The sequence below is a fragment of the Homo sapiens genome, chromosome 16 (assembly GCF_000001405.40).
Source record: "Homo sapiens chromosome 16, GRCh38.p14 Primary Assembly".
Taxonomy (NCBI): domain Eukaryota; kingdom Metazoa; phylum Chordata; class Mammalia; order Primates; family Hominidae; genus Homo; species Homo sapiens.
Window position 1 is genome coordinate 50,119,935 of NC_000016.10, and position 558,265 is coordinate 50,678,199.

A 558,265-nucleotide genomic window follows, 5' to 3' on the forward strand; every position below is an offset into this window, starting at 1 on the left:
GATCCTTCCTGATCATTCTTCTTTCCTCCTTCTCATCACTTGGGAATCTGAGGATGTGGCACCAGGATTCTCTGCTCCAGGAACACCAATTTCCCCACTTGAGTTACCCATCCTTTGTGTCTCTTCTCCAGGAGCTCGCACTCCAACCAATTAAGAAAAGATTTGGCTACAATGACACATTGGCTGGAAGACACACCCACAAACCCATGGACCACCGGACTGTGAGTAACAGTCCTTACTTATGCCTCCTTGCACCCCAGTGTTAAATATTGGTAGAATGAATAAATGAATGAATGAATGAAAGGCAAAGACAGCTATTTAGTCAAGTACCCAGATATTTCTTGAAAAGGATGTTATTGTGGCCAAGAGGCTGTGTGCCACCTTATTTATTTATGTATGTCACCCAGACTGGAATGCAGTGGTGCAATAATAGCTCACTGCAGCCTCTAACTCCTGGCCTCAAGTGATCCTTCCAGCTTGACCTCCCAAAGCTCTGGGATTACCAGGTGTGAGCTTTGCCTGGCCTAAGCATAACTTTTGATCTTCATAGGATCCAAAGTCATGAACTTGTAGCCACGTTGACAACTTGTCCGGCTTGAACAGATTGAATAATCAAGCAGACGTAGCCATAGTGTCACCTGTGAGAAACTGCAATATTTTATAGCTGCTTTGTTTGTTTTTTTGAGATGGAGTTTCACTATGTTGCCCAGGGTGGTCTTGAACTTCCTGGACTCAAGCAATCCTCTCGCCTCAGCCTCCTGAGTGGCTGGAACTATAGGGACTCACCACTGTGCTAGGCAAAATTGTAATGTCTTACAGACACATACACACACACAAAAAAAACTAATTATGATTTAAAAAGCTAGACAGAGATAATATCTTATAACTCAAGGTTTTTCAGCCATCAACACATAGATGTTGATTAATCATTCAACATTAATTATGGTTGTGTTTTTCAGGTCCTGTTTTAGAACTTTGAACAGGTCAATAATCTTGTATTGCTGTGGTCACAGTCCCTTGCTAATTACTGAAGGTAAATAAGATGTGATCACAAGAAACAGTCCACTCACTGTGTCTCACATATTCTCTATAGCCCTAAGAGAAATGACTTCCATTATATTTTAAGTTGGTTATATTGGCTAGTTTCTTTCTTTTTTCTTTTTTTTTTTGGAGATGGAGTCTTGCTCTGTCGCCCAGGCTGGAGTGCAGTAGCACGATCTTGGCTCACTGCAACCTCCTCCTCCCAGGTTCAAGCAATTCTCCAGCCTCAGCCTCCTGAGTAGCTGAGATTATAGGTGCCCACCACCACACCTGGCTAACTTTTGTATTTTTAGTAGAGACAGGGTTTCACCATGTTGTCCAGGCTGGTCTCGTTCTCCTGACCTCAAGTGATCCATCTGCCTTGGCCTCCCAAAGTGCTGGGGTTACAGGTGTGAGTCATCGCACCCAGCTATATTGGCTAGTTTCAAAACAGATCAGGGGCTATCCATTTGAAACCGTCCCACTAACATGATATGACAAGGTTTGTAAGTGATAAGCTTGGCAGCTTCGATTTCTGGCACAAGGTGTGTGGCCTCCCAGAGCTCTAGCCTGTCCTCTCTGACTCAGTTTTTCTTGCTCTGTAATGGGTTCTGTCCATTTGTCAGCCTGCAGATTTTCAGCTGGATTTTTTTTTCATGTCAGCCAAATAAATACAGAAATTGCTCCCCCCACCCTGATTATAATCATTTTGGCCACATTTTTCAAAGCTTACTCTTAGACCATCCCAAAACTCCAGGGTAACTCCATATTATTATTCAAATTTTTTCTCAAATTAAATGTCTGTTAGGCTGGTTACACAATCACAATAAGGGAAAAGCTTGGCCCTTTCATTTTGCATTTTACCTCAGAGAAGGTCCTTGTGGCTTGACTTTGCACATTACTGGAAACAGAATTTGCCTTTCTGCTCCTTTGTGAGGTAGTCAAAGCACGATGTGCATGTGGTTCCAAACACATTTAATTCTGTAGCTATTCTTTTGTTGAAGGCGCTCACCACAAAACATCCTGGAGGGGGATTACGGGGCAGGTGCAACAGACAAGGGTGTTTCCCGGATGGGGAAGGCAGAGCGCCAAGTAAAGGAGTAAGTGCTGAAGAAGGGATTTTACTTGAAATTGGAAGTCATAGGAGCTATTTGGTTTTGGGGGTGCATGTTTAAGTGATACATTTATAGATTAAAAACGAAATTCAGGCCATGTGCTGTGGCTCACACCTGTAATCCAGTACCTGCAGAGCCCCTCCTGCCTTGGCCTCCCCCAGAAAAACAAAGAATTTCAGAGTCAATAGCACGTTATGTTTTGACTACATCACAAAGAAGCAGAAAAGGGCCAGGCACCGTGTCTCACGCCTGTAGTCCCAGCACTTTAGGAGGCTGAGGCAGGCCGATCTTTTGCGTTCAGGAGCTCAAGACCAGCCTGGCCAACGTGGTGAAACCTCGTCTCTACTGAAAATACAAAAAAATTAATCGGGCATGGTGGCATGCACCTGTAGTCCCAGATACTTAGGATGCTGAGACAGGAGGATAGTTCGAACCCAAGAGACAGAGGTTGCAGTGGGTTGAGGTTGTGCCACTGTACTCCAGCCTGGGTGACAGAGTGAGTCTCCATCTCAAAAAAAACCCCCAAAACAAACAAATGACAACAACAAAAGCAGCAGAAAGGTAAATTCTTATTTTCCTCTTTTAAAAAAATTTCCTTTGTTTTAGGAATTCTTTTTCCAGACATGTGTCAAGCCAAGCCATGAGGGCCTTTTCCAAGGTAAAATGCAAAACAAGCGGGCCAAGCTTTTCCCTTATTTTTCCCTCCTTGCCTAGGAGTTTGAGACCAGCCTGGGCAACAGAGCAAGACCTCGTCCCTACAAAAAAATGAAAAAAAAGAAAACAAAAACAAAAACAAGTGGCTGGGTGCAGTGGCTCATGCCTGTAATCCCAGCACTTTGGGAAGCCGAGGTGGGCAGATCACGAGGTCAGGAGATCGAGACCATCCTGGCTAACACGGTGAAACCCCATCTCTACTAAAAATACAAAAACAATTAGCCAGGCATGGTGGCAGGCGCCTGTAGTCCCAGCTACTTGGGAGGCTGAGGCAGGAGAATGGCGTGAACCCAGGAGGTGGAGCTTGCAGTGAGCCGAGATGGTGCCACTGCACTCCAGCCTGGGCGAAAGAGCGAGACTCCGTCTCAAAAAAACAACAAAAAAAAGTAGCTGGATGTGGTGGTGCTTGCCTGTAGTCCCAGCTACTCAAGAGGCTGAGGTGGGAGGATTGCCTGGGTCCAGGAATTGGAGGCTGCTGTGAGCCATGATCACACCATTGCAGATCCAGCCTGGGTGACAGAGCGAGACCCTGTCTCAAATAAATAAATAAATAAATAACAGTTCAGAAGAGTATAAAGTGAAAGTCTCAATTTTTCATGGATTTCTTATGCTCTAGTTTTCCTCCCCTGGTCTTCTGTTACTTCCATGTATACCCTTCTAGAGATAGACGATGTGTATGCACATAGACAGGGCACTCTTATGACTGGTAACATATTATAACATTGGCCCACTTTGTTTGCTATTTTGCTTTTCTGTAACAATATACTCATTCAACAAATATTTATTAAGTACCTAATGTATGCTTGAATCCTGTCCTATGTACTCAGGATAGAGCAATGAACAAACCAATCAATATTAGTTTTCTATTGCTGTGTAACAAATTGTTGCAAATGCAGCAGTTTAAAGAAACACATTTAGTCTCTCTCAGTTTTTGTGGGTCTAGAGTCCATGCACTGTTTCCTTGAGTTATCTGTTTCAGGTTCTTGCCAGGCTGCAATCAAGCTATCAACAGTGCTGTGTTCTCATCTGGAGACTCAACTGGAGAAGAATTTGCTTCTAAGCCCACTCCAGTGGTTAGTGGACTTCATTTTCTTGTAGGAATAGGATGGAGAGCTTTGGATTTTTACCAGCTGTTGGCCAGAGGTCCTCAGTTCCTGGAGGCTGCCCCTGTGCAGTTGACAAGCAGCAGCTTGCTTCAGGCCAGGCCAGCAGAAGAAAGCATATCTGCTAGCAAGACGGAAGTCTTATTGGCTGGGCGCAGTGGCTCATGCCTGTAATCCCAGCACTTTGGGGGGCTGAGGCGGGTGAATCACCCGAGGTCAGGAGTTCAAGACCAGCCTAGCCAACCTGCCGAAACCCCATCTCTACTAAAAATGGAAAAATTAGCCAGGCGTGGTGGTGGGTGCCTATAATCCCAGCTACTCAAGAGGCTGAGGCAGGAGAATCGCTTAAGCCCTGGAGGCAGAGGTTGCAGTAAGTTCACACTACAGCCTGGGTGACACAGCAAGACACACACACAAAAAAGCAATTATTTTTGTGTAGCTCTGTGTAACCTCGAATTTTTGGGCTCAAGCAATCCTCCTGCCTCAGCCTCCTGAGTAGCTGGGACTAAAGGCATGCACCACCATGCCCAGCTAATTTTTTTTTTTTTTTTAGACAGAGTTTTGCTCTTGTTGCCCAGGCTGAAGTGCAGTGGTGCGATCTCAGCTCACTGCAACCTCCGTCTTCTGGTTTCAAGTGATTCTCCTGCCTCAGCCTCCTGAGTAGCTGGGATTACAGGTATCCACCACCATGCCTGGCTAATTTTTGTATTGTTAGTAGAGACGGGGTTTCACCATGTTGGCCAGGCTGGTCTCGAACTCCTGACCTCATGATCTGCCCACCTCGGCCTCCCAAAGTGCTGGGATTACAGGCGTGAGCCACCGCACCTGGCCTGCCCAGCTAATCTTTAATAAACTTTTTATAGAAACAGGGTCTCACTGTGTTGCCCAGGCTGGTCTTGTACTCCTGGCCTCAAGTGATCCTCCCACCTCAGTATCCCAAAGGGTTGGGATTGCAGGAAGGAGCCGCTGTGCCTGGTCAAGACTGAGTCTTATAAAGCAACATAATCATGGGAATCATATCCTATCACTTTGTCACATGCTATTGGTTAGATGCAAATCACAGGTCCCACCCACACTGAAGGAGAGGGAATTACATAAAGACTTGAGCAGCAGGAAGTGGGGATCATGGGAGAGGAGACTATCTTAAAGTCAGTCTGCCTTGCAAACCAAGCTCCTGTTCCCATGGAGCTTACGTTCTAGTAGGGGAAACAGACAACCAATGAATAGGCAAATAAGTGCATGCTGGGTGCTAAAAATAAGTGCTAAAGCCAAACAGTAAATTTGGGTAAATGGAGCAGATGTAAAGGAGTGTTACTGTAGAAGACAGCAGTCAGGGAAGGCCTCTGGGGCAGCAACATTTGAGCAGAGACCTGAAGGAAATGAGGAAGGCACAGAGATTACTGGGAAAAGAGGCACCAGCCTCCAATGAGCATGTGCACAGGCCCTGCCAAGTGAGCATGCTGGAGGGTTCTGTAACAATGCAGAGACCCATGTGGCTGCAGCACAGTGATCCAGTAGCAGGATGCAAGGCTAGAGAGGAGATGGGGTTGGACCAGATAGGGCCTTGCAGCCGTGTTAAGGATCTGAGTGTGATACAAAGACATTAGGAAACATGGGGCAGAGGAGAAACACTGGCTTTCCATTGCAAAGGATCACTTTGATCCTGGGATAAGAACAGATGGATGAGAGGCATGGCTGGAAGGAGAGAAACCAGTCTTAATCATTTCAGCGAGAAACACTAGTAGTTTGGACCCAAGTGGTGCATTTCCTGGAAAGTAGGCAGCTGTCATCTAAAGGAAGAGCCTGCAGCATCAATGGTAGGTTGGATGTGTGGTGAGAGTGAAGAAAACGTTAAGGGTGATGCCAAGGATTTTGGCCTGAGTCACTTGAAGGATGGGGTCATCATTTATTGAAATGCAGAAGACAGTGAGAGAAATGGGTTCGAACAGAAAAAAAATCTGGAGTTTGATTTGTTTCTTTTTGTATTTTTTCTGGGAGACAAATTGTTACTTACACTTGTTAGCGGATTCTGACTTCCATGCCTACCATCCTGCTTAGAGTTTGATTTTATTATGTGCTGTAAGCAAAGTGACGTTGTCATTCTTTTTTTTTTTTTTTTTTTTTTTTGGAGACAGGGTCTTGCTCTGCTCTGTCATCCACACTGCAGTGCAGTGGTGTGAACACAGCTCACTGAAGCCTCGATTTCCTGGGCTCAAGAGATTCCCCAGCCTTGGCCTCGCAAAATGTTGGGATTACAGGCGGAGGAGGTTCCAAGCGTTGATGTGGATGATTCCAGACCAACAGTTGGAAAGATATGCAGTAGCCTAGACAAGAACTAGGCAAGTAGGGTTGGGGTAGAGGCTTCCAGCATGTCCTGGAGATATAATACGGAAGGTCTGGGGTTTTTTGAATGTAGGAGGATCAGGAAGGTCATACTTGTCTCCTAGGCACAAAGCAGAAGGTGACTGTCAAAACAAAACAGGAACAATAGTAAAACTGGGTTCTAGAAAAGAGCCTTGGAAACTTCTTTTGTGACCAAGTAACTCTTTTTCGAGAAGGCCTGGACTGTGTTTCAAGCTATGTAGGCGCTGCTAAGAGAACATTCTGGAGTACAGTGTTGACATTTAGTAAGGGCCTTTGTCTTTTTATTTCTTTTCTTTTTTTCATGCTATTCTGACAGAAGAGCCTTTGTCCGCCGGATGCGGTGGTTCACACCTGTAATCTCAGCACTTTGGGAGGCCGCGGTGGGCAGATCACGAGGTCAGGAGATCAAGACCATGCTGGCTAACATGGTAAAACCCCATCTCTACTAAAAATACAAAAATTGGCTGGGCGTGGTGGCGTGTGCCTGTAATCCCAGCTACTTGGGAGGCTGAGGCAAGAGAATCACTTGAACTAGGGAGCCGGAGGTTGCAGTGAGCTAAGATTGTGCCACTGCAATCCAGCCTGGCAACAGAGCGAGACTCTGTCTCAAAAAAAAAAAAAAAAAAAAAAGAGCCTTAGTCTTTCAAAACAGAAATTTGCATGGTTGGATTGTTTAATGACAGAAGAGGTAGCAAATGTCAGTGAGCACCTTCTCCTTTATCCATAGACTACATTGCAGGGGTGAGTTAAAAAGAAAGGGTAACATGGGGCCAGGCACGGTGGCTCACACTTGTAATCCCAGCACTTTGGGAGGCTGAGGTCAGAGTTCAAGACCAGCCTGGCCAACATGGTGAAACTCCATCTCTACTAAAAATACAAAAAATTAGCTGGGCGTGGTTGAGGGCACCTGTAATCCCAGCTATATGGGAGGCTGAGGCAGAAGAATGATGTGAACCCAGGAGGCAGAGGTTGCAGTGAGCCGAGATCATTCCACTGCACTCCAGCCTGAGTGACGGAGCGAGACTCCATCTCAAAAAAAAAAAAAAAAAAAAAAAAAAAAAACGTAAAATGCACAGCACTGCTAGGGTGTTGCATCTTGTTTGAGTTTCTGGGCTTTCTCTCCACTAGAGTGGCCGCCCAGAGACCAACACTTGCTTTGCGTACCTCTGGCCAAGGGCGCTACTTCCTCTAGTAACAAGAAAGATGATGGGAGGATGGGAGGAGCTGCCTCCATGGCCTTGTGAAAACCTGAATCTGAAAAATGTCTGAATTTGTTAAAGACCAGTCCAAAAATTTGAGAAAATGAACTCATTCTGGGAGTGGGTTTTTTCCACTCTCATTAGGCTGAGCTACCAATTCTTTTTGGGGGCCTTAGTGCCTGCCATGGTCAAGTTCTATAGAAACACCACTCAACACAGAGTTACCCAGAAAAGGCAAAGCTATCAAGATAGAAAGTAGATTAGTGGCTGCCTAGGGCTCAAGTGGGTAAAGGAGTGACTGCAAATGAACCTTAAAGATCTTTCTGGGGACGGAGGTATTTTAAAGTTGGAATGTGGTGATGATTGCACAGCTCTGTACATTCACTAAAAATTATTGAATTGTACACTTAAGATGGGTGAATGTCACAGTATGTAAATTAAAATAAATCTCTTTTAAAAAATATTTAATCAGCCAGGCGCAGTGACTCATGCCTGTAACCCCAGCACTTGGGGAGGCCAAGGCGGGCTGATCACTTGAGCTCAGGAGTTTGAGACCAGCCTGACTAACATAGTGAAACCCTGTCTGCACCAAAAATACAAAAATTAGCAGGGCGTGGTGGTGTGCCCCTATAGTCCCAGCTACTAGGGAGGCTGAGGTGGGAGGATCACTTGAGCCTGGGAGGCAGAGGTTGCAGTGAGCCAAAATCACACCATTGCACTCCAGCCTAGATGAGGAGAGTGAAACCCTGTCTCAAAAAAAAAAATTAATTGACAAATAATCACTACATATCTGTGTGGGATGCAATGTGATGTTTTGATATATGTACACATTATGGAATAATTAAATCAAGCATATCCATCACCTCACATAATTTTTTTTTGTGGTGTGAACATTTAAGATCAGCTCTCTTGGTCAGATGCAGTGGCTTACGCCTGTAATCCCAACACTTTGAGAGGCCAAGGCAAGAGGATCACTTGAGCCAGGAGTTTGAGACCAGCCTGGGCAACATAGTGAGACCCTATCTCTACAAAAAATACAAAAATTAGCCAGGCGTGGTGCCATGCACCTGTTGTCCCAGCTACTTGGGAGGCTGAGGTAGGAGGATCACTTGAGCCCAGAATATTGAGGCTGCAATGACCTGAGACCATCCCAGTGCACACCAGCCTGGGTGAAAGAGCAAGACACTCTCAATAAAATAAAATTTAAAAATAAAATAAAATCAGTTCTCTTATAGGTCTTGAAAACTTATTCTTCTGTATAGTTGAAACTTCATACCCTTTGACCAACATCTCCCCATTGCCACCCCCCACCAATAGAGCTCTTAAAACACTCACTGTATTAGTCAGGGTTCTCCAGAAAAATAGACCAATATGATTGATCAATCTATCTGTCTATCCACCTCTATCTCTATCACTGTATTATCATCTATGATGTATTTTAAGGAATTAACTCATGCGATTATGGAGGCTGAGAAATCCCACACTCTGCTTCTGCAAACTGGAGACCCTGGAAGGCTGGCGGTGTAACTCTGAGAACTGGGAATCTGATGGTGCAAGTCCCAGGAGAGGGCAGAAGACTGATGTCTCCACTCAACCAATCAGGCAGACAGAGCAAACTCTCCCTCCTCTGCTTCTGTTGTTCTATTCAGGCCCTCAATGGATTGGATGACAGGACTGGATGAGGACCCCCACACTGGGGAGGGCCATCTGCTTTACTCAGCCACTGATTCAAATGCCGGTCTCATTCAGAATCACTCTCACAGACACAACCAGAAATAATGTTTTACGTAGGCACTCCATGCCCCAATCAAGTCAACACATAAAAATAACCATCACGAGTCTACCCCTTGTCAACTTGACACTCATCCTCATCTCCTGAAACCATACTTAATCTCCAAATAATGACAATAACAAGATAATAATTCTGCCTAATATGATACATCTATCCTGTGTGCCACCGAAAATGCACAAACTCTTTCCCAGAAAAGGATAGGAATGAGTGATGTTTAGTCTTCTCTTTGATATTCTTCTGAAACTTAAAGACTGTGATGTTGCGGAGACAAAAGTGAGTCCATCTTGAATGCTGATCTGCCATACTGACTTCTTACTAACCCCAGTCTCATGAATGCCTCTGATTCCTACTTTATTTACTGTCCTTGGTGTAAGAACATGTACACACTATAAATCCTGCCTTTAGGTCAAGGCAACCTTGATATTACCACACAAATCACAGGCTATGACGCACACAGCATTCTTGCCTGTTCTGGAGGGCTGCTGTGTTAGGCCGTCCCTGCATTACTATAAAAAATACCTGAGGCTAGGTAATTCGTAAAGAAAAGAGGTTTGGGCTGGGCGCGGTGGCTCACGCCTGTAATCCCAGCACTTTGGGAGGCCAAGGCGGGTGGATCCCCTGAGGTGAGGAGTTTGAGACCAGCCTGGCCAACATGGTGAAACCCCGTCTCTACTAAAAATACAAAAAAAAAAAAAAAAAATTAACCAGATGTGGTGGCAGGTGCTTGTAATCCCAGCTACTTGGGAGGCCGAGGCAGGAGAATCTCTTGAACCTGGGAGGCGGAGCTTGCAGTGAGCTGAGATTGCAATTCTCCCACCTGCAGGCTGCAGGCTGTACAAGCATGGCTCTAGAATCTGCTTCTGGCGAGGGCCTCAGGAAGCTTACAATTACCGTGGGAGCTGAAGGGGGAGCAGGCATGTTACATAAATAAAGTGGGAGCAGGAGAGACGGGGAAGGGGTGGGTGCCATACACTTTCAAACAACAAGATCTCACATGCAGTCAGGTGAGAGCTCACTTATCACCAAGGGGATGGTGCTGAACCATTCATGAGGGGATCTGCCCCCATGATCCAATCACCTCCCACCAGGCCCCACCTCCAACACTGGGAATCATTGCAACATGAGATTTAAAGGGGACAAAAATCCAAACTATATCAGTTGCCTTGAATTGTCTCTATAGAGCATAGAGCCCCTTTCCCTTTGGTAGGTGAGCCTTGTGTCTGGGGAGGAATCGTGCTGAGATCTACCTGTCTTGCTGATGCTCAAGACTAAACTACTGTGTATAAGTTCCCTCATAAATCACCCTTCATTGACAAACTGGTTCATCTGCCTCATTCCTTGGTTTCTCTGTTCCTTTGGCATTTGAGGGCTGCTTTGCATATATGACACTTTCATAGAGCAGATGTAAAATTTTTGTTGTTATTGTTGGTTTTTTGTTTGTTTTCTATAGAGACAAGGTCTGGCTCTGTTGCCCAGGCTGGAGTGCAGTGGTGCAATGACAGCTCACAGCAGCCTCATCCTCCCAGGCTCAAGCGATTCTTCCACCTCAGCCTTCTGAGTAGTCGGGACAGCAAGTGCATGCCACTACACCTGGATACTGTTTTTTGTTTTTTTTCTGTTTTGTTTTTAGTAGAGATGAGGTTTTGCCATATTGCTCGGGCTGGTTTCGAACTCCTGGGCTCCAGCAATTTGCCTGCCTTGGCCTCCCAAAGTTCTAGGATTACAGGTGTGAGCCACCATGCTCAGCTGTTGTTGTTTTCTGAGATAAGGTCTCACTCTGCTGCCCATGCTGGAGTGCAGTGGCATGATCATAGCTCACTGCAACCTCTACCTCCTGGGCTCAAGAGATCCTCCCTCTACAGCCTCCCAAGTAGCTAGGACTACAGGCAAGTGTTACCACGCCTGGCTATTTTTTTTTTTAATTTTTGTAGAGACAGGGTCTCCCTATGTTGCCCAGGCTGGTCTTGATCTTCTGGGCTCAAGTGGTCCTCCCACCTCAGCCTCTCAAAGTGCTGGGATTACAGACATGAACAACCACACGCAGCCAGATATAAAATTAACAATACTTAAATCCTATGATACAAAGTCAATACATCTTATGTTACATGATAAAATGAGAGGAAAGAAAACAAAGATATTTGCTACACAAACGTGTTCATAATAAAATAAGGAGGAGGCCGGGAGTGGTGGCTCACACCTGTAATCCCAGCACTTTGGGAGGCTGAGGTGGGCAGATCACGAGGTCAGGAGATTGAGACCATCCTGGGTACGGGTGAAAACCCGTCTCTACTAAAAATATTAAAAAAAATATTAGCCGGGCGTGGTGATGGGCACCTGTAGTCCCAGCTACTCAGGAGGCTGAGGCAGGAGAATGGCATTAACCCAGGAAGTGGAGCTTGCAGTGAGCCGAGATCACGCCACTGCACTCCAGCCTGGGTGACAGAGGGAGACTCCATCTCAAAAAATAAATAAATAAATAAATAAATAAATAAATAATAAAAAAAATAAATAAATAAAATAAGGAGGAAATATAACAATTACAGTCCTCATTTCTGTAACCAGTCATGTGGTCATGGCTGTGTATTTATTTATAACTATCTTCCTCCACTACCCCATTCTGTATTCCTTTTGCCTTCAGCAAACACCTCAGGTGGTCATGGTTCTTTATTTGGTGTTGTGATCCAAACCTTCATTCCTGAAGGACCTGGGCCATATATAGTCCTGTCTGGATTGGATTGTTGTATATTTTTCCGTTCCACTTAATCAGAGGGCGTGGTCATACTGAGAGATGCTCTGCAGGATCTCATGAATTGCAGACATACTCTTTCTTACCTCCATTGTGGAGTAGTAGTCCAAGTTTCCCTTGGTAGTCAGAATCAATTTATCTAGCCACTAGAGGATTCCCTTCTTTTTTTGTTGATTCAGGGTATTAAGGAGCCCAAAGTGGCTGGGCAGTAGCCTTAACTTCCAGCTCAATGCAATTATTGTTGTGTCTCCAGATGGAAGCATTCCTTCTTCTGGAACTAAGAGCTCTAGACCAGCAGAGCATAAAGTTGTGAGAACAGGAACCAAAAATTTTGCTACTGGGTCACTAGAAGTAATAGTGGTTCAGCTGGGCACAGTGGCTCATGCCTGTAATCCCAGTGCTTTGGGAGGCTAAGGCAGGAGGATTGCTTGAGGCCAGGAGTTTGAGACCAGCCCAAACAGCATAGGGAGACACTGTTTCTAATATATATATATATATATACATTTTTTTTCTTTGTTTGTTAAACAAGCTGGGCATGGTGGCAAGCACTTGTAGTCCTAGCTACTTGAGAGGCTGAGGTGGGAGGATTGCTTGAGCCCATGAGTTTGAGGCTATAGGGAGCTATGGCCATGCCACTGCTCTCCAGCCTGAGCAACAGAGCAAGACTCTGTCTAAAAAAAAAAAAAAAAAAAAAATTGGTGAAGGGTGCCACTCCCATTTCCACCCTTGATTCCTGACTGTGATTTCCTGCTGTAAGAGAAACAGCACCATGGCCAGGCGCGGTGGCTCACACCTGTAATCCCAGGACTTTGGTAGTCCGAGCCGGGTGGATCACCTGAGGTCAGGAGTTCAAGATCAGCCTGACCAACATGGCAAAACCTCATCTCTACTAAAAAATACAAAAATTAGCCGGTGTGGTGGCAGGTGCCTGTAATTCCAGCTACTCAGGAGACTGAGTCATGAGAATCGCTTGAACCCGGGAGGCAGATGTTGCAGTGAGCCGAGATCACACCATTGCACTCCAGCCTGGGCGACAAGAGGGAAACTCTGTCTCCAAAAAAAAAAAAAAAAAAAGAAAGAAAGAAAAAAGAAAAACAAAACAAACAGCACTGTTTTTGGACGCTGATTCAGAGCATATACAGCCTTCTGGTGAACCTTGCCCTAGCCCTCCTAGCTGGTACTGTAACTAAGTCTTCAAAAGACCCTTTCACTGTTTCATCAAACCAGCTACTTCAGAATGGTGGGAAAAGACCAGTGAATTCCATGAGCTTGAACCCATTGCTGCATTCCTTTTGCTGTGTGTTCGTTGATGAGAAGCAATGTTGTGTGGAATACCAATACCATTACAATGGATAAGACATTCTATAAGCCCACAAACGGTAGTTTTGGTAGAAGCATTGTGTGCAGGGAAGGCAAATTAATATGCTGAGTAAGAGTTTATTACAAGCCCACACAGTGGTGTGCACCTGTAGTTCTAGCTACTTGGGAGGCTGAGGCAAAGTGGGAAGATTTCTTGAGAACAGGAGTTCAAAGCTGTAGTGTGCTATAATCATGCCTGCAAATAGCCACTGCACTCCAGCCTGGGCAACACAGCAAGATCCCATCTCTAAAAATAAAAAATAATAATTAAAAAAAATTTTTAAAGAATCTATTACAGTAAGAACAAAACACTGTCCCTTCCATGATAGAAGCAGTCCAGTGTAATCAACCTGCCACTGGGGAGCTGGCTGATTTACCCCCCGGGGAATATCAGGGACTCAGTCTTGGTCTCTGCTGCTGATGGATTGGGCACTCACCAGTGGCCATAGCCAGGTCAGCTTTGATAAGTGGTAGTCCATATTCCCAAGCCCATGATTAACCTCCATCCCTGACCATGGCCACTCTGCTCATGAGCCCACTGGCTGATGAGGGGGTGGCTGGAGAAAGAGGCTGATGGCTATCCACAGAATAGGTCATCCTATCCACTTGATTTTTAAAGTCCTGCTCTACTGAGGTCACCCTTTAGTGAGCATTCACATGGGAGACAAATATCTTATGATTTTTGCTCATTCTGCGAGGTCTATTCACATACCTCTTCTCCAAATTTCCTTGTTACCAGTTTTCCAATCATATTCCTTCCAAGTTCCTGAACATCCAGCCAAACCATGGTCCACAGCCCATGGGATTGGTATATAATTGCGTGTCTGACCATTTCTTCTTCCAAGCAAAGCATGCTGCCTGAAGTTTTGCCACTGGGAAGATTTCCCTTCACTGCTGTCCTTAAGGGATGTCTCAGAGAGAAGCTGTAGTGCTGTCCACTTTCAGATGGCACACACGTATTGTGCAGAACCACCTGGAAACCAGGCCTGTCCTATCTTCCTCTGTCAGCTGATTATAGGGACCTCCCTAAGAGGCCATAGGTACAGAACGGGAGACAGAAGGCAGTGTAGCGGGGCGGGGGACCGTTGGTATTTGTGCCAGTCCTTCATTAACTTACTTGTGCCTTCAGGGCCTGCTTGAACTCAATCATGTATATACCACTTCCATTTGATGGTGGAGTGCTCCTGTGCACATCCAAATTTATGGCATTGGAGATCAGATAGCCCCCAGTTTGTGATGGGTAGCTCAAGTCGCATTGTAACTTGGTGGCCATGGTTGAGCATTCAGTCTTTTTTTTTCCCGAGATGGAGTCTTGCTCTGTCACCTAGGCTGGAGTGTAATGGCGCAATCCTGGCTCACTGCAACCTCTGCCTCCAGGGTTCAAGTGATTCTCCTGCCTCAGTCTCCCAAGTAGCTGGGATTACAGGCACATGCCACCATGCCCGGCTAATTTTTGTATTTTTAGTACAGGTGGGCTTTCACCATGTTGGCCAGGCTGACCTCGTGATTCACCCACCTCAGCCTCCCAAAGTGCTGAGATTACAGGTGTGAGCCACCACGTCTGGTCAAGCATTCAGTCTTTACCAAGGCTCAGGAGCAGGCCAAGAGCTGTCTCAAAAGGAAAGTAAGCTGAAGGATGGCAGGGCTCTGCTGCAAAATTCTAAGGATCTGAGCTATAATCCACCTACAGGAACCTGCTAAAGACTCCAAACAGCACCCCTGTCTGCCACTGACCCTTCAGGCACCATTGGCTCTGCTGGATCATATGGCCCAAGGGGCGGAGCAGCTTGCACAGCAGCCTGGACCCATTGCAGAGCCTTGTCCGTTTCTGAGTCCCACTCAACACTTGCAGCTTTTTGGGTCACCCAGTAAATAGATTCGAATATCACACCTAAATGAAGAATATGTTGCCTCCAAAATCCAAAGATACCCACGGGGCATTGTGCCTGTATTCTGCCTGTAGGAGGGGCAGATGCAACAACTTCTCCCTCACCTTAGAAGGGACATCTCAACATGCCCCACACCACTGGATCTCTAGAAGTTTCACGGAGGTAGAAGGCCCTTGAATTTTTGTTGGATTTATTTTTCACCCTCTGACATGCAAGCGTCTTGCCAGTGAGTGTAGAATAGTTGATACTCCTTGCTTCCTGGGTCCAATCAGCACGGTGGCTTCAGTGTAATGGACCAGTGTGATGTCTTGTGGAAGGGAAAGGCAATTCTTTGGGAATTTAATTTTGTTTTATTTTTAATAATTTTTGTCATACATAGTAGGTGTATATATTTATGGGGTACATGAAATGTTTTGATACAGGCATGTAATGCATAATGATTACATGGGGAATGGGGTTCCATCCCCTTGAGCATTTATCCTTTGTGTAACAATCCAATTATAGTTTCAGTTATTTTAAAATGTACAATTATTGTTGACTATAGTTACCCTGTTGTGCTATCAAATAGCAGGTCTTATTCATTCTTTCTAACTACTGTTTTTGTACCCATTAATCATCCCTACCTCCCACCTCCCCCACTACCCTACCCTTCCAAGCTTCTGATAATCACCCTTCTACTCTCTATGTCCATGAGTTCAGTTGTTTTGATTTTTAGATCTCACAAATGAGTGAGAACATGCAATGTTTGTCTTTCTGTGTAAATTTTGACATAGGGCTAGAGAGTTCACATATACCCCCCAGGCAGGACCTGAAGGTATATTGCTGGCCTGCCTGCTGAAAGAAAACTGCTCTTATGGGCCTCATGGACAGGAATTTGAGGGAAAGGCGTTTGCCAGTTCAATAGCTGCAAACCAGGAACCAGGGGATGTGTTAATTTGCTTAAGCAATGAAACCACATCTGATACAGCAGCTGCAATTGGAGTCACCACCTGGTTAAGCTTGTGATAATCCACCATCATCCTCCAAGATCCATCTGTCTTCTGCACAGGCCAAATGGGCAAACTGAATGGGAATGTGGTGGGAATCATCACCCCTGCATCCTTCATGTCCTTGATGGTGGCACTAATCTCTGCAGTCCCTCTAGGAATGTGTTATGCTTTGGGTTTACTATTTTCCTAGTTCAGGCCAGCTTTAGTAGCTTCCACTTGGCCTTTCCTCCCATAATAGCCCTCACTCTGCAGGTCAGGGAAACAATATGGGGATTCTGCCAGCTTCTTTGTATGCCTATTTCAATTACACATTCTGGAACTGGAGAAATAACTGCAGAATGGGTTGGGACCCACTGGGTCCACTGTGAGGCAGACTTGAGCTAAAACTCCATTAATTACCTGACCTCCATAAGCCCCTACTCCCACTGGTAGGCCACAGTGGCATTTTGGGTACCCCAGAATTGGTAACAGCTCAGAGCTGGTGTCTAGTAGTCCCCAAAAGTTCTGATTATTTCCTTCTTCCCAATGCACAACTACTGTGGTTACAGGTCCCTGGCTATAGGTCCCTTTGGGGAAGACTGGGAAAAAGATTAATAGCATACATTTTTATTAGCCAGGCACAGGGGTTTGAGCCTGTAGTCCCAGCTAGTCGGCAGGCTAAGGTGGGAGAATCATTTGAGCCCAGGAGTTTGAGACTGCAGTGAGCCATTTAATCCCAGCAGTTTGGGAGGCTGAGGTGGGCAGATCATGAGGTCAAGAGTTTGAGACCAGCCTGGCCAACATGGTGAAACTCCGTCTCCACCAAGAATACAAAAATTAGCCAGGCGTGGTGGTGGGCACCTGTAATCCCAGCTACTGCACTCCAGCCTGGGCAACAGAGTGAGACTCTGTCTCAAAAGCAAAAACAAAAACAAAACAAAACACACACACACAAAGATAGATTTTTAGGAGTACTGGGGTTATTCTTCAACAGGTCCAGGTATCCCCTTCATTCAAGTGGTCCTGGGTCAGTAAAGTGGCTGATGTCCAGCAATTCACTGAGGGGTTATGAATCAATTTTTATGATACATGTTAAACTTTTGTTCATCTGACCTAGAAATTTTCTGCATATACAGATCAAGTAAGAAAATATTTCACTTCTAGGAACACCCTGATAAACTTGCCAATGCCAAAGGTCTTCATGAGTCAGACTATTCTGATTGCTGCCTTGATTCTGCTGTTCATCATGGCAACCACACCCCCCTTGCCTCTGTTGGTTGAGTCCCAAAACTTGGAACCTGCCACTCTGGGCAGGGGTGGGATCCAATGACTCCCATTGCATTTAGGCTTCCCGATTCTGTGAGTGCAGTTTCCATCGAAAGGCCAGGCCTACAGAGTAGGGTGATCACAGAGCTCTCCAAGGATGTGCTCCCCTCATGATGTTATGTTTCACGGTACTAGTGAAAGGTGTGTCTTTTGAACCTTCCCAGTGTGGGTGAATAGGCCTTAAATGACAAATTCACTCTAGCATGCCAATCTCCCTAAGCTTCTGAATTCCTTTCCCTACATAAAACCAAGGCAGGTACGGCATTTCCAATTTGCTCACCATGGACCAGGTTTTGGTCCATGTTTTCCATGTTTGAGCCAACCAACTGAAGTGTTAGAGCTTTTTCTTTTCTTTCCTTTTTTTTTCCCCCAAGACAGAGTCTTGCTCTGTCACCCAGACTGGAGTGCAGTGGCTCGATCTCAGCTCACTGCAACCTCTGCCTCCTGAGTTCAAGCAGTTCTCCTGCCTCAGCCTCCCGAGTAGCTGGGATTACAGGTGCCCGCCACCACATCTGGCTAATTTTTGTATTCTTGGTAGAGACAGGGTTTCACCATGTTGGCCAGACTGGTCTCGAACTCTTGACCTCATGATCTGCCCTCCTCAGCCTCCCAAACTGCTGGGATTACAGGCGTGAGCCACCTTGCCTGGCCTTTTTGTTTGTTTGTTTGTTTTTTGACAGGGTCTCACTCTATCAGCCAGGCCAGAGTATGGCTCACTGCAGCCTCGACCTCCCAGGCTCAAATGGTCCTCCTACCTCAGCCTCCTGAGTAGCTTGGACTACAGGAACACACCATCATGCCTGGCTGGCTTTTTTTTTGAGATGGAGTCTCACTCTGTCACCCAGGCTGGAGTGCAATGGCACGATCTTGGCTCACTGCAACCTCTACCTCCCGGGTTCAAGTGATTCTCCCACTTCAGTCTCCTGAGTAGCTGGGACTACAGGTGCATATCAGCATGCCCAGCTAATTTTCATATTTTTAGTACAGATGGGGTTTCACTATATTGGCCAGAGTGGTCTCAAACTCGTGACCTCAAGTGATCTGCCCACCTCAGCCTCCCAAAGTGCTGGGGTTACAGGCATGAGCAACTGTGCCCAGCAAGTAATTTATAAATTACACTTTACCATAGGTATGTGTATATAGAAAAAAGCATAGTATATGTAGGGTTCGGTACTAACCACAGTTTCAGTCTTCCACTGGGGGTCTTGGAACATATTCCCTTAGGCTAAGAGGGGACTACTCTACTTGAGTTTTCTAATTTATATGGACAGAAATGGGAGAGCATGTGTGAGAATGGATACTAAGGGTATGCGATGATGGTGGAAAGAACATAAGGTTGGGTCAGGCTAAATTAATTGATTTGGGCCCACTAAGCAGAGATTCTGCCTTTAATTCTTCAGTTTAGGGAGTTAGAAAGGCTCTACGACAGGTGTGGTGGCTCAAGCCTGTAATCCCAGGATGCTGGGAGGCTGAGAAGACAGGATCCCTTGAGCCCAGGACTTTGAGACCAGCCTGGGCAACATAGCAAGACCTTGACTGCACTAAAAAAAAAAAAAAATTAGGCCAGGCATGGTGGCTTGAGCCTGTAATCCCAGCACTTTGGGAGGCCAAGGCAGGCAGATCACCTGAGGTCGGGAGTTTGAGACCAGCTGGTGCAACATGGCAAAACTCTGTCTCTCCTAAAAAAAAAAAAAAAAAAAAAAAAAAATTAGCCAGGCGTGGTGGTGTGTGCCTGTAGTCCCAGCTACTCAGGAGGCTGAGACAGGAGAATCACTTGAACCCAGGAGGTGGAGGTTGCAGTGAGCTAAGATTGTGCCACTGCACTCCAGCCGGGTGACAGAGTGACACTCTGTCTCAAAAACAAACAAACAAACAAACAAAAATTAGGCACCGGAAGAGATTAACAATAACTAATAATAAAATAGAACAATTATAACAACATGCTGTAATGAAAGTTGTCAGTCACTGTAGTCTAACTTGCAATTTGAGGTGTGACAGCAAAACTAGCATGAATTTCATTACTTTTTCCTTCTTCACAGTTTCACAGATAAAAGATTTGTTCTTACTATAGATCTTAGCAACCTCAACATATGAGTTTTTTTCTTTCCTTATTAAGTTGAGCACTTTCACCTCCTTACTTAGAAGAAGTACTTGACAGCTTTTCTTTGGCATATCTGAATTGCCAGCATCACTACTCTTACTTTGGGGCTACTATTGAGTGAAATAAAAGCCACTTGCACACAAACACTGTGATACCATGACAGTCAATCTGATAACTGAGACAGCTACTAAGTGAAAATGAGTGAATAGCATACACAGTGCAGGTATGCTGGACAGAGGGATGATTCGCACCCTGGGTGGGATGGTGTAAGTTTTTTTTTTAATTTATTGTGTTATTTTATTTATATTCTTTATTTCTTTTAAACAACCCTAAGTCCATTTAGCAATGACACGATATTTTATCACACTACTCAGAACAACACGCAATTGAAATTATGAGTTGGTTGGGCATAGTGATTCATGCCTATAATTCCAGCGTTTTGGAAGGCCAAGGTGGGAGGCACCATTGAGGCTAAGAGTTCAAGACCAACGTGGACAACACAGTGAGACCACCATCTCTACAAAAACAAAACAAAACAAAACAAAACGATACAAAACAAAAAAATTGGCCAAGCTTGGTGGTGCACACCCGTAGTCCCAGCTAACTTGGGAGGCAAGATGGGAAGATGGATTGAGCCCAGGAGTTCAAGGCTGCAGTGAGCTATGATCACACCACTGTACTCAAGCCTGAGTGGAGAGCAAGACCCTATCTGTCTCAATAACAAAAGAAAACAAAACAAAACAAAAACAGAAAAAAAAGTATGAGTTGCTTACTTCTGGAATTTTCCACTTAATACTTTTGAATCATGGTTGACTGTGGGTAACTGAAACTGTGGAAAGCAAAGCCATGGATTGGGGGGACTGCTGTAGTTCTTTTGGAGCATCGCATCCCTCCTCTTGGGTCACACTTTGTACTTCGCCTTAGGGACCTACTGGTACTTGGGTCTAGTTACAGGTCTAGAAGCAAAGGGGGTTGTTGAGGTGGTCCCGTAACAGAATCAGCATAGTCTTGCCTGTCAACTGCCTCAGTGGAGGCCTTTACAGTTTCCTCAGGCAATGCAGAGTTAATTCCCTGAGATGGGGCTGGGAGAGTGATGGGGAGACCCATACCACTGGGGTAGGGAGGCCTCTTCCACTGGCAATGGAGATACATCAGACTTTCGGGGCTCAATGTCTCTTATCAAGGTCTTCCCGCACATCCCTATTTCAATTTCCAGGATCCTATTGTTTCCCAATCAATATGCTCACTTTAACAGTAGATGCCCTGTGAGGCTGGATACAATTCAGTCAGTCACAGAATGAGGTTCTGCATTTGATTTTCAGCAGTCTCAGCTCTGTGGCTATAGGAGACAGAAGTCTTCTTCAGGCTCACATACGAGCTCTAAAGAAATCTGCTTTACCAACGCTGTCACAGATACACCCAGAAATAATGTTTAATCTGGGCACCCTGTATCCCAATAAAGTTGACACATAAAATTAACTATCACACACCAAGACCCCAAAGTGGCTTGTAAACTGAGCAAGTTTGTTTCTAGAACAGTAGAAATAAAAGACATTTTGGCTGGGCAAGGTGGCTTATGCCTCTAATCCCAGTGCTTTGGGAGGCTGAGGCAGGAGGGTCGCGTGAGTCCAGGAATTCAAGACCAGCCCATGGTAAAACTCTGTCTCTAAAAACAAAAAACAAAAAACAAAAAAAAAAAAAAAAGAAAAGAAAAAATTAGCTGGGTATGGTGGTGCATGCCTTTAGTCCTAGCTACTCAGGAGGCTGAAGTGGGAGGATCATCTGAGCCCAGGAGGTTGGTGGAGGCTGCAGTGAGCCATGATTGGGCCACTGCACTCCACCCTGGGTGACAGAGTAAGACCCTGTCTCAAAAATAAATAAATAAATAAATTTGGATTACCCTGAACAAGATACAAGCTTCAACATTGCTAATTATTTTTAAGTCTCACTGAAAAATATTTCCCTACTTGGAATCCTCCTGGTATTTATGAAGGAGAAAAATAACATGAAACAATAACATATATTTTGTGCAAAAAGGGGAAGGTTTGTAAATGGGGCCTAAGATTATTCATAACTGGAGCAAATGCTTCATAATGTAAATGATGAAGATACTAATATTAAGAAACTATTATTTATGGTTTTTACTAACTCCAGAATAAAGTACTTTAATCACATACTGTCAAAAATTTAGTTGTAATGACAGCTTGTTTTTTTGAGACAGGGTCTTGTTCTGTTGCCCAGGCTGGAGTGCAGTGGCAGGATTATAGCTCAACCCAGGAGTAACCTTGAACTTCTGGGTTGAAGGAATCCTCCTGCCTCAGCTTCCACAGTAGCTGAGACTACTGGTGCATACCCCACCACACCCAGCTAATTTTGTCTTATTGTTATTTATTATTATTATTATTATTTTGAGAGGGAGTTTCCCTCTTGTTGCCCAGGCTGGAATGCAATGGCTCGATCTCAGCTCACTGCAACCTCTGCCTCCAAGGTTCAAGTGATTCTCCTGCTTCAGCCTCCTAAGTAGCTGGGATTACAGGAATGTGCCACCATGCCTGGCTAATTCTGTATTTTTAGTAGAGACAGGGTTTCACCATGTTGGTCAGGCTTGTCTCGAACTGCTAACCTCTGGTCATCCGCCCGCCTCGGCCTCCCTAAGTGCTGAGATTATAGGCGTGAGCCACCACGCCCAGCCTATTTTATTTTTTGTAGAGATGGGGGGTCTCATCATGTTGCCCAGGCTGGTCTTGAACTCCTGGCTGAAGCAATCATATCCTCCTCAGCCTCCCAAAGTGTTGGGATTACAGGCATGAGCCACCACATCCTGCCTTAATGACAATTATTAATAATACCAGGTAGTAGTTGTGGAATTTCCCTCCTGTTTTGTTCAAGTTAATAAATCAAGGCCGGGCATAGTGGCCCACACCTGTAATCCTGGCACTTTGGGAGGTCAAGATGGGAGGATTATCTGAGGCCAGCAGTTCAAGACCAGCCTGGGAAAACCTGCAGATTTACCAGGGAAGTAGGAGGCTGGACTAACATAGTAATGCCAGCCCAGGTGGGAGGATTGCTTGAGGCCAGAAGTTCAAGACCAGCCTGGGCAACGTAGGAAGACCCCCATCTCTACAAAAAAATGAAAAAATTGGCCTGGCATGGTGGCACATGCCTGTAGTCCCAGCTACTTACAAGGCTGAGGCAGGAGGATCACTTGAGCCCAGGAGTTCCAGGATGCAGTGGGCTAAGGTCACACTACTGCACTCTAGCCTGTGACAAAGTGACACTTCAGTTCTAAAAAGAATAAATAACTAAATGAAAACACATTTAAATTTGCATGATTCTTGGGTAGTTTTCTTTCTTATTTCTCTACTAAATTTTTACTCTGTAGAACTTTGGCATTTCAGTAAATCTTACAAGTTAAGACTATCAATTCAACATCTTTCTTGCCTAGGAAGAAAAATATTGAGAATGAACGGGGTGCTAAATTGTGGAGGAACATGTCTGGGGTTGTGATAGCTGCGTTTTTTGGCTTATCAATGTTGACGATTTTCAAGACTCCAATAAATGTCTGCTCTTTTGTTCTAAATAGCAAAATGAAAACGCTGAGTAAAATTGATTATTGAAATTGGTGTTGTCTATTTTTTAAAATGCAGTAGTAGATTATTTGGGATAAAACATTGAAGATTTGTTGGGGAAAGTGAATGCAGTTGTTCCTTGAACTGTGTGAGTTCACTTATATGTGGATATTTTCAATAAATATATGGGAAAAATTTTCAGAGATTTGGGACAATTTGAGAAAACTTGGAGAATAGCCTAGAAATGGCAAAAAAAAAAAAAAAAATTAAAAAAGTTGGCCAGGTGCAGTGGCTCATGCCTGTAATCCCAGCACTTTGGGAGGCCAAGGCGGGTGGATCCCCTAAGGTCAGGGGTTCGAGACCAGCTTGGCCAACATGGTGAAACCCCACCTCTACTAAAAATACAAAAATTAGCTGGATCTGGTGGCACACCCCTGTAATCCCAGCTACTTGGGAGGCTGAGGCACGAGAATCACTTGAACCCAGGAGGCGGAGGCTGCAATGAGCCGAGGTCACGCCCCTGCACTCCAGCCTGGGTGACAGAGTGAGACTCTGTCTCAAAAAAAAAAAAAAAAATTAAGAAAAGTCAGGTAGGAATGCACAAGATATGTGTAGACACTAGTGTATTTTATCATTTACTACCATAAAATATGCACAAACCTGTTATAAAAAGTTAAAATTTGGCCAGTGCGGTGGCTCACACCTGTAATCCCAGCACTTTGGGAGACTAAGGCGGGTGGATCACGAGGTCAGGAGCTCGAGACTAGCCTGGCCAACATGGTGAAACCCCGTCTCTACTAAAAGTACAAAAATTAGCCGGGTGTGGTGGCAGGCACCTGTAGTCCCAGCTACCCAGGAGGCCGAGGCAGGAGAATTGCTTGAACCCGGGAGGCAGGGATTGCAGTGAGCCGAGATCGTGCCACTGCATTCCAGCCTGGGCGACAAGGCGAGATTCCATCTCAAAAAAAAAAAAAAAGTTAAAATTTGCCCAAACTGATGCACAAATATACTTACAGATTATACATGGCATCACTCACAGTTGAAAAAAATGTAAACAAACAAAGATGCGATAGTAAATCATAACTGAAAAAAATTACCTGTAGTACATAGTGCAGTACTATAATAATTTTGTAGTTACTTCTAGTTGTTATTGAGAACATCTGCTTAAAACACCAGGTACCATTAATCATCTGTGTGAGCAGTTGTCTCTTTGGCAAACTGTACAGAGCAGTGAAAAGTGATCTCTCTCAGTTCTCGAGTAGAAACCTTGTATCACTTATGGGACCCATTCTAATGATGCTGGAAGTGCTCCCAAGGAGCAGAGGAAAGTCTTGACATTAGAAGAAAAAGTTGAATTGCTTGCTATGTACCCTACCCAGATTGAGGTCTGCAGCTGTGGGTGCCTGCCATTTCGGATAGATGATTCGTCCTGTAAACAGATGACATGAAGTTAAGGTATCAACAAATATAGTACAGTACTGTAAATGCATTTTATCTTCCTTATAATTAATTTATTTTGAGATAGGGTCTTGCTCTGCTGCCCAGGCTGGAGTACGGGTGGCACGATCTTGACTCACTGCAACCTCTGCCTCCTGGGCTCAAGAAATCCTCCCGCCTCAGTCTCCTGAGTTGCGACTACAGGTGTGTGCCACCACAGCCAGCTAATTAAAAAAATTTTTTTGTACAGATGAGATTTCACTATATGCTCAAGCTGGTCTCTAATTCCTGGGCTCAAGTGATCCTCCCACCTCAGCCTCCCAAAGTGCTGAGATTACAGGCATGAACCACTGGGGCTGGCCTCTTATAATTTATTTAGTAACATTTTATTTTATTTCCTTTTTTTTACATTTTATTTTCTTTAGCTTACTTTAAGAATACACTATAGGCTGGGGGCAGAGGCTCATGCCTGTAATCTCAGCATTTTGGGAGGCCGAGGCAGGCGGAACACCTGAGGTCAGGAGTTCGAGACCAGCCTGACCAACATGAAGAAATCCCGTCTCTAATAAAAATAGAAAAATTAGCCAAGCGTGATGATGCATGGCTATAATCCCAGCTACTCAGGAAGCTGAGGCAGGAGAATCGTTTGAACCTGGGAGGCTGAGGTTGCGGTGAGCCGAAATCATGCCATTGCACTCCAGCCTGGGCAACAAGAGCGAAACTCCATCTAAAAATATATATATATATATAAAATAATTTTTTAAATAATAATATAAAATAGTATAAAATTATTTACATTTTATATCACTATATAATATATAAACATAGTCTCACTATGTTGCCCAGGCTGGTCTCAAACTCCTGGACTCAAGAAATCCTCCCACCTCAGCCTCCAAACTGTTGGAATTACAGGTGTGAGCTATGGTGCACAGCCTGGTTTTTTTTTTTTTAGAGACAGGATCTCTCTCTGTTGCCCAGGCTGAAATGCAGAGGTGTGATCATAGCTCACTGAAGCCTTGAACTCCTGGCCTCAAGCAATCCACCGGCCTTGGCCTTCCACAGTGCTGGGATTACAGGCATGAGCCACCACACTTGTCTAGTAGTTAAAATTTTGAGGAATCAAAAGTTATATGCTGGCCAGGTGTGATGGCTCACATCTGTGATCCCAACATTTTGGGAGGCTGAAGTGGGGAGGACTGCTTGAACCCAGATGTTCAAGACCAACCAGGGCAATATACTGAGACCCCTTCTCTAAAAAAAATAGAAAAAGTTAGGTGGGTTTGACAGCACGCGTCTGTAGTCCCAGCTACTCAGGAGGCAGAGGCAGGAAGATTACTTGAGCTCGGGAGGTTGAGACTGCAGTGAGCCGCCATCATGCCACTGCATTCCAGCATGGGCAGCAGAGTGAGACTGTGCCTCAAAAAGAAAAGCTACACGCCGATTTTCAATAGTGCGACTGAGGTCATTACCCCAACCCTGAATTGTTCAAGGGTCAACTGTACATTTTAGTGTATGCGAAATACCCAACTGTTTTACTTTGGGCTGCATAATTTTTTTCTTTAAAAATTTTTTTTTCTTAAAATTGATGGGGTGCCCAGGCTGATCTCGAACTCCTAGGCTCAAGGGATCCTCCCACCTTTGCCTCCCCTGTAGCTGAGATGATAGGTTTGTGCCACCATGTCCAGGGAGCTGATTGATTGATTGATTGATTGATTTTGAGATGGGGTCTCACTCTGTCACCCAGGCTGGAGTGCAGTGTTGTGATCTCAGCTCATTGCAACCTCTGCCTCCCAGGCTCAAGCGATCCTCCCACCTCACCTCCTGAGTAGCTGGGACTGCAGGCACAGGCCACCATGCCTGGCTAATTTTTTGTATTTTTAGGAGAAACAACATGTTGCCCAGGAAAGTTTCAAACTCCTGGGCTCAAGCAATCTGCCCACCTTGGCCTCCCAAAGTGCTGGGATTACAGGAGCGAGCCACCGCACTCGGCCCCAGCTGAATGATTTTTAAGGTACCTTCCAGAAGACATGCTTTATAATTCTATACCATGGCACACATCCGACACTCAATCACAGTGCCTCATCTTGTTGCACCCAGAGCAGGTTCCTGACCCAGGGCCTTGGTGTTTGCCATCCCCTCTGTCTAATGGACCATTCCTTAGATGGTCACAGCCCACTCCTTTGCTTACCGCTCGGCTCAAATATCGCTTCCTCAGAGCAGCCTTCCCTGATTAGCCTATCTAAAAATAGCATACTGTCACTGTCCTTTAGCCTGCCTTCTTTTTCTTCATCGCATTTACCACTGTCTGACTTTATAGGCTTCCCTTGCTCACTGGCAAACTAGGTCCACCAGGGCAGGGACCTCATCAGAATTGTTCGTTGCTGTATCCCCAGAATCTGGCATCTAATAGTTGCTCAAGACCATATTTATTGAATTAATTGAATGAATTGCAATTTGAGTTTAAATATTTACTTCTTTTTGCCTCCTCAACCAGACAGGAAATTCATGGAAGGCAGCCAAAGGCCCTGGTTGCTTATTTATCTCCTCTAAAGCAATTAGCTCAATTCTGCATGGGTGACAGACATTCAACCAAGATTTGCTGAAGGCCTTGAAACAAGGATAAGTTACACAGCTAACCAACATGCATTCTTTCCAGGTGAATGAACACAGTAATGCCTTGTCTTTAGGCCCACACATCACAGTCTACAAAGTTTTTATTTTTATTTTTGAGACAAGAGTCTCCCTTTGTTGCCCAGGCTGGAGTGGAGTGGCATGATCTTGGCTCACTGCAACTTCCCCCTCCTGGGTTCAGGTGATTCTCCTGCCTCAGCCTCCCAAGTAGCTGGGATTACAGACACACGCCACTACGCCTGGCTAGTTTTTTGTACTTTTGGTAGAGATGGGGTTTCACCATGTTCACCAGGCTGGTCTTGAACTCCTGACCTCAAGTGATCTGCTCACCTCGGCCTCCCAAAGTGCTGGGATTACAGGCATGAACCACTGCGCCTGGTCATAAAGGTTTTTTGTTTGTTTGTCTCTTTGTTTGTTTTCAGACAGAGTTTCCCTCTTGTTGCCCAGGCTGGAGTGCAATGGCACGATCTCGGCTCACTGCAACCTCCGCCTACCAAGTTCAAGCAATTCTCCTGCCTCAGCCCCCTGAGTAGCTGGGATTACAGGCATGCACCACCATGCCCAGCTAATTTTGTATTTTTAGTAGAGACGGGGTTTCTCCATGTTGGTCAGGCTGGTCTCCAACTCCCAACCTCAGATGATCCACCCATCTCGGCCTCCCAAAATGCTGGGATTACAGGCATGAGCCACCGTGCCCGGCACCACAAAGTGATTTTTATATTTTTTTCTATAGAGGTGGGGTCTTGTCATGTTGCCCAAGCTGGTCTCAAACTCCTGAGCTGAAGCAATCTGCCCACTTTGGCCTCCAGAAGTGCTGGGATTATAGGCTTGAGCCACTGCACCCGGCCTACAATGTATTTTTATGTATGTTAACTAATTTTTAGCATTTTGCCAATACTTTAGTAGTTCTTAACCTTTGCCTGAGGAAATCAGCACTCAAATATAACAAATGTTAATTTCTTGCACATGCTATTACTAATTTTGAGTACCTTGAAAAAACTTAGATATCAATGGCATTTAATGTGTTCTAGAATGTCTGAATAAATATTTTATTTTATTTATTTTTTTGAGACAGGGTTTCATTCTGTCACCCAGGCTACAGTACAGTGGTGCAATGTCGGCTCACTGCAACCTCTGCCTCCTAGGTTCAAGTGATTCTCCTGCCTCAGCCTCCCAAGTAGCTGGGATTACAGGTGTGCGCCTATGAGGCCCAGCTAATTTTTGTGTTTTTAGTAGAGATGGGGTTTCACCATGTTGTCCAGGCTGCTTTCAAACTCCTGACCTCAAGTGATCCATCTGCCTCTGCCTTCCAAAGTGCTGGGATTACAGGTGTGAGCCACCGTGCCTGGTCCTAAAGAAATATTTTAAGAGACTGGAATATATACCTGTATTTCAACATGTACATATGCATGGAGAGATTTTTGGATGAATGTTTAACAATTTTCACAGTGGGCATTTCTGTTGGTGGGACCTTGATAACATCTGTTTTTTTTTTTTTTTGATGGAGTCTCGCTGTGTCACCCAGGCTGGAGTATAGTGGTGCAATCTCAGCTGACTGCAACCTCTGCCTCCCGGGTTCAAGTGATCCTTCCACCTCAGCCTCCAGAGTAGCTGGGACTACTTGTGTGCGCCACCACCCCGGCTACATTTTTTGTATTTTTAGTAGAGATGGGGTTTCACCATGTTGGTCAGGCTGGTCTCAAACTCCTGACCTCAAGTGATCCTCCTACCTCAGCCTCCCAAAGTGCTGGGATTACAGGTGTGAGCCACCGCGCCCAGCCAATAATGTTTAGTGTTTTGGGCTTTCCATTGTTCTTATTTGAATTAAAAAGAAAAATGTTTTCCTGACCTTATGTCTTGAGATTGAATTTAAAAATTTTATTATTATTACTATTATTATTATTATTTTTACAGGCAGGGTCTTGCTATATTGCCCAGACTGGTCTCAAACTCCAAGCCTCAAGCCACCTTCCGGCCTAAACCTCCCAAAGCACTGGGATTATAGGTGTAATCCACCATGCCTCTCCTGAATTTTTTTTTTTCAAGCAGGGTTTAAGAAAATATATTTAAATTTTTTAGTTTTATTTCCTTTTCTTCTCTTTTGAGACAAAAATCTCGCTGTGTTGCCCAGGCTGGTCTTGAACTTCTGGGCTCAAGTGATCTTCCTGCCTCAGCCTCCCAAAGTACTGGGATTACAGGCATGAGCCACTGCGCCTGGTCATTTTTATTTTTATTTTTAAGACAGGATCTCACTCAGGCTGGAGTGCAGTGTCACAAACATGGCTCACTGTAGCCTCGACCTCCTGTGCTCAAGCCATACTCCCACCTCAGCCTCCCGAGTAGTTGGGACCACAGGCACTCGCCACCAAGCACAGCTAATTTTATTTATTTATTTATTTATTTATTGAGACGGAGTCTAGCTCTGTCGCCCAGGCTGGAGTGCAGTGGCACGATCTCGGCTCACTGTAACCTCTGCCTCCCAAGTTCAAGTGATTCTCCCACCTCAGCCTCCTGAGTAACTGGCCTTAGAGATGTGGGCCACCATGCCCGGCTAATTTCTTTTTTTAAGTAGAGATGGAGTTTCACCATGTTGGCCAGGCTGGTCTCAAACTACTGACCTCAAGCGATCTGCCTGCCTCAGCCTCCCGAATTGCTGGGATTACAGGCGTGAGCCACCACACTTGGCCTGAAAGCATGGATCTTAAGTACCCAGCATCCTGAGAAGACAGAGTTTACAAAAGTATGTAAATCAAATGTATCTCTGATACTTTGCTGAAGAAAGCCTTTTACTTAACATACTTAGGATATTACTATGGTGTAACTGATGAATTAGCATCTGATAATAGTTTGGATATCTGTCTCCTCCAAATTTCATGTTGAATATTTTTTTCTTTTTTATTACCTTGATCCTACGTTAAAGGAAAAGGCCCAGCTCATTTTTAAATTTTTTGTAGAGACAGAGGTCTCACCATGTTGCCTAGGCTGTTCTCAAACTCCTGGCTTCAAGTAATCCTCTCACCTCAGTCTTCCAAAGTGCTGGGATTACAGGCATGAGCCACTGCATCCTGCTGAGAGAGAGAGAGAGATAGATATATATATATATAATTTTTTTTTTTTGAGACAGAGTCTCACTGTGTCACCTAGGCTGGAGTGCAATGACGCGATCTCGGCGCACCAAAACCTCTGCCTCCAAGGTTCAAATGATTCTCCTGCCTCAGCCTTCCAAGTAGCTGGGATTACAGGCATGTGCCACCACACCCGGCTAATTTTTTGTATTTTTAGTAGAGACGGGGTTTCACCACATTGGCCAGGCTGGTCTCGGGAACTCCTGAGCTCATGATCTGCCCGCGTCAGCCTCCCAAAATGTTGGGATTACAGGTGTGAGTCACCACGCCCGGCCAGAGATTCAATTTTTAAAACAAATATGAGGTCAGCAAACAAAATCTATTTCTATACAATGTTTTATTTTTGTCAGTGTAAATAACACAAAAAATACGGCTACTTATTTTCCTGGCTATGTAATAATTAGTACATAGCAAATTTCATTCAGGGAAAACTTTTTTTTTTTTTTTTTTTTGAGATGGAGTCTCGCTCTGTCACCCAGGCTGGAGTGCAATGGCGAGATCTCGGCTCACCACAACCTCCACCTCCTGGGTTCATGTGATTCTCCTGCCTCAACCTCCTAAGTAGCTGGGATTACAGGCATGCGCCACCACACCCGGCTAATTTTGTATTTTTAGTAGAGATGGGGTTTTTCCGTGTTGGTCAGGCTGGTCTCGAACTCCCGACCTCAGGTGATCTGCCTGCCTTGACTTCCCAAAACGCTGGGATTACAAGTGTGAGCAACCGCCCCCGGACAGAGAAAACTTTTAATACTGATTTCTAGTAAAGCAACAGCAACAATCAAATTGAATGAATCAAAATTCCGAAGGGTTTTTTTTGTTTGTTTTTGGTGGACAGGAAGTAGGATTTACTGGGGAGTATTAAGAGGGGGCAGCACAGTGGAAGCCCTCACGAGGGCAGGGCACGCCACTTGTCCAGAGGGCCATGATGGGGATGTACTTGACCCCACAGTCATCTGCGATGAGCCGCTTTTCAGCCACCATGTCTTCAAATTCATCCGCAGTGAACTTGGTGAAGCCCCACTTCTTTGAAATGTGGATCTTCTGGCAGCCAGGGAACTTGAACTTGGCCCTGAGCAGGGATTCAATCACATGCTCCTTATTCTGCAGCTTGTTGCAGATGGACATGATAACTTGGCCAATGTGAACCCTGGCCACAGTGCCCTGGAGCTTTTCAAAGGCACCTCGAATATCTGCCTGGAGCCTACATTGGCGTAGTGCAAGGTCAAAGACATGAACATACATCTGAAAGGCCTGTCTCCATGGTCCCTTAGAGCAGCCCATACAAGAAACAGGCTGCATAAACTACCAAGGAAGCTGTTGTTTGCAGCTGAAGGGTCTTTGTGTGTTTTCCGTATTTCTGGTCGTGCTATTTATTCTCTTACCAAAAAAAAAAAAAAAAGTAAGGTCAGGCGTGGTGGCTCACCCCCTTGTAATCCCAGCAGTTTTGGAGTCTGAGGTAGGAGGATCGCTTAAGTCCAGGAGTTCCAGACCAGCCTGGGCAGCGCAGAGCAACTTCGTCTCTATGCCATGTTGACGCGTGCCTATAGTCCTAGCTACTCGGAGGCTGGGGCAAGAGGATCGCTTGAACCCAAGAGGCCGAGCCTGCAGTGAGCTGTGAATGAGTCACTGAACTCCAGATGACAGAGCAAGAGTTAGTCTCGAAAGAAAGAAAAAGGTAGAGCGACACTTAGTTCTTTGATAGTTTTCCACTATTTGTCATAAAAACTTTCCAGGATATTGAGCTCCCAAAATGGAAGGCCAATATCAGGCATCAGGGACTTGTTCTGGACGTTGGACCAACCTTAAAGGGCCCACATAGAAGCTGTTCACTTACTTTCTTTTAGTCTCTTGATTTAAAATACTTAACATTCCCCTTTCCTTGGCTTTTTAACCACTGAGATTTGAAAGACATGCAAATAACGACCTAGTGGACAATCTTTGCTGATGCTAAATCTTCATTTTAGGATTAAAAGGTTTTGGGTTTTCTTAAAATTTAATGCTGAACTCAGAAGAGCTTTCTAAGGCTGTTGGTGCACCTTAGGGCAGGAGAGCGTCTTTGCTACGCCGCGCAGGAGTGTGTCTGCTTCTCTGTGCATCTACACGTGTTTGCGTGTCCCTGTAAAGTGGGTTGAGTGTGCGGCTGCGGCTTTCCGCCCTTGGCTCACACTCTCAGTCTTAGTGGTCTCCCCCAGGGCTATGCATGGGGTACAGGTTTCTGTGGCCTCAGGCCGGGGTGAGGGGTCCCCCACCCCGGCCAGGGCGCAGCAGGGCGGGGCACACGTAGCCGTGCAGGGTCTCGCGCAGCCCGCGTCAGGACCCCGGGGCACACGCTCGGGCAGGGGGCGTGTCCCCACGCCACCAGAAAAAGTGTTATAGGCTGTTTTTTTTTTTTTTTTTTTTTTTAAAAAGAAAGTGTTTTAGAAAGCAGGCAGAAGCCAAGACGTCAGGAAGGGTTGCGAGGGCCCGGGATCCGGCGGCCACAGGGATGGGAGGGGCGAGGAGCGAGGGGCGGAGTGGCACCTCCCACAACGCGCTCCCTGCGGGGCGGGCGGCAACCTCCATGCGGCCTCGTCCACGCTCAGCACCGGGGAAGCCGAGGCGGAGAAGCCGCGCGCGCCTCAGAAGCTCCCGGACGCCCAGGTACGTGGGAGCACTCCACAGATGGCGCAAGTACGGTTGGGCCAGGCGGTTGCGGCCCCGTCGCGCCGCGGCCTCTGTGACGCACGGCGAGGCCTCCCGGGCTGCTGCGCGGCGCAGCGGGGGCGGGGCGAGCGCGTGAGGGCGGGGCGGTGGGGGGGGGGGGCGGAGCGAGAGGGGCGGAGCCGGCAGAGGCCCCGCCCCGGGGCCGGAGGAGCGAGGACGCTACGGAGCAGGCGCGTCTCGCTGCCGCCGCTGCCGCCGCCGCCGCTCGCTCTTCTGTGGAGCCGCCGCCGCCGCCGCCGCCATTTGCACGGGGACCCCAGTGACAGGGGCTCGGCGGAGGGGCGGAGGGGCGGAGGGAGGGGGGGAGGGCCCGCGGAGCCCCCGAGGGCGGGAGCGACGCCGCCGGCGCCGGCCGGGCTCCCTGCGCGACCGCGCCGCCCGCGGCGGGCCCCGAGCAGCAGCAGCAGCAGCAGCGGCAGCAGCGGCAGCAGCAGCAGCAGCCGAGGCCGGGCGTGCGCCTGAGGCGGCGGCGGCGGCGGCCCTGCGGGCGGCCGGGAGGGGCGGGGGCAGCGGCCGCCGCCGTTTGATGGATCCGAGGATCGCCTGGTTTCAGCCAGAGCAGCTCGGACCGTCCAACAGTCTGTGGATGCAGATCTGGGAGACGACCCAGGGGCTGAGGAACCTCTACTTCAACCACCACTGTCACAGCAGCGGCGGCGCGAGCGGCGGCGGCGGCAGCAGCAGCAGCAGCAGCACGGCCACCGGCGGGAGCGGCAGCAGCACCGGCAGCCCCGGCGGCGCGGCCTCGGCCCCGGCCCCGGCCCCGGCCGGCATGTATCGCTCCGGGGAGCGCCTGCTGGGCAGCCACGCGCTGCCCGCGGAGCAGCGGGACTTCCTGCCCCTAGAGACGACCAACAACAACAACAACCACCACCAGCCCGGGGCCTGGGCCCGCCGGGCGGGCTCCTCGGCGTCCTCGCCTCCCTCGGCGTCCTCGTCCCCGCACCCTTCGGCCGCCGTCCCCGCCGCCGATCCAGCCGATTCGGCCTCGGGCAGCAGCAACAAGAGGAAGCGCGACAACAAGGCCAGCACGTATGGACTCAACTACAGCCTGCTGCAGCCCAGCGGAGGGCGGGCCGCGGGGGGCGGCCGAGCAGACGGCGGCGGGGTCGTGTACAGCGGGACCCCGTGGAAACGGAGGAACTACAACCAGGGAGTCGTGGGGTGAGTGCTGGCTCTGCGGCCCGATGGCCTGGCCGGTGCGAATGCGCAGCCGGGCACACGCCCACAGAGGGGGGTTGTGAGGGTCTAGGAGCGGCCACCCCCACGGCCTGCCTTCGCTGCTGTTGCACGGGGGTGCTGCTGGCCATCCCCAACCCCCCAGTCGTTCACACCTTTCCCCAAGCCTCCTTAGCCGTCCACACCCTCCGTCTCCTGTCCTCCCTTAGTCGTCCACACCTTCCTCCCCTCCCTCTTAACCGTCCACACCTTCCCCAGGCCCCCCCCTTTATCCATTCACTCTCCTCCCATCCCCCTTAGTTAAACACATCTACCCTTGACCACCACCCCGCCTCCAGCCCTCCACACCTTTTTCCCCATCATCACAACTCAAGATGAGACCGCTTAGCACGGGCCTATCATTCATTCCCTGAGAACATTGGTGTGTGAGTGTTTTTTGATGGTGCAGGACCCGGAGGTGCTTTCCTTGCCAAGAATAGAAACATCCAGAATGCTCCTCCCCATCCCCCAATCCCAGACAGCAATTATGTCAGCCCTGTAAGGCATTGCCTGCTCTTGACCCTTTGGCCCATCTTTTTATTTTTAAAAAATTCCCATGTCACAGATGCCCTGTCTATGCAGAGGGTGGCGTGGGATGGGTGACCACTAAGTTTAGGCTGGTGAAGGTGGTGAGCCCTTCTGAGGCCCTGATAGAACTTTCCAGGAGTTCATGGTCCGCGGCTCCAGCTTCTCACTGTAAAGTTGTCATCCTGGCAGAGGCAGCCAATGCTTTTCATTCTAGGGGGTAGAGATTTATGCTAATGAGTGAATATTGCACCACTAGTGACTTTCTGTTTAAAGTTCAGCTCTTAGAAAATGGAATCTTACCTGACCCCTAGTGAATTATGTACATAAGCAGGGAATGTTTCCAACTAGATCTCCCTTCAGAAGAGTCCCTGTGCTGGAATAGGTCACTGAATCTTATTTGTTTTGTAAAACAAAGCTTTTGGGTCTCGTGGGTGTGTGTGTGTGTGTGTGTGTGTGTGTGTGTGTGTGTGTAGCTTGAGTATGGAGAACCGGCTTTCAAATTGCTTTTCATTTTTCAGGTTGTGTTTTACATTGAGGGCTTTAGCATGCAAATGAAATTACCAATTAGTAATCCCATGTGAACCTTTTCCTGGATTTATTCATTCAGATCTGCCCTGCTTTGGCTGAGAGAGAGAGTTCTGTGTACCTTTTTGAAGGTCTGGATAAAATGAGTTGGTGGGTTCCATCTGCTTCCAGTGGGCTGGTGTCTGCTCTATGCTACTATTACAACTCCTACCTTTTGTGGAAAATGCAGTCAAGCGTTCTAGGACTGGTGCTGTGGTACATGTCAAACCTGCCCTCACATTCCAGAAAGGGAACCCTTTTAGGGTTGAGTCCTCTGTTGCTAAGCTTCAAGGGTGCTCTCCATGGTCATCACGTTTTATTAAAGGCTTGTGGTTCCATCCTGTTAGCATTTCCAAGTCTACGCGTAAACCTGTGGTTTAGTGACAAGCAAATTGATGTTGAGGGTTTCTGGTAGTTTCATTTCACAGGAGTAAGCTCCAGTTAGGTAATCACTGTCAACGAAAACCTTGAAGTTCCTTAATTGCATTTTACTGAAGCCTCTTTGCATGTGTCTAGCAAAAGATATAAGTCCAAGATGCTTATTTTTTTTTTGATAAATTAGAAATTGTCCTCTCCTCTACTTGCTATTTAATGCAGAAGATACTCTAAAAGGTTCATATTTATACTTAGAAGCAAGATGTTCTTGTTCCTGATTCAAATATATTGCCCTCAAAGGGATTAGGAGAGGAATTTTCATTTCCCGGAGGGATTACTGTTTAAAAACTGGTTGTAAACCTCTTTAAAAACTGCTTATCACTTCACCAGATTTTCCATTCTTTTGCCTCCTCCCTTAGAGGATGTCAGCAGTTAATTTTTTTTTTAAATTAAAAAAAGTTCAATTCTGAGACCTCCTAGTTTCAAAAAATACATTAAACAATTCCCAAGAGTGTTAAGAGTGTCTGGGTGCTTAGAAATTCTTGCTTTGATTCATGTATTCTGATTTTTTTTTTTTTTTTGAGACGGAGTTTCGCTCTTGTTGCCCAGGCTGGAGTGCAGTGGCTCGATCTCAGCTCACCGCAACCTCTGCCTCCCAGGTTCAAGCGATTCTGCTGCCTCAGCCTCCCGAGTAGCTGGGATTACAGGCGCTTGCCACCACGCCTGGCTAATTTTTTATTTTTAGTAGAGACGGGGTTTCTTCATGTTGGTCAGGCTGGTCTCGAACTCCTGACCTCAGGTGATCTGCCCGTCTTGGCCTCCCAAAGGACTGGGATTACAGGCATGAGCCACCGTGCCCGGCCTCATTATCCTGATTTCTTTTTTTTCTTTTGAGACTGGGTCTCACTCTGCTGCCTAGGCTGGAGTGGAGTGACGTGATCATAGCTCACTGTATCCTCTAACTCTTGGGCTCAAGTGATCCTCCTGCCTTAGCTTCCTGGAGTAGCTGGGACTACAGGCACATGTCACCACACCTGCCTAATTTTTTTATTTTTACTTTTTGTAGAGATGGGGCCTCCATTTGTTGCCTAGGCTGGTCTTCAACCGGCCTCAAGCAGTCCTCCCACCTTGGCCTCACAGAGTGCTGGGATTATAGGCATGAGCCACCATTCTCGCCAGTATCCTTATTTCTTAACTTTAGAAAGTTTTTCTATTTTTAATATAGGTATTTAAAAAAATCTGAATTCAGAGTGCACCTCGATGTTATGCTGTTCTGAGATTAAATATACTAAAACTGTTACCATTGTTTTCTGAATTCTTAAGATGTGACTGATAGTTAGCTAATAGGTTAACACATTGTGGTGGTTCTTGGCCTCTGAACTGATAGTCCAGATGGGGAGAGGAGACCAGAAAGCATGTGAAAATGGACTAGAACCATGGGACAGCTATATAGTCTCTCGCAGCTGTCTTTTGTGTTCTCTGCTTCCACCAAATTGGTTGATTTATTTAGAATGCTGACCTCTTGCATTGCCTAAGTCCTTGATGTTTTTGGTTTCTCCTCTGAACTCTCAAAGGTACTCACTTCATGCTCTTGGTATAGCCCACTTATGTTTAACTTTCCTTTTATTATGTGTTCCCTCTTACACATGACATGGACATTTCTTTAATATGTAGAGTAAGATATTGGATTTCATCCTAAAGTCTTCAAAATAAAACTCTTGAGCTCATCATCTCAGACTTCTTCATGTACCCACAGACCAGGGATTTTGTTTGCTTTTTAAAACATTTTTTTATTTTGTGTTTTATTATTTTTAAATTTTAATTTAATTTTATGGAGACAGGGTCTCGCTCTGTTGCCCAGGCTGGAGTGCAGTGGTGTGATCTCGGCTCACTGCAGCCTTTGCCTGGGCTCAAGCCATCCACATGCCTTGGCCTCCCAGTGTGCTGGGATTACAGGTGTGAGCCACTGTGCCTGGCCTAAATTTATTTTTTTAATTTTTTTTGAGACAGGGTCTTGCTCTGTCGCTCAGGCTGGAGTGCAGTGTCATAATCATGGGTCACAGCAGCCTTGGCCTCCCAGGCTGAAGTGAACTTCCCACCTCAGCCTCCTGAGTAGTTGGGACTACAGGCGAGTGCCACCATGCCTGGCTCATTTTGGTTTTTTTTGTAAAGATGGGGTCTTGTCATGTTGCCCATGAAGGTCTCCAACTCCTGGTCCAAGTGATCCTCCCGCCTCCGCCTAGCAAAATGTTGGGATTACAGGTGTGAGCCACCATGCCTGGCCTTATTTATTTATTTAATTATGAATGAATGAATGAATTAATGAGAGGGAGTCTTGCTCTCTTGCCCAGGCTGGAGTGTGGTGGCACAATCTTGGCCCACTGCAACCTCCGTCTCCCAGGTTCGAGCAATTCTCCTGCCTCAGCCTCCCGAGTAACTGGGATTACAGGCGCCCGCCACCATGCCCAGGTAATTTTTGTATTTTTAGTAGAGATGGGGTCTCACCATGTTGGCCAGACTGGTTTCGAACTTCTGACCTCAAGTGATCTGCCCACCTTGGCTTCCCAAAGTGTCAGGATTACAGGCATGAGCCACCATGCCTGGCCTGGCCTTTTATGTTTTAAGTTGCTTCCACTGATTCTCTTGGGCTTTGCTCCCCTCCAGAACTGGCCATGGTTTAGGATGCTGTCCACCTGCTGCTGCTTGTCCATGAAAACGAGCCATAAACCCTTTTCTTTTGAAAGACTTAATTGTTTATCACTATGGAGAAAGAGGGGATGGCAAGAAGTAGCAAATACAGGGAATTTGCAGAACTTGGTCTTGAGCCCTGGGTCCAGAAACTTCTTCTGGAAGGTGCTTGGTGTTTGTCCAAGCTCATGATAGGTTTCTGTTGGCTGTACTGCCAGATCTGTAGATGCTTTTTTAAGGCTTGGATGACTTGTTCAAAACAATGTTTTGGAGTACAAATTTGGCTGTGGGGACATCAAGACCTTGTTGGGAAACTTGGGTTTAAGGTACAATTTCTTAAACTAGGATGGTGGGAATGGGGATGTGAAGGGAGAATGAATGTGAGAGGTATTACAGGGTAAGGATGGAGATGATTCAGATTCCTTAAGTGGATTTAATAATCACACTGTAGCTTTGAACTTGAGTGACTGGGGAAATATTTGTGGTGTTTTTGGAAATAAGGGCCAGAAGGACTATTGGTTTGGGTAAGAAGATAGTAGGGGGATGTATAGGTGGACCTGCTAGTGGGGAGCTGAGATTTGGAGGGCTGAGATGTAGTGCTCTTCACTGCCGTAGGGCAGTATCCTCTTGTATGTGCCATCCTCTAGTGCCCATTGTTCATCATGTCATAGTAAGCCCAAGATGTTCATGCCTTTTTTCAGCACTGCATTAGGGCTTATATCTGCTTCTCTTTCTCTCTCTCTCTCGCTCTCGCTCCCTCCCTCTCTCTCTCTTTCTGTTTTTTTTTTTTTTTTAGACGGAGTTTCACTTGTGTTGCCCAGGTTGGAGTGCAGTGGCGCGATCTTGGCTCATTGCAACCTCTGACTCCCGGGTTCAAGCAATTCTCCTGCCTCAGCCTCCCAAGTAGCTGGGATTACAGGCATGTGCCACCATGCCTAATTTTGTATCTTTAGTAGAGATGGGGTTTCTCCATGTTGGTCAGGCTGGTGTCAAACTCCCAACATCAGGTGATCTACCTGCCTCGGCCGCCCAAAGTGCTGGGATTACAGGCATGAGCCACCGCGCCCGGCCTCTCTCTGCTTATTTCTACACAGTGTTACCAATGAGATTGGTGTTACTGCTGGGCTCCAAAGCAATCAGACAGATTAAAGTAGATTGAATATGAAAGAATTTAGAGGCCTTTTTCCAAGTGATTTGTGCTCTATTTAATTTCTGTGCATTTGCAGATATAGCCCACAGTAATTCTTAGTGAACTAGAACCTTCAGGTTATTGAATTTTACTGATTTGGGTACTGACATGCGCTTTTAAGAAGACATTAGGTTTTCTATAGTGTAGATTGTACACTAACAATATAATTCATATTTAAGAATGTCTCAAAATTTAGTATACTGTGTTCAACTAACTTAACTTTCTTTGTTTTTTTTGTTTTGTTTTGTTTTTGTTTTTTGAGACGGAGTCTTGCTATGCCACCCAGGCTGGAGTGCAGTGGCGTGATCTTGGCTTACTGCAACTTCAACACTCCTGGGTTCAAGTGATTTTCCTGCCTCAGCCTCCTGAGTAGCTGGGATTACAGGCACCCGCCACCACACCGGCTAATTTTTGTATTTTTAGTAGAGACGGGGTTTCGCCGTGTTGGCCAGGCTGGTCTTGGACTCCTGACTCAAATGATCTGCCTGCCTTGGCCTCCCACAGTGCTAGGATTACAGACATGAGCCACTGCGCCCGGCCGCTAACTTAACTTTCATTCCACAACTTCCATCTTTTATCCAAAATCTGTGATCATTGAATACTGTCACCATTAATCATTGGCATTTCAGTGTTTGGACTTTTTTTTTCCCCCTTCGTCTTTGTGGACTCTTTTTTAACACTCATAAAGTTTTAACTATTGAAAAGCAAAGGAAACGGTGAGTGACTTTTTGGAGTCTGTCTACCCAGTGGTCACACAAAAGGCTTACTACATTACAGGAAAGATAGGATGGGAAAGGGATACTAGAAAATTCTAAGTCAGGAACGGGGGTGTGTATTAGAAAAATTCTGATCCTGGCATGCCAGATGGCCTTACATCTCAATTTCTTCCGTGAAATTCCTGCCAACAAATCATAGTGTTAGAAGTACAGAAGGGTCCATGGGAACAGAATTTAAGGGCTCCGTTGGTGATACGGAACTGATCAGATGGTTCTCACTTGTTCTCAGATAACCTGTATACTGAATATCACAGGAAGGGTATAGACGTCATGGCAGTGGTTAGATATTCTTGCACCTGCTGAAGCTGAGAAAATTAAAGTAATTTTTTTTCCTGTGGAAAGTAGAAAATCAAGCTTTTGTATGATTTCACACAGCTTTCTATTCTCTCTTTTGTTGACTCTGTTAAGAGTAACATTTAGTGGTGGAAACTATTTCAGGATCACACCCACAACACTAGAGACTGTATTAATCACTTACACACACATAGGTATAGAGTAATCTTGAAGGGGCTGTAGGCCAAAGATAATGCTTTTTTGAAGAATTAGAGACTAGTTACCAGCACCTGGTATTTGCTGTTTCCTACAGAGCTGACTGGACAGCCTAGAGTCTGCTGAGGAATTCAGAGGATGGCCAGTAGAATGTTCTTTCCACCCCAGAATATTTGGTAGGGACTCAGCTGCTGTGGAATGCCAAAAAGGCTTTGAGTTTGTTTCACTATTCTTAAGATTACACGTAATTGTTTTTTTGTAAGAGATTATATATATTCAAGTTGAGGATGGCTTTGAGTTAGACTTTCCTTAATTTGGAATCACACAGCAGATGATACATTTATTTCCATCTGATAAGTTACTTGATGATGTAAAAAGACATTTGAGTTAAAGATTTTTGGGAAAAAAGCTGAATGTTGAGCCATTTATGTTGTGTACTGGTTCCCTATTCACTTGGACAATTTTAAGTCTTAAAACAATCTTAACCATGTGCACAAGAGATTTCACATAGTATTTGGTAATTAAATTAAGGAATTCTAGCTCAAGTCATGCTTTTTGCTGAAATAGTTGTATATATTTAGTGCGGAAACCTGTGTTTTCAAATTAATGTAATAAAAGTTTCAATAAAATGGAAGCCTTTATTACCGTGTTTCAAATGCTATGCTAAACCTTTTCCATTTGTTATTATATTAACCTCCTCATACATAGCCCTACTAATTTTTTTACTTTCTATTTTGAAATAATTACAGATTTATAGGAAGTTGTGAAAAATAGTACAGAGCCCATGTTCCCTTCACCAAGTTTCACCTAATGGTAGTAGCTCACATAACGATAATTTAATGTCAAGAACCAGGAAATTGTCATCGTTGCAATCCATAAGCCTTTTTTAGATTTCACCAGTTTCACATGTATTTGTGTGTGTGTGTATATATATAATTGTATGCAATTTTATCATGTGTAGATCTGGATAGCCACTGTAACAGTCTATAGTTCTATATACAGAGCTACTCCATCACCTCAGGGCTCCCTATGCTACCACTTTATAGCCGCACGCACCCTTCCAGCAACCACTAATCTGTTTGCATCTCTGTAATTTTGCCATTTTGAGAATGTTATATAAATGGAATCATACAGAATGTAACTTTGGCTTTTTTTCTTTTACCATACTTCCTTTGAGAGCCATCCAAATTGCTGCATGTATCAGTAGTTCATTTCTTTTTACTATTGAGTAGTAGTCCATAGTATGGCTGAACCACACAATTTGTTTAACCATTTACTTATTGAAGGACATACCAGAAGGGTGGTTTCCAGTTTTTTGGCTATTGCAAATAAAGCTGCTATAAACATTCATGTATATAAATATTTTTATGTGAATATAAAGTTTTCATTTTGGGGGAATAAATGCCCAAATGTTTGGATTGTATGGTAAGTGCATGTTTGGTTTTTAGAGAAACTGCTGAACTATTTATTTTCTAGAATGACTATATCCTCTTATATTCCTATCAACAATATATGAGATATCCAGTTTCTCTGCATCCTTGCTAGCATTTAGTGTTACCACTTTTTTATTTGAGCGGTTCTAATATGTGTAGTGATAGCCTGTTTTGCCTTATATTAATCAATAAAAATAGCCTCATCTAATCTTAACTTTTTTTATTTTAAAACATCTTGGCAGTATTGAACTTTCTCAATGAAAAATCTCTAAAATTGTGACTTGAAAGGCTTTAATTTTCCAGTTTTTCTTTGGTTTTACTCTTAGCAGTAACATTTTAACTTTTTTTTGTCTTTGAAGTAATTTTCAGTGTTTCCTTTACATGTTGCTTTTTCTTAGAAACTAGTTACTAGCATGAAGTAGATCTTTAGCCTCGTTTTCTAAAAACATAAAAAAGTAAAACTGTGGGGTTTATTTCAAAATTGAGAGTCCTGTCTTTTCATATGAGGATATTTTATAGTCTGTTGGCTTGGCTATATTTTAGGGAGTAAACCTGTGGTTAGTGGTTTGTTGTTGGTGGTGGTAAAGTTTTCTTACAGTATTTTTATACCTGAATAATACCTTTAGACTCTATAGAATAGATACTTGATCTTCAAATCTATCCTAGAATAAATTGTTTTATCTAAACAGCTTTGTGACCTGAGAATTGGGACTTAGTCCCTTAGTTTTCCCTTACTGGCCCTTTGTAGTCACTGTTTTGATTTTGTGAAAGTAACTTAACTCTTAGCACTGTCAGGTATTGTACATTCCTGCCAAAGCAAGAATAAGAATACATAGGATTGTGTTTTAATTCTATAATTAGGTGACTTTTGGCTAATTTCCAGGAACTTGGACTTAATAAAGTACTAGTGATAAGTTTGGAAATTTTAGTGTCCTTGTTCTTTGAAGTTATTCACCCTTTACTTTCTTGTTTGTTTGGGGTGTTTATACTACTGTCCCTAAATATAGCTGAAATAAAGGAAGAAAAATAACCCCTGTAATATCACTACCAGGATATAATTTCTTTTTTTTTTTTTTTTTTGAGATGGAGTCTCGCTCTGTCGCCCACCATCTCGGCTCACTGCAAGCTCTGCCTCCTGGGTTCACGCCATTCTCCTGCCTCATCCTCCCGAGTAGCTGGGACTACAGGCGCCCGCCACCACACCCGGCTTATTTTTTGTATTTTTAGTAGAGACGGGGTTTCACTGTGTTAGCCAGGATGGTCTTGATCTCCTGATCTTGTGATCCACCTGCCTCGGCCTCCCAAAGTACTGGGATTACAGGCATGAGCCACCGCGCCCGGCCTGATATAATTTCTGTTAACAGTTTGATGTAAATATTTTTTGACTTTTTAGTGTTTTTATATATATATATATTTTATGTTTTTCTTTTATCAATACGCACTCTTACTGTGGGAATAATTTTAATGTTTTTAAAGAGTTGGGTTTTATTTGTTTATTTTATTTTATAGAAATGGGGTCTCGCCGGGTGCGATGGCTCACGCCTGTAATCCCAGTACTTTGGGAGGCCAAGGCAGGAGCATCACCTGAGGTCGGGAGTTCGAGACCAGCCTGACCAACATGGATAAACCGCCTCTCTACTAAAAATACAAAATTAGCCGGGCGTGGTGGCACGTGCCTGTAATTCCAGCTACTTGGGAGGCTGAGGCAGGAGAATCACTTGAACCCGGCCGGTGGAGGTTGCAGTGAGCAAAGATTGTGCCATTGCACTCCATCCTGGGCAGCAAGAGTGAAACTTCATCTCAAAAAAAATAAAAAATAAAAAAGAAAGAAAGAAAGAAATGGGATCTCACCATTTTGGCTGGTTTTGAACTTGTGGTCTCAAGCAGTCTTCCTACCTCAGCATCCCAAAGTATTGGGATTACAGGTGTGAGCCCATCCTGTTTGTTGTTGTTCTTTTGTTGTTGTTGTTTTTAGATGAAGTCTCCCTCTGTCACCCAGGCTGGAGTGCAGTGGCGCTATCTTGGCTCACTGCAAGCCCCGCCACCCAAGTTCAAGCAATTTTCTGCCTCAGCCTCCCGAGTAGCTGGGATTACAGGCGCCCACCACCATACCTGGCTAATTTTTGTATTTTTAGTGGAGACGAGGTTTCACCATATTGGCCAGGCTAGTCTTGAGCTCCTGACCTCGTGATCCACCTGCCTCGGCCTCCCAAAGTGCTGGGATTACAGGTGTGAGCCACTGCGCCTGGCCTGTTGTTGTTTAAATAAAAGAAATTTATTCTCTTACAGTCGAGGCCAGAACTTAGAACTGGTTTTCAATCTAAATTTTTTTTCTTCTTTGGGAGAAGGGCATCAGAATATTGTGGATATACTTTTTTGACTTAAAAAAAAAGGTTTTACTGGGCTGGGCATGGTGGCTCACCTGGGATTAACTGCCTGTAACCTTGGCACTTTGGGAGGCTGAGGCAGGTGGATCGCTTGAGTCCAGGAGTTCAAGAGCAGCTTGGGTGACATGGTGAAACTCCGTCTCTACCAAAAAAAAAAAATTAGCCAGGCATGGTGATGGCGTGCCCTTGAAGTCCCAGCTACTTGGGAGGCTTAGCTGGGAGGATCGCTTGAGACCAAGAGGCAGAGGTTGCAGTGAGCTAAGTTCATGCCACTGCACTCCAGCCTGGGTGACAGAGCGAGACCTCGTCTGAAAAATTTTTTTTTTTTTTTACTAATATGACAAACATCTTTTCATTTCAAATATATTTCTATACCATTTTTAATATCTCATTGCCTTTAGAATGACCTTGTATTCATAGTACATATGTATGTGATATTCCATTTATTTATTTTTTTTCTTTTGTCTTTTTTTGGTTATATTCCATTGATTTAATGTACCTTAATTTATCTTACCAATTTCTTGTTGACCATTTTGTTTCCAGTCTTTTGTTTTTTTACCAGACATGGATTAAGCTGAGCCTTTGCCCCAGACGACATTATTTCTTTTTTATCAGCAAAATATGCGTGTAATGAAATTAGAATTAAAAGGCAAAAAAGGTTATCCTTTATTTTTCTACTTATTTTTATTGAGATAGTAATTCACATACCATAAATTTAACCCTTTTAAAGTGTACAGTTCAGTGGTTTTCATATATTAGAAGGTTGTACAACCATCGCAACTAATTCCAGAACATTTTCATCACCCCAGAAAGAAACTCTGAACCCATTATCACTCCCCACTCCCTCACACACCCTAACCCTGGCAGTCACATATAGACTCTCTGTCTCTGTGGATTTGTTTACTCTGGACCTTTCATATAAGTGGAATCATAACAGTTTGTGGCCTTTTGTGCTTGGCTTCTCAAACTTATCTGTTTCCAAAGGTTATCTGTGTCGTAGCATGTGTCAGTACTTCATTCCTTTTTATGGCTGAATATTTTATTGCATGTATATGCCACATTTTGTTTATCCATTCACCTGTAGAAGGACATTTAGGTTGTTTCCATTTTTTGGCTGTTATGAATATTACTGCTGTAGACGTTCATGTACAAGTTTTTATGTGAACGTGTTTTCATTTTTCTTGGGTATATACTTAAGTGAGGAATTCCTGGGTCTTAAGTTAACTCTCTGTTTAACATTTTGAGGAACTGCCAAATTATTTTTTAAAGTGGCTGTGACATTTTATATTCTACCAGCAGTGAATGAAATTTCCAATTTCTCCACATACTTGACAGCACTTTTTTTTTTTTTTTTTTTTGAGGTGAAGTCTTGCTTTATTGCCCAGGCTGGAGTGCAGTAGCATGATCTTGGCTCACTGCAACCTCCACCTCCCAGGTTCAAGCAATTCTTGTATCTCTCAGCCTCCCGAGTAGCTGGGATTACAGGCGCATGTCACCATGCCTGGCTAATTTTTGTATTTTTTATAGAGACAGGGTTTTGCCATGTTGGTCAGGCTGGTCTTGAACTCCTGATTTCAAGTGATCCACCTGCCTTAGCCTCCCAGAGTTCTGGGATTACAGGCGTGAGCCACTGCACCCAGTCTGCACTTTCTTTATTATCTGTCTTCTTTATTATAGCCAATCTAGTGGGTATGAAGTAAGTGTGTCATTTGTGATTTTGATTGTTAGTGGTGACTAAAAATGTTGAATATCTTTACATGAGCTTGTTGGCCATGTGCACATCTTTGTTGGAGAAATATCTATTCAAATCTTTTGACTATTTTAAAATTGGGTTATTTATCTTTTTATTGTTGAGCTATAGGAGTTCTTTATTTTATTTTACTGAGACAGGGTCTTGCTCTGTCACCTAGGCTGGAGTGTAGTGATGCCATCTTGACTCACTGCAACCTCTGCCCCCACCCCAGGCTCAAGTGATCCTCCCACCTCAGTCAGCATCCCACAGCTGGGACCACAGGCGCATGCCACCATGCCTGGCTAATTTTTTTTTTTTTTTTTTTTTTGTATTTTAGTATAGACAGAGTCTCACCTTATTGCCCAGGCTGGTCTCAAACTCCTGAGCTGAAGCAATCCGCCCATCTCAGCTTCCCAAAGTGCTGGAATTAGAGGCATGAGCCACTGTGCCTGGCCTATTTTATTTTAAAGATGAGGCCTCACTTTGTCACCCAGGTTGGAGTGCAGTGGCGTGATCATAGTTCACTGCCATTTTGCCCTCCTGGGCTCAAACAGTACTCACGACTCATCTTCCTGAGTAGCTAGGACTGCAGGCATGTCGCTAGCATGCCCAGCTAAAACAGTTCTTTATATTCTAGATCGGGGTGTCCAATCTTTTGACTTCCCTGGGCCACATTAGAAGAAGAAGAATTGTCTTGGGCCACACATAAAATACACTAACAGTAATGACAGCTGATGAGCTAAAAAAAGAATTACCAAAACATCTCATAATGTTTTAAGAAAGTTTACAAGTTTATGTTGGGCCACATTCAAAGCCATCGTGGGCCTCTGGCCGTGGGTTGGATGAGCTTGTTCTAAATGCTAGACCCTTATCAGATGGATGGTTTGTAGATATTTATCGCATGCTGTGGGTTTTTTTTTTTTACTTTCTTTTAGGTTTTTTTTTTTCTTAAATAATTAAACTGATTAAAAGCTTTAATCTTTTCATTTTCTTGATAATGTCTTTTAAAGCACAAAGTTTTGTTTCAATGATGTCTAATTTGTCTATTTTTTTTTCTTTGGTTGCTTGTCATACGTAAGAAACTGTTGCTAAATCCAGAATGCTGAAGATTTACTTGTGAACTTTGTTTCCTTCTATGAGTTTTATAGTTTTAGCTCTTGTATTTAGGTCTTTGATACATTTTGAGGTTTTTTTGTTGTTGTTGAGACAGTCTTGCTCTGTCGCCCAGGCTGGAGTGCAGTGGTGTGATCTTGGCTTACTGCACCCTCTGCCTCCTCGGTTCAAGCAATTCTCATGCTTCAGCACCCGAGTAGCTCGGATTACAGGCGTGCACCACCAAGCCTGGCTAATTTTTGTATTTTTAGTAAAGAGGGGGCTTCACCATGTTTGTCAGGTTGGTCTTGAACTCCTGGGCTCAAGCAATCCTCTCATCTCGGCCTCCCCAAGTGCTGGGATTACAGGCATGAGCCACCACGCCCAGCCTGTTTTGAGTTCATTTTTAAAATATGGTGTGAGGTAGAGGTCCCATTTCATTCCTTTGCCTGTGGGTATCCAGTTGTCCCAGAACCATTTGTTGAAATGACTCTTGTTTCCTCATTGAGCAATGTCGTGAGACCCTATCTCCATAAAAAATAATTAAAAAAAAAAAAGAATGCAGAAGGAAACAGTTTTGCCAATTTTGTAGTATTTACTGACAATTTGCATATGTCTTTACATTCTTTAGCTATTTATTTTTCTTTTGAATTACTGCCTTTGTTCATTTTTCTTTTGGAGTTGTTTGTCTTTTTCTTATTAATTTGTAAGAGATTTTGCAAATATATACAATTTCTTTTCTCTTTTTTTTGAGATGGAGTTTTGCTCTTCTTGCCCAGGCTGGAGTGCAGTGGCATGATCTTGGCTTACTGCAGCCTCTGCCTCCTGGTTTCAAGAGATTCTTCTGCCTCAGCTTCCTGAGTAGCTGGGATTACAGGTGCCCACCACCACACCCAGCTAATTTTTTTTTTTTTTTTTTGTATTTTTAGTAGAGACTCGGTTTCATCATGTTGGCCAGACTGGTCTCAAACTCCTCACCTCAGTTGATCCACCCACCTTGGCCTCCCAAAGTGCTGGGATTACAGTTGTGAGCCACCGTGCCTGGACCTCCCACATTATTTTGAAACAAATTCCATATCACATAATTTCTTTTTTTTGAGACAGAGTCTCGCTCTGTCACCCAGGCTGGAATGCTGTGGCGTGACCTGTGCTTACTGTACCTTCTGCCTCCTAGGTTCAAGCGATTCTCCTGCCTCAGTCTCCTGAGTAGCTGGGATTACAGGCACGCACCACCACACCTGGCTAGTTTTTGTATTTTTAGTAGAGATGGGGTTTCAACATGTTGGCCAGGCTGGTCTTGAACTCCTGGCCTCAGGTGGTCCGTCCACTTCGGCCTCCCAAAGTGCTGGGATTACAGGCTTGAGCCACTGCACCCAGCCAATATCATATAATTTCATATAAATAGTTCTTTGTGTATCTTTAGATAAGGACTTAAAAGAAGGCATAATCGTAACACCATTATTAATACCTAAAAGAAGTGAGCAATAAATAATTCATTTGCCGTATCAAATATCCAATGTTCATATTTCCTCCATTGTCCCATAATAATTTTTAAAAGTTTGCTCAAATCAAAATCCAAACAAGATTATTTCAAAGCATTGTTTGAGGTACATTTTAAATCTTAATTTATAGATTTCTCTGCTGTCTCTTTTCCCCCATATTTATTTGTTGAAGAAACCAAGCGTTGTTTCCTGTGGACTTTCCTACTCTCTGGATTTTGCTGGTTATATTCCTCTGGTATCAGTTTACTATGATCCCTTTTTCCCCTGTATTTTCTGTAAATTTGTAACTAGATCTAGAGATTTGTTTAGATTTTGTGGGTTTTTTTTTTTTTTTTTTTTTTTTTTGCAAAAATGCATCATAAATGGTGGTGTGTACATCTCTCAGAAGACACATATCTTAATGTCTTTTTGTGGTATTAGTTATTAATGATTACTGCCTATATTTATTAATTCATTATTTGGATTGTAAGTTTATGATAGTCTCTTGATGCTTTTTCTGTTGTTAGCTGGAATGCTTCTAAAAGGAGAAGGCTTTCCTCTTCAAGCTACTTGGTTGTCTTGAGGGTTTGCTTCTTATAGGGAAAGCAGGCTAAGGGTGAAAAAGGAAATAGTTTCTAACTGGGTCTGTTAATGAGCTGTCACCCCAGGCAAAGAGAAGCAAGGCAGGTCACAGGAAAGTGAAGTGGGCTTGGGATGATTGGTGCCCCATGCGTGCATGCATGAAGGGAAGTTAATCCTCCCTGTAGTGAACTCTACTGGGCTTTTGGTCAGTAGCCAAGACTGTCAAGGAAGACCTTTGTCAGAAGCCATACCTGGCCTTTGCTTTTAGCTGTTGGTAGCTGAAGGAAACCAGAACAGACCTATGACCTGTGAACTTCTGCTCAGTAGACAAAGTTCTCTCAGCCTAAATTCAGTAAGCAGGAGTAAGATGCTTGCTTTCCCTTGAAGTGAAACGTGAATTATATGTTTCTTCAACTTGTGCTAATATTCTTTTTTTTTTTGAGATGGAGTCTCACACTGTCTCCCAGGCTGGAGTGCAGTGGTGCAATCTCCGCTCACTGCAACCTCAGCCTCCCGAGTAGCTGGGATTACAGGCGCCTGCCACCACGCCTGGCTAATTTTTTGTATTTTTAGCAGAGATGGGGTTTCACTATGTTGGCCAGGCTGGACTTGAACTCCTGACCTCACGATCTGCCTGCCTCGGTCTCCCAAAGTGCTGGGATTACAGGCGTGAGCCACCACACCTGGGCAACTTGTGCTAATATTCTTAACCTTCATGTGAATCATTCCTGCCCTCAGGCTAGCATAACCCATACAGCCTTCCTTATAGGAAGATTTCCTACTGGGAGTGAATTTGTCCAGTGATTCCCCCAAGATATCCCCCAATCAAATATTTTAAAAGTCATCATTTACATGTAAAAACTATGTAACAAGCATGGTAGCAGCAGCGTTAAAGAAATGGCAGTATGGCCCCTGTAAGGGAAGGCTCCAGAAGATGAGCCGCACTCAGCCTCTAGGTCACAGCTACCTTAGGAGTTTGCAGTTGTTCCTGGGGAAGTCAGTAGACAAAGCTATCTCTCAGGCCTGGGCAAGATAGGGATTTTTTTTTTTTCTTTGAGATGGAGTCTCACCCTGTCATCCAGGCTGGAGTGCAGCAGCATGATCTCGGTTCACCACAACCTCCACCTCCTGGGTTCAAGTGATTTTACTGCCTCAGCCTCCTGAGTAGCTGGGACTACAGGTGCGGGCCATCATGCCTGGCTCATTTTTGTATTTTTAGTAGAGATGGGGTTTCACCATGTTGGCTAGGCTAGTCTCAAACTCCTGACCTCAGGTGATCCACCTGCCTCCCAGAGTGCTGGGATTATAGGCATGAGCCACTGTGCCCAGTGTTTTTTTTTTTTTAATTGTAGTGACAGGATCTCACTTTGTTTCCTGGGCTATTCCCAAACTCCAGGCCTCAAGCCGTCCTCCTACCTTAGCCTCCCAGAGTGCTGGGGTTACAGGTTTGACCCACTGTGCCTAGTCTCAGAATTCATGTTTTTAAAAGTCACTCTGTGCCAGGCTCATGCCTGTAATCCTAATACTTTGGGAGGCTGAGGCAGGAGGGTTGCTTGAGCCCAGGAGTTTGAGACCAGCCTGGAAACCATAGCAAAATCCTAACTCTACAAAAAATACAAAAAATAGCCAGGTGTGGTGGCATGCACCTGTAGTCCCGGTTACTTGGGAGGCTGAAGTGCAAGGATCGCTTGAGCCTAGGAAGTTGAGGCTGCAGTGAGCTGTGATCATGCCACTGCACAACAGCCTGGGCAACAGAGTGAGAAGTAACTCTGGCTGTGGTGGGGAAAGTGGATTAGTGGAGAATGGAAGCTGGGAAACATGGTGGTTCTTGCTAAGTCAGTATCAAGGGATCACAGATGAGGGGGCTATTTCGTCCTAATAAGGGCCTTGGTCTCCCAGATAGTCATGGATTTTTCTATTTAGAAGCTCCTTCTCAGTTTTTCTTGCCCAAGGCATATACGGTTGATATTTGTACAACACAGGCTGGATCTGTATGGGTCCACTTATATGTGGATTTTTTTTCAACCAAACTTGGATTAAAAATATAGTTGTAGGCCAGGCACAGTGACTTATGCCTGTAAGCCTAGCACTTTGGGAGCCCAAGGCAGGCGGATCAGCTGAGGTCAGGAGTTTGAGACCAGCCTGGCCAATGTGGTGAAACCATGTGCCTACTAAAAATACAAAAAATAGCTGGGTGTGGTGGTGTGCACTTGTAATCCCAGCTACTCAGGAGGCTGAAGCCAGAGAATTGCTTGAACCCGGGAGGTGGAGGTTGCAGTGAGCTAACGCAGCAGAGGTTGCAGTGAGCTAACGCAGCAGAGGTTGCAGTGAGCCAACGGGGTGGAGGTTGCAGTGAGCCAAGATTGCACCACCACACTCTAGCCTGTGTGACAGAGCAAGACTCTGTCTCAAAAATAAATAAATAAAAATACAGTGTAGGCCAGGTATAGTGGCTCATGCCTATAATCCCAGAACTTTGAGAGGCCAAGGCAGGCAGATCAGTTGAAGCCAGGAGTTTGAGACCAACCTGGCTAACATGGTAGAACCCCACCTCTACTAAACAGAAGTACAGAAATTAACCAGGCATAGGTGGTGCATGCCTGTAATCCCAGCTGCTTGCTAAACTGAGGCAGGAGAATTGGGAGGCAGAGGTTGCAGTGAGCTACGATTGTGCCACTGGACTCCAGACTGGGTGACAGAGCGAGACTCTGTCTCCAAGAGAAAAAAAAAAATTGTACTTACAGGACATGAAACCCACCTGTACGGTGTGCTGACTGGGAGACTGGAGTATGCATAGTTCTTGGTAAACAAGGGGATTCCTGAAACCAATCCCCTGAGTATATGGAGGGTTGACTATATATTTTAATAGAATTTATTACTTTTTTTTTTTTTTTTAGCAGTTTTAGGTTTATGGAAAAATTGAGCAGGAGTACATAGTTTCTCTATCTCCCTCACATTTCCCCATTACTAGCATCTTGAAATAGTGTGGTACATTTGTTACAACTGAAGAGCCAAATATTGATACATTACTGTTAACTAAGGTCCGTAATTTACTTTAGAGTTCACTCTTGGTGTTGCAGTTTCTATGAGTGTTGGCAAATATATCATGACATGTATCTAGCATTATAGTATCATATTGAGTAGTTTCACTGCCCTAAAAATCCCCTTTGTTCCACCTTTTCATCCCTCCATCTACCTGAACCCCTGATAACCACTGATCCTTTTACAGTCTCTATAGTTTTACCTTTTACAGAATGTCATATAGTTGGAATCATACAGATTGGCTTCTTTCCATGTTCCTTCCTGGCTTGATAGCTCTTTTCTTTTTTTTGAGATGGAGTCTCGCTCTCGCCCAGGCTGGAGTGCAGTGGCGCAATCTTGGCTCACTGCAAACTCTCCGCCTCCTGGGTTCAAGCAATTCTCCTGTCTCAGCCTCCCAAGTAGCTTGGACTACAGGCGCATACCTCCCCTGCCTGGCTAATGTTTGTATTTTTGGTAAAGGTGGGGTTTTACCATATTGGTCAGGCTGGTCTCAAACACCTGTCCTCAGGTGATCCACCCACCTCGGCCTCCCAAAGTGCTGGGATTACAGGCGTGAGCCACCCTGCCCTGCCAGCTCTTTTTTTTGTACTGCTGAATAATACTCCATTGTATAGGTGTATGAGTTTATCTATTCACCTTCTGAAGGACATTTTGGTTGCTCCTAAGTTTTGGCAATTATGCATGAAGTTACTATAAACATCTGTGTGTAGGTTTTTGTGTGGTCATGTTTTTAGCTCATTTGGATAAATACCAAGGAGCACGATTGTTGGATCGTATGGTAAGAGTATGTTTAGTTTTGTAAGAAACTGCCAAACTGTCTTTCAGGGTGACTGTACCATTTTGCATTCCCACCAGCAATGAATCAAGTTCCTGTCGCTCCACATCCTCGTTAGCATTTGGTGTTGTCAGTGTTTTGGCTTTTCACCATTCTAATAGATATGTAGTGATATCTTGTCTTACTTTGCAGTTCTCTAATGACGTATGATGTTGAGCATCTTTTCATCTGCTTATTTGTTGTTGTTGTTGTTGTGTTGTTCATTGAAATGGAATCTCGCTCTATTGCCCAGGCTGGAGTGCAATGGTACAATCTTGGCTCACTGCAACCTCTGCCTCCTGGGTTCAAGTGATTCTCCTGCCTCAGCTCCCCAGGTAGCTGGGATTACAGGCGCCCGCCACCATGCCCGGCTAGTTTTTGTATTTTTAGTAGAGACAGGATTTCACCATGTTGGCCAGGCTGGTCTTGAACTCCTGACCTTAGGTGATCTGCCCGCCTCGGCCTCCCAAAGTGCTGGGATTACAGGCGTGAGCCACTGCGCCTGGCTTTCATCTGCTTATTTGATATGTGTATATGTTATTTGGCAAAGTATCTGTTCTGATCTTTTGCCCATTTTTTAATCAGATTGTTCTTTTATTGCTTCTGGGGTTCTTTTTGTTTGCTTTTTTTGAGACAGAGTCTTGCTCTGTCGCCCAGTCTGGAATGCAGTGGCATGATCTCAGCTCACTGCGACCTCTGCTTCCTGGGTTCAAGTGATTCTTGTGCCTTAGCCTCCCAAATAGCTGGGATTACAAGCATGTGCCACTGCACCTGGCTAATTTTTGTATTTATAGTAGGGACAGGGTTTTGCCATGTTGGCCAGGCTGGTCTTGGACTCCTGGTCTTCAGTGATCCACCCACCTTTGCCTCCCAAAGTAATGAGATTACAGGCGTGAGCCACCATGCCCGGCTTATTGTTAAGTTTTAAGAGTTCTTTGTATATGTGTATTTTTTGATTCTTTTAAAATTAATACTTAATAAAATAATTGTACATATTTATGGGATGCATGTGATATTTTGATACATGCATACAATGTGGATCAAATCAAGGTAATTAGAGTATTACCTCAAACATTTGTCATTTCTTTATGTTGGGAACATTTCAAAATGTCTAGCTATTTTGAAATATACAATAAATTATTATCTATAAGTCACCTCATTGTGCTGTCAAACATTAGAACTTATTCTTTCTACCTGGCTTTATTTTTTTTACCCCTTAACCAACCATTCTTCATCAGCTCCCCGTCTCCCCTACTCTTTTTTTTTTTTTTTTTTTTTGATACGGAGTCGCTCTGTTACCCAGGCTAGAGTACAGTGGCACAATCTCGACTCACTGCAGCTTCCGCCTCCCAGGTTTAAGCAATTCTCTGCCTCAGCCTCCCGAGTAGCTGGGATTACAGGCGAATGCTACCACACCCGACTAATTTTTATATTTTTAGTAGAGATGGGGTTTCACCATCTTAGCCAGACTGGTCTTGAACTCTTGACCTCCTGATCCACCCGCCTCAGCCTCCCAAAGTGCCGGGATTACAGGGGTGAGCCACCATGCCTGGCCCCTCTTACTCTTTTCTTAGCCTCTGGTATCTATCATTCTACTCTCTACTTCTATGAGATCAACTTTTTTTTAGCTCCCACATATGAGTAAGAACATGTAATATTTCTCTTTCTGGGTCTGGCTTCTTTGTATATTTTGGATAATAAGTCTTTTATTAGATACGTGTTTTGCAAATATTTTTTCCGAGTCCGTGACTTATCTTTTCATTCTCTTAAATAGTGTCTTTTGCAGAGCACACATTATACATTTTAGTGCAGTCCAGTTTACCAATTCTTTCTTTGATGGATTTTGCTTTTGGTATTGTGTCTAGAAAGTCTTCGCCAAACCACAGTCATCTAGAGTTCCCCTTATATTATCTTACAGGAGTTTTATAGTTTTTGTTTTACATTTAGGTCTGTGATCTATTTTAAGTTAATTTTTATGTGAAAGATATAAGATCTATGTCTGGATTCTCTCTTTTTTTGAGATGGAGTCTCGCTTTGTCGCCAGGCTGAAGTGCAGTGGCGCGATCTCGGCTCACTGCAACCTCTGACTCCCTGGTTCAAGGGATTCTCCTGCCTCAGCCTCCCGAGTAGCACATGACACCACGCCCAGCTAATTTTTGTATTTTGAGTAGAGACGGGGTTGCACCATGTTGGCCAGGATGGTCTTGATCTCTTGACCTCGTGATCCGCCCGCCTCAGCCTCCCAAAGTGCTGAGATTACAGGCATGAGCCACCACGTCCGGCCAGTTTTTTTGTTTTATTTATTTATTTATTTGAAACAGGGTCTTGTTCTGTTGCCCAGGCTGCAGTATAGTGACACCATCAAGGCTTCGTTGCAGCCTTGACCTCCTAGGGTCAAGTTATCTTCTTGCTTCAGCCTCCTGAGTAGCTGGGACTACAGGTGAGCACCACTCTGACCAGGTACTTTTTAAATTTATTTTAGAGACAGGGTTTTACCATGTTGCCCAGGCTGGTCTTGAACTCCTGGGCTGAAATGCCCCTCCTACCTTGGCCTCCCAAAGTGTTGGGATTACAGACATGAGGCACTCAGCCCAGCCAATATAATTCTTTTTTTTTTTTTTGAGACAGTCTTACTCTGTTGCCCAGGCTGGAGTGCAGTGGCATGATCACAGCTCACTGCAACCTCTGCCTCCTGGACTCAAGCTGTCCTCCCACCTCAGCCTCCCAAGCAGCTGGGATTATGGGTGCCCATGACCACACCCAGCTAAGTTTTTAAATTTTTTTAGAGATTGAATCTTTCTTTTTCTCAGCCTGGTCTCAAACTCCTGAGCTCATATGATCTGCCCGCCTCCGTCTCCCAAAGTGCTGCGATTACAGGCATGAACCACTACGCCCAGCCTACAATTTATTTGTAATCCAAGTTTTATTGAAAAAAAAATCCACATATAAGTGGACATATGTAGATCCAACCTGTGTTGTTCCAGTGTCAACCATATATACCAATAATTCTTTTTTTTTTTTTTTTTTTTTTTTTTTTTTGAGATGGAGTCTTGCTCTGTCGCCCAGGCTGGAGTGCAGCGGTGCAATCTCATCTCACTGCAACCTCTGCCTCCCGGGTTCAAGTAATTCTCCTGCCTCAGCCTCCTGAGCAGCTGGGACTACAGGCATGCACCACCACGCCCAGATAATTTTTGTATTTTTAGTAGAGATGGGGTTTCACCATATTGGCCAGGCTGGTCTCAAACTCCTGACCTCAAGTGATCCACCCGCCTTGGCCTCCCAAAGTGTTGGGATTACAGGAGTGAGCCACTGTGCCTGGCCTATAATTCTTTACGTATATTGTTAGATTCAGTTTGCTAGTATTTTATTTAGCATTTGTGTATCTGTGTTCATGAGAGGTATTGTTCTGTAGTTTTCTTTGGTTTCTTTTCTGTCTGGTTTAGGGTAATGCTGGCCTCATAGAATAGGTTAGGAAATATTTCCTCTGCTTCTGTTTCTGAAAGAGAATTGAGGTAATATCTATTTTTTTTTTTTTGAGATGGAATCTTGCTCTGTCGCCTAGGCTGGAGTGTAGTGGCGCAATCTTGGTTCACTGCAACCTCTGCCTCCCAGGTTCAAGTGATTCTCCTGCCTCAGTCTCCTGAGTAGCTAGAATTACAGGCATGCACCACCATGCCTGGCTAATTTTTGTATTTTTAGTAGAGATGGGGTTTCACTATGTGGGCCAGGCTGGTCTTGAACTTCTGATCTCAGGTGATCCACCTGTCTTGTCCTCCCAATGTGCTGGGATTACAGGCGTGAGTCACTGTGCCTGGCCCGAGATAATATCTAATTTAACAGTTTGGTAGAATTCACCAGTGAACCCATCTGGGCCTGGTGCCTTTTGCTTTAGAAGGTTATTGATTATTGATTCAATTTCCTTAATAGATAAAGGTGCATTGAGATTGTCTTTTCTTCTTGGGTAAGTTTTAATACATTGTGTCTTTCAAGAAATTGTTCCATTTCATCTAGGTTATCAAATTTGTGGGATTAGAGTCCTTCATAATATTTCTTTGTTTTGCTTTTGGTGTCCATAGGTTCAGAAGTGATGGCCCTTTTTCATTTTTTCTATTAGTAATTTGTGTCTTTGCCCTTTTTTTTCTTTGTTAATCTGGCTAGAAGCTTATCAATTTTGTTGATCTTTTCAAAGAACCAGTTTTTGGTTTCACTGATTTTTCTCTATTAATTTTGTTTTCAATTTAATTGATTTCTGCTCTAATTGGTTTTCTTCTGCTCACTTTGGATTTAATTTTTTTTAGTTTTTCTAGAAAACTAAGTTTTTAAGTGAAAACTGAGATTATTGATTTTTAGATCTTTTTTCTAATGTTTACAGTTAACACTGTACAATTTCCTGTAAGCACTGCTTTCTCTATATCTTACAAATTTTGATGTCATATTTTCATTTTCATTTAGTTAGAAATATCTCTTGAGACTTCTTTGACCCATCTGTTATTTAGAAGTGTATTGTTTAATCTCCAAGTATGTATTTTGGGATTTTTCTGGCTATCTTTCTGCTGTTGATTTCTAGTTTAATTACATGTGGTCTGAGAGCATACCTTGTATGCTTTCTATTCTTTTCAATTTGTTAAGGTGCTCTTTGTGGCTCAAGGTGGTCTACTTTTTTTTTTTTTTTTTTTTTAAAGAAAAGCTGGCCAGGTGCAGTGGCTTATGCCTGTACTCCAGCACTTTGGGAGGCGTAAGTGGGAGGATCACTTGAGGTCAGGAGTTTGAGACCAGCCTGGGCAACATATAGAGACTTCACTTGCACAACAAATTTTTAAAATATTAGTTGGGTATGGTGGCATATACCTGTATATGGCTGAAGTGGGAGGATTGCTTGAGCCCTGGAGGTTGAGGCTACATGAGCCATGATCGCACCACTGTACTCCAGCCTGGGCAACAGAGTGAAATTTTGTTCTCTCTTGAAAAGAAAAAAAAAGTTGATGACATAAAGTTCATTCATCTTTTTTGTATGTGACTTCAAAATAACTACTGATGGTTAAAAAAAAAATCAGAATGATGCAACCCAAGTGTCCATCAATGGATGAATAGATAATATGTGGTGTATGAATACAATGGGCTACTATTATTCAGCCTTTAAAAATAAGAAAATGCTGACACTGCTGTAACATGGATGAACGTTCAGATCATTATGCTAAATGAGAAAAGCCAGACACAAAAGGACAAATATTGCATGATTGCACTTATATGAGGTATCTGGAATATAAGAGTCATAGAAACAGTAATTCAGTAATTAGAATAATGCTTGCCAGGGCCTGTGGGGAGGAGGGAATGAGGAATTCATGTTTAATGGGTACAGAGTTTCATTTGGAAAAGATTAAAAAGTTATGGAGGTGGATGGTGGTGAGGATTGCACAACAGTGTGAATGTACTTAATACCACTGAACTGTACACCTAAAAATGATTAAAATGGTACATTTTATGTTACATATGTTTTACAACAATTTTTACAGATGGAAAAAAATTATAAAAAACATCAGGATGGTGTTGACAGTGAAAAGGTTAAAGAGTTACTTTAAAAATTTACTTTATTCCAGCCGGGTGCGGTGGCTCACACCTGTAATCCCAGCACTTTGGGAGACCGAGGCGGGTGGATCACCTGAGGTCAGGAGTTTGAGACCAGCCTGACCAACATGGAGAAACCCCGTCTCTACTAAAAATACAAAATTAGCCAGGTGTGGTGGCGCATGCCTGTAATCCCAGCTACTTGGGAGGCTGAGGCAGGAGAATCGCTTGAACCCGGGTGGTGGAGGTTGCAGTGAGCCGAGATCTTGCCATTGCACTCCAGCCTGGGCAACAAAGCGCAACTCCGTCTCAAAAGAAAATTTTTTTTTTTTACTTTATCCCAAATGTTTATATTTACTTTGGGGCTTATGTGACCAGTTTAATTTTCATTTGTAATTGACTTGATAGAACACACTAATGTTCAGTTAAGATTTCTTATGGTGTGGTGAGGAGTAGGATTTTTATGTAAATAAGCCCAAAATTGTATATATGAGGTTAATCTGATATTTGCAGAAGATATTCATGCATTACTGTAAGGACCACTCTGCTTATTCATTTGACCGATTTGTTACAACATGGTTAGAAATCATCAAGGTGTTTGAGATCAAAGGATCTTCAGAGGTGATTTACTCCAATCCTTTTTTAAAAAATTAATAACTTGAGCCTCAGAGAAGTTAAGTGACATTACCAAGTTCTGCTGTTAGTATAGTGACTTTATCTTTACCTGAATCCAGGGTTTCTTAGCCCTAGTCTGTAATGTGTCCTAGTGTGCCTCTAGAATCTGGTCCTGTCAGCCCAAGTCTGTTAAATCAAATAAAACCAGGGCTTGGTGCTTCACCTTGTCTTCTGCCATACCGTTGGGTTTCCTGTGGACCATGCAGATAATGATGATGGGCTCAGTGGGCTTGATAGTGATAACTCCTAAAGCAGCTCCTTCTAAGTGCGGTTCTCAATCTGAGGAAGTTAAAAAAAAAATTAGTGACTAGAACCCACTTCTCAGGTACTCTGATAAAATACATTTGTAGGGGAGTGATAGTTTTCACTTTCTTTTTTTCTTTTTCTTTTTTTTTTGAGATGGCGTCTCGCTCTTTTGCCCAGGCTGGAGTGCAATGGTGCGATCTCAGCTTACTGCAACCTCTGCCTCCCAGTTTCAAGTGATTCTTCTGCCTTAGCTTCCTGAGTAGCTGAGATTACAGGTGTGTGCCACCATGCCTGGCTAATTTTTGTATTTTTATTAGAGACGGGATTTCACCATGGTTGGTCAGGTTGGTCTCGAACTCCTAACCTTGTGATCTGCCTGCCTCAGCCTCCCAGAGTGCTGGGATTACAGGCATGAGCCACTGTGCCCAGCCTTCACATATTTTTTGAAATAATAGGCCAGTTGCGGTGGTTCATGCCTGTAATCTCACACTTTGGGAGGCCGAGGTGGGCAGATCACTTGAGGCCAGGAGTTCAAGGCCACCCTGGCCAACATGGCGAAACCCTGTTTCTACTAAAAATACAAAAAAATTAGCCGGGTATGATGGCATGTGCCTGTGGTCCCAGCTACTCTGGAAGTTGAGGCATGAGAATCGCTTTAACTTAGGAGGTGGAGGTTGCAGTGAGGCAAGATCGTGCCCCTGCACTCCAGCCTGGGTGACAGAGCGAGACTCCATCTCAAAAAAAAAAAAAAAAATCGTATGCAGTAAAGGTTGAAAACTGCTGCCCAAAGGCGCTATTAAACTATAGGTTCCCAAACCTGGCCAATTGTCAAAATCCCTCAAGAAGGGGCAGTGGGGTCTAAGGGACCCCATTGCTGTAGAGGAGATTAGTAGTCCAAGAGTGAGATGAACTGTTGGAAGTCCTCAAACTTCCAAACTATTAAAATAGAATAGTTTTGCTTCCTTAAAATAGAATAGTTTTCTTCCTCACTGATTTTTCTGTATTGATTAGAACCATAACAAGTGAATTAAACAACTACAAAATAGTTATGTGGGCCACAGACATTATTGTAATGAAGTGAAGTTTGGCTCAGGCCTTGTAACACAATTGCTTTTTGGATTAAAAGTAAAAATATTAAATTGTGAAATTATGTGTAAGTTTTAAAAAATTGGTCTTGTACAAAAGTGTTGGGTTTTTCTTTGTTTTTAACTGGATTTGTTTTTAAGCAAGACAGAATATTTATATTGTTGGAGAGTCACAAAGGAGGTGTGTTTGTGGATTTAAATGTGGAGACAGTGTGCCTTGAAATGCCCTTTATCAGTCTGATTCAAGCCACCTGCAATCATGGATTTGAACTTTTTTTTTTTTTTCCCCTGAGATAGGGTTGCCTAGGCTGGGGTGCAGTGGTGTGATCTTGGCTCACTGCAACCTCTGGCTCAGCCTCTTGGAGTACCTGGGACTATAGGCACACAACATCATATCCAGCTATTGTATTTTTTTTTTTTTTTTTTTTTATAGAGACAGAGTTTCACCATGTTGTCCAGGCTGGTCTTGAACTCCTGAGCTCAAGCAACTCACCTGCCTCGGCCTTCCAGAGTGCTGAGATTATAGGTGTGAGCCACCATGCCCAGCCTTCACTTTATTTAAAAACCATAGTTTTTAAAAGCCACATTCCTACTGATGAACACAGAGGTTGTTTCCAGTGTTTTCATTTGCAGGGCTGTAGTGATTGTTTTTGCACATGCCTCTTTATGTACATGTGCTGTGTCTTCTGGGACAGAGAGTGGACATTTTAAGTGTTTTATTGGTCCTGCTAAATTGTCTTTCAGCCAAACTGCTGCAGAGGTGATGGAGATGAGGTGGGTACTCAGGAGAATTATGCTCAGTGCTTGTGTGCTAGTCACTGACCTGGAAACATTTTATTAAAAATGCTAGATTAGGTTAGTGATGTAAATACCAGGTGATAGTAACCAGAATAATTGTGTCAAAACATCAAGAATCATCAAGAGATGCCAGGCATGGTGGCTCATGCCTGTAATCTCAGCCCTTTAGTAGGAGGCCGAGGTGGGCAGATTGCTTGAGCTCAGGAGTTCAAGACCAGCCTAGGCAACATGGTGAAACCCTGTCTCTACCAAAAATACAAAAATTTGCTGGATGCAGTGGTACGTGCATGTGGTCCCAGCTACTCAGTAGGCTGAGGCGGGAGGATCGCTTGAGCCTGGGAGGCAGAGGTTGCAGTGAGCCAAGACTACACTACAGCCCGGGCAACAGAGTGAAACCCTGCCATAAAAAAAGGAGAAAAAGAATCATCAAGAGAAAACTTAATTTGATGTGCTCTGCGTTTTCTTTGGTGCTTCATGTCAGTGTTAGAAACTATAGGTTGTATATTTATTAATTTTTCTCCTACATTTGTTCAACTTGACTAAAATATTAACTCCAAATGCCTAGAATTTCAAAATACCTCTTCGTTATAAAGTATCAACTATTTCTTAGTCCCCTTAAGCTGATAGTATTGTGTCATTGTAAAAGATCCCTTGTGAAAAATAATTTTTGTCAACATGAAAGGTCTTAATGTGTCTCCTAGTTTACATTTTACATGGTCTTTTCCATGTATTTATATAGTTGACATATATAGCTTTTTTTGTAAATACACTTTCCTATGTGAACATGCCAAGGTTTACTTAAGCATTCTCTTATTCTTGGACATCTAAATTGCTTCTTATTTTCTATTGTAAATAAAGTGCTAGAAGCTTCTTTCCTGAAAAGTTATTTACTTTTCACCTAGTATTTCCATCTGTGTTCCTCAAAATAAGATTGCTGAGATTCATGTATGTTGCCAGAAAGATTGTGAGGTTTAACAGTGAATGAGGAAAACTTTTAACACTCAAGGTCTACCAAGTACAGCAAGTTTTATTTTACCTTTTTTTTTTTTTTTTTTTTTTTTTTTTTTTGAGTTAGGCCAAGTTGCCTAGGCTGGGCTCAAGCAATCCTTCTGCCTCAGCCTCCGGAGTAGCTGGGATTATAGGTGTGCAGCACCACACCCGGCTTTCTTGTATTTTTTTTTTATTTTTATTTATTTATTTATTTTTGAGATGGAGTTTCACTCTTGTCACCCAGGCTGGAGTGCAATGGCCCAATCTCGACTCACCGCAACCTCTGCCTCCCAGGTTCAAGCGATTCTTCTGCCTCAGCCTCCCAAGTAGCTGGGATTACAGGCATGTGCCACCACACCCGGCTAATTTTTCTATTTTTAGTAGAGACGGGGTTCCTCCATGTTGGTCAGGCTGGTCTCAAACTCCCGACCTCAGGTGATCCACCCACCTGAGCCTCCCAAAGTGCTGGGATTACAGGTGTGAGCCACCGTGCCTGGCTGCTTTCTTGTATTTTATCTTGCTGTAGCGGTTGTGGGATTTTTGCCTGGTGTGTTCATTGGAGTGTGTGTGTGTGTTTTGAGATGTATGACTGTGTTGGTTGTGTTGTCATACTTTGAAGGTTCATTAATGTGCTGGTCTTTCTATTTTTCTTGTTATACTTAGTCACTTAAAAACCCTTTTTTTTTTTTTTTTGGAATTCTTATTTTTACAGTACTTTGAATTCCTGTTTTATTAATCACCTTCTTATCTGAAAGTGAAGTAATAGTGTACTTGGCACCATTGAATTAGAAAATTGTGTGTCCTTGGCCAGAAGATCACATACACAGGAACTCGATAAGTTGAGAGATTTAGCCGTTTCAGAAATGGGCATTTGTGTCTTCCAGTGGAGAAGCATCTGCAAAAGAATTGGGCAGATTTGGCCAGGCGCGGTAGCTCATGCCTGTAATCCCAGCACTTTGGGAGGCCGAGGTGGGCAGATCACCTGAGGTCAGGAGTTTGAGACCAGCCTGGCCAACATGGTGAAACCCCGTCTCTACTAAAAATACAAAATTAGCCAGGCGTGGTGGCTAACCCATTTAAAGTGGGTGAATTATATCTTTTATGTTTTAATGTATTCCTAGAGTTGTGCAACCATCACCAGAATAAGTTGTAGAACATTTTCATCAACCCAAAAAGAAACTTTGTATTCATTAGTCGTTCCTCCTCATTTCTCCCCTAACCTCCCAGCACTAGGCAACCATCAGAATACTTTTTGTCTCCACGGATTTGACTGTTTTGGACATTTCATATTAATGGAATGCACAATACAGTAGTATAATACATTAATTTTGGAAGGCCAAAATTAATGGCTTTTGATGTCTGCCTTTTTTCACTTAGAATAATGTCTTCCAGGTCCATCTGTGTTATAGCATGTATCATTACTTTATCCTTTATGTGGCTGGGTAATATTCCATTGTATGGTTATACCATGTTTTGTTTATCTATTCATCAGTTGATGGACATTTAGGTTGTTTTCCATTGACTATTAAGAGTAATGCTGCCGGCCGGGCGCGGTGGCTCACGCCTGTAATCCCAGCACTTTGGGAGGCTGAGGCGGGTGGATACGAGGGTCAGGAGATCGAGACCATCCTGGCTAACACGGTGAAACCCCGTCTCTACTAAAAAACAAAAAATTAGCCGGGCGTGGTGGCGGGCGCCTATAGTCCCAGCTACGCAGGAGGCTGAGGCAGGAGAATGGCGTAAACCCGGGAGGCGGAGCTGGCAGTGAGCCGAGATGGCGCCACTGCACTCCAGCCTGGGCGACAGAGCGAGACTCCATCTCAAAAAGAAAAAAAAAAGAGAATAATGCTGCCATCATGCTTGAGGGTTTTTTTTTATTTTGTTTTGTTTTGTTTGTGGGGGGAGCGGAGGGCACAGTCTCACTCTGTTACGCAGGCTGGAGTGTAGTAGGCTTACTGCAGCCTCCTCCGCCCCCTGGTTCTAGTGATTCTTGTGCCTCAGGCTCCTGAGTATCATGCTGCAATTTTTGTGTGAGCATACATTTTTCATTTCTCTTGGGTCAATATCTAGGAGTATCCCCACTTTTGGTTCTGAGTGTTAATTGAGCCTGTTGTGTTCTCACATTCCCTGTACTTAGATGGAAATAGTGCTTTGCCTAAAAAGAAAATAAAAGACCTGATTGTGCAGGCGAGTGAGAAAGAGAGAGAGGCGCTAGGGTTATTTCCACCCTGATACTCTTTGGGTAGTCTTGGTATGACTAGCAAAGAAGCAAGCTCCAAGTTGTAGTTTGCTTCCAAGTTTCTGGCTTCTGTGGGAATTTCTGCATCTAAGTAATGACAATTTTCAGTTACTTGCAGTAAGTAAATTATCAACCAATCTTACTGTGTATTACTAGCCTAGTAGGAATTTACTTGTATATCGAGAGGAATGCTGCAGCTTTCACCTTACTTCTAATGGGGATTAATGCTTACTTAACTTGCAGTTTTGGAGGCAAGTACAAAGTACAGGACCAATTATGGTCATGAAGTGAGAGAGAAGTCTGGCTAGTGAATGGTGATTGGCAACTCCAGTTGACTGTTCATGGCATCTTAGATCTGTGAGGAGGGAGGAGGGAAGGAAAGTTCAAGCTGGTCTTTATGGTAAGTTCTGGAACATTTCCCTGTGTCAATGGGTCATCTGTTCATTCACTGTGTAAAATGGTTGAGGGAAGTTTTAATTTACATGCTTCCTTATTGTGTAAACCTTTGATTTTTAGTGATTTCAGAGTTTGTTTTTATAATTACTTAACACGTGAAGAGGATGCAGAGTAACGTATCGAAGCTCTGGTTACCTTCCACTGGGATTTGACACATTTGATTTCCTTTATTCCCTCCTTCCTTCCCTTCCTCCCTCTCTCTTTTCTTAAGGAATGCAACTACTCAGATTCACCTGCACACCCTTGGCATACCTCTCACTCCCCCTTACCCCCACTTCCTCAGAGGTGACCTGTCCTCAGAGGCAAATGTGTGCCCTTTCCATCCGTACTTTTATGCTCTCATCTATGTTTACATCTATTAGTACACTATTGTCTGTATTTTTAAACATTACATAAATGGTGTAATTTTTACTTTTAATTCTGTAGTGGTGTTTCTCAAATTAAGTTCTGCACAAAACATTTTTATAGATATCCAGTGTTAGCTTAACGTTTTTCTTATTGTGGTAAAATATACATAAGATAAAATTTACCATTTTAGCCATTTTTAAGTTTACAAGTCAGTGGCATTAAGTACATTCACAGTGTTGTATAACCATCACCATTGTCCATTGCCAGAACTTTTCATCATCCTAAACAGAAACTCTGTACTCATTAAACAATAGTTTATCACTCCTTCCCTGCAACTAGATGCTGGCAATCACCATTCTACTTTCTATCTCTATCAATTTGCCTCTTCCATCTAAGTGGAATCCTACATATTTGTCGCTTTGTTTCTGGCTTTTTTTTCTTCTTGTGATGCTTTGTTTTAATTATGTTCCTGGCTTTCATCATCTAGCAGGCTGATTCCAAGGTTTGTCCATGTGGTAGCTTGTATCACTTTAATGTTTTTAGAGATAGTTAATATTACATTGTTTATATATACCACATTTTGTTTTTTCATTCAACCTTGATGGACATTTGAATTGTTTCCCCCTTTACCTGTTGTGAATAATGCTGCCGTGAACATTGATAACCAAATATTTGTTTGAATCTCTGATTTCAGTTCTTTTGGTTCCATACCTAGGAGTGGAATTGCTGGATCATATGATAATTCTATGTTTAACTCTTTGAGGGATGGCCAGACTTTTCCACCATAGCTAAATCATTTTACCTTCCCACAAGCAAAGTTCAAGGGCTCCAGTCTCTCCCCATAAGGTCCTTTGCACTTTTTTTTTTGAGACGGAATCTCACTCTGTTGCCCAGGCTGGAGAACAGTGGCACCATCTTGCCTGACCTCAAGTGGCACCTGCCTTGGCCTCCCAAAGTGCTAGGATTGTAGGCGTGGGCCACTGCACTCTGCCAATTTTTTAATTTTTATTTTCATTTATTTTTCTTTTTTTAATTTTTAATTTTTTTATTTTTTGAAGGGATAAGGTCTCACTTTGTTGCCCAGGCTGGTCTTGAACTCCTGGCTTCAAGCAATCCTCCTACCTCGGCTTCTCAGAGTGCTGAGATTATAGGTGTAAGCCCCTGCACATGGCCTTTACTCTCTTGATAGTGTCCTTTGATGCACAAAAGCTTTCAATTTTGATGAAGTTTATTTTTTATCTTGTTACCTGTACATTTGGTGTCATATATCTAAGAGACCATTGCCAAATGCAGTGTCATGAAGCTTTCCCTCAGTGTTTTCTTTCTGCAGTTTTATGATTTTAGCTCCTAAGTTTAGGTCTTTGATCCATTTTGAGTTAATTTTTGTATACAGTTTGAGAGTCACACTTGAGGCTCTGGGCGCAGTGGCTCACGCCTGTAATCCCACTACTTGGGGAGGCCGAGGCGGATGGATCACCTGAGGTCAGGAGTTTGAGACCAGCCTGGCCAACATGCCGAAACCCTGTCTCTACTAAAAATACAAAAATTAGCCAGGCATGGTGATGCATACCTGTGGTCCCAGCTACTTGGGAGGCTGAGGCAGGAGAATTGCTTGAACACAGGAGGCGGAGGTTGCAGTGAGCCGAGATTGTGCCACTGCACTCCAGCCTGGGCGACAGAGCGAGACTCCATCGTGCGGGGTGGGGGGTAAAAGTCAAACTTGAGTCTTTTGCCTGTGGATATCCAGTTTTCCCATCACTATTTGTTGAAAAGACTATCCTTTCTCAACTGTGAATGGTCTTGGTACCCTAGCTGAAGTTATTTTTATTATTATGTTACTTAGGAATGCACATAAGGCCTGGCACGGTGGCTCATGCTTGTAATTGCAGCACTTTGAGAGGTCAAGGTGGGAGGATTCCTTGAGCCGAGGAGTTTGAGACCAGCCTGGGCAATATAGCAGCAAGACCCCATCTCTATATTTTAAAAAAAGAAGAAAAAAAAACCTCTGATGCATAAAATATTTAAACTTGTATGCATTCTTTTCTTTCTTTATTTTTTAAAAATTGAGACAGCAGCTTACTCTGTTGTCCAGGCTGGTCTTGAACTCCTGGGCTCAAGCAGTTCCTCTCACCTTGGCCTGCAGTGCTGAGATGACAGGTGTGAACCACTACACCTGGCCTGCTTACAGATTATAAAAAGAAAATAAGTTTACAAGTTAAAGACAGATAAAATGACAAAATCAGTAAAATTAAAATTACTTTTATGGAGCCGATGATGTTTATTCCAGTTGCTCCTCTCATTGTGAATATGGTATTGTTGCTGTGGCAGATTTGGAGGCCGTGGCAGATTTGGAGGCTTTGGCAATGGCTTCTGTTACCTTGCCATGAGGTAACTCAGTTCCCTCATCACTTTTCTCTGAGAACTATAAAACCTTGGAGGGGTGCCTTCTGCCCTTCGCTTGGCATGTATATTATGCAGGGATCAGGTCTTACTCCGTTCTTGATTGTTAGTACAAATTAGTTAAAATTGTATTGTTTGGCCTTAGCCTGATGGTAAACACAACAGCACACGTGGGCTGTGAAATCTCTGGGCAGCTCTGTGTTTCTAGGGAAGCATCTCGATGATCCAGAACAGGCTTATACTAATGTTTTAGTGTAATTTTGAAATGAAAACACAGCATTTAAAAATTCTTATAGAGAATGTATAGACCTTGAGAAGTGTTAGCAGACCCAGTTTACGACATGTCTCAATATTATGAAACATTGCTTTATTCCCTATCCTGCTTGTACATTTAATTTTTTCATCCAGTTTTAAACAACTTGGGTACTGTGGCCTGTGCCTGTATTCCCAGCTACTAGGGAGGCTGAGGCAGGAGGATTGCTTGAGCACAGGACTTTGAGGGCTGTAGTGAGCTGTGATTGTGCCTGTGAATAGCCATTGTGCTCCAGCCTGGGCAACATAGCAAGACCCTGATACCTTGGGTTTTTAAAAAACAAAACAAGATACATGCTGACATTTCTGGTTTGGCAGGCAGAGCTTGTTCTGCTCCCCACCCTCCCTTTTCCCATAGTAACCATTTATAGGACATCTCACTGTTGTCTACTCTGTGTTGCCTCTGCTTCCCTGCGTGGTAGATCTAGGAATCTTAGGATTTCTTAGTTTTAGCTGGTGATCCGTATCTTTTTCTTAATTCCATTGTAACTTCAGCTTTTCTTATTGCTTGTAGGAAGGCTGTTTCCATTGAATACAAACAAAATAAAAGCTTTTATTCTTAATCTTAGAGATAGGATGTTTGTATTTAAAAATAATTGTGCTGTCAAAATTCTGTCAAGTTGGCTTTTACCACATTAGTTTTTTTTAATGTGGTTTATATGACCCTGGAGTACCTTGTCTTCTCACTGTTAAATTCTCAACTGAGTTGTCCCTATTTAAAGTGTGAGACTGTGCCAGTTTGATTTTAAAATATTGCAAGTGCGTTATGGCAAGATAAAACTGCAAAGAAAGAACCTTCATGTCCCTTTGATTATAAATGCTTTTGGCACTTGTTTCTACTTTTTCCTAATGTTTTTTGAGGAAAGAACCTCCAACTCTCCAGACAGGTCTGGGGGCAAATGACTAAAACATGAACTGAGGCCCTGGGCTGTCTCTGTGAGGATATCCCCTCTATTCTCTCTGAAATGTCCCAGCATGTGGTGCATTTCTTGTTAGTGTGGACTCCTCTGTATATAACACATCTTATTTATCTTCTGTGCATAACATGAAGTAGTGCCCTAATGCAATTCCAGGATGTAATTCAGCATTTCTATAAAAATACAGTGTTTTTCTACATTTGCATCAAAAAATAACCAGATAATTATATTTATTAAGAAAATAGCATTTTTGGCTGGGTGTGGTAGCTCACGTAATCCCAGCACTTTGGGAGGCCGAGGCAGGCAGATCACTTGAGGTCAGGAGTGAGGCAGGCAGATCACTTGAGATCAGGAGTTCGAGACCAGCCTGGCCAACATGGTGAAACCCCATCTCTACTAAAAATGCAAAATTAGCCTGGCGTAGTGGTGCATGCCTGTAATCCTAGCTACTCAGGAGACTGAGGCAGGAGAATCACTTGAACTTGGGAAGGGGAGATTGCAGTGAGCTGAGATTGTGCCACTGCACTCCAGCCTAGGCAACAGAGTGAGACTCTGTTTCAAAAAAAAAAAAAAAAAACAAAGAAAAGAAAAGAAAGAAAGAAATGTATTTTTGGTATTTGTTTTCACAAACTAGAGCATTTATGTGAAATAACATTGCTAGTATTGATATTATACCATAGTATAATACTTAGTTCTTCAGCGATGTATCTCTGCTGATCAGCTACATGATATCTACTTGAGCTGTTGGATTTTTTTTAAGAACAGTGCATTTTTGAATGCTTTTGAAAAATTGTAGTAAAATACATAAAACAACATTTACCTTGTAAGCATTTTAATTGGTACAATTCAGTGACATTAAGTACAGTCCCAGTTTAGTGCAACCACTGTTACTGTCTAGTTTCAGAACGTTTTTGCCCCAGATGGATACTCTGTACCTGTTGAACATTCAGTCCTCATGGCCCAATAATCTTTATGTCTGTATAGATTTGCCTATTCTGCATATTTTATATAAATGGAATCATGTCTTTTGTGTCTGGCTTCTTTTACCTAGCATAGTATTTTCAAGGTTCATCCATGTTGCAGCATGTTTCAATACTTTGTTCCTTTTTATGTCCATTGTATGGATATGCCACATTTCGTTAATGACAATTCTTTTGGGTAGCTACATTTTAAAACATTATAGTAGAATACATATAGCATACAATTTACTATCTTAACCATTTAAGCCTGCAGTTCAGTGGCATTAAATACATTCACGTTACTGTGCAATTATCACCACCATCTGTTTGCAGAAACTTTTCATCTCCTCCATTTGAAACTCTGTATACATTAAACATGAACTCTCCCTTCTCCCCTTCCTCCAGCCCTGGCAGCCACCGTTCTACATTTTTATCTTTCTGACAGAGATTTTACTACTCTAGGTACCTCACATAAGTGAAATCAACCAGTATTTATCCTTTTGTGACCAGCTTATTTCATTAGCTTAATGTCCTCAAGGTTCATCCATGTTGTAGCATATGTCAACATGACTTTCCTTTTAAGGTTGAATAATATTCCATTGTATGTATATGTCACAATTTGTTTCTCCATTTATCCATCACTGGACATTTGGGTTGCTTTTACCTATCGGCTGTCTTGAATCATGTTGCTATAGCTGTACAAGTATCTATTTGAGTTTCTGCTATCAATTCTTTAAGTATATGCCCAGAAGTGGAATTGCTGGATCATATGGTAATTCCGTGTCTGGTTTTTTTTTTGAGGAAGTGCCATGCTGTTTTCCACACAGCTGTACCATTGTACATTCCCCCCAGCAATGTACGAGGGCTCTGATTTCTTCACATCCTTGCTAACACTTAGTATTTTTTTTGATAGAATAGCCATCCTAATGGCTACTTTTAAAGTATGTTTAACATTATTTATTTATTTTTAATTTTTTTTGTAGAGATGGCATCTTACTGTGTTGCCCAGGCTGGTCATGAACTCCTGGGCTCAAGCAGTCCTCCTGCTTCAGCCTCCCAAAGTGTTCGGATTATAGGCGTGAGCCACCATGCCCAGCCCAAATTTAAATATATAACTAAACACATAGCAGCTAACACCAAGCCTTTAAAAATATCATTAATAGGCCAGGCGCAGTGGCTCATGCCTGTAATCCCAGCACTTTGGGAGGCCGAGGCGGGCAGATCACCTGAGGTCGCGAGTTCGAGACCAGCCTGACCAACATGGAGAAACCCTGTCTCTACTAAAAATACAAAATTAGCCGGGCATGGTGGCACATGCCTGTAATCCCAGCTACTGGGGAGGCTGAGGCAGGAGAATCACTTGAACCTGGGAGGCGGAGGTTGCGGTGAGTCGAGATCGCACCATTGCCCTCCAGCCTGGGCAACAAGAGCAAAACTCCATCTCAAAAAAACAAACAAACAAACAAAATATATATATCATTAATAGGCCGGGCATGGTGTCTCACGCTTGTAATCCCAGTGCTTTGAGAGGCCGAGGTGGGCAGATCACTGGGGTCAGGAGTTCGATACCAGCCTGGGCAACATGGTGAAACCCTGTCTCTGCTAAAAATACAAAAATTAGCCACGCATGGTGGTAAGCACCTGTAATCCCAGCTACTCAGGAGGCTGAGGCTGGAGAATGCTTGGACCTGGGAGGTGGAGGCTACAGTGAGCTGAGATCACACTCCAGCCTGGGTGACAGAGCAAGACTCTGTCTCAAAAAAAAAAAAAAAAATCATTAATAAATGTGATCTTTTTTCTTCCTATACAACAAGTTGTCAAGCAAGTATGACCTTCTTAATTGACCCTTTGACATGAACTGGGATGAGATCGTGGAGGATGTTGAGGAGACAGTTGTTACCATAGTGCACTTCTAAAAACTTTAATTCTATAGATTTCTTTAAAATTTTTTTTAAAATTATTATGAGTACACAATAGGTGCATCTATAGATTTCATTACCCTCAAATAAATGTACAAGGCAATGCAGAGAAATGCACAGTGTAACTTGGTAGACTTGACCTATCAAGTTACTGTTGAATATATTATGGAGCCTGTGTATTACCAGGGGCAGCAGACTTTTCCTGTAAAGATAGTTGTTTTCAGCTTTGTTGAATCTGTGGTCTCTGTCTTAACTACAACTGAGAAAGCCATTGACAATATATAGATGAATGTACATGACTATTCTAATAAAACTGTGTACACTGTAATTTGAATTGCACATAATTTTCATGTGTCTCCTGTATAATTCTTCTTTTGACTTCTTTTCAACCATTAAAAAATGTAAAAACAGGCCAGGCGTGGTGGCTCATGCTTGTAATCCCAGCACTTTGGGAGGCTGGGTGGATTGCTGGAGCCCAGGAGCTTGAGATCAGCCTGAGCAATGTGATGAAACCCTGTCTCTACAAAAAATTAGCTGGGCATGGTGTTATGTGCCTGTGGTCCCAGCTACTTGGGAGGCTGAGGTAGGAGGATTGCCTGAACCCGAGGAAGTCAAGGCTACAGTGGTTTGTGCCACTGCACTCTAGCCTAGGTGACAGAGTGAGACCCTGTCTCAGTGAATGAATGAATACATTATTAGCTTGTGGACTATACAAAAATCAGAGGCTGGAGGTGAGCTGGGTATGGCCATTGGGTGTGGTTTGCTGACTTCTGGTAGAGAGGAATTAGGAGATGTTAAAGGTGGTGGAACTGTCAGATACTTGCATTCTTTTAGAAATACTTTGGAGTTAGCTTTTTGGTTCAGGCAAAGGACCAAAGGGTTAGGAGAGTCAGGCCGGTAAAGAGGAGTGGTGGGCCCATAGCAGCAGTTCCTGGAGTTTTTTTTTTTTTTTTTTTTTTGTGAGACGGAGTTTTGCTCTGTCGCCCAGGCTGGAGTGCAGTGGCACGATCTCGGCTCACTGCAACCTCTGCCTCCTGGGCTCAAGCAATTCTCCTGCCTCAGCCTCCCGAGTAGCTGGGACTACAGGTGCCCACCGCCACGCCCGGCCAATTTTTTTCTATTTTTAGTAGAGATGGGATTTCACCGTGTTTGCTAGGATGGTCTCGATCTCCTGACCTCGTGATCCACCTGCCTCGGCCTCCCAAAGTGTTGGGATTACAGGTGTGAGTCACCGCGCCTGGCCAGGTCCTGGAGTCTTTAAGAGGAGGTTTGTCTGATGGTTGGTTGGACAAAAGCCTGGGCATGTTGTCACCTTCCATAAGTGTTTGTGGGAATGTAGGTAATGAGGAGGAGTAAAGGATTCCTGAAGGATGAGGAGGAGGGCTGGTGGCTGCCATAGGAAGTGATCACTGTTTTGGCAGACCTGTCTTAGAGTAATGACCGTCATACTCTCTCATTGCCCTTGTGAACTCATGAAATCCCATGGCTGCTAAAGCTGAAGGTCAAGTGGGGACTTCCCGGCCACTGGGCTTAGCACCCCACAGAGCTGTGGAGTGGGCATTAATGTCCCTTTTTTATAGATGCGGAGACTGAGAATGAGGACTGTTGGTAACTTTTGAAAGGGCACTCAGCTAGAAAAGTCTGAGCCAGGATTTCAAGTCCCATGGCTTTACCTCTGTGGTCCTAATATTTGGTGTGTTCAAGTGAGATCTGTTTTTTTCCTATTTCATTTTGATTATTGATTTTCATAAATTTTTTTCTCTTTTGAGATAGTATCTTCTCTCTCTTTTCTTTTTTCTGTTCTTTCTTTCTCTTTTCTTTCTTTTTTTTTTTTTCTCTGAGACGGAGTCTTGCTCTGTCGCCCAGGCTGGAGTGCAATGGTGCAATCTCAGTTCACTGCAACCTCTGCCTCTCGGGTTCAAGCGATTCTCCCATCTCAGCCTCCTGAGTTGCTGAGATTACAGGCACCTGCCATCTTGCCTGGCTAGTTTTTGTATTTTTGTAGAGACGGGGTTTCATCACGTTGGCCAGGCTGGTCTTGAACTTCTGACCTCAGGCGATCCACCCGCCTCTGCCTCCCAAAGCGCTGTGATTATATGCATGAGCCACCATGCCTGGCCATTATTTCTTTCTTTCTTTCTTTTTCTTTTTTTCAGGTTCATTGAATTTGCTTTGAGACAGGGTCTTGCTCTGTTGCCCAGGCTGAAGCGCAGTGGTGCAGTCATGGCTCACTGGAGCATCAATTTCCTGGGCTCAAGCGATACTTGCACTTCAGCACCCCTCCACCCCCACCCGCTCCTTTCCCCCACAGTAGCTGGAACTACAGGCGCTAGCCACCGTGCTTGGCTAATTTTTTTTTTTTTTTTTTTTTTGAGACGGAGTCTCGCTCTGTCACCCAGGCTGGAGTGCAGTGGCGCGATCTCGGCTCACTGCAAGCTCTGCCTCCCAGGTTCACATCATTCTCCTGCCTCAGCCTCCCAAGTAGCTGGGACTACAGGCGCCCGCCACCATGCCCGGCTAATTTTTTGTATTTTTTAGTAGAGACGGGGTTTCACCGTGTTAGCCAGGATGGTCTCGATCTCCTGACCTTGTGATCCGCCTGCCTCGGCCTCCCAAAGTGCTGGGATTACAGGCATGAGCCACTGCACCCGGCCTGGCTAATTTTTAAATTTTTTTTTGTAGACTGCCCAGGCTTGTTTAATTGATTTTCTATGTGATCTTAGGGAAATCGATTATTTCCCATAAACATTTTTTTAATTAGAAGTTAAATTCTGCCTAGTTTGATTCACAGGATTATTGTGGATGACTGAAACAGAGAATAGGTAAGAGCTTCTTTGAAAAATATGAGGTACCATACAGAAGTTAGATGCTTTGTCCTGGTGATACCCCCTCCAAAGCACAGCTAAGGAAATGTGGAAGGCACTCTTATCTCATCATATAGCTTTGAAAGCCTAGCATTGAAAGTACGAACTTGATTCTTTTGGAGAAATCCTTTGGCTCTCAGTGAGTTTACTTTCTATTAATGACTGTGTTAAGCGGAATGAAAACTGAAAGAGGAAAGGGGAGGAAGTCAGAATTAAGCAGGAAGAGTGAGCCCATAGCAGAGTCCAGATTTAGACCCCAAGCTACTTGGAATGATACTGGACAATTATGGGTGTGTTTAATGATGGTCCTGAGTCATGAAAACAAAAGGAGGCTTTAAATTATGTCTGGCTTAGTGTACAGCATATTTTTGTCATTATTCAAGTTTTAGCATGTAAAGAGGAAAGTGTGCAGTACTTATGCATATCATTTTCATTAATGAAACTAAATGAGGCCTCTTTAAAATTATCAGTGTTCACAGTATCTTCCAAAAGACATGTAAATGTATAAAGGTATAAAAAATATACATATAAATTTTACAATTTTGTGAGCTATATAGTAGATCTCTTATTTTGTCCATAGGTCTTAAAGATCTTATACTGTATTCAGGAATAAAGATAACTTCAGTGGGAGGCCTTTACAGGGCTAATGAGTAAGCATTATTTTGATAAAGTTCTGTGTTGTCTACAATAGATATAGTAGAAATACTCTTGGAATGGTAATCATCCCAGGCCCTGCTTTGGAGCGGAAGAAATAGTCAATGTAGAACTTTACAGTATATTGTACACAGATGTGCCTGCTAATAACTTCTGTAGACAGCAAAGTTTAAGAGAAATTAGGTGGTAAATGCAACATATGTATCTAAATAAATTTGGTCTGAGGGATTTGATAAGATGAAACAGTACATAGTCCAGAAAATTTTTATACTCAAAGAATTATAGAAAATATCTGAAATGTTTTCAGTTTTGTGCATATCCAGAAAATGTCATCCTGTGATCTGCTGGTTGGCAGCCCAATGGCAGTATTAGATGTATTGTTTTTATTTTGTTTTGTTTGCTATTTATTTGGTTAAGAGAGTTACCTAATTAGGAGTGTGAAAAAAAAGATTTATTATAGTAGTGGGCTTTTGTTTGACTTAAAACATTTTTGTTGTTACCACAGTATGAGTGCCTTGTTTGTGAAATTTGTTTACCGGGAAGCCATATACTTAGAGTAGCTTTTAGTTTATCATTATCATCATCATCATCATCATCATCATCATCATCATCATCTCCTTCATCATGAAAGGAAGAAGCTACCAATGTTGCTTTATTCTGCAAAAAATACAATAGATGCTTGTTGAAAGTATGGAGTGAAATCTTAAATATGTCTGTTAAAAAGAGTACAACTGGCCAGGGGTAGTGCCTCATGCCTGTAATCCCAGCACTTTGGGAGGCCAAGGCGGGCAGATCGCTTGAGCCAGGAGTTTGAGACCAGCCTGGGCAACATGGTGAAATCCTGTCTCTACAAAAAAAAAAAAAATAGACAAAAATTAGCTGGGTGTGATGGCATGCAGCTGTAGTCCCAGCTACAGTGGGGCTGAGGCAGGGGGATTGCTTGAGCCCAGGAAGTAAAGGCTGCAGTGAGCTATGGTTGTGCCACTGCATTCCAGTGTGGGTAACAGAACGAAACCCTGTCTCAAAAAAAAAAAAATAGTACAACTTTAAGCAGGATGTGGGCACATGCCTGTAGTCTCAGCTACTTGGGAGGCTAAGTCAGGAGAGTCACTTGAGCCCAGGAGCTTGATGCTGCAGTGAGATGTGATTGTGCCACTGCCTTCCAGCCTGGGGATGATAGCAAGACCCCATCTCTAAAAAAAAAACAAAAAACAAAAAAAAAACAGAGTACAACAACCTTTGGTAAACTTGGAATATAAAGGTGTTTCCTTAACCTGTTAAAGAGCTGATAAAGAGTGGTACTTTCAAACCAGTACACATTATGTGAAACACTAGAGACACTTCCCATTTGTTAAAAGAAAAACCTTAGCCAAATTAAATTTAAGTTTTTTTTGGAGACAGAGTCTTGCTTTGTCACCCAGGCTGGAGTGCAGTGGTGCAAGCACAGCTCACTGCAACCTCCGCCTTCTGGGTTCAAGTGATTTTCCTGCCTCAGCCTCCTGCGTAGCTGGGACTACAGGTGTGCACCACCACGCCTGGGTGATTTTTGTATTTTTTGTAGACATGGGGTTTTGCCATGTTGCCCAGTCTGGTCTTGAACTCCTGGGCTCAAGCAATCTGCCTGCCTGGGCCTCTGAAAGTGCTGGGATTACAGGCGTGAGCCACCATGCCATTTAATGGTTTAATTGAGCAAAGAATGATTTGCAAATTGGGCAGCCTCCCGAGCCAGAGTAGGTTCAGAGACTCCAGCACAGCCATGTCGTGGAAAAAGATTTATGAATGGAAAGAGGAAAGTGATGTACCGAAAACGGAAGTGAGGTACAGAAACAGCCGGATTGGTTACAGCTCTGAATTTGCCTTATTTGAACACAAGTTGAGGTTTGTACAGTTGGCCACCTTTGATTGGCCAAAACTCGGTGATTGGCACAAGAGCAGGTTATAGTCTGTTTACATCTCCATTTTGGTTATAGTTCATTATGGACAGAAAAACCTGTAGGTCAAACTTAAAATATGTAAGGAGACAGTTTTAGGCTAAACTTGATTTAACACATTAAATCCGTAACAAGACAGGATGCCTGCCCTCACCATGTTATTTGATCTTATTTTAGTAATTCTAGCCAATGTAGTAGGGCAAGAAAACTGCCTGCTTGGCTACAAAATAAACACACAAAAGTCAGTATCTGTAATATGTGACAGAAAATATAATTAAAAAAAAAAAAAAAAGCCGGGCACAGTGGCCCATGACTGTAATCCTAGCACTTTGGGAGGCCAACGTGGGTGGATCTCTTGAGCTCAGGAGTTCAAGACCATCCTAGGCAACATGGCAAAACCCCGTCTCTACAAAAAATACAAAAAAATTAGCCACGTGTGGTGGTGAGCTCCTATAGTCCCAGCTACTTTGGAGGCTGAGGTTGGAGGATCATTTGAACCTGAGAAGCACAGGTTATAGTGAGCTGAGATCACGCCACTGCACTCCAGCCTGGGTGACAAAGTGAGACTCTGTCTAAAAAAAAAAAAAAAAGAAGAAAAGGAAAGGAAAGTAAAAGAAAAAATAATTTCACTTACTAGAGCATCAAATCCCTAAGATAATTTAGAGCAAAGCCAGAAAAGTGAAGAAAATATAAAAATCTTTACAGTGGGTTGCATTTTAAAAAAAAACTTGAAGATATCAGATCAACTCACTAATGTATTAATTAATATAATTTAAATTAAAATCCCACTGATTTTTTTGTGGGGAGGGTGGGAGAGTCATTTGTTAAAATGATTCTAAAGAGCATCTGGAAGAATAAGCAGGCAAGAATAGCCAAGAACATTTTGAAAACTAAAGATGAGTTTGGAAGACGATTGGTTTTGTACTGTCAACTACTTATAGATTTTACATGAATTTTAAAGGGTAATCTGAGCCCTCGAATAGACAGAAATAGCCATAGATCTGAAAGAACACTTAAGACCTGATCCAGCTATCCATGAGAGTATATATAATCAAAGTCTTTGTGTGTGAATCAGGAGTCTTTCAGGTGCAAGGTAAATAAACTCATAATTGCTTACGCAAAGGTGGTATTTGCTTTAGTGACTCCAGAGAAAGCTCAAGTGCCTATCTCTCCCCTGACTTTGATTCTTTTTGGGGTTGGCTCCATTCTCTCCTGTTGCTAATGGCTTCCTTTGTGCAGCCAGAGGAAAGGAGGTGTGGTTTTTTGATACTTCCAGGCTTCTATTTTTATAGCTTGAGATCAAAGAGGGAAGTGACCTTCCTTAGAGTCAGTGTGTAAAGTCCTAAGGAAGATACCACGTGGGGTGCTGGGGCCATGTGCCCATCCCTGGCCCATGACCATGGGGATGCTACACTAACTGGGGGCCACGCATGGCTGTTCCTGCCCTGAACTGCCAGCTGGCTTTGCAGTGCAGCCTCACCAGAATCACATGGAATAGTAGGGATATGAATTGTTTCCCAAAGAAAGTGTGTGGGGTGGTAGAATTACTAGTGGGGGAGTAAGGGGACAGGCCATTGGGCATACTGGAGCAGCATTTACTCAGTCATTGAGAAAAGGATGGAACATTCAATAAAGGGTGCTGGACACATTTGTGCTCTAAAAATTTTGTGTTTCACCTATTAATTTATCCCTCCCCTTAGCCCCTGGCAAACACTGATCTGTTTACTGTCTCCATAGTTTTGCCTTTCCCAGAATGTCACACCCTTGGAATCATACAGCATGTAACCTTTTCAGATTGGCTTCTTTTACGTAGTAATATGCATTTAGGATTCCTTCATGCCTTTTCCTGGATTGATAGCTCATTTCTTTTTAGTCCTGAATAATATTCCATTCTATGGATATACCACAATTGATCCATTCACCTACTGAAGGTCATTTTGATTGCTTCCAAGTTTTGATAATTTAAAAAATTTTTTAAGACAGGGTGTCATTGTGTTTTCCATACTGGTCTCCTGAACACCTGGGCTGATGTGAACCCCTCTCCTCAGCCTCCTGGGTAACTGGGATTACAGCTATACACCACTGTGCCCAGTGTGACAATTATGAATAAGGCTGCTGTAAACTTCTGTGTAGGTTTTTTTGTGTGTGGACATTGGTTTTCAGTTCATTATGGTAAATACCAAGGAGTGCAGTTGCTGGATTGTATGGTAAAAGTATGTTTAGTTTGCTAAGGAACTGCCAGCTGGGTGTGGTGGCTCATGCCTGTAATCCTAGCATAATGGGAGGCTGAGACAGGAGGATCCCTTGAAGCCAGGAGTTCGAGACTAGCCTGGGCAACATAGTGAGACCTCATCTCTACAAAAAATTTAAAAATTAGCTGGGCGTGGTCTTATGTGCCTATAGTCCTAACTGCTTGGGAGACTGAGGTGGGAGGATCACTTGAGCCCAGGAGCTGGAGGTGGCAGTAAACTGTGATCATACCACTGCACTGCTGCCTGGGTGACAAAGCAAGACCCTGACTTAAAAAAAAAAAGAGAAAAGAAAAAAAGATGAGTCAGAGGGTAAGGAAGCAAAAATAAGTAAATAAATAAATAGAAGAGAAAAGAAAAAAGAAAAAACTGTCTTTCAAAGTGGCTGCGCCATTTTGCATTCCTACCAGCAATGAATGAGAGTCTGTTGTTGCACATCCTCACCAGCATTTGGTGTTGTCAGTGTTCTGGATTTTGAATATTCTATTAGGTATATAATGCTGTCTCACTTGTTTTAATCAATGATATATGACATTGAGCATCTTTTTAATATGTTTACTTCTCATCTATGTATCTTCTTTAGTGAGGCCTTTGTTTAGGTCTTCTGCCCATTTTAAAAAATGGGTTCATTTTCTTATTGTTGAATATCATGAGTTCTTTGTCTATTTTGAATACCTGCCTTTTGCTTTATTTTTGTGTTTTTTATTTTTTTTTTTTATTGAGACAAGTTCTCACTCTGTTGCCCAGGCTAGAGTGCAGTGGCATGAACATGGCTCACTGCAGCCTCAACTTCTCCCAGCCTCAAGCAATCCTCTTGCCTCAGCCTTCCGAGTAGCTGGGACTATAGGCACACACCACCATGCCCTGCTAATTTAAAAGAGTTTTTTTTTGTAGAGGTGGGATCTCGCCATGTTACCCAGGTGGTCTTGAACTCCTGGCCTCAGGCAATCTTCCAGCCCTCAGCCTCCCAAAGTGCTGATTATAGGCCTGAGCCACTTAGCCTAGCTCAGAATTTATTTTTTATTTGTTAATTTTGAAAAAATATAGGACCTCATAAAAGTCAGTCTACATTTGTACACATTATGTTTTTGGTGAATATGTAAATGGATTCTTTGTGAATCAATTTGGTTTTGTTTTTTTGCTTTTAAAAATACCAGCCCTGGGCTGGATGCGGTGGCTCACGCCTGTAATCCTAGCACTTTGGGAGGCTGAGGCAGGTGGATCTCCTGAGGTCAGGAGTTTGAGACCAGCCTGGCCAACATGGTGAAACGCTGTCTCTACTAAAAATACAAAAATTAGCTGGGCGTGGTGGCGCATGTCAGTAATCCCAGCTACTTAGGAGGCTGAGGCATGAGAATCGATTGAACCTGGGAGGCAGAGGTTGCAGTGAGCCGAGATCGCGCCACTGCACTCCAACCTTGGCGATAGAGCAAGACTCTGTCTCAAGAAAAAAAAAAATGCCAGCAGTGGCTGGCTGAGGTGGCTCACACCTATAATCCCAGCACTTTGGGAAGCCAAGGCAGGTAGATCTCTTGTGGTCAGGAGTTCAAGACCAGCCTGGCGAACATGGCGAAACCCCATCTCTACCAAAAATACAAAAATTAGCTGGATGTGGTAGTGCGCACCTGTAATTTCAGCTGCTGGGGAGGCTGAGACATGAGAATCACTTGGACCCTGGAGGCAGAGGTTGGAGTGAGCCACTGTATTCCAGCCTGGGTGAAAGAGGGATACTCTATTTAAAAAAAAAAAAAAAAAAAGCGGGCTGGATACAGTGGTGCACACCTGTAACCCTAGCACTTTGGGAGGCTGAGGTGCTCAGATTGCTTGAGCTCAGGAGTTTGAGACCAGCCTAGACAACATAGTGAGACATCGTCCCTAAAGAAAAAAAAAAAATACCAGCACTTAGCCAAAAGATTTCAACAGTGCAGAAAAAGAAAGTTGTGATATCTTTTCTCCAAATTAGTCTTGTTTTCAGTTTCATTATCCAAGTAACCACTACTAATAGTTAAAACATTTGAAATACGTGTGGGAGCTTGTCCTATTTAATATAAATTATTTATTGAGCAAATAATCACCACTAGTATGTTTTGGATACTGGAATTTTCATATGTAGGAGTCCTTGAATGTAAGGTGCCCCTTTGGTAGTTCTGTGCTTCTTTTACCTGTACTGTAACATAGGGAAAGATGTTACAAATGGTTGTATTTTTAACAGAGCAGTATCTATTCTTAAACACCAGCCCTTCCACTAAAGGTAAACAACAAATGAATACATAAATGAAGTTTTGGTATTGGGATTATGTGGGTTAAACACATCCATATTTCATTATTAATATTTAAGAATATAACAAACTTTTTATTGGCATTTGGACCTTGTAGCTAAGGAAAGATTAAACTTTGTTTATTTGTGCTTTGTTTTTTTTCTTCACTCAGATATTTGAGGATTTCCCATTTGAGGAATACATTTATTAATCAAGCTTTAGTTTCAAGATCCTTGATCTTAGGGAATACCATCAACCGTTCTTCTTTAAGCTTCCTAACTTTGCCCAAATTTGGTTAGAACTACTCAAGAGTAGTTTGGGTAATTCAGAAATTTTATTGGAAGGGGAAAGAATTTTTGACCCAAATTAGATAAAGCAACTCTTGGGTAATGATTTCTTTTCTTGTTCTCTCTTTATAATCAATTGAAAGTAGTAGTAAGGCTGGGTGGCAAAAGAAAGAGGCCTGGGGAGAATCGCGTGGTTTTCATTATCTCTTTTCATAGCAGCAAAGTGGGAAGGGACCAAGAGGAAATCAACTGAAAAACCATCCTTCTGAAACATTGGCCTAAAAAACTGTAGTCCAGAAATTGAGTGCAACTGGCAGTGGCATTTAAAAGGAATGCTCTAATTTCTAGGAAAGCAGGCACGAGTACCTCTTAAAAGAAGAAAAAAATGAAAACTGTAATTTAGGACACATAGACGAGTATCCATTCCCTGTACTTTTACTCTCATGTCCTAACCAAGGAAGGGTTGCCATAGCAAATATGGCATTCCTTAGCCATGATTCACTGTTGTAAATGCCTGCAGCATTCATAAAAGTAAGATATATGGGCTCTTCTTTTTCCTTTTAAATCTTTATTTCTGTATTTAAATCTGTATGTCATCATCTGTATTTTCTCTCTTGTTTTTTTTAAATCTTGGGAGATGGTACAAATTATTTAGGGGAGGGAATGAGTTTCTTGTCCACAAATAGAGGAGAGAGAGGGCTTTTTGTCTTTCTGCTTTGGAACTGGAGAGCTTCCTATTTAGGCATGGCCTTTTTCAAGTGACCTTGTATTGTTATCAGTACTGTAGAAGGTAGGCACGTTGTGTAAACTTTAAAATTGAAAGCCATTAGGCATTCCACTTGTAAACCTTGGCTTTTTAAAGAAAATTACATGTTCATTGTGAATATTTTCTTATCGACCTATCTCTGTGCACATGCAGACTTCCTTTGCCTACATTCTGAAAGGTGTAATTGCCTTCTTTAAGGACAGCGGACATCTATAGTTCTTGGGTCAAATTGTCCTCCTTCTGGTTTTGTCAGTTCTCAGCCACACTGTGTGAGCATCCATTTTCTTGGATTCTGGTTCGGAGCTCATTTTAAGGAACATCATGTCCCTTTTGAGACTCTGTGGACATTGGGGTGGGTAGATGTCCCCCTGTGAACAGAAGGTCCCTCCCTAAGGAGGTGCTTCTCTGTGTTGAGTCCTGCATCTGGGCACACAGAGCCCGAAGCAGGAAGAGTTGAGTCTGAATAGGGAGGCCTGTAAGCCTGACTGCTCTGCCACGGGTAGGCCTGGTCTGCCATGCTCCAGGAGCCCCCAGGAGGCTCTGAAGTCATTCTGCCTCTGGGAATTTTACAGAGGAGCTAATATTTGAGCTGAGTGAGAAGGTGATTCTTGAAAAAGCAAGGCGTGCCCTGGTCCAGTTCTGTGGGGCTGTCGTAGAAGAGGGCTCGGAAGCTCTTGGGAGTGAGGCTAGAAAGGTAGGCAGTGTTACCATAAGGAGGTTGGAAGTGACACAGATAGGCTAAGGAAGGGGACTTCAGTAATCATGCAGCAATGGCCTGGAAAAGGGAGAGGCTCATAGTAGGGAGACCAGTTTGGAGGCTGCCATAGTGTTCTACTGAGAGAGAAAAAGACTTGAACTCAGAGCACGGTCAGGGAAGGTGGAGGGGCAGGGTCTGATTTGGAAGTGTTTTGTTTTTTGGTTTTGGGAACAAGGATTTGGAAACCTCTTGGCTCCGTAGATGAAGAAAGGTGAACCAAGGAAGACTGAAGTTTCCACTCAAGGAAACAGTAACTCAGGGAAGAAAACACAGGAGTAGGAATAGGTTTAAGAGAATGACAAGCAGTTGTGTTTTGGACTTGTTTAGTTCGAGGTGACATCTTTGTAGGGATGTCTAGCTGGTAGCTGCAAGTATAGGAGGAGGCTGGATGTGTGCATGAGTTTCTTGGTAAAGATCCATCTGCAGTCTCCTGAAGATGTCACCCAGATTGCCCTGCCATCACCCCAGGGCCTTGAGTCACTCGCTTCTCTTGGTGTCTAGGCAGGCTTGAAGAAAATCAAACAGTACAAAATCATGCAAATTCAGACCTCTATTCCACCCCAGAGGAAAGTCCTGCTAGCAGTTTTTGTGTATTCTTCCAGAAATTTGCCTTGCAACGCGTTTGAGTATATAAATAATCCCAGAAAGGATGGGCCAGACACTAGCAGAAACTCACCACACACACTGCACTGGGCATGCAGAAACTTTGCAAAATGTACTGGTGTGTGCTGTCACTGCATTCCTGGGTTTGGAGGTCTTCTGTGTCCCCAGCTGTCAGTATTGCCCACAGGCTGACCACTGAGCTCCTTCCACAGCCGGCCCATATCACCCTCTTTCGAAGTGTGTCTGCAAGGCTAGATTATTAGAGTAATTTAAGTGTTTCTGCTTTGTGTTTTCTTTAATGAATTTTTTTATGATGAAGTTCTTGTTTTAAAAATATACAGTGGTAATTAACATGTATGCATTTTTCTTAAAATGACCCCCCCAGTCCCTCTTCGGATGTGATCACTGTTAACAGTATCGTATATAGACCCTGTTCTGTGTGGGGCGGGCAGAGGGCTGGTTAGTGGGTGGAACATGCATACTCACAACCATATTTTTCACATGGGAAAATATAAAGGTGACAACAAATCTCCTGGACTATAATCTCATCAAGCAGACAATAATCTCTGTTTCAAAAGTGGACAAATACATGCTGATTTTTTAAAAAAAATTATAATAGTACAGAAAGATACAAAAATAAGTTAAAGTCTTCCTAACTCTCCTGCCTGTGCCCTCCACTGGGCAAAAGTCCCTGTCCCTAAGGTAATATCTGTTAACAGTTCTCCTTCCAGAAAACTTGCAATGCAAATAGGAACATTTTGTGTGTCTGCCTCTGTGTGTATGTGTTTACATGTCTTTTTTTTTTTTTTTTTTTTTTTTTTTTTTTTTTTTTTTTTTTTTTTTTTGAGACAGAGTCTTGCTCTGTTATCCAGGCTGGAGTGCAGTGGCATGATCTCAGCTTGCTGTGATCTCTGCCTCCTGGGTTCAAGTGATTCTCATGCCTCAGCCTCCCGAGTAGCTGGAATTACAGGCGCCTGCCACCACACCCAGCTAATTTTTGTATTTTTAGTAGAGATGGGGTTTCGCCATGTTGGCCAGGCTGGTCTGAAACTCCTGACATCAAGTGATCTACCCGCCTCAGCCTCCCAAAGTGCTGGGATTACAGGTGTGAGCCACTGCTTCTGCCCCTGCACATGTCTAACGCACACAAAAGAGATTCTGCTGAACACATTTTTTATGCTTTTTCTTTCCAATTTAACATATTTGACATCTTTATCAGCTTATATAGCTTTATTTTTTTAAGAGGTTATTGGCTATAAAGGGAAAGTGCTTTATGGGTGCTTCTGTTGTTATTTAATTGGATCCTGTTGATGGACATTGATATCATTTCTAAATTTTTTAGTATCCTAATTAATCCTGTGGTGAGCATCCTTATACAGATATCCTTGTTCCCTCATGAAAATATTTCTGGAGGATGGAAAGAAGGGAAATTTTAAAAATTATTTGTGTAAACATTATCGTTTGTTAGTAGAATGACCTCAGGAGAGATTGTAGTAATTTATACTTCCCCACATGCATATGAATGCCTTTTCAATATATTGTTTCAAAATTGGATATCATGAACCTTAAGAGATAAATATATATGTATGTATTTTTTTTTTTTTTTTTTTTTTGGTGGGGGCATGTCCTGTTATTGACAGTTTGTTTTGGTGGAGGGATGTCCTGTTATTGACAGTTATCGAATAGAACTTTGTCAGTTCCTTCATGTAAGGGATGAATTTGGTAATAAAACAGGTCTGACTTCAGTTATGGAACTGGGAAAGCTGGACCTTGATGTGGAGGTGGGCTCAGACATGCTGTGTCTGGGCAGGTATCTCTTGGGAAGCAGTGTCATCCCTGAACAGAAACATGGATGAGCCGCAGGGGACGGTGCTGAGCAGAGGGGCTGGCCGTGGGTCATCTGCCTCCCTTGGCCTAGAAGGCACAAGGGAGCTTTCCACCTTGCCTTTGGTTTTGAGAATGCAGAAGCTACTAAGCAACTCACAGTGTGCCCAGGGTGGTCCAGCTGAAGGATGCGAAATGGTTCTTCCTTTTCCAGCCAAAGATCTTGAACCTCCCACCCCATGACAAGCATTATAAAATTCACATAATTTTGATAGGCTGGATTCCTTTTCTGTAGCAGATCTTTCCTCAGAACAGAAGTTTGTTTTTTTTTTTTAACCTAAATTACCTGTGAGTTTTATTTTTTAAATATGGAATCTGTTTTTTGGACACCTCCTTGTCATATTAAATGTTCTGTTATTAATTTTGAGATTTTAATGTAAATTTTACCCCAGCAAATTAATTTTGTTTCTCTTGCTCTCTCTTTTTTTTTTTTTGGCATCCTTTCCCGTTGTATAGTGGTGCTCATTTTATCATACTGCTTTTATATGACTTTTCTTTTGTGAACAGGGATCTTGTTCACTTTTCCTTTTTTAAAAATTTTTTTATTTTTTTGAGACGGAGTCTTGCTCTGTTGCCCAGGCTGGAGAACAGAGGCACAATCTCAGCCCACTGCAAGTTTTGTCTTCCGGGCTCAAGCGATTCTCCCACCTTAGCCTCTTGAGTAGCTGGGATTACAGGCGTGCACCATCACGCCTGGCTAATTTTTTTGTATTTTTGTAGAGATGGGGTTTCACTATGTCATCCAGGCTGGTCTCGAACTCCTGGACTCAAGCGATCCACCCGCCTCAGCCTCACAAAATGCTAGGGTTACAGGCGTGAGCCACTGTGCCCGAGCCACTTTTCCTTTTAACATAAAAACATTGATATCCTAGAGAGGGCACTGTATTTTGGGTACATACAGGTTCAGATCACGGAAGAGTTGTATTCTATACTTTTTTTCATCATTCTTAGTTCAGTATGATGTATTTTATAATTTCATATGAGAAACTGTAACAATGGGCATGTGTCATCCAGCAATACCTACTCATAAATCATATTAAATTTTGATCCAAACATGGGAGAAACTGAAGTTTTCTCTGTGTACTTGGATGCTTTCAGAGGCATAAAATTATATTACCATGTGAAAGCAAGCCTACAAAATTCCTCAGGTGGTCCACTCTGCCACTCAAATGAGAGCCAGACTTACAGTGCACACTCTACAAACGGACTTCCAGCTCGTCAGGGTATTTTAAGTGCCTGAATATGCAAGGCACTGTGCCAGTAAAATTACTCAGTCCTGAGGATAGAGCCTGTTAGAATTATTTTAAAATCTGTACTTGAAGTTTATTTCCTCAGTATTCCAAGATATTTTATCTGGTTGTTCTCTGAGTATTTCACACGTAGCTAGTTACATATAGGTGAGATGGTGATGCTTGTGCCTGGTGTGGATGAGAAACTGAGCCTGGCAGACCCGAGATTGGATTTCCTCTTCTGACTTTGCAAGTGTGGCTTTGCTTTAATAATAGCCCTCCTCTTTTTCTGTATTCCTCTTTTCTCCTTCCAGTGTGGCAAATATGCATCAATCAAAATACAATAACCTGTGGAACCATTTTTTCTAAAATAGGAAGGTGGTGCCATGGGCTATTGATTGTTGAGGGTAGTCTTCAGAGCCTGTCTTATAAATCTATAATAATTCCCCCCAAATTAATGTGCTAGTTAGAACCCTAGAATTGCAGCACTGAAAGTGAATTTTAGAATCTTTTCCAACTTTTTACCAAGCTCAGAAAGCCCTTTTATTGGACCTTTGTTTGCCTCATGGTCATCTGGTTTCTTTATGCTGGTAGTAACAGGAACCTTACTAACCTACAAGGTGACCCAGTCCATCCTGGGCAGCTGTGATCATTGGAAAGCTCTGAATCATTCATCTGGAAGCTGCCTGTGGCAGAATAGTACAGAACATATGCATTGCACACACTACAAAACTGCTTTAAATAAGTGTTCCTTTTCATTGTTAGATGGAAGTGACCCAGGGCAAGGATCATGTTTTATGAGCCAGTTTTCTCCTAGTGCCTTGAACATAGGCACTTGGTAGTGTTTAGAGAATGAATTGTCTTTTTTTTTTTTGAGACAAAGTCTCACTCCATTGCCCAGGCTGGATTGCAGTGGCACGGTGTCAGCTCACTGCAGCCTCCACCTCCCAAGTTGAAGTGATTTTTGTGCCTCATCCTCCCGAGGAGCTGGAATTACAGGCATGCGCCACCACACCCAGCTAATTTTTATATTTTTAGTAGAGATGGGGTTTTGCGTGTTGGCCAGATGGTCTCCAACTCCTGGCCTCAGGCGATCTGCCTGCCTCAGCCTCCCAAAGTGCTGGGATTACAGGCGTGAGCCACTGCGCCTGGCCAGAGAATGAATTCTTAATAAGTTTCTTATGACTTCAGATTGACTGGCAGTTGTGCTAAATATTTTTTGCCTTTATTTGAATTAGAAAATTCGTAAGGGGGCCTTGAGAGTAGATGCAGTCACATTTAGGAGATTTTTCCCCCCCATTGGTTAAAATGCAGTTTTTCTATGGATCTGCTTTAGAACTACAAATAAACTCCGATCACTCACAGCAGACTACGCAATGAGATAAGAAGCAGTCCATTTGTTCTGTCGTTTATTCATGGCCCTCATCTTTGCCAGCCAACCTGTGCAGAAGAGCACAGCAAAGCATAAGCTTCCTAACAGCTATTCCCATTCAGCTGCTGTCTTCAAGAAGCAGAAGGGTTTAGATAACCTTAGAGAACATAATCAAACCTGGGAAACTCAAATCAAAACAAAACTTCGAAACGGAAGTTGAAGGTCCTGAGGTACCCAGAGGCATAGCAAGGAAAACGTCCCCACTGGGATATCTTCTGGATTCACCTACAGACCTCTCTGGAGTTTTAAGATCCACGTTTTATGACATATTGCATAGCAAACAGGCCGAACGCTGTTGTAAATCATCCTCTACGAAAGGCCCAGGTTTTGAAACTGAAGGCCTGAAAAGGCTCCTGCTTACCAGCTGTGTGCTGTACCTGACACACTGAAGCCTGAGAGTGCCAGTCACCTGTCAGAGGGAACACAGCTGCCCTCAGGCAGAACCTGAGTCTAGAACTCAAGGTTTTTGACTCTTAGGCTAAAAATAAAAAATCAGAAGGAGGAACTATGGATTGCTTAATCAGTCACATTTTCACTTTCTAAGGTTTCTTGTAGCAAAAGTTATAGTCTTTGGGGATTGGGATGTAGACACTTTTTTTTCCTTCCCTAAAACAATTTTTGGCCTGCCAGTTTTTCGAGCTTCCTGCTCTGGACCCTGAAGTTGCCATGCAGTTGCAGACATGCTCCTCCTTCAAGGCTCTGTTAAGCTGTGGCTGCCCTTCCTTACCACTGCTGTGCCCCAGGCCAAACCCCCTGCCCCTCCTTCCCCTAAGGCACTTTGCACCTGTTGCTCCGAGCCTTCTGGTCTATCCCAGTTGGTAGAGTCCCTGTGCTTACCTCTGTGGCTCAGTCCTCGTGGGTGGTCAGTGCTCTAGGGAAGGTGAGCTGACCACTTCACTTTCCCTTCCCAGCCATAGCTCTTCACAGCCTCACCAACTTAGAAAGGAATGCTGCTTTTCTCTCTGTCCCCCGTCCTGACTATGTTCAAGTCATTGCTCAGCCCAGTGAGTTTGTCCTTTCTTCCAGACCAGTAGTTTTCCCCCAGTCCCTCAGGCTTCAGCCCTTGAAGGCATCCTTAGCCCCCCACCACCATGATAGTCAGGCGCTGCGCCTATCCGCAGGGTGTGGGTATGTGTGTGTCTTTTGTTTCTGGAGCCCATTCCTTTCCTTCCACCAGCCTCTAGGCCTTCATCCAATCCTTTTGCAACTCAGTGATTCATGACTTTTCCCTGCATCCAGTCTAGTCTCTTTGCTGGTCCATTGTTTCCATAGTTGCCAGTTTAATCTTCTTAAAATGCTGCATTTTTGAAGTCAGTCTCTTTTGGTCCCTCTCAGAAACATTTAAATAGCTATCTGTTGCCACAGGGGGAAAGCTTGAACCTCTTAGCCAGTCATTCAGAGCCTGCCCTCTGCTGGGGCCTGCTTTCCTCTACAGATGCTTCTCCCACTCTGCCTGCCACAGCCCTTGTAGCTGGCTGATTGCCCTGTACCTCGCAGGCTCTGGAAGTCTTCAGCTCCTTCATGGAGCCTTTGCCAGCCATTCTTTTCAAGACTTTGCTGTTGTTCACTGCCTGATTTGTTCATTTGACACTTAATTCACTGAGCAAACATTATGAAAGATGTACTGTTTGCTACTGTGAGGAATGGATCCCCAAGAGATAAGAGGGTCAGTCCCTACTGCCAGGAAACTTGCCTGTGTCACCTGGGTTCAGTATCTTGTGTCTATTAGATCAGAAGTGGAAAGGCAGAGGCCAGCCCGTATGCTTGTTTTATTTTATTTAAATCACCAGCACCCCAGCAAGTGTTTTGCACAGGAAATTTCTCATTATTTAATTATTTTGGGTTTTTTGATTAAATTCTGTACATTCCCATTTTAGCTTATCTTGAGTTATAACATTAAAATTAAGGTAGTCATCAGCTGAATTATAAGACTTAATTAGATAAGATTATTTAAGATAGTGATTTCTCATTAGATTGGCCCTGTTCATATTAACTTTTCTGTTTTTTTCTTCAGTCTGCATGAAGAAATCAGTGATTTTTATGAATACATGTCTCCAAGACCTGAGGAGGAGAAGATGCGGATGGAGGTGGTGAACAGGATCGAGAGTGTAATTAAGGAGCTCTGGCCCAGCGCTGACGTGAGTCCCTTCCTGGGTAGCTTATGCTTCGGACAGTCCTTGTCCACGGGCTAGAAGCCTATCTGCTGGTATCTCATGCTAGTCCTCACATGCAAGTAGAAGTGCTCTGTAGAGTTGTGGTCTAATTAAATTTTAAAGGCAAACAATTTTCTGCAGTCTTTAGAATTGAGGCTTCCTAACTATTTTCATTGGATTGGATGACTAACAACTATTTTTTTTTTGTAGTGCTAATAGCAACTACTAAAGGCAAGCTATCCTTAGAAATTATTAGTGTAAAGAGAAGAAAGACAAATCAAACCTCATTGTTGTAGTGGTCTGTTATTGGATATGATATATCAAAACCTCATTACTACTTAGTTCCAGCCTGCCAGGGTAAACATTATATAATTGTTTACAGCTAAATGAAAATGTCAAGTAAGAACTTTTGTCACTTGAAGTTCATTTCCTTTGGCTAATGCACGCATAAGTCTTTTCTTATTTCTTTCCTGAAATTGCCATTTTTCATCTCTCTCAGACCAGCTAATTGCCTTTTAGACAGCTCCCAGTCAGTGAACAAAATGATTACTCAGGATTTCTTCTTGGCTTATTTGTCGTTTTTGTTACTGGTACTAAGTCTTTTGTTTTTTGTTTTTGAGATGGGGTCTCACTCTGTTGCTGAGGCTGGAGTGCAATAGTGCGATCACGACTTACTGCAGCCTCGATTTCCTGGGCTCAGGTGATCCACCTCAGCATCCCGAGTAGCTGGGACTGCAGGTGCACGCCACCACACTTAGCTAATTTTTGTATTTTTTTGTAGAGACTGAGTCTCACTATGTTGCCCAGGTTGGTCTTGAACTCCTGGGTTCAAGCAATGTGCCCGCCTTGGCCTCCCAAAGTGCTAGGATTACAGGTGTGAGCCACCACACTTGGCCTGTTACTGGTACTAAGTTAATACGTCACTTTTTAGGGCACTTTGAGGGCCTGTTCTACAATTTTGTGTATGCAAAGAAGTACACAAAATAATACTAATAAAATCCATTACTTTGTGTTTGTAGCTTTTCTTCAGGCACTGTCCTGGGTGGTGGTGGGAAGCTAGGGAAGGTTTTTTTCCAATTGGCAAAACAAAGAAGTTTCATTGTATGTAAAACTTGCAAGTATATGACAGTATGTATATGACACTGTAGGTAAAGGGAAAAGGCAAGGGTACTAATGTTTTATGAGCAATGACCATACATCGCATTCTTTCTCCTATGTGATCCAAATCAGTGGTTCTCAGCTAGTGGCTATTTTGTTCTCCAGGGGGCATTTGGCAATGTCCGAGACATATTTGATTGTCCTGACTGGGTACGCACTGCTAGTACCTAGTGGGTAGAGGCCATGGATGCCATCAGCCATTCTATGATGAACAGTATAGGCCCTTACAACAAAGAATTATCCACCCCCAAATGCCAATGTTGAGAAGCCGTGATCTAACTTAACCCTTATCTTTCTTAGGTGGAGGTTGATTATCTATCTATCTCTTTCTCTCCAGCCAGCCAGGCAGCCATCATCTGTCTACCTACAGATGAGGAACATGAGCTTGTGGTTAGGTTCCCAGGTCCATCTCGCCTCAGAGGTTGAACTGGTTTCACTGTTTATCATTTTTTTCCCCCGAGATGGAGTCTCGCTCTGTCGCCCAGGCTGGAGTGCAGTGACATGATCTCAGCTCACTGCAGCCTTTGCCTCCCAGGTTCAAGAAATTTTCCTGTCTCAGCCTCCCAAGTAGCTGGGGTTCAGGCGCCCGTCACCACACCTGGCTGATTTTTGTAATTTTAGTAGAGGTGGGATTTCATCATGTTGGCCAGGCTGGTCTTGAACTCCTGACATCAGGTGACCCACCTGCCTTGGCCTCCCAAAGTGCTGGGATTACAGGCGTGAGCCACTGTGCCCGGCCTATCCTTTTTTTATTACAATTACCTGCATACATATTTCTGCCTGAGTTCCACCGTTCTCCATGGGTTGAGATGGAATGCATCCCAGTTTTATGCCACAGCATGATGTTACCTGATGTTCTTTGTGGAATTGACCTAAAGGCCCTCACTTGCCCTACAGTTAAAGTAGTCTGATCCCAATTTAGTAATCTATTCGAAGACTCCTGCTTAGAGAACAAAAATGAAGGATTTGTGATTGTGTCTCTGGATAATGAGGGAACATTAGTGATCTGAACTGCTTCTGAAAGTTTCCTGTGGTTGGCTTTCTGTATCCACAGGTACCACACCTCCATATTAAACCAACAATGGATTGAAAATATTCAGAAAAAACTATAAAAATAACAATGTACCAATAAAAACAATACAAATTATTTTAAAAATACAGTATAACAACTATTTAGGTAGCATTTACATCATACTTGGTATTATAGGTATTATAAGTAATCTAAAGATGATGTAAAGTACATGGGAGGACTAGCATAGGTTGCATGCAAATACTCTACCATTTTATAGCAGGGACTCAAGCATCTTCAGATTTTGGCATGGTGGGACTGGAACCAATCTCCTGCCGATACCAAGGGACAACTGTATTTTGGTCTATGTGTTTCATATTGAACCAGATAAGTTTAAATTATATTCAGAATGTCTGCTTGTGAAACAGAATCCCCGCTTCATGAAGCTTGGGGTTAGAAAAAAATGCTCTTGTCATACCAAAAAGTACCAGTAGAGGGTAGCAAAAACTGACATTTCTCCATATCTTGGTGACTCAATATGATAACAACTTCTGATAACTCAATATAATAACAACTTCTTTTTCTGTTTCAGGTCCAGATATTTGGAAGTTTTAAAACTGGACTTTATTTACCTACTAGGTTAGTACACTCATGAATCTTTCAAAGGACTTTTCTTAGAGTGTATTCATTTTGGCTGTCAAATTTGTAAGGAGTAGAAACAAAACAAATTTATAAAACAAAATGGGGCTGGGCATGGTGGCTCATGCCTGTAATCCTAGCACTTCGGGAGGCCAAGGAGGGTGGATCATTTGAGGTCAGGAGTTCAAGACCAGCCTGGCCAACATGGTAAAACCCCATCTCTACTAGAAATACAAGAATTAGCCAGGCGTAGCAGTGCGCACCTGTAATCCCAGCTACTCAGGAGGCTGAGGCAGGAGAATTGCTTGAACCCGGGAGGTGAAGGTTGCAGTGAGCCGAGATCGCGCCACTGCACTCCAGCCTGGGCGACAGAGCAAGACTCTGTCTCAAAAAATAAGTAAGTAAATAAATAAAGGATTTACCAGCATTTAATTTGATTTACCTTGAAGTAGAATATCACTTCACATCATCTTACCAAGACATAGATGGTACAGAGAGATGGAAAAGGGATCATGTTGCAATGGAATCAATTAGTTACTAATTTTAGAAATTGACTGCCTGGCAGAGTATTGCTCAGTCCCATAACTTAACCCACTGACACAGATGTTAATGTAGTATCATGATAAAATGTCTGATTATATATCCTCTTGAATGTGAGTTCCCGCTGTCTTGCTCACTCACTCTTACACTCACCCTCGCTTTCAAATTAAGAACTCATTCTACTAGTTATGGCTCCAGCATCCTGATCCAGAAATTCAGGGTACAGATCTCTTCTCTGAGAAAGATCTTGGCCTTTCAGGACTGTTGTTCAGTTTCAGTCTTCTCAAATGAGACCTCTTGTGACGCACAGCCTTGGAGGCTCTCTTTTGGGAAATGATAATGTTTCTCCAAAGGGTGAATACTTGCTCTCTAAGAATTGAAATTGTTTGAACATTCCATCATGGTTATTATTATTATTACCTTAAATTTTAATCTCTCCAGAATAAAGTCAGCATCATGTTTTTCCATTTGAGCTTGATTTGGTATACTTTACCCCAACTTAAAGTGTGCTGAAGTGGATGGACCCTGGCAATTTCCGTTCTTCTCATAGATGCCCTTGGCCTGCAAAAGTCATAAAATACTCAACTTCGAGTTAATATTTCTTATTTAGGTTGTCAGCATCAGTAAAACATGAAAAATCACCTTTCTTAAAAAATTTAATTAAATTTTATGAATAGGTAGTACATTCACATAGTTCACATTTGGAAAAGGCACAAAAATCAATACAGGGAAAAGTCTCAGTCCCACCTCTGCCCCCTGGTTCTCCTTGGAACAGCCGCTTTTACCAGTTTCTCACATATCCTTTCAGAGATATCTGTGCATATAAAAGGACATGTGTGTATATTAACACAAATGGTAGCATGCTGGATACCTGTTCTGCATCCAGCTTAAAGCACTTCATAATATTTCTGAGTTGCAATTAATCTCATCCGGATAGGAAAATCATTATGTCTAGTACCACAAGCGTTTATTAAAGAAAATACATGAAGTGCTTTTTGTTTTTTTTTCTTTGAGGTTTTACTTCTTTCAAAATCACCCTATTTCCTGAGGCCTGAATTCTGTGAAATGACTGAGAGGAGGAGTTTGTTAAAATCAACAACTACTATTTCCCTTCTCCACAAAACCATTATCACCAACACATTTAGTCTTCGTTGGCCAGGGTGGGAAATAGGTTTTAATTGTACTAATGAAGTCTATAAGCATGAGTGTCAGTTAAAACAAGTTTCCAACTTCTTCCGACCCTCTTGTATATGTATTCTGTGTTCAGTGACATCGACCTAGTGGTGTTTGGGAAGTGGGAGAACCTACCCCTCTGGACTCTGGAAGAAGCTCTTCGGAAACACAAAGTCGCAGATGAGGATTCGGTGAAAGTTTTAGACAAAGCAACTGTAAGTTCTGCAGCATTTCATATTAAAATCCTTAGTTATTTACCTATGAAACTTGAATTAAAATTAAAGTTTGGTGAGCACAGTTGCATTGCAAGTGAGTGATTCTTTCATTTTGTTAATGTCACCGTGCTTGCACATAAAAAGTTTTCTGGTTGTCCACACTGGAGTGTGACCATACAATCTCGGCTCACTACAACCTGTGCCTCCTCGGCTCAAGTGATCCTTCTACCTCAGCCTCTTGGGGAGCTGTACTACAAACACAACCTGCCATGCCTGGCTAATTTTGTTGTATTTTTTGTAGAGACGGGGTTTCACCGTGTTACCCAGACTGATCTCCAACTCCTGGGCTCAAGTGATCCACCCACCTCTGCCTCCCAAAATGCTGGGATTACAGGCGTGAGCCACTGCACCTGGTCTGCATTTCTTTTCACAGCAGCAAAATATGCAATTTTATTATACACAGTACTCACTGTAGAGATTTTTGTTTGTTTTATTCATTTTTTTTAGAGAGATACAGTCTCACTATGTTGCCCAGGCTGGTCTCTAACTCCTGGACTCAAGTGATCCTCCCACCTCAGCCTTATGTGTATCTGGGACTAAGGCGCACCCTACCACGCCCTGCTTATTTAAAAAATTTTTTTTTGTAGAGATAGGGTCTCCCTGTGTTGCCCAAGTTAGGCCATTTTTTGAAAAGAACTGCTGATAGCTCATGTAAATAATCCTGTCAGCTTTTTAGAATAATTTTTATATTTTATCTTGTCAGGTTGTTTTTTGGGCTATTTGCAAAACTGACCAGTAATGCAAGTGGGTTGTAGTGTACACCTTAAGAATCCAGCAATTTTCTTATTAGAAACAGTTTGATGATACAAAACATTTAATACCTGGCATTCCTAGTTCTTCATCTTATACTCAGAAAGTGTTCTCCAAATTATTGAGGAAGGTTTTTGTTCATTTTAAAATTATCATTATAACTATATGTCAACTAATAAATGAGATGATGGGCATATTAATTTATTTAACTGTAGTAATCACTTCAGTATGTATATCAAGATAAGTATATCAAAACATGTACACCTTAAATATAAACAATAAAAATAAATAATAAAAAATTGGACACCAAACAAAATTCTCGGTTGATAGAAATTATACTGTAATATACTGTATGGGACCCAGTGCTAAATATGCAGCATATAGTATTTGTAGCAGACCAGGTTTACTGGGGTGTGCCATATTTAGAATACTCAGTGTTCTTATGCTCTCATGAGATGATGGAGACCTCATGTCTAGTAGGCTTCCATCCCCTGATTTTATCATTTAATCTGGTTAAAGCATTTACATTTTACCTTTCTTCTCTTTATAGGTACCTATTATTAAATTAACAGATTCTTTTACTGAAGTGAAAGTTGATATCAGCTTTAATGTACAGAATGGCGTGAGAGCAGCTGACCTCATCAAAGATTTTACCAAGGTCAGAGAATTTAGCGTTTATACAACAAAACTATTAGAAACGTAATTTTAAGATTCTGTTGTGGTGGTGTTCTAATATTTTTATATGCATGTTGCTGTCTCTCTCTCTCTCTTTTAAATAGAGCTAGGGTCTCACTCTGTCACCTAGGCTGGAGTGCAGTGGCTGGATCATGGCCCGCTGCAGCCTCAAACTCCTGGGTTCAAGTGGTCATCTCACCTCAGCCTCCCAAGTAGCTGGGACTACAGACGTGAGCCACTACACCTGGCTATTTTTTGTATTTTTTTTTTTTTTTTAGTGTTGGGGTCTCGCTGTGTTGGCCAGGCTGGTCTCTTAACTCCTGGCCTTAGCCTCCCAAAGCACTGGGATTACAGGCATGAGCCACCATGCTCAGCCTGCACCTTACTTTTGTATGCAACGGTTTTGCTTTCTTTGAATCTGCTTGTAATGATCAGTGATTAACTTATAATGTGACCTCAAGTAAGAATTAAAAGTTGAGAAAGCTTTTGAAGAAATTGTCTGCTCTAGATCCTTCCTTGTAGAGACAGAAGAGATGGAATTCTACTACACAGTTGATTCCATCTGTTTTTAACCTTCAGGAGTTCAGATTAAGAACCTTTCCTTTAACCCATTTCCCATATGCCCCAAGAATACTGTGCGGGCAGTGAGCTGCACTTTTTTTTTTTCTTTTTTCGAGGCAGAGTCTCTCTCTGTCACCCGGGCTGGAGTGCAGTGGCACGATCTTGGTTCACTGCCACCTCCGCCTCCCGGGTTCAAGCAATTCTTCTGCCTCAGTCTCATGAGTACCTGGGACTCGTGCCTGGGACGAGTACCAGGCACCTGCCACCATGCCTGGCTAATTTTTGTATTTTTATTAGAGATGGGGTTTCACCATATTGGCCAGGCTGGTCTCGAACTCCTGACCTTGTGATCCGCCTACCTCGGCCTCCCAAAGTGCCCGGATTACAGGCGTGAGCCACCGTGCCCAGCTGTACTTTTTTTTTTCCTAAACAGGAAATAGGTTAAGAGTTTTAAGAGCCTTTTCTAGATTTCAATCCCTAAATTACCTTTAAGGTGTTTCCTACAGGCTTCCTTACTTCTGTTTTGAAATTATTTAAGTTTATTTCTATTCTGTTTTCTTCCAAGATAGAGAATAATTTGTCACCATCATCTGTGGAACATTTTACATACTTAGGTAGTTGTCAGCTTTCTCACCTCTAACCTAAGCCATTAACTCCTTTGGCTTCTGTTAGAATATTCACAATTTTTTTTTTCTGTAGCAGCTCTAAAGTTTCTATTTCTTCTTTTTTGTTTTTTAAGAAAAAAATGTTAACTACTTGATGTTACAAGCATTATCATCTTGCATAAATGTATGGAAGACAGAAAAGCAGAAAAATAAAAGAAAGATTATCCATAATCGCACTATATTGGGGGTGTGTGTGTGTGTGTCTGTCTAATATTTTCTTTTTCTGGAAAAAACTTTTAAAAATTGAAATTCATATGCATGATAACATTCATCAGTATAAAGAGACAGTGTAAAGTGAGTCACCCTTACACCATAGATACTTAGATCATTTTTACAGAATTTCTCATTGCCAATTATTGTTTTTTGCGTTGCTTTTTTATGTTCTTTAAAATTATAAGCAAAAGGAGTAGCACATTATACACACATTGTCTTATAACTTCATAAAAACTTAATGTTTTGGAGGTTTCTTCCATATTAGCACATACAGGCTTGCTTTATTCTTTTTGTTGGTTACACAGGCAGTAGTCTTTTATAAGGCTGTGACTGCTTGATTTAGCAGTTCTTCAGTATTGTTCCAGTTTTCTTTTGCTATTAGAAAAAGGGATTGATGAATATACTTCCATACATGCATCTTGCTTTACACATGCAAAATGTTTGTAGAAAGATTCCCAAAAGCAAAATTTTGAGGTCGAAGGGTATATCCAGATAAAATTCTGTTGGATATTTCCCTAATTATTTATTCTTTCATATTCTCATTTTCTCTCTCTCCCTCCCCCTTTTCTTCTCCCTCCCCCTCTTCCTCTATCCCTCCCTTTCCCTTTTCTCTCTTTTTCTTTCCCTCCCTTTTCTTTTCTCTTTTCTCTTCTTCCTTTTTCTTCCTTCCCCTTTCCCTTTTCCTTCCTTCTGCTTCCTTTTTTTCCTTTCTTTCATTTTTTGACACCGAGTCTCACTCTGTTACCCAGGCTAGAGCGCAGTGATCATGGCTCACTGCAGCCTCGGCTTCTTGGGCTCAAGTGATCCTCCCACCTTGGCCTGAGTATCTGGGATCACAGGCTTGCCCACCACACCTGGCTAACTTTTTTTTTAATTTTTTTTTTTTTGAGATGGAGTCTCACTCTGTTGCCCAGGCTGGAGTGCAGTGGCGCGATCTTGGCTCACTGCAACCTCCGTCTCCCAGGTTCAAGCGATTCTCCTGCCTTAGCCTCCTGAGTAGCTGGGATTAGAGGCGCACACCACCACGCTCAGCTAATTTTTGTATTTGTAGTAGAGATGTGGTTGCACCATGTTGGCCAGGGTGGTCTCAAACCCTGACCTCAGGTGATCCGCCCTCCTCAGCCTCCCGCAGTGCTGGGATTACAGGCGTGAGCCACTGAGCCCGGCCACTTTTTTATTTTATTTTTTAAGTAGAGATGAGGTCTTGCTATGTGGCCACTTTTTTTTTTCTTTTTTTTTAAGTAGAGATAAGGTCTTGCTATGTTGCCCAAGCTGTTCTTAAACTCCTGGGCTCAAGCAGTCCTCCTTCCTTGACCTCCCAAAGTGTTGGGATTACAGGCATGAACCACCACACCTGACCCCTAATTGTTCTTTGAAAGGGAACTGTATCTAGACTGACTTAACCACCATGTTTTGTTTTGTTTTTTGAGACAGAGTCTTGCTCTGTCACTCAGGCTGGAGTGCAATGGTGCGATCATGGCTCATTGTACCCTCCGCCTCCTGAGTTCAAACGATTCTTGTGCCTCAGCCTCCAGAATAGCTGGGACTACATATGTGTGCCACCACGCTGGGCTAATTTTTGTATTTTTAGTAGAGATGGGGTTTCTCCATGTTGGCCAGGCTGGTCTTGAACTCCTGACCTCAAGAGATCCACCCGCCTCAGCCTCCCAGAGTGCTGGGATTACAGATATGAGCCACCGTGCCCAGCCCACAATGTTTAAAAATACTTATTTCTCCATATTTTTGTTCTTTCCTATGCTTGCTTAGTTTGATACAATTTGCAAAAGTATAAGCTTTTTTTTCTTTTTTATAGAAGCCATGCGTGTTCATTGTAGGACATCTAGAAAACAGAGATAAGAGTAAAGAAAAAAAAATGGAAATCACCGGCCAGGTGCTATGTTTCACACCTGTAATCCCAACACTTTGGGAGGCCCAGACAGGCAGATCATTTGAGCTTAGGAGTTCAAGACCAGCCCGGGCAATGTGGTGAAACCCTGTCTCTACAAAAATACAAAAATTAGCTGGGCATGGTGGGCTGAGGTCGGAGGATCACTTGAGCCCAGGAGCTGGAGATTGCAATGAGCCAAGATTGTGCTACTGTACTCCAGCCTGGGTGACAGAATGAGGGGGAAAAAAATGGAAATCACTAGTAATTTTACCACCCTAAGTAATAATAGCTGTTAAGACTTCTTTGAAGATGTTGTGCCTGCTTTGTTTCCCTCCGTGGCCCCAGCCTATGGCATGGTTTACAGAGGAGTGAATGAATATGTGCACAGCAAAAGGTGGACTCATTCTGTACATACTTGCCCACTCAGGTGTTCTCTCGGGTAGCCCTGCCTCATTCCCTGTGAAGCGTGGAAGGGAGGGGTGGTCTGTGTGTAGTCATCAGCCCATGTGCAAGTCAGCAGGCAGGACTCTTGTTTGCCCCAGGGCTGTGGCAGAATAATCTAAAGGTCGCTAGTCTACAGTGGTACATCACCAAGAAAAGTGATTCTTAAAAATCTCACTGATTTAGTGCTTTAAGATGTTGGTTACTTTGTCCTTGTACTCTTTCTATTCTCTGTTTACAAATGAATATTAGAGGGTCATGGTCACAAATGAGCATCATCAGTTACATGCTGTTAGTGTTTCTATCCTATAGCAAGTACTTTTTTTTTTTTTTGAGATGGAGTCTTGCTCTGTCACCCAGGCTGGGGTGCAATGGCACGATCTCGCCTCACTACATCCTCTGCCTCCCGGGTTCAAGTGATTCTCCTGCCTCAGCCTCCCAAGTAGCTGGGATTACAGGCTCCCACCACCACTCCTGGCTATTTTTTGTATTTTTAGTAGAGATAGGCGTTTCACCATGTTGGCCAGGCTGGTCTCGAACTCCTGACCTCAGGTGATCTGCCCGCCTTGGTCTCCCAAAGTGCTAGGATTACAGGCATGAGCCACCATGCCCAGCCCTGTAGCAAGTACTTAGATACTATTATTCATTTGTACATGTCTTACAATTTAAGTATAAGGGGAGAACCATTCATTACCTATAGTTTACTTTTTTTTAATAGCTTACTCTTAAAATAGAAAATTAAGTATGTTGTATATCTCTACCAAATTTTATAATGTAAGGACCAATTTATGCCCCTCTTAATGCTTAGATCTGTTGCTGATACAGGAATTCATTGAAAATACAATTTTCTTTTTCAGAAATATCCTGTATTGCCATACTTGGTTTTAGTATTGAAACAATTCCTATTGCAGAGGGACCTTAATGAAGTATTTACAGGTGGAATTGGTTCTTATAGTCTCTTTTTAATGGCAGTCAGTTTCCTTCAGGTAAGTCATATGGGTATAGCATGCTAGTGCACACTAAAAGCAAAAGTGATCAATCAGCTGGGAAACATTTTGGAAAAAATCGAAATCAACCTGTAATTGCATTGCTTTCCTTGATTACTTAACGGCTTTTCCCTTTAAACTGGGTACATTTTATCATTTAGCAAATATGTATTTTTAAATTCCTATGAAAGAATATTTTTGGTTTTAAATCCCATACATTCTAGTATTTTTGAGACTTTTCACTGCAAATTTTAACATGCAAAATGTACGGCCTGGTTTCCATAAGCATAAATAGTATAAATGCCAACAATAAGAATGTCTTCTAAGCAGCTAAATCTTGTAAGTTTAGTTGGAATTGAGACCAGCTATTTGGGTAAGCGAATTAGAGTCTTAGTATTGTAAGTGGGTATGTTTATGTGGCACAGGGTTGCCAACTGCCTGAGTCTATTCGTGAGTCAGAACGACTTTGCTGATGTGTTGGGCCAAGCCAGCCCTGGTTGGCAGCCTGGTGCAGCCGTAAAATTCAGCCTTACAAACAGTCTCCCGCCATTCCCGCACCATGGGACTTTAGTGTTGTGTGTAACAACAGTATAACCTGCTGTTAGCCCATTATCAACTGACTGCTATGCTAAACCAAAATTATAATAATATTGCTTGTAGAAGTTAGAATATAATTTATTCCCCCTCTCCTTGATAATTTAGCAAAAATCCAATATAATTTCTTCTTTTCTGCTTTTAGTTACATCCCAGGGAAGATGCTTGCATCCCCAATACAAACTATGGTGTTCTCTTAATAGAATTTTTTGAATTATATGGACGACACTTCAATTATTTAAAGACTGGCATCCGGATAAAGGATGGTGGTTCATATGTGGCCAAAGATGAAGTACAGAAAAATATGCTAGATGGCTACAGGCCATCAATGCTTTATATCGAAGATCCTTTACAACCAGGTATTGAAATTAGGTAAATTTGTGGGCATTCAAAGAGAGGGCACTGTCAGTCACCTTATTATACTTTAAATTCTCTTTAGATGAAAAATGAAGGAACAACTTCTAATTGTTATTCTTTTTTCATCGAAATATTTCATGAGCAAACATACTAAAATAAACAGACACAGACAATAGAAAAACACCTTGGAGACTTCCAGATAAGTAGGGAGTAGAATCTGTTTAACCCTAAAAGCATAGTAGAAAAGGCATTCACTTATTTGGATGGGTTCATGTTTGGTGGCTGTTTCTCCTTCTTGGGTCCTTATTGCCTTGATTACAACCAATTGTCAGCAATTAATGAGGCTTTAATGAGATGATTCTGAAGTCCTGAGAGGCAGCAAGCATAGTAATATATCTTTGAATTCATGAGCAGAAGGGTGCAAGGAGACAATGTATTTTCTTTTTGAATTTCTCCTTTCCTGTTTGATTTTGCATGTCTCTTTGTGCTTTTTCCAGCTTCATGTGGGCTTGAAAGTAAGCAGAAAGTAAATTCCTTCCATGCTTTTCTGAAGTTCTGTTTGCTTGCTTGTGTCCTGATTTTTGTGAGCAATATTTTTTCTTGATATAATTGTAAAATAGATTCTGCGTTATTGGACTTCAGTGGAAGTGCTTTTAGTCATTTGCTTTAATGTGTAAACTTTGAAAATGAGTAAGGAAAGGGGGTGAAGAGATAGAGTAGTTGCCTAGGAACCATTTTCTGGCTTATTGAGCTGCCTTATAAACATTAATAGTTCTATGTGTTTATTCATTGAGGAAACATTACATTGATTGGGAGCCTGCTCTGTTCAAAAGTATTGGGCCAAAGGACACGAAGACTTTTCAGCAAGACGATCCTTGCTTTTTAGGGGCTCATAATTTAGAGTGAGAAATAGATATATAGCTAATATAAACCCAAAAAATATAGAAGTATTTCTGATGTAACTTGGGGTTTCACTCTTAGGAGTGAACAGGGCACTATTTCTTTTGTTTGCATAACTGTTTATGTATGGAATGGGATAATTCTTGATGGGCCAGAATACATTCCGGCAACTGATACACCATAATGAAGTACCAACTGCATGATTCACATATTCAGAGACTGGGGAGCTTTGGGGACAGCTCACAGCTCAGCTTCCAGGCACAACTCTGGTGGGATAACTATGGCCCTTGCTCTCCTGGAAGAGAGTCATCAACATTTAGTGCATATTAAGCACAGTCAGGCTTACTATGTTACGTATATTTCTTTTAAAGGTAACGATGTTGGAAGGAGTTCATATGGGGCCATGCAAGTGAAGCAGGCCTTTGATTATGCCTACGTTGTTTTGAGTCATGCTGTATCACCAATAGCAAAGTACTATCCCAACAATGAAACAGAAAGGTAAAAGTTCATCTATAACCAGCCCATTGTGTCAAAATTAGTTGTGGCTTCTTATCTTCAAATTAATGTTATTCCCTCCCTCTCCCTTTCTTTTTAAACACATGCAGCATACTAGGTAGAATAATTAGAGTAACAGATGAAGTTGCCACATATAGAGATTGGATATCAAAGCAGTGGGGCTTGAAGAATAGACCTGAGCCTTCATGCAATGGTAAGATATTTTCCTTGGTCGATTGACTGAGTATTAGAGGCTTTTCTGTGTTGTGTGCGTTTAATGGGAAGAAACGTTTTCCAATCTTTTGCCACTCTTTCAGGAAATGGTGTTACCTTGATAGTAGATACTCAGCAGTTAGATAAATGTAATAATAATCTATCTGAAGAAAATGAAGCCCTTGGAAAATGTAGAAGTAAAACCTCGGAATCTCTTAGTAAACACTCTTCAAACTCTTCATCAGGTCCAGTGTCGTCCTCTTCTGCCACACAGTCCAGCTCTAGTGATGTAGTAAGTATGAAAGCCTCGGCTCTTCTGAACTCAGATGCATGCACGTTCTCTTGCTGGGGTTAACACTGTCTCGAAGGCTAAGGCTACTTCCTTTGCTTACATGTTACTGGGATATTTTAATAACTTTCATGCTTGTACATTTTCTCAACATTTTGTTATGAAAAAGTTCAAGCATATAGTAAAAGTGAACAAATTTTAGTGAGCATTCATGTACTCACCAGTAGATTCTGCTATTAACCTTTTACTTGCTTATGTCATACCTGTCTATCCATCACTCTATCCATTAATTCATCTTATTCTTTGATCCATTTCAAAGTAGATTACAGACATCAGTTCCCCTAGAGTACTGTAGCTTGTGCATCCTTGTAGCCAGACTCCAGTATTTGTTTATTGTTTTTTCCTTTTTTTTTTTTTTGAGACGGGATCTCCCTCTGTCACCCAGGCTGGAGTGCAGTGGTATGATCTCGGCTCACTGCAACCTCCGCCTCCCATGTTCAAACGATTCTCCTGCCTCAACCTCCTGAGTAGCTGGGATTACAGGTGCGTACCACCATACCCAGCTAATTTTTTGTATTTTTAGTAGAGACGGGGTTTCACCATGTTGGTCAGGCTGGTCCTGAACTCCTGATCTTGTGATCCACCCGCCTCAACCTCCTAAATTGCTGGGATTACAGGCATGAGCCACCACACCTGGCCTTTAACGTTTTTCTTTTCTTTTCTTTTCTTTTTTTTGAGACGGAGTCTTGCTCTGTCACCCAGGCTGGAATGTAATGGCATGATCTTCACTCACCTCAACCTTCGCCTCCTGGGTTCAAGCGATTCTCCTGCCTCAGCCTCCTGAGTATCTAGGATTACAGGCATGTGCCACCACACCCAGCTAATTTTTTGTATTTTTAGTAGAGATGGGGTTTCACCATGTTGGCCAGGCTGGTCTCGAATTCCTGACCTCAAGAGATCCACCCGCCTCAGCCTCCCAAAGTGCTGGGATTACAGGCGTGAGCCCAGCTGTTATGACTTTTTAACACCATAGTTAGTTTTGCCTGTTTCAGAATTTCATACAAATGGAACCACATAGAATATAGTCTTGTGTAAGGCTTCTTTCACTCAATTTTTTTTCAGCTTTCTGGTTGAATTTTTTGTTGTTGTTGTTTTGTTTTGTTTTTTGAGACGGAGTCTCGCTCTGTCGCCCAGGCTGGAGTGCAGTGGCGCGATCTTGGCTCACTGCAAGCTCCGCCTCCCGGGTTCATGCCATTCTGCCTCAGCCTCCCAAGTAGCTGGGACTACAGGTGCCCGCCACCACACCCGGCTAATTTTTTGTATTTTTAGTAGAGCCAGGGTTTCACCGTGGTCTTGATCGCCTGACCTCATGATCCGACTGCCTCGGCCTCCCAAAGTGCTGGGATTACAGGCGTGAGCCACCACGCCTGGCCAAATTTTTTTTTAGTTGAGATATAGTTAACATAAAATTCAGCATTAAAAATGTACAATTCAGTGGTTTTTAGAACATATTCACAATGTTGTGCAGCCATCTCCAGTAATTCTAGAACATTTCCATCACCCCAAGAAGAAACCCTGCATTTAGCAGTAGTTTCTTCTAATTCTTCCTTCCCTCCCTTAACCTCTGGTAACCTCTAATCTACTTTCTCTTTCTATCCTGATAGAATTTTTTTTGTTCCCCCATCCTGATAGAATTTATGTGTCAATTATAATGTAAGTTACCTTTTAAAATCAAAGTGAATTTGTAGTGTACTGATTTGAGATCTAAAGCAGGCTTACCTGTTTGAGTTTAACTTTATTAAGTGTAGGACATGAAAAGTAATCTAAATATTGTATGTTGTTGATGATGACCATGTGTCAATATGGAATCATAAATCCTCCTGTGCAGAATCTCCCTGTGTGCTTTTTTGGTTCCTAGAGCAGTATGCTTTGGAGGACAGAAGCCAAGCTAGATGTCACAGACACAGGGAGATGGAGTGTTGGGGACTGAGAGAATGTGACTCTGACATGCTGGGTAGAGTGCCAGGGCCAGGGTGGAGACCTGCAGAGAGACGTAGCATTGTCATGGCCCATGCAGCCCAGAAATAGGTGGAGCTCAGCCCACTGTCGCGGGAAGTCCACCCCCACCCACACCAGTATGTTTGGTTAGAATGATCACTGATTTGTCATCACAGACTCTCAGAGATTGAACCCCTTAAACCCATCATCTTGTGTCTGGCTGAAGCCAGGGACTAGGACCTAGGTTCCTCACTCTTTACCATACTCTTTCATTTTCTATAAATAAAAAAACAAATAAACTTAGACCTCTGTGAGCTCCTTCAAGGTCAGATGTGGGCAGTGGATTTAACAATGAACAGAAGCTCTCTGATAAAATCAGTCATTTTAAATGTTTGGAGGAAAATTTAAACAAACAGTTAATTTTTTGTGTGCTTCTTTTAACTCCCAAATGTTTAAATTTAGTCCAGAGAGTACTTTAACCAAAATTGTTTTTCTTTCTGAATATTGAGTATCTAAATTACTAATATGTCACATTATAACTCACGTGACTTGTGTTAGGATTCCGATGCAACACCATGCAAAACCCCGAAACAGCTGCTTTGCCGTCCGTCCACTGGGAACCGAGTAGGGTCGCAAGATGTATCCTTGGAGTCCTCTCAGGCAGTTGGGAAAATGCAAAGCACCCAAACCACTAACACATCCAACAGCACCAACAAATCTCAGGTGTGTGGAACGTGGGTTTTTAATTGTTAGTATTTGATACAAAATATTTAGAATTTCCCACATGTAAATAATATGCAGCATGGGTTTGAAGAAAACGCTAGATTGAAGAACAAACTTATTTTATTCTAAGAGGTTCCAACACATGACAGTGCTTCTAGGAACAGGATGTCCTAAGGATCCTTGTGAGACACCATTGTAACATAAATCTCTTCAGGAATCTATTGACTGGTCCTTATAAGATGTTCCAGCCAAACTACCATATAAAAAGTGTCTCAGTTGTACATGAAATAAGCTGGCATGAAGGTTTTGTGAGGCCTCATGGCAGTGTGCATATCTGGGAATAATGTATCCTTTTCTAATATTTTAATGTTCAATACCTTGTTGCTGGTGTTGAAATGATCAGCTGGCTGTCAGGCGTGGTCAGTTGATTAACATTAGCTTGGACTTAAAAGGCCACAGAGATACTCTAGTTTAAGTTTTTTTGTTGCCTAGAATTGTCATTAACTGAGTAATGACTCAGAGTGAGGGGAGGAAGCCATTGATATGGGGCTCTGGCCTAAGGCTGGGTCACTCCTCACTATAGCTGGGAACCTGGGAATAGGCCTCTTGGCTGTAACCTTGTGTCTGATTTGACTCACTGAGTTCACTTTACCTACGCGGCCTTAGCCATGTATGCCAGACACAGACTTATCACAAAATACCAGTTCAAGTGACAGGGTTGACAGAAGGGACTGAGGTCACGAGAAAGCCACAGGCCATGAGTAGCAGGAAGGGAGTAGCCACCTGTGCTGACCCAAACCTACCAGTGTGCCTGTCATGCCCAAGAGCCTCTTCCCGCTCTGTCACTTATGATGTGGTGTTTGGGTTGGTAAGTTTCTTAAGAAAACCTTTGCATCCCACACACTGTTAAGAAGGCGGGCGAGTGGTCTATGCTTTTCATTATTTCCATTAAAATAAAGTAAGGGTTTTAGAGCTAAAAAGAACCCCTGTAACAGCTTTTTCTGCCCACTAGATAAGTCAGTGATCAGTAAGGTAACAATCTAGCCAGCATATTCCTAGTTTTGAAAGCTTCCCCAAATCCAGGTGTTTGAGAACACTCTGCTTTTCTGCAATACTGATGTCTTTGTGGTCGTTTTCTGTTTCTGCAGCATGGATCAGCAAGGCTCTTTCGTTCTTCCAGCAAAGGCTTCCAAGGTACAACTCAAACAAGCCATGGTTCCTTGATGACAAACAAACAACATCAAGGCAAATCCAATAATCAGTATTACCATGGCAAAAAGAGGAAACACAAGAGGGACGCGCCCCTCTCAGACCTCTGTAGATAGTCAGCGCTGCGCGGTGGACTGTCTTCTCTGTGCAATGATCTCATGCTCAGGACAGTTGCGCAGGGACTCCTGGGAGATATTCAGGAGCCTCACACTGTTCAGACGTTGACTTAGCAACTGCGTTTTTTCCCAGCTCGCCACAGAATGGATCATGAAGACTGACAACTGCAAAAAAAACAAAACAAAACAAAAAAAAAAGCAAGCAAAAAAGAGGGAAAAAAAAGGCTGCTTATTTGATAAGTCATATGCTACAACAGGGTCATTTTAAGATTTAAAGCTTGAATGTAAAATAAATATATTTCTCATTGGCTTTATGCAGAGTTATAGGGAATAGTATTCAGTGTTGGTAGGGTGATAGAAACAAAAAACAGTATCAGAGGATGAGGTGGGGAAGGAAAACAAAGGTATCTGATAGGAAGTCCAGATTCCAAAGGGGAAAGTGATCTGTGCATGTTTTTTTTTTAAATATTTTTGCATATATTTACCATTTTATTGTGTGTATATATAGAAGACCATATAGGAGATTGATATTTGTAATAGTGGATTTGTTAATAATACTTTTTACATAACATTACTGTTTAAATTGTAAACAGATTTTTTCTCAGGATTAGTTTGAAAAATAATCTAAATTGTCATCTTAACATCCATATATAGGGAAGTGATTAGTTCTATTACTCAATTTGTTTTTCTCAGCATTGAAATGACTTAATAGAACCCTTGTGTCCTGCTGCAAAAATTTTTCCTCTCTAAAGAAAAGGTTTATGGTGGCAAATGATGTTTATTTTATTTTGTAAAAAAAAAAAAATGTACTATGTACTTTTGTGTAAACACTGAAAAATCTCTGGTCATCTCCGAGAATTAACTTGCAACTGTTTTCTATAGTGCTGTCGTCTTGGGCAATGGGCAATTACATGACTTTGTGTTTGCTTCCTTTGCAGTCTTTTTTTTTTCCCCCCATTTCTTCCTAATAGGAAAAAAAAAAAAAAAAAGGTCACCCATGTCTGGTCTCATTCCTGTTGCAGTGAAACTTCGAGTTCCACAGACTTTGCATGCTGGCTTCTCTAACCCTGTGTGCTGCGTGTGCCTGTTTCTCATCTCTTATTCTTTTTAAAATTCATGCTTAACTACTGTGGGAGAATAACTGTAAACAGCTTTAATTAAATCATACTTATAAAAAACTATTTTCTTATATTCCACTCTATGCTTTTGGTATTGTTGATCTTTACAAATTAAATGGTCTTTGATAATGGATCTATTTTGTATTGCCTTATTAAGACCAAATACTTCTTGTCATCCCATTCTTTATCCTCTTCTTTCATGGAATTGTTATCGTTAATTAAAACTTTTTTAAACATTGGCTTGTTTCAATCATACTGTAAATTTTGGTTGTAGTCAGCTTTGAGTGCAATGAGATGTATAATTCTGTTATCATTACCTGTTGAGTTTGAAACTCAGTTGGGAATATTTAATATAATAGAATGTAAGTGACATTTCTGAAAATGCTTTCTTTCAGGGTGAAAGCTCTTATGTTTAGCATCAATGTGTATGGCTCTGTTAAATGCAGCCATTTCTGAGACGAGATTCTTTTATATATATATACATATAAAGTACTATTGGCTTTTAGGAGTTTCTTTTATATACATTTATGAAATACTGAAGACCAATCAGACCATTAATGGACACTTAGTGTAACTTTTTATAAAGAAAATAATGCTAAAGTAAGACCAAAACTGATGTCATCACTGAAATTAACAATTTTCAATATGTTCATATTTTAATTCACAATGGAAAAATGTGTTCCAAAACTGGAAACTCATAGTACTCGTGTAAACTGTGGAAGATTTCAAATGTGATGTTATTTTGACAATGTTTTAAATTTTAGAGTCACATTTTATTCTGATCAGAATTTTTATTGAGATGTTGAGCTTTTGTTTTTGAAACTAGTTTGTCATAACATTGTGCATAATCACAGTATTTATTTTCTAGGACAATTGTGAATGTGTAGACTTATGTTTACTGCTAAGGGAACAATTATTTATAAAATAATATTAAATCCAGTATTAGCTGCCTATTTCAGACACTTAATACTTGCAGAGATCTATGTTACATTTACCACACTGAAGTTTTTTTTGTTGTTTTTTGTTTGTTTTTAAAGAATCACCCTCATTGTTGAAAGTAAATGTACTCTTAGGGTGCGAATATTAGTGTTCCAATAAGCATGTGATTATATTAAGGTGGTGGTAGCGGGAAGATAATTCTGATTCCATTGGGAATCTTAGGTTTTCGTAAATTTATTGGGAAAATAGTTTTTCCTGTACTGCTGAAGTTTCTTTTTGGTAAACAGTATCTTTCTAAAAGAAAAAAGCATGAAGGAGAAATTGAGGTGTGTATACATTTCCTCAAATGACCAGCATTGTATTCGTGAATACTGTGTATCTTGCAGTGAACAGTGTGGAAGCTGTTCATTTTTCAATCTGAAGTAAAATACTTTCAAGAACTTTTAGTTTGCCTGCTCATTTGTTTTATACATTTCATCTATTTGACTCCTATCTTATTTCTTTTTTGAGTTTTAATACTTCCTATATTTTGTGAATATATCAGAAATGTGTCATTTATATATTAGAGTCCATTCATATCCATGAATCATAACCTTCCTTTGCTAATACTTGTTGAATGGGATTTTACAAATTCTCCCTCACTCTGGTGACATTTCTCAGGCAGTCATGTATGTGTACCTGGCCATTAGAAATATTAATATTTAAAGACTGTTTTTTAGAGGAGCTGATGGGTTGGTGAGGTGTCAGCACAAAATCTTACTGGTTATGTTTTGATGATAAAAGTATATCCATTTTTTCCCTCCAGCTTTAAGGTGACTGTGAAGGTGCCTGGTTTTGAATGTCTTTGTTTGGTTTGGAGATGTCGCACTCAGTTTTCAAATCTAGCTTGGATCTGTAGGACCTATGTTTTTTACAAGTAATTGCCCTCCAGTCTTCAACAGTTGATTCTGTTTTATTTTTATCCTGTTTTGAGTGTACTTTACCTTTACTTGCATTTTGAGCCTCATTAATATTTAGGTTATTTGATTTGGCTCCAGATATTCCTAGATCTGCACAGGGCAAAACATGGGCTATAGGGTGAGCATTTTTAATTGTCTTTTTCTGCTGGAACCTTATATCTCTCCATGTGTTTTCTGCTCCTTCCCTCCCCCATGAAATGGTAAGTGTGACTTGTGTTTGCCTGAACCTGTGGACTAGTGTTTGGGGTTTCTGGAAACACTAGAGGGTCAGAAAAGAGTAATGACCACCGTGACGTGCAGGATTCTCTTGCTGTGACATGTTCATTGCAAAGCCCTCTCCAGTGACTAGGAGGTGTAGTTATTAAGGTTGATCTGTTAGAAATCACCATTATTAGGTATTAGTGGTAGATGTTGCTGATACTTTTATTGGTCATGACTACATCTCAGTTTTACTTTAATATTGATCTATAGTTTGATCAGTTCCTTGAATTCTAATATGTTGATTTCTCAGTGTTTCTGTCACTAACCAAGAATGTTTCTAGGCAGTTGGTTGCTTCACAGTCAAAACTAAATGGTAAACTATCAAAAATACATTCCCAATTTTGCTGTGATAAATATTGAAATGTTAAAATTAATGAACAGAAGAATTTATTCTTACCCATCTATTCTTGTTCTCCTAGTTCATTAAACTTTCAGTTATTGGAAAGGCACATTCTCAAAGTATTTTATGAGCAAAATATTCTATAAATGCGTCTAACAAACCTAATTGAATATAAAAGTTATATTTAGTAGTTACTGTTGATAGTAATTTTCATCAGGGTCATAGTTCATCTAGTAAAATATTTAGAGAATGATGTTAACATTCCAGCATTAAAGTGGGAACAAAGATTTATATATGAAATTCCTTAAAAGAGTTCATCTTGCCTTGGTTTCTGACCCTCAAGACTCTAGCTACCTGCCATCTTGTCAAAACATTTGTGGGTAGAATAAGTGTTAAAGATCAAATTTTAATATGCTTCTCGATATTTAACATAGCTAAGAAGCCAGATTTTACTGTAGAAGTTATTTACATGATTTGAAAACTTGACCTAACTGGAAGCCTTTTTCTCAGTCATCTTGTTCTAAGCCATCTTGACTTCACACCCTTAGCGACTTTTCTTTTTTTTTTGGTCAAAGATAATGAGCTAAATATATATAGACGTTGAATGTTGACAAAATTATTAACCAGAAAAATTGCTTATAAAGGCTGCTGATCTATTTGATACCTAGAATTAAATATTTGAGGACAGTTTTTAGTTAATAAACTGCTAATGTTTATTTTACTGTCTCTCAGGTTTTTGGTTTTTTTAAAAAAAATGTGTTTGGCCTTTACATTTTCTACTTAAGTGTGTACTTTATTGAGTTTAACCTTGTCTGTAGCCTAGTAGCCTGAAAGAAAAGGAGACAGAACCAGAGAGATGGATGTAGTGCATTCCCTTTGGTTATTACACATTTGTGGTAGCTCCTGGATTTACTGAGAGATATTTTAGCTATGTCAATAAGAACAGCTAATGATGTGGAAATCAGGTGTTCTCTTGTGTATTTCAGTGAACATTTTTATTAGTAGTTGCATATCATCTCTAGTTCCACATTTTAACTTAACGTCTTTGTGGCTTCACCACTGAGCTACCTTTCACTACACCAGCTTCTGTGTGGCCTGGTAACATGGAAGGTCTCTCCTAAGGACAGTCTGGACGTATTTTGGGGGAATGTTATTTATCTTAAAGATGCCTAGAAACAAAACGCATATAGTACCAGTGAGAAACTATGAAGTAAACAAGTTGCTCAGGCCGGGCATGGTGGCTCACGCCTGTAATCCCAGCACTTTGGGAGGCCGAAGCGGGAGGATGGCTTGAGGCTGGGAGTTTGAGACCTTCATCTCTTAAAAAAACAAACAAAAACCTGAATGGTGAGGTGTGGTGGAATTGGGTAGGGGAGGGAAAGGAGGACTTGGAAAAGCATTCTCCAAAGCCAGCAACTTGGTGAAGTTCAGTACTTGCCTCTTAGAGGTTAGGCCATGCCTTTCAAAGAGAGTGAAATGATGGGTTATCAGCCACATTCTTGGAGTTAATATTTTTCTTCATCTTTCAGTTTGGGTTCTGTGCTATTCATAGTTCTTCCCTAAGACCATTTCATTATTACCTTTTATATTTAGTTGCAATTTATTATAATATGTTGTTTTGTCCCTGAACTTAATCTCCTAATTTTAAGATCCTCTCTGATTTTTGCATATTGAAACTTACAGAAGTCACTTTAAAAAAGTCTTTTGAAAGTCCTACAATCCTAAAATAAATCACAAGCTTGTTTGTTAGACGTGTCAAGAGTCTCCAGTCTTTACTACTAAAAAGCAGCACTGCCTTAACACACATTGTTATGGGTGAAAAGTGAGGGACGACCAGTGTAGTTTCTGGATATAAAGTGTGAAGGACTGTTGAGTTAAACATTTTTAGTGGAATATACATAGATAACGTGTATTTAGAAACTTTGGTGAAGCCAGTATTTGTTTTTAGTAACCTTTTTATGTATTTCCTTCTTTGATTAGCATTGTCTTCAGTGTTAAGAAATGTGGACTCCTGTGAGGTGCTGGAGGTTTGAATCATCTTGAAAACTTTCCAATCTTGTCTAGTTACCACTGCAGAGACACTAAGGAATTTACCAGAAAAAGATATTTGATACAAGTGATTTAAGAAATCTCAACATTTCCTGAGGCCGTATCACTGGGCAACCAGTGATGAAAACTATGAATGAATTGCACACCTGGAAGATTTTTTAAGCTAATGACAGTTTCTTCAAAGATGTCAATTATTTGCCTTGGAAATTTTATAAATTGCATTTCTATGCACATCGGCCTCTAGTGCTTACCACTCGGTTTATTATTCATAATCTGCAATTCAATAAAGGCTTTGTGTTTTCATTTATCTTCAAAACCACTGGTATGAGCCCTTATGTAAAACCTGAATGACTACTTTTTCTAAAAAAAATTTAAAGACAGCTCTGTTTAGGCAGGTTTTCTTGTGCACATATGGCATTTCTGTGGCTGGTTCTCTAAGCTGGATCTCTAAGCTAGTTCTCATCCTTTTTAATGCTAGTACTGGGAGATGCTTGAGGATGCTGTTTTCATCCTACTCTGTCCTAGACAATATTTGGCCCCCACAACAGCCATGGAAGATTATAGAAATTGATCTCATAGAATTTGGTTATTCACAAATACCAGCCCAGTTTCACCCTCTACTTTAATGCAGGGGATTATGCCTGCTATACTAAGAAAATGAAATGCATTACCATAGGTTGGGCAGAGCAACAAGTAACAGATCATTACAACAGAATAATGAAAATAGTTCTCCAGAGAACCGAGAGAGGCAGGGTTAGTAACCAAAGTGCAGCCTAAGGCGTGTCTCAGAATTCTCCCTCAGCAGGGGAGGATTTGGTTTAGACTGGTCTGTCTGCCTGGGACCCAGCTGAGCGGTGGCCAAAAAAAAATCCTGGATAGTTTCCTGTAAGATAGTCCCAAACTGGCTTAGAGTGAAGGTGCTCAGCAGCATGTAGACAACTGGCGGGTGAAACCAGACTGCCCACTCCAGCGCGATGTCTTTTTTTTCCCCCCCTTTTTTTTCTTGAGACAGGGTCTCACTCTGTCATCTAGGCTGGAGTGCAGTGGTGCCATTCCAGCTTACCGTAGCCTCAACCTCCTGGGCTCAAGTGATCTGCCCACCTTGGCCTCCCAAAGTGCTGGGACTACAGGTGTGAGCCACCACACCTGGCCGATTGCTGCTGCTTAAACCTCTGCTGCAAGTGCTCACTTAAAAAAGGCAAAAAAAAGCAAAATCCTTCGAAATATTATCCCAAAAGTTTCTCAAATATGATAGTAGAGAATGAACTGAATATCCATGACAATTTTGTCCATCTACCTAGACATAGTGAATTATTTCACAAGTAACATATGAATGTATGTTTTATTGTGAAGAAATGTAAACACTTAAGTAAAAGGATCTAGCTGCACTTCAATCCCTAATCCCACTCATCAACCCAAACCCATCCATCTTAATATTATGGGACGTATCCTAGATTTTTTTTCTATGCATTTGTACACATGAACAAGTATAATTTTAGGGGGTCTTTTATCCTTTAACACAAATGGGATCGTATTGTAGTTTTCTGCAACTCCCTTACCATATAAAGATGTGTTTCCAGGTCAGTACACATGGAGATATATTTCATTTCCTTTTTATTATGCTGACTTTAGCTTGCAAGTTGCTTTGGTAAATTAATGTGTCAGACACATCAAAGCTAACAAATTAATAGAAATATCCAGTATTTTTCAGCTTCCCTTTTGTTTTTAGAGAGAGGGTCTTGCTCTGTTGCCCAGGCTTACTGCATCAGCTTACCTTGAATAGGGATTTTCTAAAGTACTGCTATTTGATGACAATTTTCTTCTGAACCCATTTTACTAAGGAAAAAAACTTTCCCACAGTTTTACATGTAAAAAAAATTTTTTTTTTGGCCAGGCATGGTGGCTCATGCCTGTAATCCTGCACTTCGGGAGGCCAAGGTGGGAGGATCGCTTGAGGCCAGGAGTTCAAGACCAGCCTAGGCAACATGGTGAAAACCCATCTCTATTAAAAAATACTAAAATTAGCTGGATGTGGTGGCATGTGCACATAGTCCCGCTACTCTGGAGGCTGAGGCAGGACATTCGCTTGAACCCAGGAGTCAGAGGTTGCACAGAGCTGAGATCACATCACTGCACTCCAGCCTGGGCAACAGAGACTCTTTGAGACAGAGATTCTGTCTGAAAAAAAAAAAAAAAAAAGAAAAGTGAAGAGATGGGGCGGGGGCGCGGTCTCACCATGTTGCCCAGGAACTCCTGGCCTCAAGTGATCTGCTCATCTTGGCCTCCCAAATTGCTGGGATTACAGGCATGCATCACCACACCTGGCCGGTTTTACATTCTTTTAAGTTGAATTTTCATGACTTGCTTTGAAAACTGTTTCATTTGATATTTTTGCTAGGTTTAAATGTTATAAATATAACATGGTCATCTGAAACAGTGCTTTGCTATTTTTTCTATACTTTATTTCCACTTTTTAGAATATGTCACCCTTGGCAAAACTGATGAAACAGTTACATTGGTCATTCACCACGTACCCCTTAAAAATCTTTTAATTTCAAGACCCTCCAATAACTGCAGCAGCAACAATTAAAACTCCCACTGAAAATAAGTTACCTGTCTTAGCCAGGTGTGGTGGCATTCGCGTGTAGTCCCAGCTACTCAGAAGACAGGCTGGAGGACTGCTTAAGCCTAGAAGTTGGAGGCTGCAGTGAGCTACGATGGTGCCACTGCACTCCAGCCTGGGTGACAGAGTGAAACCCTGTCTCTAAAAGAAAACAAATAAGTTATCAAAAAAAAGTAGGATGGAATTAATTTTATGATGAGTAGAGGGACGGAACTCAGGTGAGAAAAAGAATCCAGTTTTGGGGGACAGAGAAGGCAGAGTACTGCCTCAGATTTTGTTGGGAAAATCTGTGGGAAAATATGTTGGAAAAGAGAGGAGGATAAAATGTAGCTGTGGGACTGATCTCCCTAAGCCAGAGCAGTGCAATGATAGGTTTTTAAGGAGATATTTTCCTTAAAATCACTTTCTTAGGCTCTCATTATGTGACTGTAGAATTTCTGCTTTAATTGGCCGGGTGTGATGGCTCACGCCTGTAATCCCAGCACTTTGAGAGGCTGAGGCGGGTGGATCACTTGAGATCAAGAGTTCGAGACTAGCCTGGCCAACATGGTGAAACCCTGTCTCTACTAAAAATACAAAAATTAGCTGGGTGTGGTGGCACGTGCCTGTAATCCCAGCTACTCAGGAGGCTGAGGCAGGAGAATCGCTTGAACCTGGGAGGCTGAGGTGGCAGCGAACCGAGATCACACCACTGCACTCCAGCCTGAGTGACAAAGACTCTGTCCCCCCCCCAAAAAAAAAAAAAAAGAATTTCTGCTGTAATTTCTATTCTTTGGAAAAGTCTTTTCTCGGGGCTGGGGTTCTCCCTGTGTTGCCCAGGCTGGCCTCGAACTGCTGGGCTTAAGTGATCCTCCTGCCTCGGCCTCCTAAGTAGCTGGGATGACAGGCATGTGCCACCACACTCAGCTCAGTAAGTGCATTATGAGATGTACTATGTTTACCAGTTTGGCTTAGGAATGCAATCTTTGACTTTGAAGTTGGAAGAATTTCACCTTTTAACCTTTCAAGTAAAATGCTTTATATTTCTTGCTTGTCTAAAGAAACCATGTTAAACCCAAACTAATAATCTAATAATTCATTTGAGAAGTAGTATAAATTTGTGTGTGTGTGTTGCAGAAGACCTTTTTTCTTGTATTGTAAATTGACAATATATAATTATGTATGTGTGTGCAAGTGCATGTGTGTGTTAAAGCAAGTAACTACTATTTGAAAATGTGAGAGTAAAATTTTGTTGAAGAGGAACCATCCAACGCACAGCTGAGACTAGAGGTAAAAATGCCTTAATGTTTAATGTCAACATTAAAAGGAAAGGAGAGAGTTATTAAAAGTAGCAAGTGGCTTATTTAAATGGTGTATCAATTTTCAAAAGAGTTATTGCTCAATTTAGATTGTAAACCACTTTGGTACTTAAATCACTCAACAGGTGGCCTCGGGAATGTGGCTTTCCACAGCACCCTTCAAAATAGTCACAAGGTGGGTTACGCCACACATCTTTGTTTTTAAGAGTCCAATTTAAGAAAATTGTGCTTTCACGTGCCAGACATCAGTGCCTAAGATGTCTCTGCAGGGAGATGTGAGGTTAGCAGGTGGCACAGGGAAGCCTGTTGAGACAGGTGCTTAAGCAACACGGCAGGGCACAGGGAGGGCTGCAGAGGTGCTGGGGAGGTGGGCTGGGCCCTGCCAAGACAGGTGAAAGCAGGTGGATAGGACTAGGGCACCAGTTTTGTCACAGTTTAAACACAAATAGTGTTTTATTTTATTTTTTTTAAATAGATAAGTCTGGCTGTCTTGCCCAGGCTGCAGTTCAGTGGCTATTCATAGGTGCTATCATAGCACACTATAGTCTGGAGATCCTGGGCCCAAGCCATCCTCCCACCTCAGTCTCCCAAGCAGCTGGGACTACAAGCACTTTGTCCCCCATCCCTCCTTCTACTTTCCCCCTTTTCTAAGGCAGCTATTTCCAACTTTTTGTGTTTTTCTGAGGTGCTGTGTTTACCTCCATGTCTCTAAATAATAGACCTCTATTGCCACGTCTTGATTCTTGATTTTTAGTTCTTGAAATTGTGTTGACTTCCTGCCACCCCTGAACTGCTTCTGTGCCCTAGCCTCCCAATAGAGTTAAAATGAATTTCGTTTAGCTCAATAGTCAGTGTTCACATTATAGTGACTGTGTAAGGGCTGTTCTTATCAACTGAGCTGTGTAATATTTCTTTATTTATCATTTTAAATTTTTTTTGAGGCAGGGTCTTGCTCTGTTGCCCAGGCTAGACTGCAGTGGTGCAATCAAGGCTCACTGCAACCTCAACCTCCTGGGCCCTAGTGATCCTCCCTGCCTCACTGTCTGATTTTTTTTGTTTTTTGTTTTTTGGTTTTTTTTTTTTGAGACAGAATCTTGCTCTGTCGCCCAGGTGGGAGTGCAGCAGGGTGATCTCAGCTCACTGCAACCTCCGCCTCCTGGATTCAAGCAATTCTCCCTCCTCAGCCTCCTGAGTAGCTGGGATTACAGGCATGTACCACCATGCCCAGCTAATTTTTGTATTTTTAGTAGAGATGGGGTTTCACTATATTGGCCAGGCTGGCCTCAAACTCCTGGCCTCAAGTGATCCACCCGCCTTGGCCTCCCAAAGTGCTGGGATTACAGGTGTGAGCCACTGTGCCCAGCCTGAACTGTGTAATATTTCTTTTTCCGTGCAAGTTCTTTTTGTTTTTCCTGAGTTTTTCTTTTCCATGTTGTTTACTAATTCCCCCTAAACTATGCCAATGTTCTAAGCCCCTCCAAATGCTTAGCACATAAGGTATTTTATCACTGTCATCTTCTCAGAGGCACTTGTCCTGGAGTTTCTGGCCAGCTGTGCCCAGCACACAAACTTCATCCTAAATGACGCTTTTCTTCCATGCATCCCATGGGGCAGCTCCTCTCCTATGTGTCTTATGTTTCCCTCTTTCTTGATAAACTGTTTCCTTTCATTGGTGCTCATCCCCCAGTAGCTTTCTGGAAGCGTGCAGGCAGTAGACATCCGAAAATATTTTTGTTCTTCATTTACACTCAATTGTTAGCTTGGCTGGATATAGAATCCTGAGTTGAAAACATCTTTCCTCCAGAATTTGAAAACATTGCTTCATCACTCCCAGCGTTGTTGTGAGAAGTCTAAAGCTAGTTGTAACCTTTCTTTTTGAAACTTTTGGGATCTCCTCTTTGTGTTCTGAAATGTCACTATTATGAAAGTTAGGCGAGTCTGTTTTCATCTACTGCACTGGGAACTTGATGTGATGGGGCATCTGATGTGGTACTGCATGTCCTTCAGTCCTGGGAAACTTCTGGAATTATTTTTTCCCCTCCTTTCTGTTTTCTCAGGAACTCCATAACTATTCAGGTATTGCATCTCCTGAACTGATCCTCTCATTTTAGCTTTTCTTCTCTATTTTCCATCTCTGACTTTTTGTTCCACTTCCAAACTTTCTGTTGTTTTTAAATTTCTGTTATCATGTTTTTACTTTCCAAGTCCTTTTCTTGGCCCCAGATGTTCCTTGTTAAAAAAAATAGTATCCAATTTTGTTTCCTAGTTACAATATAGGTTTGGAATCTCTGAGGATATGAATGGTATCATTTTGTTAGGTTGTTGTCTACCTGCATAGTCCCTGTTAGCTTTTTTCTCATTTGTTGTTTTGGACTCTCTGTGGGGTTGAGGCTGTCCATGGATTTCTGGTGATTCCTGGTTACCTGCACATATTTAAGAGCTGGGGGGAAGCTCTGTCAATCAATATGGCTAAGTCAGTGGTGTGCTTCTGTAAGAATTAGCAGGCTGTGGGGTTCCCCAAAGAATTCCTCCAGCCTGGGGGTAAGGCTCTGGGCCACCAACATCCTGGGAGCTGAGGGTGGAAGAGGGCTAGTGTGAGGTGGGGGGAGGCGTGTGTCCCAGCCTTCCATGTGAATTTGCCTTTAAAGTTTTCCTGTTTTCAGTTGGGTAGCCCTGCCCACAGCTGGGCTTGGTGTTCCCCAATTCAGAGACTGTCTATTTTACCTTCTTCCAGAGAAAAGGCTTACCGGTTCCTGCTGGGGTAGGGGAAGGACTGGCACTCTTAGCTGCTTCTTAAATTTTCTTTTTTTTTTTTTCTTTTGAGATGGAGTTTCACTCTGTTGCCCAGGCTGGAGTGCAGTGGCATAATTTCAGCTCACTGCAACCTCTACCTCCTGGGTTGAAGCAATTCTCCTGCCTCAGCCTCCTGAGTAGCTGGGATTACGGGCATGCACCACCACACCCGGCTAATTTTTGTATTTTTTTTTTTTTTTTTTTAGCCGAGATGGGGTTTCACCATGTTGGCCAGGCTGGTCTTGAACTCCTGGCCTCAAGTGATCTGCCCGCCTCAGTCTCCCAAAGTATTGGGATTACAGGCATGAGCCACCTGGCCTTCTTCCCTTTTCTAATTAGAAATTATGGTTGAGCGCGGGGCCTCACACCTGTAATCCCAGCACTTTGGGAGGCCAAGGTGGGTGGATCACCTGAGGTCAGGAGTTGGAGACCAGACTGGCCAACATGGTGAAAACCCATTTCTACTAAAACTACAAATATCAGCCAGGGGTGGTGGCGGACATCTGTAATCCCAGTTACTCCGGAGGCTGAGGCAGGAGAATCGCTTGAACCCAGGGAGGTGGAGGTTGCAGTGAGCCAAGATCGTACCACAGCATTCCAGCCTGGGCAACAGAGAGACTCTGTCTCAAAAAAAAAAAAAAAAAAAAACCTCATGAGCAGTATTGCCTGTGCTTAGGCACTCACTGAGCTTCTGTCCTGTGGCGAGCACCACTGGAGGAAGTGTGGGAAAGCAGGGAGCTCTTCCTTCCTCGGGGACAGGCAGCAAGGACCATCTGGCTGAGGAGGCTAACGCCACGCTCTGCGTAGTGATGCATCAGGAGGCTGTAAAAGGACTGAAAGGACAGGCACCGCTCAGGAAACTTTTATATTCTCCTACTTGGCTGTTGTTCTCATTGCCTGGTGAAGGGCAGGATTAAGGTGGCCGAAATACATGACTGTTAGCTTCTGTTGTGGTTGATTTTAAATTTTTAAATCTTCTCGTTGCACAAGTGAAATAAAGCCCCAAACTCTTGCCCACCACAGAAAGTGACTCGGGCAACACATGCAGAGTGCCCTGGAGCAGTGGGCACTGGGCACTCATAAGTTAGGAGGGACCCCAGGTCACTGCGTTCTGGAGCTTATCAACACAGTGGATAATTAAAATCATAAACACGGCTGGGTGTGGTGGCTCATGGCTGTAATCCCAGCACTTTGGGAGGCCAAGGTGGATGGATCATTTGAGGTCAGGAGTTCGAGACCAGCATGGCCAACATGGTGAAATCCTGTCTCTACTAAAAATAACGAAAATTAGCTGGGCGTGGTGGTGGGCGCCTGTAGTCCCAGCTACTTGGGAGGCTGAGGCAGGAAAATCGCTTGAACCCGGGAGGTGGAGGTTGCGGTGAGCTGAGATTGCGCCACTGCACTCCAGCCTGGGAGACAGAGCAACACTCTGTCTCAATGAATAAATAAATCATTAAAATCACAAACACATTAGATGTGGACATCTGGAGACTTCCTCATCTGGACAGAGACATGCAACTTTCAACAGCAGCTCTTCCGTGTGCATTCAATTTCCCATGCATACTTCTCCACTCCAAAATTACTAACGTATTTTCTCTTATAGGTTTCATTTTCAAACACAAATATCTTTCCTCTATTAGTTTTTGTTTGTTTTTTTAAAAAGACAGGGATCTTGTTATGTTGCCCAGGCTGGTCTCAAACTCCTGGGCTCAAACGATTCTCCTGCCTTGGCCTCCCAATAGGTAGGACTACAAGCTCATGCCACTGCTGGTGTAAAATTTTTTTTAAATAAAAATTAAACGAATTTTTATTAAAAAAAATTTTTAGGCCAGGTGCAGGTGACTCATGCCTCTAATCCCACCCAGCACTTTGGAGGCTGAGGCAAGAGGATCACTTGTGCCCAGGAGTTTGAGACCAGCCTGGATAACATAGTGAGACCCTGTCTCTACAAACAAACAAAATAACCAGATGTGGTTCTGTGTGCCCATGTCTCGCTATGTTGCCCAGGCTAGGGTGCAGTGGTGCGATCACCACTCACTGCAGCCTCCACCTCCTGGGCTCAAGCGATCCTCCTGCCTCAGCCTCCCAAGTAGCTGGGACCACAGCCACGTGCCACCAGTTTATCCAGCTGTGGCTTTAAAAAAAAAAAAGGCGCCATTCCTTTTCCTTTCTGATTTGAAGTGCCATCCTTGTCACAAATTAAACTCACCTGGATTTTAAAAATACTGCATATTCCCAGACCCACCCAAGGACCAGAATCTCTGGGAATGGGACTCCAGCCTTATTTGGAATCCAGTGCCTTAGAGCCTTGCTACCCAGTCTGCCAAGGACCAGCAGCATCAGCGTAACCTGGGAGTGAGACAGAAGTTAAGTCTCAGTACGGACCCAGTTCTGCTGAATTCGAAACTGAGTGGAGCCCAGCCATGTGTGCCTTCACCAGACCTCTGGGTGAGTCCGTTGCTGGTTACCATTTGAGAATCCCCTATTGAGGACTGAGTATCCAACGGGGTGATCCCGCTGACAGGTCCACAGTGGCGATGAGGACCATGGGGATGATGGATATGTCCCGAAGGTTCTGATGGGAGCAGTTATGCAGGCACGGTGTATAACTCACTTTCTCCAGCTCTGTTTTCCTGTCTGCTGTCAGGAGACTTGCTCATAGATTTGCGTGAAGATGACACACAGATGACGGGCTGGGAAGTCATAGCACTGTTCCACACACCGGAAAGGGCTGAGGGCTCCTGGCTTGGAGAGCACTGAGTGTGGGTCCCAGCAGGACCCTCCCTCCATAGCTGGCTCCGCTCCCCTCTCTCTTTCCAGGGCTGACCTTGGCAGAGGTCACCGTGACCCTGAGGCACTGGCTGTTCTGAAGGCCTTGGGGAAACAGGTGGGTTTCTTCGTTTTCAAGGTTCTGCTAAAGGGGTGGGGCTGCCGGGGGTGGGCGGTGCTTTCGGAAGCTGGCTCTGCTGATGATCCTATTACCTTTCTTCACTGCTGCCGGGATTCCCATTACCGGCGCAGGGAGGCCCCAGCTGCTCAGATCTTCCCGGGTGAGCCCTCAGGATGCTGCAGTGACCCGGCCAGGGCCCTCCACGGGGAGGCCGATGAGTAGTGGAGTCGCACCGGCCCAGAGAGCCAAATGCCACCATGCTTGATGCCCGGGGGCTGCACGAGCCCAGAGGAGCTGCCTGACCAGCGCGGGAAGCCGAGAGGGCTTGCTGCTGCTGGGATGTAAGTCTCAGGTGGGACCTCTCTGTGGCCATCTGGAGTGGAAATCAGAGGCTCCACCTTCCAGCCTCGGCCATCTGATTTCTCAGCATGGTTTCAACGTGGGTGGCCTGAGGCTGGGTTCCAGGCCCACCGCGGGGGGCAACGCCCTCCCACACCAAGATCTCTCCCCTCTAGGGTGAGCCGGGGTAGCAGGCTCCAGGATTCCACCATAGGTTCCCAGTAGATCAGCGTTTCTGCTACCTGTTTGTCATAGATTTCCTCCGTGCTTGTTAAACTACAGACTCTCTGGCCCTTTCTATGAAGACCTGCTAGGGCCTTGGGGGTCGGACCTGAGAAATCGGCATAACAGGTGCTTCTGTAACCCCTCTCAGTGAAGTGGGAACCCCCAATTCCTGGGTACCAGGGAGCTTTAGACCAGTGGGAAAGGGCGGGATTCATGGGGGTCTGCGAGTGAGAAATGCCCTCGTAGACTTGATTACTCCTGCGGACGACCTCCTCTGCCCCTCCCAGGGTGACTCACAGGAGGCTTTCTTGCTCACCCTGTCTGAGTTTCTTGGAAACAGAGCAGATTTTTTTTCTGCCAACACTGGGGCCCCACCCTGGGTTGCAGGGATCACAACGAGGTTACAACACCTACTTTCTGAGGACACCTACAGGGGTGGTCGCTGTCATCTCCCGCCCCTGAGCCCTGCCATAGGAGGTTAAGGCCTGAGTGAGACGTAAGGCGGGACCAAAGCTCCCCCGGCTTGGGAGGAGGGCACTGGCCCGCCGTCTGTGGATCCTTCCAGAAACACGGGCGCTCCTGCAGGGGGAGGGGAGGCCTGGGGCAGAAACACTGGAAGAGTTTGCTAGAAAGTGTTTCCCTCTGGGGGTGGGGCCGGCCTGGCGCTCCCCAGCACGTGCGCGCGGTACCTGGAGAAGGTCCTGCTGGGACGCCTTTCCTTCCTGCGGCGCCCCGAGCTTGCCCGGCCGCTCCCTCCCGCGGCAGCGCCTTTCCCACGGTTCTAGGGGAGCTGGGGTGGGGTGGGGTGGGGTGGGGCGGGGCGGGGACAGCTGCGCTTGCAGGGTGGACGCGGCCTCCTGGGCGCCCCCCAGCCCCCAGCCCCCCGCCCCGGCTCCCGCCCCCGCGCCCCAGGCCTGGGACACGCGGCCAGCGGGGGGCGCCTGCGGCCGCTCCTCCTTCCCCGCCCGCGGTGAGTGCCGGGCCAGCCCGCTGCCACTGGGGCGGCCACTCGGGCGGCGGTGGAGCGGGAGCGCGCAGCAGGTGAGCGCGGGGCGCGGGGGAGCGCGGCGGGCGGGCCGGGGATGCGCCCGGGGTCGGGGGTGCCCGTGGCCGCTGCCCCTCTCCGCGCGGTCCCCACACAGGCGGGCGGGTGGCCCCTCTCCCGGCCCGCCCTTCCCCGGCCTCGCGGGTGCCCGGCGGTGGCGGCTCCTGCCCGGGTGGGTCGGAAATGCTCCGAGACCCCTCCCTCGGGCCACGACCTCCTCCCTTAGGCACGGCCAGGAGACGCTTCCCAGACGCTGCCCCAGCTGGCGCCCGCTTTCCGATAACAAGACTGAGACTCGAGGGAGGCCGCCCGGCCCCAGACCCCTGTGGTGGAGCCCGACTGGCTTAGGGCACAGAAGGGGGCTGGCTCGGGGCGGCGGGGCCTGTTGGAAGCAAACACTGCACAGGGTAGCAGCCTCTGTGGGCGCAGGACCGGGCTGTGGGTCTGCAGCGCTCCCGCCGGAGCCAGCAGCGAGCAGGACCCCTCGGTGGCCAAAGGGGACCAGGGTCCAGGGGAGAGTGAGCCAGGCCCGGCCCCTGCCTCGGACCCCAACCGGGAAACCCAGATGCCTTGCACATGAGGAAGTGACAATGGGAGCCGACCCCGGGTAGGGGAGAGAGGCTGGAGCCTCTCCATGGATTGGAGTTGTTCCCTTTACTGGTTTATGTCTCAGGTCCCCTCCCTCAAAGGCCAGGAACTCCTTTCTGAGTCCCAGAGCTGAAGCTGGAAATGACCACGTGGGCGCCGTGGACAGAAGTAGAGCCCTTAAAATGAGGAACAGGATACCCTGTGTGGTCGGCTGAAGCCCCCTCGGGCCTGGTCCAGAGTGATGCTCCAGAGATTGAATGAATGAATGAATGAATGAATGAATGCATGACCAACAGGACTGTAGTGAACTCCGGGTGAGGCTACAGCTGTGGGGACTTAGGCAGGGGCTTTGGGCCCTGAGAGGAGGGGGTTCTCAGGTTCAGTGAATGCCTTCAAACGTGGGCAGGTGCCCTTGTAGAAGGGAGTTTGTGGGCTGTGGAGCTGGGGACAGGCTGTGGGGAGGGGTCAGACTCCAGGTCTATGGGGGGACCCCACAGGAGTGGCTGACTGGGCCTGGGGAGCAGAGGTGAGAACCCTGCATGGTGAGTTGGGTCCATATGCGGAGGCAGGATTTTTTTTTTCTTGAAACAGGGCCTTGCTCTGTCCTCCAGGCTGAAGTGCAGTGGCACAATCATGGCTTACGGCAACCTCCACCTCCCAGGCTCAGGTGATCCTCCCACCTCAGCCTCCCGAGTAGCAGCTGGGATTACAGGTGTGCGCCACCACGCCTGGCTAATTTAGTAATTTTTTTTTTTTTTTTTTTTGGTGGACGCATGGTCTCACTATGTTGTCCAGGCTAGTCTTGAACTCCCGGGCTCAAGTGATCCTCCTGCGTCAGCCTCCCAAAGTGCTGAGATTACAGGTGTGAGCCACTGTGCCCAGCCTTTCTTTCTTTCTTTCTTTTTGACTCCTGATTTTATGATTCAGTTTCTTTTCCATCTGAAGCAGTCTTCTGTGGCTGGGAGCCTGGCTTCGCAGGACCAGGTGTTCTAAAGCTGCCTCTCCTCTGCTCGTTCGGGATCCCCAGGTGCTGGGTCCTCTTCCCTCAGCAGCCACACAGGCCCTAAGTGCCCTTGGGCTTAAAAGAGTGGGTACTTTTGGGCTTTTTACAGAGGAGAGCAGGGAGAGCTGAGGCTGCTGAGCCCTCCCAGGGAGCCCTCCAATTTCCCAGGCCCTTACAAAGCCCCTGCGTATCCCTTGTATCTTTAATCATAAGTTAGGCAGGACCCAAACGACCAGTCCCATTTGCAGATGAGAAAGCGGAGGTCCTCACAGGTCTGGTAGCAAGGAGCCGGGCTGTTCTCATGTGTTCTTGGTGGAGCTGGTTTGGGTCCACATCAGCGAGCCTGAGCTCCATCCCTAAATGCAGAATCAAGTGGGCCTGGTGAGTGCCCGACCACGGGCAGCACACATTCCCTGCCCTTGCCCCGCCCACCTCTCCCTCTTCCTGTTCGTACCCCATACCCAGAAGAGCCCTGGGGCTTTGCTCCTGACCCCCACCTCTTGGAGCCCCCTTCTTGATGGGCACAAAGGAATGTTGCTGATGGAGAGGGGCCTATGTCCCCTCCTCCCCATCCCTGCTGAATCCAGCAAGGGGTGGCCTGTGTCTGGGCAGGAGGCAGAGAGCTGAGTTAGGCATGGGCCCTGCCATGGCCAGTAGGGGAGACCAAGTGGATGCACTTTGACGCCAAACACTCACACTGCAGGCAGGCTAGGCTGTGCTTTTGCGCATTGAAGGGTAGGCAGGGGCCGTTACTTTTTACAGATACCCTGTATAAAAATTTAGGGTATCTTTGGGGGAGTTCGTGGACAGATCATTTTCTTATTTAGTCGTGCTTTCTGTGTTTTCAAAATTGTCGGCAATGAGGAAGAAAAGCAAAACTTTATTCCCTTTGTGTTTGCTCTGGTAAATTTTCAAGAGCAGTTCTGCTGCATCTGAATCTTAGAATTGGGTTTGCAAGATGAGGTCTGGAGGCTGATGCCAGTTTCTGAATTTGACAGGATATCACGTGGTGAGGTTCCAGGATTTTGAGGTATTTCAGTACACAATAGCCTCACAGCCTAACAGAACGGCCTGGGACTCAGGTGGACGATACCCTTTTGGTCGGTGGCAGAGCTTCATGTCACCTCTTCCGCTGTGTGTCTGCTGGGATCTGTGGCTCATGGCGGTTGGGAAGCTATCTGGGTCCTGCCTCCTCTTCCCAGATACTGCAGACTGTGTGTGGCCCCCTTGAGTGCTTTCTGCTCTCTGCGTAAGAGCCTGCACCACTCCCACCTCCCAGGCCTTGCCCTTTGCTGTGCCTTCTTCCTGTAAGCCTTCCAGCATGGTCCTATTGTGTGTCTTAGCAAGTACTCAGGCTCTGGCCTGGCGCAGCGGCTCACACCTGTAATTCTAGCTCTTTAGGAGGCTGAGGCAGGCAGATTGCTTGAAGTCAGGAGTTTGAGACCAGCCTGGCCAACATGATGAAACCCCGTCTCTACTAAAAATACAAAAATTAGCCAGGCATGGTGGTGTGTGCCTGTAGTCCCAGCTACTTGGGAGGCTGAGGCATGAGAATTGCTTGAACTCAGGAGGCAGAAGTTGCAGTGAGCCGAGTTAGCGCCACTGCACTCCAGCTTGCTCTGGGCGACAGAGCAAGACTCCGTCTAAAACAACAACAACAACAACAACAACAACAAAACCAAAGTACTCAGGCCCCTCTTAGACAGTTGACCTCATGGGTTCCCCCTGAGCCCTGGTCTGTGGGTTAGGGATGTGGCCTGCAGGTGATTATGACTTCAGGCTCTGCCTTTTGGACCTGGACATTTGGGCCTCGACTATACTGTAAGGGGAGAACATGGCAGGCACTCCTGGCCCCAGCCCTCTAAGGCCCTCGTTATCGCCCAGTTTGCCAGGAGGTGGGGAGGCTCCTCTGCAGGTAAGCACATTCTTTCTCTGGAAATGGCTATGTGGGGCCCTGCTGGGGGAGGTGGTGGGCATCTGGCCAGGGCCATTGCCAGGTGTGGGGAGCGGGCAGCCTGCGGCCCAGCCCATGTGTGCACAGGAGGGTGCTCCTTCAATTAATGACCACCTGCTGAGTGAGGTGCCTTGAGCAGCTGTTTGCAGAGGGAGCCCCTGTTCAGTTAACAACAAAGGTCTTTCTTTGGAAGCTCTTGGGCCTGGAGGACAAGAGCAGCACAAGCTCTAAAGAGAGTCCCCTGGGCTTGAGTCCCAGCTCAATGTTTGGTAGCTGTGTGACTTTGGGCAAGTGCTTCAACCCCTCTGAGCCTTCAGTTTCTCACTTATACAATGCGGACAGTAAGAGTGCTTATCTCAAAGGCCAAGGATTTAACCTCCAGGTTAAAGGACACTGAAGAGAGGTGACAACAAAATGAATTGGCCGGGTGGGGTGGCTCACGCCTGTAATTCCAGCACACTGGGAGGCCGAGGCGGGCGGATCACTTGAGCTCAGGAGTTCGTGACCAGCCTGGCCAACATGTTGAAACACCATCTTTCCTAAAAATACAAAAAATTAGCTGGGCATGGTGGCTTGTGCCTGTAGTCCCAGCTACTTGGGAGGCTGAGGCAGGAGAATCGCTTGAACCCGGGAGGCGGAGGTTGCAGTGAGCCGAGATCACGACACTGCACTCCAGCCTGGGGGACAAAGCAAGACTCTATCTCAAAAAAAAAAAAAAAAAAAAAAACCTAAAATGCAGTATGTGGCCAGGTGCAGTAGCTCACATATTTAATCCTAGCACTTTGGGAGGTTGAGGTGGGTGGATCAGGAGTGTGAGACCAGCTTGGACAATGTGGTGAAACTCTGTCTCTATTTTTAAAAATAAACAATTTTAAAACAAATTTTAAAAATGCAGTATGTGAGCATATGGTGGGAAAAAAGGTATAAAGCACATCAGTGGGATGGTTGATAAAATTGGGTATGGGCTGTAGATTAAAGTATTGTATCAACATTAAATGATCTGATAACTGTTTATATGAGCCCTTGATCTTTGGAAATTTGCAAGGCTAAAGAGGCACAGGGTAAATGTATAGATATAGAATGAGGCAAAATTGTACAAATAGGCAAATCTGGATTAAAAAGTATAGAATTCTTTGTACTTATCACTTCTGAAAGTTTTTTGAAAGTATTTCAAAATACAGCTTTAAAAAATGCCTGTCTTGCCAGGTGAGGTGGCTTACACCTGTAATCCCAGCACTTTGGGAGGCCAAGGTAGGAGGAACGCTTTAGGCCAGGAGTCTGAGACTAGCTTGAGCAACATAGCAAGATTCTGTTTCTTCCCAAAAAAAGAAAAAAAAAATTGCCAGGTGTGGTGGCACACGCCTGTGGTCCCAGCTACTCCAGAGGCTGAGGCAGGAGGATCACTTGAGCCCAGGAATTTGAGGCTGCAATGAGCTATGATCACTCTACTGCCCACTAGTTTGGGTGATAGAGCGAGACCCTGATTTAAAAAAAAAAAGAAAGAAAAAGAAAAAAAAGCCTGTCTTATGAGATTGTGGTGTGATGAAATGACATTACTTCCCGGTACTTAAAACAGCCTCTGGCACTCATCGAGCATTAGCTGTTATTGTTGCTGCCGCTTTTTGTTATCTTTAGTATGGGCAACGTGTGTCCCATCTCCTGTTGCCATGATCCTGAGGGGCAGGCCTTGTTTCTCCACTTTACAGATGACACAGTTGAAGCCCAGAGAGGTGAAGTGGCTTGCTCAGGACACCGCAGAGGCCAGGGCCGTGGGAGGAGGACTGCAGAAGTGCTTAAAGTTTATTTTGAATTAATCATCAACATTTGAAAACCACAAGATTTTTACATAAAGCCTAGATTTCTAGTTTCTTTTGCCAACTTAGAAGGCCTGTACCCCTGGCCACGTTGCTGCATGGCAGCTACCGGTGGAAGCTCGGCAGGGTGGCGCCTCACCCAGAGCTCGGGCCTCCAGTGTGCCCCAGTCCCCACCTAGCCAGCCAGCCTTGCCTGTCATTGTCCCCGCCTGGCCTCCGGGGGCTCCCAGTTCACTGTCCTAGGAAGTGATCGCAGGGTGCTGGGCCACAAAGCTTGGGTTCTCCCCTTCCCCGGCCTGCTCCCCCACGCAGAGGGCATAGCATTGCACTGCCTTGACTCAGCCAGTATTTGAGCACCTGGTGTGTGTGGGCAATGGCTGGGGGCTTCAGGCGAGGAGGAAGAGGAGCTGAAGCTTTGGGGCTCCAGCCTGCTCTCCTGTCACAGTCCCAGGCCTCTGTCCATCCCTCCTGCAGCCTCAAATGTGTGCCTGGCCCTGAAGAAGGGGTGCGGGGTGGCTCGCTGACCACGCCTTGAGGACGGTGCAGGAGGAGCCCCCGGGCTGCTGTTTTTTTTCCTTTTTGGGTGTATGTAGGCAGGCAGTCCTTTCTCTGTGCCGAGCCTCTGGTTCTTCCTATGTGAGATGGGGCTAGACCACCTTCCTGGAGGGTGGGTGGAAGCAGGAGGAATGGGACTTGTCAGTGTTGAGCAGGGCTGAGCTCTGCACACATGATTGACATGATGGTTTCATTCCAGTGCTTGGCTTCTAATGCCACTGGTCCCCCGCCAGCCTGGCTTCGGGGCCAGCAGGAATGGGTTGAGCAAAGGCTGGCAATAGGCATGACCCAGGGTGTGGGGTGGAGGCAGCCACTGGGTAGGCATTGTTTGTGTGCCTGGGCAGGCATTGTTTGTGTGCCTGGGTAGGCATTGTTTGTGTGCCTGGGTAGGCATTGTTTGTGTGCCTTCGTAGCTGTGCCTTAAGGTCATCATCTCACAGAGGAGGGGACAGGCTCAGTGACGATGGCAGGAGCTCACCTTGGTGAGTTTGGTGTTCAACAGATGGGGAAACTGAGGCTCAGAGAGGTGAAGTGACCCTCAGAGGTCCCATGACCAAGCAATAGCAATGCTGGGACTAGAAGCCAGAGTTTCTGCCTCCTGGGCTAAGGCTCTGGGCTCCATTCCCAGGAGGAGGAAAAAGCTCGTTTCTTATTTTTAAATGGTTTTCATTTTTTAAAGTACAGAAACAATTCACATTTAGGTAATGAAAAATCAGAAAATATAAGTAATAAGGTGGGGAAAAAACTTCTTAATAGAATTGGAACTCGAAGTAACCCATTAACATATTGGTGTATATTCTTCCAGACTTCTTTTCTTTTTTCAACATATTACAAGAAAAAAAGTTGAGCATTACAACTTTCTTTATTGTCCTCTAAGGGGAGTTCTGTCTGCCCCAGGCTTTGGGTGTGGAGTTGGGGGTCAGGGAGGTTAAAGTGTTACAGACATCAGCAGCCCAGCCTTTGACACAGGAGGTGCCCTGCACGATTTTCTCTGTCCCCTGTTGCAGACATTTCGGTTGTTTCCAGCATTTTCGCAGTTAGAGAGCTGCACTAAACAGCCCGTAGCTAAGTCCTTGCATGTAGTGGGACTGTTTCTTTAGGGTAAATTAAAACGAGTCCATTTCTTTTTCTTTTCTTTCTTTTTTCTGAGATGGAGTCTTGCTCTGTCGTCCAGGCTGGAGTGCTGTGGCGCAATCTCGTCTCACTGCAGCCTCCGCCTCCTGGGTTCAGATGATTCTCCTGTCTCAGCTTCCTGAGTAGCTGGGATTTACAGATGTGTGCCACCATGCCCGACTAATTTTTGTGTTTTTAGTAGAGACATGGTTTCACCATGTTGCCCAGGCTGGTCTCAAACTCCTGGCCTCAAATGATCCACCCCTGCCGTGGCCTCCCAAAATGCTGGAATTATAGGTGTGAGCCACCGCACCCAGCCAAAAATGGGTCCGTTTCTTACCTTTGTGGTGCCCTCAGGCTGGACCCAGGTTTGTGGTGGGACCACGTCTGGGAGTGTGGAGGTCTTGGGCACTGAGCGCTTTCCACTGCCCACTCTTTTGTGGTCAGAGGATGAGACAGGGAGGGGCTCCGGGGGGAGGGCTTTGCCAGGAGTGTGTTCTAATGACGCCGCCCAGGCTGGCACTGGAAGCCTTTAAGCTCCTGTGGTGAGGTGGGTTGAGGTGGGGGTGGAGGCGGTGGTGTCTGCTGCTACATGCTGGTGGGGACTGGAGGCCAGAGCCTGGAGCCTCCTTTGCTTCCAGCAGGAGGGGACCTCAGGAAGAACTTGTGTGTGTCTCTGTCTTTGTCCTTGTCTGTCTCTAACTGCCTTTCTCTGTGTGTCTGTCTATCTGTCTGTCTCTGTCTCTCTCTGTCTGTCTCTCTCCAGTCAGGAGCAGGGTTGAGGCTGGGTCTGTGTTTCTGACCCTGAGACCTCGGGGGAGTTACCTTCCCTCTCAAGACCACATGATCCTCATCTGTAGGAAGGGGCTAAAAACGACCCCTTCGCTGTGTGAGACATGGAGGAGATGGCAGATCCCAGAGTGCTTTCAGTGACAAGGTTTTGACGTTTCATTATGAACAAGCCAACAGACACAGCAGCAGACAGGGCAGCCCACCAGCACGCCACTCCACGCACCCCTGCCTCCGCTTCCGCAGGCTCCAGCCCATGGCCTCTGGGAGCTGCCTCTCCTCCCACACACAGCCCCCTCCAGGCACCCTGTCACTTCATCTGTGAGAATGGTAGTCTATGTTACTAAAAGATAAGATGCTTAAAAAACACACAATCACCAAATAACTGTTAGAACTAATAAACTAACACAGTGAAGCTGTAAAGTCAACACACAAAAATCAGTCATGTTTCTGTATGTTAGCTAACTATCTGAAAAAGAAATCAAGAAGATAATCCCATTCACAATAGCCACGCGAAAAAATACTTAGGAATAAATTCAACGGAGAAGGTGAAAGAGCTGTATGCTGAAATCTATAAAACAATGAACCAAGAAATGGAACAAGATACAAATAGATGGGATTTTATCCATGTTCATGGATTGGAAGAATTAATATCGTGCAAATGTCCATACTACCCAAAGCTATTCAATGCAGCCTTTGTCAACATTCCAGTGACTTCTCACAGAAAAAGAAAAAACAGGGAACACACCTTTGGTTTATACCAAAAGCTGTGTCTCCCTGCCCCCCCACCCCCACCCCCTGCCAAAACAAAAGAAAAAACAATTCTAAAATTCAGGTGAAACCACAAAAGACCCCAAATAGCTAAAGTGATCTTGAGCAAGAAGATCAAAGCTGAAGGCATCACACTACCTAATTTCAAAATATATTACAAGCTACAGTAATTAAAATAGCATTGTACTGGCATAAAAATAGACACATTGGGCTAGGCATGGTGGCTCATGCCTGTAATTCTAGCATTTTGGGAGGCTGAGGTGGGAGGATTGCTTGAGGCCAGAAGTTTGAAGCTAGCCTGGGCAACATAGCAAGACCTTGTCTCTACAAAAAAAAAAAAAAAAAATTAAAAATTTGCCGAGTGTGGTGGCAGGAGCCTGTCGTCCCAGCTACTTGGGAGGCTGAGGTGGGAGGATTGCGTGAGCCTAGGAGCTTGAGGTTGCAGTGAGCTATGATTGTGCCACTGTACACCAGCCTAGGTGACAGAGTGAGCCAATTAAAATATATATATATATTTATAATTTCTTTTTTATAGAGATAGGGCCATCTAAAGTGCTGGGATTACAGGCATGAGCTACCATGCCTGGCCCATAAGACTCTGTTTCTGGAAAAAAAAAAAAAAAAAAAGACGTATCAACCAATGGAACAGGATAGAGAGCTCAGAAATGAACCCATGAATATATTTACAGCCCAATGATTTGTTTGTTTGTTTGTTGTTCAGATAGTGTCTCACTCTGTCACCTAGCCTGGAGTGCAGTGGTGGGATCTTGGCTCACTGCAAACTCTGCCTCCCATGCTCAAGCCATGCCCCTACTTCAGCCTCCTGAGTCACTGGGACAACAGGTGCATGCCACCTTTGGCTAATTTTTGTATTTTTTGTAGAGATGGGGTTTCAACATGCTGCCCAGGCTGGTCTCGAACTCCTGAGCTCAAGGGCTCTGCCTGCCTCGGCCTCCCAAAATGCTGGGATCACAGGCATGGGCCACTGTGCCTGCCCAGTCCATTGATTTTTTTGACAAAGATGCCAAGGACCCACTATGGGAAAAGGATAGCCTCTTCAATAAATGGTGTTGAGAAGACTGGGTTTTCACAGGCAGGAGGATGAAATTAGATCCTTACATATAAAAACCAACTCAAAATGGACTGAAGACTTAAACATAAGACCTGAAACTATAGAACTACTAGAAGAAAATATAGGGAAAAAGCTATGTGATACTGGTCTGGGCAATTATTATTATTATTTTTGACTCCAAAATCTCATGCAACAAAAGCAAAAATAGACAAATAGGATGATGTCAAACTTAAAAGCCTCTGCATGGCAAAGAAAACAGGTAACAGAAGAGACAACCGATAGACTGGGAGAAAATATTTGCAAGCCAAACATCTGAAAAGAAGTTAATATCCAAAATAGATAAGGAACTCAATAACAGCAACAACAACAACAAACCCAATTAAAAAATGGGCAAAGAACCTGAATAGGCATTTTTCAAAAGAACCCATGCAAATGACCAACAGGTATACAAAAAAATGTTCAACATTACTAATCATTAGGGAAATGCATATTAAAACCACAGTGAGGTATCATCTCACACCTGTTAGAATGGCTATTATTAAAAAGACAAGAGAAGCCAGGCGTGGTGGCTCACGCCTGTAATTCCAGCACTTTGGGAGGCTAAGGCAGGAGGATTGCTTGAGCCTGGGAGTTTGAGACCAGCCTGGGCAACATAGGGAGAACCCATCTCTACAAAAAATAAAAAAACAAGGCAGGTGTGGCAGCGTGCACCTGTAGTTCTACCTAGTCAGGAGGCTGAGGTGGGAGGATCACTTGAGCCCAGAATTCAGAGGCTGCAGTGAGCTATGATCACATCACTGCACTCCAGCTTGGGCAAGACCCTGTCTCCAAAAAAAAAGAGACAGGTGTTGGAGATAATGTGGAGAAAAGGAAACCCTTGAGCACTGTTGGTGGGAATGCAAATTAGCACAGCCATTATGGAAAATAGTAGGAACCTCCCTTCCTTCCGCTTGTGGGTACATATCCAAAGGATTTGAAAGCAGCATGTCAAAGAGATATCTGCACTCCCATAATCATTGCAGCATTATTCATAATAGCCAAGATCTAGAAACAAGTGTCCATTAATGGATGAAGAAAATGTGACATATATACACAATGAGATACTATTTAGCCTTAAGAAAGAAGGAACAACATGGGTGAACCTAATGGACATTACACTAAGTAAAATAAGCTAGGCACAGAAGGACAAATACTGCACGATCTCACTTATGTGTGGAATCCAAGAAATCTAGGCTGTGTGCGGTGGCTCATGCCTGTCATCTCAGCTCTTTGGGAGGCTAAGGTGGGAGAATTGCTTGAGGCTAGGAGTTCAAAACGCATGGGCAACATAGCACCCCACCTGTACAAAACAAAACAAATGCAAAAGACCACCACCAACAAAAAAATCCAATTGAACTCAGAAGCAGCAAGTGGAAGGGTGGTTACCAGAGGCTGTGTGTAGGTAAGGGGGGCAGGGGTGGGATGGGGAGAGATAGAGAGAGGTCAGTCAAAGGATACAAAGTTTCAGTGGAGGAATAAGTTTTTTGAGACCTATTGCACAGCATGGTGACTATAGTTAATGTACATTTCAAAATTACTAAGAGGGTAATTTCAAATGTTTTCACCACAAACAGTGCTAAATACTTGAGGTGATATGTTAATTAGCTTCATTTCATCATTCTCCATTGTATATATGTAACGTCACCTTGTATCCCATAAATATATACAATTATAACTGATCAATTTACAATAAAATTAAAAAAACAAACATTTTACCACACATATTGCTAAACATTAGCAGTAATTCTTTAAGATCGTAACTATCCATTCGGTGTTCAAACTTCCAATTGTTTTGTAAATGTCATATATATATATATTTATATTTTATATATTAGATTTATCTTTTTTTTTCTTTTTTTGAGACAGGGTGTCTGTTGCCCAGGCTAGAGTGCAGTGATGCGATTTCGGTCCACTGCAACCTCTACCTCCCAGGCTCAGGTGATCCTCCCACCTCAGCCTCCCTAATAGCTGGGACCACAGGCATGCACCACCACACCAGGCTAATTTTTTTGTATTTTTTGTAGAGACAGGATTTCACCACGTTGCCCAGGCTGGTCTCGAACTTCTGGACTCAAGTGATACGCTTGCCTCGGCCTCCCAAGGTGCTGGGATTAGGGACGTGAGCCACCGTGCCTGGCCTATATGTTAATATTAGCTTTTTAAAATCAGGATCCAGAGCCAGGCATGGTGGCATGCACTTGTAATGTAACCTCCAAGCTACTCGAGAGGCTGAGGCAGGAGGATTACTTGAGGTTGGGAGCTGGAGGCTGCAGTGAGCTATGACTGCGCCACTGCACTCCAGCCTGGGTGACAGAGAGAGCCCCTGTCTCTTTAAAAAATAATAATAATCAGGATCCGAATGAGGTCTGCATGATGAGACTGTGATATGTTTCTTCAGTTTTTCATCTGTAGGACTGGTACTCATTCTCTCTGTCTTCCATGTGGTGTTTTTGTTGAAGCTGGGTCCCTTTACCTGTAGGAGAGCTTCCTATAATGTGTAGCATGCTCCTTGTCCCCTGAATCCTATAAATTCATAGTTGTATCCAGAGGCTTGATCTAATTCAGTTTTGATTTTTTTCACACAACAGCACATTGGAGATGCTATTGGAAATTTCTGGGAGGCACGTGGTCTGGTGAATTTCCTTTTGTAATACTGGCAGTCATTGATATTCAATGACTTTAAGGTAGTATTTTTTTTTTTTTTTTGAAACATGGTCCCTCTCTGTCTCCCAGGCTAGAGTGCAGTGGCTCAATTATAGCTCACTGCAGCCTTGACCTCCAGGCTCAAGCAATCCTCCTATCTCAGCCTCCCAAGTAGCTGGGACCACAGGTGCCCACCACCAGCTCAGGCTAATTTTTTTTGTAGAGATGAGGTTTCACTCTGTTGCGCCGGCTGGTCTTGAACTCCTGGGCTCAAGCGATCCTCCTGATCTCCCTGTCTTGGTCTCCCAAAGTGCTGGAATTACAAGCATGAGCCACCACGCCCAACCCTTAAGGTAGTATTTTTAGTTACAGTAAAAACCTTCCGTATTCACCCTGTTACAAGTGGTGCCTAGTTTGGTGTTGGGTGGAAAACTACCCATCTCAGGGCATTGTTTTTCCTTTTTCTTGCTTTTTCTTGATTGTAGCTGGTTTTCCTCCTCTGTTAATTATTTGGGTAGTATATTTTCATTAGAGAAAAATTGAAAAGCAGATCTAAACAAAAAGATAAATATTAAAATAAAACTGTGCCAAATTCTATCACCTAGTGATAACTCCTAAGATTTGGGACATTTTCTTCCCGATTTTCTTGTATGCAAAAAAATACAGGCATCCCTGTGACATCGTTAAAAAAGAAAGGGGTCACACTTCACATGCAGTTCTAGGAGCTGCTATTTTCAATTTGTGGTATGTCTGAAGCCCCCTTTGAGGATCTGGTGGGAGGGACATGGCCTTCCTCCCTGCCTGTCCATGGGTCACACTGGGCCGGGTGCAGGGAAGGACAGGCGGCCTCTGGTGCGGCCCAGCTGCCAAGTTTTTCAAAGGAAATAAGGGCTTTTGGTTGGCAGGGCGGTTGCTTTCACATCTGTTCTTTTAGGATTCTCTGCTGTTACTCAACACACCATGACCCCAGCTGCCCCTTTCCTTCTCCAAAGCCCCGTCTCCCAGGCGTGGCAGAGATCGGGGCCCTGGGGATCATGGGAGTCAGGCCCCTGCCCTTGAGTGGGCTTTGTCGCTTACATGAAGTCGGGCTGTTCATCTTTCCTTGTTGTGGCATTGGAACTCAGCCAAGCAGCAGCGATTTAGGAGGGGCAGTAGCCGCAGGGTGCCGGGTTTAATGGGAAAGATGCTGTTTACTTAGAATATGTGTTCATTTGGAGTGGCTTTGGGGCTTACCCCAGGCCACCCCTTAGGACCACCACTGATTAGGGGTCAGAAGGCGCTAGTGGACCCGGGCATTTTCTTATGTTCCTAGCCTGCACAGGAACAGATCCCTGCACATCCCTGAGCCCACAGCTGAGAAGAGATGTGGGCAGAGGCCTGGAGGAGGTGGGTGGATGCACTGGAATGTTCCCCGCCTCCCAGCGTGAAAGATGCATCTGGGAGGAGGGGGAGTGTCTCCATCGAGCTGTGCTGCCTCTGCGAGTCCCTCTCCCTGGGGAGCTCACCTCAGTCCCAAGTGTGGAAGAGCTGGGGGGCGTGAAACCACACGGAGTCAGCCCTGCTCTGTCCTCCCACGTAGGGTGAGCAGGAGGGGACGCTCACACGGCTGGCTGCACTGTGTTATTGTTGGGAGTATCTGGGTACAGGTCAATCTGGCAGAAATGTCGTGAGGTCCTGTGGTGCTGGGGAGAGGTGGTCCTTGCCCTCAGCCAGATGGGTCTGATGGAGGAGAAGACAGGACCTTCAGTCACTCCTGAGCAGGGAGGGTGCTGCATGAATAAGTTCAGGTTCTTTGAGCTGCAAGTACCAGAAACCCACTGTAACCAAAGGGAAAGGGAGAAAGAGAGGACTTGAGACTTTGTGGGGATTCAGGCATGGCTGGATCCAGGGGCTCAAATGGTATCATGAAGACTCTGCTTCTCTCTCCATTTCTCTGTCTTGGCTTCCTTTTCAGGCCAGTTCTTCCACAGAGAGGTTGTATTTGTAATCTATTGCTGTGTAACAAATTATTCCAATTACCTCATAATTTCTGTAGGTCAGGAGTTCAGGCTGAGCTGGGTGCTTCTGGCTGGGGTTCTCTGATGAGGTTGCAATCAAGCTGCCTGTCAAGCTGCAGTCATCTGAAGGCTTGACTGGGGCTGGAGGGTCTGCCTCCAAGGCAGCTTTGTCACATGCAGGGTGGGTTGGTGCTGGCTGCTGGCGGGAGGCCTCCGTTCCTCGAACACAGATCCCTCCTTGGGGCTGCTTGAGTGTCCTCGAGCCATGGTGTCTGGCTTCCCCTAGAGGGAGAGATCCAAAGGAAAGCTGAGTGGAAGCTTCTGAGATCTTTCATGATCTCAGAAGCCGCATATTGTGGTTTCCACGATATTTTATTGGTCACACAGGTGGTGTGGGAGGGGACCATTCACAGACATGAGTGCCAGGGGACAAGGGTCACTGGAGGCTGACTGCCACTGTGGCAAAGATGGCCCCAGTGGCTCGTAGCTCACACCTACTGCCAAGTGAATGAGAACACTTTCCCACAGTCCCAACAAAAGTCCTGGAAGTGAATTTCACAGGACCACCTGAGTCTCACACCCATTCCTCCATATACGCTAGTTGTGAGTCCACCCCTGCAGGGCTGGTTCCCCATAGGAACAGGGAGCTGTTACCAAAAGTGGACATGACATCCTCTGTGGAGAGGTCTATGGCATTGTGGCCTAGAGGAGGTGATGGTGGGGCACTGGGGAAGGCTTCCTGGTAGAGGCGGCACCAGTACCTGGCGGGATGGGTAGCATTTTGAGCATTCCAGGGACACTAAGGCCTGAGCAAAGAAATGGAAGAGTCAGGCAGCTGGGTAGCAGGTGGAGGCAGATAAGGATGGAAAAGTGAGTTGGGCCAGGTGGGGGTCCCCGAGAGGCAGGAGGAGGAGGCAGGACTTGCCTCTGGAGGCACAGGCAAGCCATGGAAGTTGTTTGAAGGAGGGGCAGGCACGTCGCAGAGCCTAGGGATTTAGGGTTTAGAGCGGGGAGAACGCCTGGCTGGCCTCCTCCCTGCTGGCTTGCACCCAGCACCCACCATGTGCCTTGTCGGCATTTCTCACAGCCCCCCACGGGCTCCCAGCAGAGTGGGCCACATCTCCTGACTTTACAGAGGGACTCCCTGAGCCACCAGGGTCCCCTAGCTCCGCCAAAGTCTCTCCCTGGAGCCCCTGACTCCAGAGCTCTCAGACAGGAATAATAGCAGGACCTTCCTGAAGGCTCCTCTTCATCCTGCCAGGACGATAGGCGAGGTTGGCGACAAGTGGCCAGCCCAATTGCTCAGACCCTCCCAGGGCTCCTCCCGGTGCCGTGAACCCCCGACCTTAGGGGAAGGAAGAGGTGACTGTGGCATGGACGGTGGTTTTTGTTCTCATATCCCCTGGCCCCTACAGAGACGTGCCCAGAGTTCCAAGCCCACTGGGTGCTGGGGCTTTCCTTCCCCCAGTAAGGGCTCGACATCTAGGTTTGTGTGGCAGGGCCAAGCTGTTTGCTCAGCACTCAGTGTTATTTGTCCCTTGGCTGACTGACAGCTTGACTGTCTGCTTCGTTTTGGCTGCAGTTTGAGTCTCTCCTACTGACTGTTTCATGGCCTCATCTTGAGCCCCCATTGTTGCCCAGGGTAGGAAGTCCTTCTCCCCTAAACTCTGGGCCACATATGCCTGGACCCTGCTGGGTACTTCTCCTCAGATCTCTTTTTTTTTTTTTTTGAGACAGGGTCTCACTTTGTCACCCAGGCTGGAGTGCAGTGGTGTGATCTCAGCTTACTGCAACCTTTGCTTCCTAGGCTCAAGCGATCCTCCCACCTCAGCCTCCCGAGTAGCTGGGATTCAGGTGCCCGCCACAATGCCTGGCTAATTTTTGTATTCCTCCCACCTCAGCCTCCTGCGTAGCTGGGATTCAGGCGCCTGCCCTCAAGCCCGGCTAATTTTTGTATTTTTATTAGAGACGGGGTTTCACCATGTTGGCCAGGCTGGTCTCGAACTCCTGGCCTCAAGTGATCCACCCTCCTCAGCCTCCCAAAGTACTGGGATTACAGGTGTGAGCCACCATGCCCTGCCGGCTTCTCCCCAGAGCTTTATGCCATGCCTTTGATGGGCACCTCTTACCTCCTCCCAGCCTAGGAACTTGCATGAAAGGGAACTATGTCCAAGTCAGTTTTGTGTCCCTAGCACCAGGGAAGAGGATGGGGGTTGCTGAGAGGGACAGGAAAGGATTGGGGTTGTGCTGTGTGCCCTGGCGCCTCTACCAAGCAGAAACCAGCCTTCCCTGTCTGCTACTGTGAAAGCCCAAGGTTGCCCTTCTTTGGGGGAGTTGAAAGAAAGCGGGTGTTTGTTCAGCACACTTGGGAGCACTGTGTGCCAGGGCTGGGAGATCTTGGGTGAGGGTACTCACCATGCTCATTACCTTGTAATGGGGTTAGGGGTAGCCTGTCCCTATGGAAGCTTGTCCTTGTTCCCAGGGAGGGTCAGGAGCATGGGTTGTGAAGTCAGGTAGATCTGAGCTTGAATCCTGGCTCTGCCTTTTCATAGCTGTGTGTGCTTGGGCCAGCAATGTGGTGTCTCTGAGCCTTGGTGCCTTATTCTACAGAGGGATGATAGCAGGGCCTTCCTCAGTGGGGCTGCCAGGGAGTGCCATGAGGCTGTGTGTGTAAAGTCCTGGGTGATGCCTGTGTGGATCCCAGGGAGCATTGACCTGTGTGTGCTCAGATCCTGCCTGCCGGGACCTCCTAGACAGCGTGAGGGGTGGGGTGTCAAGTGGTGGCTGGTGGCTGCGGCTGCGGGGAGCAGCTGGTTTGAGGCAGTGCTGAGGCTGCAGCAGGGAAGAGACTCACCGCCACATCTTCCAAGGAGAAAGCTGGGCGGGCAGCCTGGGAGGGCAGGAGGTATTGCTCAGTGGGACAGGAACCTTGATTATCAAACGGCAGGGTTTACTGTGCCCCTCTCATTATCAAACTGCAGGGTTTGTTATCATACAGCCTCTGCTGTATGGCCAGTTTATCTTCACACACTCCCTGCTCTATGGCCGGTGCTGGAAAGCCCAGGGCCCCATAAGCTCCCAGCAGGCAGTGGGGAACCCCCCTCCTGTGTCCAGGCATCTACATGTGTCCTCTCCAAGCTGCCCCTTTTCTCAAGCCGAGATCATCTTGCAGAAATGTTGGTCAGGGTGGGTCGCTCCCCACCTGCCATTCCCCTGGACTTGCCCTGCCTCCTATGCCCCTTCCCCTTGGCCCCCGATATCTCCCCCAGCGGCTCCATCTCCACGCCGCGCTTTCCTCAGGGTTTGAGCATGTGTCTCATCAGCCTCTCGCCCACTGGGCCAGGTCAGATCTGTTCTTTTTCCTGAATCTACTGAGCATCCAGCACCATGCCCTCCTGCATACGCAAACGGGTATCCCTCAATACCCATTTAAAAATGGACGGGTAATTTACATACAGGCAAGTGCACAAACCTTCAATGTACAGGGTAATGAGTGTACTTAGGCACTCGCCTGTATAACCAGCACCCACAGGGAGATTTAGAACCTCCTCAGCCCCCAGAAGTTTCCTGTGTGCCCCTTTCCAATCAGCGGCCTCCCTAGAGGCAACCGCTGTCTTGCTGTCTGTCACTGTAGATTAGTTTCATCATTTCTGAAGTTTCATATAAATGGAAACGTGCTGAATGTGTCTTTTGTGGGTGGGTCTTTCACTGTCCTTGCCATCTTGGATATTCATTCATGTTGTGTGTTAGCAGTGATCTGTTCCTTTTTACTGCTGAGTAATTTTCTGTTGTGTGAATATATGAAAATTTGTTTATCCATTTACTCATTGCAGGATGTTTGGGTTTGCAGTTTGACTGTTAGGATGAAAGCTTCTCTGAACACTTGGATAGAAGTCATTTGTGGACACATGTACTCATTTCTTTTGGGTAAATACCTGAGATTGAATTGCTGAGTCATTGGGGAAGCATATGGTTTGCTTTTGTCCACACTGCCAGGCAGTTTTCATCATGGTGGCTCCATTTTACATTCCCACTAGCAGTACATGAGAGTGAAGAGCTGCTTCTCCTCCTTGTCAACACTTGGTATTTTCATTTTAATTTTAGCCATTCTAGTGGTACAGTGGAATCTCTATATGGTTTTAATTTGCTGGTGGCTAATGATGTTGAGTATCTTTTTCATGTGCTTATTGGTCATTTTGGCATCCTCTTTGTTGAAGTACCTGTGTAAGTCTCTTGTTCATCTTTTAATTGGGCCATTTGTCTTTTTCTTATTGGTTTGTGGGAGGTCTTTTTTTTTTTTTTTTTTTCTGAGACAGAGTCTCACTCTGTTGCCCAGGCTGGAGTGCAGTGGTGTGATCTCGGCTCACTGCAACCTCTGCCTCCCAGGTTCAAGTGATTCTCCTGCCTCAGCCTCCCAAGTAGCTGGGATTACAGGCTCATGCCACCACGCCTGGCTAATTTTTGTGCTTTTAGTAGAAACGGGATTTTGCCATGTTAGCCAGGCTGGTTTCAAACTCCTGACATCAGGTGATCCGCCCACCTTAGCCTCCCAAAGTGCTGGGATTACAGGCATGAGCCACCATGCCAAGCCTGGGAGATCTTTATATATGCTAGGGAGGAGTCTTTTGTCAGTCATATAGGATGTGACTTTCTCCTAGTCAGTGGCTTGTCTTTCCCCTCTTTTGATGATGATGATGTCTGTTCCTTCTCTGCTCTGGGACATTTGCTAGGGAGACATTTGCTGATAGGAGGGCGACCCTGATGGGGAGGATCCCCTGAGGTCTCCCACTCCCTCCTGTGGCCTCTGGAGCAGCCTGGAACCCTGTGTGAGTCCTATGCCTGTCTCCACCAGATGGCAGACCTTAGATCACCTGCTAGTTCCCTGCATGGGGCCTGGCACAGAGACAGCACCTAACATGTTCAGTTCCTCCTGATCAGTATGTGTGGGATGTCTACTCTGTGACCAGCTGGGGCTGGACGCTGGGGACACAGCTGTTGATATTACAGCTGCCCTCCCATCTCTGCCCTCCTCAAGGATATAACCTAGGAAAGACAGACCAGCAACCAGTGGTCACAGCACAGAGGTGCTGTGATGGAGGAAGGTGCAGGGGTTAGAAGACCAGAAGAGGGGTGTCTGACCCTGGATGTGGGAGGTGGAGGAGGTACACCATTGCTTTGAGGAGCTCGTAATCCCAGGATGCCAGTCACATGCTCAGAAGGGCTCCCTGAGGACCAGGTGCTGCTGTGGCCAGCGGGCTGGAGGCCTCCCCCTCTGTTTTGGGAGTCTCCACTCTCTCCTCTTAGCCTCTCCTGATCTGCTCCCTCGCCACTGAGCGCCCCATGATCCCAGTGGGGAAACTGAGGCCTGGCATAGCAGAAGGGGTGCTGGGGTTTGATTCCCAGCCTCATGGTGCCCAGGGATGTTGGGGGCTCTCCAGGGACTCTGATTTTGGAATAGGAGCCCCAAGGATGGGCCTGCCCCTGCCCTGCTCCCAGCATGGGAGCGTAGGTGAGATGGAGAGGCAGTGGGCTGGGCTGGAAGATCTTTGACCTCTCCTGGGCCCCTCTCAGAGGTGGACGGGGCCACCTTACTACATAGATAGGGAAATTGAGTCCCAGGAAGGCGCGGGGGGCCTGTCTGTGAGCGTCAGAGCCCACAGGAGGCTCAGGCCAGGCCGCTAATTGCTAATTGCTCACTAAGGATGCATTTGCTCCCCACTTTGAACAGTTGTCTTGGGGCTTCTAATGGAGGTTTTTGGTGCTTGTTTTATTATTATTTTTTCAAAATTGTTCCAGCTTCAAGCTTCAAATTTCCATGAAGTCATTGGAGCCCGACAGCTCCCAGGCCTGGCAGCTCCCAGGCTGCGGAGAGCAGCACTGTGGCTGGGGGAGGGGGCCCTGCACACCCCGAGAGGCTGGGCTGTGGGCTGTGCCTTAGCCTTGCTGCCGCCGCCGCCGCTGCTGCCGCTGCCGGAGCAGGAAGTGGTGGGTCCCAGATGTGACTCACTCTCATTAGGTAGCGTGGAAGGAGCCTTCGGATGGGTGAGCCTGGGCGCGTCTGAGGAAGGGCAGGCGGGGGCCGGGCCACCTCCCTGCAGACCCTGGCCGGCTGCTGGGGCCGGGGAGGAGAGCCAGGTAAAAGTGGGGTGTGGGGATGGAGTGTCACCAGTCCTAGTGGCTTGAGCCCCAGGGGACGGGGCTGGACAGTGGGTGGGAAGCAGCTCACCCGGCAGCCTGGCCTGGGAGTGCACTGGGCAGGGTCTGGGCTGGGGGAGTAGGAGGCTCCGTGAGCCTACTGGGCAGATGGCTGGGAGAGGCGGCCCTTCAACAGGGGACCAGAGGCGACTTGTCACTGGCTTTTCCCAGCCTGACAAGAAAGTGCGGTTGTGACCACAATGTTGTACATGTGGCCCGTTCCATCTGGAATTCTAGGAACCACAGACTCTCAAATGTCCACACTCCTTCTCGAGGGTGTAATTTTACATTTACAAGCACACATGACTTTTCTCAATGAAAGGAAACATTGGCAAGGGAAGGCCAATTCAACTAATTTTATGAAATTATAAAACAAAAAACAAACAAAACCTCTGAAAGGAGTGCATGCCTGAGGGTCAGGAAACCAAGATGCCTCCAAAAAGCAGACTGGTTTCCCTTTCCCTGCAATGCCTCTCCTCTATCCCCCAGGGACCGCATGGGCCATCTGGAGTGGGTCTTTCTGGAGCGGGTCTTTCTGGAGCTTTCTATGCATTCATCTAAACATGTATGTACAGAGGGTGAGGCAGTTGCCTCTTCTCTGTGTCATCACATCAGGGTCAAGGGCAGGGACATCTGTGGCTGGGGGCTTCCTCCCTGGACAGCCATTGCTGGAGAGGAGAAGGGAGGGCCGGGAGGGGGAAGCCAAGGGCCTGGAGGTAGGGGCCAGGCCGAGCCACCTACGACAGGGGCCCTGGGTCCAAGGCCTGGACGGGCAGCCAGTGTGGGCTGGATGTGTCTGGAAGGGCTATGTGACCGTGGGCCTTCACTAGCATCACCATCTTGCAGATGGAGGCTGTGAGGGGTGGACTCAACACCAGTGTTTCTCGGAGTGAGGACCGGGCTGCCCAGGGAATCACAGGGGGTTCTAGCCTGTGTGTGGAAGGACATGTTTAAAATCTAAGTATTTGTCTTGGGGAAAAAAAAATCTGTAAATAGGACATTGCCATTGTGACATCATGACTGTATTATTGTCTTAGACGAGGCCAAAGGAGACATAAAAGTGACAAGCCAGCCAATTTGAGAGGAAGTGCCAAGTGCCAGCCCTGCAGGAAGTGCAGGAGGCTGAGGGGGCTGCAGCTCAGGAAGGCGTTTGCTGCACAGCCTTCGCTTCCCACCCAGTTGTCTGTCTTCCCACCTCCAGAGGCCCTGGGTTCCCAAGGTTTACCTGCAGCTCCTGGTGCAGAGTGTGGGGGAGGGGAGGCTCTCAGATTGTTCCAGATTCTGTGGCCCTCAGAAGGGCAGGTGTGAGCTTTGTGGAGGTAGCGTCTCCGGTGGTATTTTCTTTCTTTCTTATTTTTATTTATTATTATTTTTTGAGATGGAGTCTCTGTCTGTTGCCCAGGCTGGAGTGCAGTAGTGACCCTCTTGGGTCACTGTAACCTTTGCCTCCTGGGCTTAAGCCGTCCTCCTCCCTCAGCCTCCTGAGTAGCTGGGACTACAGTTACCACACCACTACACCTGGCTAATTTTTGTATTTTTAGTAAAGTAAAGACGGGGTTTCACCATGGTGGCCAGGCTGGTCTCAAACTCCTGACCTCAAATGATCCATCCACCTCGACCTCCCAAAGTGCTGGGATTATAGGTGTGAGCCACCACCCCCAGCCTCTTTTCTTTTTTTAAGACAGGATCTCACTCTGTCACCCATGCTGGAGTGCAGTGGAGTGGTCATAGCTCACTGCAACCTTGAACTCATGAGCTCAGGCAATCTTACCGCCTCAGCCTTCTAAAGTGCTGGGATTACAAGCATGAGCCCGACGCCCAGCCTTCTAGTGCTGTTTTCATGAAAGAAGCAGCTGTTTACTAGCAGCTGTTTTCCGGGTGATGAGGGTGAAGGTGGTATTGCAGAACATCTTTGCCAGGAGTAGGTCTGGGAGGTTTGCTTGAGGGCATGGAGGTTGGTGTAGGGAGAGCTCAGGAAGTAGAAATTGGGCTGGAGTGTGGCCTCTGGACAGGCCACAGGAGAGTCTCAAAAGGAGAAAAGATCCCAGCACTTTGGGAGGCCAAGGTGGGCGGATCACTTGAGCCCAGGGGTTCGAGACCAGCCTGGGCAACATGGCGAAACCCCGTCTCTACAAAAAATACAAAAATTAGCTGGGTGTGGTGGCGTGTGCCTGTAGTCCCAGCTACTTGGGAGGCTAAGGCAGGAGGATCCTTTGAGCCCAGGAGTTGGAGGCTGTAGTGAGCCATGACTGTGCCACTGCACTCCATCCAGCCTGGGTGACGGAATGAGACCCTGTCTCAAAATAAATAAATTTTTCAAAAGAGACAAAAGTCCGACTCGATGGTTGCACTGGGGACATGCACCCCACTCTACAATTTATAGCTACTGATTTGACCCATTCCCCACCTCCTCCACCGCTCCATATGGTAGGTGCCGTTCACCTCCAGTTTACAGAGGAGACAGGGCCCAGAGGGGCTGTCTATCCTGAATAACCCAGCAGATCGGTCCTCAGGCATCCAGTTGTGCCCACCACAGTGTGGTCTGCTGCCACATTTGAGCCTGGAGTCAGGGCCAGCACACTGTGTCTTTGGCGAGATCAGATGGGGCAAAGCTGAGAACAGGGGCTCTGGTTGGTGCTGAGGGATTCGTGGGGGTGGTCCTTACTGGGAAGATGAGGAATTGGGCTCCTGTGAGGGCCTCCCCTACCCTGCCCTGTGCCTGGACTTCGCTGGGCCCACTGCGGGAGAGAAGAGGTAGGACGAGGCCTTCTGCGTGGCTGGGCCAGGGTGGGCTGTCTCACGTGCTTTCCTGGATGTGTGGTTGGGTCATGCCTTAGCCAGGAGGTAGGTGGTTTGTCCACTCCCTGTCATTGCAAGGGTCACAGAGGTGGCTGGGTGGCCTGACCCTCAGCACCGCTCCTTGCCTCCCTCCTGCTGTCCTGGAGGAAGAGGATGTGGACTTGTTCATACTGAGGTGACACAGCATCCTCTCTCCTACCTCTCCCACTGCCCAGGGAGAGAGCAGCGCTTAACTCCGCTGGAGAAAGTTCCAGGCCTTTGAGGGAGCATGCAGAGTGGGTCACAGTGGATGCCTGTATCAGAGCAGCCCATTCTAGCCTTTCATGGGGTGGGAGGGAGGCATTTACTACTTTTAAAAGACACGTGTGGCCAGGCACCGTGGTTCACACCTGCAGTCCCAGCGCTTTGGGAGGCTGAAGTGGGCGGATCACTTGAGCTCAAGAGTTTGAGACCAGCCTAGGCAACATGGCACAACCCCAACTCTAGGAAAAAATTACAAATATTAGCCAGCATGGTGGTGCATGCCTGTAGTCCCAGCTACGCAGGAGGATTGCTTGAGCCCAGGAGGTGGAGGCTGCAGTGAGCTGAGATCATGCCACTGTACTCCACTCTGGGTAATAGAGCAAGACCCTGTCTCAGATAGATAGATAGATAGATAGATAGATAGATAGATAGATAGATAGATAGATAAACAGATAGATAGACACATGTAGCCAAGAGCTGGAAGTTAGTTGGAACTGGAGAATGAGACCACATCTGAACACCAGCCAGAGAAGCAGGGGTCTTCCAGAGGTTATCCGGTCCAGCATCCCGCCTCCAGGCAGAACTGGACTGTGCTCTGGTCCGGCGGCACGGGTTCCAGCTCTGTTCTGCCTCCTCCCAACAGCGTGTGAGATGAGCAAGGGATGGAGCCTGTTTCTTGCACCTGTGAAATGGGGTTGGTAAAGGTACCCCCTGCATCAGGTGGTTGTAAAGATTAAATGAGCTGATGCACACTCTGCTCCTGGCACAGCGGAGGCGCTACCTAAGTGGAAGTGTGCGTCACTGTCGGTGTCGTGAGGCTCTCGTCTGCCTTGTCCTGCCTTGGGTGGGAGATTGGACCTCCCTGGGGGAGCCTGGGTGGTGCAGGCAGGCAGGGCTGAGCTGAGCAGCCTCCCTGTCACCTACATCCCTCGGACTAATCATTTTCTTTCTGTTCCTCAGTTTCCTTATCTGTAAAATGGGGCTGATGGCAGTGCTCAGGTAGGTTAATGGGAGGGCTAGCTGGGTGAAAACCCTTCCCAGGCACCTGACACTGGTGTGCCCAGGCTGAGAGGTTGCCACACAGTGGCTGGAGCCCCTCCAGCTGTGTGTGCCGGGGATCCCGCCAGCCCCCTCATCTGTGCAGTGGCCCCCTCCCCACCAAGGACAGTAGCATGGTGTCACCCGGCTTGCCATAGGCATCTGGCCTGACCTGCTGCTGCACACGGATTTCTCAACTGGCCACATCATGGCTAGGGCATTGCCCAACCCTGAGTGCAGACCTGCTTGGCCGAAGCACCCTCCGTTCCCTGCTCTCCCCTGGAAGCCTGGAAGCCTTTCTAGAAGGGACCAGTGTTGGGGTGGAGAAGGGTTGGGTGGTGAGTCTGGGACCAGAGCTCCGTTCCTCTTTGGTGGCCTTTTTCCTTGGAATACCTAGGACCGTGCTTTCCTGCCGCCACCAGCTCTCTCATTTTTTATTTTGACAGGGTCTGGCTCTGTTGCCCAGGCTGGGGTACAGTGGCCTGGTCATAGCTCACAGCAGCCTCGACCTCCTGGGCTCAAGAGAGCCTCCCACCTTCACCTCCCAAAGTGCTGGGGTTACAGGCATGAGCCACCACACCCAGCCTGTCCTCTTTGATGGGCCAATTTCACAGGCATTTTCTGAGCACAGCACAGCCCAGTGCTGCCGAGATGAACCTGAGCAGACTCTGTGTTAGGATGGGGTGGGGACGGCTGACCTTGGGCCTGGGAGAAGGTCCTCCCTGTTCTAGAGCACAGCCATCTGGTCAGTTTCTCCTGGCTTGTGAGGCCCTCCCAGACCGGGCCTGACTTCCCTCCCCACTCCCGCCACTTGTCACCGTTATCCACTCTGGGCCAGCCCCCCTGACATTTTCACTCCCAGCTTGGCTATCTCCTGCCCCTTTCCTGCCCTTGGCCCCCACAGTTCCCACTGCCTGGGGTGTTCTCCCCAACTGCTGCTTGGCTGTGTCCTCCAGGTGAGGGCCTCCTTCAGGGGTCCTCCAGCATGGGGAGAAGAGGGGACCCAGCCGGCTCTGCTCTTGAGCTGTTCACTCAGCCGCCTCCCCCACCCCCTTGGCCTTGCTTTGAGCCCCTGTCTTGCTGTGGCTGGGGCCCAAGGGACGCCGGGATACCCTCTTCTCACCATCCTCCCTTTATGTCCCTGTTTCCCCCACCACCGCTGACCACTGGAAGGGTGAACCCACGACTGGGCCTGAGGGAAAGGGAAGCCAAGGGAGGTCTTTGGTGCAGGTACCCCCGTTTCCAGTTGTGTTTCCTGGCCCCAGGCTCTGCCCATTCTTGCCTCCTCCCAGGGTATCAGGACATGCTGGAGGTGACAGGGCAGAAGGAATGGCCATGACCCTCAGACACAGGCCTGTACCCTGGGGAGGAGCTCATGTCCCTGGAAGGCAGAAGGTACCTGCAGTGGGTGATGCCACCACCCGCCTTCTAGGGCCCGGATCCCTGGAGGCCGCTGGACCCAGGGCACCCTGATCGGGGTGCTTTGTCTTCCAGGCCCCAGGCTCTTCCTGCCCTCCAGGGTGCCCTTCCTGCCCCTGTAACTGGCCAGCTTTCCTCATGCTGGCCTCTGAAACAACCTAGTCACACTGCCTCGGGCGCAGCTGACTGAGATCATTGCTTCCTGGAGTCACCGACTGGCTGGGCAGGGAGAAGCCTAGCACCCTGGGATGCAGCTGCTCTGCACAGATGGGGAAACTGAGGCCCTGGGAGCTCTGCAGCCTTGGGGCTGGTGTGTCTTCCTGGTGGGAGCTATGTTGGAGTTGCAGGCCCTGCCCCATTCACAAGCACATCCCTTGGCCTCACTCATGGGAGGGATGTGGACTGGGGGCCAGTCTTGTGGGCTTGTCTTGGTCCTGCTGCTGTTCTTGGGAGTCTGGGTCTCCCTCCTCCTGGGCATCTCCTTGCTGGAGCAGGGGTCCAGGGTGCTGGTGTAGGCTGGGATGAGACCTCCTTCTGTGTGTGTGCGCATCTGGCTCCTGGGCCCCCAGGCCTGTCTCCGGTACCCCCTCTGGCTGGGAGGAGGAGCCCTTTTAAGCTGTCTGAAGGAGCTATTTTAAGGGGGGCCTGGGCTAATGGGAAGTGGCCTCTTTTGATATACCCAGACTCCCTGGAGACACTGCTCCATCCCCTGGGGGCAGGGACCAGCACTTCTGTATCCCTTTGTCAGGCTCAGCTCTCCTGGGCATGGGTACAAGAGCAGAGCTGCCCTTTGGGGGCAGGCAGGAAGTGAGGCTGAGACCCTGGTACTGAAGTGTGTCCCCAGTGCCTGTTTATGTCACGATTTCTCAGGCTGCTCACCCTGGTGTCTGGAGCTGACTGGGGTGGCCCTGGGTGATGGTACTTGCTGTGTGCCCACATCTACGTGAAGCCCCTGAGAACTGGTATTGTTACCAGTCCATTCTGTGGGTTAGGAAACTGAGGCCCAGAGAGGTTCAGGAACATGCCCAAGGTCACACAGCTCCTCCAAGGTGGAGCTGAGATTCACGGCCTGCTGTTGGATCTCAGAGCTTGTGCTCCCAACCACCATGCTTTCCTGCCTTCCCCTTCTGCCCTGCCCTGGCATTTCTTTTCCTCACTTGGCTCATTTATGACAATCTGCCCTCCTCCTGGCATGAGCTCCTCAGGGGACCCATGCCTGTCCTGTGTGTTGTAGCAGCAGCAGTGCCTGCACCTGCTGCAGGCAGGAGCTCAGTGGCACTTGGCAGATGGGGGTCTGGTGGCACCAACATGTGGCCTCTTTCCTGGTGGCAGGATGGGCCCCTTTCCATGTGCAATGGGGGTTTATGAGGTTTTATAGCTATGAGGTCACGTCACTGCTAGAATAGGCCATGGAGCGAAGAGAAGGGTTTCATCCCCATTGCTCAGGTGAGAAACTGAGTCCTGAGAGGCAGGTCACCTGCCAGAGCTCATGCAGTTGGGACTGGGGATTCCAGGGTTGGGGCCCAGTCCTTAGCTGCCAGTTCAGTGCTGGCTGTACCCCCCAGTCTGTGGAGTATGGGGTTTGATGTCCCTGTGTACCAGGCAGGGTTAGATCCTGGGAGCTGGGTAGTGCATGGCTGGACGTGCAGCCAGGTAGTGACAGGTCAGGGTAGCCTGTGCTTCTGTGGGAGGTGCAGGCCCTGGGGAAGCTAAGGAACAAGGCCAGACTGGGAGGGGACCAGGCAGCCTTCCTGGAAGAGGTGGCAGCTCAGGTTGGCCCTGAAGGGCGGGCAGGAGTTCGCCAGGCAGAAGGCATTTGGAGGTGAGGAGGTGGGCGTGTTTTTAGATTGCCGGAGCTGGAGATGAAAGGGTGGGGCTTGTTTGGGGAACCGAAATCAGCCAAATCACGCAGCCACAGAGGAGGCCAGGGAAGCTCTAGAGGCGTTTTTTGGCCAAGGGGTGAGCAGAGATCGGGCTTGGTGTTTTGGGGGGTCCTGGGTAGGTGTGGGAGGCCTCGTTTCGGGGGCCACGGGGCTCCTGTGGCGTGAGACTCCATCACAGTGACCTCCTGTGCCCAATAGCTCCGTAAGGGCAGGGTTTGTGGAAGGAAGGAGTGAGTGACCGGGAATGGGGTCTTGGGCTCCAGGGACAGCCATGGCGAGGGCTCTTCTGTGTGGGTGCAGGTCCGGAAGCTGGGGCTGTGGTTGGTGGGGGAGGCTGGGTGGGGCTGCTTCCCCTGCAGAAGGGCTCTTCCGGGCTCTTGGCGCGGTTTCACGAGGCAGTCCCCTCTGTGTCTCTCGTGCCCCCTAGGCCTGGATCGGGTTCTCAGGAAGCCTCGGGGAAGTGAGGGTCTTAGCGCCTTGGTTTGGGGCTGGGCACTTTGCGAGCTGGTGTCATGGAGGCCAAACTGGGGGCCTCCGGGCCAGGTGGTGGCTTCAGGCTTGCTGTTGGGACAGGAGGCCAGGCTAGGCAGTGACGCCTCACTGAGCTCCATGGGTGGCACGCTGAGCTCTGGGTGGGAGAGGCCTCTCCCACTGACCTCTCTGTGACTGGCTTCTCTGCTGGTCTGAGTGGGAAGGGCCCTCAGAGACCCTGGAGGCCTTTCCTGCCCTGGAGGAGTCAGGCCCAGAGAGGGTGAAGAATTGCCCGAGTCACACAGCTGGTGACAGGGAGAGCTGGGACTGTACCTTACATCACCTGACATTCAGCCCAGGGCTCTATTCCCTGCACTGTGGCAGATGGGGAAACTGAGGCAGGTGGGCCACTCCTCTGCATTCCATGGGAGAGGCAGGAAATTCGACAGGAGCCCTTTGCCGGGTTGGCACTTGGAGCTGTTTTCCTGCTTGCTTTTCCCCAGGGCAAGGTGCTTCCCAGCTGAAAACTGCCTAGGGAGGGTGCTGTTGAGACCGTGAGCACCTGAGAGCCCTGGTCTTTCACTCAGGCCTCTCCTCTCACCTCCACCTGGGAGGCTAAGCTCAGGGTAGGTGTCCTGGCCCACAGGCAGGTGCATGGGCTGGTCCCGCCAGCACCTGCAACCTTCTTGTGCGCAGCTAGCCCAACCTGGGGTCAGGTGGAGGTGGGTAAGTGGGGCCCCCAGCATTAAAGAGCTTCATAGGCTGTCAATTAAGGGGAGGCTAGTGGGCTCTACAGGCCACAGCTACCCAGGGAGCCTTCTTAGGGGAGGAGTTCCTAGGTGGGTCTCAGAGACTCCAAAGTCAGCATTTCCCAAAGGAGGTTCATTAGGGATTCAGTGCAAAAAGAGTCTCATTAACAAAAGGATGGGGAAATGTTCAGCTGTGTTTAATTCAGCAGGCTTCTTTCCTGCAGGACTTGTCAGAGCCTTTAATTTGCTAATGTGTATGGGGGATCTTTAAATGGGGAAGAGGAGAATGTTGAGCTCAGCACCACCTGTGACCAGAAATGGCTGTGGATGTGTGTGGCTGCGCATATGTAGCTTTTCATGTTCCTGCTTTTGGGCAGAATGCACCTCAGGAAATGCAGATAGAGAGTTAATCTGCACTGGGCCTTGGAGAGGGGCAGGCCTGGGTTCGAATCCTAGCTCCACTGTTTCCTAGCAGGTGGGCTTTGGGCTTGGAGGTTAAGGTCCCAGAGTCAGTTGCCCTGGCTAGAAATGGAGCGAGAGCACCCCCGCCCACCACCCTTGGGTAGCCCAGCCCATTCATGGTTCTCTGCAGGTTCTCAGAGGAGACAGCCAGCCAGGTGGTTTTTGGCCCAGTTTGTCTCCCGGCTGGGCTCAGAGGTCGCAGAGCTTGTCTTGAGGCCTGGGTACTGTGCCGTCTCCTGCCAGCAAGCCTGGAAGGCTTGGGCCGAGGACCCGACTCTGCCTGGGATGTCACCTGTGAGCTCCCTCCAGCTCAGACCAATATCACCACCTCCCTCTGACCTGGGTTGGGTGGGACGGCTGCTCCCTTGAGGCCCAACTAGGCCCTACATGGAGGGGTCAGCCCACACTGCCACTCATGGCCCTGGAAAGCCGGCCTGAGTTGCTGACCAATGTTCTCTCTACCTCCCAGAGGCTGGGCACTCACAGACCAGAGTAGGGGCCGGGCCTCCTCACCCCCAGTGCTGCTGGCTCATGGCAGGGTTGAGGGGTGGGGACAGGTGCCGGGCCCTCTCACTTCTGCACCCCATGGCCCTTTCTGACATCTTGGTGATGCATGCCATCTAGACTGGGGCATTTTGCGCCAGGGGTGGCTCAGTACACTGCTTGCATCACCCCCAACTGAATCCTTTCAAAATCCTGTGGGGTAGGACTGTTATTCTCCTTTTGTTAAAATGAGGAAACTGAGGCACAGAGAGTCTGTTGGGTCATGTAATGTATTATTTGTTTTAATATTTAATTTATGAATGAGTGAGATGGAGTCTTGCTCTGTTTCTCAGGCTGGAATGTGGTGGCACAATCATCACTTGCTGCAGCCTTAACCTGAACTCAGGAGGTCCTCCTGCCTCAGCCTCCCAAGTTTGCTGGCTCTACAGGCATGTACCACTGTGCCTGGCTTAGTTTTAAAATTTTTTTAGAGATAGCATCTCACTACGTTGCCCAGGCTGATCTTGAACTTTTGGTCTTAAGCAGTCCTCCTGCCTCGGCCTCCTGAATAGCTGACATCACAGGCATGAGCCAATGTACCTGGCTAGGTCATGCAATTTAGGTGTGATGGGCCTGGGATTCATTTTTCCTATTACACATTTTTTTTTTTTTAGTCACATAAGCAACACACTGACAATAGGAATAGAAACTGAAAATGAGAAGTGGGATTTATCCACTCTGTGAAATCAAGAGTTTTGGTTTTTCTGTGTCCTGGTTCCATCCTTATTTGTTCCAGGCATTGCCATGTGGATTTTTCACAGGATACCCTGTGACGTTAGTTTCAAGTGGCCTCAGGCTTTTTGACAGCTGCATAGTATTCCATTGTAAGGTTGTATCATAATTTATTTCACCAGTTCGTGACTGATAGGTATATTATTTTCAATCTTTTGTTATTACAAATAATGCTTCAATGACTAATCTTGTACTTATGTCATTTCATACTTGTGACAATGTTTGTACGATACATTACTCAAAGTGGATTTGGTAGGTCAAAAAGCAAATATGTCCTTCAGTGACTTTGTTAGGTATTATTAAACTACCTTCACTGGGGGTTGTACTGACTCACATTCCTGCCCAGGAGGGAATGTGAGTGACTGTTTCCAACACAGACTTATGAGACTTATGAAATGCTTTGATCTTTGCCCATCAGATAGGTAAAAATGGTTTTCCATGGTAGTTTTGTTTTTGTTTTAAAGATGGGGATTTTGCTATGTTACCCAGGCTAGACTCAAACTTCTGGGCTCAAGTGATCCGCCTGCCTCAGCCTCCCAAGTAGCTGGGACTATAGGTGCATCCCATTGTGCCTGGCTACCATGGTAGGTTTTTTTTTTTTTTTTTTTTGAGGCGGAGTCTTGCTCTGTCACCCAGGCTGGAGTGCAGTGGCACAATTTCAGCTCACTGCAAGCTCTGCCTCCCAGTTTCACGCCATTATCCTGCCTCAGCCTCCTGAGTAGCTGGGACTACAGGCACCCGCCACCACGCCCAGCTAATTTTTTGTATTTTTAGTAGAGATGGGGTTTCACCGTGTTAGCCAGGATGGTCTCGATCTCCTGACCTCATGATCCGCCCACCTCGGCCTCCCAAAGTGCTGGGATTACAGGCTTGAGCCACTGCGCCCGGCCTACCATGGTAGTTTTAATTTGTGTTTCATTACGAGTGTGGTTAGCTTCCTTCCAAATGCTGTGGGTTGGTTGTGGGTTGCTTTTTTTTTTGAGACAGAGCTTCACTCTGTCACCGAGGCTGGTTTACAGGCATGATCTTGGCTCACTGCAATCTCTGCCTCCTGAGTTCAAGCGATTCTCGTGCCCCAGCCTCCCAAGTAGCTGGGATTATAAGCATGCACCTCCACACCTGGCTAGTTTTTGTATTTTTTAATAGAAATGGGGTTTCACCATGTTGCTCAGGCTGGTCTCGAACTCCTGGCCTCATGTGATCTGCCTGACTCAGCCTACCTAAGTGCCAAGATTACAGGCGTGAGCCACCATGCCTGGCCCTTCCAAATGTTTAACAGTCATTTAGATTGCCTTTTCTATGAACTTTCTCTTCCTAGTCTTCTCCCATTTTTCTATTGGGCTATTGGTCTTCTTTTTTATTTGTGGGAGCTCTTTACATATGAAGGAGATTAGCTCCTTGTGATATGAATCACAAATGTTCCCCTAATCTGTCACGTGTCTTTTGATTGTGCTTTTGGTAATTTTTACCATGTATATTTTGTTTTTTCATGTAACTGAACTTATCAGTCTCTTCTTTATGGCTTTTGGGTTTTGTGTCAGGATAAAAAGGCCATATTCACTACAGCATCATATGAGAATTCTCCCATAGTTTCTTGCTCTCTTTGGAAATAATCCTGGTATAAGTTGTGAATCCAGCTTGCTTGCTGTCTTGTGGATGCTGCCTTTCTAAACAGAATACTAGCAGCCTAAGAGTTAAGACTCAAATGCACATCTTTCCTGTCCCCTTCAGGACAGTGGTTACTCTGGGTTGCATCTGTCCATGGGCCCGTGAAATGGATCTCTCTCTCTCTCTCTTTTTTTTTTTTTTTTTGGCAGAGCCTCACTCTGTTGCCCAGGCTGGAGTACAGTGGTGCAATCCCATCTCACTGCAACCTCTGCCTCCCGAGTTCAAGTGATTCTCATGCCTCAGCCTCGCGAGTAGCTGGGACTATAGGCACGCACCACCACCTTGGGCTCATTTTTCTATTTTTAGTGGAGACAGGGTTTCACCATGTTGGCCAGGCTGGTCTCGAACTCCTGGCCTCAAGCTATCCACCTGCCTTGGCCTCCCAAAGTGCTGGGATTACAGGTGTGAGCCACCGTGCCAGGTCTATGGAGCTCTTCTTGTACCTCCCAGCCCCATTCATGTCTTGCTGTCACTGCTGGACCCACTGTCAGGGTGGGGCCCTAGGCAATGTGGGAAGTCAGCCAGCACCCTCTTGTCCTGGGCAGGACGAGAACCACGTGAGGTCCCCCATGGCCAGCTGGACTTCCCCTTTCTGTTCTTCCTTATCAAGGGAAAAGGGATCAGAAATCTGTTAAATGTGGGCGTGAAAGTGTTTCCCTTCTGAAGGGGGAAGCTAGTGAGGGCAGTGCTTAAAGAAATGAATCACTAATTGAATTTCAAGCAAGAGTGAGGAAAAAGTAGGGCTATTTCTCCAACAGGGGAGCCTGGTTGATTGCTTAGTCAGTTGATAAACACTGTTGCCTGAACACCCGCTGTGTGCAGAGACCTAGCAGATACCCTGGTTGGGGCAGTGCTAAGGATTCTGCCTTCTGGGAGCTCATTTCCTGAGCAGAATTCCCTCTTGGTACCTGGCCTGGCACCTGGTGCACAGAAGGCATGAGTGCACATCTGCTGAAGGTATGCATGGACGAACTCTCCCTGGGCAGTCACTAACTAGCATTAGAATGGGCATGAGACATAGTGGACCTGGATTCATTATCATTGGCAGCTGGAGCCTTGGGGGTGCATTTTAAAGGGGAGATTGATCAGGGTAATGCTTAACCAAATGAATGAAGTGGAGGGGAGGATTTCAGGAACAAAGAACACTTTTTTTTTCCTTTTTTTGTTGTGTCTCTGGCAGTTTTTGGTAACAAGATGATGCTGGCCTCATAGAATGAGTTAGGGAGGAGTCCCTCTTCCTCAATTTTTTTGAATAGTTTCTGTGGGAATGGTACTAGCTCTTCTTCGTATATCTGGTAGAATTCAGCTGTGAATCCATCAGGTCCTGGCCTTTTATTGGTAGGCTATTTATTACTAATTCAATTTAGGAGCTCATTATTGATCTGTTCAGGGAATCAGTTTCTTCCTGGCTCAGTCATGGGAGGATTGTGTGTCCAGGAATTTATCCATCTCTTAGGTTTTCTAGTTTTTGTGTGTAGAGGTGTTTGTAGTAGTTTCTGATGGTTGTTTTTTATTTCTGTGGGGTCATTAGTAACATTCCTGTAGTCATTTCTAATTGTGTTTATCTGGATCTTTTCTCTTTTCTTCTTTATTAGTTTAGCTAGTGGCCTATTTTATTAATTTTTTCAAAAAAAAAAAAAACAACTCCTGGATTCGTTGATCTTTTGAATGGTTTTTTGTGTCTTGATTTTCTTCAGTTCAGCTCTGATTTTTGTCATTTCTTGTCTTCTGCTAGGCTTGGGGTTGATTTGTTTTTGCTTCTCTAGTTCTTTCAGTTGTGAAGTTAGGTTGTTAATTTGAGATCTTTCTAAGTTTTTGATTCGGACATTTAGTGCTATGAATTTCCCTCTTAACACTACCCTAGCTGTGTCCCAAAGAATCAAAGAACAACTTTCTACCCATCCCTAGAAGTAGCTCTCTGGGGCCAGGTGAGAACATCAGCCTTTTCCCTCAGTTTTTCTCCAGTTGCCTATCCTTTTCATTAACTGATTCAGCCTCCACCCCCAGCCCAGTCCCAACTAGGCCAGAGCTGGCCTCAGAGGTCTGACACAGCCCCTCCTTTGCAAGAGGGGAAACTAAGGCACAGGTCAGGCAAGAGACTTGTTTAGGGTCACAGAGCAGGTTGGTGGCTAAGCTGGGACTGGAATGCAGGTTTCTGGTCCCCAAGACTGATCAGCAGCCTGTGCCCTGGGAGTGGGAACAAAGTCAGCCTGGGGGTGCTTGGGGGCTATGGAGGGGGAGCAGGGTTGGCTGGGGGCTCATGCCGTTGGGGAATTTCAGTCTTTGCCCCTGCTCGGCAACTTTGCAGGCTGTTAGGAGATGCGGTGGGGGGCCTGCCCACTCTGCACCTGCCTCTCCCTGGACCCCATGGTTGGGCTCTGACCCTGCAGGGCTTCCTCTGACACTAAGCGTGCCTTCTTGGCCATTTGCCAATTTGTCTTGCAAGCTTGGCCTGTTGGACATCATGACCTGTGCAGACAACCTGGTTATCAGCACCCCCAGTTTACTGATGAGGAAACTGAGGCCAGAGTGTGCAGGCGACTGCTATTCACAGGCCATTGGTAGCAGAGCTGGGATTGGGTGCAGGCATCCTCCCAGAGGCCAAGCGTAGCTGGGAGAGGTGTGCTGTGGCAGGTAAGGCAGGTGCGGCAGGTGCAGCAGGTGCTTCCCGATCTTGAGGGAGGCCCTTTCTTCATCTGCCCTCATCCTTTGGCTGTGGCGCCCTCCTCCCTCACCCATGCCACTCTGCGTGCTTCCCCACCCTGGGCCTGGTGCAGGATTCTGGCTGGCTACCCTGCTCGGCCATTCACGTCACAGGTGTTTGCCAGGACCAGCTGCGGGACACACACACACAGATCCCACCACGACAGTTTGGCAAGTCAGGGGCCGGGATATTGGACCCACACTGGGAAGGCCTCTTGGTACGGGAGGTGCCTGGGAGAGCAGGGCATGGGGGCCACAGGGCTCTGGGGACAGAGAGGGCTGGGCTTGGGGGGATGGGACCTTGAATACCAGCAACATTGAATCCCTGGGTCCCACGAGGTTTACTGGGGGCCTCTTAGGTCAGGCTTGCACTGGGCAGAGCAGCTGCTGGCTTCATGGAGCTCAGGGTCTCTTGAGAGAGTTCGCGTTAATATGAGATTCCCTTGGCAAATGAAAAATCTGCCTGAGACCCAGCCTACCAGGGGAGCCGAGAGCCGGCAGGACCGGGGGCGCGAGACGGAGCATGCAGGTTTTTTGTCTGGAGCTGCGTGGCGTCCCAGGCAGGGTGTGGGCCCAGGGGCCTGAGCGGGGCCTCTTCCCTGGAGGCTTCCATGCCCCCCTCACTCCAAGGTCCCCACTTCCCCTTTTTGAGGCCAACAGGGCCCCAAAGCAGCCCTGAGCCTGCTGAGGCTCGGCCGGAGGAAGCCAGGCTGTGGTTTCTGCCAACAGTGGCCGGGTGAGGAAGTGGGTGTCCTGTCTGCATCTGTGAAAGCTGGGGGTTTCTAGAACATACTCCCTGCAAGGGCTGTGGTTGTGCTGGGGACGCTGCCAGATCAGCTGGACTGGGGAAGGATTTTCCGAGCACCCAGGGACCTGGCCCTGCAGTTGCAGTATGGAGTCCCAGCCTCTTGCTTCCAGCAGGTCTTCTGGCTGGAGAACCTGGACCCAGCCAGCCAGTATTTGATAAGGAGACCACAGTCCTGCCTTAGTTGCAGGGAAGGGATAAGGGAGTGTGTGTGGGGTTGCTCAGCAGGCTTCCTGGAGGAGGAGGCCCTCCTGGAGTTCGCTGGCCTGAACTTGCTCCTGCAAGGCAGAGGGAAGTAATTCGATGGGGTCCCCTGAGCTCCCCACCTCTTGGTCATAGCTCTGTCCTGGGCCTTGTTTGTAGGGAAGAGGTTGGTGTTTTGGGATATTATGGGATTTCTGGATGCCAGCCCCATGAGGGTGATAGGGACCCCGGATATCCTGTGTTTAAATCCCAGCTTTTTTTTTTTTTCCAGACAGGATTCTCTATCACCCAGGCAGGAGTGCAGTGGCATGATCATAGTTCAGTGAATGTAGCCTTGACCTCCTGGGTTCAAGCAATTCTCCTGCCTCAGCCTCTCAAGTAGCTTGGACTACAAGTGTATGCCACCAAGCCTGGCTAATTAAAAAAAAAATAAACAACTTTTTATAGCGATGGGGTCTCATTATATTGCCCAGGCTGGTCTTAAACTCCTGAACTCCTGGCTGGGGCTGGGCTGTGGAGCCTGGAAAGTGTGATGGAGGGATGAGCGGGGCTGTCCCCTCCAAGACCCAGCTCCTTTCTGGAGGACTGGCTGTGTCTGCAGGGGCACACTCTTACCTCTGTGCTGACTGAGACCCTTCCAGTTGACTCTGAACCCACTGAGGGGCCACGGGTGCTTGTTAGACGCAACAAACTGGGTCCAGAAGCCTGATGTGGACTTTGAGACTCTTGGTTGCGAGTGACAGAAGCTCAAACTGGCTGAAGCTGAAAGGGGCATTGCTTGTCCCATGTGGTTAAATATCTAGAGGTTGCGTAAGCTTCAGGCACAGCTGGCTCCTGTGACCCCAGGAGGTGTTGCCAGGCCCCTGTCTTGTGCCAGTTCTCCATGTTGGTGTCAGTTTCAGGTGGGCTCTCTCCTTGTGGTGGCTCGGGTGTCTGCTGACAGTGTCAGGTCACCGACAAAAGAGAACGCCTCTTTCCCTGGGTCAGCAGAAGTCCAAAGAGAGCCTTCACTTCCCAGGCCTGTGGCATTAGGGCTTGAGAGGGACTTTGCTGATTGGCCACACTGGGGTCATGTGGCCCATGAACCAGGGTACTGAGGGTCGGGAGAAGGGACATTGCACAGCAGAAGCATGAAATACCCTCCTCCCATGTGGACACCTTCCCCACAGGGGAGTCCCCTCTTCTTTAAAATGGGGCTGCTCACCCTGCTCTACCACTGGGGTGGTCGTGAGGTGAGAGTAAGTAAGGGACCCCCTGGGACTGCAGTCTCCTCAGGAAGAGGGGACGTGATACCTCTGCTCTTGGTGGCTTTGGAGTTCAGACAGGACCCATGCGGTGTGGGTGAGGGAGTGACAGGGAGGCAGGGCTTGCCTTGAGCTAAGGGAGGACTCAGGGCCAGAAAAAGTGCCCAGTGATGGAGGAGACTGCCCTGAGAGGTGGTGAGCCCCCCCGTCATGGAGGTGTGCAAGCTAACAGCAGGGTCATTCAATCCGGGAGCCCTGGATTGGATGTGTCTCAGACATGGCAGAAGGATTCCTTTATCCAGGGCCTTGTGGGGAGGCCCTCCCTGTTGCCAACTGAGTCGAGGGCTGGTGGAAGAACTGGTGATTGGACAGGAGGCCTTGAAAACTTCCCGGGCAGGGGGTGCCTCTGGGTCTGGCTTTGGCGGGGTGGCTCCTAGGGAGGAGCTGGCCTGGGGACATGCCACTGGTGGTGGGTTCCTGGGCCCCCTCTGGAGATGTGATCAGTGAGTTCATTCCCCCCAGGCCTCACGGTGCCCGGCTTGTTCCAGGAGCTGGCCAAGGTCCCTGGATGGGCTGAAGTCCTTGTGCCCATGTTGTCCACTGTCCACCTGCGCCTGCCTGCCGTTGCCCAGAAAGTGGCCTAATGAGTTCCTTGAGAGGCGTGTTTACCAGGCCTGTGTTCCCACGGGCCCTTGGGACTCTCTCAGCTGGTTCCTCCCTTTCCTCGTGGTGGCCCAGCCTGGCTTTGTGTGCCTGGAGCGGGTGTGTCCACACACTCTCACACTTGCACTTTCATGCACGTGTCTGGCCGCCTCAGCTCTGGTCTGGGGGCTTTGCCTGGGAGATGGAGCAGTTGTGGGGAGTGGCCTCAGCCCTCTGGTGTTTGGAGCTTCTCAGCCTGGCTGTCCTGGTGCACTGGTGTTTGGCAGCAGGCCAGGGGTCAGGTGGGTTTGCTGTTTGTGTGCTGTGGCATCTGGCTCAGTCCCCCGGGATGTCAGTGGGCAAGCCTGGGCTGAGGAGCCCTGGTTTGGGAGCTGGCAGACCTGGGTTTGCATCCCAGCCTATCTGTCCACCAGCTCCAGCAGTGTGATCTTAGGCAACCACTCTGCCTCTCTGGGCTCAGTTCTGCATCTGTGAGACGGTGGTGCCACCTTGGCCTTTGCCGGTTGTGAAGATGAGAGTGAATGTGTGTGCAGGTGCCGGGGGTGACAGGAACTGCTGCTGTTATTACTGCAAAGGGCTATTTTGGGGTGGGGGGTGCTGAATTGAATGTATCTCAGGCAGGGACCTTATCTTGTTTGGCAACCCCCACAGCACAGGGTTGGATGTATATGGTTAGCACACAGTAAATGCCTCTTGTGGAATACAGACTGATTAGTTTAGATTTAGAGGTTGTAAACTAGTGGGCTGCAAATATTGAAAAATTTGAAATCAGCTGCCAACATTTAAAAATCATCATTTCACGTAGAAATCAGATTTGTAGCCTGTCTGAGCACTTTGGGCACTTTGACAGCTCTTGGCCACATCCCTGAAGGGTTGCCCCTCGTTGAACAGGTGCCAAGGCCTGTAGACACCTGCCCAGGCACTGAAGGGGATGGGGCCCCCAGCAAATGACCCCTTCCTCCTTCCCCAAATATGTGGTTTTACCATTTTGTTCCTGGTGTGTGGTGATGGAATAGGAACTTCCAGAGGAAATAGAGCCTGAGGTGGCTCCTGGAATTGAGGTGGCCCCAGGGATCTCATACTAGCAGGTGCTGGTTGGGGACTTGGGGACCCTGGATATCCTGCTTTTTGCCTTTGGGGGCTGGGGGCTCACCTGGCCATCTTCCCTCCGCTGGACCAGCTGTCCTTTGAAGCTTCTGCTGGCGGCTGGCCATTTGTGCCCTGTGACTGCTCTGAGCTGTCCCGTGTCTCACAGCCTCCCTGCCCTCTGCCTCTGGCCCTGTCCTGGTTCCAATCTGAGGCAGGCCTGGAGGACACTGGGGGCGTGGACTCTTGGTCCAGGGTTGCCCCCTTCATGCAAGGTTCCTGCTGGGAATATGGCAGCTGTCCCCAAGTCCCCATTGCTGTGTGAGGGATTGCACAATTTTGGTAATTTTCCTACCTTTGGAGACTGATGGGGATCCCTGGGGAGAGAGAGCCCAGACTAGCACACAGGAGATATAAGGGCTGGCAGGCGTAGGTGTGATTCACAAGCCTTTTTGGAATCAATGAATATGCTAAGGAATGAATGGTGCTGGGGAAAGAAGGAACCCATATGGGCTGAGCATGGCAAGTGTGGGGTCAGCTCACAGTGTTGTCACAAAGGGGCCACTGTGTCCCTCTCTGAGACTCAGCTCCCTTTTCTGTGAAGCACGGCTTGCAGACATCTGAAATTTGTATCAGTGGGCTATTTAAAAAAATAAACAAGATTTTTGCTGGGTACAGTGCCTGAAAGCTTAACACTTCGGAGGCTGAGGAGGGTAGATTGCTTGAGCTTAGGAGTTCAAGACTAGCCTGGGCAACATGGCAAAACCCCATCTCTACAAAAAATACATGGCCTACTGCAGCCTAAGTCTCCCCAGGCTCAGGTAATTCTCCCACCTTAGCCTCCTGCATAGCTGAGGTCCCAGCTACGCAGGAGTCTGAGGTGGGAGGATTGCCTGAGCCCTGGGAGGTTGAGGCTGCAGCGGGCTATGATCACACCACTTCACTCCAGCCTGGGTGACAGAGTGAGACCCCATCTCAAAAAAAAAAAAAAAAAGAGAGAAAGAAAATGCAGTTTTATGTGGAGCTTACTGTAACACAGATGCAGGGGGCTACCCTGGCTGAAGCAGGCATGGGGGCCTGAGCCTATGCCCCCCCACCTTCCCTTCCCATTGGGGGCCTGATGCATGTCCCCAAATCTCAGGGCTCCTAGGATCACAGCTTGGAACCCTCTGTGCCTGGAGGCATGAGACTCACTGGAAAATGAAGTGAATGTGGTGATTGCACCAGGACCATGGGGACAGAGCAGAGCCTGGAAACAGACACCATCTGTGTGTGATCACCTGACTTATGACAGAGGTGGCTCCACTGAAATTCAGAGAGAGGATGGCCGGTTCACTGAACACTGCTGGGATAATTCAATATCCATATGGAAAAAAGAAGTGAACCTTGATCCCTACCTCACACCATACCCAGAGTGAATCGAAATGGATCAGAGACCTTTGTGTGAAAGCAAAACAGTGAAACATGCAGAGCAGAGCTGGCCTGTAGAAGCTTCTGTGATGATAGACATTCTCTGTTTATCTGTGCTGTCCAGTACAGCAGCTGCATGTAGCCATTGGGTATTTGATTTTTTTTTTTTTTTGAGATGGAGTCTCACTCTGTTGCCCAGGCTGGATGCAATGGCACGATCTCAGCTTACTGCAAAATTTGCCTCCCAGGTTCAAGCCATTCTCCTGCCTCAGCTTCCCGAGTAGCTGGGATTACAGGCACACGTCACCATGTCCGGCTAATTTTTGTATTTTTAGTGGAGGGGGGTTTTACCACGTGGGCCAGGCTGGTCTCGAACTCCTGACCTCAGGTGATCTGCCTGCCTCGACCTCTCAAAGTGCTGGGATTACAGGCATGAGCCACCATGCCTGGCTGGCTGTTGAGTATTTGAAATGTGGCTAGTGTGACTGAGGGACTGAATTTCTAATTTTATTTTAAATTAATTTAAATTTAATTTAAAATAGTGGCTGGGCATGGTGGCTCATGCCTGTTATCCCAGCACTTTGGGAGGCTGAGGCAGGAGGATTGCTTGAGCCCACGAGTTCAAAACCACCCTGGGCAGCAGGGGGAGACGCCCATCTCTACAAAAGAGAATTTAAAAATTAGCTGCACACCTGTAGTCCCAGCTACGTAGGAGGCTGAGGTGGGAGAATCACTTGAGCCCGGGAGTTTGAGGCTGCAGTGAGCTATGATCGTGCCACTGCACTCCAGCCTGGGCAACAGAGTGAGGCCCTGTCTTGAAAAAAAAAAAAAAAAGCAGCCACATGTGGCTAGTGGCTACTATCTTGGACAGTGCAGTCCTAGAAGACACAGGGGACTAGCTTTACGACAACAGGACATAAAAGTTAGGTTAGGGTTAAGATGGATAAATCAGACTTGGTGCTGTGAGGCCTGGGCCCCGCTCTCCCTGATGCTAGCCCTCCCCTGACTTGGACCATTAGGTCAAGTTCCTGTCTGCTTCGTCTCCGCAGAGCTGAGGAACTGCGTGTGGAGTCAGCCCAGTCTGGATGCACAGGAGGATGCTGGCGGCACAGTGAGTGAGGCCTGGTGCCAGAGCTGTGCGGACCCCTTGTTGGCCATGGAGCAGCAGGCCCAGAGGCCCTCTCCCCAGCCCTGCTTGCCTGCCTCGGAGAGGACAGAGGCCTAGGCCCACGGGGGAGGGTGTTGGCAGACAGATGCCCTCCAGGCCCTGGGGCCTCCTTAACGGCCCCTTAACGACACGCGTGCCAAGGGTGGAGGATGCCAGCCAAGGGGCGCTACTTCCTCAACGAGGGCGAGGAGGGCCCTGACCAAGATGCGCTCTACGAGAAGTACCAGCTCACCAGCCAGCATGGGCCGCTGCTGCTCACGCTCCTGCTGGTGGCCGCCACTGCCTGCGTGGCCCTCATCATCATTGCCTTCAGCCAGGGGGTGAGTGAGGGCAGCCCCTGGGCTTCACGTCTCGGCCCCAACCTTGGCCAAGCTGCTATCTTCTCTTAGCCTCTTCTGTAAAATGCTTATCTTCTGTAAAATGCTATGCTTTTTTGTTTGTTTTGTTTTGTTTTTGGGTTTTTTTGAGACAGAGTCTCACTCTGTCACCCAGGCTGGAGTACAGTGGCATGATCTCGGCTCACTGCAACCTCCATCTCCTGGGCTCAAGCAATTCTCCTGCCTCAGCCTTCCGAGTAGCTAGGATGACAGGTGCATGCCACCATGCCCAGCTAATTTTTGTATTTTTAGTAGAGATGGGCTTTCACCATGTTGGCCAGGCTGGTCTCGAACTCCCAACCTCAGGTGATCCACCTGCTTCGGCCCCCCAAAGTGCTGGGATTATAGACGTGAGCCACCATGCCCGGCCAATGCTCTGTCTTTTACAGCACATTTAGACTGGTAGAAGACAAGTTTCTAATTTAAAAAAATTTTTTTTGAGACTGGGCCTTGTTTTGTTGCCCAGGTTGGCCTTGAACTCCTGGGTTCAAGTAATCATCCTGGCTTATCCTCCTGAGTAGCTGGGAGTACAAGCATGCACGACCATGCCCAGCCTCTCTAACTTTAATTCAGTTTTGAAGTCTGGAGTGGTTTCAGACATTACATTAACTTGTCCAGATAAACTACTCTCATTTTTCTCCATGATGAAATTCGATTCTACTGAAGACCTGGGTCAGGGATGGCCTGTGTATCACTGCCCTCACTTCCTGTACCCATGCAGACATCATTAATCAATCCCTACATTCCACACTGAGCCTGTCTACATTCTCAGAATCCTCCTTTTGTTTTTTTTTTGTTTGTTTGTTTTTGTAGAGACATGGCCTCGCTATGTTGCCCAGGCTGGTCTTGAACTCCTGGCCTCAAGTAATCCTCCTGCCTTGGCCTCCCAAAGTGTTGGGATTACAGGTGTGAACCACTGTGCCCGGCCTCAGAATCCTTTTTAACACAGCTCTCCAGGCTGGCACCACCTATGTCATTTCCGGCCCAGGCACTTGCCTTGGTACAGCCACTAGCTGTGTTTAGCTATTGAGCATTTAAAAAGTGGGTAATGTGACTGAGGAACTGCATTTTTCAAAAAAAAGAGTTTTGCTCTTATTGCCCAGGCTGGAGTGCAATGGCACCAACTTGGCTCGCTGCAGCCTCCACCTCCTAGGTTCAAGTGATTCTCCTGCCTCAGCCTCCCGAGTAGCTGGGATTACAGGCCCATGCCACCACGCCTGGCTAATTTTTGTATTTTTAGTAAAGACAGGGTTTCACCATGTTGGCCAGGCTGGTCTCAAATTCCTGACCTCAGCTGATCCACCTGCCTCGGCCTCCCAAAGTGCTGGGATTATAGGCGTGAGCCACCATGCCCAGCCCATTTTCTTTTTAGTGAATGTAAATTTGATTAGCTGAGTTCTAGAAGAACACTCAGAAACTCCAGGGTGTTTATGTGAGTGAAGTGGCCAGGACCTAGCAGCTGCCAGTGCAGCCTGGATCCATGTGGCTACCAACCACAGGATGCTTGCTACTGTGTGCCAGCCCCCAGATCAGGCCTCTGCCCCCACGGACCTCCCGGATGCTGTGCCCGTCCTGTCCCACCTCTGTGCCATTGCCTCAGCTCCTCCCCTGTGGGATGACTTTTCCTGGTATCCCTCACCAGCCTCTGCTCACTCACTGAGGGCCAGGCGCAGTGTCCTCTTTGGGCGGCTTTACAAGGCTCTGCCTGTGAATGAGTCCTGCCCTGTGCTTGTGGTATCACCTGCGGCTGTGCACAGAGCACCGTGGGAACCCAGAGAGGAGGCAGAGGCAGATGGAGAGTGATGGCATCATGGGCGGGGCTGTGGGTGATGCTCTGGTTCCCGAGATGATGGGAAGGGGGTGGTTGAGGCAGCCTTGGCAGAGGTGACAAAGGCCAGAAGGTGAGTGGGAACCAGGTGTGGGAGGGTGCATCCACACCCTTCACGTGGAGGAAGCTGTAAGTGAGGCAGCCGGCCCGGCAGGCTTTCTGGAGGAGGTGGCTCTGCACTGGGGAAAGCCGAGGCATTCCTGTCTGTTTGCTCCACCCAGGACCCCTCCAGACACCAGGCCATTCTGGGCATGGCGTTCCTGGTGCTGGCGGTGTTTGCGGCCCTCTCTGTGCTGATGTACGTCGAGTGTCTCCTGCGGCGCTGGCTCAGGGCCTTGGCGCTGCTCACCTGGGCCTGCTTGGTGGCGCTGGGCTATGTGCTGGTGTTCGACGCATGGACAAAGGCGGCCTGTGCGTGGGAGCAGGTAACAGGAACTCTGGACTCCCTGCCAGCTGCGCCTTCAGCAGCTCCCATCCCCGTGGTTGGTGGGCATGCCACAGGCCCTTCGTGCCCCACGCTTGGCTGTGTGTCTAGGATGGCCCCAGGCTGGTTTTGTCCCTGTGAGTTCTCTGCATTGACAGGGCTGAGGTGGGGAGAGCATCCACTCGGACGCTGGGCTGCAGCACTTTTGGGTGGCTCCAGTTTGGTTGGAGATGACAGAACTTCAGCTCAAAGAGGCAAAAAGGCACAAACTGGTTCCTGTGTCAGGAAAGGCCAAGGGGTCAGTGCTGGGCTCCAGTGGGTAACTGGAACTGGGGCCTCTGGACAGCTTCGGCCCCGGGCACGCTGTCCCCAGGTGGGGGCAGAGAAGTTCACAGCGGCTCCAGGCTGCCCACCCCAGTTGAGAGAGAGGGCCCTTTCTCAACCAGCTCGACCTGCAGGCTTGAGCCACACTGGCCTGGCTGTGGTCATGGGCCCAGTCCCAGAGAGGCTGTCACCAAGCGGTAGCACACTCTGACCAGTGGGCCTGGGTCCTATGACAGCTCCTGTGGCTGGGGCAGGGTGGGGTGAGGCCCAAGGAAACCATGTGGACTGAAGGGGAGGGAGAGGGCAGCACTCCCAGAGGGGTGGACGCAGGACCAGCCGGTGGGGATGGTGGGGCAGCTCTGGGGGTGGAGGGAGGGCGGGTGGGGCCGCATTGCTGGAGGCAGCTGGTGAGAGGGTGCCTCAGCCTCCCGGTAATCATTTCTGCTGAGCGAGAACCACGTGGCAGGGGCACCAGGTGGGGGCTCCCTGGATCACGCGGGGCATGGAGCCTCCCACCTAGGGTGGCCACAGGCAGTGGATCAGCACAGGAAACCATGAACCTTGTGGCCGGGCCCACCCTAGAAACACATTATGGCTTTTCTTGTTCCCTTGTATGTCTGCCCACGCAGGGGGTGGCGAGGGAGCCAACCTAAGGATACGCACTGGGTGGGCTGCTGTGGTGCAGGGTTCCGGGGGCTGTACGGCCTGGGGCAGCATCTTGGGGCACCGGGCTCACCAGGCTGCATCCACAGGTGCCCTTCTTCCTGTTCATTGTCTTCGTGGTGTACACACTACTGCCCTTCAGCATGCGGGGCGCTGTCGCCGTTGGGGCCGTCTCCACTGCCTCCCACCTCCTGGTGCTCGGTTCTTTGATGGGAGGCTTCACGACACCCAGTGTCCGGGTGGGGCTGCAGGTGAGGGATGGGCTAAGGCCTCTGGGGGAGGTTTTGTGGTCTGGGTCTAAGGGCAGATGGGGGGGCCCCCTCTGGGTGAATCAGACCCGAAGGCCCCGGAGCCGTGTTTGCAGACAGCCCGCTCCAAGGCCGGGCCCTCTCCACGTCTGCTCGGAAGCTGGGCTCCAGGCGTGGCCCTGCCCTCTGGCCTTTGCTTTGCTGGCCTAGGGCTCCCCTGTGGCTCAGCCCTCAGGGTCGTGACCTCAGGCCTTGCCTCCCGGTTCAGGGACACTGTCGTGGGGTGAGTCCCATTGCCGAAGTTTCCCCTCGAAGGCCCTGTCCTGGCGGGGCTTGGGGGAGTACCCCAGGGCACTGCCTTGTGTCTTTGTGTTGAATGAGTGAATCTTCTGTTCATAATTATTGGGTGTTTAGAGAAGTGTTTTCCCTCTGACCAGGCCTGGTGTCCTCTCCAGGCAGAGGCTGGCCCTCCACACAGCCAGCTGGGCGCTGTGCCCTCTGGGACTGCCCTTAGCACGCATGCCCCTCGGGCCCTGGGCTCTGTGAGGTGGTCTCTTCTGCCTCCCTGGGTGTCCTGGTCTTGCAGTCCTAGTGACTCACTAGGAGACTAGCTCCTGTCTGGGCCTCAGTTTCCCTGTCTGCCCCAGGAAGAGTGCCATTCTCAGTGGGTTGAAGGTCAGGGAATGGGAAGAGGTGCCATCACTAGTCCGCCTAGGGGTCTGGTGCCTCGGGAGGGCATGGGCCAGGCCACATAATGAGCCAAACCCCTGTCTACCCGCAGCTGCTGGCCAACGCAGTCATCTTCCTGTGTGGGAACCTGACAGGCGCCTTCCACAAGCACCAAATGCAGGATGCATCCCGGGACCTCTTCACCTACACTGTGAAGTGCATCCAGATCCGCCGGAAGCTGCGCATCGAGAAGCGCCAGCAGGTGGGACCCGGCCCCCACTCCTCACCCTGTACACCCCTGTCCTCTTCCTCTTTCTGTTGGACATGAGACACTCATGCTGCCATGTGCATGAGGTGCATGGCCAGACACCCATGCAGGTCTCACCTCGGTGAGTCCTGGGCTCCAGCAGGGTAACCATAGCCTGCTGACCCTTGACTCTGCCTTCCTCTGTGTGGTTTCAGTCCTGGGCACGCAGTCCCCAGGTGGCGGCAGAGAAGGCCGTAGTGGCTCCAGGCTGCTCACCCATCAGCTTAGCCTCCCCAGCTGAAAGAGCCCTTTCTCAGTCACCCTGAGTCCCGGGGGCTGCTGGGTACATGGGAGGTAGATGCTCAGTTGGGTTGGTGGAGGACAAGAGCAGAGATGGGGACATTGTGGGCAGGGCAGGCAGGCAGGGAGGATGGGGGCCAAGGAGGCCAGGTCTGGGACCTGATGCTACCCTGCCTGTCCCCCGCTGGTCCCTCCGCCGGTCGCTTTGCTGGTCCCTCTGCTGGTCTGCCCACCCACACCCAGGAGAACCTGCTGCTGTCAGTGCTTCCGGCCCACATCTCCATGGGCATGAAGCTGGCCATCATCGAACGGCTCAAGGAGCATGGTGACCGTCGCTGCATGCCTGACAACAACTTCCACAGCCTCTACGTCAAGAGGCACCAGAATGTCAGGTGGGCGGTGAGACGTGTGATTAGCATATCCCGGGGACTGGGCCCACCGTTCCACCGGCCCCCAGGCGGCCTCCCCGCCCTATCTGGAGGCTCAGACCCCTGCCCATATAGGGATTGGGAGAGGGCCCCATGGTTCCAGGTCAATCTGGGGCCCTCCCTGGGTCTCAGAACCCCCACTTGTGGGCAGGATCAGATCAGGGCTCTTAAATTAGAGAATTTAGATTGGTATTGAAAGATCTAGCACACCCCCAAAACTGTAAAACTGTGTGAGCAAACATAGCTTTTGTGAAGGAAGGGGTCCTTTCAGATGGTTCTCAAGGGAGCACAGGACCCCCAGAATGAGGTAAAGCCCCCCGGCCTTGGTGCCCAAGAGTGCCCCGGTTCTGACACCTGTCTTTGGCTGATTTGCAGGGAACCACAAAATTTTACTTGAATGCACTGACCTGAGTTTGTCAAGTGTCGATGTGGGTGCTGGGTGCCGTTGAGTGTAGATGTGGGTCCCAGGAGACCCCCTGGGTCCTCTGCCTGCAGCGCCAGCATTACATCCAAGGCTGGCCCGCTGCCTTTTCTCTGGGCTGTGGATGGTCCATGAGCTTAAGGACTTTGGAGCAGGGAGAACTGGTGCAGATGCCAGCTCTTGGCTTCCCAGCAAGTCTCAATGTCCTGGAGCCTCAGTTTGTGCATCTGTAGAACGGGAGTTCGGCAAGGGCTGTGTGAGGACTCGATGCCTGTAAAGTGCTGGGTGTGGAGGTTGGCTTGAGGGAGCATGGAGCTGCCTCTCACCAGGGAGTTCTGAAGTCTGTGCTGTGGTGAACATTGGATGGGAAAGGGGAAGGCTCCGGGCTGCCTGCAGGAGTGCCCTTCGGCTGTCTGCAGTGATAGGGCCTGGGGTGGGGCCGAGGGCTCCTGTAGGCTCTGAATTTTGCTCCCTTCTGCTTTAACGTGAAGCCCCTGGAACTTTAATCTGTCTCTATGGCTGGGCGCGACTCTCCCATCCCTATGGAGGCTGAGGAAGGACGGGGGTGAATGGGCTCAGGCCTGGCAGGCTCCTGGGGCTCCAGACAGTCCTGCGTGCTCCTGCTGCTGCTGTCTAGGAGCCTGGCTCTGACACTCCCTCCCACCCTGCCCCATCCCCAGCATCCTCTATGCGGACATCGTGGGCTTCACGCAGCTGGCCAGCGACTGTTCTCCCAAGGAGCTGGTGGTGGTGCTGAATGAGCTCTTTGGCAAGTTCGACCAGATCGCCAAGGTGAGCCCGCTGGCCTACAATGGGCAAAGCCAGGCCCCTCCCCTGCCTATTACACCCCAGGGGTGTCCTGTGTTCAGTGCCCTGCTGGAATTGGGATGGGGAGGCGTGGCTGAATTTTAGCATCCAGCCAGCAAACACAAGCGCCCCATGGTAAAGGTGGGGGTGAGTGGTGGCCACGGCAGCCAGGATCCTGTGCCCCCAGAGTGACAGGCCAGTGGGGAGACTGACAGTGCACACTGGGCGATATACTGGGGCTCTGGAGCTCAGATGGGGGCTCAGGAGGAGGAGATGGCTCCATCCTCACTGGCAAGGCTAGCAGCCTCCACTCACCTGGTAGCTCAGGAGGACTGTGGAATGCCCAGCCTCACCCAGAAGCTGCTTTTCACAGGATCTGAGGTGAATCATGTGCACATTAAACTTTTACGTTTTGTTTGTTTGTTTTTGTGAGATGGAGTCTCATTCTGTCATGAAGGCTGGAGTGCAGTGGTGCCATCACTGCTCACTGCAGCCTCGACCTGCCAGGCTCAAGTGATTCTCATGCCTCAGCCTCCTGAGTAGCTGGGACTACAGGCATGCACCACCACGCCTGGCTAATTTTTTTTTTTTTTTTTTTTTTTTTTTTTTGTAGCAATGGGGTTTCGCCATGTAGGCCAGGCTGGTCTCGAACTCCTGACCTCAAGTGATCATCCCCTCTTGGCCTCCCAAGTGCTGGGATTACAGCCGTGGGCCACCACTCCTGGCCCACCTTAAAGTCTGAGATACTTGAAAAAATATCTGAGGAGGAAAGGGAACAGTGTTCTTAGCAGGGGGAACAGCATAGACAAAGCCTGGAGTAGAAAGAAAGCCCCGTGTGTCCATGGGGTGAACGTGCTCAGTGTGCGTGTGAGGTGTGAGGGGGACAAGGGCACAAGGTCTGACATGCAAGGACATGAGGGCTGAGGCGAGGACCAGGATGCTGAGGAGCTCGACACGTGCCAGGCAGGGAGGGGGTAAGGCAAGCAACATTTCCATTAATGGACCAAATGGTCCTGAGAGAGGGTAAGTGCCAGGCCCTGAGTCTGGGTGGGGCCTTGGGCCTACATGGTATGTGCTTTGAAGAAGAGAAGTGTGGGGGCCAGGAAGCCTGGGGAGCACCTAGCCCAGCCTCAGGTGATCAGGGCAGGCTTCCTGGAAGTGGTGGCCATTAAATAGAGACTGAAGTGTAAGATTTAAGGTGGTGGCTCCCTATCCTGGCTGTACATGCAAATCACATGGAAAGCTTAAATAAAACACCAGTGCCCATGTCCACACCCATCAGAGTTCTGTTTTGTTTTGTTTTTGAGACAGAGTCTTGCTCTGTCACCTAGCGTGAAGTGCAATGGCATAATCATGGCTCACAGCAGCCTCAACCTGCCTGGGCTCAGGCGTCCTCCCACTTCAGCCTCCCGAGCAGCTGTGACTACAGGTGTGCACCACAACCCCAGGCTAATTTTTTTGTATTTTGTGGAGATGGGGTTTTGCTACATTGTCTAGGCTGGTCTTGAATTCCTACGCTCAAGTGATCCACCCACCTCAGCCTCCCAAAGTGCTAGGATTACAGGCATGCACCATCATGCCCTGCCCCATCAGAATTTTTTTTTTTTTTTTGAGACGGAGTCTTGCTCTGTTGCCCAGGCTGGAGTGCAGTGGTGTGATCTCTGCTCACTGCAAGCTCCGCCTCCCGGGTTCACACCATTCTGCCTCACCCTCCTGAGTAGCTGGGACTACAGGCGCCTGCCACCACGCCTGGCTAATTTTTTGTATTTTTAGTAGAGACGGGGTTTCACCATGTTAGCCAGGATGGTCTTGATTTCCTGACCTTGTGATCCGCCTGCCTCGACCTCTCAAAGTGCTGGGATTACAGGTGTGAGCCACTGCGCCTGGCCAGAATTTGTAAGAGCCCCGCAGGTGTCTCTGTGGGCAGAGAATCAATGGTCTAGAACTTGATGGGAGGCAAGTTATGACTTCACACTGGGAAGAATTTTTCATGATCAGAGCTACTCAATCCCAGGAGGGACTGGAAGTGGGCTCCCTGTTGCAGGGGGTAACCAAGCTTCTACAGGATTGCACTGGTCAGGGATGCTCTGGAAAACTGTCCCATCCTGGGGATTGTGGACTGAGTGACTCAGAGGGCCTGTCTAGCCTGGAACCTTCCTTCAGGATCTGCATGGCTTCTGAACCAGCAGCTGGGAGCCCCAGAGGTTGGGCCTCATGTGAGGCAGGGGCCCTGGGCTCGGGCCACAGCTGGCCCTTTCCTTACCATAAAGCCCACACAGAGGGTCCCTTGCCCTTGGACACAGTCTTCCCTCTCCAGCAGGCCCAGGAGGCGTGGCCCTATTGCACAGATGGGGAAAGGGAGGCCATGGCAGGTGCCAGCTTCCCAGTCAGAGCATCTAATCTCTGGGCAGAGTTGGGCAGGGCTGGTCCCAGCCTTTTCTCCTATCAACAATCAGATTCCAGAAGTGTAAGCTCTTTCCAAGAGCCAGGGCCTCCTCTCTCAGAGGCATACAAGTCACACCTCCGCACAAGACCCAGCTCCCCAACTCCAAGTGTCAGAGACACAGGGGACTGTCAGCCGGTGGAGCAGCCGGGGGAATGTGGCCTCTCCTACATCCCCGAGAGCTGGGCTGGGTCCATGGGCAGTCCTGTGCCTGGTCCGAGAGGAGATCAGGGTAGCTGGAGCCTAGTATCCAGGTCTGCCAAGATTGCCTGCTTTCTAGGAAAGCCACTGTCCTCTTGTCCTTGCAGTCACTCAGAACTCACTCAGCATGTGCCAGATGGGGCCCAGCAGGAAACATCTGGCACACGCTGAAACTGAGTAATTGGCGGAGGGCACAGGCCAGGGATGGTTCCCAGGCTGGGCAGGTGCAGGGGACCTGGAGGCAGGGCTGGTGCTGTGTCTGGGGCCTGGGTCTGTGATGGCTGATGGGCACAGAGTAGGGACGAGGACAGGATAGGCTCGAGTCCTGGAGACAGATGGTGTTCCAGGAGCAGGCCTAGCCCTCGTGAGCCTGCAGGACAGAGCCCTCTTAGCTCCCTCCTGGCCAGAAGCCAGAGCACAGGGCCACCTGCTGGGGCGTCCAGTCCGAGGGTCAGCTGAGTGGGGTAGAGGGTGGGGAGGGGAGAGCAGAGGCAGATGGCGCTCCTTCTTCAGCTCCCCTAAAGCCCCACCCATGAGGCCTCGGTGCATGTGGCCACCCTTGCTGAGGGCTTAAGGAGGGTCTGGTGACGCAGCAGTGCCTCAGATGAACCTCAGAGGGCTCTCGGGGGTCCCCTTCTCTCCCTGGGCCTTTTCCTATGAGTCCCCACCCTCGCCGCTCTCCTACTCTGCCCTCCCCATTCCCTCTTTCCTCTCTGCATTGATATCTTTCCTCCCCACCCCTAAGCCCTGTCAGCACAGCCACTGCTTGGGTGACCTTGAAACCTGCTGATCCCTTGGTGTGTACACCTGTGACCTCTGTCCTCACCCCCCACTCCTGCAGCCTCCTGGCTACCTCGCAGTCTCTTCCCCAGCTTTGTGGCCCCAGGGCTCCTGTGAGTCCTTGAGTACTCTTCCTGCAGAGACTGGCATGGCCGGCTCTCTCGGTTCCTCGGGGTCTTAGCTCAAATGTTTCTGATTCCAACTCTGAGAGGTCTTCGCTGGCCTCCTGGGAACATCACTTCCCTCCTGTGCCTTGGTTTTCTCCTTAGCCCCCATCACAGCTGGGCACACTGTTTTGTTTTTGTCTTTCTAGTTTAGTGCCCACCCCTCCTGCCTACGTGCAAGCTCCGTGGCTGCAGAGATTTGCATCTATTTTGTTCACTGCTGTGTCCCCTTGCCTGGCCTGGGGCCGGGTACTCAGTAGGCACTCAAACATTACCTGGGCAAATGAAACCAAGGCAGACCCCTCCCCGAGGCCCTTAGGAACACTCGTGTTCACCTCTGGTGCTTGCCTGGGGGTTCCTCCTGGGGAGGCCCCCATGTCGCTAAGCCTTTTGCCAGGCCCAGAAGTGGCTCCTGGTGACTGGACCCCAGGAGGCAAGCCCCCAGCCAGGAGAGAGCCGGGTGCACCCTGGAGGGTGGGGGGAGGCGGCTGTCGTGAGAGGTCCCAGCCCCACATCTTCCAGTGACCAGGCCCTTCCCTCACCCTGCAGGCCAACGAGTGCATGCGAATCAAGATCCTCGGCGACTGCTACTACTGTGTATCGGGCCTGCCCGTGTCGCTGCCTACCCACGCCCGGAACTGCGTGAAGATGGGGCTGGACATGTGCCAGGCCATCAAGTAGGTCCTGGGCGGGCCCAGGCCCTGGGTCCTGCCCTGTGGCGGACCCTCCTGGGCATGGTAGGGGATGTGTCATTCTCATGTCACAGATGGGGAAACTGAGGCTCGGGGGGTTGGGGGTGAAAGCAGCTTGCCTGGACCACCCAGCCTGCTGGAGGATTCAGACTTCATCTGTTTGCGTCCCTCCCTGTGGTGCTGCCTGTGACTCTGAGTCCCAGAAAGCATCTCCGGAGCTCAGAGCTGGGTGATGTGAGGTCAGGGCGGTGGGCTCCGCTCCCCTCAAGGATGGGGTCTTAGCAACAGCAGGAGGCTTCAGGGTAGGCAGCCGGGGGACCTTTCCGACCCAGGGGTCGACTCCAAGGCTCCATCTGCTTCCTGCTCCCCAGTGAAGATCCTGGAGTCAGGCTTGGTCCTGAGGCTGCGGGGAGACCCCCCGCTCCCCTCTAGGTCCCCTGTGGCTCTGAGCAGCTGGGGTCTGTGGGAGGAATTTGCCGAGAGGGCTGTATGGGGAGAGGGCCAGGCAGGCCCAGCCAGGCTGACCAGTGTGGGGCAGAGCAGGGCCCGGTGGGGCTGCCCGTCCTGGATATCAGGCCGTGTTCCAGCCTGTCCTTCTCCTGAAGTCCTGCCATAGGTGGCTGGTGTTGCCAGAAAGAAGCCTGGGCAGAGCTGGAGGGGCCTGGCCTGCACCACTGCCTGTGTGACCTCAGGCTGGCCCCTGCCCTGTAACAGGCGGAGGTTGTACAGGCCCTCGTGCACCTCTGGTTCCGACCCTGGAAGGCTTGGTCAGTGCCCAGCCTTGTTGGTGGACACGTGGTGCCGCTTGTCATGGGGACTCAGGCTCTGTTCCTGTCTTGGGCGTCCCCTGTGCCCCAAGGAAGCTCTCCCGTGGGGCTCTGCTCCTGTGCTCAGTGGTGCTAACAACTCCCAGGGCCCCTGCTTCCCAGGGATTGGGGGGGCATAGAAGGTGCCCATGGTCTGGGCCCCTGTGTTCCTTGTCTATGCTAGGTTTTGGGTGGTTCCTGGACCCCCTCTGTAGACGCCAGTAAACTTTATTTATTTATTTATTTATTTGAGATGGAGTCTCGCTGTGTTGCCCAGAGCGTATCTCGGTTCACCACAACCTCTGCCTCCTGGGTTCAAGCGATTCTCCTGTCTCAGCCTCCCAAGTAGCTGGGACTACAGGCGCCTGCTACCATGCCCGGCTAATTTTTATATTTTTAGTAGAGTCAGGGTTTTGCCATATTGGCCAGGGTGGTCTCAAAACTCCTGACCTCAGGTGATCTGCCTGCCTCAGCCTCCCACAGTGCTGGGATTACAGGCATGAGCCACCACGCCCGGCCCCCAGTAAACTTTTAAAACCCAGCCGGTGCTGCTGGGCAGGGAAAACACCCAGTGATGGTATTTTAGGTCCATCAACATGGGCTGTAGTGACTAGTTGGAATTCCTCCTCCCTCCTACCTAGTCCTTGAGGTCAGCTGTGGCCACACCTACTTGTATGCTCCTGGGGATGGGGCACTCAGCTCTTCCTGAAGAGGCAGCCCCATCAGGCTGAGAACATTCTCTCCCGTGGGCTGAGCGCCTGCCCTGTTCCCACATGCTGCCCTGTACCCACCCCACACCTGGGAGCTTCAGCCTGTCCCAGGGCTTAGGCAGGGCTGGGGTGACTGGGCCACTCTGCCCCAGGCAGGTGCGGGAGGCCACGGGCGTGGACATCAACATGCGTGTGGGCATACACTCGGGGAATGTGCTGTGCGGGGTCATCGGGCTGCGCAAGTGGCAGTATGACGTGTGGTCCCACGACGTGTCCCTGGCCAACCGGATGGAGGCAGCCGGAGTACCCGGGTGAGGCTGGGCTGGGTAGCCGCAGGGACAGAGGCCTGGGGCTGGCTGTGGATGGAGGGTTCTGCGGTTGGGGGTGGGGGTCAGGTGTGGAGGGAGAGATGAATGTAGAAAAGCTGGCCTGGGGCCCAGGCCTGCCTGCTGTGCATCCCTGGGTGGATGCCAGCCCTCTCTGGGCCCCAAGGCTCTGCCTGACTTGGGTCTCCCGTAGCCGGGTGCACATCACGGAGGCCACGCTAAAGCACCTGGACAAGGCGTACGAGGTGGAGGATGGGCACGGGCAGCAGCGGGACCCCTACCTCAAGGAGATGAACATCCGCACCTACCTGGTCATCGACCCCCGGGTACGAGGGCTCAGAGGCCGCAGCTGGGGGGGACCCGGAGGGACTGGAGGGGCCCTGGAGAGCCTGGCCCGCACCTTGGAGGAAACCCCCATGTGGAGGGAGAGGTGGGGAAGGGCCCTGCCTGGGCAGGAGTGAGCTCCCTGTTCCCAGGCACATTCTAGGCACCGAGTAGCCACTCCCTGGGCCTCCATTCTTTTCTATGTGATGGGAAAACAGCGCCTGCCTCACCAGAAGGAGCTAATCCGAGCGAGGCCTTCACAGTGCGCCTGGCACGTCACAGCATTCTATGTATTCTCGTCACTCTTGGTTTATTTTCCATGAGGTGGTTATTAATCTCCCAGATTTCCGAGAGACACACTTTCAAAACAAGCTTTGGATGAAACTCAGGAAAGCAGGGAGTGGCCTGGGAGCCACTGGGCAGGAGCCTCTGAGTGTCCTGGGTGCTGACTGCAGGTCCCCTGGTGGCTCCAGGACCCCACGGTGGAGGAGGCAGTTCCACTGCCCTGGCCAGGTGGGGCCCGCCTTGGCCTGTCTGCTGCCCGACCCTGGCCTGCTTCAGGGAGTCCGGCACGTCTGGCCACTTCTCTGTGAATCATCCATGAGGCTTGCTCAAGAATGTCGGCCCAGCCAGCGAGTGGCTCCTTTCACTCTGGTCCTCGCTATGCCTTGGGGCTGGCCCGACTGCCAGACCCTGGGGGACCAAGGGCTGGCCTGTGAGCCTCCCTACACATCTGCTGGCCTCACTCTGCCCCCAGCACCCCCAGTGCTGCACCATCCATACTGAGCCAGCATCTGGGAAAACCCCTGCCGGTACCTGTGTCCCATTCCACCACCCTCCTAGAATAGGGCCCTGATCCTCGCCCTGTACCCCGGCCCTGGCCCCGCCCCTCCAAGCCCCTTCCCCTGCTCTCCTGTCCCCCTCACCCCACCTGGTCTCCTCCTGCCCTTCCACTACCAGGGTGGTGGCACCCGCAGGTCCCTGCACTCAAAACACTCCTCCCTCCGTCCCTAATGCCCTTGCTTGTTTATCCATTTTCCTTGTCTGTTGTCAGCATGAGTGCCATGCCGGGGGGCTCCTCCTCTCCAGGCTGCAGCCCCCCACCCCGTGCTGAGATGGATGCCCGGCTCGAAGCTAGTGCTCAGATAGCCCTTGAATGAGTGAAGCAGAGCTCCTCACCCAGGAGGCTCCAAAATCCACCCCCGCAGGCTGCCAGGTTGAGCAGGGAAAACTGCAGGCTGCCTGGGCCGACTTGAATTTCAGATAACTGTAAATCATGTTTCGCATAAGTGTTGCACGCAGTACTCAACTGGACAGTTGTATTTATTTGGCGGCCCCACCTTCCCCCCACCCCACCCTACCCCACCCTCTTTTTTGTTTAACTTCATTTATCCACGCAGTTGAAAGTTCAAAAGGTGTGAAGGGCGTGTTGTAGAAAGACTCCTTGTCCCCAGCCGGCACATCTCAGAGGGGACCTGTGCAGTGAGTTTCTTGTATTCCCTCCACAGGGATTTTCACGGACACCGAGTGAACTGCGAGTCCCCCCACCCTTCTTGCTAAGGTGGCAGTGGCGGGCCCCATGGTCGCGCACCCTGCATTTTTCCTACCTTGGGGACATCCCTCCTGTGTGCAGGGTGCTCGTCTGTAGCTCCTGTTTTTGACATGGAGGTGGATTTTCTGCACTGGCTTCTATGGGCTCTGCCTTACGCCATTGCTGTGTGGCCTGGCTGGGGCAAGGTGGGCTCCTGTGGACTGGATGGTGGCTGCAGCTGCCCCCGTGGGGCTCATACCAATGCCATGCCCATTCCGAGTAGGCATGTGTTTGCTCAGAACTGAGGAATCTGATTTTTGTTTCTGCTTTTTATTTGTTTCTCAGGGGGCTGGGGTGTCTGGATTCTCTGCTAAGTGCCAGTGACCTTGAACTTGAGTGGCTAGGTGCTGTGTAGGCAGAGTTGTCACAATGGAGGAGGGGACAGAGAAACGCATCCACCCCCACCAGGTTGCTCACCACAGGGCCAGCGCGCTCTTCCTGCTCTGGGACACTCACCGAGGCTGAATTCCACGTGGCTCCCGTGGCTAGGCAGATAGATGCAGCTAAGGGCTTAAAAATGTTTCTATCCCAAAAGGAGGTGAGAGGTTTCCAGGAAAGTTGCGCTGTGGCTTATCGAGTGCTTGTAGCTGTGGAGGCTTGTCCATGGGGTGTTTGTGGGGCCCTAGGAGACAGGACTTCCGGAGGCAGAGGAATGTTTCAGGGGCTAAGGAGAGACTCAGCAGACCTGGAGCCCGCTTAAGCTCATCTCTGGTGGCCTTGTGGGTCTTTCTCTTCCCTGTCCCTTTTCCAGTCCTGTCTGGCCACCCCAACTGGCGAAGGCCTCAGGCATGTGTTCTTGGATCGGGGTGGGGGTCTCAGGTCTGTGGCATGAGTGGGGGCGGGTAGGGCTGGCCGTGCATTCAGGGCCTGGCTGAACTACTGAGTGTCCAGCATGAGGCTGGGTCTCGCAGGCACGTGGCAGGTCATGGCCCTGTGCCATCTGCGGTTGGGGGCCACACAAGTGGAACTCCCTGGATCGCTGCCCTGGGGGTTGGCTGGCCTCTGGCTTGGCCATTTCTCGGGGCGGCTAGCACCCCTCTTCCTCCTGGCTGCTTCTCACAGGAAGGAGCGAATGCGTGCCGGCCACACGTGGGAGGGCAGGGTAGGATGCCTGTGGCTTTCCCAGGCGCCTCCTGGGGAGGAGCTGATGGGTGCTCAGGCCCCAGGGACTCTCTGGTTCCAAGGAGCCTCAAGGGCAGTGGGGCCTCGGGCTTGGGACCCAAGCCCTGCCTCTCTCCCTGGGGAGGCAGAGCAGGGTATGGGGTTGGGTACAGTGGTGGGTACTTGCTAGCCTCTTCTCGGCCTGGGGAAAGGCCAGGGCACCGAGCTGGGACCCCATATGGCCTGGCCTCAGAGTGCACCAGGCTTTGGCTGGCTAGTCCCCAAGGGCAGCCGCTCTCCAAGGGGACTGCGGGTTGAGCAACTTCTTTGCTGTTTATTTTTTCACGGGCTCAGGGCGGCGTCACACTTCAGGGAGAGCTGGATGGGGATGGCGGCCCCTTCCTGGGCCGAGAGGGGAGGAGGTGGCACAGGCCCATGTCCATGTCTGCCCGCAGAGCCAGCAGCCACCCCCGCCCAGCCAACACCTCCCCAGGCCCAAGGGGGACGCGGCCCTGAAGATGCGGGCGTCAGTGCGCATGACCCGGTACCTCGAGTCCTGGGGGGCGGCACGGCCCTTTGCACATCTCAACCACCGTGAGAGCGTGAGCAGTGGTGAGACCCACGTCCCCAACGGGCGGAGGCCTAAGGTAGGTCCCCCTCCCACCCAGAAAGCCAGGGATTGGGGCCCCAAGCCAGGAGCAGGAGAGTGAGTGCTGAAGATCTCCTGCCCTCTCAGCCTCACTGTCCCCATCTGTAAAATGGCCACAGCCTCTGCCCCACCTCCTGGGGCTGGAGAGGAAGCAAAGACATTTGGAGAATACTCCGGGATGGCCAGGAACATCCCTGTCCTCCTTGATGCCTGGACCACGCTCAGCTATAGTCAGGATGTCTGTGGCTTGGACGACCCCGACACCTTGTCCTGTGTATCAAGTGCCGGAGGGGCTGAACCTGGCCCAGCAGTGGCCTTCAGGGCCCAGTGTTCTGGGGAATGACTGTATCCTTTCCTCCCTTCCCTTTCAGAGCGTTCCCCAGCGCCACCGCCGGACCCCAGACAGGTGCGTGCCCTGCCCTCCTGGCCAAGTCCTGCTGCAGCCACCTCCTCCAAGCAGGCTGCCCTGAGCAGCCTCTGTCCAGTGGGCAGCTCCGCAAGGCCCAGCCCAGGACCTCTGTGAAGTTGGCCAGGGCTTGGGTCAAAGCATTTCTAGGAACCAGAGTTTCCTGGCCCCTGGCCCTTCTGCATGGCCACATGATGGAGCACCTGTTGTATGGTGCCCTGGCGGGGTCAGTGGAGTCGGTGGAAGGGAAGGAGATGACTGTGGGTGTCCTGGTCCCCATGCCAATCCCGGGGGTGTAGCCGAAGATGCCTTAGACTGGGGCTCGGGTCTGCCCTCTGCCTCTGGCTTGGCTGCTGGCCAGCTGGGCCATGCTGGGCCATGCTGGGTCCTCACTCGCCCTCTCTGGGCCTCAGTGGGACCCACCCATTCCTTCACCATCCCACCTGAGGTTCTGGGACCCCACTGGTGTCTACGTCCACACCCTCCTCTGGGAGAGTTGGAGGTGGTCGCTGTGCTGATGCAGTTGTGGGTATCTGATTCCAGAAGCATGTCCCCCAAGGGGCGGTCGGAGGATGACTCGTACGATGACGAGATGCTGTCAGCCATTGAGGGGCTCAGCTCCACGAGGTGAGGTCTGAGACCTCTGTCCACCCCCCTCTCCTCTCCCCCTCGGATAGGGGTCCCCTATATGGGCAGGCCCATCTCATACCCCATGCCTGGTGGCCCAGCCTTGTTCCTTCCCCCTGCCTGCTGCCACCTCCTGAGGGAATGGACCCCTTCCCAGCCCCCATCTCACCGCAGCTGCCCCCGCCCACAGGCCCTGCTGCTCCAAGTCCGATGACTTCTACACCTTTGGGTCCATCTTCCTGGAGAAGGGCTTTGAGCGCGAGGTGAGGGCCCCCAGCAGCCTCCTCCGCAGAGGGACGGGGTCTCCAGGCCTGGGGTAGGGTGGGGGACGCAGGTCATGGGGCAGCCTGCGTTCCCAAGACCGGCTAGGGGAGGGGCACTGAGAATCCACAGCTGCTCCTGGGCGGGGGGCAGGGGCGGGGCCAGTGCAGCACCAGCCTGGCTCTCTCCTGTCGGCTTCATTCCATGACCCAAATGCACCATCAGAGATTTGCCTCCATGGGTCTGCAAGACTTTTGCTCCGTCCAGTGCCAAAGCCTTAGCAGATCCTGGCATGGATGCCTCAGGCTGATGGCACCGGCCTTGCAATGAGACGAGAACCCAAAGCTCAGTTATCAGTGTCCTGTCTTGCTGCTATGAGCTTTTTGTACTGATAACGACCATTTCTTTACTGAGCGCCTTCTGGGTTCTGGCAGCATCCTCGGCACCCACATTATATAATTTAACCGTCACAACGGCCAGCCCAGGGGTGCTGCTATACCACTTCACAGAGAGGAAACTGGCTCTCAGAGGCTTCAGAGCCTGTCCCCAGCTTCAGGTGTGGCTCCCTGAGTTGGGGGCTTCCTAGGTGAGGTCACGAGGAAACCTGCTGGCCAAGTGACCTGGCAGGGTGTGGCCAGTGTGGCCAGGGCCGCCGAGCCTGCTTTCCTTCCCTGCAGCAGGAACCCTTCTGGGGCTGTGATCCTGCGATGGTGCCTGGGTGGGAGTGGGGGTGGGGGGCGGGATGGTCTCCCTACCTGCCAGCTTCTTGGTTTGAGGTGAGGACAGCCCCGGAAGCTCAGACTTGGCTCCTGTCCATGTACTTGGGGCCATGAGCTCTGCAGGGACCTTGGAAAGAGAGAGACGGGTGGTGTAGGGCAGGGGAAGGCATTGTCTTCAAACAGGAAAAAGCTGAGAATGGAAACAGGCGAAACTTACCAAGTGTAACATCACCTGGAACTGAAGGAGGGTGGGAAGGTTTTAATTATTTTAAAAATAGAGATGGGGACTCACTATGTTGCCCAGGCTGGTCTCAAACTACTGGGCTCAAGTGAACCTCCTTCCTCGGCTCCCAAAGTGCTGGGATTACAAGCGTGAGCCACTGTCCCAGCAGGGAGGTGTTTTTTTTAAAGCTGATTCACTGGAGGCAGGGTGGGCAAGTGGCACTGCTGGTGGCCACCCCTCACAGTCCCTGCTGCCCCCAGTACCGCCTGGCACCCATCCCCCGGGCCCGCCACGACTTTGCCTGCGCCAGCCTGATCTTCGTCTGCATCCTGCTCGTCCATGTCCTGCTCATGCCCAGGTCAGTTGCAGGGAGGGGTGTGGGGGTCCGGCCTGCTGGGATCCAGGCTGGAAGGTGACTATGAACCTGCAAGGAGCTGTGTGATTTGGGCTGGAAGGGGTCGGCTGCTGGGGTCCTAGCAACTGGACCAGGGGCTGTGGCAGCACACCTTGAGTTACCAACACTTCTTTTTAATAGAATGTGTGTTTTCTGCCACAGGCCTCCCTACTCCCTAACGTCTCTCTCCTCAGCCACCTGTCATATGTGTGGCCTGCATGCATTTTGGTTGACAGCCCTTGCCTTAGGTGTTTGGAGTGCTAGGAGGATAGACTCTGAAAACTGTAGGCGCCATCCTTTTTCTCTTATATATAGGGAAATTGGGGCACAGAGGATTAATGATTTATCCAAAACTCACTGAGATTCATGCTTCTGGCTCTAGGGCCCTGCTGGTGGGGTATAGGGATGAGGGTGAAGTCAGAGGGAAGGGGGATCTAAGGTCAGCTACTTGGTGCTTTCTAGAAGAGCAGTTAGGCCGAAGCATCGACCAGGATTGTGGTTTTGGCTATGCTTACTAAAGACATAATAGGGAGGCTGTGCGTGGTGACTCACGCCTGTAATCCCAGCACTTTGGGAGGCTGCGGGGCGAATCACTCGAGGTCAGGGGTTTGAGACCAGCCTGGCCAACATGGTGAAACCCCGTCTCTACCAAAAATACAAAAATTAGCTGGGCGTGGTGGCTGGCGCCTGTAATCCCAGCTACTCGGGAGGCTGAGGCAGGAGAATGGTGTGAACCTGGGAGGCGGAGGTTGCAGTGAGCCGAGATCATGCCACTGCACTCCAGCCTGGGTGACAGAGTGAGACTCCATCTCAAAAAAAAAAAAAAAAAAAAACGAAGAAAGATGTAATAGGGAATGCGTTTTTACAGTTTTTTCTGAGTCTAAAGGCTGCAGAGACATTGCTCATTTCTTATACACTTGGACCAAAAAGAGTGATATGGTCTTGACCTCAATCTTCATAATCTAGCTGGGCCCTGTGTATTGCCCATGGGGCAGCTGGGCCACAGTTTTCACAGGTCCCCTTTGCTGTGGGCAGAATACCAGGTAGGGTGGGGACAGGTGGCTGTGAGCCAGAGGATTGGTGGGGGCGGTGGTCCTGGGCAGAAGGCCCTAGGCAGAACTGAGGTTCTTCCCTCCTCTCCAGGACGGCGGCACTGGGTGTGTCCTTCGGGCTGGTGGCCTGTGTACTGGGGCTGGTGCTGGGCCTGTGCTTTGCCACCAAGTTCTCGGTAAGTGGGGAGCTCTGGCCCCGCGGGCCCTCCCTCCCTGCCTCAGGACACCTGCCTAGGAGCCCTCCCTGGTGAGCTTGGCTGGGCTGAGCCCCTGCTCTGGTCAAGGTTGGGTGCCCATCTCTCCTGCCTCGGGGACAATTTCCTGAGTGCCCTGGAGGCTTCTCCCGAGGATACCCCTCCCCAGGCTGCCAGCGACCAGCCCTCCTTGCCCAGGCTGTTGGCTCTGGGTGACTTGACCCTGTTACCCCACAGAGGTGCTGCCCAGCTCGGGGGACGCTCTGCACTATCTCTGAGAGGGTGGAGACACAGCCCCTGCTGAGGCTGACCCTGGCCGTCCTGACCATCGGCAGCCTGCTCACTGTGGCCATCATCAACCTGGTGGGTCCCGTGGTGGGGAGGCAGGCCTCCGGGGTAGAGGGAGACCTCCAGATTTGGGACGCCTACAATGTGGCCTTAAAAGCTGCCTCTGGTTGTCCTCTCCCCCGAGCTCAGCAGGTGGATGTGGGGGGTTCCCCTTTGTACACTCAGGGCTCCTCACCTTTGGGTTCTCAAATGCGGACTTTGGGGGCCCAGAGAGCTTGTGTGGCCAGCTCCAGGAGGATGTGATGCCTTGAGCCACCACATCCTGACATCCCATTCATTCTTCACGGCCCTTCTGAGACTCAGTTTCCCCTCTCAGGGATGAACCCTTGCTCCTCTGCTGGGGCTCAGAGGCTCAGTGCTGCAGAAAGCAGCCTGCGGGACACTTGTCCACCTCTCTCCCAGACCCCGCATCCTGGGCTAGGGCCTCTCCCTCACCTCTCTGCCCCGGACCCTGGGTTTTTGGAATGTGTTCCTGTGACCACCTCCCTCAGGGTCACCTGGGGAGGCTGAAAATGTTGGTCCCGGCCCCTCCCCCTGGCTGCTGCCGCTCTGGGGGTGTCTGCACCCTCATCTCCTAGCCCCTCTGCCCTCTGAACCTGACGGCTGCTGTGGGGAGTCGGCACGGCGGCTTGAGCCGTGCTCAGAGCTGATCCCAACGTGAAACCTCAGGCTGCTGTGATACTCATGGTTGCCTGGGGCCCACCTTGCATGGCTTGGGCAGGTTCCAGCGTTCTTGTCCCTGGACTGATGGGGACCTGTCTCCTCTACAGCCCCTGATGCCTTTCCAAGTTCCAGAGCTGCCTGTTGGCAATGAGACAGGCCTACTGGCCGCGAGCAGCAAGACAAGAGCCCTGTGTGAGCCCCTCCCGGTGAGTGCGCCGGGCCCGGCTCCGTGGCCTCATTCAGAGTGGGGCTGCTGCTGCCAGAGGTGTAGTTTGGACCCTCAAAGCATGGGTGCTGACCCCTGAGAGCACAGCATGTGGAGGCTGAGAACAGCCTCTCCTGCAGAGCTGGGAAAGCAGGGTCCCATGGGCCCAGCTGGCCTCTGGCCCAAGGGAGTGAGGAGTCCTGGCCTTGGCAGGCTTGGTCTAGGCTGTGTGGGTAGGCAGGGAGTGAGGGGAGCATCTGGCCTTGTGCGGGTCTCTGGTCAGGGCACTTCCTCTCTGACAGGCCTGTCACTATTTTATACACGAGTATGCACAGCTCAGGGAGGGGCTTCATTAGGTGATGGCGCCAGGGCAGGCCCAGACAGGCTGATGGCAGAGGTCAAGGTCTCTGCCTGGAGGGCCTTGCAGACAGCAGACTCTGCAGCTTCAGAGGCTGGCAGTGCAGTGAGCTGGGCTCTAAAAGGCAGAAAGGTTCTGGGACAAGGGACAGCATGGGAAAAAGCCGAGGCGTGTGTTGGGAGCAGTGGGGTTTTGGGTGGGTTGTCTCCTGGAGAGGGAGTGGGGAGAACTGGGAGATGGAGCCGGGGGCAGGCTTGATCCAGACTGGGAGGTGCAGGAATGCCGGGGTGTGAAGAGCGTGGTCTTTATTCTGGGGGCTGGGGAGCCACAGCACAATCTTGAGCAGGGCAGAGGTCCTTTGGGAGGGTAAGCTCACAAAAACTCAGGGAGGCAGCTTGGATGCATGCACGCTCCGGCCTTGACCTTGACTGTGGTCTGTTGTATCCACAGCACCTGCATACTGTTTTTTCCCGTTTAAATGAGCTCACTTCATAAGAAATAAAACTACAGTGAAAACAACACTGGACACTCTTAGGTCTCATTGTTTTTTGTTGAGAAGGGAGGTGGTAAGGCAAGAGCGTGATGCTGAGGTGCAGGGAGTGGGGCTCTGTGGTATGTGCTGGGCTGGAGGCGAGAGTACGTGGTGGGGTGGCCCTGTCCTGAGTGACACCCTGCCCCCTCAGTACTACACCTGCAGCTGTGTCCTGGGCTTCATCGCCTGCTCGGTCTTCCTGAGGATGAGCCTGGAGCCAAAGGTTGTGCTGCTGACAGTGGCCCTGGTGGCCTACCTGGTGCTCTTCAACCTCTCCCCATGCTGGCAGTGGGACTGCTGCGGCCAAGGCCTGGGCAACCTCACCAAGCCCAACGGCACCACCAGGTGGGGTCCCGCCCGTCCCCGTCCCCATCCCCATGGTGGCCTGTTCATCTGGTGCCTGCCTGCTCGCACCAAGGGGCTTCTGTGTTCATGGGGAGTGGGCACCTTGCAGGGCGGGGCTGGCAGATGGTGTCCAGCGCTCAGAGCCGAGGAATTCACTGGCAGGTTCTTTAGGAAGTCCCTAGTCTGACAGAGGCCACCGGGTCATCCTGTTTCCAGGCCAGTCTAGTGGTGGGGAGGGAAGGAGGCTGCAGCTCTAGCTCTGTGCCTCTCAAGGCCACATCCTGGGTCTCGAGTTCTGGAAGGAGCAGTTGCTTCCATCTCTTCCTGGACAGGTGGTGATACCTGAGGCTGGCAGGGCTGGGGTGTGTGGTTCTAGGGGTTCTGGGTCCCAAGTGGATTAAGGAGCGGACCTGGCCCCCCTAAACAAAAAAGCTGGAAGCCTGGGACCCAGAACAGAACCTGCTCCTGTGGGTCTGCCCCGCACCTGCAAAATCCTTATGCCACCCATCCACCCCACCCCGCCTGCCACTGACCCTGGCTCACCAGTTCTGGGCTCCCTTCAGGCCCTCATCACAGCTGATTCTGGTCATTCAGGGGTGAGATCAGAGGTCTTCCCCACAAGGGCTCCCCCATCTCCCTGCCCACCTCTCCCCTCCCCCCTTTATAATACCCCAAAGTTGTCTTGTTTTCTACCCACCCCATTAGAATCAATTTTCCCCTTTCCCCTGGGTGTGCGTGGCACCTGGAGAGCATGACTCAGTGGGTTGGAGTGGTGAGTGCTGGGAGTGACTTGGGCCTCCCTTCGCATTCAGTGGCACCCCTAGCTGTTCCTGGAAGGACCTGAAGACCATGACCAATTTCTACCTGGTCCTGTTCTACATCACCCTGCTTACACTCTCCAGACAGGTAAGGAGGCTGGCCCCCCCCCCCCCCCCAAGCTCTGCCCACTTTTCCTCACCTCCATCTGGAGATGGGGTGGGGTGGGGTGGGCTCAGGTGGAGTAGCAGAAAAGACTAGAGTCCTGCCAGGAAAGCACTGGTCCCCTGGCCAGAGGCTCCAAGGACGCCAGGGACAGACAGACCTGGCTAGGAGATGCACAGCAGCACGGCTCCCACTTGCCTGTGGACGGGGCGCTTATGTTGCTGCCGTTTGCAGATTGACTATTACTGCCGCTTGGACTGCCTATGGAAGAAGAAGTTCAAGAAGGAGCACGAGGAGTTTGAGACCATGGAGAACGTGAACCGCCTTCTTCTGGAGAACGTCCTGCCAGCCCACGTGGCTGCCCACTTTATCGGTGACAAGTTAAACGAGGTGTGCTGAGAAGGGGCTGGGGCGGGGGCAGGGAGGCGGACGGTCCAGGCGCAGTCCGTAGGGTGAAGGTGTGGAGCTGGAGTGCATGCTGAGCTTGGCTTCCTCAGGTCCTGGCCTCACCGGGATGCCCAGGCGACAATGTATGGCATCAGCTGTGAGAGCATGGGCCTGGGGTCAGGGACCTGGGCTCAAGTGTGGTCGTGAACAAGGCACCTTGCTTTCCCAGGCCTTGGTCTTCACCTCTGTAAAATGGGCTGACAGCCCTTCCCCACAGGCTTGTGGCGAGGATGAAATGTGTGTTCAGGGGTTTGTGATCTGGACATTCTGTGTTGATGAAAATGTCTGTACTTCTACTAGTTATGTGTAGCAAGTTTTCTAGATAGGAAACGGAGGCCCAGTGAGAATGAAGACCTCCCGTTACCCTCCACTACTGCAGAGGTTCTCACCCCATGTGTACATGGAAACACCCATGGTGCTTCTGTGAGCAAAAACCAACCTGAGCCTGACCCTCCCTGGCCACCCAATTCTTAATCACCCGGTAACAGCCACCAGATGAAACTCATGCAGCCCGCCCCCCTCCCCACTCCCCGAAAGCTGGGCTGGGCAGTTCAGCAGTGCCATCTGCTCCTGAGGCCTTGCCACTCTTCCTGTCCCCTCAAGAGGTGAAGTGGTGTAAGGTCCGGTTTCTTCCCATCCAGGACTGGTACCATCAGTCCTATGACTGCGTCTGTGTCATGTTTGCCTCCGTGCCGGACTTCAAAGTGTTCTACACAGAGTGCGATGTCAACAAAGAAGGGCTGGAGTGCCTACGCCTGCTCAATGAGATCATTGCCGACTTCGACGAGGTACAGCCTCTAGCCCAGCCTTGCGCAGCAGCCCCCACCCATGCTGGAGAGGGAAGGGCGGTGGCACCTGCCATCCTAAAACCCAATTTAAAAATGTGACACAGAGCTGGGCAAGGTGGTCTATAATCCCAGCACTTTGGGAGGTCAAGGTGGGTGGATCACTTGAGGCTAGGAGTTCGAGACCAGCCTGGCCAACATGGCGAAACCCTGTCTCTACTGAAAATACAAAAAATTACAAGCTGGGCTTGGGGCGCACACCTGTAATCCCAGCTACTTGGGAGGCTGAGGCAGGAGAATCGCTTGAACCTGGGAGGCGGTTGCAGTGAGCTGGGATCACGCCACTGCACTACAGCCTGGGCAACAGTACACAACTCTGTCTCAAACAACAACAACAACAACAAAAAAAAAACGACGTGGCCCGCCTGGGGGGAACATACATTACACAGAATATAAAGGTACACATTTCTTTTTCATTCTGTTTTATGCAGCAAATAATTCGTTGGCATCTTCTCTGTGATGGGCAGCTTGCTAAGATTAGACTCAGGCCCCTTAGCTTCATTTCCAACTAAGCCCACGCTATCAACCAAGCCAAACAGAGGAAATCAGTTTGGGTTGAATTCTTTGCTGGAGACAAAGAATCTACATTCCTGTGTAGATAATGCTGTGTTTGCTCTGTGCAGACACAGATGGAAGGGAAGAGGGAGACAGTGTGGGGACGGAGACAACAGGAAGAGCAGGAGCCGCCAAGGGCCATGTCCTCACCATGCTTAGTCATGCGCTCAGCTGGCAGGGCAGCCATGAGACGTGTGTGCGAGAGGCGGCGATGGGTGGAGGGAACCCCACACCCTTCCTGAGAAGCAGGGGCAGCCTGGCTGCGGCTATGGAGTGGCGGCTGCTTCACCGCTTCCTTCTTGCCTGCAGCTCCTACTGAAGCCCAAGTTCAGCGGCGTGGAGAAGATCAAGACCATCGGCAGCACGTACATGGCAGCTGCAGGGCTCAGCGTCGCCTCAGGGCACGAGAACCAGGTACTCAAGCCCAAGAGGTGAAATTCAGCTGACTGTCCTCACTTAAAGGTGACCTGTCACCTTACTTAAAGGGTGTGCCCTTATCTCGTCCTGGGGGAGGGGCACAGGTACTTGTAGGGCTCAGCCAGGATTTTAGTGGTGGGGATCCTCAACAAGAGTGGCGCGCCAGGGCCCACTAGGTCTGGGGGCTCTGGAGATGCAAGGATCTGACCCACAGCCTGTCCCGCAGGAGCTGGAGCGGCAGCATGCCCACATTGGTGTCATGGTGGAGTTCAGCATCGCCCTGATGAGTAAGCTGGACGGCATCAACAGGCACTCCTTCAACTCCTTCCGCCTCCGCGTCGGTGAGCCCGGGTGATGGAGCGGGGTGGGGAGCCCCTGCCTCTAGGCCAGTCCACCCAGTCTGTGTGGCACAGCTGCACCTCGCCATCTATTATGAAAGGTTTTAGAAATCCCTCTGATCTGACAAGCTCAGCAGTTGGACAATTATTCTGATGTTTTGCATATAGTTAGCATATAGTTACCATTGAGAGTTTTAATAATACGTAACTACAGAAAATGGAGAACCAAAATTATTGTCTGTAAACAGGTGACCTTAAAATATAGAGAAGGAAGCAAAGTTACTAAACCTAAATAGTTGCGGGCCTGCGCTCAAAGCCAGGCCTTTGTTAATACTTTTAACAAAGTATTCTTTGTTAAAAGAGAGATTAGCAGATACAAGTGTTAACATCAAACCCAGACTTCTGAGTCTGAAAAAGAGCTGGCCGGGGAATGCCCTCCTCATACCCCAAGCCCGACTGCAACGCAGTGACTCTGGGAAGCAACCCAGCCTTCACTCTAGTTGTTTTGTCCCCGCATCCTGTGCTGGGGTATGGATTCTCTGGCCTCCTCTAAGGGCAGAAGCTTGAGGCTTTGCCTGCACGCTTGGGTAACTGTAAACATCATCTTCAGGCATAAACCATGGGCCTGTGATTGCTGGAGTGATTGGGGCCCGAAAACCTCAGTATGACATCTGGGGAAACACTGTCAATGTGGCCAGCCGAATGGAAAGCACTGGAGAACTTGGGAAAATCCAGGTAAAGACCTATTGGGGAAGCAGTTGACTAAGGGGAAAAGATCTTCCCCAGAGGTGAGGGGACTTGGACTTAAGAGCTGCTGTCTCACCCAGCAGCCATGGTTCTAGCTATCACACTCTCCAGGGAAGGCAGACTGCATGCCTGGGCAGTCTCTATCTGTCCCTACCATGACAGGTGTTCTTCCCGCCTCTGAAGACAACAGGTCTCTCTTCCTTTTCAGGTTACCGAGGAGACCTGCACCATCCTCCAGGGCCTCGGGTACTCTTGTGAATGCCGTGGCCTGATCAACGTCAAAGGCAAAGGCGAGCTGAGGACTTACTTTGTCTGTACGGACACTGCCAAGTTTCAGGGGCTGGGGCTGAACTGAGGGCTCCTGCTGGATTCCGAAAAGGCCGGGAAGCCAGTCTCCTTCCCTGAAGCAAGCCCAGGAGAAGACTCTCCGCCCCACGCCAATCCCAAAGGCATGCAGATGGCTGTGCATGTTGGCTTCTTTGGACCTGCACTGGAGGATTTCTCAGACACATGCACCAGATTCTGGCTCGAAGCAGCCACTGAGCCATAATGCGCAGGGGAGGCCAGAAGCTCTGTGCCTGGTCTGTAACAGTTTCCAGGCCAGCTGGAGAATGTTCACTGGTTCGGGGCTGACTTTGAGATCTTTGTTCCCTGAGGTGCCAGGCAGGCAACTTTAGCACATGATGAAAACAGACTTCCACCTCAGTGGCCTGTGGGCACGCACAAGTGAGGTCTGTTTTTCTAGACACCAAGGGGGAGTAAGCTGAGCTGTCTAGCACGGATTGGAGACTCCCTCTCCCTGGTGGGCCTGGCAATGACAGCATTTCTCACAGAGGCATTCTGGTAAATGAAGCTGAAAGGGGTGTTTTACATCTGTAAACGGTTTCAAACAGGTAGAGAGAAAAACACCACAATTAACACTGTTACTTTTTGCCTTGTCTGGCATGTTTGTTTTAAATGAATACATTAATGGGGTTTTTATCCTTTTGAATGACTTTTCAGACACTAGACATAAATCTCTTCCCTCCAGTGTATGCTCTGCCTTTTTAACCACTGACATGTAAGGAGGACTACTGTCTAGCATCAGCTTATGGGGTCAGCTGGCTGTGGGGATAGAGTCCTGAGGAATGTGGTCACAGCAAGAAGGCGGGGAGCAGCAGAGCCTTGCCTTTGAATGAGGCAGCTTGTGAGGCAAGCATTCTGGAGAGAGGTGCTTTGAAAGTAAGGTGCGGCCTTTCACCTCTTCCTTGATTACTCACACATCTTTGCGTTCTCCCCTGCCGTCCTTCAACTGTATCTTACTTTTCTTACCAGAAAGGAATGGAGTCTGTTTAGAGACAACTTGGACAACCTGTGAGTGCATCTCTTCTTTCCTTTAGTCTTCACAGCTAACTCTGGAGAGCTTCAAAACTAGAAGGATCTACTCCGCATGGGTGCATGCAGAGGCTCCTGGATCTGGGAAGCCCGCCCCCTCACAAATGCTGAGCCGTTCTTGCTCTGAAACTGCGTGAGTCAAGGCAAATGCAAAAAGCCAGGTTTTGGGGATGTGTCTTACTGTGCTTCAACTTCCCAAGGAATTGAAAGTCAACCTAACTGTAACAACAGGGTGAGAAATGACCAAACTGCCCGTGACTTTTTCTGAATGGACTTCATAACCGGAAGACTTAACCGGTGGCCTCATCACCAGAGCATCGCCAGGATTTCTAATGCACTCAGTTTCCCTACATAGCAGGGATTCTTAGCTAGGTGTCCCCATGAACCCCGTAAAGTTCTACACAAAGTCTTGCATACAGGAGCCTTTACAAGATGATTATACAGGGTTGCAGATTGGGTGACTGACCAGACTTGTTGGGGTCCTGGGATGAGTTGCCCCGGGCTGCAAATTAAGAGTACAGCTAAGTGCGGGGGTGGCGGTGGAGGGAACGAAAATTGAACCTGTCTGCCTGTGCTGTGTCGTGTGGCTTTATCAGCCCGAGGAAGGGCAGGTGTATTCTAATTTGCACAAAGGTGCTGGGTAGACTAGTGGCAGCTCTCATGTGCTGCACATAAGTGGAATCAGTATGAATAGAAGAACTTGCTGTATAAAGGAATTTCATGGCAACAATGCTGGTAAGGGCAATTAGCCTCGCTTAAGTTGCCTTTTTTACACACCAAAACTTTTTACATGAAGGGCTGGTTTCACATGAATACTATACTGAAATCTGTGCTCTCAAGATCTAGCAGTGACCAGGGCTGCCCGGCGGGGGCTCTCCTGGCAAGTCAGGAAGGTTTCTGTTGCTAATATAACATAGAAACACATTAGTGCACTGGGCCTCTCTGAGGTCAGCATATTTGTACTCTTGGAATATTTGTTTTTTTCTTCAGTAACAACAGAAACCCCAGTTGGGAGTTTAACAAATAACTGACTACCACTCACTCATGCATTTTTATTTCCAATTAAAGCAAAGCACTGTGCTGTGCTCAGATAATAATAGTTTGTAAGTAAAAGTTTTTAGTTTTCAGTGTTCAGGTTATAGAATATAACTGACCATAAAAATTACCTGCAGGTATTTTCTTTTTATGAACTTGTTTTTAAATTACCAAGTAATTACTGGTGTCATTTTGTTTTATGACAGACACACGTATCTAACAAACAAACAAACAGTGACCTTCTCCATGGGTCAAGGACTTCCTTACAATTTCTCCTGAGTTAACTTTTGTGAAAATAATACCTAAGGTTTTCTGGCTTATTGAGGAAATTTCCTAACAAACAAACAAACAAACAAACAGAAGAGAAGATCATTAACCACTGTATACTTTGTGTATATAATAGGTCAGTGTAAAGAAATATGATTTGAGGTGGTGCATGCAAGTAACTAGGGTTTATTCTATATAATGAATATTTATAGATCTGTAACATTTGTTTCAAAATGCTGTTTCATTTTTATAAAGTACCAGTGTTTAGCTGCTTTTTATACATTAAATTAGCAATTTGAAAAACTCAAATATCTGAAGGTATTTTATTTTCGTGGTCCTCATGAACTCACTAGAGATTAAAAGTAGACTCAAACAACTTGAAAATTTGACTCTTTTAGCATAAGATTTTAAGTCTTTTGAGGGAATTAATTTTCCTTTACCCTATTTGTTCTTCCTAAATACTAATTAATTTTCAAAGTCAGGAAAATAATAGAAATCAAATGGCTTCCTGCCTGGGTGATTTATAGAAGGATTGTATAAGGGCCTTCAAACTTAATTTGTTCACTGAACAAGGCTATCTATCTATCTATCTCCATCCTGATTTTTTTCCCTTGTGTATAACAGGTTCTATACCGATTCAGCAAAATCACCATTTATCTCAGCTTGCTGATAAAAGGGGGCCATGAATCTTGTGGTCTCCTACTTAGAGTTCAACTCCTTGGGTACTTGACCTTTGTATTTCAGATAAACAGTAAGTAAAGTAGAAATGTCACCTTTTGGTAATCTGGTAATTCCCTGATCTATTCAAGGATGACTTAGTTTATCTTATTTGGCTTATTACTTTGCTATAGTACTAAGTAACTCCTCTTTCTTTAAAAAACGGAAAAAACCAAAAAAGAACACTAGCCATGTGACAGTGCTATAAAACTCCCAGTGTGCTTTTGTCAGGGGTGGGTGGGAGGTGCCTAATTACCCATACAAGGGCATCATTCCCACTGGGTATGCAGGGGCAGAACCACAGTAGTAAATTCTAAAATTATTTCAAGTATGTTCGTATAACGGAAAATCTCACTGGATGGGGCCGTTTTAAGAACGCTTCTTAGTGATGATCCTGTCTGTGGGACATAAGGAAGAAGCATTGGAAGGCACTATTTTGAAAGAATGCTGCACAGGTATGGCAACAGCCCCAAGCACATTCCTTCCTCACGAGTCCCAGGTCCAGCTTTATTACCTAATACAAGTCCAACCTCTGGAACATCCAAATTCGCTGTTCCAAAGTTTAATTAAAAACACAATTTACAAATATTTAATATCTTCTGAAAAGCATTTCTAAGTTAAGAATGAAAAAGTATGTACATAATATATAATCAAATACCAGGCAGCCTCAACTTCCACCAGGTCCACACTCAGCAACATCCGTCTTTTTAGGTTCTTCAGTGTCTGAAAGAAAAAGACATCACTTAATTCAACATTGTTTTTACCTTTTAATTAAAAAGGGGACATGAAAGTCAAGCTGCCATCCAGAAGCATAACTGCTGAGAGCCCTTCTTCACCACATCCAAGGCTGAAGACTACGCGCATTATCAGGTGATCATTGTGGCTCTTCTGCACACAGGAAATCTTTATTAATTCTTTAGACAAGATAAAAAGAAAACTAAGAGTAGTTTATACATTAAAAACAGATAAATGTTCCTTTTACAGTTGACCCTTCTTATCCATGGGTTCCACATCTGCAGATTCAACCAACTGCCAATTAAAAATATTTGGGGAAAAAACCCAATTAAAAAAATACAACAAACAATGAAAAAAATATAAAAAATACAGTCTATTAACTACATTCTATGAAGTATATAAGTAGAGATGATTTGAAGTATACTGGAGGTTGTGTGTAGGGTATAGGCAAATACCTTTTATGTTAGGGACTTGAGCATCTACAGATTTTGCTATCTTTGTGGGGTAAATACCAAATCCGAGGTCCTGATACCAATCTCGGGCAGACACTGAGGGATGACTATAGTCACCATAGCTTTCTGCTTTCCCAGAGAAAACAGGGCACGTACCTTCTGTCAAATCCACAAAGTTGTTTTCCATGACGGGGGAAGGAATGGAAATCCCCATTGCTTTTCGAACTCCATACGTGCTTACGATATCACCTGGAGTTACTTGCTGTGCAAGTTCTTTAAGATTATTGGTCACTTGTTCAGCTAAAAAGAAAAACAAAGTTCCAGATACTAAAGCATGGTTCCTTTAGATAGAGGCATCCCAAAGAACAGTAAATGTACACATGCAAAGAAAACAAAACAAAAAAACTGTCCCTGGGATTCACATCAGCATTACTCTATAGTGGCATCACCACTGTACTCAAGAAGTTTTTTCTTTGAAGCATCCCGTGACTCTCCTCTTATGGGAGGCAAAACATACCAAGATGCATTTCTCTGTATGAGGGACCCAAGAGACAGATCATGTTCGGAGGGGGTCTGGTGCTCAAACGTTCATTCTGGGCTTCCTGGAGTTCCCTGAGCAATCTGGTGGTCTCATCAAGTTTCTTCTGGAATATTTCAGCTTCTGTGTGGTAAGAAAACAGACACACTTCTGTTTGATCTTGTGCAGTAAACCGAATCCTAGGCTCTAGGGCTTTGCTAATTATTGGTTAGCCTTCTCCCTTCAAAAGAGTAATCCGCTTGAAATGACATCAACACGCCATACCCATTCATTTAACTTGGTAAGCCAAGATCTTCCTGTGGTGAATGGCTATGTTAATCTGTACTTATGAGACATGAAATCTTGACTGCCTACATCATGCAGTGTTTCAATCAAACCCTCTGGAGACACTTACCTTCAGAGTCAAAAACTTCAACTGGAACGCCAAAATTTGTTACTGCTTTCAGCGCTATGAGCCTGTCTTGAGTACTGGAGTCCAAACGCCCTGGTGGCTCTACTTCTGTAATCTGCTTCAAAAGGAAAAACAGGCAATTACTGGCGCTTGCTAAGCCACAGCAGTGTTAACTAGAAATTACTCAGATGGCATGTATTTACAGGCAAAGTTATTCTACCTATTTACTATGGAGTCCTAATTTTGATGCTTACAGAAAATGAATTTCCAGAACACCCTTTTAAAATGCTATTCCCAAATCTTGGCAAAAACAGGTATTCAATAAATCCATACTTCTGTGAAATGTAATGATGTATCTTATACAATTTATATCATTTGTTTAGTATGGCAACTATTCTAAAGATGAAGTAATGAGAGCCTTGTTGTTGCTTAAACTGTGAAGAGCTTTTGGTGATGACAATGCCTTGTGTTTTCGAGATTCAAAGACTATTTCATATTTCAGTCCATCTAGTCCGTATACTTGCATTCCTATTGATACACTTCCCGGGTCTTCTCCAGGCCTCCAAACTAGGCTGTCAGTATTGCATGAGAGAAACAAAATCTTAAAAAGGATGGAGTTGGCCTGGCGCAGTGGCTCATGCCTGTAATCCCAGGACTTCGGGAGGCCGAGGTGGGCGGATCACCTGACATTAGGAGTTTGAAACCAGCCTGGCCAACATAGTGAAACCCTGTCTCTACTAAAAATACAAAAAAAAAATTTAGCTGGGCATGGTGGCATGCACCTGTAATCACAGCTACTCGGGAGGCAGAGGCAAGAGAACTGCTTGAACCCAGGAGGCGGAGGTTGTAGTGAGCCGAGATTGTGCCACTGCACTCCAGCCTGGGCAACAGAGCGGGACTCCATCTCAAAAAAAAAAAAAAAAAAAAAAAAAAAAAGATGGAGTTTTTATTTTCAGAATCATTAAGACTCAGGGGTTTCCATAACCTCAACATTACTTTTTAGGAATAGATCAACCCAGATATTAAGCAATCAAAAGCTAATGGTTCCATTTATACTATGGTATGGCTCTCCAACTCTAACTCCATTGATCCACCTGATTTCTCTACCTACATATGGGCTAAAAACTTGTGGGGGAGAAACTGTATAATTGTGCAACTTGGCACTGATATGCATTTATGGTTTGCCATTTCAGCTAGGCCCTCACAACTCTACTCACTAACCTTTTTCCTTCTTACCCAATGGGCCTTCCCATTCTCAAGACTTCTCTTACTCCCCTTATTTTCCATTTAAATATTTCTTGTAAAGTGTAAAATAAAATCACCTCCATTTCTTTTGCTGTGTCAAGTGTCCTAGTATGGCCTTCATCTTCAGGCAATGACTATAAGGATGAAGAAAAACAGCTTTTTAGGAAAACACATGAAGGCGAATATCAAGGAAAAGAGAAAACTGTCAGGAGTTTCTTGGCAAGAGAAAATGAATACAAATATGGACTACTGGAATATAATTTTTCAGGCCAAAATGACTAAATATAATTATTAGCATTTTGAGAGGATTCTGTGAGCTGGGGTACTTATTACTGGTGATGTTATTTCCATGCCTGATCAAAAGCTATATACATGTTTAAGAAGGTATTTGGTAAATAACTTATAAATATGTAAATAAATGGTATCTGTTTTTATCAGAAAAATCCCTGACGAGAAGACAGGAAGGAGTTCTAGGGATTACTGTGCATGAACACAGCAATATTCTCAGATAGCAGAGGATTACTGTAAAATAATCAAATGCTACAGAGAATGTGAAAGCTTCCCAATCTTGCTCTTCAGAGCTAATGCACCCAGGAACAAGAGACAAATATATCATGGACATCAATCAATGATGTCATCTTTCTTTGAAAGGTTGTGAGTTATTTAACCAATTCCCAATTTCTAAAAATTATAAACAATGTAACCTTATATGTAACTTTTGTATTTTTTCTAGAATAAATTCTGAGAAGAGGAACTGCTATATTGAAGGACAAAGACACTTGACATTTTGAAACACATTGCCATATTCACCAAATGAAAAATATTCAATTTTCGTTAGACTATTAATTCATTCAGATTAATTGATGAGGATATGGTAAAAAAATATGTATTTTTTAAATTGATGTAAAATTTCATTTTTTAGGTCATGTGATGAAAGCAGTCCAAGTGCGGATATTTTACAGCAGTCATCGTTGGGCCTGACCGAGGCACTAACCTCAGCTCTGCTGACAGGTCACCCAGCAACCATATGTGCAGTTGTGAGCAGGGTACCAGGCACTACAGTCACAGTCACCATTAAGAGTTAGACCTCCAAAAGACACAGGGTTCCTCTAACTATTGTGACAGGAACGTTCTGGAGATCAACTCTCTTCTGTATCAGTAGGAACATTTTCTGGTTCTAATCCTTAAGCCAAAACTCTGAATGATTCCAGATTACCAACTATCTCCAACTGAACTAGAGATAGCTTACAAATGTTAATAAAATAGCAATGAGGAAGCTTTTTACTTTTTAACTTGAGGTTCCTCCCGATGTGCTATTACTGCACGAGGAAAAGCCATTCCCTATCATTTTAGCCAACTTAGTTTCAGGCCAGTGAGCAAAACTTTCCTTTTTTGTTAGAGGACACAATGCCCACTGACTTCTGAGTTGTAAACCCCATTTTTGAGTCCTACATTCCCAAGATGAGGAGATAAGGATAACGCTCAGGCCCTCACAGATCCTGGTAGCTAAATTACTCCTTTCCGTTTATTGTCCACCCGTGGCCTCCAGCCGGGCTGGGCTGTCTTTCAGGGCCACAGAGTTCAGCTGTCATACTTGTTAATCCCATGGTTTCATTATACTGAATGACTAATGCTTGAGAGTCGATAATAAATTACCCTGTTTTCATTAGCAGTGTTCTTACCATCTCCATCTCTTGTAGGGTCCTGGAATGCCCTCCTTTTGTTAAAACATCCAGTAAACTATCTGCCATGACATACGGATAATCTTGGCACGTGGCCAAAAACTCATGGATGCTGCAAGAGACAGTTAGGAAAGTCTCACATAAATCACCTCCACTGGCTTTATCCTCCCATCAGAGCCAACTGTTTCCACTAGATGTCCTCGGTTATACATCATGACATCAAATTTCTGCCTAGACACAACATGGTATCTACATATTAATTAGCAATAACATTATCATGAGATAATATGAAGAACACAGTAAAAATAAAACGTTCCAAAGAAAAATGAAACCTCAGTGACGGGTGCAGGCTCAGTCCCTGGATCTTCTGCTCCCCGCCCCCTCACTTCCTGTCTGCAGTGATCACCTTCACCTCAGGACTTTCATATGGGATCAAAAAACTCTCAAAAGTTACACCTCCAGTTTGGACCACACCCTTTGGTGCTCCACATGGAAGTCTAACAGACATCTCAAGCTTAAAATATCCAAAATTGAAATGCTAGATCTTCCCCCCAAGTAATGTTCCAAAGCTTCCCCCTTCTCGGTAAATAGCAACTGCAGTCTTCCAGGCTCAGTGTGCAAACCCTGGAGTAAGCCTCGGCATCTCTCTCTCACATCCCACTTCAATCAGTAAAGAAATCCTACTGGCTGATGACTGAGCCCTTCCCAGAACCTCACCTGCTACTCCCCCGGTCCATTTCTCATCTCCCTACTTCTGCCCTTGCCTCTCTACAGTCTATTCTCCAAGAGTAGCCAGGGTGATCCTTTAAACATCATAATCTGGACCGGGTCACTCTTCTGCTCGCAATCCACCAGTAACTTCCATCTCACTGAGAATGAAATTCCAAGTGCTTATAAAGACCCACTCTCATCAACGCCCTCCCTGGCCATGTGCCTGCACTCTTCTGCTTCTTCCTGCTGTTCTCAAGTATGTTGGGAAGGCTCCCACTCAGGCCCTCTGCACAGCTCCTGCACTGCCTGGAACGTTCTTTCAGGTAGCAGCCTTGCTTGCTTCCTCACCTCCTTCAGTTTTTGCTCAACTTTCCCTTTTGTACCAGACTTATCTGACCGATTTAAAAGTGCATCCCTCTCGTAGCCCCAGCACTACTCTCTCCTTCTCTGCTGCTTTACCTTTCTCCAAAGCACTTGTCATCATTTGACAGGAGGGCATGGGCCTTTGCCAGTGTTGTTCCCCTGTGCAATCCCTATTTGTGGAATGCATAGATGCATGATCCAGAAAGAATTCATTCAGGCTGGTGAGGTCTAAAAGATTAAATGGCTTGATCTGAAACCACAGTCAACTTCGGACTTAAGGACCTCTACCTTGTAAAAACAACAACAACCAAACCACACTTACTAATGTAAAAGTGAACAGATTCCCTCTTTGTGAGAAAAGCAGGGGACTGGTGAATCTACAGGGTTAATTTCTTATATGTAATGAAAATTAGCAAGGTACTACTGCTAAGAAGGAATAATATCCAGTAAACTACTGCCATAACCCAAGCTCAGTGTCCCATCCTGAGCCAGAATCCTGCTAAGTCAGGATGGATCTCATTATGTTGATGGGATCCAAACTGCTCAGCATCCTAAACAGGAACACAGAGATGATCTTCCCACAGAAACATGCAATAAAGAATGGTTGAGTTTAACTGCAATGGTCTACCTGGCATGTGATTGGTCAAAAAGGCTTTTATGTGGGCTGCCTATGGAATAGAGCCATCCTATCCTGCCTCCTTTCTTGGGGAAAATGCACTGTAGGTTCCCAAACTGATCAAGTTTGGACCATAACTCACTGACACACAACATGTTATAAGACAGCAGATGGCACATCAACGTTTTGAAGTAACAAGTTCCTACACTTTAGTACTGGCTGAGGTACAGTCTCTTTAAAAATATATTTTTTAAAAATTAAAATACTGCAGATGCTACTATCAGGGAGACATGCTCTCTCTCTCCACTAAAGGATAATAGTAACTATGAATCCATTATTGTCAGCTTAAAAAAAAATTACTGAGCACATTTTTTTTTACTACTCGGCCAGCTTTGTCAGTCTATCCACAAATCATGTATGTACTTTAATGTTTTTAAACAAATGTAATCAGAATATTAACTGGAAACTCACCTGAAATCACTTGGAAGATCAGAGTCTTCCCCATAGGTTGAATAGATTAAATCAGAATCATCCTTGCTGATATTTGCAAATGTGGAGTCATAATGCGGTGCATAAGAACTGTAGGGCCCATAATTCAAATATAACACTGTTGAAAAAATCAAATACTGTAACACTATTCTTTAACTTGCATGTCAATCTATTTTGTTTTACCAAAAGATTATTTATTCTCTCCTAACTTTACTACTTCATTGGCTGGTTTGCAAATCTAAGATATTTTCTCTCAAACAGGTACTTGTAAAGTTACAACTCAAGTGAATTCTTCCCTACAAGGGAGAGGGAGAGGAACAAGAAAGAACAAAATTCATTTTGAATACTAATACCCAATTTTCCAGTCTCTTCTGAAGTTAATAAAATAGCTAATTAATGTTGCAAAAATACCACCAAGATACTGGTGCCCACCTAGTGAATAAAGCATAATCGTGCTTCCTTTCCCTAATATCCCAAAACAGAGAAGAGAAAAAATGACTCCTATGCAGGAGCCTCACCTGGAGTGACTTTGTTCCTTTTATCCTCTTTGAACCCCTGCAAAGTATTCACTCCAGACTGAAGTCTTCCAGTTGTCATTCCCAGTCTCACAGGGCAGTAGCCTGGCTCTACAACATAAAACAGAGCACAGTGAAGGAGGCCTACATGGCCATGACCCACGGGGCCCTCTGCCGAGTGACTCCGCACAAACCACTGCATGTCATCTGCATGACCGTGAAGGAGGCTGGGAAGCGCTTACTACATCCACTTTTATAAGAAAATCAAAGCTCAGAAAGGCAGAACTATAGCCAGGACCAAAACTCAGACCTGTTCATTACACTCTCCTGCTTCCTGGAATTCTTTATAATCATGTACACTTCACTTAAAAAATTAATTTTTATTAAAAACAAAAGCCACAAAAACTTTTAAAAGCTGGGACTTTTAATGTTAAGATGAAAGTTAACCAGTACAAAGGTTAGTAAAAGACTGAGGGAAAACACCTGCATTAAAGACAAAAGGGCTACTAACACATGAAGGATAAATGAGTATCTATGAAAGGCATACTTTTAGTGCAACGAGAACAGGCATTAGCCAGGAATGAATCCCTGTGATGAAGCTGGGAATACGTGACATAGAGAAATGTCACGTATGGGCACCTGAGGGGACTGCAAAAGATGCTGGCAGGAGAAGATGTGGTCTCCCACAGTATCTAACAGAGGGACATCTGCTCTCCTGAAGAAGAGTCTGAGTTTGTGTCACATGATCAGCCTTCAACGGAGGCTACTGCCATCAGTGACCAGTGTGGTGAAGGCACTGTTAAGCAACTGAACATCTAAATCAGATCTTCTCTCCTCAGCCAACAGTCTGGAATTTGGTTTCCTAATAGGTACGGGTACCAGACAATGAAGCTGAGAAGATGAACAGGGGTGTCTTCTACCTTAAACCATGAAAGTGGCCTACAGAGGGAGCTGTGCACACGGGGAGCCAAGTCAGCTTTGGCCACATTTGATTAGGTCTCAGAAACTGGAAACCCAGGAAACCAGAGCAAGGACAGAGACCACACTCGGCTTCACAGAAAGCAGCAGATCTTAAGGTGTCACCTACATCAGTTAGCTGCATCTCCTAACACCAAATGTTCACCACAGCTATAGTAGAAAGAGCAATGTTCTCAATCCTGTGGCATTCTTTGACCTATGATCATATAAAATTCTACTTGTCTGCATCAAAGTAGAAACTGAGTTTTGTTTTGAAAACAGCACTAGCTCCTTTTCTTCTATTACTGTTCTCCTCCTTTAGAGAACATTCATAGTCCCCTTCTTTCCATCTTCAAATGCTCTTCCCTGCTTCAAGGTTTTCACAACTGCTGTTCTCTCATCCCTTACTCAACCTAAACATCATCTCCTTAAGGATGCCTTCCCTGACCCCCAAACACTAGGTTGGTATCTTCTATTATGATCATAGCTGTTCTTTTCCTTTGTAGTATTTATTCATTATAGACACACACCTGCATAGTACTGATTAAGGACAGACTTCTCTTTATGTGAGTCCTCTTCCCCCGACTCCATAGAACAAGGAAAAGGGACTCCTCTCTCTCTGTTTTGTTCTCTACTACACAGCTAGCTCCTAAGACAGCACCCTGCTCACAGCAAACAATAAACATCAGAGACTGTTTCCTTAAGGGTAAAAATTCTGTCATTATTCATTTTCGTATTTCCAATTACTTCTTTCATTATGACAGTATGAAAATAAATTTGTTGAATAAATTAACATTCTCACATTTGCATATCTCAATACATGATTCTCTCCTCAGACCAGTGACAAAAAGTTCTAATTGTGACATCGAATTTCAAAATATAACCTATATGATTTCCATTAAAACATCATTTGAGAAAACAAAAATATGACTGAGGTTCTAAAGATTCCCAATCTTTACAAACTTTCTACTGACTATAGTGAAAGATACGATGTCACTAAGCATACACCTTCCATTATTATTAAGGCACTATGTGGCATATACATTCATTTTATTCCCTGAAATAAACAGTTAAATTTATAATATCATATTCTGTGTGTATGAGATACCTCTAAACTGAGTGTCTATACTAAAGTCTCTTAAAACCAGGGCTAGGAATTACTATCTAAAAGTTATGGCTTTGTTAATGGCGGGTTTAAAATATTTCAGGGACTTTGAATTTTAAGGAAAACTTGATATACTGTACCTATTTCAAGATGAAGTGAAAGTTAGGCTAGCTGTTACCATGAAATACATGATGTCTAGCTAGATCCTTTGTGCATAATGACACAGACTGATCAATATTCAAGCTTGTTGCTTTAAAATGTTAACCCAGGTTACTGTTCTCTGCCAAATAGCATCAAGTTCATGCACAGTTTTACTCTGATCCTACCTCCTACAATGGGATCCACAGGATGGAGAAGTCCCAACGTCGTTGTTCCATCTGGTTTTCTTCTTTCAAATTCGCACTGCAATGACCCAAAGTATTCAGATGGAATGAAGTGTTTTATACAAACAGGCTGAGTATCCTTTATCCGAAATGCTTGATACCAGAGTGTTGTGGATTGCAGATTTTCCCAGATTTTGGAATATTTACATATACATAATGAGATATCTTAGGGATGGAACATAAAATTCATTTATGTTTCATATACACTTTACAGATACAGCCAGAAAATAATTTTATACAATAAATAATTTTGTGCACCCGTCACATGAGGTCAGGTGTGGAAGTTTCCACTTATGTCATCATGTCGGAGCTCAAAAAATTTCAGATTTTGGAGAATTTCAGATTTCGAATTTCTGGATTAGGGATGCTCAGCCTGTACCATATTCATATATGCAGCAAACCACAAAGGCTTATTTTAACCAAACTAATATTACAGGTGGCTAATCATTAAACTCAAGATACTGACTTTCACACAGGGGATGATGGGCTAGAGAAATGGAGGTGAAGAAAATCTCAGAATTCTAAGAGCTCTGTGGGTCCTTAAGGCCACCTAGTCCTCCCCAGTCTATCAAAAAAGGCTACTATGGACCAGGTGAGGGCAGTGGCTTGCTTAAAGGCATGTATACACCTACTTGGCTTTAAAACCAACGTGACAGGGACCCACCATCTCACTGCCACCCAAGACATGGCTTCTGTTCCTAAGTCCCTGTTAAATGTTTCTTTCTGGAAACATTTAAGCTGGAACATGTGGTGAGCTAGTCAGGAGTGGAGGGACCAAGAAATGGGCAAAGGGAAGGAAGCATCCGTGGAGGAAATCCCAGGTGGCAGCCACTTCCTCGTTGAGTGGTATGGCTCATGTTTTAGATGCCTGTGCGTGAGTACAAGGACGCCCTGAAAACACTAGTGTATTTGGAGTGATTGTCGGCTGAGAGCCATCCATCGCACTGTGGTCAGGAAGGGCAGCCGGCAGCCACTGCAGCAAGATGGCCACTTTTGTGGGCTGCTTGTTTGGCAACAGGAGCCCAGCTAGCAGCAGAAGCAAAAGTAAAACAACCTGAGTAGGAATTACAATTAGGAAAAATATTTTTTAAAAAAGAGCTCTATATTCAAATGTCGGCTCAGTTAAAACTGCTATTTGGGCTATACATATACACACATATGTCTACTGTTTTAACGCCGCTGTAATGGCTCTGTAAAATGTCTCAGTCAACTGAGTTCTGTTTGGCTGTCCCCCCTTCCTCTTGCCACCCTCGATACCATATTAGGGACCTAAAGGAATTTCTGGCAGCTTGTGATCTCTTGAGTAAACAGAAAAGGCATCAAAGACTCCTCTTTTTGGGAAGAATCTCTGTTTTTCCTCACAGAATACCAAGAGTTGTAAGCAGACAGATTCCTCTCAGATCTAAAACTCTGCTCTTTTCTGTATTGTATTACCTGATCTCTTCAGCTTTCTGGGGACCCAGGATTCAGTGATTTGGGGTGATCTAAAACCTGCCTTCCAGTAAGTATTAGGCCCTAAAAACTGCATGCTTTCTTGGCCCTGTTCCTTAAAGGGCTCCCTCTTGAAACCAGTAATCTAATAAGGAAACAAGTTAAGTTGAAAAGAGGACACTTTTTTTTTTTTTTTTTTTTTGAGACAGAGTCTCGCTCTGTTGCCCAGGCTAGAGTGCAGAGGTGCAATCTTGGCTCACTGCAACCTCCTTCTGGCAATCAACTTGTTTTCAGGTAATGGTGTTTAGGTATAGCTTCTGTGCCTCTGAGATGTAAATTTTCTACCTTGTTTCGTCTACTTTGTTATGACTTTGGAAATGACTGATAGTCTAAGAGGGGGAGAGAAAGTGAAAACTGGCAAATGAAGAATCTTATAAATCTACAAGATCTGCTTCTGTGTGTTTGTATGTCTATATATGTGTCATGTGTATGTGATGTATCACTACCAAAATATACGAAAGAGCTCTAATCAACTGACCAAAGAAAAGTAAGTGCTTAAATCAATTATTTTATTTAAAAAAAACAGAATTTCGCTCAAATGCCCTTTAGTTCACACAACTTTAGTAATCCTTGGTAAATAAAACTAGTTTCAAAATTCTCTTCAGTAATTTTAAATCTTAAAGTCATGTTATATTAAGTAATCTTAGGGTTTTCACTTGAAATTAGGGTTACTAAAAGTTAAAATAGTTAATATGTTATTAAAATTACTAGATATAAGAGAAACAATTCTATATACATAGTATATAAAGAAAAATGTATTTTTGGTAAAGATACAATATCAATTTACAAAAATCAGTAGCATTTCTATAAACCAATAATGTTCAAGCTGAGCACCAATTCAAGAATGCAATCCTATTCACAACAGCCACAGAAAAAATAAAATACCTAAGAATATATGTAAAGAGGTGAAAGATCTCTAGAAGAACTAAAAAACACTGCTGAAAGAAATCATATATGACACAAATGGAAAAACATCCCATGCTCATGGAATAATCAATATTGTTAAAACGTCCATACTGTCTAAAGCAATCTACAGATTCAATGCTATTCCTATCAAATTCCCAACATCATTCTTCACAGATTCAGAAAAAACTATTCTAAAATTCACATGGAACCAAAAAGGAGCCTGAAGTGCCAAAGCAATTCTAAGCAAAAAGAACAAAGTCAGAGGCATCACATTACCCAATTTCAAACTATACTACAGGCTGGGCACGGTGGCTCATGTCTGTAATCCTAGCACTTTGGGAGGCTGAGTTGGGTGGATTGCTTGAGTTCAGGAGTTTGAGACCTGCCTGGGCAATATGGTGAAACCTCATTTCTACAAAAAATACAAAAATTAGCCGGACATGGTGTCACGCACCTGTACTTTCAGCCACTTGGAAGGCTGAGGCAGGAGAATTGCTTGAGCTCCCAAGGTGGAGGCTGTAGTGAGCCAAGATTGTGCCACTGCACACTCCAGCCTGGGCGACAGAGTGACACCCTGTCTCAAAATCAAACCAAACCAAACAAAAGCTCCCATAAAACTACAAGGCTACAATAACCAAAACAGCATGATACTGATAAAAATAAACAAAATAACTCACAGACCAATGGAACAGAATAGAGAACCCAGAAATAAAGCCACATACATACAACCGACTGATCTTTGACAAAGTCGACAAAAATAAACAAAGTAGAAAGACCACTCAATAAATGGCGCTAAGAAAACTGGCTAACCATGTGCAGAAGAATGAAACTGAACTCCTATCTCTCACAATATACAAACATTAACTCCAAATGGATTAAACACTTAAATGTACGACCTCAAATTATAAAAATCCTAGAATAAAACCTTGGAAATACTCTTCTGGACATGGGCCTCGGCAAAGAATTTTCTATGTTCTCAAAAGCAAAAGTGACAAAAACAAAAATTCACAAGTGGGACCTAATTAAACTACAGAGCTTCTGAACAGCCAAAGAAACTATCAACAGAGTAAAGAAACATCCCGCAGAACGGGAGAAAATATGTGTGAACTACGCATCCAATAAAGGACTAACTACGCATCCAATAAAGGACTAATACCCAGTATCTATAAGGAACTTAAATCAACAAGAAACAAACAAATAGCCCCATTAAAAACTAGGCAAAGGACATGAACAGACACCACTCAAAAGAAGACATACAAGCAGCCAACAAACATATGAGAAAATGCTCAGCATCACTAATCATTGGAGAAATGCAAATCAAAACCACAATAAGATACCATATTATATCATTACTAAAAACTCAAAAAATAAGAGATGCTGGCAAGGTTGTGGAGAAAAGGGAATGCTCACTGTTGGTGAGAATGTAAATTAGTTCAGCTCCTGTGGAAAGCAGTTTGGAGATTTCCCAAAGAACTAAAAATAGAATTACAATTTGACCCAGCAATCCTAGGTATGTACCAAAGGAAAATAAATCATTTTACTCAAAAGACACATGCATTTGTATGTTTACTGCAGCACTGTGCACAACAAAGACACAGAATCAACCTAGGTGCCCACCAACAAAGGACTAGGTAAAGAAAATGCGGTACACACACACACCATGGAATACTACACAGCCATAAAAAAGAATCAAATCATGTCCCCTGCAACGACATGGATGAAGACGGAGGCCACTATCCTAAACAAATTAATGCAGAAACAGAAAAACAAATATTGCCATGTTCTCACTTAAAAGTAGGAGCTAAATACTGGTGCACACAGACACAAAGATGGGAAGAACAGACACTGGAAATGCTAAAAGGGGGCAGGGAGGGAAGGGGGCAAGGGTTCAGAAACTTCCTACTGGGTACTATGTTCACTATTTGGGTGATGGGTTCAAGAGAAGCTCAAATCTCAGCATCATGCAATATACCCACGTAACAAAATGGTGTATGTACCCCTTGAATCTAAAATTAAATAAAACCAACATGCTAAACAATATGATTTCAAAAGACCAGAATACAAATGTTTTCCTGTAAATTTAAATTCTGTAGTTCATGTTCCAATTTTAGAACATATTATAACTTCATTTTTTAAAAATCCAGTAAAAGAGGGTAAGATTAATCATGTACTTTACAAATGAACACAGATGGTCCTCAACTTACAATGGAGTTACATCCAACACGCCCACTGTAAGTTGAAAATATCATGAGTTGAAAATGCATTTAACACCCTGATAAACCCATTGTAGGGAATTGTCTGTCCATTATTAATTGTTTTTCTGCTAAGTATTATACTGATGAAGAGCTCTATGGCAGATATGGATTAAAAATACGCAAGCAATTTAAAAACTAAAAGTTTCAGATGCCCCAAATCAGTAGGTAGAGAAAAGAAAAGGCAAAGCTCAATCACCTGACTGTTCACAAGCCGCCTGGTCAGCTTTCCTCCAGATTCCTTCACGATGCGGTCAAGCTGCTCCTGCTCTCTCTCTAAATTATTGCTTTTAAACTTATCTTCAAGCATATCTTTGTCTTTCCTGAAAATATACATTAATACTAAGTAAAAAAAAAACAAAGATAAGTAAGATGAAAACATTCAAATGAATTCTAAATATGAATACAACTAAAGTGGAGACATTTGTACTACAGTCACTCATTGAAACTTACTTCCTTGATGACCTGTTAAGGGTCTCTAATTTAAGAACAGAAACAGTAAGGCACACCTAACATGTTATTTCCCTACCTTTTTCTGTCCAGTGTTACTTGTGTTAAACGTTTTTCTGGGAACTTACAAAAAAATTAGTTCTACCTCAAACATTACTTTGAAGGGAGAACAATATACCATTGTTCTTTTAAAGTTTGATTTTTAAAATTTAAAACAAGCACTTAAGTGTGTAAATCTTAGAACAAAGAAAAACTTGTCACTAGTTTACTTTCTTTGCATTATGACAGCAAAAATCCCAAACTGCTAACTACAACCCTCCCCAAAGTTGGCAGTGAGGTGCTGGGCGGTCAGGGCTGGCTCCCAGTAGTGTGAACGGGCAGATGCGGCTGCCGTCAGCTGCACAGGTGGCTGCCTAGGTGGAACAGTGGTTCAGCGTTGCTCCCACCAGCTGACATTGGGTGGAAAACATGGGCACGCTGCAGTGACAGCCCATCTGCTTAAGACGCAGCAGTGCCTGTGCTCCCACTGAACTCCTTGCTCCTTTATGGAAGGAGGTAATGACTATGCATTTTTTCTTAAACAAACAGTTCTATTTAAATAAACTCACTGACCATATCAGTCCCAAAAGACACTTTATAGGTTTTAAAACTACTTCAATAAGAATACACATTAGAACTGCTTTCTGAACTGTGTTTGGACAATCCCATATAGTGCTTCATATGAGAAGAGGGGTATCACACCATCAAAATGGACTTTCATGCCAAAACACCACCACCACCGACACACTAGCACTTGGTCTTCCCAAGTCAGGCCCCGAATAAGTATTTTTCCCCCTTACTAGCTTGAAGAAGACAGTTTGACCTTAACATCCCAAAGATCTTTTACTTTTTATTTTCTTTGCTGGGACTCTTGAAGGCGTGTGCTTCGGCATCTCCAGAGTCCTCTCTCTCTCTCTGCCAGCAGCCTCCGTCCTCCCCACTCTGTGAGGTGTCTGTTCCATCTTTCTGCTTTCGAGTTTTCTGCAAGTCAGCCATGAAGTCTATGCTCTGCTTCAGGCTCTGAATTCTTTCCTAAACATATTCGAAAATATTCTTATTATATGTTTGTCATTAACTTTTAAAGTAATGCATTTTTTTCCCCACAGGAGTTTATACTTATCCTGTCATTAACCAGGGAAGAAAAACAATTAAATGTAATCATATACCAAGAGAGTATTGTATTTGGAAACCATGATAATGCCTACACCTTCAATTCTTAAAATTTAATTTCCAACTTCATAGAAAGCTTTACAACTTTATTGCCCTATCAGAAATTTAACAGAGGAGAAAGTATGAATTAAGACTAAGTATTCTTTGAAGTACTGAATTGGAAGACTAAAATTTAGTTTAATGGTGTGTTAACATTTTGTGTTTAACAGACAGGCTTATCTTTTGACAGTTAAGAACTGTTAGGTGTATCAAAGCCTAGGGCATGTGAGCGTGTGAAGTCCCTCTCTGTTCTGGTAGCCCAGTGTGCTCACGGATGACGCTGGCATTTCACTCTGTGTGAAAACAACAAGCCTTGAGGAGAAGACAGTTGGTGGCACAGTTCCTTCCTCAGAGTGCAGAATGGTTTCGCTAACCAAAGAAGTCTTGTTTCTATTCTGTGAAACATGTGCTTAATTTTTCGCTGCAATGATGTGCTGTGAAATTTTCATTGTAGTTAAGGGCTTGAGGTTTCTCCGTAAATTTTAAGAAGGCATATTTGTTTCTACTGACTACCTTGCCTGTACTCTGAAAGTTATCACTGGGTAAAATAGAGTGCAACCTCCTTAGGGCTGCACAGCAACAGCAGGGAAGACTTCTGTGGAGTAACATAAACTAAGAACTAGAAAGAACCAGAGGCCATTCAAACAAGAACAACGCAGCCCAGGAACAACAAATGACTCACCTAAGGTCACTAAACCAGCAACTAAGACTAGGCTTGCTGTCACTCATGTTGGGCCTTTCCTCATCACACCATGCTCTATTAGTAGTGCAGATGGTGACATCCTCACCAACACAGTTCTTGCTGTTTTTTACTGGACTTTTAAAGTAATCTTAAAACCATTAAAGCGATCTATTTTATTGTGGACAAATAAAAATATGGGTAGAGGAGAAAATAAAAATCCTCCTAATGTCTCATCCAGAGAAGAACAGTGTTAACAAGTTTATTATTCCAGTACTTTTCCAACCATTACATAACCCAGCAAATTGGAATTATACTGAATATTTAGTAAAAAGCATTTTTTCAGTTAATAAATTATAAGCATTTCCTCTCCATATCAATAGATATTTAAAATATTTTAATAACTATTTAATCCCACGTCTACACCATGATTTAATTAATGGCCTATGATTGAACATTTAGATTTCCATGTTTCCACTATTATAAATAAAAGTACCATCAACATCATTATAAATAAATCTCTCTAGGAACCAGTATCTCTTTAGGATAAACTCTTAGAAAGGAAACAAAGTCAAAGGGAATGAATATTTTTGAGACTTTTGATAATTACTGCTTTCCAGAAAAGGTATACCAATTTACATACTAATTTACATTAGTGTTTGAAAGTTTCTCTGAATCCTTGACAAAATCAATAGTATCACTTAAAAAGCTAACCCATTAGAATCGCTTGAACCCGGGAGGCAGAGGTTGCAGTGAGCCGAGATTGCGCCACTGCACTCCAGCCTGGGTGACAGAGTGAGACTCCGTCTCAAAAAAACAAAACAAAAAACAAAAAACACAAACAACAACAAAAAGCAATCTTATTTGATTTTTAAAAACACGTTTTATTTTGCTACATTAAAAATATTAGTGAGTTTAATTATTTCTGTAAGTTCTCAGTAATAATTTTATTTCCACTCTAGAATTTTATAAAGCAGAACTTACATTAAGAATGCTTTGGGGTTTTAAAAAACACGACATGCACAAAATAAATTCAATTAGAGAAAGTTTCTAAACCTTGAAACAAGTCCCAGGAAAGAGTGAAGTTTAATTTTCCTTTGAAAGCAATGTCTTTTTCTTTTTTTGGTAATTAAAATGCCTCCAAGTCAGCACATTATTGATCTTCAATTTTACAATATTAAATGGCTAACAGGGCTGGTTCTTTGCTAATAATATAGCTAACATTTACTTAGTGCTTACCCATGTGCCAGACACAACTCCATGAGGTAAGTACTACTATTATCCCCACTTTACAGGACAGGAAAAAGGCTGACAAAGGTTACCTGGGCTAAAGTCACACAGCTTCCAAAGGGTAGAGCTAGGACTTGAACCTTGATTGGTCTGATTTCAAAGCCACTATGCTACAAATAGTATTGTTTGTACTACTTTGTTTGTACTACAATGCAGCATTTTACTCAAGTATTTATTTAGGAGATAAAAAGTTACTCTTCATCTGTTCATTCTTCTTTTTTTTTTTTTTTTTTTTTGAGACGGAGTTTCCCTCTTGTTGCCCAGGCTGGAGTGCAGTGGCGTGATCTTGGCTCACCACAACCTCCACCTCCCAGGTTCAAGCGATTCTCCTGCCTCAGCCTCCTGAGTAGCTGGAATTACAGGCATGCACCACCACGCCCAACTAATTTTGTATTTTTAGTAGAGACGGAGTTTTTCCATGTTGGTCATGCTGGTCTCAAACTCCTGACCTCAGATGATCCGCCCACCTCAGCCTCCCAAAGTGTTGGGATTACAGGCATGAGCCACTGTTCCTGGCCTCATCTGTTCATTCTTTATAAAAATAACACGTCTACTAATAGTTGTTATTTGAGTGTAACTGAAAAAATGATGAGTGACTACTCTACAATTTTTTCAATGAACATTCAAAAACAGTTATCTTTGAAAAGACACCATTCACGGAAGGGTGTGCTGGGCTCTCTTGGAGCACAAACTATTAGAAGAGTTAACTCAAAAGGTCTAAATTTAAACGTTTAAAAATCACTGTTGTGACGACCCCTCCCCTGTAGGGTGGAGAGAACAGTCAATAGGAAGCTAATAACACAGGATGGGTGGGGCTCCTCAACAGCAAAAGATCTGAAAAAAAGGAAGACAACAGAGAGAAAGAAAGAGGGAGAGAGGGAAGGGAAAGTGAAGAAAATTTTATTTTCTGTGCTTTCAACCATTCCACACGCCAGTAAAATTCAAGAGATAATGGAATCTTTTGCTTGTTGTATTAACTACATTACTTAAGGAAGTGGTAAATCAAAGGTCATTAAAAATTAGGCTCCCACCACCCAATTCAATGTACATATTTTGGAGTGACTAAAGGCTGCATTTGACAAATGCATTTTTACTTCAAATACATTAACAAGAAGCATTTCCATGTCTTTAAACCTGGAATATGGCATGGTTCTAGATTCTGAGAGTCTTCCTGCAAAGAATGGGTAAACATTTCATATTCCTCTTTCCTCTGCGAATGTTGTCAAAGATGGGTAACTGGCTTCCATTAGTTTCCCAAGTCTTTAGGAAAGGGTGGGAACCAAAGTTGTCTAAATATTAGGAGCGCAAGAATAATCAACAATCCAAACATGTTTTTCTTTCTCTAGTTAAGTGAATCCAAGAATCTCTCAGCCAAGCATACAGACACTCAGACATCTGCACACCAAGGCATTTCTTTAAATGTAAAACTGTAATACAGAAAAATGAATCACCATAAAAATCGAAAAACCACATGCAGATGCACGACTCATTTTTATCATCCTTTAACTCCCCTGAATGTGAGCTCAAGCTCTGGACTCTGATTCCTTTCTCCTTCTACCAGTGTCTTATACCCACTCATTTCTTCTTTGCAAAATCCCTGTCCTATCTTGTGGTTCTTTTTCATAGTATCCTCTCTACTCTACCTCTTATCTAGAATCAGAACAGTAATGCTAGAAATCATCTTGGAGACCACAGACTAAACCCTTCTTTAGGGATGAGAACACTGAGTCCCAGGGTAGTTAATGTCTTGCCCAAAGTCCACAAGTTAGTGGAAGAGAGCTAAAATGAAAACTCTCTTCTGCCTGCCTGCCATGGTATGGTATGGTGCCAGGATCACCCTTGATTCGTTCCCTAAAGTAGTCTCTTACATAGGTTTCTCCCACTCAGAGTGGTGAGAAAAACCTCAAAAGATATGGCTTATCTTGCGAGTTATTTTCTCCAGCGGATGCACAGTGATCATCTCAGCTTACCCTTCAAAGCCTTTTATCAACTGTCGTCCTGGGGACACTAGTAATTTTTTGCCACTGTGTATAATATCTCATGTTTACGCTCTTTCCTGCAGTTTGATGATGATGTGTCTGTGCCTACGCACACACTTCTCTGACCTCAAATGACTTACTATGCACTAATTCTTACCCTTTAAGGAAGAGTCTGCTGTTGTGGAGAGGTGGTTTTGAGACAGTTTCAAATTTTCTCTCATTTGTATATAGTCACATGTAGCTTAATGAAGGGACGCGTTCTGAGAAATGTACTGTTAGGCAATTTTGTTGTGTGACCATCAATGAGTACACTCACACAAACCTAGATGGTATAGCCTATCAGACACCTGGCTAAATGATATAGCCTACTGCTCCTAGGCTAGGAACCTATACAGCATGTTACCATACTGAATACTGCAGACAGCTGTAACACAATGCTAAGTATGTGTGCATTTAAATATAACAAAAGTACAGTAAAAATACAGTATTACAATCTTATGGAACCACCACTGTATATGCAGTCTGTATATACAGTATTATGCAGCGCATGACTGTATTTTCTTACTAGAAATTCTGTGCTTCTGACAGGACTGACCAACGTTAGATTCCACCCCTACAAATGCAAACAGAGAGCTTTCCTCTTCAGAGTTCTCACAATTCAGCCAGTCTTATCCTGGAATTCAGGCTGATGTTTCAAGCTGATGTTTTATGTCTTAAGAGATAATTACAAGTGAATGCCAATATTTATTTGTATTGATTCCAAGTAAGAATTTTCCTGTCTTAATTTTCTTCTCTTTATTAAAATTTTTTTCATTTAGTATTTTCTACTTTATTTAATATAATATAACCTGCTAATAAAATAAAATCAATACTGTATTGTATCTGTATTACTATGGCCAACAAACAGCGACACAGATTTTAATAACTATTATTTATGACAAAGAGTTTCCTTTACCTGGCTAAGAATTTTCATTCCTGAGTGCAACAGCTTCTTTGCAGCTTTATAATAAATGGTCTCTGGTTTATTGTAAATCATGGCATTAGTACACATTAGTTTGAAGTTATCCTGCAGAAAGAACATTAAGGGAGAAAATGCATTAATGCAAAACAAACTACCCTGCACCCCCAGGTTGAAAATATACAGGTCCTCTAAAAATTTAAAAAGCAACATCCCTTTCTTTATTTACTAAACAATACTAACAGTAATTTATTAAGTTTTAAGACTCACCAACAAAACAAATACTGCTAAATGTATTTAAATATGCTATATTATTTCCCAAATTCTTAAATATTTTATAGTACCTGTATATAAACTGTAGATCCCAGAATGAAACTTTTAAATGGGTTTCTTCAGTATAATCTTACTGCACATAAAAAAAATGTGAAGAAAATACTTCTATTTCATATGTAATGATTTTAGCTGAGTAGTTCATGTAAATAAAAAAAATATTACTCCTAGCTTTAAAACAAACATCTTAAATTTCCATTTAGGAATTGAACATTTTATTTCAGATCTTGACTGAAAACGGAGCAGTCCTAAATTATCGCAGTATTTCCTGCCAAATTCACATTAACTGAGCAAAAAATGTTAAAACATTTACACTACTTTTATGTGTTTGGATACTATCATAAACTAAACATAATTTGCAGAATGTTGCAAAACCATGCCAATGTGAAATAAACCATACAACCTCAAGGAGTTAAAACATGTAACTGGAGTAGCCAAATTACCAAAACTGTCTTTTTGGCTTAAATTTCCAAGTCCGCTATGTGCTGGAGAACTTGACCCCACTGCATGCTTTCATAGTTAAGTAATTTTTACATCTATAAATGTGCGATTCATTATGCCAAGGCCTTACTAAGTTGAAAGAAAAACCCAAGAAAAGAGAATCTGCCCCCTACAAATTTGTTTAAAAAACAAAAAAAATTCAAATTCCACTATTTAATAGTGATGACAGGTTAGAACACTTAAATAGAACAAAAATAAGTAGACTGAGTTCTATGTACAAGTACGTAAGACTGAGTGAAGGGTCGCAATAAATTTGGTATTAAAGTGGATGAAGTATATGTGGATCTTCAGTTTGGGCCATGACTGTAAATATGCCAGGTCTTGGATCTCTAAGCATCTGATGAAAGCTATGGGACCAGACCTTAAGTACACACACACACACACACACACACACACACACACACACACACAGCTGAACACAAAAGTCTTCATGTAATTTTAGTAGGTTCTTGGTCCCTCTAAAGGCTCATTATGGTATCCAAAGGACCCTAGATTAAAGACCTTTGTTACAGATATTTGGAAAAGCTTCCAGGCCATTAAGAATTACTAGGCTGGGCATAGTGGCTCACCCTTATAATTCTAGCACTTTGGGAGGCCGAGGCAGGTGGACTGCTTGAGCCCAGGAGTTTGAGACTGGTCAGGGCAACATGGTGAAACCCCGTCTCTACTAAAAATACAAAAAAATTAGCTGGGTGTGGTGACACACCCCTGTAGTCCCAGCTACTTGGGAGGCTGAGGCACAACAATTGCTTGAACCCTGAACGTGGAGGTTGCAGTGAGCCAAGATCATGCCACTGCACTCCAGCCTGAGCAACAGAGTGAGACTCGGTCTCAAAAAAAAAAAAAAAAAATTAAATATGTATTTGGGGGGATGGGACGCAAGTGAACGGAGATACTAGATTACTATATATACTCAAACTAAGTGACCATTTGGCCTATAATTGGCCAGATAATGGGCCTATGAACTGGCAAGAGTACTGAATTGTTCTAATGAACACAGGACTGATCTATTAAGCCAATTTGTAGATTCCTTAAATCTTAACATAATGTGCTGGGCTTTACTGAACTGTGGGTGATGGCACTGGTCATTCAAAAAGCTGAGTCTTCCTGCACACTTTTCACACACACACACACACACACACACACACACACACACACATTTTACTTCAACTGCCAAATGAACTGAATAAATATTACTTTAGGCCGTTGAGCTTTCCCTAGAAAAAAGTGGCAACGTAGAAATTCTAAAGAGCTAAGATACCAATTCCTTTCAATTATGATAAACCCTAACCTGCTTAAAAACACTCTGGGGACACACTTCTACTCTTCTTACTGTAAGAGAAAGATCAGAGGAAAATCATGCAGAAAAAAAACAAAAAACAAAAAACTGTGAAATTCTTTCCCATTAAGCAATGGTAAGGTCAGAAATATGCTGAAATAAACGGTTTTAGCCTAATTTTCACCAGATAAAAAGTTGGGAAAAGTTTCTATTTCTCGAAATAAGAGAGAATGTAATTCAGATTCTTTGGAGAAAGTGGAATATTACCTATAAACTCAACAGTAAAGAGCACTAAACACTGATATTCTTCATAAATCTCTGCTTATCAATATGTGGATGAAAAAAGGGACTAAGTAAAGACACTGTCTTTTTTTTTTTTTTTTTTTTTGAGATGGAGTCTCACTCTGTCGCAAGCTCTGCCTCCTGGGTTCACGCCATTCTCCGGCCTCAGCCTCCCGAGTAGCTGGGACTACAGGCATCCGCCACCACACTCAGCCAATTTTTTTGTATTTTCAGTAGAGACGGGGTTTCACTGTGTTACCCAGGATGGTCTTGATCTCCTGACCTTGTGATCCACCTGCCTCGGCCTCCGGAAGTGCTGGGATTACAGGTGTAAGCCACCACACCTGGCCATAAAGACACTATCTTATTTTATTTTTAGGAAAATAACTAATTAGGGTAACCAATTAGGGTCTAACCCTTATAGGTCAGGTGAGCACTACTGTGGTTATGTAAAACAAAGTAGAGGTAAAACAGATATTATCTAAACCAATTAAGTTTGTGGCGGTTGAATACATAGTAAATTTTAATATACATGGTTCCTTTCCCTGGAATCAACACACACCAGGACACTCCCTCAAATGGGAAAAACCTCATCTATAATAGGTATATATATTATAAGTTTTCAGGTCCTTGTAAATTTTCTATACTCTTCTTAAAGCTGAAGAAAATATGCTCAACAAATATAGCCAAAATGAACTCAGAGAGCAATTAACTTTCATCAAATTAGAAAATGTAATTAAACTTCTCTTTAGTATTTCTGGACAAGCCAATTTATTCTTTACTTTAGAGTACATGTGATATGGTTTGGCTCTCTGTCCCCACCCCAATCTCATGTTGAATTGTAATCCCCAATGTTGGGGGAAGGACCTGGTGGGAGGTGATTTGATCATGGAGGCAGATATCCCCCTTGCTGTTCTTGTGATAATGAGTCCTCACAAGATCTGGTTGTTTGAAAGTGTGTAGTGATAGGTTCCAAGGTGGCCGAATAGGAACAGATCCAGTCTACAGCTCCCAGCATGAGTGATGCAGAAGACTGGTGATTTCTGCATTTCCAACTGAGGTACTGGGTTCATCTCACTGGGGCTTGTCGGACAGTGGGTGCAGCCCACAGAGTGTGAGCCGAAGCAGGGCAGGGAATCACCTCACTCAGGAAGCACAAGGGGTTGGGGAATTCCCTTTCCTAGCCAAGGGAAGCTGTGACAGACTGTACCTGGAAAATCAGGACACTCCCACCCTAATACTGTGCTTTTCCAATGGTCTTTGCAAATGGCACACCAGATTATATCCCGCGCATGGCTCAGAGGGTCCCATGCCCACGGAGCCTCACTCACTGTTAGCACAGCAGTCTGAGATTGAACTGCAAGGCAGCAGTGAGGCTGGGGGAGGGGCGCCCACCACTGCTGAGGCTTGAGTAGGTAAACAAAGCCACCGGGAAGCTCGAACTGGGTGGAGCCTACCTCTGGGGGCAGGGCATAGCTGAACAAAAGGCAGCAGAAACTTCTGCAGACTTAAACGTCCCTGTCTGACAGCTTTGAAGAGAGTAGTGGTTCTGCCAGCATGGAGTTTGAGATCTGAGAACGGACAGACTACCTCCTGAAGTGAGTCCCTGACCCCCGAGTAGCCTAACTGGGAGGCACCTCCCTGTAGGGGCCAACTGACACCTCATACAGCTGGGTGCCCCTCTGAGATGAAGCTTCCAGAGGAAGGATCGGGCAGCAACATGTACCATTCTGCAATATTTGCTGTTCTGCAGCCTCTGCTGGTGATACCCAAACAGGGTCTGGAGTAGACCCCCAGCAAACTCCAACAGACCTGCAGCTGAGGGTCCTGACTGTTAGAAGAAAAACTAACAAATAGAAAGGACATCCGCACCAAAACTCCATCTGTATGTCACCATCATCAAAGACCAAAGGTACATAAAACCACAAAGACGGGGAGAAACCAGAGCGGAAAAGCTGAAAATTCTACAAATCAGAGCACCTCTTCTCCTCCAAAGGAACGCAGCTCCTTGCCAGCAACGGAACAAAGCTGGAGGGAGAAAGACTTTGATGAGTTGAGAGAAGAATGCTTCAGACGATCAGTAATAACAAACTTCTCTGAGCTCAAGGAAGATGTTTGAACCCATTGCAAAGAAGCTAAAAACCTTGAAAAAAGATTAGACGAATGGCTAACTACATTAAATAGGGTAGAGAAGACCTTAACTGACCTGATGGAGCTGAAAATCATGGCACGAGGACTACGTGATGCATGCACAAGTTTCAGTAGCCGATTTGATCAAGTGGAAGAAAGGGTATCAATGATTGAAGATCAAATGAATGAAATGAAGCAAAAAGAGAAGTTTAGAGGAAAAGGAGTGAAAAGAAATGAACAAAGCCTCCAAGAAATATTGGACTATGTGAAAAGGCCAAATCTACATCTGATTGGTGTACCTGAAAGTGATGGGGAGAATGGAACCAAGTTGGAAAACACTCTTCAGGATATTATCCAGGAGAACTTCCCCAACCTAGCAAGGCAGGCCAATATTCAAATTCAGGAAATACAGAGAATGCCACAAAGATACTCCTCGAGAAGAGCAACTCCAAGACACATAATTGTCAGATTCACCAAAGTTGAAATGAAGGAAAAAATGTTAAGGGCAGCCAGAGAGAAAGGTCAGGTTACCCACCAAAGGGAAGCCCATCAGACTAACAGCAGATCTCTCAGCAGAAACCCTATAAGCCAGAAGAGAGTGGGAGCCAATATTCAACATTCTTAAAGAAAAGAATTTTCAACCCAGAATTTCATATCCAGCCAAACTAAGCTTCATAAGTGAAGGAGAAATAAAATCTTTTACAGACAAACAAATGCTGACAGATTTTGTCATCACCAGGCCTGTCTTACAAGAGCTTCTGAAGGAAGCACTAAACGTGGAAAGGAATAACCAGTACCAGCCACTGCAAAAACAGGCCAAATTGTAAAGACCATCAAGGCTAGAAAGAAACTGCATCAACTAACGAGCAAAATAACCAGCTAACATCATAATGACAGGATCAAATTCACACATAACAATATTAACCTTAAATGTAAATGGGCTAAATGCTCCAATTAAAAGACACAGACTAGCAAATTGGATAAAGAGTCAAGACCCATCAGTGTGCTGTATTCAGGAAACCCATCTCATGTGCAGAGACACACATAGGCTCAAAATAAAGGGATGGAGGAAGATCTACCAAGCAAATGGAAAACAGAAAAAGGCAGGGGTTGCAATCCTAGTCTCTGATAAAACAGACTTTAAACCAACAAAGATCAAAAGAGACAAAGAAGGCCATTACATAATGGTAAAGGGATCAATTCAACAAGAAGAGCTAACTATCCTAAATATATATGCACCCAATACAGGAGCACCCAGATTCATAAAGCAAGTCCTGAGTTACCTAAAAAGAGACTTAGACTCACACGCAATAATAATGCAAAACTTTAACACCCCACTGTCAACATTAGACAGATCGACGAGACAGAAAGTTAACAAGGATATCCAGGAATTGAACTCAGCTCTGCACCAAGCAGACCTAATAGACATCTACAGAACTCTCCACCCTAAATCAACAGAATATACATTCTTCTCAGCACCACACTGCACTTATTCCAAAATTGACCACACAGTTGGAAGTAAAGCACTCCTCAGTAAATGTAAAAGAACAGAAATTATAACAAACTGTCTCTCAGACCACAGTGCAATCAAACTAGAACTCAGGATTAAGAAACTCACTCAAAACCGCTCAACTACATGGAAACTGAACAACCTGCTCCTGAATGACTACCAGGTACATAACGAAATGAAGGCAGAAATAAAGATGTTCTTTGAAACCAATGAGAACAAACACACAACATACCAGAATCTCTGGGACACATTTAAAGCAGTGTGTAGAGGGAAATTTATAGCACTAAATGCCCACAAGAGAAGGCAGGAAAGATCTAAAATTGATACCCTAACATCACAATTAAAAAAATTAGAGAAGCAAGAGCAAACACATTCAAAACCTAGCAGAAGGCAAGAAATAACTAAGATCAGAGCAGAACTGAAGGAGATAGAGATACAAAAAACCCTTCAAAAAAATCAATGAATCCAGGAACTGGTTTTTTGAAAAGATCAACAAAATTGATAGACCACTAGCAAGACTAAGAAGAAAACAGAGAAGAATCAAATAGATGCAATAAAAAATGATAAAGGGGATATCGCCACTGATCCCACAGAAATAGAAACTACCATCAGAGAATACTATAAACACCTCCATGCAAATAAACTAGAAAATCTAGAAGAAATGGATAAATTCCTGGATACATACACCCTCCCAAGACTAAACCAGGAAGAAGCTGAATCCCTGAATAGACCAATAAGAGGCTCTGAAATTGAGGCAATAGCCTACCAACCAAAAAAAGTCCAAGACTAGATGGATTCACAGCCAAATTCTACCAGAGGTACAAAGAGGAGCTGGTACTATTCCTTCTGAAACTATTCCAATCAATAGAAAAAGAGGGAATCCTCCCTAACTCATTTTATGAGGCCAGCATCATCCTGATACCAAAGCCTGGTAGAGACACAACAAAAAAAGAGAATTTTAGACCAATATCCCTGATGAACATCGATGCAAAAATCCTCAATAAAATACTGGCAAACCAAATCCAGCAGCACATCAAAAAGCTTATCCACCACGATCAAGTTGGCTTCATCCCTGGGAGGCAAGGCTGGTTCAATATATGCAAATCAATAAACGTAATCCAGCATATAAACAGAACCAAAGACAAAAACCACATGATTATCTCAATAGATGCAGAAAAGGCCTTTGACAAAATTCAACAGCCCTTCATGCTAAAACCTCTCAATAAACTAGGTATTGATAGGACATATCTCAAAATAATAAGAGCTATTTATGACAAAACCACAGCCAATATCATACCGAAAGGCAAAAACTGGAAGCATTCCCTTTGAAAACTGGCACAAGACAGGGATGACCTCTCTCACCACTCCTATTTAACATAGTGTTGGAAGTTCTGGCCAGGGCAATCAGGCAGGAGAAAGAAATAAAGGGTATTCAATTAGGAAAAGAGGAAGTCAAATTGTCCCTGTTTGCAGATGACATGATTGTATATTTAGAAAACCCCATCGTCTCAGCCCAAAATCTCCTTAAGCTGATAAGCAACTTCAGCAAAGTCTCAGGATACAAAATCAATGTACAAAAATCACAAGCATTCCTATACACCAATAACAGACAAACAGAGAGCCAAATCATGAGTGAAATCCCATTCACAATTGCTTCAAAGAGAATAAAATAGCTAGGAATCCAACTCACAAGGGATGTGAAGGACCTCTTCAAGGAGAACTATAAACCACTGCTCAATGAAATAAAAGAGGATACAAACAAATGGAAGAACATTCCATGCTCATGGGTAGGAAGAATCAATATCGTGAAAATGGCCATAGTGCCCAAGGTAATTTATAGATTCAATGCCATCCCCATCAAGCTACCAATGACTTTCTTCACAGAATTGGAAAAAACTACTTTAAAGTTCATATGGAACCAAAAAAGAGCCTGCATTGCCAAGTCAATCCTAAGCCAAAAGAACAAAGCTGGAGGCATCACACTACCTGACTTCAAACTATACTACAAGACTACAGTAACCAAAACAGCATGGTACTGGTACCAAAACAGAGACAGAGAACAATGGAACAGAACAGAGCACTCAGAAATAATAACACACATCTACAACCATCTGATCTTTGACAAACCTGACAAAAACAAGAAAGGGAGAAAGAATTCCCTATTTAATAAATGGTGCTGGGAAAACTGGCTAGCCATATGTAGAAAGCTGAAACTGGATCCCTTCCTTACACCTTATACAAAAATTAATTCAAGATGGATTAGAGACTTAAATGTTAGACCTAAAACCATAAAAACCCTAGAAGAAAACCTAGGCTATACCATTCAGGACATAGGCATGGGCAAGGACTTCATGACTAAAACACCAAAAGCAATGGCAACAAAAGCCAAAATTGACAAATGGGATCTCATTAAACTAAAGAGCTTCTGCACAGCAAAAGAAACTACCATCAGAGTGAACAGGCAACCTACAGAATGGGAGAAAATTTTCACAGTCTATCCATCTGACAAAGGGCTAATATCCAGAATCTACAAAGAACTTAAACAAATCTACAAGAAAAAATCAAACAACCCCATCAAAAAGTGGGCAAAGGATATGAACAGACACTTCTCAAAAGAAGACATTCATGCAGAAGACACGTGAAAAATGCTCATCATCACTGGCAGTCGGAGAAATGCAAATCAAAACCACAATGAGATACCATCTCACACCAGTTAGAACGGTGATCATTAAAAAGTCAGGAAACAACAGGTGCTGGAAAGGATGTGGAGAAACAGGAACACTTTTACACTGTTGGTGGGACTGTAAACTAGTTCAACCATGTGGAAGACAGTGTGGCGATTCCTCAAGGATCTAGAACTAGAAATAGCATTTGACCCAGCAATCCCATTACTGGGTATATACCCAAAGGATTATAAATCATGCTGCTATAAAGACACATGCGCACGTATGTTTATTGTGGCACTATTCACAATAGCAAAGACTTGGAACCAACCCAAATGTCCAACGATGATAGACTGGATTAAGAAAATGTGGCACATATACACCATGGAATACTATGCAGCCATAAAAAGGATGAGTTCATGTCCTTTGTAGGGACATGGATGAAGCTGTTTCTGAGCAAACTATGGCAAGGACAGAAAACCAAACACCGCACGTTCTCCCTCATAGGTGGGAATTGAACAATGAGAACACCTGGACACAGGGTGGGGAACATCACACACCGGGGCCTGTTGTGGGGTGGGGGCATGGGGGAGGGGTAGCATTAGGAGATATACCTAATGTAAATGATGAGTTAATGGGTTCAGCGCACCAACATGGCACATGAATATATATGTAACCAACCTGCACGTTGTGCACATGTACCCTAGAACTTAAATTAAAAAAAAAAAAATTAAAAAAATGTAAACCATCTAAAAAAAAAAAAGAAAGTGTGTAGCACTTCCCCCTTCACTCTCTCCTGCTGCCATGTGAAGACGTGCTTGCTTCCCCTTCATGTTCCAGTACGATTGTAAGTTTCCTTGGGTCTCTCCAGCCATGTGTCCTGTACAGCCTGTGGAACTGTGAGTTAATCAAAGCTCTTTTCTTCATAAATTACCCAGTCTCAGGCAGTTCTGTATAGCGGTGTAAGAATGGATTAATACAATATGCATATCTCATATGTCTAGAAATAGAAAAAACCCTCAACTTTCATTAAAATATTCGTTTTACTTGTATTGATCTAAGCTAAAAATTTCACTCTAAGGTTGGAAAAAATATACTGTGGAACACATATCAAACTCAAAATTTCGCTAAAGACAAAAATAATTATGAATGAAAGATATCAGAGGACCTATTTCATCTGGTTTTCCATCACCAAGCTCATAAAGTTTTCTGAAGCAGAAATAAACAAAGATACTGGATCTTAAAATAAACTCAATTCTTTGCAAAATAAAAGGTCAATGAGAAAGATTCTGAATATCAGACATGCAGATTTCTACCAAGATTTTGTGTATATAGGATTGAAGAGTTACCTTTAGTTCTTCTATGGACTGATAGTCATTGTTCTTGATCTTTTCTTTCATGGTACTAAAATCCATTGGGTGTTTAATGATCATGGAGTAGCCAGGAGCAATAAAATCAGTCACAGGAAATGAAAAGAAAGCACTTGGATCTTTTCTGTAAAGATATGCAAAAGACAATGTAATATTTTATTCTATTACAAACAAATCTATTGGTCTAGGAGCAGAAGTCAGAGGAAACCCTTCAGATGCAGAAAGAATTTGTAATATGTTAACATATTTTTAACTGAAAACTGAAGAAATGATTTTAAAGTCTATTAAGTATTTCATAACAAGGAAGTTTTACATACTAGCTGTACCCTCAGGATGGAGATTTCTTTCTTTTAAAATACACAGCCTCATTAACAGCTACACTTATACAGGAAAACATGAAGCAAAATAAACAACCTCAACTAACTGACCAATGTTTTAACCTTTGGGAGATTAGCACTGCATATTTTTAACCAACCAAAGGGGAAAAGGCTAAAATAGTAACTATGAACATACATCTACAATCCTCCATATTAATTTCTAATAGGCTTGCATTTCTGGTCCATGCATGTCTATTTTCTCCATAAATGGATATAACTTCTATCACGTGTATGTGGGGGATGCTAAAAAAACTGACATTAAAAAGGTCCTCTTAAATACCTCCGTATGTGTGCCAAGACAGGACTGGACCAAAAAAACCCCAAAATCAGAAACTCAAATTTGAAAACTAGTGCTTTTCATCACAGATTCACAACACTGGCTGTACACTAGAATCACACAGGAGCTTTAAAAAAATTCCAATGCGGGGAAGAAGCGGGAGGAAGACTCAGCCTAGACCCACTGTACCAGAAGCTCTTGGGGAAGAAGGGTAGGGTCCAGGCAGTGATATTTCCACAGATGAGTATTGGCATTGGGATTTGAATATTTGGCATTTGTATTTCCAGTATTGTCAGGTTGAGAATGAGTGCTTTATATGATTAAATCATTATGCTAATTTTTTTTCCCTCTGGAAATCTGGCACACCAAAAGTTTTCTTACTCCACAGAATAACAGTAAAAATATGGTTTAAAAAATAACAACTTCTTTAAAAACATATTTACCATGTTGCTAGTCCCAGTGGTAGGCACTTGACATATTTTATATCGAATCCTCACAAAAGCCATCAAAGTGGTGGTATCCTCCACTACCGGAGGATACTGAGGCTCAGTGAGGTTGAAATTATCTATCCTGAGTCATGCATTAAATAAAAGAGTAGAAATCTGACTCAGGTCTATGTGAATCTGCCTTTGTTTTTCACAGCAGGATGCCTAAGCAGTGAGACTAAAAAATGACAACAAGCAAAAATACATAGTCAGGACCCATACATCAAAATGTGCGCTGTCCACAGGAGTTACCGTAACGGCAGCATTCACCCCTGGGTGGCCTCCTGCAGCTACCCTTTGGAGGAAATTATCTAACTCCTAGGTCAGTCATTTTAATACAGAGCCCCATCTAGTTTTGACCAAAAATGCTATTATCAAACTTGATCAACTAGATTTTTTATTTTTTAAACCAGGCTTAGCTCCTGGTAAGGATGAAGAATCATCCAATCACTAAAACTAATCAAAACAGTGTGGCTCTGGGTTCTAATTCCCAATGTCTTTAGACTAAGAAATACTTCCTGAAGTGTTTTTTCATTAAGACTTTGTTTCTAATTGACATATAATAATTGCACATATTTAGAGGGTACAGTGTGATGTTTCGACACATATATACTAACATACATATATACAAGGATACTTCGGTGTATCCTTGTATGTATGTATGTATGTATGTATAAGGTGTAATAATCAAATCAAGGTAATTAGCATATTTATCACCCCAAACACTTGTTATTTCTTTGGAATAAGAACATTCAAAATCCTTTCTTTTAGCTATTCTGATGTATATAATAAATGGTTGTGGACTGCTGTCACCTTACTGTGCAACAGAAGACCAGAGCTTATTCCTCCCATCTAACTGTAATTCTGTACCTGCTGACCAACCTCTACCTTTCCCTTGCCTCTGGTAACCACTGTTCTACTCTCTACTTCTATGAATCAACTTTTTAAGATCCCACATGAGTGAGATGATGTCATATTTGTGCCCTCACCATATTTTCTGTCTTCACATCAGATGGGTAATGTGCTGATGTTGTAACAAAGTTTGAGGGCGGTATATCTCACAAAGGAACATGAAAACCCAATCATTACACTTATGAACTACAAAAGGATCGTGCAGTATTTGTTCTTCTGTGTTTGGCTTATTTAACATGATGTCCTCTAGGTTCATCCATGTTGTTACAAATGATAGTATTTCATTCTTTTTAATGGTGGAATAATACTCCATTGTGTATACATACCACATTTTAAAAAATGCATTCATCCATTGATGGGCACTTAGACTGATTCCATCTTGGCTACTATGAATAGCACTGCAATTAACACAAGAGTACAGGTATCTCCTGGACATACTGATTTCATTACCTTTGGATATATACCCAGTAGCTGAATTGCTGGATCATATGGTAGTTCTATTTTTAATTTTTTAAGGAACTTGTTGTCCATAATGGCTATACTAATTTACATTTCCACCAACAGTATATACAATTTCCCTTTCTCTACCACATTCTTGCCAGCTTTGTTTTTTTTTTTTTTTTGTCTTTTGATAACAGGCATTCTAATTGGGGTGAGGTGATTTTGACTTGCATTTCTCTGATTATTAGTGATGGTGAGCATTTTTTCATATACCTGTTGGCCATTTGAATGTCTTCTTTTAATTAAGTCATTTCTTTTAAGGTGACATCATTAACCTACATTCTGGCCTTACGTTGCAAGAAAAACTCTAAGGCAGCCATGACATTTTACAGTCACACCTTGTAAATTGCAATGGAATACCCAATACCTATTCACTCCTTTCGGACAAGTAGTGAAGTAATGAACAAGTTATTTAAATATAAAGACTAGATGTAATTTTTCTCAAACACCAAAAAAGAAGAGAGATCAGTAAGTTCTTTTTTTTTTTTTTTTAGAAAAGATCTCATTCTGTTGCCCAGGCTGGAGTGCAATGGTGCTATCACAGCTCACTGTAGCCTCAACCTCTTGGGCTCAAGTGATCCTTCCACCTCAGTCTCTGGAGCTGGGACTACAGGTGTGTGCAACCACACTAGGATAATTTTTATTTTTTTGTAGAGATGGGGTCTCACTATGTTGCCCAGGCTGGTCTTAAACTCCTGGCCTCAACTGATCCTCCCACCTCAGCCTCCCAAAGTGTTGGGATTACAGGTGTGAGCTACTATACTCGGTTAACTTCTGATCTTAACTGCAAACCTGAACAGGCATTGAATACAGATTACATTAGAGAAAAATTATTTACAATGTGTTCTGGGTTGACTTAAGTTCAATACAATGAAAGAAAGTCCACTGTAAAAATGTATGATCTACAACCATAAACCCTTTGCAAATAATGGAAATATCTTTGAGCTGAAAATTTAAACTCTGAGTAGAGAGATATCAAAATAAATATATTTTATTTATTTATTTATTTATTTTTTGAGACGGAATCTTGCTCTGTTGCCCAGGCTGGAGTGCAGTGGTGCAATCTCGGCTCACTGCAAGCTCCATCTCCTGGGTTCACACCATTCTCCTGCCTCAGCCTCCCAAGTAGCTGGGACTACAGGCGCCCATCACCATGCCTGGCAATTTTTTTTTTTTTTTTTTTAAGTACAGATGGGGTTTCACCATGTTAGCCAGGATGGTCTCAATCTCCTGACCTCGTGATCTGCCCGCCTCGGCCTCCCAAAGTGCTGGGACTACAGGCGTGAGCCACCACACCCGGCCCAAAATAAATATTTTAATAAAGATTGAGTTATTCTTTTCCCTTTTAAGAACTCAACAGTAGCTTAATCTAGGCACTGAAATTTTTAGAACCAATTTCTGCATTTAAAAGAAGGCCATAATTCCTATTTATGGTGTTTTATTTTTTCTCCCATACTTAATAATTGCTAAACATTTGTGGCATGATAAGCATTGTACAAATACATAGAAGGTATTTCCATCTATTAGCAAAGTGGAAATATCTGTATTGTTTATTCCTGGCTTAAAGTTTTAACATCAGAAATTACTTTAGAGACAGAAATTTGTCATTAAAAGTATTATGTAACACCCTTCAAGTTGCCAGGGAAACAAACCAAATAAAGAATATCTAAAAGTTAGCCTAGCCTCTTGGAGTACTTCTGCTGCCAGGCAAAATATTTATCATTCACTTTAAAATCACGTATGTTTGGAGTTAGGCACAAATGTGGTTTGGATCCTACACATCTACCATTTTAATTTCTATGTTATAAAAATATTGGAAAAACATTTACCTCTGCAATTGTCTCATCAGTTGATTCAAAGCTTCTTGAAGGGGTGTCTGTTCTACTTCTAAAGCAAAGAAGAAGGGAAAAGGGTATTTTAAAAAGGAGTATTCTAGAGAGTATTATTTACTAGATCATTTTCTACAACCATTATTAAATATCTCATACAGAAATTCCATTTATCTTAAAAATATATTGAAGTTTGAGAGTATTAATCCAAAATTGAAGCTAATTTAAAGCTCTTATGCAGTTTGAGAGAAAAAACTTAAAAATTCAATCACAAAGCTCCAACTTAGAAGCTAAAACCCCACCATTTTCCTGAGCTATAATGATTTCAGCCTCCTCATTCAGGATAGTTAATTCAGAGTTATTCCAACCTTCTTGTTTGGCTAAAGAGCTTGTGAGAGGCTTCTCAGGAGGCAAGTCTAATCTCACAGGGGCGTGACACTGGAGATCTTTTTCTGCCTCATTCTCCACCCGGTCTCGATCTCGCTTCTTTTTATCCTCCTAAATGGAACAAAGGGAGATAATTTAGAAATATTTCAGAACCAATATCTTTAAATACATAAATCATTTTAAGGGGTAAAAAGACATCATTGTAAAGAAAATATTCTTAATAACAAGCTCAATGTACTTTACTGCCATCTACTGGAAAAGGAGAGAATAATACGTTCACGAAGGAAAAAACAAAGGGGGTCTCTATGCCAGAAATAACCAGTTAGAAAAACAATACTATCCAAAAAAGCAACATAGTGTATATAGAAATAAATCTAATAAAAGATACCCAAAACCTTTTGGGAAAAACTGTGAAACATTACTGAAGGTCACAGAAGGCCTGAATAAAGGAGATATACTATGTTCATGAATTCAGAGTCAATCCTCTCTCAAGTTATCAATACATTCGATGTAATGCCAATCGAAATTTAAAAACAAAAATTTCCATGGAATTCAACAAGCCAATTGCATTAATTTACCTCGAAGAGTGAACGATTAAGAACACAATAGTTTTGAAAAAGGTCAGAGTAAGATGATACGTCTTACCAGATATTATTTGTATAACGTGATAATAAGACAATGTGGGTCTGACACACAGACAAATAAGCCAACAGAAGAGATCAGAGCCCAGAAACAGACCCATGTACATAGAATAATCTTAGTATATCACAGAGGTGACATTATAAGTCAATGACAAAAGGGTGGTGCTGAGACAACTGTTACCTGAAAAGAGAAAATAGAATTTGAGCTCTACTTCATGCCATACACAAAAGTGAATTCCAGATAAAGACTTAAATGTACAAAGCAAAGCTTCAGAACTTCAGATAAAAGAAAAGCATCTTTAAGACCCAAGAGTAGAAAAAGACTTTCTTAAAAAGATATAAAATGAATAAATTTTAAAGGAAAACCTTGATAAATTTGATATTAAGTTGATAAATTTTGGTACCTCAACAAAATCCATGAACCAAGTTAAAAATCTAACGATAGACTGAGATAAAGTACTTGAAACACAACTTATAAAACATTAAGGATTCCATGAAGAGCATCTATAAATCTATGCAAAAAGGCAAAAAATCCAAAAAAGAAATAGATAAGTGATATCACAGGTAACTCACAGAATAAGAAATGTGAAATGTTGAGAACATGAGAACTAGCTCAAGCTCCCTAGAACTTGGGTAATTATAGATTTAAAAACTAGAAGGCATTTCGCCTCTCTTTGGCAACATTTGTCTGAAATGTCAAGTTTTGATAAAAATGTAGAGAAATGGGATTTTCATACCTTGCAATTGGGTGAATAGGAACAATCCTTAGCAGAGCAATTAGCAATATCTAGCAAAGCTAGCAAAGCCTTTAACCTACTTCTCAACTGCTACTCTCTGTGCATATACCAGAGAAATTTCCTGTCGTATGGTCTACATGGAGACTTGTAAGAGATTACTGCAGCATTGTTTAAAATAGTAAAAAATAGGAATAATCCAATGCCTATTAAAAGGAAAATAGATTAATAAATTGTGTCATATTTACATAACAGGTAATGTAAATGAGCTAAAATTGTATTGTATCAACATGGATAACATTCAGAAACAATGTCTGAAGAAAAGTTGCAGAACAATTACTGTTACAAGCTATGTATGAAAATGTGTAAGCATACATTGTTTACAGATGTATGCAGAACTTGTAATTATAAAAACATGCATGTGATATACACCAAATTCAGTACAGTGGTTCTATCAGAAGGAAAGACAGAAATGGGACTCTGAAAGGGTATAAGGGATCTCTGTCTGCCCTCTTCTTTCCTTAGGGGAAAAAAAAAATATATATATATATATACACACACACACACACATATATATATGGCTAAATGTTGAGATCTGTTAAAGCTGGATGGTTGGTATCAAGATGGTAGTTTTATTATTCTCTGTACTCTGCATTCTTAAAATTTAAATTCTGAAGTAAAATTGTCCAACAATGCCCATTTTATGCTCATCAAAATCAAGATTCTCAACAGGATCTTATGGACTCAAAAAGCTATTTTCTTGGCCTATGCCCTATTTTTTATTTCTAGTATCTACAGCAATGGTTCTCAAAGCATGGTCACCAGACTGGCAGCATCAGGATTATTTAGGATTTTGCAAGAAACAAAAATTTTATTTTGCAAGAAACAAAAATTCTTGTGGTTCGCAAGCTTTAGTGTGCATTAGAATCACCTGAAGGTCTCATTAAAAACACAGATGGCTGGGCCTTGTCCCTAGAATTACTGATCTGCAGGTATGGGGTAGAGACAGAGAATTTGTACTTTCTAACAAGTTTCCAGGCCATGTGGGTGTTGCTGGTACAGGGACCACACTTTGAGAATCACTGATCTAGAGCTCTGCACTCTATTTTCAGAATCCAAAGCACCTAATACAGAATATATGGTTGTTTTAAAAGTTCCAGAGAGCAGTTATAAACTGAACTCATGCTTGATCCCAGCTACCACTGTTAGTTGGTTAATGTATTTTTACCACCTCACAACATATTCTGTTGCAGTAATTCTTAACTTTGGAAAATTTTAAATCCTTCGTCCAGAAATACTGGTATGGATCTTGGTAGGCTGGCAAGTTTAGAAGATCCATTCTATGAAATAACAGCCACAGAGACACAGATTCCTTCCTATTAAATGTGACCTGTGAAGAAAGGACAGCTTGAGAGGCAGTATGCATTCTCCCAGGTAGAAAAAACTCATCCAGTGCCAGTGCCAAGAGTCTAGAACTGGGGCCAGCAAACTTTTTGGTCAACGACCAAACTGGGCCAAGTGCAGTGGCTCGTGCCTGTAATCCCAGAGCTTTGGGAGGCTGAGGCAGGTGTACCACTTGAGGCCGGGAGTTTGAGACCAGCCTGGCCAACAAAGCGAAACTCCATCTCTACTAAAAATACAAAAATCCGCTGCGGGTGGTGGTGCACGCCTGTAATCCCAGCTACTTGGGAGGCTGAGGCAGGAGAATCGCTTGAACCCGTAGGTAGAGGTTGCAGTGAGCCAAGAACGCATCACTGCACTCCAGCCTGGGCGACAGAACAAGACTCTGTCTCAAAAACAAAACAAATCAAAACAAAACAAAAACCCAAAACGGCCAAACTGTAAACATTTAGGCTTTGTGGCCCATTAAGTTCTGTCACAACTACTAAACTCTGCTTTTGTATTATAGTATGTGTTGTAGTATGAAAACCACCACAGATAAAATGTAAATGAATTAATTTGGTTGTGTTTCAATAAAAATTTATTTACAAAAACTGTTGGCCAACTTGCTAACCTATGCTCTAAGAGTCCAGCTTCATCCTTAAAACACTCTGCTGGCTGGATGCGGTGGCTCACCCCTGTCATCCCAGAACTTTGGGAGGCCGAGGTGGGTGGATCACTTGAGCTCAGGAGTTCGAGGCCAGCCTAGGCAACATAGCGAAATCCAGGAGTTTTGGTGTGCACCTGGAGTCCCAGCTACTTGGGAGGCTGAGGTAGGAGCATGGCTTGAGCCCAGGAGGTGGAGGTTGCGGTAAGTCGAGATTGCACCACTGCACTCTAGCCTGGGCAACAGAGCCAGATCCTGTCTCAAAAAAAAAAAAAAAAGAACAAAAAGAATAAAGTAAAAAACCACTCTGTGACCTTAGGCAATTCATTTACTCTCATCAGACCTCTTTACCACATGCAAGATGGAGATTTAACTGTTATTATTTATCTTACAGAGTTGATAAGATGGTCAATCATAAACTAGCCAAGTGGAAAAAGTACCAAAGGAGGGTATGTTTCTGAACTACCCCTACCTAGTATCTTTACCTAGTTATCCTGGTCTACCGTAACCACTTTATCATTCAGTAAAGCAAAAAGTCTTTGGGGCTAGGGAGTCCAAAAGAAAAAAAGAATATAAAAACATATGCTTGGAAACTACCCTAAACTGAATAGAGATATCATAGCATGTTATTTCCAGACTGAGAATCAGGAGATCTAGCTTCTAGTTCACCAGCATATGACTTTTAACAAGTTACCCCACTGTTTTAGTCTCAGTTTCCCATCTGTACAACACAAGGCTGTGATCTCTACAGGTCTCTCTCCACCTAAAATTCTGATTCCAACCTTTACATTTTCTTTTTCATAATTCAGAGTATGTTGCAGAATCTTGTTGTGAATGTCACTTATTAAATGAATATAGTTACGTAAAACCATAAGTTAACACAGTTCTGGTTAACAGTAAATTCTGTTAATTACACAGAAAAAACTAAGCAAAAATATTAGTGCCATTTAACTTTAGGTAGTTAAGGAAGAAGAGTTTACAGTTAGTTTATAAAGCGGGTTTAAATTCTGGCCTCGTCACTAGTAGGTGACAAAGCTATGATATGGATAAACTATGTAATTAGCTATGGTGTCATGGATAAACTATATAATTTTTTGGAGTCTAACGTTCTAATCTTTAAAATAGACACAAGAATACATACCTCACAGGACTATTTTAAGGATTAAATGTGATAGTTTATGTAAAGTTTTAGCACATTACTTAGCACATGATGGACACTCATTCATTCAATAAATAAAAGAGGCTTTACTGTGTGGCTATATAGTGAAAGAGAAAATATACACAGCCCTACTCTTACGGAGCTCAGAGTGAAACAGCAGAGATGTTCATTAAATAACTCATTCAAAAAACAAACAGGTTTATAACAGCAGAGATGTGCATTAAATAACTCATTAAAAAAAATAAACATGTTTACAACTAATTGATCACAACGAGCTACAGATTTTTTTGTTCCTTCCCCATTCCCACTGCTTCACTTGACTAGTCTTAAAAACAACAACAAAACAGATTTCAAGGACAGAATAACTTTTGGGTGAAAATAATTTAGACTGGACAAGTGTGGGAAGGTTTCCATGAGGAAGTAACATCTGAGCTGAGATCTGAAGGAGAAAGAATCTAGCTAGGTTGGGGGTGGAGGTAGGTGTGTGGGAACAGCATTCCAGGCAGGGGAAACATCTTGTATGCATGAAGATCTGAGGCAGGAGAAAGGAAGAGGGGCTATTTCCATGAACTACAAACACATTTACTTTCTTCTGACTAGATTCTAATTTGCCCACAACTTGATGGCAAGTTATTTTATTAATCTGTGTGTAATGCTTTTAAAGCAAATCTTTGCTCAGATTATTAGGATTTAACACTCACCGAACCACATTATTCACTCAACAAATGACATTTGCCTGTTCTACTGGAGCTCCCTCTGGACAGTGGTCCTTGTCTTATTCAGCTCCATACCTGCAAGCTCAGCAAATGCCTAACACATAATACTTGCTAAGTATTTGCAGAAGTAATTAATCATAGGAGACAGCATGACATAGGAACACAAAAGCATGCAAATTAACAGCTAAAGTCCTTAGTAATAAGTACTGTCCTTCAGGTTGGTTACTTTCGGAGGATATATACACATACATATATTCAAGTGATGCTCCAATATGCAAAACAATGTAGAGTTCCCTTTTAACAGCTGATTTTAGAATCCAATGAAAAATGTTTCATTACCTGGCAGCTGCACATCATTTTTGGCCCTAGGCTGAAAACAGCATTTGCTACACACGTTAGCCATTAGCTCTATGATGCTTTCCCCTAGCTGCCCACGGCAGAATGACGCATACCTTTCCCTGGACTCCTGGAACAAGTTAGTCAAACCTCCCTTAGGATTTACCAGGTCGTGAGGTTTATTTATACTTTCATGTCTGATTCCTGGGTCCAACTTTGAGCTCCTGTAGGATTTTATTTATTTATTTACCTATCTTAATCACTGGAGCCTAGTACAGTCTGGCCAGATAATAGGTGTCAGGTAAATATTTGTTGAATAAAGAAACAGATAAACAGCCTTCTATCAGAGGAGCAATGCTACTCATAGGCCCCTTTTCTGAGTTCTTCCTTCCTTGGAAAGGTCTTTTGGGGTTGAGACGACTACCTCAGGAGGGACACACACAGACCAATGCTGAGAAAGGGGGAGGGTTTTCTGCCAAGGCAGATAAGCCACAACAGCCCAGAGATGCCAGGTGTGACAGATGGCACAAGTCAATGAACTGTGTTTTGCCAGAATTCTCACTTTGCTTAATACGATTAGTCACTGCTCCTCTCTAGTTAAAAGCTACCTCATACTCTGTGGCTCAGTTAAATCAGCAGTACGAGATACTAACAGCACCTACCTCACAGAATTATTTCTAAGGATCAAAATAGTAAATATACACAAAGAATTTAGAATAGTGTCTGGCAGACAGTAAACACTCGGATGTTAGTTATGAGTCTGCCTCCACTGTTGGACTTAGTATAGATAGTGCTTTAATAAAATAGGTACTTACTGGAATTTACTGTAATTTTCATTAAAGTTTTACTTAATTTTAGCTTTATATATAATAACATCCTATATGTGTTAATGCTTTTGAGTAAAAAAATTTTTTTAATGACTACTATCTTTCTCATTTTATTCTGATAACATTCCTAAGCAATGTGAGTGGCCTAACTTCTTTCAGCAACTAAACCAGAAGTCGACCTACAAAGCTATTAAGACATCATTTGGGTTAGGACTATGTTCTTCAGAACAGCAAGTGAGTTTCAATAAAGGAATTGAGACCACTCGTCTGAGCTATTTCAATAAAAAGCTTTCTATGCAGGTCTCCTTACAGTTTCCACTCTCTCCATTCAATATTTGTTAGATACTGTTACCAGATTTATGTTACTAACACTCAGCTTTTATCATTCTTCCACTCAAAGTTTTTGATTTCCTACTGACTACATACTGAAGCTCAAACTCCTTACTCTGCCATCTCAGCTGCCTTTCAGATCTTACCCTATCCTCCCCTCCATGCATTCTGTGTTTAAAAAGAGACTTACTTTATGTCCCCTATACGCATCTCCTTCTTGCCCATTTTTGAGCTAATCCTCTAACAACAGCTCCATAATCCTCTGGTGTGTGGGCTTCCTGACCTCCACGTCTCTACGCAGTGGCCTATCATTCTATTCAGGGATCATCATCTAAAGGCAGCACATAAATAAAAATTGGGTTGTCAAATCACCTTGGAAAATACCTGAAGTAGCCCATTAAGTACAATACTCATGACTTACAATCTTAGAATACTTCTACTGAACTACCATAAAAAGAGCCATTTCTCTCAGGGCATATAGTTGACCCCATGTTAACTGAACATATAGTGTTACATCACTGTATTTTGATTTCTAAAGCCCAACTCAAATGCTGCTTCTTGAGAAAAGTCTTCTGTGATTTCCCCCAGCTCCATGTACTCTCAGGAGCCTCAGAACTAGAACCCTGCCTCTGTTAGGGCACTGACTTTATTTCCCCATGTGCTGTGGGCAGAGGTTGGTGCCTACTTTAACAACTCTTTCAGATTAAAGACCTCTTAAGGGCAGAATTTGAGTTATTGTTCTGGCATTAACTGTGAGACTTTGGTAAAGTTACTTAACCTCCCTGAGCCTCAATTTTCTCATTAATAAAAGAGGAGATAGTATGATCCAGTAATTCTATTTGTGGGTGTGTATCCAAAAGAAGTGAAAGTAGGGGTCCTGAAGAGAACTTTGTACAATTCATGTTCCTCGCAGCATTATTCATAACAGCCAAAAGGTGGAAGCAAACCACATGTCCACTGACTGATAAATAAATAAAATGTGGTATATCCATACAATGGAGTAGCAATTAGCCTTAGAAGGGAAGGACATTCCAACACACGCTACAACAGACGAACCTTGAGGACATTGTGCTAAATGATATAGGACAGCTACAAAAAGACAAATACTGTATCATTCCACTTATAAAAGCAGTCAAATTCACAGAGACAGAAAGTGGAATGGTGGTTGCCAAGGTCTGAGGAGAGGGAGAAAGGAAAATGGGGAGTTTTTAATAGGTACGAAAAAGTTCTGGAAAATAGTTGCACAAAAATGTAAATACATTTAACACTACTGAACTGCACACTTAAAAATAATTAAAATGGTAAATTTTATGCTATGTGTATTGTACCACAATCCAACAAAATAGAGACAGAACACCAGTCTCACAGGATTACAGTAGGGAGTATAGTAGGATGATGTACATAAAGCGCTCAGCACAGAACCTAGGATGTACTATATGCCTGATAAGTAGCAGTTGTTATTTGTAAAACGTTACGTGTAGCTTTTTCGTGTTATAATCATAATGGGTGTGTATATGGTTATTTCCTCTACTGTGATTTTAGAAATACTTCTGTAATTTTTATAAATCATTTTATCAATTAACAGCCTCACAGAATTTTACCTATTGCATCTTAGTTTTACTTAACTATCCTCTTGTGTATGTATGACTAGATCAGATGGCATAAGCATTTTTTATGGCTGTTATTTTATTTTTTACATAACATGGGAAAATATTAAGACTGAACATTTAGGAAAGGAAAACTAATGTTTTAAGAGTCATGCCAGCAGGCAAATTCTTTATCAACTGCTCAGCATCAGAATGTTTAAGGAATAAGAAAATTCATCACTTTCATAGGGGTGGTGTCTTGTGGAAACCAAAGCACGTTGTACCCCTAATGCTTTGGTTGGCATTAAATACCACTGCTGTACAGGGAGAAATACTGCTGATCCTACCCGTTGGGGCATTTTAAACTAATATAGTTAGAGCCTTCCTACTCAAAACAAGAAAATCACTTAACTGAGGCACTTTTGAAAAATTGTAAGGCTTTACGTTGTGTGTTTGTGTGTGTGTGTGTGTGTGCGCGCGCGCGCGTGCGCGTGTGCTTCCCCCAACTTTATCTTATTTTCCTAAGTAACAGATTCCTAATTTTTAGCAAGGTACATTACCCCCATTCACTCCCCGCAACTAAAATGCCAGATATGGTAGCTCACACTTGTAATCCTAGTACTTTTGGGAGGCTGAGGTGAAAGGATCACCTGACCCCAGAAGTTTGGGACCAGCCTGGACAACATAGCAAGACCCCATCTTTACAAAAGAATGTTTTTGAAAAAATTAGCTGGGTGTGGTGATACATGCCTGTAGTCCCAGCTACTCGGGAGACTGAGGTGAGAGGATCACTTAAGTCCAGGAGTTTGAAGCTGCAGTGGACCATGATTGCACCACTGCATTCTGCCCTGGGCAACAACATGGGATCCTATCTCAAAAAGGAAAAAAAAAAAAAAGACAACATTTTCCGGTCTCCCTATCAGCTAAGGTGACTGTGTGATTAGGTTCTGGTTAGTAAAACATAAGCAGAAGTTATGTATGCCTTTCAGAAAAATGTTTTGAAAGGAAAAGGACATCCTTTGTCCTCCATCCAGCTCCATGGAACTGAGAGAAGAGTCGCCAGTCCCTCAGAATCATACATACTCTAGCCCTTCTTTCTCCCAAGAAGAGATCACATCAACTACTATTCCTAAAACTCCCTGGACATCCAGAACACAGCTCACAGAGGCATCTCTAAGGTCTCCCTCCCTACATAACACTAGCAAAAAGAATCTCTCCCTGCTTCCCTGGTCTAGCCTGGAAAAAAAGAATGACCCAAACAGTCCCTACAGAACCAGTGACACCCCAGAGGATCTGAAGTCTCTAGCCCTGAATGTGAAATAGAAACCATCCCCCTACCTGTCCTATTCTGAGAGGTGTGTCCAGAAGAGACTGTGGATATGAACCCATTTTAGGTTGCAATGACATCAAAATACAATGGGACTAATGATCTTTAGAGCCACAGTCAAGAAAGGATAGAGTGGCTGGAACACAGGGGGGAGAACACTTCTAAGAACCCATCCTGAAGATATTCTTACACAAGTGTACAAAGATGTGTGTACAATGAGGCTCACTGCAGTATTACATGTAAGATTTAAAAGTAATAATCATAAGTATGGTATATCCATATAACTAAATACTATGTAATCGATATAAAGATAACGAATAAAACAAGAAACGAAGAATATTAATGTATCAATGGGATTATGGTGGTAACTGCCAGAACAAAAACCAGAGTGGTTCAAAGTGGTTACCTCAACTTTTGTTAAACAAGACGATGGCCGGAACAAAGAGCACGTAAGAGACAAAGGTTGATAAGCCACGTCAACACACTTGGGAGACGGAAGGCAAATGGGGTGATTTGCAGAACAGAGAAAGCAAGATACTCCCGTATGCAGAGAGGTGGACACCTTTGAAAAAAGCCTAAATTCCAGAACCCTGGAAAAGCTCAGAACTGGAGGAGGCAGGGAACCTGAGAGTCTCCAAATCTCGAGACGAGCCAAAATAAGGAGAAATGCCAGACTCAGAAAACTGGGTGGTAAGACCTTCAGCCCCTGCCCCATAGTTGGCTCCAGAAACACGGATAAAACTGGCAAAATCCATCTCCTAGGAGAGGAGGATTTTTCTCTGGAGAAACTAAAAATCCCAGAGAAAACATCTGTAAGGTACAGACATTGGGGCATTCTTCACCAAAATGACTGAGTCCCTGTTAGTCACTCTACAATAAAGTCCATCAACTGACAAACTCTGTCTAGGTACAAAGCATTTACTCAGCTTTGTACAAACTGCAAAAGCTCAACAGACAACTAAAGGATGCTTTCAACAGAAAACAGAGACAGACAAATAAATGGAAGAATTTGGGAGAGAGAGACAGGGCAGGGAGCAAAAGAAAACTTAGGAGAAAAAAACAGGAAAAAACTTCGATTAATATCCTCAGAGAAAGAAAAGAATATACTGCATCTAAAACCAAGAACAGGGTGCTAATTCAAAAAGGACAGTTAGAGAACAAGAAAAAATTCTTGGAAATTCAAGGTATAAGATCTGAAATAAATCTGGAAAAGTCAGAAATTTTAGGGATGTTCCCTGAAGGAAGAACCCTCCCCCACCCCACACACACCCAGAAAAAATATGAGAAAAACATAAGAAAATTAGAGGATCAGTTCAGGAGTCTAATATCTAAAGGGCAGGAGTTCCAGAAACCAAGAAAAGAAAAAATGGAGGGAAAGAAATGAACACAGGAATACTTCAAGCACACAGCTCTGAACTGAAGGCACAAGTATTCATTGTGAAATGTCAGAACACTGAAGATAAGGGGGGAAGATCCTAAAAATTTCAAGTTAGCAAATACTGGTCATATGCAAAGGACTAAGAATCAGAATGGCAACAGACTTCTCAACAGCAAATTTAGAAGCCAGAAAACAACAAAGCAATGCCTTCAAAAGTCTGAAAGAAAATAATTTTCAATCTAAACAAGTCAAACCATCAACCTGTATGAGGGCAGAATACAGATTTTCAAACATGTTAGAACTTATAAAATCTACCCCGTGTATGCTTTCTTAGGACGTTCCTAGAGTTAAGAGTCCACCAGAACAAGGGAATGAATCAAGAAAGAGGAAGGCATGAGATCCAGGAAGCAGGTGAAGGAGAGTCCCAGGAGGCCTTGACAGCAACTAATTCAGCCTCCAGGAGACAGAAAGCTGTAAGATAAATGTCTCCAGAGGAAAATAAAAAAGGAAGTAAAGAACTCAAATGAGTTTCATAAATCTTAGAGTTTGGGAAGAATTATTAAGCAATAACCAAACAAATGAAAGCAATGATCTAACTAGTTAAGATCAGATCTATATTTGCATACTATACTTGTCTACAATCACTTTAATATTGATTTAACCAATAATTGTGATGTACCTATACCTTGAGCAAGGGAAACTGAATTCTCATCTTCCATAACATGATGTCAGTAGAAGATATAAACTGCTAAATCAGTAAATAGCAATATAAACCTTTATTTTGAAATAGAAATAAGTAGGCAAGGAAAAATACCTAAAAAGTGTCCAGAGTGGAGCAGCAGCCTGCTTTGTGTCAAAAAGCTGTGTAGTACTCTTGACTTTTAAAAATCATCTTCACGAATTACTTTACTACTATTAATTAAAAAAAACAACTGGTTACCTCTGAAGAGGGAGTCTATGTGAAGGATTGGGGTGAGGAAAACTTTTTCCATTTTGTGTACTTTTGCACCACATGAACTACTTTTAAAAAATCAAATGCATATATGGGTTTTATAATTTAAGGAAGAAAACAAAACATTACTCCTACCTAGCCAAAGGTAATAAAAACTGGGACAAAAGGGAAGGAATAGACTTAAGAAATCCCCAAAATAAGATCTCTAAGACTTGGTGACTTAGCAATGTGTTCAATCACATGGAAGAGAAAGCTCCTCTTGTATATATAAACATAAGAAAAATTACATAACTAACCTATGAAAATTTACCTTCACAATAATTGATGTAATAAGTCGTTCAGTGGCAGGTTAAATTTGGAAAGTTAATAACAGTAATAACAATGTTATTATTATTAGAGACAGAGTCTCGTATTATTGCCCAGGCTGGAGTGCAGTGGTATGATCATACCTCACTGTACCTCAAACTCCTGGGCTCAAGGGATCCTCCCACCTCAGCCTCCTGAATAGCTGGGACACAGGTGCACACCACCAGGCTCTGGAAATTTTTGTAGTTTATTTTGCAGAGGCAGGGCCTTGCTATGTTGCCCAGGCTGGTCTCGAACTTCCAGCCTCAAGCAATCCTCCCACCTCGGCATTCCAAAGTGTTGGGATTACAAGTGTGGGCTACTGGGCCCAGCCATTAATTATTATTTTGCCCAGCTTTCAAACCAAGATGGTAGCTACTCATTCTTTTCTGTTAAATGCAAATGGTTAAGAATATCAATCTCCATTACAGGTTTCTGACCAAATTTTCTCAACACACTACAACACTGTTTTAAAAGATTTAAAGTTGCTCATTACAGATTTGGCATTATAATATTTATTTCAGAACAAACTTTAAACCCCAGTAGATCCCACTCGCTTCTGAAATGACTATTTTTGACAATCCTTGAACACTGAGGCTTTCTTGAGCATGACTTTTTACCCTGCCTAGATGGAAAAACCATTCTTTGAAGCAGCTCCTCAAAATTTGGACTTAGCTGCTTCCTCACCTGATGTGCGAGTACAATTGCCTAAGAGTATAATCCAAAAACGACTTGCTGAAACTCATAGATGATTCATGTCTCTATTCTGTCCTGCTCCTCCTCAAACGAGCCAGATCTTAGAGGCGTTTGTTTTCCCCAGATACAAAGAAAATAAAATGAGGTTGGCACCTGGAAGAGGCAGTGCCGTCCGCAAAGCCAAAGCAATGTAACCACTTGTACCTTAACTCTTCTCCGTTTTCTCCCCTTTTCTTCCCCTGGAATCTGCTTCTCTCCTTTCTTTCTCTTTTTCCGCTTTCTGTCCTTGTGTTTGTCATGATCGTTTTTGTCTTCGAAGAGGCTGGAGTCGTGCCCCGAGCTGCCCGTGGAGAGTTCGGTGACTTCGTTCCCTCCTACTTTGAGGACCAGCTTCAAGGGCTTCTCTACATACTCTTAAAAAAAGAAAAGAAAAGAAAGGAAAGCGCGTCGATTAAAATCGGGGCTCTCCAGGGAGTGCTAAGGATGCAGAGCGCCAAGGCGCAGCAAGCCCGAGGCGGCTTTGGGCGCTCCGCGAAGCACCTGTTGAATGACGGACCCCGGCCCGGGGGTGCGGCGGCGCCGCCCGCCCCGAACGCTCCCAGGCCTCCCGGGCCCGCCTCACGTCTCCCCACCAGAGACCCACCGGACCAGGGGGACCCGGGTTCGAATGCCGCGGCCGCACGGGGGGCAGCGCGGCCTCCGGCAGGACGCGCCCCCTTCGCCGGCCTGGGCCTGCCGTGGGAAGGAAGGGCCCCGGGCCGCCCCGGAGCCACTGGGAAAGAGCGGAAGCCCGGCAGAGCCGCCGAGGGCCCGCCGCCCGCACCCCGGCCCCCTCCTCACCCTCGTAGAGGTGTTTGTCCGACTTGTGCTTCTTGTGCTTCTTGCCCATGTCCGACCGGGCCCCGGTGCCCGCCCCCCGCGCCAGGCCCAGGCCGTGCGGCGCCGCTTCCGGTCCGGGCCAGGCGAGCGGAGGGCGGGAGCGGGGCCCGCGAGACCCCGCGCCGCGAGGCAGGGGGGCGGCGCGCGCCGGGCGGCGCGATGCCCCTCTCGAGAAGACGGCGCGCGAGACCCGGCCGGAGCCCGAGAGCGGCGGCGGGGGGGGCGCGCGGCCGGCGCAGAGGCGGGAAAGAAGGCCCGCCGCGCGCACAGGGTGCCGGCGGCTGCGGGTGGCGGCCCCTGGCGACCGGAGGTGGTGCTGCAGCTCGCGGGCCGGGGGCGGGGCCGAGGGCGGGGCCGGGGCGGGATCCACCGCTCAGACTCTCGTCTTTCTTCCTTCCTCCCTTTCCCCTCAATTTGTCTGTCTTGTCTCTGTCTCTGTGTGTCTCTCCCTCCGTCTCCACTTCCCTCCCTTCTTTTTACTCCCTCCCTCTCTTTCTTTCTCTTTCCCTTCTTCCCTTCCTTCCTCCTTCCTTCCTTTCTTTCTTCCCTCCTTACTGCCTCCCTTCAAGCCTTCCTTCTCTCTTTTCTTCCTCCCTCATCACCCTTCCTTCTCCTCTTCCCGTCTCCTTCCCTCTTTTTTTCTTTTCTTTTTTTCCCCTTCCTCCTTCCCCCACTCTTCCTTTCTTTCCACTTTCCCTTGCTTCTGTTTCTTCCCTTTTACGATATTGACTGAACCCCATACTGGGTGCCAGACCCAGCAAACTCAGCACATTGGTGACTGAAGATTCTAATCTTAAAAAAAACTTATGTGCTGATAGGTGAAGGTTACCAGACGTTTTGACTGTCTTTACTTCTAGCTGTATGGTGCTTTGTCTGTTTTCAGATAAGCTCGTAATTATAGTCTCCTCTTAAGAAAGGATCTGTTATCAGTCATTTATACTTTAGTAACAATTTAGACCCATGAATCACCTCTCCCAGGAAGATTTGTAGCTTTACCTTGAACTTCAGTGGTGAAATTATAGGCTTATATTTTAGGACCCTATTGTTGGCAACTAATAGAAACCAATTTGAATTATTTCAAGTAAATAAAAAGGGATTTATTGGTTTACATGTCTAGAAAGGGCAAGAATAAAGCTTGCCAGAGGGAAGACAGGAACCAAGGATGTAATGCTGTTGACTGGCATGCCAGCTCGCTCTCTCTCTTGTCTCTCTGTATATCGGTCTCCATCTCCCCCCTTCTTTCCTATATGGCTGGAAACATGGCCACCATCTGCTTCTGAGGCCTCTTCTTTATAGTGTCCTGACCAACTGGGAAAAAGATCTCTTCCTGTCAGCTTCACCTGGAAAACAGTCCCAGGGAAGGACTCTGATTGGCTTGGCTTGTGTCACATGTTTTATGGGACAGGGGATGGGAGATTGATTCGGCCTGGATGCCAAATCTACCCCCTCACCCCCTTGGCCAAGAGAAGTGGAGTCTGTGATTGGCAGCTCCTGCCAGACTTCTATGGTTAGCCAGGGAAGATGAGGTTCTTCTAATGAAGAGAGTTGCTTTTTCATGAAAGCTAAAAGTGTGTGTCTATTATTTCCCTGTAACAAGCCTCTCTGGTGTCCGTGAGGCAGAGATCAGGGTGTGGGAAGAGGGGTTGTGTTGGGGAAGAGACCTTCTGCTGCTCTGAAATCAAGCCAGCTAGGCCCCCTAGGCCCCCTAAGCATAGGGCAAAGCTTGGTTTCAGCTTTTCATCCACTGTCTGTAACTTATTTTGCTTTAAGAACCACTATGCCAACTCCCACTGTGGGTCTGGCCTCTATTGTGGCATTGCCTTGCTCCAGGCTCAACCTGTGGGTTTACCTGTCTGCTCCTCATTACCCTGGGTACCTCCTTGGTACTTACAGTGCCTAGCACAGTGACTACTACTGTCCAAATGCCCCTCAGAGGAAAAAGGTCTGGTGAACTCATCCATACTATCAAGTTAGTAATTTCCCTACCCTCTCAAGAGTGATTCTACATAGGTCACAAAGTGGTCACATCAATGGAAAGTGAATAAGAGTACGTAGCAGAAAACACCTCCCAGAAAAATGTTCCTGGAAGTGGAAGCCCAAATTCATCTAGTTTTAAATTCTCAGCACTAATACCATGCCTGGCACATAGAAGGCACCAGAAAATGCTAGTTGAGCTGCACGGTCCTGGTTCGGGCAGACTCCCCTGAGAGATTTCTGCCTGCTGCCATTCATGACCTCCCAGTGAGTGTAGAATGGCCTGGAGACTGGCTTCAGAGCAATAGAATATGGCAAAGATGATGGACGTCACTCCTGTGTTGAGGATACATAAGACTTCAGTCTTACTTGCTGACCGTCTCTCTTGCCTTCTTGGCTTGCATGTTTTGATGAAGTAAGCTGCCATGCTGGAGAAGCCCATGTGACAAAGACCTGAGGCTGGGCCCCAGTTGACATCCGGCTACAACTGAGGCTATCAGTCCAACAGCCTTGAAGGATTGAATCCTGCCAGCAACTGTGTGAGCTTCAAAGTGGATCCTTCCTCAGTGGAACATTCAGATGAGACCTCAGCCCTGGCTGACATCCTGATCACAGCCCTGTGAGAGTCCCAGAAGCAGAGGCCCCAGTTAAGCTGTGCCCAGACTTCTCCCCCAACAGCCCAACAGCTCTTGAGTGAGTGAGACAGAGCTGACTTGAGTCCTGGGGTCACAGATGCTTACAGGGTCTGTGACTTTGGCATGTCCTGAGAGGGCTGCCTACCTCTGAACCTTGGAACCAGGGTGAGGTCATTGGGTGTGCTGCTGCAACAGGGTGGTTGTAAGGATCAAAGAAGATAATGTGGTCAGAGTGCCGAGAGTAATGCCTGATATGGTAGATAGTAAATGGTCAATAAATATCAGCTGCTAATACTAACTTTTAAATATTTGTGAATGTCACTTTCCTGCTCAAAACCATCTTGTGGCTCCCTGTCTCACTCGAAGTCAAAGCCAAATCTGCACCTTGGCTTTCAGGGCCGGATCTGGCCCTCATTCTCTTTCCAGCCCCATCCCCCTGCCCCCTCCTCCCTCCTGCCCCAAGCCCCTGCTTCTCTTCCCTGTGTTCAGAACACTCTCCCCTGAGCTCCTGGAGTGGCTCCTGCCCTCACATCACCTTGGTCTCCCCTGTGACCACCTCAGAGAAGCTTCTGGACCACCAACCCACACACCCCTTCCCCTCTTCCCTCAGCCTGTGCAATGCCTTGTTTCTCTCCATTGCACCTACAGCCTCCAAAATTATGTTGAATATCTCTTCCCTATCTGTGTGCGTGTCCACCATCTGTCCACTGGCTTCCCAGGTCCCCAAGGTTAGGGACTAGGTCTGTCTCACTCCTGGCTGTGTGCCCCGCACTTAGCACAGAGCTGGGCTCAGCACAGGCCCTGGAGAAATATTTGTTGGACAAATGAATACATCATAATTACTGTGTTGTGATAATAATTCTCTTCCTCCTTCCTCCCCTTTCTGGTGGAGACACGAGGTGACTGGAGCCCTCCGGGAGAGTCTGTGGAGGAGAAAGCCTGGCCACTGGGGGGTGTGGCATGCCCAGGAAATCTCTGCGCAGCTCAGCTTGGAGGTGGCCCCTCTTCAGCCTGGCCTCTCTGCTGAGGAGTTGTTGCCCAGGGTGCCTTCAGGCCTTGGTGCTCTGACAGAGAGGACGCTCTGGGACACAGCTGATGTCCTTGCCACCTGACCCTGAGGTAGAGTGTGGCCTTCATTGGTTGGGTGGGATGAGGGCTGGGCGAAACTCAGGGGCCTTGGTTCTGGGACACCCACTGGGAACCCTTTATAGCTATTCCCCTATAGCCAACAAATGAAAGAGGGCTGCTGGGTGCTGACCTATGATCTGGACAGACTAAAAGCCTCAAACATCAGGGGCTTCTGAGCCCCCTCGCCTCTGTTTGGCTGTACTCCTCAAAGCCCCCTTATGCAGCACTGATGCAGGATGGGGAACTCCTGAGACGGAGAGAATCCTTGGGCTACTAACTTCTTCTCCTGCTTTCCTTTGTCTGAATCTCAGTTTTCTCCTCTGAGGGATGGGCAGAGCCAGCCTCATGCAGCCTGTGTGGCTGGCATGAGGGTTAGCAAAAGCAAGGAGTGAGAAATGTTCTGGCACAACACAGGCCTTCCCAAGTGTAATGGGGCAGACGGTGGGTGGGAAAGGGCCGGTTCTCCTGGATACTCCATGGGGATTCCTGCCCTCTGTCCTGGGGTGGGAGGTGGCATCCCCTGAGCCCAGGCTCCCAGCAGCTCCAGCTAGTGCCTCATTTGGCACCAGGAGCAGGTCTGGGCCTTCCTGGTGCCAGCCTGATGCCAGCCTGTGAGTGCTGCTGGGAGAGGCCTCAAGAGGCTGAGGCTGGTTCAGCAGGCAGCTCTGTGGGGAATCAGTGGCCTGGGGTGATTCGCTATGACAGGTTGTTGACAGTGCAGCTTCCAGGGTTGCTCACGGTCACTGGCGGAGCAGCCCCAGCTGCTGCCTCTGAGTGAGGAAAAGAGAGAGGCGGTGGATGGCCGCCATCCACGCAGGCATGCCACATGGCCTCTGCCCACACGGTCTCAGAGCTGCTTACTGGAGGGCAGCGAGCCCAAGCCATGACACTCACGGCTGCCAACCCCAAAAGTCATTTAGCCTCAGAGCCCTTGATCAAATAAGACAGAGGCAACATCAGGACCTTCCTTCCTTCTTTCAGTTCATATTTTCTGTGTGCCTACTATGTGCTGGGGGGTGCTAGGAACACGGTGGGAGTAAAATAGACACAGCCCTGCCCTTATGGAGAGCACAGTGAGATGCATGTTAGACAGAGAACACAGACAAATATTTAATCATGGCCATGCTAACGGTTAGAAAGGAAAACAGCAAGCTGCTGTCCAGATAGTGCTCTGACCCAGGCTGAGGGCTCATCCAGGCCTAACCTGGAGGATAAGTCTTGGTTAGGTGCCCTACAAGTGGAACCTGAGGCGTGGATCTGTTGGGGTGGCAATTGGGGAGAAGCTGGGAGAGAAGCAGGACGGGGTGGGTAGAAGCAGAGAAAGAGGTGGTCCCAGCCTCAGCCCCGTGCCACAGTGGTGGCGGGGCGAGGGGGGATTGGGAACATCAACTGTCCAGGGAACAGTCCCACCCTGTGGGAGGTGGCTGGCCTTTTGTAGCCCATGGTGGGCAGCGAGGTCTGCCTGATTGTCGCCTATTACAGAGGTGACTCTAGTTTGTCCCAGGGCAATTCTCTGAGGGAGGTGTGCGGCTGCCTTCCGTGAGTGGCCAACACTCCCAGCTGCTGGTGATGCCCCTCCAGCAGGATGTGCCTTCAGGAGAGGTGAGCCAAGGGGGCATCAGCTGCATCTACTAAACAGGCAGAGAGGTCAGCATGTGCAAAGGCGAGGGAAAGTTGGGTGCAGTCAGGGAGGAGAGGAGAGCAGGTTTGGAGCAAGAGAGATGATGGGGACTGTGTCTGGAAGAAAGGCTGGGCTGGGCAGAGCTTTTCAAGGCATGGCAGAGATGCTTGATTTTATTTGGGATGCCCATGAAGGCAGTGGACGTGGGTGCATGGCCATATTGGCAATTTAACAAGAGCGCTTTGGCTTCTGAATGAAGGAAGAATTGGAGTGGGTTAGGAGACCGGGCAGAGAGACCAGCTTAGAAGTGATGTGGTCTTCAAAGGGGAGATGGGGGTGGCTTGGTCTAGCGTGGATGATGTGGGGATGGTGCAATGGGATAATTCAAGAGTTATGTAGGAGGAAGAACTTAGGAGGGGTTAGGGATGCCTATGCAGAACCCAAGAGGAGAATCCAAGTAGGAAGGTGAATGCATGTGTCTGGGGCTTGGAAGGGAGGTGAGACCTGAAAATAGATTTTTGGCATAGAGATGTCTTTGGAACCTCAGGAGTGAATGAGACCACCCAGGAGGAGAGAGTAGAGTGATCAGAGAAGATGGAGCCTTGAAGAGCTTCAATATTATCTAACAGGTGAATAAAGGATGAGGAAGCAGCAGAGGAGACTGAGGAGGGGGAGGGAGGCAGGAGGAGAAGCAGGAGAGTAGGACACCCAGCAGGGGAGGACAGAGCACTGGAGCCAGGTGAGGGCAGTGGCGGGCTGAGAGTGTGTAGAGGAAGGAAAGCTCGGCCAGGCTGCAGGGAGCCTCTAAGCACTGGAAGGGCTGGGGGAGGGTGGATCAGACAAGTAGACTTGTGCATGCAAGGCCACTGAGGTGATGCTGGAGAGTGGGAGGTGTGATGAGACAGAGATACAGAAGGGAACACTGAGGCCTTGAATGACAGGCTGTGGGGTGTGGACTTCCCCCTGTAAAGTGGGATAAACCAGATGAAATGGTCACCTTGGAGAAAGCTGGGCATTTTCCAGGAGCCCCAGGCTGGGGACAGACCATGAGCAGCTCAGAAATGATCCTGCAGGCCCGGGCTCCCGGTCCATCATGATTCCTTGGAGTACTGCCCTGCGGACGGGGCCCAGGATTAAATTCCCTTCACAGAAAGTCACTATGTGTTTGATAAACTCTTATCAGACTGTGGCTGTGGGCTTGTGCCATGTCACCCAGATCTCTAATTTCATAGTCCTGGCTCTGCCAAAGACTGGCTGTGAAACCTGGACATGTCTCTCCCCTATCTCCATCTAAACAGGGCTGCAGAAAGAGGAGGAGTCAGTCAGATGCGCTGACTCATGCCTGTAATCCCAGCACTTTTGGAGGCTGAGGTGGGAGGATTGCTCAAGACTGGCTTGGGTGACGTAGCGAGACCCCATTTCTATAAAAAATTAAAAATTAGCCAGGTGTAGTGGTGCATGCCTGTGGTCCCAGCTACTCAGGAGGCTGAGGCAGGAGGATCACTTGAGACCAAGAGGTGAAGGCTGCAGTGAACTATGATTGTGCCACTGCATTCCAGCCTGGGCAACACAGTGAGATCCTGTCTCAAAAACAAAAAAAAAGGTAAAAAGATAAAGAAAGAGGACTCGACTGGCTGCTTTCAAGCTGTTGGTTCTAGGGAAGCACTTCTGACGCTCTGTCAGTGTCTGATAAAGACTTTGTTTTTAAAAATATGTGTGTATTTTAGGTTTTTCTTGATTCAGTTATTTAGTTTTAAACCTATTTATTGCCTAAGTAATTAATGTTTGTTATAGACCAATTGAAAATACAAATAGGTGTAAGGAAGATATTTCAAATTGCTCATAATCTCACCACTTTCTGTAATAGTTTGGTATATGTCATTCCAGATATTCTCCAGTGGTGTTTTTTTTTTTTTTATTAGAGTTTGGTGGTGATTCTTTTCTCCCTGCCTCAGGGGATAGATTCATGATACCCCTTTATTGAGCCTGGCTACTCAAAGATTGGTCCAGGGACGGCTGCATTGGCAGGACCTGGGAGCTTGGTAGAGATGCAGAGTCTCAGGTCCCACCTCAGGATTGTAGAATCGGAATTCACATTTTAAACAAGATTCCTGGGTGATTCATATATGTGTATTAAAGTTTGAGAAGCACTATTCTGGAACATTAGCTTATACTTAGACTTAATTTTCTTGGACAAGAGAAAGGGAACATTTCTGAAGTTGGAACAACTAGACATCAAAAGGAGACCCTTTGACAAAACCAGATAAACTAAAAGGTTCTTTTTTTTTTTTTTTTTTTTTTTAACTCATAAGCCCACAGAAAGATGGAAAATATCTGAGGGACTTTTCATTTACTTTATTTATTCATTTATTTTAGAGATGGGGTCTTGCTGTGTTGCCCAGGCTGGAGTGCAGTGGCTATTCACAGGGGCGATCGTAGTGCAGAACAACCTTGAACTCTTGGGTGCAAGCAATCCTCCTGCCTCAACCTTCCAAGTAGCTGGGACTACAGGCGTGTGCCACTGCACCTGGCGTTTACCCCAATTATTTAAAAAGTTTCTTTTTCTTTCTTTTTTTCTTTTTTTGAGACTGAGTCTCACTCTGTTGCCTAGGCTGGAGTGCAGTGGTGCAATCTCGGCTCACTGCAAGCTCCGCCTCCTGGGTTCATGACATTCTCCTGCCTCAGCCTCCCGAGTAGCTGGGACTATAGGTGCCCGCCACCAAGCCCAGCTAATTTTTCGTATCTTTAGTAGAGACGGGGTTTCAACGTGTTAGCCAGGATGGTCTCGATCTTCTGACCTCCTGACCTCCTGATCTGCCAGCCTCGGCCTCCCAAAAAAGTATTTTTAACTATTAAAAAAGAACAGTGATAGAATGCTAGAACTTATTCCTTCTATCTAGTAATTTTGTATTCATTAACCAACTTTTTTTTGTGTTTGTTTGTTTTTTGTTTTTGTTTTTCCTGTGAAGCTTTTATTTTGGGCAGAGGGCAGGGAGCTCAGTCCTTCCTGGCAGCTGCTTTCTTCATGGCCGCCAGGACGTGGCTCAGCTCCTCTCTCTTCGTCTTGGCATAGATGTGTGTTAAGCAACCTCTTTCTATCTGCCTTCCCTATTCTTCCCAGCCTCCAGTTACTACCCTACTTCCTGCTCTAGCCTACCCTCTACTTCCATGAGATCAACTCCTTTAGCTTCCACATATGAGTGAGGGCAAAGGATTTAGCCTTTAATCCTGCAGTATTTCTCTTTCTGTGCCTGGCTTATTTCACTTAATGTCGTGTCTTCCAGGTCACCCATGTTATTTCAAACAACAGGATTTCCTTCTTTTTTTAAGGCTGAGTAGTATTCCACTGTGTATTTGCTTTATCCATTCGTCTGCTGATGGATATTTAGCTAGATAGGAGGAATACATTTTAGTGTTCTTTGGCACTGTAGGGTGACTATAGTTAATAATAATTTATTGTATATTTCAAATAGCTAGAAAAGAAGATTTTGAATGTTTTCAACACAAAGAAATAATAAATGTGTAAGGTGATGGATGTGCTAATTACTCTGATTTGATCATTACACATTGCATATATGTATCAAAATATCACTCTGTACCCCATAAATATGTATAATTATTATGTATCAATTATAAATAATTTTTAAAAAGTGATTGAAAACCTCCCACACATGCAAATATATAATAAAATTTTATACATTGGAAATGAATAACACATTGACATTTGGGTCTTCATTGATTGTAAAAAGTAAATGTTAAGAACTTTTTTTTTCTTTTTTTTTTTTTTAAGATGGAGTCTCACTCTGTCTCCTAGGCTGGAGTACAGTGGCATGATCTTGGCTCACTGCAACCTCCGCCTCCCAGGTTCAAGTGAGTCTCCTGCCTCAGCCTCCCGAGTAGCTGGGTTTACAGGCATGCACCACCACACCCAGCTAATTCTTGTATTTTCAGTAGCGACAGGGTTTCCCCATGTTGGCCAGGCTGGTCTCGAACTCCTGACCTTAGGTGATCCACCTGCCTTGGCCTCCTGAAGTGCTAGGACTACAGACGTGAGCCACTGTGCCCAGCCAAATGTTAAGAACTTTTAACGTAAAAGATAAAACACATTTGCACTAACAAGCTACTGCTTTTATTTCTCACACATAGGCATTCTGCTTAAAACTTCATTTGAAACAAGAAGCTGCTGAAAATCTTTGAAAACCACTCAGTGATAGGACTTCCAGGGGCCCTTCCACGGCTCTGTAATTCGGTTAGATAAAACATTATAATGATCAGATGTTTTTATTTTTAAAATACACATCTTTTAGCAGACCATAAAGCCACACACAGATTAGTTGAGCTTGTTGTGTGGCTGGATAAAGTCAGCTGGAACTTGATTTAGGGGAAGAACACTGAACTGGAGATCACAAAGCCTGGTTCTCATTCTTGCATTGCTTGGCCTCCATGTGACAGTCAGAAACCCATCCCTAATGAGGTTGAGCTTCAGGTGTGGCTATATCCAGGTGCTCAAATGATGTCCCCAAGATTCAGGCTTTCTCTCTCTCTGGTCTACTTCCTTCTGCCCTGGTCCCATCCTCAGACAGGCTCCATTGGCCTCTAGAAGCTCCCAGATGATATCCTCATAGATCCCAGTCCAGAAAAAAAGGGAATGTGCCTTTCCCCAGTGGCCCATCAAAAGTCACAGGGCTATGTGATTGGACTGGTTTATATCATGTACCCACCTAGAGCCTATGACCATGAAGGGGTGGGATGTGGGTGGAGGGTGGTCAAGGTGGTGGCAGAATTCAGGGACAAGTGAATCCTAGACCATGGGTCTTCTAACCCAGGAGCTTGGGAGGGAGACGAGTGCCACCTAAACCACATGGCCTAAGTAAGTTGGGATCCCTTAGAAAAATTAGGGTACTGTGACCAGAGGATTGGAGAATGGATGCTGTACCCAAAGTAACCAAGCATTAAACAAAACAAAACAAAACAAAACAAAACAAAACAAACACCTGTTTCTAAACTCAGTTTCTCTACCTGCCTTGAGAATGAGCAGGTTGTGAGGGCCCAATGAGAGGAGGAAGTAAATGATGAGCACTGTTACCTGTTACTTGGAGCCCTATTACTGAGGGGAGCCCCGAGCCCAATTACTCAGAGCCCTGTTACTTGGCGCTGACAGGAGCCCCGAGGCACCTTGCTGCTAACAAACATAACACGCTTCACAAAATGTTCACCCTGTCCCCCATGAGACTGGTCACTGATAAAGAACTGGTAGAAAGGTTCTTTCCTACAAATCCAATTCCAGTCGGCTTGGCTGATGCTTGGCCTGCTCCTCAGAGAGGCAAACATGCCCATTTGCTGGGGAAATGCAACCCAGGGGCGTTTTCTCCTCCTCTCTCTACTGTGATCTTGCCTTTCAGAGCCAGTAGGGGTTCAGACTTGGAGTTGCTGACATTGTCAGCCCCGGAAGAAAAGTTGTGAGGCTCAGCCAGATCTATTTATGCCAGATTTTACAACATCATTGAATTATTTGCACTCAGAACTGCTGATGTTCTGTTGTTATTGTTGTTTAAGTCTACACATAGGCATTTTGGAAGGCACCAATGAATGGGCATCTCTTTATAGTTTCTGAGGCAGAAAAAGGAAAAACTTTTTTCTCCCCTTTATTTAGGAGAAAAGTGAGTGGAGTGGGGAATACAGCCTTCTCCTTCCTGCCTGCCTGTCCCTCTTTCACCTGGGGTAAAATCTGCTTCTGAAAGCCTCCCCAGAGCCCGCTATGAGGAAGGAATAGCCCCTCATCTGTGCACCCTGGCTATTGACTCAGCAAGAGCTGCCATATTTCCTGGCTTCCACTCTGCTCCGCCATAAATCCACTTTCCCCACCACAGCCAGAGTGACTTTGAAATACACAGATTTCCGGGCCAGGGGCAGTGGCTCACACCTGTAATCCCAGCACTTTGGGAGGCCAAGGTAGGAGGACCAGGAGTTTGAGACCAACCTGGGCAAGATAGTGAGAACCCCATCTCTGTTAAAAACAAAACACATGGATTTTTCTGTGGGTGGTGGTACGTTACAAAAATAAAAACAAAAACATAGATTATAGATTGGATTAGGCCACATCATCGTCCTGTTCATAACCCTTTGGGGGGTCTCCCATCTCAGATCAAGCCCAAGCTTTTTTCCTAAGCCTACAAGGCTCAGTGTAACCTGACCTCGTGCTCTTCTCTGACCCCGATTTCTGCCACTGCCTACTTCTACCCACTAATCTCCAGACATAATTTGCCTAATCTTAGTCCCTTGAACATGCCACACTCTTCCTCCATGCAGGCCTTTCACACATGCTATTCCCTTATTCTGGAATGCTGTTCCCACACTCTTCATATGGCTGGCCTCTTCTCATCTCTCACCACCTCAGAAAGGCAACCCTAAACTGCTCCAACAAGTCCCCTTTTAGTTTCTGTCTTTATTTATATATATATTTTGAGATGGAGTTTTGCTTTTGTCGCCCAGGCTGGAGTTCAGGTGCGAGATCTCAGATCACTGCAACCTCCACTTCCTAGTTTCAAGGGATTCTCCTGCCCCAGCCTCCCGAGTAGCTGAGATTACAGGTGCTCACCACCACACCCAGCTAATTTTTTGTGTTTTTGGTAGAGACGGGGTTTCGCCATGTTGGCCAGGCTGGTCTTGAACTCCTGACCTCAGGTTATCCACCTGCCTCGGCCTCCCAGAGTGCTGGGATTACAGGCGTGAGCCACTGCACCCGGACCTCTTTTAGTTTCTCTTATAGCACCCTGTGGTTTTTCTGTTTCTGATAAAACACATCACATTTGCAATTCCGTATTTATTTGTCTATTGTCTGCCTTCCCATAAGACTGAGAACTTCCTGAGGGCAAGAGCTGAGTCTATTCTGTTTTGTTCACTGGCACTTGACATGTACCTAATACATTTTTGTTGCCCAAATGATTAGACGGTTGAAGTCCTCTCTTGTGGAAGGCAGGACTTCCTTCTGTGTTCTTCCTTCTGGCAGTGACTTATTTCTCCTCCCAGGAGGGGATTGGAGAGAGGAGGTTTTGTCATGCTTCCCTCTGTCCCCCTCAAGGCACTCAACATGGTATTTGGCCCACCATGGGAGCCCAGTGGAGGATGATGAATGAATTCACATTAAATATGTTCTTCCTCTTCCCCCCAACTGCACAGCCAGCTACTCCTGGGAGAGGCATAAATAGTGACCTACAGGCCGGCTGCAGTGGCCCACACCTGTAATCCCAGCACTTTGGGAGGCCTAGGTTGGTGGATTACTGGAGGCCGGGAGTTGGAGATCAGCCTGGCCAACACGGGGAAACTCTGTCTCTACTAAAAATACAAAAATTAGCCAGGCATGGTGGCACATGCCTGTAATCCCAGCTTCTTGGGACGCTGAGGCACAAGAATTGCTTGAACCCTGGAGGTGGGGGTCTCAGTGAGCCAAGATTGTGCCACTGTGCTCCAGTCTGGGCAACAGAGCAAGACCGCCTCAAACAAAAATAAGTGACCTACACCATGAGACTTTGGAGTTGTCAAGCCTTTGCAAAATCTCAAACTCTCTCTTCTACTGATGTGAGTACTGTAGTGCCTGAGAGTCCATTACAACAGAGCAAGGGCAAGGTCTAAGAATCATCTTCCAAGGTCAGCACACCTGGAAGGGGTATTGCCTGAACTGAGCCTGGTAATTTCCTCCTGGGATGGGGAGGGTGGGGAGGGTGGAGAACACAGTGACAGCGCCCCCTGCCCCAGGCTTTCACTTCACCAGATATCCATTAAGCACAGTGATTGTTAGGGTCCACAGGGACTTCAGATACAAACAAGACACAGCCCCTAACCTCAGGAGGCTCAGGGTTTGGTGGAATAGACGCGTGACTTGCCCCCTTTCTGCCGTATGACACTTTGGGCTCGTTACTTGAAAGCCTTGGCTTCCTCATCTGTAAAATGGGGTTATAAATGTACCAATCTCATTGGTGATAATTCATTGAGTTGATGCATAAAAATGCTTAGGACAGGGCCAGGCTCAATAAGGGTGAGTAGTCAGTGTTATTATCTGCCATGCCTCAGGCAAGGTACAGAGTTTCCCCAAGGCTACTTGACCTCTTCCTGTTTACCCTGCCTCCTGGCCAGCTGCCCTCTGGTGGTAACTGTGCAGAGTGGTCGCCTGCCTCTGGCACCTGTCTGATCTGCCCCGGTCCTGCTGACCCCTCCTGTGGGCCTTTTGGTTGTCTGGACTCTTGGTATGTCCCAGGCCTTCCCTTTTTGCTAGGTTTCCAAGGCTGCTCTTCTGCGTCAGCAGGTTTCTCAGGCTTTTCAGACCCAAGTGACCATCTTGGGACATAGGCAGAGAGAAGCCTTGATGTTACTAGTTATTTCTGCCCATTGGGCACCAAATAAACACTTTCTCTAGCAACAGCCTCTTGACTTCCACTTAGAGAGCCTCCTCTCCCCACATGACCTAAGCCTGCCAATGAGAGTGTCACAGCCGCGAGGGCCAGTGAGGATTGGTTCAGGGGTGAGCATGTGACCCAGGCCTGCCAGTGAGAGTATCACAGCTGCCAGGACCAATGATTGGTTCAGAGGTGGGCCTGTGACTGGAATCTGGTTAATGAGAATATCATAGCCCCTGGCTTGGTGATTGGTACAGAGGTGGGCAGGGACTGAGGCTTGGCTTTGGTGGGACCTTTCCATGAAAAGCTTGCTGAGCCAGTGGTATGTCAGTCTGGTGCTTTTGGGGCTTGAGAGGAGGCCCTGCCTGAGAATAAAGCTAATGGTGGAGAAAGCAGAGCCAAGAGCTAGTGGCCTGGTGACAGTAATTGAGTCTCTGGATCCAGCTGAGCCTGAAGTTCATCAACCTCTTACACTTTTCAATCCAAGGGTTGAATAAATTCCCCCTCTGAGTTTTGTGTACTTTGAACTGGATTTCTAGCCCTTGCAACTGAAAGAACATAGGCTGACTTGTGTGTGCATGGACACACACACACACACACACACACACACACACACACACACACACTTCATTCAGTGCCTACTGAGGAGTCCCTCTGCTTAGGGAACTGAGCACTGCCTGTTCCCAGAGCATACAGAGGTGACCAGGACAGTTCCTGACCTCAGGAGTCCCAGGAATGGGGCAACAAGTCCGACTTCTTGCTCAGATACTTTTAAGTGTGGCGGGCCCATTCTCACCAGGGCCAGCTACGTCATTTGTAGGGCTGAGTGCAAAATGAACACGTGGGGTCCTTTGTTCAAAATTATTAAGAATTTCAAGGTAGGAACTCAGAGCATTAATCCAAGTGTGAACCCCTATGTTCATGAGGGAACATATACATGAGGAAACTATCACACAAACCATTATCAAATAGGTCTAATTTAAGGTATTCTGGGGGACAAAGGCTTGGCTCCTTCAAAATAGAATCCTTGGTAGGGACCCAGGTTTGAGTAGTGCTCACCATGGCAGTAGCCTTGAGGGGAGCTGGGAATGATTGGGTGACCATACGATCTGCCTGTGGTCACCAAGGAAGGCTGTTTTGCCTGGAAGGGAAGAAAGCTCCTGGGAACAGAAATCTCAAGACCAGGCATATGGGTGGGTGGGAGCAGAGGGAGGTGGAGTTGGTTGGGATCCTTGTTTTGAAGTGGGAGGCAAACAAAGATGGGCGAGGTCCATGTTTGGTAAAAAGATGGACCAGGAGTCACAAAAGTGTCAGGGAGACCTGGTGGTCTCCTGGTTCTGCAACCAGGCAGACCTGGGGTTGAGTTCCACTTTGGCTGTTTAGTAGCTTAGCGACCTTGGGAAAGTCACTTGACCTCTCTGAGTGCAGTTTCACGGAATGGAAAATAGCAGTGATATTACCCCCAGCAGGTTTGTAGTGAGTACCTAATGGGATAGTGTCTATAAAAAAATCCTTTATAGGCTGGGCAGGAAATCGAGACCATCCTGGCTAACATGGTGAAACCCCGTCTCTACTAAAAATACAAAAAATTAGCTGGGCATGTTGGCATGCACCTGTAGTCCCAGCTACTCGGGAGGCTGAGGCAGAGAATTGCTTGAACCTGGGAGGCAAAGGTTGCAGTGAGTCGAGATCGCGCCACTGCACTCCAGCCTGGGCGACAGAGTGAGACTCCATCTCAAGAAAGAAAAAAAAAATCCTTTATAAGCTATGAAATATGACCAAAATCCATCAGTTCTAAAACTCATCTTTTTTACATTTCATATCTCTAAAATCGGGATAAATCTTATTATCCAAGGTGTGACATATTTAATTGGCAACTTTTCTTTTTCCTTGGTGGCTCATGAAATAATTTGTGTGTGTCACGATCAGTGGCATCTCATTAACAGATCTGCTGAAATGATCGTTGAAACAGCAGTCGTTGGCTTTTCCATCTCCACTGCCACCCTTGCCTGTGTTTCCAGAGAACAGAAATTAGACCTTTTCATCTGTGTCCTCTCGGAGCCTGACATAATGTCTGGCACAGGTCAGTGCTCAATTAATGCTTTAAACCAAAGTTTAAAGTGACTAGCTAAAGGGTTTTGCTGGAAGGGCTTTTGACAAGCTAAACCCAACCCTCTCACCTTCTGATTAATTGCAACTTGGGGCTGAGGCGTGGTCATTTGTGTGTCTTGTTTTCCTGGCCACCCAACTGATGCCTCTTTGTCTTATTTCTGAGAGTTGCTATGGTTCATGCTCTTCGTTTCTATAAGGTACACAGGGAACACACTTACCCCCTCATTCTTCCTGCCCCCTCCACCACTCTTAAGACTGACTCAATTAGCGTGTCACATCCCTCTGGCCTCAGTGATTGGTCCAGGGATGAACATATGACCCAATCAGAACCTTTGAGATACTATGAGATTTTTTTTTGCAGGATGTAGCAGCCCCTGACTGGGCCCCATGCATAGCCTCTTGGTATTTGCCGTTTCCATGCACACGGGCTGAACTTCCAATTGCCCGTCTTTGGGTCTATGCTTGAGTACTCTCTCAGGCTGCTGGGGCCCACTCTGTCCATGTGTGCTGCAGGGGCTAGAAGTCAGGGGGCTAATGGAGCCAAGGAGTTGCCAAGGTAGCCAGGGGAGGCAAGTGAGGTGCGTAGGGTGCAAAATTTGAGGAGTCCTAGTCCCAGCTTTGTGGCAGCCCTCAACCAATGGCTGATGGGAGCTGGTGGATAAATACCCCATTTCTCTGCGAGGTGCATGTTCTACCCTGGCCCTCACAGTTCCCCAGTGGGATTAGGCTCCGGGTGCCCACAGAGATAACTGCATGGTAACATATCTTGTATTGGCTTCCTTCTCCGTGCTGGCTCTCTTCCCCATTCCCTTACCAGTACTTCCTGTGATCACTTCCCAAGGAAACCATTTGTCCTAAAATCGTTGACTAAGGGTCTCCTTCTGAGGGAGCCCAAACCAAGACACTGGAGCCCCTGCTATTGTCTGTGGTTGAGGGCTGACGCCACTGTAGAGGCCAGCAGCTGTCTTGCCAGCTGGAGGGGCAAAGGATGGAGCCAACATGGGGGAGAGCAGAACCGGGAGATGGCAGGTGATATGATTTGACGATGCTCTGCTGCAAGGATCATGCACCACAGTTCAGAAACTTTCTAGACTTCCCCTTGAGCACTCTCTGTGCACCTATGTTTTTTCTCCTACAGCCAGCCATCTTTTCTCTTCTCTCCACTTTCTCCAAAAATGCTATTTTCCGGAACTATTCACTGCTTTCTCTCTCTCAGCTTCTGAGCCCCACTCCACTAAATTGGTCTCCTGGGATTTACCATTCAGGAAATTGTTTGCATGTGGGTAGGGACTTGTAAGGAAAAAAGTAAAAAGGGGTGTCAGTATGTTGGTATGATGGGATGTGGGGTGGGGAGTGTGGTATGTGCATATTTGTGTTTGTACTTCTTGGCACAAACCATAGGTTCATGATCATTGGTACAGCCTTATCTACTGGGAACTCACATGGGAACCCAAAAGAAATGACCGAAGGCCTTCTCCCTTCTGTCACCTCTTTCCACCTCTCAGGAACCTCGTATCTCTCTCATTTCTGCTGTTCTTACATCTCTGTTCTTTCTCTTCCTCTCTGCCTCCTTCCTCTGCTTCAACATGGCCCAAGGTGATCACCCGTAGGCAGAAACCAACTCCAGCTCAAGTTCTCCACAGAGAATCTGATAGGCTCTGCTCAACTGCCAATAAATGAGCTTTCTTGGGCCAGGCCCTATCCTTTGTCCAATCAGCTTTGGACTTGGTGTTGAGGGTGGGGCCCTGGGCAGGATGGCCAGTGAAATATCCTGGATGGCTCCTCCCATCACAGATGCCTGCTCCCAGAGCTGCAGGACAGTGTCTGGGAGGCGGGATGATGACAACGATGACTGAACACTTACTTTAAACCAGGTGTGGATCACACATTGCAGATGTTACGTGTACAGATCTTAAGTGTATAGCTCAATACTTGTATTACTTTTAATTCCCATAGCAAACCCACCATATGGACGAGATTATTATTACCCCCAATGTACGGACATGGAAACTGAGGTATGGCCACTGAAAGCATAACCAGCACTGTATTCTACCCCTGTCACCAAGTCACCTCCAGGGATAGGCATAACCCACTGTGTTCCCAGGCAGCGACAGGGAGACAAACCAGGTGATGTTAACTTCCCCAGTGCATAGGGTGCCAGGTGGAAGCCTGCCAGCCTGGCTCTCCCCTTTTGGCCATCCTTATTCTCCCCCTGGCCCCCTCCTCCTGGCCGCTTGGTACCTTCCTCTCTTTTCCCGGGCAACCCAGCCGCAGATGGAGGCAGACCCTGGGAGTCACCAAGCGGCTTTATGATGTGCAGATGGTGTTTCCGCGGAGCCCCTCGCTTTTCATGTCGGTGGCCTCTGGGAGCTGGGCCAGCCCAGATGTCCCTGATCGTGAGAAAGCCTCCCCTGGCAAGGCTGGTGCAGGATGCCAGTGACGGGGCCTCTGGCCAGTTCTGGTGTGGGTTGTCTGGTGAGGAGCTTGACTGGATGCTCGTGAGGCGGATGCCTCTGTCATTTATGTCCAGCTCTGCGAGTTCAAACGGTGCATCTGTAGAGCCAGGAATATCCCTTCTGAGTCCACAGACAAATGGATAGAGACTTTGCACAGCCAGCTTTTCAAAAGGACCCTACATTGATCTCTTTTTTCCCCCATACATGTTGTTTTATCTGACTCTCAAGCTATCTATGTGCACAGACTGCCTCTCCCATCAGAGGAGGTCCCCTCCTGTGATGGGAACAATCTCACCCCCATCAGTGATAAACTGGGCCAGGATCAGGAGGCATGTGTCTCCTCCATTAGACTAAGAGTTTGCAGTATTAGGGAAAATGGAACTCTGCTCTTTCCTCTCCAAATGGGACTTCCCCAAATCAGGAAAATGTGACCCTGCCATCAGATTGGGAGTTTTCAAGGTTGAGATCGATGAGTCTGTCTCTTTCATCAGGCTGAAAACCCTCCAGGTATGAGATGGGGGTCTCTTCCGTCTGATCAGGAGCTCCCTGAGAGTGGGGATGATGGCTGCTTTTCATCTCTCTCCTCCCAGAGTGCTCAGACAAGGCTCAGAGGATGTCGAGAGCTGAAAAGAGTCCTGCTGACCATCCTAGGGGCGGGCAAATTTCAGCCTGGACTCGGAAGACCTGCCCTTGCCCAAAGCACCTGAGGAGAGTGGGATCAGTGTCAGCCACAGCAGGTTCCAGAGAGACACAGGTGAGGAAGACTGTTGTGAGATGTATGGACCCTGGACAGAGTTTGTTTTGTGACCTGCTACATAACCCAACTTCTGGCTCTGGGCTTGGTTCCCAACAAGAGTTCAGTGATGACGAGTGAATAAATGAATGAACGAAGACCTGGTTCCTGTCCTTGAGAAACTCAACTCTTCTAAGGAAGAAATGAAGCCCACTTCTCTTGGGTGCCTCTATGTGTTGGACATAATTTTAGGTTCTCTCACGTACATCACAGAATCTTCAAAACCAGCCTAGAGGAGGTTGAAGTGAGCTGAAATTGTGCCATTGCACTCAGCCTGGGTGACAAGAGCAAGACTGTTAAAAACAAACAAAAACCAGCCTAGAGAATAAATTTTATTTTTTCAACTTTATAGATAAAGAAACTGGGGCTTAGAGAGGCAAAGTGACCTGTCCAAAGTCTCATAGCTATTGAATAAGGGAACTGACATTTGAACTGAGGTCCTTCCACTTCCAGTGTGCGCTCTTCCTGGAAACATTATTATCATTTGATTTCAGAGCTACGCAAGACAGATATGGATGAAGTGGCACATGAGCTGGGAGTGGTATGTGAGAAGGAAGCTCAGAAAGGCTTCACAGGAGTAACATTGGAGATGTGTTTTGAAGGATCAGTAGGAGTTCACCAGACTGAGAAGATGTGGAGGCATGGTTAGAAAAGGAGGGGCAAATTGTCTACCTGGAAGGTTCCCTGTAGGGGTTGGTGGGCAGGCTGCCCCCTCCCACATGTGCTCTGTGGCACTGCCTCTCTGTGGAGCTGGACTTCCTCTCCCTTTTTGGGAGGACAACAGATGGAAGCCTCATCTTATGCTGGCACAGCCTCATCTCATGCTGGCACATTGCTGCCAAGAGGCCAGGAAATCTCTGTTGTGGGCCTCCTACCCTGGTGGCAGAGCCAACTGTGCTTCTGGAAGGAAAGAAAGGTGGGTTGGGATCAGCTGTGATGAGAAGTTTCCCCTTTGAGTCCTCTGAAGAAGATAGCATAGAGGAGGAGCCGAGACCCTGGTCTTGGATCTGGCCAGAGAAAGATGGGGTTGGGCAAGTTGTCTCCAAGGGCTGTGACCAGAGGCCCTCTCTCTCTGGCTTAGAAAGCAGCTGGAGACTTATTATATCCCCTGGGGGTGTGAACGTCCTTTAGAAATCTTTTCTGGGCCTGGTGTTTGAGGACAGGCAGGTATTATATTTTTCTGGGGTGGGAGGGCAGAACAGATTTTCCACAGATTCTTGGTTTTTGATCGATGGTTAGACTTTGTGAATTCATTATTTTGCTGAAACTGAGTAGAATGAAGTCCAGCTCTTATTGAGCTCATCAGGGTCCGATTAGAATCACAGGTTCAAGGAGGTCAGAAGGAACGAGCAGAGGCCCTCAAGGCCTGTGGCTTTTAAATTGTATGTGTGTTTTAATAAGCAGATACTTAAAAAAAGCCTGGAGATCTTATTCTGAAGCTCAGTGTGTGTAGCAGATACAAGCAGAGCAGCTGTTTGCAGTGAAGTGGGGAACTTAAAGACCACCTACTCAGGCCAGGGGCAGGGCTCACACCTGTAATCCCAACAATTTGGAAGGCTAAGGTGGGAGAGTCCCTTGAGCCCAGGAGTTCAAGATCAGCCTGGGCAACAGCGAGACTTCATCTTTACAAAAAAATTAAAATTTCTCTTGGTATGGTAGCATGCACCTGTAGTCCCAGCTACTTGGGAGGCTGAGATAGGAGGATTGCTTGAGCCTGGGAAGTTGACACTGCAGTAAGTTATGATTGCACCACTGCACTTTAGCCTGGGTGACAGAACAAGACCCTGTCTCACAAAAAAAAAAAAAAAAAAAAGAAAAGAAAAGAAAGAAGAAAAAAAGACTACTTGCTCAGCTTCTTTTATTTTTTACCAAAAAATTTTTTTATTAAAAAAAAATAGAAATGGGGTCTTGCTATGTTGCCTAGGCTGTTACCCAGGCTGGTCTCAAACTCCTGGGCTCAAGTGATCCTCCTGCCTCGGCCTCCCAAAGTGCTGGGATTACAGGTGTGAACCACAGGCCCAGCCACTCAGCTTCTTTTGACTCCACCTCTGTCCCTTTGGGGGTGTTCATGGAGCCCCAGTTCTTCCCAGCATGCCAGTATCTCTGGCCACCTCTTACCCTTGAATTCTACTGGGGCTGAGTCCCTGAGAGGGGAATGATTTACTTGCGGTTGCATCAGCAAGTGGTTATGTGGGATGGTATCCCCCAAATCCCTGCACTGAACTCAGTGTGGGAGGGACTGTCCAGCTGCAGCACTGGCTCTGACGCCACCTCCTCCAGGCTTCCCGCTCAGGCCCGGGGTGCACTCAGGATCCAAGGCTTTGGGCTCCAGGCTTTGCCACCCAACAGGATAAGGGAAACTCCACCCATAGGTTAAGTCCTGTCCCTTCTGCAGGAAGGCAAGCTGAGGCCCAGAGACTGCCAGGTTCCAGGTTATGTTAACTCTGACCCATTAACGCAGAACTGGGCCAGAGCTGCCCAGGGGTCTGTGGCTCCAGGATCTTTGCTGGTCCAAGACTCAGTTGTCTGAGGGAGACCCTCCCCTGGAACCTGGCAAACAGCCATCTGCCCAGGCCTTGCCCAGCTGGGGGCTGTGAGAAGCAGGTTCTGATACCGAAGCTGCCAGGGCATTACTAATGGGCTGTCGGCTGTAATCAGGGCAGCAGCCTTTCATCTCCTGCCATCCCCTCCTGCTCAGGGCAGCCTCGCACCAGCTTCCTCTCCTGGCTCTGTCTGTCTGTCTGGGTCTGGGGCCGCTCCGGAGCTGGGACCCAGGCAGGGGCTGGAGGGAGGAGGCCTCGCTGGAAACCGCTGCCGAGGCCTGGGCTCTGTGTCCAATTGTGGAGTTTCCGGGGGCCCGCAGGCCATCCCAGGGCCCCCGCCAGGTGAGGCTGGGCCCCTCTCTGAGCCTCGGCCTGGAAAGCTCCATCCACTCCAGTCAGGCCCGCCTGAGATTACCTAGGTGTTCTGGTGACTTCTGAGGGCCTCGCATGAAAGATAACGCCCAAATCAACAAATCTGCCATTGTGGCTTTGAAGAGACTGTTTCAATCACTTTATTTTGTCTTTATGTCAGGTTTGCCAGATGGCTTGGGTCTTTCTGAGGTCCTGTACCGAGGGGGCACAGAGAGAACTGGTGCAGCTTCAAAGCTCCTTTTTAATCTTTAGCAACATCACAGCGGCTGGGAAACTGCCTCGGCTCCCTCAAGTCTCTCCCACAAAAGAGGCGCGGCCGAGGCTCTAATGAAAGCCAGATAAAGGGATGGCTGGAATCAGAAACAGAGGGAAAAGAGCAGTCGTTAGTCTTTCTTGTAGCTGTTTCAAAAGAAATTCTAAGACAAATTATGGCTTTGGGTGTTTTTCTAAAAGGACTGCAGCAGGGAGAGGAGGTGGGGGAGGTGCTTTGACCCCTCAGCACCCTTCCCCTTGCATGAAAGGCAGAGGAGACTGAAAAAAGGCTGAAATACAACAATAAACTTTCTGCTTGTGCGCGTGGGGATGAAAGGCGCGCTGGCATAATTATGGGCGAGGGTGCGCGGGGGCGGGCGGGCGGCTTTACCTTGCCGCCAGCGCTATTAATGATGAGGCTCCCTCTTTTTCTTCTCTAGAAGGGGTGCCTTTGGTTTTCGGGAATGGGGTGGGGCACCGTGCGCCGAGGCTGACATTTGGCGCAGGTGGTGGGGATGCGATGCATTGCTCAGTGCAGAGGTGCTTGGGAGCCACAGCGCCCTCGTGGCTGCCAAGGCCCTGTCATCGTGAGAAGGAGGCAGATGTACCGGTGGGTCATCCTGCCTCCCTTTCGCCCTCCTTTAAGGTCTCAAGGTCTGTCTCTTGGGCCCTGGGGAGGGTTGGGGGGGCGGGGGCGTTCTGACCCCTAATTCTAGCTCCACATGGGTCAGTCCTATTCTGGGAGAGTTAGAGGGGTTCCCACCTGTCCTCTTCCATTGCACACGCTGTCTTAAATCCACACTGTCAGCCCAAATGTCAGGCCCTACCAGTGCTGCTGAGATCTCATGGTGTGCCGGGCTATCCTTACCTCCTATCTCACCTTGGGCCATCTTAGTTTCCATGGATGTTGGTCAGCTACTTGGCAAGATCTTGTGGGCATGGGACAGCTAAGGTTTGATAGGCAGGCAGGGAAGAGGTGGGGAAGCTGGACAGCATTCAGGGGCTTCACGGGAGGGACAGGGTGGATAGCGTGGGAGTCCCTGAGTAGCACCCCTGGGAAGGCACCTCTGATTCTGAAGGTGATGGCCCACAGAGTCACAAGGCCGCTGTATTAGTCCATTTTCATGCTGCTGATAAAGACATACCCGAGGCTAGGTAATTTTTAAAGAAAAAGAGGCTTAATGGACTCACAGTTCCACGTGGCTGGGGAGGCCTCACAATCACGGTGGAAGGTGAAAGGCATGTCTTGCATGGCAGCAGACGAGAGAGAATGAGAGCCAAGTGAAAGGGGAGACCCCTTATAAAACCATCAGATCTCATGAGACTTATTCACTACCATGAGAACAGTGTGGGGGAAACTGCCCCCATGATTCAATTATCTCTCATGGGGTCCCTCCCACAACACATGTGAATTATGGGAGCTACAATTCAAGGTAAGATTTGGGTGGGGACACAGCCAAACCCTATGAGCCACAGAATGCCAGCCCTGGAAGGGCCCCTTGCTGTACAGATGGCAGATGAGGTCTCAGGAGGGAAGGATTTAACCAAGGTCACAGGGCTGGTTTAGGGACACAGTAAGATCTCAAGCCCATGTCCACTAAAGCAAGCAGATATTCTGAGAGAAGGCGGGTCCCATGTGATGTGGGTCAGAAGAGCGTTGAGCTCCTGCGGGGAGGGATGGACAGGGTCAGGCGTGCTCCCCCATGTTTTGGGGACCTCTCACTGTCCCCAGGACCTTTCACTGTCCCCCGGACCTCTCATTTCTACTTTGCAGGGCTCAGTGGCTGCAGGCTTTGGCCTTTGGAGCTTTGGCCAAGAGATCAGGGGGATTCTGGGGCTTTCTGAGCATCAGGACCATCATTTGGGGTGAGGTCAAGTGGAAGGCATTATGGATCCTTCCTTCCTTTTCTTTTCTTTTTTACTTCTTTTATTCTTCTTTCTCTCTCTTTTCTTTTTTTCTTTTCTTTCTTTCTTTCTTTCTTTCTTTCTTTCTTTCTTTCTTTCTTTCTTTCCTTCTTTCTTTCTTTCCTTCCTTCCTTCCCTCCTTCCTTCTTAATCTCTCTCTCGCTCTCTTTTCTTTATTTTCCCTCCCTCCCTCCCTCCCTTCCTTCTTTTCTTCCTTCCTTCCTTCCTTCCTTTCTTCCTTCCTTTTCATATTAATAATAATGATAGTAATAATATGGGCCTAACCCTGACCCCCATACCCTGCCCCATGGGCATCTGTCCTCCCTCACTTTGCCCCGGAGCCTCTTTCCCTGCTTAGGAGACTTGAGGAGAATAGAAACTAAAGAAATGTATGCCCAAATTGCTGCCCAACTTTTATTTGCTGGTTCTAAAAGGGTCCTCCTTGTCCCCCTCTTACCCCCAGCCCCAGAGAGGAGAGAGTTACATATGCTGATGGCGAGTGCTGTGGGAGGGCACATGAGGAGGGGGCCCCGTCTGTGTGTCTTCACGCTTTCTGCCTTTGCTCTCTTCCTGTGTGTCTCTGATGTTCTCTGTCTGTCTGTCTCTCCCCTCCTGCCCCTCCCCAGTGGTGTGCTGGCCTGGGGCTCTGGTTTCTATTCCTGGCACTGGGGCCTCTGTGGCCCCCATGCTCTGACGCTCTATGCCACTGCTGCACCTGTGACTGAGCCAGGAGCTTTGGCGGAGGGTTGCCAGGTGAAGACCCCCACGGTGGCTCACTGGAGGGGAGGGGGTGGTGAGGTAGCGAGGGCTGGGCTGTCATATCGATCCTCCTTCCTTGGGGCAAATGGCAGAGCCTGGCAGAAGCTGCTTGCCAGGCCTCTGGGCTGCTTTTATGAAGGAGAATTTGGGAAGATCAGTGGCTGTAACAAAGTGCGGAACAGGCTTCTCCTGCTCCTCTGCATGTCCAGATTATACCAGACACCACCAGGCAGACAGTATTGGGCAGCGGGGAGGGCACAGGCTGTGGGACTGGACACCTAGGGTTTGAATCCCACCTCCTCAACTTTGTAACCAGGAGGAGACTCTGGGCAAGTGTCTTCCCTGTTTGTACCTCACTTTTCTCATCTGTAAAATGGGACTAATAATTGTATTTACCTCGGGGGATTGTCATGAGGAATAAATGAGTTAATACATGTAAAGTACTTAGAATCGTGCCTGTTATACTGTTGCTCAACAGATGTGAGTAATAAGAATAACTGCTGTTATTTCAATATGTATCTTTTCAGGCATCATTATCAGCAACAGCTAAGTTGATAATCCACTGTATGGATCAGAGCTCATGCTTGGGTGTTGGGAGGGTACTGGGGTAAATCTCTTCCTTGCTTTCCTTCATTCATTCATTTTTGTTTTTCTTTCTTTCTTTCTTTTCTTTTCTTTCTTCTTTCTTTCTTTCCCCTTTTCTCTCTTTCTTTCTCTCTCTCTCTCTCTCCCCTTCCTTTCCCTTCCCTTCCCTTCTTTCCCCTCCCCTCCCCTCCCCTTCCTTCTCCTTTTTTTCTTGTCTTCTGGCAACAGACCCTTCTTTCCCAGGGGTGCCCAGTCCGTGTAGTTCTGAGGGTGGGGCTGAGCCTGCCATGCATGTGCTGCACAGATCTGACCAGTCAGAGAACTGTATTCCTTGGGCCACAGTGATTGGCTCAGGGACAATCATGTGACACAAGGCAGCCAGAGTTCTCCCCAGAATTTTGCTGCCCTAGTGTTAGCGAAGACAGCTTTCCATCCTCTGAGATCCCCAGTTCTAAGGGTGTTGTAAGCTGGAGTCACTAGAAGCCCACCTTCTCCAGCTACATGAAGGAAGCTATCAACAGTAGAAGAAAATGAGGCCATTATGTCAAAAAAGGCAGAAATAAGACATGGAGTGGGGGTGGTGGGGGGAGAGAGAGAAAGAGAGAGAGAGAGAGAGAGAAATGTGATACCTTAATTACCTACCTTAAGTGTAGCCATGCCTACAACTCTCGTGCTGTATGTGCTTCTGACTGAGTCAATTACCTTTGCTTTTATAAAGATCCGAGTTTGGTTTCTTGCAATCAAAAGAGTCCTGATCAATATGGAAGCTGACTTGGTTACCAAGGGTGCCTGCTGTTGTGTTGACATCACCCTCACTCATAGGGGCTCAGTCTCTTTCATAGATGAACTGCACCATGAGAAAAGGGCTGAGGACCAGGTGGTGAAGGGGCAGGAGTATTTGCCTTGGAGGATTGGAGCTGGTGTGCATTCAGCAGAAATGAGCCTTCCTTGGAGTAGTAGCCATCCAGCTGGGCTTGATTTCAGGGACTTGGAGAAGTGGAGGTGGGAGTTGGTGAGCATTCCAGAAGAAGGGCACAGCATGAGGGAAAGGCTTAAAGTAGAGGAAATGTAAGGTGTATTGAAAGAACAGCAGCTAGTCTTGATTGGCTGAATTGTCAGGCAAATGAGTGATGGAAAGCTGAAGGTGATGAGGCTGGAGAATTATGCTGGAGTCAGAGCATGGACTACAGGAGAGTCAGAGCATGGAGGTTTTGAGTTTCAGGTCTAGGATCTTGGATTTTGTGGCCTAGACAATAGGGAACCATGCAAGTGTTTTGTTTTGTTTTTTTTTGGTGGAAGTTGAAAGATTCAGAGCTGTGTAGTAGATTGTTAAAATGGGGAGGTGAGGCTGGGCCTATAGTCCCAACACTTTTGAAGGCCGAGGCGGGAGGATTGCTTGAGGCCAGAAGTTTGAAACCAGCCTGAGTAACATAGCCAGACCCTGTCTCTAGAAAAGAAAAATAAAAAAATTAGTTAGACTACAGTTTTATCTGTAGTCTGGCACTACAGATAAAAAATTAGTATCTGTAGTCCCAGATACACAGCAGGCTGAGGTGGGAGGATTGCTTGAGCCCAGGACTCCAATGCTACAGTAAGCCGTGATCGTGCCATTGCACTCCAGCCTGGGCTACAGAGTGAGATCTTGTCTCTAAAGGGACACTTCCGGCAGGAAGTGAATCTGGACCTTCTAGGGCCCAAAGTGGCAGAATGAAGTCACACAGGCAAAAACAGAGTCAGAGATAGAGAAGTGAGACCAAGTCCTGAGGCCATGATTGGAGCCCCTGAATCAGACACACCCTAGCCATTTCAGGTACCTGGGACTATGAAATTGAATTGAGTTTTCTATAACCTGCACACAAGAGTCCTGAGCGTATGCAGCTGCAGCAGCAAGTAAGCAACTGACTAGCTCTGTGTGGGCCTGCGTGCTCTCAGAGGAAAGGGAGGAGCAAAAAAGGAAGCAGTGGGCAGGTCCTGAGTACCTGAGAGGTTGGTGATACAGCTAGCAGGGACTGGGCTTATGGGAGAAGAAGCCATTTTTGTGGGGAAGTGCAGAATCTGAAATATCGGCATGAACCAAAGGTGGCTGGCCATTTCTCCACCGTCAGGAGAAAGAAGTGCATTCCAAGACATTTTGTTGAGGACTCGGCCAACTAGCAGAACCCATCCTGGGCCAGAGTTGGCTTCACTCAGTGGAGCCTAGGCATAGAGCAGGACCAGACACTGGCTCTGAGGCCCATGGTTTACCGACTGTATTAGTCAGGGTTCCCTAGAAGGACAGAACTAATAGGATAGATGTATATATGAAAGGGAGTTTATTAAGGAGTATTGACTCACACGATCACAAGGTGAAGTCCCACAGTAGGCTATCTGCAAGCTGAGGAGCAAGGAAGCCAGTCCAAGTCCCAAAACCTCAAAAATAGGGAAGCCGACAGGGCAGCCTTCAGTCTGTGGCTGAAGGCCCTAGAGCCCCTGGCGAACCACTGGTGTAAATCCAAGAGTCCAAAAGCTGAAGAACTTGGAGTCCAATGTTTGAGGGCAGGAAGCACCCAGCACGGGAGAAAGATGGCCGGAAGACTCAGCCAGTCTAGCATTTCCACATTCTTCTGCTTGATTTTATTCTAGCCACACTGGCAGCTGATTAGACCCACCCAGATTGAGGGTGGGTCTGCCTCTCCCAATCCACTGACTCAAATGTTAATCTCCTTTGGCAACACCCTCACAGACACACCCAGGAACAAAACTTTTCATCCTTCAATCTGATCGAGTTGACACTCAATATTAACCATCAGGCCGACTATTCATCAATCAGCATTGTGGCAATGTTCAGCAATGTTTTTCTTTCTGCTTTGCGCAGAGTTCTCTGGGAAGTTAAAGGAACTAGAAACTTTCTTCCTCATAACCGACTGGTAAGGTGAGTTGAGGATTGAGCAGGCTGAGGAGCAGAGTTTACACCCTGCCTCTGCTATACTCTGTCTTCGTGCTCTTGGGCAAATTACTTAGTTGCTTGAAAGATGAATCAGAGATTACCAGGTGGAGGTGATTCAGGGAGCATTCAGGCAGGAGGACTGGCCAGTGGCTAAGGGAAGAGAAGCCCCAGGGGGTGGTGGGTGAGTCATGGGCTCTGATGTCAGTTGGATCTGGGTTCTCATACTGGTTCAAGTGCATGCCCTTAAAACAAGTCCTTCAGCCTCTCTCTCTCAGCTTGCTCACCTAAAAAGTGGACCCAATGATCTCTATCTTGTAAGGTTGATATGAAGATTACTGGAGTAACTTTCCTATAAAGTGCCTGGCACATAATTGATGTTGCATAAATGATTGATTTGGGCCAGGCGTGGTGGCTCATGCCTGTGATCCCAGCACTTTGGGATATCACTTAAGGCCAGAAGTTCGAGACCAGACTTGGGAACTTAGTGAGACCCCCCATCTCAATTAAAAATATTTTAAAGAATGATTGTTTTGCCATTATAAGCCATCTGCAAGCTGAGGAGCAAGGAAGCCAGTCCGAGTCCCAAAACCTCAAAAGAAGGGAAGCCAACAGTGCAGCCTTCAGTCTGTGGCCGAAGGCCTGAGAACCCCTGGCAAACCGCTGGTGTAGATACAAGAGTCCAAAAGCTGAAGAACTTGGAGTCCGATGCTTGAGGACAGGAAGCATTATTTTTTAGTGATTTATTCTGATTCCTCAAGGCACAAAGGCAGTGGAGAAACATGGAGGTGGGTGTATTCATCTGTCTTTATTCAGTTGCACATAAAGGAAACCCAAATAAAACTGGCTTTAGAAGAAACAAAAGGAAGTGGTTGACTCACGTAAGAGTCAAGTACAGAGGTATTAATGGATTTCAGGCATGGCTAGATCTAGGGGCTCAAATAATATCACCAGGATACTGCCTATCTCTCCATCATTTGGCTCTGTTTTCTGTGGCATAGGCTCCTCTCAATGGTGTGCTAGAGCAAATTGTAAAACATTCAGGAATTTTGGGCACCAGTTGGTCATCGTTGGTAGCATGAAACTGGCCATGGTCGGAGTATTTGTATCATGGAAATTGGCAAATGCTATAAATAAGCGCTTTTTTTCTTTTTTTTTTTTGGTGGGAGGAGAGCTTGTTTACCAACACATGACTGCTCCATTCTCAAAAGTCTCTTCCCCTGCCATGGGAAGAAGGCAGCCCGCAGCTACTGGTTGACATCCCACCACCTAGGCTACCACAGTGGAAAGTGAGTATCTCTTTCCCAGAAGTTCCAGGAAATGTCCCAGAGTTGGGTCTCATTGGCCTGGCTTGGATCTCATGCCCATTCGTGACATAGCAACTGAGGCCAGGGTGTGGAGTGTACTGACTGTCTTGTGTCCCTTCTGGAACTGTGAGATGGGGTCAGCTCCACCTGAACCGTGTGGAGTGAGAGTGGGTATAGATGGTTCCCTTTACTGTCACGAGCAACCACAGACCCTGGTGGCACACAAAACAGGAAATGTTTATTGTTCACACATCTGCAGGTTGGCTGGAGGGTCTGCTCCAGGCTGGGCTTGTCTGGGGTAGTTAGTGGGGACAGCTCTGCTCTTCTCTCTCCTTCTCCTTCGGGGACCAACTGACCAACCCAGATTGTTCACCTTCTGGTGACAGCAGAGTCACAACACAGCAAGAAGGAACAGCGATGTACTTGCAAGGCCTAGGGATAGACTAGCACACCGTTACTTCCGCCTCATTCCGTTGACCAAAGCACGTTACAAGACTGAGGCTGGGATATAAACTTTGCTTCTTCTTCTCCTTGTTTTTTTTTTTTTTTGTTTTGTTTTTTGTTTTTTTTTTTTTTGAGGTGGAGTCTCGCTCTGTCACCCAGGCTGTAGTGCAGTGGCGCGATCTTGGCTCACTGCAACCTCTGCCTCCCAGGTTCAAGGGATTCTCCTGCCTCAGCCTCCCTGCTAGCTGGGATTATGGGATTACAGGGCCCTGCCACCACACCCAGCTAATTTATTTTTTCTTTTTAGTAGAAACAGGGTTTCGTCATGTTGGTCAGGCTGGTCTCAAACTCCTGACCTCAAGTGATCCTTCTGCGTTGCCTCCCAAAGTGCTGGTATTACAGGCATGAGCCACTGTGCCCAGCCAAATTTTGCTTCTTTAGTGAGATAGACTGTAATGACAGATGGTGGAGGGAATAGATGTGGAGACGGGAGAAAAATTGCAAATATTGCAACTTACCACCTTCCTTAAGGAAGATCAGGGCACTGCCAAAAGTAGAGAGGGCTGGAGGATAGGGGGATATAAGCCATAGATGTTCCCTGAGGGTATTAGGAAGGGTGGGGGGACTCTGATGTGGCTGTGGCCTGGGTGTGGGAGGGATAAGGGTAAGAGGGGAGGCCAAAAGGAGTATAAGGTAAGGATGAGCCTGGGCCCCGGCACACCACCCTCGTGGGCTGGGTGACTGCACCTCATCTCCAGGCTCAGGGGAGCTGTCTTAACTTTTTCTTTTTCTTTTGTTTTCTTTTTTCTTTTCTTTTCTTCTCTTTTTTTCTTTTGTTTCTTTTCTTTTCTCCTTCCTTCCTTCCTTCCCTTTCTTTCTTTCTTTCTTTTTTTTTTTTGTGTGTGTGTGTGACAGGGTTTCACTCTATGTCCAGGCTGGAGTGCAGTGCAGTGGCATGATCATGGCTCACTGCAGCCTTGAACTACTTGGGCTCAAGGGGTTCTCCTGCTTCAGCCTCTCAAGTAGCTAGGACTACAGGCACATGCCAGCACACCCAGCTAATTTTTTAAAACAATTTTTTTTGTAGAGATGGAATATTGCTATATTGCACAGGCTGGTCTGGAACTCCTGGGCTCAAGTGATCCACCCACCTTGGCCTCTCAAAGTTCAAGAGCCAGCATGCCCAGCCTCTCTTAACTTTTGTTTCCCCAGATCCAGACCTTGAAGCAAGGATTTGCGTGTAAGTTAATTGATCTGGAAGGTGATGCCAGGAGACCCTGATACAGAAGTAGGAAAATAAGCAGTGTTGTGCTGGCAGACTGGCTCTCTGAAAAAAAAAAAAATCCATTGTTTGTAGTGTGTGCCCATTTTCATGGTGAGAATGTTCCCACTATGGTTGATTTCAAGCTACTAGTGTGATGTAACTGAAAGAGGCCTTGGGGAGAAATGGGTGGAATCGGCTCTTGTGAGCTGGTCTGAGCCATTTTTCAGCACAACACTGCAGGTGACGGGGATGGCAGGGAAGGCAGCCAGTAAAAGGTGCATATCAAGCCAGCCACCACATGAGCAGCTGTGGAGCTTCCCACCACTGGGGAGTGGCGGGAGGTGGTATAGAACTTATGCCCTGTGTTAGCCCATTTGGCGGTGAGGGGCCTGGGGAATGTATGCACTGCCTCTCCATCCATCACTGGTTGAAGCTGTTTCCCCAGGGTTGGCAATTCAATGCACTTCTGGCCAGGGATCTGGTGGACAGAGAAAGAGACACAGGGGCTGGAAGTTGCAAGTTGGGCCAGCATGTGTGGAAATGGTAAGGTCTGTGACAGGAGCCATTCGAGTGTCGCCAGCAGAGTGAGGCCTTCCTGCTGAATCCCTTAGAGCTGCCTGCAACAGGCCAGCCTTCCTGGTCCCCTCACCAGCTCCCAGGTGCCATTCTCCCATAGTGTACTATGCCGCCATTGAGAAAAACATTACCTGCCTCCCTCAAAGAAGAAACGAAATGAGGCAAACATCTTTGACATTTTTGGTGGTATCATTTTGTTTTGTTTTACGGTTTTTTGTTTTTTTTTTTTGTAGAGACAGAGGTCTTGCTGTGTTGCTCAGGCTGGTCTTGAACTTCCGGCCTTGAGCAATCCTCCTGCCTTGGCCTCCCAAAGCACTGGGATTACAGGCGTGAGTCACCATGGTCGGCGATGACACCATTTGATTGATGTTTTCTGAACGTAGAAGTGTTTCTCTGGAATATTTTCAGATTTGTCAATTCCCTGGTCTTCTGTCTAGCCTTTGTAGGGTGGGAATGAGAGTCATATTATGTTTATTTTATTTCTTGCTTTTTCTCAGGCCCTCTGATGTTTTCTTCTTGGAGCTGGGCTTTACAGAAATAAATTTCTACAGAGTCTGGAGAAAATGCTCTTAAAAAAAAATAGCTGAAATCTCCATTCCTCCATTGAAAACCCACTCATTTTGGTGGTGTACTGCACAGAGCAAACTCTGGGGGTGTCCTGCCCAGGTGACTTTGCTACTCACAGGTCCCACCTCTGGCTTCTTACTGCAAAGAACTGCAGCTACCTGAGGTCATTCTCAAGGATCAGGAGGGTGACCAGCCTCACACAGGCAGGCCCATAGCACCGGGGAGCAGGGCGCCCTTTTGGATGGCCATCACGGGAGGGTGAGCCCATGCCTCATCTTTATCACCCGTCAGGTGGGTTACCTCTTAGGGGTGGCCCAGAGACTGGTTGGGATTGAACCATTTTGCGAACAGCTGTAAACTGCCCCTTCCTCTAGCCTGTGTTAGCTTCCTTCCCCTCCCATGTCCTTCCCCACTCTCCTGCTGGTACCTCCTAGGACCACTTCCCTAATCTGCTGCTTGCCCTCACATCCTTGTGTGAGGGCCTGCTTCTGGGGAACCCAACCTGGGACATGGGGTGTCAGGCCTCCTTGGCTTCTGAGTGAGATTAATCTGACCGGGTTGAAGCCACATCTGGTGGTGCTTGTTGTTTTCCCTCAGGGCTTGGCACAGCATGAGGGACACATCAGGGTTCCAACATCTGGTTGATGAATCAAAGAACGTGAACATTTAAATATAAGGAAGCAGGGCTGAAAGCTGACGGGGAGACAGGGATGGACCTGGGTCTACAGGTGCCATGTCCTCCCAGGTCTGCACATCCAGCCTCCTCTCTCCTGAGCCCCAGACCTGTGCATTCAACCAGATGTCTTCACCTGGGTCCTCAAGCTCAATGCAACTCATCATCCCTCCCCACCCCCTCCATAGGTAACCTGCCTCCTCTCCTGCGTGGCTGGTGTCAGGCAATGAAGGTAGGCACAGGCTTCAACTCCGCTTGCCCTCAGCCACACAGTTCTTGTTTCATCACTGTGTGCATCTTTCTCGACGCTCTCCACTGTGTCCAGCTCCCCTGGCACCTCTCTGGCCCCTGCCAGCCTCATCTCTCACCTCCAGTCTTGCCTCCCTGCAATCCCTCCTGTGGCCCTGAGTGAACTTTCTGAAGCGGCCTTGACCGCGTGGCTTGCTGCTGAAAATCCTTGGCTGTGGCTCCCCACTGCGGTAAAGAGGAAATCCAAACTCCTTGTGATGGCCTAGCAAGGCCCTGCAGGAATTGCTTCCTGCCAGACCTCCAGCCCCTACGAGTTCTGTTCTCCTTAACACCCTCCCCACACCTGCAGAGCCAAGCTGCTTTCAGTCCCTTGAACCTATGATCTCTCACCTTCAGGCCTCCGTGCATGCTGTTCTCTCTGCCCCAACACTCTTCCCTCCCCTCCTTCCTGGGCCAACAACCCCATGGAGCAGATGCTTCTGAATCCCCTGTCTGGGTTACAAAAGCCTGCTTGTAACCTTGTGCTTTCCCTGTGGCTATTTGGATGCTCCTGAATTATGACCTGTTATTTAAACCCATGTCTCTCCTGTGAAAAATAAACTCTCCTAGAGCAGGGCTGATTTGTTCGCAGTTGTACCCCTGGCATTCAGCACCATGCCCGCATTGCAGTTGCATAGTAAATGTCAGGTGGGTGAATTAGGGAGTGAAAGGAAGGCTGTTCCCCAGCCCACCTGGGAGGAGTGGATCTGGAGACCTGGGCTTCTATCTAGCTCTCCCAGACGAGATGAGATGGAGCTGTGGCTTGGATGCCTTTGTGGCCCCACGACATCATATTCAGGTCCTTAACAGTAAGAGAGGGGAGGGAGACATGGTGAGAAGGAGGGAGGAAGGAGAAGAAAGGAAGCCCTAATCCATGGCCCAGAAGAAATGAACATCTCCACGTTTCCCACATCTCATCTAAGTAGGTCACACGGAAGAACTTGGAGTCCCTGTCAAAGTTTCAGGCAAAAACAATAACTTGGTTTTGACCTTGCTCTCTTCAAAAAGCAAGTTGCTGCTGAGCTGTAACATCAAAAAGAATAAATAATTGTTTTTCTTTTTTGTTGTTATGATATGGATCATCTGAGCGGTTAGTGGTAAGCAAGCCACTTTGATTCCACTCTGGCTCCCCAGCGCTCCAGCCTCTCTTTATGTCAGCAGGCTCCTGTTTCCACCCCAGGATAGCAGAATCCCTTGATTAAATTCATATTTGTTTTAATCTTTCCCTGTGTCTGATCTTGAGCTCAAAGATGGTCAGGAAAAAAAGCCGGCTGCCCTGCTGCGGCCACGGGGAGGGCCTGTGTCAGGCCCCACGCTGGTTGTTCTGTCCGGTGTGATAAGGCAGCCAGCCCATGGTGCCCTGGCATGCCTGCTGCCGTGCCAGCCCCAGTCCTCACACCACCAGCGGCTGCCAGACAGCTCACAGAGCTGCTGGGCTGCAGGAGAACACGAGGAGGCCCAGCGATGTGGCAGCCGTCTGCGCTGGCCATAGCCTCCTGTGTTGACCTGGGAGTGCTGGAATTCTCGAACATTTTTAAAGTGGAGAAAATTATGACTCTTAGGTGGAATGAAGTTTGTCACTCTGCTTAGTTCAGAGTGGGTCCCTATCATTTGCCTGTGATTTACACGCCCCCCCCACTCTTTCATTCTCCCAGCACGGAGGCAACTGTCCAGTGTGTTTGGTGAATGTTCCTAAATACATAATGCTGCTTTATATGTAGATGCGTGTTTCTTTTCTTCATTGTGGCATAATGCACATAACCTAAAATTTACCTTTTTTTTTCTTTTTCCTTTGAGGCACAGTCTTACTCTATTGCCCAGGCTGGAGTGCAGTGATGCAATCATAGCTCACTGTAACCTTCCACTCCTGGGCTCATGTGATCCTCCTACCTCAGCCTCCCAAGTAGCTGGGATTACAGGTGCATGGCATCATGGCTGGCTAATTAAAAAAAATTTTTTTTGTACAAATAGGGTCTTGCTATATTGCCCACGTTGGTCTTGATCATCTGGTCTCAAGCAATCCTCAAGGTGCTTTTTGTGTGTAGATAGTTGTAAAATTTGGGAGGCCTTGGCCTCCCAAAGTGCTGGGATTATAGGTGGGAGCTGCTGCACCAAACATTATCTTTTCAATGAGTGGTTTTTTTGTTTTGTTTTGTTTTGTTTTTACCATACAGAAAGGTATTGTGTTGTGTACACCATAGGAGTCAAGAGCACAAGTTCTAGGCCAGGTGTAGTGGCTCATGCCTGTAATCCAAGCACTCTGGGAGGCTGAGGTGGGTGGATCATCAGGTCAAGAGATTGAGACCATCCTGGCCAACATGGTGAAACCCCGTCTCTACCAAAAATACAAAAATTAGCTGGGCGTGGTGGCGGGCGCCTGTAGTCCCAGCTACTTGGGAGGCTGAGGCAGGAGAATCGCTTGAACCTGGGAGGCGGAGGTTGCAGTGAGATGAGATCGCGCCACTGCACTCCAGCCTGGCAACAGAGTGAGACTCCATCTCAAAAAAAAAAAAAAAAAAAAAAAGGGCACAGGTGCTAGACTCCACTGACCCAGTTCAAAACCCAAGCTCTGCCACTTGCTGGCTGGCAGTTACTTAGCCTTGATGCCTCAGTTTCTCCAACTGTCGTGTGGGATGGTAATTGTTCCCACTTCAAAGAGATGGCCAGAGGATTAAGAGAGTTAATACTTTAAAAGCACCCAGAACACTACTTGGCATAAAGTAAATGCTCAAAAAATATTAACTATGTTTATTATTCTATTTCTCACTTGTTATTTTCTCTTACTCAGCTCAGTGTTTTTATTTTAATTTTTAATTTTCATTTTTTAATTTTTTATTTTGAGATAGAGTCTTGCTCTGTTGCCCAGGCTGGAGTCCAGTGGTGCAATCACAGCTTTCTGCAGCCTGGAACTCCCTGGCTCAAGCAATTCTCCCCCATCAGCCTCCCAAATAGCTGGGACTATAGGTGCATACTATCACACCCATATAATTTTTGCATTTTTTGTAGAGACACGGTTCACTATGTTGCCCAGGCTGGCCTCAAACTCCTGGCCTCAAGCTATCCTCCCCTCTTGGCCTCCCAAAGTATTGGGATCACAGGCATGAGCCATACCTCCTGGCCAGCCCAGTATTTTTGAGAACCACCCACGTTGTTGTATATGCATCTGATTCCTTACTTTTAACTGCATTCCATAGGGTGCATTGCCTACATTTTACTTATTGATTCCCCAGAGATGACACCTAATTGGCAGTACATCAATGGGCATCCCTTGCAGACCAGTGGGAGGATTTCTGCTCCCAGGAATGGCATCACTGGCTTAGGGATTGGCAAACTTTCTGTAAGGGGTGAGATAGTAAATATTTTCAGTGTCATGGGCTATACAGTTTCTGTTACCGCTTTTCAACTCTGTTTTTGTTGCCCTAAGGCAACCATAGACCATATGTAAATGAATGTGTGTGGCTATGTTCAAATAAAACTTTATTTATTATTATTATTATTATTATTTTTGAAACAGAGTCTCGATCTGTTGCCCAGGCTGGAGGGCAGTGGTGCAATCTCAGCTCACTGCAACCTCCACCTCCTGGGTTCAAGTGTTTCTCATGCCTCAGCCTCCCAAGTAGCTGGGACTACAGGTGCATAATTTGCCCAAGAGCACCAAGAAAGAGTTTGATGAGTTTTTACAAAGTGAACATCTCCATGAAATCAGCACCCAGATAACAAATAGGACTTCTTTACTTCTGTATGCAAGTTCACAGAAAAAAAAAATTAGAACTTCACCAGCATCCCAGAAACTTCTCTCATATTCCCTCCCAGATATCCCCACCTTCCCAAGGGCATCCACTCTCCTGGCTTCTAACAGCACAAATTAATTTTGCCTGGTTGTGAACCTGAACTTTATATAACTGGAATCATCAGCACATACCCTTTTGTGTTGGGTTTCTTTTGCTCAACACCTTGTGAGATTCACCCGTGTTGATGCTTGGGTGTAGATTTAGTTTGCTTATTCTCACTGCTGAAGAAGTATTTCATGACACACCACCATTTATCATTCTTTTTTTTTTGAGACAGAGTCTCACTCTGTTCCTTAGGCTGGAGTGCAGTGGCACGATCTCAGCTCACTGCAACCTCTGTCTCCTGGGTTCAAGTGATTGTCGTGCTTCAGCTGCCCAAGTAGCTGGGATTACAGGCACGCACCACCACACCCAGCTAGGCTTTTTATTTTTTATTTATTTTTATTTTTAGTAGAGACGGGGGTTTCACCATGTTGGGCAGGCTGGTCTCGAACTCCTGACCTCAAGTGATCTGCGCACCTCGGCCTCCCAAAGTGCTGGGATTACAGGTATGAGCCACCGTGCCTGGCCACCATTTACCATTCTACCCTTGCTGGGCATCTGGGTAGTTTCCAGCCATCATGCATAATGTACTATGAACACTCTTACATATGTCTTTTGGTGACCACATGCATGCATTTCTATTAGGTATATAACTAGGAATAGAATAGTTAGGTTCTTGAGGAACAAATGTTTAGCACTAGTTAAATGCCACCAAGCAAGTGACATTCCCATCCCAGTGCCTGAGAGTTCCATTTGCTCTGGATCCAATATTGCATTAGGGCTTACAACCAGCCATTGGGTTTTTAGGGATTCTGAATGTCCTTAAACTTCACCAGCCTGTGGGCTCAAATGAGGTCACTCTGACATGTCTAGTGGGCTTTCCCTGATTGGACAGCTCTACCCCCTCCTGTTTTCCTCCATGGAGCAATAGACACTAAAACAGTGCATTAGTCAATCACTATGACAACATTTATTGAGTACTTGCTATATGCACGGTGCAAGTCTAAGAATTAACTGATTTAATCCTTACAACAACACTTTGTGGTAGGTGCACTTATTCTTATGCCATTTTACAGATGAGGAAACCAAGACACAGAGGATAGAAGTAACTTGTTCAAGGGGACATAACCGTAGGTGGCCGTGCCAACAGGAAACCCCAGGAAGTCTGGCTTCAGAGCCATTCCCTTTAGCTCTGATGGCACACTGTCTTGTAGTTCAGTCTTCAAATGCCACAGCCTCTGGGCCATCATTTCCTCCTCCCGGGGTTCTCCATGAAAGCCCCACACTCATGGTTCTGTGCAGGCAGCTGCTCTCCATTTGTCATTGGTGCTGCCCTGGGCTACCCTCCACTGGCCTTCCTTGGGCTGCCATCCTGCGAGCAGCTGCCATTGTTTCATAGGCAATGGGCCCAACTGTGTCAGAGGATCCCACCATGGGCGGAGGGGTGGGGAGGGGTGGCTCTTATCGCCATGGTGACTGGCATGGGAGGGGCTTGACTAGGAGAGCCAGCAGGGCAAGAACTATCACTCCTCTCCCACCCTCAGACTCACTTGCCGGTGACCAAGTCTGGCTCACAACATCAGACATTTCTTTCCTTTAGGAGGATTTAGATTTTAGAGGTCCTAATTCAGTCTGGACTCTGGTTTCATACAATAGAATCTGGCAGTGGTAAACTTAACCATATGGGGAATGGATCAGAAGAGTATGAAGTAACCCAGCAAAAGGCTGGCATCTTGCAAAGGTGGATGGAGCCAAGACTCTTCTGAGATTTCATAAGGTATGTTCCTTTAAAATAGGAAGGGCATTTGGATTCTGGAAAGAGAGGAGGGAGAAACAGAAAGATCACGCCCCTTTCCCTTAGGATTTGGTATCTGCCTCAACTCCCTCAGTCTGTTAAATAGGTGGAATATGCCTGAACTCAGATTCTGGCCTTCTTCTTGTAAAAAGGCCCCTCCCTAACCTTGCGTCAATTAGCTGGTACTGACAGGACTGGGAAGGTCGTTGCAGGCCCCATCTGGGCATAGCAAGGTATCCTTAGTATGTTGGAATATTGAGTCATTTTTTTCGTAATAGTGGCTTTGCTGCCTGAAACAAAGAATAGCCAAATGAAGGGATGAGCAGTTTTCCAGCAATGATTTGTCCAAGTAAAATCATGGTACCATCCAACATTGCGAGACATCTGCAGGGTGAGAGCTACAGCAACGCCTCTGACAAATGGAATGCTGAACTTGAGACATGATTTATGCAACTATTTCTCACCTCTTTATTCCACATTCCAATCTTAGGATAACATTTAAAATCTTAATGTTGTTTTCAGGAATAGCCAATAAAATAAATCGGCTCTGCTTTTGTCACTGCTGGAAGTTTTGTTTTTCTTTATGAAAACTCCTTAAATACAAAACAAATACGTAATGAAAATGTGAGAAACATAGCTAAATATGAAGTACCGGGTTTTAATGAATTTATAATTTAGAAATGCAAAAACAACTTAGATTGCAGGTAGTAGACTTGGCAGATGCAAATTTGTTTTATCCTTGCAATAAGTTTCAGAAATTAAAAAAAAAAATCATTGGGTGCAAACAAAGTTATCAATGAACATGTTCATTTTGACCATATTCACTTTGGGTGGGGCATTTCACATAGCACCAGAGACATGTGAAGCCTTTGGGGCAGCCAAGATTGCCTGAAAATTATTTTGAAATTAAAAATTTTACTAACAAGTGCATTTCTTTTTTTTGAGACAGTGTCTTGCTCTGTCACACATGCTGTGCAATGATGTGAACATGGCCCACTGCAGCCTTGACCTCTTGGGCTCAAGTGGTCTTTTTGCCTCAACTTCCCTTGTAGCTGGAACCACAGGCATGCATTACCATGCCTGGCTAATTAAAAAAAATTTTTTTTTGTAGAGATGGGCTCTTCCCATCTTGCCCAGGTTAAATGCATTTTTAAAAAGCATGTCGTATAAAAGCAGAGTTCACAGAAACCAAAAGCACCCCCAAATCCTGAAAACTGGCTAAAATAAAATAAACTGTCACCAACTATTCAACAGTAAAAAAATTGATTTATGAGATATTAAACAAAACGAAAGAAAAACCAGTGACTAATTATGACCTATTTGACATTTTGACCATTACTCCATCTGCCAATTCACCTGAAGCTGTAGATATTTATCAAACAGATGAAGAATGCTGGCTGGTCTTAGGTGGACTCAATGCCCACACACATCTCCTGTCCCTCAACAATATCAGGTCTGCCCACTCACCCACTTACCCACTGCTGGTGTTCAACTTCTGGTTCTGGATTTTCTGTGGCGATGAATGTCTTTGAACGTTTATCCTGCTTTTGCTCTAGGAAGAGCATTTGAGTGTGGCCAAATATCCCCAGTTGAGGAGGGAAAGTTTGTCTTTACAGAGCAATGCCAGCTAATAAATGAAGAAACCAGACAAATCAGAAAATGACCAGTTTGCAACTATCAATGAACTAATTGGCTGGGGTCAGGATCATCAACGGATGTTGAAAGCATTAGGTGAAAAGTTGATAAGGAACTGGATTTTTGTACAATGTCAAGGTACCATCCCTACAGTCTACTTGCAAAAGGAAATAACGTCATTTATATTGGCAAGATCTAATGGCTGCCATGTTACCCAGAAACCAAATCAAGTTTGGCATCAATTAATAGTGGAAACTCTATTGTTCCAGGCCTCCTGATGGGATGCCATCATGAAGCACACAGCCTCACCTTTGAAGCTTTCTTACCAACGATGTTGAACATGTTTCTCACCAACCGTTTAGTCCTAATTCTGGTTTATAAAAAATACAGAAGACAGAGGAACAAATTAAATGATACCACAAGGAAACAATAAGATAGACAAATATAGAATGTAGCAATGAGATAGACAAATATAGAATGTGGAACAGTCCTTAAGATTAAAAGTCAATGTCATGGAGGAAAAAATAAGACAAGATTAAGAGGATTGTTCTAGAGTAAAGGAGATCTAAGAGACATAATTAAAAGCAAGGTGTGGTCTTTGGGCCCTAGTTTAAGCAGATATCAATAAAAGACATTTTTGGAGCAAATGGGGATATGAATATGGACTTATTATTAGATGATATTTGGGAATTGTGTTGATTCTGTTAGACGTGATAATAACATTGTGGAAAATATCCTTATTTTTTGGCAATGCATGCTAAGTATTACTGTTATGTTGTCTAAAATTTACTTTCAAACGGTTCAGCAAAAAAATTTGAATTAAGCAAATATGTTAAATCTAGATGAAAGTTTACTCTTTTCCTATTCTATTCTATTTTTCAGTATATTTCAAGCATGTCTTCAAAACCTTAAAAATAGAAGTATTCCAGTACATACGAAAACCTTTAAATTTCTAAATAGTCTGGTCATACATAGCAAATATATGGGGCTGGTGACTGATTTGGGAAAAAACAGGCTATGCTATAAAATGCTGAGTTTATGGCCCCCACAGCGACAGTAACCTGAGGGAGGTGTGGGTGGTGGAGTCTGGGTGTGGTGGGCCATGGCTTTGCCACAGCTCATGAGACTCTCCATGCTGGTGGCCGGCAGCTCCTATGGGAGCCATTGCCGAGGTTTATGGTTGGGTTTACGAAATCCATTCAATACTTTGGCACTTGCACAAAAAATACATGTGTAAAGGTGAGTGTGCCCTTGGAAAATCTTTTTTTTTTTTTTTTTTTTAAACAAACCAACAAACAAGGCCACCAGGCCTATAAAATCCAGGTGAAGTCTACACATCGTGTCTCACCTCTCCCCTAGCCTCCTGATTTTACTGTCACTTCCCCTGAGGTTGAGGCCAACCATGGCTTGCCCTTAGATTCAGAAGCTGTGATCCTTGACCTTGACTGCTAAGAAAGGCATGTGCGACCTGGAACAAATTACTTGCCTCCTGGTACATTGGATTTCTCATCAGAAAACTGAGATGACAAAATCTCTCTTCAAGGTTTTGGGTTTTAGGTGAAATTCACATAACATAAGTTAACCATTTTAAAGCAAACAATTCAGTAGCACTTAGAACATTCACAAGGTTGTGCAATCATCACCACCCTCCATCTGTGGAATCTTTGCATCTTCCCAAACGGAAACTCTGTATCCATTAAACAATGACTCCCTATTTCCCTCTCAGTCTAGCCCCTGAAAAACCATCTTTCTACTTTCCATTTCTATGGAATTACTTACCCTGGCTATTTCCTATAAATGGAATAATATAATATATGATCTTTTTTGTGTTTGGCTTCTGTCTCTTAACATAATGCTTTCAAGGTTCACCTATGTTGTAGCATGTGTGAGTTCTTAGCTCCTTGTTATGGCTGAACAACATTACTTGTATAATACCACAATTTGCTTATCCATTTGCTTGTTAATGGACATTTGGGTTGTTTCCACCCCTTGACTATTGTGAATAGCAGTGCTATGAACATGCATATATAAGTACTTTTTTGAATCCTTGATTTCAATGTTGGGTGTGTATCTAAGAACGTAATAGATGTCATATAGTAATTCTATGTTTAACTTTTTGAAGAGCTGCCAAACTATTTTCCACAGTAACCAAAACATTTCACATTCCTGCCAGCAAAATTTGAGGGTTTCATATTCTCTACATCTTCACCAATACTTGTTATTTTCTATTTTTTTGAATGTAGCCATCCTAGTGGGTGTGAAGTGGTATCTCATTGTGGTTTTGACTTCCACTGCCCTAAAAATTAATGATGTTGAACATCCTTTCATGTGATTATTGGCCATTTGAATATCTTTTTTTTTTTTTTTTTGAGACAGAGTCTCTCTTTGTCACCCAGGCTGGAGTGCAGTGCCACAATCTCAGCTCACTGCAACCTCTGCCTCCCGGGTTCAAGCAATTCTTCTGCCTCAGCCTCCCAAGTAGCTGGAACTACAGGTGTGTACCACCATGCCTGGCTAATTTTTGTAAGTGCTGGGATTATATGCTTGAGCCACCACACCCAGATTCATTTGCATATCTTCTTTGAAGAAATGTCTATTCAAGTTCTTTGCCCTTTTTTTGAATTAGGTTGTTTGTTTTCTTGTGTGTTGAGTTCTAGGCATTCTTTATATATTCTAGATACTAATCCCTTATCAGATATATGATTTGCAAGAATTTCCTTCAATTTTGTGTGTTACCTTTTTACTCTCTCACTCTTTTTTTTCTTTTTGAGACAGGGTCTTGTTCTGTCACTCAGGCTAGAGTACAATGGCGTGATCATGGCTCACTGCAGCCTCGACCTCCTGGGCTCAAGAGATCCTCCTGCCTCAGCCTCCTGAGTAGTTGGGACTGTAGGCATGTGCCACCACACCCAGCTAATTTTTTTTTTTTTTAGAGATGGGGTCTCACTATGTTGCCCAGGCTGGTCTTGAATTCTTGGGCTCAAGTAGTCCTTCTACCTCAGCCTCCCAAACTGTTTGAGATTACAGGCGTGAGCCACCACACCTGGCACACTCTCTTGATAGTGTCTTTTGGTGCACAAAAGTTTTAAAAGTTGACAAAGTTCAATGTATGTATTTTTGTTGTTGTTTCCTTTACTTTTGGTGTCTTTTCTAAGACTCTATTGGCAAATACAAGGTCATGAGTATTTATCCCCATGTTTACCATGGGGATTACAATTAACATCCTAAATATATAAAAACTTAGTTGGAATTAATTCCTACTTAGTTTCAATAGCATACAAAAACTCTGTTCCTATGTACCTCAGTCCATTCCCTTTTAAAGTCATAAATTACATCTTTATACACTGTTTGCCTATTAATATAGAATTTTAATTGTTGTTTTAGGCATTTGTCTTATAAATAAGTTAGAAAACAAAAAGTGGAGTTAGAAACCAAAAATATAATTACACTGGCTTTTATATTTATCTATGTAATTATTTTTACCAGAATTCCCAATTTCTTCATATGAATTTGAGTTACTGTCTAGTGTCTTTTCAGCCAGAAAGGCTCCCTTTAGCATTTCTTTTAGGCCAAGTCTAGTAGTGACAAACTCTCTCAGCTTTTTTAAAATCTGGGAATGTTTTAATTTCTCCTTTTAAATTGCTTTTGTTTGATTGACTTTGTTTATTTTGATTGTGGTAAAATATAGGTAACAAAATTTACTGTTATGGCCGGCTGCAGTGGCTCACACCTGTAATCCCAGGACTTTGGGAGGCTGAGGCGGGCGGATCACAAGGTCAGGAGTTCAATACCAGCCTGGCCAACATGGTGAAACCCCATCTCTAGTAAAAATACAAAAATTAGCCGGGCTTGGTGGCACATGTCTGTAATCCCAGCTACTCAGCAGGCTGAGGCAGGAGAATCGCTTGACCCCGGGAGGTGGAGGTTGCAGTGAGCCAAGATCACACCACTGCACTCCAGCCTGGGAGAAAGAGTGAAACTCTGTCTCAAAAAGAAATATCATCTATCTATCTATGTATCTATGTATCTATGTATCTATGTATCTATGTATCTATCTATCTATCTATCTATCTATCTATCTATCTATCTATCTATCTATCTATAATCTATTTCCAGAACTTTTTTATCTTCCAAACATAAATGCCAAACCCATTAAGCAATAGCTCCCCATTCCTCTCCTCTTCCCTCTTCCTTTGCCCCCAGTTCCTGATAACCTCTATTCTACCTTTTGTCTCTATAAATTTGATACTCTATGTACCTCATATAAGAGAAATCATACAATATGTCCTTTTTTGTTTTTGTCTGGCTTATTTCACTTAGCATAATTTTCCAAGCTTCATTCATGTTATAGTATGTGTCAGAATTTCATTCCTTTTTAAGGATAAATAACATTCCATTATATGTCTATATTACATTACGTTTATCCATTCATCTGATGATAGGCCTTTGGGTCATTTCCATCTTCTGGGTATTGAGAATAAGGCTGCTATGAACATTGGTGCACAAGAATCTGTTTAAGTTCCTGATTTCTTATTTATTTAAATGATTAATGTATTTAAAATATTCTTTTCTTCTGAGTCAGCTTGCTAGGGAATGTGTCCCTGATTTCAATTCTTTTGGATGTATACCTAGAAGTGAAATTGCTGGATCATACAGTAATTCTATGTTTAATTTTTGAGGAGATGCCAAGCTGTTTCCCACAGCAGCTGCATCATTTTACATCTCCATCAGCAACACACAAGGTGAATTTCTTCACCTCCTCACCAACCCTTTCCCTTTCCTTTCCTTTCCTTTCCTTTCCTTCCCTTTCCCCTTCCCCTTCCCCTTCCCCTTTCTCTCCCTTCCCTTCCCCTCTCCTCTCCTCTCCTTTCTTTTTTTTTTTTTTTTTTCCAAAGAAATGGTGTCTCCTTCTGTTGCCCAAGCTGGAGTGCAGTGGTGCAATCATAGCTCACTGTATTCTCGAACTCCTGGGCTCAAATGATTCTCCCACCTCAGCCTCCCTAGTAGCTGGGATTACAGGTGAGCACCACTGCATCTCTCTCTCTCTCTCTCTCTCTCTCTCGTTCTCTCGCTCTCTCTCCTCACCCCCCCTTCCTCTCTCTCTGTCTCTTTGTAAATAATAGCTTTCATAGTGGGCATAAAGCGGTATCTCATTATGGCTTTGATTTGTATTTCACTAGTGACTAGTGATGTTCAGCCTCTTTTTATGTGCATATTGGTCATTTGCATATCTTCCTGGGAGAAATGTCAGGTTCTTTGCCTATGTTTCAATAGAGTTATTTGTTTTATTGTTGTTGAGTTGTAGGAGATTTAATATATTCTGGACATTAATCCTTTACCAGATATACAATTTGCAAATATTTTCTCTCATTTTGTGAGTTGTCTTTTCACTCTGTTACAGTTTTTAATTTTTATTTTCTTACCTGGAACATAGATGCAATCACTCTGCTATAGTGTCTTTGATGCACACAAGTTTTAATTTTGATGGAGTCCAGTTTATCTATTTTTTCTTTTGTTGCCTGTACAATTAGTGCCACATTTAATAAATCATTGCCAAAGTGAAGGTCACAAAGATGTTTCTTCTATATTTTCTATTAACAGTTTCATAGTTTAAGTTTTTATTTATTTATTAGAGACAGGGTCTTGCTATGTTGCCCAGGCTGGCCTTGAACTCTTGGGCTCAAGCAATCTTTCCACTGCAGCCTCTCAAGTGGCTGGGACTATAGGCAAGTGCCACCACCCCCAGCTCAGCTTTTAAATTTAGGTCTTTGATCCATTTTGTTTATGGTACAAGGTAAGGGTCTAACTTAATTCTTTTGGATGTGGATATCTAGTTTTCCCAGTACCATCTGTTGAAAACGTTGTTCTTTCTCCATTGAATGGTCTTGCCACCTTTGTCATAAATCAATTAACTGTATATGGGTTTATTTCTGGGCTGTTTACTCTAGTCCATGGATTGATATGTCTATCCTTATGCTAGTACCACACTTCTTTGATTACTGTAGCTACAGGAAGTTATAAAATCAGAAAGAGTAAATCCTCCACCTTTGTTCTTTTTCAAGATCGTTTTGACTACTTGGGATCCCTTAAAATTCACATGAATTTAGTATAGGCTTTTTTTTTTCTGTTTCTGAAAAAAAAAAAACAAAAAACTACCATTGGGATTTTGATAGATTCAACACCATTGAATCCATACATTGTTTCGGGTAGTGTTGTCAATTTAACAATATTAAGTCTTCCAATCCATGAACACAGGATATATTTCCATTTACTTAGATGATCTTTATTCTTTCAGCAATATTTTGCAGTTTTCAGTGTATAAGTCTCTCACTTCCTTGGTTAAATTTATTTCTAAGTGTTTTATTATTTTAGATGCTGTTGTCAATGGACTTTTTAAATTAATTTCCTTTTTGAGTTGTTCATTGCTAGTGTGTAAGAAACACAACTGATTTTTGTGTCTTGATTTTATATCCTACAAGTTTACTGAATTTTTTTATTAGCTTAACTGTGTGTGTGCGTATGTGTGTGTGTGTGTTCTTCTTTAGGGTTTTCTACATAAAAGAGCATATCATCTGTGAATAAACGAATTTTATTTCTTCCTTTCCAATATGGATGCTTTTTAATTCTATTTCTTGTCTAAATGCTCTGGATAGAACTTCTATTACTATGTTGCACAGAAATGATAAAAGCAGGCATTCTTGTTTTTTTCTGTTCTAAGGGGAAAAGATTTCAGTCTTTCATCATTGAATATGATATCAGCTGTAGATTTTTCAAATATAGCCTCTATCATGTTGAGGAAGTTCTACTCTATTCTTAGCTTATTTAGTTGTTGATTAGCTTATTTATTATGAAAGGATATTGGATTCTGCAAACATTTTTCCTGCATCAATTGAGACGATGATAATTTTTCCTTCATTCTATTAATGTTATGTATTACATTGATAGATTTTCTTATGTTGAACCATCCTTGCATTCCAGAGATAAATCCCACTTAATTGTGACGTATAATCCTTTTACTATGTTGCTGAATTCGGTTTCCTAGTATTTTGTTGAGAATTTTAGCACCTGTATTCATAAGAGATATTGGTCTGTAGTTTTCCTTTCTTATACCCTTTTTGCCCAATTTTGGTATCAGAGTTAATACTGGCCTTATAAGTTATAAGATGTTCCCTCCTCTTCAGTATATTGGAAGAATCTGAGACAGATTGATATTAATTCTTCTTTAAATATTTGGTAGAATTCACTAGTAAAGCCATCTGGTCCTGAGCTTTTCTTTGTTGGGAGGTTTTGATTGCTAGTTCAATCTCCTTACTTGTTATAGGTCTATCCAGATTTTCTATTTTTCCTTGTGTCAGTTTTGGTAGTTTATGTGTTTCTAGGATTTGTCTATTTCATCTAGAGTATCCAATTTGCTGGCATACAGTTGTTGATAGTATTTTCTTAGAATCCCTTTTATTTCCATAAAATTGGTAGTAATGTCCTCATTTTCATTTTTAATTTTAGTTATTTGTGTCTTTCCTCTTTTTTTTGTTAGTCAGTATAGGTAAAGGTTTATCCATTTTGTTGATCTTTCAAAGAACCATCATTGAATAGTGTTAAGAGTGAAAGAAAAGAAAAAAAACCCAGAACTAAAGAACTAATGTTTTGTTTAGTTGATATTTCTCTATAGCTTTTCTATTCTTTCCGTAGTGTGTGTGTGTGTGTGTGTGCATGCATGTGTGTGTGTGTGTGTGTGTGTCTGTGTGTTCTGTCTTCAGTCTAATCTTTATTATTTCCTTCCTTCTGTTAGCTTAGGTCTAGTTTTTTCTTCTCATTCTAGTTTTTTAAGGTATACAATTGGGTTATTGATTTGAGATCTTTCTTTTTAAAAAATGTATGCATTTACAGCTATAGGTTTCCCTCATAGCACTGCTTTCACTATATTCCATACATTTGGTTGGCTGTGTTATCATTTTCATTTTTGAAAAAATATTTTCTAATTTTCTTTGTGGTTTATTCTTTGCTCCATTGCTTATTTAAGATTTGTTGTTTAATTTTCACATATTTGTGAATTTTCCTGTTTTCCTTTTACTATTAATTTCTAGTTTTATTCCATTGTAGTTGCAAAATATACTTTGTATAATTTCAACTAAAAATTTTTCATAAGACTGTTTTGTACCCTAACATATGGTCTATCATGGATAATGTTCCATGTGTACCTAGAAGAATGTGTATTTTGATGCTGTTGGGTAGAATGTTCTGTATATGTCTTTTAGGTCTAATTGGTTTATAGTGTTATTTATATCTTCTGCTTTCTTACTGATGTTCTATCTTATTGTTGTTTATTATTAAAAGTGAGGTATTGAAGGTTCCAATTATTGTAGTACTGTCTATTTCTCTGTTCAATTCTTTTTTTTTTTTTTAAATTTTTCTGCTTTCCCATGCTTCCTAGAGATATTTGTCTCTTCAGTTCTGTCAAGTTTTGCTTCATCTATCTTAGGTCTCTGTTGTTAGGTTTATATAGGTTTACAATTGTTATATATTCTTGCCCAATTAAACCTTTTATCAATATATACTCACCTTTTATGTCTTTTGTTGAGCTTTTTTCACTAAAAGGTTGTTTTGTCTGACAATAATATAGCCACCTGGCTATCTTTTGGTTACTATTTGCATAGAATACCTTTCTCTATCCTTCTAATTTCAATCTCTTTGTATTGTTATATCTAAAGTGAGTCTTATGTAAACAGCATTTAGATGGATCATGTTTCTCTTTTATTCAGTCTGCTAAGCTCTGCCTTTTAATAGGAGAGTAATTTACATTTAATGTGATTACTGATAAAGGGGGGTTTACTTCTACCATTTTGCTTTTTTTTTCTATATGTATTATATATTTTTTGTTCCTCTATTTCTCCCTTACTGCTTTTTTTGGTATTTAGTCGATTTTTTTTAGTGTACCATTTTGGTTCCTTTCTTTCCTTTTCTGTGAATTTTAATTTTATTTTCTTAATAGCTACTTTGGGAGATTACAGTTAACATCTTAAACTTATAACAACCTAGTTTGCAAAAGTACCAATGTAGTTTCAAAGGTGTATACATACTCTACTCCTATACATCTCTGTTCTTCTTTCTTTGTTTTGTAATTGTCACAAATCACATTTTTACACGTGTGTTCATTAACATAGACTTATAATTGTTTTATGCATTTGCCTTTTATATCACATAGAAAAAAAAGAGAAGTTACAAACCCAAAGAACAATAATACTGACTTTATATTTACCTATGTAGTTGCCTTTACCAGTGTTCTTTATTTCTTCTTATGGCTTTGAGTTAATAGCTAGTGTCCTTTTGTTTCAGACTGAAGGACTTATTTTGGTAATTCTTGTAGGGAAGATCCACTGGTAATGAACTTCCTCAGGTTTTGTTTATATGGAAATGTCTTAATTTTCCCTTCATTCATTCATTCTTCTTTTTTTTTTTTAGACAGAATCTCACTCTGTTGCCCAGGCTGGAGTGCAGTGGCATGATCTCATCTCACTGCAACCTTCACCTCCTGGGTTCAAGTGCTTCTTGTGCCTCAGCCTCCAGAGTGGCTGTGATTACAGGTGTGCACAACCACACCCAAGTAATTTTTGTATTTTTTAGTAGAGATGGGGTTTCACCATGTTGGCCAGGCTGAAAGATAGTTTTGCTGGATACAGAACTCTTGGTTGACAGTTTCTTTCAGCATGTTAAATATCATCCCACTGCCTTCTGGCCTCCATAATTTCTGATGAGAAATCAGCTATTAATCTTATTGAAGATCTCTTATATGTGACCCAAATAGCTTTTCCCTTGCTGTTTTCAAAGTTCTCTTTGCCTTTGTGTTTCAGTAGTTTGGTTGTAATGTGTCTTGATGTGGATATTTTGAGTTTAACCTACTTGGGGTTTATTGAGCTTGTTGGATATGTATATGGATGCATTTCATCACATTTGAGAAAAATTTGGCCACTCTTTCTTTGAATGTTTTTTTCTGCCACCTTTTCTCTCTATTCTCCTACCTGGATTACTGTGGTTTGTATGCTGGTATTGTTGATGGTGTTCCACAGCTCCCTCAGTTTCTGTTCATTTTTCTTTCTTTCTGTATTTTTCTTTCCACTCTTCAGAACGGGTATTAATTTTCTCAGGCTGCTATAACAGAATAGAATACCATAGTGTGGGTGAAACAATAGACATCTATTTCTCACAGCTCTCAAGACTGAGAAATCTAAGATCAAGGTGCCAGCAAAAATGAGTTTTATTCTGAGGCATCTTCTCTTGCCTTGTTGCCTTCTCATTGTATGCTGACATGACTTCTTTGTCTATGTGTGTGTGGGGGGAGAGACAGAGAGAGCGAGAGGGATCTTTCTCTTCTTAAAGGTCTTCAATTCTATCAGGTGAGGGTTCTGCCCCAATCTCACTTTACTTTAATTACCTCCTAAAGGCACTATGTCCAGTCACATTGGTGGTGTTAGGGTTTCAACATATACATTTACTGGGGACATAATTCAGACCATAGCAGACTGGATAACTTCAATGATTTTTTCTTTAAGTTTGCTGATGCTTTCATCTGCCTGCTCAGATCCACTGTTGAATCTCTCTAGTATATTTTTAATTTCTGCTATTGTACTTCTCAGGTCCAGAATTTCTATTTGGTTCCTTTTCTAAATTTTGGCTCTTTATTGATATTCGCTATCCGTTCATACATTGTCCTTTTGGTTTCCTTTAGTTCATTGGGCCTACTCCTTCCAGGATTTGCTGTTGTTGATTGCGGATGGCTATAGCCATCCATTTGTTTAATGACTTTTCCTATTTTTTGCAAAGACTATTTCTTGTTGTGTGTGGCCACTAAACTCTCTGTTCTTTTATATCAGTGGTTATCCAGTTAACTGTCAGAAATTTCCTTAAATACCTGGCTGGACACATTGGTTCATGCCTGTAATCCCAACACTTTGGGAGGCTGAGGTGGGCAGATCACTTGAGGCCAGGAGTTCAAGACCAGCCTGGCCAACATGATGAAACCCCATCTCTACTAAAAATACAAAAATTAGCTGGTCATGGTGGCATGAGCCTGTAATCCCAGCTACTCAGGAGGCTGAGGCAGGAGAATTGCTTGAATCCAGGAGGCAGAGGTTGCAGTGAGGTGAGATCACACCACTTCACTCCAGCCTAGGCGACAGAGTGAAACCCCATCTTGAAAGAAAGAAAGAAAGAAAGAGAAAAGAAATTTCCTTAAATACCTGGAGCCAAACTGTGGAAAAATATATCCCCCCGCCTAGGTTTTTGCAGATTGACTCTAAGCTGGGGCACTTCTTCAATACTAAGCCAGGCCACATAGAACTTTGCTTAGCCTCTACCTCCTGCTTATGTGGTTCTCAAAGATCAGCCGAAGGTGGAAGCCAAGGGTCCTATCAGGTATTTTCTGATCATGTGTCTAACCCTAGTCATGTGCCTTTAACTCCAGGTTTCCTGATATACTTGGTAGCCCTTCAAATCCCATATTGCCCCAAGAATCTTTCTCCTTAGCGTCCTCCTTTCCAAACTTTTAAGTCTATCTCTCTTGCCTTTTCTGTGCCTTGTCTCAGGTGGTTCTAGGTAATATATGTTTTTAAATGTTTTCCACAGATACCTCACAGAAAGCCACTCTAGGCTGAGGGGGATGAAACGAAGGTCAGCCTCTATGCTGGTTTCCCAGGTAACTGCCATACCGGTTAAGATGTACTACCACAATTATTAAAGAACAGGGTCTGTATTGCCTTCCATCTGCAGCAAACCAAACTAGAAATGCAGGCTGCCATCCACATGGCCAATGCTGAGATGGGGACTGGGGGATGACAGGTGGGTAAGCAAAAGTGCTACATGCTTTCTCACTGAACTTAACAACTTGTTTCTTCATTAAGCGTGCCCATAGTGGCTATAAGCTTTTGATTAGATTTCAGAGTTCCAAAAGAATTAATTCTATCAATTTTTGCCAGTTTAGTGGTTGCTTCTACGGAGGAACCAATTCTTAGAGTTCCTTACTCTTCCATTTCTGTGGTATCATTCTATCTCTCCCAGGTTTAAAAAAAATTTAAAAACACTTTTTATTAAGGAAAAATTTAAGCATATACAAAAGTAAGGAGGTTGTTTTAATGAACATCCATGAACTCATCAACCATGTGAAAAATTACCAACTCATGGCCAATCTTATTTCATCGATACCACCAACCATCGTCAAAGACTTACTAAGTGTTGTGCTCAGAGTGCCTCATGCATTATCTTATTTTCACATTACTTCTACGAGATGGATATTAATATCCCCATTTTACAGATGAGAAAATGAAAACTGAGGGATTTAGTAATTTTCCCAAGGTCACACACAACTTCCTGGGATCAGATTCTGAACTTGTACCTATCTGGGATCTGAATCATGGCTTAAGCTGATTCTCCAATCACTTTTTCTCAGAAGCTCATTTGATGCTGACAGCAACCTGAATGTGGTGGACATGACTAATGTTCATTCAAATTTGCTTCTTATTTTCCAAGTGGAGATGGAATTATGATTCCTCAACTCCTTGAAATTAGACAGGGTTCTGTGGCAAGTTCTGGCCAAGGCAATGTAGGCAGAATTGACTTGTATCAGTACTGGGCTGAAGCATTTCATTGCTGGTGCTTCACTTCCAACCCTCTCTTTGCCTGCTGCAGAGAACTCTTTAACCTCATCTTGAGATGCTAGTTATAGGTGATGGGTTGGGGTTGGGGCTGGGGAGCCTCTATCACCTTGGGTACCTTAAAGATGATTACTACAGGAGAGCACAGCCTTTTGCTGATGATTGTACATGCAGTATGTATAAGAAATAAACCTTTGTTGTGGCAAACCACAGAGGTGTTGGGCTTGTCTGTTACCGCAACATAATATAGCCTATCCTGACTAGTAAAATAGTGCAATCATCCTTGTTTTATAGATAAGGAAACTGAGCCACAGGAACTTGCCCACTGTCATATAAATCACCCAGTTTTAGAACTAGAGATGGAATGTGTGCATGTGTCTTTATAGTACAATGATTTATAATCCTTTGGGTATATACCCAGTAATGAGATTGCTGGGTCAAATGGTATTTCTGGTTCTAGATCCTTGAGGACACACCACACTGTCATCCACAATGGCTGAACTAATTTACACTCCCACCAACAGTGTAAAAGCATTCCTATTTCTCCACAGCCTCGCCAGCATCTGTTGTTTCTGAATGGCAGGATTTTTGTCTGGTAGAAGACAAGAAGGCATAAGAGCAGCAGAATGTTTTAGGATGGTCAAGCTTGTGGCCCTGCAGAGGGCAAATTAGGGAGAGGGGAAGAGGAAGACCAGTTAGAAAGCAGTTGCAATAATGCAAGCAGGAGCTGCCACAGGCCTAGACCAGCAAGGACAGTGGGTGTGGCAGGGAAGGACAGTGGTGAGAGACCTGGTAAGGGAAGAGCTGTGCAGTGGTCATGGTTGTACCACTCCTGTTAGCATGGTCTCAAGTCACCTTGTGTTGACTAATCCAATTTCATCCTTCTGGTCCAGTCAGCCCAGGCCTTGCCCGAGTCCTTTGTGTCTTGTCTGTGGCCTCCAGACTAGCTGGTAGGCTGGAGGGAGGGACAGGCTGTTAGCAGCTGGCTGAATGCTGATGGATACATGTTCCCAGTCATTCCTTTCAATCTCAACCCTGTCTGTCACCATCTCTTCTCCCTAAGAGTGCAGAAAGCAAAGCTGCTCTGGGACCATCCCAAATGCCAAGGTCAGGGGGTGGTGGCCGATGCCACGCTGGGAACTGGCTCTTCAATTTTAAAGTGAAGCCACTGGCTTCAGACGTGCTGGTCTTGGGCACCTCTAGGGTCACCCTCCTGCTTCCCTGGAATCAGACCTGCCAGGTCCCTTTTACCAAGTCAGCTGAAAAGTTTCTAATCTCTTTGCAAAGTGTCAAGTATCTTCCAGCACCTTGAAAGGTGATTTTCTAAAAGCAGATCAAACAGTTTTGACATTTGCTACGGAGCCATTTAAAGTTCTACTACAGGCTCACCGTTGGCCACGGCAGCTCAACTGGCCGCAGATAAAGGTTGAAGCAGCACGTCTCTCCACAGACATGAGGAGCCGGCTCGTGGGAGCCGCATCCCGGAGAGAAACACAGTCCACAAAAGTTAATCTGCTGCTTTGTCTTGGCCGACAATTTATTCTTTCATGAAAGCCAGCCCATAATCCCCAATTGAATTCTGCACACACATTTTTTTAATTTGCTGGAATTTGCAAAAACACATCAGTGGCTCTGCAGCCTTTGGATTTTCATGTTTAGCAAAAATAATCCCACGACATCGCCTTCAAAGCGCTCTCTGCATCAGGCTTTTTCCCGGCTCGATCTTGCCTTCTAACAAGGGAGCTGAACAGTGAGGGGCACTGAGGTCGGGGTTGCTGTCTGCTGTGCTATCCGCTGCCAGCCAGGACCATACAGGACCAGGGTCACTAACTTAGTTGTCTTCAAGGTCAGTCAAATAAAGTAAGTGGGCGGAGTGAGCTGGGTAAATAATAAGGAGTGGTGGAGACTGTGGCAAACTGAAAATTGCATACCCTTTCAAAATGGGGCAGCTGGCCTCAGCAATGGATAACTGTCGCTGGGTGGGAATGTGGGCTCAGTACTTTCAGAGCTTCCCATCTTCCAAAAGAAGCAAGACATTTGGCATTTAAAAAATATGAAATTGCTTCATTTTTAAATGTTGATCCAAATTCTCTTAAAACACTCTGCAGGCCAAACCAAAGATGTCTGTTGGCCCAATCTGGCTTGCAGAGCTGCGGGTTTATAACCTCTGATCAAAGGGCAGAGACATGAGTGGGGAGGTTAGACTCACCTCCTACCTTTCTTCCTTTTTCTTCTTTCCTTTTTCTTCCTTTCTCTCTCTCTCTTTCTTTGTTCATTCTTTCTTTTCTTTTCGACAGGGTCTTGCTCTTTTTGCCCAGGCTGAAGCACAGTGACACAATCATAGGTCACTGCAGCCTCAAACTCTTGAGCTCAAGCAATCCTCCTTTGGCCTCCCAAAGTGCTGGGATTACAGGTGTGAGTCACCTTTTTTCTTTAACCTGAGAGGTCATGCATCCAGTTCAATGGCCTCATTTTACAGATGGGGAAACTGAGGCCAATCACTCAGATAACTCACTGATCTTTCTCCTACTGCCTCTTATGTAAGACTTAAGGCATGTTGTCACTTAAAATGTGAGACTTAAAAATGTCGCTCCCCAGGATGTGAGACTTAAGGTGTAATAACCCCCAGAAATCTCATTTTAATAACAGATACAAACCTTTACAACTCAAAGGAATACCTCTCTTCAACGGTGACACTTTAGACAATGTGACAGGAGAGTTGGGTAAGGGCTTTTCAAAAGTTCCTGCAATGCTAGGTGGGTGTCCTCTCTGCCCCAGGTAGTTCCTGGAGTAGTTCTCCCTACCCCAGCAATATCTAGGATGGGTTCCTGTCCTCCCACCAAACTGCTGGGGCACAAATTGGTTCCCATGAGAGACTGGACCCCTGGAACTCTGGGGCTCCTGTTTGGAGTTTCTTTTTTTTGAGACAGGGTCCCCCTCTGTCACCCAGGCTGGAGTGCAGTGTTGCAATCACAACTCATTGCAGCTTCGACCTCCTGGGCTCAAGCGATCCTCTTGTCTCAGCCTCAGGAGTAGCTAGGACTACAGGGAAGTGCTGCCACGCCTGGCTAGATTTTTAATTTTTATTTTGTAGACATGGAGTCTCCCCATGTTGTCCAGGCTGGTGGAGTTTCTGCACCTGCAGATCTGCCATAAAATTCTCAAGATGGCTCTGGTCTGGCTGCTGCCTAACATGGAAGGGGGTACCTTCCTGAGAGTTCAGCAAAATAAATCCAAGCTGCAAAGATTCTTCCAGGACCTGCTTTGAGATTGGCTAGAGCAGAAGCAGTTAGCTACAAGGAGAGGGTGGCATTCTCATCTTTTCTGCCCTGCTGGCCTGGAAACCCGTGGCTGGTCAGTGAGCCCTCCCTCCTGCCCCAGGCTCCCACCCATGTCCTCATCCTGCTCCACACCTCCTCTTGTGCAGTCTGTCAGAGCTCTGACCACCAAATTAGCCCTTCGTGATTTTATTTGGCTTTTATTGGCTCAAGCTGTATGTTGGAGATGGAGCCAGATGTGAGGCCGGAGGACGACTTGAAAGGCCAGGTAATTAGCAGCATCTGCCTCTGCCTTCTTATCTTGACAGGCAGACACACAGAGCAGTGACCTGGGAGCCGGGAGGCAGCTGCTTTCTTGACATAAAACGAGGCAAAGGCCAAAGGGGAACTGCACTTGGCCTGGAATGGCAGCATGTGTGTGTGTACGTGTATGTGTGTGTGTGCGTGCACGTGTGTGTGTGTGCCTGCAACCACATGTTAGTGTGAGTGCATTGAAGATCATCCCCTCCACCCATTGTTTTCTTGCTCCAGACTCTGAAGAACTGTCTGCCAACTTCTAACCACCTGGGGTGGAATTATTATTTTTCAATGGAGAAATCATTTACATACAGTGAAATGCATAGATCTTAAGTATATGGTTTGCTGTGTTTTCACAAGTGAGTAAAATTCATGTAACACATGGTCCAATGAAGACATGAAACATTTTCCTTGCCCCTAGAAAGTTCTTTTTCTTTGTATTTATTTATTTCTTTTTGAGACAGGGCCTCTCTTTGTTGCCTAGCCTGGAGTGCAATGGTGTGGTTATAGCTCACTGCAGCCTCTAACTGCTGGGCTCAAGTGATCTTCCTGCCTCAGCCTCCCAAGTAGCTGGAACTACATGCCCCACTGCACCAAGCTAATTATTTTTTTGTAGAGATGGAGATTTGTTATGTTGCTCGGCTGGTTTTGAATTCACCACCTCAAACAGTCTTCTCGCCTTGACCTCCCCAAGTGTGGGGATTACAGAAGTGAGCTACCATACCTGGCCCCTAGAAAGTTCTTTATGGTTCTTCCCAGTGACTCCTCCCCTCTCCCTCACACAGGCAACCATATTCAGTTCCAATTTCTATTGCCAAAAATGAATTTTTGCCCGTTCTTAGATATCATGTAAATGGAACCATAGAATACAATCATAGACTTGCAGTCTTCTTGTGTCTGGCTTCTTTTGCTCAACCTAATGTTTTGGAGATTCATCCAAGTTGTTACATGTATTAGGAATTCATCCTTTTCACTGCTGAGTAGTATTTCACTGTATGAGTGGATCACAATTTATTTATCCATTCTCTGGTTGATGGATATTCGGATATTCATTTTTTTTGCTGTTTTGAATAAAGCAGTATATCAGTTTTTTATGGCTGTGTCACTAATTACCATAACCATAATGGCTTAAAACACCACAGATGTATTACCTCACTGTTTCTCTGGGTTAGGTGTCCAGGCATGGATGGGTTGGGTCCGGTGCCAGGGGTCTCACCGGGCTTAAATCAAGGTGTCAGCCAGTGCTGTGATCTCATCTGAGGCTCGGGGTCCTCTGCTAAGTTCACAGCACTGTTGGTGGAATTCAGTTTCTCGTGGTGGTTGGACCGAGGCCTTGAGCTCCTAGAGGTCACCTTGCCTTCCACATGGCCTTCTCCACAGCATGCCAGTTTTCTTCTTCAGGGCCAACAGGAGTACGTCTGCTGTGGCATCACATCTCTCTGACTTCTTCCATCTCGGATCTCTAGACCGTCTTTTAAAGGGTGCACCTGATTAGGTCAGGCCCACTGAGGGTGATACGGTTTGGATGTGCATCCCCTCCAGATCTTTAAAAAATTTTTTTTGTGGGTATATAGTAGGTGTATACATTTATAGAGTACATTAGATGTTTTGATACAGGCATGTAATGTCACTACTACTCAGCAGTGAAAAGGAATGAATTCCTAATACATGTAACAACTTGGATGAATCTCCAAAACATTAGGTTGAGCAAAAGAAGCCAGACACAAGAAGACTGCAAGTCTATGATTACATTCTATGGTTCCATTTACATGATATCTAAGAACGGGCAAAAATTCATTTTTGGCAATAGAAATTGGAACTGAATATGGTTGCCTGTATGAGGGAGAGGGGAGGAGTCACTGGGAAGAACCATGAAGAACTTTCTAGGGGCCAGGCTTGGTAGCTCACTTCTGTAATCCCCACACTTGGGGAGGTCAAGGCGAGAGGACTGTTTGAGGCTGTGAATTCAAAACCAGCCTGAGCAACATAACAAATCTCCATCTCTACAAAAAAATAATTAGCTTGGTGCAGTGGGGCATGTAGTTCCAGCTACTTGGGAGGCTGAGGCAGGAAGATCACTTGAGCCCAGCAGTTAGAGGCTGCAGTGAGCTATAACCACACCATTGCACTCCAGGCTAGGCAACAAAGAGAGGCCCTGTCTCAAAAAGAAATAAATAAATACAAAGAAAAATAATCCCATTATGGAAGATGGAGTATCCATCCCTTGAAGCATTTGTCCTTTGTGTTACAAACAATCCTATTATACTATTTTAGTTATTTTAAATATACAATTAAATTATTATTGACTATAGTCACCCTGTTGTGCTATCAAATACTAGGTCTTATTCATTCATTCTAACTATTATTTTGTACCCCTTATCCCCTCCAAATCCTATGTTGAAACGTGACCTCCAATGTTAGAGGTGGGTGTAGGGAGAGGTGTTTGGGTCATGGGGGTAGATCACTTATGAATGGCTCACCATGGTAATGAGTGAGTTCTTGCTCTGGTATTTCCTGTGAGAGTTTGTTGCCTAAAAGAATATGGCACCTCCCCCTCTCTCCTACTCCCACTTTTGCCATAAGATGTGCTTGCTCCCCCATTGTCTTCCACCATGGTTGGAAGCTTTCCGAGGCCTTCATCAGAAGCTGAGCAGATGTTGGTGCTATGCTTGTACAGCCTGTAGAACCATGAACCAAAATAAACCTCTTTTCTTTATAAATTACCCAGTCTCAGGTATTCCTTTAGAGTAACGCAAATGGACTAACATACAAGATAACCTCCCTTTTGATTAACGTCAACCGATTAGGGTCCTTAATTACATCTGCATACGTTCTTGACCTTTGTCATATGATTAACCTAGTTACAAGAATAACATCCTATTCTATTCACATTCAGGGTGTGCACTCCAGGGATGACAGTCTTGGGGGCTACCTTAGAATTCTGTCTGTCACAAGTAACTATGAATATTCTGGAGCTTATCATTGAAGTATGCACTTTTAAAAAATAAGAGCATTTCTGGCCAGGTACAGTGGCTCATGACTGTACTTCCAACACTGTGGGAGGCTGGGTGGGAGGATCACTTGAAGCTAAGAGTTCAAGGCCAGCCTGGGCAACACAGCAAGAGCCCTGTCTCTACAAAAAAATAAACAATTAGCTGGACATGGTGGCATGCACCTGTAGTCCCAGCTACTCAGGAGGCTGAGGTGGGAGGCTGCAGTGAGCTATGATCATGCCAGTGGCTGACAGAGTGAGACCCTATCTCTTAAAAAAAAAAAAAGAGCATTTCTTATTAACCCAAAATAACATGATCCCACTTAACAAGGTAAACACTTATTTCTAAATATCATCTTATACCTGGCCCATATTTAAGTTTTCTTGCCAGGCAAGGTGGCTGATGCTTGTAATCCCAGCTCTTTGGGAGGCCAAGGCTGGAGGATCACTTGAGCCCAGGAGTTCAAGACCAGCCTGGGCAACATAGTGAGACCTCGCCTCTACAAAAAAAAATTAACCAGGTATAGTGGTACTCACCTGTAGTCTCAGCTACTTGGGAGGCTGAGGTAGGAGGATCACTTGAGCCTGGGAGTTCAAGGCTGCAGTGAGGCATGATTGCACCACTGCACTCCAGCCTAGGTGACAGAGGGAGATGCTGTCTCAAACATCTAGTCCCCAATGCAACAGTATTAAGAGGTGGGGCCTTTGGGAGGTGATTAGGTCATGAGAGTTCCATCTTCATAAATGAGGTTAGTGCCCTTAGACCAGAGGCCTGAGGGAGCCTGTGAGTCCCTTTTTGCCCTTTCATCATGAGGACTCGGCAAGAAGTTGCCATCTATGAGGAATAGGCCCTCACTGGGAACCAAATCTGCTGGTGCCTTTATCTTGGACTTTCCAGCCTCCAGAACTATGAGCAATAAATTACGTTGTTAGTAAATTACCAGTCTTGGATATTTTGTTACAGCAGCCAGAATAGACTAAGACATGGTCTTAATACATCAATTGATAATTCTTGCCTGAATCAGTGATTCCATTAGAGATCAGGGTGGAATTTTGACCTGGCATTCCCACTCTGTGGAACTATGGTTTGGTCTGAAATATGCTTTTGGTCTCTGAGGGCCTGATCTCCCTCCAAGTTGGACCATCTGGCTTAGACCCACCATCACCAGGCCCAGGGGCAGAGGTGGCCTGAGATGGGAAGGGGTTGGGAGACCTGGTGACTGGTACCTGCTTCTGAAAGGCAGCCACCTTGGTGTGTCTATGCCCCTCTCTCTATCCAATGCCCCTGAGGGCCTGGGCTCTGTCTGTGTGGGGTTGTATCTTCCTGCAGCAGAGCTCTGCCTGTCTGTTGGATTAGACTCTCCTAAAGCCTGTCTTGTTCCCTGGGGCCCGATCACAATGAACCAGCCATGCAGAGCTGCATCTGGAGATACAGTCATGTAATGCTGGCATCACCAACCACTGGTAAGGTGCCCATCAGATAACAAACATCAGGACACTTAGGAAAGTTTGGGTGGGGTGCACATACTCCCTCCACCCTGGACTCCCTCCTGGAAAATGGCTCAGCAGCTGGGTTCTGACTCCAGGCCAGTTGCCCCCGCCCCACGGGCAGAGAAATCTGCCTTTAATTTAGCAGTTCTATTTCTTTCTCCCTGGAAAGTCTTTGTGGTAACAATTAAGGAACTCTTTTATCCCCTCCTGGTTGAGGAGTGAGGAATTTGGGGATGGCATAGGAAAGCCTCCTTTCCTTGCTAATTCCCAAGACACAGCAACTTTTTCTTGGAAAGGGCATCTGGCAGAAGCCTCTGGGAGAGTCCCGATTGGTGATTTGGTGGTTTACATCTATGGAGGGCTGTAGATGTACCAGGCACCACACCGGGCACATCGCATGGATTACCTTACAGCATCTTCACAACCATCCCTCAAAGAAGGAAGGTCCCAAGCTCACCAGATCCATCCTAGTAGCATGTTAATACCATCTCCCAAGTCCTGGGCATTAAGTCTGACCGTGGGTGTTAAATCTGACCATGGGACAGTGCTCTCAAATCAGTACACTCTCTCTCATCGAGCTTTATAGTCTGCTCCCCATCTAACCCCCTTAACTCAGACACCTCGGGATCCAATTCCATGTATATTATCTGGTTCCTGCCACTACAGATTGATGAGACCCCACAGCTCCCTCAGGGGATGGAATTCTCCATCACACAGCAGGCCCAGCACCATGACCAGCTTGTGACTTGACCCCAGTTATCAGGCTGGTGGCCAGGAGAAGAGGTAGGGGTAATTCCTAAGGGGGTATGTGCTGTTTTACAAGGTAGAGAACTCTGCACCACTTTCAAGCAAAGGGAGCGTTAGCTTTTAAAAGGGAGGAGAGGAGTCATTTCTGCAGCGTCAGAGGGTTCAGGAGGATCAAGGATTTCAAGATTCCCAAGTGTCAGTGTCCTACTCCTTCCGTCCTTCCGAATCAGGGTGCTAATTTCGGCATAGGCAGATTTGCTGGGTTTGTAAAATTCAACTCTCTCTGGAGCAGTGCTATTTTTATAATTATGTCTTGAGCTCCATTCTGAGGTTTTTATGCCTTCTTGCTGCAGAAGACAAGAGTCTTGTATTTCAACCTTACATTGAAGATTAATCACCTCCAGCCTCTGTCTTTATTTTTATAGGGAGAGGGTCTCTCTACGTTCCCAGGCTGGTCTTGAACTTCTGACCTCAAGTGATTCTACTGCCTTGGCCTCCCAAAGTCCTGGGATTACAGTCATGAGCCACCATGCCTGGCCCTCTTTGTCTTCCTCTACAGCACTGATAGCCCTGAACAATGGCTATCTGTAGTATGTCTCAAATGCCTGAACTACCGTATCAGCCAGTGCATTCTTTCCCACCCTTCTCCTATGCTAGTTCACCCCTGGTGAACATTTGAGCAAATGCACCACTTTTGCATGCAAGGTGCTTTCTGTATTCTAGCTACCACCAGTAATGGGGTCCTCATTCTCAACTGGCCAGTAGGGTGATCCAGTTCTAAAATCCCAATTTAGAGTCACTGCCCTCAGACCACCTCTGTTACAGGTGAGTTTCCAGAGAATCCAATTTTGAGACAGATTTGCATGCAGGTGGTTTAGTGGGGGACCAATACCTGTCAGAGGCTGTGGGCAGCAGGGCTGGATGAGGAGAAACTGAGCAACAGTACAGTCTCATTAGAGGTCTTAGCTGATTCTGTGGGGAGTGTGGGGGCAGGAGAACCCTCCTGAATTGTGTTGGAGACCAAGGATCTGGGTCTTTATACTCTTGCACTGACCTGTCATTGGACATGAGTTCCCCAGGGAAGGAGTGTGATATGGTTTGGCTGTGTCCCCAGCCAAATCTCATCTTGAATTGTAGCTCCCATAATTCCCACATGTTGTGGGAGGGATGCAGTGTGAGGTAATTGAATCATGGGGGCAGTTCCCAACATGCTGTTCTCTTGGTAGTGAGTAAGTCTCATGAGATCTGATGGTTTTATAAGGAGAAACCCCTTTTGCTTGGCTCTCATTTCTCTGTTGCCTGCTGCCATGTAAGACTTGCCTTTCACCTTCCGCCATGATTGTGAGGCCTCCCCAGCCACTCGGAACTCTGAGTCCATTAACCTCTTTTTCTTTATAAATCACCCAGTCTCTGTTATGTCTTTATTAGCAGAGGGAGAACAGATTAATACAGTGTGTCACCTTGGGCAAGGCAACTCGTTTTGAGTGAAGGCCAATCTCAGAGAGGAACTCAGGGATGAGCCATTAGCAGCTAACACCCCTGAAAGACAGGAAAATGAGCACCTCAGTCCTGAAGGGGGAACTGGGCAGCTCCTAACAGTATCCACTACAGAGAAGTAAGTTTTTTCCAATTTTCCTCCTACTATAACAATACTGTAATGAACATCTCTGCACATCTCTCTCCTTGTGTAAATGTTTGAGCAATGATTCCCTGCTTTGCACATCACATAATGTAGACAGAATATGAGGATTTGTGTATAACACACAGGAGTAAACAGGCAAGAGTGTGGAACCCGGGCATGAGCTGCTTGTGTGGGCAGCTGGCAGGGGTTCACACTGCTCCAGGTATTTTCTTTCCCCCGTTGTTGCCTCATGGCCTGAGAGGATCAATATCTTCATTCTACACAAAAGGGTCTGAGCTCTCTACTCCGGGTTTGGATGCATCTGGAAGAGGAATTCCTGGATGTAAGGCATGCACACTGTCATCTTTATGAGGTATTAACATTTTATCTATAAAACTAGAAGATGCCCTTTTACATCTTTCAGGTTTAGTATTGCTGTCAACTCGATAGGTGTGAAATAGTGTCTTATTGCTTAATTTTCCCTTTCTCTGTTTACCCATGTCATCGGGCATCTTTTCACAAGTCTATTGGCCATCTGCTTCCCCCTTCTGAGACTTGCTTGCTCATTTCCATTGCCCTTTTTGCTGATGAGTTGTTCATCTTTTCCTTATTGATTTGTGGGACTCATTGCTCTGCTCCCTGGGGCTGTCTCTGTCAATTCAATGCCCCTGCTGCTATGGTCACTGCCTCCCCCTACCCATATACCAAATAGAGTCTTTGATTCTCTCCATCTTTATGTCTGGGGAGGTACACCTGGTTGCCTGAGAGAGTTAAAGCCACACACTTTCCCCTGAGCTGCATGGGAGCCTGAGAATATGAGCACCTGGCACTTCAGCTTCCTTCATTGGAGGTGGGCTCAGCTTCTCAACAAGTTTCATAAGGTGAAGAATTGCTCAGAAGGACATCCAATTTGGGAAAGTCTGCCTCAAAAATGGATAAATATCTATCCCAGTGTTAGCAGATCTTTACTTCACAAGGTTAGTGAGAGCTTAAAGAAAATAGAATATGCAAAAGTACCCAGCAGGTGCTCGTAGAATAGCCCATCATCTTCCTTTGCAGCTTTGCTGGGACAAATGTCCATTATGGGAATGGCAAATTAAGTGGACTCACACATTATAGGCATTGAACTAATGCAAACTCCACACTCTCTCAACTGTGTGCTTACAGGTTGTGGGAGAGGAAAATAACAGTTTGTCTGGACAGTTGGTTTTATCTGACCAGTGCACAGCTACCTGGGAGTGAATGGGAGGAAACGGGGTTCTGTTTTTGCTGTGCCTTCAGGCAAGCTCAGTTCCTCCCTCCCCCGTGCCTCTCCCACTTCCCTGATTGATTCTAGTTTTTAAAGACAGGCATTTTCATACACCCCAGCCTCTCAACAGTAGTCAAGCCCATCACTTGGGGTTCAACCAACAACACAGTGATCTATGGCAAGACTGGAGGAAAACCTCCTGGCTGGACTCATTATGAGCCTGAGCTATCCTATACTTTGTTTGAGATTTAGGAGATTTTCAAGGATAATCTTTGATTTGATGCAGTTTTCTTTTCATGCCAGGACTTTAGAATCTACCCTCTGCAGAAGAGGCAATTCCCGACAGAAGACAGTGGTCTCATTTCAAATGCTGTGTGTAATTGAGTGACTATGATGGTCTGGAGAATGGCAGGAAAGAGGGTGGTGATTGAAGGCAGTGTCTGCCAGGAGGGCAGGAATGGGCATATGTGCATTGGTGCTGGGTATGAGATGGAGCAGGACCCCTCTTAGGTCTTTATGACCTGTATCTTGTGCCGACCTCCCATCTCATCCTGTGACTTAGAATGCATTAACTGTCTGGGAATGTAACCCAGTGGGTTTCAGCCTTATTTTACCCACCTCCTATTCAAAATGGAGTTGCTCTTGTTCTAAGGCCTCTGACAACCCTAACTCCTCAGGGAGATGGATTTGTGGTTTCCTCCCATCTCCTCATTTGGTGGCCCTACAATTAAACCTCCTTCTCTACTGTCGTGGAGAAGAAGAGCCTAGGAAGACATGATCACTAAATATGACGTGGTGTCCCAATGTCCAGGAAGAGGGCATCAAGTCCAAGCTAAGGAAATATGAATAAGCAACAGACTTTAGTTAATAATAACAATGGATGGATATTGGTTCATTCACTGTAACAAATGTTCCATACTAATGTAAGACATCAGTAACAGGGGAAACTGTGTGTAGGGGGTATATGGAAACTCTTTGTACTATATGCTCAATCTTTCTGTAAATCTAAAACTGTTCTAAAAAATAGAGTGCATTTCATTCTCATTATAAAAAACAAATCAAACCAACAAAAACCTCTTTCTCTGCTGCATCCCAATGTCTTGGTGTATTGACTTGCTGTGCACATTGGACAAAGGGCTTATTATGGTTATACCCTCTGTTAGCTCAAGGTTAATTCTCGAGTGTACTCCTGGACATAAATGTGTGGTCTCTTGTGAGTTTGAGCAATGCAGAAATTTCCAGAGCCTGGAGACTCAGTCCGGGTCAAGTCCTGCTAAGCTAAGAGCTGACAAGCAGCCGGAGAGCTTACCCCGGGCTGTATACACTGCTTCGGGGCTGCCAACTGCTGGGCACTCCCCTATCGATCTGGAATCCTGGAGCATCTTTGCTGCAAAGGTCTGCAGAGAATGTATGGTATAACAAGGGAAATATTTAGGCCAGGCATGGTGGCTCACACCTGTAATTCCAACACTTTGGGAGGCCGAGGTGGAAGAATCACTTGAGTCCAGGAATGGGAGAGCAGCCTGGGCAACATATTGAGACCTCATCTCTACAAAAAGTCACAAAATCAACCAGGTATAGTGGCACATGCCTGTAGTCCCAGCTACTAGGGAGGCTGAGGCAGAAGGATCACTTGAATCTGGGAGGTCAAGGCTGCAGCAAGTTATGATCGCACCACCGCACTCCAGCCTGGGTGACAGAGCCAAATCCTGTCACTAATATATATATATATATATATATATATATATATATATATATATATGACATATTAGTGTATAATATATATACACTAAATATATATATATTTAAAAATATATTTATGATGATGATAATGATGATGTACATTTGGTCCTTGTCCCTGGTTCCTGGCACCGAGCCCCTAAAACCCCTGGAATTTCTTCAGTGATGGCAGTCTTTTGTTACTACAGTGAGCCCCTTTCAACCATGTCAGAGTTTATGCTAGTGAAGTGACTCAGGGTGGGGCCCCTAGATAACCTCAGGATGGGGCTGGTCACCAAAAAGACCAAACACAGGATTAGAAGGTTGGGACTTTCAGCCACACCCCTGACCTCGGGCAAGGAAAGGGGCTAGACATTGGATTATAAATAAACTCTTGAACAAAAACATTTGCAGCGCTTCGGATTGTTGACCACACTGATGTGCTGGAAGGGTGGCACACCCCAGGAGGACACGGAAGCTCCAGGCCATCCTGCCCCAGAACCTTACTTCAGGCACATCTTCCATTAGGCTGTTGCTGAGTTTTATCCTTTATAACGAACCAGTAATAGTGAGTAAAAGGCTTTTGTGAGTTCTGTGAATCAATCTAGGAAATTATTGAACTTGAGAAGGCGGTCGTGGGAATCCTTGAGTTTGTAATTGCCTGGGCAAAAGTGTGGGTCACCTGGGGACCCCATTTGTGCCTAGCATCTGAAGTAGGGGGAAGTGCTGTGGGACTGAGCACTAAACCTGTGGAGTCTGACACCAACTCTGAGCCATTAGTGTCAGAATTAAATTGAATTGTTAGAAATCCAGTTGGTGTTGGAGAGTTGGAGAACCAGTGTCAGGAAATACCACTGGGCTGGGCACGGGGGCTCATGCCTGTAATCTCAAGACTTTGGGAGGCCGAGGTGGGCAGATCGCTTGAGTCTAGGAGTTCAAGATCAGCCTGGGCAACACAGCAAGACACCCTATCTTTACAAAAAAGAAGGGAGAAAGAAAGGAAGGAAGAAAGAAAGAAAATACCACATACAGTTCCTCAATGGATATCTGTTGAATGAACAGAGAACACTAGCTAACATAAATTAGGCACAATGTCCTGAGTGGTATGCTAAATACTTTCTATGCACTAATTTAGAAACTACTTTTTGAGTTAGTACTATGTCATGTGCCTGGCTTGGTGCTTGGTACAGCTGTGAACAATGAAGCCAATTCAGCACATCTGTTTTAGCGCCTAACTGCGTGCCATGCACTGTTCTAGGTCCTGGAGATATAGCTGTGAGCAACTTAAGTTTACCTAACAAATATTTATTGAGTTCCTACTATGTGTCAGACACCATTCCAGGCCTGCAGAATACAGCAATGACCACAAGTCAAATCCCCACCCTGTGTGCATTTTTCAGGAGTCCTAGGAGCGAAGTCATTTTGCACTTAAGGAAATTGAGGACTGGGCGCGGTGGCTCACGCCTGTAATCCCAGCACTTTGGGAGGCCGAGTTAGGAGAACCTCAAACCCAGGTGTTCAAGATCAGCCTGAGCAACATAGTGAGACCCCCATCTTTATAAAAAAAAAAAAAAAAGTTAGCATAGTGGCATGCATCTGTAGTACCAGCTATTTGGGAGGCTGAGGCTGGAGGATTGCTTGAGCCCTGGAATTTGAGGCTGCAGTGAACCACGATTTTGCCACCGCACTCCATCCTTGGTGACAGAGCCAGATTTTGTCTCTAAAAACAAAAGCAAACAAACAAACAAATTGAGGCTCAGAGAGGTTAATTGTCTTTCACAAAGTCACACAGCCAGGGTAGTAAGGCTAGACCTAACCCCTGCCCAACTGACACCACTGCTTGTGTTCTCACTCTCTGGCCTAGGCTCTTTGTGTGTGTGTGTGTGTGTGTGTGTGTGTGTGTGTGTGTGTGTGAGACAGGGTCTCACTCTGCCACCCAGGCTGGAGTGTAGTAGCCTGATCACAGCTCACTGCAGCCTCGACCTCCTGGGCTCAAGCAATCCTCCCCCCTCAGCCTCCTGAGTAGCTGGGACTACAGGCTTATGCCACCACACCCAGCTAACCAGGCTGAGTCTTAATGTTGGAGTGAGTCCTGTGGTCCACCAGGCTGGGCAATTTAGGGGCTCCTAAGTCACCCACACAAGCCTCCCTCTTCCAGGCCCCCCAGCCCTACTCCCTCTTCTCTGGTACACAGAATGCCTAATGAGACTGGCACTGTTCCCGAGTGACACCCCCGAGTGCCGTAATGTGTTTTTGTGTGCAAAACCCTGTGTTCAGCAAATTGCTGTGACCAAGACCCTATCCAGTTACCTGACGCATCAGAGGTATGTTCTGTGGGGCTGCCAAGCAAAGCAGAGAATAATACTTCTAAGAATTTTAACCATTAGATAGAAAAAGCGTGGTCCTGGCAGCCCCTGGCAGGCACTGCCGAGTGGGAACCAGATACAAAGCAAACAAGAAGGGCGAGTGGCACGTGTGGCCTGTTGTCCTTGCCGGTGGGTCAGCCGCCCTGGCCCCACAGTTGCATTGTCAAAGCCACCAGTCACCTGACTTTTGTTGCTGGCTGGCTGGAGACCGTGGCCCTGGGTTTTCCATACATCAGCTTGGAACTCTGAGCTGAGATCAGCTTCCTGGAGGGGTGGGTTCAGTTTGGACAACTGCTGAGCAGAGGGGTATTGGCTCTGATGCCACGCTGAGAGCTTCTGTGGCTGTCCCTCATCTCAGTGGCCTGTGAACTTCAGGCAGGTGACTCATCCTCACTGGAACTTACTCGGGATGGCAATCAGAATATCTCCTTCATTTGGGAGGATTAGAGAAGTGAGTGAGTTCAGAGAAGCAAAAAAGAACCGAGTCTGGCTCACTCCTGAGACTCTGCTGCTGCTAGCTGTTACCTGAAAGTCAGGCATTCATGCAACAAATATCCATGAAGCACTGCCTAGGTGCCCTGCCAAGTGTGCACAATGGTAAGTAGAACAGATTTAGTCCCTGCCTTCATGGTGCTTACGGTCCAATGAGGGTGATGGGCAGCTAAGGAGTCCTATCAACAAATATGACATTGGAATGGGGTCCAGTGTTGGGGAGAGAGTCCTAAGGTGTCTATGATGGGAGGTTTTGCTGGGTAGGGAAGTTGGGAGAAGTCACTCTGGGGGACTTTGGGGGTGCTCTAGACTTCAAAAATGAGGACATTCTCAAGAAGCAATGGCAATACAACGGAGCAAAGAAACACTTTTCAACAAATGGTTCTGGAACAACTGGACATTCACTTGCTAAAAAATGAATCTAGACACGGAGTTTATACCCCTCACAAAAATTAACTCAAAATGGATCACAGGCCTAAAAGTAAAATATAAAACTATAAAACTCCTAGGAGATAACAAGAGAAAATCTGATGACCTTGGGTTTGGCAATGACTTTACAGATACAGCACCAGAAGTGCAATCCATGAAGGAAAGACTTGATAAGCTGAGCTTCATTAAGATGAAATACTTCTGCTATGGGAAAGACAATGTCAAAATAATGAGAAAACAAGCCATGGACTGGGAGAAAATATTTGCAAAAGATACATCTGATAAAGAACTGTTATCCAAAATATGCAAATAACTCTTTAAAAAATCAACAATAAGAAAACAAGCCAATTAAAAAGTGGGCCAAGGACTTTAACAGACTCCTCACTAAGGAAGATACACAGATGGAAACCAGCATATGAAGAGATGCTCCACATCATATGTCATCCAGAAAATGCAAATTAAAACAACAACGAGACACCACCACGTGCCTGTTAGAATGGCCAAAATCCAGAACACCGACATCACCAAATGCTGATGAGGAGGTGGAGCAACAGGAACTCTCACTCATTGCTAGTGGGAACACACAATGGCACAGCCACTTTGAGAGGCGGTATGACATGTTTTTTTGTTTGTTTGTTTTTACAAAAACTAAACATACTCTTATCATACAATCCAAAAATTGCACTCCTTGGTATTTATCCAAAGGTGCTGAATATTTACGTCTGCATAAAAACCTGCACATGGAAGTTATAGCCATTTACTTGTCAAAATGTGGCAATTGGAAGACAACAATCTTCCCATGTCTTTCAGTAGGTGAATGGATAAACTGTGGTGCCTCCAGACAACGGAGTATTATTCAGTGTTTAAAAAATGATCTATCAAGCCATGAAAAGACAAGGAGGAAACTTAAGTGCATATTCCTAAATGAAAGAAGCCAATCTGAAAAGGCCACAACTGTGTGATTCCAATGATATGACATTCTGAAAAAAGGCAAAACTATGGAAATCAGAAGAGCAGGGGTTGCCAGGGGTTAGGAGGAAGGGATGAATAGGTGAAGCACACAGGATTTTTAGGACAGTAAAACTACTCTCTATGATCCTGTAATGGTGGATACATGTCATTATAAATTTGCCCAAACTCATAGAATGCACAACACCGAGTGAACCTTAAACTACGGACTTTAAGTGATAATGATGTACTCATGTAGGTTCATCAGTTGCAGCAAATGTACCACTCTGGTGGGGGATGTCGACAATCAGGGAGGCTTGGGAGGGAAATTTCTGTGCCTTCCACTCAAGGTAGCTGTGAACTGAAAACTGTTGTAAAAAATAAAGTCTATTAAATTAAAAAACAATGAGGATATTATGAGGGTAAAGAAAGGGACAAGTTTTCTAGGTAGAGGGAACAGCATGGGTGAAGGCCTAGTGGCAAGAGGAAGCCTAATGACTCCAAGGACTTGGAATGAGTTCAGTATGGCTGACTGCAGAGGGACAGGGAACTTGGAGATGATGCTGGAGAGGCAGGTGGGTAGGGGCTGAGTCTTGTGCACTTTGTAGGCCAAGTTCAGCAGTTTTGCCTTTCACCTAAGAGCAGTAGGAAGCATAAAAATGCTTTAGCCAGGTGATGACTTGATTTGATTGGTGTTTTAGTAAAGATCAGTCTGGCTGCTATCTGGAAAATAGAGCATAAGGGCCAGGAGGGGAAGCCCAGAAGCCAGCGAGGGAAGATGGTGGCTTGGACCCAGATGTGGTGATGGTGGGTGGGTTTGAAAGGCAGCAGGGCTTACTGCTATGTTAGATGTGGCTGGGCTGCAAGGGTTGGGGGAGGGGCTCAGAAATGAATGTCATTGTCCCTGGGTTCCTGTGGAGAACCAGCAGGGCCTGCCCAAGTCACACTCAGTTCCCAGGCAGGTGAAGCTGCATCTGATTATCTGCCCCTAAGAAGCTTCCAAAGGCCAAGAAAGCCTGAGCTAGCCACAGCCCTTCCCTTGTTCCCCACGCTTACCAGCCTCTCTCCAGGTGCTCATGAAGGTAAAGTGAAGCCTCTGGAGGACAGACCTGCTGCCTTCCCTCCCCTGGTGCTGGGAGGAGCTTGGGGCTCTGACCCTCTCTCCTCCTCACTCAGGGCAGGCCCCTTTGATGGCAGCGGCAGCCTGTCTGGAGTGGCTCCTGCAAAGATGCTAGCTGCAGTGGGAGAAGTGTGGCTGGGGCTGCATGTCCCATGAGAATAGGCAGAAACCCCACCCACTTCTGAGAGGGCGCGGTGGGAGCCCCACCCTCATGGGCACAGCTGCAGCTACCCAGCTAGCTGCAGCCACAGACCTGGTCATATCTGCACTCTCAGGGACCTGGGAAGCCCCTTGCCCCTGCAGACTCGGAAATTTCTGTTCCTGCTGTCTGGCCTCTCTCCACTCCCAGTACCCACTCTGATCTCAGAGCAAAGTAGAGGCCAAGCCTGGGTGCTATTGCAACCCGACTGGGTGTGTAGACGCTCAGGGCAGTGCTGACATGCCAGCCCCCTGCCACCTTGGCCCCTTCTAGGGGCCAAGCATGGGAGGGAGGCTGAGGGGGTTGACAAGCATGGGAGGGAGGCTGAGGGGGCGCTGAGGGGGCACTGAGGGCAGTTTGGCACTGGCTGAGGGAGGGAGGTTGACAAGCATGGGAGGGAGGCTGAGGGGGCACTGAGGGCAGTTTGGCACTGGCCTGCAGGCGCCCCTCAGCAGGAACAGCCTGGGAGCCATGAATAGAGGCAGGAGGCAGACAGGCCGCAGAAAGGGACAGGTCCCTGGTGAAGGCCCATCTTCAAGCTAGGGATGGCCTGAAGCCTGGGGGCCCAGGCTGCCAGTTCTGTGGATGGGAGTGGGAACTTACAGTACTTTTCCCAGGCCTATTCGTGGTTACCCATGGATCAATCAGCATGGACTTCCTCCCCTCCGAAGCTCATAAAAGCCCCAGACTCAGCCAGACTCAGACATCAGGACGACCTGCCTGGGAAGAGGAGCTAGCCACTATGGGTCTTCTCTCAGCTGAGGGCTGAGCAGAAGTTGGGCCAACCTGCCTGCAGAGAGGAGCTACTCACTGTGGGTCTCCTGAGAGCTGTACTGTAGCTCAATAAAGCACCTCTTCACCTTGCTTACTCTTCACTTGTCTGCATACCTCATTCTTCTTGGATGTGGGACAAGAACTTGGAACACACTGAAAGAGCTGTAACCCAAATGGGGTTGAAACACGCCCTTTGTTTGCCAAATTGTGGTAATAATGAGAAGGAGAGAAGAGAGAAGGAGAGAAGAGTTGCAGCCCTTTGGGGTGCCCAGACCTAGGAGCTTCCTGAGCCAGAGCTGTGACACTCACTTTGGGGCTTGGCAGTCCCTGGCATCTCCAAGCTTCTGGGCACCACCATGTTCCCCAGCACCAGCAGTATAAGCTGCTTGTCATAGGCCTGGTTCAGCCACGGCCTTGCAGGGAGCTGCCAGCTGTTTGGTGCCTGGAGTTGGCCTCTCTGCCGCAGCTGGCATGCATGGCTGTGTGCAGTAGCTGGACCCCACACCCACTCGCATACCCCTCACCACTCTGCACCTGGCTCATTCTTGGCAGATGTGGGATCCAGGATGGTAGTGCAAGCTAAGTGCAACCTGCCAGGCTGAGTGGGCAGAACAAGCCCAACAGGCCCAAGCAAGACTTGGGCAACTGCATTGCTGGCCACAGAAGTTTCTGGCCAGAAAAGTGACACCCCAAGAATCCCATGACACCTCCAGAGCTGAAGCCAGTCCTGATGTCTTCCATGGTTTAGTGCAGTGGCTACAGAGCTGGTTTTGGTGTCAGACATACCTAGGTTTGGGTCCAGATTCTGCCAGTTACAATTATCTGTGGGACTTTGGGGCAAATTCTCAACCTTTCTGTACTTGTTTTCTTATCTGTATTAAGCGGGGGGGGGGGGGGGGGGGTGGGGGGGTGGGGGGAAGTGGGCACTTAACTTGCAAATTATCATGAGGATTTCAATGAGTTATTCCATATAAAACACTAGGGAAAATGCTGGGCACATAGTAGGTGCTTAAATATTAGATATTTTTAAAATTTTTATTTTAAAATTGTAAGTGGACAAATTACAGTTGTATGTATTTATGGAGTAAAAAGTGATATGATTTGTGAATACAGTGTGGGATAATTTAACCTACTTAACATGTCTCTCACTGCAAATACTTATTTTTTGTGGTGAGAGCATTTGAAAATCTTAGCAATTTTTGAAATGCACAATATGTCATTATTTAGTATATTTGCCACTCTGTGCAGTATATCTCAATATATTTCAAAGTAAAAACCAAAAAACAAAACATATTCCTCCTGTCTGACTGATGCTTTGTAACTCTGACCATCCTTTCCCTCAGCCTCTACTAAAGACCATTCTACTCTTTGCTTCTTTGAGTCTTTTTATTGTTTTAGAGTCCACAAAGAAGTGAGAACATGCGGTATCTGTCTCAGTGTCTAGCTTATTTTACTTAGCTTAATACTGTCTGATTCCATCCACGTTGTTGCAAGTGACAATATTTCTGTCTGTTTTTAAGGCCAAATAGTATTTTATTGTGTATATATACCATATTTTCTTTATCCATAAATGTCTCTCAAAAGAAGGTGTACAAATGGCCAACAGATATATGAAAAAATGCTTAACATCACTAAGCATTAGGGAAATGCAAAGTAAAGCACAAGGAGATATGACCATACCTGTTAGAATGGCAATTATTAAGAAGACAAGTGTTGATGAAGACGTGGAGAAAGGGAACTCTTGTGTACTGTTGGTGGGAATGTAAATTAGAACAGCCATCATGGAAAACTGCATGGAGGGTCCTCAAAGAGCTAAAAATAGAATTACTATAGGATCCAGCAATCCCACTTCTGGGTATTTACCCAAAAGATTTGAAACCAGCATGTCAAAGAGATGTCTGCACTCCCGTGTTCACTGCAGCACTATTCACAATAGCCTGCAATGATATGAAATCAATCTAAGTGTTTATGAGCAGATGAATGCATATTAGATATTACCATTAAAAATAACCAGAAAATGGGAATAATGATCACAGGGCTGTTGAGAAGACTACACGTATAATGTGACCATCACAATGCCCAAAATGTCTTTGTTGTTGATTTTACAACAGGCTAGATTGAAAACCACATCAGAATCCAATGAGGATCTTTTAAGTCAGTTCTAGAGACCCATACAATGAAATGTGAAAGAGCCATTAAAAAGTTGTTGTAGGAGGATATTTAATGAAAGGTGAACTTGGTTATTCTATGACATGAAGAGAAAAAAATCAGCTAAAAATGTATGTGTAGGGCCAAGCGTTGTGACTCATGCCTGTAATCTCAGCACTTGGGGAAGCTGAGGTGGGAGGATCACTTGAGGCCAGGAGTTTAAGACCAGCCTAGGCAGCATAGCAAGACCCTGCCTTTACAAATTAAAAAAAATAAATTAGCCAGGTGTGGTGGTGCATACCTGTAATGCCCCCTTCCCAGGAGGCTGAGGCAGGAGGATTGCTTGAGCACAGGAATTTGAGGCTGTAATGAGCTGTGATTGCAGCACTGCACTCCAGCCTGGGTGACAGAGAGAGAGTCTCTAAAAAATAAAACAATAAAACAGAAAACATGGCCTCAAATCCTTTGACCTTCTTCCCATGATCTCAACCCTTGAATCTGGACAGGCATGTGACTGCTTTGACCAACAGCTGCGGCAGAAATGACACAATGTAGCTTCCAAAACTAGGTCATAAAAGGCCATGGAATTTCCCTTCACTTGCTCAACCTCCATTCTTGGAGCCTGAGCCTTAAGGTAAGAAGTGCAACTACCCTGAGGCTGCCATACTGTGAGGAACCCTAAGCCACATGGAGAAGCCATGCATAGGCACTTGGGGCAACAGCCTCAGCAGAGTCAGCCCAGTTCATGAGCCAGACATATGAATGAAGAAGCTTCTAGAAGATTCTAGTCTCCAGCTGTTTGAGTCTTTCTAGCTGAGGCTTCAGACATCACAGGAGCACAGATAAGCCATCCCTTACGTGCCCTATTCAAGTTTCTGAAGCACAGAATCTGTGAGCATGATTAAATGGTTATTCTCTCCCAGCAAATTTGGGGTGGTTTGTGATATAGTGCTAGATAACGGGAATGGGAGATTTTAGGATTTTTTATTCTTTTAACTCTACATTTCTGAAACTTTACTTTTTTATGGTGAGTGTATGTTTTTATGACTAAGAAAATATTTATAAGGAAATATTTATTGAGTGAATAAAGAAAGAAAAAAATGAATGAATGAAAATGGGAGAGAGGAAGAGTGGGAGAAAGAAAAGAGGGAGGAAGCTGTTTTGTGGGAAGGCCCCGACTCCAACCCTCTCAGGAATTACTGACTTCAGATAAGTCTCCCTTGAACCTTTCTTTCCTCCATGTCCCATTCCTTGAGCCACTTTGTCCTCAGGCCATGACCAAAAGGCAGAGCATTCAATGACTCTGAGTGAGATAGAGCTGGGTTTCAGTCTGATGGCTCCACCTCTTCCTGCCTGTATGTCTTTGTACAACTCACTCACCCTCTCTGAGTGCATGTCAGAAAGTGGGGTGCACACAAACACTTGGACATGTGGGAGAAGCCTGATTCAAACCTAGAGCTGGCTGACTTTTGACAGAGCAGCCCCTCTTTATCCATTAAGGGGGTCCAGGACACTGCCTCGAGGGACATTGGGAGAGGGGGCTACCCTCAGCCAGCCACGTCCTGGGAGCCCTCTGTGTGGGCTGCCACTGGGCCAAGGTGCCAGGCACAGAGGGGGAAGGCTGGGGCCCAGGCAGAGGCCGGGGCTGCTCCAGCCCCTCCAGGAAGCCGAGCGATCCCTCCTGTAAACCTTTCACCCCTGCACGCTCTGAATGAAGCCATTCAGAGGAAGAAACCTGACCGGCGCATGTTTTATGCATGGTCCGGCTGTGCCAGCAGCAGCGGGTCTCCCAGGGTGGTATTATTTTTAGCTGGAGCATGTGAGGGGGCTGGGGACTTGAAAGAAGCAGGCTGGTCACCCACCTGTCCACCCTCTTCACCCAAGGACCCCCATCTTTGCTGGGTGACCATGGGCAGTGTTAGTGCGGTCTGTGCCCAGCACTGGGGGCTCTGCCCACAGAGCCAGGCTTTGGTTGGGGGGGGTCTTGTAGCCCCAGGCTGTCTGTTTTGCAGCCAATGAAAGCAGCTGGTCACCTCCACACCTGCATGCCCTTCCACCCCCAACAGGGGCTCGCTCCCTCACTTTCACAGGTGTTGACTCAGGGTAAGGCTAAACCCTTGGGAGGGGAACAGGCACGTTTCTGAGACTGTGTGAGAGGATGTCACCTTTGTCAGCCTTTCAAAAATCCTCTGTGGCTGCAACACGTAATCTGGCTGCTGGAGGTGGCTGGTTTTCAGCACTCCCAGTTTCTTCCTGGACAGCGGCCCGGGCGGGTAGAGTGTCCGCTTCAGGGGAGAGTGTCAGGGAGTCCTGGGTCATTAACATCTTTCACTGTCAAGTTTCCACCCTGTTTCCTGGTCTTCCTGCCTTGCTTTCCACCAAGTTTCCACGGCAATGTGGCTAGCATTTATTGAGCACCTACTGTGTGCCTGGTGTTTTCACACATCATCGCTGTCCACCTGCACCTTTGCCTTTTGGATGAGTACTGCTGTGGACCACATTTTTCCTAAGGGGAAACCAAGGCTCAGAGAGAGAGAGTGACTTACTTGGGGCGACACAGCAAGTTATGGCAGAGCTGGACTCAGACCCAACCCTGCCTGACCCAAGGAACACAGTGCACTTTGAGGTCTCTGACCTGGTAACATCTTTAGGTTAAGAGCCCAAACTCACAGCTTGGGGGTGTCTTCTCCTTGCTGTGTTCTCTCCTTTTAATGAATCATCAGAAACTTTAAAATATAGGCATGAGGATCTGTGCAGATCATATTTTTCAGTTGGAGAAACTAGATGGAGGCAACAGAGGCCCAGAGAGAAGAGGACACTTCCTCAAGGTCACTTGGTGCCCCAGGGCTGACCCAGAACTCAGGCTCCTTCTGTTTCTGCACAGGACTCCCCAGCTGCCTCACCTCCCTGGGCCTCCCTCTGCCCACCTGCCAACTGGAGCAGTCACTCAGCTTGGCTCCCAGGCCATTGCGGACAGGAAGGGGCTTGGGGAGTGGACAGGCCTGCGTTCCCGACACTAGCCATGGGAACCCTCTCTCCTGCTTGGCCCACGCTCACCACACACTCTGAGCCTGGTCAGCTCATGACCCCTAAGGCAGCTGCCTGTCTCCCTGCATTTGAAATGTCTAGGTTGTGGAGGGTCTAGCCAAGAGCGCTTGCTGAGTTGTTACTGCGTGGATGAATGGTAAATGCTACGCAGGTAACCGACGACCTTAGCCATCAGAAAACTCTCCAGGTCTTTCTTTATTTTCTTTTTGGAACAGAGTCTTACTCTGTTGCCCAGGCTGGAGTGCAGTGGTGTGATCTCAGCTCACTGCAACTGCTTCCCGGGTTCAAGTGATTCTCCTGTCTCAGCCACCCGAGTAGCTGGCATTACAGGTGAGCACCGCCACGCCTGGCTAATTTTTGTATTTTCAGTAGAGACAGGGTTTCACTATGTTGGCCAGGCTGGTCTCAAACTCCTGACCTCAAGTGATTCACCCGCCTCGGCCTCTCTAGGTGCTGGGATTACAGGTGTGAACCACCGCGCCTGGCTGGGTCTTTCAATTAGAGAGAATTCAGTGGAGGGAACTGATTATACAAGAGACATGAGGGCTGAGAAGCCAAGCAGAGAAAGGTAAAACAGCCCAGAGGTTAGCAACTGTGGGAAATTGCTACTACCAGGAGGCTGGAAGGAGAGAGAGGAGGTGGAGTTGTGAGAGCTTGAGAGCTAGGGCTGTGCAGCAGGAGGCTGAATTTGAAGGTTGGTGGGGGCTCTCTGCTGGGAGCTGAGAGCTGACACAGTGGTGTTGGGGACACCACAGGAAACACAGTGAGGGGAGAAACACTTTAGCTTTTCTCTCCCCTCGCTCTCCACAGTGCTGCCCATTGGCCAAACCAACCCAGAAACCAGGTGGCCAAGAAGTCCAGGGAACGTCACTCCTGGATACAGAGCAGAGCGTAAGGGCAGAGATAAGACCCGATATCAAACGGGCAGGTGACTGGCACAGGAAATTCACATCACTAAGGAGGATCCAGCACTAAGGGTGGTAACAGCAATCACTGATTAATGGCATCACTCGGGGCTTTCCCTGCAGTGGTGCCCTTGCACCCGGGAGAACTCGCTTACCGGTGAGGAAGTGAAGGCACAGTGCTGTCTGCATGGTCACTTAGCGGGGAGGGGAGAAGCGGCTGTCACCCTGCCTCCTGCTCTGGACTCCGCTGTCCCTTTCAGGCTGCAGATGCCCTCCAAGGCTGGTCTCCACTGGTCCTTAGGAGCATAGGCTCTGGGTTGAGTGATGCCTCCCTCTGACAGCACCGCACATGGAGTGTGGAGTTCTCAATAAAGGGTAGTTATTAACACGTCCATGGCCCCATCTTACGGCTGAGAAAATTGAGGTGCCAGCAGTTATGGGACACCCCCTCGCCCCCGCCAGGTTTCCTAGCTAGCTGGTGGCAGTGCTGGGAGCTTGAATCCATCACTTCTGGCTCCAAAGCGATTACTCTTAACTTCTGGGGCCCCTGCCCAAGCCAGGATACACCCTGGCACTCCTTCTTGTGGCCACTGTTGGGATCCACACCCAGGCCCCTCTCTGGCTCATTAACTCTGCCAGGACGGCTGGGCTGCCTGGGCTCAGGCGTGACCCACACGCCCAATTAGAGGGATTCAAAACGCCATTTACTTATCAATGACCTAAGCTCATTTGATTATGAAGGATGGAGCCCAAACTGTTCTCTGAAGCCACTGTCGTCCCTCAGCTGTGCCAAATCCTCCCTTGATCTGCTAATCCTGAGTTTATAAGGTTAGGAGATAAGCAGGCGGAACGCAATTCTTTTCTTTTTTGGTCCACCTAAGTGGCCATGAAACCCCTAACCATCATAGACCTCTCGGGCCCCTGTGGCCTCCCTGTCTGAATAATTCAGACGGTGTGTGAAGGAAGCCCCCACAGTCCTGGTACGCACAGGCCATCTGGGGCAGGCACTCCCCACCGATCAGCCTGGCTCTTCCTTCTCCTGCTCTTCCTTTTTTTCCCTCCTCTTTCTTGTACTGGCCTTTTTATGCTCACCTCAGGCTTGGGAAAGCCAGGCAGCCAGCCCAGCCGGTGACCCCGCCGAACCGTGGGGACCTGCTCCTCCTTGCGCCCCCTTTTGTCCCAGGCACAAATAGATCCCTCCGCCTCAAGCCCCATTGCGTGATATTCACCATGAAGAGGTGATAGACCCTGTCCCTAAGACATTTCCATTCTAGTGGGGGACAAGACTTCAGCCACTTGAGCCCAAACCATACTTAGGGTGTTCCTGTGGAGAAAGACCCCAGGTGTTTACAACACAATGCTCGCTGAAAGAGCTGAGAGACTCCTCAGCCGGACAATGGGGGTGTCAATCCCAGCTTTCACCAGCTGTGTGACATTAGGCAACCAGTTAGCCTCTCTGAACCTCTGTTTCTTCATTAATAAAATGGGGATAATGAAGGTACCTGTCATCACTAATTTAATTCTCACAATAAGAAGCAAATGGGGACACCTACAGCCTGGTACAGAATAAACCCTTAATAAAGGACATTGGTGATGACTTTTGTTCTCTATAACTACGAGGACAGCTTATACCACACAGCATTTCCCACACGCCCATTCTGCAGTGGATCTGTGGCTGCTGTCTGTCCTCACAGATCTCAGACACGAATTGGGAGGACCCTACCATGTTTCTCATGCCAATGATGGGAGAGAGATCCCGGGAAAAGGGATTGAGATCCATATGGTGGGTGGTCTCAGGGAGACATTGCCACGTGCTCTTGCAAACAGCTCTGGCTGTCACTCAAGCTACAGACTGACGAGGGCTACAGGGGAGAGCTCAGCAGGTCAGAAGAGGCCCGGGCCACTTTGAAGAGAAACAGTCTCATGGTTCAGCCCGAGCCTGACAGGTTGGAGAGCTGGGCCTGGAAGGCAGGTGGCCTGACCTATTTAACATGGAATTCATGCTTTAGATGCAAGAGGCTTTCAAGGGTAAAAGCTGGACCCAGGGGAGAAGAGAGAGGCTGAAGCAACATGGCCTGCTTGCCTTCCGCTGGGGGGTGGCAGAGAGGGGGTGAGGACAGGAGCACTGCTTTGGAGTCTGGAGGCTGCTTCTATCCTCATTCTACTTCCTACCAGCTCTCAGTCCTTGGCCGATTTGCCTCACCTGGATGAGCCCCCCTTGGCCTGGCGCCTGCCTCTCTGTTTTTCAACTTTGAGTTCCTTTGAGCTGAGATAGGTTTATTCATCTCCGTATAACCCACATGTCAGTAGAGATCACCCCATTTTTAAGAGGTTCATGAAATAGACATAAACTCTGTGTTCACATCTTGGGGTACAGGTGACTAGTGACCAAGCCAACCTGAGATTTCTGCCGATGTCTGTGTTCACGCCTTCACAGTCACTTTTAGCTCTGCCTGCTGCTCCCCTCCAGCCATCATCTCTCCTCCATGACTGCTTCTTTTCTCCACTCTGTACTGGCTCCGAAGTGGACCCACACTCTTTCCCCACATCTCCGTCAAACACCACTTGCACAAGTGATTCCGTTGCATGGTGGACCCTGGTGATGGTTCGCAGTTTCGGGAAGAAGATTATGCTACAGATGTGGACATGTTAGAATCAGTATGAGTCACCTCCTCTGGAAGAGCCCCTGAGCCCTTGCCCCATAGAAGTTCTTCACTCAATACCTTTCCATGTGGGCTCCTGCCATGCCAGCTCACTGATTTCTCCAGCTCACCTCACCTTCCTGCTAAACCCTTCTGCAGAGGGATGGAGTTTATCATTACCTTCAAACATGCCTTCAGGGCCCCACCAAATCATTTTTCTGAATAAATATTGTCTTTACTTATTTATTTTTTTTAGAGACAGGGTCTCACTCTGTCTCCCAGACTGAAGTGCAGTGGTGCCATCATAGCTCACTGCAGCCTTGAACTCCTGGACTCGAGCGATCCTCCCGCTTCAGCCTCTGGTGTAGCTGGGACTACAGGTGCACATCACAATGACCAGCTAATTTTAAAATGTTTTGTAGAGACAGGGTCTCACTATGTTGCCCAGGCTAGTCTCAAATTCTGGGCATCAAGTGATCCACCTGCCTCGGCCTTCCAAAGTGCTAGGATTATAGGCATGAGCCACCATGCCCCTCCTGCAAATGTTTCTCTCTAAATGGGACTTTGGAGCCAACTGTTAAATAGCTTAAAACAAAACAAAACCCCTTTGCTACATCTGCATGCCAGTACATTACCTTCTCTGAGTCTGTTTACCATCATTTGTAAAATGAGGGTCACCATCTCTGCCTTCCCATCCAACAAGCCTGTTTTGCGGGGGAGGTCAAAACAGAATAATGCAGGAGGAAGCAATAGGGCCACACACATGTTGGAGTCCTCATTCTAATAAATATTCCAGGATGATACAAATGGCGCTGTCAAACTTTGCAAGAACTTTGGTCTCTTCTGTTTGGATCTCCAAGTAGGAGGTTTTTGACCTTGCTAACAAAAGAGCTCCTTGCTCTCCCCACCGCTGAGGTCTGCCAATTGCAGGAAGGATTGCGTGGAAAGTCTGTTAGAGAAAGAGAAGAGATGTCTGCCTCCTCTCATTCAAGGCCTCTGTGGGGTGGGGGTCTGCTTTATTCTTCTTTTACCATACGTAAATCTTCCTCTTGGCTTCCCTCACAGCTTGATAGATGATTGGTTCTTGCTTTCAACATCAATAGCAAGGCATATATTTTTTTACTTATACGCAATTCTGTGTCTAAGTTCTCAGGCACCAGGAGAAAACGATATAGTTCTCCTGCAGGAGGTAGACTGTGTAAATATATATTAGTTTGGGGAGAAGAAATGAGGAATGATAAAATATTCAGAAAGCGGTCTGTTCTTGAGGGATGTTATTCTGCACAGCCAGGGAGCAGATTAATGACACCGTTTGCAAGGAAGGGAGAACGGCCCCATAAAATATGTATTAGTGGAGTTGGTGGTGGGATGGGCGGGAGTGCCTGGGGTTGGCCATGCGGGTCCATCTCAGAAGTTGGCACCCACCCTTGGTCTCCCTCATCAGGGGTCCCAACAGCTAGCTCAAGGGCCCTGGAGGGTGAAAGCTCCAAGGTGGGGTGTGCTGACCATACTAGCCAGACATAGGGGACTGAGTGGGTTCTTTGGCAGGAGTACTAGGTGGAAAGTCAGGAGGTCTATCCCTGTCTCTAACCTGCTGTGTGGCCTTCGGTTAGTCACTTACCCTCTCTGAGTCTTTGTTTCTTCTACCATCAAATGGAGACTAGATGATGATGATGATTTTTTGTTGTTGTTGTTGTTATTGTTGTTGTTGTTGTTTTGAGACAGAGTCTTGCTGTGTCTCCCAGGCTGGAGCACAGTGGTGAGATCGTAGCTCACTGCAGCCTCAACTTCCAGGGCTCAAGCGATCCTCCCACCTCAGCCTCCTGAGTAGCTAGGACCACAGCTGTGTGCCACCATGCCTGGCTAATTATTTTTTATTTCTCTAGAGGTGGGGTCTTACTATATTGCCCAGACTGGTTTTGAACTTCTGGGCTTAAGCAAACCTCTCACCTCAGCTTCCCAAAGTGGTGGGATAACAGGCATGAGCCATATCATGCCTGGCCTAGGTGATTCTTAAGAGGGCTTGTGTAAGTGATGGGTTGGGTAGCAGGGTCATTGGAAATGAAGCAAGATGGGAAGAGTTGTGTTTGCTGGGCCTCACCATCGGGGGTGTACTGGAAGAACACTTCCGTGGTTCTGGAAGAAACTCTTTGATAAGTCAGTTGGAGGTAGGGGTAAGACCCCAAGGAGCATGCATGAGTAACAAAGGATGGTCCCCAAGTTGTCTTCTAAGTTAGATGGTGCTGTTAACTTTAGACTGTTGTTTGGCTGAATGCAGGATGTGAGTTTGGGGCGAGAGCTGAATTGCTTGGAGAAGCAGCAGAAGAAGAAAGGCTGAGGGCAGTGAGCACAGGGTTTGGCTTTTCGAAGTTGGGAGTGAATAGATCTTTACATTCTATGAGCCTCCTGAGGGACCTGCACATCTTGGTCCAGTTCTGATTCCTTAGGTTACTTCTACCTCGAACATTGCAGGATTCTTTGTCTCATCCCTATGCACCCCTAATTCAAGCCTTTCCTCAGGCCTAATGCAACAGAACTTAGTTTTTCTTTTATAGGCAGCTTCATGCTACTCCTTCAGACCTCACACAGCAATATGAACAGTTTTTATAGCACTTACCATGTGCCTAGGCATTGTGCTACAGGTAGGATCTCGTTTCACTCCTAGGACAATGCTAGGAGGTAAATTTTATTATCCTATTTTACAAATGAAGAGGCTGGGGCTCAGAGAAGTCAAAGAACTAGTCCAGGGTAACACAGCAGGTAAGTCAGATACAGAGGCCAAGGCCTTACCCACTTATGATGCTATTTTGTCCCAAGTCTATCTCCTTTTTCCCAGTTAGACTGAAGCTTCTCGGGGCAGGGTCCTAGTTCCACTGGCCCCCATGAGGCAGTGCCCAGGCATGGCCAGCGGGGCTCGGCAGACACTGGTAATCCATGGGCTTAGCCATACTAGGCCTTCCCACCCTCCTCCTGGCAGAGTCCTTGTCAGCGTGTGGGTTTGGGCGAGTCTCGTGGGAGGATCCCCACCTGGGGTCATGGAGGCTCAGACATCTTGGGTTTAGAGGACTCCCCGCCAGGGTCTTCTGGCATTTTCATTGTCAAGGCCTCACTGATGATTGCTTCTTTCTCTTCTTCTTTTGTTTTTTTGAGATGGAGTCTTGGTCTTTTGCCCAGGCTGGGTGCAATGGCGCAATCTCGGCTTACTGCAACCTCCGCTTTCCGCGTTCAAACTATTCTCCTGCCACAGCCTCCTGAGTAGTTGGGATTACAGTCGCGTGCCACCACACCCAGCTAATTTTTGTATTTTTAGTAGAGATGGGGTTTCACCATGTTGGTCAGGCTGGTCCCAAACTCCTGGCCTCAGGTGATTCACCCACCCTCAGCCTTCCAAAGTGCTGGGATTTCAGGCGTGAGCCACTGCACTCGGCCCCAGAATGGCCCACATGGCCTTATCTGTGGTTTCCAGCAGCACCTGGTCAAACCTGAAGACTGGCGTGTGAGCCTCTGCTTTATGATGGAGGTCCCAGTTAGGAGCCCAGTTAGTCAGTCCCCACCTTACAGCTGAGAAACTGTTAAGACTTTATGTCAGGACGAGTGACCTCCCATGCCACAGAAGACGTTATCGACAGAACCGGGAAATGTTATTTGCATGCATATACCTGAAAAGCGTTCCTATCCATACTACTCAACTAACCTACCAAATGTGAAAAAGATGGCAAACAACTCCATGGGAAAGTAAGTGGGCAAAAGTGGGAAGAGGTGGATCCCAGGAGAGGCAGTGTGTAGGGCTGATGAAGGAGGATGGGTACCCGTGGGCACGCCAGGGCTGCTGCCTGGCTGGGTGTCAGCCTGCAGCCAAGGCATGAGGAGATGCTCAATCCACTGGTGATCAGGGCAAGGCATGCCCCAAACACGCTGCGGCACAGCTCCTGTTGAAGGAGGCCCGAATCGCTTAGAGTGTGCCGTAACTTCTGTCTTTTCTTTTTTTTTTTTTCTTTTTCTTTTTTTGAGATGGAGTCTAGCTCTGTCACCCAGGTTGGAATGCAGTGGTGTGATCTTGGCTCACTGCACCCTCCACCTCCCAGGTTCAAGCGATTCTCCTGCCTCAGTCTCCTGAGTACTTGGAACTACAGGCGCATGCCACCATGCCCGGCTAATTTTTTGTATTTTTAGTAGACACAGGGTTTCACTGTGTTAGCCAGGATGGTCTCCATCTCTTGACCTTGTGATCTGCCTGCCTTGGCCTCCCAAAGTGCTGGGATTACAGGCGTGAGCCACTGCGACTGGCCAGGTTCTCTCTTTACAAGGAGCCAGAAGACAGCCTGAGAATGGGGCCATTTCAGCATCCAAAGGTGGACAAGGCTGGGGATCGGTCTTAGCGCTGAGCAGAGGGGGAAAAGACCCCTCCCTCCACCTTGTGGGGATCTTGGGGAGCATGACGAAGCTGGCCCCTACACAGAAAATTTTCTTTGCTCTCTACTTTAGGAAACACTGGCTGCAGTTATTGAGAACAGGAACCCTGTCCCTTTCCCCTTGGGTGTAACAAGTGTGACTGGCACTCAGCTCTGAAGGCTGACCCTTTGGCCCCCTGCTACAACCTCTGTGGCTCTTTCTGGAGGCTTTGTTTGGCTGCTGGGACTTGCATAGCAAAAGTATGGAAGAGCCAACATCCCTGGGATCAGACTTCAACCAATGCCTGACAGCATCCCTACCCCTTGGTGGGACAACTCTCTTACAGTCCCCAGTGAGCCTCAGCCCCAGGGGCCCGCAGCGGTGACCTGCTCGTCCATGCACCCCGACTGGCTCCCTTCCCTCCCCCCATCTCTTGCCTCTTGCCAGTGCTTCCTAGAACCACCTCCCAGATAAACTCCCAGTTTTCAAATCCTTGTCTCAGGATGTGGTTCTGGGGAGCCTGGCCTCAGGCAATAGAGGTAGCAGAACTAAAACAATTATGGGCTGGGCAGTCTGATCTTCACGAGCCACTGCACAGTCTGAGGTGAGAATACTCCATTATACTGCCCTGCCCTGGGGCACCAGCAAATCTGGCCAACTTCTCCCTGGCGCAGGGCCTTCTATTTATTTTTTCAATTTGATTTTCTTGTATTTTTCACACCATAAAACGTAGAACTGTGGCTTGGGTTTCACAGTTTACTAGCTGATTCCATGTGCTTTTGACAGTTCTGATGTGTTTTTGACTGTCGCTATATATATATGTGTGTGTGTGTGTGTGTGTGTGTGTGTGTGTGTGTGTTCCCTTGAAGCTACACTTCCTCATGCTCCCCATTCCCCAGCCCAAGAAGCCTCTGTGAGAGCCAGGGGAGTGGCTCCGAGGAGAGGAGATGAGAAGGCAGAGGAGCTGGGAAGGTCCCCAGGTCTCCTCTCACAAAAACTGGGCTCACCTCCTCCAACCAGAATCTGCAGCCACATCGCGCTACTGTGACAAGGGGATGAGTTTGCTAAGTTGTCACTTGGTGGATGGATACCTGCCAGCAAATTCGACTGTGATTATGACGGAGTCATGTTGCAGCTGTGTAAATTTGGTTTCTGGTGGTTTGTCTGGAAGATGGTCCCAGGAAACGCCAGCAAAGGCATAGGTTGGTGAGATGGGGAAAGGAAGGCAGGCAATACCAGGCATGTTGTCCATCCAGGTGCCCATGTGGACAGCTGGAATGCAATCTTGCTGTGGAATCTGGGAAGCAGTGTGGAAGACATACTTCTGAGTTCTCCCACCTCACCAAGCAGGAGGGATCTGGGGTATTTAGACACAAGTTTGAGGGCTGCTCCCAGGGAGTGTTAATTTTCTAGCAGCTTGGGGCTCTGGCCATCAGAGAAGCCCTCGGGTAGAGAGATGTGGATGTTGGAGGGAGAAAGCCCAGACATCTGGGGAGGATGCCACCAGCACCTGCTCCACTCCTTTCTGGAAGCTCTCCACAGCTCATGCAGTCCTCAGTCTTGACCTTCCAGGCCCTTCACCACTGGTTATCCACCCACGTGCCAGCCTCGCCTCTCACCCCACAAACCATCTTCAGTGTGGGCTCCTCAGGCATCCCTTTCCCTTTCTGGAATCCTAACCTCATCCTCTCCATCTTTCTGAGTCAGCCTTCACTGATCAGCCCTGGTTCCTCTTCCTTTCTCTAGCTCTCGCATCCAGAAGGCTCTGGGAGCTCAGATTCTCAGTAACATCAACTTTGTCCATAACTCGGGCTGGATGCCATTGGTGTTCTCACTCCCAGAACATGACTTGTTTCTTACCCAGCTCTGATTCTCAGTGCCACAACAGAGTCTCACACAGCAGGTGCTCAATAAATGCCTATCATTATTGCTGATGATATGCTGATGGTAGCAAAGATGGCGAGGCCTCCAAAGAGCAGGTGATGGGTCTTGCACCTTAGCTAACTGCTCTGTTTCTTTTTCTTTTTTAAATTTTCATTTGTTTGGATTTAAACAAATGATCTCACTCTGTTGCCTAAGCTGGAGAGCAGTGGCGCAATCACAGGTCACTGCAAGCCTTGACCTCCTGGGCTCAAGTGATCCTCCCAGCTCAGCCTCCCAGGTAGCTGGGACTACAGGTGTGCACTCCCACACCTGGCTAATTTTTGTATTTTTAGTAGAGATGGGGTATTGCCATGTTGCTCAGGCTGGTCTTGAACTCCTAGGCTCAAGCAAGCTGCCCATCTTGGCCTCCCAAAGTCGGTTTCTTCTTGACAAGTCACTCGGTTTCTCTGAATCTGCTTTCCTGTTTTCACTAAGTGGTTCTTTTTCCTCCTGGGCACCACAGCTAAACCACACTTCCCTGCCTGCCATGTGACTGGCAACAAAATTTGGGCCGAAGGGAATCCCCACCCCAGGCTTGTCCTGGAAAACCATCTCAGGCACGACCCTTTATTGTCCTTTTCTGTGAGACTAAAGACAGAAGGAGCATGGCCCTTGAGTCACCACTGAAGAAAAGCCGCCCCAGGGAGCCCCACCCACAGACACTACCCTTATAGGCTACTGGGTGAACAGGAAATAAACTTTTATTGTTTTAAGCCACTGAAGTTTTAGGATGATTAGAGCATTCTGTCTAATCTGATGAATGTGGAAGTCTTTAAAGTGAGAATATCAACATCGGTGGGCTGTCACCAAGATTAATGACAGAAACTGTTTAAAAGATGCTCAGTGAGTGTTCCTTCTCTTCCTCTCTAGAAAACTATAAGACACTCCAGTCTTTAAGAATGATGTCCACAGCACACTCAGCTTGCTCTGAAACGTAGTGTCTGGGAATGTCGTGCAGCTCTTTAATTCAAAGTAGATCCTTATGGACCATGCAGCAGACTTGGCTGTGAACCATCCATCTCTATAGATGGGGGTGCTGGAATCATCAGAGGCATTCGAACCAGAGCGACTCCATCTTGAATAGAGGCTGGGAGAAAATAAGGCTGAGACCTACTGGGCTGCATTCCCAGGAGGTGAGGCATTCTAAGTCACAGGATGAGATGGGAGGTCGGCACAAGGTACAGGTCACAAAGAACCTTTCTGATAAAACAGGAGGCAGTAAAGAAGCTGGCCAAAACCAAGATGGCCACAAAAGTGACTTCTGGTTTTCCTCACTGCTCACTATACCCTAATTACAATGCATTAGCATGCTAAAAGGCACCCCTACTAGCACCATGACAGTTTACAAATGTCACGGCAATGCCAGGAAGTTGCCCTATATGGTCTAAAAGGGGAAGGAACCCTTAGTTCAGGGAATTGCCCGCCCCTTTCCTGGGAAACTCATGAATAATCCACCCCTTGTTTAGTATGTAATCAAGAAATAACTACAAGTATAATCAGTGAACAGCCCAAGCCACTGCTCTGCCTACGGAGTAGCCATTCTTTGATTCCTTTACTTTCTTAATAAACTTGCATAGACTTTACTTATGGACTTGCCCTGAATTCTTTCTTGTGCGAGGTCCAAGAATCCTCTCTTGGGGTCTGGATCGGGATCCCTTTCCAGTAACAGAATGGTCACTGTGCCTATCTGGATGTTGGTTACTGCATCGGTGACATCTCTGCTCATCTGCCACCTGGCTTGCTCTTTCTCCTGCCTCCAATCTGCGCTCGAGAATGCCAAGGCATAATCATGACATTAACCACAAACAACTTCTTGAGCACTTACTAAGTGTCAGTCATTGCACGGAGCACTACATGCATTTCGTCACTGAATCTTCTCTAAGTGGGTCCTCTTGTTATCTCTATTCTAAAGAGAGACTTAGAGAGGTTTGCCAACTTACACAACACATAAGAGGCAAGGATGGTGGTTGGGCCAGCAGCTGCAGGTAGGCTGGATAATTTGTTTGATAAAAGATGCAGGTGTTCCTTTTTCAACTAGCCAGCCAGGTGCCGACCACATCAACCAGGCTCGACCCTGACATTTTTATCCCTTGGCTTGGGCTGGAGCCCGCTCTCATCTGCCTTTAGGACAAGAAAGCCCCCTCCAGCCCCCTTCAGCATTCATCCTGAAGTCTGGCCACCCTCCCTGTCGCCGTGCCGGTGGCTGGGAGCTTTCATTTGAGTGGAATTTAGCCGAGGACTTTTGTAGCACTTCATTTACATGTATGCCAACAAGCTGAGATGTGCGGCAACCTTGGAACACTTTCAAAGGCGGGAATAATTCCTCTGAAATAGGTCTTCCGAAAGCTTTATCTTGTCCTTTCTCTTTTTGTTAATCTTGGAGCCCCTTAGCATGTCAAAGCAATTTTTCTAATGTCACTTCTCCTAGACATTAGCATGAAAGGGCTTTAAGAGATGATTTGAGAAAGAATAAATGTTGAATGAGCATTTATTATAGAGTCGTTTATGCTACATTTGCATTTTGACTCTATTTCTGCCATGCAGGATGGAGAAGCAGGCTGATTTGAAAGTCAATGGTGTCTAAACAGGCGACGCTACAACACTGTTTACACTCAGCTGTTTCCTCCACGAATTCATTTACAAAAAAAGATTTCATTAGGCTGATTTGTTTGCGGGAATGAGATTAAGCCAAATTTGCGTGCCTTAACACAGAGATGGAATTGACCCAGTCGTCAGGAGGCCGTGGGGCGAAGGCAGGGGAGTCTCATTCTGAGTCCCAATTTCTTTCTGAGCACCTCTAAGGAAATTAATTAATGGTGTCTGCCTCCTTCAGGAAGCTGGCCTGCCGCGTGTGCCATAATGTGCAGTGGTCAAGAGCCCAGCCTGTGAGCAGGGGCTGCTTGGGTTTGGCTCTAGCCTCGGCCACTTCTCTTTGTCTTGCAGTGTTAAATGGTGAATAGATAGAATGTGTCTAGTACAATGCCTGGCACGCAGTAGTCACTTTTAGCTGTTAGTCATATTTTCATTGCTTTTTGGCCTGTGAGACTTAGCCAGGGTTCCAGAGAGATGACCCGGAAGCCCTTGCTTTGGAGCAAGTATAGACTTTTCCATCTTTTCTCCTGGAGCAAGCTCATTCTATGGGTCCCAGACACAGGCAGGTGGATGTAAGTGGGTTCTGGAGCTATGGGTGTCTTAGGGATTGCTTCGGGCTCTGTGTGTATGAAAGAAACGGAGAGAGATCAGCTTCAAAAGCCAGAAGCCTGCGTCCCCAGCCCATGCTCCTCCCAGTCCTGGGTAAACCCACCACTCCATTTCCCTGGAAGTTTCTCTCTGTCTGTCTCCCCATCAGCCGAAAGCTCCTTGAGGGCAGGGATTGGCTCACATGCGTCTTCATTAGCACCTGGCACTGCATGGATGCTCAGGACATCTGTTTTTCATCAAACTTTGGGGCAGTTTTCAAACTTGCTCTTTTAAAGCCAGCACACACATGGGTTCCAGTGCACCCTGAAGCCAGGGCCCAATTTGTGCCAGTTCAGGGGGACTGCACTGGTTGCAGTTGAGGTGGGAGCCTGTTCCCTTGGCAGGCCCTTCCCCCAAGCCTTTTTGGGGCACAGAAACAATTCTCCATAAAACTAGAGCACCCCCTTCATTTCACAGGTGAAGGAAGCTGAGCTTCAGAGAGGGGTTTCCCTTGCCCCTTGGTCACACAGCAAGCCAGTCGGCTGAGCTGGGCCAAGCGTTGGGGCCTACTGAGGCTGGGCCCAGTAGCCCTGGCCACCCAGCCCAGTCCTCTCGAGCCTGTCCCATCTCCGGGCTGTGGGGCTCTGCTTCTCTTGGTCTTGCTGGGTTCTTTCCGGAACTGTCCTTGAAGCCATCCCCAGGTCAGGTGTGCTCCTGGCTCCAGCTACTCAGCTGCCCCGCCTCCCACCCCTTGCTCCTGGTCTCCAGGTCCTGCCCTCTGCCCGCAGCTCTGCCAATTGCTCTCCTGGCCCCAGGGACTGATACTCAGGCCTCAAACAAATCTCTGCCTCCCCTGTCCTGTTTTCCTGATTTTTTTTCAAGCAACAGCAGCTGTACCATTTCTCGAGCTTTCCCTGTGTGCTGGGTGCTGCCCGAGGCTCTTTTCCCGCAGGGCAGACGCCACTGCCCATTCTGTGGATGGCTGCCCGAGGTCAGGTGGCTCAGGCAGCAAAGCTGGAATTTGAACCCAAGTTCAGGCTGACTCTAGGGAGCCCGCTGCTGACATCGGGCCTGGCTGCTTCCACACATGCATCTCCTGCCTTCTGACGATAGGGTCTTCCCTGCCTGCTCCCCTCTCCTGGAGCTTCTGACCTCAGGGCCAGAGATGCTGCTCAGTCTCTCAATTCAGACTCACCGACTTGATTGGACGAGGTGATCATTTCCCCCTCCCATTCCTATTCCCAAGGGCCTGATCCTGAGGCACTGCACACAGTGTGCCTGTGAGGACAACTCAGGGCCAAAGGACAGGTGCCGTTTAATGTCCCACTGAATCAGGCAGAGCAGGATTCAAGTACCAGCTCTGTTACTAATTAGCTGTGGGACTCTGTGCAAGTTACTTAACCTCTCTGAGCCTCGCTCTCCTTCTCCCTCAAAGGAGATAATAATAGTATCTCTCCTCCAGGATTTTTGGGTCGAGTTTGATACTGTGTCAAGTGCCAGGCTTGTGGTACCTAAGTCCTGAAATGATAGCTATTATGACTCCTGTTGCTGTCACATTCCTGAAGACTGGGGCTTTGTTTTCCTTGGGGCATCTGCCATCTCCTCTGCCATGTGAATACCTCACACCTCAGGAGATCAGGTACTGAGATGCACTCCATTAGGCCTGGAGTTGCTGCCTTGACCTCCGTTTTCTCTCCATAGAGTGTGCCTCATAGTCTCAGGAGGGCAGGGTGCTCAGAGTTGGTTCAAAGGAACAGCATATAAATCCCATCCTTGGCCAGGCACGGTGGCTCATGCCTGTAATCCCAGCACTTTGGGAGGTTGAGACAGGCAGATCGCTTGAGGTCAGGAGTTCAAGACTAGCCGGGCCAATATAGCAAAACCCCATCTCTACTAAAAATACAAAAATTAGCCAGGCGTGGCAGCTCAAGTCTCTAATCTCAGCTACTCAGGAAGCTGAGGCATGAGAATCACTTGAACCTGGGAGGTGGAGGTTGCAGTGAGTTGAGATCATGCCACTGCACTCCAGCATGGGCTACAGAGCAAGACTCTGTCTCAAAACGAAACAAACAAACAAAATCCCAGCCTTGTTGACTCTCTCTGTAGTTTGATGTGTTTTCTTTTTTCTTTTTGAGACAGGGTCTCACTCTGTCACCCATGCTGGAGTGCAGTGGTGCAATCTTGGCTCACTGTAGCCTCCACCTCCCAGGCTCATGTGATCCTCCCAGCTCAGCTTCCCAAGTAGCTGGGACTACAGGTGTGCACCCCCATGCCTGGCTAATTTTTGTATTTTTAGTAGGGATGGGGTTTTGCCATGTTGCCCAGGCTGGTCTTGAACTCCTGAGCTCAAATGATCCACCCGCTTCGGCCTCCCAAAGTGCTGGGATTACAGCATGAGCCACCTTGCCTGGCCTGGTATATTTTCCCTATGGTGACTGGGTGTTCTGTGAGCAGCTGAAGCCTTCAGGTCTCCCCTGGCTCAGGGGCTTTCTCTGGGCACCAGGAAATAAAAGAACACTGGACTGGGTGTCAAGACACCTGGATTCAATCCTAGCTGTGTCCCAGCCTCTCTGTAAGCCCTAGGGCAAGTTGCTCTGCATCTGTGGGCCTCAGTTTCCTCTTCTATAAAATCGAAGTTGAATAATCTATCTCTAAATTCCCACTTAGCCCAGCAGGTCTCAGATTCCCTGGTGCCAGGACTGAAATTCACCCCTCCCTGTTACCCGAGTAGCTAAAAATGATTCATCTGCTTCCCAGAGGGGCCAACAGCCCTACCTAGGCTCCCATCCCACATGAGAGCCCCAGCAGTCCTGCAGCAGACCTGCAGCCTGGGGCGAATCCCACTTGTTCTGCAGAGAAAGTGAGAGGGAAAGGTTGCTGATCAGATGCCGCTTTAAAATGTAATCATAAGTTTTGGCTCAGGGAGAGAGAGAGAGAGAGAATGAGAGAGAGAGAGAAACAACAGAAGAGAGAGGGGAAAAAAAACCACTTCAAGGCCAGCTCCCCTCCCTGGCTGGAAACCTGTGCCTGTGAGGATGAAGGGACCAGAGCAGAGACAGAGGCTGGCCTTCTGAAGGAGCGTGTGGTGCCCACTTTGAACGTGTGGCCTTTGTGCCTGCCTATTCAGGGCGGCCTCAGGACAATGGGGGGCAGGCATACAGGGGAGGACAATGACAGGGACATCGCTGCCGCTTTGCATTCCCTTTGAAGTGGCTCTGCCCTGGGCCCCCGCTGGCTCCAAAAAGAATGCTTTTGTTGCCCGCTCCAAAGATGCTGTAAGATGCTGCGGAAAAAGTAACTGGAGGGGATCTGCCCGATTAAAAAAAAATTAAAGATAAGAAACAAATCAAGCTGGCTGCGTGGGGACCAGTGGTAGCTTTGAACCCTGAGAAGAGAAGGGATGCAGTGATCCAACCCTTTCTCTCCCCAGGGGAAGGGACTGGCTTGGGCCAGGGCGGGGGCCACTCTTAATGGGAGCAGAGGCCTGAGGAATGGGAGTCGGGGGTGGAGTGAGGATTCCTAGCCCATTGGGTTGTCCTAGAAGGGCCTGCAAAGCTGGGGCTGGGACTCTGAAAGCCAAAGTCCATTCCAGTCCTGGGGTTTGGGCAGAAAAATGCTGGAGGCAAAATCAAAGTCATAGGTACTATTTACCAAGTTTGCTGTGTGCCAGGCACAGGGCTAATGTCTTGCTTTATTGCCTGTGTGATGACCTTAAAAGTGCCTCACTATTAACCATGTGATGAATATGTGTACACAAGATTACATCCTAGAGATGGACGTTAGCATCTGAACTACTGAAATCAGGAATCCAAATTGTTGGGTTCAGGGCTGAGGGAGCATATTGAACAAGTTGGGCACTAAAAAGTTCCAAGGAGTGCCATTTATACTGTGGTTTTTGTTGTGGTACCTCCTGGAGTTGTGCAGTGTACAACCTGTGCATCTGTACATGGTGCCCCTGCCAGGGATGGTAAAGTAATAAATGAAGGGTTCTCATCAGGAGTCTACACTCTCCAACATTGTTAACAAAGGCAACACCAGGGTTTGTTAATTAGCATGAGGATTGTTAGAAATAGTTTTTTTTTTTTTCACTGGGGACATGAGTGGTATTCAAGATAGGTGTTTGGGTGGTAAGATTGTACAGGCCCCACTGCCTGTGAAAAGTGAGGTGTAGGGTCCTGGGAAGCCCAGCAGTCTCACAGCAGCTCAGCATGGTGTCTGGCTCACTGTAAGTACTCAGTGATGGTCATAACTATCCCCATCCTACTGCGGAGGAGGCTAAGGCTCAGAGAGGTGAAATATTGATCCCGGACACACACAGCTGGTACATGGTGGGACCAGGTTTTTTGATACCCTTGGGCTCTCAAGCCCTGGTCTGTCCTGACTTCGAGAGGGAGCCTTTTTCAGCTGGGCAGTCACTTGGTCAAATTATGACTTTGTGAACCCTCCTCGCAGGCCACATGTGCCAAGGCCACCTGGTGGAGGCACCAGTACCCTGACAATGGGCCCTGGGACATTTTGGACCTATCTGTATACCTAGCAGGACATTTTGGACCTATCCGGAGCGTCTGTGAACCTGTTGGTGGCCGCCACACCTGCGATTGCCTCCAGGGGGCTATTTTCCCGGAAAGTGTTCCAAGGGGTACGGCCAAAGGAGATCTTGGATGGGCTCCACTGGTGGACCTTGGTCCTCAGCCCAGATTCCCTGGGACTCTTTTTTCCATTTCTGAGCACCCCCACCCCGCTTCTGTGTGCTGTCAAGGGCTAGCACCAGCAGCTGGTTTTTGGAGGACTCCCCAGGGTATTGCAACTCGCTTTGTCCACACCGCAGTGGGGTTCACCTTCCTCCACTGGTGCAGGAGTATGAAAGCCCACTCCCTTGCCTCAGGTTGGGACAACTTGAGGTGTAACTGTTCCCTCCTGAGAGTCCCTGCAGGATCAGGTTGAAGCTGCCTCTTGCAGGACTTTGCCTGAGCTCACACCCTCGCGTCCCAGCCTGTTTCTCCCATTGTCTTGCCTGTCTCCCCTGGGCGCACTCCCTGAGCACATCACATGCCCTTGAATCCTCACCCCAGTGCTTCTTCCTGGGGGTTTCAACTGGTCAGTTGCACCCACAGAAAGCCCACGTGGTAGAGAAAGCTCGACATGAAATCAAGCTCCATCTTGCATGGGGACCAAGCATGGTTTTCCCTTGGGGAGTGAGAATGCAGGGTGTGTTTGGAAAAAGTGGTGGGAAGTCATGTGCTCTGCCTCGAGGGATGCCAGGAGGACCGGCTGCCACACCTGGGATGCCTTCCAGGATTCCGTCACAGGTCTGCTGAGGAGACCCCTCCATGTCCCCCAGCTAGTAAGGGACTAAGTCAGGACTCAAACCCAGGTCTTTTTTTCACAAGTCTACGTACAGCTTAAACACGTATCTCTCCCAACCCACCCAACACCCACAACTCATTTACTGTCTGCAGGCCTTATGCTTGGGACTTTTCCAAGCACCTCATTCTTCAGGCTCCTTCCCGCTGCCCCACAGGTGACCACAAGCCAGGAGAGACATGGAACCCGCAAGAAGGACAGAGATTGTGAGCTGGCCGGAAGCAGAGGACAGAGAGGAAGGGAGAGAGGACCTGAGGGCACAAGAAGGGTCATGACCCAGGGGTCCAGTGCTCTTCCTGCCTGTCTGCCAGTATCTCCAGGAATTGAGCCCCTTTCTGATTCACTCCAACCCAGGCTACTCCAGCCTGATGGTCTCCTGGACAGATGCTCTAGCTTCATTCCCCGAGGTTACCCTCTTTAGAGCTCCTGGGGCTTCCAAAAAGACTTCAGTGGCTCTCAAAGCTGAAGCCTGATGATACTTAGCTCTTGGGCATGAGACAGCCAGTAGGTTGGTATGGCAGGTGACTTGCACTCCCACCATCCTGCCTGTGTGTAAAACCCCTGCCCCTAGGCACCTCCTTGCACCTCTAGGGGACATAGCCCAGTACCTAAGCAGCCTACCTAGCCCCAGCTCCCCGCTGGGCAGAGCAAGGGCCTGAGAGGGACCCTTGGCTGCTGGATCCAGGGTGTTCAATGTACCAGGCATTGCAGGGGGAGAAAAGAGAGAGACATGGGGCCAGCTCCCTGCCCTTTGGAGCCTCGGGCCCAGGACACAGGCTCAGCAAGCCCCAAGCATGCAGGAGCAGCTGGATGCCAGCAGCCAGTGGGCTGACTAAGACTGGCAGGATCTCAGCAGAGGGAGAGGAAGCCTAGTTTCAGATCAGGAGGGCTTCCTGGAGGAGAGAGCATGAACTCAGCTTTCATTCCTGGAGCCAGAGGGCTGTGGAAACAATCAAGCAACCATGGCTACCTTCTACCAGGTATTTTGCCTGGGCCTGGCTTTGTGTCTAACCCACCTTGTTTTCCACAACCCTGCAAGGCCTTTTCAAATCCCACAGGAGAAAATAGAGCCACAGAAAGGTTATAAGAACCACACAGTTGCCCACTGACAGGGTCTAGATTGGGGCTGCCAGTTTGTGGGGGGCACACAGGCCCTGAAAAGGAATAAATCCCTCTCATTCAAGGCTGTGTATCCTTTAGTGGGAGAGAAGCACCCAGTGGGTGCGGAATGGGGACTGGAAAAGGTAGAGAAGGATTCACAAAGGAGGAAGTTTTTAACCTGGGCTCTTCAAGGATGAGTAGGAAGTTTGTCCAGGGCAGAGGAGGGCATTCCAGGAAGGAAGAACAAGTGCTGGATCTTGGAGTAGGCAAGGAGGAGCTGGTGAATGGGTTGGGTGTGACTGCGAGTGGGGAGGGAGGAAGATGAACCTGGGGGGCAGTAACTGCATGCAGTCAACACTAAAAAATTACTTATTTAAAATCAAGATGTTGCTGTTTTTTTCTTTTCTTTTTTTTTAAAATGGTTTATTGGCCTGGAACAGTGGCTCATACCTGTAATCCCAGCACTTTGGGAGGCTGAGGCAGGAGGTTCACTTTAAGTCAGGAGTCTGAGACCAGGCTGGGCAACATGGCAAAACCCTGTCTCTACAGAAAATAAAAAAGCTGGGCGTGGTGGCACACCTGTAGGCCCAGCTACTCAGGAGGCTGAGGTAGGAGGAGGATCACTCGAGCCCAGCAGTTGGAGATGGCAGTGAGCGGATATCGCATCACTGCACTCCAACCTAGGTGGCACAACAAGACCCCATCTCTATATTTTTTAAAGGTTTATTGAATGAAGGAAGGAATGACTGAATTGTGCCTCCCAGGGTCTGTTAGTACAAAACAGGAGTTCAACAAACGTTTGTTTAATGAATGAACAAAATGGATTTCCCTTGCCTAGCACATACCAGGCACTCAATAAAGATTTGCTGCACTAACCAATGCATTAATGAAGTAGTGATGCACCGCACTAACCAGTGAATGGATGAAGCAGTGATGCACCACATTAATTAGTGCCTCCGTGAAGCAGTGATGCACCACACTAACCCATGCATCCATGAAGCAGTGATACACAGCACTAACTAGTGCATCCGTGAAGCAGTGATGTATCATACTAACTAGTGCATCCGTGAAGCAGTGATACACCGCACTGACTAGTGCATTGGTGAAGTATTGATACACCACACTAACTAGTGTATCCATTAAGCAGTGATGCACCGCGCTAACTAGTGCATCCGTGAAGCAGTGATGTACTCCACTAACCGTGCACTGATGAAGCAGTGATGGCGTGGAATTAGCTGGGGCAGAGGACGCCTGTGGCCTTACAACTCGGATGGCGGTGACTGGCCGTTCCCCCACCGCCGCCCCTACCCCCAGCGGCGCGAGCTCTAACGCAGAGCAGATGGCGGGGGCGGGAGCCCGGGCGGGCGGGGCTCTGCGCCTAGGCGGCTGCAGCCGGGCCTGATTAGGTCCCCCTCCCGCTGGCGGCCGCTGGCGCTTTGAAGTGAGCCGCTGCCCGGCGGCTCCGGCCGCCTGGCCGTCCCTGCCGCCAGGCCGTCGGACCCAGGCTGGCGGCGGGGCTGGCGGCGCGTGTTGATCCAGGTGCGGGCTGGGGGCTGGGCGCGGGATCCTCTTTCCTGCAGGCCCATCTGGGACTTCAAAGCGCAGCGCGGGGCTCAAAGGCGGCCCGGGTGGGGGTGGGGCGGGGAGGGCGCTCTGGCTTCCTCCCAGGCAGCCGGCCCGGGGCCAGCGGGGGGCCTTCCACGTTAACCCCACCCCCATCCCGTGGAGCGCTTTATGGAGCGCCTACCGGGTGCCAGGCGCCGTGCGATCTGACCTCTCACACAGCTACAGAGGCAGGCGGTGCTGTGATCCCCATACTGCAGGTGAGGATCCCGGCTCAGAAAGGCCAGGGACTCGCCCGAGGCCTCAGGGCCTCTTGACACCCGGGGCCTCTCTGCAGCCCCGCCTTTCGCTTCGTTGTGGCTCTGTCTCTTGACGCTGGCATCTCCCTCTGGTGCCTTTGGGCTCTCCAATCCGAGGGCACAGCAGTTAGTTTAGTATAAACGTAGTGGCTGGCATGTCTTGAGCCCCTGCCGCATGCCGGATGTGATGGATCTGGTCACACCACCCTGCGAGGTGGGCACACCCGTTGCTGTCCTCACTTCAGAGAGGTCAAGAAACATGCCCAAGGCCACACAGCTAATAAATGCCAGAGCCACAGTTTTAAATAGGGCCTGCCGGCTCCCTAGTCCTCTCTCTGCGCATCTGATTCTGCTACGCTTCTTCCACGGAGCCCTCCTTAGGGCCCCAGCTCAGGGCTGTTTCCATCAGCAGAAGAACCAAGAGAACTCTGGTCTGCACCCTCACCAGGTCTGCACCCTCCCCACGTCTCATCCTGCTACTCAGGCGCCTGCAGCACCCCCATCACCCAGGATCTCATTACTGCACTAACCAATGTGTCCATGAAGCAAAAATGCAGAATCTCAGGCCCCACCCCAGGGCTGCGGAACGAAAATCTGCTCTTGTAATGATCCCTGGTGATTCAGTTGCAAAGTTAAAGTCTGAGGAGCACAGGGCTGTCAGGACACTTTGGCTGAAATCCCTTCATTGCCCCTGTGTGGCAACCTGTCTTTGGGACGCTGTGCCTCCTTCATCAGACTGGGAACTCCCCAAGGCAAGAGCTGAGCCTTCTCCATCAGATCAGGAGGGCTTCTAAGGCTGTGGCTGCACTTGCCCCAGCAGGCTGGGATCTCCCTAAGGACAGGGTTTGAACCTCCTTCTCCACACTTGGCCTGTAGCAAAAGCAGAGATGGTTCTAGGGCCTGGACCAGGGGCTTACCTAAAGCCCATGGTGCCTCCTCCGTCTGAATGGGAGCCTCCACAGCCAGTAATGAGTATCCTTCCTCAAACCTGGGATCTCCTATGAAGTCTGGCTGCCTTTGGGGTAGGAAGCCACCTGCAAGGAGAGGTGGCTAGTGTCTTTGCTCTCCTGTGTGTGGATGGAGCAGCACAGTGGGGAGTGTGCACCCAGCACACACCACCCTGGCACCTTCTTGACCCCCTTCTTGACCCCCTTCTTGGCCCCAGGTGTGCCTGTTAGAGGGACCTGGAGGGGTGAGGGTGAGGGAGAGGGCAGATGCCACAAGCTGGACCATGTGTGCCACCTGACACCAGGCCTCTCTGGGCACACATTTGTCCTTGTGCGTCACTGAGGGACCATTCAGGCAGCAGAAAGCCCGCGGGCGGGTGCAAGAGTGAGCCTGCTGGCAGCGGGAGAGTATTTTTAGAGCTTTGACTGACACTGACGGCCCTTTATTAAGCTGTCGCTGCCTCCACCCTGGCCCCAGCCCCTTCTGGCCCGGACAAAAAAGAAAGCTCATTGTCATTTTGTTAAGAACAGGGTCCTGGCAGCCCTTTTGCGGTCCCTTGCTGACTGGATAGGTTATTTCTTGCCGTGTCTGGGGTCCAGGCGCCCCTGCTGGCACTCCCAGCGTGCCCCGCAGCCTGACCCTTCACACATCTGGCAGTGATAAATGGCTTCAGCGTTGCTGCCATCACCTTGCACACTCTGATCCCGCTCACTTTGTTCTCCCTTTAAAGCCAGTGGGCGGATGGGGGAGGGGGCCTCTCTCTCTTCTTCCCTTTCTCCATCAGCCGTCTCCTGGATACTTGCAGGCCTGTGCTCTGATACCACTTGAAAGGGACCGAGACACTCAGTTATCTGGTCTGGGAAGTCCAGCCTGAGAGTTGTCTGTGCTGACTGGTAGAGTTTGGGAGGGTGGGAGTACACGCCTATGTGTGGATGTATGTGCACGTGCATGAGTACTGTGTGCATGTGTGACTGTGCTCGTGTGTGTGTGTGTGTGTGTGTGTGTATTTGGGGATGTATCAATATGTGTTCCTTTTAACTACTATAGCTTTATAATTTATTTTGATCCCTAGTAGAGCAAGACTGACCCGTTTGTACCCACTACACAAACATCTTCAGTTCTTTTAAAAAATGTGTTTGTAGTTTTGGGGATATGCCCAACAAAATTTGTGCACAAAGTCTCGTAGTTGTCTCTTGGTCTACATTTGTGTCTTTTGGTGCACAAATGAAAAGACACAAATGTAGACCAAAAGACAACTACCAGAATTCTATCTGTAACTTCTCCAAGCTGGAAGCTACCCAAATACCTGTGAGCAGTAGAATGGATAAATATATGGGGAGATAGTTGTATATTGGGATATTACACAGAAATCAGAATAGACGATTGACAACTCAGGCAACAATATGGATGGATTGCACAATCATGATGTTGGGTGAAAGAAACCAGATGCAAAAGAGTACATATTGTATGATTCCATATATAGAAAGTTTAAAAATAGGCAAAACTAGTCAATTAAGATAGAGGCTAGGGGAGTGTTTATCTTTAAACGGGGGAGTGACTGCAGGGAAGTTACAAGGGGGGCTTCCGGGGCAGTATTCTATTTATTGATCTGGATATGTATTACCTGGGCATGTTCCCTTTGTAATGATTTATTGAGCTGCACATTTATGATTGTGCACTTTCTGTGTGTATGTTATACTTCATCAAAAGTTTAAAAACTTGTATTTTTTGTATGATAGTCCTTGTATGATAGAATTTTTAGAATCAGCTTATTGAATTCAATGAAAAATTCTGTTGGGGTCTTGACTGAAATTGTGTCATATTATAGATTAGTTTGGAAAGATTTGCCTGCTTTATGATGGTGATCCTTTTTCTCCATGGACATGGTATACCTCCACTTATTCACCACAACTTTTACATCTCAGTCAAGTTTTAGGATTTTCTCCAAGGTCCTGTGACTTTCTGGTTGAGTTTATTCCAAGGTAGCTTGTGGATTTTTTTTTTTCTTGTAAAGGGGATTTTTTTTTTCTTTTATGTTTTCAAATTGTGTGTGTTTTTTTAAATGGTGATAAAACATAAATAACATAAAATTTACCGTTTTAACCATTTTTGATATACAGTTCAGTGGCATTAAGTACATTCACATTGCTTTGCAACCATCACCACCATACATCTTCAGAACATTTCATCTCCCCCAACTGAAGCTCTATACTCATTAAATAATAAATCCCAATTCCCACGTCTTCTCAACCTCTGGAAACCACCATGCTATGTACTTTATGTCTCTATGAATGTACTTAGTTTATGTATTACATGTAAGTGAAATAATGTACTCACATGTAAGTGAAATATATAATATTTGCCCCTTTCTGACTGGCTTATTTCACCTTGCATAATGTCCTCAAGGTTCATCTATGCTGTAGCATGAGTGTGAGAATTTCATTCCTTCTTAAGGCTGAATAATTCTATTATATGTATATACCACAGTCTATTCATTCATCCGTCAAGGGACATTTGAGGTGTTTCCACCTTTTGACTATTGTGAATAATGTTGGTATGAAAAAAGTGTTGTGATATTTTGCAATACATATATGGTCTTTGCTCCCATTTCCTGGTATACAGCTCCTAAAATCCTTGGAATCTCCAAAGTGATATCTTTTTGTATGCTAATAATTGACTGGAAGCTTCAGGATTGGGGCTGGTCACCAGAAAGACCAAGGCAAGATTAGAGGGTTGGGACTTTCAGCCCTGCCCACCAATCTCTGGGGAGGAGAGTGGGGCTGAAGGTCAAGTTGATCACCAATGACCAATGGTTTAATCAATCATGCCTATGTAAGAAAGCCTCCATAAAAACCCAATAGGACAGGGTTTGGCTTCCTGAAAGCTGATCATGGGGTGGCTGACAGGAAGGTGAACATGAACTCATCCACGTGTCAGGAGAGTGATGCACCCCAACCCTACGGGGACAGAAGTTCCTGCTCTCAGGACTCTTCCAGACCTCACCCTGTGTATCTCTTCATCTGGCTGATTATGTGTATCCTTAAAATATCCTATAATGAGCTGGTGAATGTAAAAGTGTTTCCCTGAGTTCTGTAAGCTGCTCTAGCAAATTAATGGAACCCAAGGGGGGGTGTCATAGGAACCCCAACCTGAAGCCAGTTAGTTAGAAGTTCCAGAGGCCTGAACTTGTGACTGATGTCTGAAGCAGGGGGCAGTCTTGGGGACTGAGCGCTCAACCTGTGGGATCTGATGCAACTGGAAGACAATCAGCTGGTGTCTGCTGCAGAATTGGTTGCTTGCTTGCTGGTGGGGTGAAATCCCCACATATTTTGGGGTCTCAGAAGTCTTCCATGTTGATGATTATTGTTGTGTTAGTGTGAGAACAGGGGAAAAACAGTTTGTTTTTTTTTCCCCAAAGAGATGTACATTTATCTGTTTGAATTTCTGCTTTCAAATCTTTTGGGCATACCAAAAGGGCGAATTGCTGGTCATATGGCAATTCTATGTTAAATTTTTTGAGAAACTGCCATACTGTTTTCCACACTGGCTGTGCCATTTTACTTCATTAGTTTTCTGCTGTTGTGTATAAAAGCTATTGGGTTTTTAAAAATTGGCCTTGTGTTTGTGTGCACACTCCTGAGTGTGCATATGCACAAGTGTGCATACGTGTATGGAGTAGCCACACTCACAAGAGCGTGGATCACTTGGACTGCTTCTGACTGTACATCACAGAAACCCCATCTCAAGCTGGCTTAGATGGTGAAGAGCTTTATCATCTCATCCACCCTTAACATCAGAGGTGGCTGCGTGTGACAAGAGGGGACACAGGCTTCCTTGACCACGTCCAGCAGAACAGAGCGAGCTCATCTCCACACATGGATGGTAGCTCTCTGCCTTTCCAAGCAAATCGCTCCATTGGCCCAAAGGCAGGGTTCTGAAAGAAGTTTCAGATGTAGGCCATTGGAAACAAAGCATGCAGAATGGAGGACAGCTGCTTGGAAAGGTGCAAAGCATCAAGGGGATTGTCTCTGCAGTGGTGTTGATTCACTCAGCAGCTGCACTTTGTCATGACTCAGAATCCTACTTCCTGTTCATGTGCCTGCTCACCCTAGCTACCTTCTCTCCCACAAGGTAGCAGTCACAGCTCCCGGGTCACTTCCAAAATATGACACTATCTGACCCATAGTGGAAGGCTGCCACTTCCACTACATCTCATTTTATCCATGAGGAAACTTCACAAAAGCCCCGCCTGCTTTCCCTCATTGGCCAAATAGCATCCAGGCGGATCCTGAACCCCGGGGGAGTGAGCTTACTATGGCTGGGTGGATTAATCTAATGGGAGGTGGGGAGAGGAATGCCACCCTGGGTTTGCAGTGGCATGGAGGAGGTGGATGCCAGTGGAGACAGAGGTTAGGAGGAGGGCGGAAACTCTGAGCCTTTCCTTCCAGTCTCTCTGTCCTGATCTCCAAGGCTCACAATTGCTCTTTGGGGAACAGAGTGTGTGGGGGTATGCACACTTGTGCACGTGGAATTGTGTAGTCAGGGAAGACCTCCTGCAGGAAGGAGGGAGAGAAGGAGCATGTTCTCAACTGGGGGGAAATGTGGGCAAAAGGGAGGAGCCAGAATGAGCAGCCAGAGTGCCACATCTGCAGAGAAAATGTTGCTTGCACCAGATGTGTCTTTCATCTGTACATTTCTTGAACAGAGAAGTAGACCTTCAAATATGACTCAAGTCTGAATCCAGTGATTCTCTTTCATTCACTCAACAAATGAAATGTCTTTTGAGCACCTACTCTAAGCAGGACCCCATGCCAAGCACAGATGATTCAGCAACAGATAAGACAAATGCCAGGCCCTCGTGCACTCCCATTCAAGAGGGCAGGGCCACCTCACTCTATCCTCTGTGTGGTGGCTGTGTGCCCAGCTCAGATGGTTCTGTGTCTCCACCCAAATCTCACCTTGAATTGTAATAATACCCATATGTCATCGGAGGGAACCTGGTGGGAGGTAATTGAATCATGGGGGAGGGTTTTTCCCATGCTGCTCTCATGGTAGTGACAAGTCTCTTTTTTTTTTTTTTTTTTGGAGACAGTCTCACTCTGTCACCCAGGCTGGAGTGCAGTGGCGCAATGTTGGCTCACTGCAAGCTCCGCCTCCTGGGTTCACACCATTCTCCTGCCTCAGCCTCCCGAGTAGCTGGGACTACAGGCACCCACTACCACGCCCGGCTAATTTTTTGTATTTTTTTTTAGTAGAGACGGGATGGTCTCGATCTCATGACCTCGTGATCCTCCCACCTCGGCCTCCCAAAGTGCTGGGATTACAGGTGTGAGCCACTGTGCCTGGCCAATAGTGAACAAGTCTCATGATATCTGATGGTTTTATAAATGGGAGTTCCCCTGCACATGCTCTTTTGCCTGCTGCCATGTAAGATGTCCCTTTGCTCTTCTTTCATCTTCCACCATGATTGTGAGGTGTCTCCAGTCATGTGGAACTGAGTCCATTAAACTTCTTTCCTTTATAAATTACCAAGTCTCCAGTATGTCTTTATTAGCAGTGTGAGAACAGACTAATACAGATGGGCAGAGCCATGTCTGCCTTCCATGCCACTGTGGCCCTTGAGGGCAGAGACCCTTGGCATGAAGTGCTCGTAGCTGCTGGCTCAGAGGAGTCCCCCTGCCTGCCAGGGATGTCTGCCCATGGCTACACCTCCTCTCTGGGGCCATCCACATTCAAGGAGTTGTTGAGGTGCAGTACAAAGATCTGGACCCTCTCAATTTGGGACAACTCCAAAGGGCCTGTGGGATTCCAAAACTCCCTGTGGGGTTAGCAGAGGCCTCTGCTCTAATGACACCTCTGCCCAACTTCTCCCCCTGCTCAACCTCGACCCCCTCACCCCCAGGTGTGGGTCCTGAGAGTGCTCCCTGACAGTCCTCCTGGGCGCACATCTCCATTTCATTGCCTGGATCCCAGAGACCCAGTCTAAGAGAGATCGGTTGTACTACATATAAATGAAAGAACAATTTTAGAATTTTCAAATTTCTCCTTTTGCACATGCACATGTGTCCTTTTGCACACACACTCACAGATACACATTTATATATACTTGGGGGGGTTAAACTCTTGCAGAGAGAGGAAGAGGTATTTTTAATTCAGGCGACAAGGGATCAAATTAGGGATATTCAGCTATTTTCTTTCTTTCTTTCTTTCTTTCTTTCTTTCTTTCTTTCTTTCTTTCTTTCTTTCTTTCTTTCTTTCTTTCTTTCTTTCTTTCTTTCTTTCTTTCTTTCTTTCTTTCTTTCTTTCTTTCTTTCTTTCTTTCTTTCTTTCTTTCTTTCTTTCTTTCTTTCTTTCTTTCTTTCTTTCTTTCTTTCTTTCTTTCTTTCTTTCTTTCTTTCTTTCTTTTTTGACAGAGTCTCGCTGTGTCTCCCAGGCTGGAGTGCAGTGGCGTGATCTTGTCTCACGGCAACCTCTGCCTCCCGGGTTCAAGCAATTCTCCTGCCTCAGTCTCCCAAGTAGTGGGGATTACAGGTGCCTGCTACCACGCCCGGCTAAGTTTTTGTATTTAGTAGAGACAGGGTTTTGCCATGTTGGCCAGGCTGATCTTGAACTGCTGACCTCAGGTGATCCACCCACCTCGGCCTCCCAAACTGCTGGAATTATAGGTGTGCACCACTGTGCCTGGCCTCAGCTACTTTTTTTCTTCCCCAGTGTTACACAGATAAATGCACATATCCCACTTAAAAATGCTGCCGTTTTATAACAGATGGCATTTGTTGAGCATGTGCTAGGTGCCAGGCACTCTGCTGGGCACTTCACATGCCCATCTTATTTTCACTATAACCATATGAGGTAGGCACTGTCATGGGCATTTTAAGATAAGGGGAGTGAGGCTCAGAGAGGTTAAGTAACTTGCCTGAGATCACATACAGAGGATGTCAGTTGAGGATTGATTGGAGAAGCGCAGCCCATACCACAGATACAGCGAAACAGATTTATTATGGAGGTTAGACCTTACATAATTGTGCAGGTGGTTGCCTCTGCATCAGGTAGAGCCTGGAGTCATGCTACGTCAGCCTCCTGAGGAAGGAAGGCTGTAAATGGACGAGGGCAGGGCGGATTGGAAGCAGCGTCTGCCTGTCTTCACTTTCTCCAGCTTCGATGCCCTGGGTGAGCTGGAGGAAAAGCTGGTGCGCTTCCCTATGGAGCTGCACACACACTGGCCGGGACTGGGAGATGCTGAGGGAGACTTAGGAAAAGGTGGAGAAGCCAGGTGCTGTCCCTGCCAATCAGGCGAGCCAGCAGGTCAGGGATAGCAATGTGTGAGCTGCCCCAGGGCCTGGGACCCCATGCTGACTTTGAGCGTAAAAACTATATATATATATATATACATATATATATATATATACATGTATATATATATATATATATGTATATATATATGGCTGCTGCTTCACTTCCGCCTTTCAGCTTTCACCAAATGTCTGTTTCAGCCAACATGAACTTAGAACCATATGGAAATTCTTGGACAACGTGGTTCCAGCTCAGCTACGTTGATGCAGTGCCAAGGCATCGCAGACACAGGGAAGAGCCCAAATCTGGGCTTGTCTGCCTTGTGCCAAAGCCCATGGAGCCTGATTTTCACTTTGTCCAGCAAGAAGTGGGTGGGTAAGGAAGGGGCTGATGGGGACATGGGGCTGTACACATGAATGTGACTTCGGGACTGGCTGGGTAATATAAAGAGGGTGAAGTGACCTGGGTTAAGGGTATGGAGTGGTGGGGACAGTGACAAACTGAAGAACACATGCCCCGTCTAAAGAGGGTGGCCACTGGATTGTTGCTATTCAAAAACGTGGGCACAGTGTGGTTGGATCAGCTGATTTTTTTTTTCACTATAAACTGGAGATATGAAGTTTGGTGTGTATGGGTGCATAAAATCTGCCCATTTGAATATGTTGGCAACCAATTTGAATTTTCTAGATATCACTGTGCAAGCCAAACAAAATATGACTGTGGATTGAATTTGCCCCTGGGCTCCCAGTTTGTGACCCTTGACCTTGGAGACTTCTCTCCTGGCAGACCCTCCTCAGCATGTTTCCCTAACCTCTGAAATGCTGCTGACCGAAGGCCCCTCCATTCTCCCAGAAGATGTGGTGGCAGCCCCCAGCCTCTGGCTCCAGCCCCCATGCCAGGATGGTCACAGGAACCTTCTTTTCCCCTTGTTTCTGGCCAAATCTCAATGGGGGAGATGTCCAGACCAGACGCAGTCTACAGAAAGGCATTACTGGATTTGAGGCAAGGACAGGGTCTTCTGCCTCCCCTGTTGGTGCTTGCAGTCCCCTGTCCTCTGCATCTGTCAGGGATGTGAATGCTTTTTTTCTCCCACAATAAAGAAGATAGGTTTCGTTCTTCAACATGAAAACATTTTCATGTTTACATCTGTACAGTCATAAATGCAAACATGTGCTCATGTAAACTATTTTTGTTGATGTACTTTCTCTACCTTATTGCTTGGCCCTTCTCTACTGTTTTTTCTCCCTCTCCCTCTGAACCCGCCCTAGCGAGCTAGTAGCATTGTTATGAGATCTCTGAGGTGCCGATTTTTCCGGCTGGAAACCTCTGTGGCCACAGCGCCTTTGTTCAAGTTCTTGTCCTGCATCCAGGAAGAATGAGGTACGCAGAAAAGTGAAGGGTGAAGAAGAGGACTTTTATTTAGTTTAGAACAGCTCAGAAGAGTGGGCAGCTCCTCTCTGTAGGCAGGTGGTCCAGCCGAGCGTTCAGCTCTTAACAGAGAGGAGGCCCTGAAGAGGGTGGCTCCTCTCCACAGGCAAGTCATTTGGACGTCTCTGCCGGTCTCTGATGTGCTCAGCGGAGAGGGTACTCCTCTCTGCAGCTGGTCGTCCAGTCCTGTCCTCTCTCTGCCCTCTTAGTCCTCTGGCCATCCTCTGCCTTGCTCTGGCTGAGCACAGGTCTTTTATAGACCTCAGAGGGGAAGAAATGCATACTGATTGGTTCATGGGCAGAGACAGGGTGGGGAAGGAGCGGGGGCCGGGTGGAAGAGGCACCGTGAGTCCCCACTCCAGTCTGCGGGATTGGCAGCCCGGCTCCTAGCCTTCATGCCCTACCTGGCCTGAAGGTGGGGCCTTACTGAAGACCCCCCCGCTTCCGCCCAGGACCCTGCCTCCGCTTCCATTCAAGGCCCAGGGGCTTGGCCCCAAACCCCCAACGAGATCGGAGCTGGCGCCAGGAGAGGAAAGAGGTCAGGCTGCAGGAAGAGACACCCCCGAGCCAGCAGGGACGGTGTGTGTAGGGGGGCCTTCCAGGTCCCCCAAGGGTGCAGGCTGCAGAGACACCCAGGTCCTGCACCTGGGAGGGCAGCTGAAGCCGCACCTGGGGAGGCGGATCCTGCTGCTCCTGGCCCTCCTCCAAGAGCACAGGGAGGCTCGGAACCACAGCTGCAGTTTGGGCAGCTGTAGCCCCGCCCAGGAGGGTGGGGCTCCTGCCTGCTCCCAGGAGGCCTGGGTCTGCAGCTGCAGTTTGGGTGGCTGCAGCGCACCCAGGGAGCTCCCTTCCCAACTCAGAAGGGGCGGGGCTCCCACTGGCACCATGGAGTGTGCAGCCCCAGCCAGGCAGCCGTCGTGATGGCAGCAGCCACTGCCATCAGCATCTTCCCATGTTCTTATCCCTTCTTATGTAATCGTATATACACATACATATATACTTTCATATTTTTTCTTCTTTTAGAGAGCGGGTCTTGCTCTGTTGCCCAGGCTGGAGTGCAGTGGAGCAATCGTAGCTCACTGCACCCTTGAACTCCTGGGCTCTAGTGATCCTCCTGCCTCAGCCTTCTGAGTAACTGGGACTACCGGTGCACGCCACTATGCCAGGCTAATTTTTAAATTTTTGTAGAGTCGGGGTCTCATTATGTTGGCCAGGCTGGTCTCGACCTCCTAGCCTCAAGCCATCCTCTCACCTCAGCCTCCCAAAGTGCTGGAATCTCAGATGGGAGCCCCCATGCCCAGAAAGTCTTTCTGATCATTGTTTAGAATGCCCGGATGAAACATTATATACGATCTTCTGCATTGTGCTTTTCTTCTCCTACATTTGGCAACCCCGTGGTCCAGGTCTAATTCATTCTTCGTGCTGTCTGTGTAATATTCTTGAGTGTGCTGTGCCATCATTCATTTAGTCATTTCTTACTGAAGGACACTTAGCCTGCACATTAATTAACATGAACCAAGGCTATGCTGTGGCCACCAGGAAACTCTGAAATTGTAGCATCTTAACAAAACAAGGGTGTTGATTTCTTGCTCCTATTGTAATGCAGTATATTTGGGCAGCCCTTGGGTGGTCTCCTCAGAGCTTTCATCTCAGGGATCGAGCTCCTTCCATCTCCATCTTGGGGTCTCGGCAGTTGCCACAGAAGGGGAAGAGAGAGAAGGAGCATGAGGCCGTGGGCTTCATGGCCACACGTCACTTCTTCGCCCCAGTCCCTAGCCAGAACCCAGTCACATGGTTTCAGCCAAACTGCCAGGGAGGCTGGGAAATAAGGTGTTCCCTGTGTGGCCCATCTCTGCCATACTTTGTTTCAAGGTTGCTTTTCTTGTCATTATGAAAATTGATTCAATAAACACCTTTCTTTACTTGTCCTCAGGACATGGTGGTTTCATTTCTATCATATTTCCAGGGTTAGAACTGTTGGGTTAAAGGGAATATTTTAAATGCAAAATTTGTATTTTAAAAGTGAAATTTTTCATGTAACTCCTCAAGCTTTAATTGAAGTTGCCAGATTCCTTCTCAAAAAGTCTGTAACAATTTGCATTTTCAGCAACAACGCATGAGGGTAGCTTTTTCCTAAATCTCTGCCAGCCCTTGTGTTATTGTTCTTTTCAAGTTTCCTCTGTGATATCTCATTGTCAGTTTCATTTGCATTTCTCTGACCACTAATGAGTGTGAGCATCTTTTCATTTGTCCGTGGTCATTTGGCTTCATTCTTTGGTGAATTGCCTATTCATGTCCTTTGCCACAATTTCTTTTGGGTTGCTTGCCCTTTTCTTTTCAATTTGTAAGAGCTCTTTGTATATTATAGATGGTAACCTTTCGTCCACTGCATCACAAATATTTTTCCCCAAATGTATTGTTTGTCTATCACCTTTGCTTATAGTATGTTTGTCTTTCAGAAGATGAACACGTTTGTGAAGCCAAACGTGTCTTTTTTATTTATTTCTTATTTATTTCTTTTCTTTTCTTTTCTTTTCTTTTTTTTTTTTTTTTTTGAGATGGAATCTCTCTCTGTCACCAGGCTGGAGTGCAGTGGCGTGGCGTGATCTTGGCTCACTGCAGCCTCTACCTCCTGGGTTCAAGCGATTCTCCTGCCTTAGCCTCCCAAGTAGCTGGGATTACAGGCACCTGCCACCACGCCCAGCTAATTTTTGTATTTTTTAGTAGAGATGGGGTTTCACCATGTTGGCCAGGCTTGTCTCAAACTCCTGACCTTGGGTGATTCGCCCATGTTGGCCTCCCCAAGTGCTGGGATTACAGGTGTGAGCCACCATGCCTGCCCTATCTCTTTTATTTTTATATGCTGGATTTTCACCCCTGGAGGGTCTCTCCTTACTTGGGTCTTTTAAGAAGCTGCTCTCCATCATGGGCTTTGAACTGTGAGAGGCTTCACTCATAACCTCTCCTGGGTATCTGCTGTCACCCTTGCTACCTGGCCATGTGATGTCCAATGGTCCCAGACCTGATTCCTACAAAACTTTCCACGCATTTGAGAGCTGAGCTATCAAGGTCACACAGAGTGTCAGGGAGGCAAGTATACCCCGGAGGGGCCCTGAGCTTGGAGTCTGAGATCTGAGTACTAGAATTGGCTTTGAGTCACCTGTGTGAGCTTGGCTGAATCACTTGGCCTCTTTGGACCTCAATGGCCTCATCTGAAACATGGGCATAACCCTTGCTCAGCTGACTTCCCGGGGTGCTGTGAATATCAGGTGATACAACAGAGGTCCAGGTACTCTGTACAAGATTTGCAGCCCTGTAAAGATTTTGAGATGCAACAATATTGTGACAACTGACAACTTCTGAGTCTTGACAGTGAGTGACTTTACATGCATGGTCTCATTTAATCCTCAGCAATTCTAGAACATAGGTATCATTACCCTCTTCTTAGAAATAAAGAAACATGGGCTCAGAGTGGGTAAGTTAGATGTCCAAGGTTGCACAGCAAATAGGTGGCAAAGCAAAGATTCCAGAACCTGAGTCACCTCACCCGTAGTGTGTGCGTGTGTGTGTGTGTGTGTGTGTGTGTGTGTGTGTGCGCGCGTGACAGAGAGAGAGAGAGAATAGGGAGCCTGGTGAGAACTTTAGTTTTTTTTTTTTCTTTTTTGAGACAGGGTCTCCCTTTGTTGCCCAGGCTGGAGTGCAGTGGCACAATGACAGCTTATTGCTGTCTCCACTTCCTGGGCTCAAGCGATCCTCCCACGTCAGTCCCCCAAGTAGCTGGAACTACAGGCACATTCCACCACGCCTCATTAATTTTTGTATTTTTTTTGTAGAGATGGGGTTTTGCCATGTTGCCCAGGCTGGTCTCAAGCTTCTGAGCTCAAGTGATCCTCCTGCCTTGGCCTCACAAAGTGCTAGCATTACAGGCATGAGCCACTGGGCCTGGCTGAGGACTTTAGATGTTTTTTTTTTTTTTTTTTTTTTGAGAGAGAGACTATGTGGAGCTTGAAGGTTGATATGAGCAACATGGGACATTTTGCAAAACAACTTAGGTGTTTCCTGAGAGGACTGAAAGCTTTCAAGTGGATAGGGGTGACCTCCAAGCAAAACTGGGGGCACGGAAGGTACACAGAGCATCTGATATAACATTGTACCAGGCAGAAGGAGGCAGGACCAGCGGTGGGGACTGGCCCTTGCACCAAGAGAGTGGAGGATTGGCCATGACAGGTGTTAAGGGCCGTGGGTCTGGAGCTCATGGAGCCAAGGTAGCTCTGAAGAGTAGAGGCAGAGGTTCTGCCAGACTCACGCTGGGCTGTGGCTAAATTGCTGATGGGTGGACAGCCAGGGCACCTTGGGATATGGCTGCTGATTCCACAGACTTGAAGTCCCCAGTGGCAATGGCAGGCACTGTGATCATCTCCCTACAGCCTGACCCCCTTTCCTTGCTCATAAGACCCCAATCCCATGGCCACGTCTTCAGAGGAGACTGATCTTCTCCCTGTCATGGAGGTCAATTTAGACCAGAACAAGCCAACCCCACATAGTGCCATTCTCTTGAACAGAAATGGGCCTGTGATACAATTCTAGACAATGAGAAGAGAAGGCAGAAGAGGGGGACTTCTTGGCTTCTAAAATGAAGCTCAAGGATGGATGCTTCTTTTTCCAGCTTTGGCTTTTGTTGTGTGAGGACGTGATGCTTGGCACGGCTGCAGCCATCCTGTAACCATGAGGAGGACGAGCTCTCAAAGGGTAGCAGAGTAGCAGGAAGCAGAAACACAGTGGTTGGAAGTGACAGTACACTTGACCCAGTGAATTAACCAAACCCAGGAGGCCCAGCCCTTGGGCTTGTTTTGTGAGATGATATGTTTCTCTCATTTAAGCCACTTTGATTTGGGTTTTCTGTCAATTGCTGTCAAATGCAGCCTATCTTGGCTTATTTTTCAGGGTAAAACCAGAGAGTCAAGGTGGGATGTGAGAGACATGATCTAGTTTAGCAGTTCTCAAGTGTTTTTATCTTATAACCACTCTATGCTCTTACATTTTTTAAGGACCCCAAAGAATCTTTGCTCACGTGGGTTATGCTTATCAATATTTACTATATGAAAAAATTAAATAGAGAATTTGAAAATACATATATTTAATAATTTTTCAAAAGCCCATCTTATATTAACATAAATAACATTTTTAAAAAATGAAAAAAACCCTCAGATTTTCCAAAACAAAAAACTTTTGTTTGAAGAGTGGCATTGTTTTTCATTTTAGCAAATCTCCTAATGTCTGGCTTAATAGAAAACAGCTGGATTCTCATATCTGCTTCTGCATTCAATTTGTTCTAATACCACATGTCGTGTAGCCTCTGAAAAACTCCACTGTACACTCAGGAGAGGATGAGATGAAAATGGCAAATGTCTCAGTATTTGTAGTAGTTTTCTGGGGGCGGCCGCAACAAATTACCACTAAGTTGGTGACTTTCAACAACAGAAATTTATTCTCTTATGGTTTTAGGGGCCAGAAGCAAGGTCTCAACTAGATTGTACCTTCTCTAGAGAACCTAGGAGAGTTCTGTTCTCAGCTTCTGGTACCTGTCTGCATTCCTTGGCTTGTGGCTGCGTCACTTCAATCTCTGTTTCTGTCTTCACATCGACTTCCCCTCTGTGTTCTATCTTGTGAGGACACTGTCATTAGATTTCCAGATAATCCAGAATGACCTCTTCATCTCAAGATCCTTAATTTAATTGCATCTACAAGGATGTTTTTGCTGAATAAAATCACATTTACAGTTTCTGGGGATTAAGACATGGGCATATCTTTTGGGAGCCACCATTCAATCTACTACAGTATTATTATGAAAGTAAATTTGACTGTGGAACTTCTGAAAGGGACTTGCAGATTCTTGGGATCCCTGGATCACACTTTGAAAACCAAGGATCTAGTTCAATAGCTTCCACACATGCACAGGTAGTTTCCAAGGCAAACAATGGAAGGAGGCCAAATATTCTTTGCCTAGTAAACTGGTGAAAATAAATTTTCTAGGTAGAATCCTAGGGGAAAGAGCCCAGAAAAGTGGGAGGAGAGATGTACAGTGTGTGAGAGAGGACTAAGACTAGATGGAAGACTGGAGGTTGGGAGAACAATGGCGGATGGAGGGATCTTAAGTATAGGGATGCATAATTTGGGGTTTGCTGCATGCTGCTGTGACATAATCCCCTCCATCTCCCTACAACTGATCAAGGCTGATGTTCACAAAGAGCTTCATGTGAGTGATGCTGGTGGAGAGAGGAGCATTCAAGGGAAGCTGCTGGGGCTCCTCTGTGAAGCAGGACATAAAACAGGACCTGGAGAATAGAATGAAATGACCCCCCACTTGGCCAGGTCAGATGGGAATTTGGAGGGTAGGAGTGATGAAGAAAACCTAAGAGAGCCCCACAGACTGTGAGAGAGGTGGGGTTCCCATCCCTACACTCCTAGGATTGGTGGAGAGATCAGCCTGGTTTTTTGGCAAGCAAGGCAGTTGGGCTTCACATCTCAAAGGACAGGTACCCCAACCAATGCCCCAGTTACCTAGTTCAACCATAAGTGGGATAAGGAATCCAGACAGCTCAGACTCCTTTGCATGACCCACCATCCCATGGTGCCCCTTGGGAGACTCGGGACCCCCTAACCCCTAACCCAGGCATGTGGATCACATTTAAAACATCCAAGATGTAGTCCATCCCCTCCCCATTTTACAGACAGGGAATCACAATGAAAATGATTGGTGATCAACACATCAAAAAATGCCAAAAAAACCCCTTGGAACCCCATAAACTCCTTTATGTCACAGAAATCAGCTTTAGGGTGGGAAAAAACAAAACCAGAAAATGTCTGCCATGTATATGAAAGATGAAAGCCTTTAATATGCAAAAAATAAATCAAGTGCACTCAGTAGAAAGAAAAATAGGCAAAAGACATGAACAGGCAATTTAGAGAAGAAATACACACAGCAAATAAATATGAAACAAGATGTTCAGTCTCACTGCTATGGTCTGAATGTTTTTTGCCCCTCCAAAATTCATATGTTAAAATCTAATCACCAATGTGGCGATAGGAGATGGGACCTTGGGAGGCTCTCCTCTCATGATCAGGGTTAGTGCCCTTAAACAAAGGGCCCCAGTCAGCTGCTTTGCCCTGTCCACCTTGTGAGGACACAGCAAGAAGGTACCATCTGTGATTCAGGAAATGCGCCATCACAAGATGCCAAATCTGCTGGTGCCTTGATCTTGGACTTTCCAGCCTCCAGAACCATGAGAAATAAAGCTCTGTTGTTTGTCAGCCACCCAGTGTATCATATTTTGTTATAGCAGCCTGAATGGACTAAGACACTCATTAAAAATGAAAGAAAAACAAATATCTATAATGAGTTATAATTTTTCACATATCAGTTTGGCTATGACTGGCAATTAAAATAATTGATAGTATCCAGCATTGGCAAGCGGGGAAGGGAAATTGACCCTTTGTACTGTTGAGGGTAGAATTAATTGGTACAGTCATTTGGAAGGCAGCTAGAAAGTGTGAATCAAGATGCAAAATGTACTTGTCCTTTCACCCAGCAGTCCCACTTCTGTAAAATGGGGACAGTAAGAATCCCTATTTCATTGGATTGTTGAGAGGCTCAAATGAGCTAATCTGTGAAAGACACATAAAAAAACACAGTGCCTAGCAGAAAGGGCTTGGGAAATATCAGCTACTATTCTTAGGAATTTATCCTAGGATGTAAGCCCCCATGTACAAAATGATGCATGTACAGGAGATGTTCTCTGCCACATTGTTTTCAATACCAAAAAATGGAGACAAATTGTTTGCTCACCAAGAATGAAGGAGGCTAATTTCAGTAGGGCAGTGCTCTCCACTAATGCAGGATGAACCAGAAAAATCCTGAAAGTCCTTGGCTGACACTTCTGTTTTGCTGCCTGGGTGTGATCCCCTCTCCTTAATTTGCCTTAATTCCTTTCTTCTTCTTCTTCTTCTTCTTCTTCTTCTTCTTCTTCTTCTTCTTCTTCTTCTTCTTCTTCTTCTTCTTCTTCTTCTTCTTCTTTCTTCTTCTTCTTCTTCTTCTTCCTCTTCCTCTTCCTCTCCTTCTCCTTCTCCTTCTTCTTCTTCTCTCTTCCTCTTCCTCTTCTTCTCTTCTTCTTCTTCTTTTCTTCTTCCTCTTCCTCTTCTTCTTCCTCTTCCTCCTCCTCCTCCTCCCCTCCTCCTCCTGTTCTTCTTCTTCTCCTTCTTCTTCTTCCTTTCTTTCTTCTCCTTCTCCTCCTCCTCCTTCTCCTCCTTCTTCTTCTTTTTTTTTTTTTTTTTTTTGAGACTGAGTCTCACTGTGTTGCCCAGGCTGGGTTACAGTGGCACAATCTTGGCTCACTGCAACCTCTGTCTCCCGGGTTCAAGTAATTCTCCTGCCTCAGCCTCCTGAGTAGCTGAGATTACAGGTGTGTGCCACCATGCCCGGCTAATTTTTGTATTTTTAGTAGAGATGGGGGAGTTTTGCCATGTTGGCCAGGCTGGTCTCGAACTCCTGGCCTGAAATGATCCGCTCTCCTTGGCCTCCCAAAGTGCTGGGATTACAGGCATGAACCACCATGCCTGGCTGCTGCTGCCTTAACTTTTACTCAAACCTTTTATTGTTGACTTTTTATGTTGATTCGATATTTCCTGAGATGCAAGGATATCTATCACAGCATTGTTTATAATAGCAAAAAATGAGAAATGACCAAAATGCTCACAGTAGGAGACTGGCAATGTCAAGAATGATTCCTTCATGAGAGAAGGGGGTAGTAGGGGAATAATTAAAGATATGGGGACATAGTCAGACTATAGGGAAGTTAGAAAAGCAGGTTACAAAATGCTATTTGCAGACAAAATGCTGAAAGAAGCCTAAAACTGAAGAGCACTCTATGTGACTCAACATAAGGTTGAAAAACAGGCCATATTAATCTATGCTACTAGAAGTCAGGAAGGTGGTCACTTTTTTGGGGAAGTAATAATTGGGAGGGCCCCAAGCCACCACCTTGTGAGGGGCTAGTAGGGTTCTGTTTCTTGAGCTGGAAGCTGGTAACATGGGTGTGTCCACTTTGTGATTCCTCAAGCCGCATCCTTGTGAGGTGTGCCCTTTTCTGTACAGATGCTCTATTTCAATAAAGAATAAAAGATACCCACTGGCATTAGAGTTTGATCTCATCTAAATAGCCATGTACATGTACATGCATAGAAACAAGACTAGAGAAGCATTTCCTCTATTATATCTAAAATTGTTTCTGGGTGATGAGATTAGGAGTAATTTTTATTTTCTTTTGTGTGCTTATCAATATTTTTTTACTTGTCTCCAATGAGTATGTATTACTTTTATAATAAGGAGAAAATATGCATCATTGAGACTTTTTGATTGTAAGAGTCAGACACTCAACTCAATCTTATATAAATAAAAAATGTGTAATTAATTGGTACAAGTGACTTGAAAAGTCTGGAGATGGATTTAGTTTCAGGACTGGAGTGCATGTAGTGACTTAAGCTTTAGTCGAAGCTCTTTAAGTTTGTATTAGTCCGTTTTCACGCTGCTGATAAAGACATACCCACGACTAGGCAATTTACAAAAGAAAGAGGTTTAATTGGACTTACAGTTGCATGTGGCTGGGGAAGCCTCATAATCATGGCAGAAGGCAAGGAGGAGCAAGTTACATCTTACATGGATGGCGTCAGGCAAAGAGAGAGAGAGTTTGTGCAGGGGAACTCCTCTTTTTTAAACCATCAGATCTTGTGAGACTTATTCACTATCATGAGAATAGCATGGAAAAGACTTGCCTCCATGATTCAATTACCCCTCACGGGGTCCTTCCCACAACACGTGGAAATTCAAGATGAGATTTGGGTGGGGACACAGCAAAACCATATCAAAGTTGCAAGTGACAGACAGTCAGTTTGAATTGACATAAACAGCAGGGTGCAGTGGCTCACACCTGTAATCTCAGCACTTTGGGAGGCCAAGGCAGGAGGATCACTTGAAGCCAGGAGTTAAAGACCAGCCTGTACATTCTAGTATAGCGAGACCTCATCTCTACCAAAAAAACAAAACAAAACAAAACAAAAAAAACAAAAAAAAAAACAGTAAAAAATTAGCTGGACTTGGTAGTATGCACCTATAGTTCTAGCTACTTTGGTGGCTAAGGCAGGAGGGTGGTTTGAGCTCAGGAGGTTGAGGCTGCAGTGAGCTATGATGACATCACTGTACTCTAGCCTGGGCAACAGAGTGAGATTCTGTCTCTAAAACAAACAAACAAAACCACATAAAACAAATTGACATACATAAAAATTAGAAATTTATTGCCTCTGACATAATTAAAAGTCTCCGGGAGCATTTTGCTTCAGGTATGGCTGGAGTCAACTGCTTAAAGGATGCCATTAGGTCTGTCTCTGGCACCCTCCATCTTTTTTCTGTGCTTTCTTCAATTTGGTCTCACTGAGAGACTCTCCCTGTATGAGGTGGCAAACATGGCCTCTGCACCTCCAGACTGACATCCTCCCAGCTTGGCAATTACCAAGAAAAGCAAATACCATTCCGTAACAGTTCCATCTCAAGATTCTGCAACAGAGTCACATTGGCTCAGACCCACACTGGACCAATCACTGTGGCCAGGGGATGAACACTCTGATTGGCCAGACTAGGTCATGGGTCCTTCCCAAGGGCTACAGATGGATGCGGCTGGTTCCCCAAAGAAGATCAAAGTTACTAGAATAATGTAAAATGGATGTTATTCAAGTCAAACTAACAGGTGTGCCCCCTGCCCAGGGAATGCTTGGGACTGTCCATACTGATACCTTGCTTTGGGGTTTCCCTGGCTTTGGGGACCAGGCAGAGCTCAGGCAGTAGCTCTGAGCACACATAAACACCCTTTTAGGAGGGTCCCATGGCTTCTACCTCCAGAGACTCACCCAGAGTGGGGCGGTAAGAGGGAAGAGTAGGGGAAATCTGGCCATCCTTCCCCTCTGGGGCTGCTGGTGCCAAGTTTCTGGCTGGAGCTTCTCTTTAGAAGACTGGATCACAAAGCTCTGGAAATGGGCGTTTGGGATGGAAACACAGACACACAGTTAATTACAGCATCATGCTTGGCGCCACCCTAATTAAGGCAGTTCCCTGGTGGAGGCCAAGATTTAAAGTTCTCTCTTTCACAGTGCCTGGTGGCAAGCAGGCAGCCCTGTCTTCTCCCCTCCCTCTGAGGATCCCCTTCTTCCTGGCTGGGTGGGGAGAGCACCCGGCTTGCTGGCAGGCAGATGAGAAAGGCTGCCTAGGCTCTGTGAGAGGAACACATCTGCCCTCCCAGAACATGGGATAGGACAAGTAGGGACAGTGTGAGGGGCAGAAATGTCAATCCTGGATCTCTCCTGCTGGGAGATGGTGGGCGGGACAGTCATGTTCCACCTCAAAGAAAAAGGTTAGAATTATCTTGGCTCAGGACCTTCCTGAAAGCACGAAATGGCTTCCAGAGGGCACTGGTGACCTTGGAGGCCAGGAACACCATCAGATTGCCGTGTTTGGCTTCGTAGGGGATGTGGAACCCAATATGCTCAGCCAGACTTCCAATGTCCTTGGATCCCACCATGCTCTGACCCAACCTAATTTAAATAGAATAGGAAGGGCAGATTTGCTGCCAAAAATTATATTAAAAACTGCATAGAATTTCTCTTGAAACCAACAGAATTTCCTTCCATTATCCACAATGTAGAATTGTCTGGTTCCATTAGGAATTCACAAGATCACAGAGCTGGCAGGAACATAAAAATCACTTCATATTTAGAGGTGAAAAAATTGAGGCCAAGAGAGATTTCCCTATGATCCCAGGCTGTGTTAGATTAGTGTAGATGACAGCTGGCAAATAAATCTCACCTTGAGTGCCAATGCTGAATGATTGGACAGCTGGAGGCTGTGCTGTTAATGATTCTAAGGTCTTTATCTTGCTCAGTGGGAAATAGACTCTTGATTGGTAATGTCTGCCATGGGCACTGGAGGGAGGATGGTGGTTCATGTGCCAGGCTTTTGCCATCTTGTCTAGATGTCAAAGGGGTACTTGGACATTGACCCTGAAAGTAGGCAATCCTGGAGGTTTTGTCTGTGTGGATAAACTGAAACCCAGAATAGGTTTACCAAGAAGGGCATAAAATCCATGAAACTCTTCATTGAAGGGTCACCAAATTGCTATGAGGGGTTGATGGCCAGGATTACAAAGTGGGAATTCTCAAGGTTTTTCACTTTAATACAGTGCTTGGGCTTCTGATACAGCTTGGGCTCTGTCTCTGTGGCCCTCCCCAGCCTCCAGAGCTGTGTGTCCTCTAGGCCTGTGCTCCTTCAGGGGCTGTGGTCAGTGGTCCTGCTGGGATAGCAGGCCACAGAGGATGGAAAGCTTGAGTTGAAAGGCCAACGCTGAAGGCCTGAGTATTAGGAGATCTAAGTTCTCCTCCTGCATCTGCCATCATCACTGTGTAAACAGAACAAGCCTCTTCCTTCCTAGAGCCTCGTCTATACATTGGATGAAGGTCCCAGTGGTCTCATGGATTCCAACAAACTGTTACACTTGACCCATCACATAGTCCAGTTTTAGTTTTTTAATTGTGGTAAACTATACATATCATAAAATTTACCATTTTAATCATTTTTTGGTATGCAGTCCTGTGGCATAAATATATTCATATTGTTGGGCAACCATCACCACCATCTATCTCCAGAACTTTTTCATCTTCCCCACCCGACCAAAACTCTGTACCCATTAAATAACAACTTCCCAATTCCGCTCTCCCTAGCAACTGGTGATGGTCATTGTGCTGTAAATTGGGGACTAAGTCCCCCTTGTGGGGTCTTTAAGGATCACTCCAACATGGCCATGAAAATTACACCCAAGAGGTATAGAGGCATATGAAATTAGGGGGTTTATTATACTCACAGGTCTTAGAGAGGGAGGAACAGGTCTGCCACTCAGGTGTCAGCACTGGAGGAATGACAAGGGAGCCACTTCAACCAAGCAGGTGGGGAGCAAGAAACACAGAGAGAGCAAGCACGGGAGAGGTGTGGCGCACACAAGCAGAAGGCATGGGGAGATGTCACTGGTGCATTTGCAGTTTTTAATTTATTCTTTATTATCTTATTTATTTGTTTTTTTTGAGACAGAGTCCCACTCTGTCTCCTAGGCTGGAGTGCAGTGGCGCGATCTCTGCTCACTGCAACCTTCGCTTCCCAGGTTTAAGCGATTCTCCTGCCTCAGCCTCCCAAGTAGCTGGGATTACAGGCGCCCACCACCATGCCCCGCTAATTTTTTATATTTTTGGTAGAGATGGGATTTCATCATGTTTGACACGCTGGTCTCGAACTCCTCACCTCAAGTGATCCTCCCGCCTCGGCCTCCCAAAGTGCTAGGATTACAGGCATGAGCCACTGCACCCAGCCTATTTTATATTTTTTGTAGAAATGGGGGTCTCGCCATGTTGTCCAGCTGGGTCTCCAACTCCTGGCCTCAAGCAATCCTCCCGTTTTGGCTTTCCAAAGTGCTAGGATTATGGGTGAGAGCCACTGTGCCTGACCTCGTTGGTGTGTTTGAATGTCACCAGGTCACAGTTGGGAAGGTCAATAGGGGAATTGTGGCAGGGACCAGTCTGATCATACTGATTCACCTGGTCATGTGGTGGGTGCTCACAGCCTGTTTGTGGGGATGTCAAGGCATCAGAAAAATAGGAAGTTTTAAACATTTACAATATAACCATATTATTTTCTGTCTCTATGAATTTGCCTATATTAGTTACCTCATGTAAGTGGAATCACACAGTATTTGTCTTTTTGTGACTGGCTTATTTCATTCAGCATAATGTCTTTAAGGTTTATGTTGTAGCCTGTGTCAGTATTTCCTTCCTTCTTAAGGCTGAATTATATTCCATTGTATGTATAGACGACATTGGGTTTATCCATTATCCATTGGTGGCCACTTGGGTTGCCCCCAAATTTTGGCTACTGTGAATAATGCTGCTATGAAGAGAGGTGTACAGATATTTGAGCCCCTGCTTTCGCTTCTGGATATATACACAAAAGTGGAATTGCTGGATCACATAGTAATTCCATGTTTAATTTGTTGAGGAATGACCATGCCATCTTCCATAGCAGCTGCACTGTTTTACATTCCCAGCAGCAATGCACAAGGCTTCTGATTTCTCTACTTTCTCACCAACACTTGTTATTTTCCGTTTTGGTGGATTTTTTTTTTTAGTTTGTTTTATAATGGCCATCCTAACAGGTGTGAAGTGATTTCTCACTGTGGTTTTGACTTGTCTTCCACTAATGATTAGTGATGTTGACATCTTTTCATCTGCTTCTTGGTCATTTGTATATCTTCTTTGGAGAAATGTCTATTCAGGACCTTTGCCCAATTTTAAAAATTGGTTTATTTCTTTCTAGATTGGTTTTAATTTCCTAGCAAGGCCTGAAAGATTGAAATAGTACTATGGATGGGTAATTAAAACAAATTTTTCTTTTGAGATGGGGTCTTGCTGTGTTGCCTAAGCTGGCCTTGAACTCTCGGGCTCAAATGATCCTTCTGCCTCAGCCTCCCAAGTAGCTGGGATTAGAGGCATGTGTCACTATACCTGGCTGACAGGGTCAATTTTTTTTTGTAGGTTAAATGAACTTTAAAAATAATTTTATTTTAGATTTGGGGGTACATGTGCATATTTGTTACATGGGTATATTGCATGCTGGTGGGGATTGGGCTTCTAATGTACCCATCACTCAAATAGTGAACATTGTACCCAATACGTAATTATTCAACCTTTGCCTTTCTCCTGTCCTCCAGGCTTTTGGAGTCCCCAGTGTCTATTATTTCTATCTCTATGTCCATGTATACTCATTTATTTTTTTTTTGAGACGGTCTCGTTCTGTCGCCCATGCTGGAGTGCAGTGGCATGATCTTGGCTCACTGCAACCTCCACCTCCCCAGTTCAAGCCATTCTCCTGCCTCAGCTTCCTGAGTAGCTAGGACTACAGGTGTGAGCCACCATGCCCAGGTAATTTTTGAATTTTTAGTAAAGACGGGATTTCACCATGTTGGCCAGGGTGGTCTTGAACTCCTGACCTCAGGTGATCTGCCTGCCTTTGCCTCCCAAAGTGCTGGTATTACAGGTGTGAGCCACCACACCCGGCCAGCCATGTGTACCCATTGTTTCACTCCCACTAATAAGTGACAACGTACTTATTTGATTTTTTGTTTCTGAGTTAGTTCCATGGCCTCCAGTTCAATTCCTGTTGCTGCAAAAGACACGATTTTAATCTCTCTGATGGCTGCTAGAAGGGTAGTTTTTTAAATTATTTTTTCTCTTGGTTATTTTCTTTCTTTTCAATATAATCTATAGGTTCACAAGAAGGATAACTTTTGATGGAAGAAGGAATACAGATGGAAAGGCCTAAGGCTGAAGCCATGTGGTAGGTCTGATTTCTCTCCATCTGAGTGGTCTCTTTTTTCTATCTGGCACCACGTGGGCTTCATCCATGAGCTTCCAATAGCCCTGCCTTGCCCTCATTGCTCTAGGGCCTCCTCTTGTGTTGCCAAAATAGAGGGAGTGGGAATGTCTTCACCTTAACTGAGCATCTTTACAGCACACTCTCCAGAAAAAGAGTCTTTCCCCAACTGTCCTGCCAAGATCCAGGGCCTGGCTCCCACTGGAATCCAGAAGCCAGGGATGGAGCCTGGGCAGACCCCCTTTCCTAGCATGAAGCTGTTCTCAACCCAAGGAATGGAGCCCCACAAGTGACCCCAGCAAACCATCTGAGACTCTGAGAATAAGGATGGTCATTGTGACCTGAGTGACCAAAATAGACACCCCTTTATCAACTAACACAGACCCAAAGTTAAGGAAACAAAGTTACCTACAGATTGAGGGTTCAGGGTCCTCCTGCCTGGCAAATTTCTAAATTCCTACACTGAAACGCTCCAACAAGAGGAGCTGTCAGCTCTGATTTGGAGAGGATCAGCCTTCCAAACATTCTCTTCTGATAAGCGAGTATAGTCTATGGCCATCCCACACTGAACATGCCCAATGTTGTCTGATAAACTACTATAGACCGTAGGCCAGTTTCCATGGCCTACAGAGGCTGTGCAGAAACTGACCTTGTGTCCTATAGCTTCCCCTTTGATGTAAAGAGCCAATTCCACCTCATTTTAATGCTAAAACCTTTCCCCAAGGTGAACATGGGATGTATGTCACATACATGTTTACCCATGATACACAAGCTTGGCTCCCCTCATAAATATGCATAACTTTTCCCCCAAATCTGCTGAATATGTATGACCCCGGCCCTGGGAGGCATAAAACCCAACACATCCTTCCTTCCTCTCTTGGAAGAGAGAGCACTTTCAGTCCACGATGGAGACTCTCTCTTCCCAGTGTGTAAGCCAATATCACCAATAAAGCTCTCTTTCTACTTTTTAGCCATCCTGTCAGAGGCATTTGAACCAGCCCAACTCCATCTTGAATAGGGGCTGGGTAAAATAAAGCTGAGACCTACTGGGCTGCTTTCCCAGGAGGTTAAGTCATTCTCAGTCACAGGATGAGATAGGAGGTCAGCACAAGATCCAGGTCATAAAGACCTTGCTGATAAAACAGGTTGCAATAGAGAAGCTGGCTAAAACCCATCAAAACCAAGATGGCGACAAGAGTGACCTCTAGTCGTCCTCACTGCTACACTCCTACCAGAGCCATGACAATTTACAAATGCCATGGCAACATCAGGAAGCTATCCTATATGTTCTAAAAAGGGGAGGCATGAATAATCCAGCCCTTGTTTAGCATATACTCAAGAAATAACCATAAAAATGGGCCTCCAGCAGCCCTTGGGGCTGCTCTGTCTATGAAGTAACCATTCTTTATTCCTTTATTTACTTTCTTAATGACCTTGCTTTCACTTGACTCTATGGACTCGCCCTGAATTCTTTCTTGTGCTAGATCCAAGAACTCTCTCTTGGGGTCTGGATCTGGACCCCTTTCCAGTAACAATCCTGGTGGTCTTTTGGATGACATCACTCGGAATGCCAGCCAGCTGTCCCCACAGGGCCGTTTCGCTGTCCCCTCAGCGGGTGTGCCGTTGGGCTTGTCTCCACCTCACTTCGACTTTCTCCTAACTTCTGCCCACTCTTTCCTGACTCCTTATGGCCCTCTCCCCTTCATAGCCTCTCAGCTTCTGCTCCTTCTCCTCACAGACTTTCCCCTCATGTTTCCTGGTCCAGAAGAGGAGCTGAGGGTGCAGGAGGTTTACCGCCCTGTGGAAGGGCAGGACGAAGGCAGCCCCAGGCAGAGCGAGAGTGAGTTGTGCCGTAGTCTCAATGAGGAGTCCTGAAGCTGGGAGAGCCCTTTGTAGCTGTCCTGGGTAGGGACGAGGGGTTGGGCCTTTATGACCTTGTGCTTCCCAGTTATTAGACGCAGCTGCCCCAGGAAGGAGGTGTGATGTGGGGCGAGGTGACTTGCTTCATAAAAGCAATTCCAAAGGGGGCTGGCAGCTGGGGGCCGTCTGCCAGCTGCACTTCCAGGCGCTGAAGGGCCTTCAGTCCTTCAGTTCTGAAGAAGAACCCCCTGTGCCTCCTTCTCTGCCCCAATCCTTTCCCCTCATTCTTGCTTCCCTGGGATTGTGTCTACCAGGAAAGCATCAGCAGGTGAGCTTTGACTCAGGCTCTGCTTTCTACGGTGATAGGGTTCAGATGTTTGTCCCCTCCAAATCTCAGGTTGAAATGTGACCTCTGGCTGGGCGTGATGGCTCACGCCTGTAATTGCAGCACTTTGGGAGGCCAAGGCAGGCGGATCACCTTAGGTCAGGAGTTTGACACCAGCCTGGGCAATATGGGGGAAACCCCGTCTCTACTAAAAATACAACATTTAGCCAGGTGTGGTGGCGCATGCCTGTAATCCCACCTACTTGGGAGGCTGAGGCAGGAGAATTGCTTGAGCCCCAGAGGCGGAGGTTGCAGTGAGCCGAGATCGCGCCATTGCACTCCAGCCTGGGTGACAGAGCAAGACGCTGTCTCAAAAAACAAACAAACAGGCCGGGCGCGGTGGCTCACGCCTGTAATCCCAGCACTTTGGGAGGCCGAGGTGGGCGGATCACGAGGTCAGGAGATCGAGACCATCCCGGCTAAAATGGTGAAACCCCGTCTCTACTAAAAATACAAAAAATCAGCCGGGCGTAGTGGCGGGCGCCTGTAGTCCCAGCTACTTGGGAGGCTGAGGCAGGAGAATGGCGTGAACCCGGGAGGCGGAGCTTGCAGTGAGCCGAGATCCCGCCACTGCACTCCAGCCTGGGCGACAGAGCGAGACTCCGTCTCAAAAACAAAACAAAACAAAACAAAACAAACAAACAAACAAACAAACAAAAAAACAAACCCAGAAATGTGACCTCTAATGTTGGAGGTGGGTCTGGGAGGTGTGTGGGTCATGGGGGTGGATCCCTCATGAATGGCTTGGTGCTGTCCTTGTGGTAATGAATGAGTTCTCACTCTACCAGTTCCCGCAAGAGTTGTTTGTTTAAAAAGCACCTGGAACCTCTTCCTCTCTTACCGTATAACATGGCTGCTTCCCCTTTACCTTCTGCCATGATTGTAAGCTTCCTGAGGCTCTCACCAGAAATAGATGTGGGTGCCATGCTTGTACAGCCTGCAGAACTGTGAGACAAATAAACCTATTTTATTTTTCTTTTCTGTATTTTTTTTTTAAGTAGAGATGGGGTTTCATCATGTTTGCCAGGCTGGTCTTGAACTCCTGACCTCAAGTGATTCACCCGCCTCAGCCTCCCAAAGTGCTGGGATTACAGATGTGAGCCACCTCACCCGGCCTATTTTCTTTATACATAACTCAGCCTCAGGTATTCCTTTCTAACAATGCAAAGCTGACTGATATGGAATCTGGGTTAAGACACCCACTAAACCACCCATCCTGGTTGGGAAGGAGATCTTTGTATCAAGATATACCATAGGATCTTGGCTAGCCTGTGACATAACTTCTCTTAGGTCAGGTGACTGACTCTCAACCAATCACCTCTGGACAGATATAAGCCACCTGGGCTCCAGGGACAGATGGTCTCTTCTTTTTTCAGGAGGAGACTGTGAGCATGACAAGCCCCAGGACTGGCCTGTCCAGTAGAATGGATGCCTACTATTTGATGGGCCTTGACTGGGCGTGGGGGACAGGGAGGGCAGGATGACTTAGACATGGTTTCTGTTTAGGGAGCCCCCAGTCCAGCAGAGTCAACCGTCTTTTCTTCTCATAGCCCATGCAGGGGAACCCTAATTAGAGGCAAACACCCCTGACTGTTCCCACTCATCCCTGCAGTCTCAGGGGGGTGAACTGTGAATGCTCAAAGCCCATTATGGTGGTCAATGATTGGTTTGGGTCTGGACATGAGATTCGGCTTGGTCAATGGCTCCAAGGGGAAGTCTCCAAGCTAGGATCTGGGAAAGGAATTCCTCACCAATGAAACAGCACATGAGAGGAAATGCCTCATTTTGCTGAACTGTGTGGGATTGTCTGCAAAGACTGCAAGTGCAGTATGACTAGCGGCGGGGGGACCTGGTGGACATGGTGAGGACAGCATCTTTGATGATGTCACCTGAACCACAGAACAAACCCACCCCACAACAGCTCTGTCTCTGGGCTTGCAGTTATATGATGTGACTAACATTCCTATTTTGCAACAGCTATGAAGGAGGTCTCTGAAGCCTAATTGCCTGCTGTGTGACCTTGGGCAGATGCTTAACCTGTCTTGCCTTGGTTTCTTCATCTGGAAAGTGGACATAAAATAAGACCCAACTCATAAGGCTGCTAGGAGGTGTAAACATGTTTATATATGTGAAGGGCTTATAACAGTGCCTGGCACGCAGGAAATGGTGTACAAGTGTTGGCTGTTATTGAGTTCCCCTTTAAAAATAGATCTTAGGTAGACAGAACTGGATTAATCATGAGCCTTGATTCATGACATGCCACTGGGATATTTATTAAAATAACGAACACCCATGAACCCATCACTCAACTCAAGAACTAGAATATTGCCAATAGTGATTACTCCTCCATATGTGCTCCTCTCGAACTGGCCCCATGACCACCTCCCTGCATTTGCCCCTAAGATAAGCACGGTCCTGAATTCTGTGTTTCTCATTCCCTTGTATGGGTTTGTATAGTTTTATCACATGTAAATGTATATCCAGACAACGTATTGCTTTGTTTTGCCTGCTTTTGAGCCTCACAAAAAGGGTACACTCTACACAGTCTTCCGGGAGCTTTCCTTTCTGCAAAGACGCTTTTACTGGGTTTTCTGCTTCTCGCGGCTAAAGGCACTCCAATCACATAGCATCTTCTAGAAGGGAGGAAGAAAAGCCTACTTTCAACAGACAGAAACGCAAGTTAGATCTTTTCTTCTTTCCTGTTTCTTGCACTTCATTTGGCTATGGATCTGTTCTGGGTCTCCCAAGGGTCACTGCAGAAATGCCTTCCTTCTGAATTAGTGTGTGAGGGGGTTCATGTGCTCCTGGCTTGGCTGCCCTGCTGGCACGGGGTCCAGGTATGAGAGACCCTGCTCAGAGCCCCAAGCCACACGGAGAAGCCTCGGCCCCTGAGGAATTTTTCTGATGCTTTTGAATCTCCCCTGGGAATCATTTTCCCCTTTCCATCCCAAATATGGGCTGAGGCTCTGGAAGGCGTGGGAGAACTAATTTGACGTGAGTGTAAACACTTCCATGCCAGTGGAACCTTGGCCAGCAGGAATTCCAAGCCATCCAAGAATTCTGCCAACCTAGAGTTGGACTTTGGCTGGGACCCTCTGGTGTAGCTACTTTTAGCTGGGAACATTTTTTTCCCAGACTCTGGGAGGCCACACTTGAAGGATTACAATTTCCTCAACAAAGACCCCACGGTGACAAGGGGCATTTCTGCATTGAGTTAACCATTTACATGCCTGCCTCCCAAATTTCCCTGTTTTAGGGGGTGGCATCTACCTAATTGCTAAGACCCAGGGCTCAGGAGGCAAAGAAACCTGGCTCTACTTCTGGGTCTACCTCTTATTGAGAGGATAATAATACCTGCCTCTAGAGATGCGAGGATCAAATGAAATAATAATATATATAAAAATACTTGCATATGGTAGTGCTTGTACCAGTCAGTCCAAGCAAGGCTGTGCTGCAGTAGCAAGCATCCCTGCAAGCTCAGTGGCTAATCACTACAGAAGTTTATTTTTCACTCCCATGAAGCTTGCTGTAGGTCCAAGACCACCCTCCGGGGCAGACTTCTTCTAGATGTGATACATAATCCAGAAGATCAAATTGCAGCTCCATCACTTCAACTCAAAGCCTCCATGTTCACTGTGGCAGAGGAAGAAATTAACTAAATAATTGGCCAGAACATTTCTGCTCTCAGTTAACTAGCCAAGACTAGCCCATGGTTCCACCTCACAGCAAGGGTACTGGGATATATAGTTTTCTGTATGTCCAGGAAGGAAAACTGAGCCTGATGTTGCAGAGCATTGTAACGTCAACCACAGTGTTTAATCAACATTAGTTTCCTGCCTTTATTTTCCACCCCCAAAGAGTTTAGAACCTATTTGAGGTGACAAGCATGTATAGATGAAAAGATCAACATATTTTCCTTTATTCCTTAGAAGCATGCCATCCTTTGCATCATACAGAAGGCTTTTTCAGCCTCATTTCCACAGTACCCTCGGCAGCATTTTCCTTCTGGAACCCTAGGGAAGGGAAGACAGGGAATACAGTGATGGAGGCCTAATCAATGACTTGACAGGCAAGTGTCAGAACAGGCTGGCTTTTCAGAGAATGGCCAACTGCCCCAAGCCTCCAAGGAGGATAGAACATGAGGCGGGTACCTCCAGGGTTCCTTGTGGACAGAAAAAACAATGACAACCTCTCCCGTCCATTGAATGTTTACTGTGTGCCAGACATCATGCTAAATGCTTCATGTGTCATCACTGAGGTGGTTATTATTAGCACCCCAATTTAACCAATGAGAAAATTGAGGCTCAGAGAGGAAAACTACCCTGCCAAAGTCATGCAGTGACAACCCAGGGAGGGAGGGTGGAAGGGCGGGGCAGAGGGAGTGGGACAGTCACAGTCTCTGGCTTAAGGAGGGGGTCAGGGATGCCTGGGTCCTCTCTCGTCCTTTCTGCTCATGCTGTAGCTGAACAGGCAAAGCAGAGGGAGTTGTTTGCAAAGCACCAAATGTGATAATATTCGAGAGGCCCTGCAAAACTCCAGGGTACTCACAGATAAAAAGCAGGATTTAACTTTTCAGGGTGGAAGCAAATATTTGCACCATTTATTTATTTATTTGTTTTGGTTTTGTTTTTTTGAGACTGGGTCTTGCTCTGTTGCCCAAGCTGGAGTGCAGTGGTGCAATCATGCATGGCTTATTGCAACCTCGACCTCCCAGGCTCAAGTGATTCTCCCACTTCAGCCTCCCTAGTAACTAGGACTACTGGTGCACACCACCAAGCCTGGCTAAATTTTTTTTTTTTTTTGAGACATAGTCTCACTCTGTGGCCCAAGCTGGAGTGCAGTGGCACAATCTCAGCTCGCTGCAACCTTCGCCTCCCAGGCACAAACAATTATCGTGCCTCAGCCTCCCCAGTAGCTGGGACTACAGGCGCGCACCACCGTGCCAAGCTAATTTTTTGTATTTTAGTAGAGACAGGGTTTCACCCTTGTTACCCAGGGTGATCTCAAAATCCTGAGCTCAGGCAATCCTCCCGCCTTGGCCTCCCAAAGTGCTGGGATTACAGGTGTGGGCCACCGCGCCCAGCCCTAATTTTTAAACATTTTTTGTAGGGGGGTGGGGCCTTGCTGTTACCCAGGCTGGTTTCAAACTCCTGTGCTCAAATGATCCTCCCATCTTAGCCTCCCAAAGCGCTGGGATTACAGGTGTGGGCCACCGTGCCCAGCCTCATTTGCACCTTTTGGAGAGAAGAAAGTTGAGGAGGAAGGAAAGGATTCTGCAGGTGGAGAGAAGGGTCTCTTCTTCCATGTAGGCTGGCCAAGATCAGGAACAAAGTCCCTTTTCCTTCTAAGTTGGGAAGTTGAGACCCAGGGCAGGGCAGGTTTTGCCCAGAGCTACACAGCCAGAAAGTGGCAGAAGCAGATGAGGACCTGGGTCTCCTGATGCCCTGTTTCCCCCAACACCAGTCCCCTCCACTGCTGCCTCTGGGACTGACAGAGAAAGGGAGGTCTATGGGCACAAAGTCAGCAAGCAGCTGCCATGAGCCCTGTGTGCAGGCAGCGCTGGCCCAGTGCTGGGGAGTTGCTGTCCCCTCTCCTCTAGGCCAGCCTGGTCTGTCTTTGTAAGCCTGGAGCAGCAGGAAGTGAGTAGGAGTAGTTACACCCCCACTGCACTTCGGTCTCTAAAAGTGTCCCATTTTCCCTAAAGGTGATAGGTAATATATGTTCATGGTGTCTATTAGGATTCTGATAAGATGGCAGAAAAATCAAGATCAAGAGAAGGTGAACAAATGGGAGATAGGTTTCGCTTTGCGTTTACTACCCCACCCCTGCCAAGCAATGCAGCAGGCCTGCCCAGTAGCTCCCAGTCTCACCCTCCTGACATTCAAATAGCACTTGCTCCCTAGTATGGATGTGACCTGTTCCCCAATCCCAGAACTTGATTTTGCCAGGAACTGAGATATGGAATCTTCACACTTGGATAGGCTGCTTGCAGGTGGAAGTGTGGGTGAGTTTTGCATCCCTGGATGTGCACAAGCTGGGGATGGTACAGATGTGGCATGCTGCAGGGGGGTGTTGCATGATGCGTGGGATGCTGGCTGCTCTCTCTTTGTCCCTCCAGACCCTGCTCCATGCCAGAGACAGCTCAGTCCCTTAACCTGCATCTTTCAGAAAATAGGACACTTTTGAAGACCAAAGTGCAGTGGAAGTATCACTACCCCTACTCCCTCCCTGCTGCTCCAGACTTGCAGAGACACACCAGGCTGACCTGGAGGAGAAGGGCCAGCAACTCCCCAGCACTGGGCCAGTGCTGTCTGCATACAGGGCTCATGGAAGCTGCTTGTTTGACTTTCATCTTCCTTGTCCTCCGGCTTTTGCTTGGGTTTGGCCAATAGGAGGCACCGCTGGGAGATGGGAAGGAGGTAGGAGAGAGCAGTGGAGCCATACATTTTCTAGTCCTCTCCCTGCCAGGCCACACTTTGGTGGGTGCAGTCTTTCTCCCCTGAAAAGCCACAGCTCTTATCAAGTGGACCTCTCACCCATCACCCTCTCTGGGCTCTGATCACTGCTTGGTCCCCTTGTCTTTCGGGTCTAGTGGCTGTAAGGGCTTCCCATGGTGCTAGTTCCCCGGATGCCCCACCTCCCCTTCTGGTTCCCTGCCCGCATAAATACCCCCATCATTAAACTCTCCTCAGTTACCCTTGGGAAGGTGCCATCTGTCCATCTGTTTCCTGCCAGGCCTGACTGATACAAACAGGAAGGATGGGACCTTGACCTCCTGGTCCTAGTCTTTCCTAGATGCCACGCTTCCCGGGTCCCCGTGGTCATCTCGCAGTCCCAGCATTTCCGACCACAGAGCCCCTCAGTGTGCAGTGTGCCAGGCCTGCGCCGAGCTCCCACCAGCCTTATTTATTTATTGAACAACATGCAAGCGGTTTCCTTTTGTGTTTAATGTGTCAGCATTTCAGTGTATTCGGACTTCAAGGCTTGGATTTTGTTGACAATAATGAGATCACCCAGACAATTATCGTTTGATTTTTCAGTTTGCCAGAGAGGGGAAGATTAAAGAAAAGTTAAGAAGCTTTGGCTGTTTCCTGTTATCCATTTGCTGGGAGGGGTGGGGGTGGGGTTGAGGGGCTGGAAGGAATAGAAAATCTAACTGCTTAAAAATGTCCACATCTGGAGACACCCAGACGGTGTGCATCCAAGCGGGCTTCACGCGTGTACAAAGGTGCCCTCGTGGGGTGACCCTTGAGGCAGGTAGAATGTTCCTGTCCCCAGACACTTTCCCATGTGAGGCCACAGGGTCTGAAAATCCATCAGTTCCAATATGCGGTCCTCCAATTTAAATCCTCGAGTGAGAGACAGAAGACTGGAATCCCACAATTGCTTATTATTATTATTTTGATAGAACTATTGTTTCAGCACAGCCATGAATTTGTTGACGTGGAATGGCTTCCCTCCTTGGCCCGGGTTTTCTCCTCTGCAGAGGGAGGGGTGATTGAATGAGACGGTTCAACCCTGCCTGAGCCCTGCCTTCTATCCCCCACTGCTCCGCCTCAGTGTGTGTGGCTCATTGAGACCCCAGGGAGAGGCCTGAGGTTGCCGAGGGAAAGGAGGGTGCCAGAGGGAACAGTAGGTGCCAGAGCCTTCTTGACTTCCATTGTATGCTCTGAATGAGTCCCCAGTCCTGGGAGAACAGGTATCTACTGGGGGCTTTCAGAGCACATCCCACAGGGCCCCAGGGAGGGGCGGGTGCCAGGGAGGACAAGGCCAGTCTACGGGGCTCGTCCGCCTTCCTCCATCCCTCCATCTGGGATTCCATCCTGTGACTGACAGGACACAGTATTTATGCTCAGAAAGACCCTCCAGAAATGCCTCCACCTCTGGCCATGCCCTCGGCACCCCTTCAACCATCTCATGCCCTTTCTAGAATACCAGGGAGACCTTCTCCCCATCAGGGGCAGCCTTTCCCTAGATCACCTTCTCTCTGTCTCCTTTCTGCTCACCTTTCTAGACATGCTTGCCTTGGTGGTGTTGACTCTGTCCCTTCTTCCCATGCTTTCCAGCCTCATCACCTGGCCACCTCTCCCAGGTTGTCACACTGCCTGTCTATCTAGGTGTTGGCACTTTCAAACCACCTGCTGGGTGCGGATGTTGGAAGGTGACCAACTGGGCGTGGTGGCTCATGCCTGTAATCCTAGCACTTTGGGAGGCTGAGGCAGGTGGATTGCCTGAGCTTAGGAGCTCGAGACCAGCCTGGGCAACACGGTGAAACCTGATCTCTACTAAAATACAAAAAATTAGCTGGGTGTAGTGGTGTGGGCCTGTAGTCCCAGCTACTCTGGAGGCTGAGGCAGGAGAATTGCTTGAACCTGGGAGGCGGAGGTTGCAGTGAGCTGAGATTGCGCCACTGCATTCCAGCCTGGTGACAGAGCGAGACTCCTCCGTCTCAATAAATAAATAAATAAATAAAAAAGGGAAGGTGACCATCATTGGGACAAAGCTGTTTGTTACTGGGGGGAAAAAAAGGAATGATGAAGGGGGTGAAGGGGGAATAGGAATAGGTTTCTTTTTTGTTTGTTTGTTTTGAGACAGTCTCCCTCTGTCACCTAGGCTGGAGTGCAGAGGCTTGATCTCGGCTCACTGCAACCTTCACCTCCTGGGTTCAAGTAATTCTCCTGCCTCAGCCTCCCAAGTAACCGAGATTACAAGCGTGTGCCAACATGGCTGGCTAATTTTTTTGTATTTTTAGTAGAGACAGGGCTTCACCATGTTGGTCAGGCTGGTCTTGAACTCCTAACCTCAAGTGATCCACCTGCCTGGGTCTCCCAAAGTGCTGGGCTTACAGCTGTGAACCACCGCGCCCAGCTGGAAGTCGGAATCTTTATGCAAAAAGAATGCTAGACAAATGAGGAAACCAAGGCCCAATGAGAGGAGAAACCACTGCCTTCCAGCCTGGCTCAGAGCTGCAGCCCTTCATTGAGAGCTTGAATTCCCTACAGCAAGCAAGGGCCGCTTACTGAGTTTTTCACAAAGCTTTTATTTGCAGAGTTTTTCTGATTTTTGGTGTTCAAATGTCCATTCTTTTCTGAAATTCCAGTGATAAGGAATAGTTGCTGATTTCCTTTATAAATGTCCTTTCTTGGCCTAAAGCCCATTTTAAAAATTGGCACTATCATACGAATTCACCAAATCTGACTTTGACTTTCTGTGGTGGTCAATATCTGGGAGCATCTACCTCCGTAGCACACTGAGATGTGCATGGACCAGCATTTGCTAAACTCCTCTCTTGATGGGAGCTCCCAATCTTCCCTGGAATGTGGTATAGGCTTATGGTAGCTCCTGGCCCAGGTCAGAGACTGCAGGTGGACCCAGTACCGCCAAAGTGGGTGGACGTTTACATCCAAGCCCAGCCACCCTGGCTCCCAAAGCCTCTTTCAGCCTCACATCGCTGCAGGTCAGAAAAAGAAGGACAAGATATTTCCTGCTCAATCAGTGATTATGTGTGGTTTTTCATTTTCATTCATTTCTTGGGTATTGTCTGAATAGTTACAATGAGCAGAATAATTTTTATAACCACCTCCAATAATCATTCCCATATTTTAAAAGGTATAGGTCCATAAATCTTTACTCTCCAATTTCAAAAGTAGTAATGACTCCTGGTGCAAAATTGGAAAATGAAGAAAAGGATGAGAATGTCTTTCTCCCATAAGAAAATGACTGATAGCGTTTTGGGTCTTTCCTTTCCATCCTTAGAACCATTTAGAAATGAAGGGCACAGCTGGCTGCCCTGTGGAAGGGCGTTCATAGAGCAGGCGTCAAACACCTTTGCTTTGAGAAAGCAAAGTCCCTGGGGACAGGGATTAAGTACCGCTCCTCTCTGTATTCCCTCTCTTCAGAATGGCCTGCCCATCCCCCCAACCTCCCAGGACACTGATGTCAGCACAGTAGCAGCTTCCTTGACAAATATTTGTGGAGCTGAATAAAAAAGCAGCACAGAAGAGCAAACCCCTTGAGAGATGTCGGCCGACTCCCAGGCCTCCAGAACTTAGCTTGATGGACTTTGACAGACAGGGATTTGTTTCTTCGTGTTGTTTAGCTCAAACCAGAGCTAAACCTCCTCATCGTCTCAAATGACCTGAAATGGTTTCCCAAGCAACCTGGGCAGACCCTGGGGAGTCCAGAAGGCATTCAGGGGCCCTGGACCTCTGGGGCTGAAGATCTGCCTGCCGCTGTCCTGGAGGTCACAGGTTCCAGAAGGGCAGCAGATGCCTGAAGCCGCAGGGCTGCGGGAAGTGAGTGTGCACATGTGTTGGGTGTAGGGGAGGGTTGAGCCAGGAGCAGGGTTCCAGCCTGGGCCTAGGGCATTGTCTGCAGGGGCAGGGAGCAGGAAGTGGCCTTAGGTAGCTGGGGACAGGATGAAGGGGAAGAATGGGGGCCACTCTTCCAAAAGCTAAATGCTTGATCCAGGGTAACTCCCAGGGGTGGGGTCTGGCCACTATTTGTCCAGGGCAAAGTGGCCTGGGGGTCACCGCCAAAGTTTGGCTGGGGGTTCCTCGTAAGAGCGGCCAGTCCCAGAGTGGAAGAGGAGCTGGGGCTGGGACACCATGCAGTTCTGGGATCGGGGGCTTTGGGACCTGCAAGCCCTTCCAGTCATCAACAAAGTGGGGAAACTGAGGCCCAGACAGGAGCAAGGACTTTCCCATGCTTCCTTAATGAGTTAATGGCAGAGCTTAATAAGTTAATGGGACCGTAGTGAGGGTGACTGTGGAGACCTGGGTTTGAGTCCCAGGTCCACTTATTAGGGGTGTGTGTGAGCCATGGGGCTTCAGCTTCTCTATCTGAGAAATGGAGATTAAACACAGTCCTGCAAGGGGCTGGCATGGGAGCCAGGGCTGATGTGGGCTAAGGGACGTACCAGCACGCTGTTTCTAACTGACTCCTCAACCAGAGTCCTGCACACTCTGCCTCACCAGGCTCCATGCTCTTGGTTTGGCCTCCAAGGCTCCCACGGCCACCTCAGTTCTTTTCCCTGCTCCTCCATTTGGCTTCTTGGGTCCACTGGTTTTTCTCCTATCCTTGGTCCTTTGTCTTCCCAGTGGAGGACCAGCCTGGCTCCACACTCTCACTTTGAGTCGTCCCAGTTTCCCTTTCAGAGGACATGGTTGGGGAAAAGGTCTTTCTTCCAGGTCTGGGCATAGCTGACCCGCTAAGGAGAGAAGCACAGCTTCTTGGGGATCCAGATGACTTGTCACCTGGGTTAATGGCTTTGAATGTTGGGGGAGACTCAACAAGGAAACTGCCATCTCTGCACCCCAACCAGGTGCCCAGCACAGGATAGCCATTTAAGCCTCACAAAAACACTGTGATGTTTATGTTTTTGCTTTGTTTTGTTTTGTTTTAGAGTTGGGTTTCACTCTGTTGCCCAGGCTGGAGTGCAATGGCACTCTCAGTTTATTGCAGCCTCGACCTCCTAGGCTCAAGGGATCCTCCTGCTTCAGTCTCCTGAGTAGCTGGGATTACAGGTGCATACCACTATGCATAGCAAATTTTGAAATTTTTTGTAGAGACAGAGTCTCGCTATGTTGCCCAGGCTGGTCTCGAACTCCTGGCCTAAAGCAATCCTCTCTCCTTGGCCTCCTAACTGTTGGGAGTGGCATGAGCCACCATGCCATTCAGTGTTTGTGTTCCTTATCCCCATTATACAGATGTGGAAACTGAGGCCCAAGTTGTCAGAATCTCTTTCCTTTGGATGTTCTGCACTTATCTAGCCTGAATCCTCCAGGCCTGGAGCTAGGACTCTCTCCTGTCTTTCACTTTGATTGGTGGCCTCAGAGGCAGGGCCTGGGTGTCTTCTGGCATGAGGGCTGAGCAGGCATTTGCCTGCCACCAGCTCTAAGGGTCCCAGGAAGAAGGAGACCAAGAGGCTGGACATTCCTTGCTACAAACTCCAGCGTTCTAAGCACGGGGAGGCCTGGGGCGCAGCAGGGTGAAGGTGCCATTGCTGAGGGGTTTTAATGCTGTTCCCAAACAGCTCTGCCCTCAAAATGGACAGCCCTCAGTTTCCCTACAGAGCCTGGGTCTGGAGGTTACCCTTTGGGTGTTTCTTACCTCCCTGCCAGGTCTGCAAGGTCAGAGAAAACATAAACTCTTCTTGTCCCACCCTCAAGAAGGCAAGGTCTCTGAGAGCTCTGGGGCTGCCCTCACCTGTGAGCTCCCATGAAGTCTCACCCAGGATCACACGGTGGGTAGAGGCAGAGGAGGGCTCTTACTGGGGTCTTTAGACTGAAACCCGCCTTTGTTCCCAGGACACTTTTGTTTTCCAAAACATTTTAGGTAAGGAAGTCTCTGTTTGCCCAAGTGACATACTATGTGTAACCCTGAGAAAACAGAGAAAAGGGCCATGACTCGTGGAACACGGTTGAAAATCTTGCCTCTCTGCTGCTCAGCTCCTCAAGGGCAGGGGCAGGGGTGGGGTCATCCCATTTTTCCCTCTATCTTTCATGATGTCCAGTGCTGGCCAGGCCACCAGCTGGATTCCATTTGTAGTGCTGTGTTGTGTGGCCTACAGAGTGATTTTTATTTTACTTTTAATTTTTTAATAAGCTTTTTTTGCATAATTTACATACTGTAAAATGCTCCCTTTTTGGTGTACAGTTGTATGAATTTTGTCAGATCACCACCATAATCAATACATTAGATCATTTCCATCACTCCCCAAAATGTAACCCCCGCCATCTCCCTTTCGGGCAATCCCTGCCCCCATCTCCAATCCTTGTTAGCCACCATCTGTTTTCTGTCCCTATAGTTTTGCCTTTTCTAGAATGTCCTAGAAATGGAATCCTACACTATGGAGACTTTTGAGTCAGAGTGCCTTGACTTAGCAGAATGCATTTGAGATTAGGTATTTTATTTTATTGCATGTCTCGGTAGTTTATTCCTCTTTCTTGCTGATTAGTATTCTGTCATGGACATACCACAATTCATTTATCCATTCCCCAGGCAAGGGACATTTGGATTGGTGTTTACAGATAAAGCCATTATAAACATTCATAGATAGATTTTTGTGTGAACATAAATTTTTATTTCTCTTGGGTAAATACTTAGGAGTGGAATTGCTGGGTCACATAGTAAGAGTATGTTTAACTTTATATGAAACTGCCAAATGGTTTCCAATGTAATGGTACCATTTTGCATTCCTGCCAGCAAGGTAAGAGAGTTCCAATTGCCCAGCATATTCATTCACCAGCACTTGGTATTGGGAGTTTTTTTTTAAAAAAATGTAGCCATCCTAACAAGTGCACAGCATTAACTTATTGTGGTTTTAATTTGCATTTTCCTAAAGATTAATGTTAGGCATCTATTCATGGGCTCTTGTCCATCTGTAAGTCTCATTTGAAGAGTCCAACTCTTTTGCTTATTTTGTTTTTAATTGGGTTTTGAGAGTAATTTATATATTCTGGATACATTACAAAGTGTTTTTAAAAATAAGAATCTGTCACAGCCAAATAAATGAAGCAGTAAAAAAGAATCAGAATCTGTTTAAAATATTTAAAGGGACTCCTAGAGATCTCACGTAGACATGGATTTCTGGTTTCATTTGTTTTTAAAAAGGAAGATATGACAAGGCTGAGCTCAGCATCCCACGTGGCCACAATGGCAATGGCTGGTGGTGCTTGCACCCTTGCTGGGCTGTGTTCTCCAGTCTCTTTACATACCAACCTGGCTCCTGTGGGCATTTGCGTTTGAGACCCCCTGAATAACACATTCTTTGTTTGACCCATGATGTGTGTTGTCTGCATATAGAGCGCCCCCTGGGGCTGAGTTCAGGTTTTGCACTGCTTTTCTTCCCATCTTCCCAATTGCCCCTTAACGGGGACTGAATCCCTCAAGCCCACTTATTCAAATAACCACAAGATCCCTCTTTCTGCCCTTTGGTTCCTTGATGTTCCCACCTGTCCACCATACTGTGCCATTTGCATGGTAGTTTATGTGGGTAGCATCCCTTAGAGTTGTGCAGCGTGCAACCCTCACTGCCAAACATGCTGGTCCTCTTTGTTCTTCCCTAGCCCAGGGCTCTGGTGTTTGCTGTTTGCTCACCAGGTAGGAAGATGCTATGTCGCAGAGACCAGAACCTGATGTTGTCCCAAGACAAGCTCCCCTCTTGGCTTTTGGTTTTAAAAGTATAATTTCACTGCAAGGATTTTACTGGACCAGTGGTTCTCAAACTTGAGCACGCACCAGTATCCCTTGGAAGGTTTGCCGAAACACAGATTACTGAGTTCCACTCCCAGAGTATCTGGTTCAGTAAGTATTAAGATGGCGTAAAAATGAATGTGCATTTGAAACAAATTTCCAGGTGGTGCAGGAGCTGCTGGTCCAGGACCACACTTTGAGGATTACCGTATTAGATTATCCTGTCAGGGAGAGGGAGGAGGAGAGAGACTCTGAGTGGAGGAGGTTGACTTTGGGAGAGGAGGTGATGAGAGGAAAATTAAAGTCCCTGAGAGTGTGAATTCTATAATCCTTAAAGTAGTAGGACAGTACCTGGGAAGAGGGGGGTGGTGGTCCCTCCAAAGGAAACAGCTACACCTAGAGTGGCTGGACTGAGTTTCTAGGCCTTGGCAAAGATCCTATGCTCAGGTGTGGCTGGAGGCATCATAGCTGCAGCCTCTGAGGGACCCTGTAGTGTTGTGCAGCTCTGCTGTGGGGTGGGGACCCATCAACAGTGACCAGTCAGGCTGCTGGGAGGGTGCTTGGAGTCATATTTCTTTAGTCTTATTATTTACTATTTATTAAAAATATTTTCCAAGCTTTATTGAAGTATACTTGGCAAGTTAAAATTGTATATATTTGCAGTGTACAATGTGATATTTTTGAAATACATACACATTATGAAATAATTACCAACATCAAGCTAATTAACATGACCATCACCTTACATAATTGTGTGTGTGTGTGTTGGGAATATTTAAGATCTATTCTCTTAGTAAATTTAAAGTATACAGTATGACTTTAACTATAGTCACCATACTGTACCTTAGATATCCACAACTTATTCATTCTTCAAAGCTGAAACTTTGATCCCTTTGACCATTTCCCACAGCCCTAGCACTGACAACCACTATTCTATTCAATCTTCTGTGAGTTCAGCTTTTTAAGATTCCACATATAAGTGAGATCATACAGTATTTGTCTTTCTGTTTGGCTTTTTCACTTAACATTATGTCCTCCAGGTTCACCCATGTTGTCACAAGTGACTGGATTTCCTTTTACTCTAAGACTGGATAGTATTCCATTGTATGTGTGCAACACACACACACACACACAATTTTCTTTATCCATTCATTCATTGATGTAGTCTTAGTTGTATGGAACATGATGATGTTCCATATCTTGGCTATTGTGAATATTGCTGCAGTGAACTTGAGAGTCTATTTGAGATACTGATTTCACATCCTCCAGATATATACCTGGAAGTGGATTGCTCGATCATATGGTTGTTCTAGTTTTAACGTTTTGAGGAACATCCATAATGTTTTCCATAATGGCTGTACCAATTTACATTCCCAACAACAGTGTATGAGGGTTCATTTTTCTCTACATTCTTTCAAATACGTACCTTTTGTCTTTTTGATTATGGCAGTTCTAATAGGTGTGAGGTGATCTCATTGTGGTTTTGATTTACATTTCCCTCATTAGTGATATTGAGCATTTTTTAATATACCTGTTGGCCACTTGTGTGTCTTCTTTTGAGAAATGTCTACTTAGGTCATTTGTCCTTTTAAAAATTGGGTTGTTTCCTTGCTATTGAGTTGCTTGAGTTCCTTATATATTTTTGAAATTAATCCATTATCAGACATATTGTTTGCAAATATTTTCTCCTATCCCATAGATTATCTCTTAACTCCTATTCCACAGGTTGTTTCCTTTGCTATGCAGAAGCTTTGTAGTTTGATGTAATTCCATTTGTCTATTTTTGCTTTTGTTGCCTGTGCTTTTGAGGCCATATCCAAAAAATCATTGCCTAGATCAATGTCAAGAAGCTTTTTCACTGTGTTTTCTTCTAGTAGTTTTATTGTTTAGGCTTTGTGTTTAAGTCTTTACTCCATCTTGAGTTGATTTCTGTATATGATGTGAGATAAATGTCCAATTCCATTGTTCTGCCTTTGAATATCTAATTTTCCCAACATCATTTATTGAAGAGATTGTCCTTCCCCCATTTGTGTTCTTGGCACCTTAGTCAAAGATCAATTGACTGTAAATGTGTGGACCTATTCTGGGGCTGTCTATTCTACTCCACTGGTCTACATGTCTGTTTTTATGCTGGTATCAGGCTGTTTGATTACTATAGCTTTGTCCTATATTTTAAAATCAAGTAGTGTGATGCATCCAGCTTTGTTCTTCTTGCTCAAGATTTCTTGTCTGTTTAGGATGTATTGTGGTTCCATATGAATTTTAGAATTGTTTTTTCTATTACTGTAAAAAATACCGTTGGGAATTTTGAAGGGATTGCATTGAATCTACAGTTTGATTTGGGTAGGGCTATAGTTTGAATGTGTTCCCCCAGAAACATGTGTTGTAAACTTAATCCCCAATGTGACAGTGTTGGCAGATGGGGCCTAATGGGAGGTGTTTAGGTCATGAGGTCTCCACCCTCCTGAATGAATTAATACCTATTGTAAAAAGATTTGAGGCTGTGAACTAGATCTTTTGTTCTCTTTCACCCTCTCTTTGACTTTACACCATGGATGACACAGCAAGAAGGCCCTCACCAGATGACAGCCCCTCAATCTTGGATTTCCTAGACTCCAGAGCTGTAAGACATAAATTTCTTTTCTTTGTAAATAACCCAGTCTCTGGTATCCTGTTATTACATGCACAAAGCAGACTAAGACAGGCAGTATGGATATTTTAATAATATTAATTCTTCAAATCCAGGAACATGAGATATCTTTCCATTTATTTGTGTCTTCTTCAATTTCTTTCATCAGTGTGTTACAGTTCTCGATGTACAGATCTTTCACTTCCTTGGTTAAATTCATTCCTGAATTTTTTTGATGCTGTTGTACATGGGATTGTATTCTTAATTTATTTTTCAAATATTTTGTTGTTAGTATAGAGAAATCCCACTGATTAAAATTTTTTTTTAAGAGATGGGGTCTTGCTGTGTTGCCAAGGCTGGCCTCAAACTCCTAGGCTCAAGTTATCCCATTGTCTCAGCCTCTCAAGTAGCTAGGACTACAAGTGATCACCATCATGCTTGGAATCCACTGATTTTTGTATGCTCATTTTGTATCCTGCAACTTCACTGAATTCTTTTATTAGTTTTAACAATTTGTGGTGGAGTCTTTGGGGTTTTCTATATTTAAGATGTTGTCAGCTGAGTGCGATGGCTCACACCTGTAATCCCAGCACTTTGGGAAGCTGAGGCAGGCAATCAGATCACTTGAGCTCAGGAGTTAACCAGCCTGGGCAACATGGTAAAACCCCATCTTTACAAAAAAATTAGCCAGGTGTGGTGATGTACCTCTGTAGTCACAGCTACCTGGGAGGCTGAGCTTGGAGGATGGCTTGAGCCTGGGAGGCAGATTGTGCCATGGCACTCTGGCTTGGGTGACAGAGCCAGACCTTGTCTCCAAAAAAGAAAAGAAAAAAAATATGTTGTCATCTGCAAACAGTGACATTTTCCTTCTTCCTTTCTGATTGGGATGACTTTTACTTCTTTTTATTGCCTAATTGTTCTGGTTAGAACTTCCAGTACTATATTAAATAGAAACAGTAATAGTGGGCATTCCTGTCTTGCTTCTGATATTAGAGGAAAAGCTTTCAACTTTTCATCATTGAGTACCATGTTACTGGTGGGCTTGTCATACATGGCCTTAATTATGTTCAGGTACATTCCTTCTGTATGTATTTGTTGAGCATTTTTAATCATAAAAGGATGCTGAATTTTGTAAATTGTTTTTTATGCCGTCTATTGAGATGATTATGTAATTTTTATCATTCATTTTGTTAACGTGGTGTATCACATTTATTGATTTGCATGTTAAACTATTCTTACATCCCAGGGATACATCTCACTAGATTATGGTGTATAATCCTGTGCTCTTGGTGTATAATTCATGTGCTGTTGAATTCTGTTTGCTAGTATTTTGTTGAAAATTTTTTTCTGTTCATTAGAGTTAATGACCTATAATTTTCTTTTCTGTATTGACCTTATCTGGCTTTGGTGTCAAGGGATGCTGGCCTTGCAAAATTAGTTTGGAAGTGTTCCTTCCCCTTCAGTATTTTGGAAGAATTTCAGAAGGATTAGCATTAAATCTTTAAAAAATATTCAGTGGAATTCACCAGTAAAGCCATCAGGTCCTAGGCATTTTTTTTTTTTTTTGGTTGGGAATTTTTTGATTACTGATTCGATATCATTAGTCATTATTGATCTATTCAGGTTTTCTATTTCTTCATAATTCAGTCTTGGAAGTTTGTATGCTTCTAGGAATTTATCTATTTCTTCCAGGTTGTCTAGTTTGTTGGTGTACAATTTTTATAGCAGTCTCTTATAATCCTTTGCCTATTGGTGGTATCAATCATAATGTCTCCTTTTTTGTTTATAATTTTATTTATTTTAAATTATCTTTATTTTCTTATTCTAGCTAAAGATTTGTCATTTTTTTCAACAAACTAAGCATTCGTTTCATCAGTCTTTTCTACTATTTATTTAGCTGTTTCATTAATTTTGCTCTGATTTTTATTAATTCCGTTTTTTCTGTTAGCTGCTTTTGCTGCATCTCTTAAGTTTTGAAATGCAATGTTTCTATTTTCATTTGTCTCTCTCTCTTTTTTTTTTTTTTTGACAGGGTCTCACTCTGGTCACCCAGGCTGGAGTGCAGGGGCACAATCTCAGCTCACTGCAGTCTCAAACTCCTGACTCAAGGGATCCTCCCACCTCAGTAGCTTGGATGACAGGCACACGTCACCATGCCCAACTAATTTAAAAAATTTTTTTTAGAGACAGGGTCTCACTATGTAGCCCAGGCAGGTCTCAAGCTCCTGGACTCAAGAGAGCCTCTTGCCTTGGCCTCCCAAAGTGCTGACATTACAGGTGTGAGCCACATGCCTGGCCTCAAGATATATTTTATTTCCATTCTGATTTCTCTTTTTATCCATTGGTTGTTCAAAAGTGTGTTGTTTAATTTCCACATGCTTGTGAATTTTTCAATTTTCCTCTTGTTATTGATTTCTAGTTTCATAGCATTGTGGTTAGAGAATATATTGGACATAATTTTGATTTTGTTAGGTTTGTTAAGACTTGTTTTGTGGTCTAACATATCCTGGAGAATGTTCTGTGTGTGCTAGAAAAGAATGTATATTTTGTGACTGTTGAATGGAATGTTTTGTATGTTTGTTAGGTCCACTTGGTCTATAGTATTGTTCAATCCTGCTTTTCCTTATTGATTTTCTGTCAGATAATCTATCCATTGTTGGAAGTGGGATACTGAAGACCCCTGCTATTATTGTATTGCTCTCTATTTCTCCCTTCAGTTCTGTTAATATTTGCTTTATATATTTAGGTGCTCCAATGTTAAGTGCATATATAGTCATAATTGTTATATACTTTGGATGCATTGACCTCGTTATCATTATATAATGACCTTCTTTGTCTCTCATGACAGTTTTTGATCGAAAGTCCATTTTGTGTGAAATAAGAGTAGCCACCCCTACTCTCTTGGGTGGGATATCTTTTTTCATCTTTTTTCATCCATATCTTAGGTGGGATATCATTTGTTTGGAATATCTTTTTTCATCCTTTCACTTTCAGCCTATGTGTGAAGCCATAGCCAACTCACTTAAAATGAGTCTCTTGTAGGCAGTATATAGCTGAATATTATTTTTAAAATCCATTAAACCATTCTATGTTTTTTGATTGAACAACTTAATCCATTAACATTTAAAGTAATTATTGATAGGTAAAGGCTTATTATTGCCATTTTGTTAATTGTTTTCTGTTTTGTAGTTTATTTGTTTCTTTCTTTTTTCTCTTTCTGTCTTTTTTTGTGATTTAGGGATTTTTATAGTGGTGTGCTTCATTCCTTTCTATTTCTTTTTTGTGTATCTACTATGCGTTTTTCTTTTTGTTTATCATGAAACTTACATAAAACGTCTTACGTTATAACATCCTAATTTAAGCTGTTAACAATTTAACTTCTACAACATTCAAAAACCCTACACTTTAACTTCTCCTCCCCCCTCATTTTATGTTATTAATGTCGCAATTTACATCTTTTATATATTGTGTATGCATTAACAAATTATTGTAGTGGTAGTTATTTTTAATACTTTGTCATTTTATTTTTATACTAGAATTAAAAGTGATTTACACATTACTATTAAATAATTAGAGTATTCTGAATTTGATTATATTCTTATCTATATAGTGAGTTTTATATTTTCCACATATCTTCTTGTTGTTAGTTAGTGTCCTTTAATTTCAACTTGAAGAACTCCCATTAGTACTTCTTGTAAGCCAGGTCTAGCTGATGAACACCCATAGCTTTTGCTTGTCCAGGAGTCTTTTTCTCTCCTAATTTTTGGAGAACAGCTCTGCTGGGTATAGTATTTTTGGTTGCTAGTTTTTTTTTTCTTTCAGCACTTTGAATATGTTATCAAACTCTCTCATGGCCTGTAAGGTTTCTGTTGAGAAATCTACTCATCATCTTATCAATGTTCCTTTGTATGTGATGAGTCATTTTTTTTGCTTCTTTCAAAATTCTCTTTGTCTTTAACTTTTGAGAATTTGAATTTAACATGTCTTGGTGAAGATCTCTTAATATTTAATCTATTTGTAGTTCTTTGAGCTTCATGACTCTGAATATTCATTTCTCTCTTCAGATTTGGAAAATTTTCTGTAAGTATGTTTTTAAATAAGCTTTCTGTTTCTTTCTCTTTCTCTGCTCTTTCAGGGGTCCTGTAATGTGAATATTAGTTTGTTTGATCTCTCATTAGTCCTGTACACTTTCTTTACTGTTTTCTATTCTCTTTTCTTTCTATTCCTCTGACTAATTTCAAATGACCTGTCTTTGAGCTTGCTGGTTTTTTTTTCTTCTGTGTGGTTAAATTGGCTGTTTAAGCCTTCTATGAAATCTTTCAGTTCAGTCATGTGTTCTTCAGTTCCATAATTTCTGTTTGGTTCTTTATTATGGTTTATATCTCTTTGTTGAGCTTCTAATTTTGTTTACATATTACTTTCCTTATATCATTTAATGGTCTATCTGAGCTCTTTCGTAGCTCACTGTGCTTCTTTAAGAAAATTATTTTGAACTCTTTGCCAGGCAGTTCGTAGATCTCCATTTCTTTAAGATCAGTTACTGGTGCTTTGTTGGATTCCTTTAGTGGTATCTTATTTTCCTAATTATTCGTGTTCCTTGTAGCCTTGCATTGGCATCTGCAGATTTGAAGAAGTAGGCCCCTCTTCTAGTCTTCATGGACTGGATTTGGCAAGAAAAGTCCTTCATCAGTCAGCCATTCAGAAACTCTGGGAAGCCTATCTGGTAACGTCCATGGGCAGGTTTGCTGCTAGAGTTTGAGGACTAGGCATGGTCCCTGGTCACTGGACTGGCAGGTGGGGCTGGTGCCTGGGTCTATGGGGCAGGCCTGGTGCCAAGGTCCACAGGAGCCAATCTGGCACTGGGACAGACCTTGAGCTGGAGTCCACTGGCACCAGCTGGGTGCTGGGATGGGCTAGGTCCTGTATCTACAGGGGCTGGCCTGGCACCAAGGCCCCCTGGGAACGACTGTAGAACTTGAGTTCAGAGGAATGGGCCTGGATACTGGGTCTGTAGGGGTGAGTCCATAGGGGCAGGCCTGGAGGCTGGGTCCACAAGGGCTTGCCTGGTGCCTGGGCCTATAGGGCCAGCTTGGTGCTGGGGCAGGCCTGGAGCCTGAAGCTACAAGGGCTGGCCTGGACCCTTTGTCCATGGGACTGGCCTGGTGTGATGGTAGAGTTGGAGGCTGGGTCTTCAAGGGACAGCCTGGCCCTGGGGTGGGCCTGGAGCCTGGTGTTAAGGCATGCCTGGAGCCTGGGGCCATGGGTCTGGCCTGGGGTCACAGGGGCTGACCTGGTGTCATGGTTCACTGGGGCAGACCTGGTATTGGGGTCTATAGTGAAATCAGGTCTGTGCTGTGCTGCCCAGATTTAGGGGAGGGGTGAAGCTGTCCTTTCTACCTTTCTCAAAGTGTTTTTTCTTATTTTTGTGCTCCATCCAGGTACTGTAATGTTTCACCTGGATTCCTTAGCTTTTGTGAAGATATTTTTGTGCATGGATGGTTGTTCAAATGGATGTTTCTGGAAGGGAATATGTGCTGAAATCCTAGTCTCCCTTCATGCTGACATCACTCTCCAACCTTAGTTTGATTTAGAAAAATACAATAATGACTTTAAAAAAACACACACACCTAAGATGATGGAGTAAAATTCATGCCTGCTATACATGATTTAATTTTAATCATTTCTATCTTCACAACTGCAGTTTAGCCAACAACAAAATAATTCTATCTTTCTTGAGCATGGAGAAACTGATGATGGAAAGAAGTCAGTGAAGGATAAAATTGGTTTGTGGATTATCTGCAAAGTGGAATAATCAAGAGTTGGTTAAAATTACTGCTAGCTCTCCCCATCATCAAAATTTATAAACAACAACAACAACATTAACAATAGTGTTAAAAGCATTAGCCAGGTGCTGAGGATCTACTGTGTTAGATACTGAGTGCAAGGATCTCCAATTATGTTATTTAGTTGAATTGCCTGAAAGCCCGGTAAGGTAGGAATTTATTATTCCCACTTTATAAATAGGAGAAACTGAGGTTGAATAACTTTTTTGAAAGCACAGAGCCAGATCTTACTCTGCTTACATGGGGGATTATACAGCTGCAACAGCATAATCTCTCAAGTCAACCTGCACAGAAAAGAATGCATCATAGGCAAGGTACAGGGTGATATCAAATGGCCAGTGATAGAGGAGAAATGGACTTTGGGAGGGTCTGGATATAGAGAGCCAACTTTGGCCTTGGAGTCTGTTTCTCTCTGCACGTCAGCTGCATCTTTCTTTCCTTTCAGACATACCTCACTTGCCTGTGGTCCAGTTTGGATAGTCCCAGCACAGCTTTACAGGAATAGGCCCCAAACCGAACTTCCAAGGAGGAAGGATCTGATCGGCTCAGCTTGGGTAAAGTGTCTGCCCTTGGTCCAGGTGGCTGTTTCCAGGGAGGGTGGAGTAGGGAACTATAAATAAGGCTGTGGGGGAGGGGGACAGAGGTCAAGCCCCGAGTAGAAGGTGTGTTCTCTGAGCAGACACCTCCCTATTGTGTAGGGCAACCTGAGGCTCTGAGAAATAATTTGTCTAATATCACCCAGCTCACGATGGACCCAGAATGGAACCACTTCCTGAGGTTTTTGAGTCAGGCAGACCTGGGTCTCAACCTTGGCCATACTGTGTAACCTTGGGCAAGTCCTTGAGCCCCCAAAACCTTAGTTTTCTCTATTCTAAAATCTAGAAAATATAAACTGCCGCATAGGATTGTTGTGTAGTGTAGATAATGTCCACTCAGCTCCCCACACGTAATAGACTCTAGTGTTAGCATCAGGCATCTCTAGGTTATGGGATGGCAGCTCGTTGGGCTTTTCTTTCCCACAATAGCTATATTGACCATAATTTCAAAATAAGAGAGAACGAATAAGTGTTCATTCCTTTTGTCTTGTACTTCTTGCATCTTGAGTCTATTATTAACCTCTGTGTGACCACCCAGCAGCTATTTGAATGCCACAGGGCCTCAATTTTCCCATCTGTAAAATGGCACAGTCATTCCCCACTCCCAATCATCTCCAGTGGCAGAGGTGAAGTTCTGGTGGGCCCAGGGATATGAAAGAAGACACCTCAAGGGAAACAATAATTTATTGCAACAGTTAAGAAAGAAAAAAAAGCCTGCATAGGGCTGAAAACTGGTTGGCTCTTTCTCTAATAGAGGTCCAGTATTGCCAGACATTCCGATTTTTTTTTTTTTCTGGAGACAGAATCTCGCTCTGTTGCCCATGCTGGAGTGCAGTGGCATAATCTTGGCTCACTGCAACCTCCACCACCTAGGTTCAGGCAATTCTCCTGCCTCAGCCTCCTGAGTAGCTGAGATTACAAGCATGCAGCACTATCCCCAGCTAACTTTTGTATTTGTTTTAGTAGAGATGGGATTTCACCATGTTGGCCAGGCTGGTCTCAAACTCTTGACTTTAAGTGTCACCCGCCCCAGCCTCCCAAAGTGCTGGGATTACAGGTGTGAGCCATCATGCCTGGCTACATTCTGATTTTTGAAAAGAAATTAGAAAGTATTTTATTTCTTTAAGAAATATTCAAATATCTGATATTTTTTCTCAATCTTTTAAAGTGTTTGAATATTCAAATTGATATTTAAATTAAAAATCATCATGGGGGCAAATAAGGCATTCCCTGGGGCCACCTTTTGAGACAACTCTTCAAAGGGAGGCAGGGAAATTTGGGGTCTTGCTTTGAAAGCTGTTCCCCACTCAAGCTCTGGTCCAAGCCTCTGACCAGGCTACAGAATTCCTGACCTCCACCGTCCCCACCGGAAGCCTCCTCCCTGCCTGGTGCCAGGGATGACTTCAGCTGGAAGACAAAGGGGCCTTCATGTTCAAAGGCCGGCAAGACGGTTCATCCTCTATCCTCCACAAACAAACAGGGTGGCTTTGATCTGGGTGGGGGTGGAGGCAGCAGCTCCAATTAGGAGATCAGCCCGTGTCTGGGCTAAAGAATGTTTGTAATAAAATAAAAGATCTAAGTGGCTGTAATGAAGGGTAATAGAAAAATGGTGTCACTCGGGATTCTCTCTGTGTTGCTCCATTTGAAGTGGATTAACTGACTGGTACAGGAGAGGGGACTAGGGGCCAGTCCCCAGAGCCTCTCCAAGCCTTCATCCTGACCTCTGCTCTGGGGTTGAGTGGGCACTACTGGGTGCACTCAGGAAGGAAGCTAGGAGAGACAGCATGACCCTATTTTCTTTTCTTTCTTCTCTTTCTTTCTTTCTTTCTCTCTCTCTTTCTCTTTCTTTCTTTCTTTCTCTCTTTCTCTCTCTCTTCTTTCTTTCTCTCTCTTTCTCTGTCTCTCTCTTTCTTCTTTCTTTTTCTCTCTTGCTGTCTCTCTTTCTTTCTCTCTCTTTCTTTTCTTTCTCTCTTTCTCTCTCTCTTTCTTTCTCTTTCTCTGTCTCTTTCTTCTTTCTTTTTCTCTCTTGCTCTCTTTCTTTCTCTCTCTTTCTTTCTTCTTTCTCTCTCTCTCGCTGTCTCTCTTTCTCTTTCTTTCTTTCTTTCTCTCTCTTTCTCTTCTTTCTTTCTTTCCCTTCCTTCCTTCCTTCTTTCCTTCCTTCCTTCCTTCTTTCCTTTCTTTTTTTCTGAGACAAGGTCTCTTTGTGTCACCCAGACTTGCGTGTAGTAGTGCAATCATGGCTCACTGTCACCTCAACCTCCTGGGCTCAAGCGATCCTCTCACGTCAGCCTCTCAAGTAGATGGGACCAGGCATGCGCCATCATGCCCAACTGATTTTTAATTTTTTTGTAGAGATGGGGTCCTGCTATTTCGCCTAGGCTGGTCTTGCATTCCTGGGCTCAAGCGATCCACCCACCTTGCCTCTGGAGGTGTTGGGATTACAGGCACGGTGGCTCGTGCCTGGCCAGACCTTCTTTTCTGAAGCATGAAACTCCTCACCTTTGCAGACACAGCCACTTCCACCCTCCTTCACTTGACACATTTAAATCAAGGTGGTCCCCAGTGACTCTCCTTTGGGGAAAGATGTTCCTGCTGTTCCTGGCTTTTGTTATCCTGCTGTGAGGTTGCTTCACTCTTGGAGCCTACTGCATGGAGTTCAGTCTTGCATTACAGCAGGGCTTGGGCTATTTCCTGCTACAAACTCTTTCTTTGAGGGCAGGAACCCTTGTGGATTGAGGATGGCACAGTTCTTCCTCAGCTTTTACATCCACTGGACTCAGTGTGGAGGAAGCTTGCAGGAAAGACTTTGAGTTAGAGTCAACGGTTTGATATGCAAACTTACAAAAAAGGAGGCACAGAGGTGGTATCTCCAACATGCCAACTGCTTTGTGTTCATTATCAGGACTGACACATATGGTTGCTCAGATTGTGCACTGCACAATCACCAGGTATGCCTTCTACAGCTTAGGGAATGATTCCTTTCATCATTCCATTTATCTTCATGATAATGCTGCGAGGCAGTCATTTGGCTCTCAAATGAGGAAACTGAGGCTCCAAGGGGCTGAATGATATCCCCCAAAAAAGATGACTGAACTAGGAATATGGAGCCTTCTGGACCCCCTGAAGCTCTCGTGTCACCACATCGGGCTGCAATGCTGAGTATGTATTTAGTGCTGAAATGCACAGTGCATGTGTACACTAACCCCTTATACATCCTGATGAGGTGGTGAAAGTCATTATTATCTCTGTGTTACAGATGAGGAAGCGGAGGGAGAGTGGACTGGAAGGAACTTGACCCAGGATGCTGAGTAAGCAGAGCTGTGAATATTTGAGTTCAAGCAGTTGGGCTCCCAAAGCCGGTGATGTTAACCCTAAGCACCTTGTCATCATTATAATAGTAATACTTCATTTCTAGCTACTCAGTCTGATATGTTTTTCTTCCTTTTAAATTGGCGATTGCATTCACTGGAGAAAGCCTGGGGAGACAACATTTATTCTGTCCCAGACCATATTTGTCCCTTCCAAGTGGACAAATAATAAGTCCACTAATTATTGTCCTGCTGAGGGACAAACAAGAAGTCCCTCTAGGACTTACCGGGGTGTAGGGTCTTCTCCCTTCTTGGTTCCCTAATCATCCAGCACCCCTCTCCCCAGGAGCCACCTGCAGATGAGTCCTTTCTGTTCTAGAGGCAGCAGGAGCCATCCCCACTCTCTCTCCCTCCCTGTGAGAGGGTCATGCTTCCAGGGAAACTCCCTGAGCACACACACACTGTCTGGATTTATCCACCATATATAGAATTGAGGGCAGGCCTTTCTTGACATGGAATTCTTTTATTTTTAATTTTTTGTTTCTAATTATTAGCTGCAGTTAATTTGGTATGACATAACATCCATTGCTTCTAAATTACCAGTGAGTAGATATAGTTTGGACATTAGCCTCATTCTTATCTAATCAGTGACACGAGAAGCAACATTTTAAAGACAATAAGGGACCAGGTATGATGGCTCACGCCTGTAATCTCAGCATTTTGGGAGGTTGAAGAGGGAGGATTGCTTGAGCCCAGGAATTTGAGATCAGCCTGGGCAACATGGCAAAACCCTGTCTCTACAAAAACTTTAAAAATTAGCTGGGCATGGTGACACTCACCTGTGATCCGAGCTGTTCAGGAGGCTGAGGCAGGAGGATCACTTGAGCCCAGGAATTTGAGGTTGCAGTGAGCTATGATCATGCCACTGCACTCTAGCCTGGGCAACAGAGCCAGACCCTGTCTCAGAAAAAAAAAAAAAAAGACAGTAGAGAGAATCCCAAGGAAGCAACCATCTTCCATCCTCCTAGTGGCTGGAAGAGGGAGACAATCCAAGGAAGGGCAGTTCTGGATTTGTGACTCTGATTTAGCTCTTGAAACAGGAGGTCACCGAGCCTAGGAGGTTGAACCAGTTCTTGGCTGAGCAAGGACAATCAAATCAGGAGGTCTCCCTGGAGGCACCTTTGGAGACACACATGTGTTTTTCTGGCCACAGACTTTTAAAATCCATCTTGCTTTTGAATTAGGTTCATGAAGTCATACCTCTGCCTCACTGAAGCACCACACACATGGCCGTGTTCACATCTGAGTAGGACCCAAGGCACATCGACGGGGAACCGTTGCCCTTTCCATCTCTCCGGGGTGGATGAGCCTCCTTTGTCAGGAAATGCCAGCTGGCATCCATCGGCCAGGGCTCTCTGGGTCTGCGGAGCACCTGTGTGCTCTCAGGAGCTCCTAGCCAATGACTGAGAACAACATGGTGCTAGGGCTGCCTCCTATCCTGGGGTGTAAGAGGCAGTGTGTGGGGGAATGAGAGGCCTCTTTTCTGAGTGTTGTTTTTCAGAGCTCAGGCTCCAGATCAGATAGACCTGGGTTGAAATCCTGGTTTCAGCCTCAACATATTGTGAGAATTTGGGCAATTCATGTGGCCTCTGTGGGCCTCAGTTTTCTCATCTATAAAAGGGGGATAGTGGTGAGGACTGACCTGTGCAGGGTCAATGTCATGAGTCAACGTGACAATGTATATAAGAAACTTAGCAGTCTGACACCCTGTAAGCTCACAGTGAATGCCACCTATGAGCATTGATATTAGAAGTATTTATTTATTTATTCATTTATTTATTTATTTTTGAGATGTAGTCTTGCTCTGTTGCCCAGGCTGGAGGGCAGTGGTGCGATCTTGGCTCACTGCAAGCTCCGCCTCCCGGGTTCGCGCCATTCTCCTGCCTCAGCCTCCCAAGTAGCTGGGACTACAGGCGCCCACCACCAAGCCCAGCTAATTTTTTTGTATTTTTAGTAGAGACGGGGTTTCACCGTGTTAGCCAGGATGGTCTCGATCTCCTGACCTCGTGATCTGCCCACCTCGGCCTCCCAAATTGCTGAGATTACAGGCATGAGCCACTGCTCCCAGCTGATATTAGAAGTATTATAGATGAGGCATGTTATATACATTCAACTCAACTATACATGCCTGACCAAAGCAGAAAAAAGAAGCAAAAAAGACATTCACACACACACACACACACACACACACACACACACACAATATGGCAGCCATGAACGTGTACCCCTTAAATCTCCCTTTAGGCAAAATTTGCCATTCAGCTACAAGAAGTGCAGTTGGCAGACAGCCTTCAACTTCAGCATCTTCAGAGTCTGCCTTGACTTTCAAGCTGAGGCCATGGACTTCTCAGGAGCTCCTAGCCAATGGCTGAGAACAACGTGAGTGCTAGGGCCAAAAGTGATATTCTTTCTTGCCAGTGTGGTGTTCCTCAGATGGGCAGTTGTTGATTTGGAGCTCCCTTTGAAGTTGGCCAAGTCTTTGTCAACTTTGGATCGCAGTCAGAGGCTCCTCCTGCCTGATCCTGCGTCCTCCCTCTTGTATCTTTCTCAGGCATTGCCCCCAAGAAACTGCACTCCTAACTCCATCTCAGCATCTGCTTCCCGGTCTGTCTCATCCCACTGACAAAGAGGTGAGACAGAGATGGGAATGACAGAGAGAGGAGAAGGAGAGGGAGAACAATTTACTTATTATTATTATTTTTCAAGTTCCAATTGTTTAATGGCATGGGCTTAAGAGAGATAACAATTTAAATGGGATGGGCAGAGACAAGTATGTGCTCCAGAGGGAATGCGACGACAGAGAGCAGCCTCAGTCCCCATTCTCCTGTGAGAATGGCTCCTGTCTGAGTATGATTTTCATGCATAATGTCACATGGCCTCTGTATTAGTCAGGGTTCCCCAGTAGGATATGTACATAGAAAGAGATTTATTATAATAAGGCATTCCCTCATGCAATTATAGAGGCTAAGTCCCTATATCTGCAGTTGGCAGGCTGGAGACCCAGGAGAGCTGAAGGTGTAGTTCTAGTCCAAGTCCGAAGACCTGAGAACCAGGAGAGTCAGTGGTATAAGTTTCAGTCTGAACCCTGCAGGTTAGAGACACAGGAAGAATGGATGCTTCCGTCCAAGTCTGAGACCGGAGAAGACACATGTCCCAGCTCAAGCAGTCAGGCAAGAGGAATTCCCTCTTAGCCTTTTTTCTGTTCACGTCTTCAATGGATTGGATGAGGACCATCTACACTGGGGAGGGTGATCTACTTGACTCAGTCTACTGATTCAAATCTTAATCTCCTCCAGAAACACCCTCACAAACACACCCGGAATAGTGTTTAGTCAAATGTCTAAGCACTCCATGGGCCAGTCAAGTTGACACACAAAACTTGCCACCCCAGCTTCCTACAGAAGCCAACTCCCTCAAGAAGAGATGAAGATTCGGCTCTATGTTGGTGGCGTGGCGTTGTGTACCTAGAACAATGGTAGGCCACTCTCTGAGTCCCTGTGGGGATTTTCTAGGGTAAATCAGACCTTGATTCATGTTCACTGTCCTTGCTGATGAGTCCTTATCACCCCCCAGACTGCAACTCCTACAGCCGTTAGATGTTATGCTCACTTTCACCCCATCCCTCAGACTCAGACCTTCGCATTCAATCCCAGGGCTTTGGTCATGGGTAGTTCCAGCTGTCTGCACCTCACAGTTGACAACCCCTCACCTCCTGCCTCCCCAAGGCCACTCTCTCCCCGTCGCACCCAGGCTGCCAGGGTGACTTTCAAAACACTCTTCTTTCACTGTAGACCCATAAGATGTGGGAACTGGCAGGGACTTTAGAGACAGTGCATCCTCTCTGATCTTCCTTGCAGGATTACAGCTGGGAAACTGAGTTCCAAAGGCAGGAAGAGACTTGCCTGGGGAGGCTGCTCTGGTCCTCAGGCCCTGGTCTTCGTGTGGGTCCCCAGGTGTGGTGGAAATGGCGGGGTGGTGAGAGAGGGCTGGGGTCATGATGGATGGAGAGGATGTGAGTAGAGTGATTGGGAGGAGTGGGGATGGGAGGGGGACTTGTGGGTGTGTGGCAGGTGTGTGTGCAATGTGCACACGTCTGCATATGAGCATGTGTGGCTCCTACCAAATGACCCCAGGTGATGGAATCTGGAATGGATGGGGAAAGGGAGTTGGGCAGGAGCCCAGCAGTGTCAGCTAGTTAATAGATAAAACCCATTCTTTGGGATTCTCATTAGGGCGCTGAGGTCTCCATCCACTTCAGACTCAACTTGTGTCCATACAGACCTCACTGAGGGCTTCCAGCAGGCTGTTCTGCTCCCAGCTCTCCTGGGAGGAGTGGGCGTGGGTTTTAATTCTTGCCCAGAGCCCTGCTGACAGGTGGTGCTCTGTCTGGAGGCGAACCTGGGGCCCAGCTCGGTGGAACCATTTTCAGCTGTGTACCCCAGTAAGTGCTTGGCCTTTCAGATCATAGTTTCTCTCATGTGCGTAAGAAGGGGTGGGTCAGGATGGAGGCGGTTTCCAAACACCAGTCTTCCATGCCAACATCTGCCCCCTAGACTTGGCAAAAACCAGAACAATAAGGACAATGCCATAAGTTGTTCATGAAACTAAATGCATCCAGTCTAATGGATTATCCTTTATTCTGAGATGACGTCCTTCCTTTTTTTGATATTCAAATGCCCTTTTGAAAATCAAATGATAGAAACTCTGTGTGTGTGTGCACGTGTGCGCATTTGTATGCTTGTGAATAAAGGCATGCTGATGAAAGAAAGGCAGTGCTTATCATAGTGTGGTCTGAGAATGCCTGGAGGTCCCCAAAACACTTTCAGGGGGTTTAGAAAGTCAAAACTGTTTTCATAATAGTACTAAGATGTCATTTGCCCTTTTTACCCTGTTGACATTTGCACTAGTGGTGCAAGAGCAACAGCCAGTAACCTGCTAGTCTGGTAGCACGCATCAGGCTGGGACGTTCTTGCAGTAAAACAAAAAAGAGAAAAAGAGACAATGTCACTTAAGAATGTCCTTGAAGCAGAAAAATTTATTAACTTCTTCATTTTTCAACCCTTGAGTACAAGACATTTTAATATTCTGTACAACCAAGTGAAGGTGTGCATGAAACATTTCTCCTGCATACTGAAGTATAATAGTTGTCTTAAGGAAAAGTACTTGTGCAATTGAGTTGTTAGCTGACCTAGCTGAACATCATTTTTACTTGAAAAAGGAAGACTAACAGAAAAATTATGGTTATGCAATCTCAAGTATTGGTAGACATTTTCTTGAAAATGAATAAAGTGTGCCAGTCACTTCAAGGAAAATAATGGACCACATTTGTCACCAATGATAAAATTCAGGCTTTCAAGATAATGGAGATAAATGCCTGGAACAGGGTGGCTGTCCAATAAAGTCTGTCTTTCCCCTCTTTCTTCTACTCCTATTTCCTCCTCTTTTTTTTTTTTTTTTTTGACAACGTCTGACTCTATCGCCTAGGCTGGAGTGCACTGGTGCCACCTCAGCTCACTGAAACCTCCGCCTCCCAGGCTCAAGCCATCCTCCCACCTCAGCCTCCTGAATAGCTGGGACTACAGGCACACACCACCACACCCAGTTTATTTTTGTATTTTTCTTTTTTTTGTAGAGATGAAATTTTGCCACATTTCCCAGGTTGGTCTTGACTTCCCTCTCTTCTTGGTAGAGGTTAGCTCCTTGGCCCTGGCTGGCAAAGTGTCTGAAAATTGACACTCTTCAGTGTCAATTTTCCAATGAGATGGGGTAGGAGGTATTGGTTTGGGCACGGAGTAAGCTGCTGTAAGAACAGTCCCCCAAATACAGCAAGTTCAACAAGATGGAAGATTATTGCTCTCATGGAAAACTCTAAGCAAGGAAGGGGTCTGGGAATGGAAGGCAGTTTGACTCCATGAAGTGGATCAGGAATTCAGGTAACTTCCATCCTGTGCTCTGCCCTCTCCATGGTGGAAGCTGGATCTCTGTGCTGTGTCTATGTTTCAGTCTGCAAGAAGGCAGGGAGAAGATGGGAAGGGCTAGCACACATTGCTTCTGTTCACATGCCATTCACATATGGCCACATGTAACTGCCTGGGAGGCTGGAAAGTAGTGTAGTTTCTAGTAATATGGCTATTCTATGACTAAAAAGAAAAAAGGGAGAAAGGATTCTAGGGGATGGATGACAGTTTCTGCCACAATATGAGTGGGGTAGGATCAGAGGAGAAAAATGTGGGAATAGCAGAAATGTAGCACCTATGAGCTCACAGCTTCAAAGAGATGCTCAGGTGAAATCCCAGAGAGGCCCACCTAGACTCAGCACCCTGCTGCTGCTACCTCTTCTCACCTCATCAGTCTGTGCATGGTATGTAGGCCACGTGTCTTTGCATTTCCTCCAAACATCTGAACATGGTGGATCTAGAAGGCACTTTAGAGATCCCCTTTTATTCTGTAAAAGGAGAGGCACAGCCCCAGAGACAGAAGACTCTTGACCAATGACACACAGCAAGTCAGAGTTGGGATTGGGACTAGAACCAAGCTTTCCCACTCCCCAGGCCCATAGCTCTCTTGCCATAGCCCACAATATCTCTTTGATGATGCACCAGGCCCTTTCCCTTCTGATACATCAGATGGCTCCCTCCCTGAGCTGACCACCTGATTCCTTATCCTCTGTTACCTTGAAAAGCATGAATATACGTTAAATAGGAAAGGAATGAAGCAAACATGTATCACACAGTCGAAAAGAAGAATAGGCATAGGCATGTAGTGTAAGAAAGGTTATTCAGGGAAGGGGCATTTCCATCCCTTTTTATTCATACACCACCCAAGAGTCTTTTGAATGCAGGTGCAAAAATCCCACTGAAACCTGCTTACAAAATTAAGGAGGATTTATTGGCTTATATAGTCTCCAATTCCATATTTTTAGGATGGGTCACTTTTAACACCCTACTCCTGATACCAATTTCTACATCACTTGAGATGTCTTGTTGACAAGCAGTAACAATGGGCTCTGACTAAACTGAGACTTTTGGGCATTTATTGGAATAATCCTGGGGTGGTCTCAATGAAAGGACTGAAGAAAGGGCTGAAGAACCAGATCTGGAACTTATATCTCAGAGGATATCAGCAGCAGAAGAGTCTGCTACCTTCCAACCCTGAGTCTGTATGCAGAGGCAAAGTGTGGGCAAAGGAATTCTGGTTGCATGCCTACCCTATCTGATACCAGAAGAAAATGGGGTAAACATGGGGAGCTATGACAGATAAAAACAATCACCATTATGCCTTTAATTTCCCCTATAAATGCATACTATCATTATCCACATTCGCTTATTAGATTTGTATTTTTTCTCATTTTAACTTAAAGAAATATGTATAGTTCTTATTGATGGCATCTTTCTAATGGGAGGCAGTACATGTAATACAACTTCTTGGCTTAATACTTACTAACTACATAACTTGGGCAAGTTACTCAACTTCTCTGAGACTTGATTTCTTCATTTTTAAGATGGGGATAAGAATTCCTTGTAGGGTATTTGAGATCATTAAGATAACTAATGCATGAAAGGATTTTAAAGTAGAGTGGTGGCCATTTTTATCATTTAAATTTTCCTCTCTCTTTACTGTCTTAGGCTGGATTCCCAGAAGCAGACTCTTAGTGAAGGAAATGTATAGGGGATGAGAAAGTGGGGCAGGGAAGGGAAGCAGATCCGGCAAGGATCCGATATCAAGCAAACTCCCACAGAGGGTAATTTTGGCTCAATTCCACATGTGAACTTTGGAGACATACGAGTCACAACTCAGAGTTGCATGAGCAGGGAACAAGGGAGCTGGGGTATTGATACTCCCATGTTGCCAATCATTGGTTGCAGTGTCTGGCAAGCTGTAGAAAGCATTCTGACAATGAGATGCAAGTGTTGGCTGTTGGGAGTCAAAGCACACTGGGGATCAGGAAAAGGAGCAGAGGAGGTATGGACGAAACATGCTACCTGTCCTCAGTGGTGCTCATTTACACAATAGACTTGAAGAGTGTTTTAACAAAGGGGCCAGGGTTAGAGAAAGCATGAAGGTGAGACTCAGCAGCCTGTTCCATCTGGGTCAGAGGTCACTCACTCTGACTCCAGGACTTTTTTCTTGGAGCTGCCAATTTGCAAAGTATTTCGAAATAGTAGGCTCAGCAAACTTGGAAAGGCAGGATGCTCAGCTCAAAAGCTGAGAGTAATTGTTTAAAATATGGGGTTGAGCAATCAGGGATTCTCACCTGGAAGCCTTTTGCACCATGGCATTTTGCCAGCAGGCCCTGTGCTGGATCAGGCTGCACGCACTGGCCCAGGCTCACAGCAGTGCAAAGAAATGAGTGGTTGTTCCCACGGCCCATGTTTTGAGGGTTTAGAGGCAGGCTCAGATTTCACAGTTGGCAAGAGGTCCCTCTGCTCCGGTATTCTACCCGTACTTCCTGATTACCTGTAAGACCTCAGGCATTGACCTCGGCACTGGGGAAAACCTCACGTCTCACAAGACCACAGATAACTCTAGCTCCTGCGCTGCATCAAGAAGGACAGGCAGATCAAGCGTGTTGGAGGCATTGAGAAAAGAAACATCACTTTCCACCTGATCAAGAAAGGTCTCTTGAGTTGTCCTTGAAAAGAACAATCAAAGCGTCTTATTTAGCCAATAGTCTAAAAGTTATATATTTAATATTTATTTTAAGAACATTCACATGGCATTTACTACATGCCAGGAAAAGTTGAAGAGCTCTACACATATCAACTCAGTTCCTATTTGTAGGGAATGTGAAGCTTACTGGGGATGTTTGTGGGGATCTTGGCTGCCCAATGTGGGACCCCTGTTCCCTTTAGGTGTCTAACACATGTTCTCTTTCTCTTTGATGGCCAAGGCATGGCTGGCCAATGGGATGCTTCTCTCTCCAAAGGAGCAGGGAGAGCTGGAGATACCCTCCTTGCAAACAGCAGCTTGAGGATCCAGCGCCTGGTGCACAGGTAACCAGCAGTGGTCTCTTTCTCCACCTCAACTATGCCTGTGACCTCTTCTGACCCTGGCCACACCTGCCTGACTTTCCCTGCTTTCCGTCCATTTTTTTCTCAGTTTGATTTTACAGCCACCTTGGAGTCCCTTTTCTGTTAGGGTTCATGAGCATTGGATTCTGTTTTAGCACCCAGAACCTTGATTGGTTCAGAAGAGGAAGCTGGGAGATGAGGCCAGATGGAAACAAGACCAAGGAAGGTCTCAATTGCCAGATGAATTGTTTGTGACTTTAGCCTTTGGTCTAGTGGTTCTTAAGCAGGGACATGCTTTAGGATCATCTGATACTTTGGTTAGCTATTACCACAATAATGCTACATAACAAGTGACCTCCCACCCCAACCAGGGCATACAACAACAAAAATTTATTTTTCTCACTACAGGTCTGCAAATCGCCTGGGGTGACTCTGATGAACTTGATTAGTATTGGCTGAACTTGGGCCAGGGTACGGGATGGGTTCAAGCCTGTTCTGTATGTTTGTAATTTGGGGACTCAGGTTGAAAGGGTAGTGTCCATCTGGAGCAAACTCATGGTGAAGAGCTGGAGTGCAAGAGATAGGAGTGGAAATGTGCAATGCCTCTTCAGACCTTGGCTTGGAACTGGCACAGCATCACTTCTACCCATATTCAACTGAGCAGAACGCATGACACAGTCAAGTCCAACATCAGTGGTGTGGGGTAGTCCTGTCTGCTCACAGTGAATCGTGATACAGGGAGACAAGGAAGAATTGTGGACTAATAATTTAATCTATCACACAGGGGGTGTTTTTTCACAACCTGATATCCTGATTCCAACCCTCTGAGTGGAATTTTTTTTTTTAATTTTTTAGAGACAAGGTCTTGCTCTGTCACCCAGGCTGGAGTACAGTAGTGTGATCATAGCTCACTGCAGCCTCAAACTCCTGGGCTCAAGTGATCCTCCTGCTTTAGCCTCCTGAATACATGAGACTACAGGCATGCGCCACCATGCCCAGCTTATTTTTATTTGTATTTTGTGTAGAGCTGTAGTCTTGCAATGTTGTCCAGGCTGGTCTTGAGCTCCTGGTCTCAAGTGATCCACCCGCCTTGGCCTCTCAGGCATGAGCCCCCGTTCTCAGCTGGAATATCTGTATTTTGAAGAAGCTGCCCTGGTGATTCTGATGTGCATTCTCACGGGGTAAGTACTAAGTACCACTATGGACAATGAGAAGCCATTGAAGGCTTGGGCAGAAGAATGACATGAGCAGTTCTGGGCTTGGAAAATAACCTTGGGAAATAGGTGGCGGTAGAGGCTGGCAGATCTGTTAGTTAGCAAACTTGCATATGACCCAGAAGGGATGATGAGGACTTGAACTTGGTGTTCCGGGCACCTACTGCTGTGTAAGAAACCAGCACAAGACTCCGTGGCTCAAAAAAACACCTGTTTTTTTGGTTTGTTTTTTTCTTTTTTTGAGATGGAGTCTCACTCTGTCGCCCAGGCTGGAGTGCAGTGGCGCGATTTCGGCTCACTGCAACCTCCACCTCCCGGGTTCAAGCAATTCTCTTGCCTCAGCCTCCTGAGTAGCTGGGATTACAGGCACGTGCCACCACACCTGGCTAATTTTTGTATTTTTAGTAGAGATAGGGTTTCACTATGTTGACCGTGTGGTCTTGAACTCCTGACCTCATGATCCACCCACCTCAGCCTCCCAAAGTGCTGGGATTACAGGCATGAGCTACCGTGCCCGGCCAAAACAGTACCTGTTTTATGAGCTCTTGTGACTCGGGGGCTTGACTGGGCTTGGTAGGGTAGTTCTGCTCCATGGGACTGCAGTCAATGGGGACCCATTTGGGCCAGACATCCTGGATGGTACACACCCATGGCTAGCAGCTGTGGCTGGCTGTCTGCTGGAAGCTCAACTGAGGCTGTCGACTGACACACATACATGACCTCTCCATGTGGCTTGAACTTCCAGCACAGAAGCTGGGTCCTGAGAGGGAATGTTCCAGAAGTGTGCATTCCAAGAGGGAGAAAACAAGAGCTGCTTGTCCTCTTAAAGGCTAGGGCCAGCACAAGCATGGCATTGCTCTACCACATTCTGCTAGTTCAGTGGCCACAGGGCCAGCCCAGAGGCAAGGGCTTCATGGGGAGAATGATGAATAATGTATGTCCACCTTTAATCACACCTGGACAGTAGCAGTGCTGAGGGAGGGATGCAGACTCAAGAGAGGTTTAGGGAGAGTGGACAGGACTTGGCACCTCATTGTTCATGGAAGAAAGAACTGGGGATGCCAAGAAGGTGTTGCCCTGAGCATCTGTCAGGATGATCACTTTAATCCCTAGAGCCAGCCATGGGGTTCTGACATGGGGCAGCCTCTCTGCTAGGCGTTGCATGTGTTCTTTGGAAGGGAAAGATGATCGGCACCTTTGCCCAGGACACTCACAACCCTAATAGCATCGCATCCTAGTCAGATGAGCCAGGCTTCTCATAGAGCACTAATGGAAGCGGGCTCAGGACAGGTAAGTTTTGATAGCAGACGAGATGGAAAAAGAAAAATACTGGATGCTCCTGGGAGTTAAGAGGTGTAGAAGCCAGGATGGGATGTGGTATGCACAGGTCAGGGAGATGGACAGAGACTGGCCTCTGATTACCCTGAAGCAGTAAGTTCTTGCAGATGTTATCAGAGACTGAACTATTCCCCTGCCAGGGTGGCACAGGCCTCCCCCAAGTGGTGTCAGCTGATCCATGTGGGAGTCGAGATGGCAGCATCATGTCATAATTTCCCTCCATCCTTGGCCCAGGGCCATCTGGTGAAGGGTGTCCTATAGTTCCGCTGAATGGGAGAGAATCCAAAAATCACCTTACCGAACATCACTAAGGTCAAGCTGAGGCAGTGTATGATATATATTTTTATTTCTTTTTTCACTAAAGTATTTTTTTTTCCCTCCAGCTCCCTGGCTAAGCTGGCTTTCCTTCAGATCTGGGGCTTCTGGTCTCGAGGTCACCTGTGTTTCCGGGCCAAAGATGGTTGTTAACTTGTTCCTCGGATTGTTCAGTTTCTCATTCCTGTGCTTTGACCAAGAGGCCAAGTCCATCCATTTAAAGTCATCTCCAAAGACCGGGCTTGGTTCCGGACATGGCGGGACTGGCTCAGGCAGGAGGCTGACTCAGCCGTGAGAAACATTAATGCCTGCCCATGGTCATTCTCTTCCTTCGGAATGCCAGGCTCCTGGGGATTAGATGTAAGGAAACTTATAGAGGCGTCCCAGGGCCACCACTTATAAATCATGTGACCTTGGGCAAGCTAGTCCATAAAATATGAGACTCGCTATCTCCATCCATAATGTTAGACTAAGACCTCTCAGGCAGACCCTGAGTTCTGTGCATTGGACAGACCCTGAATTCTGTTAGGAGGACAATCTGCCTTCCTCAAGTAAGATAATGTCCCGCATCCCTCTTCCTTTGGGCGACTTCATTCTTCCCATCCAGACTGTGGTTGGGGTGTGGTCACCAATCAACTCCATCTGGCCACAGGATTGGGCAAAAAACTCAATCATGTGGACTAATCAAACTCCCACAGTGATTGGTCCAGGAATAGACACATGACCCAAGTTCCACCAATCAGATTCCTTCCCTAGGACTTTTTTCACCTGAGCTGGGGAAGAATTATCTTTTCACTCTCAAAGCAAGGTTGTTAGGTTCTAAGACTGAAGCTGCTCTTTATCTCTTCTCCCAACACCTGGCTTACATGAGCCCATAAGTTTCCCTTCTTCTCGGACTAGTTTCAGTTGGGTTCTGACAGTGTACCTTACAATCAAAAAGTCCTGAAGAAAGCGTTACTTTTTGATGCCATTGTAATAATGATAATGAGAGCCGCTTTATTATATGCCTCCGGTTTGCCAGGTTCTGTGCCAAGAGCTTCCATATATTATCTCATGGCTTACCTCGACCTGTAGTTATTTGTGTGCCTGGTGGCACTCCCCGACTGCACCTAACCTCCTGGAGGTTGATTTCATCTCAACATTGCCCAGGGCACCCCGCTTGGTGCCTGTCCTGCACCTGGTGCATGGCAGCCTGACAGCCCCTCAGGGGGTCACCTTGGAGGGTCACACAGAGACGTGCAGTCCGTCACCACACGTGTTCCACAGGTCACATGGAGTTGGCCCTCTGGCCAGAGGTTGGCTGGGGACTGATCTTCATGGGGTGGCTACATAAAAGTGGGAGCCCTCCCCACTCCTGCCTCTCCTGCCGACCCCAGCCTCAGCCCCTTCTTTCCTAAGCAGCCTTTTCTATTATTATTTTAACAGCTGGCTCCAGAATTTTTTCTGGATACTGTGTAGAGGGTATGGGGAATAAGGAACTTGCTGCTCCTGCTAAGCCACCCGGGGTGAAGGTGAGATCTCCCTAGGGCTCCAGCTGGCTTGTGGAGGAAGAAGTAGCATCTATGCTGGGACTGACAGGTGGGCAGGAGTCAGGAGTTGGGAGAGCAGAGAGGGGAACCGCACAGAGAGGACCCAGGCTCAGGAGGCTGCGTGGGCACCTGAGGAACTGGCCAGATGGTGGAGCTCAGGGAGGCCTGGGGTGCGAGATGAGGAGGAGCCTGGACGTCCCAGCACTGGCTTTCATTATTCTAGCACATCTCAGGATTTTTTAAGAATAGAAAACCTGGCATTTATATTGGCAACGAAAAATGCTTGAAATCTAAATTATTCTCATCTGAAGCTAGAAATATCCATAATGGGCCAGGTGTGATGGCTCATGCCTATAATCCCAGCACTTTGGGTGGCCGAGGTGGGTGGATCACCTGAGGTCAAGAGTTCGAGACCAACCTGGCCAACATGGTGAAACCCCATCTCTGCTAAAATACAAAAATTAGCCAGGCGTGGTGGCGGGTGCCTGTAATCCCAGCTACTTGGGAGGCTAATACAAGAGAATCTCTTGAACCCAGGAGGCAGAGGTTGCAGTGAGCTGAGATCGTGCAACCGCACTCCAGCCTGGGTGACAGAGCCAGACTCCATCTCAAAAAAAGGAAAAAGAAATACCCAGAATGTTACATGTGCACTCAAGCACTGAATTGAATGAAGTACTGGTTTTGGTGGTAACTACAGCTTTCCATTGCTTAAAACCCTTTCAGGCTGGACGTGGTGGCTCATGCCCATAATCCCAATGCTTTGGGAGGCTGAGGTGAGAGGATCATCTGATCCAGGAGTTCAAGACCAGCTGGGGCAACGTAGCAAGACCCCATCTCCACAAACTTACAAAAAATTAGCTAAGTATGGTGGTGCATGCCTGTAGTCCCAGTTACTCCAGAGGCTAAGGCAAGAGGGTTGCTTGAGCCTGGGAGGTTGAGGTTGTAGTGAGCTATGATCATGCCACTGAACTCCAGCCTGTGTGACAGAGCGAGGCCCTGTCTCAATCAATCAATCAATCAATCAATCAATCAATCCTTTCAAAATATCTTATTGCTGTTTAGTTTCCATTTTCCAGGTTTTTAATGAGGCTAAGGAGCTTTTCAAAGGTTCACTCTTCCTGCCTAGCCATTTGGGCTGTGTAGTTCAAGAGGATCTGTAGCATCTTTTTACAAAGAAGAAGGTTAAGGCGTTAGGGGAGGAGCAGGGAGAACAGGAGGAAGGAGCTCCCAGGCCCTGTTTTCAGCCCTTCCTTCCCCTCCTCTTTTCTTTTTTGAGGCCTGCTCCATTCTCTTAGGGCCTGACCCTGACCTGCCAACCCCAGATAAGGTGTTGTGACTAGGCCCTCCTTCCCCCAGGGTTCCCCCTGGAGAGACCCAAGGCAATGGATGGAGGAGCATTGGCCCCACCCCATCTCCTCACCCCACTTAAGGGAACAGCATCTGAGGACAGGTGGCAGCAGGTAGTGTGGCCCCACCTCACTTCACATTGCAGGGAGCTCTGTCACTTTGCTCCTTTGTTGCAAATGCCATTGGAAAGGCCAGTGCTGTGCTGCCTAGTGAGGTCTTCAAGGTGTTGGCCGGATGCTTGAAGAAAGTGGAAGCCATGGAAGGTTGTATTCAGGAGAGGGGCATGGCCCCTTCTGAGCATGTTTCCACTGGTGGGAGGCCATAGAGAGAATGATAAGGAAGGAGAATGAGGCCACGTGGATGACAGCTAACCCCTGCTGAGAGCCCATTCTGAGCCGTGCACTGTATGCCATTTACTGGCAAAAGAGCATGAGTAGGTGGTCAAGGTCGCCCAGCTGACAAGTGACAAAGTCAGAGCCATCACATTTCACCTGAGATTCCTCCCCAGTTGTTTCAGGCATGTTCGATTTGTTTCCTAGCAATAACTTTGCAAGGATGGTCCTACTGTCCCCATTCACAGATGGGAAAACTGAGGGCAAATGGTAGAGCCAAGTAATGAATGTGTTCTGCTTGGTCTTTACTTCTCATGGATACTCAAGGAAGGCAGCAGGTCTGGGCAAAGAAGGAAGGTGTTTCTTCACCAGAAGCAAAATTTGTGTTGGAAAAGGGATCTTAGAAAAGCCCCAGCCTCGACATTCCTGAGCTCAGCCTCAGGGCTTTATACATACTTTGATGAACACTTAATATGTTGCAATTTTTCTGTTCTACCACAGGGTCAGCGCATACAGTTGTATAGGTTATGCACTGCACAACTCATGGAGTTCCATGGCCTAAACCTGAGGGACCCATCTTGCAGTCTCTGAGATGGTGTGGAGTGGCGTCCACAGATGAGGGCTTTGCTGACAAGTAGCGGGGTTTGAATCTAGTCTTGGTTACTGGGTCGAGGAGCTTTTTCTATTCTCCTTGATCCCATTTCCTCATCTGTGAAGTGGAGATGGTATCATCATCTCTTCTCCCTCGGGGACTGTCAGGATAGCAGGAGAGAACACACGGCATATGGCCCTTTACACAGGGCCTGGTACTAGTGGGGCCTTGGTAGAGTTCAGTTTCTCATACTTCTGTCTCTCTGAGTGGACTTGAGGGCAGGCAGAGGCCCTGTCTAACTCATTCCTGCATCCCCAGCGCCCAGCGCTGTCCTTGCACGTGGGAGGGACTAGGCACCCATTTGCTAAGGGACCAGAGAAATCATGCTGGAGGCAGAGAGGGGATTTGGGGAACACTGGGGCAGCAGGCCCCAGTCCGGCATCCCCACCCCACCTTTTCCCTCTTGGAGACAGCCTGGTCTGAGTTATTTCCCTTCCCGACACTTCCCTGCCTCCAGGGCACATTTTCTCCAGGTGAGTCCACCCAGGCAGAGGGCGAAGCCAGCAGGCACAGGCTGGATTCCTGCAGAGGCGCGCATTTCATTTGGCCTGCACCATGGCTTCACATTTTTAAAATTAGTTGCCGATATTTTACAATTTGGAGATTTCACCTAGAAACCTGGATTTCCAGCTATTCTTGAAAAATCAAAAGATCTAGCAGCCCTGGGCCTGCAGCTGGCAGCTGGTGTGCAGCAGCCACTGTTCCTTTGTGTTGGGTATATGCTGCTCAGTTTGCCACCAGATCCACCTGGTCCAAGTCCCCCTCCCTTATGACTCCTGCCCTTCCCCTGGTGAACCTGCAACCCCTGGCTCTATGGAGCGCCCGGGCCATCCCACTAACCTCACAGGTCTTGGTTTGGCAAATCATGACCGTGCCAGGGTCTTTGCCTGTGGAACGAGGATCTGTGGGGGTGCCTTCCAAATGTGCCAACCAATGCTCACGACCAAGCCTTCAGTGTAACGATCTGCCCACTTTCTCCTCCTCCCCCTGCCTCCGTGAGCCAGCGAAGCTGCTGCCCTGTTTGGGGACACAAACATACACACGTTATTAGAACCTCAGATCAAAGGCGGCGTCCTACAGCCTGCCTCTCAATGGTCCCTTTGTGCAGGCGGAAGCCTGCAAGAGAGTTAGAATCCAGGGAGAACAGGAGGGGCTGGAGGGGGGCTCAAAACAAAGATACTTGTCACCCTGAGAAGTCCGCAGAAATGATGTTAAAAGAGGCGCCAGGTGGAGGATGTACCCCGGCTCGCTGCTGGAAGATGCAAATGGAGAATTCTCAGTTCTGCAGAGGAGAAGAAAACACCCCTGTCCCTTGTGGTTTCAGAGGAAGGGGTGACAGTGGCTGCCCACCCCCTCCGCCAGCAGCAGCCTGCGTCTGCCTTCCTGGCCTCGCCAGGGGTGGATGTGATACTGGCAAGGGCTTCTTGGAACGAAAAGGTGACAGTGACCTTGTCTTGGGCACAGAGTCAGAAGAAACAAAATGATGTGGGGGGGGGGCCTGGGGAAGGCCAGGGGAAGCCGTGGGGGCAGCGTCACCTCTGGCCAGATGGGCCTGTGTGTTCAGCCCTTCAGGCCTACAGCAAAGCATTTCAAAAGCCCCTACTGTGTGCCAGCCACAGTGTGATGCGAGGCAGGAGCAGAGAGGATTAACTTGGGGTCAGGACCTCAGCGGAGGCAGAGAGGGCGACGCTGTTCTAACCAGGGCATCAGAGAGAGCTAGCATCTGCTGAGGTCCCCTCGGCTGGATGCCCTACGCATTTTACACACATTGTCTCATTTATCTCTAGGGTTGGTTTGAACAAAGAAGTGCTTTGAGAGTTCAGATGTGGAGCCAGGAACCCTGCCTGCCATGGGATGCAGGGAGAGGGGGTGGCGAGCAGGTATGGAAGAGAGGGTTTTCTAGGAGGGGAACAGAAGCCAAGAGGCCGCCGTGGTGCTGGGATGCGCAGGAGGCAGGCGGAATTCACCGGTGTCTGCGGCCTGCGACACTTGCAGACCTCTCATCTTTGCAAGGCCATGGGGCTCTCTCCTTGGCCCTCTTCTGTTCTCTGTCCACAGTCATTCCCCAGGGCATCACATCCAGTGTTGGGCTTTCAATTCCATCTGCCTGCTTATGATGCCTGGGCACATATCTGCAGCCTGCAGCTTGCTTCTGTACTCTGGGCTCATAGATCCAACTGGCCACTCAATCTCACTGCCAGGACACTCAACGGTCGTCTCAAAACAACGTGCCAAATGGAGCTCCTCTTCTTCCTTGCCTGGCAGACCAGCTCCACCCGCAGGCTTCCTCATTGCAGTTCATGGCAGCTCCATCCTTGGAGTTGCTTAGGCCCCGCATCTTGGCGGCTTCCTTAGTTTCTCTGTTTCTCTCCCACTCCACGTCCAATACATTTGCTAATGCTGTTGCCTCTAATTTCAAAATACATTCAGCGTCCAACTTCTTTTACCTCCTCCACTGCCATCACCTGGTCTAAGTCGCCATCATCTCAGGCCTGGCGCCCCACCATAGCCCTGTGACCCACACTTATTCTCAACACAGCAGCCCAGTTGCTCTGGTTACTACTCTCTCTTTTTTTGAGACAGGGTCTCACTCTGTTGCCCAGGCTTGAGTGCAGTGGTGCAGTCTCAGCTCACTGCAACCTCTGCCTCCTGGGCTCCAGCAATCCTCCCACCTCAGCCTCCCTAGTAGCTTGGAATACAGACATGCATCACCATACCTGGCTACTTTTTAAAATTATTTTTTGTGGAGACAGGATTTTGTCATGTTACCCAGGCTGGCCTCAATCTTCTGGTTGCAAGGGATCAACCCACCTCAGCTTCCCAAAGTGCTGGGATTACAGGCATGAGCCACCATGCCCAGCCACAACTCTCTTCTAGTAACTCCTGTCTTTCTCCAGGAAAGCTGAAGTTTTTGATGAGACCTATAAGGGTCTCATGATCTGTCCCCGTCACCTCCAACCTCATCTTCTCCCCAATACTCCCAAACTGTGGTCTCTCTGCTCCAGAGCCGGGGGCCTCTTTGCTGTTTCCAAAACATTCCTGGCATATCCTTACCTCAGGCCCTTTGCACATGCTGTTCCCTCTGTTTCTTCCTCATTTTCAAGTCTTTGCACAAAGCTTATCCTCTCTGACCTGTCTATCTAAAATCATTAGCTCCTGCCCTGGTATTTTTTCTTTCTCTTTATCACTTGAATTTTTTCTCCCATAGACACACCACATATTTCACTGACTTATGTATTTATTGTCTGTCTTCCTCTATGAGAATATAAACTTCATGAGGATGGCATTTTTGTCTGTTTTGTGGACACAAGAGCCTGATGTAAATTAGGCGCCCAACAAATCTTCACTGAATGACATGATAAATAAAAGAGAAGCACCCACCTTTATTTCTTGGTTGCCTCCTCCCTGACTTTGGCCTCTCCATCTCCTCCCCAGCATGGCTGCTTATGCGAGGCAAGGGCAAGCTATGTAACCTTGGTTGCTTCTGAGAAGGCTTAACTTTCTAGAGCCTCCAACTGTGTGTGGTCTATACACCAGCACCATCAGCCTCACCTGGGAGCTGGTGAGAAATGACTCTCAGGCTCCACTCACACTGCATCTCAACAAGATCCCGGTGAATTCATATGCACATTAAATTCCAGGGAGCCCTCCTCTAGGCTATTTGACCCTAGCTCAAGAAAGGGGGATTAAGAGTCTTACAGGGAGGGATCCAAGGTCAGCATATACAGTTAGTCAGGGACCAGTCTGTCTGTGTCTCTCTCTCCATGGGGTTTACTATCATTGCTTTCCCCTAATGGTTCTTACTCCTGCTTCTTCCTGCTTATTTTTCAGCCCACAGCGACCCCAAGAAGCTGCTCCAACCCCTGGGACTATGGAGCTCTACAGCTGTAGAGACCACCAGGAAGTGGACTGCAGGCCCCTGGCCTCTCCATTCAGATTCTGCAAAGAGATCCTGATGGGTTGGGCCAATGGGTCAGGCATCCAGTCAGCTCTGGCTAAGGGGTGAAGGAGTCAGGTGTTACCAACGTGGTGGCAGGGGCCACCTTGAAGCTGTGTTCTGTGCCATGGAAGAAGGAAGAGGAGGAGGAAGCTAAGCTGGAAGGGAAGGCAGGTGATACAGGAAAATTAACTATGAGCTTTGCTATAGTGACCACTTTTCCTTCACTCCTTGAGCTGTGGCCTTAAGAACTGTGTACCAATGGGAGGCACTTGCATAGTAAGTGTTCATTTGCTGAATACTTACAGAGGGCTATAAGTGGACAAATATGTCCAAAAACACATGAAACACACACCATCAACACTTGCAGATGGTCTCCTTCAGGGAACCTTTCCACACTGGCTCTCCCCTCACTGAGCTTTCCTTCCTATCACCCTCCCAGTCTAGGCTCCTGGAGTCAGTAGTTGGAATCTCAGATGGGAAGAAACCTTAAAAGTCATCTGGTCCAGTATTTTCCAAAGCATGTTCCATGAACTTGTTTTCCAGAAATGGTTTCCTGGTCTGGTGAGTTTAAGAAACCCTGCTTATGACGATGCTCTCCATTTAGAGAATCACAAAGCTTGGCTACTCAATGAAAGCTCTGACAAGTCCTGCAGGAAAAAACTTGTCTTCTTTTGGCTAAGCTAGGGCTGCCCAAAGTTTCTCATGGAGTCCTTTCTTGCACATAATAATAGCATCTCACAAACCAGTGGTCGGGGGAACCCATTACGGGAAATGCTAATCTTCTGGACCCTTCCTTCTATTTTATAGGTGGAGAGGCTGTGTGGTGGTCTGGTTGGCTGCATGTAACTGAAAAACAAAGGCTTAAAAAGATAGGGGCTTCTTTTGCTCTTTTGTTAACAAAGTCTGGGAATAGTCAAAGACTGGTACTGTGACTAGAAAGGCTTCTGATATGGTTTGGCTCTGTGTTCCCACCCAAATCTCACCTTGAGTTGTAATGATCCCCATATGTCAAGGGCAGGATCAGGTGGAGGTAATTGAATCATGAGGGCAGTTAATCCCATGCTGTTCTTGTGATAGTGAGTTCTCACAGGATCTGATGGTTTTATAAGGGGCTTTTCCCCTTTGCTCGGCACCTCTCTCTCCTGCTGCTATGTGAAGAGGGACGTGTTTGCTTCTCCTTCTGTCATGATTGTAAGTTTCCTGAGGCCTCCCCAGCCATGTAGAACTGTGAGTCAATTAAACCTCTTTCCTTTATAAATTGCCCAGTTCCGGTATGTTCTTGTAGCAGCCTGAGAACGGACTAATATAGCTTCTCTGCCCAGTGTGAAGAAGAGCAGAGAGGCAGGGCTGGGAGGAGAACAAGGCACCTGCCAAGGAGATGGGGAGGCTGGGCTGGCTTTCCCTCTCCTCCAGGCTCACCTGGGAAGCCTGTGCTCTAAACTTGCTCAAACATCCTGAACCCAGGAGGAGTTGGTGGTACACAAATTCAATTCAATTCAACCCCACATCCAGACTGTACTCAAGCAGCAGTCTTTTGGCCCAGTCATCTCCAACCTCATCTTCTCCCCTCTACTCCCAAACCATGCTCTCTCTGCTCCAGAGCCAGGGGCCTCTTTGCTGTTTCCAAAACATCCATGGCAGTCTCCACTTCAGGGCCTTTACATGTGCTGTTCCCTCTGCCTTTAGTACCCAAACAGAATGGCTTGGAGACCCCAGCCCTAGTTCTTGGGGAAGCCCAGCCTCCTCCATCTCATATCTAAGGCCTGAGGCCTCCTGGCTGCCTCTGGCTCCCATCTTTTCTCCTGCAGGGTATCTCCACTGTGAAGATTGCTGTTGGCCCCATTAATTACCTGTAGGAGTCATCTTTCTGATTCCTTAATTTTGTCCTGTGCCACTAACCCAGGAAGTGGCTAGGATTTTGCTGAGGGCTTGGAGTAACAGAGGAAGAAGAGAGCACTGCCAATCGCATGTTAGAGCTCACTGTCCCAAAAGTGAATTGGCCAGTCCCCACCTTGCTGGCTGTGCCTTCTTAGGCCCCATTATCACTCTCTTCTCATGCTGTTTCCTTTGAGATCTTTGTTTTCCCTTCCCTCCAAAATGCCTGATATTTTCTCAGGCAGAGTAGTCTAACTTTCCCCTCCTCACCCAAACTAGGCTTCCAGGCCCTTTAGCAATGCCAAAACTCACCAGGGAACTATAAAATAAAGCAACTCCAGGGATCCAGGAGGAACCAGTGGAGACTTGGGAACTGATTTTCTCCTTCATATATCCAAGATCGTATTATTGGCAGTACTCCCTCCTTATTGACCACAACATGCTCCTGGCTGAGGCTGGGCAGAGAGAGTTTGTCTCCTTCCACAGCAGGTGTGATGGCACCTGCTATAGGCAGTGCTGTGTTCGGCATTGCATTCAGAGATGCAAGTAAGGCAAGAACCCTGGCCTCAAGGAGCCCTGGCTCCAGGAGTGAAACTTAGCCTCATGCATAAAATAAGTGGAGATGGGAGGGGGCAGGGAAACCTTGGCTAATCAGAGCAGAGAAGAGCCCTTCAGGTTGGAAGGTCAAGGAGGGCTTCCTTTAGGAAATGGCATTTGAAGGGGCCAGATCAGATGGCTTAACTTCGGGGACAAGCTTTGGAGCAGCTAACTTGGGTGATGTAGGATTTTTTTTTTTTTTAAATCTCCCAGCTCTATGTCTGACAGATTTCACCTAAACCAGCCTTGTTAAATCTCAAGCCCCATGAAACCCGTTTCTGTTATAATCTCTCTCTCTTATCTCTTCCTTGCCTTCCTTTCCCATTCTCCTCCCCCAAAGGATAGGAAATCTTCAAAGAAAAAGATGTGTCACTGCAAGTATACAGCCCAAGAAATGGGCCAGATAAATTATTAAAACACACGAAAAGACAGTGAGTTATGGGGTGGGAAGCCCTCGGAGGCCGAATGGCCACCCCAGGTAGACAGCATGCTGGTGGCCCCTGGAGACCCCCTTCTCAGAGACCTGGACAGACTAACATTTTGCCACAAGGCCCATCTCTTGGGTTCTCACCCCAGATCCGGGTAAGGGTATCATGATTCCAATAGCAGTGAAGTCCCAGGCGCCTGCTGGGCTGGGAGGCACCAGGGTGAAGGTGGAGGGGGGCTTTGTGTCTGGGCTGGACATTTGGGATTTACTCCCCGCAAGACTCAAACTGCTAACTGCAGTTTTAGTTCTTGCTTTTATCTCTTTTTGAACTGTAAAAAGAAATTCCCAAGGGGAAGAGGGGATACTTTTTTCTCATGGAAGAAGAAAGCCAGGACCGGTTTAAGAAAGTAACCAACTTTCTAAGCACTGTGAGAAAGGATGCTCCAAGTTTTGCTTTGATTTAGAGGCACCCTGGTACCAGCAGGGAGGGGTGAGAAAGGCAAACAGGAATTCCAGACGAATTCCATTGCCTTTTGAGGGGTCTGAAAGAGGGTGCCCACTCCGACTCAGATGCTCAAACCCCTGCCTCCCTCCTACACCTGACCCCCGCCGTTCTGCCCCACTTTTTCATGTTCCTACAGCTCAGGGGTTCTTACTTCAGCATTACCCACATTTGATGCTGGATCATTTGTTCTGGTAGGGTGGGGGGGCTGCCTTATGCATTGTGGTATGTGTAGCAGCAACCCTGGCCTCTACCCACTAGATACCTCCAGGCATTACCAAGTGTCCCCTAGAGGGCAAAATTGTTTGCTGTCAGGTCCTTATGGGATGGAAAGAAAGAAAAATGGCCTGTTACCCCTGGTGTAACTTACTACACTGTTTACTAATTCATCATTTATTGTTTCTTGCCTATCTTCCCCCTAGGTGAGTGGGAGTTCGATGAGAGTGGCAGTTGTCTATTTTGTTCACCGATGTATCTTAGGTGACTAAAACAATGGTTGTCACATGGCTGGCCCTTCATATTTGTTTCCAGATGGAAGACTCTCTTTCTAGTGGTGGAACATTAGTTTTGCACTGTGTTGGGACAACCTGATGTAGTGAAAACAAGCCTGGGCAATGAAATCAACAGATTGGAGTTCAGTTCCTAATTGGGTCATGGATGAACTTTGTGACCTTGGGCAAGTGAGTTCACCTCTCTGAGTTGAATAGGTTCCCTCCTTTCTAGAACAAGTATGAGTCTGCATCAGAGAGTGGTTGCGAGGGCTACACATGATGGAGGATGAGGACTGGCACATCAGAAGTACTGAATGAAGAATTGTAACATAAAAATGACAACAGTAATATATTTTTGTGGTTTCAGCACTCTTCAAATGAAACCACCTGGCCAACAGGATTTTAGTGTACCTGCTTATAACATTAGCCTTCGTTTCCACCAAAAAGGGTGTTAAAAAAGGAAGCTTGGAACATGAAAGTAAGACACTTGGATGAAGAGATTTATGACTCTGGGGGGCTGTGAATTCCTAATGTCCTTTTGAGACATGTAGATCTTCCAGAGCGATGCTGCCCAATGCAGTAGCCACTAGCCAAGTGCAAATGGTCACTTGCAATATGGCTAGTCTTTGAGATGTGTTTTAAGTGTAAAATACACACTGAATTTTAAAGACTTAGCGCAATACAAAGAATGTAAAATATCTCATTATATCTTGAAATTATACTATTTTGGATATATGGTGTTCCCTTGGTGTCTTTGGGGACTGGTTCCAGGATCCTAGAGGATACCCAAATCCCCAGATGTCAAGTCCGCTATATAAAATGTCCTGTAGTATTTGCATATAACCTACACACATCCTTCTGAATACTTTAAATCATCTCTAGATTCCTTGTAATTCCTAATACAATGTAAATGTTATGTAAATAGTTGTTATACTATATTAAAAAGTTTTTTATTCTTTATTTTTGCTGTATTATTCTTTTTGCATATTTTCAGTCCACAGATGGTTGATGCCACAGATGTGGAACCTGTGAATAAGGAGGGCTGACTGTATTGAGTTAAGCGAAATATATTATTAATATTTCATCTATTTCTTTTTACTTCTAAAAGATGTGGCGACAAGAAAATTTAAAATTACAAATGTGGCCCACATTATATTTCTATTGGGCAGTGCTGCTCTAGAGAGTCGGCAAAAAGGGCAGAATGGAGCCTCCATTATACAGATCACAAAACTGAGCACAGGTAATTCACTCCAAAGGTCGGGGCTGGTCTCACTCTGAGCTGCGGGTTTTCTTTTCCCACGCCAGAGCTGCCTGGTGCCAGGACGAGCGTAACACGGACCCACAGTGTCCCCAGAAGGGGGCAGGCGTTCTGAGAGCCACAAAGGTGGGGTGGAATCCCTTGATGTCGACCGCCACCATCCCCCTCCCCCCGCGCGACCTCCCCGCAGAGACCTCCCCAGACAAAACAAACAAACCCTTGGGTCTGGCGAACTGCAGCGGGGAGCGGAAACCAAGGAAGATCAAAGACTCAGCGGTTACCCCCTTCCGGGCCGCGCAGTTTGGCAGCGCGCCCCGACCCGGGCGGGCACCCACGGGCCCCCGGACGAGGAGATCCCAGAGACTGGCTGATAACGGGGCGCTTTGGACATTTGTCGCTGCCTGGAGAGGGCTGGGCTCACACTGGCCCGGGGTGCGCTGGGGGCTCCTCCTGGACTCCCCAAATAAGAAACTAGAGGAGTGCGGTGGTGGGGGGCGGGTCACGGGGCGGGTAATGAACACTTTCTGCAGAAGGTAGGTCGTGGGAAGACTGGGAAAAGGCAGCGCTGCCGAAGCTTGCACCTGAGCAGCTAAGGTCTCCGCTCCCGACCTCAGTTTCCCCACCTGTAAATTGGAGCCGCCGAGTCCCGCCCTGCCCGTTTAGAGAGAACGTGGAGCGGAGGGAAGTGACAGTACAGTTAGCGATGGCCGGGCTGTTCTGTCCCAATACGCCTCCTGGACAAGCCGCCCCGCCGGGTCGCCAGCCCTGGAGCTCGGCCCCCGGCCCCAGACCGCGGCAGGGAGCGCGGACTGTGTCCCGCCCCTCCCGTCAGCGCCCCGCCCTCGTCCCCGCCCTGCCCCGCCTCCGGCCCCGCCCCCGCCGCAACCAGCCTTGCCTTTGATGCGCCGCACCGGCCAATGGGCGCGCGGGGAGGCGCGGGCCGCGGCGGCGGGCTGGGGGCTCGGCGCTCCCGGGCGTCAGTCGGGCCGCGGCGACGGCGGCAGGAGCGCGTCCCGGCGCCGCCTCGGGCTCCGCTCGGCTCGGGGGCTGCTTCGGGAGGAGGAGAGCCAAGGGAGGCGCCAGGCCCGCGGGCCGGGCGCATGGCTTAGGGACGCTCCCGGCCGCCGCAGCCCCAGCATGGGGAAACTTCACTCCAAGCCGGGTCAGTGCCCCCGCCCGCGCGCTCGCCCCGGGCCCCGCCGCCGTCGCCGCCGCGGTCGCTAACTCTCTCCCTTCCTTTCTTTCCTTCTCCCGCCGCCGCGGCTGCCGCCGCCGCCGCCGCCTCGCGATGTGCCTGCAGCCGCCGTGTGCAAGCGCAGGGAGAGCCCGGAAGGTAGGGGCGCGCGGGGCGCAGACCTCGGGGATGGACGCGGGGGACACCGCGGCCGCGGCAGAACGGCCCAGCCCGCCAGGTCTTATGACCAGGGCCACCCCGAAGCCCCAGTTCCGGCCACCGGCCCCCCAAGCCCGCTCCCTGAGCAGCCTTCGCGCCCCCTCCTCTGTCCCTCCTACCCGCTCCCCGCGGTCCTGCGCTCCCACCGCTGACCCTCAACCCCTCCCCCTCCCGCGTCCCTGCCCTCGGCTCTCACGGCACCCTCTCTTCAGACCCCCAAGCGCCTCCCCGCAAGACCCTGCCCCCTCTTCCTGCCCCCCGGCCCTTCTTCCGATATCCTGGCTCCTGCACCTACTGCGGCCCCTCTCCTGACCCCCAGCCCTCTCCTCCGCAGTCCTGGCTGCCAGTGCTCCCTGGTCTGATCCTAAACCCGTCCTCCTGGGGTACTGCTCACCCCTCTTGCCCCCTTCTGGCTCCTCGCTCCTAGGGCTTCGCTGAACCCCCCTTTACTTACCCGCGTCCCTCTCTTGGCTCCTGCCCCAGCCCGCGAACCCCCTCCTGGCCCCCGTGCCGTGGTCCTTCGCCTCCCACCGCGCCTCCTTCTTCCCTCCGCGGGGGTAACTTTTGGCACCTGGAGCCAGACTCAGGGGCTTCATGTCGTCCCCGTCCCAGGTGACAGCTTCGCCGTGAGCGCTGCCTGGGCTCGGAAGGGCATCGAGGAGTGGATCGGGAGACAGCGCTGCCCGGGCGGTGTCTCGGGACCCCGACAGCTGCGGTTGGCGGGCACCATAGGCCGAAGCACCCGGGTATGATTCCCCACCCCTGCCCCACCTCCTGGCCTCCTTTCAGCCTCAGAGATGGGTCCCCAAACCCATGCACCCCAACTTTGAGCACTTTCCTGCACAGCTTCTGGGTCTGAAAATCTCTTCTCAGCTGCCCCCTGCCCCACCAACGCGACCCTCTGCCCGCATGCCTTGGAGAACCTCGAAGTGCCCAGCTGGAGGCAGAGGGCTGCCTGGGGGAAAGGTCCTAGGTGGGGAGGTGGTGAAGGTCCAGTTGATGGGGAATCGTGTCTGTACCGGCGGGATTTGGGGGCCTGCTCTGACTTCTACCTTGTTTCTGCCACCAGCATTCAAAGGTGGAGGTGGAGTAGGGGCTAGAGAGAAGGGGGTATTAGGGGTGTCTGGGTGGAAGGCAGAGCTGTGCTGGCCCCAGGATCTGAATATGTTCTGATTGTCTGTGGCATTCATCAGTACCACCTGTACAGGAACCCCAGTAGAGCAGGCGGCCCTCTGGGTAGCAGATCTAGGGGGACTGAGACCTGGAAGACCCCTTACTTGGCATATGAGATAGAGGGCCTCATTCCACTGTAGCCTGGGCAGAGCCCTGAGCCTTCACCCCGTGTGTCTCTGAGGCTGGAGTTCCTGGAGGAGCACTAAGTGTGATGGGAATGAGTGAGTCCAGCCCCAGCTCCTGGCCTGGGACTTGGCGTTCACAGATGTCCTGTGAGCTCCGGAACTCTGCACGGGGCTTTCAGGCAGTCTGCGTGGAACTCGCGCAAGCCTAGGATCAAAGGATGAATCAACTTTTTGATGTGACATTTAATTTTTTTTTTTTTTTTTAACTTAGAGGGGGAATAGACTGAGTCTCAGGTCTGGTTAGTTCTTTGGTCTTATCCATGGGCTGGGGAGAGGCCAGTGGAGACTTCAGATGTGTTTGTATTTGGGTGGTGGGACCTGGCAGCTCGCTTGCAGTGCTGGTGTCGGGAGGTGGACCTGTGGATAAAGTCAGTTCCTGTGTGTGGATGAAATAACCTCTGGGCCTAGGAGAAGCTCCCCTGTCCTCCTCCACCGCCACTGCTTAGCTGGGGGCTTCTCTGTCTTCTGTTGGCCGGGTCGGACTTGGAGCTGCTGTCCCCTAGTAAAGGTCAAATCTTGGTGGGCGGGGGGCACTGCAGTTGGGGCCCTTTAAAAAGAGAACTACAAACCTCTCCTTCTTCCCCTGCCCTTTCTAGTTTTTGATCTACTTATTTATTTAAAGGCCAACGAAAACGGTCTAATTTAGCCGTATGAACAAATGCATTTACAGCTCCAGACAGAGGCCAACTGAGTGGATTTCCATTAATCAAGTTTTGGGTTTTTTCAGCCTGTTTATTTTTACAAAGTATTCCTGCAGAATGACATTTATTTGCAGTCCCTCCTTTTTCTTTTTCTTTTCTTTTTTTTCTAAACTGCCAGGCAGCTTGCTCCATGCTAGAGGGAAAACTTGAAATACAGCGAGGGCTTACTTCAATTGACTTTTATCTTCAAAGCCATAACAAATGTTACCCGCATGTTTTTGGTGGGTCTCCTTGGCATCCAGTCTGGGAGGATGGGAGGGAGGAGGAAAGAGGGAGAGGAAAACAAAAGTCTGTCGTTTTTAATTAAATAGTAGTGTTCCCAGCGAGAGGAATGCAGGCCACTAAAGTTGCCATTGGGGGAAGTGAGGGAGGGTGGGGAGGGGGCCCCAGCTTAAGTCTGTGGCTTTGGTGAAGTCACGGAATTCTGTTGCCTAGTTTCTTCCCCCAGCTGAGGACAGCATGGGATGGTGCCTGTCCCCCTCTCTCCCTCACCCCCTCTCTCAGAGAAATGCTGAGAGGTCATTAATGTTTGTTCAAAGTACTTTTGAAGATGTGAGGCTCAGAGCCGTTGGCATGACATGTGTCAGGTGGTTGGAGGGTGGGCCGCAGCCATCAAAGTTGTTATGCAGGGGGCCGGCCTCTGTCTCCTTGGGAGTTGTTCTTGCTGCTGGGGACCCAGACGCCTGGGTTTTCACCAACCTTGGCCCCAGATGGCCCAGCCAGTGTGTCTGCAGAGGTAGGGATAAGGAGTCAGAACTTCAGGGGGAGCCCAGGGTGTGGAACAGCACTCCAGGCATCCTCCAGGTGATTTCAGGTGGAATCTGGGGGAACATTTTAAATCTTAATAGTTATCTTTTTTTTTTTACCAGAAAAAAAAATAACTAGGACATCAAACCCATGATTTTGCAGATTTTATTGCTTAGGATGAAGCTAAGTTAAAAAAGAGTCTAACGTGAAGTCCATTCAGAGAAAAATATTAAGTACAAGTGGTCAAAATTGTGAATGTGGGAATGGAATGCCCCAAGTTTGGGAAGCACTAAGATATTGAACAGGACAGCAATGGGCAACCCTCAGGCTAGTTCATTTCCCTGATTCCCTCTGGTGCCGAAGGGGTAGCTGGTAGGTTCTTCCATGATATCATCAGGATGTAGGAGGGCATGGGCTCCAAAGTCTGCTGGTTTCCAAGGGCTGGCAGAGGTCCTCCCACCAACCCCAGGCCTGTTTTGGGGCTAGTCTCTGCCTCTAGTCCTTTACGTGGCCTGTCAACTAAGTGGCTGGAGACACAGTGGCTCATCCAACTAGTATTATTGTTATTGCAATGATAACTAGTATTTATTAAGTGCCTATATGTGTCAAGCACTTTGCTTACATTATCTTAATCCTCCCCATAACCTTGTAGTGTTGACAGCCCGCTGGTGTGGACTGTGTGTTTCTCCCTTTCTGGAGCACTTTCTAGGAGAAGCCATTTGTAGAGAAGCCCTGTGCCAGGGCATCCGCCTGGAGGGTGCTACATACAAAACTCCCAGAGAGGGGGTGCTTCGAGATGAGCCAGTCGTGGGGCAGGCAGAAGCAGGAGTGGCCCCTGTTTGCCCTCTTCCTTCCTGATGAGGTCTGAGGGGCTTGGGAAATGTCCCAGATGAGTCCAAGTTGCCTGCAGGGTCCTGAGATGTGAAAGGGTGACCATGCTGGCATTAAACTAAGCCTGCCCTCTTAAATACAGAAATAAATGAGGTCAGGCTCTGTCCTAGTGATTTGTCACCTGTGCAAACCATTTTGCCCTTGTATACCTTAATTAGCTCATCTGCAAAATGGGTGTAATAATATTTTCATCCCTGGCGGGTTATGATGGGATTATAACTGTTGAACCTGGGAAGGAAGGGAACCTACTGGGAGATTCACTGAAGACATTTGTAGGGTTGGAGATGGGGGCCTACAAACAGGGAGTGATAGGGCTGGGATAAGAATGCTAGAGGCTCTCTGCCTCCCCCACTGTCATGGCAGGCTCACTTGGAGGGACGCAGGCCAAGGGCTGGGCTTTTGCCCTTTCCATGGGGACATGAGCAAGTCCAAGGGAATATGGACTCATAGGAGAAAAGGAATGAGAAATGGGAGGCGCACGAGTACTGTGGAAGAGGAGCAATAAACTGATCAGCACACGCGGCAAAGAACACCATGTTAAACAATTAGAAAGCAAAATAAGCATCATAAACTCAGAGAGAAACGGAGGATGCTGGAAACATGAAGCAGCAACAGGCAGTTAGAGAAGAAAACCAATTGGAAACACTGGGTGTGGAAAATAGAATGGACAAGTGAAAAAGCTTAATAGATAGATTAAATAGTGCAGTGGACTCAGGTATCAGGTGGGAAACACTTGGTGAAGACCTGTGTGCCTCTGTATATGCTCACAGGCTGATTGTGAATATGTACAACCAGATTTAAAATAATCTCCCCATGGCCCCGGTTGGCCCTTTTGTTCCTTTACAGCAGAGCTGCCTGAAGAAATAGGCTGAGAGCCGTGGTGCAGGCAAGCCCGCCTCTGGATCAAAGGCGGCTGCCAGGCAGTTTGGTAATTTGACTGGGGGTACCTAGTGCACTTTGATATTTGGAGAAGATGAGGAGGGTGCAGGCTTACTTGGAGCCCATGGGGACGTGTGGGGTTGGGTGATGAGATTGGAGGCTGGCCCAGCTGTTGCCCGAGTGCCAGATTCCAAGGGAATTACCCTTGAATGATACCAGTTGGCACAATTAAAAGGCCCCATGTCTTTGCCATATGGAAAGTGTTAGGCTTCTTTACGTGGTTTCAAAGCTATGTGATGGGAGGTGGGCTTGACATTTGAGGTAGAGCATAAATTAAATATTTGGTGTTTCAGGATTAAAAGATGATTTGCTTTAAGGCTGGAGAAGGACTCAGGATGGAGGTGTTTGGGCCTTGTTCACTGGCATTTTCGAGTTCTCCAGGGAGGGTCCCCTCTGCTCATGGGCACCAGGGCCAGCTGCCTGGCCCAGCCTGGGCACTGTCTTTCCTCCTGGGGGATGGGAGGCAGAGGCTGGGAGAGCTTGGGCTGGGCAGAGTGCTGGGGAGTGGGGGGACCTTCTGGTTTTCCATAGGTCCCTCAGGATGGGTGGGTGGCGGCCATGGGTGTCATCTTCTTAGCGCTTTAATGGGTCTTTGTGATGTGGTCTCCGGTAGAGGCTTCGAGGAGTGTCTTGTCCTCACTTTGAGACTTTTCTTCTTGGGGAAGGAGGCTGGATGCCCCTGAGCCAGACTGTGCATGCCTTCTGTTCTCTAGAGCCCAAGAGCACCCTCTTCATTCACATTTTTGTAGGAAACCTGGGGGAAATCAAATCCAGGAGGCACCTGCTGTGGGTCCTGCAAGGTCCTAGAACTCAGGGGATGTTTCCTCTGCTCGCCCAGTGGGGATGTTGGAAGGTGGGGATGGATGGATCGATGGACAGTGTTGTTGTTTGTACCAGGAAGCTCAGGTACACTCTGGGATCAAACTGTCCCCGCGAGGGCAGGAAACATCAAGGCTGAACTGTCAGCAGCAAAAAAAGAAGAAAGAAATGAAGATAGATTAGGTCACCCTCCCTGCCTCCTTTTTCCCCAGCTCCTCTTCCCTGGTCAGCTTCTTTCCTTTAATTCCTGCTTCCAAATTCCATCTTTTCCCAGGTCCTTCTGTCTGGAGTGGAAGGGTGGAACCAGGCTTTTTCTTTTAGGCACTCAGCTTAATGAATTAGTATAAATTATTATCAATAATTCTTTGTTTATTATTATTATTTTTTAGACACATAGTTTCACTCTGCCACCCAGGCTGGGGTGCAGTGGCGTCATAGCTCACTGTGGCCTCACAGTGATCCTCCTGCCTCAGCCTCCTGAGTAGCTGGGACTATAGGTGCACGCCACTGTGTCCGGCTAATTCATTTTTATTTTTTATAGAGATCGGGTCTTGCTTTGTTGCCCAGGCTGGATTGAACTCCTGGCCTCAAACCATCCTCCCACATCAGCCTCCCAAAGTGCTAGGATTACACATGTGAGCCACCACACTTGGCCTTGTTATTAATTATGAATTAATAAGTCCCTAACTGGGCCAGGCTCTGGGGATACAGTGGAGAATAAGAGAGATGTGGTTCCTGCCCTCCTGTGGCATCCAGTCTGATGAAGGGGACAAAGCAGCAGTGAGTACCCAGGCCCACTCCTAGGACCACACAGAGGCACTCTGGGAGGGAGGGGGCAGGATGGGCCGCTGAGGCTGAGGAGAGAGGAGGAAGGAGTTGGAGGTGGGGGGAAGAGCTGACCGAGGCCCCAGGCTCAAGCTGCCCTGGTAGGATGGGGTTGGGGATTGCCGGGAGGCTTCTGTGTGGAATCAAGCGGGTAATCAAGAAGGGAATGTGGCCTCCAAATGGCTCTGCAGCCTGTGGGAACTGGAAGTGGTTCCTGGCACTGTCTGTGGAAAGCCTCGTGCATTGGTGGCTCTTGGCACATCTGAGTTACCTGTCTGTCCCCCTGGACAGGTATGTTGGGTGGAGCAGGGCGGGCAGTCAGCGAGCGTGCTGCCCCTGTGTCATGGACAGGTCCTTGGGGGCTCAACCTGGCCTGTTGGGGTTGGTGGCCCTGCTGTTGTGTTGGGGGAGGAGGTCAGCTGCAGGGCTGGAAGCTTAGCTGTCAGGGCTGCGGAGGACCTGTGGGGTGAGGTTGCTGCTCAAGAAGGAGGCTCTTCAGGGACCAGGGAACAAGAGGGAGTGACCAGCAAACCCCAGAGAGAGCTAATCATGCCCCAGAACTGCAGCGCGCCTGTGCCTATGGAAGGAGGGTCCCCCATGTGGGCTGAGCAGGGCTGTCCGAGACAGGATGTGCAGCCCCCCGGTACTGGTGAGCTGGGGGGTCCTGCAGCCCCATGGCTGCGAATCACAAGATGCTTGGATTTAGACACTTTTGGACTTTTCACATCACTTGTTGGATTCCAAACCAGGCACTTCTGGCTGCCTCCCTGCCTTCCCTCTCTCTTGCCCACTCACACGTGTTCTTTTTGCCGCTCTTGTCTCTCACAGACGTTCTTTCTCTTCCTCTCCCTCCCCACGTCCCTTCCCCCCCACCCTCTCCCTGAGGAAGGAAAAAATTCAGTCTCTCACAAACAAAATATCTGCCATTCCATCGGAGGGAGAACTGAGGCAGGAGCCCAGAATATCCTGGAAGGAACGCAAGCGAGAGTTGAAGGCCTCAGTTGTTTAATCTGGAAGGAGGACTTTGATGTCACCCTGCTCCGTTTATCCTGGGAAGCTTCCCGCTGCTTCATGGCTTCGACTCTCTGTGTGAAAGATGGCTGAGCTCCTCCAGGGGCTGGAGGCAAGCCTGAGCAGCTCCGAAGGGCAGCCTGGTGATGCTGCGCTCCTGCCAAGCCCAGGTGGGGTGGAGAACCTTTTCTAAACAAGCACTTCCAGAGACATAAGTAATTCTTTGATAGCTTCCTGGGAAGGCAGAAGGGAGCTGTTTAGCCTTGTGGGCACCAGTCGTGGGGCTCTGGGAGGAAAGCCTCAGGTCTCCGCACTGAAGTCATCCCCAGCCTCAGAGCGGTGGCGGCTTGGCCCGCCGGGGTGGGTCCTGGATGTGTTTGTTTAGAGGGCTCTGAGGCATGGGTCTGGGCTTTGCTTTCCTTACTTGTTAAGTCACATGGGCTGTGGCGTGTGCGTGTGGCCGACGCCTTTCAGAGGACACCAGGGTACTGAGAGGGCTTCACATTGGTGTGGCCTCAGCCAAAGGCTCCCTGCCTGGGCTTCAGATTCTCCAGCTGAGAAGTAGAATAACATCATGATAATTTAGCACTATCTATTGAGTGCATTCATTCATGCATCTGCAGTAGGGTTTTTTTTTTTTTTTTTTTTTTAAATTTAGAGACAGGGACTCACTGTGTTGCCCAGGCTGGCCTTAAACTCCTGGCCTCAAATGATCCTCCTGCCTTGGCCTCCCAAAGTGCTGGGATTGCAGGCGTGAACCACTGTGCCCAGCCTTATATATATTTTTTAACTTTTATTTTAGGTTCAAGGTACATGTACAGGTTTGTTCTACAGGTAAATTGTGTGTCATGGGAGTTTCGTGTGCAGGTTATTTCATCCCCCAGGTAATAAGCACAGTACCCAACAGGTAGTTTTAGATCTTCAGCCTCCTCCCACCCTGCACCCTCCAGTAGGCCCTCATGTCTCTTGGAGTGGGCATTGAGTACCTGCTTTAGGCCAGGGACACCTGTGCTTGGTACCTAGAGTGAAGGCCTTGATTTCATGGAACTTACCATCTTGTAGGAAAACAGAAATATTTTCATAAACAAGTTGTGCAATTTAAGTTGTGATATGTGCCTCCAAAAAGTACTGGATGTTTTGAGAACATGTACCAGGGATCAGAACTCATCTGGGGTGTTTTTCATTCCACAAATATTTGACTGCTTTATCTATCCCACGTGCTGTGCTTAGGGTGTTGTGGAAATTGTGAGGACTAGGACATAGTTCTTGCCTCTGTGAGAGTGGAACTAAGCTCTCCCCATGGCCTTTCATCGATTTTTCTTCTCTTATTGCATTGGTTAGAATCTCATTGCATTGGTTAGAATCTCATACTCTGTTTAATAACTACCAAGTATGATACTTTTTGTTTAAGAAAGCTTCCTTCAACTCCTGGCTTTCTGAGCTTTGTAAAATCAGGAATAATTATTGAATTTTGTCACATGCTGTTGGGATGCAGATGGAATGCATCATTCTTTGCTAATGTGGTGTGTGATTTGTATGCTTGATTTACATTGCTGGATTTCCTAGTGCAACCTTCTTGGCCCTCCGAAATTCTTTGTCATGATAGATTATTCTTTTAAATGTGACCGCATTTGATAGGCTAATATTTTACTTTGGATCTTTGCATGAAGTACTCAGTGCAAGTTAACTGTTAAAGTTATAAAACCATAAGGGAAGCACAGGGCTGTGGAGGTTGGGGAGGGTTTTTTTGAAGGAAGTGGGCATGTGAGTAGGGATTTGAAGAATGGTAAGACTGAGATCAGGGGTTAGAAACTTAAGGACCTACAGGGGCCAGAGAGGTCATATGAATGAATGCCACAGGCTCAGTGGGAGACATCTGAGAGGGGTGGGAACCGGGGTGCCCCCGGGGAACACACACCCTGCCTCAAGGGGGCAGTGCCACTCAACCCCAGCCAATCACTGCCATGTGGGAATATGGCCCTGGTGTTGCCACACGGGCTGATCATTAAGAAAATCCAGCTGTCTGAATTTTTATGTGAAACTTTTCCAATTTAAAAAATTATTGTTAACCAATTAAAATTTTTAGAAAACACCTTCTTTGGGTGACTCAGACGACTGGATTTGGCCTGTTAGTACACTGGCTTGTGTTTGCTGATTTAGACCTTTAAGATTCTGATGGTGGTGGTGGTAGAGAAGCAGTATGTTAGTGATAAAAGGACACACGAGTGAGTATCATATGGACTCAACATTGTGCCTAATACTTTCCATGCATTCTCTTGTAGAATCCTCACAACTGCCTTAGGTATTATTCCGCTATCGCATAGATGAGGAGGCAGGCCCAGCAAATTAGAGTCACTAGCCCAGCCAGGGAGAGCTGGATGCAGGCTGCATCCAAGGCAGAGAGTGCAGGCCAAGCAAAGGCTCATTGCCAGGAAGCTGTGCACAGTGTATTTCAGTCTGGTGGGAGAGCAATGTGGGAGGCACAGGAAGGGTAAGTAAAGATGTGGGCTGGGATGGGAGGCCGAGGTTGGTGGAGGCCGAGGTTGGTGGATCACCTGAGGTCAGGAGTTTGAGACCAGCCTGGCCAACATGACGAAACCCCGTCTCTGCTAAAAATACAAAAAAAAAAAAAAAAAGAAAGAAAAGAAAGAAAAAAAAAATAGCCGGGCATGGTGGCAGGCACCTGTAATCCCAGCTACTTGGGAGGCTGAAGCAGGAGAATTCCTTGAACCCGGGAGATGGAGGTTGCAGTGAGCCAAGATCGTGCCATTGCACTCCAGCCTGGGTGACAAGAGTGAAACTCTGTCTCAAACAAACAAACAAACAAACAAACAACAAAACAAAGATGTGGGCTGGGAGACTTTATGCTGAAGACCAGCATGTGCCCATAGAAGGTGCCAGAGGTGTGCTTAGAACTTGCAGAATCAGACTTCCTGGGTCTGAGTCCCAGCTGCACTTCTCCCCAGCTCGGTGGCCTTGGGCCAAGTGATGGCTCATCTCTGATTCTCAGTTTTCACATCTGTGGAATGGGTAGAGTAATGGTTCCTACCTCATTGGGTTGTTTTAAGGGTAGAAATGGGTTCATTTCAGCAAGTTAAAGAATAAAGGAGATGTCACCCCTTCTTTTGCAGCTTGCCAGTGTTGTTTGCTAGTGATCACCTGGATGTGTGCTCAGTGTGGTACCAGTGTGCTAAGTGCAGTGAAGGAAAAGGATGGGGAAGGAGAATAACGGAGGATTCTACTTCAGATTAGGGAGTGATGCGTAAGTCGTTAAGACCCAAAGAATAAATAGGAAATAGCTAGGTGGGGAAAGGTTTATTAAAAATATTCCAGGCAGAAGGCACGGGATGTGCAAAGGGCAAGAGGCATGCAGGGTTGGTGCACAGAGAAAGTGTTCAGCCTCCTTCTCGGTGTCTGACTTGGAACCACATTCCAGTCTCTGAGGTGTTAGAGCAGAACTATGTGGTGCAGCAGCAGGGAGTGGGCAGTGCCTGCTGGGCTGGGTGGTACCACTGTATGTTGCATCCCGTCATGAGGCCTTGTCTCCTTGCCGCAAGTCTTCCATGAAGTGTTACTGGTGTCTGTGGACTCCAGCTTTCTGGTCAGGTTGGAAGAGGTAGGGAGGAGAACCTCTCAGTCACAAGAAATAGTGTCACCCTGGAGCGGATTGGCTGGCCTGCTGGGCTGCCCAAGCCTTCTGGCCTTGAGCATAGAGCTGGGGTCCTGAGGAGGGGAGAGGCAGAGCATAAAAGGACCCTGTTAGCAGGATGGGGCTGTCTTCCCTCAGGCCACAGCCTCCCTAATGGGCTCAGGCCGGAGGATGTTTTTCTAACTTCAGAAGGCTGCGTGGGCTGGTGGGCCCCTCACTCAGAGGCCTCGGCTTGCGGTGGCTCCAGTGAGTGGGTTTGGGGGTGCTGGTGTGTGGTGCCATGCCCATTCCATGCCTGGTTTCCAGAGGGAGCCTTGTTCCAGGACAGTTTTTGACCCTGACTTTGTTGTTTTACCCTTCTTTCCCCCTTCAAAGGCAAAAAGATGATTGAAGAGAACTACTATAATCCAGGAACAAAGTTGCCTTTTCAGCGGGCACTGGGGACTTTCTCTGCTTCCTCCCTGCCCTGGAAAGTCCAAAGGCACCCACTGCCTCAGCTGGTCCTGGGCACGTGCCTGCTTTCTCAGTGGCTGCAGGCTCAGTGTGCCCGCGAGCTGCCCACTGTGTGCATAGCCCCGTGCTGAGTCTGGGAGCTGCAGCCCGAGGAGGAGGTGGTAACAGCGTAGCTGCTGCTTGCTGCGTGTCTGCTGTGTGCCAGGCTCTGGGCCAAGCACTGTTCATAGTGCTGGATTCTCAGAGCACTGTTATGAGGCCGCTGTTATTATTATGCCCATCTTACCCATAGGGAAACTGAGGCTTTAAAGAAGTCAACCATATTGCCCAAGGTCACTTAACTTGGAAGTGGAATCTTGCTTCAGCAAGATTCAAATTCAGATCACTCAGTGTGATTTTAGAGCCATCTTAAATCAGTTTAGGCGAGTTTTTTTTTTTTTTTCAACTGTATGTCTCAGCCCCATTCATGGTTCATGACATCAATTTAGTGACCAAAATGAAATAGAGTAAAAATATGAGAAAACATTATATATAGTAAGAGTAAATATTGTTTTGTGTAATTTTTTGTTCTAGTTAAAAAAAATGTATACACACACTTTACACACACCTATACCCAAACCCATCTATCTATCTATCTATCTATCTATCTATCTATCTATCTACAGCAGAGGCATATTGTAAAATATAATTCTTACTATAGGTCATAATCAGAGTATTAGAAAAACGCTGGTGTGGGTCACTGGTGCAGGCCCTGAGCCTGAATGCCTGGTTTTGAGCCCTGGCTCTACTTCTCACTAGCAGTGTGACCTAGGGCAACTTTCCTGACCTCTCTGTGCTTTCTGAGCTGTTTGGTTTGTTGACTTTTGGGCCTGGGTCAGTGCTCCCAGGGATGCTGTGGGTGCTTGCTGCTGGCTCACTCCCTTTGCTTAGGGAATGAAGAGGATGAGCAGTCCCATGGAGGGGGGGCCCATGGCTTCTCCCCTGAGAAGCCAACAGCAGCAGCTTCATCCCAGGAGAAACACAGACATGGCTCAGTCATCAGGGGTTGGACACAATGCTGCGCTGGGAACCCTGAGCCTGGGGGTGCCTCCAGCTTAGCTATGAGGTATCTATTATGACCTCTCCTGCCTTCTGCTTCCTCCTCTCAAAAATGCATTAAAGGAAAGGAGAAGGCTTTGTTTCTACTGCTGTAAAAAAAAAAAAAAAGTCCAAAGATTAGTGACTTGATCACTTTGTGACTTGCTTAAGAGTATGCACTTTGGACCAAGCCTGGGAGGGTCAACTTGTCTGTGGCTCCATGTAGCACAGTTAGGGTGGCTCTAACAGCAAGGGTCTGACTGCAGCAGCTCCAAATAAGTGACATGTCTGGGGCTTCAGTTCTCTTCTAGTTGGCCTCACCTCATGAGTAGCTTGGGCTTCCTCACAGTATGGCAGTCTCAGGGTAATCAGATTTACATGGTGGCTGTCTTTCCCAAGAGTATAGAAGCAAAAACGGCCAGGACTCTTTAAGGTTTAGGCCTGGAATTAGCAACAACACATTCTCTTCATTAAAGCAAGTCACAGGTCCAGCCTAGATTTAGGGGAAGGAACTACACAGGGGCATAAATACTGGGAAGTGGGATTCACTGGGGGCCATCCACACAGTCTACCGGAGAGTAGGTGGTCTCTTGCAGAGAGAGTGGAGTTATAGAAAAGGACTGAGACGTGTCCCTTGGGTTTAGGATCCTGGCGGTCACAGTTGGGTCTGGCAGGAACTGTCTTGGTGAAGTGACAGCAGAGGTGAGACTTGGGTGGCTCACGAAGGGACTAAGAAATATGTGCAGGGGAGCAGAAGCACATACTTACAAGAACATTCATGGCTGCATTTGGAAGAATGAAAAGTTTTTGACAACTCAAACATCCATCACTAGGGTACAAGGTAACAGTGGTGTGGACTTCTCATTGAGCTCTCTGCAACTGGTCAAAGCCCAGCGAGTAAGGGCCTCTCTTGCTGACAGGAAAGAGACCCTGAGACGCTGCTGAATGAGCAAAGCAACTGCAAAACATTCATAGGCCATGGTCCTGTTTCTTACAGTGTGAAAAAGTCTATTCAGGCCTGTGTCACTGTGTATCTGCAGGTGCATAGAGAAAGATCTGGAAGGGTACACTGTCAAGGACTATTTCCCTGAGGAATGGAGAATTTTGCTTTTCATTTTGTACATTTTTAGGTTGTTTGATTTTACAAAAAATGAGCATGTGCTACTTTTTGTATTTTTCAAAAAGGTGATGTATTTTAAAAGTGAATGACAGATGAGGAAACAGCATGTGTAGGCAACTGTATGGAGAAGCTTTATCAGAAGGAGTGGAGAGAGAAGACAGCAGCCAGAGGGTGTGGAGTTGGGGAGACTCGATGCGGCCGAGGACCACCTACATCTGAATCTCTTGGGTGCTATTCAAAATGTAGACTCCTTGGGGTTTCCTGAGCCTGAGTCAGAACCTTTCTGTACTAGGCAACAGCTGGGCCGACTGGACCCTGAAGGAAAGGAGAGAGGAGGGTGCAGGAGTTGGAGAGGGATGAGGGGGGAGGAGGGCACTCCCCATTTGTAGTGTAGCGGGACCTAATGAGCGACCCTACAGAGAAGCCAGTGCAGGCCCTCACTCATGACAAGCTCTCGCTCCATGGTTCTCTCTCCTCTTCCCACATCCCCATAACTGTGGCTGCTTAAACTTGCAAGCGGATTTAGAGCTACCCTGGCAGTCACTGACACCTGCCTCTCTTGAAAGGGCTGCTAGGTCCCACCACCACCCCCCCCCCCCGCCGTAGAATGGGTAGAAGAAGGGGCTGTAGAAGTGACCTCTAGACTGTGCTGACCAGTAGAACTTTCTGATGATGGAAATGTTCTGTGTCTGCATTGTCCCCTCTGGGAACCTGTGGCTTAGAATGTGACCACTGGGACTCAGAGACTGCCTAAATTTTAAGATATATTTTATTTGAATGAATTTAAATGTGAACTTAAATAGCCCCATGAGGCTAGTGGCTACCTCATTGGACAGCACAGCCCTGGACGCATGGAGAAGATCCTGTGTGTCAGGCTAAACTCCATCCTCAGTGGGCACAGTCCTGGACCCATGGAGAAGACCCTGTGTGTCAGGCTAAACTCCATCCTCAATGGGCACAGCCCTAGATGCATGGAGAAGACCCTGTGTGTCAGGCTAAACTCCATCCTCAGTGGGCACAGCCCTGGACCCATGGAGAAGACCCTGTGTGTCAGGCTAAACTCCATCCTCAGTGGGCGCAGCCCTGGACCCATGGAGAAGACCTTGTGTGTCAGGCTAAACTCCATCCTCAATGGGCACAGCCCTGGACCCATGGAGAAGACCCTGTGTGTCAGGCTAAACTCCATCCTCAGTGGGCACAGCCCTGGATGCATGGAGAAGACCCTGTGTGTCAGGCTAAACTCCATCCTCAGTGGGCAAGCCCTGGATGCATGGAGAAGACCCTGTGTGTCAGGCTAAACTCCATCCTCAGTGGGCACAGCCCTGGATGCATGGAGAAGACCCTGTGTGTCAGGCTAAGCTCCATCCTCAGTGGGCACAGCCCTGGATGCATGGAGAAGACCCTGTGTGTCAGGCTAAACTCCATCCTCAGTGGGCACAGCCCTGGATTCATGGAGAAGACCCTGTGTGTCAGGCTAAACTCCATCCTCAGTGGGCACAGCCCTGGATGCATGGAGAAGACCCTGTGTGTCAGGCTAAACTCCATCCTCAGTGGGCACAGCCCTGGATGCATGGAGAAGACCCTGTGTGTCAGGCTAAACTCCATCCTCAGTGGGCAGGGAGGCGTCAAAGGAGTGCAAAGGAGTGATTCACAGCAGGTGGTCATGGAAAGAAAGCTCTCCCCCACAGGAAGTACTGGTTAACCGTCTTTGGGGCCTGTCCAGAGCCCCCTTCCTTGTAACATAGCTGTGTTCAGGCTTGGTTAGCCCTGGCTGGCCGCAGCCATGGCCATGGTGGGGAATGATCATGGTCTTCCTTCTAGATGGTTGGATCAGAGCACCTTCTTGTGATGTCACAAATCGGGGCCTTTCTAGCCTTCTTAACCTTGGAGGTTCTGCTCAGCAGCTGCTACTGGCGTCTCGTCCTCTTGGCTCTGGGTCTGGGGCACTGGAAGGTAAACTCCCTGCTGAGTTGGAGGCAGCAGCATTGAGTGGGTGGCTGTTTTCCAGCCAGGATTTACCCAGGGCTTTATGGCTTGCAAAGCCTTCCTCACAGGGCTTTGTCAGGCATTTAATATTCACAAAAATGTGGCCAGGATCAAAATTATTATTATGGGGAAACTGAGGCCAGACTGTAAAGTCCACAGGTCAGGTTCTTTGTGGCTCACTCTTGTATCCCTGGGCCTTTTGCACTGATTGGCACATGGCAGATCCTCAAGAACATTTTCCAGGTGGATGAGGTTCAGAGGGGCCATGCAGCTTGGCCAGAGGGCACACAGCCAGAGAGGCAGGGATTCTGTTCTGTTCTGTCCAAGTCCCCACCTCTTTTATGGAGCCAGGCTGTTCTGTGTCTTTGAAGAGAGCCTCTGCCCTTCAGAAAGGGTCCTCACCTTTTTCCTTTCTGTAAATTAAGTCGTACGCATGGTTAAAAAAAAAAGAAAAGAAAATCCAAAATAGTACTGAAGGTATGCAGTACACAGGAAGCCTCCGCCCACCTCCACCTCCCAGCTTCCCCCTTTGGAGGTATCTGCTGTAGTGGGCTCCTCAAGATACTTCTAGCCATGCTCTGTTTGTGCATGCTTATCCCTGCACAGACAGCAGAAGCTGTCTTGGCCAACAAGACCAGGAAGCATTGGTATTTGCAGGTTAATTGAAAAATTCATTTAAGGTGGAGAACCATAAAAAAGTGATATAGAGGCTGGGTGTGGTGGCTCATGCCTGTAATCCCAGCACTTTGGGAGGCCAAGGTGGGCGGATCACAAGGTCAGGAGATCGAGACTATCCTGGCTAACATGGTGAAACCCCGTGTTTCCTTCACTAAAAATACAAAAAATTACCCAGGTGTGGGCCTGTAGTCCCAGCTACTCAGGAGGCCGAGGCAGGAGAATGGTGTGAACACGGGAGGCAGAGCTTGCAGTGAGCTGAGATTGCACCACTGCACTCCAGTCTGGGCAACAGAGTGAGACTCCGTCTCAAAAAAAAAAAAAAGGTGATATAGAAGCCAGGTGCAGTGGCTCATGCTTGTAATCACAGCACTTTGGGAGGCCAGAGTGGGAGGATTGCTTGAGCCCAGGAGTTTGAGACCAGCCTGGGCAATGTAGCAGGACCCCATCTCTTAAAATAACAACAGTAACAACAAAAAACTAGCCAGGTTTGTGATGTGTGCCTGTAGTCCCAGCTACTTAGGAGGCTGAGGCGGGAGGATGGTTTGGGGCCAGGAGTTCGAGGCTGCAGTGAGCCATGTTTGCACCACTGCACTTCAGCCTGAGCGACAGAGCGAGACCATGTCTCTCAGCAACTACAATGAAAAGTGATACAGACCTTAACTTAAGATTTTCTTTTAACTTAAGATTCATGTATACATCTGTCTCCGCACCTTGCTTTCTTAATACATAACTTTTTAAACTTATCTTGGAAATCATTTCATATCAGAATGTATAATCTTATTGTTCTTCATGGCTATCAAGCCTTCTGTTATAAGGATAGACCATCATTGCATTGATTCCTTACTACTGGGCATTTAGATCATTTGTGGGCTTCTGCCTGTGGTCGACTTTAGAGCAACAGTGTGCATTTCTGCTTCCACCCCTTGCCCTGTGCCCCCGACACACACTGCACATCCTGATATGATCACCAGGTGTGGCTCTGCTATTTTTCTGGCAAAGCTGGAGTTTTTCCTTCTGGCTGGTGTCTACAAAATCGAGGAGGAAAGCAGCTTCAGGGGGAGCTTGTGGTTAAGTAGGTGTGAACTTTCTCTGTGGATCCGTTGGGACCTTTTGGATTTCAAGCCCTTGTCAACTGTTTCATACAGTCAAGTTCTTGGCTTGTGTAACCAGGGAGTGGACTTCAGTTACAGCTGGATCCACCAGCCCAAACTATGTCCCAGGACAGCAATCTGTGTCTTCATCTCTGCTTTCTTTTAGATTGGCTTCATCCTTAGGCACACCCTTCCCAGGTAATGGCAACTTGGCTCCCAGCAGTCCAGACTCCCAGCTTCAGTTGTTAGAGAAGAAAGTTCCAGCAAAAACCCAGGCGGAGCTCCCATTGTTTTGACTTGGGTCACATCCCGGAACCCATCCCTGTGCCTCTGACAGTCCTGGGTCACATGCCTGTCCTGGAGTGGAGGCTGGGATCACCCCCGTCCCCGCATCCCTTGAACCTCCCTAATGAGAAACTGACTTGAGAGGAGAAGGCTGTAGAAAGCACACTGTATGGGTGGAGCCAACAGCTGTGGATGGCCTGGTCCCTGGAATCAGAATCACTGAACAAGGCTCTGGTCAGCAGCTGGCAAGGCTGGGTAAGGACAGGGCAGCTAGGTAGCTGACCATTGACCCACCCATTGCCATTGGATCTTGGAAGAACCTAGGTGGTTTGCCACCTCCTCCATGCAGCCCACCTGGGTTACAGCCTTCCTTTCAAGCTTCTGACCTCTCTATGATGATCATAGGTTGATGATTTTTAACCCTCAAGGAGTGAGTAACAAGACACTTTTGGGAATCCACCAAATCTCTTGTGTCTCTCTCCTTAGATAAATGCTCTTACATCCGTCATTCCAATTTCAGGGCACCTATGGCCCCAGGTTAGGAACTCCTGTTTTAGTTTTTATGGCCCCCCCCCTTTTTTTTTAAGACTTAATTGCATTACTTCACTCCTTTTTCCCTATGTGATCTCCCAATTTGAGGGGTGCATAGAGCTTAGGACCAGGCTTCAGACTTGGGTTTATACTGAACCGTGTTGACGCTGGGCCTTAGTTTTCTTACCTATAAAAAGAGGAACAGAATGCCCACCGTTTGGAGTTGTTTCAAAGATTAAATGATGAAGTAATGCATATGGCCACTGAAGTGTTAGCATGCAGTGAGCACCCAGCAGATGTACTCAGTAGCCCTTTAAGGCCTCTGGATCTGCTGCTGTGTTCTGAAAGATTCCCAGTAAACCGGTCTCCATTTCTTTGGGGCCGAAAATAGCACCTGGAAGGGGCGTGATTGCCGTTTGTCAGAAGAAGATGTTGAGAGGGGACATCACATTTGATTGCTCAGGAGTTCCCCTGAGATGATTGCTCCCCATTTATAGATGGGAAAACCCAGCCCTAGGGAGGTTTCAGGGGCTTCTCTAGGTGTCTTGGAGTTAGTTTGGTTTAGCTGTGAGTGCCTTTTACACTCTGATCTCGGGACACCCCTCACTTATTTTATAAGCTGTACCTCCTCCTTGGCCAAGGACAGGCCACAGGTGACAGCTCCCTTGTGTGTTATGGCCCTTTGGCAGAGTCCCCGATCTCAACTGAGTCCTTTCTGGCCCCAGATCCCAGCCATGGCTCCGCTACCTGCCTGGCTGGACACCAGGTCTGGGGTGGTGGGTATTGTTCTGGTAGAAATGTGAACTGGTGCTTTGCTTTGAGTATATTAAGACACAAAGTCCCTGTGGTTAACAGCAAATTAATCACAGTGTTAAGGAGGGCCTGTCTCGGGTAGACATGACTTCATGAGCTTGTCATAAAACTGGCCTCTGCCATATTTCACTCCCCAAGATTTTTGACTTTCAGAAAAGGAACCGCAGATAGAGTTACCAAGTTTTACAGAAATATTTTTACTGGGCAGAAGATTGCTTTATGGCGAGAGCCAGTTATTTCAGGAGACAAGCAAAGAGCCCTTTATTCTCACGTTCTGTGGGAGGAAAATATGATGCCAGAAAGCCCGCTTCTTGGATGGGCCCTTTGAGGGGGTGGGCTGCATTTTTTTGGAGTTGGGAGTGGGTGACATGAATTGGCTTGCGAAGGCCTGGGGGGCCCCTGAGCACCCGCCTACCTTTTCTTAACCATCTCTGGGGATTTGGGGCTTATTTTGCAAGCACACGGAAGCCTAAGGGTGTTGAACAGGGAAGAGACGTGGTTAGCACTGGGCTTGAAACCAGGACCGCATATCAGAGAGGGGAAGAAACTGAGAGTGGTAGGCCAGCCTATGGGGGGCCCCAGCTGGAGACACAGGAAGTCCAGGTTAGAGCTGGTGCTGCCATTTCCCAGCCATGTGATTCTGTCATTTCTTGTTGTAAACTGGGGATAACAGCAGGACCTGCCTCATGGGCTTTCAGGAGAATTAAGTGAGAGCATCTGTGTCAAGCGCTTCCTCATTTATTCAGTCCATAATGTCTATGGTGATCGTTGGCAGCGAGAGAGGGGGGTCTTCCTTCATCCACATTCCTGAATCTACTCATCCCACAGCTTCCTTTGCTTGTGCCTTTGAGTGCAGTGGGCCGGCGCACTGGGAGGTTTGAAATCTGGGCCTCCTTAGCAGGTTGGAGATTTATGGGCCTCATTCTTTGAGCTCCAGTCAGCACCTCTGTACATGGAAGGGACTGTTCTTTCTTGGAAATTAGGGGGAAACAGATTGGCTTGAAATTCTGCCCCCCCAGAGGATGGGACTGACCTTTGTGTGTTAGGACTGGGTGCTTCTCTCCCCCAATGTGGAAGAAGGATGCATGCTAGAAGTTTTGTCTGTGTCTGGAGCAGCCGTGTGCCTGATAAGGAGATGGCTCCCTTGCTCCCGTCTTGCTTCTGACCATAATCCCTTTAAGTTGGGCAGTTGGAGAAGGTTGATTTGTCTCCTTCTCTTCCCCACCTTCCCTTCATTATTTAGAATGTGAGGGAGAGTTTATCTGGTTCTCTGGGAGATCTATCATCTCAGCTTTGGAACAGCATCCAGGTTTACAGAATGGAATCTGGTGCCCAGCGCCTTCTGATAAATATTTTGGGAAGTCAGATTCCGCTGACATTATAGTCTATGGGTTGGGCAGTGGATGCTTTCCCATGTCTGGGTGATTGAACTTGGACTATCCTCATACCATGCGCTGTGCACCAGCTTCATGCTACAGCGTTTTAGCGCCCAGAATTCTGGCCCCTTTTCCTGCTTCCAAGGTTCTGCTTGTGCAGTTTCGCCCATGAGAAATGCACTTATTGCTTCTGTGTTCCCTGCAAATACATACACCCCTGCTTTATCCTTGGCTCTCTGCTTCCTTCTTCCCTTTCATGCTGCCTCCAAGTTCACTCACGCCCTCCCTGAAGCCCTCTCTGAAGCTGCCCTCCTTGTTCTTAAAAGCTTCCACATGGCTTTGCTAACATCTTTGTTCTGCCCTGGGTTGGCCAAGTCAAATAAGTAGACCCTGGGCAAAATCCATGGTCTGTCAAGCCTCAATTTCCTTACCAATAAAATGGGATGGTAATAATAGAACCCATATCCCAGGATGAGTATGAAGATTAAGAGAATGGGTGAGAAGCCCCAGAGCCTGGTGTGCAGTAGGGTTGGTAATTATTTCACTCCTCTCCTCCCACTTAGATTGTAGGCTGCTTGAGGGTAGAGGCCAGTTCTTACTCCTTGTTGTATCTTGTGAGCTTTTTAGCATGGTGTCTTGTCTGTAGGAGGTCCAAGAACTTATTAAGTGGAACCCTCTGGTTAGGAGTGATGGGGTTCCTTGGATGGAGGAAGTCCCGCATAGGTGGATTTTCAGGAGTTTTGGGGAAGATGCAGAACATTGCTTTAGCAGAGTGGTTGGAGCCGGGCGGGCACTGCCTACCATGGCAGCCTCTGTCGTGATGCAGCCACTGAACGTTTGAAATAGGGCGGGTCTGGATTGGGAGTGCTCAGGGGATTTCAAAATCTTAACGTAGAAAAGGAAAAGTATGTCAACTTTTTTTTATTAATAATTTAAAAAAATCACATGTAACGATAGTATTTTGAAATGTCGGTATTTTGGATATATTGGCTTAAATAACATTGTTAAAATTAATGTCACCTGTTTCTTTGTTTTTTAATGTGGCTACTAGAACATTTAAAATTACATGTGTGGCTTGTATTCTGTTCCTGTCACACAGCACTGGCCTTGACTCCATGGGGATGATGTTGACCCCAAGGAGGCAGAAATTGGTTCTTGGGGGGCAAAGGAGTCTTAGTCTTTTTAAGTATAAAACACAGATATACATCCAGTATATAAACAGATCCACAGAATACCTGTGATATTAAAATGTTATGGTCTACACAGGCTCTGTATGAAGAGGGAAGATAATGGGAACTGAGATACACTGTACTGGCCCCAGAGATAGCCAGGACCGATTCAGATGCTGGCCCTGCCACTTACTAGCTGTGTGACCTTTGGGCGAGTGCCTTAACCTCTCTGTGTCTCTGTTTCTTCATCTGTAAAATGGCAGTGAAAATGGTGCTTAGCTCGTGAAGCTGTCATGTAGATCAGATGAGAATGCCTGTGAAACACTTAGCTCCGTAGCTAGCCACAGAAAGCAGGTGATACGTAGGACAGTTATTATTCACGTGCTATGTGACAAGCTTGGCCAGCCTTTGGAGGCAGAACGGGGTAGGACTTCCACTCCCAGGATCTATGGAGTGACCATGTCTATTAGCCTTGGTTTTTCCATCTGGGAAATGTGTTGCCAGGAGTGCGGTAACATCTGTACAGCACCTTGTGCTGAGGGTGGAATGTGGCTGGCAGGTATTGGAGTGATGTAGCCCCCACCCCAGCCATAGCAGCCCTGTGCCAGGCACAGGGAGGCTTCTGCACTGAGGGCTGGCTGGTGGTATCCTTCACTGGGCTCATGGCGGACCCTCCTGGGTGTGCACCTGTCCCGCTGTCAGGGCCAGGCTGTGCTGGACATCTCCTCCCTGGGGCTGCCTTTGAAGGGAGAGCTGAGAGGAAAGTGGAGGGGAAGGAGGGGCTGCCCATGGCCTGCTCAACACAGACAGTTGGATTAAAGGTCCCTTTCAAGGCCTTGGAAATTGTCAGTGACATGGGCTCTGGCCTAGGGGGCTGCAGGTGGCAGCCCTCCTATAACAAACCCAAATTCTGTCTTTGGAGATCACTGTTTGAGAGACACAGAGGCCAGGGCTCTGCCTCCTGTGGGGAGATGTGATCCGGAGAGGGGAAGGTCAGCAATGCAGCCAGGATGAGGACGAGCAGCTGGCCGCACAGCCTGGTGGAACCAGGGTTTGTGCACATGGAGGCTTTGGGGGTTGGTAGGGACCTTGGGAGTTTCAAGTGCTCCGAAGACCTGGGTGCCCTCCACTCACTGCCGCTCACACACCCAAACAGCCTGTCGGAAGCAGCCTTCCCCACCAACTCTTGAGACCCATCTGCGCTCCCAGCCTCCCAGTCCCAGTGACGGGCTCTCCATTCATCTGTTGCTCAGAGAGGCATCCTGGGGGGTCATTCCTAACTCCTCCCCTTCCTTCCCTGCAGAGCTGCCAGATGGACACCTTTCGTCAATCTATGACTCTGTGAATCTCAGATTTGCCCACTGCTCACCATGGTCCCCATCCTCTTCTAAGCCATCATCCTGTTGCTCCTGGAGGACTCCAACAGCCTCTGAATTTCTTCTCCCTGCCTCAGCCAGGCTGACTTTGCAGAACCCAATGAGATCCACTCCCTCTCCTACTTGAATCTCTACTGCGGCTTCCCACAGTCCTTAGAGGAACATCTAAATTCCTTCCCATGGTCCATAAGGCTGAGCACAACCTGCCCCTTTCCTGCTTCTCATCCCCGGCCGCCCTTCACCTCACTCCGTCCCAGCCGCCCTGCTCCCTTCTGGAACACACCCATCACATGCCCAACTCGGGGCCTTTGCACGCTCTATTCCTGCAGCTGGAGATGCTTCCCAGTACTCTCCCTTGTTCTCCCCAGCTCACCCTCCAGGATGGAGCTCTCACATGTGCCTTGGAGCAGCTTTCACTGTGGTTCCTTCTCCTAACATCCTGTTCCTTCTGCCTCCTTGGAATGCTCACCACCATTGGTCATTTGTGACTTATTCATGTGGCAGTTGAGTTACTGCTCACCTCCCACAGGAACAGCAAGGAGTTGTGGATATTGTTATTCACCTGTGGTGGCAGGGGGCAGGGTATTGTCACCCCTCTGGTGGCAGGGGGCAGGATATTGTCATTAACTCCTGGGGCTCCACAGCCTTGCACAGGGCCTGACACATATAGGCATCTGTTAATCCTTGGAGAATGAAAGTGCTTTGCTGTGTGCTTTGGACAAGTTCTTTCAATCTCTGAGCTTCAGCTATCCTGTCTGTAAACTAGAGGGTGGGGGTAGTTGCTTCCATCTTGGATTTTTTTGGGGAATGAACCCCGTGTGTTACGTGGGCCTGGCTCGATGGCTGGGGGTAGTGGAGTTGTCTGCTCCGCCCTGTCTTTTGTGCTCTAACTCAGGGGAGGCGGCAGATTGGTGAGAAGGGGTTCAGGGGATCTGCTGTGGGACTCTGGGAATCAGAGAAATCCTCTCTGCACCAGTTTGCCCATCTCTAAAAATGAGTGCTGACCACCCCTATGGTTCGTCTTCTTACCCAGCTTGGGTGCAGCACGGTGTCCGGGCTTGAGCTTGTCCCTGAGTCCGACAGAGACAGATCCAAAGCCAGTTTCTTTCAAGCCCAGGAGATGTGGAGGTTAGAAAGAGTGCTGACCAAAGTCAGTCTCTGGAGCCAACAGGATCATGAGGTCGGAAGGGGTGCTGACCTGCCCCGTGCAGAAGAGGGTGGGAGAGTGGGCTCTGGAATCAGATGAGTTTGAGTTCTGGGCCTGCTGCCTAGCAGTTGTGCAAATGTAGGCAACTTTCCTAATGTTTCTGAGGCCTCAGTCTCCCCATCTGTAAAGCGAAACTAGTAGTTGAATCTTCCTCCTGGAGTTGGTGTGTGAATCAGTAAAACTGTGTGGCCTGGAGGTGCTCAGTAAGGCTGCTCTTATGACTAATTATCATTCCCTCCAAGAAGAAAGTCCTTTCTGGAAGTCTTTTCCCCGCCATGGGAAGGTCTTTGTTATTTCTTTCTTTGCTGGAACCCGTACCTCTACCTTCAGCACCACACAATCTCAATCCCTGTGGTGCCCCCCTGCACCCTGTCTGGTCTCCAGGTGGCTGAATGACTCCAGCTGGAGGGTTGCTATGGAGACCTCCTGATGCTGAAGTTGCCCTGTGGGCAGGTGGACATTCCCTGTTCCTTCTCCCCCCATCAGGTTAAAGCGAGGCCCTTTGGAGCTTCTGGGCTCTTCTTCATCCCCTTGACCTGCCCTGCAGTGTGAAGCCGGGTGCTGCGGGGAAAGAGCCAGCAAGTGCTTTCTGGGGTCAGATCAGAGTTCTGCTGGTCTCTGCCCCTCAGGACCTCCCCTTCTGGGTTCTGCATCTTGGCTCAGAGCTGGGAGAGGGTCCCACCCTGACAGCCCTTTAGAATCTGAGACCCTTTGCAGATGTACCGCTTCCTGAGGGCTAGGAGGAGGGTCGCACCCTCTCTGAGCTTAGCCACTTGGATCTTCTGAATTTATCTGGCAGCTGCTCCTAAAAGTGTCTCTGTGTATTAGAATAGCTTGGGGAAAATTGAATAACCTGGGTTCAGCTCCTGGTGATTCTGATTCAGTTAGGTGTCTGAGAACTCTCACGGAAACGGGTTGGGCTGGCCTCAGCCACAGGGGCTGAGAGGGGAGCAGGGGCGGGGGTGAGGGTGCTGAGCTGGCACAAACAACAGCTGTTGACTATATATGTCTGGGGTGCAGCCCAGCAGTCTCTTTTTAACACACATGTATATGACATATATGTATGTATATATAATGCATGTGTGTCTATATATACATAGAAATTTTAAAATTTTATGTCTTTTCAGTACTTTTTGAAATAGTCTCACTCCCGTTTTACAGATGGTAAAACTGAGGCTCCAAGTGGCAGAATGTCTTCTTCCTAGTCACATGGGTATTGGGTGATAGAACTTGATGCTGGATCCAAATGCAGGACTGCCTATGTTCATTCTACCTCACCACTACCTCTTCTGGGACTCAATTTTCTCTCCTGTCAAATGGGTATACCTCCCTTGTCTTGCCCAACCTCCTAGGTACACAGGCCTTGGACAGTGGGGGCTAGGGATTGGAAATGTGGGTGTGAGTCAGAACTGGGGGCTGAGGTGTCCTGGGAGGGCCTGTTTAGTTTGGTTGACATTTCAAAGGATGCTGGGCCTCACTGGTGTCCTGGCTGAGTCGACATAGCCGTCTTCCCCCAGGGACTAAATTTAGGATTCCTTGGGACTTGGCTGGGCCTCATCTTGTTTTTGGAAACTCTCCATTTTGCTCCTCCTGCTGCTGGTGGCCGAGGCCCAGGCACGGCCGAATGGCAGTGCAGCGTGGTCTCGCCTTGGATTGATCTTGTTGGAGTTCATTAGCAGCTGGCCTCGCAGGCCTGGCCTCCAGCGGGCAGGAGGAGCTGTGCCTGGGGCGTGCCAGGAGCCAGGGGGTCCCCTCCCCACCTCCTTGCCTCGTTGTCGTCCCAGGCAGAGGCCCTCTGAGGGAGGCGCTTGGGTTTTCTTTGGCACTTGGTGAGCAAATGGCTCCCTCTCCCTTTTCTTCTGAGCCCTGTAAAAATAAAAAGTTAAAAGACCCTAAAGTTTGAACAGTAAAACCAAATACATGAAACCAAGCTGTTTCTATGTGGGGGCCATGGTCTGTGAACACCCAAGTTTGAAACTTCCTCTCCTTGGAATTTATGGAAGCCTTGGAAACTTTTTCCTTTTCCCTTTAAACATCAGAATTGGCTTAGGGCATTCTTTAAAAGCATAACCCTGGTGCTTCTCACAGCTTGATTTAATACAGCTTGAATACAATAGTAACTTCTGAACCCAGCTGTCTTCTGAGAGAGCTGGAAAGTTGTTTCATGACACCAGTAAGTAGGTGTTTTTTTTTTTTTTCCTTTAGCCAAGAAGTATATTCTAAGATTTATTAGATTCTCTACTGCCCTCCCCCTAGTAACCCAGATTTTCGCTGGAAGGAAAGGAAACTTGCTCAGATCAAGTTCTTTAACTAGGGGCTGAGAGATAGGGAGGCCAGTCTTCTGGGGTAACGTTGGCACTAAAAGATTCACCAGTGCCCAGAGGCTGGCTGGTTTTATAGGCGGGTGGTTCACAAGTGTTTGCTTCATAGGCCAGAGCCGGCTTAGGGCCTGGTTTTCAGAACATCAGCGCGAGGGTAATTGTATTTTCGGGGAGAAAGAACAAATGGGGTTGTCTGTGTTCCTGGGAGAAGGGATTTGAAGAGCCCCTTTGACAGGTGATCTTGTGGCAATATTCCCCCCAGAAATAACGTGGGCCTCCCTTTCCAGGGCTCCTTCCCCGGGCTGTGGGGACGGACTTGCTCTTGAACTCAGGAGCTCGAACACTGAGAAGTAGGTTATGTGCTTTTTCATTTTCCATCTGGACTTAGCAGAGGGCTTGGTGGAGGCTCTGGCCAGTGACCTTTACACATGCTTTTTGGCTTTAGCAGCATAAAAATATTTAATTAATTGCCAAACTTTAAAAATGGAGACATATCACATAAAAATCCAGATAGAAGAAAATGGAAAATGGGAAAACACCAGGCCTAAATTCTGGTGTGGCCACCATTTGTTGCATCCTTTGGAGCAGGGGTTCTCCATGGTAGCACAGGACATTTGGCGATATCTGGGTACATCCCTCATTGTCATGGCTGGGTTGGGGGTGCTGCTGGCCTCTAGCAGGTGGAGGTCAGGGATACTGCCAACCATCCTGCAGTGCACAGGATGTGCCCCTGCAACAAAGAGTGACCTTGGCCCCAAATGTAAACAGTGCCAAGGTGGAGAAACCCTGCCGTAGGGGAGCATCTGGGCTGCAGAGCCCACCAAGCCTCCTACCTGGGCTCAAGAATATTCTAGAAGATTCTGAGTTCCCAGAATTGATTGCTAGCTTCTTGGCTTATTCCTGCCTTTTGTTGGGACTATATGCTAGTTTGCCCTTACTCTCCTGAGGGTCCCACCCAGGCCCTGAACAGGCCCTGGTCAGATGGAGGCTTGATGGTGGGCAGATGTGGGTATTGCCTTCGCAAGCCTCAGAGCAGAGCTGGGAGGAGCAGCTATACTCACCCCCATGTCCAATTACATGAAGACATTCAGTCACTCCCTCTCCTCTCCTCCTCCAGATAGCAAAGAAGATGTAACCCCTAGTGATGGTAATTCCTGGTTTAAATATTGATAATGAATGACTCATAAGATTATCCATCCATAGCCAGATTGCTATGATCAAATGGTGATTGTTCAGAAGTGGAAGCAGTGCCTTTTGTTATGTTTCTGATTATCCTTGGTGGAGAGAGCTGGGTTAGAGGACAGGATTTGGGGTGGAAGCCTCCTGAGTATCCTGAAAATGCACCAGAATTTGGCCTGAGAGCTGCTGCAGGAAACTTGGGGAGATTGTGGGTATGCCTGTGGCTTTTACGGTGGTGATGATTTCATGGGTGTACCCTTATCCCCAAATTCATTGAGTTGTATGTATTAAATAAGTATAGCTTTTTACAAGTCAATCATATCTCAATAAAGTGCTTTTTTTTTTTTTTTAAAGAATGACTTATAAAAACTCATTTTGGGAAAAGAAGAAAGTTATTTACCAAGTATACTCTGTCCACCCACCCAGTGACCCACTGGGAAGGTATTCCTACCATCCCCGTCAACAGGTGAGGGCATGAAGTCAAGCAGCATGTGACTCCCTGCAGTCAGTGATGAGAGGCCCCTGCTGGGCCCTGTGAGACTGCACTGATGGATGGCCTGAGTCCCTGCCTTCAGGAGGTGCCCATTGTGTTGCGGAGGCCACCATACCTGGCTGGCCCTATACAAGGCAGAAAGTGATTTGTGGGAAATGATACAAATATTTTACACCATTCAGAGCAGGTTGGGTTGGTGGAAGGAATAGGGTCTTAAGTTAAAACCAAGCTCTGCCTCTACCAGTTTCATGACCTTGGCCAAGTCACTACACCTCCTGACCTTGTGGCCCTCACTTGTTGATGGAGATAGTAGGAATACCTTCCCAGCGGAGGGTTGTTGGGTGGGTGGGTAGAGTATATTTGGTAAATAACCTTCTTTTTTCCCTAAATGAGTTTTCATAAGTCATTCTTTATTTTAAAAAATCACTTTATTGAGATATGATTGACTTGTACAAAGCTATGCTTAATTAATATATACAACTTGATGGGTTTGGGAATAAGCATACACTTATGAAACCATCACTACCATCAAGGCCATAGACATGTCTATAATCTGCCCAAGTTTCCTCCTGCCCTCTTTATTATTATTATTTGTGTGAAAGAGATAGAGAAAGAATACTTAAGATCTGCCCTCTTAGAAAATTTTAAATATATAATGGAGTACTGTTAGCTATAGGCACGATGCTGTGCAGTAGATCTCCAGAACCTATTTATCTTGCATAACTGAAACTTTGTACCCCTTGGCCATCACCCCTTTCCATTTCCTCCTTTCCCTAGCCTCTGGCAACCACCGTTCCACTCTGCTTCTTTGAGTTTGCCCATTTTAGATTCCACATATAAATGAGATCACGCAGTATTTGTCTTTGTAAGCCATTCTTAATCAAGGTAGGCATAGCTAAGCACCCAGGGGTCTTAAAGTTGACCTTTATGTAGAGGCATTCAGGTGGGAGGCATTGTATGTAGGAGGTGGTGACTGATCTGATTTAGCAGATAGATTTTTTCCTGTATTGCTTTTGCCTTGAGCTTCTTACCCCAGTGAGGACTTATTTTCTTGACCCATGTATTCTTCTTTCTTTCCACTTGTGTTTTAGCTGGGGCAACTCTGGTTGTTGTAGTAAAGACACCTTGACATTGAAGTTTAGAATTTTATTTATCACTCATGGACCAGTCCAATACAGGTACCTTGGTTGGAAAATGAGTGACTTAGTGGTCCAGGCTCCTTCCATGTTGTGGCTTGTTCATCTGTGAGAGCCTCTGAGTTCTCTGCTTCTACTTGGTGAAAGGGGAATAAGAGAGTAGAAAAACTCTTCCCACTGCTTAAGATCCCTGACTGTGAATCATTCTGTACCACTTCTGCTCATGTTCGATTAGTGAGAACTAATCACATGGCCCCACCCTGATGAAAGAGGTGCTGGGAAATGTAGTCCCATCTGGGCAGCTACCTTCTGCTGACAACTCTACACTGTGGAAGAGGAAGTAGGAATATTTGGGGGCAGGTAGCCATCTCTGCCATAGTACCAGCTTGAGTCGTTGTTCCCTTTGCAGGTGCCCTTGGTACCTGAGCCTCCTTTTCTGCTGGCTTCTGCTTCTTCAGCTGGCCATGTCCAGCTCCATGTTCCAGAAGATTCTGCCTCTTTTACTGTGCGGAGTGATGTTCCCCTGGGGATCTACTAGTGCTCTGCTGAGAGACTCACACCCAGGTTCTGATCAGATACCCACACTGTGTACATTTCTCATATTGCAGTGTCTGTCAGTCAGCTTCTGAGAAATCTGTGAGAGCAGCATTCCATCTCCTATGATTCTGCAGGTGATCAGGAGGCCTTCTGCAGCCTGTAGTTCTCCTGGGCAGCTTAGTAGCTGGCTGGCCTGGATGCAAGACCACTGGCTATGTCTCGGTCACTGCCTTATCTCATCAGGGGCTGCTTTTGTCTCTGGGAATGCAAATGTCACTATGATCACCTGGAGAAGTCACTTGACATCCATGAGCCTCATCTTTAAAAACAAAGAAAGAAATATTTAAATAAAGCCTCAGCCACATATCACATGGGCTGTTATGAGGGTCTAATAAGGCTGTCATTGTGCATGTGTTCCTGCTACACATGCACTCTCTCAGTCCCACAGGCTGCCCACTATACACGCACTCTAACCTGCTACACATGCATTCTCTCAGTCCCACGGGCTACCCGCTACCACTCTAACCCGCCACACATGCACTGTCTTACTCCTGCGGGCTACCCGCAACACACGCACTCTAACCAGCCACACATGCACTGTCTTACTCCTGCAGGCTACCCGCTACACACGCACTCTAACCCGCCACGCATGCACTGTCTTACTCCTGCGGGCTACCCGCTACACACGCACTCTAACCCGCCACGCATGCCCTGTCTTACTCCTGCGGGCTACCCGCTACACACGCACTCTAACCCACCACGCATGCACTGTCTTACTCCTGCGGGCTACCCGCTACACACGCACTCTAACCAGCCACACATGCACTGTCTTAGTCCTGCGGGCTACCCGCTACACACGCACTCTAACCCGCCACGCATGCACTGTCTTAGTCCTGCGGGCTACCCGCTACACACGCACTCTAACCCGCCACGCATGCACTGTCTTACTCCTGCGGGGTACCCACTACACACGCACTCTAACCCGCCACGCATGCACTGTCTTAGTCCTGCGGGCTACCCGCTACACACGCACTCTAACCCGCCACGCATGCACTGTCTTACTCCTGCGGGGTACCCGCTACACACGCACTCTAACCCGCCACGCATGCACTGTCTTACTCCTGCGGGCTACCCGCTACACACGCACTCTAACCCGCCACGCATGCACTGTCTTACTCCTGCGGGCTACCCGCTACACACGCACTCTAACCCGCCACACATGCACTGTCTTACTCCTGTGGGCTGCCTGCTACACATGCACTCTAACCTGCCATGCATGCACTCTCTTAGTCTCCTGGGCTACCTGCTACACACGCACTCTAACTCGCCACACATGCACTGTTTTGGTCCCACGGACTACCTGCTACACATGCACTCTCTTGGTCCCATGGGTACCTGCTGCACACGCACCCTAACCTGCTACACACATGCACTCTCTCAGTCCCACAGGCTACCAGCTACACACGCACTGTCTTGGTCCCACCGGCTAGTCGCTACACATGCACTCTAACCCACTAAGCATGCACCCCAACCCGCTACACATGCACTCTCTCAGTCCCGTGGACTATGTCTTCCTTTGCTGGCCTCTCCAGGTGGGCTTTCTGTTTTTAGTTTTGATTTGAGAATGAATTCTATTTCTGAAAAGGACCTTAGGGAGTGTTGTCATGACACCATGATGGATCCCCTTGATGGACTGGCCATTCTGGCCTCACACTGTGTGCTCACCCCTTCCCACACATGCCAGGGCCTGCCCAAGGAGAGGCGAGGGCCCAGTGCTTAGAGCGGTGCCTTAGCAAAGGCAAAGTCTGCGTCTTTGGGAGGCCCTCAATGCAACTGGCATAATAGCAGGTACACGCAGGGAATGCAGTACACACGCTCAGTGAATGCAAGAGAAAGCACTCAAGAGAATAAGGGTACTCAAACCCTTGTCAAAGGGTTCCCTGGCCAGAGAAGCTTGGGAAACGGGTGGCAGCACCAGTCGAATGAGCGTTACTCTGTCATTTTTGGCAGAAATTGCAACCTGGTGAGCTGACTCTAGCTCCCAGGAATGTTTTGTTTGACCCTTTCAATTTTTTAAACAATTTGAGCCAACATTTAAAAATGAGGAATTTCACTCAGAACTCCAGATTTCTGACTTCTTTTTAAAAATTGGAAAAGCTAATATCATTGGCATCAACCTCTTAGCCTGGCAATATTCAAGTGGAGCTGAATGTGGCTGTGCTCTTGGACAGGGCCTGTGTCCCCCAGAGCCCCTGCAGTGCCCACCAACCCTGTTTCTCATTTTTCTCTCTGTTTTTTTCATCATTGCCTTTGCACATTGGTTTTCTATAGAACTATATTGCTTTTAAATAAATGTTTCTATTTCTCTCATAGGAAACAATTGCTATCAAAGATGGAAGAGAAAAGATGAACCAAAATGGTTGTTTTCTGAAAAATTAGAGCATATTTCTTCATGGAGATGAAGAGTGTTTCCATATGCCTTTTATGCAAATATTAAACCTGCCCCCATTTAACTTATTTAAATAACTTAGCTCCTTAGCTCCTATGGGATTGGGGCTTGCGGTATCTGCCCTGTACTGATGTATTGCTTACCAGGGACAATATTTCCTAAATATATTATCCCACTGGAGATTCTGGGGAAAAAAAGATTCTTTGCAAAATTAGTGTTGTGAAACAATTGCTGCAACTACCCATTAAATAAGTTCCTTAACTGCAGGAATTCTCAGAGCCTTCACTGTCTTAATGTGCATTGTGAATCTGGAATATGGAGTTTTCGTATTACTCAGGATTCCTTCAGTTTAGGGACCAGTTTCCCAAGCTTCTCTGGCCAGGGAGTCCTTTGGCAAACAGTGCTGCAGGGTTTTGAGTGCTCTCATTCTCTCGGGTGCTTTCTCTTGCATTCACTCAGCATGTCTATTGCATTCCTGCCTGTACCTGCTATTATGTCAGAGGCATCGAGGGCTTCCCAAAGATGCAGACTTTCCCTTTGCTAAGGCTTTGCCTTCTGCCAGCTCCTATTGCTTTGTGGGACCCCTGCCACTTACTCAGAGGCACCTCGGATGGAGAGAACTGGCTAAACAGCAAGTGTCTGCTATCTGTGGTGGATTTGAGGCCCTGAGTACTTTTGGGGCTTCCACAGAGCTGGTGATTTATTTTTCTGATCCAGGATGATGAGGTGCTGTCTTGTAGCAGCTCTCAGTGGCTGTTAGCTTACAGAGGAGTGGGACCTGGGGAGGGCAGAATTGTGTGTGTAGGCATGCGTGCCCTTTATTGCTGTTAGCCTTGATTTGGAAAGGGCAGGGTGGTTCAGGAGGCAGAGAGCATGTTGCTGATTGCTCAGAGCAAAGGATTTTGTGTCCAGGATCTGAGTGTTGCAAGGATTGGTTGTTTGGGGCTGCTGGGGTGGAAGGGATTGCCTTGTTGATCTCTGGAAGCTGTGTGTAGTTCTTGCCCAGTAATGCGTTTGTCTCTTTGCCCAGCCATCGTAAGGCAGCTCATGGACCAGATGCCAGCCTTGATCTGCTGAGCTCTCTGGGATGTTTCTGAGAAGGCCAGAGTGCATTGCCCGCCCAAGGATGTCTCACCTAATTAGTCCATTAGAGTCAGTGGGCCTCAGATCATGAATCTGGAGCTGTTTGCTAATTATGCCTTGAACGTGGTTTTAGTTAGATGATTAAGGACTCTCGCAGGGCTGTCCTCCCTACAGCAGTCCCTCAGGTCTGTGCCTAGAGCCCCAGCCAAAATGAGATTCAAAATGCCCTGAGAGAGAGCTGCCCCCTCCCACATATCCTAAAGTGGACCCTCCCAGGGGAGTCTGGATCTTGCAGGTGCCCATTTTTAGACTGAGGTATTTGCAAAGAATGTGGTTGCCTCATACCTTCCAGACATCCCTGTGTATGTGCAGGGAGAGGAACATTGCCATTCAGTGGTCATCCCACACATTCATTCATTCTGGAATGGCACCTTGGGGCACTCTCGTGACACAGCAGGGATTCTGGGGTTCCAAGGCTGCTACCTTTGTCTTGATGTTCATCCACGAATTATCTGTGGTTCTGCTGGGAATACACCATTTGTTTACTCAATGCATATGCTGCAGACCCATCCCAGGCCTGCTGCCCAGTGTGCATTGGGGTAAAAATGCATTATTGTGGCCAGGCGCAGTGGCGCACGCCTGTAATCCTAGCACTTTGGGAGGCCGAGGTGGGTGGATCACGAGGTCAGGAGTTCGAGACTAGCCTGGCCAACATGGTGAAACCCTGACTCTACTAAAAATACAAAACTTAGCCAGATGTGGTGGTGGGCACCTATAATCCCAGCTACTTGGGAGGCTGAGGCAGGAGAATTGCTTGAACCCTGGAGGCAGAGGTTGCAGTGAGCCGAGATTGCGCCCCTGCACTCCAGCCTGGCGACAGCGCGAGACTCCATCCCGGGAAAAAAAAATGCATTATTGCTCCATTTCAGGATGTGTGCTGCTACCGACTTGGGTGTTAGGCAGAGGGGGCCGCGTGTAGGAGGTGAGAGGTTTGGTGGCTTAAAGTGGCTGCAACTTGTTGCCCTCCCACTGAGAGGTAGAGTTTACTCCCCACTTGGAATCTAGGTGGCCCCTGTAACTGCTTTAACCAACAGAGGCAGTGGGAGGGATGTGTAAGAAAGCCTGGCAGCTTTTGCTTTTGTGCTTTTGAGAGCCCCAAGCTGCCCTATGAGAGGTCCAGCTACCTTGCTGGAGAAACTACTTGGAGAGGTCACGTGGAGAGTGAGGCTCTGAGACCGAACAGGACAAGAGAGAGGCCCAGTTCTCCCAATGTCCCAATTAGTGTCCCAGCTGAGCCCAGCCTTCCAGCCACCCCTACCAAGGCGTCAGACATGAGCCATTTGGGGTATTCCAGACCAGACAAACTCCTGATGACAGCAGCCCCAGCCTTCCTCCCCCTGCAACCACACAAGACTCAGGAGCTACCAGCACAACTGCCCAGCTGAGGCCAGTCTGCCCAAAGCATCAGGAAAGATAGTAAAATGATGGTTTTAAGTCACTAAGTTCAGGAGCGGTTTTTTTTACACAATGATGGATAGCTGACACAGAGGTGTAGCTTCATGTCAGGCTGGCATGGAAGAAAGATGCCGTGTCCCCTGGCACATGGTAGAGCATTGCCTTTTAAGTATATAAAAGAGGAGAACAGATCAATAAAGGGTTCCATTTAAAGGACATGACACAGGTGTGATGGAGCGAGTAGAGTTGTGACTCCTGATGTGGCTTGATCCCTTCATGGGTATTGTCAAGAATTCTAAAATTTGAATCCTGATCTAAACACAGTAACTTTTTGACAATCCCTCATTTAAAGCAAACCCTTTGATTTAAATGTCTTTCTCACTCATTCTCTTAATTCTCAGGCAGTTATTTTCTTGTGTCAAAAGAGAACAGGCAGTGCAGTTGGCATATCAGTTAGCTGTTGCCATGTTGCAAACCACCCTAAGACTTAGTTATTCCTCCCACATCTGCGAGTAGGTGGGAGCTGTATGGACCTGGGCTGGGTTGATCTGGGCTGGGCTTGCTCATGCTTCAAGACAGTTGGCCACAGCTTCCTGGTCTAGATCAGAATTGGCTGGGACCAGTGGCCTCTCCTTGTTGTGTATGTCCTATCCCTCCAGCAGGCCAGGCGTTTCTTATTGCAGGGACAGGGTCTGAGAGAGGAAGTGGACTCCCCAGTGCCTTATCAAGTTTCTGTATCACATTCACTACCGTCCCGTCTGCTAGAGCAAGTCACGTGGCTAAGCCCAGTCTCAGTGTGGGAGGGCTCCCCCAAAAGGGTATGGAATCAGTTAGGCATGAACAAATTAGTACATGAATGTAATCAGCCTGCCCCAGTTTGGTTGAAGGGTCTTTTCCCAGCCCATAGGTCCTAGAATTGGGCAAGGTCCTACCTTTGCTGCTTTCCAAATGTGTAACTTTGGGGCATTATTTAACCTGTGCCTCAGTTTTCTCATCTGTAAAATGGGTATGATAATAGAAGGGATGTTGCAAGGGTTTGAAAAGGGGATAAATGTAAAGCATGTGGCACAGTGTCTGGCACAGAGTAGCCGTTGGTAAATGTTAGCAATTATTAAAATACCAGCCAGCTTATAAGCAACCCAAGGCCATAGGCACATGGAGAATTGAGAGCTACTGGGGCTGTTTGGTTTCTTTCCCTTGACCTCCATGGATAAACAAGGGTCTCTTTCATTTAGGATGTCACCTGCTGAGCCCTTTATGAGTGTGGACAGCAGCTTCTTGACACCCCTACACTTACCCTATAGCACCTGTGTATCTGAGGGCTCTGGGCTGTCGTCTGTAGATCGTAATGAGGCCCAGGCGCCCAGACTGAGGTCCGAGATGTGGGCCTGGCTGCACGGACCCCCGATTGAAGGCACCTGCTGCCGAGCCCAGGCATGGCATTTTCCCTTGCTGTCCTCAGGAGTCCGAGTGCTGCCAGATTTGGGGTATGCTGCTTTGGAGAACAGAGAGGATTCTTTTTTGTTAATTTTTCTGTAAAACTTGTTCTTTCATGGGATTTCCTTCCAGTCCCTGGAGAAGGTCACAAAGGAGGTGGATGGGGAAACCTGTCATTAGATTCCGATTTTGAACATGTAGTACCTGCCACTGTCCAGGTGCAGAGGAACCAAGGGGGATAGCTAAAGTCCCTCATGGGTGCTTGTACTGATTACGTGGCTGGGGCAGGAGCTGGGGATGCTGGCACTTCCCAATTCCTGGGCTCAGGGGCTGGTAGGGCCTTGGTGGGAGCAGAGGAGAAGGCGCCCGGCAGCTGGGCTCTGTCAGCCGCATGGAGACGTGAACCCTGCCGGCCAAGGAATTCGGGGCCTGAGTCTGAGAGGCTGCTTTGGACGTGCATCCTGGGCCTTGGAAGAATCTGAGTGCCCTGGGCAGCAGGCCCGATGGGGGACGTGGGGCCCGGATGCCGGGAACTGAAAGCTGGCCTGACTTCTGAGGCCGTGGAGCTGGCTCTCCAGAGGCCTTGCTGCCTCCAAGATCCAGCCGCCAAGCGTTTACCCAGGCAGGGCCTTCCCCACGCCCCAAGTCATTCCCGCCCCAGCCCTCAGAGTCTTGCATTCCTCCTCTCTGTACCTCCTCCTCCTGGGCTGGACACTGTGCTCTGTGACACTGTGGTCTTGTTTCCATTGGGAGTTTGGTAATAGTAATAACTGATAGCAGTGGGAAGGACCGTGATAACAGCTAGCATTGAACAAGTGACCCCTGGGTGTCACAGACGTGCTGATCACTGTGTGTTTGTCATTTCATCGAGTCTGTGCCCTGTTTAACGGACATACTCAGTAAAGCACCCTCTTCACAAGGGTTCTGTTCCTGTCCACTGTTGGTGTTCCTTGGATGTGGTGCTTACAGCATGCTAGGCATTGCTCTAAGGTTTCACGAGGCAGGGATTCTTCTCATCTTCATGTTCCAGACAAGAATATAAGGCTCAGGGAGGTCTTAGATTCACCCTCCACCCAGGGTGGAGCTGAAAGTTTGACCCCGGTGGTCAGACTCTGACCCTCAGCCCTGCTGCCTCCATGCCAGGTCCATTTCCCTGGCCTTTGACATTTTAGAAGGCAAATTCCCAACAAAGTTTTTTCATTTTCACCTCGTTCTTCTGTGAACAGAGCAAAACTTGCAGTCACTTGTAGATACCAGCACGTGGGATCTGGTTAGTCAAGGTGGTGGCCCACTGGTGAGTGGATGGGGGACTTCTTCAAAGAGTTTCCCTGTTTGAGAAAGCGTGGATCACTGAGTCACAGAGGCGTCTCCTTGTTTGGGCGGGGGGTGGGTGGCTGTCTCCCTACCTCCCCTCCCATCTCCAGCCAGGGGTCATTTAGCTCTGCTTATTACCTGAGGACCACCGTGAGCCACGTGTCTGCAGTCTAGGTTGAGGGAGGTGCTGGGGCTGAAGGGTTAATAATAGGCCCCATCTTCTGTTCCGACTTTTGAGACCACAGAGGTTTCCTAGTATGTCATAGGCCATAGCAACCCACAGGCAGCTTTTGGTGGGGAATGGGAGCACACCCACCTTCTGGTTCCCAGTAGATATAGAAGATGCCTTCCTGGCCTTGCAATTAGAGAGAAAAGTTCAACCCATCAAGACTGACTCCTTTGTGAAATGGGAATCCTCTTCTGTGCATCCTGTACAGAAGGCCTCCCAGCATCTGCTTGGATACCTCCTGTGACAGGAAGCTCACTCCCTTGATTGTCCTTTGTTGGACAACTCTAGCTCCTGGAATGATAGAGAATTTGGGCCTTATGTGTCATTAGTCCTGCTCTGCCTTCAAGAAATATGGAGAATTGTCCTTCTTCCTCTGGTGAGGGAGTCATTCTCTCCCTGTCTGAAGGCAGGAAGCTGGCTTCTTCCATCCCATCTCTCAGGTCGTCGTGAGTTCTCACTGTTCCTTGAGGTCCTACCCCTTCACCATTATGCCATCAGCTCCACGACTCGAAAGCTGTGTGGATATAAAGTACTCACATGTATTAAAATAGGGCTTGGTACGTGCTAGGTATATCAATATTAGCTGTAATCATGCAGTCATCTTTCTGGTCATCCCTATACCAGGGTCTCTCAAACTTGAATGTGTATATGAATTGTGTGGGGATGATGCAAAAATGCAGATTCTGATTTTGTAGGGTAGATGGGGCCTGAGACTCTGCATTTCTGACCACTTCCTAGACTATGTCAAGACTGCTAGCCCTTAGTCCACACTTTGAATCGCAAGGCTGGTGTAGCTATGTCTTTCTTTATATATGAGATTTTGTTTGCAGGTGGCACCTAACCTAGTAGAAAATAGTAGAATCGTCACCTCCCAAAATATAGGTGTAATACTTCTATTAACATAGCCCAACATTGTATTACTTTGGGGGGAAAAGCATTATCTAGGCTTTCCACGTAACTTTTGTTCTCTGGCTTCTATGTCTGACATGGAAAAATTGCTCTGCAGTTTGCATATATCTTGATGGATCTGAAAGAAGGTGTGGGTCACTAAGGAGAGATGCTTTACCTCTGGACTTCCCTCTGCTTCTACAGCTGGGATGTATCATGGACCTAAGTCCAGAGTTGAATCAGTAAATGGAATCCCAAAGAGTTCCCTAGAGCAGGGATCCCCAAACCCTGGGCCAAGGGTGGGTACAGGTCTGTGGCCTATTAGGAACTGGGCAGCACTACAGGAGGTGAGCGTCTGAGCTCTGCCTCCTGTCAAAATCAGCAGTGGTATTAGATTCTCACAGAAGTGCAAACCCTATCGTGAACTGTGCATACAAGGGATCCAGGTTGTGTGCTCCTTATGGAAATCTATCAAATGCCTCATGATCTGAGGTGGAACAGTTTCATCCCGAAACCGTCTGCCGACCCCTCTCCCTTTGCCCCCATCCATGGAAAAATTGTCTTCCATAAAACCGGTCCCTGGTGCCAAAAAGGTTGGGGATCACTGCCCTAGTGCAGATGTCCTCAGGGCAGGTGTGGCTGATTTGGGTGGACAGCAAATGAAACGGGAATGGCTGGTGGCCTGGTACTGATGGGATTCCTTAATGTCCAGGCCACATTCATACATGGAAAGGAAAACTTACACCCTTCAGTATTTTGTTTATTGCTCAGTTCATTCAACTTACATATCTAATAGAGGAACCAGTATTTCTTAAAGATTTAAATGCTGATTTCAAGTTAACTTAAATAACTGGGACTGAGACTGCAAGTTTAGAATGACAGGTCACATACCCTAACAGCAGGTAACGGTAGTTATCAGCTTGTCTGCCCTTGCAAATAAGCCCATGCCAAAGCTATGCTGTTGAGGCTATAGCTTTAATCCATTGTTTTGCCATTGTTTCTGCATCTGACCCCACTGGGCTGAGATCTGTTCTTGGCTGAAATGAAGCAGCAGCTCAGCAGGGTGGCTAGAGCTCAGCCTCATGCCCAGGTAGGCTGGGTTGAAATCCCAGTGCTGCCACTTGTTAGCTACTTGTTCAAGTTTCTTTTCTTTTCTTTTCTTCTGCTTTTTTTTTTTTTTTTTTTTTTTTGACAGAGTCTTGCTCTGTTGCCCAGGTTGGAGAGCAGTGGTGTGATCTCGGTTCACTGCAACCTCCACCTCCTGGGTTCAAGAGAGTTCTTCCACCTCAGCTTCCCGATTAGCTGGGATTACCAGCGCCCGCCATCATGCCCGGCTAATTTTTGTATTTTTGGTAGAGATGGGGTTTCACCATGTTGGCCAGGCTGGTCTCAAACTCCTGACGTCAAGGGATCCACCTGCCTCAGCCTCCCAAAGTGCTGGGATTACAGGCGTGAGCCACCATGCCTGGCCTCATATTTCTTAACTACTGTCTGCCTCAGTTTCCTTGTTTGTAGAATGGGGAAGTAGCAACGTCTGCCTCATGGTTGTTGTGACGATTAAATGAGTTATAAACATGGGGCGCTTGGGAGGGCATCTGGCACATGGTCAGTGCGGCACACCATTTGGTCTTCCTATTTTGCTGTGACCTCACTGTGCCTAAAGGAAACCTAATGTCCTCTCCGACCCCAGCACTCAGATCTTCCTCGTTGCGCGGTGACTCTTGGTGAGCCTTGGGCCTGGCTGCTTCTCCCAAGATGGTTTAAACTCAAGCCCCTGTTCTTTAGACTAAGTTCCCCTTTTTAATACTATTTCTCATAGAACATTTCAGACAGACACGAAAGTAGAGAGAATACGGAAATGAGTTTCCTCGCGCCAGTCCCTCAGACGCAAGCACCAGTCGAGTTTCTTGACTTCCTTTTTAAGCATTAAACTTCACTGGTGGTGAAAAAGAGCTTTTTAAGCCCACGCCTTCCTCATGGGTTTTGTTTGGTTTTGCTTTTCTATAGCCCAGCATGCCCTGAGGTGCTGCACGGTGGAAGCTCTGGGCAGCTGGCACTTGCAGCCCACTCTAGTCAGCCTGGTCGGGGGCACCATTAAGACAGGGCTGTGCCTTGCTAGTTCCAACCTGTAATTAGTGGAGCCGCCCCGAGGGTTCATCCCTCCAGAGGTGGTGGCCCAAGTCTGGGTAGTTCACGCTCCCCTATAAAGGCAGCGGGCAAATGGATCATGTTGGAGGCCTTTGCTGAATGCTTTCTTTTCTTTTCTCTTCTCTTCTCTTCTCTTCTCTTCTCTTCTCTTCTCTTCTCTTCTCTTCTCTTCTCTTCTCTTCTCTCCTCTCCTCTCCTCTCCTCTCCTCTCCTCTCCTCTCCTCTCCTCTCCTCTCCTCTCCTCTCCTCTCTTTTCTCTTCTCTTTTTTTTCCTTTTCTCTTTTTGAGACAGGGTCTTGCTCTGTTGTTCAGGCTGGAGTGCAATGGCACCATCCCAGCTGACGGCAGCCTCCCATTCCTGAGCTCAAGCAATCCTCCTGCCTCAGCCTCCTGAGTAGCTGGGACTACAGTTGCATGCCACCATGCCAGGCTAATTTTTAAATTTTTTGTAGACAGGTCTTGCTATGATTCCCAGGCTGGTCTTGAACCCCTGGGCTCAAGTGATCCTCCTGCCTTGGCCTCCCAAAGTGCTGGGATTACAGGAATGAGCCACTGTGCCTGGCCCTGAACACTCTTTTGACCTTGATACTATAGGTGACCTCTCCTGCCAATCCAGCTTTCCCATTTTTGGAGGAGGCCCAACCTTTTCCAGAACTCTTGGGCTTAACCTCATCTCCCCATACTGATACTTTTGTGTTTGTTCAAATAATATTAGAACACATCAGATCCTCATGTAAGTCTGGCCTATGCCTGATGGAGGAAGAAAAAAATCCCCACATGTGTTCACACCCTCCTATATGTTAAAACCAACGAATGCTAAAGATGTTTAGAAACAGTCATCCTTCTTTTTCTTGAGATGGTCATCCTTCTTTTACATTACAAGTGTGTCTTTATGTACTTTATATTCACCTTCATTTTTATTTATTTAACAAGCATTTATATGGTGCTTCTAAGGAACTAGGTATTGTTTTCCAAGCGCTTTACAAATGTGAGCTAATTTAATGCTCCCAGCAACTCCACAAGGCAGATATTATTATTTGCCCATCATACAGAGGAGGAAACTAAGGTACAAAGAAGTTTATTAGTTTGCCCAGCATCACACAACCTGTAGGTGACAGAGCCAGGACCCAAGCCTCAGGCCATGTGGGGGCATGGTCTGGGCCCCACACCACCTGGCAATGCCGTTTGCTCCTTTACTGCCATTATGAGTTTGTGGCCATTAGCATTAAGCCTTTTTTTTGTTGTTGTTGTTGTTGAGATGGAGTCTCACTTTGTTGCCCAGGCTGGAGTGCAGTGGCACAATCTCGGCTCACTGCAACCTCCACCTCCAAGGTTCAAGTGATTCTTCTGCCTCAGCTTCCTGAGTAGCTGGTAGCTGGGATTACAGGTGCCTGCCACCATGCCCAGCTATTTTTTTTTTTCAGTAGAGACGGAGTTTAACCTTGTTGGCCAGGCTGGTCTCGAACTCCTGACCTCAAGTCATCTGCCTGCCTCAGCCTCCCAAAGTGCTGGTATTACAGGTGTGAGTCACTGTGCCCGGCCAGAATGAAGCCTCTTTTTAAATTAACCTGATAATTCTTTTTTGAGGTACTGACTGTTAGGCTGAGGCTGATGGGGTCCTTCCTGGTGTTCCATGCAGGTAGATATTTGCCGTTTGTTCCTCAGCCTGTGAGCTGCGCTTCTCTCTCCATCTGTAGCCACTGTGGCTCCCCTGTGGGCAGGGTGTCTGGCGCTGGGAGGGTTGGGTGCTGGGTTGATGCAGAGTTGAGGGAAGCATTCACATCCACACTTTTCTTTCCTTCTCCTCAAAATACTTTTGCCTCCTGAGACAGACGGTACTGAGGACGGATCATTGGCTTTGCAAGTGGGCAGTGGCCCTTCTGGGTGGCCTGAAGACAGCAGAGGAGGAACGGAGCCTGGGGCCTGGCTGAATTGGCCCTCTCCTGAGCCTGTGGAGTCATGCTCTATTGTAGCAGTAAAGTCTTTGGAGATACCCTCTTGCCATGCTTCCTCTTTTTGTACAGATGAGGAAACTGAGGCAGACCACCCAGCTCCCAGGCTAGCATTTTTCCCTACCATAACCATTTGTTTCCCAGTGAGCTGGACTGAGAAGCTACAGCAAGACTTCAGAGGGTTTTGAGTTGATTGAAGCACGGAGCCAGTGAAGGCTGTGGAGCCAGGAAGGGGCCCTGTGAAAATAAAATGAGCGTGCGCCACCTGGGCTGGGGTGCGAGCCAGGGAGCTGGTGTGGCAATGCGTTCTCCAGGTAATTGACCTCAGGCTATATGCCTGGCTGAACCAAGAAATAGGTGGGGTGGCTGCCCGGGGATAGGCAGGAAAGCTGTGTGGGCGGGGGCCAAGCAACCCAAGGGGACCCTGTCTGCTTGTGTGTGGAACAACCTGGGCTGTGTGTGGGATGTGATGGCCTTGGTCTCAGATTGGAGAAGCCCATTGCACCTGCCCCATTTGCATTCTGGGCAGTGACTTGGCTGCCGCTGAGGACAGAGCTGGCTAAGGCCACAGGGAGACGCCAGGCCTGTGTTTTGAGCAGGGGCCAGGGCTGGATGCTGGAATAGGCAGCCGGCTCAGGTCCAGTCCACATTGGCCTTGGATCAATGAAAGCTGTCCCAAGGCCAGCGCGTTGCTGCTGCCGCCGCCTGGGGGCTGCTGGACTGGGCGGGGCCTTCTAAGGCCACTGTCCCCAAGTCACTGGCTCTGAGAACATTGCCAGCATGTCCTGGGCCCACTGGGGGTGGGTCCTAGCCCTGCCCCATGCCCTCCCCACTCCATGATTCATAGTTTCACTTGTCCCTGCCTGGCATCGCAGCCAGGATGGTTTTATCGATGCACAGAGAAAATACAGAGCCTGCAGAGAGGAGGAAGAGAGGGTTAGCGGTGTCCTTTTTTGTCTGCTATTTTATGTGTCGTTTTCCAGGCACCATGCCAGCTCTGTAAGGGCCTTCAGTAATGAGGGAGAAATGTACGGACCCTGTCCTCAACGAGTTTAGCCGGCTGGGGAGCCTGCAAGCCACAAGTAGTTGTCTCACAGAGCGCCAAAGGCTGCAAGGAGGATGCAGAGTGGGGCCCGCACAGAGCCCGGGGCTCCAGGGATGGCTTCTCTGAGACTGGAAGAATGAATTAGGAGGCAGCGAGAAGCAGCGAGTAGGGGAGCATCCTGCACAGAGGGTGGTGATGGGGAGGGGGAGGGGGCGGAATTGAAGGCATGGGCTGTGGGGGAGGGCTAGTGCAGAAGCGGGTGGAGACAGGCAGGGTCAGTTGTAGGGACGGCATCCCTGGTCCCTTTACCCAGGGCAGTTCCAGTCTCTCCCAACCTGGGTATGAACAGCACTCCCTTTGTCTCTCTAAAGTGTCCTGGTTAAGGCACTAGCATTATATGGGCAGTCCAGGTATAAGTACCTATGTTTATCTCACAAATAGGGAAACCAAGGCTCATGGAGAGTTTGTTGTGCAAGGACTTGGAACGAGGATGGAACCGAGTGGGGCCGGGAACTGTGCCTGCTTGACTGGAGAGCTCAGGCTCTCCCATCGCCCCACACCATCCTCCTTAGTGAAATTAAACATGTTCTCTGAGCATAGACTCTGCCCAGCCTCATGCCCAGGTGGCAAGGGTGAGGAGGAGCGAGTGAGCAGGACTCACTCACTGGCTTATGAGGAGAATAAGCTCACCCTGGCTTAAGCCAAAAGGGGAGATTTTGTGGTCCACGTCATTGAAAAATGTAGGGGAGGTACTAGCTTCAGGCACCATTTGATCCAGGGGCTCAAATGATGTCAGGACCCCTTTTGCATCCCCTCGTGGCTCTGTTTTCCTGGGTATTAGCTTTTTTCATAGCTAGAATTTCTCTGTGAGGTGGTAAAGTGCTCTCAGTAGGGTCAGGCTCTCAGCTCACATCTCACCAAAGTCAACAGAGAGAAAGAAGATGTCCTGGGGTTGCCTCTCCTTGGCATAGCTTGGGTTGTGTGCCCGGCCCTGACCAGTCCCCATGGCTGGCGTGGTGCGAAGCTCTTACTGGGCAGGCCTGGGTCATGTGCCCTCCCTGGTGGTTACGGGGAGAAATCAGCCTGCCCACACCATGTGGGTGAGAGGAATGGAGGGGCAGGGTTTCCAGATAAAATATAGGACACACAGTTAAATTTGAATTTCAGATAAATAGCACTTCATTTTTTTGTGTTTTAAGTCTATCCCAAATACTACATGGGACATACTTATGCTACACAGTGATCTGTTATCTGATATTCAAACTTAACTGAATGTCCTATGTTTTTATTTGTGAGGTCTAGAAAGCCGCCAGGGAAAATCAAAGTGTTCCCAGAAGAAGGAGGAAGGGGGCGCTGGAGACCAGGGGCTTCTGAATTTCAGATGCCCACTGCAGGAGCCAGATGAGGGACAAAGAGCTTCCTACAGCCTCGGCTTCCTCCCAAACTTACAGTCTGTGAAGCCAGCCTGAAACGCGCTGGCTGAATGAGAGAGGTTCCTGGGGCACAAGGTGCTTAGAACAAGCTTCTTGCACTTGAATTAGGCTCTGAAAGATGGGGAGGGGGTTTCCTGAAGTGGGGCTGGCATGGGGTGGGGTGGGGTGGGAAGAAAATGTCCATTTCCATTTTTCTGCCTCTCAGGCCTGAGCCCTGGCATCAGGGTCCCTGGCCTCTCACGTAGCTGGATTGGCCACAGTGTGACCATTGCCTTTCTGGGCTGGACTGATGTTCCACCTGCTTTGTCTGAGACCAACCAGCTTGCAATTCATTGGCCTGCCTACTCCCTGTGAATTCACCAAGTGGGTCAGGATTCCTCCAACTACCCGCGTAGTTCAGGGGAGAGCCCTGTGAGGTCAGGGACTGCAGAAACAGAGCCTGAGGTGAGGGTCACGTGCTAGTGATTCACTCAGGACACTGTCCCAGGGCAGGGCAGGCCAGTGAGGCAGTGGAGGAAGCAGGACAGACAAGAGGAAGAAGCCAAGCACAGGTGCCATTTCAGGCAAAGTCTTGGCTTCAGTCTGACCCTCTGGGGGAGCTCTGGGGTATAAATTATGCTTCTGAGTTTGTCGTGACAGGAGGTATGGGCTTTCATTCTCCTGCACCAGGCTCAGGGCCACCTGGGGTGGGGACACGGCAGTTCTCTGAGTCTGCAGACATAGCCCTAGGGCAGGCCTCTGAAGAGGGCCCCCAGGTGTGAGCTGCTGGTGGGGAGCACATAGGGAAGGGAGGGGGGCACACAGACCCGGGGGGATCTGCACGTGCACACGGTGCCCTGGGGAGGTGGACTGCTATCAAAGGGTCTAAAGAAGTAAGGAGACCCCTGATCTGTGAGCACCTCGTGGGAGGCCTGCTACAGGTGGTCTGGAAAGGCTTGAGAAGTCCACGCAGCATTCCCCAAACGTCCTGGGCCCCCATGCCTGGACCCACTACGTTTTCCTTTGAAATGTTTGGTTGCCTGAGACAGTGCTTGTGGAGAAACCGTCCAAAGGTGGGCTTGTTGGTCTGGGTGCTCCAGCCCTTGGCAGTCAGGGTGTGTGGGGGCTCTTGTCCTGTGCCTCTGCTCCCCGAGGGAACTCATCGCTCGCTGGTTCTTTGCTACCAGCTGTGGGTCCTCTATATTCGGATCCTGGCTCTGCTCCTCTTTGGCTTTGTGACCCTGGGTAAGTCCTGTCCCTTTTTGAGCCCTTAGTTTCCCCATCTGGACTCTCAGAGGTTCCTAAACTAAAATTCACAAAAGGACTTGTAGTGGGGAGGTTCATGAACCCCCTGAAATTCAATGTGCAATTTTCTTTGCATGGCATTTTTCTAGGGGGACATTCTCAGAGGGGCTGGGTCCTTCTTGCAGGTCAGAACCTCTGAACAAAGGCTCTGGCCTGGCCTGATGCTGGTGGTCCTGGTGGAAATGTGGGGCTCAGACAGCAGAGGCCTCTCTTCCAGATCCAGGAACACCCAGGGGCATGTCCTGAGAGCCCTGGCCTTCCTCTCGGGAGTGCTCCGTTTCTCCCAGCCTTACCACTCTCTTGCCTCCCCTATGACTCTAAGTCTCCCCATCTGTAAAAACAGCAATAGCTCACACGTGGACCTCCTGGGGTTGTTGGGTGAGGTACAAGTGTGATGGGTGAGGTACAGGTGTGATGGGTGGAGTCACTGCCATGAAGACCTTCTTATCCCCAGGCCCAAGAGTGGCCTCAAACCTTCCATGCTGACCATACGGACTCTCCCAGACCTCACTGGCTTCCCAGGTGACCACCCTGTGGTGACACGGGCCCCTGATGTGGGCTGTTGACTGGACCTGCAGGGGCAGGCAGTGGCCTTCTAGATCCCCATACTTTTTGCTTTGAGATCTTTGGTTGCCTGAGAATGGCAACAGCAAAATTTGGTGTGTGCTGGTTGGGATGGGCAGGAGAGAGTGCCACCCTGCTCCCCCTGAGCCCCCGATGACAGCCTGGCTTGCATGCTCAGCTGGTCTCATGCCATTTCTGGAATCAAAGCGCTGTCTGCATTACACAGCCCCTGGCTTCCTATGCATGTACAGTGAGAGCAGTGAGAAGCAGGCATGGGTGTGGCTGTGGCCTCTTTGTGGCCTGGGTGCACTGTGTGGCTGTGGAAGGGAGCAATGGGGTCTGGGTGGACCAAAGTCTGGAGTCTCCACCTTCCCTCCCAGCTGGAATCAGGAGGCCACCCATTTCACCAGAATGCTGTAGGTCTTGCCACTGCTAGGGCCAAGACCCTTTTAGCAGACTTCTGAGTGTGAGTCTTTCTAGAACCAACTTGGGTGCCCATTTTTGTATGTTTTAGCATTTTTTTTTTCCTTCAAAACACTTTGCTGTAATTTCTGATTGTAGAAGTAATCATGTGTGTTCATGGAAGACCATTGGGTGACCTGGAATCCAGCACCGGGCACCATTTCTGGGAGCATTTTGGTGCCCGTCTCTGCAGACGTGTGCCTCCTACTACAGCGCGTGGAAACACGTGCAGATAATGTTAGGAAATGTAATCACATTTTCTCTGCTGTTTGGCAACTACTTTTTTCTTTCAAGAAAATGCAGGGCGTGTTTTTCTGAGTCAGTAAATACAGAGCTGCATTTGGTGGTTCAACACACGCTGGTCGAGTGCCTCCGCCGTCAGGCGTTGATACATAATGTGTCAGATGGTGGGAATGCCCCAGAGATAAATAAGGGATTGTGGGAGAGGGGGCTGCAGTTTTAAATAAAGAGATTTGGGAAGACCTCACCTAGGTGACAAGGTGATAATGAACCCAAACCTGAAGGAGGGGCAGGAGGGAGGGGTTATCCAGAGGAAGAGTCTTCCGGGTAGAGGGAACAGCGTGTGTGAAGACCCTGAATGGGGAATGAGCTGAACCTGTTGGAGAAACAGCAAGGACGCCTGTGTGGCTGTGGGCGAGCGGGTGAATGGGGAGGAACAGAAGGGGTGAGGGAGGTGATAGGGCAGACAAATTGGGTGGGGCTTTGATGGGCTTTGGTGGGACTTTGGGGAATTGGGTAGGGGTTGGGGTGGCGACGAGGGCAGAGAATAGAAAATGGTTGTCATTATTCAAGAGGACTGTGGCCTGGAATGCGTGGCAGAAGTGGAGGAGGTGGCAATGATTGGTTTCAGGGTGTGTTTTGAGGGAGAGCCAACAGGATGTGCGGAAGCCTCTGGGGTGTCTGGCCAGAGTGAAGGAAGCAGGGAGCTGCCCTGTGTACACAGGGAAGGCACTGGGGAGGACAGGTTTGGGGGCCGCCAGGCGTCCGGTTTGGACACATGAAGTTTGAGGTGCCTGTTGAGCAACTTGGTGACATCAAACAGGAGGGAGAGCCACATCATTTGTTTTAATGGAAAAACCGCTTTGGAAAAAGTTATTATTATTTTTTTCAGTATAAAAGGGTTGAATGTTCTTGGTTTAAAAAGAGAGAATATAAATATAAAATTCAAATCACCCAGAAAATCAGACAGCTGAAGGAGACAGCGCCCCAGTTCCCATTTCTGAAGTGGAGCGTGGCCTTCCAGAAACATTCTGGAAAACGCACCTTTTTGTTTATCAACAGCACAGGAGCGGACTAGGCTGCTCCTCAGCAGCTTCCTATCTGACAGCACTGTGGACCCTGGGCCCTCATTCCCAAATGGCCCCTCTCACCTTCTCGGCTTTTCCACACCCACCTTTGGTGTGATCATCGTGCACTGCTGCGTGGCAGGCGGGTGGGATTGGTGCCCTCATTTTATAGATGTGGCCACTGAGGCTTTCGATCACAGCCCTGGCAGCATGCGAACTGCTGAGTTTCAGAATGAACCGAGTCCTCTGGAAGCCGCCAGTGTGACCCTCTTGATTATGTCCTCATCTGGTGGTTGGGGATGGTGGGAAGTCGAAATCCACAGTGGCTCCGGAGGAGGCAAAAGACTTCACTGGCAGTAGAGGGAGGAGGGCGCTCCGGGTGAAGGGGACAGGATGGTCCAGGGCTGGGAGGCTCCAAGTGGGCGGTCTGGCCTGTGAGAGGGATGGTGACAAGTTTCTTAGAGCTATTTTGGGGACAAGGGGACAGAAGGGGCCAGGAGATGAGAGTGGGAGGCCCAGGGCTGATGGGATCAGAGTGGGTAGGAGCATGGCTTCTGCAAGATGGTTTCTCCAGGGCACTGCAGGGCCGCATGGGTGGACTCTGTGTGTGTGTGTGTGTGTGTGTGTGTGTGTGTGCGCGCACACCTGTGCTCATGGACACTCTTGTCCTGTCCGTAAAATGAGGCCTCAGGGTATAGGAATCAAGAGGCTCTTACTTCATCTGTTTCGTTTAGGTTCAGAAAAGCAAGAAGCTCAAGCCCTTCATTCCTGAGGCTGAGCAAGAAATTCCAGGCTTCTTGGGTCCCCAAGCCCCTTCCCTGGGCAGGAGCACACATCCTTTCCCCACAGTGAGGTGGCCTATGGCTATGGGGCACCCTTCCTTGGGGCCAGATGACAGTGCTGCCTGTCATAAGCAGCCTGGCTCAGGGCCACCCTGTCGGCAGGTCACACGTGCTAGACCCTGGCAGCAGACCGGGGGCCTGTCCCAGGGCCAGGAACTGCTGGCAGATGCCGCCCCAGCTGCTTGGTGATCAGAGGCACGCCACAGGCCCTCGGGCCTCTCCTCTTATCAGCACTCGGCTGTGTGGCGTGGCGGGCCAGTGGCTGGGCTAGTCAGCAGTGTGGCAGGTGGTGGCATGGTGGGGCCAGTGGTGTGGTGGGCAGTGGTGTGGCAGGATCAGTGGTGCGATGTGCAGTGGCATGGTAGAGTCAGTGGTGCAATGTTCAGTGGTGTGGCGGGCAGTGGTGGGGCAGGATCAGTGGTGTGGTGGGGTCAGTGGTGTGGTGGGCAGTGGTGGGGCAGGATCAGTGGTGTGGTGGGGTCAGTGGTGTGGTGGGCAGTGGCTTAGAGAGGTCAGTGGTGGGTGGGAAGGCCGTGTGTGTGTGGTCAGCAGTGGGTGGGAGGGCAGAGACTCCGACAAGCGCTGAGTGCACTCTCTCTGCTCTCTGCAGCCGGCCAGAAGTGGGGTCGCCTGAGGCCTTCTGGGGTGATGAGGCAGTGCTGGGCTGGGCTTTGATCCGCTGTGGCATCCCTGACAAAAACCAGGGCAGAAGAGAGCATGTGAGGGAAGAGAATGAAAGACCAGGGCCCGGAGGGAGAAGGAGGTGACAGCTGTGACTTGGGACACGCTATTTGAGCCAGGCCACTCACCAAGCACTGTACACATACTCTCCATTCCTCTCACAACTGCCCTGCCAGGTGGGGGCTGTCATTTCCACTTTCAGCTGGGGAAACTGAGGCATAGTCAGGTAGACTCATTTGTACAAAGTCACACAGTATAAAAGCAGAAGAACCAAGGCTCAAACCCAGACCTGACTGACAACTCGAGTGAGTCACTTAACCTCTCTAAGCCTCAGTTTCCTCATGGCCAAAGTGGGGGTCATCGCAGAGCCCAGCTTCTAGGGCTGCTGGGAGCACTTGGTCGGTGATGCCCCTAACGTGCTTCATGGAACACTTGGCAGATGTCGCACACTGACTAAGACTGGTTATCATCATCACTGAGTCCTTTATATTCATGACCTCAGTTACCCCCAGGCCCCAACATGCCCATCAGATCCCAGTTTCCACTGTAGAAATGCCTTTGAACACTGTCTAGTCGGAAAATTGTGGTCAGACAAACAGCAAAGTCTCCCCACCCCGTGCCCTGCCTGGCTCTGGGCAATTGGCCCTACATTGGTTCATCTCTTAAGGGCTCTGAAATGCCAGCAGTTTGAGATCAGGGAGCATTCTGGGTGATGTCAAGATTTACTCTTTTCTGTTGTTGGTGTTGGTGTTTTGGGTTTTTTTTCCCCCATTAGTCATTTTTTCTCCATGCTCAGAAATCACACTGAAGCCATGAGTCTTCAAGGAGGGTGGCCAGGTGGGAAGGTTGGTGGCATCTCCTGGTGCCCACCTTGTCTGGTGTCTCTCCCCCACCCACCGTCTTCCTACTTATTGGAACCAGCCTGACCACTGTGGGGGCCAGGGGGTAGGTTCTTTAAATCCTGTCTTTCCGAAAGCATGGTTCAATGGTTGATGTCCTATTGAGGGGTTGGAGGGGCAAGTGGTGGGTGTCTTATATTTTAATGATTCTGAATTTGTTCAATATGAATTGTCCTTAAAAAAACAAAACAAAACAAACAAACAAACAAACAACAAAAAACACCTAACCTGGACAACATAGCGAGACTGTGTCTCTACAAAAAGTTTTAAAAAATTAGCTGGGTACGGTGGCCTGTGTCGGTGGGAGTCGCAGATACTCAGGAGAGTCACTTGAGCCCAGGAGTTGGAGGCTGCAGTGAGCTGTGATCATGCGACTGCACTCCATCCTGGGGGACAGAGTGAGACCCCCATCTAAGAACCAAACCAAACCAAACCAAGGCCCCCAACACCTGTGATTTTATTGATCTTATTGCTTTATGGCAAGACTAGGTTAAAAAGAGAGAGAGAGCCAATTTAAAGAGAAGCATTTAAGTACTCATGGTAGCCCAGAGACATGGCTCTGGAGGAAGGCGCGACCATGGCATGTGGATGCCTGCGACTTGCTGGTGTGACAGCCCAGGAAGTGGCCTTTGCTGGCCCTTTGGTGACTGAGGCTGGCTGAGGTTCAGGATTGGGCAACCCGTCTCTAGGGATTATGAGTACCCTGTCGGGTCTCAGGCCTGAGGGCTGGAGGAAGGGAGTATGGTGGTTTCAGAGTCAGGCCCAGGGTCTGAAGTCCTTCCTGCCAGCCCTGCCGTCCCACTCCTTGCTGGCTGTCCACCTTCCCTGTGCAAACTCTCAAGCCCAGGAAGCAGGCTCAGGCTGGGGTCCCCAGGATGTGGGGAGCTGAAGGCCGGGGATCTACAGTTAGGAGCATGTCGATTGCATCTTGGGCAGATAAAAATAGTCCAGGAGAAATCTGAGGAATTTTAATTGCTGCTCAATGTCTTTGGCGTCTTGAAGGCCTGGTCCTTGCAGGCCAAATACAAAAGGCCTGGTCTGTGTGTGCAGCCCCAGGAGCCTGTCTTCCCTCTCGCCTCAGCCTCCGCAGCTCTGAGTGGAGTCTGCGGGTGAAGCTCCTGCAGGGGCCCGCGATACAGCAGGGCAGCAGGAGCTCGCTCCACTGGCTCCCAAGCTTGCCTGGGAATCCTGGATTTAGCTTTGAGGAGGCTGTGGATTGCTTCTGGGAGCTGTGGGAGTCAGAGCTTTTAGTTGCAAGTAACGGAAACCCAACCTGAATTGCTGGAAGCAGCAAAGGCCGTTTAGTGGCTTCTGTGACCGTCCCATCGGTAGGAAGGGCGGGTTAGGGTGGGCCTGCCCCAGGGTTCACCGAACAGACACTTTTTCGAGTGCCTGCGTGGTACCAGGCGCTGTTTGAGGGCAAAACAGACCCAGAGTCCTGCCCACAGGCAGCCTCCTTCTGGAGAAGGCTGGGCCTGAGGCTGGTCCCAGTACTGGCCTCTGTCTCTGTGTGAGCTGCCTCCTTGAGTGAGCTGTCTCTGAGAAGCTGCCGATGAGATGAGATGCAGCCTTGGCACCAGAGAAGAGCTCGTCCCCGTCAGCTCCCGAGGGAGGGGTCCCAGGAGAGGGTTCCAATTGGCTTGGCTGCATCCAGGGGACAGGCCTGGTGGGCAGAGCCAGGAGCCACCACCAGGTGACCTGTGGCTGTGGTGGGCTCAGGGGTCTTCAGGGGAGTGGCTGAGGACTCTGCCCTATATTTTGGCTCCTTTGGAAAGAGATGCCATTTATCTTTGGAAGCAGCATGTTGAGGCCTGGGTTCTGATGACCCAGGCAAGGAGGGGCGGGTCTGTTTTCCTCTCCTGGGGAGGAGGATGCCCCCAGCCTCTCCCATCCCTGGGTCCAGGCCTCCAGGAGCCCTCTCAAAAGGCTGCCTGCCATGCCCTCTTTCCATCTCTCTGCCCTTTGATGAGGATTATTTTTGTATCACTGGCCTGCATGTTGTATAGTGTTGGGATGGGCTGGGTAATTTCCTAGCACTTTCAGCCTGCCGAGCTTGTAGGCAGAGTGGGCTCTGGAGGCCCAGGAAAGCCCTGGGGGCCTGGGAATGAGAGGGAGGCTGTGTGGGCAGAGATAACAGGTCCGCAGGGGAGAGGTATATGTGAGAGACATAGAACTTGAGGCCCAGAAAATGGACAGCCCCGGTCTTCCTCTTGTTTCCTGGGTATAGCCCTAGAGAAGAGATCTGCCCATTGATGGGATGCGGGCTGGAACCCCAGAAGGTCTGTGCTCCAGGGAACTGTGAGCATCATCTTGTCTGGCCTCCCTATTCTAGAGACGAGGGGGCCGAGGCCTGGAGGGGGCTACCTGACTCTGTTGCTTTCCATGAAACCTTGGACTTGTTACTTAATCTCCCAGCTTTTGTTTTCTTTTGTAAAGTGGGTTATTATCTGCAGTTTTACTAAATTGGGTTTTAATTACCCAAGTAATATACTCATCAGTTAAACATGAGAACACTTCTGATAAGGCTGGGGTTTATGACCCCCCCCACACCCTCTGCCTCTGTCTGCCCTCCCCTCTCTGGAAGTCACCGTGGCTGTCGTCTTCCGCATGTTCACCCACACGGGGACAATCTCATGGCATACATGGGTTTGGTGCTCTCCTCTGTGTACAGGTAGCAGCACAGTCTGCGTGTCTTCCTGTGAGGGCTCCTTTGCCTGTCCTGTGGTCTGGCCCTCTGCCCGGGAGATCTGCAGGTCTGTCTTGTTCTGTTGGCGTCCCTCTCGTGTGGCACTCCTCTGCAGAGATCCAGCCCACATGCCTTTGAGGGCATCCAGGGTGTTCCTGACTGCAGGTTAACAGGAAGTGCATTGCCCTAAACATCACTGGATTCGAATGTGCCTCCTGGACACACATGTGAGCATCGTCCCAGGGTGGACATTGAGGCACTGGCTCGCCAGGCATTAGGATGGAATGTGAGAATGTTCCCGAGCCTGTGTTGGGAAGAGGAGAGAAACTGATGTTAGTGCTTCCAGCTTCGCATCAGACACCATCCTAGGCATGTTGTCTATGTTTTCTCATTGACTGCTCTTTGACATCAAAATCCTCATTTTACAGAAGGGGAAAATGGAGGCCGGAGAAATTAAGTAATGTGTCTGCTGCCACTCGGCTGCTGAGGGTGGGACTGGGCCCGGAGCCTGGGCGTCCCGACTGCCAGGTCGATCTGGACGCTGAGGAGTGGAGCATCCCTGTCCTGCCTCCCGAGAGGGGACAAGAGGAAGGCAAGAGCTTGCTCTCAGCAAGGCCTTGAGAGCGCCTGGCCAGGCTGCAGCCTCAGTGTGCTGGGAAGAGAGAACTCGCCAGGAATTTCCTGGGGCAGCTCCAGGGTAGGCTGCTCGGATCTAAGGGTTACAGGGTGGCCTAGGCCCTGCCCCCCTCCTCTTTCCCCGGCACATCCCAACCCTGTACATTCTTGGAATCTGTAAGTTGTGCCGTGTTCTGTGGGCACCGGGAGTTTGCTTTGAAACCCGTGGCACCAACATCTGTTAGCTCTTAGAGAACAGAAAGATTGACAAAGCACTGCTGGGGCAGGCAGTGGGGGAAGATGTTACATTCAGAAGTAGGAAGTCTCAAAGACAGAGGAAAAACCCCAACCAAACTCCAGCTCGCTCCCCAAGGCTGCTTTGATGTGGTTTTCCCATCCCCGGAGGCCTTATAAGGTATCGTGCCTGGATTCTGGGCTCTGGACTGGTGCTGGCTGCACACCCTGTGCCCGGAGGAGCTGGCCTCTCTTCCTGGGGCCCAGTGTAGAGCAGGGGAGGGGCTCCCAGGGCCAGCTGATGGGGCACCACTGGGACTTAGGAAGGTAGCACATCTGGGCATGTGGCCTGAGGGGCCACCAATCCAGGCCATTAGACAGGAGCAGCCCAGCCCCAGGTCAGGTGGAGCAGAGGCCCTGGAGACCCAGGAAGGTCTTTGATCAGAACTTGCAGCAGAGGCTAAGGCCCACTGTCCTGGAGGCCAGAGGGGAGGGGCCTGGGATCACAGAGTGACAACTAAGTAGACAAAATAAGTGGAGGAGGGTCACCACTGCAGCCAAGCCCCACATGTGGGTTTCCCAGGTGCAGTGGTGAAGGGTATGGACTCAGGCTCTGGCACTTACTAGCTGTGTGACCTTGGGCAAGTCACTTAACCTCTCTGTGCCTCACTCATCTCATCTGTAAAACAGGGTAATCATGGCAGTCCTTTGGAATACCTGAAAGGATTGACACAAGGGTGAAATGCAGTCCTCTGAAAACAAGTGTTCTGGGCAGGATGGGGCATGTTTCCAGGTGTCTGTGAGGGCACCTGGGGTCTGGCGAGTCTCTCGGCTTGTCCCAGCAGTGTTCTGGTCACCATACAATAACAATAGCAGGAGTAATAAACAGTAACTACTGACCTAATGAACCCCACTCATGCTTTCAGCTGCCCTGCTAAGCGCTTCACATGCAATGACTTCCTCACTCCTCACAGCCCCACCCCCTCCAGATATCCTTATTGCTGTCGCCCCTGTTTACGAATGGGGAGACTGAGGTGCACTAGAGATAAAGTTCCTTCCCCAAGGTGGTGCAGCATGTGTGAAGCAGAGCTGGGATTTGAACCAAGGTCTGACCCCTCCAGTTCCATGCCCTCTGCACAGGGGCTTCCAGTGGCGCCGTCGAAGTTCTGAATATGTCTCCTGGCAACACCTGCCTTCCCGAAGGATGGTGCCAAGGGCCTGGCCCTGGCCCTGACATGTGGGGCTGCCAGCCAGGGCTCAGCTTGAGGGCAGGGCCAAGTCCCCAAGTTGTGGGGAGGAGCAGGGGAGCTTTGAGTCCTGCTAGGCAGATGGGAACCCTTGACCACTTACCCACTAGAGCTGCCAGCTGGGCTATTTTTCTTGCACTCCTTTAGGTGTGATCCTTGGTCCCTGGTAGGTGCCAGGACTCCTGACCACCTCTGCTCCCATGCCCACAGGAGCCCTGGTTGCATGAGTAGGAGCCCGGGCTGAGGCATCTGAAGGAGCTGGCTCAAGTCCCCGCTCCGCCCCTTGCTGGCAGGTGATCCAAAGGGGGTCTCACAGCCTCTTGGAGCCTCCTAGCCACTTAGATGCAGGGCTGTGGGGAGGCCATTCTCCAGAGTCTCCCGTGAAGATCCCATTGGTCAGCACCTCGTACACTGTGAGCACTTGGTAGATGACGGGTGACTGTCATTAGAACTGTTTCTGGTCTCATACAGTACTTCAGGGTTGAGGCCACTTTCTTTGTAGAAAATAACAGTAATGATTATACCTCTCGCTTTACAATTTGCAAATCATTTTAATAAGCATCTATTTCTTGAAAGATGGAAAGACCAGGGCTGTTGTGATGATTCAGGGGGCTAATAAATACACGCTTACACAGTTGGCCCTCCTTATCCATGGGCTATGTATTTGTTGATTCAGCCAACCATAGATAGAAAATATTTGGAAACAAAAAAGCATCCGTACTGAACACATACAGACTTTTCTTGTCCTTATTCCCTAAGCAATACAGTTTAACAACCATCTCCATAGCATTTACACTGTGTTAGGTATTGTAAGTAATCTAGAGGTGATTTAAAGTATAGGGCAGGATGTTTGTAGTTTATATGCAAATACTACACCATTTATATAAGGGACTTGAGCATCTACAGATTTTGATAGCCTCAGGGAGTTTTGGAACCAGTCGCCCACAGGTACTGAGGAATGACTATAAAGTGCCTAGCATCGTGCCTGACACATGGAAAATGCACAGTAAGTGTCAGCTGTTTGATTATTATTATGGTTGATGACTGTGCCCATTTTACAAATAAGTAGGCTGAGGTCCAAAGGCGAGGCAGGCGGTACAGCCAGCATGTGATTCTGTGTTTGGCTCAACATCCCGCGTGGCTTCTGGCCTAGAGACTCAAAGCTCTAGGAACATGCACGCTGCACGCCACAGACCCTGGGCCGTGTGGCTCAGTGGGGGAGATGAATTTTTTTTTTTTTTTTTGAGACAGAGTCTCACACTGTCACCTGGGCTGGAGTGCAGTGGCGCAATCTCAGCTCACCACAGCCTCCACCTCCCAGTTTCAAGCGATTCTTCTGCCTCAGCCCCCCAAGTAGTTGGGATTACAGTCACCTGCCACTACGCCTGGCTAATTTTTTGTATTTTTAGCAGAGATGGGGTTTCATTATGTTGGCCAGGTTGCCTGACCTCGTGATCCACCTGCCTCGGCCTCCCGAAGTGCTAGGATTACAGGCGTGAGCCACTGCGCCTGGCTGGGGAGATGAATTTTTGCAAAGTTGAGCATTGGCACAGTACAGTGCGTCCATGAACCATGGCTCCGGGGAGCTTTCCAGTGTTCTCCAGAGCAGGGTACTGTTGAGTGGTGAGAGGCCTATGCCAGAACTTGCCAGAACTCTGCTTTCTGAGTGTGTCAGAGAGCTTGGTTCTCCGAGCAGGGAGTGCTGAAGCTGTCATTAGGTGGTGACTGGGGTGCCTTGAGCACATGCGGTCATTGTCATAGGGTCCCACACGGCTGCCTTGTTGGTGGCGATGTCTGGAGTCTTTAAACTCTTCCAAGTGTGCCAGTAAAAAGACACGAGTACTCAGACGTCTCATTGATGCTGTCACCCGGCTGCAGTGCAGTCAGGGTGGCAGGCGCAGAGCCCCGCTCTGCAGAAGACCTCAGCATGAAGAGGTGCGCAGATTCTCTTGAAGACTGTTGCCTGTTCCCTCGGGGAAGCTCTGCCTACCAGCCTTTCAGGGGGCGGTGGCACCCGTCTCTCTTCTGCATGAAAGATGGGCTTCAATTGGCTGCTGGGGCGTCCCAGCCATCTAATGATGCCACCTGTGTGCATCCCTTTCCTGTCATCGTCTCCCAGCTCCCCTGTCAACTCGGGCTCTGTTAACACAAACAGCCAGTTTACAAGCCCAGGATATGTTCGATGATTATAATAATTGGTGGAGGAGGAGAGGAAGCCATCCTGACTCGAGGAATAAAGTAGCCTGGTTTTGAAGTAAATGGGACACCGGAGTCTGAATGGCCACATTTTAACAGCTTTTAAGAAAGAGTGTGTAATGCCCTAGAAAGATTTGAAAGAAGAAAGAGAACAGCCACAAAATGTTAGCTGTTTGTCTTTAAAACAAAAAACAAAAAAAAGCAAGAGGCTTACCTCCAGCTGTGTCCAGTTGATGAGATCAGCAATACAAAGCCGTGTTTTTTCTTTTGTTCATCAAGAAGAGGACTGGTTTTTTTTTAAGCATCATCTGAGGTGTAGAATTTTTTTTCCCCTAAGGAGAGGGTTGGGTTTTGTTTTTGTTTTTGTTTTTTTTCTCTTTTATTTTCACAAAGAGAAGTTGGTGACAGCTGCTGAGTTTGGGCTTTTTTATTGCTTGTCATTTTGTGTTTTGAGAACCGCTACCATAGCATCATCATCCCCCAAACCCTTGTCTGTCCTCCCATAACAGGAGTATTTCCTAAAGTGGGTTTCTTGGGACACGCGTATCATGTGATACTTTTGAAAAACGAAGCTCCATGGTCTAAATAAGTTTGGAGAATGCAAAATATGCCAGCACTTGGAGATTCAGTGTTTAGAACCATAGGAAAAGTCCTGATAAGTCCTGCTGTAAGAGATCTTGTTTAACTTTGTTTAAAAGAATCTTCTTTGATCATAGAACTCTTCTGGCAGAATACCAATAAATACAGAAGACAGTTTGACAAGGTATGGTCTAGCTTCTTCCATATTTGGAGTTATCCTGCTAGGGTGGGTCAGACAGATGGGGCCTTTGTTGACATCCTAGAAATTTCCCAGCCTGTGGACCAGCAACACTCCCCTCGCTAACTTGACATCTCCTGGTCAGGTTGGTTGGGATGAGATCCCAGATATCCTTAACTCACTGGTGGGGAACAGGCAGGGTGTGTGCAAGGAATCAGGCTGGTTTCCGGAAGGCATGTGTGTTGGTGAAATGTGGGAGGCATGATGGAAGACCCAGTGGAGCCATAGCCTGTGGTGGCCTGAATGTTGTGCTGATGCGTGTGGGTTTATGTTAAGGGCAGGAGGGACCCACCTTGGCACTTAACTTTTCAGGTGCAATAGGATCTGCCTCAGTTGACCTGAATTCCAATCAGAAGAATCAGCCCAGGGTCCTCATGGCACTGCTTTTAACGTCCCAGCACTGGGCTCCCCCAACCCCTGCTCAATGCCTCTGCTCTGTCTTCTTGTAGGAGCTCGTGGGCGACGTGTTGAGAGACACGCTCAGCGAGGAAGAGGAGGACGACTTTCGGCTGGAAGGTATTCGGAGTCCATTGCTCTCTTCCCAGCAGCAGCGAGTGGGGGAAGCGGGTGTTCAGCTGGCCGTGTGCCCTGTGTACTCCAGAAAATCTGCAGATGGAGGGCACAACAGGGACCTTGTGACTCTGGGTGGGGGTGGACTAGAGGGTGGGATGGAGGAGAGGAGTAAGAGACAGGTGTGGTACTTCATAGGTCCAAGCCCAGGTGGGGGTCCGGTCACCTAGGTCCATGTCCTGGCCCTGCACCGGATTAGCTGGGGGATCTCGGACAGGTTGTTGAAACTCTGCTGCTCCTCTGGGGATAATAAGAGTAGCTGCTCAGAGTGATGTGTGAAGTGTGATCAGGCAGTGTTGGGCATGGAGTAAGCATTACACACAGTGCCTATTCTGTTTCCTCCATCATGTCACTCTCTTGGTGCATGAGTGTGCACACACACACACAGCCAGCCTTTCACCTCTCTCCTCTGTTGTCCTTCTTCCTTTCTTAAGATGGGGTCTTGCTCTGTCACCCAGGCTGGAGTGCAGTAGGTAATTGTAGCTCACTGCAGCCTCGACCTGGGCTCAAGTGATCCTCTCACCTCAGCCTCTCAAGTAGCTAGGACTACAGTTGCATGCCACCATGCCAAGCTAATTTTTAAATTTTTCTGTAGAGATGGGGTCTTACTATGTTGTCCAGACTGGTCTTGAACTTCTGGCCTCGAGTGACCTTCCCACCTTGGCCTCCCAAAGTGCTGGGGTTACAGGCGTGAGCCACTGCACCTGGCCACTGCTTGCTTTCTTCATGGTGAAGTGCCGTGTTGTAGAGAGAATCAGGACGCTTAAGCGTAGAGGGTCTGCTGGCTGCTGGTGTGCTGGTTTGACTTTGGGCAGGCCACCCTACCTTTCTGAGCCTCAGCTTCCACATCTATAGAATGGGAACAAGGGCCTTTGCCCTGCTTGGCTCCCAGAGTTGGTGCCAGGAACGGATGACAGCGTGAAGCAGAGTGTTTCCTGAATGGGAGATTTTAAATTCAGAAACAGGGAAAGAAATCACCAAATGGGGGGCTGCCTTATAAGAGTAAGGAAGGACCTCTCTGCTGAGACCAGGGCAGACAGCTGGCTGGAGAGCTGGGGGGCCATGGTGCAAGGGTCTGCGGAGGGGGATCTAGCCCTGCAGGGGTCTGAAGGGCCACAAGAGGAGAGCAGACAGTTCTGGGAAGTTCTCAAGGGGAGCATCGGCCAGACCTGAGGACCGTGGCCACATCTGGCCTGAGAGCTGTTATAAATATAGAATCTCAGCTCCAGCCCAGGCCTGCTGAATCCGATCTGCATTTTAACAAGCTCCCCAGGTGGCTTGCATGAACACTGCACTCAGAGAAGCACTGTTTGAAGATACTCACTCCGTTGCCTAGAAGTTGGAGGCAGGCTGGAGAGCCAGGTATCTAGCAAACTTTACTCAAATGTAAGCAGGCCCCAGATCAAGGGGGAGGAGTCCCATGAACAGAAAGCTTTGTGTGTGCATACAGTCTGGTATCTTTTATGTGAAAAAAAGGCACCAGACCATCCTCAGGAGTTTCTTAGGGTACCACATATGCATATGACTGTGTGGATAGAGGCCTAGACAGATGATAACCATAGCTCTTTCCAAACATGGGAGGAGACTTAAGTCTGTGTTATCTGCATTTCATGGTTAAACTTTTATAAGAACATAGTTGGGCATGGTGGCTCAAACCTATAATCTCAGCACTTTGGGAAGCTGAGGCTGGAGGATCGCTTGAGCTCATGAGTTCAAGACCAGCCTGGGCAACATAGTGAGACCCTGTCTCTATTATCAATAATTCAAAAACTATATTTTTTAAAAAATCAAAAAACCACAATTATGTATTCCTTATGAAATTAAAAACTAATGTCAGTATTTAAAGGTGAAAACCGTAAATAAGGCAGTAGGAGTGGAGCTGCTCTGGTTTGAGTCGGGTGGGCATCTGGACCTGTCCGTGTGGCCCTTAAGACCCCATGAGGGACCCTGGGCCCAGTGACCATCTGTGGTCCTCTGGCACCCTTGGTCCTGTGGCCCGAGGCCTCCCACCCCAGGGTGGGGGATATGGTGTGGATGGTAGGCCACCGCGTGGCCAGGTCTGGTGAGAGCAGGTGCTACTGAGTTCTGGCCACAGAAAACCAGCTGCCTGCTCTGGACCTGGGACTGAGGGGTCCCTCTGTGCTACTGACTAAGGGAGAACAAGCCGAGTCCTGAATCTCTTCTTTGTCTTCCTGTTGGCCAAGTTCATTGCCTCTTGGCGGGCTGGAGAGCTGTTTAAGAGAGAAAAAAGGCCATCTGAGGCGTGAAGATAAAAAGAAGTCTTTTAGCCATCCCAGGAGAGGATGGCTTTAGCTCCCGCGTTGTTATGTAAAGCCGGCCCTAATCCAGCATCTTAACCGCCTTAACTGGCCAGCTGGGAGCGGGAGGGATGGGAGATTAAGGCTGGGCTTGGTGGGCCAGGGCTGCAGAGCTCCTTTTGAACTGGGGAAAGAACAAAGTAAACATCAAAAGTCTCAAGCTCTGAGAGCTGGCTGGGCGTGGCAGGGCTGGTGAGGTGAGGCTTTCGTGGGGAGAAGGGGAGAGGGACCCCTCCTCAGCTGACCCAGCTGAGGTCTGAGGACCAGGGAGGGGTGACCCCATGCTCACCTTCAGCGCACACCCAGCCTCCCTGCCCCCACAGCTGGGCAGGACTCCAGGTAGTCGCAGCCTGCGGCTTGGGCCCCACGGGGAGAATGGGTGGCCAGGCCACGTTCCCCTGCATGGCCTCCAGGAGTCACTGTGTCTGAGGGTGCTGCAGCCACTGCTTCATCCCCCTCTCCCATCTCCCTCTCTCCAGGTCCCCCCTGCCTCTCACCTGGTGAACGCTGCCCCCGCCCAGCTTCTTGGCTATCTCTGTGTCTCATCTCTGGGCCTTTGCTCGTTGTCTCTCCGCATCCTCAAGTGCCTGGTTTCTATTTCTCCACTCTCCGGCATCTTTAGGAAGGCTGCTCTGCAGCTTCCCTAAAGGAGATGCTCAGAGCCACTGAAGTCAGGCAGCCCCTCCTCCTCGGGACCAGGCCCAGGCCTCCCAGCTTCCAGGGCAGGCCTTGCTTTGGCCCTGCTGCCCTCTCCCCACTGGCCTGGCGTGCGCATGTGGCAGCCCGTGGGGTGGTCTCTGCTTCCTCAGCCCAAGGGTGGATGTGCCTGGAGTTGGTGGTTCTGCCCAGCAGGGAGCAGTGTTAAGACTGAGGCCTGGTGGGGGCTGAGCAGCACTCGGGGAGCTCGGGGCCTGTTCAGCTCTGCAATGGTCCCTAACTTTGCCTTCCTCATCTCTCCTCCCTTGATTCTGACTTCCTGTGAATTCGCAGCTCAGACCCCATTCCAGCCTGGCTTACCCACACTCACTGTGTGACCTTGGGTGAGTCACTTCCCTGTGGCTCAACTTCCTCACTGGGTTCCTTGTAGCACTTCTTTGCCAGGGTTATTGTGAAGACAATGAGGTGATGGATGTAGGTCGCAAGGGTGGCCCTGGTACAGAGTAAGTGCCCAGCACACTTGAGCTGCCATGATTCTTGTTTCCTGGGTTCAGTTTTCTTGAAGAGGTGTCAGCCCGTGTTTATAATCATTTACCTAGCCCAGATCAAAGAGGACCTCTTTGCAAAGCTTCTTTAATCCTGTTAGAATCTCCAAAGGCCTCCCCGTACTCCTGGTGCCTGGAGTAGGGTCTGGCATGCTGTATGTGCTCAATAAATAAACACTCACTGAAGAAGGAAAGTCAATACCCTGTAGTCACTGAAAGCAGGTGACCTCTCCCTCTGCCTCACTGAAAGCAGGTGACCCCTCCCTCCGGCCTCTCAGGCAGGACCTGTGTACCTGTGTTGGGGCCTGGGCCAGTCTGTCCAGGCTCCCAGGGGTCAGATGTTGGGCAAAGGAACTTGGGAGGCCTGTACTTCCTTTCATCTGTAGTTGGAAAACTGAAGCCCAGAGAGGGAAGTGACCTGTCCAGGGTCACACAGCAGACTGAGAACAGAATCTGGCCCCTCACTCCTCACCATTCAGTATGTGCTGGGCATTTGCTGCAGCTAGGGGCTCTGCTGGGCCCTGGGTTCACAGGCACGAGCAAGGTAGGCAGGCCCAGCAGTCACGACATTCACAGGAGGGAGGCAGGGATGAATACATAAATCTGCGAAGGAGCATGGAAGTTTCTAGTAGTGGTTCTCTGCTAAGACGTAAAACCCAGGGAGAGGTAGAGTGAGGAGGCTTTTCTGAGAAGGTGATGTTTCAGCTGAGATGCAGATGCCAGGAAGGAGCCAGCCATGGAAGAATGTAGGGGGAGAGCAGCTATGAGTGAGCAGAACCCCAGAGTGGAGGGAACTTGGTGTTTGGGGAAGAACAAAAAGGAGGCCGATGTGGCATCAGGAATGAGAGTGGGGTGGTCGGCAAGTGTGGGACCACGCCCTTAGGTTGCGTGGTTCTGCCCAGATGGTTGGGTGGGTGACTGCTGGATTCTGACCTCTGTTTTAAGAAGTTAATTCTGGCTTCTGGGAGGGACTGCCCATGGGCAGGGAGGAAGAGGGCAATGAAACCAGGAGGTGACTGCAGGGTCGCAGGCGAGAGGAGATGGTGCTGGCCTAGCCTGGGAGCTTGGGGCTGGGGAGAGGTCCATGGGGCTGGAGGTTGGAGCTGGTGAGAAGGGGGTTGAGGGAACGAGAGAGATCAGGGATGCATCTTAGACTTTTGGTTTCAGGAACTAAGGATTTGGCGGTGTCACTTCTGAGGTGGAGGTTTTGGCGGGTGACCATCAAGCCTCCCGTTTTTGGACCAGTTGGGTTCAAGATGCCCATTTAACATCCAAGGAGAGGTACCGAGGAGGCCGTGGGATACCTGGTGATTGGAGCTTGGGGTTCAAGGAGCAGTTGGGCAAGAAACAGAGAGAGAGAGCGAGTCAAGACTTCTCAGGAAGTAGCCACGGACATTGCCCGGGACTCTCGGGCAAGGCTCCTCAATACACAGGGCTGGCGGTGGCTTCCCAGGAAGGCTGGGAGGAAGAGGAGTTCATGGGAAGGCAGCAGGGACCCCCAGATGGAGGGGCAGGTGCCCATGCCCCGCCGGCTCCTCTCCCTCAGTTCAGAGCCTGTCCTGTCGGGGGGTGTCAGCGGCCCTGACTCTCCACTCCCCTACAGTCCCCCCAGAAGCTGAGTTGCAGCGGTGACAGAGAACAAGCGGACTTTGTTACCTTGGCAGTTTCTCTCAAGTCTGCTCCTCATAAAAGCTCAGCTGGAACAGTGGAAATTCTGACTTGTGTCAGATACCGGAGAGGCTTTAATAGTTTCAAGTAGCTCGGGGTTAGATTGTAAAAGCCGAATTTCATCACATGTTTTAACTTGGGTGGGGGCGGGCGGGGGAGAGTGGAAGGGACGTGATATTTTTAGCCCACAGAAGGCTTTTTCTCCCCTTTCCCCTTCTCTCCCGGGGCTTCCCCCTCCCTCCCTGAACAGATGTTTCGTCTCAATCCTGTTCAGATGTCAAAGCCGAGTGGCCACCAGCCTTATGCTCTGATGAGGAAAAAAAGGCCAGAATGTTATTTGTTGAGAAGGATTTCCTCCCCTACCCGCTTTTCCCCCTTTTTTGTTTCCCCTCAGTTACAATTGGTCCATAAGCAAAATCTAGTGGCAGTAAAATGCAGCTGGGAGGCAGGATGGTGGAGAAGAAGTCCCTGGTGGCATTTCTGGTCTCAGGAAGGGGCAGACACCCACAGGTGAAAAAGCTGGAAATCACCCTAGAGGGACTGCCCTGGGTGAGTGAATTACTGCTGTGGTGCTGGTGCTGGTGGTTTTTCCTAAAAAGCAGGATCTCAGAGAGACGGATTTGTTAAGTCAGGATTCTTTCGGTTCTTTTGGAAACTCACTTAAACTTTTGGCTCATGAAATTGAAAAATCCTAGGGTAGATCTTGCCTAAAAAGGCCTGTTTGGATTCTGGAGCTAAAACCATGTCATGGACACATGCACGCACACACACACACTCACACACACACGTATACTCACACATTCACACACATGTCTCGCTCGCTGCCCCTCTCTCTCCCTCTCCATCATCTCTCCCTCTGTCCCCTGGTGGCTTCTCCCCCACAGGGGGCAAGGGTGGCAGTTCCCAGCTCTGGGCACTCCCATCCTATGAGCACAGCCCTGTCAGGTGGAAGAAAGTTCCCAGGTCACAGGGGTTCTTGCACATGTTGGACTCACTTTATTGACCACTTTACTGGTCACTTGACCAGGGTAGATCTAGGTTTTATGGGACCTGAAGCTTTCTGGGGCCAAACCAAAATAAATATCTCACCAACTCAGTCTCTCCTTAGCTCATGTCCAGAAATGCCTGTATTTCCCCTAGTATCACCTCACACAGGCAAAGGATGTCAGAATGGTTAGATGACAATCTTAATAGATTGAGGATAAAATGCCTAATTTGGAAAATGTTACAAATACAAACACATATGACCACATAAACACCTTGCAAAGACCCATCCTGACTTGGAAAGGGCCCGTGTAGGTGAGAGGGCCCAGAAGCCTAGCTTCATTAGCTTCTTCATAAACTCTTCTTTCATACTGACCTAGGACCAGCCACGTGGCCTTCAGGATGAAACAAGCTGGGTCAGGTAGGGGTACTGAGTGCAGTGTGACCCTGGAGTGGGATCAGTCTCCATAAACTAGATAGACTGAGAGTGGGGGATGAGTAGCTCTGGGGAGGAAAGCCAGATGCTATCATCAGAAGGAGGAGAAGGATTGCTGGACAGGCAGGAACAGGTGTCAGCTATTGTGGTCTGAGAGAGTGGACAGGCCAGTGGTTGAGGAGTTGGGAAACTGGGATTTAGTTCTCTTTGTTCCACAACTTCTGGGTTCAAATCCTGGTTCTGCTACTTACCGTTGTTTCATTTTGATGATGCTGCTGATGATGCAGCACCTATAGTGTGATAGACACTGCACTATAGACATATATATCTCAGGGTATAGATATTGGGCTGATGGAAGATTCTGATGATTAAATGAGTGATATAATGATGGTGTAATAAGGCTCACTGAGCAGGGAAGCCTAACCTAGCCCTGAGGGTGTGACAGCATGCTGCTCAGAGGAAGGGAGGCTTAAACTGAAGACCTGAAGGATGAGTGGGAATTGCAGAGCTGGAAAGAGTGTTCTTGGCAGGGATAACAGCGTGAGAGCATGGCAGGCTCAGAAAAGGGAAAGCAGTTCCACAGAGAGACGGGACTGAGAGGTGGCAGCAGCCGGGTCGTGGAAGCCTTTGGACCCCTCCTTAGGGGAAAGGGGGCCACTGGAGGGGTTTAAGCAGGGAAACGGCATAATCAGTTTTGGTTTTTAAGCTCAGTTTCCTCTTTTGTACGATGCCAACAGTAGCACACCCTGCACAGTGTTAAGAGGACTTAATGGAATAATGTGTGGTACTACTAACTTCACCAGCCTCTCCATGCAGCCCACCACAGTATGTGGCTGTGTTTACAAACAGAGGTGGGATCGCTAGGACCCTCATTCCCTAAGGAGAGCCTGATACAGATACTGCAAGAAACCATTTGGCCTGGAATGCACATATGATATCTTTCTCTTTTTACTGGCAGCAGATTTACCCGCCTAATTATATTTGGCAGAGGCTAATATTAAAATTCATCTGCATTCCCTCGAACAGCTGCTGTCAGAAGGTTGTGGACTCAAACATCTTGGCAAGCAACCCTGAGACTAAAATATTTGCAGCAGATAATCTGTACGTGGACGATTGAGAAAGGACTGTGGATATGTCAGGGCGAGCATCCAGACTCTAGCAAGGAAGTTCTGGCTTGTGTTAAATCTTACATTGTATTCACTGAGAAGAACTTGCCAGGTAACTAGGCTAAGAGAGGGGTCTGCCATGCAATTGAATTGTTAGTAATTTCTGGTCTTTAGTGGGGCTGATTTAGTCATAACTGTGTTTCAAATTTGTCTCTTCTTTCCAAGTTTCATATGCACCAGGCCTTTCTGGATTGTGTTAAGATAAGCTGGCATTTACTGGTATCATCCCAGGTTTGGATTTTTATGTAAATTTCAACTCCCCACCTCCCCATGGCACTTCCCAGTCTCCATCAAGGCAGAAGGTATGGCATATTTGTTATGTAGCCAAGCTTCCTTATGCCTACCTGTAGAATGTGCTGTAGTTCAGCAGGCCTGGCGGAATCTCTGCCCTGTGCACGTATGGGAAGTGCTAGGCATTGGGCAACCCGGGAGCAGAAGCCTAGAAGGCGCCAGATCTCAAGAAACTTGCTTTCTGGCTGTGCAGATGTGGAGGCTCCTGTGAAGCAATCAGAAGGTCCCAGATAGGACTGTACAGAATAAAGTGCTAGACTGAATGGCGGGAGACAGCACCCCACTAGCTCCGGATGCATTCATGCAAATTAGAAAAAAGCTGCCCCTCCTCAAGACACCTTTCTGCCATCTGTCCAAAGGATGTCATAAGCAATACACATATCTAGGGTATTGGTCATATGAGTGGCACCACCTGGGGTTGTACAGTGCACAGCCTGCTTCTTGGATCCGGTCTCCTAGTGACCTCAAGTGACCCCAGACCAAGGGGAAGAGCCCCGAGGAGCTCACCCTGTTGTACTGTTGAGGAGGACAGGTCTGTTTTATTTCACAGGCCTTCTTCTCTTGCTGTTTGGGTGGCGCCAGCTGTCAGCAGCTTGGGCTGGGTGGGCTGTGCCATCCTGCTCCCTGGGTCACTGCCATTTGCCAGGGTAAACAGTCCCGAGTGACTGTGGCTCTCACAGCATGCGGTCCCCAAGGAGCCTCCCATTGGGCCCATGGGGAGGCGGGAGGGGTGTCTAGACCCACAGTCAAAGTTGTCACCATTCAGGTATTTCCTCACTCTTCTTCTTTCGCTCTCTCTTCCTCCCCACCCCTCCCTTTTTTAAACTGGGGGAGGGGAGAGGGAAGAGACTGTCTTTGATCTCAGCGGAGGAAAAAAGTCTGTTCAGGCTTTTGGCTAACACAACAAACAGTGTTTAAAATTTAACTTTGCTTAATTAATTAGTAATTCTGTTTAATGCTGTCTGATCTCCCTCCAAAAGGTATTTTGAAGCTTGAGAAGGGAACATCAAAGGGAGCCGGGTGAAGATGGTCAAGTAATGCCTTTAATCTGGCAGTTGCTGAGGGTGGAGAGCTGCCAGGCTGGGAGCTAATGGGGAGAGAACCGTCATTTGGTAAACACAGCAAGCTGACTCCTCGTGGCTGTGGTGTGAGGAGGGACAGGGAGCAGTTTCCAAAGAGAGGGAACTCCACAAACCATTACCAACCCCCCAGATTCATATGGGCTGACAATAGGCCTTAAGAAAGCAGAGTTGACATTTTCTTTCTTCCACAGCCACTGTATGGTTGGGCAGGTTGTGTACTGCACAAGGATTTCCAGCCAAGCAGGCAAGTAATAGGTGAAACTGTCTGTGCCCTGCTCATCAAGCACATATCCTGGTGGAAGTAGAGGGTGGCACACATCTAAAGCAGCAATCAATCCACAGACTTTTTCATGAAGGGCCGGATAGTATGTATTTTAGACTTTGTGGGCTCTGTTGCAACAGTTCAACTCTGCTGTCACAGAGTGAAAGAAGCCATGGACAATGCAGATGAGCATGGCTGTGTCCCAATAAAACTTTATTTACAAAAACAGGAGGTGGGCCAGGTTTGGCTCAGCAAGTGTAGTTTGCCACCTCCTGCTCTAAGTCACCCAAAAGTGCTTCTTAGGCAAGTGAAAGGCCTTTTTTCCCCACCCGGTCTCCTGCTTTCCTTTTTTCTTCCAAATGAGCAGTGTCTCCTATAGTTCCTCAGACTTTCAATTGAAGAGTGATCAGTATGATCAGCACCCCCTGAAATTAGGCCCCCAAAAGATAATTTCTCAAGCGGAAAAATGGCTGGGCTAAACAGGAATCAGAGGCAGAGAATGGACTCAGACTCTGGTGCCAAAGCTGATCTCAACTATCATCATTGCAATCCCCCTTGGTGTGGCCTGGGTGGCCTGCAGCGAGCACCAGTCCGCCTCTCCCGCCTCCAGTGGGCCTGCACTCACTGATGGGTGGAGGGTGGTTTCTTCTGCACAGGGCTGGCTGGGGGCTGTGGTGGCTTGACTTAGTTTAGTTTCAGAGGGCTCATATGTGGATGAGGCCTGGCGCCTGCCCCTGGCATTGGGGTCTGCATGGCCAGTTCTCTGCCACCTCTTCTAGCTACTGGTTAGGGGACAATAAGAGGGTGAACGACCTTCTTTGGTGGGGATAGAGAGTGCTGACTGTCCTTGTTCCTGACCCCCACAGCCCCAGGGCAGGATGGATCACAGGCCCCATGCTGGGAGGGGCCCCTGGCGGGTTCACTGACCGTCGGCTGACCTGTGGATGTCCGTGTGGCTTTCTGAGCTGGGATGGGATGAGGGAGCCACTGGTGAAGAGAGGACAATCCGGGCCACACTGGTCTTTGGGGAAGACATATGAGGGGTCGAGGGGGATGTTTTCCAGCCCCTTCAGGTGAGGAGAAAGGAAGGAAAGGGGAGGTCCTGAGGGAAGACAGGCTGTCCGTGCACGGTGGAGGAAGAGTGCTCCAGAGGAGGAGAGAGCAGGGACAGAGGTTCCTTTTCTTTGGATTTTATCAAGTGGAACATGAAAGGCAACATTGAACCTGAAGGTGGTTTTCTGATAACTTCCCTTTGAACTTGAAGTTTGGTTTCGACAAGCCTGGCCAGCTTGCATCTCCAGCCAGGACCTCTGCAGAGAGAGGCAGCAGCTTTGAAGATGGAGCTGGGCTTTGTTTTTCTTTCTTCTTTTTCTTTCTCTTCTTTCCCTCTGCTTGGGAGGGGTGAGTAGAGGATGCTGCAGGCCGTGATATTACTCTGGTTTCTCCGGTGGGGCAGTTTGGGGTCAAGCAGGATCGTTGGGATCTGGGCTGTCAGCTGGCACACATCCTTGGCAAAGCCAGCATTTGTTGAGCACTTACTGCGTGCCGGCCACTGTGCTCAGTAAGCACTTTCCTCATTGCCCTTTCCCAACAGCCCTGTGAAAGTGAGGCCATCATATTCCCATTTTACAGACAAGGGGACTGAGGTCCAGAGGAGTCAAGGGCCTTGTCCAAAGCTGCCCGCACAGGCTGTATGTATTTAATATAATGCTTTTGTGTCCATTTGCATTCGTGAAGCCTCAGTTTTGAGAAAACTTAGCTGCTAACTGAGCTGTTCCCAGGAGTCAGTGGGGTGGGGCCATCAGTCTCCTGACTGTTACTACTTATGGCCAGACCTAGTGCACTGGGGGTCTTAGCCCCTTATGATCAGAGTTTGTTGGATCCACATAAGAATCCTCTGGGGAAGGGGTTGGTAGCTTCCTCATTTTACGGTTGGGGAAACTGAGACATCTAGAGAAGGTATGTGATCCACCCAGGGTCACACAGTGCCAGAGAACAGAACCCACGTGGAGATGACCACTGCCCTGGCTGGCTGGCCTCCATGAGAGAGAGAGAGGCAGGCTGAGAGAAGCACCAAGTCTCCCGAATTGAGCCATGAAAGGCATGGAGGGGCAGCCTAGTGGACTGACTGTGAGCATTATTCAGGCTACCTGGGTTCAAATCCCAGTTCTGTCATTTACTAGCGAGGCACTTATCCTCTCCAAGCCTCAGTTTCCCCATCTGGAAAATGGAGGTAATCGTAATAACTGCCTCACAGGGCTTCATGAGGATGGACTTGGTAAACAGCAAGTGCTTAGTCATTGCTGCCTCATCTTTATGTACAGTGGCGCCAAGGCGCAAGGACACCAGGGGAAGTGCCTTAGTTAATTGCAGAGGAGAGAGCTCCCAGTTCGCAGGACCAGAGCAGAGCAGGAGAGCTGGGGCCCAGGCCCACTGGGGGCATCTCCACTGTGCCTGGCCCAGGGACTGCCCTTGGGTCCTTGCTTGCAAAGCTGGGGTGTGTGAGTGTGGTGGGAGTGTGGGATCGGAGAGACACAAATCCCCCATCTAGTTTCCTGGCCCAGCGGCCTCATTTCTCCAGGCTGCTGACTTCCCAAGAAAGTCCTGCCTTGCCTTCCTCTCTGACTGGGGAGTCTCAGCACCTCACATGACCCCCTGGCCACCCTTGGGTCAGGGTGGAGGGGCCAGGGTCCCTTCCCGGAGTAGGAGCCAGGCTGTTTCTTCACCTTTAAAACAGGACAACAAATTTACTACCCCAGGGCAACAGAAGGAATCAGATGAGAGGAGCTGTGAGTGTGGCCTGGAAAAGATGTCTCCGGCAAACCCCAGCCCCTCTATCTGACAGAGACAAAATGGCGGAAGGGACTAAAGGAGGCTTATGGGACATTCCAAGAATTGATGGCACTTTGTAGTCGGGATCCTAGGTCAAGGACAATGATGCTACCCGGAGCTGGCATCCTCAGGAAAATAGTGTCAGTAGGTCCTGGGATTTCACACTCACCCTCCCACATTTCCTGGCAGGCCACACACAGGACCGTGACCTTTGGCAGAGAGGGGAGGACCTGGGGTGAGCAGAGGCCAAATGCAAGGTTCAGGATGAGCGTGCTCCCTGAAGATGCCTTTTGTGTATGTGTGAGTGTGTGTGCATGTGTGAGTGTGCATATGTGTGCAAGCAGGTGTGATGCATGAGTGTACATATGTCTGCATGTGCGTGTGTATGTGTGTCCATGTGCGCTTGTGCATACATGTATGTGGACGGTGCATGTGTGCACTTCTTTGCCAACCCAGTTGAACTCTGTTTCTGGCACTCCTCCTGGCCATCCACCAAGGTGCCGTAGGCTGTGCTCAGGTGGGTGGCACCTTTGAGGAGGCCAAAATGTCAACACAGAAGGCAGTGAGACTGCAGAAAATGGCCATGGTCCCTAAGCTCCCTCGCTGGGCTCCAGAAGCACCCCTCCACTCTCATCCATCTGCCCTCTGGCCTGACACTGCTCTGGGTGGCTGTGTGCCTCCATAGGGCAGAAGTCATAGGCTGGTGGGGGCCTGAGGGGGCCCCCCACGGTGCAAGTGGGTGCACCATGTTGGGGGAAGGTCTTCCCAGGCAGTACCAGGTGCCAGAGTAGTGTGATGTTGACCCCAGCAAATGGGCAGGGCAGGAGCGGGCCCAGCCCCCTGGCGAGAATGTCCAGGCCAGGCATGGAGGACAAAGGTGCAGTGAGCATGGCTGCCCGGCGTCTGGACCCTGCTCCTAATGCTCCCTCGCCTGCCTCCCCGACAGTGGCCCTGCCTCCTGAGAAGACTGACGGGCTGGGCAGCGGAGATGAGAAGAAGATGGAGAGAGTGAGCGAACCCTGCCCAGGCTCCAAGAAGCAGCTGAAGTTTGAAGTAAGTTTCCTTTTGGTGCTGGGTCCTGAGGAGATGAGATGGGTTTTCTCAGCTTGGGGCTTTGGGAGGAGGGAAGCTGAGGCTCTTCCAGACAGGAAGGCCCCTCCCCTGCATGAACAGCACCCTCTGTGGGAGGTTCCTTCTGCCACATCTGGGGCCGTCCTGGCTCAGGGCAGACCCCAGGGACTCACCGCTGCCCACCCCCTCAGCCCAGCCCCAGCCCCTCCATGCGGGCTGTGCCCAGCAGCTTGGGAGAGGGCATGAGAGTAGACGAGGGAGGCAGGACTCTGGCCCTTCTGTTGCTGTCACCTCTCTGGGCCTCAGTTTCCTCGGTGAAACCTTCCCTTCCAACTCTTGAGGCTGTTCTGGGGGTGCCTGTGGGGGATCTCAGGTGGGATGGATGAACAGGAGGTACGGGCAGGACCCTGACGCTCTCTGGGCCTGAGTTTCCCCATGTGGGCACCACCAAGGATGTGCCTCCGTGTGGCTCTGTGCAGTGCTTAGAGGAGGGAGTAGCAGCTGTGGGCAGAGGTTGGTGAGGCTCTGAGCGTAGGGGTAGGAGTTGGGAGAGGGATGTACAAGGGAGTCTTTGGGAAAAGAAGGGCCTTTGGGGTGAGAAGGGGACAGTTGAGTGCCCCAGACCCAGTGGCTGCACAGTCTGTTCCCCACCGCCTGATAGTGTAGCACGCTCCTGTGCCCCCAGCACAGTGGCCAGTGCTGAGAGCCAGGCCCAGGCCTGCTGCATGGAGCTTCCCCACTGCTCTGCCCTCCTTGCTCCCTCCCTCCTTCCCTCTGTTTGCCTTCCTGAGACCACCAGGGCATAGCTCTAGAGTCAGCAGGCCTGGGTTCAAATCCTGGCTATACACTTAGTAGCTCTGAGACTTTGGGGCAAGTTCCCTAAAGTCTCAGTGGCCTCACGTGCCTCGCCTGTAAGGTGGGGATAATGGTGATGTCTGTCGCATTGGGCTGTTGTCAGCAGCATGAGTTCGTGCGCCTAAAGGTCTAAAGTGCTTAAGAGGGTGCCCCTCTTTCTCACCAATGCTGATTGGCACCGGCTAATTGCCAGGGTACCCAGCTTAGACTGGGTGTGGTTCCTGCCGTCAAGGAGTGCACAGTGTGACCAGGGGACAGTTGAGCGCCCCAAACCCAGTGGCTGCACAGTCAGTGATGAGATGAGATCTGGGAGCCTGGAGTGGGGTCAGGCCGAGGGGTGTGGGGTAACGGACACTTGGCATTTCCAGGCTCTGTGCGGTGCCTGGAGGAGGGAACAGCGGCTGTGGATAGAGACTGGGGAGGTGGGTGAGGCTCTGAGCATAGGGGTAGGAGTTGGGAGAGGGGTGCACAGGGGAGCCTTTGGGGTGAGAAGGGCCTATCAGGCAGAGGGAGCTGCAGGAGCAAAGGCCTGGAGGCTGAAGTGCCGGCGTGCTGTGTGGAGAGAGTGAGTGGCGTGATGTGGCCTGTGCTGGATGGTGGGACATGGGGGAGACGCCCTGTGTGCAGGGTCTCTGGTGACCGATCTTACCCCCTTTCCAGTGTCATCTCCCTGCCATGCCCCACCATCCTGCACAGGCCACACCACACAGCTTGTTCTCCCCACACAGCACAGGAGCACTCCAGCCTCCAAGAGGCTTGAAGGCTCGCCTGAGGAGGATAGGTAGTATCTAGTAGGAGTTAGGGCTGCCAGCTTCTTCCTGGAGCCCAGCCCCGCCCTAAGCCCACCTGGGTCCTTGTAGGGTCTTTTGGGGAGCTTGGCAAAGCCCAGGGCTGAACTCAGTGGCAGAAGGAAGACCAGGCCCAGGCATCCTGCCTCCCTGGAAGCCCAAGTGCGCTTGCTTCTGGAGGGGCAGACTTGGGACTGAGCTGTGGTCCATGGGCAGGACTCAACTGAGCTGAGAAGCCCAGGTGGGGTGTGGGAGAGGCCTAGGAGACCCGCATGTGACAGGTGGGACAAGTGGCCAGTTACTCAACTCATGTTTCTGAAGCTCAGACCCAAGCTGTCTTGGAAACAGGTAAGTGCTGTGTGTGTGTGTGTGTGTGTGTGTGTGTGTGTGTGTGTACACAGGTATGTGAGCGTAGGATGTGCACGTATAGGGGTATACCTGTGTAGGTATGCGTGTGTGTAGGTACGTGTGTAGGGGTATGCGTGTGTGTGTGTGTGTAGGGGTATGTATGTAGGCACGTGTGTCATGCCACATGAACAGTGCCTCAGAGAGCAATGAGGGCCCTTGGCAGTTATCAAACGGGTGTGGCTGAAGCAAGGTTGGCTTTGAACTCAGCGTGGGCGCCCGAGAATTGCTGGAGGGAAATGGCTTAGAGCTGCAGCAGCCAGGGTCAGGACGCCGTGCTGGGGCTCACTCCACTAGCATTTGTAGGCAGGTGCCTTTCCCTCTCTGGGGAGCTGAGCCTTCCTCCTGCCAGGCCAGCCAGGTGCCACCTTCCTGATGGTGGAAGGAGAGGTGGAGTTTGGCATGCCATGGAACAGAATGGTCTTGTTTCCATAGAATCTTATGGATCTGAAAGGCCATTTGTGGAGCCCTTTCCTGCTGAACAGCATGCTTCCTAGAACTGTCTATCTGACACTCAGCCAGCCTCTGCACACAGCCCTCCGGTGACCAGCTCACCACTTCGCGTCTCACATTCCCTGGGGTCAGACACTTCAGGTTGCTGAAAATGATAATAATGAAATGATTGTTTCATTGATTATTGATTGAAATAATTATTTCAATGACTGTTAATCATTACAGCAAAAATAACAGCTACTACCATTGATTGAGCTTTTCCATGTGCCAGACAGTGCTCCAAGCATGGGTGTAAAGGACACCAGCATTTACCCTCCACTTCCTGTTTCCAATTCCCATAAGCAGACCTGACCACATGGCACTGGGAGCAGGCAGTGTGTAGGGGAGGCGATCCTGGGGCGCAGGTGCGAGGAAGGAGGAAAGCCAGTGAAGGCTGGGTTCATCTGTGGGCTCTGCCTGCTGGAGAGCCTCCTAGGAGCCATGTAGCATGCGCTCAGATTTGTCCCAGGGAGGGGTGAGGAGGCCTGGCGTTTCCACTGCCTCCTGTCCCTCCCTTGTTCCGTTGCCTCTGGGCATTCCTTCCCAGGCTCTTCAGGGCTGCCCTGAGACAGAAAAGTGTACATGAGGTGGGAGGTCGGGAACTGTCCCCACCACAGCTGCAGGGAAACAGCTGGGCTGAGGGCATGTGGGTGGGGCATTTAATCTTCCCAGCAACCTCGTGGGAGAGAGGCTGTCATTTTCCATAATGTATACAAAGAGAAACTGAGGCACAGCAGAGGGCAGTGACATGCCCAGGGTCACACAGCTGTGGAGGGGCCTGCAGGGGCTGGATCCCGGGGCTGACCGACACCCGAACCCCTCATGCTCATGCTGTCCTACCCTGGCATCCTCCTGGGGCTCCCAAATTGCCGCTCCTTTGCCTTCTAGTTGCTTCTTGCCCTTGGTCCAAGTTCAGCTTTTCTGAGGCCACAGTGCCTCTTCTCAGAACCCCCTGTGTTTCCTTTGTCTTTGAAGACCCACAGACCACCAGGCACCCCTGCAGGCATCCCTCCCCAGGCCAAACCTCCCCTGCCCGGGCTCTGGCTGCCCTCCTGGGCCAGTTCTGTCTTGGCCAAAGTGCTCCCTGTCCACTCAAGGTCTGGGGAGGGCAGAGGACAGGTGGCCGCCCCTTGGCCTGGCCTCTAGGCCCAGGCTTCCACTACCCAGTCAGTGTTGCCACAGATAGGGGACCAGCCCCGCCCATCTCTCTGCATCCAGGAGCTCCAGTGCGACGTGTCCATGGAGGAGGACAGCCGGCAGGAGTGGACCTTCACCCTGTATGACTTTGACAACAACGGCAAGGTCACCCGAGAGGTGAGTGCACCTGCCTGGCCTCTTGCCGTGTATCATACCCGCAGGCACAGGGCCTGGGCACAGCACCCTGCCACTGCCACTTCTCTCCCCTGCATCGGTCCTGCCCCTCAGGGAAGGCCGTAACAGCCAGGGAGTTGCTGGGAGCTCCTGCGAGATCTGGAGGGGCATCCCAGAGCTGCTGGCAAGTGGGAAGAGAAGACAGGGAGGGAAGGCAGCTCCCCTGCTCTCAGCCCAGGCACTGTCCCTCCCGGGAAAGAAGTTGGGGGGGGCAGGTGCAGAGCCCTAGGGCCTCTCTGGAGATGGCCCCAAGGCCCTAACCGAGTCCTGTCCTGCTTCCCTCTCTCCACAGTCCCAGAGCTCTAGGGGTGGGGCTGGCACCACCACAGGCCACCTCCCTTGCTCAGCCATGCTGCCCAGGAGCTTGGGGGTGGGGGCACAAAGAGGCCACACAGCGCCTTGTTTTGAGGCTACAGGAATGAGCACCTCCAGTGCTAAGGGCCCTGCCAGTGGCTCTGCAGTCACAGCTCTGGTCACAGCCTCGTCCCAAACCTCTTCTTCCTTATCCCTCTGCAGGCCGGTCTCTCTCGCTCAGGGCCCTCCTCCTGCAGCTCTCTCCTTCCTGCCTGTGTCTTTGCATATTGAGCACCAACTGTATGCATCTGTTGGGTGCTAGGTACTAGGCATGAGGACACAGCAGGGAACAAAACAGACACGTTCCTCGCCCTGGAGCTTTGACCTTCTGACAAGAGGCAGATCCAAACAATTGTAGGATAACTGTGAGCGGTGATGTGTTCAGTGAAGGAAATAAACAGGTGCTGGGACAGAGACTGGCTGGAAGGTCCAGGGGAGGCCTCCTGGAGGGTCCAGGGGAGGCCTCCTGAAGGAGGCGGCAAGGGAGCTGAGACATGCAGCATGCACAGCCTTGGGGGAGTCCTGGGCAGGCAGACGCCAGGGGCTCAGGGTGTTTAAGGAACTGAAGGAGGTGGCCGTGGTGGCCAATCAGCAGAAGAGACACAGATGTGGCTGGGGATCCAGCAGGGCCAGACTTCTGGGGCCTTGGAGGCCCTGGCAGGCAACCTGGATTTGATTTCAGGTCCTGAGGGCACCGCTGGAGGGTTGGTATCCTTCCTTACACTTCCTCATTCCTTTTCCTCCCCTGTCCCTCTCTGATGACCTGTCCCTCCCCGAGAGGACCCCATCTTCAGGCACGAGACCTGTTATAGATCTGAGGTTACATGCACCTGCGCGGCGGTCGCAGGTTAGCACGTCTGGGCTCCACTTGCTTCTTGTCCAGCATGTGGGGGCCTCATGTTCCCAGAGAGACACTAAAGCTTTGCTGACTGGTCTCCTCATCCTGGGTCAGGACGAGTGTTTTCTTCTCTGTGGATAGGGCAGGAGAAGTTCACCTTTATGCTGCCATATGTGAATTCTGGGTTAACAAGGTCACCTCCTCCTCAGGCTGTGGTTTTCGGGCTGTTTCAACAGGTTGGAGGAGGAAGTTGTGACTTTTAAGCACCCAGGACTCTGACATGTAAGTGACAGAATACATGCTCCAACTGCTGTATTCGAAAAAAAAAAGAAATAGATTGGCTCATGTAACTGAAATTTGGTCCGGGGTCTGACTTTGGGGATGGCTTGACCCAGAGGCTCAGTGGCTTCAGGACAAGGTGTTCATCACTGCTCTGTTTCCTCAGTCTATTTCCTCTATTCCTCAGCTCTATTTCCCTTCTTGTGAGGCAGACTCTCCCCTTGGCAGTAGCAAGATGATTGCTGACAGTTTCAACCTGCGTTGTCCTTCACTGCTTTGATAATGAGAGGAAGGGAGAGAGGGTTTCCAAGGAAGGTGGCCCAGCCCGGCCCTGGAGAAAGTGTTCACTGGGTCATGTCTTCCTCCCACCGAGGAGCCAGGGAGTGGTTTTGAGTGGAGGGAGGACTGGTCTGGTGTTTCCCTGGTCTATTTTTAGCCCTGACGCCACCCCTCAAATTTGGCTGTAAATACAGTTCCCTTCCACGCCTTCTGAGTGCCAGGGCAGATGGGCTCCCACCTCACGGCATCTGCAGCCCAGAGCTGGGGTGTGGGCCAGCTTTCCAATCAGAAAGAAGACCTGCTCCCCCTTCAGGCGTTCGTTCATGCAGGAAATACTGAGCACACCGATTCCTACGTGTCTGCCCTGTGTAGTCAGTGAGGTTGATTTTCAAGCTAGAATTGCCAAAGCACATAGGCTCTGAGACCCTCGGTCTGCTGGGACCACCCCCATCCTGATCACACACCAGGGCTCCAGGTCCTCTAAGGTATCAGAAGTTTGGGGGATGAAGTGAGCGGCCATCAGCTGCCTCATCTGTATAATGAAACCTCCTTCATGGGCTGCCCAAGATAGAGAGAGTGAGCAAATGGGGCCTTATGGAGAAGCCAGAGGGAAGAAAAGGAGGCACAAGGAGAGTCCTCTGCGGGCCTCGTCGAAAGAAGTGGGATCCCTCCCCGAGATGAGCAAGGCAGCTAGGGAGTGCCTGGAGCCTGGGTCTCAAACTTATGGCCCCCACAATTTCAATCTGGCCCCCAGATGTTCTGGTCTGGTCCCGCAAAGGGTTTTGTTAAAAATCAGTTGCCAAGATCAGCAATTTTGAAGATTTAACAGAAGATCCTGGATTTCTGGCTTTTCTGTGTGACCCCCTCCCACCTGCATTGTCAAAGGACAAGTCAACTGAGCTGAGCGGCCGTGCCTCCCAGGACAGGGTCAGCGCCTCTGTCGGCCCCCATTACTCTGGACCACTCACCCACATGCCTGCCTGGCTGGGGCTGCGCTGGGGTTGCCTCAGCTGCTTCAGCCTGTGGGACTTACAGGCAGGAGGTGAAGGATTGCTGGGCAGGTAACTGACCATGGATGGGGTTGCTTCATAGAGAAAAAATGTCTTCTCCAGAGGTTTCCAATGCCATTTAAAGCAGGACATTGCCCTGCACCCCAACACCAGACAAGTGACCACAGCAGATACCCAGATAGAAAGGGCCTAGTGAGGAGAATCGGTGCCCTCCAGTCCCAATCAGAAGGGTTTGAGACACCTGGAAGACATTGTATGGACACCCCTGTTCTGGTTGAGGGGTACCTGAGGCTCGGAGAGGAGATGAGATTTGGTCAAGTTCTCACAAATTAGTTTTATCTTTTAGGGACAGTCTCAGCCAGCTCAAGCTGCCGTAATAAAATACTACAGACTGGGTGGCTTAGCAGAAATTTATTCCTCACGGTTCTGGAGGCTGGAAGTCCAAGACCAAGGGGACACCTGCTTCAGTTCCTGGTGAGGGCTCGCTTCCTGGCTTGCAGACGGCCACCTTCTCACTGTGCCCTCATGTGGTGGAGAGACCTCTTCTAGTGTCTCTTCCTTTTTTTTTTTTTTTTATTTTAAACAAGAGATGGGATCTTGCACTGTTGCCCAGGCTGGAGTGCAGTGGTGTGCTCACGGCTCACTGCAGCCTCAAACTCCTAGGCTCAAATGATCCTCCCACCTCAGCCTTCCAAGTAGCTGGGACTACAGGTGTGCACCACCACACATGGCTATTTTTTATTTTTTATTTTTGTAGAGAATGTTATGTTGCCCAGGCTGGTCTTGAACTTCTGGGCTGAAGTGATCCTCCCACTTTGGCCTCCCAAAGTGCTGGGATTCCAGGTGTGAGCCATATCCCTAGCTCTCCTCTTCTTCTAAGGGCCCTGATCCTATCATGGTCCCGCCTTCATGACCTCGTTTAACCTTAGTTATCTCCTTACTCCGAATACAATCACATTGGGGGTTAGGGCTTCAACCTGTGGATTTGCAAGTGAGTGGGGAGCCACAGTTTAGCCCATAGCAGGGACACATCTCCCTTTCCATTTTTCATTTCGAACCCGAAGCAGATGCTGTTGATGCCCCCACTCCATTTTCCCTGGGTCCACCTCAAAGTTCACCTGCTGCCATGGTGGATGGTGCCCACTGTAAGAGCTTTCTCAGGTACAAGGAGTTGGCTTGGCCCCTGCAGGGAAGCCCAAAAGCACAAGGGAGGGTTGGGCACAGTGGCTCATGGCTCACATCTGTAATCCCAACACTTAGGGAGGCTGAGGCTGGAGGATCGCTTGGGACTGGGAGTTCAAGTCTGCAGTGAGCCATGATCACACCCCTGCACTCCAGCCTGGGTGACAGAGTGAGACCCCCATCTCAAACAAACAAACAAAAATCCAAAGTACAGGGAATGTAGTAGTATCCTTGGGGAGCTCTCAGGCAGTGAGGAATGAGAGTCCATTTCTAAACCCTCCCTCTATCTAGAAGAGGCTGTTCCAAGGTGGGCTCCACACACTCCCTCCAGGGCCCCAGTGCGACTGAGCCCCAGTTGTCCCTGGATGTAACCTGCCCTTTTCCTTTTCTCTTATGGGATTTTCCTGTTCTCTCTCCCTGCTCCCTCATTTCTGCTTCCTAGGATCTCCTCCCAAACGAACCTCAGACATCCAGGTTTCTGCCTTAGATCTGCTTTGGGGCAGCCAGAGGGGTTCAGGCCTGCAGCGTCCACCAGGCCCTCTGGTTTGTATTTTCAAGGCCCTGTGACTGAAACCCTGCATGGGTCTCCGCTTCCCTCCCATTCAGGACATCACCAGCTTGCTGCACACCATCTATGAGGTGGTGGACTCCTCTGTCAACCACTCCCCAACATCCAGCAAGATGCTGCGGGTAAAGCTCACCGTGGCCCCCGATGGCAGCCAGAGCAAGAGGAGCGTCCTTGTCAATCAGGCTGGTGAGGGCTGCAGGGCTGAGCCTGGGAAACAATGTCCTCCCATCTCAGGAAGGAACAGAGCCTTCCTGGGAGGGCCGGAAGGGAACCTGTGGGCTTTCTGGGGCAGCTGCTTTGTGGACAGGTGGGGTTCAAATGGGTCCTTGAAAGGGTAGGAGGAAGGGTGGGAAGGGGAGGGAAGGGATTCTGGGTGAGAGGCCTCATATAGGCAGAGCCATGCAGCTGGAGTGAAGGCTGGTGTTACGGGCAGCATGGCGTCTGCAAGCCTTGAGGCCAGCTGGAAGGAGGTGAGGCTGGAGGGGGAGTCTGGGGGAGGAGGTGAGGCTAGATGGGGATGTGTCCAGGGCAGGTAGCCTTGAGACCCCTTTATTTAGCCCCAGCTCAGGGAACCCTCCCACAGTGGCCTTGCAAAGCAGCTGCACGCCAGGCAGCCCTGGGGAGGGTGGGAGCAGGCAGCTCACCTGGTGTCTCCTGTGCTTCTCGGGCCGGACTCAGACCTGCAGAGCGCAAGGCCCCGAGCAGAGACCAAGCCCACTGAGGACCTGCGGAGCTGGGAGAAGAAGCAGCGAGCCCCGCTCAGGTATGTGGGCATGGTGCACATGAGCATATGTTGAGCACCAGCTGTGTACCTGCTTCTGAAGGATTCAGAGCAGGAAGTTTTGCTCTGGTCTGTGTTCTCTTCAGGGAGCCAACACTTTTGATGCACAGACTCATAAATCAAATGAAAATCTTAACAAATAACTACATGTAGTCCACATCCTTTTATGGAACACATCTTGGGCAGACAGGACTGGAGGTCAGCATTTTTTGGGCTTTGGAAAGGTGCTCTCAGCAGTGCATCAGGCTCTGACGTGTTGCTGTTTCTGCTGGGAGATGACTGAATATTCACACTAAGTGAGATAAAGACCGTAAACACCTTCCCATCCCTTTAGGGTGGGCCTGGCTGCCACGTGGGTTATGAAAACTCTTAGTTTTCAGGCTTTTTGGACTTCAGAATGGTGGATAAGGAATTATGAGGCTGTAGTTACCTTTCACCTGTTACTTCTTCAGCTGCAAGGGAGGAAGGGAGGAAAGGAAAGAGAGATTGTTTAAAGAAAGGGATTGAGTAAACAACAGTAACACGGCAGGCATAAGGCTGTGTTAACCTCTAGTGTGCAAATGGTAAGGGAATGATCGGAGCTGGATTAGTACTCGCTAGGGGAAAGAAAAAACAGTTCAAGCAGGGTCACAGCCAGGTGTGGGGACAGGGCTGAGAATCAGAGGGACCCAGGCTGGCTAGAGATCCTGGGGGAAGGTGGTACTGTGTTGTGTGGGAAGGAAGCCAGGAGGGAGCAGATCGAAGAGGTCCTTGGAGGAGAGGGCTAGGGAGCCCCGAGCCCTGCAGGGGAAAAAGAAAGCCTCTGGCAGCATCTCTCCCCACCCCTCCATGCACACTGTGTAAGTCACACATGCATGTGCACACACACACTCACACACTGGTGAGGCCCATCCTGGGCCGTAGGGCAGGTCATGGGGTCTGCCTGGCCCAACCCCAACAGTTTAAGGGGATTCTGCTGCCCACACCCCCTGAGGAACCAGGCCAGGGGTTAGGCCGCCTACCTGCAGTGGGCACATATGGCTTGAAGCCTGGCACTGGGGCATTCCTAGAAGTTGACCAATAACCTCTCACGTTTGCTTTGAACCTGTTCAGAGCAAAACCCCGTCCACTCCTCCCAGAAGCTGCGGGGAGGTCGGGCTGTGGGCTGTGGTCTATGGTCTGTCTCTCCATCGGCAAGGAGGGAAATGGAGGCACAGTTCGTATAGAGGACTGTTCCTCCCCACCCTCTCCAAAGGCCAAGAAGGAAATGAATGAAGGGTCCAGAGTTCATTCTGGGGGCTTCCTAGTAGCCTATGCGCTTGCCCCCACCTGGTGGTTGGTGTTATCCCACTCACTTGCCTCCCCTGCCGTAGGTTCCAGGGTGACAGCCGCCTGGAGCAGTCTGGCTGCTACCACCATTGCGTAGATGAGAACATCGAGAGGAGAAACCACTACTTAGATCTCGCCGGGATAGAAAACTACACGTCCCAATTTGGGCCTGGTAAGGGACTCAAGCACCCTGCAATGGGCGATGAGGGCAGGGCGTGGCTGGACGGGCCAGGCGGGCCGTGCGGGTGGTGTTCACTGCTACCCCAGGCTTCGGTAAGACAACTATTATGGGACAGGTCAAAGACTTCTTGGAGAAAGTGACGTTAAAAATGGTTTCAAAATTAAAGTAATACATGCACGAAATCGAACAAAATCCAATAGTATCTAAAGGCTTAGCACCCAATGACAAACAACAGTTTTGTGCCCCATCCCAGCCCACCCAAGCCCTGTTCCCGGGGCAACCACTTTGACCTCTCCTGGCTGTTTCTTCCAGCAAGAACCTCGGTTTCCCTAAGTACAGCACTACTGTGTCTTTATCAGCCTTGACATATGTTGACCTCTTGCTCAATTTCACTCCCACAACTCCCTTCTCCCCTTTCTCTTCATATGTTTAATTCCTCTATGAGTTACTTCTGTATGTTTTTAGCAATATACTTAGAGTTCTTTCTTGCCCCAGTGACCTTAGATAGTTTTCGGGGTCTCTGCTGCCATCTGTCTTTCTCGGCTCCCTCTCGGAGAGTATTTTTGAAGACCTACCAAAGAACCAGTTCTTCCCACTTAGCAGATGGGAAAGTTCCATTTCAGAGAGTTTTCCTGCAAGGCAGTGAGGGGCAGTCAGGGCATTGGGGGGTAGCTCTGGTTTTGGAGAACTGGGGGCGGGGGTGATGTCTGGGGTATAGCGCAAGCCCCAGCACACAGTAGGTGCTCATTAAATGTCTGTTGAATTGGTTCCTAGGCTCCCCTTCCGTGGCCCAGAAGTCAGAACTGCCCCCCCGCACCTCCAATCCCACTCGATCTCGCTCCCATGAGCCGGAAGCCATCCACATCCCACACCGAAAGCCCCAAGGCGTGGACCCGGCCTCCTTCCACTTCCTTGACACCCCAATCGCCAAGGTCTCAGAGCTCCAGCAACGGCTCCGGGGCACCCAGGACGGGAGCAAGCACTTTGTGAGGTCCCCCAAGGCCCAGGGCAAGAGTGTGGGTGTGGGCCACGTGGCCAGAGGGGCAAGAAACAAGCCCCCTCTGGGACCCGCCATCCCTGCGGTGTCCCCCTCCGCCCACCTGGCTGCCAGCCCGGCCCTCCTCCCCTCCCTAGCCCCCCTCGGGCACAAGAAGCACAAGCACCGAGCCAAGGAGAGCCAGCAGGGCTGCCGGGGCCTGCAGGCACCACTGGCCTCAGGTGGCCCTGTCCTGGGGCGGGAGCACCTGCGGGAGCTGCCCGCCTTGGTGGTGTATGAGAGCCAGGCCGGGCAGCCGGTCCAGAGACATGAGCACCACCACCACCATGAACATCACCACCATTACCACCACTTCTACCAGACATAGAGCCCCTCCCCAGGGCCCCACCCTGCCATATGAAGGACCCCACCCCCGACACCACAAGGCATTATTATTCTATTAATTATTGTTATTATGATGATTATTGTTATTAATAATTATTGTTACTCCACTAATATTTAGCTAGCCTACATGTAGAAGATCTATGGAAACACAGAACTAAACTTTTATTTATATGTTGTGGGGACTGCATAACTAGCCCAGGAAATGACTCTGGTTTTGAGTGGCCTGTAATGGGCAGAGGCTCCCTCGGGGCTCGGGATCTGCAGCATCTATGTGGATCAGCCCACACCCTTCCCAGAGCCAGGGAGCCCTTAGCCTCAACTCTGCCCCACCCCAGCCTCTTCCAGGAGAGCACCCTTACTTGGCCCGGCTTCCAGAGACCCTCGAAATCTCCGAGAAGATAAACAGCTGCTACCTCTTAGTATTATTCTGATTTTATTTTGCCCTTAACTGATTGTTATATGCTACAAGGGATTTCAGTGGACTGCAGAGTGCGAACGTCTTGCTGTTGTGTTTTTATGTCCCAACCTAGAAACCTTAGCTGTCTTTTCTGGAGTTGTCTTTCATGCTTTTCCAGTGGGATCAAGCCCTTTTCCCCAAGAGTCCCATCTCTTCTGCCATGCACGACATGAAAATCCACTTCTCTTCCTTCTCCTTCTTCTCTCTCTACTTTACAGTGATACACACACGTATTTAAGGACTATCCCTGAGACCATCCTTCTCATTTTGGAAACTGCTAGGGAGGGAACCAACCACTTAAACAAGCGTGGTTTTCCAAGATCCAGGCAATTGTGTGCTGTTGGTTGTGGTGGAGGATGTGGCACATATATACGTACCTACACGGTTCTCTAACAGAGCTTTCTGTATCTATAGATAGATGCCATCTGTCCATTTCTATGTATCTTTCTATAAATATACACTCTCAGGTATCTTTTCTGGTGTGTATAAATCAGTGGTTTGCTTCCCTGGATGCTTCTGGAACCCAGATGTGACCCTGCTTGTCTCCTTTTGGGGCTGGACGGCTCTCAGATGCTTTCATCAGAGGTCCATTCTCGGGTTTTGGGGTCTGATGGATTTTGGAGAGAACTGCTGGGGTACAGAAACTTGGTGGGAAAAGGGGACTGTGGCCAGAGTTGGGACCCTGGAGCAGCATCCTCTGCAGAGAAGGATTTTGTCTGGCCAGAGCCTGGAGAAACCTGAAAAAGAACCAGTCAGCTAGCCAGGGTCTCAGAGAAAAGCAGATTACACACTCAAATTGGGTAATTTGAGCAGAGCTTAATAAAGGCAGTATTTACAAAGTGTGGGCTAAGCCTCCCATGAGAGTGCAGAACCCTGGGGCTAGCAGTGTGGGGCGCTATTCCCACCCCTGGGCCTGAGTGGGGAAGGAGTTATCTTTAGCAGACAGAGGATTGCTGGAGGAGTGAGAGGGGCACCTGAAGGAGCTGTGACCTTTGCTTAAAGGATGCAGCCAGTCATGGGGACCCTCCAGGGAAATTAATATCCTGACCTGCTTTCCTGCCCCCCAGCCCCCTCAATCCATTGGCTGAGGCCGCTGGAAGCCACCGGGCCAAGGGAGCTTGTTGATGTGGGTCACACGGGCATGTTCCCAGGTCAGAGAGGAGAGTGGAGAGTGAATCTAGGGAGACTCAAGAGGGAGAAGTGACTCCAGCTACCTTCCTTTCTGCCGTTTTGTCTCCCAGCTGGCATTCTCTTTTCCAGAGCCTCGAGTTTGGGTTTAATGTAGTTAGTAAGGAGTTACTTCCAAAGGTAGTGGGCTTAGTTGTCACCGTATTCTTAATTTTATTAATGACTGATGTGCCTGGGATTGGATTAATACATTAATCCTTAGGACAGCCCCATGAGGCAGCTTGGTGGCAGCTCAGGAAGCATGTCTAAGGCTCAGAAGTTCATAACTCCCTTGAGGCCGCACAGAGGGCGGAGCTGGAATTCTGGTCTCCCACTCGATCCCTTCGCCACTGGTGCAGAGCTTAATCACGGCCATGGGCTGCCCTTGTTTTGGGTTGTGGGTTTCTGTTCAGTGAGAACGCAACTCAATCCAAAGTGAATGAAACCAAGTTGGAAGGCAGGGAGGGAACTGGCTTTGAGATGACAGGGTCCAGGATGTGAATGCAGCTGAGACTGGTTCTTGTCCCTCCCTCTTGTCCCTCGGATTGATAACTTGTACTCAACTACATGCTTTTGTCAGGGAACCCTGGCTGCTGGCCTTCTGGGTCCCCTAACCATAAGAAAAAGGACCTTCCGTTAGTGTAAAGCCCAAGGCAGGATTCTGCTTGGCTGGGCTTCGATCTGGTACCCATAGCTGGACCAATCATGACATCCCAGATGGGGTCACGTGGCCAACCTGCCGCAAGGGGGTGGGGTCTGTACCGGAAGACAGGAGGGGAGGGGTGCAGATCGGACAGGAAGTAATGGCATCCCAGGCCCCGAATTGCTGCAACCCTGGAGGCCAGCCCGGAGTTGAGACTACTGGTTTTAGAGCAGTTCCTCTGCCTCCCTAAGCTCCACACCTGTCAGGATTCTGTTACTTCTTGGTAACTGGGACTTGCCCAACTTTAAAAACATTATTTAAAAAAATAGTAATGTGCACATGTAAAAGATTCAAATAGTATATATACAAGGTGTACAGTAAAAAGTAAACTTCCCTCCATCCCAGGCCTGCCAGCATCCCTGATGCCGACTTTCTGGGTGTGGCCTAGGGCCCCTCAGTGTAATGTAGGGGTTGTGAGCACAGACTTTGGTGCCAGTTTGCTAGGTTCGAATCCTGACTCCCTCTTTGTAGCTCTGTGCTTCAATTGAAATACTGTGCCTCAGTTTCTCCTTTATAAAGGCAGGGATCATGAGAGTGCCTGTCCCTTGTGAGCACTATGAAAGTGTTAGCTGTTCTTTACCAGAATAAATGCATTTCTATATCTTCCCATATGCATTTTGTTAATTTTTAAAGTATTTCAAACACAAAGTTTGAAACAGAAAATTGTGTAACATTAACTATGAACTTACCACCCAGAATTTACAAATGCTGACATTTTGCAATATTTATTTCGGATCTATTTTTAAGGGGGGGAACCCTGCAGTTACTGCTTAATCCTCTTCCCACCCCACCCTTTTATTTTTACACAAGGAGCATAGTGTTCATACTTATGCTATTTTTTTCAGTAACTGAATATATTTGGAGATCTCCCTCCCTAGGTCATAGAGCTCTGCCCCCTTCTCTCTAACAGCTGCTCAGCCTTCTGTGACTAGAGGTGCTGTCACCAGCTTGCCCCATCCCCTCCTGGTGGTCATAAGGGTCATCTCTCATCCCAGGCTCTGGCGAACACTGTGCTGAGAGTCCTTGCATACAGCTCTCCCGGTGCCCACAGGCAGGAACACAGGCGACAGAAAGTTTCCACGTGGAACTGCAGAGTTCAAGAGCAAGTGTGATTTCAATTTTGATGAGATTGTACATGACCTCTAAAAGAGGTTATACTGGCCGGGCACGGTGGCTCACGCCTGTAATCTCAACACTTTGGGAGACCGAGGTGGGTGGATCACCTGAGGTCAGGAGTTCGAGACCAACCTGGGCAACATGGTGAAACCCCGTTTCTACTAAAAATACAAAAAATTAGCTGGGCATGGTGGTGCGTGCCTGTAATCTCAGCTACTCGGGAGGCCAAGGCACGAGAATCGCTTGAACCTGGGAGGCAGAGATTGCAGTGAGCTAAGATTGCACCACTGTACTCCAGCCTGGGCGACAGAGTGAGACTCCATCTCAAATAAATAAAGAGGTTATACTGAATAATGAGGAATCAAAGGAAGAAGAAGAAAGAGAGAGGAAGGAAGGTTGGAAGGAAGGAAGGAGGGAAAATTAGAAGGGGAAACCATGATTGCTGGTGAGGTTTTGAGCACATTTTCCTGCAGGCTGGTATGGGTGAGAGGTTTGGTCTTGTTTGCAAATCTTCTGAAGGCCATTCCAGAGGAGCAGTTGCCACTGCCCCATCCCCTGAGCTCTGAGCGTGGGGGTTCCCCTGGGGAGACTCCTGGTGAGAGGATGCCGATTTCTGCTGATCTGTCACTGGGTACCGAGGACTGGGTGTGTTTAAGGCAGACAGCCAGGTGAGGATCCCAGCTACTGGGGCCTGCTGTCATCTCCTGGGAGTACCCGGGGGTCAGGAGCCTAGGGGACTCTTGCACTTCACATCCAGCCATGCTAATTACACTTTTTGGCAAAGGAAACAGCTAGGAGCAGTTTCTTTCACTCCTACAGCCCCGTTTTCTCAGTGTTTAGACCTCGAATTATTACTGGGCTAGAGGGAAGGCAGCCTCTGAAGTGTGGCAGGAGGAGGGGAAGTCTGCCTGCATCTTGGTGTGTCTGTCAGATGCCAGCACTAATAACCTGGCTTCTGTGAGGCCTGTCAGTGCTCTCAGGAATGAAAGGGGACCCCTGAGAGGTGCTCAGTACCAGCAGGCTGTGAATGCTCTCTACCCACCACCCTCACCTCCTCGTTAAAGATGGTGCTACCTGCCACACAGCAGACATCTGGTCGCTGCACACCCGAAAGACCCCAAGGCAGTCTGCCCCTTGTCCAGCCACACGCCAGCACCCACCCTCCTGGCCCCTGCCTCGGCCTCCCCAGACCAGCTGCACCCAGCCCCCAACACGCACCCCTTCTCCAGATGTGTGCAGGGCCTCATTTTGCAGAGCAAAGACAGATGTTTCAGCCACACGCTTTATTAACTTCTAAAACCTGTGCTCAGGACACTCTTCAACAGTCATGAAAAGTTTGATCACTTGCCACAGTCAGGACCTTTGTGTGGGGCTCTGATCTGATGTTCGGTCTCATCATCTCCCAAACCAGCAGTCGTTTGTACCCCAACCCTCTGCTCAGGGGCTCATACCCCCAAATGATTTTCCTGATTTATGTATTTCCCTACAAAGGGCTTTCTATACCTAGCATCTGCCTCCAGCATGAGAAGGGGGAATAGGTGAGACCCATTTGCCAGTAGCAGACGGGGACCCTGGGGAGAAAATGGCAGAGCCTGTTGGAGACTCCCTGTCTCCAGCTGACCAGCCAATGGGATTCCTCTTCCCTCCACTGTCTCCCACAAAGTAGAAGAATCCTGGTACATTTAGCCCATGAGCCTGGCACAGATCCCTATCTAGACATGAGGCCCTTTAGACATGACTTTGGCATTGACCAGCCTGTTGGCAATGGGTCGGGGAGGCAGAGGGGATGCTCACACCAGTAATTCTCATCCCCTGAATGCTTGGGATCACCTGGGGAGAGTTCACAAAATACTGGTGCAGGGGTCCCACCTCTGATGATGCTGAGTGGTGGGTCTGGGGTGTGGCCCAGGCATCATGATGTTTCAGGCCCCCAGGTGACTTCTTAGGCAGCCCAGCTAAGCCCCTAGAGCCTTGCAATTTCCCCCAAATGACCTCAGAGGGCCCGATTTGAGGGAAATGCCTAACTTCAGGGGCCGTAAGAATCCCCCAGGGAGCATGTGAAATGCAGATACCAGGCCCACCCCCAGAGATGAGCTGAGGTGGGTCAGGGGTGAAGTGCAGGGATCAGTGTTTTTCACAAGCTCCATACCTCCAGGAAATGGTGTTGTGGTTGGGCCCGTAGAAAACATTCTGAGAGTCCTGTTGCCTGTGCCTTGGTGCACGTGGGGTGGAATCCCAGTGGCCCTGCCTTGAGGAGGATGTGCATTAACGTGGTAGGGGAGACAGAGACAGCTCCACCTGCCCCCTGCCCCACCGGGGACCTCCAAAAACTTCATGGATGTTAGAGCAAGCAGCCATGCTGCAGCAGAGGATGAGGCTGGCGGATTTAGTAAGAGCCCTCTGTGTTTGGGCTGAGTTCTTTCTCTAGTTGCCCTGTCATCTGGCCTCTGGATAACCCACCTCTCCTCCCTCATCCTAAAATTACAGATGGCGAAAGATGGCCACATTTAGTGAGACCCCTAAGGTCCTCCAACTAGGGTGGGTCCACAGTGGCCCCTGGTGCATGGACCACACACTCTCTTCCCTCCTCTGGCTCAGGACTACGGTCTGAAATTAGGGAGATATGAATGTCTTTCTTGAAAACTTCTCTTCCCAGTCTTCCCACTTTGCTTGGGGGTCCTTGGTCAAGGCCAGCTTTGGGGACTAGGGCTTGTTGCGACTACCAGCTGTCTCATTTTGCTGTACTGCAAACTCAGGCTTGGTTCCAAGCTTATGGGGGCCCTGTCCTTCCCCTAGTAGGGTTTGTTTTGGGGTCACATCTGGTCATACCCTTCAGAGAGCTCTTCCCCAGCCTCTACATCAGGGAGAGAGGTAGGTAGGGAGGAGCATTCAAGGATTAGAAGAAGGACTAAAGTACAACAGCCTTGGAGGAACTGCCAGGAACTAAGGGCGAGCACTGGAGAAGGCAACCTGGGACCCCCTGCGCTTCTGAGCAGGAAGACCAAGACCTTCAGGGGCCCTAAGCACTGAAAACATCATTCCTCATCCCCAAGCCCTGGCATCCCCCTGTTCTTCTAAAATAATTCTTTTCTAGGTATTTCTGATTGCAAAATTCTGGATGGGTTCATCCAAGCTGACCTTTGCTGTTTTTTCCCTTCCCAACAAGGCCTCACTTTTTGGAGCCACCTTAGCTGGTGCCTAGGCAGAGGGGCAGTCAGCAGTGGTTATCAGGATCCTGGCTCTATGGGTTGCCTTCCTCCTGGTCTGTAAAGCCCCTGCAGGCAGGGACTTCTTAGATAGCTGCTTCCTTAGGGCATGGCATGTAGTGGGTGGTTAATGAATGGAAGAGAGGGAATGAGTGATCAAGGGAGGGAGGAGGGAGTGGAGTGGAGATTTCTCATCCTTTCCTGTTAATTTATGACATCCTCCTGCCTATGAGTCCTTGACTCTGGAGTTTTACAAAGCAGTCACATTTCAAATAAAAGTCTGGGAAAGCAACACATCATCGCCAACTTTTAATTTTGCTAAATAAGGATATTAGAAAAAGAATAGAAAATTGCAGTCCCTTACTGTTTAAAGAAAAACCAAAAGAAGTTAAAAAGAAAAAAAAAACAACCTCATTATGTTGTCTTTGTTTTTGTTTTGTTTTCTTTCCTTGGAAATCAGTGAAAGTTTGGTCAGCCACACATTGTAGTAGGGCTAGAATTTTTCTTCCCATTTTAGAGACGGGAGACCTGAGACTCCAGGTGGGGGTGTGGAGTCCAAATGGACAGTTCTTCCCAAAGCTGAGCGCAGACCGGCTTGCAGGTCCTTTTTCCAGTCATGGCCTCAGCTGTCTGCAAAGGACTTGGGGGAGGCTGACAGCTCTGATGTCTGGAGAGGGGGCTTCTGCAACCTCCAACACTGGTCAGTAACTCCACAGAGGCCATTGGCGGGGGTGGTCTGCTTGTATCAGCAGGCCTGTCATGGCCAGTTCAATGGTCGGGGCTGAACTATGTCTCTTGGTGCCTGGTAGAGGGGTTGGAGTGGGCCTGAGGCCAACTTGCTCAGAGCCACACTCCCCAGGAAGCTGTGGAGTCTGGAACTCTGCCCTGCCTTCCTGTCCCCTGCCCACTCTAAGCCTCCAGAAGTCAATCCTCTGCTCACCGGGACCGTACCTAGCCTGGCCCATCGATGTGTCATGTTTGACCCATCAAGGGTTTCAAAAATTTTTAATTAATTTCCAAAATCTGAGGGTTTCACCTAAAAACCTGGATGTTTGGCTTTTCTCATAAAAATCAGAAAGTGGGTTTACCCCAGGCTCCTGTTCCCACATGGCTGCAATCCGCCCGCCTCTTCCAATGGTGCACATGCCTTTTTTCCTGCGCCCGGAGCCCCTCTCAGCCTGATTTTGAGGCCTGGCTTTGATGCGATTCAGCTCATGACCCCTGCGCAGCCTCAAGCACCTAAGTTTTGGAGGTCAGTGATGCCACTTAAAAACCTGTTCAGGGCAGAGCGTTAGACAGGAGGATGGCTAAGGGAGCAGCTTCAGGCATGGGAGGACTTTCATGGGGAAGTCTTTGGGGCAGTCCTGGAGACCCTCACAATGTGGCCCCACTCCTCCTTTAGATGGGGCAAGGTGGGCTGGAACCCCCAGCAAAGGGTCCCAGGCTGTGTGAGACCCCGCCCAGCACTCCTTAAACAGCCAAGACAGGTGGAAAGCCCCAACTCAAAAGACTGGCTGGATTGTACCCGGCTCAGTGACTTCCCCTCTTTGAGACTCAGTTTGCTTTTCTGTAAAGTGGACCTAATGAGGCCCGCTTGGCTTCAGCTCCAGGGACTTTGGAGATTTAAGCAAAGCAAGAAATGGGAAAGGAGTTTGTTACATATCAGGCTTCCTGGAGGAATGCCCCCCAGCTCTCTTGGAGGGGGAAGCAAAAAGACTGCTGATCAGGCAGGGGACGGGAACTCCCCGAGTGGCCACATGGGCAGTCTCAGTAGGAGTCTCAGGCCAGGCTCTGTCTGTGGATTCCCACTTCTCTGGGCTGCATCTCACTGTTCAGGCTAGAGTCTGGTCCTTGCCCATCTGCAGGTCCAGGAAGATGTGGCCCCAAATTCTCTGGACCTGATGTCCTAGATCCTGTGCACTTGGCTTCATGGATAGAGTCTGAGAAGGTTGCAGGATCCAGTAGCTGGACCACAGAATGCAGCCTGGGGGTTTGGCTAAGATGAGCAGACTGGCCCATGGTTGAGACTTTGGACCTGAGCTGAGTCCTGGTTCTACTACTTCCTAGATGTGTGACCTGGGACAAGTGACTCACCTCTGTGCCTTGGTGTTTTTCTCTAACATGGGGCTAATTGGGGTAACTACCTTACTGAGCTGTTATGAGTAAATGATCCAGTGGGCGTGAAGCGTTCAGCGCAGAGCCTGGCACGTAATAGGCCCTCGATAAGTAAAACAGCAACAGTAGCTGCAGTTAGGAGAATGTGACCCCAGAAGGCTCATGGGAAAGGAGGTGCAGTCCTGATGGATGAAGGGTACCTGTCCTCCACCCCGGCTGCAGAGCCCCCAGTGAGACAGCTGCTGTGGCATGCTGCCTCTGCTACACACTCAAAAAACACTTGAGGACATGACTTTTCCCTCTCAAGTTTGATGGGATCACTCTGTTCCTTCCAGACCCGACTTGTGGTGTGAACTTGGACAAGCCCCTGCTGTCTCTGGCCTTCAGTACCATATTTGTATTATGAAACTGCCCTTGGCTTGAAGCTAGACTATGGGGGTGGCAGCTCTAAGTCCTACAAACAGTAGGGGTAGTGGTGGGGATGGGCAGCCTGAAAGCCATGCCAGCAGTGCCTTCCTTGGGGAAAGAGGTGGCCTCTGGAGCAATGCTTCGCTACCCTACATCTGGGTCTGTCCTTGCCCAACTCCTAAGCTGCAGGATCGCTGAGGAGTCCACATTGCCATATCTGCCACTTACAGAGTGCCTACTGTGCACCCAGCCCACATTCACTAGTGTCCTCAAAACAGCCTTGAGAGGAAACCAACGAGGAAACAGAGTTACAGTTCAGTTAAGCAACTTACCTAACTTGTGGCTAATGCATGGTAGGATTAAACATAAGCCTGACATATGCTAGCCACATGACCCTCCCTTTCCAGGAGCCTGCTGGCATTGATACAGGTTGACAAAGACCAGTCCTACTCCGTTGTCTGCCATTACTCCAGCCAAGTCCAGGGACACGTGAGGCAAGGGGAGCTGGGGCTGCTGGTGTGGCCGAGACCTCAGCCTCAGCAAGATGGTGCCCCAAGCTCTCAGGGTGCCCTGTGGTCCCCTTCATTCATAACATTGATCATGTTTGTAACTGTAGTTGATTCTCACTCATCGCAGTAGTTACATCTTATAAAGTCACCTCTGACACTGAGTTAGCGCATACTGAACTACTGATCCTAGGGGAAATACAGGGTTAGGTTCCTGCCAGCTTCTGGTCACAACATTTTCATTACCAATCAGTGCATAACCTTGTTTTATGTGTGCTTCTGTTTAAAGATGCCTAATTTACTATATATTCTTGATTCGTTAACATTGAACTCAGCCAACAGCTCTATAACTCATGACTGAATGAAGCTTATCTAGCACACATATTTTCTCTGCAAGGCATATCAGAGCCTTCTGTGCTTAAGAGCACAAGATGGCACTTCAGCGTCATGCCTGGGGAGCATTTTAAGCAGCCAAATCACCAACACAAAGCACAAACATGCACAAAGCATGATGCTAAACAGACTGTGAGAAGGATGTTTGTGTATAGGATGAGAACTGAACCACGAAAGCAGAGCATCATCTTGTTCGACCTCAGTTGAGAACATGTTGTCGGGCCACTCAGACTTTTCACTGCTCTGCGCATATCACGAATGAAGTGAATGCACCATGAGTATTGATTTTGGGTGATAGACAAATTTTAGTGAATAGGCAATTTCGTAAATACAGAATCCACGGAGGGTGAGGATCCACCGTATGTACTTATCTATGCCTCTAATTATTTGGTTTCCACCAAAGCACTTGTTCACCAGATTATCTTATAATCCCAAAGGCCCAGCAAAGACAGGTGCTTGTTCAATGTCTGTTGAGCGACTGAAGGACAACACATTCCTGGCCTCCCCACCCGCCCCCAGCGGGACCTAGCACATGGCCTGCTGTTGACACTCCATGTGTCTTTGTTGATAGAATTCATAAAGACAGATGGGAAAAGGGGCACCCCTCTTGCGGGTTCCTGATGCTGAGAGTTGTTGGAATGTTGATGCTGCCCCCAGAGAAGGGTGACAGCATGCAGACAGACTGGAAACCCAGAACCTCCTGGGGATATTCAGATGGTGTCACTGGGCTCGGCCTGTGGGCTCTCAGCACATCTAGGTACTGGGGCCCAGGGTGACTCTGAGTGGCTCAAGTCCCCTGGCCAGATCCTCTCCAGATGGGCCCCTGGCCATCTTAGCCAACATCACCTGATTCTGTTTCCTCTGACTCTGTCCTCAAAAGGCAGCATCTGATTGTGATTTGGTCCAGAAATTCCTGGCCAGAATATTTCCAGTGTGGTGCATGTGAACTTCCCGCCTTCCCTTCCTTCCCTCCTCCCTCCTTTCTTCACTGGGGAGAAAGAATTTGGCATTCGAGTATCTCACCCCGTCTTGCTAAGCAGTTTAGTTAGACTGCAGGCCAGTCTCTGTGGTGTGACCACCCCCCAGTGGCAAGGAGCTGCCAAAACTGAGCTTCTGGGCAAGACGTGGGCAGAGCAAAGAGAGACCCACACTTGGCACTTCCTGCCCAGAAAGGACCTGCTCAGGCCTGGCTGGCCTTTACCACCGTCATCTCCAGGCTTTCTGTTCATCCGTACTTTCAAAGATTTAGTGATCAAGTACTATGTGTCAGGAACCATGCTCAGCACTCGATAAAACAGACATCATCTCTACCTACCTTTGTGGAGCTTTAATCTAGTGTGGGGGACGGGGGGACTGCTTCCACCCAGAAACGACATTTTTATCCACTGCGATAACTTCTGGGGAGACATGGGAGGGAATAACAGAGGGGACATGATGGAGATGGGGGACTGCAGAGGGACTCTCCAGGAAGCCACATTTAGGGGGTGACCTCAAGGGTGAGGAAGAATTAGCCAGGTGGAAAGTTAGAGGGAGCAGCTGGTACAAGGGCCTCAAGGGTGGATGGAGGGTGAACGCTTGATGAACTGGTGCAGGCCTGTATGGCCGGGTACAGCTGGCAACGAGGAGGCCCGGTATGGGCAGAATCTGGGGGCCTGAATGGTGGAGAGTCTGCTTGTCACCCCAAGAGACACATCAGGAAGCTAGGTGGTCAGTCGGGAGAGAGAGGATGTGACACTCTAGCCACCACCACGCAGAGAAGGGATTGGAAACAGTAGCCCGGAGAGGAGGCTCTCTTGGTAGGATCCCACGGCAACCGAATGGATGCACGTTGTTTATGACGTTCTTACCCATGAAAGCGCTCAAGGATCCGCTTGCTTGCTTACATGTGGGATCAGCACTACCTTCCGTGCTGCCGAACATCTTCTTAAGCGAGGGAAAGAACAAAAAGAAAAGTTGGCAAGAAAGAAAGGGCAAAGACAGAGAGACTGGGAGAGAAAGAGGCCCCAATTTCCTCTCTCTGGTAGTTGCTGAATTGGCTCTCGTGAAGGCAGAAAGGGAAGGGCTGACTTATGTCCCTCTGCCAGGAGAGGGGAAAGGAGGGAGGCATGATATTGACTTAAACGTGGGGGATTTAAAAGGCCCCTATGTTCCCACTTTGTGCTTTGCTTCTAACAGACAGCCTGGGACCTTTGAAGTCGGTCTGGCCCAGTGGGGAGCGGGCTTCTGTGGAGACAAGATGCTAACGGGGGCGGGGGAAGGGGGCCAGGGGGCGGCCGAAACTCTATTAGGCATGCTCTAGCAAAAAGAAAGGCAAATCCAATGATAATGTACATCTGTTTCAGGGAATTTATAAGCTTTGAACATTTTTTATGGGCAGATAAGTGGGTCCTTTTCTTACCATAACTTAGAACTTCAAAGCTGAGTGTGTGGATAATGCAAATTGCTGAAATATGAGATTTTCCCTACAAAGAGGTTTCCAAAAAAGACGAGGAAGAAAAAGAGGGGGGGGGGAGAGAGAACGAAGGCTAACTGATGCCACAGTCTTTTATGTACATGGCAAAAACGGGACAGAAATTGATTTTTATGAAAGAAGAAATTGATGGGAGACATGGCGTGGGGAGGAGGCGGCCTTGTGGCAGGTGCTGGGAGGCAGGGACTGGGGCCGGGCGGGTCCACCCAGGCTGTGGGTCAGCCCTGCAGGGTTGAGCTGCCTGGCTGTGGCTCAGGCCCTGGGGACACAGTGCCCTCCCTCTAGGAGCCTTAATGGGGAAAACAAGAACACTGTCACTCGTAATGGGCATGAAAGGACACTTCAGAGCCAGCCAAGGCAGTGTCAGCCCAGAACAACACCCTGGAACACCCAAGGGGGCTCCAAGGCAGGATGGGACCCCCTGGTTTGGGAAAATCAGAAAAGGCCTCCTGGAGGAGAGGGGCTCTAGGGGGCAGGTATGATCCTGAAGGGAAGACAGTGGGGTGGGACATTTCAGATGGCAAAACAGCTGGGTCAGGATATCCCCAGGGTCATGCCTCTGCCACCCAGACCCCACCACATTCAGCCCTCTGTGCTTTTCTTGTCTCCCACATCCCCAGCCCCAGTAACTAGCAGGGACACAGTCAACATTCAATATGTGCATGTTGAATGAATGAATGAATGAATGTGAGATCGTGAGAACACACAGCTGGTTGGCAAGCAGCATCAACCAGCTCTTTCTTTTCACTATATTACATATCTACAGTGGTAGAGTCATACTAGAAGACATGATGGGATGGTGGTGTGGTCTCTGTAGTTGACCCCATCATCCTTTCTGTCCATAGGTGATTCGTCTAAGCCAGACATGGCAAAGTCCTCACCTTTGCCAGTGACTGATTCAGGAAAGATCATGTGTGACCTTATTCTGGGCAATGAGATCTGAAGGGAAGTCTGTTGAGGAACTTGTAACATGTCATGGTAGTGGCCATCTTGCTACAGCCTGAGGACCACAGAGCACACACAGAGAGTGCTGGGTCCTTGGGAATGATGTTGAGCAAGCACTTATACATGACCTGGCAGCCACCCAGCATCTGTACTTTAGTTATTTGGTTTTTCTCAGGAGGAGATCCTGAGATGAAGACTCAGGAGCAGGTTGTTGATTTTGAGGTGGTCCTGGGAAAGACAGGGAGGAGAGTGGGGAAGTGAGGCAGAAAAGGAAGGGAAGTTCCACTCCAGGAGCCCACGTGGAACATACCTCAGAGTTATCCCACCTGCACAGGGAGGGAGCTGAGGTATTTACCCACCCATCCTTGTCAGTCATTGGTCAAGGGCTATTTCTGTGCATAGGCATAGGCTTCAGCAGAATTGCAGGTACTGGCAGTCGGAAATTGGACCAGCAAACAGAAATGATTCCTACAGGGGATACAAGCCAGGCACAGGCAGTGTCTGTTACTTGGGGTTCCTGTTGCTTAGAGTTGAAAGCATCATAACCCATCCCAGGTGATCATAGAAGGACCTCAAAGGAAAAGGTGAGGGGTTTGGACATTTCCTGAGAATCCATGGGGGAACCATTCAGGGTTTGGGGCAGGTGTCAACCACAAGAACATTAAACAGGCTCTTTTGGCAGCAAAGTTGGGAGTGGTGTTGAAGTAACTGGGAAAACTCCACAGAGGCTCAGCGTCCACCTCTACCTGACACCCTGCCAGCAACCTGGGTGATTTCCGCAGGTGTCTGAACCCCGATCTCTCAGTGTTATGGCCCCCACCACCAGGAAGGCCTCCTTTTCTCTCTTCTATAGCCACTCACTCCTGGGCCCCACTGTGAACCCAGAAATGCCACACCATGGAAGCCACACACTCTGCTGTCTCCTTCTGTCCTCATTCCTGTCCTTCTCACAGTCAGTCCCTCTTGGCTCTTCCTAGAGTCCCTTTCATTCCCTCATTTCCACTTCCTGCCGCTGTACTGTCACCTGTGGCCTGGATTTGCACTCTTGGTCCAACACCCTCAACTCCAACACCTCTGTCTTTCTGCCCCATCCACTAGACAAAAGCTGACTCTGGAAAACATTAGGCACTCAGAATCAAGGGTTCTGGGGTCAGATGGATAATTGCCATCATCCTCACCAAGTTGCCACTGGACTTTCTTGCCCCTAAATCCACTGGGCATTTCATTGCTACCTTTCTTGACTTCTTGATTGTTTTTGTGATACTGACACATCCCCCCTTTCAGAACACCCTCTGCCCTTGGATTCTGTGCACAGGAAGCTAGTTGCTCCCCTGAATACACTCTTTCTTCCTTGTAATACAGCCTCTGATTTTGAGCCCAAGAATAAAGACTACAGTTCTCAGACTCCTTCGCAAATAAATTTTGTGACTAAACTCTAGTCAACAGTAAGTGTCATGTAGCAGCTCCTGGGAATCTCCTTTAAAAAGAGAGCTTGTTTATACCTATTGTCATCTCTGTTCTTCTGTGCCCCTTCTTCCATTTTGCTGCCTGGAAAGCAGATGTGATGGCTGGAATTCCAGTCACCATTTTGGACCATGAGGACAACACCCTAGAGATGTGGAGTGGCTAAAAGAAGCCTGTGTTCCTGAGAACTTAGAGGACCAGGACCTCTATTCCAGGCTTGGACACCTACATTTAGACTATTATATGAGGAAGCAATCAACTTCTCACTTGTTTCAACCACTTTCACTTGCAGTCAAACCTGAATTGTAAGTGAAATTGCTTTCCTGATAGCAAACCTGTTGGATTTTCTCCAGAATCCCTGGGCCACTTTTAGCAGTCAGATTCGTCTAATCCTCCTTTAAAGATGGTGGCAGTGAAACTGGTACATGGGACCTGACTGGGCTTTGTTTGCAACTTTCTGATAATTTATAATTATTTCAAAATAAAAAAATTTTAAAAATAGTGGCGTTGCTCAGATCTCAGTGCTGGCTGCCTGGCCTTCTCCGTGGACTCACTTCTTGGGATCTCGTCCACTGCCATGACTGTCTCTAGGTTGCTGCCAACGAGTCCCAACTACATGCCTCAAAACAAACTCATCATCTTACCCCAAAACCTGCTCCTAGCTCAGCAGATGGCAAGACAATCCAACAAGTAACCCAGACCAGAAGCTTGGGTGCCATCCTTGACTCCTCTTTCCCTCATCACTCCAGTTACTGAGACCTTTTCCACTCTACCCATCCCCTCCATACCCTAGCAGAGAGTCCTGTCGGCTCTCCCCAGCCTGGGGACGGTTCCTCCACTGGCCATGCTGTCTCCCATCAGTCCCCGCACTGCAGACAAAAAGCACTTTTAAAAATGCCAATCTGGGCCGGGTGCAGTGGCTCATGCCTGTAATCCCAGCACTTTGGGGGGCCGAGGTGGGTGGATCACTTGAGGTCAGGATTCGAGACCAGCTTGGGCAACGTGGTGAAATCCTGTCTCTACTAGAATACAACAAATCACTAGGCGTGGTTGCACATCCCTGTAATCCCAGCTACTAAGGAGGCTGAGGCAGGAGAATCGCTTGAACCAGGAGGTGGAGTTTGCAGTGAGCAGAGATCACACCACTGCACTCCAACCTGGGAGACAGGGCAAGACTCTGTTAAAAAAAAAACAAAAAACAAAAAACCAGCCTGGTGCAGTGGCTCACACCTATAATCCCAGCACTTTGAAAGGCCGAGACGGGTGGATCACCTGAGGTCAGGAGTTCAAGACGAGCTTGGCCAACATGGTGAAACCCCGTCTCTACTAAAAATACAAAAAATTAGCTGGGCATGGTGGCAGGTGCCTGTAATCCCAGCTACTCGGGGGGCTGAGGCAGAAGAGTCTCTTGAACCTGGGAGGCGGAGGTTGCAGTGAGCTGAGATCACGCCATTGCATTCCAGCCTGGGCAACAAGAGCAAAACTCCGTCTCAAAACAAAACAAAAAACAAAAACAAAAACGCCAATCTGACCATGGCACTTCCTACTGCAAACCCATCTCATTGCCCTCAGGACAAGGGCTCAGCTCCCAGCCCAGCAGACCAGGCCCTCAGGAGCCACTAGCTCCCTGTCTCCTGTCTCCTCCATGACTTTCTGCCTTTCCCCTCTGACCCACTGCCCTGTGCTCCCTGACAACCCTTAAACAATGGAGGACTTTCCTTTCTCTTCCAGCCCAGAATATGCTGCTCCTTCTCCCTGCAGTGCTTGTCCTCACCTCTCACCTAGCTGCTCCTGGCCTGAGCCTGGGTTCCCCAAGGCCTGGCCTAAGACAGAGACTTGGGGGTAGGTTTTTGGTAGGGTGATGCTCAAGAGAGGAGTGATGGGGCAGGAGGACAAGAGGGCAGGTGACAAAGTGACATGAGGGTGCCTTGCTGAGGTCACCATTAGAGAAAGTGGCCCTCTAGGATGAGGACAGAGTGACCCTGGGGTGTCTGGCTGCAGGGCGAAAGGCTGGAGCATGTGTCCACTGGCCCCAGCCTGAGTCTTGGGGGTGTCTCTGGGGGTGTTGATGCCCCTTCACTTCCTGCAGGACTGGAGAAGGCCCCAGGGAATGGGCAGGAAGGCCAGGTACAGTTCTGCTGGGATGAGGTGAGTCTGTGCTTGCTAGACTGTCCTCAATAGCTGCAGCTGAAATGACAGGTGGCCGTGGGTCTCTAGTACAACTGCCCCCTTCCTTCTTCAAGACCCCGCTCCTCCAGGAAGCCCTCCCTGACCCCCAAGCCTTGGGTAGATGCCCCTCCTGGGCCTCCTGCAGAGGCCTCAGATCACAGCTGCCTGTCTGCTGTCCCCACTTAGCCATAAATTTCTATAAGGCATAAATGAGATGAGGTGATGGGCTTAAAATAAGGTAATGGAAACAAAGTTGGAGCCAAGGGGAGAGAACTATAAAGACGATCTGCATTTATAGAAGGCTGTAATAGGGTTTGAACAGTCCAGGGCTTGCCGACCCATGGAGCTGGGGTTGGGGTACAGCCACTTCCTTGCTCTGGGCCCTCTGAGGTGCGAGGTGCCATGGTGCCAGAATCCCACCAGGCAAAGCCACTCTCCAGCCTTCCAGGCAAAGCACTGCCCATTTCATCCTCACAGCAACCTTAGGAGGCAGCCTTTCTTTTTTTTTTTTTTTTTTTTTTTTGAGACGGAGTCTCGCTCTGTCGCCCAGGCCGGATTGCGGACTGCAGTGGGGCAATCTCGGCTCACTGCAAGCTCCGCTTCCCGGGTTCACGCCATTCTCCTGCCTCAGCCTCCCGAGTAGCTGGGACTACAGGCGCCCGCCACCGCGCCCGGCTAATTTTTTGTATTTTTAGTAGAGACGGGGTTTCACCTTGTTAGCCAGGATGGTCTCGATCTCCTGACCTCATGATCCACCCGCCTCGGCCTCCCAAAGTGCTGGGATTACAGGCGTGAGCCACCGCGCCCGGCCAGGAGGCAGCCTTTCTATCACGTCCATTTTATTCCAGAGGACGGTAAAGCTGGGAAGTTGTGTAAGTTGTCTAAGGCATTTGACCCAATTAGGTCCAAAGACTCTCTCACCTGCTCTCTCTCTTTCTCTCTCTCCACCCCTCTTCTCTGCACATCTCCTGATCACCCAAGAAGAAGGGGCTATGGTGGACATCATACCCACTCCTGTTCCATTGGCCAAAGGAAGTCATGTGGCCAAGCCCATGGTATCTGCTGCCATCCCATTGGTCAAAGCAAGTCACATGGCCCAGGCTCATCATATTAACTTCCATCCCATTGGCCAAAGCAAGTCACATGGCCAAGCTCATCCTATCTACTCCCATCCTATTGGCCAAACTAAGTCACGTGGCTAAGTTCATCATATCCACTCCCATCCCACTGGCCAAAGCAGGCCGCACCACCAAGCTCGTTGCATTCATTCCTCTCCCACTGGTGAAAGCAAGTTACATGGTTGAGCTCATGGCATTCACTCCCATCCCATTGGCCAAAGCAAGTCACATGGCCAAGCCCAAAAGCCATGGGGTAGGGGAGCACTCTTCATGCCAAGGGGAGAGAAGAAGATGAAAGTCCACTGAAAAACAGTGACCTCCATTATATATGCAAACTCAGGGTGAGGCCCTATCTTGGGCATTAGATGAGCTGAGTTGAAGGCTCAGCATGGCCAACAATTTGCTCTGCAGTCCTGAGGAAACCGTTTCCCCTCTGTGAGTCTCAGTTTGCCCGTGTCTGCAATGGGGTTAATTACATCATAAGACACCGGCTGTTGTGAGCAGCGAGATAATCCCCAAGGCTGCTGACAGTGAGAAGGAGGGCTGCCTAGGGTCCAAAGAGATGCAAGAGGCAGTGGCCAGTTTCCTGTCCACATCATCCCCCCAACACATACTGGTTCAGATTCAGTTCCATCTGAGCTGGGCTCCAGCTTGACCAGGTACCATGATGGCAGCTGCCGCCTCACTTCCAACACCATCTCCCGGACCACATGCCTGCTCACAAACCCTTTGGAATACTTCGGAGGCCCTCAGTGGCTTCACGTCTCATGGCCGAGGGTGGATTAGGCGGGGTGCCTAGATGCGGGGAGGACAGGCAGGCCTTCCCTTAAACAGTCAGCCAAGCATCACATGCCGCCTGTCAAAGGGGGGTTTCAGATGCGGGGATTATGAACACCAAGAGTACAATTTCCTGATAAAATAGAAGAGGCGATTAAGTTAATGAAGGCTCATTTTGCTGATTTGAAAACTATAATTAATAGACATTAATTGTATATTTAGAAGTTTAGTGTGGCGTGGGCTCAGGAGCCGTTGTCAAACACAATGACGTTGTAAGTACTGCATAATAGACCGAGCCCAGATGTTCCCCGAAGCCCCTCACGAGAGCTTTGCAAGGGGCTTCTCTAATGATAAAAGCTGCCTCTTGCTGTTCTGCTCTTCCTTTAATGACATCCTTTCTGAGACGATGCTTATCACTCGTGCTTTCATCTTTGGTTAAATAGCATATGGCCTCAGCTGATTAAAAACCCCTCCTGGTTTTAATCAGCAACTCGGGATCAGGTTTCTAATGGTGGCCGTGGTGGCCTTACCAGTCCCATGGTAAGGTTTTTGACCACATCTACATGTGGAGAAAGGGTGGTGGGAGTGAGGGGCTTGGAGCTGGCCCTGTCTGGGTCCTGGGTTGAAGGACAGCTGCTGTGGCCCTCCTGGAATGACCTGAGCCAGGGCCAGTTCCAGGGATGCCTTGGGGATCAGGCTGGGCTAGTTCAGGCAGTCTTCAGGGGACCAAGTTGGCTCAAGGCCAGGCCCGGCTCACCTTGGCTGTGGCTGGAAAGTTGGACTCTCAGATCCCCTCCTTCTTAGCAAAAGCTTCAATGTTTGAGGCAAACTCTGCAGGGTCCACCCAGCTAAGGAGGAAGAGGAAGGGCCACAGAAGAGACTCGAGCGATGGAATCAGATGATGGAGCTTGAATCCTGGTCCCACTGCCTGGTGGCTGTTTAGGCTGCACCAATTGGAGACTTGCTTTCTCATGATCATCAGATGACCTCTGTTAAGTCTCTTTTTATCCCCATTGTACAGATGAGAAAACTGAGGCTCATTCCAGGGTTGAGAGCTGACTAAGCTTGGTCTGTGAGTCAGGAAGGATGGTGATGCTCACAAAAAAGGGACACAGAAATGGGGGCCAGGAACTTTGAGGAGGGACTGTTCAATCCCCTCCCTTCTCCGATATGAGCCCCTTAAGGAATGGGATGGGACCATGTCTGTCCTGGTCATTATGGGAGAGCCAGTGCTGAGCACAGTGCCAGGTCTATGTCAGGTCAGTCCCCAACAGGTGTTTTGAGAGGTAGTGATCCCATGGGAGGTAGCAGAGTGGACCGCAGCTGGTGGCATCCAGCAGGCAGGTGACAGATTTCTATTGATCGCTGGCTCTGCACACACTCCCCCTGCGCTCTAGCTCCTCCTGCCTGCATGGGATCATAAGGCTCATTCTGGCCTATGGCTGGGAGTGGAAGTGCCTGGATGAAAGTATTTAAGAGCCAGTTCGTGTCTCTTTAGTTCTCTCTGCCCCTAAAGCCTCATGTTGACATGGCACAGCTGCAAGAGAGGAGGAGCCTGGTTTGCTGAGCTGTGGCATGGAAGAAAAGCGTCTTGGTTACAGAAATCAGCTGGGTGTCAGTCCCAACTATTCAGGAGGCTGAGACGGGAGGATCACTTGAGTCCAGGAGGTCGAGGCTGCAGTGAGCCGTGATTGTGCCACTGCTCTCAGGCTGGCAACAGAGTGAGACCCTGTCTCAAAAAGAAAAGAAAAGAAATTATCCTGGAGAGTCGCCTGCATTGCCCTGGACTTTGTGAGCATGAGAAGTACCCTGTGATATGTGAAGCCATGGAGAGTTAAGGTTATTGTCTGTATGCAGACTTACATTCCTGCCACAGAACCCAGCCCATTCTGACTACAAGGCAGAGTTTCTGAACTGGAGTTAGAGAGGGAGGGAGGGCTGGATTCAGGGATCTGGCTGGTGTGATCCTAGTTTGACAGGCTCAGGGTCATCTGGTCAACCCCTGCCTGGCACCCACAGCCCCTGGGCCATCCCCTCCTCTCTGTGTGCCAGACAAGGTAGGCTGTCGTATGGGGTCTCCTTGGTGGAGGAGGGTCCTCAGGAGGAGGCCCAGGAGAATGGGCCTGGAGGGACTTGGAGGTGGTGGCCCTTCCTTGCTTTGCCACCTTGCTTGATACAGGCCTGTGGGGAGAAGTGCGGGGGTCCTTATCCAAGCCCAGCCTCTGTAGCTGTGAAGGGTCCCCTAGACACTTGTGAACAGTATATTCTGGGCCCCCCACATCTGTTCTCAATACTAAATAATTTGTTTTCTTCTCTGAGCATATTTAATTCATTTAATGTCTGAGGCAGTGGCGCTCAAGCAGCAGTTAACATTGGAGTCACCCAGAGGCCTTGTTAAAACCCACCTTTCTGGCCCCACACCCAGAGCTGCTAATTCAGTGGGTCTGAGGCAGGGCCTGAGAATGTGCATCTCCAACAAATTCCCAGATGATGCTGATGCTGCTGATCTAAGGACCATATTTGGAGAACCATTGGTCTGAGGCTTCTATGCCCCCAGTTCTTGGAAAACCAGCCCCTCTCCCAGAGCACCTTGCCCTGGCATTGGTGCCCCACCCTGCTCATTCTGATCCTCACTGCATCCCCACGCTGCCAGCCTTTCCTCAACCCCAACTGCTACCAGGGCCTGTAACCCACTGGGATAACTGTGAGGGGGTGGGGGTGGTCCAGGGCAGCCTGATCTCCCTGTGTCAGGCCTTCCTGACTTTCAGGACTGCTGTCTTTGTCCCAGACACACAGCCCCACAGAGACTTGAAGGCAGCTACATAATCATGACTCTTTTGGTTGCAAGTAACAGAATCCAAATTCAATGTGGTTTATGCCTAAAAGAGAATTGATTGGCTCTGGAAAGATCCAAGAGCTAGCTCTAGGGCCTTCAGGCATGGCTGGATCCAGAAGCATAATCAGTGTTGTCAGTCTCCCTCTCTCCTAGCTGAAAAGTGAAGGAGGAAGCACTGAGTGGGTGCCAGGATAAGGAGGTGAGAGTAGGCATGCCAAAGTTCCTTGTCCCTGCTGGCTCAGTTCCCGAACCTGTATAGTGGGACTGTCAGGTTCAAGGAGAGGGACATTGGTTGCAGGACTCACAGGGTTGCAAGGACTTTTGATCATTTTTTCAGGCTGTCTGCTGGGTGGGAAGACACCCAGGCTGAGATCACAGCAAAGGCGTGACCTACGACAGGAATTCTTTCTGTGGTATCCCATTTGAATGGGCCTGATAAGGTTTGGATGTGTGTCCCATCCAAATCTCATGCTGAAATATGATCCCCAGTGTCGGCGGTGGGACCTGGTGGGAGGCATTTGGGTCCTGGAGGCAGATCCCTGATGAATGGCTTGGTGCCTTCCCATGGTAATGAATAGGTTCTCTGTAGGTTCATAGGAGAGCTGGTTGTTTAGAAGAGCCTGGCATCTCTCTCTGTCTCTATCTTGCCCTCTCTCTCACCATGGGATGCCCGCTCCCCTTCACCTTCCACTGCAAGTGAAAGCTTCCTGAGGTCCTCACTAGAAGCAGAGGCCAGGACTATGCTTCCTGAACAGCCTGCAGAACGCTGAGCCAAATACATCTTTTTTCTTTATGAATTACCCAGCCTCAGGTATTCCCTTATAGTGATGCAAAATGGACCAACACAGGGCCTCAGTTTCCCAGTCTGTACTTGCGGCCTCTAATAGAGACTCTTCCAGTGTTGGCCTGTGATGAGGCTGGAAGGGGCTGAAATTGTGCCTAGAAATGTGGCTAGAGGTAGAAAAAACTGTATTTGCCAAGTCCTTAGGGATTGTTGCAGGGGGTGAGGTGCCTGAAGATACATGTTCAAGTGATAAAAGATCATCAGAAATGACTGTCTTTTGTCACAAATGAAAAGAAGTAACAGGTTAATCAAAAAAGACAGTTCAGGCCCGGCACCGTGGCTCATATCTGTAATCTCAGCACTTTGGGAAGCCGAAACAAACAGATTGCCTGAACTCAGGAGTTTGAGACCAGCCTGGGCAACATGGTGAAACCCCGTCTCTACAAAAAATACAAAAATTTGCCAGGCGTGGTGACTACTGCGGAGGCTGAGGCAGGGGAATTGCTGGAACCCGGGAGGCAGAGGTTGCTGTGAGCCAAGATTGCGCCATTGCACTCCAGCCCGGGTGACAACAGTGAGACTCCGTCTCAAAAAAAAAAAAAAAAAAAAAAAAGCCAGGTGTGGGGGCACATGCCTGTAGTCCCAGCTACCAGCTACTTGGAGGCTGAAGTAGGAGGATCATTTGAGCCGGGATGCAGAGGTTGCAGTGAGCTGAGATGGTGCTACTGCACTCCAGCCTGGGTGGCAGATTGAGACCCTGTCTCAAAAAAAAAAAAGAGAGTTTACATAGTCAGATGCAGCTTGATCTAGGAGTTTGAGATCATCAGGACAGGACTCAGCATCTGTCCATTTCCCACCCTATCTTTTGGCTCCATTTCCGAAGTTCCTCTTGGCCAAACTCCCTGCAGCTCCAGGCTCACAGCCCTACCCCAAGCCCAGCAGGAAGGGGCGTCTTCTCCCTCTCTGAGCAGTCAATCTCAAAAAGCCCAAGATTGCTCCTGTTTGGTTCTGATTAGGTCACATGCCCAGTTTGAAGTCCATCGCTGTGGCCAGGTCTGAGTCATACACACAGCCCCAGCTCTGGGGATGGAGTCAGTGCCTCCTGAAGGGTGGGTACCCTAAAGCAAAATTAGGAAGCTCTGCCCGGGAGAAGGGGAAATGCAGGCTGAGCAGCCCACCCAACTGATGTCAACTACTGGCGCCAAATTATCAGCCTGCCTGAGGACCCCTCCTCTGCCCTTGCCTGCAGCCTCCTCCCTTATCTCTGCACCCCCACTCTACTCAATGCTAAAAGCCACCCAGCCCAAGATGCCTTGCGATTCTCCTTCCTCCAGGCGAAGGAAAGGGGGCTGCAACCACATTCTCTCATTCGTTTCTCTGACATCTTTTGTCACCTATCAGGGGAACAAGTAATTCCTTTGATCATAGCAAAAGGAGGAAGAGTATTTAAAACACGGCCTGTGAAGATTTGCTAAGCAGAAATTGGGAAAGGCAGTCAGTGGCAGGTTTCAAAGCAGAAACATGATTTCTAGGCACCAGACTTGCTTGTCTGAGTATTGTTAAAAAGGATGTACTCCACACACTCACCTGCAGCCTGGGTTTTTAAATGGGCCAAGGGACCCCGAGGTGGGGAGAGGGTCCCCAAGGGACTTGATGGGAGGGGTTTCTGGGAGGAAAGCGGCAGCTCAGAATTCCATTCATTATGCATTGGAGCCCAGCACAGCTGAACGCTCAGAGGAAGGAGTGCTGGGCTGCGAGCTTGAGAATTGGTGTTGCCCCTGGCACTCTGTGTGACTCCAGACCCGTCCTTTCCCTCTCTGGGCCTCAGCATCCATTCCGGATCAGGGGCCGGATCAGAATTCAGAATCTACCTTCTTTCCCTCAGGCCTCCTTCACATTTTCTGCCATATCCACCATCACCTGACCCTGCTTTCCATTTAATATGGAACATTTCTGTCACCACCATAAATGAAAGAAATGGTATCAGCCCATAATAAGAAAAACCACCACAAAAATACATGCAGTGAAAAACAACGTGGCCATCGATTCTAGCTGGACAACTGTGGCCTGCCCTAAGCAGCAGGAGGGGGCTTCCCTCTTGTTAAAAATGGAGATATGGCCGAGTGCAGTGGCTCACGCCTGTCATCCCAGCACCTTGGGAGGCTGAGGTGGGTGGATCACTTGAGGTCAGGAGTTCGAGACCAGTCTGGCCAACATGGCAAAACCCCGTCTCTACTAAAATTACAAAAATTAGCCAGGCGTGGTGGTGCACGCCTATAATCCCAGCTACTCGGGAGGCTGAAGCAGGAGAATCACTTGAACCTGGGAGGTGGGGGTTGCAGTGAGCTGAGATCCTGCTACTGCACTCCAGCCTGGGTGACAGAGTGAGATCCTGTCTCAAAAAAAAAAAAAAAAAAAAAAAAGATTGAGAAGTGTCAGGGAAGGCCTAGTGAGTGCAGCCAGCATGTGGAGCAACAGGAGCAAAACACCCCACAGAAGTGGTCAGTGTTTCTGAGGATCAAGAGGGCAAACACAGACTGGGTGCGGTGACTCACAACCATAATCTCAGCAGTTTGGGAGGTGGAGGCCAGAGGATCGCTTGAGGCCAGGAGTTCAAGACCAACCTGGGCAACATGGCAAGACCTTGTCTCCACAACAAAATTTTTTAAATTTTTTAAAAAATTAACAAATTAGCCAAGCATGGTGGTGCACATCTGTGGTCCCAGCTCCTTGGGAGGCTGAGGTGGGAGGGTCACTTGAGCCAGGGAGATTGAGGCTACAGTGAGCTGTGATTGCACCACTACACTCCAGCCTGGGTGACAGAATGGGACTCTGTCTCAAAAAAAAAAAAAAAAAAAAAAAAAGATGGCAGACACAAGTGGGAGAGGTCATCTGGGCCAGATGAGGCCAGATATGGAGGCTGAGTGGAGAAGCTTGGACTTTATGCTAAGAATGAGGGGAATCCCGTGAAAGCTTTGAGCCAGGGAGTGAGATGATCCATTTATCATTTTGAAAGGGCTGTCTGACAGCTGTGTGGAGAGTGGATTGGAGGAGGCAAGGCAGGAAGGAAACGGTGAAGGAGATGTTAGATTTGGGGGCAGTGGCGCCTGGGCGGGGTGGAACTGGGGAGGGGGGGATGGGGTGAGTTGGGCCATATTGGAAGGTAGGACTGAAAAAACTGGGAGGTGGATTCAAGGCCTGGTGTTTGCTCCGCCACCCCCAGATGTGGGTCCAGGGGCCAATGGATAAGGAGTGAAACAGACCCATCCCGCCCTCTAATAGAGGAAAGGAAGTAGAAAGGGAGCTGTACTTTAAGAGTGGCCCAGACAGGGTGCTGTGGGGCCCTCTGGGAAAGGGTGAGAGCTTTGACACTGCAGATAAGGCTGGATCAACTACCATTTGGTTCAGTCCCTGAAACATCACTTATTTCAGAAAATCCGGGGATGTCAGGTGAGCATGCTCCTAGGACAACCCTTTCGTTTCTGTTGTGGGTTGAATTATGTTCCCTGTAAATATATGTTCAAACCCTAACCCTTGCTACATGTGATATGACCTTATTAGGAAATAGGGTCTTCGAAGATGTCACCAAGTTCAAATGAGGTCATACTGGCTTGGAGTGGGTCCTAATCCAGTGACTGGTATTTTTATTAGAAGGGAGGAATTTGCTAGGCGTGGAATTTGCTAGGCATGGTGGCTCATGCCTGTAATCCCAGCTACTCAGGGGGATCGCTTGAGCCAGGAGTTCAAGACTAGCTTTGGCAACATAGCCAGACACTTATCTCTAAAAAAAAAAAAAAAAAAAAATCAGAGGGCGATTCGGGCACAGAAGCACACAGAAGAGAGAAGGCCATGTGAAGACAGAGGCAGAGACAGGAGTGAAGCAGCTACAGAGCGAGGAACGCCAAGTTTTGCTGGAAGCTGCCAGAGGCCAGGTGAGAGGCGTGGAACAGATTCTTCCCTAAAACATCAGAGGGAGCATGGCCCCACCAACACCTAGATTTCAGACACCTAGTCTCCAGACCTTGCTTACACCTCTCAGTTTGTGTTTGTTACCACAGCCCCAGGAAACATACAATCTACAAGTAGAGAAATGGAGCCCCCAATAAGTGGAGGGACTGGCCCAAGTGCAGCCAGTGCTCCAGTTCATCTAAACCCTGTGGAATGAAATCAGGGAGGGATGTCCTCCTGAAGAAGAATAACCAGCTGCTATTTCCAGTAAGAGCCAGGCAGGAAAAACCCAGAGACACCTAATGCATGACTCGCGGTTCAGTGCTCCCTCCCGGGCGCCTCTGGCTCCTCCCCACCTGGGGAATGCTCTGGAGCATCTCATCACACCTGTAGACCAACCCCTGCAGCCTGCCCATAGCCCCGGAGTAAAGAGGCTGCAAAGACACAGGGGAAAATCTGTCTTGGCGAGGGCTGCTCTGCCGAAAGCCTGCTACACAAGGGCTGTGCAGTGAGGTGCAGGGAGAGGAGTCATGAGAGATGACCCCCAAGGAAAACAGCCAAGGGTCTCAGTGGACCCTCCTGCTAAACATGGTGATGCTGTATAGAAGTGGGGTCCTGAAATCTCATGACTGGATGATTTCATCCCAATGACTCCAAGACTTTTTTTTTTTGAGACAGGGTCTTGCTTTGTCACCCAGGCTGCAGTGCAGTGGCACAATCATAGCTCACTGCAGCCTCGAACTCCTGGGCTCAAGTGATCCTCCCACCTCAGCCTCCCAATTATCTGGGACTATAGGCATGCATCACCATGCCCAGCTAATTTTTTAATTTTTTGTAGAGATGGCATCTCACTATGTTGCCCAGGCTGGTCTTGAATTCCTGACCTCCAGGGATCCTCCCACCTCAGCTTCCCAAAGTGCTGGAAATTACAGACATGAGCCATGGTACCTGGCCTCCACATGCGTCATTTTGAAAAATTCATGTTTAAAAAAGAAATCAGGTTTACACCTTTCTTTTGGGGTGCATGCTTTTGTTTCTAAACACTTGGAATAGGAAAACAACCCTAGAGGCAAGAGGTAGGAGAGCTGAGTTCAAGTCTTTGCTCTTCTACTCATTCCTTCTGTGGCTCTGAGGCTCTTTTTCCATCAGCAAAACCATCCCAGTGGCTCCCAAATGGTGCTCCATCAAAGCCTAGGGGTGCCCTCGATAGGCCTAAGGCAGAGCTCCCTTGCTTCCCAGCTAGAAAAACTTGGCTTTGGCCTCTTTTACATGTTGAGTTTCTGTATCAAATTCCATTTGAAGAAAAGACTCTGTGGCTTAAAAAAAAGTCTGTACCTTGCACTGCAGCAGCTCTGTAATCCCTTCCAACCCAAATATCCCAAGATTCTCCATCAGAATGACAAATGTTCTTCCAACAGCCTTCGTCCTGTTTAGAGGTTGTCATTAAGTGTTCTTTCTGCTGACTGCTTCCTGGAGAGTGGCCTCATGTTTATCCACAGGAGCCTTCATCTTCTGGGGCATGATGCTGCTGAGCACGATCTTCATGCTGGGGCCCTGGGGGACCCTGGGAGAGAGGAGAAAGCAAGCATGGGGACGAGGTGGCGCTCTTTTGAGAGCCCAGAGGCTTGGCATCCCAAGGCTGGGGAAGAGGCTTCAAGGAGAGCAGGCTGGGATGGGTGGGCAGGGTGGCACAGTGGGTAAAGCACAGGCTCTGAAGTCAGATCCCAGCTCTGTCTCTTACAAGCCATGTGACTGTGGGCTAAGCTCTTGTTTTCAGTCCTTTCACCTTAAAATGGGGGCAGTAATAAGGCCTACCTCATAGGGCCACTGTAAGGGTTAAGTGGGCCAAGTTCATAAGGTACTAAGCCAGGGCCTGGCATGAGTGCCCTCCACATACAAGGCATGGGTAATTGGTGGCTATATTTATGTGGAGGCTGCTTGGAGTCTCAGAGCGAATCCAGGGAAGGCAGGAGCATTGGATGGACTGGTGCTGATCACTTCCTATCCCAGACAGGTCCTTTCAGGAACCCTGTGCCAACACATCCCCAGATCTCACTACTGTCTACAGACAATGTATCAGCTAGCTATTCCTACATAACAAACAGCCCCAAAACAACAATAACATCTGATTTGAGTTCACAAAACACATGGCTGAGAATTGGCTGATCTTGGCTGAGTTCACCCACATGTCGGAGTGGGCTGGCGTCAACGGATCTCAGCTGCCCTTGGCTCAGATCCATGTGTCACCTCATCCTGTGTCTCCAGCCGGATACCCTGGGCATTTTCTTCTCATGACAACAACAGAAGCTCAAGGGGGCAAGTGAAATGCACGAGGTCTCTTGAGGCCAAGGCTTGGAGCTGGCACACTGTCCCTTCTGCCACATGACATGGGCCGAAGCCAGTGTCCAGGACAGCCCGGACTCAAAGGGGAGGGAAATTAACCGTGCTTGTTTAGTGACAAGAACTGCAAATGTGTGTGGCAAATGGCATGGAGACGAGGGATGAAGACCCAGGCCATCCCTGCAATTCACCACACACTAGTATGTTAAGGAGGTGCCTGTGAGGAACTTTTGGCCCCCTAGCTGGTTGCTATTCCTGATTCTTTCCTTAGGGAATCTGGGGCTTTGGGGTCAGAACACTGTGCTCGCCTCAGGCTCAAACTCTAGCTCTGTCTGACTGCTATCATACTTGGTGCCTAATAAATATTGACTTTATATTTGCTGCCCCAATTTATTCTTTTATTAACATATTTATATTTTTAAATTTTAACATTTTGTTTTTGTTTTCTGTTGTTTTTTGGTTTGTTTTTTGTTTTTTTGAGACAGAATCTCACTCTGTTGCCCAGGCTGCAGGGCCTTGGCACGATCTCGACTCACTGCAACCTCTGCCTCCTGAGTTCAAGAAATTCTCCTGCTTCAGCCTCTCAGGTAGCTGGGATTACAGGCTCCCACCACTACACCCAGCTAATTTTTGTATTTTTAGTAGAGGCAGGGTTTCACCATGTTGGCCTGGCTGGTCTCAAACTCCTGACTTTAGGTGATCCGTCCGCCTCGGCCTCCCAAAGTGCTGGGATTACAGGCATGAGCCTCCGCACTCGGCCAATTTTAACATTTTTAAATTTTAATTTCTTTTTGTAGAGACAGGGTCTCACTATGTTGGCCAGGCTGGTCTCAAACTCCTGGCCTCAAGTGATCCTCTCACCTCAGCCACCCAAAGTGCCGGGATTACAGGTGTGAGTTGCTGCACCCAGCCTATTAAGATATTCTTATTGTGAAATAGAACACACGGAGAAAAGTGCATAAAAGTGTACAGCTTAACAAATTATTACTAAGCAAATACTTTTACAACCATCACCCTAGAGTAAGAACTGAGACTCCTCACTGTCCCCATCCCAGTCAAAACCTCCTCACCCCCTCGAAGTGATAACCACCATCTCAACTTTTATAGTAACCCTTTCTGCTTTTTTTAATTTCAGGAGTTGTGATGGTTAATTTTATGTCAGCTTAACCGGGCCATGGGATGCCCGGATGTCTGCTTAAACATTATTTCTGGGTATGTCTGCTAGGATAGATTAGCATTGGAGTTGATGCCCTGAGTGTGACAGACGGTCTTCCCCCATGTGAACGGGCATCTTCCAACTCACTGAAGGCCTGTTCGGAACAAAAAAGGCAGAGGACCGTTGGATTTGCCTCCTCTCTGATCGCCAAGCTGGAGCCTGGATCTCCTGCTCTTAGCATTCTTGGTTCCCAGGCCTGCAGACCTGGACTAGAGTCTACACTGTCAGCTCGCTGGCTCTCAGGCCTTCAAACTGCACCACCGGCCTTCCTGGGTCTCCAGCTTGCAGATGGCAGATGCTGGGACTTCTCAGCCGCCATAATTCTAGGAGCTCATCGCTTATACTAAATCTCATTATATGCAAATATATAGACATATACTATATGTCCATATCCATATCTATCTCTGCTCTTGGTTCTTTTTCTCCGGAGAACCCTAGTACAGGAGTTTTGCCATCTAAGCAAGCATGCTTCAGCCCTCTGGTTGAGTCCGACCTGCCCTTGGCCTTCAGGAAATGGAACCACACAGGCTGCATCCGTCTGTGTCTGGCTTCTTTCATGCAGTCTCTTGTGAGGTTCATCCACTTCCTTGTGTCCAAGCATAGCTTGTTTCATAACTGCCTCATGTTCCACATAAGAATACCCCAAGTCCCTTCTCTGTTTTATGGTTCGCAGACACTTGGGTTGTTTCCAGCTGGGGGACAGTATCAGGAGCTGTTCCTGCTGTGCAGTTGTGGTACATGTCTTTTGGTGAGCATGCTTGCCTATCTGTCTATAGGGTATATTCCTAAGGGCGGCATTGCTGGGTACTTACAGGACAGTTTACGTTCAGCTTTGAGGAATGGTGCCAAATGGTTTTCTTAAGTGGTTGTACCATTTATACTCTAACAAGCAGGGAACGTCATTTCTCTTTTCTTTTCCTCCCAGCCTCCTTCCATTTTCCTTTCTTATACTTATTTATCCAACCCACATTACTCACAGTCTCTATAGCCTTGTGTGTCTACTGGTGAATTAAAAGGTCACTAGTGGTGTCCTCTGGGAGTCCTCTTCTCACTCCCCCAGTTCAGTAGGCAGATGGGTGGGGAGTCCCCCACGCCATCTGGGTCCTGAAAAGGTGGGAGATGGGATCTGGGAGGAGCAGGTTATTCAATCTCTCCCCCTGGAAAGCGACGTGGCGCGGGCCTTACTGGGGAAGGGCCTCTCCCCCCAGACCGAGAGAGGCGCAGTTAGGCCCGTTCTCGGAAGCCATGGCCGATCCTGCTCCTGGGGGCGCTGATACTGGCTATTTGCAGCGCCCTCTCTTGTGAAACCCTGCGGATTCCGCTTGCGGGAAGTGGAGGGCGGTGGCCTCCGCCTTTTGGGGCTTCTGGGCTGAGGGAAGAGGATGGAGGGGCAGAAAGGGAGTGAGGTCCCAAACCCCAAGTGGAGGTCGCCCGGGGACCCCCCATCAAAACACTTGCTGGGGAGAGGTTATAGAGGCAGCAAAGCTCTTTCCAGCATGATTTCAAATCCCGTCTAAGGGCTTTCAGAAGCCTGGAGAAAGTTTCGGTTTCCCAGCTGTTTCAGCTTTTTCCGCCCGCACCGCGGCGATGCGTTCGGAGCCGCCGAGGCGGCAGCGCCATCTGCTGTCTACTTTTTAAATTGCAGGATCAGATCCTCTCGGTCTCTCCAGACCTGCCCCGTGGAAAGGGAATAAGATTAAACCAGTAAAAATAGCTTAGATCACCTGAGGTCAGGAATTCGAGACCAGCCTGGCCAACATGGCGAAACCCCGTCTCTACTAAAAAAAGTACAAAAATTAGCCGGGCGTGGTGGCGGGCGCCTGTAATCCCAGCTACTCAGGAGGCTGAGACAGGAGAATCGCTTGAACCCAGGAGGCGGAGTTTGCAGTGAGCCTATATCACGCCACTGCACTCCAGGCTGGGAGACAAGAACGAGACTCTGTCTCAAAAAGAAAAAAATAGTTTAAAGGCCAGGAGCGGTGGCTCATAGCTGTAATCCCATCACTTTGGGAGGCCGAGGTGAGTGGATCACAATGTCAGGAGTTCGAGACCAGCCTGGCCAACATGGTAAAACCCCTGTCTCTACTAAAAATACAAAAATTAGCCAGGCGTGGTGGCGGGCGCCTGTAATCTCAGCTGCTTGGGAGGCTGAGGCAGGAGAATCAGTTGAACCCAGGAGGCAGAAGTTGCAGTGAGCCAAGATCGTGCCACCGCACTCCAGCCTGGCCACAGAGCAAGACTCCATCTAAAAAAAAAAAAATTTAAAATGCCGACAGCCACTGTTATGCAAAGTTCAAGGGCCTCTCTCACACTTAGCTGGGGGAGGAGTGAATACAGCCTTTCTGAAGAAAGAAAAATTAAGTAATAGCAAAATCATTAAGTGTTTATGATTCATAAATACAGTTTTTGTCAACTAAAAAAATAAAATATGTAGAAGTCAAAAAAGTGTCTATGATTCAGAAATGCCACCGTTAGAAGTTGCCATAAGAGTGCACACAAAAAGGACATATGGGTCAAAGTGTTTGCAGCAGTGTTGTCCCAAATAAGGACATTTTGCAACATTGTGGGGTGGTTAAAATAACTATAGAATATGCATTAGAATACAATGAAACCATTAAACATAATGTGGAAGAATATTGTATATTATAGGGAAATGCTCATAATATATAGTGACAATTTAAAAAGCAGATTACAAAACAATATGCCAAGACATGATTTCTGCCCAAGTCTGCCCTGATGGGTGAGCTAACCAAGGTTGCTGCACTGTGAGGGCATAGGGGCTGCCCCTCAGCCCCCACCCCAGCCACTGGGCTCCTCAGGAAAGGACACGTGAGTGTTTACTGCACATCCTACAGATGAGGAGCTCACAAGGACCCTGGATGGGGGAGTCCTCTGAGGTTGCTGGAGCTGCTGCAGCCATCTTGTCACTGCCAGGGGAGAGCTCTCTCTGAGAGCGAAGGCACAGTGGAGGAAAGCAGAACTAAGAAGAGACAGAGAAAGCGAAAGTGGGAGAGAGAGAGAGATATGAGGTGACAAGTGTGGGTCCTTGGATCCTGCTTGGTGTAAAGCTAGCCTGCTCCTGGACTTTACAGATAATAAATTCCTTCCTCATCAGATTAACCTGGGTTTTTGTGGCTTGTAACCAAAAGGGTCTGCACGGCCCACACACAGGCTCCCAGCTCATTTCCTTTGCAATGAGTGGTAACTGGAGGCGGGCGGTGCATGGACCTGCCTTGCAAGGCTTCTCTGTTAGTGGTGCCTGGAGCCCACTCTCTCAGCTGGCACAGCCAGTGTGACACATCAGTCCGGGTGTGTCCTGGACCTACCCCCTTTCTGGGTGCAAACCAGAACTGAGGATGCCGAGGGTGGTGGGGGGGTAGTTTCCTGCCTCAGGGCTGTGCTCCTGCTACCTCTTTGCCTAAAATTCTCCCCTCTCTGTGCTCCCAGGGCCAGCTCCTTTGTATGCTCTGTGATTCTTTGAACAGCGCCCCCTCTGAGAAGCCTTCCCTGACCACCTGGCTGAGGACATCATTCTGTCCCAGCTTCCATTTGCTTTGGGAGTGGCCTCCTGACACTTCACTTCCGTGAGGCAGGGACCAGTTCTGTCCTGGTCACTGCTGTATCCCCAGCTCTAGATAAGGCCTGAGACATCGTAGGAGTGCCAGGGATCTTTGGTTACTGAGAAAACGAGCAGCTAGATCAAGGTTCCCAACACCAACACGCTGGGGACATGTTGGGAGTCAACTTAGCCCTACCAGCAGGTGGAACTAGTTTTGCTGCTCCAAAACAGAGTTCTAGCTATGGGGACAGCCACTAGAGAGCAGAGCTAAGTCCATGCTATGCTGAGGGGCCACAGTCTGCCCTGAACTGTGCCTCCCAGCCTGGAGCTAGTGAGGGGGCCGAGCCTGGGAGCTGACAGATGAGGGCTCGGCGTGGGGACTTTTGGAGGGGAGGGCATTTTCTTGATCTTACCATGGGGGCAACAGCTAGATGGGTAGGGGGGGACCCACTCAAGGACATACTGCGGCTTCAGGCTTCGACCAGCCCAGAACGCTCGCTCCATCTGAGGGTCTTGATATCAGGGTGTGGCGTCAGGAGCCGGAGCCTACGGGTTGAAAGCCAAGAGTGGGCAATCAAAGCTGAAACCAGGCCCACGACTTAGGAGCTGGAGAGCACACAGGGCTGAACACTCGAGTTGGTGACCAGGAAACCAGGGAGCAAAGTCTCCAGGGTGCTTGGGCAAGACCCCAGATGGTCTGCAGCAACGCACGGGCAACACGGGATGATCAGCGCTACGTGGTGAGAAACTTACCTCCTTTTGCAGGACAACATTTTCCAGTCCTTCTGAGTAAATCAAAGAGAAGTCTCAGCTTGGTGATTGCAGGTCTCTAATGCTTATTTCTCTGTCTCTGTCTCTCTCTCTTTTAACAAAAGTCTACCAGCGGCCTCAGGCTCAGGGCCTGTCTCAGGTAAAAGCGGGTTAGGGTGTAATAACAGTGATCGGTTTCATTGTGTTTATTTTTGTAGCTACTTTCTAATTATAGCAAGTGATTCTGAGTTTCCATTTAGGATAGTAATAGGAAGTTTCTTTTTCAAGTAAATGTGCATAAGTAAAAGGAGACTGCTCAAAGGAAAACAGCTGGTGATTGATAGAACAGGCTGTGGCATTGTTGGGCCCCAGAGGGAAGGGCTGTGTGAGCATGCAGGAAATTCTGGGAAGGCAGCTAAATGCAGTTGCTGCATGGGGGCCAGGAAGCATTTGGAGACGTGGCTGGGCACAGCTTGGCTTTTGAGCCCAAGAGAGGCCTGCTGGGGATGTGTTGGGAGCCAACCTACCCCTACCAGCAGGTGGAACTGGTTTTGCCACTCCAAAACAGAGTTCCAGCTATGGGGACAGCCACTAGAGAGCAGAGCTAAGGGCATTCTAGGCCAAGGGGTCACAGTCCACCCTGAACTGTGCCTCCCAGCCTGAAGCCAGAAAGCTCAGGGAGGCTAGCGGCCCTGCCCAGGCCTCAGCACTGACCCTGCACCCCTAGGCCCAGCTGGATGACCCCTAAGAGCTTCCTGGAATTTGGATGCAGGGTTATTCTGTGTGTGCTGCCTCTCAGAGCATGTCACTTTGACGTGGACATCTCGGGTCTGGTTCTGGTGCTGTCCCTGTCTCGCCACGTGACCCTGGATAAGTCATCTCTCCAGGCCTTGATTTCCCCATCTGTAAACAGAGGTGAGTGAAATGATCTTTAAAGGCGTGTCAGTCCATTTTGCATTGCTATAAAGGAATACCTGAGGTTGGGTAGCTTATAAAGAAAAGAGGGTTATTTGGCTCACAGTTGTGCAGGTTGTACAGAAGCATGGCACCAGCATTGCTTCTTGTGAAGCTTCAGGAAGCTTCCACTTATGGTGGAAGGGGAAGGGGGAGTTCGTGACTTACATGGCAAGAGAGGGAGCAAGAGCCATGTCAGGCTCTTCTAAACAACCAGCTCTCATGTAAACTAACAGAGTGAGAACTCATTCATTACCACGGGGAGGGCACCAAGCCATCCATGAGGGACCTGCCCCCATGAGCCAAACATCTCCCACCAGGCCACACCTTCAACACTGGGAGTCACATTCAGCATGAGATTTGGAGGTGACCACCATGCATCCAAACCATATCAAGGACCCATTTCGGTGAGGGGACCAGGAACATATCCCTTCCCCTCTCCTCCACATCCTTTAATGTGGAGTTCAGCAAGGAAAGTAGGGCTTGGGTCAAATTAAAGCCTGGTCTTAATTTCCTGGTCCAGTTATTAGCTGTGTAACCCTGGGCAAGTCACTTAACCCCCTCAGGTTACAATGTTACAAATGATCACATTTTCCTCAACTGAAAAATGGGATAGGAACATGTCCCAAGCAGAGCTGGAGTGACGGTGCTATCAATGGCCCGGCAGTGCCTGGTCACACAGTAGGCCTGGGGAGCCCTGACTTTTACCGCACAGGGAGCTGCTTGCAGAGCTTGTTTTCAATTGTGGGCTTGGCAGGGAACTGCCGGCATCCCAGGGGACAGGGTCTCATGAGGATGCCTAATCCCAGCTCAAAGTGGAGACCCCAGGACTCCATCACAGCCAGTGGGGGGGAGTGGCTGCTGCAGCAGGGAGGGCTTCATTGGAATGAACCCCTTTAAGCTCCAGTCCAAATGCCCAGAGTGGTTTTGCAGGTATGGTTGTGAGGCTGGCATGGTAGTCCCATCTGCAGTCCCCTGGGATGAGGCACCTGTATGGTAGAGGGCCCGGGTGGAGAGAAGAGAAGGATGGGGATGAACCCAGGACCACAGATGGCCCAGTTCCATGGATGATTTTCATTGAGGTGCCTTCAAGTCAGTTCAACACTGGGCTTCTCAACCTTTGAGGTATGCAGGTAAGAGTCACCTGCGGCAGTGGGGGATGCTCTTGTTAAAGTGCAGACTCCGATTAAGCAGGTCTAGGGTGGGGCCTGAAATTCTGTGTTCCTAACAAGGCTCCATCCTGGGTATGGAGGTCAGGTACCCCCTCACCTCTCCTGTGGACCCAGCTTTTGAGGGGTCAGGAGAAGAATGTTCAGTCCCAGCTGCCACCACTCTAAAGTCCCCTAGAAACAAGGACTAATACAGGTGGCGTGGGAGAGGGCCCAGGCAAACAGGGAGGTGGGGTACCCCGGTGGGGCTGCAGTGGGCCCTGCGGAAAGCTTGCTGGAGGTGGGGGCCTAAGGAATTCAAGGACTTGTTCCAGGAACCCAAGGAACGAGTGGGCTCTAACTGCTGCAGCATATGGGAGATGCCAGGAGGAGCTGGCTGTGGCAGGCCATCCCAGTCCATCAGACAACTTGTAGTGGATGAAGATGCAGTGTCCATGGCCAGAAGAAACTCCCGTGGATGCTCAGGCCAAGGCTGCCAGAAGCACGAGGAGGGGCAGCATTGAGTGTCATCGGGAAAAGGCAAAGTGATGGTCCTGAAGCTGCCCCATGTGGCCAGTCCCTTTTTGGGAAGCCTGAATAAATCCATTTCCTGTGCACTGTGTGGGAAGCCAACCCCTCTTCAGAGGTACTTATGGGGAACCCCCCATGTGATTCTATAGGCTCCTTTACTCCCATATAAGTATTTTCTCTCTGTGTGCACCCCCCGCCCCACCCCCCCAACACCCCACACATATCATCTATCTGTGATTTTGAGATGACTTTTTTTTTTCACATTTCAGCACCTCTGAACTCAACAGGATCCTACACTTCTTATAGGCCTGGCTTGATGCTGACATCCTTCAGCCCCAGGGAAGACCTAAAGATCTCCAGGTCTTGAGGCACCTGGAACACCTCCACCTGAGACCACTTTAACATGATTTCTCTGCTTGAGGGATTTTGGACCATGCTGTGTGTATTCAGCCCTAAAACATGGGCGAGTGCCCGCTTGCAGTTCAAATTCTCAGAGGAAGTTCCCTGTACTCCACCCAGTGCCAAGTTTAGTTTGTGCAAATTTCCTTAATGTCCCCTCCTGTACAACAGGCTTATTTGGTGTTAACCCTCATATCGGGGGTCTAACTCTTTGCTTTTCCAGCTTTTGTGCTGGAATATCCCATTAAACTGTCCATGTTGGGTATTTTTTCTTTGTTAGTAAACATTTGTTGCATATTGTTGATAGCATTTTAGATTTGAAGAAATAACTGACAAAATCAATATCATCTGTTTCATCATTACAAATAGACTCATAGCTCTTTAATTTTTCCATTTAACACTTTAATTTTCCATAGGCCTAGATTTTCAAGAAGTCCAATATCTCTCACTTGAAGTGTCTTTTCCCTGGAGTAGATTGGGAGATTTGAGGGATATCTGTCCAAAGATGAGACAGTCTGTTTCTAGTTTCCCATCCAGCCTGATGGGGCGTCTACAGTTTTTACCACAAGGTGTCGCTGTTGAACAGATTCTGGTGCAGTCTAGTGCATAGCTGTCCACTTCTAGAGTGATCACTTGCTGGGCCAAGTTCCTCTCCTTAAGTGGTGTCTCACATTAAGGTTCCCAAATTACAGACTCATTAATTCACCCTAATAAGCTCATCCAGGCAGTTTAGGTCTTCAGGGGCTTCCAGCCTCCAACACACATTGGGCCAAAACCAGCCTGTACCACCAGCTCCAAGCCCTGTGTTGAATCTAGGTCATTGGTCCAGATGCCCCTTCATTCTGGGCCTGTGGTGTCCTTTCCAGACAGCAGACCTCAGTTAAGGGCATCCCAGTCCATCAGAGAAGTTCCAGGATCACAGACCCTCAAAAGGGGCAGTGTTGAGGATTCAGTCTGTTTTCTGCCCAGAGGCCCCATTAAGTATGTTGTATCACCTCCTCCCCAGGCTGTTTCTACATAACCCAGGGAAGCCATTCAGGGAACAGCTGCCTTATGAATGAAAATCCACCCCTAGACAATGTGCTATGCCATCCCAGCCAGAAAAATTGTTGGCAACTTCCCTTGCCAAAAATGCCTGGTATCACAGAATCTTATGCCATTATTGCTTTCTGGTCCAGGGTCCTCCCACCCTTCAAAAGGATGGCATACAACTCCCACCGTGTGTGTGTGTGTGTGTGTGTGTGTGTGTGTGTGTGTGTGTGTAGAGGCTGTTCTTGAGGGCAATAGGTGAGCTTTTGTTTTGCTTTGTCAGGTCTACATGGTAAGGGGGAAGGGCTAGAATACTAAGATAGTATTAGGATAATGGATGGAAATATTTTAAAGCAATTCCAAGGTGGAAGGAACAGAGAGAAAAGCCTTGGAGCAGCTGGAGAGAACTGTCTTCAAGGAAATGGACTAAGTTTTGTCTAGAATGTGTGAGGTAAACTTCTTCTCCAGCTTCCCACAAAGACACTGGTGGGGTGGACACTGCTCTGGACGGTTTTGGCAGTTGGTTTTGTGTTTTGGAGATGAAGTGGCCCTGGCATCAAGAGGACGTGGGACACAAGCAGAGGCTTCCAAGGGGTCCCAGGAGCACCTCTGTCCAATACAGATGGAGAAATTGAGGACCAGAGGAGGGGCTTGTCCAAAGTCACCCAGCGAGTTAGAGCCCCCAGTGGCTTTTCCCATTAAAAATGAACCCCAGGCCAGGGGTGGTGGCTCACACTTGTAACCCCAGTGTTTTGGGAAGCTGAGGCAGGAAGATCATTTAAGGTCAGAAGTTAGAGACCAGCCTGGGCAACAGAGAGACCCTGTCTCTACTAAAAAATTAAAAATTAGCCTGGTGTGGTGGTGTGCACCTGTAATCCCAGCTACTTGGGAGGCTGAGGTGGGAGGATTGCTTGTGCCCAGGAGTTTGAGGCTGCAGTGAGACATAATTGAGCCACTGCACTTCAGTCTGGGTGACAGAGCAAGACTGTCTCAAATAACAAAAAAGAAAAGGAAAAATAAAAAAAAAGAACCCCAAACAGCCCACTGTGAGCCATGGTGACCCCAAATCTCCAGCGTCCCTGCGGGGTCCCAGGCCGGCTCAGTGCAGGTATTCTCGCACAGTGAGCTCCTTCAGGGTGATGCCTCGGGGCGTGGGCCTCCGGAGCTGGCTCTCCTCCAGCCTCTCCTGCAGAGTCACGAAGTCCTTGCCCAGCGCGTAGGCCAGGCGGACCATGGCGTCCAGCAGAGGCGCATAGTAGCGATGGCCCTCCCGGGCCTGCAGGCGCTGCAGGGCCCTCTCTCCGGCCGCGAAGGCCTCGGCGGGGCGGTCGAGGTCGCGGTGGCACAGCAGCACGGCGCACAGGGCCGGGACGGCGGCCGCAGGGCAGTGGGCGGTGAGCTTCTCCTGCAGCGGCAGCACGCGCAGCAGCAGCTCCAGGGCGCGCGGGTACTGGCCGGCCCGCAGGCAGCCGAAAGCCTCGCGCAGCTCCGGCCGCGTGAGGAAGTCCAGGAACTCCCGGGAGCGGCGCACGCAGCGGATGGCGTAGAGCAGGCCCAGGTACTCCTGCAGGGCGCGCCGACGCTCACAGATCATCTCCTCAGCGAAGTTCCCAGTCAGGTGCTTCCTGGGAAACTCCACGTCTTCGATCTCCTCCCTGAACGTCTTCAGCAGCGCTTTCTGGAGCTTCGCGAAGTCGGAATAGCGCCGTTCCAGGACGGCCTTGTTGTTGTCAAAGCTCCCAGTCTGGATGACGATGATTTGGTACACCTAGGGCGCAACCAGAGAGAGCTGTGGCCACCTCCCGGCGGGGGCTGCGGCGGACGGAGCACACCCAGAGTAAAGTTAACCAGGCCGGTGTAAAGCATGCCCTGAAAACGGGCGATCCTTATATGCAATTGTTTGTTTGTTTGTTTGTTTGTTTGTTTATTTATTTATTTATTTATTTATTTATTTATTTTTAGAGACAGGGTCTCGCACTGTTACCCAGGCTGGAGTACAGTGATGCGATCATACCTCACTGCAACCTTGAACTTATGGGCTCAATTGACCTGCCCACCTGAGCCTCCTGAGTAGCTGGGACTACAGGCACACCCACTACCTGGCAGATTTTTTGATTTTTTTTAAAAGATGGGGTCTGGCTGTGTTGCCCAGGCTGGTCTCCAACTCCTGGGCTCAAGCGATCCTCCTACCTGGGCCTCCCAAAGTGCTGGGATTACAGGCATGAGCCACTGCACCTGGCCCAATTCTGTTTTAAATTGCTATTGGCATCAGCTGAGTCAACCCTGGAACAACAACACAGCAAGGTGGGGACATCTGGGAGGAGAAAGGGCAGAGGGTCCTGCCCTGCAGGCTGCTGGGGTCCCTCTTGGCTTTACTTGCTAAAACTGGGCCTCTGTTTTCTGAACTGAGATGCTGTGTTTTCCAAATGTTTCACACTTGGGAATTAGTTTTACGTACAATATAACATCATTTAGGTACACTGGTGATGCCGTTATATGGTAAGAAAATCAATCCTTTTCAATCATCTTTCAAGAGAATCCTGATTACGGGCAATTATATATTAAGGGCAATTATAACCCATGCATCTGACTCCAGAGCCAGATTGCATGGGTTGTAATTATAGCCCTACCATGGTCTAGCTGTGTGGTTTTAGATGAGTAATTTAACCTCTCCGAGTCTCACTTTTCTCATTCATAAAACAAGGATAGGCATAGTGCCTACCTCACCCAGTGAGGATTAAATGAGTTAATGCACTGAAACCACATGGAGCTGTGCCCGGCATGCCATTGGCATTCAGTGGTAGCTATGTTATTTATCCCGGTCCCAGGTAAGTGAAGGAGAAGGATGAAGTGTGGCTCTTAGGCAGTCTTTAACATCCCTTAACACAAGCTAAAATTCCATTCTAACAGGGAGAGGAGCAGCTCCCAGGCACAGGGCTTTCCCGAAGCCACAGTAACCAGCTAGAATTTAATAACAGCACATAGCTTTCCTTGTATTGACTTTCCTTGTATCGACTTTTCTAGTATGTTACTTTTGCTTTGTGCCATGTGATATTGGTTTTCCATTTAAGGTATTTCTCTTTGAAATAAATGTGCTTCATGTTTTTAAAAAGTGATCCAATTTAAAGAAAAAAATAAGTAATAATAATTAGAACAGATACAGTGATATGGCAAAATTGGTGAAGAAAGGACACAGGTGACTGACACCTGATAAGATGGGATTAAACTGGGCTATTTCCTTCTTGGGACCAAGAAATATGACTTATATGGTTCGAATCCTCACAGACCCTAGCAGGTGCTGAGCCTGAAATCTTGCTCTTTGGCCATTTTCTCCAGAAGAAAGCTGTGAGTTAGTGTGTTGACCCATTTCATAGTTGGGAAACCTGAGGCTCTACAAGACTTATTCAGGGCCAGGAAGGAAGCAGAGTGAAAGAGGCTCCACCATTTCCCAATCTCTGCTTACCACAAACTTAGAGACTTTTCTCTCCTCGATGCGAGCTGAAGCGATCTCAAAGAGCAGTTTGACGTGCTTCCAGCGGCATTTCTGGTTCTGCCAGTACTGCTGAAGCTCCCGCGTGGTCATGCTGGAGTTGGAGCTCAGGCCACTGTGTGTGTCTGGAAGGACAACACCCTTAAGGATCTGCACCCTGTCAGTGCACTTCCGAGGCATGGGCTTGGGGAGATGGCTGGGTCTATCTGAGATGGCATATCAGAACTCCTGAAGAGTATTGAATATCCCTCTCTCCCACCCCGCCATTTATAGGCCCAATTGGGGCATCAGACAGACCTCTGTGCCCAGCCTGGCAGAATCCACCCTACCACCGACAATCCCAAATAGCCCATCACCCCCAAGTGGTTTCACAGCTTTGGAATGCGGTGCGGGCACTTTGCATCGTCCACTTCTGGTCTGTAGATTGGCCATGGTGAAATCCCTGCTCTGGACAAGCAGAGACGGTGGCTTGTGTGTTTCTGTGCTCCCTGCAGCCCTGACTTCGTGACTGTTGCCACGACTCCTTGAGCACACATCAGTGGGCAGGGGAGGCAGTGAGGAGGATGTTATGTTCCAGCCTCAGCGGGCTGGCCCTTCCTAACCTTCTCATCTAACTGCCCACATGCCGGGCTCTTCTCGGACGTGCACTGCTCTGCCTTGCATCCAACCCTCTATTTCCACGCCTGGAAAACGAACACAGTGTTTCTTAAACCCCACTTGAGCCCTGCGCCACTCTGAGGTTCTTAAGAAGCACAAATAATTGTGCATTTTATTGCAAAGGGCATGGGTCCCAGCCCTTTTCCAGTCTACCCTTCAAGACCCAGCCCCCACATCACTGCAAATGCCCCTTGGCATTAGAGTAAGAGCTTCCCACCTTGTTCCTACAGGTTTTTCATTTTATTTATTTATTTCTCGTGGCACGTGTAACTGTTTCTCACTGATCTGTTTCTCTACCAAACCTCAGGACTAGTGCAGTGTTTGATTTCTTCCTGTTTCTGTTTCTCCAGTGCCCTGCATAGGGCCAGGAACAGAGCAGGTATTGAATAGGGCATCTCGAAGGACTGTAAGAAAAGATCTGTTCCAGGAGATGGCACTACAGCAGATGCTGTCCATGCCCCAGGCTGGACCGTGCCCTCTTGGCACCCACTTTTCCAGAACATGCCACTGGCTTCCCTGAGGGCTTTCTAGGGCCATAGCAGCAGGCCCAGGAGCGTCCCTTCTCCTATGCAGGGCAGGACTGGTAGATAACAGCCCGGCTTCCTCACCCCTAGGATAGGACAACCCAGAGATATGTTCCAGGGTCTCCCAGAAGACCCCCGCTGGGGTTGAGCTTCAGCCACCTACCGTGCCTATCTGTTCACTGATGTCCTGCCCTGGCCTCTTGCCCTTTCCTTCCATTCCCACTCCCCTGCCATGACTCCTAGGACCGTCTCCCGGATAAACAGCTTGCACTAGATCTGTGTCTCAGTGTCTGTTTTGGGATAACCCAAGTTACAAGAGCTGCCCGGGCCTCTTGCTGCATCCCCCAAAGTGACCCACATTTGTACTTTGAATGTCTTCAGACCTCTCCCCCAGACCGAGTCTCAAGCCTCAAGCCCACCTAAGTGCCCGTCAGGTCCTGGGTGCGGGAGGTCGGGGCCAGTGGCTGGTGCTTCCTGCTGGGTCCTTGCCGTGCACTGGGTTATGGGTCCCATGCAGCCAGGGCTCCCAGGGTGCTCTGGACTTGCCATGCTCCAAGGCTGCCAGAGGAAAAAGAGAACAGTGAGGACCCACTCCAGTTGGGGTTCCCGGTGGCTCCTGGGGTGCCTAGGAGCTGTGTCATGCCCCCTCCTGGCAGGCAGAGGGAATGACAAGGGCCCCACGGCTCAACCTTCCCCACTCTCCCAGCTGCCAGATCCCAAATCTGGGTCTGCCCCTTTGCTGGGCAGGTTACTCCAAGGCAGAGAAGACCCTTCACCTATTGCGATGATCCATATGTTATTGAGGTGATCCTTACGTATTGCTCAGAGTTTTAAATGAGATGATTTCAAGTAAAAGTATTGGCTTTAGTGATTACTTGAAAGAAAGATGCTGGCTTGTCTAGATACTCAGTTTTATGTTACACATGCGAATGAAGTCTCAGTGTTCAAGTTGAACATGGCCACTCATGCCTGTAATCCCAGCGCTTTGGGAGGCTGGGTTAGAAGGATCACTTGAGCCCAGGAATTTGAGACCAGCCTGGCCAATGTAGTGAGACCCCGTCTCTAGAAAAAATAAAAAAAAATTATCCAGGATGCACGCCTGTGGTCCCAGCTACTTGGGAGGCTGAGACAGGAGGATCCCTTAAGCCCAAGAGACTGAGGCTGCAGTGAGCTATGATGATGCCACTGCACTCCAGTCTGGGTGACAGAACAAGACCATCTC

The 558,265-nt window shown here is 47.4% G+C and overlaps 5 protein-coding genes, 6 long non-coding RNA genes, 2 other non-coding genes and 2 pseudogenes across 67 annotated transcripts in view, besides 74 other annotated features; 8 read left to right on the top strand and 7 right to left on the bottom strand.

Moving 5' to 3' along the window:
* Positions 1,532-1,621: a silencer, noted in NCBI's record as "silent region_7470". NCBI's record gives its function as "represses an Ori minimal core promoter by ATAC-STARR-seq in GM12878 lymphoblastoid cells {active_cell/tissue: GM12878}" and the evidence as "EXISTENCE:reporter gene assay evidence [ECO:0000049][PMID:35858748]".
* Positions 1,912-1,971: a silencer, noted in NCBI's record as "silent region_7471". NCBI's record gives its function as "represses an Ori minimal core promoter by ATAC-STARR-seq in GM12878 lymphoblastoid cells {active_cell/tissue: GM12878}" and the evidence as "EXISTENCE:reporter gene assay evidence [ECO:0000049][PMID:35858748]".
* Positions 3,196-3,696: an enhancer, noted in NCBI's record as "H3K4me1 hESC enhancer chr16:50157041-50157541 (GRCh37/hg19 assembly coordinates)". NCBI's record gives its function as "activates a minimal SCP1, AML or CMV promoter by ChIP-STARR-seq in primed H9 embryonic stem cells {active_cell/tissue: H9 hESC(primed)}" and the evidence as "EXISTENCE:reporter gene assay evidence [ECO:0000049][PMID:30033119]".
* Positions 23,648-23,808: a silencer, noted in NCBI's record as "fragment chr16:50177493-50177653 (GRCh37/hg19 assembly coordinates)". NCBI's record gives its function as "represses an EF-1alpha promoter that drives an FKBP-Casp9 reporter gene in an ReSE screen in both phorbol 12-myristate 13-acetate-treated (for megakaryocytic differentiation) and untreated K562 erythroleukemia cells {active_cell/tissue: K562 | K562(+PMA)}" and the evidence as "EXISTENCE:reporter gene assay evidence [ECO:0000049][PMID:32094911]".
* Positions 31,285-31,661, bottom strand: RPL10P14 (ribosomal protein L10 pseudogene 14; annotated as a pseudogene).
* Positions 31,708-31,797, bottom strand: LOC124900375 (uncharacterized; annotated as a pseudogene).
* Positions 32,428-33,385: an enhancer, noted in NCBI's record as "H3K27ac hESC enhancer chr16:50186273-50187230 (GRCh37/hg19 assembly coordinates)". NCBI's record gives its function as "activates a minimal SCP1, AML or CMV promoter by ChIP-STARR-seq in naive H9 embryonic stem cells {active_cell/tissue: H9 hESC(naive)}" and the evidence as "EXISTENCE:reporter gene assay evidence [ECO:0000049][PMID:30033119]".
* Positions 32,612-32,701: a silencer, noted in NCBI's record as "silent region_7472". NCBI's record gives its function as "represses an Ori minimal core promoter by ATAC-STARR-seq in GM12878 lymphoblastoid cells {active_cell/tissue: GM12878}" and the evidence as "EXISTENCE:reporter gene assay evidence [ECO:0000049][PMID:35858748]".
* Positions 32,922-33,091: a silencer, noted in NCBI's record as "silent region_7473". NCBI's record gives its function as "represses an Ori minimal core promoter by ATAC-STARR-seq in GM12878 lymphoblastoid cells {active_cell/tissue: GM12878}" and the evidence as "EXISTENCE:reporter gene assay evidence [ECO:0000049][PMID:35858748]".
* Positions 32,977-115,376, top strand: TENT4B (terminal nucleotidyltransferase 4B). Of its 10 annotated transcripts, none has more exons than NM_001365323.2 (13): positions 32,977-33,098; positions 33,715-34,325; positions 91,389-91,512; positions 94,287-94,333; positions 96,141-96,261; positions 97,622-97,729; positions 102,372-102,500; positions 103,240-103,453; positions 104,723-104,849; positions 104,957-105,060; positions 105,164-105,351; positions 107,905-108,069; positions 109,218-115,376. In NM_001365323.2, the coding sequence occupies exons 2-13, from the start codon at positions 33,748-33,750 to the stop codon at positions 109,392-109,394; spliced, it is 2,082 nt and encodes a 693-aa protein (NP_001352252.1). In that variant the 5' UTR covers positions 32,977-33,098; positions 33,715-33,747; the 3' UTR covers positions 109,395-115,376. The 10 variants fall into 10 exon arrangements, with proteins under 10 accessions (NP_001352252.1, XP_047290432.1, XP_011521577.1 ...); XM_047434476.1 differs by having other exon boundaries at positions 105,305-105,351; XM_011523275.4 differs by having other exon boundaries at positions 33,810-34,325.
* Positions 33,202-33,361: a silencer, noted in NCBI's record as "silent region_7474". NCBI's record gives its function as "represses an Ori minimal core promoter by ATAC-STARR-seq in GM12878 lymphoblastoid cells {active_cell/tissue: GM12878}" and the evidence as "EXISTENCE:reporter gene assay evidence [ECO:0000049][PMID:35858748]".
* Positions 33,592-33,691: a silencer, noted in NCBI's record as "silent region_7475". NCBI's record gives its function as "represses an Ori minimal core promoter by ATAC-STARR-seq in GM12878 lymphoblastoid cells {active_cell/tissue: GM12878}" and the evidence as "EXISTENCE:reporter gene assay evidence [ECO:0000049][PMID:35858748]".
* Positions 33,872-33,921: a silencer, noted in NCBI's record as "silent region_7476". NCBI's record gives its function as "represses an Ori minimal core promoter by ATAC-STARR-seq in GM12878 lymphoblastoid cells {active_cell/tissue: GM12878}" and the evidence as "EXISTENCE:reporter gene assay evidence [ECO:0000049][PMID:35858748]".
* Positions 34,042-34,211: a silencer, noted in NCBI's record as "silent region_7477". NCBI's record gives its function as "represses an Ori minimal core promoter by ATAC-STARR-seq in GM12878 lymphoblastoid cells {active_cell/tissue: GM12878}" and the evidence as "EXISTENCE:reporter gene assay evidence [ECO:0000049][PMID:35858748]".
* Positions 35,023-35,072: an enhancer, noted in NCBI's record as "active region_10808". NCBI's record gives its function as "activates an Ori minimal core promoter by ATAC-STARR-seq in GM12878 lymphoblastoid cells {active_cell/tissue: GM12878}" and the evidence as "EXISTENCE:reporter gene assay evidence [ECO:0000049][PMID:35858748]".
* Positions 35,932-35,991: an enhancer, noted in NCBI's record as "active region_10809". NCBI's record gives its function as "activates an Ori minimal core promoter by ATAC-STARR-seq in GM12878 lymphoblastoid cells {active_cell/tissue: GM12878}" and the evidence as "EXISTENCE:reporter gene assay evidence [ECO:0000049][PMID:35858748]".
* Positions 49,811-50,011: a silencer, noted in NCBI's record as "peak2589 fragment used in MPRA reporter construct". NCBI's record gives its function as "represses an SCP1 promoter by STARR-seq MPRAs in K562 erythroleukemia cells {active_cell/tissue: K562}" and the evidence as "EXISTENCE:reporter gene assay evidence [ECO:0000049][PMID:32103011]".
* Positions 64,043-64,605: an enhancer, noted in NCBI's record as "H3K4me1 hESC enhancer chr16:50217888-50218450 (GRCh37/hg19 assembly coordinates)". NCBI's record gives its function as "activates a minimal SCP1, AML or CMV promoter by ChIP-STARR-seq in primed H9 embryonic stem cells {active_cell/tissue: H9 hESC(primed)}" and the evidence as "EXISTENCE:reporter gene assay evidence [ECO:0000049][PMID:30033119]".
* Positions 64,606-65,167: an enhancer, noted in NCBI's record as "H3K4me1 hESC enhancer chr16:50218451-50219012 (GRCh37/hg19 assembly coordinates)". NCBI's record gives its function as "activates a minimal SCP1, AML or CMV promoter by ChIP-STARR-seq in primed H9 embryonic stem cells {active_cell/tissue: H9 hESC(primed)}" and the evidence as "EXISTENCE:reporter gene assay evidence [ECO:0000049][PMID:30033119]".
* Positions 88,504-88,798: a silencer, noted in NCBI's record as "tiled region #14159; HepG2 Repressive non-DNase unmatched - State 7:EnhWF". NCBI's record gives its function as "represses a minimal TATA promoter and a strong SV40 promoter by Sharpr-MPRA in HepG2 cells {active_cell/tissue: HepG2}" and the evidence as "EXISTENCE:reporter gene assay evidence [ECO:0000049][PMID:27701403]".
* Positions 90,068-90,127: an enhancer, noted in NCBI's record as "active region_10810". NCBI's record gives its function as "activates an Ori minimal core promoter by ATAC-STARR-seq in GM12878 lymphoblastoid cells {active_cell/tissue: GM12878}" and the evidence as "EXISTENCE:reporter gene assay evidence [ECO:0000049][PMID:35858748]".
* Positions 90,644-90,938: a silencer, noted in NCBI's record as "tiled region #8986; K562 Repressive DNase unmatched - State 12:CtcfO". NCBI's record gives its function as "represses a minimal TATA promoter and a strong SV40 promoter by Sharpr-MPRA in K562 cells {active_cell/tissue: K562}" and the evidence as "EXISTENCE:reporter gene assay evidence [ECO:0000049][PMID:27701403]".
* Positions 124,393-125,105: an enhancer, noted in NCBI's record as "H3K27ac-H3K4me1 hESC enhancer chr16:50278238-50278950 (GRCh37/hg19 assembly coordinates)". NCBI's record gives its function as "activates a minimal SCP1, AML or CMV promoter by ChIP-STARR-seq in naive H9 embryonic stem cells {active_cell/tissue: H9 hESC(naive)}" and the evidence as "EXISTENCE:reporter gene assay evidence [ECO:0000049][PMID:30033119]".
* On the top strand, positions 124,765-198,201 carry ADCY7 (adenylate cyclase 7). Of its 33 annotated transcripts, none has more exons than XM_047433551.1 (26): positions 124,765-125,005; positions 167,978-168,416; positions 170,523-170,726; positions 171,802-171,963; positions 172,742-172,891; positions 173,420-173,568; positions 174,706-174,817; positions 178,970-179,097; positions 180,781-180,939; positions 181,148-181,280; positions 184,426-184,617; positions 184,991-185,025; positions 185,569-185,652; positions 185,843-185,915; positions 187,116-187,213; positions 188,393-188,477; positions 188,733-188,858; positions 189,614-189,712; positions 190,753-190,946; positions 191,759-191,852; positions 192,102-192,257; positions 192,956-193,102; positions 194,024-194,128; positions 194,358-194,472; positions 195,080-195,204; positions 195,407-198,201. In XM_047433551.1, the coding sequence occupies exons 2-26, from the start codon at positions 168,246-168,248 to the stop codon at positions 195,569-195,571; spliced, it is 3,261 nt and encodes a 1,086-aa protein (XP_047289507.1). In that variant the 5' UTR covers positions 124,765-125,005; positions 167,978-168,245; the 3' UTR covers positions 195,572-198,201. The 33 variants fall into 33 exon arrangements, with proteins under 33 accessions (XP_047289507.1, XP_047289516.1, XP_047289508.1 ...); XM_047433560.1 differs by having other exon boundaries at positions 195,425-198,201; XM_047433552.1 differs by lacking the exon at positions 124,765-125,005 and adding an exon at positions 126,236-126,269 and having other exon boundaries at positions 167,948-168,416.
* Positions 125,106-125,817: an enhancer, noted in NCBI's record as "H3K27ac-H3K4me1 hESC enhancer chr16:50278951-50279662 (GRCh37/hg19 assembly coordinates)". NCBI's record gives its function as "activates a minimal SCP1, AML or CMV promoter by ChIP-STARR-seq in naive H9 embryonic stem cells {active_cell/tissue: H9 hESC(naive)}" and the evidence as "EXISTENCE:reporter gene assay evidence [ECO:0000049][PMID:30033119]".
* Positions 126,093-126,352: a silencer, noted in NCBI's record as "silent region_7478". NCBI's record gives its function as "represses an Ori minimal core promoter by ATAC-STARR-seq in GM12878 lymphoblastoid cells {active_cell/tissue: GM12878}" and the evidence as "EXISTENCE:reporter gene assay evidence [ECO:0000049][PMID:35858748]".
* Positions 126,373-126,612: a silencer, noted in NCBI's record as "silent region_7479". NCBI's record gives its function as "represses an Ori minimal core promoter by ATAC-STARR-seq in GM12878 lymphoblastoid cells {active_cell/tissue: GM12878}" and the evidence as "EXISTENCE:reporter gene assay evidence [ECO:0000049][PMID:35858748]".
* Positions 126,373-127,242: a biological region, named in NCBI's record as "H3K27ac-H3K4me1 hESC enhancer GRCh37_chr16:50280376-50281087".
* Positions 126,531-127,242: an enhancer, noted in NCBI's record as "H3K27ac-H3K4me1 hESC enhancer chr16:50280376-50281087 (GRCh37/hg19 assembly coordinates)". NCBI's record gives its function as "activates a minimal SCP1, AML or CMV promoter by ChIP-STARR-seq in naive H9 embryonic stem cells {active_cell/tissue: H9 hESC(naive)}" and the evidence as "EXISTENCE:reporter gene assay evidence [ECO:0000049][PMID:30033119]".
* Positions 126,693-126,752: a silencer, noted in NCBI's record as "silent region_7480". NCBI's record gives its function as "represses an Ori minimal core promoter by ATAC-STARR-seq in GM12878 lymphoblastoid cells {active_cell/tissue: GM12878}" and the evidence as "EXISTENCE:reporter gene assay evidence [ECO:0000049][PMID:35858748]".
* Positions 134,250-134,749: an enhancer, noted in NCBI's record as "H3K4me1 hESC enhancer chr16:50288095-50288594 (GRCh37/hg19 assembly coordinates)". NCBI's record gives its function as "activates a minimal SCP1, AML or CMV promoter by ChIP-STARR-seq in primed H9 embryonic stem cells {active_cell/tissue: H9 hESC(primed)}" and the evidence as "EXISTENCE:reporter gene assay evidence [ECO:0000049][PMID:30033119]".
* Positions 142,211-142,280: an enhancer, noted in NCBI's record as "active region_10811". NCBI's record gives its function as "activates an Ori minimal core promoter by ATAC-STARR-seq in GM12878 lymphoblastoid cells {active_cell/tissue: GM12878}" and the evidence as "EXISTENCE:reporter gene assay evidence [ECO:0000049][PMID:35858748]".
* Positions 144,514-144,693: an enhancer, noted in NCBI's record as "active region_10812". NCBI's record gives its function as "activates an Ori minimal core promoter by ATAC-STARR-seq in GM12878 lymphoblastoid cells {active_cell/tissue: GM12878}" and the evidence as "EXISTENCE:reporter gene assay evidence [ECO:0000049][PMID:35858748]".
* Positions 145,761-146,354: an enhancer, noted in NCBI's record as "H3K27ac-H3K4me1 hESC enhancer chr16:50299606-50300199 (GRCh37/hg19 assembly coordinates)". NCBI's record gives its function as "activates a minimal SCP1, AML or CMV promoter by ChIP-STARR-seq in naive H9 embryonic stem cells {active_cell/tissue: H9 hESC(naive)}" and the evidence as "EXISTENCE:reporter gene assay evidence [ECO:0000049][PMID:30033119]".
* Positions 145,761-146,389: a biological region, named in NCBI's record as "H3K27ac-H3K4me1 hESC enhancer GRCh37_chr16:50299606-50300199".
* Positions 146,300-146,389: an enhancer, noted in NCBI's record as "active region_10813". NCBI's record gives its function as "activates an Ori minimal core promoter by ATAC-STARR-seq in GM12878 lymphoblastoid cells {active_cell/tissue: GM12878}" and the evidence as "EXISTENCE:reporter gene assay evidence [ECO:0000049][PMID:35858748]".
* Positions 151,367-152,201: an enhancer, noted in NCBI's record as "H3K27ac-H3K4me1 hESC enhancer chr16:50305212-50306046 (GRCh37/hg19 assembly coordinates)". NCBI's record gives its function as "activates a minimal SCP1, AML or CMV promoter by ChIP-STARR-seq in naive H9 embryonic stem cells {active_cell/tissue: H9 hESC(naive)}" and the evidence as "EXISTENCE:reporter gene assay evidence [ECO:0000049][PMID:30033119]".
* Positions 152,202-153,036: an enhancer, noted in NCBI's record as "H3K27ac-H3K4me1 hESC enhancer chr16:50306047-50306881 (GRCh37/hg19 assembly coordinates)". NCBI's record gives its function as "activates a minimal SCP1, AML or CMV promoter by ChIP-STARR-seq in naive and primed H9 embryonic stem cells {active_cell/tissue: H9 hESC(naive and primed)}" and the evidence as "EXISTENCE:reporter gene assay evidence [ECO:0000049][PMID:30033119]".
* Positions 154,448-154,517: an enhancer, noted in NCBI's record as "active region_10814". NCBI's record gives its function as "activates an Ori minimal core promoter by ATAC-STARR-seq in GM12878 lymphoblastoid cells {active_cell/tissue: GM12878}" and the evidence as "EXISTENCE:reporter gene assay evidence [ECO:0000049][PMID:35858748]".
* Positions 164,000-164,501: an enhancer, noted in NCBI's record as "H3K4me1 hESC enhancer chr16:50317845-50318346 (GRCh37/hg19 assembly coordinates)". NCBI's record gives its function as "activates a minimal SCP1, AML or CMV promoter by ChIP-STARR-seq in naive H9 embryonic stem cells {active_cell/tissue: H9 hESC(naive)}" and the evidence as "EXISTENCE:reporter gene assay evidence [ECO:0000049][PMID:30033119]".
* On the top strand, positions 172,682-172,741 carry MIR6771 (microRNA 6771). The gene has a single exon (NR_106829.1). It is a non-coding gene; the product is annotated as a microRNA 6771 (primary transcript).
* Positions 189,904-190,198: an enhancer, noted in NCBI's record as "tiled region #2137; HepG2 Activating DNase matched - State 4:PromP". NCBI's record gives its function as "activates a minimal TATA promoter and a strong SV40 promoter by Sharpr-MPRA in HepG2 cells {active_cell/tissue: HepG2}" and the evidence as "EXISTENCE:reporter gene assay evidence [ECO:0000049][PMID:27701403]".
* Positions 193,498-194,697: an enhancer, noted in NCBI's record as "MED14-independent group 3 enhancer chr16:50347343-50348542 (GRCh37/hg19 assembly coordinates)". NCBI's record gives its function as "activates an origin of replication core promoter dependent on BRD2, BRD4, P300/CBP and CDK7 cofactors, and independent of MED14, by STARR-seq in HCT116 cells {active_cell/tissue: HCT116}" and the evidence as "EXISTENCE:reporter gene assay evidence [ECO:0000049][PMID:35650434]".
* Positions 196,023-249,054, bottom strand: BRD7 (bromodomain containing 7). Of its 12 annotated transcripts, none has more exons than NM_013263.5 (17): positions 248,792-249,054; positions 248,156-248,364; positions 234,859-234,988; positions 234,491-234,548; positions 230,089-230,233; positions 220,042-220,152; positions 214,777-214,961; positions 213,640-213,763; positions 208,735-208,810; positions 206,350-206,457; positions 205,814-205,949; positions 203,653-203,764; positions 202,048-202,104; positions 200,729-200,840; positions 200,314-200,457; positions 199,953-200,096; positions 196,023-199,332 (listed from the first exon to the last, which is right to left on the bottom strand). In NM_013263.5, the coding sequence occupies exons 1-17, from the start codon at positions 248,838-248,840 to the stop codon at positions 199,277-199,279; spliced, it is 1,956 nt and encodes a 651-aa protein (NP_037395.2). In that variant the 5' UTR covers positions 248,841-249,054; the 3' UTR covers positions 196,023-199,276. The 12 variants fall into 12 exon arrangements, with proteins under 12 accessions (NP_037395.2, XP_011521351.1, XP_011521350.1 ...); NM_001173984.4 differs by having other exon boundaries at positions 196,140-199,332; positions 200,729-200,843; NM_001437990.1 differs by having other exon boundaries at positions 196,140-199,332; positions 248,105-248,364.
* Positions 199,160-200,359: an enhancer, noted in NCBI's record as "CDK7 strongly-dependent group 2 enhancer chr16:50353005-50354204 (GRCh37/hg19 assembly coordinates)". NCBI's record gives its function as "activates an origin of replication core promoter dependent on BRD2, BRD4, P300/CBP, MED14 and CDK7 cofactors, with strong dependence on CDK7, by STARR-seq in HCT116 cells {active_cell/tissue: HCT116}" and the evidence as "EXISTENCE:reporter gene assay evidence [ECO:0000049][PMID:35650434]".
* Positions 207,426-207,475: an enhancer, noted in NCBI's record as "active region_10815". NCBI's record gives its function as "activates an Ori minimal core promoter by ATAC-STARR-seq in GM12878 lymphoblastoid cells {active_cell/tissue: GM12878}" and the evidence as "EXISTENCE:reporter gene assay evidence [ECO:0000049][PMID:35858748]".
* Positions 215,672-215,751: an enhancer, noted in NCBI's record as "active region_10816". NCBI's record gives its function as "activates an Ori minimal core promoter by ATAC-STARR-seq in GM12878 lymphoblastoid cells {active_cell/tissue: GM12878}" and the evidence as "EXISTENCE:reporter gene assay evidence [ECO:0000049][PMID:35858748]".
* Positions 232,255-232,358, bottom strand: LOC124903785 (small nucleolar RNA U13). The gene has a single exon (XR_007065231.1). It is a non-coding gene; the product is annotated as a small nucleolar RNA U13 (small nucleolar RNA).
* Positions 248,443-248,952: a silencer, noted in NCBI's record as "silent region_7481". NCBI's record gives its function as "represses an Ori minimal core promoter by ATAC-STARR-seq in GM12878 lymphoblastoid cells {active_cell/tissue: GM12878}" and the evidence as "EXISTENCE:reporter gene assay evidence [ECO:0000049][PMID:35858748]".
* Positions 248,983-249,232: a silencer, noted in NCBI's record as "silent region_7482". NCBI's record gives its function as "represses an Ori minimal core promoter by ATAC-STARR-seq in GM12878 lymphoblastoid cells {active_cell/tissue: GM12878}" and the evidence as "EXISTENCE:reporter gene assay evidence [ECO:0000049][PMID:35858748]".
* Positions 254,804-255,098: a silencer, noted in NCBI's record as "tiled region #13482; K562 Repressive DNase matched - State 13:Ctcf, and HepG2 Repressive DNase unmatched - State 8:EnhW". NCBI's record gives its function as "represses a minimal TATA promoter and a strong SV40 promoter by Sharpr-MPRA in K562 cells, with weaker repression in HepG2 cells {active_cell/tissue: HepG2 | K562}" and the evidence as "EXISTENCE:reporter gene assay evidence [ECO:0000049][PMID:27701403]".
* Positions 270,982-275,199, bottom strand: LINC02178 (long intergenic non-protein coding RNA 2178). The gene is made up of 2 exons (NR_146572.1): positions 275,001-275,199; positions 270,982-271,207 (listed from the first exon to the last, which is right to left on the bottom strand). It is a non-coding gene; the product is annotated as a long intergenic non-protein coding RNA 2178 (long non-coding RNA).
* Positions 276,244-276,373: an enhancer, noted in NCBI's record as "active region_10817". NCBI's record gives its function as "activates an Ori minimal core promoter by ATAC-STARR-seq in GM12878 lymphoblastoid cells {active_cell/tissue: GM12878}" and the evidence as "EXISTENCE:reporter gene assay evidence [ECO:0000049][PMID:35858748]".
* Positions 276,994-278,193: an enhancer, noted in NCBI's record as "CDK7 strongly-dependent group 2 enhancer chr16:50430839-50432038 (GRCh37/hg19 assembly coordinates)". NCBI's record gives its function as "activates an origin of replication core promoter dependent on BRD2, BRD4, P300/CBP, MED14 and CDK7 cofactors, with strong dependence on CDK7, by STARR-seq in HCT116 cells {active_cell/tissue: HCT116}" and the evidence as "EXISTENCE:reporter gene assay evidence [ECO:0000049][PMID:35650434]".
* LOC124903770 (uncharacterized) lies at positions 287,712-288,587 on the top strand. Its single transcript, XR_007065194.1, has 2 exons — positions 287,712-288,010; positions 288,307-288,587. It is a non-coding gene; the product is annotated as an uncharacterized LOC124903770 (long non-coding RNA).
* Positions 328,644-328,938: a silencer, noted in NCBI's record as "tiled region #11329; K562 Repressive non-DNase unmatched - State 20:ReprD". NCBI's record gives its function as "represses a minimal TATA promoter and a strong SV40 promoter by Sharpr-MPRA in K562 cells {active_cell/tissue: K562}" and the evidence as "EXISTENCE:reporter gene assay evidence [ECO:0000049][PMID:27701403]".
* Positions 334,598-335,098: an enhancer, noted in NCBI's record as "H3K4me1 hESC enhancer chr16:50488443-50488943 (GRCh37/hg19 assembly coordinates)". NCBI's record gives its function as "activates a minimal SCP1, AML or CMV promoter by ChIP-STARR-seq in naive H9 embryonic stem cells {active_cell/tissue: H9 hESC(naive)}" and the evidence as "EXISTENCE:reporter gene assay evidence [ECO:0000049][PMID:30033119]".
* Positions 348,009-348,238: a silencer, noted in NCBI's record as "silent region_7483". NCBI's record gives its function as "represses an Ori minimal core promoter by ATAC-STARR-seq in GM12878 lymphoblastoid cells {active_cell/tissue: GM12878}" and the evidence as "EXISTENCE:reporter gene assay evidence [ECO:0000049][PMID:35858748]".
* Positions 348,319-348,398: a silencer, noted in NCBI's record as "silent region_7484". NCBI's record gives its function as "represses an Ori minimal core promoter by ATAC-STARR-seq in GM12878 lymphoblastoid cells {active_cell/tissue: GM12878}" and the evidence as "EXISTENCE:reporter gene assay evidence [ECO:0000049][PMID:35858748]".
* Positions 348,609-348,668: a silencer, noted in NCBI's record as "silent region_7485". NCBI's record gives its function as "represses an Ori minimal core promoter by ATAC-STARR-seq in GM12878 lymphoblastoid cells {active_cell/tissue: GM12878}" and the evidence as "EXISTENCE:reporter gene assay evidence [ECO:0000049][PMID:35858748]".
* Positions 353,432-353,501: an enhancer, noted in NCBI's record as "active region_10818". NCBI's record gives its function as "activates an Ori minimal core promoter by ATAC-STARR-seq in GM12878 lymphoblastoid cells {active_cell/tissue: GM12878}" and the evidence as "EXISTENCE:reporter gene assay evidence [ECO:0000049][PMID:35858748]".
* Positions 358,960-359,562: an enhancer, noted in NCBI's record as "H3K27ac-H3K4me1 hESC enhancer chr16:50512805-50513407 (GRCh37/hg19 assembly coordinates)". NCBI's record gives its function as "activates a minimal SCP1, AML or CMV promoter by ChIP-STARR-seq in primed H9 embryonic stem cells {active_cell/tissue: H9 hESC(primed)}" and the evidence as "EXISTENCE:reporter gene assay evidence [ECO:0000049][PMID:30033119]".
* Positions 386,266-386,911: an enhancer, noted in NCBI's record as "H3K27ac-H3K4me1 hESC enhancer chr16:50540111-50540756 (GRCh37/hg19 assembly coordinates)". NCBI's record gives its function as "activates a minimal SCP1, AML or CMV promoter by ChIP-STARR-seq in primed H9 embryonic stem cells {active_cell/tissue: H9 hESC(primed)}" and the evidence as "EXISTENCE:reporter gene assay evidence [ECO:0000049][PMID:30033119]".
* LOC124903772 (uncharacterized) lies at positions 399,136-402,704 on the top strand. The gene is made up of 2 exons (XR_007065196.1): positions 399,136-399,244; positions 402,543-402,704. It is a non-coding gene; the product is annotated as an uncharacterized LOC124903772 (long non-coding RNA).
* A 1,991-nt stretch (positions 402,705-404,695) lies between these two features.
* Positions 404,696-407,426, top strand: LOC124903771 (uncharacterized). Its single transcript, XR_007065195.1, has 2 exons — positions 404,696-406,129; positions 406,512-407,426. It is a non-coding gene; the product is annotated as an uncharacterized LOC124903771 (long non-coding RNA).
* Positions 428,105-428,554: a silencer, noted in NCBI's record as "silent region_7486". NCBI's record gives its function as "represses an Ori minimal core promoter by ATAC-STARR-seq in GM12878 lymphoblastoid cells {active_cell/tissue: GM12878}" and the evidence as "EXISTENCE:reporter gene assay evidence [ECO:0000049][PMID:35858748]".
* NKD1 (NKD inhibitor of Wnt signaling pathway 1) lies at positions 428,462-529,315 on the top strand. The gene is made up of 10 exons (NM_033119.5): positions 428,462-428,644; positions 428,783-428,815; positions 429,488-429,621; positions 488,360-488,426; positions 501,668-501,774; positions 505,551-505,646; positions 510,252-510,399; positions 510,892-510,976; positions 512,347-512,474; positions 513,258-529,315. Exons 1-10 carry the CDS (start codon positions 428,620-428,622, stop codon positions 513,845-513,847), a joined length of 1,413 nt encoding a protein of 470 aa, NP_149110.1. The 5' UTR covers positions 428,462-428,619; the 3' UTR covers positions 513,848-529,315.
* Positions 428,595-428,784: a silencer, noted in NCBI's record as "silent region_7487". NCBI's record gives its function as "represses an Ori minimal core promoter by ATAC-STARR-seq in GM12878 lymphoblastoid cells {active_cell/tissue: GM12878}" and the evidence as "EXISTENCE:reporter gene assay evidence [ECO:0000049][PMID:35858748]".
* Positions 450,806-451,307: an enhancer, noted in NCBI's record as "H3K4me1 hESC enhancer chr16:50604651-50605152 (GRCh37/hg19 assembly coordinates)". NCBI's record gives its function as "activates a minimal SCP1, AML or CMV promoter by ChIP-STARR-seq in naive H9 embryonic stem cells {active_cell/tissue: H9 hESC(naive)}" and the evidence as "EXISTENCE:reporter gene assay evidence [ECO:0000049][PMID:30033119]".
* Positions 451,308-451,807: an enhancer, noted in NCBI's record as "H3K4me1 hESC enhancer chr16:50605153-50605652 (GRCh37/hg19 assembly coordinates)". NCBI's record gives its function as "activates a minimal SCP1, AML or CMV promoter by ChIP-STARR-seq in naive H9 embryonic stem cells {active_cell/tissue: H9 hESC(naive)}" and the evidence as "EXISTENCE:reporter gene assay evidence [ECO:0000049][PMID:30033119]".
* Positions 468,173-468,758: an enhancer, noted in NCBI's record as "OCT4-NANOG hESC enhancer chr16:50622018-50622603 (GRCh37/hg19 assembly coordinates)". NCBI's record gives its function as "activates a minimal SCP1, AML or CMV promoter by ChIP-STARR-seq in primed H9 embryonic stem cells {active_cell/tissue: H9 hESC(primed)}" and the evidence as "EXISTENCE:reporter gene assay evidence [ECO:0000049][PMID:30033119]".
* Positions 478,046-478,546: an enhancer, noted in NCBI's record as "H3K4me1 hESC enhancer chr16:50631891-50632391 (GRCh37/hg19 assembly coordinates)". NCBI's record gives its function as "activates a minimal SCP1, AML or CMV promoter by ChIP-STARR-seq in naive H9 embryonic stem cells {active_cell/tissue: H9 hESC(naive)}" and the evidence as "EXISTENCE:reporter gene assay evidence [ECO:0000049][PMID:30033119]".
* On the bottom strand, positions 482,678-493,716 carry NKD1-AS1 (NKD1 antisense RNA 1). The gene is made up of 3 exons (XR_007065197.1): positions 493,657-493,716; positions 487,308-488,516; positions 482,678-483,105 (listed from the first exon to the last, which is right to left on the bottom strand). It is a non-coding gene; the product is annotated as an NKD1 antisense RNA 1 (long non-coding RNA).
* Positions 482,718-483,426: an enhancer, noted in NCBI's record as "H3K27ac-H3K4me1 hESC enhancer chr16:50636563-50637271 (GRCh37/hg19 assembly coordinates)". NCBI's record gives its function as "activates a minimal SCP1, AML or CMV promoter by ChIP-STARR-seq in primed H9 embryonic stem cells {active_cell/tissue: H9 hESC(primed)}" and the evidence as "EXISTENCE:reporter gene assay evidence [ECO:0000049][PMID:30033119]".
* Positions 486,559-487,335: an enhancer, noted in NCBI's record as "H3K4me1 hESC enhancer chr16:50640404-50641180 (GRCh37/hg19 assembly coordinates)". NCBI's record gives its function as "activates a minimal SCP1, AML or CMV promoter by ChIP-STARR-seq in naive H9 embryonic stem cells {active_cell/tissue: H9 hESC(naive)}" and the evidence as "EXISTENCE:reporter gene assay evidence [ECO:0000049][PMID:30033119]".
* Positions 489,970-490,935: an enhancer, noted in NCBI's record as "OCT4-NANOG-H3K4me1 hESC enhancer chr16:50643815-50644780 (GRCh37/hg19 assembly coordinates)". NCBI's record gives its function as "activates a minimal SCP1, AML or CMV promoter by ChIP-STARR-seq in naive H9 embryonic stem cells {active_cell/tissue: H9 hESC(naive)}" and the evidence as "EXISTENCE:reporter gene assay evidence [ECO:0000049][PMID:30033119]".
* Positions 500,385-500,935: an enhancer, noted in NCBI's record as "H3K27ac-H3K4me1 hESC enhancer chr16:50654230-50654780 (GRCh37/hg19 assembly coordinates)". NCBI's record gives its function as "activates a minimal SCP1, AML or CMV promoter by ChIP-STARR-seq in naive H9 embryonic stem cells {active_cell/tissue: H9 hESC(naive)}" and the evidence as "EXISTENCE:reporter gene assay evidence [ECO:0000049][PMID:30033119]".
* Positions 500,986-501,493: an enhancer, noted in NCBI's record as "H3K4me1 hESC enhancer chr16:50654831-50655338 (GRCh37/hg19 assembly coordinates)". NCBI's record gives its function as "activates a minimal SCP1, AML or CMV promoter by ChIP-STARR-seq in naive H9 embryonic stem cells {active_cell/tissue: H9 hESC(naive)}" and the evidence as "EXISTENCE:reporter gene assay evidence [ECO:0000049][PMID:30033119]".
* Positions 504,682-505,447: an enhancer, noted in NCBI's record as "H3K4me1 hESC enhancer chr16:50658527-50659292 (GRCh37/hg19 assembly coordinates)". NCBI's record gives its function as "activates a minimal SCP1, AML or CMV promoter by ChIP-STARR-seq in primed H9 embryonic stem cells {active_cell/tissue: H9 hESC(primed)}" and the evidence as "EXISTENCE:reporter gene assay evidence [ECO:0000049][PMID:30033119]".
* Positions 505,448-506,211: an enhancer, noted in NCBI's record as "H3K4me1 hESC enhancer chr16:50659293-50660056 (GRCh37/hg19 assembly coordinates)". NCBI's record gives its function as "activates a minimal SCP1, AML or CMV promoter by ChIP-STARR-seq in primed H9 embryonic stem cells {active_cell/tissue: H9 hESC(primed)}" and the evidence as "EXISTENCE:reporter gene assay evidence [ECO:0000049][PMID:30033119]".
* Positions 507,912-508,041: an enhancer, noted in NCBI's record as "active region_10819". NCBI's record gives its function as "activates an Ori minimal core promoter by ATAC-STARR-seq in GM12878 lymphoblastoid cells {active_cell/tissue: GM12878}" and the evidence as "EXISTENCE:reporter gene assay evidence [ECO:0000049][PMID:35858748]".
* Positions 523,502-523,656: a silencer, noted in NCBI's record as "fragment chr16:50677347-50677501 (GRCh37/hg19 assembly coordinates)". NCBI's record gives its function as "represses an EF-1alpha promoter that drives an FKBP-Casp9 reporter gene in an ReSE screen in K562 erythroleukemia cells {active_cell/tissue: K562}" and the evidence as "EXISTENCE:reporter gene assay evidence [ECO:0000049][PMID:32094911]".
* Positions 526,628-527,146: an enhancer, noted in NCBI's record as "H3K4me1 hESC enhancer chr16:50680473-50680991 (GRCh37/hg19 assembly coordinates)". NCBI's record gives its function as "activates a minimal SCP1, AML or CMV promoter by ChIP-STARR-seq in primed H9 embryonic stem cells {active_cell/tissue: H9 hESC(primed)}" and the evidence as "EXISTENCE:reporter gene assay evidence [ECO:0000049][PMID:30033119]".
* Positions 534,440-534,620: a silencer, noted in NCBI's record as "fragment chr16:50688285-50688465 (GRCh37/hg19 assembly coordinates)". NCBI's record gives its function as "represses an EF-1alpha promoter that drives an FKBP-Casp9 reporter gene in an ReSE screen in HepG2 liver carcinoma cells {active_cell/tissue: HepG2}" and the evidence as "EXISTENCE:reporter gene assay evidence [ECO:0000049][PMID:32094911]".
* Positions 545,282-545,783: an enhancer, noted in NCBI's record as "H3K4me1 hESC enhancer chr16:50699127-50699628 (GRCh37/hg19 assembly coordinates)". NCBI's record gives its function as "activates a minimal SCP1, AML or CMV promoter by ChIP-STARR-seq in primed H9 embryonic stem cells {active_cell/tissue: H9 hESC(primed)}" and the evidence as "EXISTENCE:reporter gene assay evidence [ECO:0000049][PMID:30033119]".
* Positions 545,619-545,708: a silencer, noted in NCBI's record as "silent region_7488". NCBI's record gives its function as "represses an Ori minimal core promoter by ATAC-STARR-seq in GM12878 lymphoblastoid cells {active_cell/tissue: GM12878}" and the evidence as "EXISTENCE:reporter gene assay evidence [ECO:0000049][PMID:35858748]".
* SNX20 (sorting nexin 20) overlaps positions 546,366-558,265 on the bottom strand; it is a 15,013-nt gene continuing 3,113 nt past the window's right edge. Inside the window, exons 2-4 of one of the 3 annotated variants that reach the window (NM_001144972.2) lie at positions 557,463-557,601; positions 555,836-555,987; positions 546,366-548,107 (exon numbers count right to left, since the gene is read on the bottom strand). In NM_001144972.2, coding sequence (NP_001138444.1) covers positions 548,081-548,107; positions 555,836-555,987; positions 557,463-557,592 — 309 coding nt within the window. In that variant the 5' untranslated portion in view covers positions 557,593-557,601 and the 3' untranslated portion in view covers positions 546,366-548,080. Of the gene's footprint in view, positions 549,215-551,694; positions 554,141-555,835; positions 555,988-557,462; positions 557,602-558,265 lie in introns of those variants that run through there. The other 2 variants (NM_153337.3, NM_182854.4) reach the window with 2 other exon arrangements.
* Positions 546,848-547,367: an enhancer, noted in NCBI's record as "active region_10820". NCBI's record gives its function as "activates an Ori minimal core promoter by ATAC-STARR-seq in GM12878 lymphoblastoid cells {active_cell/tissue: GM12878}" and the evidence as "EXISTENCE:reporter gene assay evidence [ECO:0000049][PMID:35858748]".
* On the top strand, positions 548,921-551,705 carry LOC101927272 (uncharacterized). The gene is made up of 3 exons (NR_110908.1): positions 548,921-549,226; positions 550,749-551,059; positions 551,214-551,705. It is a non-coding gene; the product is annotated as an uncharacterized LOC101927272 (long non-coding RNA).

What these genes read in the sequence shown, in the direction of transcription:
- TENT4B (NM_001365324.3), top strand. Translation starts at nt 33,688, where the DNA reads ATGGATCCGAGGATCGCCTGGTTTCAGCCAGAGCAGCTCGGACCGTCC. An exon ending in CCCAACAATGAAACAGAAAG is followed by an intron (nt 104,850 to 104,956) that starts GTAAAAGTTCAT and finishes AAACACATGCAG; the next exon opens with CATACTAGGTAGAATAATTA. An exon ending in ACCTGAGCCTTCATGCAATG is followed by an intron (nt 105,061 to 105,163) that starts GTAAGATATTTT and finishes CCACTCTTTCAG; the next exon opens with GAAATGGTGTTACCTTGATA.
- ADCY7 (XM_047433551.1), top strand. Translation starts at nt 168,246, where the DNA reads ATGCCAGCCAAGGGGCGCTACTTCCTCAACGAGGGCGAGGAGGGCCCT. An exon ending in ACCTGGTCATCGACCCCCGG is followed by an intron (nt 181,281 to 184,425) that starts GTACGAGGGCTC and finishes GTCTGCCCGCAG; the next exon opens with AGCCAGCAGCCACCCCCGCC. An exon ending in CACCGCCGGACCCCAGACAG is followed by an intron (nt 185,026 to 185,568) that starts GTGCGTGCCCTG and finishes ATCTGATTCCAG; the next exon opens with AAGCATGTCCCCCAAGGGGC.
- BRD7 (NM_001438173.1), bottom strand. Translation starts at nt 248,840, where the DNA reads ATGGGCAAGAAGCACAAGAAGCACAAGTCGGACAAACACCTCTACGAG. An exon ending in CTGATGAGACAATTGCAGAG is followed by an intron (nt 230,234 to 234,490) that starts GTAAATGTTTTT and finishes ATATCTTTACAG; the next exon opens with AAAAGATCCAAGTGCTTTCT. An exon ending in AGTCCATAGAAGAACTAAAG is followed by an intron (nt 220,153 to 230,088) that starts GTAACTCTTCAA and finishes TTCTTTCTGCAG; the next exon opens with GATAACTTCAAACTAATGTG.
- NKD1 (NM_033119.5), top strand. Translation starts at nt 428,620, where the DNA reads ATGGGGAAACTTCACTCCAAGCCGG. An exon ending in AAGCAGCGAGCCCCGCTCAG is followed by an intron (nt 510,977 to 512,346) that starts GTATGTGGGCAT and finishes CCCCTGCCGTAG; the next exon opens with GTTCCAGGGTGACAGCCGCC. An exon ending in CACGTCCCAATTTGGGCCTG is followed by an intron (nt 512,475 to 513,257) that starts GTAAGGGACTCA and finishes ATTGGTTCCTAG; the next exon opens with GCTCCCCTTCCGTGGCCCAG.